The 576,716-nt window shown below is 37.2% G+C and overlaps 16 protein-coding genes, 2 long non-coding RNA genes and 2 pseudogenes across 24 annotated transcripts; 12 read left to right on the top strand and 8 right to left on the bottom strand.

The window, feature by feature from the left end:
* The first annotated feature begins 48,038 nt into the window (after positions 1-48,038).
* LOC127621315 (leucine-rich repeat transmembrane neuronal protein 4-like) lies at positions 48,039-81,930 on the top strand. The gene is made up of 3 exons (XM_052094871.1): positions 48,039-49,160; positions 49,209-49,620; positions 81,830-81,930. Exons 1-2 carry the CDS (start codon positions 48,039-48,041, stop codon positions 49,575-49,577), a joined length of 1,491 nt encoding a protein of 496 aa, XP_051950831.1. The 3' UTR covers positions 49,578-49,620; positions 81,830-81,930.
* Positions 81,931-143,361: 61,431 nt separating this feature from the next.
* Positions 143,362-162,225, top strand: LOC127620549 (coxsackievirus and adenovirus receptor homolog). The gene is made up of 8 exons (XM_052093695.1): positions 143,362-143,454; positions 145,898-146,002; positions 147,379-147,548; positions 152,731-152,932; positions 154,686-154,835; positions 155,679-155,801; positions 157,178-157,316; positions 161,096-162,225. The coding sequence occupies exons 2-8, from the start codon at positions 145,927-145,929 to the stop codon at positions 161,331-161,333; spliced, it is 1,098 nt and encodes a 365-aa protein (XP_051949655.1). The 5' UTR covers positions 143,362-143,454; positions 145,898-145,926; the 3' UTR covers positions 161,334-162,225.
* Positions 162,226-170,168: 7,943 nt separating this feature from the next.
* Positions 170,169-173,832, top strand: LOC127621404 (uncharacterized). The gene is made up of 2 exons (XM_052094974.1): positions 170,169-170,323; positions 172,442-173,832. The coding sequence occupies exon 2, from the start codon at positions 172,477-172,479 to the stop codon at positions 173,452-173,454; it is 978 nt and encodes a 325-aa protein (XP_051950934.1). The 5' UTR covers positions 170,169-170,323; positions 172,442-172,476; the 3' UTR covers positions 173,455-173,832.
* Positions 173,833-175,392: 1,560 nt separating this feature from the next.
* On the bottom strand, positions 175,393-270,767 carry LOC127620794 (dedicator of cytokinesis protein 5-like). Its single transcript, XM_052094043.1, has 52 exons — positions 270,631-270,767; positions 247,204-247,287; positions 243,951-243,991; positions 243,781-243,836; positions 243,344-243,440; positions 243,037-243,185; positions 241,424-241,559; positions 240,254-240,411; positions 236,906-236,985; positions 236,812-236,813; positions 236,602-236,731; positions 232,784-232,856; positions 232,467-232,609; positions 230,543-230,668; positions 230,238-230,362; positions 228,556-228,654; positions 228,077-228,149; positions 227,081-227,184; positions 223,418-223,598; positions 222,817-222,914; positions 222,637-222,726; positions 222,220-222,320; positions 221,877-222,011; positions 219,797-219,908; positions 219,175-219,245; positions 218,816-218,922; positions 218,546-218,682; positions 215,473-215,568; positions 214,503-214,601; positions 212,253-212,423; positions 208,651-208,751; positions 208,500-208,558; positions 208,096-208,250; positions 207,089-207,174; positions 206,794-206,950; positions 206,074-206,114; positions 205,892-205,982; positions 205,017-205,136; positions 204,352-204,441; positions 200,720-200,824; positions 199,670-199,811; positions 197,857-197,938; positions 196,657-196,741; positions 195,149-195,235; positions 194,707-194,883; positions 194,404-194,487; positions 190,284-190,421; positions 188,837-189,003; positions 185,162-185,306; positions 184,788-184,938; positions 178,002-178,123; positions 175,393-177,874 (listed from the first exon to the last, which is right to left on the bottom strand). Exons 1-52 carry the CDS (start codon positions 270,671-270,673, stop codon positions 177,773-177,775), a joined length of 5,604 nt encoding a protein of 1,867 aa, XP_051950003.1. The 5' UTR covers positions 270,674-270,767; the 3' UTR covers positions 175,393-177,772.
* Positions 267,898-298,590, top strand: LOC127620797 (uncharacterized). Of its 2 annotated transcripts, none has more exons than XR_007967808.1 (3): positions 267,898-268,095; positions 280,365-280,403; positions 298,542-298,590. It is a non-coding gene; the product is annotated as an uncharacterized LOC127620797 (long non-coding RNA). The 2 variants fall into 2 exon arrangements; XR_007967809.1 differs by lacking the exon at positions 298,542-298,590 and adding an exon at positions 292,228-292,276.
* On the top strand, positions 292,414-296,110 carry LOC127620795 (neurofilament medium polypeptide-like). The gene is made up of 3 exons (XM_052094044.1): positions 292,414-293,459; positions 294,307-294,431; positions 294,541-296,110. Exons 1-3 carry the CDS (start codon positions 292,443-292,445, stop codon positions 295,541-295,543), a joined length of 2,145 nt encoding a protein of 714 aa, XP_051950004.1. The 5' UTR covers positions 292,414-292,442; the 3' UTR covers positions 295,544-296,110.
* Positions 298,591-298,735: 145 nt separating the features above from the next.
* On the top strand, positions 298,736-302,333 carry LOC127620796 (neurofilament medium polypeptide-like). The gene is made up of 3 exons (XM_052094045.1): positions 298,736-299,771; positions 300,588-300,712; positions 300,819-302,333. Exons 1-3 carry the CDS (start codon positions 298,755-298,757, stop codon positions 301,819-301,821), a joined length of 2,145 nt encoding a protein of 714 aa, XP_051950005.1. The 5' UTR covers positions 298,736-298,754; the 3' UTR covers positions 301,822-302,333.
* A 4,484-nt stretch (positions 302,334-306,817) lies between these two features.
* LOC127621190 (neurofilament light polypeptide-like) lies at positions 306,818-310,363 on the bottom strand. Its single transcript, XM_052094700.1, has 4 exons — positions 309,276-310,363; positions 309,061-309,185; positions 308,008-308,297; positions 306,818-307,413 (listed from the first exon to the last, which is right to left on the bottom strand). The coding sequence occupies exons 1-4, from the start codon at positions 310,299-310,301 to the stop codon at positions 307,199-307,201; spliced, it is 1,656 nt and encodes a 551-aa protein (XP_051950660.1). The 5' UTR covers positions 310,302-310,363; the 3' UTR covers positions 306,818-307,198.
* Positions 310,364-317,817: 7,454 nt separating this feature from the next.
* On the bottom strand, positions 317,818-327,661 carry LOC127621191 (WD repeat-containing protein 13-like). The gene is made up of 10 exons (XM_052094701.1): positions 327,597-327,661; positions 326,971-327,050; positions 325,174-325,405; positions 324,706-324,815; positions 324,390-324,520; positions 323,244-323,551; positions 322,139-322,319; positions 318,746-318,887; positions 318,506-318,624; positions 317,818-318,433 (listed from the first exon to the last, which is right to left on the bottom strand). Exons 2-10 carry the CDS (start codon positions 327,009-327,011, stop codon positions 318,249-318,251), a joined length of 1,449 nt encoding a protein of 482 aa, XP_051950661.1. The 5' UTR covers positions 327,012-327,050; positions 327,597-327,661; the 3' UTR covers positions 317,818-318,248.
* Positions 327,662-338,668: 11,007 nt separating this feature from the next.
* On the top strand, positions 338,669-362,434 carry asic1a (acid-sensing (proton-gated) ion channel 1a). The gene is made up of 11 exons (XM_052093765.1): positions 338,669-338,858; positions 341,314-341,743; positions 344,666-344,861; positions 352,808-352,955; positions 355,460-355,587; positions 355,665-355,815; positions 358,745-358,801; positions 358,948-359,101; positions 360,279-360,370; positions 360,452-360,531; positions 361,226-362,434. Exons 2-11 carry the CDS (start codon positions 341,382-341,384, stop codon positions 361,346-361,348), a joined length of 1,491 nt encoding a protein of 496 aa, XP_051949725.1. The 5' UTR covers positions 338,669-338,858; positions 341,314-341,381; the 3' UTR covers positions 361,349-362,434.
* A 986-nt stretch (positions 362,435-363,420) lies between these two features.
* gpd1a (glycerol-3-phosphate dehydrogenase 1a) lies at positions 363,421-378,119 on the top strand. Its single transcript, XM_052093767.1, has 8 exons — positions 363,421-363,555; positions 364,920-365,097; positions 366,650-366,790; positions 367,764-367,902; positions 368,086-368,198; positions 369,782-370,018; positions 375,846-375,952; positions 376,056-378,119. The coding sequence occupies exons 1-8, from the start codon at positions 363,512-363,514 to the stop codon at positions 376,150-376,152; spliced, it is 1,056 nt and encodes a 351-aa protein (XP_051949727.1). The 5' UTR covers positions 363,421-363,511; the 3' UTR covers positions 376,153-378,119.
* Positions 376,324-391,330, bottom strand: si:dkey-222n6.2 (keratin, type II cytoskeletal 8). 4 transcript variants are annotated; one of them, XR_007967762.1, is made up of 14 exons: positions 391,005-391,330; positions 389,775-389,983; positions 387,768-387,828; positions 387,499-387,594; positions 387,250-387,414; positions 386,731-386,856; positions 386,327-386,547; positions 385,995-386,049; positions 381,299-381,460; positions 380,969-381,021; positions 380,669-380,844; positions 379,754-379,846; positions 378,319-378,460; positions 376,324-378,215 (listed from the first exon to the last, which is right to left on the bottom strand). XR_007967762.1 is itself a non-coding variant. In XM_052093766.1 (8 exons), exons 1-8 carry the CDS (start codon positions 391,266-391,268, stop codon positions 385,998-386,000), a joined length of 1,194 nt encoding a protein of 397 aa, XP_051949726.1. In that variant the 5' UTR covers positions 391,269-391,330; the 3' UTR covers positions 385,827-385,997. The 4 variants fall into 4 exon arrangements, 1 of the variants encoding a protein (XP_051949726.1); XR_007967761.1 differs by having other exon boundaries at positions 376,324-378,595; XR_007967760.1 differs by having other exon boundaries at positions 376,324-378,460.
* LOC127620695 (ankyrin repeat and BTB/POZ domain-containing protein 1-like) lies at positions 391,276-399,169 on the top strand (annotated as a pseudogene).
* A 9,809-nt stretch (positions 399,170-408,978) lies between these two features.
* LOC127620594 (sodium- and chloride-dependent taurine transporter-like) lies at positions 408,979-440,484 on the top strand. The gene is made up of 14 exons (XM_052093764.1): positions 408,979-409,256; positions 415,174-415,403; positions 417,448-417,582; positions 422,774-423,008; positions 423,102-423,234; positions 424,040-424,174; positions 424,300-424,403; positions 424,664-424,788; positions 426,338-426,450; positions 428,860-428,997; positions 429,081-429,183; positions 434,939-435,039; positions 435,174-435,344; positions 436,725-440,484. The coding sequence occupies exons 2-14, from the start codon at positions 415,175-415,177 to the stop codon at positions 436,878-436,880; spliced, it is 1,878 nt and encodes a 625-aa protein (XP_051949724.1). The 5' UTR covers positions 408,979-409,256; position 415,174; the 3' UTR covers positions 436,881-440,484.
* Positions 440,485-441,551: 1,067 nt separating this feature from the next.
* grip2a (glutamate receptor interacting protein 2a) lies at positions 441,552-487,514 on the bottom strand. Of its 2 annotated transcripts, XM_052093761.1 has the most exons (24): positions 487,140-487,514; positions 480,465-480,545; positions 478,057-478,192; positions 474,210-474,355; positions 473,833-473,919; positions 471,487-471,562; positions 468,747-468,892; positions 468,192-468,339; positions 466,993-467,147; positions 460,010-460,135; positions 459,249-459,419; positions 457,624-457,810; positions 456,610-456,755; positions 456,402-456,482; positions 454,538-454,601; positions 454,225-454,370; positions 453,986-454,130; positions 451,133-451,272; positions 450,757-450,948; positions 448,736-448,886; positions 444,442-444,562; positions 444,118-444,285; positions 443,872-444,018; positions 441,552-442,875 (listed from the first exon to the last, which is right to left on the bottom strand). In XM_052093761.1, the coding sequence occupies exons 1-24, from the start codon at positions 487,300-487,302 to the stop codon at positions 442,678-442,680; spliced, it is 3,321 nt and encodes a 1,106-aa protein (XP_051949721.1). In that variant the 5' UTR covers positions 487,303-487,514; the 3' UTR covers positions 441,552-442,677. The 2 variants fall into 2 exon arrangements, with proteins under 2 accessions (XP_051949721.1, XP_051949722.1); XM_052093762.1 differs by lacking the exons at positions 441,552-442,875; positions 443,872-444,018; positions 444,118-444,285; positions 444,442-444,562 and adding an exon at positions 444,582-444,895.
* Positions 487,515-491,540: 4,026 nt separating this feature from the next.
* On the top strand, positions 491,541-500,709 carry LOC127621474 (protein SSUH2 homolog). Its single transcript, XM_052095100.1, has 12 exons — positions 491,541-491,689; positions 492,172-492,267; positions 492,452-492,527; positions 494,220-494,349; positions 494,512-494,572; positions 494,781-494,902; positions 495,528-495,590; positions 495,957-496,039; positions 496,997-497,089; positions 497,498-497,603; positions 498,387-498,494; positions 498,750-500,709. Exons 2-12 carry the CDS (start codon positions 492,174-492,176, stop codon positions 498,888-498,890), a joined length of 1,077 nt encoding a protein of 358 aa, XP_051951060.1. The 5' UTR covers positions 491,541-491,689; positions 492,172-492,173; the 3' UTR covers positions 498,891-500,709.
* Positions 500,710-509,333: 8,624 nt separating this feature from the next.
* LOC127620553 (uncharacterized) lies at positions 509,334-510,565 on the bottom strand. The gene is made up of 3 exons (XR_007967751.1): positions 510,235-510,565; positions 509,637-509,703; positions 509,334-509,521 (listed from the first exon to the last, which is right to left on the bottom strand). It is a non-coding gene; the product is annotated as an uncharacterized LOC127620553 (long non-coding RNA).
* Positions 510,566-526,818: 16,253 nt separating this feature from the next.
* LOC127621203 (uncharacterized) lies at positions 526,819-540,413 on the top strand. The gene is made up of 3 exons (XM_052094710.1): positions 526,819-526,972; positions 534,286-534,806; positions 537,656-540,413. The coding sequence occupies exons 1-3, from the start codon at positions 526,895-526,897 to the stop codon at positions 538,047-538,049; spliced, it is 993 nt and encodes a 330-aa protein (XP_051950670.1). The 5' UTR covers positions 526,819-526,894; the 3' UTR covers positions 538,050-540,413.
* Positions 540,414-541,133: 720 nt separating this feature from the next.
* On the bottom strand, positions 541,134-546,098 carry LOC127620694 (uncharacterized; annotated as a pseudogene).
* Positions 546,099-548,669: 2,571 nt separating this feature from the next.
* Positions 548,670-575,631, bottom strand: hdac6 (histone deacetylase 6). 2 transcript variants are annotated; one of them, XM_052095156.1, is made up of 28 exons: positions 574,978-575,631; positions 574,409-574,510; positions 573,975-574,085; positions 571,652-571,737; positions 571,298-571,382; positions 571,171-571,211; positions 570,962-571,058; positions 568,446-568,543; positions 568,241-568,345; positions 564,731-564,799; positions 564,490-564,616; positions 563,893-563,958; positions 563,726-563,785; positions 561,967-562,056; positions 561,756-561,862; positions 561,596-561,663; positions 560,876-561,002; positions 560,610-560,738; positions 560,236-560,404; positions 559,895-560,097; positions 557,285-557,477; positions 557,024-557,173; positions 556,586-556,760; positions 553,962-554,371; positions 553,622-553,756; positions 553,297-553,443; positions 551,673-551,801; positions 548,670-549,572 (listed from the first exon to the last, which is right to left on the bottom strand). In XM_052095156.1, the coding sequence occupies exons 2-28, from the start codon at positions 574,475-574,477 to the stop codon at positions 549,504-549,506; spliced, it is 3,315 nt and encodes a 1,104-aa protein (XP_051951116.1). In that variant the 5' UTR covers positions 574,478-574,510; positions 574,978-575,631; the 3' UTR covers positions 548,670-549,503. The 2 variants fall into 2 exon arrangements, with proteins under 2 accessions (XP_051951116.1, XP_051951117.1); XM_052095157.1 differs by lacking the exons at positions 574,409-574,510; positions 574,978-575,631 and adding an exon at positions 574,177-574,230.
* Positions 575,632-576,716: the final 1,085 nt, after the last annotated feature.

Genomic DNA, 576,716 nt, shown 5'->3' with positions numbered 1-576,716 from the left:
GTTGCTCTGTGCCAGTTCTATGTTGTTTCTCGCATGAGTCCAAAAGATCAGCATTTTCATAACAGTAACTATTTGATGTCATGCACAAGATAGAAAAGACGCAAAACACTTCAGATGCTGGTTCTCCTCAGAGCAATACTGCTATTAGACTATATTTGTGATTTTCATAATAAGAATAATAATAGTTGTTATTAAGTGGATAGTTCTGACATAAAACAGCTAGTAAATTCACACATGTAACTGAACATTCTATATTAATTTGGTGTTTTTGTCATGGCTGTATTATAAAACAGACTCTGAAATCAGATGGTTGGATTAGCCATGTTGAAAAGCCGTTGTAAAATAACAATGTAACCACACATGTGACCACACATTAATTGAATTCTTTACATTCTACATATATTCTATATATATTTATGTACAGTATACTGCTTGGCGTAAGAGTTCTGATTATAGCAATAATCAACTTGAAATGCTGTTCGCAACCTATTTTACTTTTATAATCTGATGTATTTGTGATTGAAACAAGATATTCAACAAGAAAATGTTTGGAATAACATGCGACAATATATTATGCACAATATGACCATGATTCAAAGTAAACAGATTTTTGATTTTATGTTGACTTTAAGGAAGGAGTTTCAACAAACCCCATTTCATTTAGCATCAAACACTAGTGCATATTCAGCCAAGAACCACATTAACCATGCTTTTACTATATCTACAATAGTTCTTCTATAGTATCTGTAGTATATTCACAACCACAAAAATCATGGGTTTACTACAGTAACCATATTTTGATATTCGTAGTGAAACCACAGTAATAATACAGGAAAACCTTTGTAGATAAATTTCTATTTTGTGATTACTGTGGTTTTACTACAAATACTATAGTTCAACTATGGTTACTTTAATAAACCATGGTTAACCCTTATGCAAATTTACCATGGTAACCATAGTTTTAACTATTGTATTAAACCCGTACTAACCACAAGAATTGCCATGGTTAGCTACAGTTATTTTTACTACAAAATCCCTATAGTAAAACCATAGTTACTTGAATCCAATTGTAACCAAATTCCACCAAAAACAAAAAACAATTGGTTACTACCATATTGCTATAGTAAATCCACCAAATAAAATAAAAACAATATTACTATAGTACAGTCATGGTCTCTGCCAAAAAAACAAACAAATATGATTACTATAGTCTACAATATTACTATAGTCAAACTGTTGTTTCTGCAAAAACCAAAAAACTAAAATAATAATTAAGTCATGGTAACTACGATATTACTGAAGTACAAACGTTGTTATATAAAATATAACTGCGTACTTTTATCATATTGCTGTTGTTGCATTTTAAAAACTCATTGCCACTCAAGGCTGTGCTTTACACTGATTTCGAAGGCACTACATGGAAATTACTGTAACATGCAGCCTTATTGCTTTATTATATTTCACCCAGGTTTACATTACCACTGTAGGGTTATAGGTTACACAACAGTTTTGAAAGTGACACTCTCATTATAATGTGTGGGGTAATATCATGGTTCAGATTGCTCTTTTTATCATGTTTAGCTGTGTGAAAAAGGCGGCACCTATAGTCAATATGTGTCTGACAGACTGAAGTGCATGATGATGTGGTATTACATATGCTTTCATCATATAGGCTACACAGGCCACTCCACTCATTCTAACTTTAAAATATAAGAAAGGTCAGACAACAGAGTGAAGAATGTTTTCATGCAACCACACACAACACTCTGGCAGATTAATTTCTAACCTGGAAAAAACTCAAAGAAACTACACAAAGGAATGTTGGGTTTGATTTCTCAGAGAACAATTCCCAAACCTCCAATTTGAGAACTTCTTGAGCAATTTTTTGCTCTCAGTTGAGATTTTAGTGAGAGTGAGCATTGTTGCAGGCAAGAATGAATGCGTGGGCTGTCACATATGTGTGTTGGCAGCAGGATTTCGAAGAAAAGCTGCAAATAAAATCGATTTGTGAAAAGACCTGAGCTCTGCACGTGCACTCTCTACAGACATGTGACACCTTGATCTAGATAGTAACCTCAAAAAACCCATGAAATGCCTTGACGAGCGTAGGTTATTTTTCCCCCCTGTCTTACATGTTTCCTATTCCTGTTTAAATACCCAATAGTCTTCAGTTCACATCACAGACGTGAACCATGATTTGATGCTTGTTATTTCTAATCAGAAGAGAGTGTTATTGGGGGGAGGGACATCCTCATTCTAAAGAGCACTTGATAGGACAAAATTTGTGGGTGCAAGATGAGTCATCCTTGTTCTTGAAAGACTGTACATTTTAAATGTGTATACCTGATGTATCTGTTTTGTCAACTTTTAGGAGAACACTAGGATATAGATCTCTTAGCTTACAAAACTTCATATTTTATGGGTCTGTTGTTTAAGTTGATTATTACAGGTGAACTAAATTTGTTGGTACTCGACCAAGCAAATGTTAATTATACGATACAAGAGTGTAGTGGGCAGTTGCCAATGCTATGCAATTGCTAGGGCGTTCTGAGTAATTGTTTTGGCATTACAAGGTGTTTGTTTACTGGCTCAAGTCAGAAGAGTCCACCGACAAGTTTCTAGCCTCCTAAGACCCTCGTCCACACATGTTGACATTATGTTTTTGCTTAGCTATAGGTAATGCATAATTAAATCTTATGTAAAGGGACTAATCTCAGTTCAGGAGAATCTAGTCATGTGACAAAACAACATGGTGCCGATCTCAGCTGAGTTTGTCTTTGGGAGAAACGGTAACAAAGCTGCATCTGGTAAGAAACCTCATTATATATTTTTTTTTATTAAAACCTGTTTAAATCAAAATTGTCTCTAAATTTATCCACTATTCCATTTTCAAAATTTCATCGATTTATTGTGAAATGGCATGCTGTTAAGCCCAATGACAAAATACGTGGACCATATTTTCCTTCAAATATCCTATATAACTGTGCATGATCACATAGAGAATCAATGGATGCATCCAAAGGCTGGAAAATGTTGCTTTCAGAGGCTGTATATGGAGTAAGGATGACAATAAGGTACATTTCAAACTGTTCTGAGACCAGTGCAAACAGACAGCACACTGGAGGTCAAGTCATCCCCTAATTAGGGAGCAAGGGAGCGGTATAATTTTCCTATGCAGCCAATTGCATTTATTCCTAACATCCATTCAAACGTTCAGTTTCATGTTGCAGATGATGTTTGGACCTCTCAACATGTTTGGCAGACTGTTACGAATGAGCAGCGAAGGCAGACGAGGATATGCGGTTCCAAATGCAATTCAACTTTATTTCAACAACATAAAAACAAATGAAAAACCCTCAATGGGGAAATAAACAGAAAACTAGGACACACGGGCAGGGGAAACATTCCAGGCTAACAACAATCAACGACAGACAAGGACTGAACCAAAAACCAGGATATAAATACAAAAACATGGGACAAAGGGGCCAATGAACAAACAGAACACAAACTAGATGACAAGGTGATTAACAGAAACCAAAAGGCAAATTAACAAGGGCAGGTGAAAACAATGAACAGTGAACACGAGGGAAAACAAGACTAAGGAGCTACAAGGGTGCCAAAAGTGAAAACTAAGGAACTACAAAAGTGACAAAATTGACAAACAAAGGGCAATGGAAAAAACAAGACAAGGTAACCGTTACACAGACATTGGACAATGGTAATTGTCTATAAATTGAGCTACCTCACAATTTGATCGCATTTGAAAAATTTGAATGCAGTTTGTTATGTAATGCAAACACTAAAATAAATCGTCTAACAAGTCATGCACTATCATAAAATTGTTCATCTGTCTGTTTACTGGTGATTTGCATGAAAGAGAATACAAATCATTGTTGTTGTAGTGCCTCTAGTGTTCATTTCACCATAAAAGCGCCACAATACGTACAATGAGTCGAGCAAAAATCATTTAGCAAAAATGTACATATAGTAATGTGGTTGTATGGAAATGTAGTATCTTTATAGACAGACTTGTTGTTGGTCAGGTTGTAAAAGACAAGCCATTTATCAGAACAAGATGTTTGCTACTGTAGTCTGCTAATGAGGGTTTTTGTTTTGTTTTGGTTCTGTTTAAAACGAACCATGGGCAATTCGTTAACTAGCATTTCAAGCACATGCCCTTGTATTGTGGTGACTCTCATTGCTGTAGGGAAGTGATAAACCTTTTGAAAACATAATGCTGATGTTGTCAAGTGAGTGTTTGACAGCTCTCTTAATCAATGACGAGTCCTTTATGAGTGTTTCTATGAAGGCAACATCATGTGTATCATTGCCTGTTTGTTTGTGTAGAATGAACAGAACGTCCTAGCATTGATAGAGTTCTTGTAATTGTATTCATAATGTGAACAATATGAAATACATTACAACTGCTTATCTCGTCTGCAGTACACAAAGTGCTGCTATAATGCTTTTTTACAGATTTCTGAGGTTTTCTGAAATTATTGTTTGACAGTGATTACTGAAACACTGTTCAACTGTTTGCAGTATTTTGTTTAAATGGATGAATTGAAGCTCTGTTCTTGTCACATCGAAGGCTGTTCAAGGACATGTATACCAACAGCTAACTTAAGCTGCCAATACAATCTTCAAAGCTTGGTGTAAAGATATGCCTGGTCTTGTTGGAAACAGTTAAAGATGAAGTGTGTAATTTTTCAGTTTAATATGCAGAGACAATCATAAGTAGTGTTGGGTGGATTACTTCTAAAATGTAATCTGTTACTGATTAACAGAGATGGGGGACTCGAGTTACATTACTTGACTCCAATCTGACTCGAGTCTCAATTTTAAGGACTTGTGACTTGCTTGACTAAATTAAGAAAATGACTTGACTTTGACTTTAGAACAGCGACTCGAGACTTGACTTGACCTGAATGACTTGACAATGACTTGAAAGTTTTTATTATTATCATTTCAATAACTTATTATAAACAGTAATGAAATACGTTTAAAAAATATTGCGACATCAATTAATTAATATGAAAAAATGTTAGCCCGCCAGCACAACTGATCTGCATCTGCGCAGTCGAAATCCAAGTACTCTCATAGTGAATATGACTTCTGAAGACTTTAACTAAAGCCTTTGAATGCAAAACCTTTATGACTATTTTAAATAAACGTATCTCTGAAGGGAACTGACTGTCTTCAGAAATGTTTCGATGGCATTTCCTTTTCATCTTACCTCCGTGTTTATAAGCGCAGGGCTAATTTGTGTTCAGGCGTTACCAGGGTAACAGCTATATTTCAGCTGCATAAGCACCACCTACTTTCAGAGAGCAAAAAACTCATTCAGCCCGTGTGCTGTTTTAGTTAGATCAATGTGAAAATCTGACTGCATTTTTACACAGCATACACTTGACTTGAAACTCATCAGGACTCGACTTGACATGACTTGACATGACTTGCTTGATTTGTCTGCACTGCACTTGGAACTTGACTCGAGACTTGATGGTTAAGACTTGAGACTTGCTTGTGACTTGAACATGTGTGACTTGCTCCTACCTCTGCTGATTACATATTACATACAAAAAAAAAACTGTTATCAGTAATGTAATATTTAAAATGATACTTTTTAGATTATTGTAAATGACTTCACAGCAGGAGGGAAGGAGGACCGGGTTTCTCCACACACAGGTAAGGATTTTAATTGGCAACCTTCTGGGCTTGCAGCTTCACAATAAATCAACTTCACAATTACTCACCAGCTTCACAATTATACTTCATTTTCACATCTGTACTTCAGCTTCACGGCAGGACTCTTGTACCCTGACTCTCTCTGCTCTCCACTGGTGGCGTGGCCGCTTAAGGCTCCTACACACTACACGACATTCAAAGATGTCAGATCATGGTACCGATCATATTACACAACTCTCTGTCTTGTCACTGAAGTCGTAGCGTTTTCAAATTACACAAGGAATCGGCGACAGGGGTGAACACATTACAAGACATTTCACTATTGACGAATCCCCGACAACTCTGCCTTGACTCCAAATTTCGTTTCACAACAGAGTTCACGCGAGAAGTGATACGAGATACGAAAACAAAAGCATGATCATGTGTTATGCATTTCAGAATACGATGTGTATGTTTTTAATCGCCTCAAGGCATCATATGTTTCATTGGTTACGACATGAAAAAGTACCTCCTACTGTAAAATCTATAAAAAGACTGTCCAATAGAATTGGCAAATTTTCTCCAACTTTCTCTTTCTTCACCCGGTTGTGGTACAGTTCAGAGGAAATCTTGTGCTTATGCCAATGTTCCACTAATATTTCCTCCATTTCTTCGTTCCAATGAGACTTTCTTGATATCGCAGCCATGCTAGTTGATGTTCTGTTGCAGGTACATCAGGACTCCTCCCACTGAAACTTCCTGTGCCCCGTTTCTTGCTCTCTCATTGGCTGTAGTTCAATGCTGCAGTTGTATTCAGTCAAACACATTTCACATTACACAATTTGGAATCGTAGACGGGTCCTGATATTTAACATGCTAGATATCTCGCTGACATCGGCGACGTGTCGGCGCTTCTCTCAAATCGTGTCTTTGGATAGTTAATACATTGCGATCTTTGCTCACGAGTGCGAGCTCCGATTTGCCTACGATTACAGGCTTTTGTCGGCGATCTCCACAAAACTGTCGGCGAGCGAAAATTGGGCTTAAAATCGTGTAGTGTATACTCAGCATTATATGCTGCTCCTCCCATCCTCACTGCTATTAGAGACAGGTGTTAGACATGATCTAGCTCAGGTGTAAGCTCCATTACCGCTTTCTCTCTCTCTCTGAACGGATGCTCGATCACGCCCCAGCTGCCACAATTATCTACTCTGATTACTTTTGAATTACTTATTTCATGTTTGTATGAAATGGAAATTTTATGGCATAGTTTTTAAAATAACATTTAAAGTAGCCTATATTAAGTACCAATTTACACTCCTTTTATTAAATATTAGTAAACATGAAATCAAACAACAGTATGTTATTTGTTAGTCCCTGAGAAAAATCCAATTGCTGTTATTAGGGGTCTGCTACCCGACCGGAGCCTGAGAGGACCCAACAAACCGTTTCGGGCAGTTTGTATAACTTTGGGGTTGGGTTTGCAATTAATGAAAATTGATAGTTGAGTTGAGAAAACAGATGAGTTAGAGTATGTTCACACCAAACTAATCTGCACTGCTTTTTGTGGTTATAATTTCTCTAACACCTCTACCACTCCAACACAAACTAAAAACAAAATAAAACATGTACTTCTACATTAAGTATAAATCTATATTTCTGAACATCAGAAGCTTGAACTAACAACCAAATGCTCTTTAAAAATCTCTCTCACTGTCCATTACCACAGGAGAGTGGTCATCTAAATCCCTCAAAACACTTAATTAAATCTGCAACATTCTCTGAATGTCTTCACCTAATATTGCCATTACATCAGCTAGACAGCGAGAGATGTGGACTTGCCGTGGAGTGAAAGAGACTTTGTTCTGTTTTTGAATTAGGAGCATTTCAAGGTCGAACTGATACGGACGGACTTGCATCAGAGATTAAGAGAAAAACCTGAGGGGGGAAAAAAACAGTTACACTGCTGGAGGTCTCAAGCGACTCTCACCTCCAAGTTTTTGGAGTTAGACTTGTTTGATGTTTCTCGTTTAGATGAGTTTCTTACTTTTGCACAATAGTTAAATACCTCACCACAAACTATATTTTTGATCTTTATTTTTTTTTATATTTTTTTAAATTAAATCTGGACTGGTCATCCTGAATGGAAATTATTAAAGTGGTTTTGAGATGAGATTAAAATGAGACTTAATTTTTCTACAGTGAAATGTTCCCAACTAAGCAACCTTAAAGAGAAGTAATCACCGCTTCTTCATTTATTTTTTAAATCAACACCATACTCTAAAATGTCATTCTCAGATTTCTTATGTGTAATATTCTGTGCCACTAGCGGTAACAAACAGAACGGCAAAAATCTCAACAATCAGGGTTCCCAGTCTTTTCAAGACATTTCCAGGACATTTTATGTGCCTAACGGGTGAAATATTTAAGCATAAACACACAACAGGTCATGATGTATATTGTGGTTATTGGATTATTTTTTTCTTCTGAATTCTTTATTTGGTTTAGAAAGTGCTGCATAGTATTCGATATTTATTATCAATTTAATTTGCATTAAAAATGTTAAACAAATGTTAATTATTTAATTATAATTAACATAACATTAATATTCAATAGTAATACATTTTCAATTTTCCCCATTTCACACATACATTGTAGACATGGTAGTGTCACGTTGTGTAGCTGAGATGAGACGGGAGACGATTGATCTAATTGCAGGCTTTTAAGATGATGATAGTGATACAAATAAACATGAACACATGTAACAACAAACAAGAACTGTCAAAGAGGGAACAAAACTAGAGGGTATTTATACAAACAGGTGCTGATGAGGGAATGGAGAACAGGTGAGGAATATGGGGAACAGATGGCCGATGAGGGCAATGCATCATGGGAAATGTAGTTCAGGGGGAAACTAAAGACAGAAGATAAAAAACATTTAAAAATAAGTGTCCTTTGAACATAACAGTGACGCACTGTAACAGGTAGTGTCTCACATAGCCAAGTGTGACAATTAAATCCCAAAAAGCTGTAATTTTATTTAAAAAAATCTGTATGTGCTGCGCTCTTCAGAGCACTCTGTCATATAAACACATATAGAGTGCTCCTGATGCTCATGATGTGGTGTTTTTTAGTGTATGAGAGGCCAGCTTCACACATTATTTTGAAGCGCACAGCACATTCAGATTATACATTATATTTATGTAATTAAATCGCAGCCTTTTGATTGGCACGAGACAGCTGGGATGGGCTCCAGCACTACCCGCGACTGTACAAAGGACAAGCTGCTTTAGAAGATGGATGAATGGATGGATGGATGGATGGATGGATGGATGGATGGGTGGCTGGACAGCCTTTTTAGGTTTAATAATAAAAATAGGACATATCAGGATTTTCAACAAAATTCTCCCCCTCCACTCAATAAATAAATTAATAAATAATGAAAGGACGAGAAAGCTGGATATCCAAAAATATGTCTTATGAGCAGGTAAGTCACATATCCTCCGCTGTTGTTTTGACCAGTGTTGTATAAAGTAGTATCCATTTGTCATTGTGACAGGGCGGGGGGCAGGGCAGGGTTGTGATGCTCAACAAATCAGGCTAATCAATCAAAATCTGCCCTGTCACAGTCATATTTGAGTAAAAAGTTACCTTCATCAAATCGGTGATAACATTTTTCTGAATTGGGGTTGTAGATAGATCCTCTTTTCTTTACAGACACGACGTAAATACACAGAGACGAATAATGGAAGTATGCAATTTTCCCCCAAATCTGTCCTGACAGATCTAAAATATAAATCATTATTATAGGCTTACATTATTATCTTATATAGTGTAATTTAAATTGATTAATTGTGCCTTCAAAAATTCATTTTTGTCTTAAATATGTAAAATTCCGTGTTTTAGAGCTAATGCCATTTCTATGACTAGATTCAGTGATCTGTCCATGTTTTACACGTCGCGGAAATCATAGGGCCCTACATGTGGTAACCGCAGAACCTTGGGGTGTGAATACATTTTTTTTTTAAATCAGTGGTCAAACCATCATCATTGTCTAAATTGTGTCAACACTAGTCAACACTCCAGCAACATTGGAATAAAAAAATCATATTTTGCACTATAACAATACTTTCTTAAGCTATTTAATTGAAGTAAAGTCGTGGTGACATTTCTTTTGCATGCCAAAATTCAGTGGGGAAAAAAGGCCTGGAGAGATGTAGAGCACATGTGTAACCATCAAAAAAACTAATTGCCAAGAAGCCATTTTTTGCACTTTATACTCTGAGAGCTAAACTTGCCCTCACAGAGGTCACTGCCAAGCCAAACAACATCCTATTGGTAAACGATGCAAATTCACCCATTAAAGTTCACCAAACTTGAACACACGAAATCCGAAGTCCATTGCACAAAATTCAAGATCACACAGATTTTTGTTGAGATGAATGTATTTCGCCCATGGATGTGACAAAAAATGACAGCAGGAAATGTGACAGGGCTTCCTTCATAAAAGTCAACCATTGATTGACACCTATTCAGAATCTCGATCATTTCCAGGATTTTGTACATAGAACAAAAACCATGTTAGTGACATAATCAAGCAGGTTTATTATGCAAAACAAATAGGAGAAAAAAGTATTTTCCTGGGAATTTAGATATTGTTCTCATTTTCCATGACTGGATAACTGTTTTGCTAAATTCCAGGTTTTCCAGGACACGTGGGAACCCTGACCAATGTCACAAACTGTGCTCAGATTTACAAAGGTAAAGTCTATAATCACAGGATGTCAATATGAACTTAAACATTTCACATCAAATTCTTCCGGAAACCAAATCATCTAAGCTGCTATGCTACCCACATGTCTATAAAAGCACAATTGTCTCATTTGTATCTATTTTTATGTCTATAAGGAAATTTAGGAGAAACATCTGAGACAAATTTGATACCTTAATGAAACAAAACTGAGAACTCAATTACGTCTCCTGAGATATGCAAAAGCATCCTTTAATCAATACAACTTTCCTCTGGGTGAATGGTTTGTACATCTTCCTGTTTGAGATGATTTTGAGAGATTTGCAGAAAATAATTTCTTTTCTGGAACAGCACGATATATTTAAAGTGTCCCAATAAGCGAAGCCATATGTTTTCCCTTTGGGTTGCAATCCAGAGCGCTGTTTAAAAATTGAATATTTCCACACTTTGAGTAATTTGGCAAAATTACAGCATGATTGGAAAAAACTCCCAATAAGTGATATTTACTTAATGATTTTTCTTTAAATATCACTTGTCTTATATTTCATCTCATGCATGCATTGCATTTTACACCACTGACAGTTATGTTTAGGGTTGGGGTTGGGGGGTAGGCTAAGTAAAATATGCATCATCACAGTATTACATCCATTTCAGCTAAAAACAACTCGCTTTTGGTGCCCCTCTGTGGGTATTTCACCTGGAAACTGGAGCTAGCATGTGCCCTTACATTCAAAAACACTTCCCACTTCGGCCTCCGATAGCAGTGCTTTGAATTACGGTTAGCACAGACCAAGTTTAGTTCAAGAATAGTCTGCAGAAACATCAGGATCTTAGTAAAATAGTTTTCTAATCTCATGTGTACTGAATGAATCTACCAAATTAAGCAAAACTAAGCAAGTTATTACAACCCTTTATGCTGTACAACCTGAATTCAATAGAGGTTGATTGAAGTTGAGTTTACCGTGACCTCCAAAAGTTTCTAAAGGCTTTTGTTCATGTCGGGGCAAAAGAAGACTCATTTTGGAATTGTTCGGGCCATTACCCGGTCAGAGAGCTGTCTGACTGATAAACTGCATCTCGTATTGTGCCGACCACCATTCCCTTTTCAATGCAATGTAAGGGAATATTGATTAGGAAGATGTTTTAAGAGCTTCATAATGTGCAAATATGGAACTGTCTTTTTTCTTGCTTCTCAATGACACTGTACTTGAAATGGGACGGTTTTTCTATGCTTTTTTCACAGTAGGACTAACTGAAATTATTCTTGCATACTGTGCCTCGGTGCCCTCACTATACAACCTTTTCAAGCCAAAGGTTTGAGTATCTGCATTTTTCTGGACAAGAAATATAATATTTGCTCACATATGACATAGACACTGAAATGTACAATATTGATATGTATTGAAAGCGTCTAAAAATGAATCATTTTACGTATAAACATCTTTAGAGATGTATAAATATTTACAAATCCTTACTAAGTTAATAAGTAGTGAACTGATTAAATTAATAGTTTAATTTTGGTGTATTTATAATCATTGGGATTGATAAAATGTTCAATGTCATATTAATTTTATGCAGCTGACAGCACATTTACTTAATTTGACATAACGGTTTCATTCTGTTCGGTGTGATTTTAAATGTGCCGAATGTGCTACGACAATAACAAAACTGTGCCACGATATGTAGAAAAGGACAGCAAACCCACCCCCCACACCCCACCCACTCAAAAATATTTTGGGCCAGTTGCCATGTAAAACCCCAGACCGATTTATCTTCCCAGTCCAGCCCTGGTGGCCGTCTGATTGACATGTTAAACCACCAATTACACTGAACTTGTTTTAATGTGATGTTTAGGGGTAGTTAATAGACCATCATGCATCAAAGTGGTAGTTTGGCAAAGATGCAGGGATATCTCGTTAAATTGCATCCAAGCAGGTCAATAGCACCTGGAGAGTGTCATTCGTTAGCATTCCCATTTATCTTAATGACTAAGCAGTGAAAGTGAACAAGTGACTAATTTGTACCTTCTGCTTAACATTTCCTTTTGTGTTCCACAAAACAATCATACAGGTTTGGATCAACATGAGGATGAGCACATGAATAATTGTAATTTTTGGTGAACTGTCACTTTAAAACAAAGAGTCACCCATGTATGGGAGAAAAACCCCCTTAACGCTCACAAGTGCCACATGATGCCTTCAATCGATCCAACAGAATCTTTCCTGAGGTTGTGTTCTCTCTCACCTCATGCTTGCCAAAAAACTAAAAGCTTTCTCATCTCATGCTCGTTCCAGACTCGTGGCACTCTTCTCAGCAGCCGCCTGCCTGCCTTCTGAACCATTTCTTAATTACTTTCAGACTAGACCTGACAGAGCGCTCTGTCTGATTAACTGGACCCAGAGAAGGCTCATTCCTCTACCAGCATTCATAAAGTAAAGGAGGGGAGTTTTGGGGCATTGCAATGATATCATTCTCCATTTCTTCATTTGTATTCACCATCTTGAATGAAGTGTGCCCTCATTGTTCTCCCAGTGGGTCATTGTGGAAAAAGCTAAATAGTGTTGTCGCAAATGGTGAGTGAAATTAAAATATATCCACCCCATGTGCAGGAAATTACATTTATAACATACATTAGCACAAAGGTGAAATGTGTATTTTCTGTGTCAATACAGTCACAAAACGGAATTGCAAAAAATAAATAAAAAAATGATATATATATATATTCAAAAAGGTTTCCTAATCCTTTAATCTTAATTTAAAGGGCTAACAAGTTTATTCCCCCCTAGAAGACAATTTGCTTTTTATATTTCCTCTCAATGCATTTTCTGTTCCTTTGCAATAGTTTTGTATTTGCTAGCAATACATTTGGCATTCCCTCACAAAAGTTTGTGTTCCCTTGGAATGTTTGCATTAACTCTCAATGCATTTTGTGCTCCTTCAAAATTGTTTTGCGTTCCCTCACAATGTGTTCCTTCTAAATATTTTTGTGTTCCCTTAAATGCATTTTGCTTTCCCGCACAATGTGTTTTGCGTTCCTATGCAATAGTTTGCGTTCCATCACAATACGTTTTTGTGTTCCTTTGCAATAGTTTGCATTCCATCACAATACGTTTTGTGTTCCTTTGCAATAGTTTGCGTTTCATCACAATAAGTTTTGTGTTCCTTTGCAATAGTTTGCGTTCCATCACAATACGTTTTGTGTTCCTTTGCAATAGTTTGCGTTTCATCTCAATACGTTTTGTGTTCCTTTGCAATAGTTTGCGTTCCATCACAATACGTTTTGTGTTCCTGTGCAATAGTTTGCATTCCATCACAACACGTTTTGTGTTCCTTTGCAATAGTTTGCGTTTCATCACAATACGTTTTGTGTTCCTATGCAATAGTTTGCGTTTCATCACAATACGTTTTGTGTTTCTTTGCAATAGTTTGCGTTTCATCACAATACGTTTTGTGTTCCTTTGCAATAGTTTGCGTTCCATCACAATGTGTTTTGCGTTCCTATGCAATAGTTTGCGTTTCATCACAATACATTTTGTGTTTCTTTGCAATAGTTTGCGTTCCATCACAATAGGTTCTGCATTCCTTTGCAATAGATTGCGTTCCATCACAATACTTTTGCATTCCTTTGCAATAGCTTGCGTTTCATCACAATACGTTTTGTGTTCCTTTGCAATAGTTTGCGTTCCATCACAATATGTTTTGCATTCCTTTGCAATAGTTTGCGTTCCATCACAATATGTTTTTGTGTTCCTTTGCAATAGTTTGCGTTCCATCACAATACGTTTTGTGTTCCTTTGCAATAGTTTGCGTTTCATCACAATACGTTTTGTGTTCCTTTGCAATAGATTGCGTTCCATCACAATACGTTTTGCATTCCCTTGCAATAGATTGCGTTCCATCACAATACGTTTTGCCTTCCCTTGCAATAGTTTGCATTCCATCACAATATGTTTTTGTGTTCCTTTGCAATAGTTTGCGTTCCATCACAATAGGTTCTGCATTCCTTTGCAATAGATTGCGTTCCATCACAATACTTTTGCATTCCTTTGCAATAGATTGCGTTCCATCACAATACGTTTTGCATTCCCTTGCAATAGTTTGCTTTCCATCACAATACGTTTTTGTGTTCCTTTGCAATAGTTTGCGTTCCATCACAATACGTTTTGCATTCCTTTGCAATAGATTGCGTTCCATCACAATACGTTTTGCATTCCTTTGCAATAGATTGCATTCCATCACAATACATTTTGCATTCCTTTCAATAGTTTGCATTCCATCACAATACGTTTTGCATTCCTTTGCAATAGCTTGCGTTCCATCACAATATGTTTTGCATTCCTTTGCAATAGCTTGCGTTCCATCACAATACGTTTTGCATTCCTTTGCAATAGCTTACGTTCCATCACAATACGTTTTTGTGTTCCTTTGCAATAGTTTGCGTTCCATCACAATACGTTTTGTGCTCTTACACATGTTTTGTGTTTCTACGTAATACAATTTGTGTTCCCTCGCAAGACGTTTTGCATTCATGGAAATACGTTTTGTATTCCTTGCAATAGTTTGCGTTCCATCACAATACGTTTTGCATTCCTTTCAATAGTTTGCATTCCATCACAATACGTTTTGCATTCCTTTGCAATAGCTTGCGTTCCATCACAATATGTTTTGCATTCCTTTGCAATAGCTTGCGTTCCATCACAATAAGTTTTGCATTCCTTTGCAATAGCTTGCGTTCCATCACAATACGTTTTTGTGTTCCTTTGCAATAGTTTGCGTTCCATCACAATACGTTTTGTGCTCTTACACATGTTTTGTGTTTCTACGTAATACAATTTGTGTTCCCTCGCAAGACGTTTTGCATTCATGGAAATACGTTTTGTATTCCTTGCAATAGTTTGCGTTCCATCACAATACGTTTTGCATTCCTTTCAATAGTTTGCATTCCATCACAATACGTTTTGCATTCCTTTGCAATAGTTTGCATTCCATCACAATACGTTTTGCATTCCTTTGCAATAGTTTGCGTTCCATCACAATACGTTTTGCTTTCCTTTCAATAGTTTGCATTCCATCACAATACGTTTTGCATTCCTTTGCAATAGCTTGTGTTCCATCACAATATGTTTTGCATTCCTTTGCAATAGCTTGCGTTCCATCACAATACGTTTTGCATTCCTTTGCAATAGTTTGCATTCCATCACAATACGTTTTGCATTCCTTTCAGTAGTTTGCATTCCATCACAATACGTTTTGCATTCCTTTGCAATAGCTTGCGTTCCATCACAATACGTTTTGCATTCCTTTGCAATAGCTTGCGTTCCATCACAATACGTTTTGCATTCCTTTGCAATAGTTTGCATTCCATCACAATACGGTTTGCATTCCTTTGCAATAGCTTGCGTTCCATCACAATATGTTTTGCATTCCTTTGCAATAGTTTGCATTCCATCACAATACGTTTTGCATTCCTTTGCAATAGTTTGCATTCCATCACAATACGTTTTGCATTCCTTTGCAATAGCTTGCGTTCCATCACAATACGTTTTGCATTCCTTTGCAATAGCTTGCGTTCCATCACAATACGTTTTGCATTCCTTTGCAATAGTTTGCGTTCCATCACAATACGTTTTGCATTCCTTTGCAATAGCTTGCGTTCCATCACAATACGTTTTGCATTCCTTTGCAATAGTTTGCATTCCATCACAATACGTTTTGCATTCCTTTGCAATAGTTTGCATTCCATCACAATACGTTTTGCATTCCTTTGCAATAGCTTGCGTTCCATCACAATACGTTTTGCATTCCTTTGCAATAGCTTGCGTTCCATCACAATACGTTTTGCATTCCTTTGCAATAGTTTGCATTCCATCACAATACGTTTTGCATTCCTTTGCAATAGCTTGCGTTCCATCACAATACGTTTTGCATTCCTTTGCAATAGCTTGCGTTCCATCACAATATGTTTTGCATTCCTTTGCAATAGTTTGCATTCCATCACAATACGTTTTGCATTCCTTTCAATAGTTTGCATTCCATCACAATACGTTTTGCATTCCTTTGCAATAGCTTGCGTTCCATCACAATACGTTTTGCATTCCTTTGCAATAGCTTGCGTTCCATCACAATACGTTTTGCATTCCTTTGCAATAGTTTGCGTTCCATCACAATACGTTTTGCATTCCTTTGCAATAGCTTGCGTTCCATCACAATACGTTTTGCATTCCTTTGCAATAGTTTGCATTCCATCACAATACGTTTTGCATTCCTTTCAATAGTTTGCATTCCATCACAATACGTTTTGCATTCCTTTGCAATAGCTTGCGTTCCATCACAATACGTTTTGCATTCCTTTGCAATAGCTTGCGTTCCATCACAATACGTTTTGCATTCCTTTGCAATAGTTTGCATTCCATCACAATACGTTTTGCATTCCTTTGCAATAGCTTGCGTTCCATCACAATACGTTTTGCATTCCTTTGCAATAGCTTGCGTTCCATCACAATACGTTTTTGTGTTCCTTTGCAATAGCTTGCGTTCCATCACAATACGTTTTTGTGTTCCTTTGCAATAGTTTGCGTTCCATCACAATATGTTTTGTGCTCTTACACATGTTTTGTGTTTCTACGTAATACAATTTGTGTTCCCTCGCAAGACGTTTTGCATTCATGGAAATACGTTTTGTATTCCTTGCAATAGTTTACATTCCTTCAATGAGTTTTGCATTCCCTTGCAATAGTCTGAGTTGCCGCACAATACATTATGCGTTTCATCACAAAAAAGTTTGCGTTGCCTCAAAACACATTTGCGTTGCCTCGCAACATGTTGCATTCATTTTACTACTGTAAGCATAGTTGAACTATTGTATTTTTAATAAATCCATAGTGACCATAAAATTTACCAAAGTTGTATTAAAGTAGCTATGGCTTAAGTATGGTTACTGTAGTAAACCAATAGTAGCCATCAAATTCATCATGGTTTTACTACATTTACTATATTTTAACAATGGTATTAATAGTAAAACCATAGTAATAATACAGTTCAACCAAAACTATACTAATAAGAATCATAATAATACTGCCCAAAAAAACATGGTTAATACTGCTGTAGTGAAACCATGGTAAATTTTGTGGCTGCTATGGTTTTCCCACAAATACCATTTTCCAACTGGTTACTGTAGTAAACACATTTTTCTAAAGGATAGATAAAGGTATTATGAGGGAATAAAAAACATATTGCGTGGGAACACAAAGCTTTTCTGCAAGGTAACCCAAAACTATTTCAGAAAATGGGTGCCATCCCTGCCATTTAAGGGTCTCCATATTTTCTCTTACCTCAGTGGCAAATAATTTTTTCTGATGCATAAACCTCACTAAAATGTGAAAACAAGACTTATGTCATCATGCTTCTTAAGTCTTGTTTCTCTGTATGTTTAGAACTTTTCATTAGAAACAAAACACTGAGTAAGAGAATGCAGTGTAGTACCACATTTACATTGATACAGACTTAATATTGAGACTTAATATAAATATTGAATTTAATACAAGAAGTCAGAATGTTACATTTGCCCTCACTGTATCTCACATACAGTGCATTAAGAACAACCATCAAAATAATAATGTAATTGCTTTAATACTTATGTTACTTAATAGATTTCACCTTAATATGCAACTTTAGCTTTTAGGAATCAAATGTGTTTAAAGCAGAATTCTGGGAAAGTGGGACCCTACAATATTATTAATTTAAAATGAATTAAATAATTACTACTAAAACATTTTAATCAGCTTCAATTAGAGCAGACTTCAACTAAATACAGTAATTTAATTAAATAAGGCATACAATTTATTTTTTATAATGAGTGCTACAATTCCCCATAGCCATTATAAAATCTAATTGAATACGAGAGTTAACAGCAACAATGTTTGCATCTGCCATATATATTAAATTCTAACCAGCAACGTAAAGATAAAATAGATCAAAATCTAAAATGCAACACATTCAAAAGCTATTTTATACCTCAAAATCAGTAGTTTGTTGACAATGTTTCTCAACGTGAAACAACCTTACTGCTTTTTCTCATGCAAAGAAAGTGTCATTATCACTCACATAAATAAAAAAACATTCTGTGTTACAATTCCCCTGTTACATTTCTGGTCTCCTCTTTCTGTTGAATAAAGTCATGCATTTTAAATATTATGCATTTTGTCAGACTTGGTGAAACATTGTACATAGTGGAGGTGGAGTTTACAATATTGTTGTTGACGTTTAAAGGTCAATATACATACACACCCTGCCATACACACACAAACACACCCACACAACAAAACCTCAGAGTATAAAATGAAGATGCTAGATAAAGCAGAATAAAGTATGTATAAATGTCATGTTTTTCTCCGGGGGAATACCTTATTCCTCCCCTGCAGATATTACCAAGTGTTTTAAGATGCTACAGATTATTAATTCATGTTCACTGTATAGAGGCATTGAACTAAGTTTGAGGTTGATTGATGTGTAAGAAACAGTAAATGCCATTTGAAAAAAGTCTTTATGAGTCTTCATCCACATAGCATAGAATGCTTTTAAAATAAATTATCAATGTCAGTCATTGTCAAGAAAATTCTTACAGCCACGAAACCCTGAGAAATCATGCATTGATTGACAGCGATAATTATGCAAGGGAACACTTCTTTTTAGCAGTTAAACAGCTTACAGCTCATTTAAGTAATTATGCAAAGGTCAATGCAGTAGACTTGCATAAATCAGGGCAGGAAGTTTGAAGTTTGGTCTTATATTTTACAGTGCTATTCTGAAGCAGTTCCTGTGCAATGTTCAAAACCGCAGATATCAGGGTTATGGGTTGACATCTGCAAAGATGTCAGATTACAATATAACTTGTACAATATAACAGGCAGAACTCTTCTCGGTCTTGTCTTTATGCACGAAAATGGCCATTAAGATGAAAAACAGCATGAAAACAAGCTTAGGTGTAAAATCTGTGCTGGAGTTTCACTTTTCCTGCAAATATGAGCTCTTTAAAAACTTGTCTAAGAAAAAATGGATGATGATGATCGATATGGTGGTGTAGTGGGCGGTGGTGGCTCAGCGGTTAAGGCTCTGGGTTACTGATCAGAAGGTCAGGGGTTCAAGCAAGAGCAAGGCCCTTGACCCTATCTGCTCCAGGGGTGCTGTATCATGGCTGACCCTGCACTCTGACCCCAGCTTAGCTTAGCTGGGATATGTGAAAAATAAATAATTTCACCATGTATATGCAGAAATGTATGTATAATGTGTGACAATTGATCAACTTATTATTATTTATAATTAAAGCACATAACTTGTAATCAGAAGGTTGCTGGTTTGATCCCCACAGCCACCACCATTGTGTCCTTGAGCAAGGCACTTAACTCCAGGTTGCTCCGGGGGGATTGTCCCTGTAATAAGTGCACTGTAAGTCGCTTTGGATAAAAGCATCTGCCAAATGCATAAATGTTAAATGTTAAATATAGGTTTTTCAACAACCAATGCAAATACCTATACTGCAGGGTGACCGGTGGCTGATAGAAATGGCCACATTTACTGATAGAAAATAATACCTGAACAAAATTGCTGAAATTAAATATACTCTTACTCTACTCAAACCAGTAAATGTGTGTTATTCTGATGAAATGCTGAAAATTAAACCATTTAAAAAAAGATTTTCAGCCTATTTTAAGAATTACGCATCAAAATTGTATAACAATTTAGTTAATTATTCTTTAAAAAATAAAATAAGATTGAATAGAATAATAGATTAAATTAAATGAATAATTAAATCAGTTAACCTTTAATTAAATGAATAAATTAAATAACAAATGTAATTATTAGTATGTAAAAATATTTAGTTAAATTAATACAATTAATAATATGTTCATAATTTAAATAAAATTAAATGAATCAATTAAATGTATGTATTTAATAATTAAATATAAGTTCAATTTAATTTATTAATTTAAATGTAATTAATAGTGGCAGTGGTGGCTCAGCGGTTAAGGTTAAGGCTCTGGGTTATTGACCAGAAGGTCAGGGGTTTAAGTCCCAGCACTGTTGGGCCCTTTAGCAAGGGCCTTGACCCTATGTGCTCCAGGGGTGCCGTATCATGGTTGACCCTGCGCTCTGACCCCAGCTTAGCTGGGATATGTGAAAAAAATATTTGAACTGTGTATGTTCAAATTGTATAATGTGTGACAAAAAATAAAGGCTGCTATTAATTTAATAAAATGCATTTTATTTTATTCATTTAATTTTTACATTAATAATTTAAATTAAAAAAAAAATTCAAAACTTCTATTTATTATAAAATATATCATATTTTTTTTTAAGATTTATTAAATGCATTTTTATTTTCATTATTGACAAAAAACTACATCAGTACAATTTAAATATGTTTTCATTTGGTTTATTAAATAAGTTTCAATAATTTAATTTATTAATTTCATTGAATAAATTTTAGTTTGAATTTTTATTAATATTGTTAAAGATTACTCAATTCAGTGTTTAAAAAAAAATTTTTAAACAGGGAACAACAGCTTATGTTAACTGGCCAAGCTTACAATCAAACAACAGAAACCCCATCAAAATAACCATAAAACATATAAAAACAGTTCTGAGATTGAGATAGTCCATAATAGTAGGATAATAGACACTTCAAGGTCTCTGATATTTTTTATAACCTTAAAGCAATATTCCAAATAGTTATGCTGTTGTCCTTTTGCATATTGCGTGCTTTAATTTTCTTTACTTTTAAACTTTAATTTAAATTGTTTATAGAGCTACACACAGACCACTATGTATTAGTGCTGCTGATATTGAGAAATGTGTTTTTCACTCACTGTGACTTTTAAAAAGACATTCAGTCCCATTAATTCTGTGAGGATAGGTGAATCAGTTTAAAACAAGCCAACAAAAAACAACATACATAAATGTTTTTAAGGCAAATAATAACACTGTATTTATTCATATTAAAAGAACAATTTGAAAAACAGAACGCTTATCATATAATCTTCACTCTTGGCTGTTTGGTGCCCTACGAATAACAAAAAAGTGCATCAAATCCAACAAAATCCTAAGTTTTAAATATTGAACTTATTCATTTATATCATCCCACACAGTGGATATAAATACCTCAAATAATTAGGCATGTTGAAGACAGGTGTGCTATTACTTTTACAAACGCTTCGACTTTCACCTTACACAATAAAATGGGTATAGACATCCTATTGACTTGCACTGAAAGAGGAACCTGAGCCTCTTTTGACCCCTAGCAACCTCCCAAAACATCTTAGCAACTGCACAGCAATGGTTTTTTTTTAACCCCTCTAATATTGTAGCGTGCTTTTTTATTTTTACATAACAAAGTGTCACAATATCGTTCTCAATTTTGAAACAATATGTATATTGGTTTCTAACTTCAAACCTAACAAATATCTTTGTGAAATGCTTTGAAAGTGTGCTTGTGCCATCTTTCTCAAAAAAAAAAGCCATTTGCTTTGATATTTTGCTATATAAAGCAGTGATATCCATATATTTTTAAACTCTGTACAGTTTATGGACATATTCACATGGTATATGTTAAGAATTAAGAAATGTTCTTAAGACGTATATGAGCTTCATAAAACTACTTAGTCTGAGATGGGGGTGTAATTTGTAAGAAATGATGACTAGTGGTAAGAACAATTTCTAAAATTACTTTTTAGTAGAATTCTGCAATGATACCTCCTATCACTGTTTCCCTAATGAGCAGCAGATGGTAAAATAATAAGCTTAATAGATTTCATGCAGTTTATGCGGGTCGACGTATTCGTGATTTAGTATATTGGTCTTTGAGGACAAAAGACTTTGTATATCTGAGTTTTCAGCATCTGCTGAAGCCTGGGACAAAGGCAATGTACAAATGACCCCCAGAAAAAATAATACACGAATGATCATATAATAATAAACAAAAGCCAAAGCAACATTAAAAGAGAAGATGGATCCTGGAATAGATAAATGTTCCATCTCACCTCATTATTTTTCTGGACTTGGTCGGTAAAGCTCACAGCACTCAGCTCTAGGTCAATTACAAGATAATCAAGCTTTGTATCGAAAATGTAAAACGTACAGGTTATGCAACCCTCATTTGATCTTTAATTTACTATTTCTGAAGTTGCATGAAGGAAATTTAATATTTAAAGGGACAGCTTACACAATAACTAAAATACTGTTATCATTTACTCACATCATGTTGTTCCAAACCTGCATGATCTGTTGAACACAAAAGGGTAATTCTTGAAGACTATTCTGGTCACTCTTCTTCAAATTATGAAAGTGAATGAAACTCGGGCTGTCCGGGCCCAAGATGACATAAAAAAAAACATTCATATTATAACAGTGGTCTACGTGACCCATGCATTATTTACCAAATCTTCTGATGTCATACATTAGCTTTGTGTGAGGAAGAGACAAAAAATGCATTTTTATTTACTCTTAATATTCCCCTCTAGTGATGTATAACCACTGCAAAAAAGATCATTGAGTTAGTAAATTAAACTTGTTAACTAATTAGGAACAAAGCATTCAGATTCAATTTTTGTGAACTGAATCAATAGATTCATTGAAAAGATTCGACTCAAAAGGACAATTTGTTCACAATTTAGACATCTCAACAGAAGCACTATGGAGAGTGGATGTCAAGATTTTTAGTGAATAACAACTTAAATTATGCCTGTTCCTCAAACAAAGCTATTATATGGCTTTTAAAAAAAAAAAAAAATATATATATATATATATATATATATATATATATATATATATATATATATATATATATATATATATATATATATATATTACACACAAGTCGTATGGACAAATATTTTGGTGCTTTCTTATTTATTTTTACAATTTTCTTTGGAATAGACTCAGTCCCTATTCACTTCCATTGTATGAAAAAGAATGGCAATATACCGTATCTCTTTGAAAATGTAAAGGAATGATTTGTTCACAAATTGGACATTGCTTATAACATCCCATGAAAAGCTAAGTTGGATGTCAAATGTAAAAGGGATAGGTCACCCAAAAATGAAAATACAGTCACTGTTTGCTCAACCCATGTGTTGTTCTAACCCTTTATGACTTTATTTCTTTTTCTGAACACAAAGGGAGACATTTAGGGAAAAAAATGTCCTCATGAGACCCATGATTGTTATGAAAGCATACGAGCAATAAGATATGGTAAGAAACTAACCAAAATCGAATGTATTATTTAGTGAAATTTTTCACCGACTGTTGATCTCCTGAGCACGTTCTTGATACAGTTCACGCAGTCCCCTCACAACATTGGGGCGTTCAAACGTAAACTTGTTTTGTTATCTAAAAATAGATCCGCCACAGCAAAAGTGACAACACAACACAGCAGCACACAAAACAGAGAACAGAACTTACTAAAGATGTCTGAAGAGTATTCGAAGAATTGATGCACTTCTATGCCCAGCCTTATTTTTTTTTAAATGTTTGGACCAGTGCTAGTTCACAGTGGACAGTTTTAACCGCACAATGCTAAAAATAGAAAATAGATCGATAGAATGTACCATCACTCGTCACTGCTTGTTAGGACATAGAATGATTACCTGATTACCTTAGAAAATATACCTTATATCTGGCAGCACAGTGGCCCCTGGGTAGCACTGTCACCTCACAGCAAGAAGGTCCCCAGATTGAGTCCCAGGGCTTTTCTGTGCAGATTTTGCATGTTCCCACATGTTTTCATGGGCTTCCTCTGGGTGTTCCCTTTCACCCAACAGTCCAAAAACATGCATGTTAAGTGAATTGGAAATTGGATGGATGGATGGATGGATATGCCTTTTATCGCATGATAGGACATGGTGTGACTTTGCCTGCCTGTAGCCTCCTTTGCTTCCAAGTACTCCGTTCCAAAAAATAAGGCTGAGCATAGAAATGGATCAGTTATTCACTACAAACTCTTCAGACATCTTTAGTAAGTTCTGTTCTCTGTTTTGTGTTCAGCTGTGATGTGTTTTGTTGTCACTTTTGCTGTGGCTGACCTGTTTTTAGATAAACAAAACACATTTTCGCTTGAACGCCCCAATGTCATGAGGGGACTGTAGGAAATGTTGCTTTCATGCCCTATCATGAACACACACAGGAGATCAACGGACAGTGAACATATTCATTAAAATAATACATTCGATTTCTGATTGTTTCTCACCAAACATTATCGTATATTAGACTTTTGAATTATACTTTTGTATTCTTTTGAAGTATAATTCAAACTGTCATTTTATGACATCACTGAGCACAAATATTTTTCACAATTTCTCCCTTTGTGTAAGAAAAAGAAAGCAAGTCATATGGGGTTATAACAACATGGGTGAGTAAACAGTGACTGAATTTTCATTTTTGGGTGAACTAATCCTTAACATTTTAGCTTGTTCTTTCCACTCACCCTCATTTTATGAGGGTGAGTAAATAATTACAGAATATTCATTTTTCTATCCGTTTAAGGAGGGTTAAGAGTCAATGTTCTTATTTAAGTTCACAACATACATGTTCAACCAGGACATGGATATGCAAGATTATGATCACTTGAATTATGATAATATGACCTTTAATAGTCAGTTTAAAACATGTAGCTCAGTATCAAAATTGATTCTGTTCCAAACCAATGGGGCTGCTTATCTGTGATTAACTGGTGAGTCAACAGAAGCAGCTGATTTTGGCTGTTGATGAGAGTATTACAACATCATTACATCTGACATTAATTAAAGATCACAAGAGCATCGCCTACTGTCTGCCAACAATTTAAATTTATTCAAAGGGTGATTTCGTTGAAGCAGTAAATAGTCAAAACATTCCTTAGGGCACACCAAATCACTGCAAAACAATTTCATGTTTGCATTGAGGGAAATTGGTTTCTTCATAAACTTCTTCAGGGCAACTAAAAAAATCTCACTGTGATCAAACGTAATATATAGTGGCCTCCCTCCATGAAATTGCTCAGAAATGGGTGTTTATTGTGCAAAAGGTAGTGGTTAAAGGAACAGATTACCCAAAAATTAAAATTCTGGCATTATTTACTCACCCTTACATACCAAACCTACATGATTTACTGGACCCATCTTATATTAGGTGTCTTTAACTGCTATGTACTTTTGCATTTGAAACAATGTACTTATTATGTACATACATTTTGTTACATTGCACATTTAAAGTTCCTGCATGTTAGTACATGTGTAGTTACACTTCTAACCTTAACCCTAAACCTGGAGTGGTGGAGTGGTGGTGGTGGTGTAGTAGAGTGGTGGTAGTGTAGTGGTCTAAGCACATATCTGGTAATCAGAAGGATGCTGGTTCAAGCCCCACAGCCACCACCATTGTGTCCTTGAGCAAGGCACTTAACTCCAGGTTGCTCCAGGGGGATTGTCCCTGTAATAAGTGCACTGTAAGTCGCTTTGGATAAAAGTGTCTGCCAAATGCATAAATGTAACCCTACCCTAGTTCTTACCCTAACACTATACGCACAGTACCTCAACCTTATTAGCAGCATGCGTGAATCTTGTGAGAGTTTTGCCGAACAAAATAATTTTATGTATTTTAATGTTAGTACATTGTAGTTAAAGACACCTAATAGAATGTGGGACCAATTTTCTTTGAAGTTCCAGAAATGAAAAATAAATAAATAAATAAAATACGATAGAGGGCAGAGGCAAGATTTTCAGTGAATAATGACTTAAATTTCTGTCTGTTCCTCTCACAAAGCTATCGTTTGACTTTAGATGACTTCGAATATAGCATACGAGTTGCATAAACTACTTTTATGACACTTTATAGTCTTTTTCTGGTCGCTTTTGTTGCTTGACACCATAAATATACTGATAATTACCAAAAATCTTTGTTTTTTTTTTTAAAATCAGACGACTGAAGAAAATCATATTTACCCAATACTTAATAATCAGACTATCCTCTGCTTTTAAGTAAACGTAAACCAGCATACAAACAAAACTTGCGCACAATGGATATGTTGATAAGTGCGCCGTTAAAGGTGTTTACATGCAATGCGAAACCAGGGTAATGGGGAAAAATGTACCTGTGTCGATCCGTTTATTCTTAAGGCTTTTTGACCATTTCCCAATAAAGAAAAACTTTACATGACCTTAAACTTTGTTGGCTTATTAAGCATAATCGGTGTAAGAATGTGCCTGTAAACACACTCATTGTTATTGTCTGCTAAACATCTCCTTTTGTGTTCCATGGAAGAAATAAAGTCATGGTGATTGAATGATGACAGAAGTTTAGTTTTTTGGTCATTTAAAAAAAAATATATATATATATTTTTGAAAAACTGGTCTATTGACCAAAAGTTTCTGGGTTCAAATCCTAAACGCAGTGATTTGTAAAATATAAAGTTTTGGGTTCTCATCGCCGTTGTGACTTTGTCAATCACTAAAGGAGGACTACCGTAAGTAGGAAGTTTACTGCAAATCCCTTTAAACAAAAAGAAACTACAAAATTGCCAAATAAACCTCAGTAGGCACTGAGTCTGTAGTCTCTAAGACTTCACAGAGTCCTTAGCAAACTTTTCTTGGCCTCAGAGCGCTGGCAGGGATTGCCTAGTGTCTGGTTCTTCCCTAGAAGCAGACTATTACTGCTATCGGTTTCAGTGATATCTTAAAAGCTTACAGATTTGATGTAGATGGCTACATTCCAGAGCCTATCTTTCCCCTGGTGAATATGATCTTTTTATAGAAAGATTGAAAGATGTATGTCCTTCTGCCTGCCTGTTTACAGATGATACTGGAATGTAAGATCAAAATATTCAAACATCACAGCTCATTTACATGATCAGCGTGTCCTTACTTTTGCCTTTCAAATTTTGATCATTTAAACTTTGATGGTTCAGTGATTCAGTGATTCACACAATTTTCTCTTTCAAGTTGATGTATTTAATATTGAAAAACAAAAAATTGGGACAGAAAATATCGGATGCCTTTGTTTGAACACTCTGATGTACAGTGTCCACTACTGTGAAAGGATATTTACATTTTTAAGATATTTATCCATTTAAGGTGCTACATAAAACTACTAAACTCCTAATTCTGTGCAACTTTCCTCTTTATATATCATTGTTTTTGTGGTTGACAACATTAATTCAATATGGCAGAAGAAAGTGAAGCACCAAGAACCTCTAGAATATCTACCTCTGTATCTTATACCAGGAGAGCCAGACAGCTAAAAAATAATAATAATAATAATAATAAATAATTAATTAAACAAATATCCATCCATCGTGTGTGTGTGTGTGTGTATATATATATATATATATATATATATATATATATATATATATATATATATGGATGGATGGATGGATGGATGGATGGATAGATAGATAGATATAATTTTAACAAAAGTAAAAGTTTGTTTAATTAATGCCAAATCAAATATAATGTTTCGATATTTACTAAACTGTATTGTTTAAAATTGAATTTTTTTTTTCAATTTAACACTTCATGTTTATTCTGAATTAATAATATCTAAATCATTTAAAATTTACTCAGTTCAATTTTAGGAAAATTTGTCATATAAAAAAAATATTTTTTACTTTTGATAACAAAATATTTGTTTTATGGGCTTTCAATGGGAATTTCCATTCAGCTCTAGTGTGACATTTAATATAAAAATAAAAATACTGCAACTTTCAGAAGGATATTTGAATTAAACAATATTATGTAACTATATATATATATATATATATATATATATATATATATATATATATATATATATATATATATATATATAGTATATATAGAGCAAACAATTATGAGGCTTATTATAAGCTGTTTAGTAGAAATAGAGCAATAGGGATCAATGGGTAATGCGTATATAGTTTGAAACATCATCAAAAAGTGCAGTAGTTTCATGCTCTGCACTTAAAGTGTATTAGAATAGGCTACATTAGAGAATGGATGAAAAGCTAAAGACTTAATTTACAGGTGACATACAGTTCTCGTTTTACATGTTCCATTCTGAAAGTGTCTTACTCAATGGAACGATGTTGGTAGTTCATGAATCAACAACTTTGGGTCGGGTTTGATCTTTATCCACAAAGTGTGACGTGTGATCGCTGCTGTCCGTCTCTCCGCGCGACGCTCCTGAATCACTCGCAGCACACACTGTAACTGGCGCGTGCAACACGTTTCACTCACCGGTGCTGATGCTGCGAGCGTTCCGTGGATTCTTTCACACTCCGCATTCAGCATCCTTCCACATACAGTATGGATCATGACGGCTTCTATAACCTGCGTTTGATAAAATTTCTCATCATTTTGTTTTTCTCCTTTCATGATCGCCTTTCCGATCGCGAGCGCATCTTGACTCTTGACATGACAACCTCCGTTTTTAATGCGAATTAATCGTTGGAATCGGTTACCTGATATATAGCTCGGGGTTTTCTTTGCAGTTATGGTTTTTCAATTGACTCACAAGCAACTCAGGCGCTCAAAAAACTGACGCTTTTAAATTTAGATGCACTCATCATCACCAAAAAAGCGCAGAGGAGAGATTTCTGGAGTCCCGAGCTGAATTGGTTTCTAAACATTCAACTGGAACAGGGGCTATGCAATGGGTAAGAACAAGAAGCAAAGAAACATATATATATATATATATATCTTTTTTTGTTTTTTTTTTGGTTAAATGAACATGTTCTCGAATTAAGGTGCGCAGTGCATGACAAACATCCTTTAACATTTGTCAACGGTGCATGCCAAAAATATGAACTTGCATTTTCTTTTGCAAATGTAATAATTATGTAATGTGGTTTTAGCGTTTATTGAATATGCAATTTGCTCGCATGTGTTTGTTTTTCACGCATTTCGCTGGGTAGCCTAATAAATTTTCTCCATACCTGATTGCTGTCATTTCTTTACTTAAAAATGCTTCTAATGTACAGTTACCAACAGTAACGAGCAAAATGTGTTCCGTTTCTTGCCGATGTATGTTGTGACGTGCACAGAACAGGGGCAACAGGGGCACAAGCCCCTTTATTCACAGATCTAAAGGTGCCCTTTCTGGTCCTCCAGAAAAAGTAGACATTATAATAATTCAGTTAAAATGGTTAAATAAAGCAAAATTAAAATCTTGTAGTAATCTCACAATAACAGTAATAATGTATTATTATGCTGTTTCTTTGTAAATCATGTGCATATTAAAGAAAATTAAGGGGTGGATTCTAATCGCAAGTGCTCCTCTCTGTGCTCTACCCCGGGGTGCAGAGTCTTTGTAGTGGGTCCCCTTCATCTTGTGGAAGGGTCCATTCATTTTCTCACTTTCATTTGGAACGAGATTTCGAGTGGCGTCCCCTCCCGCAGCAGTGCACTATGAGGGAGCAAAAATGTCGTTTTAAATTCGCCCTGGAGCATCGAAGTCACATCACGGAGCATCAGTTTTGAATTTTTTTGTTTGTGTTTCATGAAGTTACAAGCGAAACGCAACAGAAGTTCTCTGTTTACAGCATTTACACTCCAAAAGCTTTTTTCTCCAGGCCATTACTTGATATTTATTTAATATTTGAGTGAAATAATTAGTTGTTTTCTATTTGCGAACATTCCGATTGGCACAATCAATTTACCGTATGTTTGACAGTTTATGCACTGTAAATAATCTTATACCAAAGATCTGTTGAATGCTTGATTCTGATTGGTTGAAAAACGTTCTAAGGTCCATCCATACATCCATCTTCAACCACTTATCCGAAGTCGGGTTGCCCAAACTTCCCTATCCCGAGCCACATTAACCAGCTCTGACTGGGGGACCCCGAGGCGTTCCCAGGCCAGTGTGGAGATGTAATCTCTCCACCTAATCCTGGGTCTTCCCCGAGGCCTCCTCCCAGCTGGATGTGCCTGAAACACCTCCCTAGGGAGGCGGTCAGGGGGCATCCTTACCAGATGCCCAAACCACCTCAACTGACTCCTTTCGACGCAAAGGGGCAGCGGCTCTACTCCGAGCTCCTCACGGATGACTGAGCTCCTCAGCCTATCTCTAAGGGAGAAGCCCGCCACCATTCTGAGGAAGCCCATTTCGGCCGCTTGTACTCGTGACCTAGTTCTTTCGGTCATGACCCAGCCTTCATGACCATAGGTGAGGGTAGGAACAAAAATTGACCGGTAGATCGAGAGCTTTGCCTTCCAGCTCAGCTCTCTTTTCGTGACAATGGTGCGATAGAGCGAGTGCAATACCACCCCCTGCTGCCCAGATACTCCGGCCAATCTCCCACTCCATTGTACCCTCACTTGTGAACAAGACCCCAAGGTACTTGAACTCCTTCACTTGGGGCAATACCTCCTTCCCTACCTGGAGTACGCACTCCATCGGTTTCCTGCTGTTCTAAGGTGTGCAATTATTTGAAAGGAAACACATGGCTAAGAAGTAGTTCCACTACATTGTTACTCCAATGCCGAAAAGCAGCACATCCTCTGTTCCTAGCTCTAACGTGACGTTTTCGAACTAGCAACGAGAGCAAGAATTAGAGACGTCATGTCAGTCACCAGCATCTCAGTAGGGTTAAAAACAGTTGTTAATGTTTAAATTGGAAATATGGTGGCACTTGCTGCTGCTGAGAAGTGCTTAAACTTACATCTTGGTGATTTTGAAGTGTTGTTACTTCTGATGAAAGCCACAACATATAAAGATAATACCACTGGCAATCTCTCTCAGATTCTGAGCTTCTCTCTTCCGATCCCTCAAAAAAAAAACTCACACACATGCAAAAACGCACTAACTTGTTACCCCAGTAAGTGCTCCAGTAAAGCAGCACAAGCCACGCAGTCCTCTGTTGCTAGTTCTAATGCAGTGGCACAACTACACATTTCCGAGCGGTTATGCAAAACCAAAATTTCAAAACAAAAAGTTGGGGAGGCCAATTGCACAACCTATAGTGAGCCGCTGGTGCACCCTTTTACATGCGCCCCTATGCATTGCATACCTTGCATATATGGTTTTTGCGCCTCTGTTTAATGTGACGTTTTCGAACTAGCAACGAAGGCATGAGCTGTATCAGAGCAAGACGCTGAATCTGTGGCAGTAGAAAGTAATTCCATCACAAGAGTGTTTTAGGGATGAAAACCAGAAAACGCTTTACCACATTGGGTGTGCATTATTTTTCAATTATTCAGCAGTCCGCCATCAATTATTCCTTACTCTATTTATAAGTTATGGAAATGGAACACTTCTAATTTGTCAGCAAATTAAAAAGTACCGGGTAAAAGTTGATTATATTGCATGTTTGCATTGTAAAGTATTTAATATGACTTTGTTATATACCATTTTGTATTATTGAGGCAAGTAGTTGTTCATTATTTTGATTATTTCTTTTTCAGCACGGAACGTCAAAAGCAGGGGCAGACTGGGAAGTGAAATTGGCCCGGGATTTTACATAAAAACTGGGGGGTTTGCTGTTTTTCTCTGCATATCGCTGCCCCCTTCAGCATATCACGGCACCGTTTTGTGGCCTGATCTGCATAGCGCGGTGGCCCATTCAGCTTATCACGGCCCATTCGAAGCTGTTTCGTGGCCGGCCCATCGGGAAAAGTCCCGGTTCTCCCAATGGCCATTCCGCCCCTGGTCAAAAGTATGCCAAAACATGTTTATGTATTATTATTTAAGCAACTCAAGTGCAAGCACACAATTATTTCCTCAATTATTTTATGTCTAAAATGCAGGCAATAAGAATAATCAATAATATGTAACATGTTTATATATGCTAACACACCAATGCAGAACTATAAATGCAAACAACACAGGTCAGATGAAATGTCCACTCCATGTATTGTGTTTTAAGCAGATTAATACTCGATTGCTACCACATTTCCGATATCACAAGGTTCACCTGCAGTGTAGACTGCTTTATTAATAATAATGGGATTGGTCACATCAATTTCAGTGATAGAAATGTAATACATCTTTTACAGGATACTGTCATTAACTGAAGGAACTGTCTAATTCAGGCAAACCCAGTTTGGTTTTTGTCTAAACTAATAGACTAATCACTAATTTACATAATTTCAGAAAAATACCACGGTATTACCATTTTGGACATGTACGCTACCCATTCATAAGCAAAACCATGAATATGTCAGAATGGAAGTAGCGGAGATAAAATGATAAAATGAGGGTGCAGAGAAAAAAAAAGATTAGAGCTCTATATAAAAACGTATTAATTAAAAAAATTCCACTGTGCCACTACCAGGATAAAACCATGGTACTAATTGATTCTATTTGTATTTCATGATACTGTCATAGTACTCTAAGACACTTAAAAAAATACCATGGTTTTACTATGACACATTTCAAAAACATGGGATTATCACAGACCACGTCTGAAAAAAAGTGTCAAATATGATGCTTTTTATTAGGAATATAACAGAATAGGCTATTATTTGTCAAAAAGGGAATAATGGCAAAAAATGATGTTTATAATACAAGAAAATGCTTAAATTCTCAAAAAGCAAATAATTAGTTAAGTATATGTAAGTGCTACTCTTTAAATAAAAAATACATAAATAAATAAAAAAATAAAAATCTGTGCCCTTTTTTATCCTTTCACCCCTGTCCCTGCTGTGGACTGTGCTTGCTACTGGATGCATGTGTTATTAAATACACAGAAATGCCTTATGAGCAGGTCTGACTCATATCACAGAGAAGCTTTTTACAGTGTAGTAATTGGTCTCTTGATGGCTGTTCGGAGGAATATGATGTCTTTGCATTCTGGACTGTTGTCAGAGGTCTTCGTAATGCAAATTTTCCTTCATGCTTTCCATTGAAATTCACAAGTAGCTTGACCATACTTTGAATGGCCATGTTACAATCAATTATGTCCCTGTTTTAGCATCTGTTGACTGATTTTTCTTGCTTCAATCATTTGTGGTATGGCTAGAAGTCCGTTTTGCAAATACAGTACTCAATCAATGTAGTGAGAGCTGTCATTTGAATGGATTCATTTAGTTCAATTAAAGGGATAGTTCACCCAAAATGTAAAATTCTGTTATCATTTACTAACTCTTATGTTGTTCCAAATCTGTATGACTTTCTTCTGTGGAACATAAATAGAGATGTTTGGCGGACCGTCTGTCTTAGTAAACATTCACTTTCATATGTAGGGGGAAAAAATATGCAAAGTCAGTGGTAACTGAGGCTAACATTCTGCTTTACATCATCTTTTGTGTTTCATGGAGGATAGAATGTCATGCAGATTTGGAACAATATGAGTGTGGGGTGTTGTGGGAGTGTTTGGTGTTTCGAGTCCCGGTATCAGCCGGTTGTTAACGCAAAATAAACCCCAATAGGGTGATATGGATTCTGCTGATTACACAGCTTCTAACCAAATAAATAAATACATGGACATAAAATATGTATTTGTGTTGAAAGTATGTAATTTGAGAAGAAAGAAATCACTGAACAGGTGAAGTCAACCTCCGGTTTGCTTCCAGTTTTCTGTTGGTGTTGGTTTAGCGAATATGGCTGCCACCTCATTATCCAGGCTATTACAAGACTTCTTGCCAAATAAATAAATGGACATGAAAAATGTATTTGAGTTGAAATTGTATTACCTTAGAATATAAGGAGGAGAGACGGTTCTCAAGGACCCGGATGAGCGGTCTGATATGTGAATGTGCGGTTGTTACAGAGCAATAACAGACCACTAGATGGTGCCATTGACCAATCAGAATAGAGTAATCCTGTCACGGAGCAGAATAGTCTTGTAACATAAGTTACCATGGCCATGATAGTTTTTGCGCAAACTAAACTCAAACTCTTTTCGAGTAGGCACTGAAACTGGCTTTGTGAAACAGGCCTGTGGCTATGGTCTGATGAATTTGAGCAAAACCAGCGGTTGTGTTGAACTAAACTGTGAAAGAACTCTCCTACCATATATTTGAGATGTACAGAGTGTGTGTGTTGCAGAAATTGAAAAAATCCTTCAGCAAACATTCTAAAGATACTCTCTGATGCTGTTCTCAATTCCAGAGCAAAACTGTCAAATTAAGTATGTTGACATGTTAAATAACACATTTTCAAACAAAGGATATGTTAATCTGACCGTGCATATAATGTACGCTCAAGGAAACACCAGCTGATAACTACACGCTCTATAAAGATTCATTTAATTTAATATTATTAACAAAATGCATTATCTTAAAGACTCCAGGCAAAGAGTGGATCTGCACATATGGCACAAGTCCAAGCGCATTAGGAACATTCTGAAATTCTAGTCATGCATACCAAACTTGCTTTAATATAGTCAACTATTTTTTGTCTGTGCAGACTGCAGAACTGGCCACATAAAATTGTATTCATTTGGCAGACACTTAAAGTCAATATTACATCATAATAGACCCTATTAACTTTCTGAATACACATTCTTGGTCTTATTGTGCATGATTCATCAGTGCACATTATTTGAAAGAAAATAAATATTGGTCTTTAGTAATCTGTCATAAAAATTTCTCCGCCTCTGAAATAACTTCCATGTTAGCTCACACCAGCAAGGCCACATGGGCTATTATACATTTTTGCTAAATATTTTAACACCAGTGGTGGTGGTGTAGTGGTCTAAACCACATAACTGGTAAACTGGTAATCAGAAGGTCATTGGTTCAAACCCCACAGCCACCACCATTGTGTCCTTGAGCAAGTCACTTAACTCCAGGTTGCTCTGGGGGGATTGTCCCTGTAATAATTGCACTGTAATTCGCTTTGGATAAAAGCGTCTGCCAAATGCATAAATGTAGAGGTGAATCAACGATTACTTTTATTTCCTTTAACAGTCAAAAGTAAAATCAGTCCAAAAACACATCCTCACACAATGCTATCTTATGACCTCAAAACACTTTTATCATAACGTATGACTTGCAAGGCGATACATTTTAATGTTTGCATTACATAATCAACTACATTACACAGCTTGTTCAAGTGTGATCAATTTGCATTGTCCAGTATCTCAACTAATAGTGTGTTGCACTTGTAATGCAAAGGATCCGGCTACGAGTCCCGAAGAGCATGGGAGTTGACACATGAGCCAAAAGTGACTTAGAAACACCACAAAATGACGTGGTTGTTACAGTAATTCCATACAGTCATAGGGTTTTTATGACACTATCGGTTAGATTTGGGTTTAAGGTATAGGGTAGGGAGTTAGGGAAGTTTTGTTGATTTAAAACTGTTAAATCTGTTTAGCAGAGTTTTGACTCGCTTTTAGCCTCACACAGTGGACATTTTACCTCGGAGATGCCGTTATATGTTTTTAGGAGCCACGTAATATCATTTTGCAAAAATATAGCCACTGCCATATAATTTTCATGAGATCAGGCTCAGTACACAATATGTTTTCACCTTTTCCTCAGGCAAGGTTTGGTTTGCCTTGCGGCTCTTAACATGGATGTATTCCGATTAGATCTGTGTTTACTTTGCAAATGAATGACTTAAAGTAGGATTAGCCATGCCCTTACTGCTAAGATCTCAATAAAACATTTCAAAGCGCAGAAAACTCCTTCCAACGATAGTTCATTGGGAACACCCAATTCCCCATGGATTGACAGTTTTTTTTTTTGATGGAACTGACACTGAAAGTGTTTCTTAAAATGAAACATAAAAAATTGTAAATCTCAAAACAAACCTTTATTTTAAAACAAATTATTCCTAGCTTTATCTCAATAATCCCCCGTGATTTAGATGCTTCCACTTATGCAATAAATTCATCGTAGCTGATTGCAAGTCAGTTACCAAGAATGCCCATGCGTGATGCTGCATCTACGGCGCTAAGTATTAGCTCAACAAAACAATTACTGAGTGCACCTTTAGGCCAGAAACATACTTTATTCAAATATGTGTATGCAGATGCGAGCACTTGGCCAATGTGCAGTCTGATTGAACATTCAAAACTTGTGTTCTTGCGTTACTGTGGCGATAACAAACCTCAGCACTCAAGGGGGCGATAGAGTTACCTTCAAAAACTTTAAACTGGATTAGTTATACTTCAGGTAAGTTGCTGTACATATATGGACTTTAGCTTTCTTGCGCAGCAAGATTGTCTTCATACTTTTGCTCTGCCATGACAGTAGAGAAAACAGACCGTAAGTGGAGAGTTTACACTAATGTCTGCTATAGCGCCCCTCGTGGCACCGTTGAGAATGTAACATGCACTTTCGTTGTGTTGTGAATTGTGACACATTTTGAAATGCAACTGTGCACAAAATCGAGTCTGAAGCATCTGCGTTCCCATACTTGCATCAAGTATGTTTTGGGCTTTAAAAGCAAAGACTGACCCCTTATAAAAAGTGGTGGTGGTGGCGTAGTGGGCTAAAGGACATAACTGGTAATCAGAAGGTTGCTGGTTCAATCCCCACAGCCACCACCATTGTGTCCTTGAGCAAGGCACTTAACTCCAGGTTGCTCCGGGGGGGGATTGTCCCTGTAATAAGTGCTCTGTAAGTCGCTTTGGATAAAAGCGTCTGCCAAATGCATCAATGTAAATGTAAATGTAAAACCACTTGACCTTTTTTCTCATCTGGTACATATCTAACTGATGTTGGTTTGCTCTTCTGATACCAAAAAAAAAAGAAAAGAAAAGAAAAGAAGACTCTCTCTGCTTGCATCTGCTTGTGTCCCTGAAGAACTGGATAAATGTGGCTTGTCCACCATATTTGCCTCTGTTTGGTTTGTTACCCTGGTGCTTTATTTCTCACACTCTTACTGCATTTCATCTTGTTCCTTAATCATCTCCTGCTGGGTCCAGTCAGGGTATTATTCTCCAAGTAGGGGGTAATGAAACACTGCAGAGTCCGTTTGAAATATTAACTTATATTTTTGCCAAGGGAGATGGCAGCTCTCTTTCTCTCAGTCTGTCTTTTCATCCTACTCTCCAAAGCACTGTTAATGGCCTTTCGAAATTGCAGAAACTTGGATGTGTCTGTCCTGAAATGTCAATTAGTTTTACGTAGAATACCAAACAAATCAGCTGGAATAGCGTATTGTGTATGTTGGGTGAACAGTTCACAGAGTTCTCCATTAAATGTTGAATCTAATCATATGTGTCCAATTATTAGATCAAAATGAGGCTCTACATTTGATAATATTTTTAAAGAGTGAAACATTAAGTAAGGTTTTGTTAAATTTAGTTGGTTGTACTGCCGTAGAGGAAACGTTCACACAAAAATGAAAACCTGTAGTTTACTCACATGATGTTCTAAAACAAGTCCTGTTATGTTTAGCCGATTAAAGTAGTCCATATGACTTGTGCGCTCGTATTTTTAAGCCAAACGATAGCATTGTTTAACGTACAGACCAAAATATAAGTTATTCAATAATAATCTTTCCCTCCTCCGAAGCTTTGAAATGGACTACAAAAGTTGAATGGACTAAAAAAAATTGTAAATTGCAGGTCTAATGTAAATAACGTAAAACACCATTGGTTCTCACATGTCTCGTGACCCAACGTGATCTCACAGGACTTTGTATGTATTCTTATGTAAAGTTTAGTTCTAGCAAATGTACATTTGCTTACATTTGCATACAAACAGAAACATACAATACTGATGTATTGACTGCATCTAACACGTAATAATGATACGTATTAACACCTTTAGAAACATAAAACAAATTTTAATTTCTTTGCATTTATAATCAATAAGATAAGTTTAATGGTACATGCCATCACATTTATTTAATGCAGTTGATGCATTACCTAATATGACATTGACAGATTCATCCAGTTCTCTGTTCCATTTCTGCTTCCCTATTCAACATTTTAAAGGATTATATCACTTTAAACAAGAAGTATCTATAAAATGTTAAAATTAATAAACATTCTGTAATCGTTTAATGATTCATTAAGTATTTAATTTAATTTGATTTACCACGGGACACAAAAAGAGTTTTCAGAACATGCCAAAACACAAAACAACCATTGAACAATCATAAAAGTAATCAATTTTATTCCTTCGCTATAATCCAAATCTTCAGATATCTTTATGGGAGTAATAGACACAAATTCAAGCTTTTAATTCAGTGATCTCTATCTCCATCCACCGTAGAGCCTGCCGTAACTGTAACACTCCTTATTCTGTGATGAACTATATACAGTATGTTTAAATGAGATATTTCAGTAACTAATTACTTTGTAATCAGATACACCCAACACTGGATATGACTGCGCCTTCACGGAGTGGATCAGGAGAAGATATTCAGCGATTAGTAACTTAAATTTTACTCTATGTCTCACACACAGCTGTTGTATGCCATGGGAGCACATTGAATGAAGCACATCATTGTTTGAACAAAATGTTTCTATTTTTGTGTAGTAGCAGGACTAAGGTGGTCACACACCGGACACGTCTGGCAGATGACATTGCATGTTTGATACAATTATTTTCTATGAATATTTGTATACTGCCACCGCAGCTCGACATCTGTTGTTGGCACCCACCTACGAATCCAAAGGCTGCTCAAATTTCTGCCACATCATGGAGCACATTTCGCATATTTTCCATTAAATGTGACCCAAATCATAATCAATGGACATCTAGCCTAGTTCATTCTTGAACTTTAACTTTTGTATGTACTGTCTGCCACCTGAACCGCATCGACATGCCCTGTGTTTGATACATGTGTATATATATATATATATATATATTAGGGCTGTAGATTTAACGAGTTAATTCAGTGGGATTAATTTGACTAAAAATAACCAATGCCCCCGGACCGTCATATGGAAGATTCCTGAGAAATGCAAGCTTGTAGTACCATCTGTTAACTCCAGAGGGCAATAAGTGAAACTTCAGCTGTGTGGCAATGCACAGGTTATACAGTGAAGAAAACAAACATCCAGCAGCAAAACAACACAAAATGTGTTACATTCTTGCATTCAAAACACTTGATGGAGCGCAAATCTAATTAGTATATATAATTAGTATATTGAAAAAAACATTATTGTCACTGTACATTAATATCATAATGATATTTATATTGTTGAAAAGTGGTTAAATTTAGGGGTAGGGTTAGGGTTATGGGATCTAAAATATCTGTAAAACAGTGAAAATGTATTTATTTAGTATAAATATACAATAAATAATTTATACAAATATATTTAATGGATTCTGGCATCCAAATATATTTAAAATGTATTGGTAAATATTACACATTTCTAAAGCTGTAAATACATAAAAAAAAAATGTTTCAACGTATATCCAAACGTTCAAATATTTACATTTAAATGTTCAAATAAAACGTTCAAATAGTTACTTATAATGAGATAGGGCTATGTGGCATGGGGGGCATGGTCATGTGTCGCTCTGCGGGAGAGAGAGAGCACCTGGTTCACAATTATCCCTAACACCTGTCTCTCGTTATAGTGATGCGGAGGGAGACCAAAAAGGGACGCCAGAACGGTTGTCGACGGTTACCTTCGAGTGTGTTAAAAAAAAAAAACGAGAATAAAAAGACTGAACTTGATCCTGCTTCGTTGTCTCCTGACTCCTCCATTGCCCACGATATAAGGTCTCATTACAGGCTGCTTGAATCAATGTCATGATATCAAACCTGTGTTTTTAATCTTTTTGAAGATTATAGAAATAGAAAAAGCAAGGCATATGGACTACTTTTATGTTTTCTATTTTTTTTTCTTTTGGAGCTTGACAGACACGGTAAGTATTCATTTGTATTAATTGTAGTATGGAAAAGAACTGCATCAAAATATCCCTTTACCATTTCACGTAAAAAATAACAAATGGGGTGTGAAATGAAATGAAGAAGATTGGATTTATTTATTGGTTTAAAATTCCTACGTCATATCTAAATCTAAACAGATTTTTTACTTTTAATTTTCACCTGAAAAAATATCAACACCTTGGTATAACAATACATATTTCTTTTTACTTTTTATTTTTTTCTACAGAATAAAACTAAGAGCTTAAGAGATAACAAGACATTAAAGACTTTATGCTGATTGGCAAGAAATATGGCCTGTATCACAATATTAGATCAAATCAATAAAAATACAAATAATGAGTAGCCTTTGGAAACTCTGGATGTGAGCCCCATCCCTTGGAATACACGCTACATCCATTAGGAACACATCAGATGGCTTAACTTTAAATAACAACCTTATTTACTCTTGGTTTTAAACAGTTAAGTGAAAGGAAAACCTTAAGTGAATCAGCTCTGTGAACTTAAGCCTCTATCAGGATCAATTAGTAAGATTCACATACAGCATGATTTGGATGAAGTTCTTCTGTTGTACCAACTTAAAATAAAGCAAGAGTAACTTTCCAAATTCATCAAGTATCCCATTGCTCATTAAATACTCTGGAGCAGGGGTTGGAAAGCTAAGCAACGTGCACCATTGATGGCAGTCATTGGCACACAAGTGATTGTGAGTGAAAAAAATTAATATAAAATGTATTTATTTAGTCATTTATTTTATTAATGTCGAATCAAATCACATTAAAATGCCAAAACATCATCATCACTCCAAACTTGTGAAATGGAAGCAAAAAGATGTTCCATATAGTGCTGTAGCAGCACAAAACGCTACATTTGTCACATTGTAATGCAAACGCAGCAATGGAGCCGAGGCAATGATCTAATGCAATCACATAAACCTTCCTCTCACTCTAATGTGCACTGGGAAAACAAAATCATTTTAATCAAGTAAATTAACTAGTTCACATAAATGATTTACTGATATAGTTAATTGCTGCTGTTATATATTACATAAAAAAAATATACATGAAAATTAATTATACATTTATGTTCAGTTTAATGTTGTCATCCTATTTGTTTAACTCTTATGAAAATTAACCATAGTTTTACTACTGTAAATATTGTAGTAACTAAGACTGCATGTTTTCTGGTGGAAACCATTGTGTTGACACAATTAATGTCCTGGTTACTTTCGTAACCTCCATTCCCTGATGGAGGGAACAAGGCGTTGTGTCGATGTAGTGACAATAATGGTCGCCCTTGGGAGCCCCAAACACCTCTGATCTTTGAGAAAAGGTCCATGGGAATTGGCGAGTGGAATTTGCATGCCACTCCCCCGGACATATGGGTATAAAAGGAGCTGACTCAAAACCACTCATTCAGGTTTTTTACTGAAGAGCAGCGACAGGGTCCCGGCCATTTCAGCAGGTAGTTCAGTGTTGTGGCAGGAGGGACACAACATCTTGTTCCCTCCATCAGGGAACGGAGGTTACGAAAGTAACCAGGACATTAATTGTGTCAACACAATGGCTTCCACCAGAAAACATGCCACCAGGACGTTCCATAACTGTCTACCTATCACTCGACGTTGTGTCTATGTAGTTACACTGGGGTCCCTATACAAAATGCCACAACTAGCTGAACTGTGTTATTTGGACTGGCGGTGCGAGACGGGCAAACCATTGCGTGCCTCGTAGCCAGCACACCTGGCCATCACGTAACCTCCCCCAACGCTCCTACGAGTGCTGTACGATCCCCCGCACCTTGGGGACAAGTCGACTGCAAAATTTAGGGGACAGGCCGCACATGCCATGGCCTCTTCTCTTCTTGTTTTTCTCCCCAAAAAAGAATGAAAATCATTCAGATGGGTGCCATAAATGTCCGTGTCGGGGGGGGTGTCCATTCCTAAGGGGAGGACACCACAGAGACCACAGCCAGCCTGAAGGGGAGGCAGTTGTGTGGAAATACGTCTCATGGTCTTACTGAGTCGCAGTGTAGCATGTGGAGAAGTCCCCATGGTAGGTCCTACCCAGAGGGGATGGAACTCTACAAATACACCGACCGGTAGCAGAGGGGGTCTCTGCCCAAGGAAGATGCGGGTTAACCAACGTGGAAACCATCTGGCAGACGATACATCACGGGGGTTACATAGAAGCAACCAGTGCATGAGGAGCACCTAACCCAGTACAGGGCCTGTATCAAACTTCTCCATGAATCCACCTGCCACAGGGCTAAGGAGGAAGGATGTCAAGGGCTCACGGTCTCGTGAACACTGCTGGGGGGTAAAAAGTTTTCATTCTGTGAACTCATTACTAAAATCATGGCTCCATGCAATGCAGACCTTTAGTCATTGTTTTGTTTGCATGTTTAATTAGTTTTTATGTACAATTGTTATGTTTTATTTGTTTGGAGAGGCTTTTGGACACTATGCTAAATTATTTTTTTAATGCTAAAACTTTAAGTTTCAGTTGACATGATTAAGAACAAAAAAAAAATTCGGAGCCACCTTATTTACACCTAGAGATAAATTATCTCCAATTAGAAAAATAAGGAAAGTTACATTTTGGATACCTTTTTTTGTGAATTTTCAGCAGTTTCTTAGGCTTGGATTGTATCATAATCTATAGAAATAATTATTTATTTATTTTTTGCCATGATACCAAACACTTGATCCTCCTTTTTTATTTTGTTTTTTGTCGGGTTATACGCCTTTAATTTTGGATATGCCACTGAAAAAGATCCTTAAAAACAGAGCTTAAAGGGTTAAACAACAGTACAACCCACTGAAAAGTCTATCCTTCACATACTCATTGTCATTCCTGCAAAAAATTACAGATGGCCTCAAAGTGAATAAAGGTCCTAAGGTTTTACTACAAATAAATAGCTTACAGTGACCATACACCCTCTGTTTCAGACCTGAAAATATTGGCTTTCAAAATTAGCTAAAAATGTTCTGAATTTTGCTTTGTCTTCATTACAATGTGCTCTCTACAATTAGGATGATTTGATACTGCACATCAGTTTTCACTTTCAAGTGTGCACCCTTTCAAAGTACTTTTTGTTTACATATTCTCTCTCTTTCTCTCTCACTCTCTAAGCCCGGACTGTATGTGTGTGCATGAAAAATATTGCCACACGTGTTCTGCTGCTCTCATCCAGAAACATCAATAATGTAAATACACTTTTAATAGTACAGTATGTTCCCTAACTCTGAAAATGATTAAATAGAACAAAACAATATGGAACAATATAATGCCTTATTAACATTTTCCAAACAAAGCCTTCCACAGTATAAAGATACAAATTTACAAAGATAGCACCAATTCAAGTAACATTAAATGTTTCACAAAGTCTAAGTGGGAGGTTTATTAGGCTAATTGATAGAACTATTTTCCCCTTTGGTTGTATAGTCATTGCAATGAGTATGAGTCATTGCAATATCCACAATATTGATTTGCCGGTAGACTGTGGCTATCCGCCTTGTCACAGCAGTCGTGAAGCTGCGTTCATGATTCGCGTCAGAACATCAATGCCTGCATTGAAAAGCGTTTGCAGACAAAAACATCTCATTCTGATTTTGGTGATAGTTAAGATTTGGTGTGCCTCTGTGGTAATTAAAATGTGCCTTACATAGGCTGAAAAATACTTGATTTCAATCACAAGTCACATCTGGGCTTCAGTTTTGGTACATCAGTTTTTTTCCCTCAGTCTTTCCATCTCATGAACAATTAAATACTATACTATAATTACGTTCAATACACAGCCAGTCAATTATATATAATTTAACATATCCTACCTCTTTTGCATTACATACATGTTATATGCATGGTATAAAACAGATTTGTATTGTACACACATATATGTATATATTAGGGCTGTCAATCGATTACAATTTTTAATCAAATTAATTACACGATGTCCCGATTAATTAATCGCGATTAATCGCATTTAATCACATTTCAATCAAATCAAATCAAATCACTTTATTGTCACACTACCATGTACACAAGTGCAACAGTAGGTGAAATTCTTGTAAATTTACAAATATTTTGCTGAGAAAGCCCCTCATATAACAATAATTCAATATATAATGATGAAATTATTATACATAGTTATCTTTAAATATTACAAAATTATATATATATATATATATATATATATATATATATATATATATATATATATTCAGAAAATTAAAATGCACTACATTCCTGTAGCAGAAGAGTTAATCATTGATAAGACAATATAAAAAGCGGCTTTAGAATACAAATTATTGTTTACTACCATATTATTGATCATAAGTCAATCATTGACACACAGTTCACAGCAATCCATTTCACAAGTGAATTTGACAGTCAGTTCGAGATACATTATGAGGGCTTGTTTAAGGACCCGTCAATTTACACCTGCGTCAGACATGCTTGTGTAGCCTCTCGGGTGCGTTGCATCATAAACATAAATGTTTTAGGTCACTGTGTCAAGTTAAATATAGTTTAATATTTAGAACACATCTTGAGATCTCTTAGTTCGGATTTGTACTACATCAAGTGTTTTGACACAAGTACGTAACGAATGTCTGTTTAGTGATGTCTGGTTGTTTTCTTCACTGTATAAACTGTGCGTTGCCATACAGCTGAAATTTCACTTACTACCCTCTGGAGTAAACAGGTGGTACTACAAGCTTGCATCTTTTTTATTAAATTTTGTTTTATTATTATTATCTCTCTCTTTCTCTTGTTGTTTCATTGTTTGTGCACTGGAATCTTCTGTCACCAAGAAAAAACCCTTGTATGTGTAAGCATACTTGGCAATAAAGCTTATTCAGATTTTATTTTTATCATGACAGGGAAGCACTGTCAGAGATTCTTTTGAGATAACATCCTCCGCAGCTCTATCATAGGAGAAGGCATAACAGTCAACTAGCGTTTTTACGGCAGTAACACCCATAGAATGTCCATGGGACTGCCGTGCTATGCTGTTTGCTCTAGTAGGGCACTGTGGCATGTTGTTCAGTGTTACGCATTTGTCATTATTTTGTAGTTTTATTTTTTTAAGCGAACACCTGGGCACCGTAGGAGGACTGAAACCAAAAATCAGTAATGTGGCACAGTGATTAACAAAAAAAAAAAACAAACAATAAAATGGCACTCATTGTCAAAAAGGATGCCAACCCCTGCCATATCAGCAAACCTACCCATATCCCAGCAGGAGTGTCACTTCCATCTAATGTTTTATCTCCGGTTAAGAGAAAATGCAGTATTAATGGCTCATTTAATTACTTCCATGATGTTGTCTTTTGATGCAGCCACTAGGGAAAACAAAATTCCTCCTTGGTTGTGCCATCTCGTGTCCGAAGTATTACCACATACTTATGAGTCTTTATCCATTATGTCTGCTGCCAAGGGTAGAAATGTGCTCCCTATGCTATCTCTTTGTTCCGATTACTAGTCATCAGGAGATGGGTGACTGGCCTTTAGACAAAGAATGAAATACATTTACAGTACCAATAGGACACCATTATTTAAAATTGATGACTGTGTAAACTGTTTGGTATGCCCCATTGATGATGCACATCTCTTCTTGTTAATGCAGCAAAGCAACAGCGGGAAACTTTTATTTTTCAAACGTTCCTCGCTAATGATACAAGTAAACTTTGAGACAGATGACCCTAATGTTGCCTTCGCTCACACTTAATTGAGTGCACAGTCTAAGCTGCATTCAGTATTTAGCTGCCTTGAGCCATGTATATTGTGAGCGTATGCTATTTTTATCTCAGACATTAGTTAAAGCTTTTGAGGAGGCAGAAAAGTAGTGAACTGTTCCATGCCTACACATATGTTAGATATATGGAGATTAGCTTTGCTCTGATAAGTGGTGCTCATTATTGATTTACATTCATTTAAACACGCCCTTCCCTTCCCTCTCGCTTCCATTTTGGCCTCAAACTGGGGTATATTAAAAGGTGTTGAATGATGGAATAATTTCACTCCAGTCTTCGTATTCAATTAGTAGGTCCCCAATGTGTTTTTAAGATTTCATGAATTACATCTTAATTACTTGAAAACCGTCTGCCACACTTTACAGGATGTTCCCAATCTATCTCTATCGTTAATAATTGATCATGATGATAAAAGTTGTGGGGTGTTATTCCTGAATAAATTATTCTGAGTCAGGTCTTTTTAGTGATTGAAAACCACTTATGTATCAGCTGGGGCAGTTACTGAATAAATCTGACTCACTAACTGAACCATAAGTCATTGCTTTTGTCACATCCGACTCATAAATCGTCTGCTGACTGGTTGTAAATAAAGATATTCATTAGTTGTGTTATCAGTGGTATTCTATTTAAATGATCTATATAAAATATCAATGTAAAAAAAATAAAATACTGAATGTATGATTGAAGTGTTGTGAAATTTGTTTATTATTTTCATTTTATGTAGCCTATAGCTAGGACCAATTATTGGATTGCATATATGTTGCCTCAGTGTTGCATCATCAAGCCAGTGTCAACCCACCTTTCACAAGAATTGTATTAACTCTCAGAGACTCAGCATAGCAGAATTTGTTAAAATCAATTAAATAACCTGTAATATTCATTATATATGGGTAAAAACTACACATAACAATAAGTTGTGGTGGGAAAAAATAGCATATTAACTCATGCAAAAGGTTCACAGCTAGTTCACAGAATTGCTCACACTTTTGTAACAAATGTAACAATTTTCAACAATTATCTGACCTGTGATTTTTTTTTTTTTTTTATTCCTAACACGTTTACTAAAAACTGATTACATTCCACCAAAATATCACCTTTCATCAATTTGTTATTCATAGTTCCCTTTTTATCCCATGCCCATCCTGCACTGCCAGTAGTTACGCCATTGCATAGAAATGGGTATTTTTTTTATTATTTTGGTAATACCAGAAAATATATCCTCATAGTCCTCTTTAGGACTATATTCAAAATTCTTAACAGTTCATGCATTTACCCTTACTTCTTGTAACATTTTTTTTCATATAGTTTTGTTTGGTTAAACTGTGTTGTGAATTCTGAAATTCCATTTACTTTCTTAGAAAGCAGTGGTAAAAAATGTGCAACCCCTAAATGCTCTGCTATGAAATTTTGCAGCCTTTTCCCAAACTTCACCCCAAATCAAAATATGGATTAGAATCCGGTGGCCTCCAAACACACTTCTAAGGAAGAGTTTTTATTCCATAAATATCAATATTTGGGACTCATTTCTGACTTATGTCATGTCAAACATACAGGATTCCTCTGGCATAACTGGTAGAGCATGGCACTAACAACATCAAGATCATGGATTTGATTCCCAGAGAATATACAAACGTATACATTGAATGCACTGTTGCTTTGGATAAAAGTGTCTGCCAAATGCGTAAATGTCTGTTCTGTTGAAATCTGAAATGTTCTCATCATTTGGCAACAAATTACTATGTGCACTAAACGTAAAATTAATTGCATGCGATTTTGCAAATATTTCTTCCTCTAAAGTCCTAAAATAATATGTAATGGACTAGTCAAAGAAATGGAAATCAATAAAAGGAAATTCGGAACCAGAGTCATTCAAATTCTTTACTATTCCCAACTATAGTTCTATGTGCTGCACTTTGACTTTGAACAGAAATGCTAACACAGACACATACAAACACCTGCAAACCAGTGCTCTCTTGGGAAAATGTTAGAACTGACCCAAAATGTTGTCTGTCTGTGTTCTGTCTGTGTCTTTCCACAGGGCCCTTACTCTGGGAAGGGCGCCTGTCATGTTTTCTTCTTCATGCTTCTGTTCTCCTGCTGCTTAGCAACGGGGAGCGGATGTGTCCTGTGAGTTGCCGCTGTGAGGGCAAGATTGTTTACTGTGAGTCCAGCGCCTTTCAAGACGTCCCAGAGAACATCTCCCTGGGGTGTCAGGGTCTATCCATGCGGTACAACAGCCTTCTGGTGTTGCTACCCTATCAATTTTCTCACCTCAACCAGCTGGTGTGGCTCTACCTGGACCACAATTCCATGAGCGTAGTGGACAGACTGGCTTTCCAGGGACTTCGTCGGTTAAAGGAATTAATCTTGAGCTCTAACAAGATCATGCAGTTGCAGAACAGCACCTTTGAGACTGTTCCAAACTTGCGAAACCTTGACCTGTCCTACAATCAGTTGCAGGACTTGAGGCCGGGGCATTTTCACGGACTTCGCAAGCTTCAGAACCTTCACCTCAGATCCAACAATATCAAAAGCATTCCTGTACGTACCTTTATGGAATGTCGGAGCCTCGAGTTTCTCGATTTGGGTTATAATCGCCTACGGACCATAACTCGTACAACCTTTCTGGGACTGCTCAGGCTGACGGAATTGCACCTGGAACATAATCAGTTTTCGAGGATTAACTTTTTTCTTTTTCCACGGCTCTTAAATCTCCAGGCTCTTTATCTGCAATGGAATCGCATACGGACAATCATCCAGGGATCACCTTGGACATGGCACACCTTGCAGAAATTGGATCTATCAGGCAATGAGATTCAAGTTTTGGATCCTGCCATTTTTAAGTGTTTGCCCAACTTGCACACTCTCAATCTGGAATCTAACAAGATCAGCAACGTGTCCCAGGAAGTTGTTTCATCATGGATCTCCATTAGCACAATCAACCTGGCAGGAAATGTATGGGACTGCAGCTCAAATATCTGCCCTCTGGTGTCTTGGCTGAGAAACTTTAGGGGTACAAGAGATGCCAGTATTATATGCAGCACTCCAAAATCCCTTCAAGGAGAAAAGGTCTTGGACACCATGAAGAACAACTCTGTATGTGAGGAGATATTCACTGTGGAACCAACCACAGATCTAACTTTTCTTTTGACTACTACCACAACAACTCTCTATATGACAAAGCCACCTAAAACCACCACTACAACAACTACATCCACAACAGCTAGACAAATTTCCCAAGTTACCCAAGTACAAAGACTCACCCCAAAGGTTTTATATCCCGTTCAGTTCGACAAAGAATTCCACCCAACCATTCCAATGCCCAGCAGCTTGCCTTTCACTCCAGAGCCAGAGTTCGAGCACATGACCTTCCACAAGATCATCGCCGGCAGCGTTGCACTATTCCTCTCAGTGTTGTTGATCCTGTTGGTGATTTACGTGTCCTGGCGTCACTACCCCAACAGTATCAGGCAGCTCCAGCAGCACTCCATCCGACGCAAGCGCAGGAAAAAGACTCAAGAGCCGGAGCACAACATCAACTCCCAACTGCAAGAGTATTATCTGAGCTACAACCATGCCAATGCAGAGACCATGGACTCTTTGGTTAACGGGGCGTGCACCTGCACCATCTCTGGTTCCAGAGAGTGCGAGGTATGACCTACCGCTAACAAAACGCATTCTCTGCACCGGGGAGTCAGAGGTAAACTAATGTTTCTAAGAGCATGACTGCCCATACAACTACGTTTCTTCCTTCTTATTCCCTAATCAATCCTATGAGCAACATCTTAGAAATGCTCACAAATAAATGGCATGAATAAAGGAATAGTTCACCCAAAAATAAATACATTTTCATGATTTACAACCTGTATGCTGATATTTTCTCCTTGTAACACAAAAGGAGAAATTTTAAGAATCTTTCACAACCATGTCTTTCAAGCAAAAAGGGACAAAAAGTACAATAAAGCCACATGTAATTAAATTGTGAGCCATATTTATAGTCTTCTGCAGTCAAATGATAGCTTTGTGTTGCGATTAAACAAATTTAAGTCGTTATCCAATAAAAGTGGTGTCCTAAGCAGCTCTCAAATCTCATTTTATATTCTGGTATAAACAGATGTGCCACATTCAGTTATGACACATGTGACAGTTGGCAGAAAGATAGGTTCTTATTACTTTAGTTAAGTTTTTTTCTGCATTATTACAATGGTTTTCCAAAAAATAACATTGTTTAAATATTTAAAAACTATGGGAAATGTTGTGGTTGCTATGGTTTGACAGCAAAGACCATAGTAACACCATGGTTTACCATGTTCCTACCCTAAAAACATGGTGACAGGAATTTTACTATAGTAAAACCATGGTGAAATTTCGTAAGGGATATTTTATTTTGGTAGGAGCCTTGGTAAAAGCTATGGTACTTTGTTCATTGAGTAAAACTGTAGTAGCCATGTTTTTATTTTTGTTTTTTTCAAAGCATGATGGTACGGTTATCAGTGACAATTAAAAAAAATAATAATTATATTATGACTTCAGAAGGCTCGGGACATAGGTGTTGTGTGGTCTGTGTTTTTCTGGCCTTTTTGGAGCTTGACTGAAATGGTTAATATGAACATGTGTTGAATGGGAAAGATCAGTGTAAAGATTATTCAAAATGTCCCCTTTTGTGTGCCACATAAGAGGTTTGAAATGACATGAGGGTGTGAAAAAGAAGACAAAACGTTCATTTTTGGATGAATGTTTCCTTTTAATGGTATTCACTTACTGGAGCTATGGCACGGTGGGTAGTGCGTGTTCACACAATAAGTGCCCACATGGGCTGAGGTTTAAATATACCCTGTGTCTATTTTCTATTGTCCAATATTATAAAAAAGCAGAAAGCAAACACATACAAATATATAAAGATGGATCCACTGCTAGTTTAAAGAATCAACATTTTAATTAAATCTTGTAAATAAGTTTACCCTGTGACCATCACAGCAGTTAGTTCAAAGTTGCAACACTATTAAGTGCTTTATAATTGGCTTTATATTTTAACCTCATGGACTTCCTCAATTAAACCTAATTCATAGCTAACAACAACCCAAGCAAAGTATTGTCATCCTTAGATGCCTTACAGAAATAAATCCTTCTTGACATAAAAAAAAACAAAACAATCACCATGGCATTATTGTAAGTCATTATGATCAGCCAAATGTTCATCATGGAATGCAAAGGAACTGACAGCCTTGAGTAATTACAGTATGTAGTTACATTATGGCATGTTGCATTCTTTTTTCTATACTGTATGCATTACGCTGCATGACTAAATGTTTTGCCCTTTACAAGTACCAGCTGTTGAAAATCAATGTTCATATTCATGTATTCCATCACCTTAGATTAATGCCCAGACTTTAACTCTGCCCGGGGCTGCTACAACATTTATTTGTGTATATCTTTAGCACTCTGTGATGTAATAGGTCATCACATATTCAGTTTTGATGCTTAATGAGTAAGAGCACTTATTTGTGTTTTATTTTTGTATTTATTTTTGCTTGTGCCTATGGCAAATGGCATTCTAGCAAGTATGGTCTCTTTCTCTGTCATTTTCGATGATGCAAAATAATTAAAGTTCCTTTGTAAAATCTTACAAACCAAACCAGAAAATATACGACATTTGTGATGAAGAGATAAATGCCTTAATTATAGCTAATTTGATTTTCTGTCCCAACCCAGATAAGTCGCTGTCTTGCCATGCATCACAGAATGAACTTTACTCACCCTCATGTTGTTCCTAACCCATATGACTCTTTCTCCATGGAATCATAAGAGGAAATGTTTGGTAGATTATTAGCCTCAGTCACCTTTCACTTTTATTGCATCTTTTGATCACAGAATGGAAGTAATTGGTATGGTATAATTTGCAACTAGAAAAAACGTCTTGGTTACTGTTGTAACCTCTCTACCCTGATGGAGGTATCGAGATGTTGTGTCCATGTAGTGACAATAGGGGTCGCTCTTGGGAGCTCCAAACCCCTTTTTTGGAATTTGCATGCCACTCCCCCGGACATACGGGTATAAAAGGATCTGGCTGCAACCAAGAATTCAGGTTTTGTGCTGAAGAGCCGAGACAGGGTCCCGCACATTCCAACGGGTAGTACAGCATTGTGCCAAGAGGGACACAACATCTTGTTCCCTGATGGAGGTGCATCAGTCTGCACGTAGCCTCCCCCAATGCCCCAAAAGATGTCATGTAGTTCCCCACATCCCTGAGGGGGGAAGAGATGTAACTAGCATGGGAGCAGCCCGTGCCAGCTGCAGCATTTTCTCAGTTTTTTCTCTCCACAGAGAATTTGATTCGGCTGGAGCCATCTAATGCTATTATACATACCAGGGAAGGTGTTCTTTTCATTTCCTCTTCTTTCAGGGGGAAAAGACCCCTCGGGAGACCACATCCTGCCTGGCTCACATGGGCTCACCAGCCGCACATGGAAGAGGCGCAGTGGAAGTTCCTGCCTTGAAGAGGAGGAGCAGTACAATCACAGCGACCGGGAGCAGAGAGAGCTCTGCTCAAAGGAGACGCGGGTCTGCTGCGTACTGTAAAAAATACATCACAGGGGGCACAGAGGGACAGAGGCATAGCCTAGGAGGAATCAGCCTCCTGGCACCTTTCAGGAACCTGATAATCAGGTCATGCTTCCCCAAGGAATTACCGTCACTGCGTTGTGGTGTGCTGCTATAGCAGCCACATACATATTCAAAGTGGAGGGGGACAGCCGCCCTTCCAGCCTCTCCTGCAGGAAGGAAAGCACTGACTGACTGTGCATGTCTGGGAGCCTTCACCTCGGGAAGAACACCAATTTGCAAACAAACGCCAATTCAGGGCAAATAGCTGCCAGTAACACTGGCCACTGCCAGTGGTAGTCGACTTAAATATTCTATGTCCCGTCGACGGGCCAGACATTGAGATTCCAGTGGTCTGGACGCGGGTGCCAGATGGTGCCCTGTCCCAGAGAGAGGAGGTCCTTCCTCAGGGGAACTTGCCAGGGAGGTGCTGTTTCGAGGAGCTTGAGGTCTCGGTGGGCCAATATGGGGCCATGAGGGTGACTTGTTCCTCGTCCTCCCTGACCTTGCACAGAGTCTGTGGAAGTAGGCTCACTGGGGGGAACACGTATTTGAGCAGCCCCCGGGGCCAGCTGTGTGCCAGCGTGTCTGTCCCTAGGGGACTACCATCAGGGAATACAAGAGAGGGCAGTGGAAGGATTCCCTGGAAGCAAATAGGTCTAACTGTGCATGCCAAATTGACTCCAGATCAGCTGGACCCCCTGGGGGTGGAGTCTCCACTGTCTGCTGAGCATCGCATGCAGTGACAGCGTGTCCACTGTGGTGTTGAGGCTGCCGGCGATGTGAGTGGCCCGCAGCGACCTCAGGCAACATGCGATGCCTTGCCGATTTATATATGCTACTGTCGCTGGGTTGTCCATCAGGACCAACATGTGCTTTCCCCGGATCAATGGCAATATCCTCCGCAGGGCGAGCAGTAGAGCCAGCAACTCAAGGAATTTGATGTTCCAACACAGCTGTTGTCCTATCCAGGAGCTAGTGGGTGCGTACCCATTGCTCACGGCATCCCAGGCTAACTTGGAGTCGACTGTCGTGACCACGGTGTGCCTGGACACTTTCTTTATGGGGACTTCTACCCGCAGAAATGCAAGGTCTGTCCAAGGGCTGAACAAGTTGTGGAAGACCGGCGTGATGGCCACGTGATGCCCATCTCGGGACTTGAGTCTGAAGCCAGTGCTGAAGCGGTCTCATATGCATCAACCCGAGTGTCATGACCACCACCGAGGATGCCACAGGAGCCTCTGAAAGTTTTTCAGTGGAACCGCTGTCCTCCATTTGAATGACTTCAGGGAGTTCAGTACAGACTGTGAGGCACGCAGTCATTGAGACAGTGTTTAACTTCATGCAGAGAAAAGAGATGCTCTGAATCGGGGAGAGCTTGCTCTTTTCCCAGTTGACCTGAAGCACTAGACAGCTGAGGTGCGTGAGCAACAGGTCCCTGTGTGCACACAGCAACTCTCAAGAGTGTGCTAGAAACAGCCAGTCATCGAGGTAGTTGAGTATGTGGATGCCCACTTCCCTTAATGGGGCAAGAGCTGCCTCTGCAACCTTTGTGAAGACACGGAGGAACAGGGACAGGTTGTAGGGGAGAACCTTTTACTGATACACCCGGCTGTCGAAAGCAAACCATAGGAAAGGTCTGTGTAGAGGTAAACCTAATACCGCGATGGGTTGTAAAGTGTTAGCCATGCGTCCAAACTCCAGGTGAACGGCACCTCGAACCCAGGAACCAATCATCTATCCGCGAGGGCAAGCATGGCGGTCAGCTCTGTGCTGGCCTCAGACTGGGCAGGCAGACCCGAAAGTGGCAGCCCAGTCGAGTCCTCGGTGTCAGACATTGCCAAAGTGCTCTCTGATGCAGCTACGAGGGCTCTTCCTACTCGCAAGCTCAAAAAGAGATGTTAAGCTGGCCGTGAGGCGAGCTGGTCTCATCTCGGAACTCGATGGGGGCAAACGAGCGTGCTGGGGAATGGGAGGTCCGCAGAGATTCACTCAGCAAGACCGCGTCCATTGGAGTCCCTAAATCGCATCCAGCACTAGCTGGGGGTTGTTCGGCTGGAGCGTCTTTCCCCCGGAAGAAGGAAAGCCGTAACCACAACATTGCCATGGTCATGTTCTCGCAATGAAAACATGAACCATCTACAAACGCTGCCTCGAGGTAATTGCTGCCCAGACACGTGAGGCAGTGCCCTTGACTGTTGGAGGAGGAGAGATAACGCCGCATCCAGGAGCTACACAAAAACGGAAAGCCATCTTTTAAAAGATACATCTATAAAAAGACGTTCACATCAATGTGTTTTGCTCTATTAGAGAAAATATACTCTTTTGCAGGAATATAAACTATTTTAGCGCTGTCGAAGCTCCCAGGGGCATACTTTGCCATGATCGTGCAGAAGGAGAGAAAGTCATATATACAACAGCATACCCTGCTTCTTTTAGCGGTGAATGGACTGGCAATGGAATTCAGCTTGCTGACACACAACTGCTCGGCTCTGAAGGAAAAATCTGAATGAGTGGTTGCAGCCAGCTCCTTTCATACCCATATGTCTGGGGGAGTGGCATGCAAATTCCACTTGCCAATTCTCATTGGCCTTTTTTCAAAGATCAGAGGTGTTTGGTGCTCCCAAGAGCGACCCCTAGTGTCACTACATCGACACAACCGTGGACAATCAAGGAGTGTTACAGATCTTAACCACATTGAGCTTTTCTGGGATTAGTTAGACTGTAAGGTGCGTGAGAAGTGCCCGACAAGACAGTCACATCTATGGCAAGTGCTACATGAAGTGCAAATCGCAAGGGCAATATTTTTCAAAATAATTATTATTAAATTGTTCAGCACTTGTATTTATATATAATGAATCAACAATACTTCTATCAATATACATGTATATTCAAATTATGTTACATTGAAAAATAATATTGAAATAATTATTTACTTATTTAATTATTCTCCTTTTGTTTTCTAAATAAAATATGCAACAACACAAGGGTGAGTAAATAATGACAGAATTTTAATTTGTGGTTGAACTATCCCTTTAAGCACATCTCCCATAGAGTTGACAGTCCAAAATTCAAAGCAAACTATCAGTGATATGTACGTATTGATTCTGATACATAACCTGGTGGAAAATGCTTTTTGAATTTGCAAATGAAAGTGTGGTGTTTGACTTCTTGTCTCAGCATGAAATTGTTCGTTTTTCCTTACTGCTGAAGGTTTTTAAGTGGATACTTGTTTGGTTATTTATGCGCTTGATAAGGACAGGTTTGGGGAGTAACGGAATACATGTAACAGGATTACGTAAAGTACAAAATATAAGTAACTGTATTCCACTACAGTTACAATTCTGAACATTGGTAATTAGAATACAGTTACATTAAAAAAGTATTTTGATTACTGAAGAGATTACTTTGCATTTATTGTCATTTGTTTCATTTAATATTTAGTTCTTTCAGATGGAAAACATTTATACATATAAATGATGCGATCAAAAGTGCATTTGAACAGCGGTGAAACACTTTCTTATGATGTGTTACATTCATACGAGCAGACAGAGAAGTGAGTTTGAAGTAAATCTGGAGAAGAAGAAATAGAAATAAACCTTGTGTAAATTGTCAGCTTTACGCTAAGCTAAAATGCTATTTCTAGCCATCATATTTATCATATTTTTTATCAAGATAATTCACGTTGGATCATAATTTATTTTTCTCTAGTAAGATCTTTGATATTAGGGCAAAAATCATATTCTTGTTAATAATTTTTGTATTGTTTTCCTGTAAAAATATCTAAAAATCCTTAAAACAAGATTAATTTGATTGATCTTGTTTTAGAAACAACACTGCATAAGATATTTAGGTTTTTCAGAGAATGTATTTTTAACATGTGTATTTAGTCTTACTGTACTGACAGAGTTTTTATAGTCAAAACAAGTGAAAAAAATCTACCAGTGCTGAAGAAGTAATCCAAAGTATTTAGAATATGTTACTGACTTTGAGTAATCTAATGGAATATGTTACAAATGACATTTTACAGCATGTATTTTGTAATCTGTAGTGGAATCAATTTCAAAAGTAACCTTCCCAACCCTGGATAATGATGCAGTGCCCTCAGTCCCGTGAGGAGAACAGAAAAGCTTGTAAAGTATGTCTCATTTCACCACAATATGAAAAGAAAGAAATATTTTATGTTTTGCATAAAGTAAGAGAAGCTTGTTTTTTGTACTAATGAGACATTTTTTGTTGCATTAAAATATTGTTCAATGTGACATTTCAAGACAAATAAATGTCAAGTTTCAGTAGTAATTCTCAATATATACTTTATATCTTGTATCTAAATTGTCAAATAGTCATGGTAAAAATTTTCAAAGAGCCTTTAATTTGTTGATTTTAATTTGATAATAAATTGTGTTTCCAGACAGGATTGTTCTTATAAATGTACTACAATAATGAGAATCTAATGAGAATCATCAATAAAAATAATAGGAATTGCAAACAAACTCAAAAGTAAAAGGTCCAGATGCATTATTGTAATAAACATTTGGGGTTTAAATGTGCTTAATTTTCATGTCACAATGCCAAAAACCTTGTGTTAATAAATTATAATTTGCATAAAGAAAAATAAGCCTGCTTTAGGACCATTAAGATTTTTTGCATTGTGGCATTTTCATGAAAACTGACAGGTAAGCCCCCCGAAATTCTCATTATTGAAGTATGGGGTGGGGTGGGGTGGGGTGGGTGGGGGGGGTTGTCACTCGCAGCTTCAGGCGAGTGATTCACGGAGGATTGTGCCACTCCTTTGCCCAGCGAGGATGAAGAATGTGCACATACCACGGACAAGGAGCATCTTTGCATCCTCACAAGACAGAAAAAGCCAGAAAAGACTTGCCTTGATGAATGTTTTTTGTGAACCAGCCATCGTCAACAGACTGTGGTCCGAAGCAGCGCACCATTCTTCCCTGAGAACCACATGGAGCTCACAAAGACCTGGCATGTGCCCTACTTTTCACACACTCAGGTCGGAGATGCTGAGGTCCACTAAAGTGGACCACACCGAGGAAAAAGGCAACTCAAATCTTCCCCTGGTGGAACAGGCGATCGCAACTCACCTCTGCCATTATTCTGCCATGGGATGGAAATCCTGCCCCACCCACCCACCCCTCCAAGCCATGCCTGGCTGGAAGAGCTTATACAGCAGCGGGCCAAACTGGTTCAGCACTCCACAGCATGGTGCTCCGTGTTTTTCAAGCTAAGCTCCTAAAACAAATGGATGAGCCAGAGCTGTTCAAAGAGCTCCAGATTTGGCACTGAGAACCACGACAGCTACTGCTCAGGCCATTGGCAAAGCGATGAGCAACCTAGTGGTTCTGGGCTGACATATTTGGCTAACTCTCACTGAGATGTGTGACGCAAAGATAGCCACCCTCCTTGACACCCCGGTGTCACCCAACGTTCTCTTTGGAAATGCCTTGGAAGGATTTTTACAGTGCATCTTCGCGGCACAGACGTAGTCTCAAGCGATGAAAAATTTCTGCCAAAGAAATGTAGCACTTATCCTTTCCTAGAATTCTCTCGATCGATTGACGGTCATTGCCCAGCAAAGAATCCATTTCTCGCTGCCTACTGAGCCATCTGTGAACGCACTCAAACCGTGGCCCAAGAGTAAGCGGACAGAAAAACCCCAGCCGGGCAGCAGAAGAAGAAGAAGTTTAATTTATAACAACAACACAGAATTACCTTTCACCTACAGTGGACAATCAAGCTCTAGAAACAGACAAAAGGCCAAGTTCAGAAGATCTAAGAGACTGAGTAGTCAAATAAAGGTGAAGTAAATTAGACAAATAAACCGGTTCAAGTCCGTTTTGATTAGATTTTTTTTATTTGATTTGATTTGATTTAAAATCTTTATTTCGAACATGGAAAAGAAAGTATATAAAAATATAAAACAATGTTTAAAAACATAAGAGAACAAAACAAGACAAATGAGCAGCAAAAAAAAAAAATATGTATATATATATATACTTCTTTCCTGTTGACATACTTCTATTACATGTGCGAAAAGGAGTAGGAAGAAGTAAAACTTATATACTCCTACCCCCTTAATTCTTACAGTCATTCAATTTACAATTTTTATATTATTATTATCATATTGTTCTATACATCCATACACATACACATATACACATATAAATACATACACATACACACATCCATACACATGCATACCCACATACACATCATTGTGACCACTGACAAGTATTTATTTCTCTAACCTCAATTTTGTACTTATTCAAGCAGCATAAAAAAAACAAAATAAAAAAAAAAAAAACAACCAAAAATAACAAAGCAAACAAACAAAGAAAAACATAAACAATGGAGCACTCCTACTTTCACTACAGTGCTTCTTGATACCTCTTGAAAATAATTTCTCTATACATTTTTTTAAATAGGAATATGTTTGAGCATTGCTTTAGTTTATCATTTAGTTTATTCCACAATTTAACCCCACAAATTGATAAACATAATCTTTTCCTTGTTGTTCTAAATCTATTATTCTTAAAATTTCCCCTTCCTCTTAAATTGTACTCTCCCTCCCTCTCAGAAAACATCTTTTGTATATTCCCAGGCAATAGACTATTTCTTGCTTTGAACATGAACACTGCAATTTGGTATTTGATTAGATCTTGAATTTTTAACAATTTAGACTGCAAAAATAATAAATTTGTGTGATCACGAAATCCAACGTTGTGAAAGATTCTCATGACTCTTTTTTGCATTATAACTAGTGGCTGTAGTGAATATTGATAAGTGCTTCCCCAAACCTCTACACAATAATTCAGATAAGGTAACAATAATGAACAGTACAAAATGCGAAGTGATTTAAGCTCCAGTATGTGCTTAGCTCTTGCTAGGACTGCAGTAGTTTTGGACAGTTTGGTTTTGATGTATTTTATGTGAGGCTTCCAGCAAATCTTCTCATCTATGATCACTCCAAGGAATTTATTTTCATGTACTCTTTCTATTTTAACACCCTCTATCTGTATCTGTGCTTGATGATTTGACTTACTATCTCCGAATACCATGAATTTAGTTTTACTCAAATTTATTGATAACCTATTTATGTCAAACCATTGTTTTATTTTCTTGAATTCTGAAGTGATTAATTCCAAGAGTTGCTGTAAGCTGTCCCCTGAACCAAAAATATTTGTATCATCAGCAAATAATACAAAATTCAATACTTCAGATACTTTACAAATATCATTGATGTACAATAAAAACAACTTTGGTCCCAACACTGACCCCTGAGGGACACCACAAGTCATGCCCAGACATTCAGACGAATAATCTCCCATCTTCACAAATTGTTGTCTGTCTCTCAGATAACTACTTACCCAGTTTAGAACTACCCCCCTGATCCCAATTCGTTCCAGTTTCCTGATTAATATTTCATGATTTATTGTATCAAATGCTTTTTTTAAATCAATAAATACCCCAACTGCATATTTCTTTTTGTCTGTAGAGTTTGTGATTTCTTCAATGAGTTCCGTTAGTGCTAGTGATGTTGAACTATTTTTTCTAAATCCATATTGGCTGTCAGTGAGTAGTTTATTTGTATCGATGAATATCTCTAATCTGTTGTTAAATAGTTTTTCTAAAATTTTAGAAAATTGTGGCAGTAGAGAGACAGGCCTGTAATTTGTGAAGTGGTGTTTATTTCCAGTTTTGTATAGAGGAATGACTTTTGCTATTTTCATTTTTGTTGGAAATTGACCGGTTAGAAATGATAAATTGCAGATAGTCGTTAGTGGTTTGGCTGATCCCCTCTATTACTTTTTGTATAATTTTTATGTCTATTCCATCATGATCAGTGGATGGTTTGTTTTTACATCCTTTAACAATATCTATTATTTCTTTTTCATCAACTGCTGTCAGAAATATTGAACTGGGATTTCTTTCTATTAAGTTATTATGTCTACTTTCTAATGTTTGTGGAACTGGGATTTGTTTAGCTAAGTTTGGTCCCACGTTTGCAAAAAAATTATTGAAATCATTAACCACATCCTCCATGTTATTGATATTTTTATCATTATCAATAAAGTAATGGGGATAAGTAGCCTGTCTAGTATTATTTTTAATAATATTATTTAAAATGTTCCACATACCTTTAATATTGTTTTTATTCTTATCTAATAGTTTTGTGTAATATTCTTTCTTACAAGTTCTCATAATACTGGTTAACTTATTCTTATATTTCTTATATCTATTTTTGGTCTCTATAGTTCTGTGTTTTATGAATTCTCTATAAAGTGTATTTTTCTTTTTACAGGCGTTTTGTAATCCCTTGGAAATCCACGGCCTATCATTTTGTTTTTGTTTCCTACTATATATTTTAATTGGGCAATTTTTATCATATAATAATTTAAATATAGTTAGGAATTCTTCATATGCTTTGTCAACATCTTTTTCATTATTAATAAACTCCCAGTCTTGTACTAGCAGATCAGCTTTAAATGCCTCCATTGTTTCTTCTGTTCTGACCCTTTTGGAAATTGGTTTATTCCCATGTCTGTTTAAAGTGTAGTTACTGTCATACACTATAAAAATTGGTAGGTGGTCACTGATATCGTTTATCAGTAATCCACTCACTATATTGTTTTGTATACTATTTGTAAATATATTATCTATTAGTGTTGCACAATGAGAAGTTATTCTGCTTGGTCTGGTAATTTGTGGATAGAGGCCTAGACTAAACACGGTGTTGATAAAATACTCATTCATTTTATGATTATTTGGGTTTAATAAATCGATGTTGAAGTCCCCACAGATGAACATGACTTTTTGGATAGTTTTTGTAAATGTCTCTTCTATCCAGTCGAACCTGGTGACCTGTATATGCAACTTACAATAATATTTTTCTTTTTTTCCATACATGTTTCTATTGTGACACATTCCAGCAAATTATCCACCACCATTGACATTTTTTCCACCACCTTATAATTTAAATCCTTGTCCACATACAGTGTCACACTGCCCCGCTCTTATTTACTCTGTTAATAGAAGACATTTCATATCCTTCAATTTCAATATCTGATCCCTTTTCACTATTTATCCAAGTTTCTGTTATTGCAATTATGTTAAAGTGCTGTTTCAATTGATTTAGATAGTGTTTTATGCTGTGAAAGTTGGCATACAGACTTCTGCTGTTAAAGTGGATAATGGATAATTGCTGTTCGGTCTTGATTGAACTGTTAAACTGTTCATCAGTGTAATAATGGCAGTTATTGTTGATGTTCGCATAGAAGTTGTTCACAGGATCAATGTCATTTTCCATGTCTTGTGAGTGATGTTCAGTGTACTGAAAGGTGTTTAGTTCTAAGTGCTCGTATTCAACCACCCTTTGTATTGAGTGACTATCTCCGTTATGTGTGTGCATTTTATTTCGTGACATAGTGAGATTAAAATTTATCATCAACATATCATTGGCCTACCTGTTTATGTATTAATGTTAGCTGGCCTTGGTTGTTTTGGTGTGCTGGACCGGGGATGTGTCCTGTCGTAAATAGGCAATGTCCCCCTTTTCTCTCGCAGCTCTTAAATCCGGCATGAGTTCTTTTCTTTTCCTTCTGACTGCCTCTGTGAAGTCTTCATTGATGTATATTCTGGAACCTTTCAGATTTCTAGATCTTTGTAATATTTCCATTCTATCCTTATGCCTTAGGAATTTTACGACAATTGGCCGCGGTCGGTCTCTTCCAGTTTTTCCTGTGCGGTGGGCCCTCTTGCAACTGTAATTTTTCCTTCACAAGTTTTTTTACCTTCTCCTCCGTCTCTGACCAGGTCTCTCCCTGTGACTCCTGTATCCCATCAAATACCAGGTTATTTCGCCTGGATTGGCTCTCCAGATACTCAATTTTGTCCGCGACAGCCAGCATGCTTTCACAGACTTTAAAAATATCTGTTTGCTCCTAGCTCCTAACATTTAAATCATTAAATGTTAGGAGGGTATCTTAAATTGAATACGGGATGTAACAGGTAGCCAGTGGAGATAATGCAGGAAAGGGATTATGTTGGCAGAGCGCCTTGTGAAGGTGAGGACTCTTGCAGCTGCATTTTGGACATACTGTAGTCTAGCAATGTTTTTTGGGGGCAAGCCGATAAACAGGGCATTACAATTATCAAGGCATGACATGATCAGAGCATGTACCAAGATTTCAGCATCAGCCAGAGTGAGTGAAGATCAGAGTCCTGCAATATTGCGTAAGTGGAAGAAAGAGTTTTTAACAACAGAGGAAATATGAGAATCAAAATAGAAAGGAGTCAAATAAAACACAAATAAAAAAGATTATGGACAGAAGGGGAGGGCTTAACATGAACCCCATTAATATCAAAGCACAGGCCCATTCTTTTTTACTTAGCCAATTAATAATATTTCAGATTTGTTTTCATTGAGTTTAAGAAAAGTCAGTGACATCCAATGTTTGATGACTCTAATACATGCAGTGAGTTAGTCAGGAAGAGGTGGTGAGTCAGAGCTGGTTGTAAGGTAAATTTGGATGTAATCAGCATAGCAATGAAATTGAAGGCCATGTTTACACATGATGTCACCAATTGGAAGCATGTAAATAATAAACAGTTATGGTCCAAGAACTGAACCCTGGGGAACACCTTGTGTTAGAGGAGTAGTGGTGGATTTGTAATTTTGTGTAGTGATGTCACGAACCCCGCTCCTCTGCCCCATCCCCGCTTCATCGCACACACACTCACTCCCTCGCTCCGCCCCCTCGAGCTTTTCACACTCTTTTTGCTCGCTCGAGCCCTCATGCCCACTTTGCTCCTACTCGCTCACATGCTCGTAGGTTATCTCCCTTCCTCGAGTTTCTCACGCGTTTCCAATCCCCCAGAACATTATGACCACCTGCACTCGCGTCATCTGCACTCCTGCACATTAGTTTCACCTGCACTCGTCTCATCACCTATCATTGTTTACACCTGCACTCGCCCCTATATATTTCACAACCCGTTCGTCTCACTCCTGTTGGTTATTGTATTTAGTTTCCCGTGTCTTTGCCCCCCGCTAGTCTCGTCTAGATTTGAACTCCTCTTGTCCTCCTCTTAGCTTGCCAGCTCCCCTTGTTCCCCTGTCTTTTGCTCCCCCCTAGTCCCGTCTAGTTCCTCTGATCCTGTTTCCCGGCTTCAACCTCCCCACTCTTGTTGACCACTCTTTCCCGGATTTGCCCCTTTACTCCACTTTGATTCCCCGGCTCTCGACCCTATGCTTACCTCGACCTTTCTCCCTCTGGAATATCCCTACTGTACCTTCGCCTGCTCTTTATTTAATAAAAGCAGTTTTTGACTTACATTGTGACTGTCTCTTCTTGTGCGGGTTACAAAATAACCAACCTCACCGTAGACAGTCACAATGCGTCACGCGGAGGATTCGCGCAGCTCACTAGAGCGGAGAAGCAGACACTGAACGAGCGTTCCATACCACGGCCCCCGTCTTGAAGCCTACCACGGCCCCCGTCTTGAAGCCTACCATGGCCCCCGTCTTGAAGCCTTACACGGCCCTCGTCCCGAAGCCTGTCACGGCCCTAGTCCCGAAGCCTGTCACGGCCCTCGTCGCGAAGCCTGTCACGGCCCTAGTCCCGAAGCCTGACACGGCCCTAGCCCCGAAGCCTTACACGGCCCTAGCCCTGAAGCCTTACACAGCCCCAGCCCCGAAGCCTGACACGGCCCCAGTCCCGAGGCCTGTCACGGCCCCAGTCCCGAAGCCTGTCACGGCCCCAGTCCCGAAGCCTGTCACGGCCCTAGTCCCGAAGCCTGTCACGGCCCTAGTCCCGAAGCCTGACACGGCCCCAGTCCCGAGGCCTGTCACGGCCCCAGTCCCGAGGCCTGTCACGGCCCCAGTCCCGAGGCCTGACACGGCCCCAGTCCCGAGGCCTGTCATGGCCCCAGTCCCGAAGCCTGTCACGGCCCCAGTCTCGAAGCCTGGCACAGCCAGCGAGTCAACGCCCATGCCTGCCACGGCCAGAGAGTCAGTGCCAATGCCCGCCACGGCCAACGAGCCAGCGCCCATGCCCGCCACGGCCAACGAGCCAGCGCCCATGCCCGCCACGGCCAACGAGCCAGCGCCCATGCCCGCCACGGCCGGCGAGCCAGCGCCCATGCCCGCCACGGTCGGCGAGCCAGCGCCTGTAGCCTCGACCGTCCCCATGGCCACATCCCCTGTTGGCTGAGGACGCAAGAGAAGGAAGAGGGACCCTTCTCCCCAGTCTCGTCTTGTGCTCAAGACCGCAGAGGTTCCCTCAGAGTCTTCCACAGCTCTACCGACCTCTGCTCCGCCCCCAGAGTCTTCCACGGCTCTGCCGGGTTCTGCTCCACCCCCAGAGTCTTCCACGGCTCTGCCGGGTTCTGCTCCGCCCCCAGAGTCTTCCACGGCTCTGCCGGGTTCTGCTCCGCCCCCAGAGTCTTCCACGGCTCTGCCGGGTTCTGCTCCGCCCCCAGAGTCTTCCACGGCTCTGCCGGGTTCTGCTCCCATGCTTTCAGGGCTCTGCTTTCAGGGCTCCTCCTCCACTCGAGCCTCTCAGGGCTCCGTCCCTCGAGTCTTTCATGGCTCCACCCCTCAAGCCTCTCACGGCTTCTCCTCTCGAGTCTCTCAGGGCTCCTCCTCCCCTCGAGCCTCTCAGGGCTCCGTCCCTCGAGTCTTTCATGGCTCCACCCCTCAAGCCTCTCACGGCTTCGCCTCTCGAGTCTCTCAGGGCTCCTCCCTCTCTCAAGCCTCTCAGGGCTTCCCCTCTCGAGTCTCTCAGGGCTCCTCCTCCCCTCAAGCCTCTCAGGGCTTCTCCTCTCGAGTCTTTCAGGGCTCCACCCCCTTCCAAGCCTCTCAGGGCTTCGTCTCTCGAGTCTTCCAGGGCTCCTCCTCCTCCCGAGCCTCTCGGGGCTCCATCTCTTGAGTCTTTCATGGCTCCCCCCCTCGAGCCTCTCAAGCTTTCCAGGGCCCCACCTCTAGAGCCTCTCGAGTCTTCCACGACCTTTTTCCCCGAGCCTCTCACGGCTCTACTCCCAGAGACTCCAGAGTTTCCTAGGGCTCCGCCTCTCGAGCCTCCTATGGCTCCGCCTCCCGAGCCTCCTACGGCTCCGCCTCCCGAGCCTCCCACGGCTCCACCTCCCGAGCCCCTCACGGCTCTGCTCCCAAAGACTCCAGAGCTTTCTATGGCTCCGCCTCTCGGGCCTCCTACGGCTCTACCCCCCGAGACTACAGAGCCTGCCAGGTCGTCGCCTCGGGGACCTCCCACGGCACCACCTCCATTGGCTCCACCTCCTGAGCCTTCCAGGCCTCCGCCTCTAGAGCCTCCCACGGCGCCACCGTCATTGGCTCCACCGTCATTGGCTCCACCTCCAGAGCCTTTCAGGCCTTCGCCCCTAAAGCCTCCTTCGGCTCCACCTCCAGAGCCTTCCAGAACCCCACCTCCAGAGCCACCTACAGTGCCGCCTCTGACGGCACCGCCATTCACGGCTGTTCCCTGGCCCCCTGACCCTGTCCGGTGGCCCCCTGACACTCTCCCTGTCCTGTGGCCTCTTCCCTGGCCTCCTGACCCTGTTCCTGTCCGGTGGTCACCTTCCAGACCCCCGGACCCAGTCCCTGTCCTCCAGTCGCCTTCCAGACCCCCTGACCCAGCCTCTGCCCTATGGCTGCCCCCTAGATCTCCCGACCACCCGCCTGTCCGCTATGTTCCCCCTGACCTTGCCTTGAAACTGCCCATGGACTGTCTCACTTCCCTTTGTCTGTCCCCCAATCATCCTGCACCACCTCCCGCGGCCGTCAGGAGCCGTCCTATTCAGAGGGGGGAGTACTGTCATGAACCCCGCTCCTCTGCCCCATCCCCGCTTCATCGCACACACACTCACTCCCTCGACCTCACTCCCTCGCTCCGCCCCCTCGAGCTTTTCACACTCTTTTTGCTCGCTCGAGCCCTCACGCCCACTTTGCTCCTACTCGCTCACATGCTCGTAGGTTATCTCCCTTCCTCGAGTTTCTCACGCGTTTCCAATCCCCCAGAACATTATGACCACCTGCACTCGCGTCATCTGCACTCCTGCACATTAGTTTCACCTGCACTCGTCTCATCACCTATCATTGTTTACACCTGCACTCGCCCCTATATATTTCACAACCCGTCCGTCTCACTCTGTTGGTTATTGTATTTAGTTTCCTGTGTCTTTGTCCCCCGCTAGTCTCGTCTAGTTTTGAACTCCTCTTGTCCTCCTCTTAGCTTGCCAGCTCCCCTTGTTCCCCTGTCTTTTGCTCCCCCCTAGTCCCGTCTAGTTCCTCTGATCCTGTTTCCCGGCTTCAACCTCCCCACTCTTGTTGACCACTCTCTCCCGGATTTGCCCCTTTACTCCACTTTGATTCCCCGGCTCTCGACCCTACGCTTACCTCGACCTTTCTCCCTCTGGAATATCCCTACTGTACCTTCGCCTGCTCTTTATTTAATAAAAGCAGTTTTTGACTTACATTGTGACTGTCTCTTCTTGTGCGGGTTACAAGTGATGAAATTGTTTCTGTTAGAAAGGTAAGAAGTAAGCCAGGATACAGCTGAACCAGTGAGGGCAATTTCAGAGATGAGAATATACTGGCAAACAATGTCAAACGCATAAAAGCAGATCAAGAAGGATTAGGATGTTTGTAGACCCAGAATCCATAGACATGAGGATGTCATTGACCACACGTAGAAGAGCAGTCTCAGTGCTGTGTGATGGATGAAAACCAGACTGGAAAGGTTCAAAAATACTGTTATAATATAAGTAGGAGTAGGGTCAAATTGGCAGGATGTTGAATTAGACTTCATAATTAGATCAATTATAGTAGAAGTAGTAGGAGTAAATGCAGACAGATTTTTTTATTTTTTGTGGAATGATAAAGACTCAGTGTGAGAAGCACATGCATGTGGTGTGCCATTGGCAATAGACTCAAAAATAGACTTTAATTTGTCTGCAAATAATTTAAGAAAGCCATTCACAAGCTCATCAGAGCCAGAAACGTCATGTTCTGAAGGCTTAATGAGTTTATTTACCACTGCAAAAAGTGATTTAGGTCTGCATCTAGAGTTTTTAATGGTTGAGGGCAGATGGCAGCATGCAGCATGGAGTGCAGTTTGGTAGTTGTTTATTAGAACCATTTATTGTTCTGTATAAACCAATAAATGTACTGTGAGTCCAGATTTTCTGTACAATCTTTCAAGGCGACGGCCTTCAGCTTTCATAGCGTGGAGATCGGGAGTGAACCATCATAGTCTTAACAGGGGCATGCTTGCGAAGTGCTTTAGAAATAACATCATTATAGATAGAACATACACTCACCTAAAGGATTATTAGGAACACCATACTAATACTGTGTTTGACCCCCTTTCGCCTTCAGAACTGCCTTAATTCTACGTGGCATTGATTCAACAAGGTGCTGAAAGCATTCTTTAGAAATGTTGGCTCATATTGATAGGATAGCATCTTGCAGTTGATGGAGATTTGTGGGATGCACATCCAGGGCACGAAGCTCCCGTTCCGCCACATCCCAAAGATGCTCTATTGGGTTGAGATCTGGTGACTGTGGGGGCCATTTTAGTACAGTGAACTCTTGTGTCATGTTCAAGAAACCAATTTGAAATGATTTGAGCTTTGTGACATGGTGCATTATCCTGCTGGAAGTAGCCATCAGAGGATGGGTACATGGTGGCCATAAAGTGATGGACATGGTCAGAAACAATGCTCAGCTAGGCCGTGGCATTTAAACGATGCCCAATTGGCACTAAGGGGCCTAAAGTGTGCCAAGAAAACATCCCCCACACCATTACACCACCACCACCAACAGCCTGCACAGTGGTAACAAGGCATGATGGATCCATGTTCTCGTTCTGTTTACGCCAAATTCTGACTCTACCATCTGAATGTCTCAACAGAAATCGAGACTCACCAGACCAGGCAACATTTTTCCAGTCTTCAACTGTCCAATTTTGGTGAGCTCTTGCAAATTGTAGCATCTTTTTCCTATTTGTAGTGGAGATGAGTGGTACCCGGTGGGGTCTTCTGCTGTTGTAGCCCATCCGCCTCAAGGTTGTGTGTGTTGTGGCTTCACAAATGCTTTGCTGCATACCTCGGTTGTAACGAGTGGTTATTTCAGGCAAAGTTGCTCTTCTATCAGCTTGAATCAGTCGGCCCATTCTCCTCTGATCTCTAGCATCAACAAGGCATTTTCAGCCCACAGGACTGCCGCATACTGGATGTTTTTCCTTTTCACACCATTCTTTGTAAACCCTAGAAATGGTTGTGCGTGAAAATCCCAGTAACTGAGCAGATTGTGAAATACTCAGACCGGCCCGTCTGGCACCAACAACCATGCCACGCTCAAAATGGCTTAAATCACCTTTCTTTCCCATTCTGACATTCAGTTTGGAGTTCAGGAGATTGTCTTGACCAGGACCACACCCCTAAATGCATTGAAGCAACTGCCATGTGATTGGTTGATTAGATAATTGCATTAATGAGAAATTGAACAGGTGTTCCTAATAATCCTTTAGGTGAGTGTATCTCTTATGTACAATGAGATAATAAAGAGTCTGATAGAGGAGAGGCACAATAGAATCTAGAAAAATATGTGGGGTTGACAGAGCTGATTTTACGGTAGGAAAGCAGGTTATTTTATACATGGTGTAGATATAATATAGACATACGTTTGTTAGATTGCGTGGTATTTTCATGTATATTGAAATCACCAAGTACAATAACAGATGAAGACATAGCACAGACAATAGTAAGTAACTCACTAAGCTCAGAGAAAAAAATCAGGGTGAGACCAACAATTTTCAAGGCTTAGTACTCAAAAGAGGAGACATTAAAAAACTCAGTCACAGATATTTTAATACTCTCACAGCAAACTACAGCCAGTCTTCCACCCCTGCAATGGGGACACGGTTTAGAAAAATTGGTGTATCCAGATGGTGTAAGCAAGTTTAAATTTAGGAAGTAATTGGGCACTTGCCAGGTTTCCGTAAGAAGCATATCCAGTTTTCTGATATTAAACGTTTCTGACATGCCCACCCCCATGAAGAGGAGCCCAGAGCTCGCTGTTATTCACGGCCCAGCACCAAAGAAGGCTCGATTTGAGGCGCACAGTGTTTCTCCCCTCTTCCCCAATACTGTTCATTGGGAACAAAATATTGTTCAAAATGTTGCTTCTGTGTGTGTATTACTCAAGCAGAGGTTGTTCTTACAAAAGAGGAAAAAGCGCCTGTTGTACAAACACGGGATGCTCACACAATCGCAGAAAAAGGGCCATTTCCTCTTCACGTATCATACACCCCACACACTATGCGCAACTTCCTCCCTATGGTGAGGGGCACTCTATCTCCTATAGCGAGCGAATAAATAAGCCTGCAGTCCCGCTGTGTGACCGTGTCAAGCCCTCACAAGCGTGTCAGACTGGGTGTTAAAATCGATCGAGCATGCTTACATGATTCAGTTTGTACTCCAGCTACCTCGCTTCACCAGCGTTTTGCAATCTGTGGTCCAACTACAGGATGCGCCGGTGTTGCGCGCAGACATTCACAGTCTCCTCGCAACAAAATGTGATATAGAGTCTGTCCTAAACTGCGACACACACAGTGGGGTTTACAGACGTTATTTTCTCATGCCAAAGATGGCGGGCTTTAGCCAATTCTAGATCTGAGATGCTTGAATCTCCCACTTGCGAAGCACCCATTCAAAATGATAACTCAGAAACAGATTTTATCACACATCCATCCTCATGACAGGTTTGCATCAATAGATCTGAAGGATGCATACTTTCATGTACCAATTCCACCTAATCACAAGCAGTCTTTGCGATTCCCTTTTGAGGGAACTGCATATCAATGCGCCGTCATACCGTTAGGTCTGTTACACATAAGAACCCTTCAGTAGTGGCTCAAGCGCTCCAATTGGCTTTGGCCTCATTTAAACAGGTGGGTGACATGCGTGCGCTGTCAACTGACAGCTCATGTCTCGAGTTTGGTCCAGATCTGACAAAAGCCACCACTAAACCTAGAATAGACTACATGCCTAAGGTTTATCAATGCCCTTCTGGGCTCATGTGGTTCGTTTGCAAGCCTTCTTTCCACCATTTAATTCAGATGAAGAGCAATATATGCAAATGTTATGCCCGGTGAGGACATTGCATATACTCTATGTTGAGCGCACCCATCAGTTTAGGCTATTGAATCAGCTCTTTATTTGTTATGGAGGACACACAAAAGGAATGTCCCTCTCCAAACAAATTGCTTATGAATCACAGGGCGCAAATTGCCCTATTGGTGATAAATCGGAAAAATTCAGAGGCATGACCTCTTCATGGGCATGGACAAAGGGTGTGTCCTTATAGGACATATGTTTGGCAGCAGGATGGTCCTCACAAAACACATTCATGAGGTTTTATAACCTGGACACAGGTCCATCTTCTCACAAGTTCTCTATATTAGAGTGCTTCTTACGTTGAAGCAGTTGAGCCCAAGCTCTTATTATGGGTGGGCTACCGACTATAATCAACACAGCCACCTAATTATATGCTGTTGAACTGCTTCTTTTAAAGTAAAAAAATCGACTTTTCCAACTTTGCTGTGAGAGGGTTAATGATCCATACTGTATATATCTACACTTTAATATGACTTATATGTCATCGGCCTGTGACTCCTTATGGACATATTAATTTAGTGTTGTAACTCTGGGAGTGTAATGTCAAGTAGTGCGCAGCAATTTCGAGTGAACTGAATCAAAAGGGAACATCTCCGATTATACATGTAACCTTGGTTCCTTGAGATAAAGGGAACGAGACATTGTGAAAGCTGGCCGCACTGCTACTTCAGAGTTCTATAATATGAGTGATTTACTCTCATCCCTCAGTCAGAAAATTCAGAAAAATGGTGACTGAGAGCCCGCTTATATAGGTTTACTGCGTGCCTAAAGGGATGGGGCTCAGACACCATTGCCAATCAGAAGATTGGCATGATTGTGTAAGGATTTCAAAACGTTTGTGTGAAGGACACTGGTATTACATGTGTAACTGGAGACATTTTACTATAGTAATATTGTAGTAACCAAGACTGTAGTGACCATGGTTAATTTTGTGGTACTTATGATTTTGCTACAAAAACCATGTTTAAAGTTGTTGTAAGCGATTTTAGCCATTCTACTTCCACGAGACTGAGACGTTGGATTAGCCACGACACCTCTTTCCAAAACCCGGCACTCCAAAGAAACCAAATTAGCTTTACTGAGACAAATACAAGCGGAAACGGTTGTTAAAAACAACAGCAACAAAATAGCGCCCTCAGCTGACAACTGTTATGAACAACATGGCTGAAAGTTGCCTGTAAATCTCCACAAAACTATGAGAATGTGCAAAATGATTGATAGGTCAAAAGCATCATCAGACTCCAGAGCTGTCACAGTGACAGGTGAGATTTCTCACAACACTTATTTCATTAATATCTTTCGGGGAGTAGTCACATTTTTACATACCTTTCCATGGAAAAAATTGCTTACAGCTCTTTTAAATATAGTTACTCTAGTAAAACCATGGTTCATTTTTTTAACCTAACTATTAGATGATGTGACAATGAATTTGCCAATAAAAACCTCTGATCGCAGAATTAAATAATAACATTTGATTGTTATATATATACATATAAAAATGCTTACGCTTCAACGTAGATTAGCTACTTTTAGATAAGCCTTGTAAAGGCTAAAAAATATTGTTTCCAGACAGGATGAGTCTCATTAATGTATTACAGTAATGAGAATCTAATGAGTGTCATCAATAAGAATAATAAGAAATACAAACAAATGGAAAAGTAAAAGGGCAAGGTGCATTATGGTAATGAGAATTGAGGGTTGAAATGTGCTTGGTGTCATTAAAATGCCATAATGAAAAAATATTGGACTTAGTCCAAAAATCAAAGAAACACATTTTTGGATCATTAAGATTTTTGCATTGTGACATAAATTTCCTCCCAAATTACAATAATGCATCTGAATTTTAATTTACTTTTTTAATAAGCAGTAAAACAAATACTTTAAGTGATGTTTAAATACCCTACATTTTAGATCACATTCTGTAGTGCTATTGGTGTAGTATTAATTAAAATGTGCATTCTGGTTTAAAATGCACAGCTCTTCCCGGGAGTGAGCCAAGGACGATGTTAACACAGGCATCACGTTTTTTAGCAATCATGAAACAACAGGCTAAACAGATGAGATATAAAGGGCGTATATTAATAGACAGCAGTTGCCACATTTTTACAAGCCTGCGGCGTTTTCTGAAGGTGAAGGCAGAGCTTGTTCTGCATCAGGAGTTTATACTGGGTTTGACTGACAGACAGGAGTGAAGACACTAATATTCTATTTAACTGCATAAAATGGAAAATTGTATTCTATAAGGTGAAGAAGGATTTGTTTCAAGAGCTACTTTTCAGGGAAATCAAATCAGAAAGAGAATTTAATATGAATTAAATGAAAGTTTCTGTATAAGTGCTTTAATTAAAAATGTCAGATTTTCAGTTTAACAAAAAATTATTGTAAAAATCATAGGTTGAGGTGACATAACGGTCATATAAATGTCTCATTTCCAAGTATCCTGATGAATTTTAAAAGGGTTTCACAGGAATTTTAACAACACATTTGTTTAAAAATGTCAATCCTGTTCATATCACCTTGGGATACTATGCATTATATTTGTGAGAGGAATAAAACATGCAGATAATCCTGCATTATGTTTCCTTCCTACCTACTGAGTCTTTTACTCTGTTAGATGCATCTATAGATTTCATATTTATAACCTTTATCAACTTGAAATCAAAATTAAAATTGTTTTTATTCATATTTAAATTTTTTGTTCCTATTTAAAAAAAAAATGTAATACATGTTCCTGGACTGTAATTTATCACAATAAATCAGGCTGGTAAAGTATAGTTATCATTTACATAGGGCCATATGAAATCCAATATTAGTTTTTCCAAATTCAGTTTTATTTTTCCCCAAATTGTGTGTTTTCCGTTTTTCTGAATTTCATATTTTAAAGTTTCATTAAATTTTATTATAAAAACACAGCACATTTAAAACACAATATTGGAGTTATTTATGTATTTATTTTGTCAAATACAGTGCTATGCAGAAGAGCATCACAGTATTAATGAAAGCATTTATGAAAACTTTTATCAGTGCAACAGCATTATTGCTTGTGATATATTGCTTAAATATAATTTAATTATTTATACTATTATTATTTATTACTACATTGAATTTTACATTTTACTATACAGTAGTAGTATATTTCTGTCACAATATCTTACATTTTATGCATTTATTTAAATTGAGCTTTTATTTTGACAGAAAGCCAAATAAAGAAATTTAAGTTTGAATGTTTTTGACAACAGATTTACACCTATGGATAAGCAGTTTGCTACATGGCTTAAATGTGTTTATTAAACTGCAAAAGGATGCAATTTAATTATATAAATACCTTGTATAGTCTGCATGTGCTGCATGCTGCATGTGCTGTATGTAATCTAGGGGTGGGGGAAAAACTCTTTCAGCGATGCATCGCGATTTATACTCAAATGATTCTGAATCGATTCTCAAAAGAATCAGAATCGATTCTGAGTTCAGTTTAAATCATGGCAGAGCAGTAGTGCACGCCAAAGACAGATGTAGAAACAAATACGCAAGTTAAGTGCATATACTAAAGTCAAGTGCACAAACAAGACTGTTTTCAGACCAGCTGTATCAAACACATGACCATTTGTGCCTGAATGAAACTAGGTTCCCGAAAGGTGTATGAGTGGCTGGATTCACACATTCTCTTTGAAGTGTGCAACACATTCACACTCTATATTTATTTAATTAAATCTCAGCCCTTTGTGGTTTAATTGTCACACTAGGACATTTCACTGTTTGATTTGATTAACTGAGCATAAATAAATAACTTTTAACCCAAATATGTAAAATGTTATGACTGGATTCTGCTATTCCGTCCGTTTTTTTCCCCATTGCGTAAATCATAGGGCCCAATTTACAGCTTATTCTGGACAAAAGCCGACCAACATGTAAAATGACTGATCAAAGTAAGTTTTGTTTTTTCCGGATGCTTAGGGATGTTTAGGGTCAGAATTATCTGAAATCAATGATACCACAATAACAGACTGGTGTGGAAAAAAACTTGATGGCAGATCAGTGAATGGCTTCGGTCTATAAAAATGTAATACAGCATAATATACAGTTCTGCTCAAGGATATCTTGTTTACTTGCTACTAAGTTCCTTAAACAAAGCTCTGAATATCTTTTAAAATCTGACGCCAAACCTGGCAAACTTCATCAGTTCATAATCAAAAGTGCTCATTGTTTCAACACATTCAGTAAGAAAACTGTTGGCTTAAATGCATAATGTCTGCATCACTAGTGTCACTGAATGGAACAACAAAAACATCATGGGATCTTTTAGTAGAATGAAAATTCAGAGTAGGGAAGAACGTTTCATGTAGACTTTAAACTGATGTTGTTTTCTTTATCTTTTTTTAACTGTTCTTGTTCTTGTTTTTCCTTCTGTCTTGCATAATGCTAAGTGGCTGGAATCATTTATTTTTTTCTACTACATTTTCATCCATCAGTTAAAGACAGATACTTAGTGCCCTTTCTGCTGAAAGCAAATGCCCCGTCGAGCTGCACACACACACACACACACACACACACACACACACAGTGAGATGGGAGCAATGCAGGCCAGCTGAGCTCAGGGAGTCAAAGGAAGACCTTCCTTATTAGAGAAATCCATTGGCACAATTGCTTCATTACTGCCCCTGCTCGCTCTCTCTCTCTCTCTCTCTCTCTCTCTCTCTCTCTCTCTCTCTCTCTCTCTCTCTCTTTCTGTGCTAGTTCCAGTGTTCTTTTAAGGTGTGCGAGAAGAAATTAAAGTGAGCAGGGAAGCTTTAGAGCAGAGACCTTGGATTAAGGGCACAGATTTAAAACAAACTGTGCGGCCGGATGTTAAGTCTGACTGTGATTGGATTTAATCATGTAAAGGTAGAAATTGCCTGATCCTTTGACCCTCTGGCTAATTAAACAGCAAAGTAATTCTTGTATTTGCAGTCCATCAAACTTTTCCCACAGCTTGTCAATGCTTCAGATGTGAGCACCAAACTGGTGCTAGCAGGTTTGAGCCTTAAAACGTTACAGGAATAATTGAGCAAAAATGAAAATGCTTTCATCGTTGATACTTTTCCATACAATGAGCGCGTTTACATGCATGATTTTATATTGATACACTTAAGCCGACAACTTGTGTGTGGTCATGTAAATGCTTTAAATGGATTTCCTTTATTGGGGTTGGGTCATGATTTTTGCCCATTACTCTGATTTTTTCGTTGCATGTAAACACCTTTACCAGTGTTCTTACTGGTGCAGCCAGTGTGCACATACCTGTTTACGTTTTGACATCAAAAGTAGAGAATAATCTGATGATTTCAAATCTCATGTAAAATCTGTGCTCAGTTTCAGTATTGTGCAACAATAATAGAAAAGATCTTACAAGTTAATTGAATCCTCCAAGTTATGTGTGATGATGTGTTTAGTTTATTCTGATGATTGCATCAGAGCAAGACATGGATTGTATGCAGAATGATTATTGAAATCCATCAGGATTGCAGAAAGGAAACCTGAATACAGAGGTTTTGGAGAAGGTTAGGTGAACGCTCTCCAAACCTAAAAGGAACGTTCTATTTCTTTAAAAATAAAATAAAATAAAAAATCCTGAAAACTAAAAACATTAAAATGTTTGTTCTGGGAACGTTTTGAGAACCAAAAATGAATGTTCCCAGAACATTTTGGAACCAAAACTCGTATCAGGGTAACAAATTAAATTTCAGCTAGGCTATTGAATGGCTTCAGAAGAATTGGACTCTTCTGAATTTAGCTCTTAAGTTTTATGGACTACATTTATGGTGCATTTTGGTCATTTGATAAATTGATTTGGATTTGGATGGATGGATGGATGGATGGATGGATGGATGGATGGAGTTGGATGGATGGATGGATGGATGGATGGATGGATGGATGGATGGATGGATTTGGATGGATTTGGATGGATGGATGGATTCCAAAGTTAAATTCTCACAAAACCAATTGTTTTTTTCTAGACAGCAATTAGATTCAATAGAGATTTAAGCTTAAAGTAAAGGGATGGATGGATGGATGGATGGATGGATGGATGGATGGATGGATTTAATTCCATTCTGTGGAGTGCTGATTATGACCACAAATATGGCATTTGAATGTGAATATGGATTTGGTAACTGTTTGTTGGGCAGGGTGATTTCTTGGCAAATGGCTCAATAAGGCATTCCCGGTCTTAAATCTACATGTACAATTTAAGTAAGTGCAAGGATATGAACGGCCAGATCCATAATGCCCACGTTGCAGTTTGTAGTGCTTGAGCAGTTTAGATCTTCTTGTAAATACCCCCCCCCCCCCCCGTCAGAGATGGGCTTTACTAGGTATCTTGAGCCTAACAATAAGTTCATCTGATCGAATGTAATCAGCCCTCTCTGAATAGACAAAACATACACATTTTGAAGTCTGTCTTAAGGCATTAGTTCCACATATTGAAAACTTTGTAGGCTGTTGCAATTGTTTTTTTCTGTCAATACTGGTTGCAAAGAGACCTTCTTCCTAAAGTAATTTCAATATAAATCAGGTGGGGGACAAAATACATTGCCCTTGTTCTATGTACAACTGAACAGGAACACTGGAATTTTTACCCAAAAAAAAGGCCTGTATTGAGTGCCCCATCATTTACATTGAAATTAATTTTATATTAATTAGTGAACACTGCTTTCAAAGTATATCTGACTTTTTTAACCTACCCTTTAAGTATAAAAAGCAAGCAACAAAAAATGTTTGAGGTCGAGGGCAGCAGGATATTTGCAAATATTTACTTAAAAATATATTAAATGGTAAAAACCTTATTTTCTTATTTCTTATTACAAATATTTAGATTTGTAATTTTTGAGGTACAGTCGGTTAGGCAAGTTTCTATTTGCTGTCATTTAAAGATACGGAAGGGCCTTTTCAGGCCAAATGCGCTCTTGCACTAAAAAAAATCTAGACCTAGCGCAATAAAGTTGACGTTCTTTTTTACCTGACACGGCCTCTTAAATGTGCATCGCTCCTGTTCCAGACAGCAGTGCAACGGTCAAAGATATCCATCTAGCACGTTTACATAGAATAACAACAGAAAGAGCATAGACGGACACAAAAAATAACTTTAAGTGGTTACAAAAACGACCACTAGATACCAAACCCCCTCCTCTGTGTAATTCACACCCTTCAGGTGACACAAATTGGAATCCCAACCGCAACATTTCCTGATCCCAGTTTTAAGATATTTTTTCAAGATGGCACAGCAAAAGCCCATTCTGAAGTGTTTAACACATCTGTTTTGAGCTTTTCATTCTATCTTTTGCATTGGCAACATGCATGAATCTACACGTTTCTTATTAACATTTATACAGCAGGTGTGTTGTGCTTTGCATAATGCCAACATTACCTTGAATTATGTTTTTTTTTTTAAAACGCTTCATTTAGAATTAATACAACATGCAGGTCATTAGCAATAATGCTATGTCTCTCTATAATACGCACTCTATGGTGGATCAAGTATCTTTCTTTTCTGTTAGAAAATATATAAAGATTTGGTTTTAATCTTAAAAGAACAGTTCACCAAAAAATGAAAATTCTCTCATTTTCACCTAAGCTGATATCCCAGATGTGTATGACTGTCTGTCTTCAGCAGAACACAAATGAAGATTTGTAGAAGAAGATAGTGCTCTGTCAGGTCCTTATAATAGAAGTACACGGGTGCCAGCACTTTGATGTTCCAAAAGTCATATTTAGGCAGCAATAAAGTGATCCACATGACTCCAGTCAATCAATGAATGAATTCTGAAGCAAATCAATACATTTGTGTAAAAACTACTGAAGTAATTTCTGTGCCACTTGCATCACCAACTAAAACTGCAAAAATAGAGAACTCCCCCCATCTTTCAAAAGCACCACAGAGTCAAAACTTTACAGTTTTAGGAGAAATCAGCCTACAATTGTCTTACTTATAGTTGACTCTGGAAAGTAAGCTAGAATAGGAGAAAGATAAATATACATTTACATTTATGCATTTGGCAGATGCTTTTATCCAAAGCGACTTACAGTGCACTTATTACAGGGACAATCCCGCCGGAGCAACCTGGAGTTAAGTGCCTTGCTCAAGGACACAATGGTGATGGCTGTGGGGATCGAACCAACGTCCTTCTGATTACCAGATTACCAGTTATGTGCTTAGACCACTAAACCACCACCACTCCTGGTGTAGAAAATGCTTTTTTAAAATATAGAAAACTGCAAAACGACACACATGAAGAGCTACTGGATATCCTGTGATTGATTGTGCAATCGTATAGTAATCTTATGCCAAGATCTTATAACACTATTTTGTTGATAATTGTTTGAGCAAGAGAAAAGGTAAAGACCACAAAGGCCATTAAGATTGGCTATTAAGAAAAATATGAAAGAAACTAATGAAATGATTCATTCAAAATGAGTTTGTAGGTCCAAATGTATACATTTATCAATTGATTAAAGAACATGAATTTAATTAGAGGAGAAATTTATACTTTGAAAGATCACTAGATTTGATGATGGGGGCGGGGGGCAATGCTTAATGCTTAATGCAAATAATAAAATGAAAGTAACCATATAATCCTGCATTATAAGAATATAATTATGCATGAAAAATGTTTTATTAATTTTATTATTGAAGCAAATACAACAGTCAACATTTGATTTGAAAGATATTAGTGATAACTTCAGCACTGAATCGCCACTTTCTCAACTGGTTTTATTCAGGATCAAGAATTTATATTGATTTATATGAATTAGTGTATATATATATATATACATTGACAAATATGGTTGTCGAAGATATTAAAATTAGAAATATTTTAAATATGTAGCTTTTAAACACTTGTGTGTCAAGTTCTCAGAAATATTAACTTTGTGTCCATTTTTGTTTCATACATTTTTGAAAAAGCATTTTCTACAAAAATATTTAAAACTTTAAAATTGTCATGTGGTGTAACCATCAAGTAAAAAAATATAATAATGATAAATATAACAATAATTATTATTATTTGCACCCTGACTACATGAGAGTATTAACAATTTTATTATCAATTTCAAAAACGTTTTCAAATACATTTTTCAAAGTAATGTTTATATATATATATATATATATATATATATATATATATATATAAATATTATGATATCAAGTTCTCTCATGGTTACACCTCATGATTTGTACAAAATGTGCCTTTTCATAAAAATGTCAAAATAAATATCAGCATGCTCAGTTTTGAGGGTCTAAATGTGTTAACTCTGTTTTATGGTTTTTATGAATAACATAAACAACAAAATAGCTACCTTTCAAGTTGGTTACACCATGACTTGGTTTTTGGTGGACAAAAGTGCTATTAAATATGAATCATGTTTTAAAAGCTTATTCTTCACTAGTCATGAAAACGTAGATTTTTTCAGGAATTTCAGCTTTTAATGAGACTTTTATGAGATTTTTGAATATGACTTGACAATATGAAAATATGCTCATAGGAGAGGTGTATTCAAGTAAATGGTTTGTGTGAATTGCATTTTTTTTGGTATGTATTTTTAATTGAATAGATCTGGACAAAATTGAGCATCACTTAATTGACTCTTAGGAAACATGGACATAATATGCACCTGTTACCCTCTGTTATTGTATTTTATGATGAATTCTATAAATCAAAATCCTCGTTATGATCATGAAAAAAACACATTTCTTTCTACTCCAGTAACTGAACTAGTAAAGGAAGTTTGGCTGTTTCTATGTAGGATGCTTAAACAGTGGTGTAAAAAAATCAGTTTTACACATAAAAGCGTTGTATGCGCGAAACCCCGTGCAAACACATTGTAACTGAACACTTGTCATAGCAATAACTTATATTATGTTCTCTTTTTTTAAAAAAAAAGAAAGACAAAAGATTTCCTTGTACTATTCCCTTGGCCAACTGTCTCCAAAACAAAGTTTCATCTGTTCCAATCCTTTAAAATGATTATGGTAACTAAATAGGAGATTTTTCCAAATCTTTGAAAGTCTTCACACTTACTCTAATGTTCCAAACCCGTATGGCTTTCTTATTCCACTGAACACAAAAGATTATGTTAGGCAGAATGTTAGCCTTAGTCACCTTTCATTTTCACCGCATCTTTTCAATGCAATGAAAGTGAATGGTGACTGAGGTTTAAAAGAACACTAGGGTGAATAAATAATGACAGAATGTAAATGTTTGGGTGAACTATCCCTGTAAGTACAAAATCATTAATTCCACTTTGATGTTCAGTTCAGGACAAGGACGGATGTTTAAACACAGTCCGTCCACTTTGTAAGACATTAAAGATGATTTATTCATAAGGCAATAATTGCAACTCTCCGAGGAGCCCTGCGATTTAGAGATTAGACCCCAGCTGCTCTTGTGTTTTCTTGAAATAAAGTGAATATCACATAATCAAGTAACGCTGCACAATAAAAAACAGCATGTAAACTCATCTGTTTGGTACATAATTACCCAAAAGATTGCTGTTGGCAGGATAAAAGGATATTTTTAACTGGGGACAAACAATAACCGTGTTTCTGAGAAGTAGACACAGGTTTCCAACTTTTATTTGCATGCAGGCGGTATCACGTAATTAAAGCGACTTTAGAGTAAATCGAGTGCGCAAGACTTCTGAACCAGAAGGGTGCATTTTAATTTCAGGTCTCCTATAGTTTAATTGATATTTTTAAACTTAAACGTGACGTGTAGTGAACTGCTCACCTCGTGCGAACAGTCCATTTAGAAGTTAATTGGAAAAAGCCATGCTATTTAAAATGGTCATGGCTGCAGGAATAGAGATACTGAATATGTATTTGTGACAGCTAATTGATTATTCAATGGGAGTCAAAGACTGCTTAGCTCGATTAAAAGCGAAAGATTGTTTACACAAGAAATATTGTCTTGGGAACACTATCAAATGAAACCTGTTTGAATGCTAATATGTTTGACTGTCTTTACTCTGGCTGTAAACAACAACACGCTTGGCACTTTGATCACAACAATGCTATATTCAAATCGAATTTGTCATCTAAACAGGTTCTTGCTTTATTTTTGCAGAATGCATCCACATTCCCACGACCGCTCCCAGGGGCCTGGCTGGGAGACATACCAACAATTCATTGAGGACCGGCTCAGTTTAAGCTCCGAGAACACAAAAGGACAGAATTGGCGGCGGAAACGCTCTCAGACTGAAACCCTTCATTTCTAACTCTCAAAAGTGGAGCAAGAGGATACGCAAATGAGCCCCTGTCCTCGAAGTGAACCGGTTTGGTAGTCAGTCACTTCAACAAACAATGAACGTCCCCTGCAGTGGGGGAGCTGATCTGGGCTGCCAAACACAAATGGCAAATCTATCAGTAATGAACCAGTGAAATGATTCCCAAAGCTGCCATTGTCGCTGTACTATAGCTCCTACCTGCTCTCCCTATGGAATCTACGCCTACTGTCCTCTCCTGTTCATCTCGTTTGTGTTGCTTAGTCATGTGATAACTATTCATGTCGAAGCTTTGGACATGTCTCTCGTGATCAGTGGATGGTAATTGCTTAATTGAGCGCAACCCACAAGGATGTCTCCTGAAGGACTATACAACAACAGAAGTTATTTTTGACGGCTTGGGGAACTATAATGCGGGGGATAAAACAGAGACTCTTACCTCGCCATGTGATAATTTTTCCACCTTGGATGATGTCGGACAAACCATAGGAGAGCCGAATTGTGGGTATAACGTGTACATTGCGGATGTGTTCATTTTGTTTTCAGTTTTACGACAGAATTTCAACAATTCCCCTGGATTTTTTTAGGAGTCGTTTCTCTTTGTTCAGAAAGAAACGTTTGCAGAGTTGACTATTTTTGTATGAGCACCTGCTATCATAATGTAATGATACAAAGATGTGGCGGATGGCAGAGACGGATCGCAAGACTTTAAAAACATAGTGATACACTGGCGTTTTTTTGGAACACTTACATCCAAATGCCTTTTTCATCCGACATTTAGTCACTGCTCAACCAAACACGCACTTCACCACTGGACATTTTCTAGAACAACCAATACTTTCATAATATTGTGCAGCAAACTTAAATTGTAAATATGAAGTGTCTTTATCAAAAGTGTTTTAACCCTCTATGGTTCACATAAAGTTCCAACAATGGAATATTTGTCCTATTCGATTTTATATATATATATAGTATAAACTAGTTCCAATAACACATTTATTTTCTTTTTATTTATTTGTGTGTGTGAGTGTGTGTGTGAGTGTGAGTGTGAGTGAGTGTGTGTGTGTGTGTGTGAGTGAGCGAGTGAGTGAGTGAGTGTGTGTGTGTGTGTGTGAGTGAGTGTGTGTGTGTGTGTGTGTGTGTGTGTGTGTGTGTGAGTGTGTGTGTGTGTGTGTGTGTGTGTGTGTGTGTGTGAGCGTGTATTTATCACTTTGTGGGGACCAAATGTCCCCATAAGGATAGTAAAACCCGAAATCTTTGACCTTGTGGGGACATTTTGTCGGTCCCCATGAGGAAAACAGCTTATAAATCATACTAAATGATGTTTTTTGAAAAGGTAAAAATGCAGAATGTTTTCTGTGAGGGTTAGGTTTAGGGGATAGAATATAAAGTTTGTACAGTATAAAAACCATTATGTCTATGGAAAGTCCCCATAAAACATGGAAACACAACATGTTGTGTGTGTGTGTGTGTGTGTGTGTGTGTGTGTGTGTGTGTGTGTGTGTGTGTGTGTGTGTGTGTGTGTGTGTGTGTGTGTGTGTGTTAAAATACCAAAATGGTCAGAAATAATTTTCTCACAAAGTATAAATGTATCCTCTAATTAAATGTGTTCTTTATACATTTATACATTTATACATTTTGAACTCATACAAATTTACATTTTACAATTTGTCTTTTAAATTGTCTTTAAATGTAAGCTAATCCTCCCAGTTAGTCAATTGGATACTCTTCTATTGGCCTTTCTATTGAACATAACCATGTTAATTGTTCTAAAAGCATGAACCATTTCTAAATAATGAATAACTGTAGCAATATAATTAATGCCACTGTCTATATACAAAATAGGATATGCATTACTGCAATTCAGAATTGCCATATGCAATATGGCTATATTTACACTGACTTACATTTTAAACCTTAGTTGGATAAAGCTGATCTGTGAACAGTATTTGTTTCTCTCTCTTTTTTTATTTTTATATTAAGTATCGAGAAAGACAAATGATGGCCACAAGGCAACACCTTACCATAGAGGGTTAAGATCATGTGAAACAAATTCAGACATGTGTGTTCAAACTTTTAACTGGTAGTATAAAACACATTTTTTCACACTTAGACAACCATATTAGATTTGTCAAAGACGTATTTTCTGTGCCACATGTAAACAAGCGTGTTCTTGCATAAAATGCTAAACCAATGTATCAATGTAGCTAAAAATGGGCAATTGAATGAATGAATGAGTGGATGTGGAACAGAAAACCAGGAAAGGATTATGCAGATATACACACCCACCAACATCTGTCTGAGAAGCCCGTCTTGATTGTTGTGTAATCGTTATAATTACTTTTATCATATCTGCTGAACATATACAGTACGCAGCTGTCTTAAGCCAGCAACAAACAGAATTTCAATGTAGTTTCCATTGCTATGTGGTTTCTAAGGCATTCATATTGGTTTGTTGTGCATTGCTGTGTGGTTTCTAAGGCATTCATATTGGTTTGTTGTGCATTGCTGTGTGGTTTCTATGGTGTTCTGTGTCCATCCCCAAGTCTCTATGATAGCACATATTTTCTTTAAAAAACACATGATTTGAGGTATCATTCTTGTCCGTGGTGCAAAAAGTGTAGGGCAATTTACCGTAGATGTCAAAGTTCAATACTTGAAGGAATAGTTCACCGAAAAATGAAAGGTCGCTCACAATTTACTCACCCTCATGTCATCCCAGATGTGTATGACTTTCTTTATTGTGCTGAAAACAGTCAAATATTTTTAGAAGAATATTTCAGCTCTGTAGGTCCATACAATGCAAGTCAATGGTGCCCAGAACTTTGAAGCTCCAAAAAGCGCATAAAGGCAGCATAAAAATAATCCATACAACTCCACTGGTTTAATCCATGCCTTCAGAAGCGATATGATAGGTGTGGGTGTGAAACAGATCTATATTTAAATCCTTTTCTTACTATAAATGTTCACTTGTATCATCCTTCCTATCCCTGTTCATGAGAGGACCGAGTTTTTTAGCAATTCACATTCTTCATAAATATCAGCACTTACTGGGCAGGAGTAAAAAACGGGAGGGATAAAGCAAAGGAAAAGAAAAAATCTATAATATTTGCACAACAGCCCATTATGTGGTGATATGTATAAAGAATGTGAATTTTAAAAAAATTATAATATTTATATGCATATGTATAATGTGCATAATACATATGCACATATGAGGGCCGTTTGAAAGTAAATGTATAGTTTTTAAAAAAGTACATAAATATTGATCTATTTCACACCTATTATATCACTTCTAAAGACATGGATAAAACCACTGGAGTCAAATGGATTACTTTTATGCTACCTTTTAGGCTTTTTGGAGCTTCAAAGTTCTGGCCACCATTGACTTGCATTTTATGAACCAACAGAGACACTTTGTTTGCACTCTGCAGAAGAAAGAAAGTCTTACACATCTGGGATGGTATGAGGGTGAGTAAATGATGAGGCAATATTCATTTTGGGGTGAACTATCCTTTTAAGGTTAGTTGTTAGTTCTAATTCCTTAGTAAGCATCACTAATGATAAGATATATCGAAAACTATTTAGTTAAATCCAAATCTTGTGTCCTTTAGGAAGAAATAGCCACCCTTAAAGTCTTATCAGATTCTTTTAGTGAGAATTGCATCTGCCAAGAACACACAATCCATCAATGTCATTGGTCAGACTGTCGGGGATTGTGCCTAGTGGCTTGAGCAATTTAGCTTCTAACACATCCCATTCTTTTGAAGAACATTGCGAATAACTCACAGAGGTCAGATTACAGAAGAGCTTTTCACTGAGATTCATTGATTCTTCAGAAATCCCTAACTCAGGGATATAATAAAAAGACATAAATGATCCTATCCGATGCTAAATCATGCATTTTGACCTAGAATATTATCGAAAGCCTTCATACCAGACACTTCCGAGAGGTTACGATTTGGCTGGTTAGCCTAGAAACTGCCCTTGAGATGAACAGAAAATGCTAATGCTTACATTTATCCAAGTATTATAGACCTCCTCAGAAACTTTCCTGTGAATACATTGGTCACAAATGAGGTTTTATCTAAAGATCTTTACCATAGTTCTCTGAAGACTTTCACATAACCTGTTTATCACGCAATACAAATAGATTGCAGCTCCTTGAGTCCACTTCTCAGAATTTACAATGACCTTTATTTTCTAAAGCAAAACAAGGCAGAAATGACAAGAATGCAAATTTGCTTTTCCAAATGACCTCTATTATAGTAGCTGAACTTGTTCAAAGTTTTTTAATTATTATTAATATGACTGAATTAAAGTAATCTGAAGGTGAACACGTAAATACTGGTTTGCATTTAGAGCACATGTGGGAAAAGATGTCAAGTTTTGCCCCCTTTTAAGCAAACCTGAATGCAAAAAGCAGCATTTTATCCATTTGAAAAGAATTTGAAAAGCATCATTTTTCTTTAATTTATTATTTAAAAAACGTATTCTGTAAATGTAATGTTATATTCAATGTCTTTATCAAAAATATTACACTAAATGAGAATTCCTGCTGCATCAGAAAACCAAATTGTTGAAATTCTTTGCTGTTTATGCTTTCATTTCTTACCCTATTTCTTCCAATTTAGAGTCATACAGTAAATGACAAATAAAATCTTTGAAGCCTAAACACATCCTTTTTTAATTATAGATGATAAACATATACAGTTGGCTTCAAAAGACTGAGACCACATTGAAAATCTGGGATTTTTTTTCCTGTTGTTTGATTTTTAAACACAAATAAAACAGGACAAAATAAATATTTCAATGAATAATCAAATTTGTGACACTGACCATGTTACCTTTATGTGCGATTTTAACTAATTGTGCAAATGTCTGAGAAATGTTTCAGATCACTAAAATGTTTTGTATATAATTTAGAATGAAAAGAAAATTGTATTAACCTCCTGAGACCCAAGCGTTACTGCTGTACGCATTTTCCTGTACTGTTAGATTTGAAACTAGTAGCACTTAATAAACAAGCAAAAAAAAATATTCTAGAGCAAACAGTTTTCCTAAAAAAATGTATGTCCACATATGTGGACTATGAGACTAAGTTGTGAAATTTTAAATATCAATCTATAGAAAGTTATTTTTCCAGGAGTGTTGGTTATTCATGTTTTTGAGACGTTACAGACATTAAATCAGAAATTAGCATAATTAATTCTGATTCAAAGTAATGGCCAGCATCATCCAATCACTGCCAACCATGTTAAAATATAATTATACATAATAAATTCTGAATCTATGTAATTATTATAATTGTCCCATGTCTGCCAAACACGTTGAGCGGTCAAACATCATCTGCAGCCTGAATCTGAACTTTTGACTGGATTTTAGGACTAAATCCACTTAGCTTCATAAAGAGCTATAGGATGCTCCCTTGCTCCCTATTTAGTGAATGACTTAACCTCTATTGGGCCGTCTGTCTACACTGGTCTCAGAACAGTTTGAAATGCACATTATTTTCATCCTAACTCCATATAAAGCCCCTGAAAGCAACATATTTCAGCTTTTGGATGAACCCATTGATTCACAGTGAATAAAGGAATGCATGTTAACATAGGAATGCATTTACTAATGTTAATGAATACCATATTGTACAATGATAACAAAATAAAATATAACAAGATGTATATTAAAATGAAGCTAAATGACCCACATATGTGATAATGTTGAAAGTTATTCAAAATAACTAACTTTTTTTTTTTTTTTTTACTTTTGAGGAAATAGTGTCCCAATATCCATGTATGTGGACATGATGTTTATCAGTGTGCTGAATTATAAATTTTTTTTAACCGGTATATAAAACGAAACTAGAGATGCTACTATTTATACCCAAGCAGGTTTTAATGAAAAAACCGAGAGAGGTTTGTTACCAGAGGCATTTTGTTTGGCTCTACGCCATTAGAAGCGCTTCACTGAAATTGACGTCATGTTGTTGTGTCATGTGACAGGGTGTGCCAGAATTAAACCCTTAAATTACAGTCTAGAGTGTTGTGAACAATATTCAGTTGGTTTAAATTCACTTAAATTATACGTTACATCTAGCAAAGCCAAAAGACAACGTCCATGGACACAGGTCGTACAAGGTTAAATAGGAAAAATGTACCATGGACGCTTTTTCATTAGTTGTTTCAGACTCTGTTCTAAGTATGAAAAGTAAACTATCTAAACGTTTCTATGTCAGTGTTATAGCGTTGATCTATACTGTATGTGCACAGTAACAACCGGAGACAGGTGGAAAGGTTGGTTTGAGGTTAAATGCACTGACAATCTGAATCTGTGCTTGTGAGTGTTTAAAGACTTTAAACTGCTTTTCCTTACTGTATACTTTTATACCAGATACACATTGTGCATGAGTGCAAGGGAAATAATCTCTGTATTTGCGCTCTCCCCTCATGTTAGCATGCAACACCAAACAATGTTTGAGAGAATCAAATAGTCATGTGTGAGAAACACAATGAGATATTTGAGAGCTAGTTAAAGAAATGTTCCAGGTTCAATTCAAGTTAAGCTCAATGGATTATCAAATACCAAAGCAGCAATTTTGACCCATGCCTCAGTTTGTAAAATCACATTTAAATTGCATTTTCAGCAAAGCAATTACAATGGAAGTCTATGGGGCAAGAAGAAAAGCAGTAATGTAAGGTTTCTTGTTTTGTTAAAAGTGTTTGTCAATTTGTCTGTACAAATAAAATGTATGTTATGTGAGCTGTAAAGGGTGTTTTCTCCCCCTAGATATGATATGGTACTAGATATGACTTTGCACAGACAAGTTAGTAGTAAAAAATCGAGTCTATCTCATTCATGTAAAAGGTCTTGTGGCAATAGTTCCATTCTCTGTGCAACACCTTGCCCCATAGACTTTCACTGTAAGTGCATTTACAGTTTGGGAGAAGAATCCAAATGATATGTGTAAATCAACAGCATGTCAATAATGCTGTCTGTTGAGCTCAACTTGTATTGAACACAGAAGTTTGCTTTAAAAAGGATCTATTTTTAATATATCCCATTTACCACACTGTGACAAGATCTACTTTTTGCATATGTTGACCAATCTCTATTAATATTGAACACCAGACTTCTGCCTTGAAGTGTTCATGCAATTATTAGTAAAAGACCGATCCATAATTCTTGCCATGCCCATATGTACAGACTTCTCTTTTACCTCTGATCCAGAAGTTGATATTTGTATTTTTCACTGTATCCTCAGTGTGTATGTGGCTCCCTTTCTTTAGAAAAATAAAAGGAAATACTTTCATACAACCCATCTGAGTAACTGTGATTTGTCAAAGTGGGGTGCAGTGATTAAAAATCTGTGCTGGTCACCGAAAGGTTGTACAGTAGGATTGAATTCCACAAAAGCCAATCCATGAGCGATCATCCTTTTGTCACTGAGCAAAACTTATAATCTTAGTTTCATTCATTATAAGAACATTCTGAATGTGATTATATATATATATATATAATCAACTCCAAACCCAACTCAATTGGTTATTCTCAATATTTAGAGTAAGCGCAACAAATAAGTAACACAAAATGGCAATTAAATAACATTTTTGGCCTTTCAAAAAACTGCCATGAGTAGCAACCACAGCCTTCCAAATGCTGTTCAAAGAGGTGTATTGTCTTCCCTCACTGTAAATCTCACGTTCGAGAAGGGCCCACAAGTTCTCAATAGGATTTAAGTCACGTGAGGAAGGGGGCCAAGTCATTATTTGGGCATCTTTGAGGCCCTTACTGGCTAGCCAAGCAGTGGAGTACTTGGATGCATGTGATGTAGCATTGTCCTGCATAAAGATCATGGCCTTCTTGAATGCTGAGGACTTCTTCCTGTACCACTGCTTGAAGAAAGTACTTTCCAGAAACTGGCAAAAGGTTTGAGAGTTGAGTTTCAGTCCATCTTCATCTCGAAAAGGTCCATCTACCTCATCCTTAATGATAGCAGCCAAGACCAGTACCCCTCCTCCACCTTGCTGGCACCTGACTCGAAGTGGTGACCTGTGTCCATTAATGATCCAGCCACAGGCCCATCCATCTGGTCCATCAAGAGTCGCTCTCATTTCATCTGTCCATAAGACCATAAATAAATATGTCCTCAGGTATTTCTTTGCCCAATCTTGATGCTTCAACTTGTGAATATATTCAGTGCTGGTCGCCTTCTTGACCTTGGCCTTGTCCCTGAGCACTTTACACTTGTACTTCTTGACACTCCAGGTAGGTTGCAGTTCTGGAATATGGTGGCACTGGAGGATAAAGGGTTCCTGTAGCTTCACGTTTAATTCATCTCAAGTCATTTGCAGTAAATTTGTGCCTTTTCTTCTCCACACGTTTTTTGCACCCCAGTTGACTATTCGCAACAAAATGTTTGATTGTCCGATGATCACGCCTCAATAGTTTACCATTTTACCTGAGGTAATGAAGCTACCTAATTATTATGCACACTTTGATATAAGGCGTTAGTCACTTTCGCCACACCCTCCCTCATTACACAAATATATATATCACCTGAAAATAAAATGTTTATATGGTTTGGAGTTGGAATATTTGCATGGAAATAATGATAAGATCAGAATACTCACTTGCCTAATAATTGGGCACGCAGTGTATATTCAAATATCCAAATTTTCGGCATTCTGATGGTTGATATGCACATTAACTGAAGCTCCTGACCCGTATCTGCATGATTTTATGCACTGCTATCACACGATTGGCTGATTAGATAATTGCATGGATGGTTGTTGGTGCCAGACAAGTTCAATCAATATTTGGTGGAATAACACAGATTTTCAATCACAGCTTTCATGCATCTTTGCACGCTTTCCACCACTCTTTCACATTGATGTTGGGTGATTTTATGTCACTCCTGGTTCACAAATTCAAGCAGGAATTCAACAGACACTGGAATGCAATGGCTGCCATGCATGTAGAGATGCTGATTTAAGAAATATTTGAAGTTTTTCCAGAGCTGTATATATAAATATATATATATATGTTTATATTTATGCAACACTGGTTTCCACATTCTTCCTCTGTTTTCATTGTGTTGTATTTCTGTGTTTCTCTGTCAGTTCCTCTTCTGACAATGAGACTGGAGATCCGGGTGCAATGATGTGTAAATAATGGATTGCTGAGCTGTCGTTTCACTGGCTCGACACTAATGCGCATTTAATTACAAGTGTCATAACAGCGACACACGACTGACACAGTCGCAGTCATACCAACATCGTCATCTCAATCTGCAAGGCTTGCTGTTTAGTTTCTTAGTGGTATTAGCAGTAATATAGTTGTGGAGATTCCTGCCGTGTACTTATGTTCTAATGCAAAGTAGGTATGTGTATTATTAATTGACTTGTAAGGTCATCACTTTTGTGGTGGGACTAGTGTTCTAGGATCATAACATACATCATGAATTTGTGGTTTGATGTTTTACAAACAGAAAATGTATTTTTAAATTTTTTTTATTACATACTGTATATATATATATACACCACAGTTAGTTCAGGTTCTCGAATCTGATTGGACGAGAGACGTTCCATGAGCACTGATAGTCTGACAGCATCAGCACTCCTATGCTTCACTGAGTGTGTATCACTCCGCATTCCTGCTGTTCTAAACTAAAGTGTATCTGTTAGGAGTTACTGGCTTTATTTTTTTAATTAGCCAGCAGGTGGTGGCAAAAGATAATTTTTGTGTATAATATGAGCCAGTTGGTGACGTAAAAATAATCCATTAGTCATTGTTTACATTGAACTGCGCTCTGTGATCGCTGTATTACTAATACAATACCAAAGGTAAGAAATAGCTTTAAACAGATAACTTCAGCATTAAGGCTCATCCTTTTATCGGAGTTTCCACATTGGATACATACTGTATAAAATGGAGGAGGACATCGCTGTTTCTATAGTGAATGACTCTTGCGCACCGGCTACCACGAAATAGAGAGGAATACCCCCGCTTGGGCATCTATTTTCCACTGAGAAAGCTGACAGCATCTCTGATTGGGTGTGGCAACAGGTGATCGCACATGCTCTATCGCTCTCTTTCTCTCTCACACACACACAAACATCCAGACGTCAATCCTTGTTTATCCAATAACTTGTTAGAAACAGCACAAGCCATGATACTATTTCTGAAGTGAACTTTTTGAATTACTAACGGAGGCTTGGATGCATCATTTGTTTTGAACCAGCAACGGTAGATTCTGATTCGTCGGTGAGAAACTAGTTTTTCTGACTGTACGGGGTTTTTCAAAATTTTTTAAAATGTACTTTTTTATTGAACTGTTGTATATAAGCAATATCACACGAGCAAGAGTGCAATATGGCCCTACATCAGCATTGCTGTAATTTACCTACGGCACTCGGCCTGCGGCCGAATCACAGCAGTACTGATGTAGGACCATATAGCACTCTTGCTTGTGTGATATTGCTTAAATATATATTTATATATATATATATATATGTATATCAGTATACACTCACCTAAAGGATTATTAGGAACACCTGTTCAATTTCTCATTAATGCAATTATCTAAACAACCAATCACATGGCAGTTGCTTCAATGCATTTAGGGGTGTGGTCCTGGTCAAGACAATCTCCTGAACTCCAAACTGAATGTCAGAATGGGAAAGAAAGGTGATTTAAGCAATTTTGAGCGTGGCATGGTTGTTGGTGCCAGACGGGCCGGTCTGAGTATTTCACAATCTGCTCAGTTACTGGGATTTTCATGCACAACCATTTCTAGGGTTTACAAAGAATGGTGTGAAAAGGAAAAACATCCAGTATGCGGCAGTCCTGTGGGCTGAAAATGCCTTGTTGATGCTAGAGGTCAGAGGAGAATGGGCCGACTGATTCAAGCTGATAGAAGAGCAACTTTGCCTGAAATAACCACTCGTTACAACCGAGGTATGCAGCAAAGCATTTGTGAAGCCACAACACGCACAACCTTGAGGCGGATGGGCTACAACAACAGAAGACCACACCGGGTACCACTCATCTCCACTACAAATAGGAAAAAGAGGCTACAATTTGCAAGAGCTCACCAAAATTGGACAGTAGAAGACTGGATAAATGTTGCCTGGTCTGATGAGTCTCGATTTCTGTTGAGACATTCAGATGGTAGAGTCAGAATTTGGCGTAAACAGAATGAGAATATGGATCCATCATGCCTTGTTACCACTGTGCAGGCTGGTGGTGGTGGTGTAATGGTGTGGGAGATGTTTTCTTGGCACACTTTAGGCCCCTTAGTGCCAATTGGGCATCGTTTAAATGCCACGGCCTACCTGAGAATTGTTTCTGACCATGTCCATCCCTTTATGGCCACCATGTACCCATCCTCTGATGGCTACTTCCAGCAGGATAATGCACCATGTCACAAAGCTCGAATCATTTCAAATTGGTTTCTTGAACATGACAATGAGTTCACTGTACTAAAATGGCCCCCACAGTCACCAGATCTCAACCCAATAGAGCATCTTTGGGATGTGGTGGAACGGGAGCTTCGTGCCCTGGATGTGCATCCCACAAATCTCCATCAACTGCAAGATGCTATCCTATCAATATGGGCCAACATTTCTAAAGAATGCTTTCAGCACCTTGTTGAATCAATGCCACGTAGAATTAAGGCAGTTCTGAAGGCGAAAGGGGGTCAAACACAGTATTAGTATGGTGTTCCTAATAATCCTTTAGGTGAGTGTATATACTGTAGCTTAAAATGCTTGGTGTAATTTAATCACAAAGTAATTAGTAAATGTAATCCGATTACTTTAAGTCAGAAAGTAGCACAACGCTTTTCATTTTAAATTATTGTAATCAGATTACAAGTTACTGTTATGATTAAAATTTTAGAAAAGTAATCAGTACTGTGGATTACCTTTTACCCAACAACACTGATAGTTTATTTCAAATATAACAAACCTTGTATTGTTTCACTAGCTTGATTGGGCTTTATTTCTTTAAAATAAATGCCACTTATGATATTATGTTATGCAATGGCTTTTATATATTTCTAAGACTGATTCTATTGTCACTGTATAAACAGTTTAAGGTGCTTTAAGTGATTTTAGCCATTTTAGAATTTCCACAAGCTATCAAGCTGAGCTATTGGATTAGCCACGTCCCCTTTTCCCCAAAATCCCGCACTCCAAAGATACCAAATGAGCTTTATTGAGACCAACACGAGCAGAAACGGTTGTCCAAAACAACAGTAGCAAAATACCACCCTCAACTGACAACTGTTATGAGCAACATGGCATAAAAATAGTTGTATGCCTCAATAATTTCCTGTAACTACAACACAATGAGAACGTGCAAAATGATTGACAGGGAGAAAGGAACATTTTTGTTTTGCTATTTACAGAGTCTAGTGCTGTCACAGGTATCTCGTGACACTTATTTCAGTGATATCTTTCCTGGAGTAGTAACATTTTTTGCATACCTTTCCATGAAAATATCGCTTGCAGCACATTTAATTACATTTATAATACTATAATATAATACCATATATGCAATAAATAAAAGAGAATCCCTTGCCAAAAAAGAAAGATTTTTTTCAGGAATCTTCTTTTCTTTGCATTGCTCTAGCAAGAATCTAATTATTCAGCTCACGCAAATAATTTGCCCGGGGATGATTTTGCTGCACAGACAAATTGTTTTTACAGTCACATTGGAAGTGAAGGGAGGGATTAAATGGCCGTGTATCAGTTAAATACCTCCTACGCTTCATCTGAGATGATGGGCCCTCCTCTGCTTATTCATTTAATTCTGTTGCATAAAAACTTCATTTGTACGAGTGCCTCACATGATCTGTCACTGGTTTAATTGCAAACGCTCTCTTAATGTTATCATAATAAGCGAGACCTGATGCACAGTAAATATGATGTGAAACACCTGGTGATTATTAAACCACAGTGAAATGTGCAAAAGAAACATCTGACTGCCACAATAAAAGAGGAAAATGGGAAGATTTTCTGCTAAATAGTCTTCAAATGAATTGCATAAATGAATATGGCTCTTATTTTATCTTTCCTGTATTGAGGAAGAGAACAATGAAAGTGGCCTTTGTTTGCAAGTGAAGTCACCTGTATTGTAAAGTATTTTAATAGTGGTTATGCAAAAAAAATCAGTTTCAGTGTTGGTAAAGCTACTTTAAATTATGAGTAACTAGCTTGACAAGCTACAGTTTCAGAGAAGTTCATTTTTTAAATAGTAGTTACTATAAGCTACCAATTAAAAATCACTATCAATGAGAAATAACTAAGTATATAATGTTGCATGTATATTAGATATAAATACTGTATGTAGATATGCCTGCTGCGCATAGTATATGCTGTGCTGCATAGTGCAGAAACAATCTGAGCAGTATGGAAGTATGCTGTTCCAAACACAGCCAGATTCTCCCAAATTGGTTCTGTTGTCATGAGAGAGGTCATGAGATAAATAGCAGCTTTGAAAAGCATTAAGCATTTTAACATGCAAATGCGGTTTCTCTGTGCATCCAAGCAAGCCATTTCCAATTATTCTTATCAAATCCTTTGTGCTTATGAAATGTAGTCTTATAACTAAAAGACATAGAAATGGCAGTGCAACAGTTTTGTGACAAAAATACAATTTTGCCTTTCTGCCAGAACATACTGAGACAATATCAAATCAGTGCTCATTTAACATACCATTCTGTCTTATACGGAGGTTTTAGTAGAGGCCAAAACTTGAATGTCACTGCAGTTATATGCATTCAAAACTAAACTGACAGCTCCCCATTCTTTAATTGACACAAAATGAAATTTGCTGAAAACTATTTTTGGTATCCTAAAGGGAACTCAAACAATACAGAGTAGCTTTAAAATTACATTTTATCATGAACTGTCATGAATTTCTCTCCTCTGCAAGGAAGCCTATAATTAATTCAGTTCATGCAACAACAGGTATTCTATCAAAACCACATTTATTCATTCAATAGCATTAAACACAGTGTGTACTTTACAATTGACTGCCTCCAGAGGTTAGTAAGTTTATATCAATTTTGGATCACGTAAGTACATTGCTCAAAATGTAAAGCTCATCTTTTCTTCACTTATTATACAGAAAAGTTAAAGGTGCAAATGTTCCGAATTGAATACTATATATATGCTGTGTGTGTGTATATATATATATATATATATATATACAGCACTGTGCAAATGTTTTAGGCACTTTTCTAGGCACAAATTATGCATAGTGAGGATGTCTTCAAAAATAATGCCATAAATAGTTTTCATTTATCAGTTAGCATCCTACAAATTCCAGTAAACATTAAAAAAGATGCATTTGTATTTGGTGTGACCACCTTTGCCTTCAAAATAGCACCAGGGCTCCCTGTTCTTATATTCTATTATACTGTATTTGCATAAGGAATGTTTGGGAGTCTAAAATTATATTTCTTATTGACACACTAAAGCTGAAGATAAAATAATCTTGTCGGGCACTTCTCACGCACCTTACAGTCTAACTGATTCCAGAAAAGCTCAATGTTGTTAAGATCCATAACACTCTTTTCCAATTATCTGTTGTCCAATGTCTGTTTCTTTGCCCACTCGAACCTTTTCTTATTGTTTTTCTGTTTCAAAAGTGGCTTTTTCTTTGCAATTCTTGAATATTGGTGATGAAACTAGAAAAATGAAACTGGTGTTGAGCGAGTAGAATTCAATGAAGCTGTCAGCGGAGGACATGTGAGGCATCTATTTCTCAAACTAGAGACTCTGATGTACTTATCCTCTTGTATGTTGAACATCTGGCCTTCCACATCTCTTTCTGTCCTTGTTAGAGCCAGTTGTCCTTTGTCTTTGAAGACTGTAGTGTACACCTTTGAATTAAATCTCCAGTTTTTGAGGCAATTTCAAGCATTGTATCGCCTTCATTCCTCAAAACAATGATTGACTGATGAGTTTCTAGAGTAATTTGTTTCTTTTTGACATTTTTGACCTAATGTAAGACATACTGTGACAACTCAAAAACAAACACAAAGACAATATTAAGCTTCATTTAATGAACCAAATAGCTTTCAGTTGTGTTTGATATAATGGCAAGTGATTTTCTAGTATCAAATTATCAATTAAGCATGATTACTCAAGGATAAGGTGCTGGAATGAAAGCTTCTGGAAATGGGGCCTGTCTAGATAAACACAAACATGTGTGACTGTATATTCAATATTTTACAAAAGGAATACTAGCTTACCTAAATATAAATATATTTAGAAATTGAATATTTCGAAATGTAGGATATTTTTATAATATTACATTTTAAATATAAATATAAAATGTAATACTAGCTTACGTACATAAAAATATATTTAAAATACATTTATATATTTATATATTATATTTATATATAAATCCCTGAACGAGGACGATGGCCGCTGACCGCGAGGGGAGAAGGGGCTCCTAGCCGACCGCCTGGAGCGCAGGAGTCGCCTACCGGCTGCTGAAACGCTAGGAGCCCCTTCTCCCCTCGCGGTCGGTGGCCATCGTCCTCGTTCAGGCGGCTGGGCTCCTCGTCCCCCAGCAGATGGCCGCGGCTGCTCTGTTGGGGTGGACGGTAGTGGCGAGAACTCTACTACGGCGTATCCCTCCTCCTTCCCGTGCTTCGGCACTAGTGTAAAGGGATCAATGGAAAGGAGGAGGCGAGAACCGGCTTGACGATATAAATCATATTTTAATAGTAAACTTAAAAGACAACATAAATGCACACATGACGGACATGTCCGTAAACGATCTCTCACTCCTGCATGATACTCTGCAGTCAGCCTTTAACCCTCACGGAGGCATAATTAGCCTAATACGGGACAGGGTGTCTAGGATCACGACCCGGCCCCGCCCTCCGCCCTGCCACAACAATATCTGATATGCAGTACATAAAAAATATATACTAAATATATTTATATTATATATTTACATTTATACATGAAATGTTTAAATCAATATATTTTAAATACATTAAAAAAACTGAACTTGATTTATTTTTTTATTCATATATTTTGGCCTTTTTGTCTATTAAAAAACTAAATCGAAATATATAAATATTGCCTAAAATATATTTTAATAACATTTCAGCAAGAACAGAATAATGGCACTACATTTACACATTATTACACATTTATTCATTTGGACGGTAAAGTGTTTTGTCAAATATTTTTGAAGGTTTAAACAATATATATTTAAGATTTAGGGAATATTTCTTTCAACCATACTAATTAGATTATATTTTAAACATATTGTAAATATATATGGACCACAGAAATCATACTGTGCTAACACCATGTACCATTCCAATATTTATGGACTAACATGTAAATACAATGGTACAAGAATATGGTATTACCATCTGAAACATTCTTCTGTAAGGAATCCAGGTAAATTAGGAAAGCTGCTAAAATGGTGTGCCATTTCTTTAATTCCACTTTTTTTTTTTTTTAATTATTGTATACAAAAATCTACACAGATATGTATACAAATATTACACAAAAGTGGCTAAAACATATTGGCATGCATAAAAGGCAACACCATTGGAAAACGTCCTCAGTCTAGTTGGTAAATTGGGACAAATGGGCTTTAGCCAGAGAGTTCACCTCAGTATCCTTACAGTTTAAGACAATTACGATGTGACCCAAAGGAAATCTCTCTATGGGAAACTGAGCTGACGACAATCTTCCCACAGAATGCTCTCTGCCTAATGAGAAAAAAAGTTCAAATTAGTCTGACTCTAGAATTAGCTGAATTTGACCTTTTTTTCTGGTGAAGCAGACAGGTTGTGTAGGTACCCGAACAATGAGCTCCCCAGTGACAGCAGAACAGCAGTTTGTGTCAGTAATGGGCACATTTTGTTTCTGAGTATTTCAGCCAAAAGATGTCAATTTGTAAAGATGTGGACACATTCAGCTTTAGAGAAAGAGAAAGGTGGCATGGCAACATGAAATTCTGTTCCAGCGTAAGAAGCTGCCTCAACTGTTTTCACATGTGAATCATGCATTGTTAAACTGTCAGCTGTTGTGGTCTTGATATGGACATAATTTCACAGCAGCAGTGCAACGGACCCCGATGAAATGCTCTGGAACTCAAACAAACATCCATTTATCAAGGTGAATGACATGTGCGATCAACAACATTCTGCTTGGATGCCACAACATGAGTAATGAGTGCTGTGGTACTAAATTTACTAACCGTGTTCAAGTTTGAGTTTTTAAACAATCGAGTCCGAGTCGAGTCCAAAAGGGGCCGAGTCAGACTCAAGACCATGTCCATAACAGGCAGAGTCCTAGTCGGGTCAGAATGAATCTGTTCATCAATCTGAATTAAGATTGTATCCCCATCTAAAGAAATAATAGTCTATACTGAGATTTCTTTCTGAATCTTTTTCTCTATCTGCTGACTGATTTGAGAAAATACAGTACAAGACAAATGAGTCAACACAGTAGTAATTAGCACTCAATGAGAAGTTATGTCTCACGATTTGACTGCAAATGCTACATCCAAAAACACTGGAAAAGCCCACTGATAATATTAGGGCCATGTTGTCACAGACATGATTTTCAGGGCAGTTCTGCAGTACCGGATCCTGGCATTGCCAATACAGGCAGCAGTCTAGTGCGGCAACGCTCTCTGGGGCGGCACGACAGGTTACGCAAGATCGCAATGAGAGAAAGGTGCCCCAAGTCATGCCACCCCGCCCCCACCCCGAGCTTGCAAGATCATGATGGGAGAAAGGTGCCCTGAGTTGTTCCTGACAGGCTACTTAGACTCAAAGGCTCTATGTGGTTAGGATTATGGATGTTCATAATGCATTCTCACATTCTGAAGAAACATAAGATAACCATGATAAACTGCAGCATCAGTGGTCTTGAGAAAATGAGTATCAACCATGTGATTGCTGGGCAGACAAAGTCACTGATGATTTTGTATCAATGAAAACTAGAAGAGGAAGATTCAATTTAATATTAGGGATTATGTGTAATAGCACAAAGTATTCTCCCATATGGTTTATATATTGACTCTATAGTTTAATTGTGCAATTTAAGTTATGTACATATAATATATTTTGGTATATATATATATATATATATATATATATATATATATATATATATATATATATATATATATATATAGTTACTTCTTTTCTATATTCATTGTCTGGTTATTTTTATTTAAAGGGATAGTTTACCCAAAAATGAAAATTCTCTCATCAATTACTCACTCACTCTCAAGCCATCCCAGATGTGTTTGACTTTTTCTTTTGCAGACTACAAATGAAGATTTTTAGAAGAATATTTCAGCGCTGAAGGTCCATAAAATGCAAGTGAATGGTCACCAGAAAATTTAAGATCCAAAAAGCACATTAAGGCAGCATAAAAGTAATCCATACGACTCCAGTGGTTTAATCCGTGTCTTCAGAAGTTACATGATAGGTATGGGTGAGAAAAAGATAAAAATGTAAGTCCCTTTTTACTCTAAATCTCCACTTTCACTTTCAGAGGGCCACGTTGAATCTCGCCTAGGGTACCATTTAAGCCAGAACAGCCACTGGTTCTGCGTGCTGCTTGTGCACATAAATCACTGAAGTGTCTGTGTGTGTCTTGCAGCTGCTGCCACAGATATTTTATATTTGCTTGAGCGGAGCCGCGTTGGTCTGCAATCAGTCAGAAATCTTTAAATACCAACCAAAGAACATTTTTCATTGAGCTCTTCTTTAACTGGAATGCCATGGAGAATAATAATTTTGAGTCATAAATTTAACTGAATTTTCGCCATGATATATATTGTCCAGCCCGATATATAAATATATATACATATGACAAGGCTACCTGGAATACTTGATTCTGATTGGTCAATGGCACCATATATTTAAAAATGTTGCCAACAGATCCAATGTTCAATGGAATTTTTTCTTGTTAAATCAGTGAAAAAGCTTTTGCACCTCCTTTTGTACCATTTTTTAAGCATTCCTAAGTAAAACAGTGATCTGATTACAAAACAGGGTGGCAAAATATCAGTATTCTTAAAATCGGTTTGGTATCGGACAGAAATCAATATAGATGCATTCCTAATATATACAGTATAAACCTTTATAACGTCAAATGAGGTATGTGATGTCAGGCCCATTATACTGCCCTACAAAGCAAAAAGGCAGTAACTACGCAGAGTGCAGAACTGAGAAAAATGACTTTAAAGTTATCCTGTCATCCAGCCTAAGTAGTTGTAGGTAGATTATTGGACATGTGGCTGTTTTGTTACTTTATATTAGCTTATTCTTTGTACATATCAATCCTCATATTTAATTTGATATTTTACCCCTATTTTGCAGTTACTGTATTCTTGCTTTGTATTACTTACCAAAAACGTGGCACCATACCAAGGAAAAGGCGGTAACTACAGATTCTCCAAAAACTATTTTGCCACAACTTGGGCTCTGGGTGTGTTATACACTGTATTTGAAATAATTGGAACCATTTGTTTTCCTGAACATGGATATACCAAACCCAAACTAATTTGACCATTTTAGGTCAATATTTTCCACCCAGAAGCTGTTCTGATGCTGAAACGGCTGCTTAAAGTCTCACATTGCTAAGCTGTGTCAAGGCCCAAATTGAGAAAATTTATTTTGAATAGGACCACATGCTTTTCTAGTTATTGAATATTTTTCCACCGCTGGTTGGATTATAACTTTGTGACATGAACAACAAAATGATGACATGGCATCGGCGATGATGTGAAGTTACAGAGGATAAAGTTACAGCTAGGAGCAGGGAGGATCAGGGGCAGGTAAGCAAAGCTATTTAAAACATCGCCTGTCAATTAGCATAATGCTATCTGAATGGACCTCTGAGAGGAAGTCCCGCCCTGGTGGCTGACAGGTGTTTATATTGTGATAGCCTAGCCTCTAAATGTTTAATCTGTCACTGTTACTTACCATTCTCCGGGTATTTTCTTTTCAATGCCATTTCGACCATCTTCTTTCCCCGGCTTTGTGCCATCTCAAACAAAATTTGTGTGAAGTTAGAAGTGTGAAATCGCAAATGTTAAAACCGTCCCGTGAGGATGCCGCGAAGTCAGCTGTGTGTGTTCACCATGGAAACAGTAACTTCACTGCGCAGCAACACGGTTAGTTTTTGTTAGGTAAAACATAACAAGAATACAGTAATGGATGTTACTGTACTCTTGCTTTGTTTCACTAGGGCTTTTTTTTTTTTCTCCCCTTAATACAGATGTTTGATTCTGTCTGCTTCCCCCTGAATGTAATTGCAGTGTTGTGAATTACAGGTCTCCCGGGTGTAGGATGCAAATATTTCTTCCATTCATATTTTCATAATTCATTTCACCTCTCTCTCTCTCTCTCTCTCTCTCTCTCTCACTCATACCCATACCTCCAAACAAAGGAATTGATATCGCTCCTCTTTTGTGTTTTGTGAATTATGAATTTTATGCATCCAATCTCACACCTTAAATCAACCCAACCAAAGTTTAATACATAAAGTTTCACATTTAACTTGAATGCCTTTAACAGAAACTGAAAGTTTGCATGCAGATAGTCTCAGATAGAGTGGAGTGGCCTAAGGCTACATAAAAATATTAATATAATACTCATTAGCAGAAATAAAATACATTTGAGTCAGCTGGCTCGCAGATCCAATTTTAGTGCCCTGTAGGAGGGGAATTGCCCTTTCAGAAAGATTTTAAATTTCATTAGTGGAATACAGATTATACAACAGTTACTGTAGTTCCAGTCCTCAAGTGCCATTTAAAGGCCAGAAATATAATTTACACAAGTGCCAATGCATAGCCAAGTTAAACATACTTAACGTGCGTTCTTGTGGAACTATGGCGGTCACAAACCTCCGTACTCTAGGGGGCGATAGAGTTACCTTGAAAAGTCGTCATCAGTCTTGGTTCCAGAAGGTTTTGTTTTTTTGATTTCATAAACTTCTTCATACGAGTTTTAAGCCATGAACCACACCAACCAGCATTGAAGAGATTCACACCATTACAAACTTTGTTTTAAAGGTGCACTGAGTAATTTTTAAGTAAGTATGTCAAAGTGCCTTACATTGGCTTACACTGGCACCTATTGGCTTGGATGCTGCATCATTCAAACACAGTAGTTTTCAGTTCCCAATCCCAATGTAGAAATTCACTATCCACATTAGGCAAGGATTAATTTAATCCATGAATAAAAATGTGCCCAATAACAGGACAGTTACTGAGATTATACAAGTAGTTTTCAGCTGGCCATGCAATACTAATATGGTTGCCCCCATGCACTACGCTGCTCCATGTGAAATAAAATAGCTTTTATATGGTTACTGGTATGACTGGATCTCACATAAGTGGTCAAGATTTTATACATATGTTTCAAATTTCTATTAATTTCTTTAGAAGTAAACCTTTTTATATGAAGAAAAAAATTATGAGTGAACCTTGAAGGCAAAAAAGTATATGAAAATCTGACAAAAAGACAAGGTACAGTCAGAAGTTAACATATACCTCAACCAAATACATTTAAACTCAGTTTTTCACAATTCCTGACATGTAATCATAGAAAACTTTCCCTGTCTTAGGTCAGTTAGGATCACTACTTTATTTTAAGAATGTGAAATATCAGAATAATTTGATTTATGATGATTTATTTCAGCTTTTATTTATTTAATCACATTCCCAGTGGGTCAGAAGTTTACATACACTTTGATAGTATTTGGTAGCATTGCCTTTAAAATATTTAACTTGGGTCAAACATTTTGGGTAGCCTTCCACAAGGTATCACAATAAGTTGCTGGAATTTTGGCCCATTCCTCCAGACAGAACTGGTGTAACTGAGTCAGGTTTGTAGGCCTCCTTGCTCGCACACGCTTTTTCATTTCTGCCCACAAATTTTCTATCGGATTGAGGTCAGGGCTTTGTGATGGCCACTGAAATACCTTGACTTTGTTGTACATAAGCCATTTTGCCACAACTTTAGAGGTATGCTTGGGGTCATTGTCCATTTGGAAGACCCATTTGTGACCAAGCTTTAACTTCCTGGCTGATGTCTTGAGATTTTGGTTCAATATATCCACATCATTTTACTTCTTCATGATGCCATCTATTTTGTGAAGTGCCCCAGTCCCTCCTGCAGCAAAGCACCCCACAACATGATGCTGCCACCCGTATGCTTCACGGTTGGGATGGTGTTATTCAGCTTGTAAGCCTCACCCTTTTTTCCTCCAAACATAATGATGGTCATTATGGCCAAACAGTTAAATATTGGTTTTATTAGACCGGAGGACATTTCTCCAAAAAGTAAGATCTTTGTGCCTATGTGCACTTGCAAACTGTAGTCTGGCTTTTTTATGGCGGTTTTGGAGCAGTGGCTTCTTCCTTGCTGAGCAGCCTTTCAGGTTATGTCAACATAGGACTAGTTTTACTGTGGATATAGATACTTGTCTAACTGTTTCCTCCAGCATCTTCACAAGGTCCTTTGCTATTGTTCTGGGATTGATTTGCACTTTTCGCACCAAACTACGTTCATCTCTAGGAGACAGAATCTGTCTCCTTCCTGCACAGTATGATGGCTTTTTGGTCCCATGGTGTTTATACTTGCTTACTATTGTTTGTACAGATGAACATGGTACCTTCAGGCATTTTATCTGAGCTCTTGGCTGATTTCTTTTGATTTTCCCAAGATGTTATGCAGAGAAGCACTGATTTTGAAGGTAGACCTTAAAATACATCCTCAGGTACTACTCCAATTCAGTACACTTCTTATCAGAAGCTAATTGGCCAAAGGCTAGATATAATTTTCTGTAATTTTCAAGCTACTTAAAAGGCACAGTTAATCTTTGGGGTGGTTAAAAATTTTGTTTTATAGTGTATGTAAACTTCTGACTTCAACTAAGACTGTGTACTTACAGTACTTATCGTTTTAATGAAGGAATGAACTACAATCCCATGAAGCATTGTGAATGTCATAATAAAATAAAAAATTATGGTAAATGTAAAACTATTGGTTTAAAGTTACTGAGTATAATTATATCTGGACTTGTTTACTTCACTGAAGTGGGCGATAGCTGCAGAGCTCTTTTGCTGCAGTTTGTTTGTCGCAATTCTTTGATTGTTGAATCTGATCATGAAGCGAAAATAGGCAGTGCAGTTCTTATACAGGAATGCCACTATTAAACATGCTTTTAAAAGTATGAAGTTGAAATAGCGTGTACTGATGGCTTCAGAAGCAGCATATACTAACAATTAACAACATCAGAGCTTCACTGTAGGTCTGAATTTCAAGGTTTATAAGTTAATGTTAAAAATCAATTCGCCTACAAAGAAAATTATTGGGATTTTTATTTCCAGAACCAGACGGTTAAGCTCTATAGACAACCCACCAGCTAGTCCATTTTGAAAATATGTTGTTTTGCACATCCCTAGATCATTTTACAGTGCTTACTGAGACACATGGCTTTCAGCTTTTCATTTAATAGAACATGACTCACATGAATTGTCTCGAGGTACAAGGCTTTTGCCAACATTGTGGTAGTCATGATAGATCACTGTAATTTTGAAGAAATTGCCCAGGCCTATGATACATTTTACTTACTCTCTTTCCTGGAAATCTACACTACAAAAGGTGCCAATACACTCTCTTGGAAACGGACTTTACATATATTTGATGCAAATGCTTCAAAGTGAATATAAACAGATTTGAGCCGTGGTGTCCCTGAGACAGCTCTCACTGTGTATTCTCCCTGAGTGGATTCATCTGTGCTGGCAGAATGGGTGCCACAGCCATGGCTGATGAGGTCCGACAATGTAGAGAGATGTGCAGTCCAAAGATATTCAAGAATTACAGGACAGGCACTGCAAAACCCAAGAGAAACGATGACTTGTGATGGAGTTGTGGGAAAGTGGAGAGCTGGTGGGAGTCAAAGACTAGAAAGACACAATAGAGGTGCAAGAGACTGAGAAGTAGTTTACATTTTGGGTCAGCCCTGTTGAACTACAGAACTTTAATAAAAAGACTATGTTTCTGTTGTAATGTAAGGAAATATTTATTTGAATGGGTCTCCCAAGACTTTCAGAAATATTCTCTGGTCAAGTTCAGGCAAACTTTATAAATTTGGTTTCACTATTTTCACTAGGTGTAAAAAGCACCTGCCACACTGTGTGACTACTGTATTTTCACTCCAGTAGTCTGATAGAAACACAGAAATTGAACACAAACTGCATCTAACAGTGTTGCTGCAATGGTGTAGTGTGTAACAACCAATCCACCTTTTTTCCCATTTTCCCTTCCTGTTTTCACTCTTAATATTTCCTTAAATACTACTTGTAATAATTAGTAAAAATTATTCATGACTGTCATGTTGGAGTTTTAATAGAATTCAGAGTTTACAACTTATCATTTAGAATTGTGAACACGTTGAACAAGTCAGAATCTTGCAATTAAGGTAATTCCGACATGATGTGAATGCACCTTAAAGGTGCTCTAAGTGATTTGAGACTTTCTTGAATTTCCACCAGACTGAGCTGTTGGATTAGCCATGCCCCTCTTTCCAAAACCTGCACTTCAAAGATACCAAACGAGTTTATTGAGAATTTTGTTTCGAACCGATGCGCTTGTCAAAAACAACAGCAGAAACATAGCGCCCTCAGCTGACAAATGTAATGAACAACATGGCATAAAATGGCATTAAGCCTCAATAATGGACTGCAATGACAATAATATGAGAACATGCTAAATGATTGACAGGCAGAAAGCGTCAGAGCCCGAGGCCCACAGACACATTTTTCTTTGCTTTTAACAGTCTAGACCTGGGACAGAGACCGGTGCAATATCTCACAACACTTAATTTATTAATATCTTTTAGGGAGTAAGACTATTTTTTGCATACATTTCCATATACAAAATTGCTTACAGCACCTTTAAGTGTTATCTTAAATAACTGTAAGACTTGTGATGGGGTTGTGGGACAGTGGAGAGCTGGTGGGAGTCAAAGAGGAGAAAGACACAATAAAGGTGCAAGAGACTGAGAAGTAGTTTATAGTTTGGGTCAGCCCTGTTATGCAGTATCTTTTGAACTACAGGCTTTAATATAAAGAGAATATTTCTGTAGTAATGTAAGGAAATATTTATTTGAATGGGTCTCCCAAGACTTTCAGAAATATTCTCTGGTCAAGTTCAGGCAAAATTTATAAATTCAGATGGATTATTTGCACTAGGTGTAAAAAGCACCTGCCACACAGTGTGGCTACTGTATTTGCACTCCAGTAGTCTGATAGAAACGCTAAATTTAAAACAAACTGCATCTAGCAGTGTTGCTGCAATGGTGTCGTGGGTAAGAGGTTTATTGAGAATAATTTTTTTGAGCAGAATTGCTTGTCAAAAACAACAGCAGCAAAATAGCACCCTCAACTGACAATTGTAGTGAACAACATGGCATAAAATGGCATTAAGCCTCAATATTTCGCTGCAACAACAATAAAATAAGAATGTGCAAAAGTATTAACAGGCAGAAAGCGTCAGAGACTGTGGCCCATTTACATTTTTGATAATTGTTTGTTGTTTAAAGAGTCTAGACCAGTCACAGAGACCGGTGAGATATCTCACAACACTTAATTCATTAATATCTTTAAGGGAGTAAGACAATTTTTTGCATGCATTTCCATAAAAACAAAATTGCTTACAGCACCTTTAAGTATTATCTACTTTATATATATATATATATATATATATATATATATATATATATATATATATATATATATATATATACAAATTTACATTACATACTTTTAAATTTTATGTCATCATATCCAGTAGCAACCACAGATTTAGGAAAGGCAGATTTGGTTTTGTTTTAATTATCCTGATTAGGCATGAGGGGGGTATAATAGTGTGGTACACAACAGTGATTTTTCTCCTAAAATCATGGTTAGATTTAGAGTTTGGGTAAGGGGTTACACTTTATGGACGATAAGTTTTAGGTTTGGGTTAATACACCCTTTAAATCGTCAGAATGTTACTTCAGTTTGTACGAGCCAACTTACGATTTCACCATCTAGTACTATTCTTACGACTTGACATGTGAATGTGTTGGACATATATACAGTAACCCTGACATGAAATTGTACTGCAAAGAACGAATGACCCGTATATAAAAAGATAATAGGAATGGAGTGACAGGAAGTGACAGACAGCAGGAGGTTGAATCTGTTGCAAGAATTCTTCCTGAAATACTTTAACCATTAAGCATTTGGTCTTTTCAAGCTCTTCCTCCACACAATGGGGACTGTGAGTGCCTGATCTGATTATATAAGAGAAATACATCCACTGAGAGAGAAAAATTTTTTCTCTCTTTATTACCTTTGGATTAAATTTCTAGTAGATATGGACACCCTTTGAATGTGCATTCCCAGTCCAGAAATAAAATGAGATTCTAGGGATGTGCAAATACTAGAGATGTCCATAATAATCAATGGTGCTGTCTACACTGTGAAGTTGCCACATTTGCAGTGTAAACACTTAGTGAGACTGTCAGAATGCTAAAACCCTCCCTTGAGAAGTTGAGTCTCAAAATTCATCCCTTTTAAACATTGCTGCTACAGTCAGAATAGCACTTTTCAAACAAATCTATCACCTTCAATGAATTTCAAGACAATTGCACTACAAAAAATAAATCCTTACCCATTATTTTTGTCTTGGCTTCAAGTAAAAATATCTCAACATCGTTAAAACAGAAAACACTTACTTGACAAGCAAAATGTAATATACATTACTAATATACATACTAATTCATCTGATTATCTAATCAGCCAATCACGTGGCAGCAGTGCAATACATAAAATCATTACAGGACAGGAGCTTCAGTTAATGTTCACATCAACCATCAGAATTGGGAAAAATAATTGATCTCAGTGATTTGGACTGTGGCATGATTTTTGATGCCAGATGGGCTGGTTTGACTATTTCTGTAACTGCTGATCTCCTGGGATTTTCACGCAAAACAGTTTCTATAGCTTACTCAGAATGGTGCCAAAAACCAAAAACATCCAGTGAGTGGCAGTTCTGAGGACAGAAATGCCTTGTTGATGTGAGAGGTAAATGGAGAATGGCCAGACTGGTTTAAGCTGACAAAGATTACAGACTACGGTAACTCAGATACCCACTCTGTACATTTGCAGTGAGCGGAATAGCATCTCAGAATGCACAACATGTCGAACATTGAGGCTGATGGGCTACAACAGCAGAAGACCACATCAGGCACTTTATTTAGACAATAGTGTACCTAGTATATGTATGTTTCGTTTATAGAGAAATCTGACAAAGTTGTTGCAGTGTTTCTGTATATTGGAATGGGGAAAGACTGAAATCTTCAAAACTGGTTGTCTAGATTACGTTAACAATTACAATAACATCAAATAAATAAAATCAGACCACAATATTATCACACATTTTGCTTCTTGAGCTGTAATCACAAATAACCTCTTCAATATGGCGATTAACTCTTTTAACCTCTAAGGTAGGTGATTTCTTCAATGTATTTTTCTACAAGTGGTCTCTCACCCCCTTTACCTTATCTCTGCTTTTATTTACTTCAAGAATCACAGCTTTTTGAAACTTAGTACTGGAACAAGGCACTCTTATTTTCCCAGGCTGTTTACTAACGATCTCATTTCACAATTGAGCTGATGTTCTTTGAGGGTCGCAGCTTAAAGTTACAGAACACCTATATAAAGTTCTGCTCTAGACTAAAACTAAAGCTACAATTTTACAGACTGCAGTATTCATTTTGGACTAATAGGAGCTGCTGACACATAAGGAACAGGTTTTTTTGCTCACAGTACCAATAACATGGTCTGCACATCATTATTTGAACAGTGTGTGGTTTGCCTCGCCACAGAAATCCCGTAGAGGTAGCAGCACATTCATGTATTGGACACTATATACTATACAACATGATTTAAAGATTTTGCAAGCACTGCAACATCATTTCTACAAATCGGCTGCTATTATTAATGCTACGAAGGCCGTCCATTCTACACACACACACAAAAAAAAAAAAAAAAAAAAGGGAAAGGAAAAAAATATTAAAAATACTAAACCTGTACACTTGAAATCAACTTAATACATAATGTTTGAGATCAAAACATAATTATTATGTGTAAAGTCAAAGTGATATTCTACACAGTCCTCAAAATGTGATATATTGCTATGAAATGTTTTTGGATTCAGACGTCTAATGGATGGTGTTCACTAAACATGATTTTTACAGCTTGCTCAATAAAATTAAAATGAGCTAATGCAACACAATTCTTTAGCATTTGGTCTCAACTTATTTCATTGTGAATAATCCATCTATGTTCACTTAAACCAATTGTGTTGGGACTATGTGAATAATGTATGTTTGTTTGTTTGTTTACCATTGAGGAGAAGAGTGGAGCTAATGGTCAGGTCGAGGTTGGGTACATTAGAATTGAAAAATCTGTGTATATTGTATTTCTTATGAAGCAAATACTGAGGGATCATCTGTAAGCTCTCAGCAACACCATAATTGTTATACGGTACTAAAAGATGAACAGTATATAGTGTGCTAATATATTTATTGCTAGCTAGCAAAAAGCTGCAAGGTTCAATAGCTATATTTAATTTAGGTTAACTCAATTCATTTAGTGTTTGCTACACAAAATATATGAGCCTACATTTTCATTTCATATCAAACAAACTCAATTTGAATTTTGCGGAAACAATGCCCATTATTGAATTTAGTTAAACCAATTAATTTTCAGGGGCCTGGGTAGCTCAGTGTTGACGCTGACTACCACCCCTGGAGTCCCGAATTCGAATCCAGGGCATGCTAAGTGAATCCAGCCAGGTCTCCTAAGCAACCAAATTGGCCCGGTTGCTAGGGAGGGTAGAGTCACATGGGGTAACCTCCTCGTGGTCGCGATTAGTGGTTCTCACTCTCAATGGGGGCATTGTAAGTTTGTGGATCGCTAAGAATAGCATGAGCCTCCACATGCTGGGAGTCTCTCCAGTGTCATGCACAACAAGCCACGTGATAAGATGCACGGATTGACTGTCTCAGAAGCGGAGGCAACTGAGACTTGTCCTCTGCCATTGTGGTGAGTAACCGCGCAACCACAAAGACATAATAAGTAGCGGGAATTGGGCATTCCAAATTGGGGAGAGAAAAAAAAACAAGGATTTTTCAAAAGAGTTTTCTTCAAAATTATGTTTGAAGAAAACAAATAAAATTAAAAGTAAACGTCAATATTTTTACTGGGCGTCATTTCCAGTTCCAACAGTAATTTTGCCAAATTATCCAAAAAGTTAAAGAATATATATATTATTTAATTGAGTATTTAGGATAAATAAAATGTTAGCTATGAAATTAGATATGAGATGGGTTGGAAATGTTCTTGACTTAGAAAATATGACAAAAATTACATAATTCTCCCGTGATGCCTTTACATAATGTTGGACATTGTAAAAAAAAGTGTTTAAAAACTTTCTAGAAGTCCATAGTGCTAAAAGTGCCCAATGTCTGAGAAACACTAAAAACCTTCAAGCCACCAGATTGTTTAGAGCAGAACAGCAGTGCCAAAGCACAACTACATTCCTGTGCAATTAACTTCCAATTTTACGTTTCAACCACAGATGAAGATAGAGAGCCAAGAATTCCATAATGTACCTTTAACGTACCAGTCCTTCAAATATATCTTAGTAGGTAAGTCACACAAACACTTGGACCAAATCAGCAGAGCGGCAAAAGCCATAAATATGCAAAAATATAATCACCATGAATCCTCTACACTGAGGCTTGCTGGATTTTAATATTACTCTTCTTTTGGCCTGAAACTAAACCAGGCAATTGATGTGAAAAGTAATCCATATGAGGGGAAAATCATGTGTGGGTGTGTTGCATGCCTCTTCAATTTGCAACGTTTTTCTTTGTAATTTAAAATCGTCCTAACCGTCATATCCAAGTGCCCTCTTCAACCTTATAAAAGCTGTTTTCATTCGGATTGCTTAAAAATAGGATTCAAATTGACACATTCTTCTGATGTAATCTCTCTTGAATAGATAAAAAAGGCAATGCCAAAAACTCATTGAAGATTCATTGAATTTTGTATCATCGACTCAAGGCACTTTAAAACACCAGCAACAGTATCAACATAATCACACAGAAAATCGGCATGTTGCTTCCGAAGGTTCATGCACCTTAAATCAACCCCCTTCAGCCAAATTACTGACAAGTGTCGTCCCAAATCAGACATTTTTGAATCAGTTCAAGTGTGATCACATTTCCCTCGAGCACTACTGAGAGCACATTGCACAAGCAGCCTCAGAGGGTTCTGGTCCCGTGGAAACAAGGAAGTAATTGCGCACACATTAATAGAATTAATCAAATATGCATTCCTGTTGACTGTATATATATATATAAAACATACTTTACAACTGAAAATACAACTCACTTTTGCCTCCACTCTGTGGGCATTTCATCCCGAAACTGGAGCTCACATTTGTCCATATGCTCCATTGAACTTCAAGCTTTGGCTCTGGGAGGCAGCAATTCAATGCAAAACATAAAATTTGTTTTTTTATTAATTATATTATAGTAGAACTTTTATACCACAAATTCTGTTTATTGAGCATAACTTGTATTGAACCTATAACCTCAATTTAAAGCTTTAAAAGCACCAAAAAATGTCACAGAAGTAGTGTATGTGTCTTGAACATCATGATCCAAGTCTACAAGTGGTTATTATTAATGTGACTATGCATTAGTCTTGGTTGCAGTCTTTAAGTCATCCCATCGTTAGTCACGGCATCGGTTCTGTCTAGCGACCAAAGGACAGGAGCATAAGAAGGCATTAATTGGTGGCCTTTAAACAACACAAAACCATTATAAATTCTCCATAAGCCATGTGAACACACTGGAGCGATGGAGAGGAGAACTTGGGAGATCGTTGCTGGAATGTAGGAGCTTGGAATGTAGACAACGTTGCGTCTCGAAGTGGAAGCAGGTAAGTGAGTCTGTAATCGACGTTGAGACCAGACAAAGAGTGACAAGAGAGTAGGGCTTATGAGGTGGAGCTGATGGATGAGGAAACGAGTTTCAGGTGCAGGTACTCGGGAGAGAGAGATCGTGGAGTGTAAGTGCTGGGAGTGTCAGGAGCAGGGGTGTGTCTAGAGCATTTTCAGTGGGGGGGCCATGCTGGGGCACTGCCTCCAACCGGGGTGGCCGCCAGTGACCAAAAAAAAAAGTGAAATTCTACAGTATATTACGTAAATCCTATTGATTTTATTATTTTTTTAACTTGAATAAAGTTACTTGTAAACAAATGTAGTAATAAAGCACATTTTTGATTAATTTAGTTTTTTGTCATCCCTGTATATATCCATTACGTTAAATTTAAGAGCCAGTGTTTATTATTTTTAGTGTTTTTATAAAACTAACAAGTTTATAAAATAAAAGCAATTTTAATAATGAGCAATTTTAAAAACCCAGAAGCAGAAACGATGTCAACTATTTTCTTTTAATTAGTTTGGCCATTACAATAAACAGTAGTTTTATTCACAATCTCTTTCAAATAATAATAATTAAAAATAAAAATTCCCCCCACTGTAATAATTCAAATGGTTTGGCCAAAACATCATAGTGTTTCATTCAACATTTCTTTCAGATTCATTTACAAAAAAGCTGAGTAACACAGAGTTAAAGTTTTAGCACTGTAACAGTTCAAATGAAAACACCACAGTTTAAAAATAAAATATGGAACCATTACATTGTGCTCTGCTAATATATTAAAGAACAGTCTTTAGTTTAGAAACAATAAAAACCGTAGCAGAAAGAGAGGGAAACAGTAGAAAAAGAAAGAAGGCAGACCTCATCTAAAACAGCTGGATTCTTCTGTTTCGGTGGTGACTGGCAAGCTCACCAGTATTATTTATAATGGTTGCAGAGTTATTATCTATATTGATTTAAAATAATGGTATTGAAGGTATTTCAGTGTTGGATAGACATGTACTTATAAGTCAGTTTGCTGACGATACAACATTGTTCCTAAAGAATGAATATCAAATTCCATGAGCTTTATATTCTATTAACCAGTTTTCTAAAGCTTCGAGGCTACATTTAAACCTAAACAAATGTGTAATATTAACCCTGCATGAGTTTCCTTTACAGTCATTATCTAATATACAAATTAAAAGGGAAGTTAAATATTTGGGGATTTTTATTTCTAAAGATAAAGATGTTATGGAGAATAAAATGTGTTGAATAACATAGATAAATGTAAGTTCATATTGAATAGATGGCTGCAGAGGGATCTTACAATTTTTGGAAGGGTTCTTTTATCTAAAATGGATAGTTTGTCCAGACTCATCTATCCAGCCTTCTCCTTGAACATATCGACACGAATGATTAAATTAATAACTAAGGTGAATTTTTAATTTATTTGGAGAAATAAGTGTCAGTACATTAAAAAGGAGGACATGATTAAAAAATATGAAGACGGTGGGGTGAATGCTATCGATTTTGACATTATGAATGGTGTTTTGAAATTGAAATGGTTAAAATCCTTCATTCAAAATAGCCACTCCTTTTGGTTTATTGTCCCCAATGCTATCTTTAACAAACTGGGGGGAATACACTTTCTGTTATGTTGTGACTTTGAGTGCACCTCGTTATCAGTTAAACTTTCAGCCTTTCATCAGCAGGTGCTGCTCTATTGGAAACTACTGTTCAAACATAACTTCACTCCTCACAACACTCCAGTGTGGAATAGTAGATATATCAAATTTGGCAGAAAATCTGTATATCTTGAAGAATGGATATCTAAAGGGATTTGGGCTATTGCCCATTTCTTGGATGATAATGGAAATTTGTTACTGTATAGAGAGTTTTGTGAGATATTCCAAGTACAGTGTACCGTTAATATGTTTAATAGAATGATTAGAGCTATACCAATTCCTTTAAGATTAATGGTTAAAGAAGACATGTTGTACTCCAAAATCTCCCCAGTACTGAGACAGCTCTCCTTAGAAGGTTAGGATTTTTGTGATAAAAAATGTACAAATAGAGTCATTAGAATTTTTTTTTTTACAGGCTTATTACCCAAACCCAATTAGACGGGAATACGTGCTTAAAGATTTTGATAAGGTTGAAATAAAAAAAATTAGGAAAAATTATTTGTCTTTTCCTCTCCCTACTAAAGCTAAGGAGGTGAACTTCAAAATTTTAAATGAGATTTATCCTACTAAAGAATTTTTAATATTGAAATTTTATTTTGATGTGAATAATTGTGTTTTTTGTGAAACAAATATTGAAAATCTAGAGCATGTCTTCTTTGATTGTGATCTGGTGCAACCCTTTTGGAGTGAGGTGCAGAATTGGTTAAGGTCTAAAAATTAATAGTATTAATTTCTTGTTATGTTTTGGAAAGTTTTTCATTCATAAATGCAGATGGTTTAAATCTAAACCCAACTTTAATCACTGGATGAATGAGGTTAAACTCTTGTGCAAATCTTTAAAATTTGTTAAAAATCAGAAAGCCCTTAAACTGATTTCTCTTTTGGATACATTTAAATTAATTAAAAAAGTCCCTTTTTATTTATTTTTGTTTTTTTTCTATTTAATTATTGGTTTGTTCATAGTGTGTTTTCTGTTCTTTGTACTAGCTATGCTCAACCTATGGCTGAACAATTGAGGTTATATTCAGAGATTTGTTGTTGTACCTTGTTTGTTTGTGTTGTTGAAGGATAATAAAAATAAAAAAAAAGTATGTCGAAACAATTTACGGCAATTGTAGACAGTAGTTATTTGAGAAAATGTTTATGTATATTTTGATAAGTCACTTGTGATTTGTATTCTTTTTTTGGCAATAAAGATGACTTTATTAAGCTTTAAAAAAAATAAAATAATAATAAATAAAATATTTCTTTGAATCACGAACTTCAGTAGAGTCTATAAACTGATTGGCCGTAAAATGAACCAATCACAAGACATCTTATGGGGGGGCACCTGGGGTGGCCAATCGAATTTCAGGGGGGCAGGGGGGACCACGTAGACACGCCCCTGGTCAGGAGGAACTGTGACAATTATTGCCCCATATTTTAGCAGGCAAAACATCCCATATTGAAGGCTTATTGTCCCATATTTAAGCAGAAAAATGCTCAACAGGGACCCGCTCCGGTCGAATGTTGGACTCAACTCAACTCAACCTTTATTTATAGAGCACATTTATAACAACAGGAGTTGACCCAAAGTCCTTTACAATACATAATTCAGTCACAACATAATATGCATAATATACCTTTATATAAATACTAATAAATACCAGAGTCTAAAATCTATATCCCTAATTAAAATGTATTCAAAAGCAAACAAATAAAAATTTGTTTTTAAAGCAGATTTTAAAAAGGCAGAGCGTCGGAGCTGTCCTGATATTAAGTGGAAGCTTGTTCCAGAGTTTGGGGCCTATAATAGTAAATGCCCGATCACCCTTAAATTTGTAGCGACAACAAGGAACTTTCAACAAACATTGGTCAGCTGACCTAAGTGCTCTAGTAGGAGAGTAAGGGACAATAATATCTGGTGCGAGACCAGATAGAGCTTTATATACATAGAGCACAATTTTAAAATCTATCCTCCATTTTATTGGGAGCCAGTGTAGGGATGCTAATACTGGTGTAATGTGGTCAAACATCCTCAACCCTGTAAGGAGACTAGCAGCTGCATTCTGGACCAATTGTAAATGGGACAAAGCAGTTTGCAGCAGTCCGGTATACAATGAGTTGCAGTAATCTAACTTTGACGATATAAGCGAATGAATCACAATTTCTAAATCTGAAATTGGTCGCCCAGTCCAGGTAAAGAGGACTTGAAGGGGCTGAGAATCAGGACTTCAGATTTACTCTCATTTAATTGTAAGAAATTGTCATCCAGCCAGCACTTAATATCAGCGAAGCAATTTAGGGCATTCTCTATTGATCATTTTTTATACAAGCATGCTGGAAAATAAAACTGAGTTTCATATGCCAGGGCTGGACTGGGCCCTGGGACCTTTTCTGCATATCGCAGAGCTGATTTGTGGTCCATTTTGCATAATACGGCGGCTCATTTTAGCTTATCATTATTAGCCGTTTCGCAGCCAAACCACCGGCCTGCTCGGTTATCCAGATGGCCAGTCCACCCCTGATCCCAAAGTGTGTCAGCCCTCCAGGAAAATGCCCGGTATGCCAGATTACCAGTCCAGCCCTGTCGTCAGCATAGCAATGATAAGACATGCCATATCTCTGAAACATTTAGGACAGTGGGCGCATGTACACAGAGAATAGTAAGGGTCCTAAAATCGACACTTGCGGGACCCCACATAATAGAGGAGCTGATGTAGAGGAGAAGTTTTCTAAGTTAATAGAAAACATTCTTCCTTTCAAATAAGAGGCAAACCACTGGAGGGCCGTGCCCTGAATGCCAACCATACACTGCAGACGATCTAAAAGAATATCATGATCAATAGTGTAAAATGCGGCACTGAGATCCAACAATACTAAAACCACATGTGAGCCTTAATCCAAGGAAAGGAAAATATCATTAGTTACCTTCAACCATGCAGATTCAGTACTGTGTAGAGATCTGAAGCCTAATTGAAATGTATTTAAGATGTTGAACTTATTTAGGTAAGAGTAGAGCTGTGTGTAGACAACTCTCTCTAACATCTTAGAAATTAAAGGCAATTTTGAGATTGGGCTATAATTATTGTGAACAACTGGTTCTAAAGATGTTTTATTTTCAGCAGAGGATGTACAATAGTACATACAATATGTTTGAGACAGCTTGGAACACTCAACACTCGAAGGGGACCCCATCCCGAATTAAAGCTCTCAAAATGCTCAAAACATTGGCAAAACTTAGTGAGTTACATTTTAAGGATTCACAACCTAAATTTTGGAGACAGATCAAGAAAAGAAACACTGTGGCAACTTTTTATCAAAATGGTAGTTCCGAGGTGAAATGTCCACAGAGTGACACTAAAAGGGAGTTATGTTTTCTCCTAAACAGATGAGGTTTTTAAAGTAAATGCTCTATCGAGATTTAAATCAACAAAATGTCCCTACCCTAAACCTTAAACCTGAACTGAACCGATAGTGTCATAAAAAGCAAATGTGAGATGAAAAATGCTATTGCTAAAGCAACTATTTTGTGGTCCTTCAATGACACTTTCGGCTCACGTGTCGACTCACATGCACTTCAGGTCTCATACCCAGTCCTTTGCATCGCAAGTGCAACACTCTAACAGTTGAGCTACCACACACTTTGAATGCATTTGAACTAGTTTGTATATGTAGTTTGTGTATGTTATTCAAACGTTAAAATGTAACCCCTTACAAGTAATACGCTATAGTAAAAGATGTCACGGAGAAAAACATGTGTTTCTTTTTATTTGTTTTAATCGTGATTTGTTAAAAAGGGAGTAAAAGTCTGTGCTCTAGCCAGGTCCGTAGCCAGGGTTTGAAAATTATTGAGGTCCACAGTGAGCAGGGCTGGACTGGTAATCTGGCATACCGGGCATTTTCCCGGAGGGCTGATGCACTTTGGGGCCGATCAGGGCCGGACTGGCCAGCGGGAGAACCGAGTGGGCGGTGGGTCGTCCGCAAAATGTGCCAAATGGGCGGTGCTAAGCAAAAATGAGCCAAAGCTTTATGCAGAATGGACCACAAAATGGCGCCGCGATATGCAGAAAAGGACACAAATGCAGTTAACAATATTAATACTGGATTTCAAGTCATATCAGTAACCCTATAAAAGCTGTTTATTCTACATGGGGCAGGGGCGCCCTAATGGGTGCTGCCATTTTAGTATCATGACCAGCTGAATACTACTGGCTAAATCTCAGTAACCGTATTGTTATTGGACACTTTCACTCCTGGATTAAATTAATCAGGGCTGATTGTGAATAGGGAATTCCTATTATGGCATCTGTAACTGAAAACTGCTGATTTTGAATGATGCTTCATCCACAGTCTAGGTGTCAGTGTAAGTCCGAGATGACATGAACAAAGAGTTACTGAGTGTGGCGACCTTTAATTCACCTTTTCAATTAAAGATCATTAGCTTTTTTGTTAAGCTGTGCTTTGAGGTTGCATTTATGACAATTTACCATTGTTCATGCATAGTATCCAGAGTTTAACTATGGTATTAGATACGATCATGTTAATCAAAGTTTAGAAATAAAAAAAATAAAAAAAGATCACCATGGTTAGATGTAATTATTGTACTGTATGTAATACATTTTTATAAAATAATAATAATAATCTATGGAATTTGTAATAAAAAAAAACAATATCCAAAACACAACCTCCATAAAAATGACTTTTATTGCCCTAATATACAATATTAAATATTTTTGTATGATAATAATATTAACATTTATTACAAATATATACACTATTTCTGGCAAAATACCATAGTGACTTCTACAGTTTGTTACTACAGTAACTGTAATTACCAAAACAATGTTTTCCTGTTTACCTCATCACTGTAGTTTAATATGACAGGCTGTTTAATCTTGTTTCATCTAGCTTCACACGTATTGGCTTTAAAGCTGCGTTCTCACCGCCAGCGACATGCAGCGACAAACGATCTCATCTCATTAATTTTCAATGAGAGCTGGCGACTTCCGGCAACACGAGCGATGACGACCGTTGGAGACCAGATGTGGGCGTGTCCAGCGACGCAACAAAGTTTAACTTTTTTTAACTTTATGCAAATGATGAGCGACAGCCAATACGAGAGAAGATGGTACAGCTCACGTGATCCTAATATTTTAATAATAATATTTATTGTAAAGAAACAGTGTTGTTTAGACGCTCCATACACACCACTAGCGACCTAACCACTGCCAGCCACTGGCGGTATGCAGCGACAAAGTAGCTGGCAGTGTGAACGCAACTTAACCTCGGGACAGCACGCAGCAAGCGCAGAGCAGGTTCGTCAGAGTAGTGAGACCGGTCCCTCTTTTACTCTGCTCCGCAAAATGCGCTGCGCAGCTTCAGGTAGCTCCATTTCATCACACTCTTGTAGTATTTGTAGACACTAAAGTATTTTTTCAACTGTCCAAACAAAATGATACATGCATGCAGACACTCAAAGGAGTTATCAACCACTTATTTTTTTTATTTATTCAGTTGTACACAGCATCAAATGTATTTGGAATATGGAAAAAAATGACCTCATAGCTGGCTACGGCCATGGCTCTAGCGCCCTTAGTGTTTATTTCAACAAAAATGTAGATATAGTAACATGTTTCAAAGAGACCACATTGGATTTTTTTTTGTGCAAGTTCAGTAAGCCTGTGCAGTGTAAATGTAACGAATCGGTTACCTAACGTAACCTCGGTTCTCTCTAGATGAGGGAACGAGTATTGCGTAAGCTAGCTTACGCTACGGAAAGATTCATCTTTTATGAAATATTGAAGCCAAAAAATTATCCTTAATTTTGTATCATTTGTCAACGCAGTGCAGCAACTGCAGACCTTGAGCGGGCTAGCTAGCGAGCTTATTGGTTGCTCTGCGGCAACTGCTGCAGCCTATAGACGAACTTGGGCGAACTCGCGTCCAAGTGAGATTGAATGAAGCGAAAGTCGCTCGTGGCGCGAGCACGGCCGGCTACGCAATACTCGTTCCCTCATCTAGAGAGAACCGAGGTTACGTTAGGTAACCGATTCGTTCTCTTACGAGAGGTTCTCTCGTATTGCGTAAGCTAGCTTACGCTACGGGAACCCATTGTCAACGCCGTGCACGCCAAGCATCCACTGCATGAGCCCCGGGGGTGGGGGGGACCCGGGGGAGCCCTTGTGAGTGGGGAAATAATATTTGGCCGGCAAGAGTGCGGGCCAGTGTGTGTGTAATACATAAGCACATAGTGGGAAGGGAACGACAGAGTGGCGGTGCCGGTCTGTGTGGAATGAGTCCCATCAGTGCAGCTCACCGGGGGAGTTGTAGCGTATTAAACCGCTAGTAGTTTTGCCTGCAGGGCGGGCACTTCCAGATTGTAAAATCTGACAAAGGTGGAGGGGGAAGTCCATCCCGCTGCCACACATATGTCGTGAATGGAAATCCCGCTGGACTATGCCCACGAGGATGCCATGCCTCTAGTGGAGTGAGCCCTAATGCCCAACGGGCATGGCAGGTCTTTTGACGCGTATGCGGCAGCAATAGCGTCCACTATCCATCTAGACAGTGTCTGTTTCGAGGCGGAGAGACCTTTGGTGCGCCCTCCGAACGAAACGAAAAGCTGCTCAGAGCGTCTGAAAGAGGCGGAGCGCGCAGTATACAATCTCAGTGCTCTGACTGGGCAAAGGAGATTGGCGTCGCGTTCGCTATCGGATGCTGGCAGCGGCGATAGGGAAATGACCTGTGCCCTGAAAGGAGTACCGATCACCTTGGGAACATAGCCGTGTCTAGGCTTTAAAATGACCTTGGAGTCACTTGGTCCAAACTCAAGACACGCAGCGCTGACAGACAGCGCGTGAAGGTCTCCCACACGTTTGACTGATGACAGGGCAGTCAGAAAAACGGTTTTGAGTGAAAGATATTTCAAATCCACGGATTGAAGCGGTTCGAAAGGGGGGGCTTTCATAGTTTCGAGAACTATAGAAAGATCCCAGATAGGAACCGATGGGGGGCGCGGGGGGTTCATCCTTCTAGCTCCCTTGAGGAAGCGGATGACCAGCTCGTTTTTTCCCAGTGACTGGAAAAAACAGTCACTTACACTTTGAGCGTGGATGGGGATCTGCCCTTATCCAGCAGCTCTTGTAAAAACACGAGCAGCGATGACACCCCACATGTCCGTGGGTCCAGGTCTCTGTCGGTGCACCATTTTGCAAACACAGACCATTTTGACACATAGAGTCTTCTCGTGGAAGGGGCTCTAGCGTGTATGATGGTGTTTACATTTACATTTACATTTATGCATTTGGCAGATGCTTTTATCCAAAGCGACTTACAGTGCAATTATTACAGGGACAATCCCCCCGGAGCAACCTGGAGTTAAGTGCCTTGCTCAGGGACACAATGGTGGCAGCCATGGGGTTCGAACCAACGACCTTCTGATTAACAGCCCTGTGCTTTAGCCACTACGCCGCCACCACCACGCCACATGTTTATTACCCCTTCTGGCAGAGCGACGGGTAGTCGTTGATCACCCACGCGTGCAGCGCCCAGCGCTCTGGGTGGGGATGCCAGATCGTGCCGCGAGCTTGAGAGAGGAGATCTGCTCTCACTGAGATGGGCCATGGCGCTGTCAGTGACAGCTGCGTAAGCTCCGGGAACCATGTCTGATTCTCCCAACGCGGGGCTATGAAGAGCACCGAGTGACGCGTTTCCCTGATCCTCTGCATTACCTGTGGCAATAGCGAGATGGGAGGGAAGGCGTAAAGCGGGCGGTTGGGCCAGTCCTGGGCCAGCGCGTCCTCGCTTTTCGAGAAAAATATTGGCCAGTGAGAGTTCTCTTCTGACACAAAGAGGTCTATCTTTGCTCTGCCGAATATGCTCCATAACTTCTGGACTGTTTGAGCGTGCAGGGACCATTCCCCTGGAGGAATATTGTCTCTGGACAGTCTGTCTGGGCCGTCGTTCAGGTGGCCTGGCACGTCGCCCTCAGCGAGCGCAGGTGGCACTGGGACCAACTCAGTATGCGTTTCGTCAGATGGAAGTTCCTGGATCTGACACCGCCGTGACGGTTTAGGTAGGATACCACAGATCTGTTGTCCGAACGGACCAGGACGTGGTGACCCTGAATGACCAGGAGAAAGTGCACAAGCGCGTACTCGACCGCTATCATTTCCAGACAATTTATGTGAAGGAGCTTTTCCTGAACTGACCATAGGCCAAAAACCGGAGAGCCCTCGCAGACCGCGCCCCAACCCGTGTTGGACGCGTCTGTCGAGATGACTTTTCGGCGAGATACAGCTCCCATCGTCACTCCCCGCTGATACCATTCGGCCACTGTCCAGGGCTGCAGAGCTGAAATACAGGTCTGAGTCACCTTGATCGGCTGGCGGCCTGTGGCCCAAGCCCGGCGAGACGCGCAGGTGTTTAGCCAATGCTGAAGCGGGCGCATGCGCAGTAAACCCAGCTGAAGTACTGCTGCGGCTGAGGCCATGTAACCTAGCACTCTCTGAAATTTTTTTAGAGGCGTGAGGCTGTTCATCTGAAAGGACGCGGCTAGTCGCTGAACACGGCGCGCGCGCTGTGTAGATAACCGAGCCGTCATAGCCACGGAGTCTAGTTCTATTCCAAGGAAGGAAATTGCCTGACTGGGCTGTAGTGAGCTCTTGGTCCAATTGACTGCAAGACCCAAACTGTTCAGATGGCTGAGAAGTACTCTTCTGTGAGACAGAAGCTCCATATGTGACTGTGCCATAATCAGCCAGTCGTCCAAATAGTTCAGAATTCGCAAGCCCTGACTCCGCAGGGGTGCGAGCGCCGCATCCATGCACTTCGTGAAAGTACGGGGTGCTAAAGACAGGCCGAACGGAAGGACGGTGTATTGATAAACCTGGCCGTCGAAGGCGAATCTCAAGAATGGCCTGTGACGGGGATTTATCTGAATCTGAAAGTAGGCATCTTTTGCAAGCACCTTGTTCAAACCCCTGAGATCTAATATTGGTCTGAGGCCGCCGTCTTTCTTGGGAACAAGAAATTACCTGACTGTAAGCATTTTGAACGGTCTTCTGCAAGCACCTTGTCTCATGACCCTTTGCACAGAGGTCTATATATCTGAGTCTGAGGCATGCAGGCTGCTTTCGTGGTAACAATAGATTCAAGCTGGCTCTAAGCGAGAGCGCTGACTCGAACTGCAGCAAATAGCCCTGTTTTCTATGTGCACCCATTTGGATATCCAGGATAGGTTTGCTACTTCTGAAGCGTAAGCTAGAGGTGAATGGCCAATCGCCTGATTGCCGCACACAGCCGCTGAACAGAATGTGTGAGCGCGCTTACTGTGCTTATGCATGACTGCTCGCAGACAGCAGGGACAGGCTGTTCTGTGAGTGACTTCCCGATTGAGGTGAATGGGGAAAGAGTCACATCTGTTAAGTGATGCGCGAGCATAGTCACGGGCACGGGACTTACATACAGAGAAGTGTTTGCTGGCCGAGAATGGGCGGGACTGAGCCGTCGTTTTTTTCAACAAGGCTAGGAGGACTTCGGTTGCTCAGGTTTCAGCGCAACCTTAGACCGAGGCCCGCTGAGAAGCCTGACTTTGTTGAGCTGGGCGCTGTGAAGATGCTCGTGCAGGAGGCTGGTCACGTGGGCGGCCTGCAGAGGAGCTAGCGCGACGCGGCAGGAAGAGGTTCATGGCTTGGGTGGCTTTCTGGACTTCTGAAAAGCGGTCAACAATGCCACTCACCGCGGTGCCGAAGAGACCGGTCGGAGAGAGCGGTGCGTTGAGGAACGTGGAGCGCTCTGCTTCTCCATTGTCAGCTAGCGTTAGCCACAAGTGTCTCTCGGTCACAGTCAGCGAGGCCATGCACTTCCCTAGAGCTTGGGCTGCAGCTTTGGTGGCGCGAAGGCGAGGTCCGTCGCGCTTCTTAGATCCTGGCCGAGAAAGGCGCGTTCCACGACTTTGCAAGCTCAGTGTGGAGTGGAACGCGCTGGACAACAATTTTTTGGTTATGTCATACAGTTTGACAGTCATTCTGCATCTGGATGGCACTATGATTATAGGCGTTATTAATGGTTCTTTGTTCATACAGACACAATTGTTTAAGCCACTACATAAGCTCTTGTTTCAACAGGACAATTCAAGAGTCACAGCTGTTAGCAAATACAATTATCAATCAAACGCTGTTTGTGTGAACGTAGCCTGTGTTCGCTCATTCTATCCTTGATCAATAGCTGGCTCAATGTCAACTCTCACAGAAGCTCTCAAATTGAATCAGTGGCTCGTAATTACAACTCAAAAACCACAAACACTGCTGTTTTTCCATGATAGATTCCCAGAGGACAGATTCCATAACGTACAGGTTCACATGGCCCATAACTCAGCAATGGCAACATTAAAGGGATAGTTCACCCAAAATCATAATTTACTCACCATCATGTTGTTCTAAGCTCGTACTGACTAACTTTTTTCTATGGAACACAAAAAAGAGACGCTAGGCAGAATGTCAGCCTCAGTCACAATTCATATTTATATATATATATATATATATATATATATATATATATATATATATATATATATATATATATATATATATAAATAAATAAATGCAATGAAAGTGAATAGTGACTGAGGACAACATTAGGGTGAGTAAATGATGACAGAATTGTAATATTATGGTGAACTATCCCCTTAAATGTCATTTAAAACTATTGTTAAACACACAGTACAGAAAGAAAAACACAGATCAACAATGTTTGACTCATTATGCATATAAGGAATGTTTCAGCATTCAGAAACTCAGCAGCAGGTCACCGGTGAGCTGTCACGGCTTGCGTATTGGACCGTCAGTCAAGCATTACCTTGAAACAGTGAAGTTGTGCTCATCAATCTAGACAGCCAAGCACAACAGATGAAAGAGCTTGTCAAGTGCAGAGGAGGGGGGTGGTGTTGGAAAGGAAATTGGATATTTGTTGATAGAAGGTGGGGGATTGGTGGTGCTCATGAATTTTGGTTTGTAAAGAGATGTAGCATGTGCTGTGAATGGGATATCACCATTGGTCTTCTTCAACACATTATGCTTGTATGCCAAACAAAGATGTCTTTACATATATTACAAGACGTACCTCATTATAACGATTCACTTTCAAAGAAGACTCTTGAAAAATGTATAGTGTCATAAAGCATCATAAAGAAGTGTAATCCCAAACAGGGATAGGGTAGCTAGAGCCACTTTCTGTAAGCCCGATTCCTCTGAGCCCAACCAGTGCACGTAAATCAGCTTTATGAAACAGGCACCTGTTCTGGACAAACATGATAACTTCTGCACTGACCGCATCCACTGGCTGAACCGCACCACAGGGATTAAACCTTGAATTTCACAGGAGAACACAAGTGGCTGCTTCCTGACCATAAAATCCTCTTTAAAGCAAGATAAGACTAATGATTCTAGGGTTATAAAAATTTGCCTAGTTCTGTTCTTGTTCTATTCTTATTGTTCTTTGAATTACGTCCTGGAGAAATGGCATTTGCAACTGCAAATTTTAATGTCACCACCACCCAAGATGTAGATCTATGAAGACTGCCTCCTATGTAATCTTACTTGGATTGCACTCATATATAGAAATAGGTGACTTTTTGAAACTGACTTTTGAAAAAGAGTGAATGTGTGTTTGATTTTAGAAGGTGTGGCCTGGCGGGAAGTGCACATGCCAAAATATGTTGTGTGGTGGTACTTGTGTGTGCTTGACTAGAGTTCGGCTCAGGTTAAAATAAACTAATAAAACAAGAAATCAGTATGTAATGTCACAATTTCAAAAGAGTGCTAAAAATTATATAGTATAGTATAGTAAAGCACAGTATAGTATAGTGTATATAGTGTATTATGATATACTGTAGTATGGTATAGTATTGTATGTTACAGTATGGTATGGTATAATGTAGAATAGTATAGTACATAATAGTGTGGTATAATATTATAGGATATTACAGTATAGTACAGTTCAGCATAGCACAGTATAGTATAGTACAGTATATTATAGTGTAGTATAGTATATAGTGCGATATAGTATGATACACTATAGTATGGTATAGTATATTACAGTACGGTATAGTATAGTACAGTATAGCATGGTATAATAATATTGGTAAGTACAGTATTGTACTGTACGGTATGTCATAGCACGGTATAGAATAATATAATATTGTATAATAAAGTATAGTACAGCATAGTATAGTATTGTGTAGTATATTATTGTGTGGTATAGTATGTATTCTACATTATGGTATGGCATAGTACAGCAAAGTGTAGGACAGTGTGGTATGGTATAGTACAGCACATTATAGTACGGTATTAGTGTAGTACAGAACCGTTCAGCACAGTATAGTATAGTATAGTACAGAATAGTATAGTACAGTATATTATAGTATAGTACAGTATAGTATGGTATTGTGTAGTACAGAACAGTTCAGCACAGTATAGTATGGTACAGTAATAGAATAATATATTATAGTATAGTACAGTACGGTATAGTGTAGTACAGAACAGTTCAGCACAGTATAGTATGGTACAGTATAGTATAGAATAATGTATTATAGTATAGTGTAGTACAGAACAGTTCAGCACAGTATAGTATGGTACAGTATAGTATAGAATAATATATTATAGTATAGTACAGTATAATATGGTATAGTGTAGTACAGAACAGTTCAGCACAGTATGGTACAGTATAGTATAGAATAATATATTATAGTATAGTACAGTACGGTATAGTGTAGTACAGAACAGTTCAGCACAGTATAGTATGGCACAGTATAGTATAGAATAATATATTATAGTATAGTACGGTATAGTGTAGTACAGAACAGTTCAGCACAGTATAGAATAGAATAGTATAGTATAGAATAATATAGTATAGTATAGTATAGTATGATACAGTTAGTATAGAATAGTACAGTATAGTACAGCAAAGTATAGTATACCAAAGAAATGTTGACAGGTGAACCCCTAAAATCTCATTTATTTACTTGAAGTACCTCCTGAGGATTTTAAGATGCGTTCCAACCTTTTAATAAATATAGTGATAAATGTAAGCATTTTTGTACATAACACTGTATATTGTACAGTTCTGTATAGTGTGTAGTATAGTATACTGACCAACAAAGACAAAGAGCAAACAACAACACTGAAACTGAGAAACAATTGCTTCAAATTTATTTTTGATTATGCAGCCAAACATGGATTATAAAATAGTCTCACTCAGTTTTCTCTGAATCTGAGCACAGTTAAGACAAATCCATCTGTCGCTAGACAGATCATAGTCTAGGAGACCAGGTTATAACTCAATTTTGAAAATATGCAGTGCATTTGCCTTTACAGTATAGTGTAGTATGGTGTAATAGGGATATGTGGCATGTGCACTGTGACATGATAGTCTTTATAAAAAGAATGAATGCATTTGGGCAATCCTAATTAGCTCATTGAGGTGAAATCCTTAATTTACAAGACAAATGTGCACCTTTAACCCCTGTTCCTGCCTTTAATCACACATCAATGTTCTGTGTTGGTGAGTCTTCTGGCGTTATCCACCTCCCTATTGGCTTGATCATGTCATTTGTTTGCTTTCATCTGCGTCCTGTTGTTTACTGGTATTTTGGACATCTAGGTGGTGTGTTTGCCACCCAATCCGGTGTTATTAGCGAGTCCCTTTTTTTCTAAATCAACTAAGATAGATGGGGTTATCAGTAGAGCCCTGGCTGAGGATCAAATTCAATCCAGTTTAGCTGCTGTTGCTTACTTTGCCAGCGAGGACAATTACCATTCAATAAAGATTGCCAGCACTGACTCATACAGTGTCTCTAGCATCTTCAAGCTTATATAGTAGTATAGTATAGTATAGTATAGTATAGTATAGTATAGTATAGTATAGTATAGTATAGTATATTGTAGTATACAGTGGGAGCCCAGGGATAGTTCATGCAAAAAATGGCAAGTGTCATAATTTACTCAATCTCCATGTTGTTCCAAACCTGTATGACTTTCTTCCATGAAAAAACAAAGGAAATGTAAGGTAGAATGTTATACTGTTTCCCAAATTGCAATGAGCCTCACTTGACATTTCATTTCTACAGATATAGTTCAATGCAAATACTTCAAATGTAAGTACTGTACAATGCAACAACACATATGCACCTAATCAGTGCATTTTTAAGTACTTAGTAGTTAAAGACACCTAATATAAAGTGGGTCTGAAATTTTTAACACCAATTTCTTTTTAGCCATTATTTGAATGGAAAGCTAAAAGGTTAAGACATTATAACACAAAAAAGTACAAATGGAATAAAAACACTAGGCAATATACTGTGTATACTACACAGTATTGAGTATGTAGTAAGCTGGTGTTCCATTTTGAACACAGCCTTTGTATGCAATTATCAGAGTGCATAAATTAAGGCCCTGATCAGTTTCTAATCATTTTGAATATGTCAATGTACAATACGAGACTTTAGCCTGCAGGCAATCATCTGTAGAACCCCATGTCTTGAGAAACACAAAATTCACAGTCATTACACTAATGATGTCTGTTCCAGGCTTCTAGGCCCCTCATTAAATGAAATCACACATTGACCATTCAATTACAATTAGAGGTAAAGGTTCTAGGTTTTGCTCAAATAGTATTAAGCCTAATATCGTTTGCTTTGCAGTAACTAAATTATCAAATCAATACTGATTTCCATAGATGGAATTTTAAAAAAAGTATTATAATGCAACAATAAGCTGTACCATCAACATCACATATTGCATGCATAAAACTCACCCTCATGTTGTTCCAAATCTGATTTGCTTTCCCGCAGCATAAACAACCAAACCAAAATGGAGCATCATAAGCAACCAGTTTGAAACTCTGTACATAGACAGCCGATCTTTGTGCAACACAAATATTGCTGCATGCGCAAAGCACAAGATAGACTCGACTAGCAAATAATTTTGGCTATAACATGTTGCTAAGCAAGGCACATGATAATAATAGGGTAATTCTATTATCCACGTTACTTTCAAAACTGGCAAAACCTAAAAACGTTTTTACACAAAACTAAATTAAAAATGGGAAATAATCAGGGGTGTAGATTCCAGGGGGGATGGGGGAGAGTAACCCCCCAATAATCAAAATAAGCAAGTTTATGTTCAATGTTCAAGCCAAATCTATGCCCTTGGAAATAATCATTTTTACTAGACATCTAACTAGACATCACTCACATGCAACATGAGGTCATGTGATAACAATGTAGCATACTAAGCCAATACGGCATAGCTACACATGTTATCAAAATGTGGTATAACTTTGACACATGGCTCAACTATACTCAGATTCAGAAAAAAACTTTTTTTCAGAGTCAGACTACTTTATTACCCACATTTGGCTTGACCAAATACATTTCATTTTGTATTAGTTACTGGGTTGTGGCTTTGCAGGGCAGTATTGTTTGATCTGTTTATTATGTAATAATGGCTACTGCCTAGTTGTTTGCATTTATATTGATATTTTGCTAAATAATCTTTGCTGATTATGTATCGAGGTGAAATGTCCACTGTGGTGCTAAAAGCAAGTTAAATATTTTCTGAATCAGATGAGGTTGTTTCCATATTGAAGCGGAAAAATGCTCAAGAGGAACCCACTCTGGTCGGATGATGAAACATCCGATTAAAACACTTGAAATGCTCAAAAACCTTGTATCTGTGTGGAGAAAAGTTGGCAACCCTAGCGAGTAACATTTTCAGGATTCACAACCTGAATTTTGGAGATAGAACATGAAAAGAAAGGTGACTGCGGCAACATTTTAGCAAATTTATATTGCATGGGTCATTACACATACAGTTTCGCGGCAGTTCTGAGGGGAAATAGCCACCGAGTGGTGCTAAAAGCTATTGCGTTTTAAATCAATAAAACCTCCCAACTCTAAAAATGTTACCTAAACCTAACCGACAGTGTCACATAAAGCAAATGTGACATGAAAAATGAAATAGGTGAAGCAAAAACATTAACAAAAATGCAGGTATAGTTTCGTGAGTATATGAGGTTGAATATTTCAATAGTGAAGAAGAGGGCTGTCTAAATAAGTGCAAACTCTGATATCTGTTTCTCAGTGCAGTTAGAAACAATTCTATTCTTTCACTCATTTGGCTCTAGTGTATATTGCACAGTATTTAGTAGGTAATAAGCTAGTATTCCATTATGAAAACAACCCGTGTCTCTCTCTCTCATCGCACATTGCTCTGCAGTTGGGCCAGATCTGGTGCTGCAGCTCTACAGCAAGCCTACTAATAGGCATCATGCCATGCTGTCATTGCATGCATTAATGGATGACAAAGACAAATGACTTTGCTTATTAAGAAACCCCGATCACAGACAAAAATGGAGAAGTCACAATTGGTTATGGCTTCCCCCATTTAAATGCTGCAAGACGCTCATCAAATTGAGCATAAACTCAAATAAAACTGTCAAATAATGTGGATTATAATGACACAGCATGCCTATTAATGTGATGGCGCCTTTGCCAAAGTTTTGTTCCACTTTTTTCTTTTCAACATCGAATTCAAAATGTCATTACACAGAAGAGCGTCCTTCCGACCAGCAAGTGAATTTCAGAGGGAAACCACCGTGCAACCTTCTCTACTTCAGTGGCAAAGGTGCAAACAAACAAAGGCGCAGTACTCTGTGAAATCAATCAGGGGAGCCAACATGTGGCATAATTCCAATCCAACATTTGCATTCAATCTTACAATAAGGCAGAAGGGGAACATAACCTCTGTCTCACTTTCTAAAGACTCCATTAGCATTTGAGTAAAAGCCTGTGCTGTGCTTAGTCATGGGACTACAAGCACAGTGAATCCCCATGTGTTTTACCTTATGCGACCCCAATAACTTAAGTTAAAACACTTTCACACTGATGGAATTACACTAGATGGGTGGCGGTAACGAATTTAAAGGTACACCAGATCACTCTGCTTGTGTTCGTGCCGTTCTAAACTAAAGTGTAAGAGCAGTGCATATGTGTTAAGAGCTACTGTAGGCTATGTGTCTCTTTTTACATCCATTTGTTTTGACATTACATATGTTAGCCAGCAAGTAGTGGCAAATGATAACTTTTATGTGTAATATGAGCCAATTAGGTGACGTGAAGTGAATCCGCGTCAGCCACGGTTTACATACAACAGCGCTCCGTGATTAACTTGTTAGAAACAGCACAAGCCGTGATACTATTTCTGAAGTGACATTTTTGAATTACTAAGGGAGGCTTGGATGCATCATTTGTTTTGAACCAGCAACGACAGCTTCTAATCGCTTAAGAAAGTAGTTTCATGCACAAATGCTCTTTTTATGACCATACTCAGTTTTTCCTAATTTTTTTAAATGTGCTTGTTCATTGAACTGTTGTAAATAAGCAATATCACACTCGAAATCATGATATATGGCCCTAAATAAGCACTGCTGTGATTATCTACAGCACTCGACCTGCGGCCGAATCACAGCAGTGCTGATGTAGGGCCATATCGCACTCTTGCCCGTTTGATATTGCTTAAATATATATATATATATATATATGGGTTACAGTGAGGCACATTCAATGACTGGGGCCAATTTTGTGGTTAAAATACTCACTTTTTCTAAGGTATAGACACAACACATAAAGGATATACATGTAAACATTTTACTGTGTAATAAAATCAATTACAAACCTTTTCTGTGTAAAATTATTGCCAATGTTACACTTTGTTAACATGACCATATAATGTCAACAAACCCTAAAATGTCTCTAAAAAAGATCATTTAAACAACTTTACAGCTAAAATGTTACACAAGTTTTAACAGAAGAATTAATTTGAAAAACTTGGCCCAATTCACTTCCAAGTGCCTCACTGTAACCTCGATTTTTACCTTAGGTAGCTCAGCAAGTAAAGATGCTGACAACCACACCTAGAGTTGAAAGTTCAAATCCAGGGCATGATTGACTCCCGTCAGGCTTCCTAAGCAACCAATTGGCCCAGTTGCTAGGGTGGGAAGAGTCACGTTGGGTTAACATCCTCGTGGTCTCTATAATGGGGTTCTCACTCTCATTGGGACACGTGGTGAGTAGTGCATGGATGCCATGGAGAATAGTGTGAAATCTCCACACAAGCTACGTCTCCGCGGTAACACGGTCAACAAGCCACATGATGAGATGTGCGGAATGACGGTCTCAGACACGGAGGCAACTGAGATTTGTCCTCCACCACCCAGACTGAGACGAGTGACTACGCCACCACGAGGACTTAAAGCGCATTGGGAATTGGGCACGCCAAATTGGGGAGAAAAGGGGAGAAAATTAGTTGGAATTACTTTTGTGGTAATCAACATTATGCCACAAATGCTGTAGATTGAGCTTAACTTGTTTTGAACCCAGAATGTTCCTTTAACACAAATAAGTAAACAGGTTAAATCTTTAAATCACAAGAAGTCTCCAGGTTATATTTTACCAAAAATGTTTACCCTATTTTTGCATTGTGCATTTGTATTCAACGACAACTGGGTGAACAATACGAAACCTATTAAGAAAATTGTATTGTCATATTTCAAGCTGAAGTACTGTATGTAACTTTTTAAGTGTTAAAATACTTTCTTCTATCCCAGCTTAATGTGCAAAGACAACTATAAGCCATTCATAAAACAGAGCAGATCAGATCAGATATCATTAGAAAGGTATTTTTATTCTACACTTCACACTTTTCAGTCCTCCTGCTGTGTACAGCTGTAGCCTATTTCCCCAAAGTTCAGATCAAATTATTTATGAAAAACTGTCCTTGAGCTGACTTGTTCTTTTACATTATATTTAGAATGGATAATAGGTGAATAGAGACTTCTCCCCTTCATTGTATTTTCTGACTATTTTGCCATTGACAATTTCATGATCTATTTCATCCATCATATTTGCAGTGTTGGGAAGCTAATTTGAAACCATAATTTGACATGCAACAAGCTACTCGTAATTTTATGTAAGCTACAGTCAAGCTACTCTCACTACTCACTCTACACTACAAGTTACTATCAAACCAATAATATTAATAACAAAATTTAGACTAATGACATTTATTAATTAATGTATTAACTAAATACAATTAATGAGCTTAATTAAATATATTACATTTACTTAATACATTTAATGAATAGTAACATTAATACAGTTAATAATGGGCATAAAATAAAATACAACAGTATAAAATAAAACGCCATTTAAAATCGTTTTATACTACACACTTTTCAGTCCTGCTGTGGCCAGGTGTAACTTCCCTAAAGATCAATTTTCATGACAAACTCTCCTTGGGCTGGCATTTTTTGTTCTTGTCACATAATATTTAGTGTGGATAATATGTGAATAAAGACTCAGGGCTTGTTTCTCCCCTCACCTGGGTTCATGCTCATGGTATTTTTTGACTTTTTTGCTATTGACATGCAAGTGCCAGCTTTACAGCTCACATACAGAGGTTGCTCTACAAATATTTGTTCACTTTGTTCAGGTCCAAAAAAAATTGACGTATGGTCATCCTAGACTGTTGCATAATAATAATACAAGCCATAAATGATTTATTTTACCAGTCATTTTATTTATTTATTTATTAGTTAATTAAATGCTAAGAAATTGAGAAATCAAACAGTTCTGCATGATAGTAATTATTATAATAATATATACTGTATATTTATAAATATTATAGTAATAATTCACTCACTGCTCCCAGTAACGCACAGATGATGAGAAGTGAAATAAACATATTTAGAATAGAAAACAAAATTCTACAAAAGGCAATAATAACTTTTTGAATGAGTTTATTTAAATAGTAAAGGTAAATATGCTGTTGTGTGATCTATTAAGAACAAAGTATCTGAAACATTCTTTGTTTCATAGAAAAATAAAATTGTGTTATTTGATCATTTTCAGATTTACCTGCTCCTGTACGTCTTGTAAAGGTAAACACAGAGGCGGTCTTAACATAGAGGCATAGGTAGGCGGCTGCTTGGGCCCCCTACCAGCGGTCGAAGTAGGGGGGCCCCCAACCAACCTAAAACAAATAATAAGAAATAATCAAATAAAAGGCCCCTTATCATCATGAACGCTTCAAAAGCATAGTACATTTTATTAACATTCTTAAGAAATACGTTGAAACGTTCAAGTACTGGTTAAAATGTCCAGTTCATGGTTATCGGTCCCTACACATACACCCCCTATTTTCACAATGAAATGGACTAGTCCGTAACGGTGCGCGCCGCGAAAGATAAACACACAGTGACAGGAGGACAGGGATGTACACAAACAGAGACGAAACAAGACGAGTCTAAACGCGAAAATGAAAAGAAGTTACCCAAGCGGCTCAATTAAAAGAAAAAAGCGAAAAGACGCTGATAAGTATTTGGCAACGCTGCCAAAGATGACACACTTTTTTACGGCTAACGTTACTGATACAGACAGGAATAAAAACGTCCAACGAGTTGAACATGCCGCTACAGCAGCAGCTAGCTGTGAAGTGGTGCTAGGTGAGGATAACGTCAACCAAGAAATTGAAGAGGACATCGCGTTGTTGCCGCCCGCCGTCACCGACAGTGTTATCGAGGTTGACACTGAGGAAGAGTTGTCCAGTGATGGCCATTTTGACAGCGATGAGGAAGCTTTGAGTCAACCTGTGAAATTTACGGTAAAACATATTTTTTTTTTTACTAACGTAATTGTAGTAGCCCTATGATTCTACAGTATGTGATCCATCATATGTTGTGATAACGTTAACCTGAAGAATTTGTAAAACATTGTGCACACAATGAAGGTTTGAACTTTCAGACACACACACAGACATCAAGATTCAGCATAATGAATCATTATCAACAACTGTGATGATATAAGTGCAGTGCATGATGGGAGCCATCAATCAAAACTCATCAATATCTCCCAGCATACATTGCAGCATGAATAAATTATGCTGAATTGCCTAAAGGTGATGATACACAGGGCAACTTTTTGAGCAATGTTGCTTGGGCACTTTCCCATTGAAAATGGGCAATACATTTCTATCTGGATATTTTAGATCGGTCGTAGGCCCTGTGTCTCATCTGGTTGCCTGTTGACGGCAACATTGCCCAGCAACATTGCTCAAAAAGTTGCCCTGTGTATCATCACCTTTAGTATTTTCTTTTATTATTATTATCTGCTTTTATTTTTGCTGTTGTTATTGTTGCAACTTTTTAGTAGCTTGTTTTGTGATGTTCAGAGTTTTATCTGATTATTTTGTTGATTGTCACCGTTGTTGAGATTCATATGCTGATCCTTGATGTCTGTGTTGGTCTACATCATACTGTAGTTCAAAACCGTTATTGTACACCATGTGTTTTTAAAGTTCTTCAGATTACCTGTTTGTCACTGCTAGCTCGCATGCGGTAGATTCACAGAGCTTTAATACTCAAAAACGTGAAATATTAATTCGTATTAAGTATTCCTCTCTGTAGATCAGTGAATCAGGCCACTACATAATGATTATGTCATCATCAATAAATAGCCAACAACACCTGATCACATTTTCTCTCGGATTTTCATGCCATAACGAATGTGTTTTATAATCAGCCAGAGAAAATCTTTTTGTAAATCTCACTGTTATTTTTTACTTTTTTTTTTTTTTTTTTTTTACAGTGTAGTAATAGCCCAAGCCCTAGCTGTGCTAATCCTGCTGCCACTGACCAAAGCACTGTAGGCTTGCTACGGGCCGTAGATTAGCTTTACCTGCCTATCCACCATTCAGTCTGTAAATTTTTTTGGAGGGGGGGGCTCATACATACCTTCGCCTTGGGCCCCCAATTTGCTAAATCCGCCACTGTCTGATGGTTATGTAAAGCGAGCAACCACATTTTGTTTACCGTAAACAAAATGTGGTTGCTCGCTTTACATAACCATCAGACAATCTCTTCTTATGCAAGTGAGCTGTAATAAGCTCTCAGTCAGTAGATGACGGTAAATCACTATTTTTGTTTGTGATCTGCCATTACAAATGTAGACGACACTGCCTGAATCTGATCAGCAGACAAAAATATGCTGCCAGATCATCGGATGTTTTGCCAGTAAAAGTTTGGCTTCTATGCAATAAGGAAGGCTATTAGTTATAATCTGACCAACATGATGTAGCGTTTGGTCACGCTACACCGTTCTGGAAAAAGTAGTTCGCTACTGGAAAAGCTACTCTGTTCTAAAAGCAGCTGAGCTACTGTCAAGCTACTGAAAATTGTAGTTAAGTTAGAAGCGTCCCTACATGTAGTTAGCTACTCCCCTACACTGCATATTAGTTTAAATATTCCTAATGTGTATCTTATTTGATTTTGTCTCAATGTAGTCAACATTTTCAGTTAAAAATGACTTAACATAGTAACGTGAGTCTGATAAAACATTTGTTTTATTTAATAATTTGCAGAGTTGGGGAATATCCTTTTTAAAGGGTACTTACATTATTGATGTTTCTGCATGAGAGCAGCAGAGCACATCTGGCAAAAGGCGATCTCTTTACCACACACACATACAAGAGAGAGAGAAAGTTTTTGAACGAGTGCTCGCTACCGCTCTCAGCCAGATTAATCACAAGTAAGGACATATGCACGTGAAAACTGATGTGCAATATCAAATACACAGAATGTATAATATTAATAACTGTGGAGATTATATCATTATGAAGACCAAATCCCACACATTTAGAGGCAAATTTGAAATCAGATCTGAAAAAGAGGACAAGTCTGGGAAAAAGAGGACATATGGTCACCCTATGTTATGTTATTTGTTTGCTTGTTTGTTTGTCATTGCATCACAAATGACATGGACTAAAAATTGGACTCGAGTATACCAACTCTACTCATTTTTTAACCACTCCACAGTTTTGGCAAGTCAATTAGGAAATGTACTTTGTTCATGACACAAGTAGTTTTAAACAATTGTTTGCAGACATATTGTTTCACTTTTAATTGACTAAATCATAATTCCAGTGGGTCAGAAGTTTACAGTCAAGTTAACTGTGCATTTAACAGCTTGGAAAAGTCCAGAAAATGATGCTAAGCTTTAGGTAATTAGCCAATTAGCTTCTGATAGGCTAATCGGAGTCAATTGGAGGTGTACTTGTGGATGTATTTTAGGGCCTCGCTTCAAACTCAGTGCCTCTTTGCTTGAAATCATGGTAAAATCAAAAGAAATCAGCCAAGACCTCAGAAAAAAATGGTGGACCTCCACAAGTCTGGTTCATCCTTGGGAGCAATTTCCAAATGCCTGAAGGTACCATGTTCATCTGTACAAAAAATAGTACACAAGTATAAACACCATGGGACCACGCAGCCATCATACCGCTCAGAAAGGGAGAACATGAACATAGTTTTGTTCAAAAGGTGCAAAGCAATCCCAGAACAAAGGCAAAAGACCTTGTGAAATGCTGGAGGAAACAGTTAGACAAGTATCTATATCCACAGTAAAACGAGTCCTATGTCGACATAACCTGAAAGGCTGCTCAGCCAGGAAGAAGCCACTGCTCCAAAACCGCCATAAAAAAAGCCAGACTACAGTTTGCAAGTGCACATAGGGACAAAGATCTTACTTTTTGGAGAAATGTCCTCTGGTCTGATGAAACAAATGTAACCGTTTGGCCATAATGACCATCGTTTGGAGGAAAAAAGTTGAGGCTTGCAAGCCGAAGAACACCATCCCAACCGTGATGCATGGAGTTGGCAGCATCATGTTGTGGGGGTGCTATGCTGCAGGAGGAACTGGTGCACAAAATAAATGGCATCATGAGGAAGGAAAATTATGTAGATATATTGAAACAACATCTAAAGGCATCAGCCTTGAAGTTTAAGTTTGGTCGAAATGGGTCTTCCAAATGGACAATGACCACAAGCATACCTCCAAAGCTGTGGCAAAATGGCTTAAGTACAACAAAGTACAAATATTGGAGTGGCCATCACAAAGCCCTGACCTCAATCTGATAGAACATTTTTGGACAGAACTGAAAAAGCGTGTGCGAGCAAGGAGACCTACAAACCTGACTCAGTAACACCAGTTCTGTCAGGCAGAATGGGACAAAATTCCAGCAACTTATTGTGAGAAGTTTGTGGAAGGCTGCCCAAAACTTTTTTAAATGCATTTGGCTAAGGTGGATGTAAACTTCTGACTTCAACTGTATATTAGCTTTTAATAAAGTCAAAGTCAATACAAAGAAAATATGAATCTATGTTTTGCATAAAGAAAATTACGTCTAAATGTACTGTAGGACCATTAAAACATGTTTGCATTGTAACATTATTTATCTTTGCACATTGCATTACTTTCATTTCTCTGTATAAATGACTCATAACCATGTTAAAAGCAACATAATACAAAGGTTAAATTGGACCATCGCTGGCTTAAGTGGCATGCAATTAAAATCAATCCGGAACTAAAGTAACAATCTGTCATGATTTGCACGTCTAACAAGTTTTATCTTAGTGAAAAATCATGTTTTCAAGGATGCCTAAAGTTTTTTTGTTTTGTTTTTTCTTCTCCAAAACATGTGCCGACACATTTGTGGAATTCCTTGCATTAGTCTTTCAAATAAGAACATGAACAAAATATGTTTTTGTGACAAGTGCAGTTTCACAGAGAGATTTCATATATTATGATGCAACTGACACAATGATATGTGTTGTTCGTTACAAATGTGAAAGGAAATATATACTGTAAATTAAATACATATTATTTAATACTGAAAATATTCCAGGTGATTGAGATTTCCTGTAGCCACTTTATCACATTAAATTAGCGTATTGTCACAGTATTACACAGTGATTGTGACCCATGTTGGTCCTTTAATTGCTAAATGTCAGTTGCAATCATTCATTAGTTGTTCTTACATTAAAACAAAAAATAAAAACCAAGCTATTATCAAGGCATCATGTCAAATGAGTGAGGTCATGTCCCTTTCTTTTTTGCATGTTTTCTCACTAGTAATACATCAAGTTCACTGGAGGAACTGCTTTCACTGATAACCAAATCAAGAAGTTTTATTTGTACTTGACACGGAGAGATAATGATTCTTAAAGCTCATATCTCAAGGTGTTCATGGAAAAATGCAATGAATGGCATCTTATTTCCTAATAGCTACATTGTGTAGCTTCTGTTGGTCTTGAAGCACAGCCTGACTAAAACGAACATCTTCGCAATGTTTGCAATGAACCACACTGAACCTCAGCTACAGAAGTTTTTGGAGTTAGTCGTCAGGATGCAAAACTTTAATTAAAATATGATAATAATGAGGAAGAATTAAAATAGAATGAATTATGAAACTACTGTAAGGGTCGTTTATAATATTATCTTTAATATTTCAGTATGAGTTACTTAAAAACATGCTATCATACACAACATGTGGGGTCTTCCCAGACACTAAAATATTAATAATATAAATAAAACTATATGATTAATAATCCATGTTTGAATTGCCACCTATAGTAATTTGTATATAATTTTATTTATAACTAAATAATTAGTATATTATTTTTATGTTATAATTTAAGCATGTACGCTTATGTTATAATTGGCTGCAAATATTGGTGTCAATATTTAGTTTTACAAAGTTAGCTGAAAGCAATGTGGTGGACAATTTGTGGTTCTGTATGAAAAAATGGAACAATTAAATCTGTAAGAAAATGATCAAACAAACCGAGCAATGTTTTGAAAGCACCACAGAGCCACAGTGTTTACTTCTAGTGGAAATCAACAAACAAATGCCTTGCTTGAAAGTTATTTAATAAAATAAAATCAGCTAATTAAAATAAAATGTTTGATGGAGTTTAAAGAAAAATGTCTAATCAGTTGAGAGAAAAAAAATATTCCATAAATAATGGAATATATATGAATGAATGGTGTAATAATGTAGATTTTGTTGCCAAACTTGTGCTAATTAAATTAAATTAACCTGTAGCAGGACTTTTATTTTTAATTTTTTTTACAACAATTCTGTAAATTCCTCTTACTGGCAGTTTAATTCAGATTCCAATTGAACATTCAGTAGGATGTGGCCAATTCCATTCAAATTTCTACTCATGAATCAAAAGGGATCCGATTCTTAAATTCTAAATTCAGCCTGACCCTGCTACACACTTTAATTACACACAGACACACATACACACATACACACCCACCTTGTTGCTTCCTCAGTGGCTCTGTGATGTTGCCAGGGTGATCTTGTCACCATTTCCATGGTTTTATGCATCGCTGTGGGAGACTGACGAGGCGTTGATGACCAAAAGGCCTCTTGACTGACACCACAATTCATTGTAGTATGAGTAGGCCAACACGTGTGTCTGCCACTACCTAAATTGACAGCAATCACAACCATGTCCTGTACATGTTTGTAGTGATAATTATTGTCTGAGCTGTACCAAGAAAACAATCTGATTCCCCTCTGGGGCAACAGTGCAGTTTTTGAATTTTTGTACCAACCAACAGTTAGTGCAGCTATTTATTTGAACAAAAAACACATAAGCCAACATACTGTTTAGACATTTTAAATTAAGTCATTTATTCATAAAAAAATATATACATTTCCAAGCAATCAGACACTTTTGAAATTAAATACAGTATAACCTGTCCTGGAGAACCCTCAACACCAACATTTTTGATTGAACTCATCAGCTTGTTAGTGGAGACTCCAAGACTAAAATTGGGTGTGTCAGAAAAGGGCAACATGCAAAATGTGCAAAGCTGGGGGTCCTCCAGGACCAGTTTGAGAACCTCTGATGTATCTATACTGTATGTATATATCACACTTTATGCCAGTGGTTCCCAACCGTGTTTCTGGAGGCTCCCAACACTAAACATTTTGGAAATCTCCCAAACCAAACACACCTGATTCAACTCATTAGCTTGTTAGCAGAGACTCTACGCCCTGAATTGAGTGTGTCAGATAAGGGAGATGTGTAGTGTTGGGAGCCTCCAGGAACAGGGTTTGGAACCACTGCTTTAGTCCATTGGTCCTCAACTGGTTTTGGTTCAGAGATTTTACACAATACAAAATTTGTTTATATTATATATAGTATACATATGTATATATATACTGATGATCCAAAACATTATGACCACTCACAGGAAGAAAATAACATTGATCATCTCTTAACAAGCCCACATGTCAAGGTTTGGGTAGATTAGATGGTAAGCGAACATCAGTTCTCGTAGTCAATGTGTTGAATGCAGAGAGTTTGACAAGGGCCAAATTATGGCCAGATGACTGGGTCAGAGCATCTCTGAAACGGCAAGGCTTGTAGGGTGTTACCGATCAGCAGTGGTGAGTACCTACCGACAGTGATCTGCAGAGGGACAAACAGCAAACCGGCAACAGGATGTTGGGCGCCCAAGGCTTATCGAGACACGAGGGCAACAAAGGCTATCCCTTCTAGAACGAACTGACAGACTGTGTCTGTTCTACTGTGGCACAAGTCACAGAAAATCTAATGATGGTTACGGGAGGAATGTGTCACATGCTCTGGATTGGGCTGCCAGTCAGATTTCCCATGATGACCCCTGTCCACCATCGAAAGCGCCTAACAATTGGCAGGTGAGCATCTGAACAGGACCAGTGGAAGAAGGTCACCTGGTCCGATGAGTTCCGTTATCTTTTACATCACGTGGACAGCCGTGTATGTGTGCACCATTTACCTGGGGAAGTGGCACCAGGATGCACTGTGGGAATATGACAAGCCAATGGAGTGTGTTGCTCTGGGCAATGTTCTGCTGTGAAACCCTGGGTGCAGTCATTCATGTGGAAGTCAATTTGACATGTGCCATAGCCACCTACCTAAACATTGTTGCAGGCCAGGTACACCCCTTCATGGCATCCGATCCATGGCAGCTCCACCTCACAACTTACAAGACTTGAAAGATCTGCTGCAAATTTCTTGGTGCCAGATACTACAGGACATCTTCAGGTGCCTTGTAGAATCCATGCCTCGGTGGGTCGGTGCGGTTTTTGTGGCATGCTAAGGACCAATATATATATATATGTGTGTTCATGTGTATGTGTGTGTGTGTGTGTGTGTGTGTGTGTGTGTGTGTGTATATATATATATATATATATATATATACACTGTATATTAGTTTGTATCCCCCTTGTAGAATTGTTCAAATGTTTATTATATAGTTGCATTTTGTTTATTTAGTACTTTTGAACAGGATTATTTTTATTATTATTTTTATCTGGGGTTAATAATGACTAGGACATTCTCTTGATAGGTTTTGTGAGAGTGACATAGTTATAAACACATTGTCTTAATAACAATGTTGTCAATATATAAACAACAGCAGAAGTTTGATTCATAGCATCCTAACACATGGAACAAACAATTATCCAAATATTGCCATATTATCAAGTTTTTCATTTTTGAAAAACACTGTAAGTGAAATAAAACACTTCACAAAGCAACAAGCAAATTAATGACTTGTTTCAGGAAGAAATGGGTTGGGCAGTATCTGCAGCAGGCAGTTTCACTGAGTTCACATTCCCATGCTGTGATTAGTGGAATGCTGAGAGGGGGCGGGGCTCGAGAGGATTCCCTGTTTACATGATTCAGGTGAGTGGGAGAGTGAGTGCAGGAAACAGACAAGAGAGCAGGTGATTAAACAGCTGGCTTCTTTTTTTGTTGGGATTATTCAGAGTTTGCTCGCTCCGTTAAGAGGTAATCTCATATCATTTCTGCAAAATATATTATTTAGGTTTAGCTAAAATTTATATTAATGAGAAATGGAGCTCAATTGGCTGTGACATGAGGGCTATAGTTTGGACTTTGCTCTTTATGAGAGCTACGAGAAATTAAATCCTTGTCTGTACATGGCTTCATTAATTAGTTTCTCCAGCTTTTTTAATTTCTCATGAGCCTGAAATGATTATTAGAGGCCATTAGTAAGCAAGTGCTCACAGAGGGCATTTTAAATATATAGCTCTGTAATTTCAGTGTGTGTGAGTAAGTGTTCATGTTAAAGTATTCAGCCGGTGCAGTCCTCTGCTTTTCAAGTGTGCTTGCTTTATGGGGTGGCTGTGCAGGGCATGTGAATTGTCTCAAAAAAAGATTTATAGACATTGATAAAAATCACAGTTTTTGTATTCTTTGAGATTTTTTAGACAAAAGGGTTTTTTTTTTTCAGTCTGTTTCCTTTCTTACTGATAACTTCAACTCATTATTCACAGTGAATAATGAATAAGCCATACCATAATATATCCCTGATTTTAAACTCTTGAGTTTTTCAAGTTGTAAAAGTGTTAGTTGCCATTATTAAATTGTATTATTTATAGTGGCCCCAAAATTATCTGGACACCTAAGCCACACTTGAAAATAGGGATGTCCTGATAAAATTTTTTGGGAGAATGTGTGCCGATACTTCCTTTTCGGTACTCACCGATATCTGTTTGTGTGTGTGTATATACAGTGTATATATATATATATATATATATATATATATATATATATACATATATATATACAGTTTTCAAATAAAATATGTGAGACTGATGACTTTAGGACAGCATGCCCATTATTTTTCAGCTACTGGTGAAAAAACATAATAAAAAAAAATATTTTTAGCTATTACAAAATTATCAAAAACTGATCCACTGATTGATTTCAGTAACTATAACTTAAAAGCGATGTATTAAAATAATGCATTTTTAGCTCTCGAACTGTCAAAAATGAACAATTCTAAAATTCTACAGAAAGAACATAATGATAACCAATATGTAAAGGCTGTATATCAATAATTATTATTTCGCAAAGGTAACAGAATCATCTGTGCATGTTAACATGTATGGCCTTAGGAAATCTGTTTCATATTTTTACACAAATTCCATGTTTTCATTTTTTTTTTTTCAGAATTGTATGTTTTCAATGTTATCATCAATATTGTGTCTAAAAATTTTATTAATTCATAAAACTTGAATCAAATGAAAATTAAAACTGAATTTTCAAAATGAGATTGCATTATTTTTGTCAAATAAAGTGCTGCACAAGAAAGCATCACATGTGAAATATTGCTGAAAAATAATACAAATATTATTTATTTGTTTTATTAGTAGTACTACTAGTAGTAGTATTCCATTGAATATTACATAACTATTCAGAAGTGATATATTTCTGTCTTTTTTTCCATTTAAATTTAGCTTTTATTTTGGTGAAGCCTTTTCTATTTCTGGGTGTTTTTGACGGTAGCTTCTCACCTCATTACCTGACCCAGTGTGATTAGTGGTGGTGTAGAGGTCTAAAGCACATAACTTGTAATCAGGAGGTTGCTGGTTCGATCCCCACAGCCACCACCATTGTGTCCTTGAGCAAGGCACTTAATTCCAGGTTGCTCCGGGGGGATTGTCCTTGTAAAAAGTGCACTGTAAGACGCTTTGGATAAAAGCGTCTGCCAAATGCATAAATGTAAATGATTACTGAGCCACAAAAGGTTGTGATTTAATTAAATAAAAATGTAGTCTGTATGTTGTTCGTGCTACAAAGTGAATTTTGCTATATGAGCAGCTGGCTTCACACATTCACTTTGAAGCACGCGGCACATGCATACTATATATTTATCTCATTGAATTGCAGCCTTTGTGGTGTAATAATCACGCTAAGACATATTGTGGTTTTAATTTGTGCACTGATTGTTTACGCAGTGACATTCGTATATCAAATTGAATCAGCTTTTGGTGTCAGAGCATTTTTAGGAGTACGAGTGCAAGTACATGAGTGCAGTATCGCTATCGGGACATCCCTACTTAAAAATGTATGAATGTTACATTTTTACATTCAAAACAAGTGCCATTTATAATTATTATTTATTTATTTATTTTTAAGATTATACTATATATATTACAAACCCATATCGGCGGTTGCTGATTTGATTTATCTGCGTTACATTGGTTGACGTCACTCATTGTGCACCTCAGATTGATTAATTATACATTTTGATGTCTTTAAAGTGAAATTGGAAGCTGGAGCTCATTACAGACCAGCTAAAATGACGTTTGAATTTGCCATATGTGAGACCCTTATCAGGATCAGATGACTCACACTTGCAAATGAGCGGTCCAGTCAGCATGGAACAATCACACTCTGTGTTTTCCCCTCCACTCTTTCACAGGTTTTCTGAGAGAAGTTGACATTTTGGCTATGAGCAAGCTGTGGTTCAACTGCACCTTACCAGTGTTTGCATTATATGTCGTTGCAGTATGCCTAAATCATGCAGGTGTGTATAATGTTAATTTTGTAACTTATTTCACACTCTTTTCAAGGGTTTTCTGTGTTTAAGGTCAGATTTGTCCACTTTGAGTGGGCTGTATCCTGTTTCAACATGTGACCGCGTTATGCATAAATTAACCCTGCATATTAAAAAGTTGCATTGGCCTCCCACATTCATCTTTAATCAAATTCCAACTATAAGCTGTAGCTCAGAACTAGTAATATTCAGTGTGCTTGCATTGTATTTTATGTGCATTGTAGACTTTAAAAAACAACAACAAAAACAGCTGATGTAGCATGCACAAAACAATAGGGTTGAGAATGATTTGCAACATATTAATTGCATTTGAATTAGAGCATGAAAATGCACAACTGCATTTGCACTCTGCACGGATAAGTCTCACGAGGTTTGGACCCAGTGTAGTTGATTAACATGTTTATGATAGGACTGTTTTGATTCAAGCTGGGATAGGCAATCCATAACCCATGAATCACCGAGACACTCCTTGAGATTTGTTGTCAGTGTGCATTGCAAATGGGAGTGACACAGTCGCCTAACATGTTCTGTGGTTTTGGCGGTGCTAAGAACAAAGTGAACCTGACAATCTTTAGCATTTCTCTACAGAACAAAAAAAATATCAGATGCCCTTGGCAAAGGCCGGACTGTTCAGCCTGTGCTCGAACTGCAGAAGACCGTTTATTCTCCTGGAATAGAACAGAAATGTTTTTTCTAAAAAGAAATGGTGATTTTGAGACAGAGATTTTGACAGCAGTGTCTGAGGAGAGAGTCAGTACATTTTGAACAAATCACCTTATTGCTTTCCAGGTAATATCTTCATTTAGACAATTTTGATTGGAAAAAAACCCACTAAATAATTATTCATAACTTTTATCCTTGACAGGGATAGTTCACCCAAAAATGGATCGTCTGTCACTATTTACTCCCTCTCACGTTGTTCCAAATCTCTGTAACATTCTTTCATCTGTGGACCACAAAAAGGAGCCGTTTATAAAAAGGTTATTTTTATTTACAGTGTGAAACATACAGCATGACCAATATAGTCTGATTCTTGAAGGAATGACTCTCTTGAGCTGATTCTTTTGAATCTACAGTGCGAAACATGCAGAACGACCGATATAGTCTGATTCCCAAACAAATGACTCTCTTGAGCCAGTTCTTTTGAATCTACAGTGTGACACATACAGCGCAACCAACATAGACTGATTCTCTAACTAATTTCTATTTGGGCAATTTGTTTTTTATATACAGTGTGAAAAACGTACAGAGTGACCAGTATAGTCCGATTCACATATGTAGACACAAGACAGGAGTTTGTAAACTGAATGATCGTAGACTCATAATTTTGTGTCTTTCTCTTTTAGCACTTACACTGGCCATACAGGTGACATCCACTGGACCACAGACTATCAAGAAAGCTCAGGGGGAGAGCGTTACTCTGGGATGCACTTACACTGTTGACCCCGTGGATGTGGGAGGGTTGGACATTGAGTGGACAGTTGTCAGTCAAGACATGACCCAGAAAGATCAGCTGGTGAGAGAGGGGGAGAGTTTCAGATGAGATATATACTCATGATTTATTAGGATTTATTGAGCTTGGATTGAACGCAAAAATTTTGTTCAATTCCGATCCAGGCTTGTTCATTGTTTATGCCCAAAAGTAGCTGCTTGGGGTGTGTTGGTGTTCGTTGTTCATGCCCAAAATGGTTTTTGAGATAACTAGATAGCGCAACCTTACAGCCCAGGGCCCCCTGGTAGTCAAGGGCCCCTGGGCACTGGCCCCATTGGCCCAGTCGGTAATTTGTCCCTGCTTATTGAATTCAGAACTGTTCGGTCTGTTGGTGGAAAATCACTTTAAATTCACTATGTAGTGAATAGCAAATAAGCGAATGATTCGGCAATGATGGACGCCGCATGAACATGTAAAATGCCTCTTGTGTGCCTCATGAGTTCAGCACTGTGGCGAGATGACATGATAGACATGAGCAGAGGCAACATTTCCAGTTTTACGTTCTCTGTTTCCACACAGACAGCTACTTCAGTTGTTGTGTGAGAAAGTCTCTTGACATTGTGCTGGGGCTTATGTCATTACTATAGCAAACAATGTAGATACACCGGCTTGTGACGACACTGTCTGAACAAACAGATCAGATTTCATCACTTGCAAAAGGAAGCAAATCAAGCAAACCTAAAAGTAAGAAGGCTGCTAATTATGTAGTGAGACAGTAGCTTAGCTGTTTTCAAAATATTGAAGTGTCTCGAGTAACAAGCTAATTTTTGTCACAGTATTTGTGACACGTCTGGAAGATTATTAGTGAAGCTGGCTTTGAAAGAACAGTTCTACCTGAACGATAACATTGCATAGATCGAGTTACCTTTGCTAAGAGCAGCATACAAGAGTCGACGTAATGATCTGAGATAGCATCGCTCTATTAACATCAATTCCATATGAAAAAATTTGATCTAGCATATCATTTTGTCTAACCCCAACAGAGTTGAAAATATCGATAAATGCTAATCCCAGACTATCATTTTCATTATATATGTGGATAACGGGATTATATCCCGAGGTTACCAGATCCATCTCAGGTCCTGCCTGATGACCGATTCCTACTTTATCGTTGAGTGATGATGACCAACTGTAGCATGTGCCAGCCAGACTTCAGTTCAGTCTACAAAGACAGACTTCACAGAGGATGAATTGATGCAAACTCAAAGACATGGGATTCTTCATGAGCCACTGCCTGAAAGCATGGGCTCAGGTTGGAGTTCACCAAAGTTACCTACCATAAGCTTTCAGCCGGACTGCGATGCTTCTCACTGAATGATACCTATATCAACTTGGTCAAAGGAGGGACAACACTATCTTAAACTACATAAAAAATGAATTAACTAACAAAAGCCTTCATTGGTCAAAATCAAAGGGCAATACATCTACGTGTATTTCCTCAGTTAATTCAGGACTTTAACACTAAAACTTGTAGTTAATATAAAATAATTCTGTTTAAACATTGACCCACAACACTTACTTAGTTGACCTAGTTTAACCACTAATAGTTCTAAACATAAGTAACTAATATTGGCAATATATTATACATTTTCTGTTATAGCATCATTTCTTGTAAAGCCAATTTTGAAACAATGCCTTTTGTGAGAAGCGCTATACAAATACATTTTACTTGACATTCTATCACACATAATTGAGACAATAATTGAAAGCACTTTGCTAGAATGTCCTCTTTCAGTGTCAAACAGACTCAAATGTATCGTTGGTGCCATGTAATGAATAACAAGTTAATTTCCAAGTAATAAATGATCCGTTCCAAAAAAAGTTAACGGTAGTTATGGGCAGGGCTGAACTGGGAAGAGAAATCGTTGTTCGCTGTCCTTTTCTGTATATCGCAGTGGTCCGTTCTGTATAATGTGGCGGCTCATTTTAGCTTATTGCGGCCCATTCACAAGTTTCGCAGCTGACCCACCGGCCCGCTCGGTTCTTCCAATGGCCAGTAAGCCCCCTGATTGGCCCCAAAGTGCACCGGCCCACCGGGAAAATGCCAGGTGTGCCAGATTACCTGTCCAGCCCTGGTTAAGTGTGTTTCAAGTTTTGTTAGTTGTGTAACTTTACCCTAATTGAGAACATTATTAAGTGCCTTTACCTGAATATTCTTATCAATTATGCTTGACAATAGGCTGACAATATAAGCGCCTTAAACAATTTTCCTTTATTAGGGTAAGGTCAAAAACAGTTTTAGTAAAAGCCGATCAACACAGTTAGACTTTTGCCAGTTATTCTGATTTCTTTATTGGCTTATCCAACGTGTGTTAGAGTTGTTTAAGTTTTGACAACAAAATGCGAGAATGTGATTTTAAAAGCTCATGTAAACGCAGGTTTCTTGTGTTGTCGCATTCTTGTGTAAATGTTTGTGCCACATACATATTGCTTGGATTCATTGTTAATTTTTACAGTTGTTTATTTTAATTAAAAAAATTTGTCGTGTGACAAAAATGTCTTAAATTTAGTCAATATTTTATATTATTATAATTTTCATTAATTGAAGTCAAGTTTACTCTGAAATTACAGATTTTTTTTGTTAACAGAAATGACAAAGATGTGTCTGAATGTAACAGATCAAACTTAAATCAAATATTAAACATTTTTAAAAAAGGTTTTTAAACATGTATGAAGCATATAAAAAAATATATCAACATAAATAACAGTATTAGCTACTTTTTAGAAGTTAATGTGTTTTAGAGACTATTCAGTGTTTTAGAAAGTTTAGGATATTGTGTTATGTGTAGTGTTTTTACTAAAACAACGTATTAAATAACTTTTAATAGCACCTTTTTATAGCACCTTTTAGCAATTTAGCACAAAGTGCTTCACAAACTATAAAATCAAAACACGCTTATTAAAACAAGCACCAAGTGTTACACAAAACATTCAGCAGATCTAATATCCCAGGGCAGGCTGTTCCATAATCATGGGGCCTTCACTACAAACGCTCTATCACCTTTAGTTTTGTATCTGGATCTTGGAACAGCCAACAGTTCACAACAAGAAGATCTAAGAAGTCTAACTGTTTCATAAGGTCTTAAAAGTACTGCTAAATAATCTGGCGCCAACCCATGTAATGCCTAATATATAATTAATAACATATTAACATCAACCCTAAAACTGGAGTAATATGAATAAAACACCTAGTTTGTGTCAAAAGTCAAGCTGCAGCATTTTGTACTGATGGTAGCTGTACTAAAGTACATTGATTTCAAACTGAAAATAGTGCTTTATAAAAATCAAGGCGAAGTGAAATTTAAGCATGAATAAGCTTTGCTGTATCCCTAAAACTCAAAACCTGTCTCCTTAATGTCCCTTAACTGATAAAAACAAGGCTGAACTAACTTCCTGGCATGACGTTCAAAACTTACATTTGTGTCAAAATAGATGCCAAAAAAAGATGGTTGCGCCATCTAGTTTGGTGATCCCCCAGCTCAAAAAAACATTTTAGGCATGAACAACGAACACCAACACACCCCAGGCCCACCTGTCTAAGTACTGACTCAATCTGACCGATTATGGCAACCTCTGTTTTATCAGAATTTAACTGCTGAAAATGACATGCCATCCTTTTTTTATCTGCTATACTCTCTTGAAGAACATAGAAGACATCTCTTCTCCTACAGACACAACAAATTTCCTATTTGACAAATAGCAAACAAACCAGTGTAAAGCTACCCCAGATATTCCCACCCATGTCTTAATGTGTCAAATAAAACTGAACGATCAACTGTATCAAACGCTGCAGTTAATTCAAGCAAGACTAAAATGGTGCACTCTCTGAAGTCCTCCACCATCAATAAGTCATTGGTTACCCTAAGAAGGGCAGTTTCTGTACTGTGAATTTCTCTAAAATATGAATGACATTTCTCAAAAATATTTATCCTTCACTACCTCTAACAGTTGCCTCGCCACTGCTTTCTCTATCATTTTTAAGATGAAAGGTAACTTTGATATTAATCTATCTATACATAGGTTGAACTATCAGTCTTTAACTTCTCTGGAACAAAAGTGAGCTATTTACTATAACAACAAAGAAGGGCCTAAAGTCCCAATAACTTCCTTGAAACGTCTTAAAGGAACAACATCTGTACGTCAAATGTTGTACAATTTTATAAAGATCCTGCTCTGAAATAGGAGAGAAAGTATCCAACAGACTCCTCCCAACAACCGGTTATTCCACACATGGAAATTAACAATGCAAGTTCCGCATTCTTTGTTATTGTTGACAAAATAAAAAAATCCTGCGTCAACAAAAAATTTTCAGTAATTCCACAGGCCTTTATTTGAAGGGGTTCATTTTGAAATCATCTATAGGTTATGCTATTTATCTCTTTAAATTTGGCAAAATAAGCCTAAAAATGCAGAAGCATTTAAAATTTGCGGTCTCTTTAATGAAAAAAATGGACCAAAAATATCAATGACTCACTTTGCAGTACAATGTTTTTGGTCCAAACAGAAGTATTCTAGAATACAAATAGAAGAACCAAAAAAAGGGCACGAACACTTCAATATGTCCCACCCAACCGTCTGATTTCAATGGGACATACATCAACACAGAAAAAGAAAATGATGTTTGTCAAACCATTTTATGGGTCTTTAAAAAGATATTAGCTAATAACTTTAAGGTAGTTAACAACATTTGTAGTAACTTGTAGTGTGCCAAGCTATTTTTCAAAAGAAAAATGTAACTACTTTAAATTAAGACTATCTTGTAGCTTGGGAAGCAACCGTTTAAAAATAGCTTAACCAACACATAAAATACAATAACCTTTCTAGGGAGTATATGATGGGCTGAACCGTAAGATATCATGCAATTGTGCTTTTCATCTCTTTTCGTTTCATCTGGTGTGTTTGATAAGACAAAAATGGATGAATGTTTATGAATCTCCATGGAGGTCACAGTTGTGTCCTGATCAATCATACTGTATCACACTGGTAGATTTTGTTATGTCTTTGATCATTTCTCTCTTGGCCAAATTGCCTAACATTAAGCTTTCTGTGAAATGTGTGCAGTGATTCTGCGAAATCCTTCTCCTAGCATCTTAGAGACTCCGTCCTAATGACAGCAGGTGGTTAGACCTGTTACTTTAGATAAGACTTACTTGTCTGCCATCACCCAAACTCACCGAGACGGATCTCTTGTCTGTCTATCTCTTAGATCTTATCTTACACCGGGGGGATGGAGCACAAGCTGGGAGATGCATCACTCATGAGTCGTTTCCGGTTTGTTGGGGACCCCAGCAATGGAGATGCAACGGTCACCATTTCTGACCTCCAGACCTTAGACACGGCCACGTACCAGTGTAAAGTGAAGAAAACACCAGGCATCGATTCGAGGAAAATCACTTTATTGGTGCTAGGTGAGAACGGGTGTCAGAAATTAAACTTTTCCCATTTAGGGGCAATATTTGCCCATTGGAAGTTGATTTTCAGGGGCATTTCTATCTTTTTGGGTGCTATTTTTAAAATAAACTTTTTGTCATCCTTGTATGTCTTATAATTAAATTTAAAGGTGCAATCAGTAATAGTTCACCAATAGTTCATCTATCAAATTCTATCTTTTACTCACCCTCATATTGTTCCAAACCCATATGATTTGTCTTTCTTTTGAAAAAATTAAAGTAATAATAATTTTAAAGTATTTATACATCATAGTAGTTCTCCCTTGGAACTGACTTTCATTGAAAAAAATCATACAACAGCATTGTTCTTATTTTAATGCCATAAAAGTGTGAATGTGTTACAGTAATGAGAATTCCTCTTGAAAACAATGGGAATAGTTCAACAAATCACCCAAAAACTAAAATTCTCTCATTTACTCATTTTCATTCCATCCCAGATGTGTATGACTTTCTTCATTCTGCCGAACACAAAGATTTTTAGAAGAATATCACAGCTCTCGAATGGAATATTGAGAAGTGGATGTTACAATTAAAAATAGTGACATTTATAAGCCATTTTTGGCCCCCGCATTAAGAATTTCTGGGGCCTTTTTGTGACTTTCGGTGGCGTTTTCTCCCTGAGCCCTGGTGAAGGTGAGAATGTGCACTTCCTCTTTCTTCCTTGACTGGTTCTGACACTTATCAAACCGGGTTTCTGTTTTACCATTCTCTCCACCCTATCATGCACCTTTCAACTGTTTTTTCTCTATGACATGAGTGGAATGATAGTTGGGGTGGACACTCTTTGCTAACACCTTTCTCCTGTTGTTCTCCATTAACCTCTTCACAACCTGGACACCTCTCCTGTCTACAGCCCATTCATTTTCTCCATAGGGATTTTAAAAACCAAACAGCTCTAAATTGAATCAAAACAGAATATAGGGCGGGACTTTGATTTAATCGGGAATTGATTGGATCGTGAAAAGTAGGCGGTGGTTCTAGACCTGAATGCCTGACAGATGTTTTAATTGTATCTCTGATTTAGAATTTAGCTGCAAAAATGGTGATCTTCTCTTCAATAAATCTATTTAAAACTCTGATGCAAGCAAATCATAAAGATTAATGGTAGTCTCCAAGTTGCATTTTTTCCCTTTACTAAAATGTTTCAGCAAAAAAATAAGTAGGTGATGTATATCTATCAATGTTATATTTGTGCACATTAAAGAAAACTAGATAATGTTTGTGAGTTTTTGTGGATTTGATCAAACATTATGGGAAAACCGTCGGTCGGTTCAGTTAGGAATGTCTCAGCAATGTGAGTCAGAACAGTCTGAAGGTTTGTACCAAATTTGGTAGATGTAGCTTGAAAGCTTTCTGAGGAGTTACGATTGGAATATTTGGTCTTACATTTGTTTAGGGATTTAAAAAATAAAATTTTCAAGCCAACATAATTTCTTTTTCCCCCTTGTGTTCATTAAGCAAAACATACTTTGATTATTTGTACTGTATTTTACGTCACAAAGGCTGTTTGGTGAAATGGTTCCTCTGGTTGAAAACAAATCCCCTTTTTTAAGCCATTTCAGAGCAAATACAAAACAATATTGAGACATTTCACCCTGTCGTAGTCTTAACCGATTATCACAGATGTTGCAGATTCAAAACAAATCAGTTTGCTCAATTCATTGGCACATCATTTGACTGTCATGCATCTTATTCTGCTGATTTCTCACAGTACGACCTTCGGTCCCTAAATGCAGGATGGAAGGCAGCGAAGAGAAGGGTGGAATGGTTTCGCTGCGCTGTAAATCCTCTCAGGGTTCACCTCCTCTAAAGTATGCATGGACGAAAGAGAGTGGAAACATTCCACCGACCGCAATACAGAGTGAGTTCTCCACCCATGAGCACAGGTCTGGTTCGACAATACACTACTAATACCTTCAAGCATAATATTCGGTTCTGCTTGAATAACCTGTAGCTTCAGGCTTGTACGTTGTAAAGCACATCAGCTGCTGTAGTCAATAACAAAAATATTTTTAAGGCCTCATAGCAACCAAACAGGTTTTTTTTTGTGCAATCTTCTGAAAATGTTGCCGGCAGGGCAGGTTCGGTCAACCCATTAGCCAACATAGGCAAGCATCTAGGGCAGCCATTGCTCCGGGGGTGCCGATCTACAGAGCCAATAAGTATGTGTTAAAACGGTGTCGAACAAAATGCGCGCTGTATGTTTCGATGATGTGTCGTGGTGCCCTCTGCGGAACAAATAGACCATGTACTAAAAGCCATACTACTTTCTGATTTTGTTATACCTGTGTTTGCCAAAAACACAATTGATTGATTGTGTACTTGATGGGGCCCAGTCTCCCCAGTAATGATGAAAGCCTATAAATGTGCCTGCTGTGAAATACACTGTACAATATGTATAGATCTTTAGGATCTTTAGGATCTTTAGGATCTTTTTTTTTAATCTTAGACCACTTGGTTTATGTGCACTTTACATTAAAGTTATTCCTAGTGATACCCATTTATGATGCCTACTTAAGAAGCCATAACATTGAATTGCATATTTCTTTCCAGCATTGTTATAATTCATGTTTTGCTAGTTTGGGTTTATACACATGGGGGGGTTACTGGAGGGTCTTGCCAAGGGTGCCAAATGGGGTAGGACCAGCACTGTGTCAGGGCATACAAAATGGCTGCACATTCTCAATGGCTCTTTTGTTTGAAGATCTCCAAACTGGAGAGATGCTAATCAGAAACCACAGTGAGAGCTACACGGGGAAATACCTTTGTGAAGTCAGCAATGAAGTTGGCACCGAACAATGCACCTACACCCTTCAAGCATATAACCGTAAGTATGGGTGTGTCACAGTATTTACAGCAACCCTGAAAGTGTTTGCATTTACTTAAAGTATACATGTCATTCCATTAGATAACAAAATATCAAAGCAGATTGGCATTCATTTTAGAGGACGATAGAACAAACACACTTTTCAAGCAAAACTTTTGACAAGATGTTTGTTATGTTTGAAATTATAAAACGATATAGTGTGCTGTTCAAAATGAATATCAAAATGTATTTGTACTTTTGTTTAAAGCCATTTCAAAGCAACACACATATAAAGGAAAATTGTCATTCTCTCATTTAAATTCATCTCACCCACATGCCATTCCAGATGTTTATGACTTTCTTTCTTCTGCAGAACACAAGCAAAGATTTTATCTCTGCTCTGTATGTTTATATAATGCAAGATAATCGTGGTCAGAACTTTGAAGCTCCAAAATCATAAAGGCAGCATAAAGTAATCCTTATGACTGGTTATGTCCATGTATTCTGAAGCGATATGATGGGTGTGGCTGAGAAACGGATCAATATTTAAGTCTTTTTTTTTTTTTATAGATTTATATAAAAGAAAGTACTTGAATGTTGATCTGTTATAAATATAACACAGAACACCCCAATGTACATAATTGATATTAAAAATAGGAATAAGAATAAAACTATTCCCATGTAATATAATGAAATGTGATGAATGTTCACACAGGGATTATTTTTAACAGTAGTTTACTGTAAAAATACATGTATTCTCTTGTTAAACATAATATAAATTACTGTTTTAAAAATATAATTTTACTGTTAATAAAACTGTAAAATCATCCTTTTTACATCTAAACAAATTTTTAATATATATATTTTTTATTGTATGTGTTACGGTAACTACCCATTGACAAAGGAACTTTTTAAAAAAATTTTACCTTAGCATTTTTACATTATTTTACTGTTAATATTACAGAAATTTTTTACAGTGTGTGTCTTAAGTGCTCAAATAGTTTTTTGGGCCAGTGTACGGGTGCCATTTTTATCCAAGTAATATCTAAGTATTTTTATGGCTAATGAACCAATATCGTAGAAGCTATCTATGTCAATTTAATCCAGAAAGTCTCTTTTGTTATTTAGCATCTTTTTTTCTAAGGTTCAGCCTTGGTTTAATTGCTCAAGGTAAAGCAAGACAACCGCAGCAGTGTTTCTGTTTTATAAAAACCTTTATACGTGACCTTGCGTGAAATATGCAGCCTAGAGGATTTTCTGTAAAAATGTTAGTTTCATAAACCCATTTACTCTGAAGATGATTTTGTAAGGTGATTGAAAACAGCGGCACTTTTAGATGAATTGCTTCTGAGGTTAAGGGCAAGGAACTTCTGAATATATTCCACTTTCTTTTCTAGCGACTAATAAAGTGGGAGTGATTGTGGGAGCTGTGATTGGAGCATTGTTGTTGTTGCTCCTCCTCCTCCTGCTGATCTGGCTCCTGATTTGCTGCTGCAACAAGCGGCGCTATGAAAAAGAGGTTGCCAATGAGATAAGGTGAGTTACTGCTGATTTACTTTTTATTTACAGCCTTATCCCATGAATATGAAATGACTGTGGCGACACATTTGCAAACTGATATGACGTGGTTTCTTACGCGTTTCTCGGCAATTCAGAGGTGAAGTGTACTTTGCTCCCAAACAGGTGAGGGTTTTCTAGGTTAATGCTCTATCCAGTTTTAAACAATCAAAACAGACCTCCCTATCCTAAACTTTAAACCTAACTGATTGTCATTGAAGCAAATGTGACATGAAAAATGCAATTGCTGAGACAACCACGTCATTTTGTGGTGCTTCTATGACATTTTTGATTTCGAAATCGTTGTAAGTTAAATATGCATTTAGAATTTCTGACCCCATTGATTCATAATTCATTTTAAGCCATTAAACTTATCTAGAAGCTAACGTTACTCTTTAAACCGTATGTGATAATGGGGTCTGTGGTATCAAGATGCAGGTGTGGTAGTGTCTTACTACTAGTGTTGGGTAAGTTACTCTAAAAAAGGAATTAATTGCTAACTACTAATTACATCTTCTACAGAGTAATTAAATTACTGTAATAATAAAATCAAAATAAATCATATAAAATCAAAAATATTATTCATGAACTGGACAAAGAATTTAAGGGGGCTGCATTTAATTAGAAAACATACATTTTAACATAAGACATTACATTTGTTTTATATAGAATTGTTCTATAGTCTATACATTATTTAACACTGTTACATCAGAAGTAACTGATTAAACTACTAACAAATTAAGAGTAATCCCATACTTTTTTCTATGAAAAAGTAATTTAACTACAGTAATTGATTACTTAGTAATGCATTACACCCGACACTGCTTACTACATACTTTGACAGCCACTGATCCACAAAAGATCTCATTGATGAATTCCTGGTTGACTAGTCAGCAATGCCTTCTTACTCAGAGCTCACAACCGCACCCAACACTAATCATCTCAACTAGATTAGTTCCCAAATTCTCACAATACACAATGTCACACAATATGAACATTCAGTACACAAGTGATATTTACCTTGGTTTTGTACCTTGGTGTCACACATCACATGCCTTGTATTTCATTTCAAGCATGCTCTTCACTGACACTGTTGTCTTATTGGTAAATTAAATGCAACTTATTTTAGTGGCAAAATCTTTCGTCATGGTAGAAATTACGCCACTACTGAGACAATCATAATTTGTGTAAAAATAGGTGCAAATCGTTTTCAGTGAATAGTTATTCACACTTTTAGATCATCATAGTTTATAGGACTATTACGAGTTCAATGCAAGTTCATCTCAATCAATAGCAATCGCTTAAGGCCTATTAGCAAAACTGCTAAGGGCAAGTTTTACGAAGGAAATCGTAAGATAAGAGTAAGGTGGGAGCCTGGGTGGCTCAGTGAGTATTGACCCTGTCTATCACCCCTGGAGTCGTGAATCCAGGGCGTGCTGAGTGACTTCAGCAAGGTCTCCTAAGCAACCAAATTGGCCCGGTTGCTAGGGAGGGTAGAGTCACATGGGGTAACCTCCTCGTGGTCAATATAATGTGTGGTTCTCGCTCTTGTGAGTTGTGCGCGGATGCCACGGAGAATAGCGTGGGCCTCCACACGCGTCATGTCTCCGCGGTAACACGCTCAACAAGCCACGTGATAAGATGCGCGGATTGACGTCTCGGAAGTGGAGGCAAGTGAGATTCTTTCTCCACCACCCGGATTGTTTGCGAGTCACTACACCACCACAAGGACTTAGAGGGCATTGGGAATTGGGCATTCCAAATTGGGGAGGAAAACAAATAGATAAGAGTAAGGCGGAATTAACCTCATTGCTACTGTATGGATGACGTCATGTTTTTTGAGCATGCTCAGTGTTGGGTGTAATGCATTACTAAGTAATTAATTACTGTAATTAAATTACTTTTTCACTGAATAAAAGTAAAGTAAGGGATTACTCTTAATTTTTCAGTAATTTAATTAGTTACTTCTGATTTAATTGTGTTATACTGTATAGACTATAGAACAATTCTATATAAAACAATAGTGAATTTAAAATCTAAATTTAACATCTAATGTTAAAATATATTGTTTGGCCAGTTTATGAATAATTTATTAGATTTTATAGGATTTATTTACAATAATTAAAAGAACAGTTTCATGTCTATCCTTGTATTCTACACAGTGATTTTGCCAGTTGCCAGGGAACGTATATCTATTGTAATTATGTTGCTTCGATTCATGGGAGACGTAACTCCATCTTAACTAAGTTAACATTATGAAAACACTCGCGATTCAGGCGATACCTTTGTAAAAGGTCACTGTGAACTTTATCATATTTATAATATTGTATTATTGAGATGCATTGATTCAACTGTGATTCAGGCGAAACCTTTTTTACATAGTCAAAGTCATAATATTCTAATATATAATTTTAAATGTGGATTGACGACAGCAGGCATGCTTCTATGCATGTGAGTCACTCTTAAGGATTTAGAAGTCCTCAGGATAACTTTTAAGCTGACGTGGGTTTAGGAGCTACTTTTAGTGTTAAAATTATTCATGAAATACTCTTAGATTAAAATTTATTGAGTCCTAAAATTAGGAGTGACACAGCCCTAATTTTTAAGAGTTGCTCCCCAATTTCCTAGTTAGGAGCTACTTTAAGCCTGAAGATGTTTTGTGAGTTTGGGCACTGGGTTCCAGTGAGGCACTTACAATTGAAGTGAATGGGGGCCAATCCATATTCATTAAAATACACACTGTTTTAAAAGTAAAGCCACAAGACATAATATTTGTGTGAACATGATTTTAGTGTGATAAAATAATTTACTAACCTTTTCTGTATAAAGTTACAGCCAATTTTACAACTTCATTGCCATGACGATGTAATGTCAACAAACCCTAAAATGACGATTTAAACAATTTAACAGCTCAAATGTTACACAAGTTTTAACAGAAGAATGAATGTAAGTGCTTTTATAAAATAAGCTTCACATTTCTGCATCTAGAAATTGGCCCCATTTACTTTCATTGTAAGTGCCTCACTGTAACCTCCATTTTTTTCTTTTTATTTAATAAGAAAAGGAAGGACTAGTCGAAAATATTTTTGTGGTAATCAACATTGTCAAAAATGCTGTCGATTGAGCTTAGCTTGTATTGATCCCGGAATTTTCATTTAAACGTTTATTTAATTCATTTTTAAGATGGAATTTCATATTTTAAGATTCAAAAGCTGGAACTTGGACCAGGATAAAACAGTCTATATATAAAGGCATTTGGAAAATGGCAAAAAAAACTAAAAACGATGATATTGGCTTGATAAGCCTTTAAAAATTTTAAACTAGTTTCAGAATTACAAGTTTGATGGTTATACAGACATTACAGGAGGCAAATCGGCGGTAAGCTACATAAATAGTCAGACATGCTGTCGAAAGGATCAATCAGATAAATCGACAGAGAGAGCAACTTAAGGCAGATTGTAGGTTTGTTTACATTTGAATGTTTTGACAGTTGGAATTTGAATTTGAATTTACGAACATTCCTTTGGCCTATTTAAACATTCCGTCAATGTAAGTTTAATTTTTTTCCTGATCGTCTATTGTATGAATACCGTAGGTTCATTGACTCATAGCATATTATTCCAAAACAGTCTTAATTTAAATTCAAATGTTACATTTATGAACATTCTGTCAGTGTACGTCTATGGGATGGTTATATATAAACATGTAATTACAATGAATGTGGCTAACACCATTCCCTAAACCCTATATTTTCTTAGGGAGGATGTGGCTGCGCCGGAGAGTCGCCCAGGAAGTCGTGTAACAAGCTTCCGTTCTATAATGAACTACCGTGCCCATCAAGGCATTAACTACAGCTCGGTTCAGAATGCAAATGTCTTGCGATCTGGATCAGGTCACAGCACCGAACGGAGTAGAGTCCAAAGGGAAGCCAGTATGCTTGCTAGTGATCTTAGGCCTCCGCTACGATATGACAGCAAATATGGATACCCTGTATAACTGACGACCTGCCAGTGGGACTCTGAACTAAAAGATTATACTCACTAAAAACTGTGCAAAACCATTGCAAGATTTGTGAACCTTAAACCTGCACAGAAGGTGAATTTGCTATGTGTATAGTAGTGTTTATGTATTTTTGTATGATTTTATTATAATAATTAGCATATTTTGGACATTTTGGTTCAAATGAATTAATTTCATTAGATTATGATGGTAATTTGAGGAGTTATTAAACAAAAACTATTTTTAAACTACCTTGTAAATTTGAAAGTAAAAGATTTAAAAAGTGTGATCTAAGTGATTGCTATGTTACACAGTTATATACAGTATATGGGCACTTAAGCTATGCTTAAAGTATGCATGCATTATATGGCAAAATATCAAACTAAATGACATTTATTTTCACATGTGTGAACAGACTTTATAAATCCACTAAAAGTCATCTTGACACCAGTTGATTAAAAGTCATTGCAAAAATGGCTCAGAAAAATGAGCCCACTTCTAAGTAAAGGTCTAGCATAATGTGTTTGCAGAAGCCAATTGGTTTGATATTTTGTCATCTAATGCAATGACATTCTGACATTTTCAAGTGTCTGAATACTTTTGGTGAAATGTGGTTAACATTAATGAATGTTTTCAAATTGTGTCTAATAAACCTTTAACTTTACCTTAGAAGCTTAAAAATGAAAAGTTACTCAGTAAATTACTCATTTATACGTTTACACATTTAATATCAGACTTTGGTTTCAAATAGGCAATTTTTTATCATTTAAAGTAATAGTAAACAAACTGTGATAGTATGATGTTCAAAACACATATGATTTTCTTGCTTTCCTGAAACACAAAACCAATGTTCATTGAAACTATTCCTTTTAAGTTATAAAAAATAAACCTGGATTTCTTATAAGATGTCTGTAATTCGTTTTTGGTTGCTGGAGAAAACTTCCCCTGTGAATTAATCTGCCCTGACAAGCATTCATTTCAAATGAGCACTGTGATTGGAGATGATGGGGAAATAAATAATTTGCTATGTCTGATTTGCAGCTGCCAACTAACAGGTCAATCAATGCACTGCTGTGGTAATTCTGTACAAGAGCGCCCCCTGGCTGCAGTGTCGTTAGAATCTCCCATGACCCAACCTTCTAAACAAACTCAAAAATTACAAATTACAATTCTGTCATTATTTGAATGACACTCCAAACCTATATGTTTTTATTACCTCTTCATGCAGCTTTTTTCCATATTTTTTCCATTGGTTTATAGGGACCAATCTGTCAAGTTCTACAAAAGAACATAAAAGTAATCCATACGCCTCGTGCAACATATTCCAAGTATTCTGAAGCCATACGAAAGCGTTCAGTGATGAACAGACTGGAATTGAAGTCATTATTCATTCTCAGTTCTCAAAGCAAATTCGCAATGTATGGCAATGGTTGGACATCAAGTGCACCATTGGTGCTTGTGTGTCTCATGACCAGATGTCAAAACTTGGAGTATACTATATTTCATATGCCATTGTATAGAAAGAAAAAAGATTACAGTATGCAGATTTGAAATGTCATGAGTGAACGATGACAGAACTTTCATTTTAGGGTGAACTGTTCCTTTAAATGGTCTGTTTGGCTCCAATAAATTTTTTCTTGACCATTTTTCACCTAATAACCTTTGATTATGGGGAAAATGGGTCACGACCAATTAAAGGAAAATAAGAAGAGTGCATGCGAGAAAGAAAAGGAGATCTAAAAGAAATACAACCCATGTACATTGTGTGTTTCATGAACCTGTACACAGCGTAATTGTCCTTATTGGTCGTTTGTAGCAGGAGACGAATATCCTGTGTGTGTATGATGACAACCCCAAGTCTCTCTGATATTCTGGTCTCTCGATATGACTTATTAAAAGCATTAGCACAGGTCTTGTCAACACGTTGCATGATTGATGTATCGTGTATGTCTGTTGCCAGAGTATGAGCAATAATAATAGTGATACTTGCTTTAGTTAATAATGTAATTATAGTCCTGCAGCATATGAATATAATAAAAACAATCTGAATAACAGATTGTTCTCCATATAGAAGCATTAAACCTGTTTGTGTAAGTCAATTAAGAAAAAGTGGCTGTGGTGATTTAAATATTGTTTATTGGACAAAAACACAGTATTATAATGGTTGTGCAATGACTCAGTGAGACTGCAACTCGGTGGCGGATTTAGGCATAGGCGACATGGGCAGCCGCCCGGGGTGGCATCTTGCTGGGGGCAGTACGGGTGCATGCCAGTTGCTGATTGGGTAAATCTCATTGCGCCGTACCCTTTTAAACTGTTTTAGATTTTGCTTAGGATTTTCAGGATTTTTCCATTTCGTCAACTAAATTACTGATGAAATGTTGTGTTTGTTTTTGTCAACGATAATGAAGACGAGATGAAAAATGGTGCTTCTCATATCTAAAATTGTGCATCCTCGTTTCTTTTCCTTGCTTCCTTTCCTTGCTTCCTAGCTCCACCCTCTTATGAAATGCGGAGAGGATCCAAGGAAAGGAAAAGAGGACGGAGGAATCAAAGCAAGGTGGATTTGTAAAATGAAATGTCCTGCTGCTCAATCATGCGTCACTTCAGAGCATTTTAGCACAGTTGCAGTACCTCAGTATGCTTGCCATTATGCTATTGAAATTTTATTTATTAATATATTCATAATAAATCGAGGTGATACATGAATTCAGACTGTTGAGTCAGATATGAAGGGAGAGGAGAATTAATATGTGTGGCAGGTGCTTCGAACTAAAAATCTTCTTCATATGATGCCCCTTTGTTTCCTTGCTCAAACATCCTCAAGAAGCTTCCTCCATTCTCTGGCCTTACCTCCTTGCGGTGCATTTCGAGAATGTATACATCCTTTATGATGGCAGACTTTGATCAGTTTCCTGGTCACCGGCTCGAGCGAGGAAACGAGGATGCACAATTACAGAAATTCATTCTTAACAAAACTCATACTGTATTATGAAATATTCACTAAATTGAATGGATTTTTTCGTGAAAGGACAAAAATTATGACAAATAAAAAACTGCGAAAACTAACACAGGTACTTACATTTTATATATTATAACTTGAACAGCACAGAACCAAAAAGGACATAAAAAAAGAGCCATTTAAAGCCAAAAGATCAAACGCAATCATTTAAAATGATTAACTTTTTTTATGTGAGTTTAATATTCATCCAATATAAAGACATTAATTACAAAGACATGAAATTGCATAATGCTACATGATCATGGGGAAATTCGACATGCTGCTTTCAAATGTTCATGTACCCTGAAATCGAACCCATCTCCCAAATTACTGACAAGCACCATCCAACATTTTTGCATCAAGTCAAGTGGTTTTTATCAATTCGAACATGTTCATCTGTCCTTATAGTACTACTGTTAACACGATGAGCGAGTAATCTTTGCATTCACATAAACAGTGTGCATGACTCAGAGGTTGAATTATTTCTCTAAAATTACATTTTTACTTTACTGACAGTTAGGTTTAGGTTTGGAGTATGAGTTAGGGATGGCAGGGTTAATACAATATGCATTCTAGTTGACTGTATTACGTAATTTACATCTAAAAATTAGGACTGTCAATCGATTAAAATTCTGTAAAAAATGTGCCGATTTTTATTGATTTAATAATACGGTATGCCGATTAGTCAAATTATTCGCAATTAATCCGTTCAAAAGTTTGGGGTCTCTTGCCTGAAAAGTTTCCCATGCTATTAAAAACCTTTTGACAAAAATATAACTGTGCCAACCTATTAATCTATTTAATTACAAAACTAAAATTGTATTTAAAAAAAAATAAGTTTTTGAAATGGATGACCAAATAATAAAGAAAAGCAGCCAATAAGTGCCCAACATAGATGAGAACTCCTTCAATACTGTTTAAAAAGCATCCCAGGGTGAATCCTCAAGAAGTTGGATGAGAAAATATCAAGAATACATTTCTGCAAATTCCAGGCAAAGTGTGGCCACTTTGAAGATGCTAAAATATAACATAGTTTTGATTTATTTTGGATCACAACATAATTCCCATATTTCCATTTCTATTATTCATAGTTGTGATGACTTTACTATTATTCTCAAATGTGATTTTTATTTTTTTAAATAAATCAACCCTAAACTTTTGAACGGTAGTGTAAATATATAGAGAAATCCCCTCAAATAACAATAATAACATTTATAATAATTAAATAACTAGAAATAACTTATATTTGAATAATTATAAATAATATATATATATATATATATATATATACATACACAGTATATTAAAAAAAAAAGAAGATAATTAAAATGCATAATATTATTGTGGCAGACAAGTAAAGCATTGATAAGACAATACAAAAATTGTCTTTAAAATCCAATATATTCTTTATTTCCATATTATTGCACATAAAACTATTATTGTCCTACAGTTCAAAGTAATCCAAATTCGCCAATCTGTCTGAGGTAGACTTATTATGAAGGCTTTTCAAAGGACATGTCAATGTACATTGTCAGACGGATGCTTTTGGAGTATCTCACTTTGTTCGCGTCATGTCATAAAAATGCTGTTTTTAGGTGGCTGAATCAAGTTAAACGTAGTTATCTAAACTAAAAAAAAAAAACATCTTGAGATCCCTGCTTTCAGATTTGCGCTCCATCAAGCTGTTTTTGTGCACAAAACACGTACTTATCTTATGCTGTCTTTGAGTGTGGTTTGTTCTCTGCATTAGCTGCGCATTGCCTATAAAGTTTTCGCTTACTGCCCCCTGGAGAAAACAGGTGTTACTTCAAGCTTGATTTGCTACATTGGTTGGAATATTCCTTATTAAGGTCTGGGGACATGATTAATTTTATAAAACATTTGAACGTGTTGTTTTTAATATAGTTAATCACACTGCATTAATGCGTTAAATCAACAGCACTACTTAAAATACAACTCACTGTGGACATTTCACCTCAACAACACTTCTAGCTTCTGCCAATGGGGAGCAGTGTTTTAAATTTGGGTAGGCACCGACAGATTACAACAGCAGAACTTTCAACCTGCTGTTGTCAAATTCATAGTGTGAAAAGTCTGCCGGAATGACCCACCCAATTAACTCGTATCACATTTGTGTGTTGAATACAAAGTCACATTGTATCATTCTTTATTACAATTAGGTAAAAATAATTTTGCTTCATTATTTAAAAGACATAAAAACCTGGGTTTATGAGACATTTTGATACACAAACAGAATACTGTAGATTCTATAGATATAGATTCTATAGTCATGCAAGTATTCTCATAACCAGATGAGCAGTGGAGAAATCTGACTGCTTGGTTACTAAGGAAACGGTAAGACGTTTGGCTCTGAGGAAGTACTGCTGGAGGTGTTTGAATGGCATAAATGACTCAAGAGAATTTAACAGATCGGAGTCACAGGTTTATATGACAGTGTTTCTAGTGCACATTAAATAGCAATATTGCAATTAGGGTGCTGCATGCGTTCAGTGTCAGACGAGCTATATTTGTCTTGTGAATGAGTTTGGAGTGGTTCTCAGGTCTGGGAGATTTTCTCAGTATGTGTATCAGTGTGGTATGTGTGCTAGTCAAATAAAACCTCTATAGATCCAGGGTACTTGAATACGGGGAAGGACAAAGGCAGCCAAAGCACCACAAAATTTGGCTTAAATTTACATTGGGCACATCTGAATTCCATAATGACAACACCAGGTTTGTGAAAGTGCCTTTTAATATAAAACATAGAGGAAAAAAAATGTATGACTGGCCTTTCTCTTATAGAACTTTGAAATGGCATGTCAAAATGCCCATTTATAAAGTAATACAAATTAAATTTGAAATTGCATTTAAAAAAGTACCTATCCTCTTTGTCCATCTGCATTCTCTCAATAGAATGTATTTACCATAATCACTGTTTTTCCATTGTTTTTATGTGAGGGAGGCAAATTTATTGTACCGGTATGCAGTGTTGGGGTTAGACCCTTTTAACTGGGTACTTTTCTTGGTACTTTTACTACCAAGTATGCTTACACATACAAGGAATGTGTCTTGGTGACAGAAGCTTCCAGTGCACAAACAATACAACAACAAGACATAAATAATAATAAAACTAAAATAAAGTATGTTAAGAAATACACAATAAGATAATATACACTCACCTAAAGGATTATTAGGAACACCTGTTCAATTTCTCATTAATGCAATTATCTAATCAACCAATCACATAGCAGTTGCTTCAATGCATTTAGGGGTGTGGTCCTGGTCAAGACAATCTCCTGAACTCCAAACTGAATGTCAGAATGGGAAAGAAAGGTGATTTAAGCAATTTTGAGCGTGGCATGGTTGTTGGTGCCAGACGGGCCGGTCTGAGTATTTCACAATCTGCTCAGTTACTGGGATTTTCATGCACAACCATTTCTAGGGTTTACAAAGAATGGTGTGAAAAGGGAAAAACATCCAGTATGCGGCAGTCCTGTGGGCTGAAAATGCCTTGTTGATGCTAGAGGTCAGAGGACAATGGGCCGACTGATTCAAGCTGATAGAAGAGCAACTTTGCCTGAAATAACCACTCGTTACAACCGAGGTATGCAGCAAAGCATTTGTGAAGCCACAACACGCACAACCTTGAGGCGGATGGGCTACAACAGCAGAAGACCCCACCGGGTACCACTCATCTCCACTACAAATAGGAAAAAGAGGCTACAATTTGCAAGAGCTCACCAAAATTGGACAGTTGAAGACTGGAAAAATGTTGCCTGGTCTGATGAGTCTCGATTTCTGTTGAGACATTCAGATGGTAGAGTCAGAATTTGGCGTAAACAGAATGAGAACATGGATCCATCATGCCTTGTTACCACTGTGCAGGCAGGTGGTGGTGGTGTAATGGTGTGGGGGATGTTTTCTTGGCACACTTTAGGCCCCTTAGTGCCAATTGGGCATCGTTTAAATGCCACGGCCTACCTGAGCATTGTTTCTGACCATATCCATCCCTTTATGGCCACCATGTACCCATCCTCTGATGGCTACTTCCAGCAGGATAATGCACCATGTCACAAAGCTCGAATCATTTCAAATTGGTTTCTTGAACATGACAATGAGTTCACTGTACTAAAATGGCCCCCACAGTCACCAGATCTCAACCCAATAGAGCATCTTTGGGATGTGGTGGAACGGGAGCTTCGTGCCCTAGATGTGCATCCCACAAATCTCCATCAACTGCAAGATGCTATCATATCAATATGTGCCAACATTTCTAAAGAATGCTTTCAGCACCTTGTTGAATCAATGCCACATAGAATTAAGGCAGTTCTGAAGGCGAAAGGGGGTCAAACACAGGATTAGTATGGTGTTCCTAATAATCCTTTAGGTGAGTGTATATATACATATGTACGATATACAAATATGAATCTGCTATATACACAATCAAGGGAATGTAATGGCAGAAGAGGTATGGTGTGTTGGAAAAATATAAATAGACTTAAGTTGTGTATTGCACATTATTATTGCTCAAGGGGGCAGTTTTAGCTGTTCATGAGATGGATAGCCTGAGGGAAAAAACTGTTCCTGTGCCTGACAGTTCTGGTGCTCAACAGTTCAAATAGGTAGTGGGCATGATGAATGGGGTCCAGAGTGATATTCCCAGCCCTTTTCCTAACTCTGGAAGTGTATAGTTCATGAAGGGAGAGCAAAGGGCAACCAATAATCCTCTCAGCAGTCTGAAATAGTCTTCTGATATCTGATTTCGTAGCTGCACCAAACCAGACAGTTACTGAAGTGTAGAGGACCGACTCAATGACTGCTGAGTAGAACCGTATCAGTAGCGCCTTTGGCAGGTTGAAATTCCACAGCTGGCGATGTGTGTCAATGTGTGTCTACCACTCCTGGTCCTGTGAGATGGTAATGCCCAGGAACCTGAATGGCTTCACTGCTGCCACAGTGTTGTTTAGAATGGTGAGCGCGGTCAATGTTGGGGTGTTTTTCCTAAAGTCCACAATCATCTCCACCATTTTGAGCGTGTTCAGCTCCAGGTTGTTTTGACTACACCAGTGAGCCAGCCGAGTCAACCTGACTGCATCATCCATAGTTCTGTTTGCACGATAAGCAAATTGAAGGGGATCTAGAATGGGTCCAGTGATGTCCTTCAGGTAGGCCAACACTAGTCTCTCAAATGACTTCATGACCACAGATGTCAGAGCGACAGGTCTGTAGTCATTATGTCCTGTAAATTTGGGTTCCTTTGGGACAGGAGCCATCTTGTTAACATTGTTCATTGTAAAATTATTGTATAAAAAATTTAAATAAAAGTGTTAAGGAAAATAAGTTAACCACTGTAACCATTCTACCACTACCAAATTTGGGGGTGGGGGGGGATCACTTGGGGAGCCAGACCCCTGGCCCCCCTTAGATCCACCCTTGCAAGTATGTTTCCATTTTTAGTAAATAAAGCTGTTTATAAGAAAGCTATGAGACTTGTTGAGGGAACATTGAAATGTTCTAACCTCTGAGAACATAATCAACTCACCAGTCCATCAAGCTGCACTTTTATTTATATACAGTAATTGTGCACATGTGCACGTGTGTCTGTATAGGTGTGTATCTGTATGTAAAAACCAAAACCCATTTTCATGCCATATATGGGTCTACTACATGTTCTGGATCGTGGTTAGAATGACTAAACATGCATATACCCTAAATCTGCTTTAAATATGGTTACGGTCAGTGTATGAAAATCAAATCAAATTTGATTTCATAATCTATGTATAAAAGTCAGTCATTGGTTGTCAGCAGCATTCAGTGCCAACCACAGCAATTCTGTTTTAATTTGCTCCTTGTCAAATTTTCGGAAGATAAAATGTAGTCTGCAGTACTGACAGAAGACCATTGTCTGTTATTTCTATCCTTTAAATGCAAGAGGAGCTGGGGCCCAGTGAACATGAGGAAAAATATTTGAGAACACCAAAGCAAGGTACTGCAATCTTATGTGAAAGAATTGAAACTTTTATATGAAACTTTCTTTTAGAAATGTTACTATCTGGACATCAAAGTATTGCTCTTTCATTGCTCAGGAGACTTAAATATGCTCTCTTTTCTTTGAACTTTGTCTCAGATGTTTCTCTTAAAATTCTTTTGGAGAAATGAAACAAATGTTTATATAGTAGTACTGTAAAAGTAGAGATATAAAATTAAAGTTGACAACTCCGATGATTTGTTATTTTTTTCATTATTTATTCACCCTCATTTCTTTCTAAACCCATATACTGTTATTTTTTCCATGTAACACAAAGCCAGAATTTTGAAGAATCCTAATGCAAGGATATTTTTCCACACCAGCGAATACAGACTTAAATTTAAATGATTTTTATGGTGCATTTTTATTATTTTTTGCTTAACAGTAGGGCTGGGTATTGATACAGATTTCCCGATTTGATTCAATTCTGATTCACAAGCTCTCAATTTGATTGTTTGGATTTTGATAGGATTTGATTCGGATTCATATTGGGTACATTTCAGTTATAATGTCCACTTTGTTTACATATAAAATTAATTTAAAAAATTAACAAAACAGCCTAAACTATGCATTTATATTGCTATTTATTTAACAGATTTAATAATCAACACAACCAAAACTGAACAAAACCTTAATGTAAAAGATAATATCAATCTAAGAATTTTAAGAATTAATAATGTTCAATTGAAGATTACGTTTAATCTGAAAATCTATATTTTTACCCAGCCCTACTTAACAGACGTGGCACAATGAACAACTATGAATGTTGTTGTTTGGGAAAAAGCATGAATCTTCTTTTTTTCCACAGAATTTCTTTTTCATATGAAAATAGTTATACATATATTACATTATATATATATATATAATTATTATTATTATTATTTTATCGATTACCTACAGTATATAGTTTTTGCCACTTAATAGCTCACCCAAATATGAAAATGATGTCACTTTCACATTGATACATCTGAGTGTTCCGTTTCCTAACATCATTCTCTCTTTCCTAGTGTTTATCCCGCATAGGTGCTGAGTCCGCTTCCTGATAGTCCACAAATACATATTTGATTTGACAAGTTTTACACCAGATGCCCTTCCTGATGCAACACCCAGTGGCTGGGGGACTCTCACACACATACGGGGCAATTTAGAGTTTATGTTTTTGGACATGTGTGTGAAACCAGAGGAAACCCACGGGGAGAACATGCAAACTCCAAACAGAAAGGCCCTAGTTGAGCCGGGACTCGAATCCAGGACCTTCTTGCTGTGAGGCAACAGTACTACCCACTGAGCCACTGTACTGCCCCATTTCCTAACTTCATTGTTTTCCATTTGGCAAAATCATGAAAATGGGCCCCCCCGTTTTTTTGACAAATAGCGTGTCCAACTGGCACCTCTGCCTCGACTCTATCCCCTCCTGGCTGATTAGCCCAATTCAGGGTCGGCCATGTGTCCTGTTAAAAATGTATGACTAGTTTACGTAGAAATTAATTAAGATTATTAAGTAATGTTTATTGCGAGTTCATGTTAGCTAATGTAGTTAACAAATACAACCTTAAGTATTACCCATTAAAGTTACACAAAACAAGAAAATGCTGTTTAAAAAAGTTTTAGATAGATTTTATAAAATAGGACACTGCTGACAATGCTTTTTGACAATTCAATTTCAACTACCCACATTTGTTAAATGATCAGGTCCACACAATTTCTTGTGTGTGTGCGGGATAGAAACAATTGAACTGTGGAGAACTTCAAAATAAAAGTCATAAATGTTTCTTAATCTTATGACTTACTCATTTACTTTGCACGTATTTGAGCCTTCACGGGGCCCCCCATGCACATAAGGATCCTAAGCAGTCATCTGTTTCACCTGTAGGAGGGGCTGACCCGAAGTACTAGAGAGCTTTTTCAAAAGCCTTGGTTTTTGGTGGAGGAAAATGCTGTTCCAGTGTGGACATGGCATACATAATTGTAATTTTTGGTTGAGCTATTAAGTGGACAAATTTAATAGATAAAATTATTTGTTTTATTTTGTGATAACAATTTTTCATATTCAATATCGTGTCACCATTTCTTTAGAAACGCAAGAACCTCATTAAGACGGAAGAGCAATCATGCTCTCAGCTGGGGACAAAGTCATCTTCTGGCTGTTTACTGGCTTCCTGGGGATCTTCACCATATTCTTCAACATGTACCTAATGCTGGTGAACCAGAAAAGTTACAGGAAGAATCACAAGCTGAACCCCGCCGACTTCATCATCACTGTCTTCGCTGTGGCGAGCATCACACAGCAAATATCCAGCTACTTATGGCAGACCATGGACAAGATAGACCCGGAGTGCAAATTTAACATTTTAGCGACTGTCCTGCTGGTGATCACCTTCAGCTTGAAGCTCATCGTCATTTGGACCATGGCGTTCCTGACCTTCTACTACAGCACTAAACTGGTGGTGCAGCCCGTTCACTGCTATACGCGCATCCAGGAAGCCATTGTCAAGCACGTTCACATAGTCTCTGCAGTTATTGTCGTGAGCGGCTTTGCCAATTGTGTTCCCTTGCTGACTGTTATGACCTACTACAACGGCACCACTGACGAAATTAGTGATTGTGGTTCCCTCATGCCCACTGATCACAGTGGCCTTGTCTACATCTTCTACTACGTTGTCATCTCCGACATCGTTCCCGGCATCGTGATGGTCAAATGCTGCATTTCAATCTTGTACCACCTGGCCAAACATCTTCAACACATGAAGGCCAGCACTAACGGCAGCCATGGGCCCAAACTGGGCACACAATTGCGAGTGATCAAAATGACCATCACCCTGGAGGCCATGTTCCTTTGTTTTTTGGCTGTGGATCTCTTTACACAGTTTACGGTGGTGCTCAAGCGACAGAACACAGTCACGTTAACCATTCTCTTCTCTAGCATCTACACCACAGTCACTGCGTTTGTGCTGATTTATGGTAAGAAAAGCTGCTGGAAGGAGCTGATCGCGTCCTATAACCTCTTTCTAGATGAGTACCCAGTTTTGAGTGGTATGAAGGTCACAGAGGTCAAAACAGAACCACATGAAAACAGCCACGGTCACTGACACGGAGTGCAGCAAGATTGTTTTTGCAAGTATGGTACTTGAAATAAATGATGTAGTTGTGTAGCGATTTTGCTTCCGTTCTTCCAGCAAGATAGTAGTTTTATAACAAAAAGCACTGCAAGTGGCAAACCCCTTCTAATTAAAAGTTTTGGGTATTTCTATGACTCTCAATCTTTAACGTCTAAGTATTTGATGTTATATCATAATAGTGTTTCATTCTAGTCTCTGTTTGTCCTTGAAGTTTTAAATTACTAAAGGCGTTTGTTTCTTTGCCTTTTCTGTCTAAAAACTTCTTTGTTGGTTTACACATGCTCAACTTCTTTTATTAGTGCAACTGTATACATGAAGTGCAATCAAATTCTCTTATTTTTTTATGTAAAGTTAGAAAACCTTTCAATAAATGTTTGCATAATGCACTGCAGTGGTTATTATTAGCAAAGCACTGAAGATGCATGGGTACCAATTGTTGGAATTATTAATGTTATGTTGCCTATCACACCAATGGGAGTCTATGGCAGCCCATAGAACCATATGGTAAAAACTTGTGAAATTTGGCACATTAATTGGGGAGGGTATCAAACTTCCAAATGGCAATTTTGGGTGGAGTCACTCAAACCCACTAGAACTACCAACAGTCAAAGTTACACTTCTGTTTTTGCTGATAACTTTTGAACCGTACGCCCTAGAATCAAAATAATTTTTCCTCCAATTAATTTGTTCATGCCATTGTATTTTGCCTGAAACATACTTTTTCTCATTTTTAACATTTTCATATACAGTGGCCCCCCCAAAGAATGGTATTTGAACACATGACATTGCATTAAAGAACAAAATATTAAACTAACCAACATGATCGCACAGGAAGTCGTATGTTGTTTCCAAGAGATCTTGGAACACATTGTGCCACCATACTGACAAGCACCATCTCCCATCAGACATTTTTGCATCGTCTCCAGTGTGTTTACCTTATAGTGGCACGAGCAGAAACATGTTGCGTCAGCAATGTTGGAGACACAGGTTTCAGATACCGTGTTGAAACCAGGAAGTAATTGCATTTGCATAATCCATGACAAGCATGATACGGAGGTTGCATTTTTCATTCTAACATTACATTTTTACTCCACAGATGGTTAGGTTTAGGTTTGGGGTTACCATTTATACAATATGCATTTGTATTACAGCCTGTACAGCTGGGAAAAAAAAAAAACTTTTGTTGTCCTCTCTGTGGACATTACATTTAGAAAATGGAGCTCACACGTGCCCATACACCCAACAACACTTCCCTCTTTGGCCACTAAGGGCATTGTTTCGAAATTTGGCTAGCACAGATCGATTTTAGCTAAAGAAAATTCAACCCACTATTTCCAATTTCACTGTGAGATCTACACATGATGTTTTTAGATTATTATAAAAAAAATAAAAAATTCTGATCTTTAATTATTGAAAAATACATTTAAAAAGCTATTCAAACCAAACAATTAATTCAATATAGCTCTTTTTGATGAACATGTTTTCAATTACTGAGTTTAAATTAATTGTTATATTTGTTTTCTTGTGGTTTAAATTAAAAAGTGTCGTGGTGTAACTGTTTAGAGATAGTTAAAAAAAATCAAAGTGACATTAAAAGCTGAAATTCCTGAAAAAATAAATTTGCTTAAGTAGTGCAGAGTAATCTTTTATTAATATTTATTTTAAACATTAGCAGTTCACACAAATGTGATTTATAATATGATACATTTTTTAAAAACTTTTGTCTACTGTAGTCATATGGTGTAAACAACATGTACTGTAGGCAGCAATTTATTATGTTAGGAAAAATAAAACATAAACAGAGACGAACCCTTTAGACCCTCGTGACTGCGTGTGAAGTTTTAAAATATCCAATATTTTGACATTTATATGAAAAGGCACATTTGGTTCATGTCACGTGGTGTAACCCTGAAAACTTCTTGATAGTCTTAACTCTTTTCAATATGTTCTCAGATATTTGCACCTCACTACATAGGAATTAAAAATGAATTCAGAAAGGATATTTGTTTTTAACACTTCACAGAGCCATGGCCGCATTCTGATCTCGAGGATCCTTGACTTTGATCGGCTCATATATATCACACATCACAACAGAGAAAAGTGTACATTTCAAACAGAAAGATCTGTTCGCAGGAGAAAAAACTCACTCTCTAATCTCTAGCTGGAGGATCGGAAACAAGCTTTGATCTGCCGCTGTGTCGACTCGCACCCAAGACCTCCATTTCAGTCCAATAAAAGAACAGATGTCAAGAGTACAATGTCATCCTTAGGCACAGTAAACTCACTTAGATGACCAGTTATTACCTAACAGCCAGGGGCCAGAGACACTCAAGGAGGGTATAACAATTTAAAGGTGAAGGTGTCATTTTTGTGCCACCACATGGAATTGCAAAATTAATGACTGATTTCATACAGGTTTTCCCAATCACTCCCTCCATCTGCCATTGGTCGAACAAATAGGCAGTCATGCCCAGTCACGCTATTGGTTGAGTTAGAATTTGACATGTTAGGCTTGTGGAGATACCCAAACAAATAGCAATGTTTTGAAAGAGCTACAGAGACAGTTTTAATAAACCATATTAAAATTAAATTAAATCTCTTTAAATACAGGTAGAAAATACACAGTGACCCAAAAAAGTATTTTAACACAAAAATGTGTAGATTCCCAGTATAATTCATGTATGTTTATCTATTAAGTTAAGAAAACTCATTTAGGGTAAGTATAACCAAAGTGATTACGTTAGCTGAGAACTTTATACAGTTTAAACTTTTTCAGCAAATTTAATTAACTGATTTTATCCACAAATGCTAGAAATTTTATAGAAAATCTAAGCAACAGTTCTGATTGTTTAAAATATAATCTGCATGTATTTTTTAATTATCCAGTTTATTTCCGTTTTCCAACAAAATTTACATAAAAAAAAAAAGTTCATTTACTGAAAATGAATGACAATAAAACCTTTATTCTCTATTGTTGAAACACTAGTAAACAGTTTTATTCAGCATTTGTTTTGGCACTTTTATTTAAATTGAAGTAAATAATTAACACCATTTTGGATTGGTTGTTTTTCATTGGGTATCACTGGTTTATCCTTGCCAGAAACACCCCACTCTGATGGGAAAACTAAACAACAACGCTCTTAAAAACAGATTCATTTACTATACTGAATAAAAAAGAAAACAAATTGTTCAGATTTTGAATGATCGATGTAGGCAAGAATACTTACAGATTCTATTTTTGTTTAAAAAAAAAACATTAATATAAACCTCACAATACAATTTCAAGTTTAAATAATTCTGTAAAGACTCCAACATTTACACCTGCAATCCCTTTTAAAAACATTGTTCTGTTTTTTTCTAGAAGTATCACATTTGTTCTGATAATTTCATGGTTTAATACAGAACTATGTTCAAAACTGACAAACCCAATGTACAGTAGTTGTTAACATGTGAACTGTAACTGTGCAGATCCTGTCATGTACAAACCAACAAATTCACAACTGGAGTGTTCCATTCAAAAACAATACAAACAGTAATTTAACATATCTGAATGTGCAGTTGTAGTTCTAACACATCAAATAAAGGGAAAGAAAATACAGTATATGCTTTCCATACAGTGCACGCACTATGAAATGTGACATTTAGACTTGAGGTAATTTAAAAAGCAAACTTTAAGTAAGACTAATTGGAACTAAGATCGTCTAGACTGTTTCAAAGTATAATGTAGTTCCAAACTGAAATGTACCCTTGCAGAAAGCAGAACTTAACCATGCTGTACCTAGATCATATTTAAGGCGCTTGAGTGTTGACAACTCCATTATGAGTGATGTGCAAAGTGAATATGTGCATGGAAGTAAAAGCATTACATTTCTTGCTTCAGTAGCCACAATAACTTTAAATATCTCTATTTATAAGGCACAAATACAGATTTGGATAAACTAATGCTGTCCAATGGAAGTGAGGCCAATGTTAACATTCAACAAACAAACGTTTGGTCAACTTTCTGCCCAGCAGAGAAGAATAAATACCCACTAGAGGTTTATTTCCACACATGAAGAGAAATGATGTCATATCATGGTGAGACAGCAGTTTTGCTACAAAAATGAATTATCATATTTAATTAGTACACCCAGATATACATGATGAGAACAATAAACTCTCAGATCAGAACTTTCAAAAGGAGGAACAAGTACCGTTTCTCCATAAACCAAACCCTTGTAAATCACAAAGATTTGAGACATGGGTACTGCTGGAATCTGTTCTGGACCAGAGGAGAATCAGAGTGTCTTTATTGTGGATTGCTCTCATAGTTGGAAAACATGGACTTGCGTGTTTTGGGTGGGGGAGGCGGTGGCTTGTTTTCAACTTTCATTGGTAACGGAGGTGTCAACTACAGATTAAATAAAAGAGGAAAATTATATTTACCATATTTACCATATTTACTCTTATCGATTAACCCTCGATATTGGCATTATGTGGACATACTGGTCAACTAAAGCATACAAATTCCCTCTTACCTCGGAGGTAGAGTTGTACACATTCTCGCTATCATGGGGGTGTTTCTTGGGGGGCCTGGGAGGAGGGGTGCTTCTGATGTCAGGCATGCTGTAGTCACTCTCGTTTGGAAGACATGTATAACCTAAGGGAGAATAATCAACATTTCATTATTTTATATTTCTTTATCATTTTGAGTTTTATTCATTTCTTTATATTATATATAGATTATATAGGGGTGTTTCTTAAACTTTGGACACTTTTAGCATTTTGTGGCTTTCTAGAAATTAAAAGTCTTGATAAAATTTACAGTGAGTGCATGAATATTCATCACAAAAGATTTATGTAATCTTTGTAATTTTTTTCTGAGAGTCATGAAGACTCCACTATGGAGGACAAAAACTGCAAAAATATAAATAAATGAATATATAAATAAATTAATATATTTGTGTATAATTAACTATATAAATAATTAAATGTGTGAGGAGATATACAAGTAATTAAATAAATAAATGCACCAAATAATGCAAAAATAATAGTGTTTACAACTGCAATTTGTGTCTGTTCCTCACACAAAAATGATGCATGCTTTGGAAAAATTGGAATTTGTCTTTTTTTTTTATTTATTGCTTTTATGATCCTTTTATGGTGCATTCGAGTAATTTTGGAGCTTGTCGTGATGTGATCGGAATACTAGTTTATGAAATGCAAAATTGATTGTTGATTTGTATATTTTCTTTTATTCTTTGATCATCATTCATCTATTTTTTTTATTATGTATTTATATGTATATGTATTTATTTTTCCTTCATGCAACATGCATGATTAAAGAAATATAGAGAAATAGAATTAAAATACAACTTTAAATTTTGCATTTCCTTTAATATTTTTGCATTTCCCCAACCATTTATTTGTTTTAGTAGGGCACCAGCACCGATGGTGCGCGGACCCTTCTGTTCTTCTAGGATGAATCGCATTTTTGAGGGCCTAAACATACTCTAAAACACATGACACTTTGCACATGCAACAGAAGTGGTGAAAATGTAAATCTGCTATGTGTTTCAGAATTAGGTGTGGCAAAATGGCTCAATAGCGCCACCTACAAACATTCAACGATGTGCGCTTGACACTACGTTTCACCTACACGTATGAAAATCGGTACACATATGTAACATGCCAATACATACAAAAAAGTCTCTTGGACCCATGCCCTAAATTCAAGGATGTCAACTATTTAGATTTTTCTCTTCAATTTTTGCTCAGTTTTTGCAATTTCCAGGCCTCATAATTTAACAAACTCCTCCTAGAGATTTCATCAAATCTACTTCATATTTGGATATTTAATCTAAAGGCCTTAGGCGATGCTAAATTGCGAAGCTTTTGAGCTTTCAATGCACAGGCTGTGACGGTCTGACAAATTTTTATGTTTCACCATGAAACAGGAAGTTGTTATAACTCATACATACAATGTCCAATCTGCCCCAAACTTCACATGTTTGATAATAGTCCCAGCCTCAGTTATAGTCATAGCGCCACCTACTGGCAACAGGAAATGCTATGTTTTACACTGTGATACACTCTTAACAACATTTAAGTGCTAAAAAATGCTAAAAGAATTGGAGTGACATTCCTCTGGCACAGCAGCCCCAACGTGCACCAGGGTGCAAAGATCAGTTCATCGCTGCTTGCAGCTTTAATTTTTTATTATTTTTGCATTGATCAGAGCAATTATATATTTATAAAATTATTTGTATCTCTCTTTATACATTTCATATTTAGATATTTATGCATGAATATGCAGATTTATTTATTTATTTGTGTATTTATTATTTTTGTCCTTCATATGCCACCACAGTGTCATTTCCATAATTTCCAGTATGTTGTTTAATGTAATGCTGTGGTGGAAATGACACTGTTTTTTGGAATAAAATGGCCAACTCTATTGTCTTGCTAAGGTCTATTTCATTGCTTACATTTTATGTACCCCAAATACGCACAATTAAATAACATTTTCACACTTTTTGAATCTCTTGAATGCTCTTCACTGAACTTTTGTCGACTTGATTAACAAGCAAACTAACTTTCGAAAAAAAAAAAAAACTTTATTTGGGGCAAAATTGTTTGGTGTAGGGTAAATGTAGCCACAAGTGTGGGATAATTGTAAAAAAAAAAAAAAACTTTTTTTAAATTACAGACATTATTCACACAATAAATATTTTAAAAATTATGTTTATTTCACTATTGTTTAGATTATCATAGTTTTAAACATGTAATCATTTGTATTTTATAATGGTTTTTCATAGATTAATATTGAAAGTCTGGGTTTGGGACAAGGCTAAAAAAGTAATATCTCTACGTAAAAGGCATTTGAAAAGTACCACAAAAAAGAAAGAAAAGAAGAAGAAGATGAAGATGATATTACAAAGAGGAAAAGGTCAACCCCTGGGTCATGAAAATGGCAGAAGTTGAAGAAACCCCCATATACTATATACACCGATCAGCCACAATCAGTGCTTGAAGTGGAAGAAAAAAAAGTCCAGATACTCTTCTTGTTAGTATTAAACCTGATTCTGTAAAATATACTCTGAGACTGTATACTGTTTGCAATATATGTTTATTTAAAAATAAGTAAATAATCTAGGGGAATTATAAACTGAACTGGGCCAAATGTTTCTATCCGTTTCTATTTATATTTCTATTTATTTACCTTAACTAACAATTTAATTGTAACTAACATGTTAACGTAAAAACAAAACGGTTAATAATGTGTTTATTTACATGAAAATAGTATTTAATTACATTAAAAGAGGTATATAAATAAATTGTTTAAGGTCTGGCTGAAAAGTCCTTCTTGAGATCTGGTTGAAGAAGAAATAGCTTAATCAAATTAGCTTAAAACTCTGTTTTCCCTTTTTCAAATTTTTATTATCCTCCCATTCAATGAGGGCAAAATTTGCCTTACTTATCCTGCACACATTCATTTGCATACAGAAGTCAGATACTTGTGCAGATAATAATCATTAGAAACGGTGAACAAACAGATTTGATGATGTTCAGGATTGTGAACGCTGACACACATCTGTACGTAGAAATAAACAGTGTCAGGATATATGCATAGGCAAGTTCAATGGAAATTCACATAATCTTTTTACAAGCACTACAGAAAAGAATGGAGAATAAAAGAAAATGTTACTATATATTTTCTTTTCTTTGAAGGTTTTGCCTCTTGTGAAGGTTGTGCATATGAGCTGACATCACTGCTGACACAACAGCTTTTTTTAAGTCTGTATTTTTGACTGTACCCAGTAGCTAAGCAATTTGCATAAATACATTTGAGTGAATAAGACGTGATAAAATGTACTCACCCAAAAATTGCTGGTTCATGTTTTGGAGAAAAGTGTCTTTTGTTTTTAAACTAGGGATCTTATTATTAGTGGTTGACTATATTATTAGTGGGGGTTTTTTAATGGCCAATTCCGACATCCAGAGAGCGGGGTGGCCAATAGGCAGATACAATGCTGATATATTGCACAATGTAATGTAGTCCAGCAACCAAGGATGGTATGTCCATGTTAGCAATCGCATTTACTCCAAAAATACTTAAATAAACCAACTGTACATACAGTGATAGTAAATAAGACATTTACTTATAGCACACATGACATGCTTTTACCTTGGGCCACATCCGAAGAAGTAGGCAGCTGACTTGCTAGCTTGCTGCCTAATCAGTTGGCTTAACTGACAGCTGTTTTGATTGAATGGAACTCTGAAGGAAACTGGTCTATGAACAGTTTGAAAACCACCTCCATATACAGCCTCTGTAGGCAGCATTTTACTGGTTTCGGCGCAGCCTTGAAGTCACACCCTTCCATCGTAAGCAGGGCTGGACTGGCAATCTGGCATACCGGGCATTTTCTCGGTGGGCCGATGCACTTTGGTGCCAATCGGTGACGGACTGGCCAGCGGGAGAACCAAGCGGGCCGGTGGGTCGGCTGCGAAACGTGCCAAATGGGTCGCGATAAGCAAAAATGAGCCGTCGTGTTATGCAGAACGGAGCACAAAACGCCGCCGCGATATGCAGAAAGGACAGCGAACACCCAGACCCCCCCCCAACAACTTTTGGGCCAGTTGCCATGTAAAATCCAGGGCCGATTTCTCTTCCCATTCCAGCCCTGATTGTAAGCATCCAGCTTGAGCAACAGTCTCCTGACAGTTTAAATAGCCTGGATTGCCTGTTTGAATTGTCAAAGGCCAGACCTTAATGATTTGTGAATGAGAGGAACTTTTGATCCTGATGTTTTTTATTCTGGCTGATGGAATAACGGCTTAAGAGGAAGATATTAGTTGAGCACTCGACAGGAAGGAAACTCTGGAGGTTCGTGAATTACATCCGTTTAAACAAGGTATCTGCATATTTGAAAATGGTATATAATACAAGTTCTATTGATTTAGAATTACGACTAAAATGTTATGACTTTTAATTCCTCAAGATAGTCAAGTTTGATCGTCTTCTCGACGCTCTGCCAAGGCCTGTGAGGAGCCAGGCGGGGTCGATCCAAGGACCTCACTAAACCATCCAATCGGATGTAGTGACAGGCAGTGTGTACAAAAGGCAGGGACTTAATCAACGCTAGCTTATGACCCGTGCTTACTGGTAATTCCTTGTTGATGGGAAATAGTTGCAATCCCCAGTCATGAGTGGGGTTCAGTGGGTTACCCGTCCCTCTTGACGCAGGGTAGACACACGCTGATCCACCCATTGTGGTGCGCGTGCAGCCCCGGACAACTAAGGGCATCACAGAACTGTTATTGCTCCATCTCGCGTGACTGAACACCACTTGTCCCTCTAAGAAGTTAGATACTGACAGCTGGGGACTCGCCTCCCTGTCTCACCGGGTAAGGGAGGAAACGATAAGATTAATTTTTTTAAGATTAGGTTTATTGATTTTTTTATATTGATTATAAAATAAAGTTAAAGGTGACAGGGAATTGCTGAGGAGAGACTGATAAAATACGTGATTCAGAAGATTTAGGAGCGCTCCACAGGATGCTGGATCTGCTGTGTGAGGTTTATTAAATCTGTTTTAACGAGATCTGGGCATATTTGCATATGGTATATGATATTAGTTTTATAGATATTTGTCTTTTTAACATTAGACAAGACAGTTAAAAGTTACAGGGACCTATTGAGGAGAGAGGGAGAATGAAACAGATGAGCACTTTAACATTATGGCTCTGATATGCAGACTGTATAAATGACACTGTGTTGCACACCAGCCTATTATTGTTGTAAAACAATAGGTCACTCAGTCACTTCACATGCAAGCAGGTGATTTTCGGCACCCTCAAGAAAAATATTTTTTTTTGCCCAAACAGGAACATTTATCGATAATTAAAAAAAAGTCTGAATATCGGCCGATTTATCAGCCTCTACGATATATCGGTCGACCACTATTTATTATTTGATTACCATGAACATCTTTTATAAGCTTAAAAGTTAAATAAATAGAACTAAGCTATATTAGAAAATACTTGTGCAGGATGGGAGCTATTTCTTCTTTCGCTCATCTAAACATGCATGCTGAAAGACTTAAGCAGACAAGCATTTGGGCTGTCACAATGCTCGTTCAAACAAGAGGGAGCACCCTGCTTGACGGGCACCGATGCTGTTGCAGGTGATGGGTGTTGTTAAACTCACCGCTGAGTTTTGCTCAAAGAGCAGATATTTACCGCAATTTCATCAGAATAATTTGGAAGGTCAGATAAAAGTGGCTGGTGGGCGGCATCATATCACTGACTTACATTAAAGACATTATATTGTACCGAGAGACTCTTCCAAGTGGTGGTACACAAGAAAAACTGCCGGTACTCTGTAGAGTACATTTTAGAAGTGCAGGCATACCGCCCCACTTTCAGAGGACATTTCTCCAAAAAGTAAGATCTTTGTCCCCATGTGCACTTGCAAACTGTAGTCTGGCTTTTTTATGCTAGTTTTGGAGCAGTGGCTTCTTCCTTACTGAGCAGCCTTTCAGGTTATGTCGATATAGGACTCGTCTTACTGTGGATATAGATACTTGTCTTCCTATTTCCTCCAGCATCTTCACAAGGTCCTATTGCTATTGTTCAGGGATTAATTTGCACTTTCCACACCAAGCTACATTCATCTCTAGGAGACAGAATGCATCTCCTTCCTGAGCGGTATGATGGCTGTGTGGTCTCATGGTGTTTATACTTGCGTACTGTTGTTTGTACAGATGAATGAGGCACCTTCAGGTGTTTGGAAATTGCTCCCAAGGATGAACTAGAATTGTGGAGGTTCACAATTTTGTTTTCTGAGCTCTTGGCTGATTTCTTTTGATTTTACCATGATGTCAAGCAAAGAGGCACTGATTTTGAAGGTAGGCCTTAAAATACACCCACAGGTACACCTCCTATCAGAATATAATTGTCTATTTGGCTAAAGGCTTGATATCATTTTCTGGAATTTGCCAAGCTGCTTAAAAGGCACAGTTTACTTAGTTTATGTAAACATCTGACCCACTGGAACGATGATATAGTCAATTAAATTTAAAAAATTGTTGGAAAAATTACTTGTGTCATGCACAAAGTAGATGTCCTAAACGACTTGCCAAAACTATAGTTTGCTAATATTACATCTTGGAGTGGTAAAAAAAAAATGTTTTCAACCTAAGTGTATGTAAACTTCTGACTTCAACTCAGTATATATATATATATATATATATATATATATATATATATATATAAAAAATATCAGATCTTTAGGTGTGTGTGTGTGTGTGTGTACTCACTGGAGCTGCGTGGTGTGTGTGGTGAGGCGGGCAGAGGGCTGAGTTGGTTGTGTAAACTTAGAATTGATGATTCTCCATGAAAAAGTGACAGTGTGAGTCTCCGGTCCCCTATATTCAGACTCTTAGGCCTTGGCTGCTTCTCTGGAGGAATCTGCACATATACAAATACACACAACCATTACGATTTATCATAATATCTAAATAATATTACGTTAATCCACATTTAAAAATGTAAAAAAATCTACAAAAAGAAACTGTGTTCATGTTGAAATCTAATAATAAAAAAAAGTCATTTTATTTTTGGGTGAACTATCCCTTTAACTGACAACCATGCAGAAAAACACTCAGCTTAAAAGTATAAAAGCTCTCGGCACCTCGTCTCTGTCAGCAGCTCGCTCCGGTAAGACCTGCGACCTGCTCATGCTCCACTCCTTCCTGTTTTTCTTACTGATCCGATTATCTTCCTCTGAGCGAGACAGAACAGACACCCTGCTGTCACTCACGCGGGAGAGCAGTGAACTGAAAGAGAAAGAGACACCTGTCATCTCCTGCACACCTGTGAAGCAAATCCTCCATGTATGTATTGTGTATTTGTACAATGGCTTTCTGGTTATATATTAGATTCATAATCTAGAATTTCAATAGCATGTCGTTATTCTTGAAGGTGATGCGTGTTATGTTTTCTTCTATCCCAGTTTATTGTGCAGAGACAGGGTTGTATGCTTACTTTTTTAGGTGTTAGCACTGGTGAAATTGAATAAAAAAGTAATTAGCTTAAATTTATTATTAGCACTCCATCGGTTTCCTGCAGGAAACCGATGGAGTGCGTACTCCAGGTAGGGAATGAGGTTTTGCCCCAAGTGAAGGAGTTGAAGTACCTCGGGGTCTTGTTCATGAGTGAGGGGACAATGGAGCGGGAGGTTGGCCGGAGAATCGGGGCAGCGGGGCGGTATTGCACTCACTCTCGCACGTTATCCGAAAGAGCTGAGCGAAGGCAAGCTCTCGATCTACGTCAATTTTGTTCCTACCCTCACCTATGGTCATGAAGTTTGGGTCATGACCGAAAGAACTAGGTCAGCGAGTACAAGCAGCCGAAATGGGCTTCCTCAGAAGGGTGGCGGGCTTCTCCCTTAGAGATAGGGTGAGGAGCTGGAGAGCCGCTGCTCCTTTGCGTCGAAAGGAGTCAGTTGAGGTGGTTTGGGCATCTGGTAAGGATGCCCCCTGGCCGCCTCCCTAGGGAGGTGTTTCAGGCACGTCCAGCTGGGAGGAGGCCTCGGGGAAGACCCAGGATTAGGTGGAGAGATTACATCTCCACACTGGCCTGGGAACGCCTCGAGGTCCCCCAGTCAGAGTTGGTTAATGTGGCTCGGGATAGGGAAGTTTGGGGCCCCCTGCTGGAGCAGCTGCCCCCGCGACCCGACTTCGGATAAGCGGTTGAAGATGGATGGATGGATGGATTATTATTAGCACACAGAAGAGTGCGATCAAAATTGGAATAATTATAGGGGCAAGTGTCTTGTTGAAGAGAGGCGTGCTATTACTTTTCTAAGCATTTAGACATACGATTTTCACCTGGTGGATGATAAAACAGGCAAAACATTTCCCATTGTATTAAACAACTTGAATTGTATGAAGGACCTTTATGGAGAATTAAACCTGCAAAAATAATACATAAATACACAAATAAATAAATCTACATATTTATGCATACATAAGTACCTCAAATAATTATATAAATAAAAATAAACAAATAAATAAAAAAAACAAATAAATGGTTGGGGAAATGTTAAAAGGGAATGCCAAATGTAATTTCTTTTTAATTAAGATTTTTAATTCTACATTTCTTTAATCATGATGTTGCATGAAGGAAAAATAAATACGGAATTACTTATAGAAATAAATGAACAATTAAAGAATAAAAAAAAGATAAAAATCAACTTTCAATTTTGCATTTCCCCAACCATTTTATATTGTATTATTTTTGCATGAATTTATTTGTACATCTCCTCACACATTTAATTATTTATTTATGCACAAATATATGGATGTATTTATTTATTTATATATTCATTATTTTTGTCCTCCATTGTCCCCCACTTTATTGTCTTTTCAGCATTAAAACATCTAATAAGAACAGAAATGTAAATGTTAAGATACAAATATAAAAGGAAGGTCAGTGAGCCCAAGATGATTTTTCAAAATGAATTTGCAACATTACATTTAAATTAGAAGAACTTTTAGTACACAATTTCTTAAAGACAGAATAACATAGAAAAAGGCCATAATATAGAAGGTTTAACATAAACACTGACAAATTCTTCATTTAAACACAGCCTAAACACTTTCAAATGACACTTTAATGAGATAAAAAAAAGTAAATATGTGATGAAAAAATCCAGTACAGAAAGGATTGTTATTAGGCCCCCGTGTCTTCTAAAGTCGTACAATATTTTATGCGAGGAACAGACACATTTTTAAGTTGCTATTCACTGAAAATCTTGACATCCACCCTTGATCTCATGAGAGAAGTTGAGATGTCTGATTTACAAATTAAACATTCTTTTTTTTAGTCAGATCGTTTCAAAGAATCGACCCAGATAACAAAACCGATCTGAATAATTTGTGATCTGAATGATTCGGCTCTTGAGGTCAGTGGCCCATTGATTTGGGCGCAACGGATGGGAAGATTTTCAGTGAATAAAGACTTACAATTCAGTCTGATTCTTGCACAAAGCTATCATATAGCATGGATAGCAATATAGTGCACAAGTCTTATGAACAGCTTTAATGGTCATTTTACATTGTGTTGTGTCCTTTTCGCAGCTTGAGAGGCCCAATCCCTATTTATTGCAATTGCATGGAAAAGACTGACCAGAAAGACAGACAGACATTTTGTTTTTTTGGGTTAACTATTTTTGATGTATGAAAAGCATCTATTTGAGAGCTTGACACAGGCATCTTACCGAGAACATTTTCACAGTAATCATAGCACACACTTGAATGACATCAAACACAGGCTGAGAAGACAAGAAAAAGGAAACTGTACTTGTCTTGTGCTTTCTAACTCAGCATAATTTCATCATAATAATGATTTCACAAAAAGAAAAAGCTTCAAAGCAATTGTTTAAGAGAACAAGAAGAGACAATAGCACAGAAAGAATGATATAATCCTGGGTGGTAAATTACTCATTTTGAATCAAATTTGGCTGAAGAATTGGCTTATTATATACGCTAATAGACTGAACTTAGTAATTAGTATTAAGTAGCCACCCAGAACACCCCAGCAACCAACTAGAAACTCCATAGCAACAACCCAGAACACCCCCAGCATCATGGCGTTGATACCATGGATGGCAACGGCAAGCACAACTCAACTTACAATTTCTTCTGAAAATGTAGAAATCTAGTTTAACCCATAAATGCATACCTCGGGTCTTTAGAGACCTGGGACCTCATTCCACAGCATGTACCTCATCCATTTTTTGCCGTTGTGCCCACACCTCTTTAGTATTCCTCAATCTATCGCTTATAAATAGCATGACACAAAAATAAATAAATAAATAAATAAAATACATAATAGTTTAAGTATCGAAAGTGCATACGGCCTCTTTTTGTTTTTGCACTTCCATAAATTAGATTTCTTATAATTATTTCGAGCTATTGCCACTTTTTTTTATTTAGAGGGCAGTAAAGAGTTGTCAGGAAATGACCCATGCCTGATTTTAACTCAGATTTGTATTTTATTTTTTCAGATTTAAAGCTGTATTTTTAAAATAAGTTTTATTTTGTCCAATGTGGTAATCAAGCACTTAACAAGAATTCACTAAACAAGTAGCTAAAGTAACCAATTATATTTGGGGGTGAAACAGCATTAAAGTCATATTTTGTCTGCCAGCAGAAAACAGAATTAAATTGGAAAAGGAATAATTCTGTGACCTTCCCATGGCCACTGTGGAATTGTGTCTTGTGACAAATTAGCATTCAGAGGGCTGCGGAAAAGAGAGAGATTCGTTTTAAGAATAAGAGAACAGAATTGTGTGAGTACTGACGCCTGGGAGACCGGTCTAGAGGAGTTCCCGTCGGAGGAGCCCGAGCCGCTGGAGTGTCCAGAGGAGGCGTTTGAGATGGTGGACATCCGTCTGAGCGTGGAAGACATGATGTACGGCATCACCACTGACCCCACACGACTCTTCTTTTTTTCTGTCAGGGAGCAGGGCTGAAGGTACAAACAGAAACACATTTATTTTTATATCATGATGAGGACCTGCCATAGACCATGCCTTGGAAATTTCAAACGAGTTTTTAGAAAAGGGATTAAAAAAATGTACATTAAAGTTCCTGTATAAGGACTACAATGGTTGTCCAATTTGTCAGCCACATAATCTCACATATACACCGATCAGCCACAACATTATAACCACCTGCCTAATATTGTGTAGGTCCCTCTCGTGCCGACAAAACAGCATCAACCCACATCTCAGAATAGCATTCTGAGATTCTATTCTGCACTGCAGCCACACGATTAGCTGATCAGATAGTCACATGGATGTTTGCTGGTGCCAGACGGCCTGGTTTGAGTATTTTTGTAACTGCTGATCTCTTGGGATTTCACACAACAGTCGCAAGAATTTACTCAGAATGGTGCCAAAAACAAAAAACATCTAGTGAGCGGCAGTTCTGTGAACACCTTGTTGATGAGAGAGGTCAACAGAGAATGGCCAGAGTGGTTTGAACTGACAAAGTCTCCGGTAACTCGGATAACTACTCTGTAAATTGTGGTGAGAAGAACAGCATCTCTGAATGCTATTCTGAGATGTGGGTTGGTGCTGTTTTTCCAGCACGACGGGGACCTACACAATATTAGCTAGGTGGTTTTAATGTTGTGGCTGATCGGTGTTTATGGGTTATAGATGGGTTATGTGCCGATATCTAATACTTAGGGTTAGGGGTTTGCAATAACACAAAATTGATGCTTGCCTTAGCAAACAGATAACTTAAGCAAACAACCCACACTCACATCATTGGTTGAGTCAGACCTTGACATATCGGACAACTCAAACAGAGCAACAGAGTTTATACTCTTTACACTCTCAACTTAACAATGGCTTACTTATAGTTATCTCTGCACAATAAACTAGGAGAAAGTACTTCAACATAAACCTATAACCCGCTCTTAGGTTTTCAAATGTAGGTTTTTCACCTTTACTACCTTTGTGGGGACACAAAATACCTGTAAATATAGCAGAAACCTGACACACAGACACAGATCAAATTAAACCCATAAAGCACACATATAAAGCCCTTTCCTTTCTCCCAATGTGGTCTAAATCCACCAAAAAACAAACCTTTGAAAACTCCTCCTAAGTTACTGTTAGATAATGATCAGAACTAATTATTCTGGAAAATTTCCCCCCAGAAGTGTCTAAACCTCGTCCCTGTTCTCACAAAACCCTTTGTAGATTTGTATCTGTCAGACACATTCAATTCCAGACTCACTAGGGTAATGACGCCATAGAGCTTCTCTACTTTAGCACGCAGATCCTGGAAGCAGGCCACGAGTCTGTTGTGCAGAGGTTTGAGCTGCTCCGTTGATTTCTCCCCATGGATCTGTATCCCCTCATCAAGCAGTGGGATCTAACACATGTAGCAGACATTAAAGCATTTCTGACATTAAATAATGATACACTTGTAGAACGACAGCACCAACGTACATCAGTGCAAAGAGCCACATTAATGAAGGATTAAACTGATGTGTGGTCACGTGTGTGTGTGTGTGTGTGTGTGTGTGTGTGTGTGTGTGTGCTATTTTACAAACATCCAACCAGAATTCAAAGTCAAATCATGCATTTTTTAAATAAGTATTTCGTTTTTAACTTGTTACTTAATGTAACGATTATCATTTATTTGTTGTTAATAATATTTTAGTTTGTGTCCAAGTCCAAAATCAAAAATCTAAATTATTTATTAAGTATTTAACTCACTATTCCATCCAAAAAAAAAGGGCACTTCTATAAAATGTTAGGTGGTATATAAGCAATTCGTTCAGTTAAATCTCCAGCAAAAAACAACTGTAGGTGATAATGAACAATCAGCTGTTCATTTTCACAAATTATTCCCAGATAGGGTGATCGGGTCTCGAATCACCCAGGAGTTGATTTTGAGATAATAACTGACTGAATGTACCTTATAATAATATAAGCTGAGAAAAAAAGTTTCACTTGTGGAGAAAGAGACCTCAGAGTGCTATGAGAGATATGAAACTAGTACAACTATGTAGGATATCGCTTCCCAGGGACAACATTTAATAAACAGTTTAGCAATCATTATACCAAAAAGAAGTTTTCCAGAGATCTTTGTGTGTGTGTATGTATGTATGTATGTATGTATGTATATATATATATGTATATGTATGTATGTGTATATATGTGTGTGTGTGACGTACGCATGCACGCACACACACACATATATACACACACACACACACACACACACACACACACACACTACATACTATTGATGCTTCTTTTCACCTCAGATGCATTAAATTGGTAAAGAAAAAACTAAACAAAAACAAAAACATGTGATGCTGCAAATTATTATTATTATAATTTGAATATTACTTTGTTTTAAAAATCAATTTTTTTTTAAATACATTTTTACCCATGATGTCACAGTAGGGCTGGGCGATTAACACAATTTTATTTTCAATTACAATTTTGGCTTCCAACGATTATGAAAATAAGATAAAACGATTTCACAATGAAACACCTCAGCGTTATATCTTTACAGCATCCTTTATTCAAGTTCAAATAATAAGGAAGCGGGTTATGAAAATAAACTCCAAAACTGGCAATTCTCTGTGCGGTCAGTGCCACGTCTATGAGTTGCGAGAAGTGACCAGGGAAGAGATTACATTTTTCCCGGCTGATGCACACTCTGGAGTGGGGATTCTTGTCACTCACGTGCGTTTGCTGAAGCTAGATTATAACGTGATGGCTTACGACGTAGTGAATAATAATATATTTCAAAACTCCTTTAAAACAATGTACATTTACTTTAGGAGCTATACTGCAGAAGAAAAAACCGTTATCTGAGAATGTTAAATATTTAATCAGGGCTCGACAGTAACGCTTGTCCGGGACAGGTTGGTTTATGAAGGGGCAAGTGAAAGAAGATTTACTTGCCAGACCAGACAAGCAGACTGATCAATAATGTCAATAATTAGAATTAGAATTACAGTCAATTAAACGTTAATAATTAGAATTACAGAATTAGAAACAATTAGTAAGTTAATATTCCTATTCTACTGTTGAAAGTAACCAGAGCACTTAACTGTGCACAGTTTGATTGACAGGCGGTGTATGTGTGTGTGCTGAACGTGCATGTGTTCCCGAGAATGCTCCTGCTAGTGCGCACCTGAACGGTCAAATACATTTCAAAATTCCACCAAAATGCTCGTCTTGGTGAGGTATTCATGTAAACACAGAGAGTGATGTCTAAAGTGAATGTAAACAGCAGAGAAAAAAGCTGATTTGTATTAAAATGTTGGATTTGTAAGTGTAAAGCTAATAGACCAGCTGCCGTCTAGTCTGGTGTCCGTCTAGTGTGCCTATAATAACAAACAACCATAATAAGAAAATAAGAAAACACTCAGTTCATGACTGAATGTTTTAAAATCATACAGTGAAGACCAGTAGTAGTTTTATGTTGCATTTAATTTTGAATGTTTATTTGAATACTTGATCATTTACTGCTGTTAAAAACTTATAAAGCTGTTAAAAAAGCACTGAATTTTTCTTCATTTTTTTTTTTGTTCCCTTATTTGTAATCTATTTCTATTCATTGTTGTTTTTAATGTTATTTTATTATTAACCGTTTATTAGTCTTGAAGAATTACTTAAGAAATTGAAACCATTCTTCCATAATTAACATATTAGTGTTTTTTTTAAAGTTCAATAAACACATGATGTTTCCAAAGTTAATAAATACTCATGTTAAATAATTGTGATCTCAATATTGACCAAAACGAATCAGAATTATGATTATTTCCATTAAAATAACAACTATTCCCATAAAGGAATAGTTCACCCAAATTATTGGGTTCACCTCTCATTATTTACATAACCCTCATGCCATACCAGATGTGTATGACTGACTTTCTTCTGCTGAACAAAAAGAAAGATTTTTAGAAAAATATCCCGGCAATGCAACTGAATGGTGGACTCCAGTGGTTAAATCCATGTCTTCTGAAGCTATATGAGAGGGGTGTATGAGAAACAGATCAATATTTAATCCTTTTTTACTATAAATGGCCACTTTCACTTTTATTTAATTTTTATTTTGACGATTCACATTCTTCATGCATATCACCACCCACTGGGCAGGGAGGAGAATTTATAGTAAAGAAGGACTTAAATATTTATCTGTTTCTCATACACACCACTCAGCCACACTTATCATATCCTTTCTGAAGACATGGATTTAACCACTGGAGTCTTGTATGGATTACATTTGTGCTGCCTTATTGTGCTTTATTGAGCTTCAAATTCTGGCCACCATTCACTTGCATTGAATTGACCAAAAGAGCGGAGATATTCTTCTAAAAATATTTGTTTGTGTTCTGCAGAAGAAAGTAAGTCATACACTTCTGAGGTGGAATGAGAGATAATTGTTTATTTTTGGGTGAACTATCCTTTTAAGAAATTATTCTAATATGCAAATGTGGTACACAAGAAACATTTATTTTAAACAGTTGAAAACACTTGTGCTACTTAATGAAATATGGGCTCTGCAATACAGTGTCTTTTATTTAATTATCTTTGGTTGCTGAGGTATTGAGCACACTTGCATTTCATCCAAGTCAAATTTTGGTTTTAGAAATGGCCAAAAAGAAACTAATATCTTTAGAAAGTCATCATTCTATTATTCTTTTGAGATATGAAGGCCATTTCATCCACTACTGTCTTGAAAAAAAATTCAAACAGGATCCAACCATGATAGAGAAGAAAGTGGATGGGCCAGATACTCAACAACTACAAGACATGTACATCTGAGTCTCACGTTTGAGAAATAGATCCCTTTACAGGTCCCAAAAAAAGCCACATCTGAAACTGGCAAATCAAAGAAAAGGGTAAAATGTGCCAAATAACTTAAAATATTTAGTGGTAAATGATTAGAAATGAGTATTACAGATGGATGAATCAAAGTTTGAGGTGTTGAGCTGTTGTTAGGAAAGCTTGGTCGGAAAATTCATGAGATGTGCCCTACAAGCCAATGACATCTTTGGGAAGTACAGCAGAAAGCATGGGATGAAATGACTCCTGAAACTCTAGAATAAACAGGTGTGGTTGCTGCAAGTGGAGGATTCTTGGATGAACAGAAGTATGTATAGTAATATAATATTTTCTTTTTTTAAATAGAAGTAAAGCATCCTTGGTGAATAAAATTATCTATTTCTTTCACAAACATTATATAGTGTTTCCAGGATGGATGGATGGATGGATGATATAAGATTTTATTTATACTGCCCACCTCTAAATGTAGATATTTTGCTAGATACAGTATAAGCATTGTGTGAACACTTTAACACAATATAGATCTGAAAAATGAGTGTCACCTGCAGTGCGATAAGGTGTTTTAAGACATCAATGAGCTCCAGGTGGTCTGGGTTCTTCTTCATGTAGGCCTCAGTGAAAAACGCCTGAGGGGCAGAACAAAAAATTCAATTAAGATCAGCCAGTGCTCCAGCATATTGCCAGAAGGTGTGCATCAATTTTTCATTACTGACTTGTAGAAAAAGGTAACTGGAGTGTGTTATCAAGTGGATGGCTTGATTTGGACTTGATTTCTGTGGTTAAAAATTGATAAAAGAAGTGGAAGGAGAAATAGAGGAGAAATCACAAGCAGGATGAAGACAAACCTTCTCATAGTTGGAAAAGCCACCCATGACAGCCGGGTCGACAATCCCGTTGAGCATCATGGAGAGGGGGTGTACAGACAGAGAACGGTCACATGCCTGCTGCTGTACCAGATTACTCAGCTTCTCATTGGCCAGCTCCATGGTTTCTATGGCATTATCCAAAGGGCTGATTTCTTCCTACAAAAGAGATCAAGTCGACACAACAGTCGATAAAAGCTAATTAGGATCATACTTTTATGAGAAAAGCACTGAAGCACATACAACTTTTCCAACAAGCAACAGCAGCACAAAAGACCAAGGAGATTTACTAAGTAAATAAGGTACATTTTGATTTCATGTTGACTTAAAAATACTGTACATGCCAAAGTTCACATTTAACACTAAACAACTGAGAGTTTATGGTAAGACAATGAGGGAGAACATAAGTATCAGACTGGCTTACCACAGACATAGATTTCACTTCAAACCATTTGAGGATTCCTGGGAATCGGTATGCCGTGATGAAGGTGGTCCTTTCAATCCACATGGTCTGTGAGGTCAAAAGCAGAGAGACACATTTACAAAGAGGGGTTCCAAGATCTCGCAGGTTAATCATCTACATTTAAGAATAATTATACCGAATTGAATTACAATTTTTAACAATATTGCTACAAATTATTGCCAACAATGGCCAATCTACAGAGTTAGCTAGCGGCCACTAGGCAACCACTTTATATATATATATATATATATATATATATATATATATATGTGTTAATAGTTATCAAATATATTATTATCAGAACTGTCAGAAATTTATGAATATGGGAGATAAAGTCTGATATTTTATTTGACACCTTTTGACCTATTTACTTTCCACCCTAGAAAAATATTTATTTATTTATACTATTTATATTGAATTATTATTACTGGATTATTATTTTTAAAAGGGATGCACTGATCTGGAAACCTGATCTTGGCTGATCCCAATTTTAACAAAAACATATAGGCCAGTTTGAACGTTTACCATCAGATCACTCCCAGAATATCATTTTTATTGAACAATTAGTGGATGTATAACAAGGATACATTACAAGATAATTAAATTAATAAAAATAAATATTTCAATTTTCATATTCACCCTTCTATACAATAAAACCCTCTTTTTACCAACTGTGATAGAGCATTTCAAATTAATTCACCACACTTTACAACAAGGTTATATTTGTTAACATTAATCCAGGAGGTATCACGAATCAACAATGAACAATATTTTCAATTACATTTAATATACTTGTTAATGTTAATTTATGAAAATATTAATGTTCATGTTAGTTCATAAAGCATTAACACATTTTAACAGAGTGAATACAACACTTAATGTAAAAAAACAAACATATATTAGTATGTTGAAATATGCTGTAAAAGTATTGTTCATTGTTAGTTCATGTTAACTAACCTTAATGTAAAATGTTACAAATGATTTTAAAACACTCAGAAATAACTTAATTTCAGTTGCCTTTAATTTCATAATCTTGCATCTTTATATTTTCATTACAAAAAGAAGCCTTGTGCTTCTTCACAGCTCTGTCTGTTTTAATTACTTGTCAGTAGCATTTGAATTGGGAAAATGTACTGGCTATGAATGTATCCAATTTGTGTCCTTATGGCAATAGAATAGTTTTTAGCATTTTTTTTCCTTTCCTGAGGTCACAAATGATTATAATGAAAACCATCAATGACTACCTTAAGTGCTTTGTTGTAATATGTTATTTGTTTAAAATGCAGAACTAGATATTTGCTTTACAGATTCAGCTGAGAGAAGCGACAATATGTATAAATTATGTAAAACAAATGTGACAAAAATGTACATCCATCCATCCATTCAAGAAAAACATCAGAGGATTAATCGATTTATTCCCATACCCTATATTGTAAATAAATCAAACCATACAATAAATCAAAACTCACGGCAAACTCATTGTCAGGATCTTTTTCTCCTTTCCTAAATGGTCTTGAATACTGGAACTTGTCCACCTCGTTCGTCCGATAGTAACTGAGAAAAGACAGCATAGACTATCAATGAATTGCCATCAGAAGCCTTCATCAGCCAACTAACAAAGGACCATTGCATCTATGTAAACTTCTGCAGTTAATTCAGTATGAACATCAAAAGACATTAGTCATTAATCTTACAGTTCTTACAAAATCTTTGTTTAAACACTGACCCTTAACACTTCCTTGGTTTACTCATTTGAAACCATGACCTGCACTGCACATAAATAATTAATATTGGCATTATATTCATGATGTTAGCCAGAGGGACACTGGCCCCCACAGTGAGTCTGGTTTCTCCCAAGGTTATTTTTCTCCATTAACCAACATCTTATGGAGTTTTGTGTTCCTTGCCACAGTCTCCTTCGGCTTGCTCACTGGGGTTGTAAATACAATTCTTTATTATTGGTGGTGGCGTAGGTGGTGGCGTAGTGGCTAAAGCACAGGGCTATTAATCAGAAGGTCACAGGTTCTAACCCCATGGCCACCACCATTGTGTCCTTGAGCAAGGCACTTAACTCCAGGTTGCTCTGGGGGGATTGTCCCTGTAATAATTGCACTGTAAGTCACTTTGGATAAAAGCATCTGCAAATGCATAAATGTAAATGTAAAACGATTTTTAACAAAAGTGAGTTGTGAATAGCGCTATACAAATAAAAATGACTTGACAGCAGGTAAACTAGCTATGTATTTTCTAAAGGGAATACCAGTACTTGCAAAGCAACAAAATAATTGGGTTAAAGTTGTAGGTAAGTTTAGGTTTTAGTCCTACGTTAATGACATGCTGGGGTATGACATAAGGGCTGCTATTAATGGATGCTTGAAAAATTACCAATTACAGTTCAGTATGCAAATACAGTTCAGTATGCAAATATAGTTCAGTGTAAAAATACAGTTCAGTGTGAAAATACAGTTCAGTGTGAAAATACACTATATGATGACAGAATTTTCATTTTTGGTGTGATCTCTCTTTAATACTTAGGGTTAAGGGTTTAGAACAAACTCCTAACCACAATGTTGGTTAAACCAGACCGCTGCCTTGTAAGCACTGTAATAAGATCTACGTGCACATAATATTTTAGACATTTCAATCACGACAGCTGTGTTGACTCATACTTGAGGATTTGTTCAGGAAGCCCCTTGTCCTTGAACTGCAGAGGTAAGTTGAGCACCGGCTTCACTGTGAAACACTGAATATCTGTGGAGAATCAATTAAGGCTAGTATACCAAACACATTCTGGACCCATGAAAATTTGACCAGGTGTCATCTGCAAACAAATGATAATACAGCTTTTCTCAAAACTAATTTCACTTTTCTGAGCAATGTTTCAATGCCCGTGGTCAAGGTGTTTTTTAGTGGATCAATGAATAATGTAGTTTTTAATTAATAAAATAATGTTAAATGTATAAAAATATATATGTACAAAAATTGTGGTTAGTGTAACAACAGAAGTGAATGGGGCCAGTCCATAAACATTTAAACATACATATAAACTGTTTCAAACATATAGCCACAAAACATAAACATTATACATGTTAACATGATTTTGGCATTATAAAATCACTTACTAACCTTATTTGAGTAAAGTTTTATCCAATAATAGGATTACATGGTTTCATTGTCATGACAACAAAGTTGTAATACTGGATATACTGTAAGGTTACACAGATAAGGTAGCAAGACATTTTTCATGTTAATGTTTCTGTCTTGTGGCTAAACTTTAGTGTTTAAACACTGTAAATGTAAAAAAATAAAAAACATTAAAGCTTTAAATACATCAAACAAATGAACTATAAATATATATCAAGTCATGCTATGACTTTCTTTCACCTTTTCACCTCATTTTTTAGCATCCCTGAATAATATAACAATTATAACATAATTGCATACCTGCAAAATATGTTCTCTTGTAATGCTCTCTAATTGTTTGCCTTCAAATAGCTCAATCAACAGTATTTGTAGCATAATGTTTTACCATAATTACCACGAAGAATAATTCTGACTTGTTCTGGCCCCTCGTTTATTAAAAATTAAACAAGTAGGCGCTCACAATGGAGGTGAATTGGGCCAGTCTATAAACGTTAAAATGCATAAAGTAACCCTTTCGGGGGATTTTAATAAAGAAAATTTTGAAAATTGTACCTAAAAATTTGGGCAAATTAGTGACTTTAGCTGAAAGCTGCGTGTGACAGGGCAGAGGGCGGGGCCGGGTCTTGATGCTGCTCACCCGCTCCCTTATCAGGCTAATTAAGCCTCCGAGAGGAATAAAGGCTGACTGCGGACAGTGGTGTGACAGAGAGAGAACATTTATGGGCAGCTGACCATATGTGTGTGTGTTTGTTTCTTTTGGTTTATTTCTTCATTAAACTATTATTTATATTGTCAAGCATGTTCTCGCCTCCTCCTTTCTCTTAATCTGCTTTACACTGGTGCCGAAACCCAGGAAGGAGGAGGGATACGCAATAGTGGAGTTCTCGCCACTACCATCCACAAACCAAAAGACACAAACACACACACATATGGTCAGCTGCTCGTAAACATTCTCTCTCTGTCACACCGCAGTCGGCCTTTATCCCTCTCGGATTAGCCTGATAAGGGACCGGGTGAGCAGCATCACGACCCGGCCCCGCCCTCTCACAGTGCATATTTTGCATAGCTGAAATATTTAGTTGCAATTGTATAAGCAACAAACTTTGCACATGTGGATGACAGTGTACTTAAGCTCCAACTTAAGAGTATTTCTGACCTAGACAAAACTCAACACATTCCTTTTAACCTCACATTTTACAGACTAAACCACATAAAAACCTTAGCTCTATATCTTCACCTGAATTCAGCCCACCAAGAGCTTTAACATAACTTTGTGCATGTCTTCTTCCAGCCTATAAACAACAGTAGCTTGTTTATTAAATTAAGAGTCAAGGATACGCTGTCCGGGTGAGTTATAGATGTTGTCACCAGGGGGCGATGTGCTGGTCATCTTCACAGCATTGGGAAACTGTGACATCAGTTTTAGGCTAAAGTCCTCCAGCCACTCGTACTCTTTACCACGGTAAATGAACATTTTGTTCTGTTTTGGACAGATGGTGTTCAGTTGGAGGATGGATTATTTTTAGCATCATATGAAATAAGAAACATAGTAAGACTGAATATATTAAATGCAAAATAAAACTTGATAACACCAAAGTGCAGAAATAGATCAGCTTTGGTTCTGGAAGTATTTTACCCATTTGTTTTCTTCATGGAGATTTCAAAATCTTATTTAGCAAATAGTTTTAGTAGTCTTGAACTAAACCAACCAATTTCCATGCTAACAGTGATGGAACTGATGGATCTTCCTTTGGGATTATGGACAATGTAGTTCTTAATGAAAATTTGACAATCAAAAACTAAGTTGAAATCACAATGACTTCACTTAACTTAAAAGTTCATGTTAGGTCTGTATTGAAAGGTTTATTTAAAAAAAAAAATCTATTTCTCTATTGAGAAAATAAATAGGAATTTTACTTAGGAATCCTACTGTTGGGCTCTATAGGTCAGTCATATATTATATATGTCATATACATCTAATAGCTAATAAGGGTTATTTCCTTATTTAAGCAATTTCCATGGCTTAAAATCAGGTACAAATAATTCATAATAAATGAAGTGGGCCTTTATATTCTTATATATATCTACCAAACCCGACTGTGAAAACCCTTTCTTGTTAAAACCCAATTACTCAGAGAGCTCTTTGGGGAGTGTTTTATATTACTAATCGAAAATCTGTTTTAGTTTAGTGCTGTTGAAATACCAAAGAGCAAACTGGCCCGGCCTGCATGTTTGCGTCACTGATTTAACCACATAAACAATAGATGATTTGATATTATTGCACCAAGTGGGTAAATAATTCTCAAACTTGCCATTTGAAGATTGTATCCAGTTCCATTGAAGCCATTAAAAAGGCAAAATTGGGCAAGATTGGCCCAATTTACTCACCCTGAGGAAGGAAGGGAAACCCTGACCGTAATATCCCACTGCGAAATATTCAGGCTGAGGTCTCATAGCATGCATGATGTTCTCATAATACTGTGCCTGCTGTTTCTGTGAAGAAAATCAGATATCACGTTTACATTTAAGGCATTAAAATGTCAAGCATTAATAGGAAGTAGGGCTGCACGATTTGGGGGAAATTTCATATTGCGATTATTGAGGTTAATATTGCAATATGCGATTGCGATATAATAAACAAATGGTATCATGAGTCAACTTGCTTGTTATCAAGGAAAATGCACAAATAGATTACTGATAATGCTGAAATGTGTATTTCTCAACTCAAACATACAAACTAGCAACTATAACAACAACTATAAATGCACAGTGTTTTCAAATTAAAATAATATTTTTACAAAATTAAATATGTTTGCATTACTGCAAACTTGTTATTTTCTCAATATTGCACCAAAACAATAAATAAGAATATAAACATTTTCACGAAAACATTTAAACAGGATGTAACGTACTTTGTATAAACTTGATATAAAAGTGTGGTTCACTCAATCAAACCACTAAAACTGTTGTTGTGGTTTTTGTTTTTGTTTTTAAATGACCAACTGGTATTTCCAAATCCTCTTTTTAAAAAGTTCTACTTATCTTGTCCATTGTGTGGATCATTTTCTGAAATCCCACTTTGCTAGCGGTGCATCATGTCTCATGCTAAGCAGTGCGTTATGGAGTCCGTGATTTCTTTATATCTCTGTGAAGACTTTTCATATAGTACTAATCTGGGCTTTCACCATCATGACCATACTTTTCTCTGTGCTGTTTCAGGTACTGATATTAATTTGTCATGTTGCCACGTGATGTAGCAACTTTAATTTTGCACAGTGCCTCTCTCTGCTCAGCGTCGGTTATCTTAAAGCCAAAATATCGCCATATAACCAGGGTTTTTCCTGGCTCAAAATGAGGTGGAACCATACTAAACAACTAACATACAAAAAAGTGACGTTAAAAACATGTAAACGTTGGCTTTGCGTTAATACACTACTAATGACTTGGAAACTGAATACTAGTGTTAGTTTACAAAGTCTGGGGTTTTTAATCAATGAAAACTGTTGACATTTTAGTCATATTTTAGTCACTGAATATATGACAATATGACACTGTGTGTGTGTGTGTGTATGTGTATATATATATATGTGTGTGTGTGTGTGTGTGTGTGTGTGTGTGTGTGTGTGAGACGAGCGTCTCCATGTTAGAGTGCGCATCAACCGGTGGAACTTTAAATCTCCCGGTCTCGACTCCCGCTCAGATTGTGTCTCTTCCGCGACTGGTTGAAGCACTTCTGACCGCACAGAGAATGACAGTTTTGGAGTTTGTGCTGATTTACATGTCACGCTCCCGTATTATTTGAACTTCAATTATTGATGAAATAAAGATATATCACCAAGCTGTGATCTGTGTTATGTTTTCTGACCACCAGTTCAGTGTCGGTCTGCTCGGCATCCATCTTCACCTGATTTCCACGCTGAACACCAGAAACTGAAATGACATGACCACACGTGCAACTCCCTAAACTGAGACTGACAGGTCATCTTTTTATTAGCGGTGTAGAAAATGGGCAAACAGCTGAGAGAATGGGCTGTCATGTCCACACATGCACATATTTAATAAAATCGCAGCATTTTGCCGTCATATAATCGCACAGGCTGACATCGCGATTGCGATATGATTAATCGTGCAGCGGTAATAGGAAGCCGCCCCCCCCCAAACAAAAATACAATAAAATAATGCTAAAGGAATGCAATGAACGTGAATGATGACTGGTGCTGTCAAGCTCCCAAAAGGACAAACAAAGTTACCATAAAACTTGTGTGCTATATTCCAACTTTTCTGAAGCCATGTGACTGCTTTGACCAAAATTTACATTGTTATTTGCTGATTATCTTCCCTGTGCCTTAACAGTTAAATCTCATTCCCACATCCGGATTAATTCAAACATCAAGTTACATATTTTAAAGAGTGCTGTCAATCGTTTACAATTTTTTAATTTACAAATTAAATACATGGTATGCCGATTTGTTAATCGAATTAATCGCAAACATAAATATTTGCTGTGAAAGTCCCTCAAATAAAAGTAATTCAATATATAAATACTATTAAATAATTGTAAAACTATTACACAGTAAAATAATAATATACAGAAAATTAAAATGCATTACATTATTTAGGCACGCAGGCATTAAAAAGACAACACAAAAAGTGGCTTTAGAATGCAATATATTGTTTATTTCCATATTATTGTTCCTATCATTGGCCTACAGTTCACAGCAATCCATTTTGCCATTGAATTTGTCAAACAATTTGTCAATTTATTATAGGGCTTGTCTAAGGACCCATCAATGTACACTTCCATCAAACGGATGCTTTTGGGGCGTCTCGGTTACATCATAATCATACAGTTTTTAGGTCACTGTGTCAAGTTGAACGAAGTTTGAAACTCAGAAAACCCCGTCTTAAGATCCCTGCATTCGGATTTGTGCTCGATCAAGCTCTTTGTACACAAAAACGTGTTATCTTGTGTTGTCTGCTCTTGGTAAGTGTGGCTGTTCATTGTCTGTTTGAGCTGCGCGTTGCCTATATAGTGAGTTTTGCTTACTGCCCCCTGGAGAAAACAGGTGGTACTCCATGCTTAAATTATGGTCCGTGGACATGATTAATTGCATTCAAAAAAAATTTGTGAACGTTATTTTGTATATAATTAATTGCACTGAATTAATGCGTTAAATCGGCAGCCCTAGTAGTTGTTTTAATGAATATAGAGAATGATTTGAGACCTACGACGGAGGGTTTTTAGTGACTAATGACTAAAATCTTGGTCGGCTCCTCACAAAAGGCTATACTATGTCTTCTAAAGACTTGGAATATAGCGCAATAAGTTCAATAAGAAAAAAGCAACGCGAGCATTCTTTAAAACATCTAATTTTTGTGTTCCACAGACAAAAGAGTCATATTTGTAGGTATTTGATTTTTATTAACTATTTATACTAAGAAACACTCAAGCAATGCTATTTGATAGTGTACAATATGTATTTGCACAATACTACTTAATCAGTTGAGGCAATGAAGGAAAAACTAACATAAAACTAACAAAGGTTGCATTTCAAACACTGCAGGACATGGAGTAGTTGGCCGTTGTTGTCCACCCAATTCAACGGCACTAACAGCAGAGTTCTCCGGTGTAACTGAAGTCAGCTGCTAGAGTGCAAACTTCACAGAGACGAAGGCAGAACTGAGAGGAGAGTGTGTAACTGCTACATTAGCCGTTATCTCACCACTATTTCCTTCCCCCTCTAGCCTGAAAATTGCCATGTTTATTTCCTGTGCAGAGTGATGGCCACTACCCAGTAGACACTAGACAGTGTTATGGATTATCAGCCGAGAACATGAACAAATATGCAGCGTGTGAATTGAGATGAGACTGATGTTTGTCTCACTAAAACGTTGGCACATCACAGAGCATCTCATGTCTTTGAGAAGCACATGGGAGGTTGCTCTGTGGCCTGTCAATGCGTCACCTTCAGATCACATTAACAAAGAAACAGGAGGGAATTCTGTTATGTCCATCTTACCAGTAGCTGACTGAGCTCCAAGAAATCAAACATTTGGTCCTCGTGAAGTTTAACAAGTTGCTTGGCCATCTCGATGGCCTTCTCCCACATCTGTGAACAAACAAACAGCCTCAAGCTCTGGGTAATAAATTAAAAGGTAGGTTAATGTAACACATATGCTATTTTTGTTGTGTCTCCTTTCCTGATACAAAATATATGTGCAAATACCAATATCTGACTATTTAGAACAACATATTCTGATACCGATAACAATAGTTTGGTGGTTCTGCTTTTTTATGCTACCTTGTTTCAAATCGCTACCAATTAATTATTAATTAAATTGGTAAGATATATACATTTTTGGAATGCTCTTAACTTACACAGATGTTCCCGGTGATACATTGGTGCAACTCTATTGAAAAATGCAATTTCTAATGTAAAGTACAATATTTGACCCACTAGTGGCACCACATGGAATTAAAACAAAAATAGCTAAAATCTCTATGATATTCTTGTTCCTATATATGGCCTGTGTCTCTCCTTCAATGCAAGTCTATGGGAAGTCTTTGCACATTAAGTGGAGATAAAATAAATAATTTTAACACCAGAAAAATTGCACACCACAGTTTGAATGGCATATTAAGCCTTTAAACTCAAGCTGATTAATTGATATGCTAAATACATACTTTGCCCTTGTCCAAATAGCACATGATGTCATGAAAAAGTCTTTCCTTCAGCTCCTGTTGGGTCCAACCCTGAGCTCCGTCCCGTGGGATCAGGTGGGGTGCACATGGCTTGTCTGACCACTAGAGAGAGAAGAGATAGCTAGATTGCAAAATTATGTCATTCTAATTACACTAATGCATTAGCATGGCACTGCTAATCACAAACTATGGTGCAACTTTTAGCTGCACACTGAAAAAGAGAAGAAATAACAACAATAAAAAAAAAATAAGGAATTACCAATAAAATAAAATTCAAAAACTGCTTAATTGATTTTTTTTTTCACAATAAATTCAGCTTTTAATAAAACTTTATAATTTAATTAACAATTTTACTTTTCTTGTTTACTGTCTCCGGACGGTTACACTACTTACACATTTTGACTTTAACCCCAAGAAAAAATTGTGTGAACTGCATTGTAAATGTATTTATAATAAATAACTTAAAGATCCAGACAAAATAATGAGCATCACACGATTGACTCACAAAAAAAGATATTTTGTGTATTTTGAGTAAATAAGTGTGTAAAATGGTTGTTTATTTAATTTTAGCATATTTGAGTGTTTCATTTGTTATGATTAAATTCTATTATATATACTGGCATAATATCAGCCAGCCACCACCCTTTTCCATGAATATTGGTATCAGCCATTAAAAAAAAGAAAAAAACTCAGTCCACCACTATAGATAAGGAAATAAGAAATGTTAAAGACCAAAGCAGCAGTAACACTGATGTATTTGTATTACATACAAATGTAATCTTTCTGCATGAATCTCTGGCAAAAGTGGCTCTAGTTTTATGGAATGTGCAGCTCAGGCTAATAATTTAAGACCAGACCTCCAACAGTTCTGCATGCAACAGCAGGGTGTAGGCAGCTTCAGTGTAGTTCTCACAGTCCAGATGTAGGTCACGCAGTTTGTACAAATACCTAATGACAGGCCACAAAACATATGGACAACAATTGATATGTGGGATTGTGTGCTACTAGTCACCAACCTTCAATTATCTGGCACACTTACCGGATATAAATATCCTCCCTTTTCTTTTCTTTGTAAAAGTTCTGTGGATATGGAAGAGAAGACACAGAGATTTGATATTATTAAAGTATTTAAAAACAAAATTTGCTTGTTTTATTAGGTATATGACCAGTATATGACGTGTTTCTGAAGTATAAGACCAGTATTTAGTATATTGGGTTTTGGATGTATAAGAACAGTATATGTTGTGTTTTTACATTTACATTTACATTTATGCATTTGGCAGACGCTTTTATCCAAAGCGACTTACAGTGCACTTATTACAGGGACAATCCCTCCGGAGCAACCTGGAGTTAAGTGCCTTGCTCAAGGACACAATGGTGGTGGCTGTGGGGTTCGAACCATTGTCCTTCTGATTACCACATTACCAGTTATGTGCTTAGACCACTACACCACCACCACTCCATAAGTTTTTAAGTTTATGACCAGAAGACAATGAGTATTGGATATATAAGACCAGTGTATGTTGTGTTTTTGGTTCTTAACTACTTAACTAGTATGACTTCATTGGTCAATCAGCTTCAAAGGAAATACTGTACCATGCTAAGTTTTGTTGGTCAACCTCATGGCTATGCTGGTCCATCAGCAACACCAGCACCAAACCAGCATAAACCAGCTTGGACTTTATTCTGTTCTTTTCAGCAGGATGAGAAAATTGTATGAAGTATTTTTTTAACAGTGAGTTTGAGTTCTAATTCTCACCAGGACATTGACAGTGCAGCTCATGCGGAGTTCAGGGCTTTCATCGTGGTTGATGGTGCGGTAGGCCAGCAAGTTCTCCAGTAGACTGCTCAAGAGCAGAGCCAACGCCTCACCGGGCTGAGACAGGTACATGTGCCTCCGACAGTGCTCCAACAGACTGAACACAACACAACACAACACACACAACACACACACATAGAGATAAAAATAAACATGCACAAAAAAATCAAAGAATCAAATGCACTGGGAATGAATACACTGTTTCATACGAGACAGAGGCAGCACAAGATCTTACGTTTTCTCCAGAAGAATTTTGTATTGTTCATCGCCGGAGCCTCCTTCGACCTCCTGGTCAAGTTTTGTGATTAGCTCATTCTCAAACTGCAAAGTACATAAATACTTAATCAATCTTCCTCCAGAAGTATTGCATTTAATTTACTATTTAGATCTAGGTTTATCCAAAAACTAACAGTGCACACTTTACAGGGATAATTCATCCAGGATAATTCAGCCTGATTTATCAACTGCCTTGATTAAGGGAACAATGGTGATAGAAATGGATCAATGTTAGCTAGGTTCAACATACAACCTTATCAGCCCAGATTTTTGGTTTGTTTACAACTGAAACACCAGGCGACAATTATCAACGCTTGATGATTATAAATACATAGCGCACACACACTAGGGCTATGCCAGTACAATCATATATCAGTTTATATCCCAATGTTTCTTCTCACAACACTGCATAATTTATATTCTTTACAATACTTCAGATGCATTTAGATTTGTATCGATTTTATATTCATTTGTGTGAACATGCATATCATTTCCAACAGTACATTAAAAAATAGAGTTTATGAAAAAGCAGGTCATTAAGTGCAAAATATAAAACAAGCATTTTTAATGTGGTCAGAGCAGCTTTTATTAAGTGCAATTTTCCACAACTTCCAGTCCTAGTTCACATATATATTTTAACTGAACAAAAATATTTTTGCTACTTTTTAAAACTAAGTAAACATTTTTTAATTTCCCTTGACTCTATCAATTTCGGTACTGCATTTAATTTTTATCAAAACAGAGTACATTATAAGGCAGCATGATTTGGCTTCCTACAGTCTTTACGTCAGGAGGACACCTATGATGCCTACATGTGTTCCCTAGGTAGACAGCAATGTAGGTTTTTGAACATAGTTTGTATTTCCCATCCCCCTAAAGCCCAGTTATTATACTAACTGTTATGCTTTAAGTTAATGAATCTACAATCATAAAAATCATAAAAATAGGCACAAATAAATCCCTCACCATCTGAAAGGTGTGGTTGGCACTACAATGGTATTCACACTGCATCATGTCGAAGAAAATGGGGATGGTGGCTTTCCTCAGTTCGGGCTCAGGGACTAACGTTGCCTCCAGGATCGGTCCCACCATTGCAGGGATAAACTTCATCTTATGTAGACCTGGAAGTCATAAAAACAACATCCAATGATGTTCAAAAACTCTTCTTTGATGATTAAAACATCAGTGTAAAAGGTTGTTTAAACATTTCCTCAAGCACTTCACCTCAGCCATTAAAGAAAAACAGGACTGTAGTTATGTAATTCTGTATAAAACCAATTTTATCAACACTTAGTATATTCTGTAAAATAACTTTCTACGCTCATCCACGTTCATAATTGTCTCTAAAAGGTAAAGGAAAACGCTTTTACCAAGATTGTACCACATATCTCCAAGCTTAAAGCCGATGCTTTTCCGCATGTCCCCGTACCTGTACAGAGAAATGCATATACAAAATACAATTCAATTAAGACACTTCAACCTCATATATTGTGACTTAAGAACCGCAGGTTTCTTACTCACTTGTTGAGAATTTTGTTTCGTTTCTCGAGAGAGAACGACTCCAGCTGCAATGACTTGTGGGTAAGGAAAGCAACTATCAAGTGAAAGTAGTTGTTCCAAAGCTAATGGAAAAAACAGCAAAAACCATCACAACAAAATTATTTCTTACATTTTACATTTACACATTTGGCAGACGCTTTTATCCAAAGCGACTTACAGTGCACTTATTACAGGGACAATCGGAGTTAAGTGCCTTGCTCAAGGACACAATGGTGGTGGCTGTGGGGATCGAACCAACACCCTTCTGATTAACAGCTCAGTGCCTCAGCCCACTACGCCGCCACCACCACTTCTTGAGTGGTAAATGAACATGTAAAATGTTGCAGGACATTTTATGTGCTTAAGTTTGATACTTAGGGTTAGTGATTTAGAAAAATAACTATTTAACGATTAACTATTTTCAAGAGCCATTGTTCATTCTACTATTCTACTAACACAGTGCAAGTAGACAACTTGGATTTTCTGCCTAAAATAATGGACCCTGCTTTAAAACCTTTGTTGTGTTTTGGCCACAGACCACAGCTGAGAAAGCCACACCCATGCATTGATTATTTAGGCAATAAGTTTGTATCAACATACAACAATGTGTTTGCTTTTAAAATCGCCTGATGTCTAACGGGTGAAATATTCTCTCTGCATGCATGAGCACTGGATGAATGGTAACCAAGCAACAGAAAATGAAGGCGATTGGGAAATATCTATAACACTGTTGCAAACTACCCAACAGTTAGATTGCTAGAAGTTTCCAGTGAGTACAAAATCCATATGCTTCCACAAAAAGCATCACAGATGAGCATCATAAAAGCATCATACATAAGAGCAAACAACATCAATAGGAAATCTGTTCATATGCTAAAAGTGCCCTTACATGTATCCAACTGTAACATACTGTTAAATATTTATGGCAAAAACACATTTCATGACTTTCTTGCATAGACATTATTAACGTTGTGATCAATCCAACCACTGCTGCACAACCACACAGAAAAAACATAAAGGGGGTCATATCATAAATTGTATTAAGCTTGTGAAAGCTACGCATTCATTTCTGTAATTAATAGTTGACGGTTTAACATGTAAAAAAAAATTTTCAATTACACAATTAATGCAGTTTTATGAAACTTCACTTATGTTTTTCCCTACTAAAATAGGCATATACTGTATTAATTTCCAGGTGGTACACATTTGACTTGACAAAAGCAAGAGAAACTGATTGTGTGGAGGAGAGCACGCGTATTCGTTAAGCGCAACGCATGTAACAGGCATAATAAACACAGGAGCAGATTTACTGTATGGAAAATGGAGACTTCACCCGCAAGTGGTGAGCCAGGTTTGGGAGAGAAATAGGCAAGCTGCAGTATCTCTTCGCACCGCCTGAAACCCTCACTGTCATCTGTACCAGTGTCAAAAGCGAATCTGCGCGAGAGTCCCAGCATGTGCGCAATAGAGACAGAACGGCAGCAAGAGAAAATAATAGTTTAGAGATTTTAAACTTCTGCAAATTAAACTTTAGAATTCAATCTGTATGTATAGTGTCTAATAATGCATTGGTAATATACACTTAAAGGTGCACTCAGTCATTTTTCCTCATTAAAAACTCCTAAAGACATGAATTGTAATTTTGCGATATATGTTGGAAATCATGACTACTCACATTAAAATGAAGACTCCAGTCACTCACTGATAAGTAACCTTATAAAAGATGTTTTATTCTACACGGAGAGGGTCCACACATGGGGGCTGCCATGTTAGAATCGCATGACCAGTTGAATACTACTCGCTTAATCTCAGTTACCATCCTGTTATTTGACACTTTCATTCATTGGTTAAAATAATCATGGCGACTGTGAATACTACATTTCTACAATAACATCTGAAACTGAAAACTATTAATTTTAAATGATGCTGCATCCAAGCCACTAGGTGTCAGTTTAAGTCAGAAAAAGTTAATGAGTGCACCTTTAAGTTTATCTTGTCAATAAAGCTTTATATAAATTTAATCTGCTCATTTGATCCTATTATTAAAAAGTCCACTGGAAAACGGCAAAACATTTGGCCCAACTTTTAATTACAGCTTTTGCATTGATTTTATGACACTTGTATTAAAGATTTATACCTGTAAAAATGTGTAACCGAAAAAAAAAAAGGCTGAACTTTTTAGCGTACATATTTAAAATAATTCAAATAAATCATGACTAACCAATTTCATGCAAGTTCTTGGAGACGAAGTATAAAGCAAATTTCTTTTTTTATAATATTTTAATGTATGTTTTAATGTGCCATGTACCAAATTTAATTGAGATTAATCAAAGTAAAATGTGTGGTTAATTGGTAAAAAAATAAAAGATTGATTCACAGCACTAATTTTTATGTTTTAGCCTTTTTTTCTTCTTTTTGTTTTGCACCAAAAAACACCCCACAAATTTAGGTTTTCGTAATATAGTTTTTCAGCAATTTTCTGCCCTCTCTCTGAACCCTAGCATGAAACAGACCATTTTTTGTCACTTTATCATTAAGTCACAGAAACAACACTTTGTTGCAGTCAGGAGCATTTCAGTCATCTCTATTTTTGCAATTTCCTTTGGTGACACTAGTGCCGCAAAACTTACACACTTCACCATTAATATATTTGTAGGCTTTTCATAGAGAATGCAAACACTCCAGTTTCAATTTTACATTTGCGTAATGACAAATATGTTCATGTAAATGTAGTTCATGCACACAGTGTGTAAACAATGTGTAAAAGTAATTAATTAGAAATATTTTACTATTGCTTAATATAATATAATAATATATACATTTATGTAATATAATATTTTATTACATGTGTCTCAGGAATATTACATTATAATTGATCAATGGCACAATATGGCAGTCTGAAAATATCAACCGCACATACAGGGATTAAGACATATCAGATTGGACATCTGGGTACTGCAAGTCATCTTTCCTACTTCTCATATCACTTAGCTCTACAAGTAAGCTAATAAAATGATATAAACACAAATTAATTTTTCATCTTCATTTATTTATTTGGCAAGCAGTCTTGTAATAAGCTGGATAATGAGCAGTCAGGCAGTCATTAAGGCTTAAAGGAAATCATATTCCTATTTTACTGTGTTTCCAGGTTAAAAATGGATAAATCATTTCTCAAGATGTAAGTTTATTAAGCACACTATAAGAAGTATGACAAATTGTATGAAAATTAATCATCATAGAGCCTTAAAACAGACACTTAAATCATTAAATCGCAATTGTTTGTAAGCAACATTTATATTCATGACAAACGTAGCAACAGATATTAATCTTGCCCCTAGGAGCCCTCCATTATTGTAACGCACCAGAATAAACTAGTCCATTCATTGGTAGATTATACCATGACCTGAACTGTATGAGTCATAGTTGTGAGATGCCTAATATCTGCAATGCTGGAAGGTGCCCATGAGCAACATTGAAAACTGTATTTTAAGGTGTTAGCAGGGTTTCTGGCAATATCATCTTGGCCTTGCTTTAAGTAAGATTGTGTACTTGAAACCTCCTTTACAAGGCCTCATCAAACTGACCTGAAAGTGGAAGTGAGCGGCGTCCATAAAGTACTTATTGAGAACATCAGAGTACTGGTCTATCGCCCGCAGAATGACCTTCATTTGGAGAAGATTCATGATCATCCAGTCAGAAGGAAACACATTCCCCATCAGGTTCTTGAACATGATGAAAGTCTCCATTAGAAAGTCCTAGTGAAGGGACAAGAAAAAAACTGAACCTACTTTTAAAAAGTAAAATTCACCAAAAAACGAATACTGTCCTCCTTTACAATACTCACCCTAATGTTCTTCCAAACCATATGACTTGTTCTGACTGAGCTCTTTTTCCATTTAATAAAAGTGAAAGTGGACAGGGTCTGTTAAGCTCCAAAATGAACAAAAAGCTGACTGAAATCTGTCATTATTCCCAGATAATCTTTTTACCTTTGCCAAAGCTCTGAAATATACTACAAAAGAGATATGGACTACACAAATGGTGTGTCCATGCCAATTGACGCCAATGATGCCTAACGCCACTGATTCTCTTTGCGTGTCTAATATTATTTTATTATATTTTTGATATTACAATACTATTAAGCAGAGAGGATTTTCAATGAATACATGAATAAACTTACAATATATCACACAAGTGGTATGGACCACACTTATTCTTTCACATCCTTTTTGAGGCTTGAAAGCTCAAGTCCGCATTTACAACCTCAATTCCAAAAAAGTTGGGACAGGCAATTTAAGACTAGTAACAACTTGACGAGTTAAAATAAAAAGGAAATGTGAAACAGGAGATGTTAAACAGGTGAGGCCTAGTCCTTCAAGAACAGCCTCCAAAAACACCCTAGTCCTTCAAGATCAAGGATCATTCAATGCTTGTCAGTTTGCCAACAGATGCTTCAGCAAATTAACTGAAATTATGCACGTCACCCTCTACAGTGCACAATATAGTTAAAAGATTCAAGGAACCTGGTCAAATCTCAGTGCATAAAGGGCAAGACGAAAACTACTTCTGAATGCCCATGATCTCTGATCCCTCAGACATCACTGTCTTAAAAACATAATACATCTGTAATGGATATCATGAACATGGGCTTGGGATTACTTTAGTAAACTTTTGTTAGTCAACACCATTCACCGCTGCATCCATAGATGCAAGTTAAGACCTTACTATGCAAAGCACAAGCCATACATCAACACTGTCCAGAAGCGCTGCTGACTTCTCTGGGCTCGGTCTCATCTTAGATGGAAAGTAGAAGAGTCCGAAGAGTCGTGGAAAAAGTGAAAAAGGACCATTCAAGCCGCTATCAGCGTCAGATCCAAAAGCCAGTGTCTGTATGGGCCAGGGGTGTGTCAGTGCCCATGGCATGGGTAACTCGCACATCTGTGAGGGTACCATTAATGCAAACAGATATGTTAAATTTTGGGGGAGCATATATTGCCATCCAGCACCGTCTTTTCCAGGGTCATCCTGGAATTTTCAGCAGGAAAACTTCAAACCACATACTGGTCGAATAAGCAGAGTGTGGGTGCTAGACTGGCCAGCCTGCAGTCCTGACCATCTCCAAATAAGAACGTGTGGTGCATTATGAAGTGCAAAATACGTCAACGAAGACCCCGTACATTTGTGCAGCTGAAGACGTTCCTAATGGATGAATGGGGGGGATTCCACTTTTTTAATTTAACAAACTTGTGTCTTCAGTGCATAAATGCTTAATAAGTGTTATTAGAAGAAATTGTGATGTTTCACAGTGGTAAACACTCGACTGTCCCAACTTTTTTGAAGCGTGTTGCATCATATAATGTTTAGTTGTATATAATATAGCAAAGGGTGAATATAATTTACAAATCACTCCTTTTTTAGCATTTCTCATACTGTCCCAACATTTTCGGAATTGGGGTTGTAATATCATACATATTTGGAACTGATATGAGGGTGAGTAAATGATGAAAATTAATATTTTTGGGTGAACTATCCCTTTAAATCTATGTACATGTGTGCCGAGTAATTCTATGATTAGATACAGAACCAGCAAATAACATTTGTGCTACACACTGATAACAGATGCTAATTTGAACCAGTGAATACGCTTATCTCGTTCCACTATTAAACACTGACTCACTTCAACAGGCGACAAAGAACAGAGCCACACATTTGGCATCAGTTAGTTATTTAAAAGGTGGATTATTTATAACCTAAATCTTAAATCTTTAAGTGTGGAAGGCTCTTTCTGCATCTGTGATGATGAATGGGCCAAACGGAAACGGTAGAAGACTCACGATAATGTCCTGTCTGGTTTTGAAGGTGCTGATGTATTGCGCATAGTGTGCGTCTTCCATTTGTTTCAGAATAGCAGTCATGCACGCTAGGTAGTGGCTCTGTGTTCATAGGAAGAGAAAGAATAATCAATAACTTCACTTGTGTTGCCTATGCTGGAGAAAAAAAAAAACATATTGCCACAGGCCTGGGCAAATAAATAAACAACAAGTTCAGTGGTCCAGAATTTTAGGGTGAATCTCACAAAATCTGTCATAATTGACCCCCAAACCAAAAGAATAATATAATAATTATATTTTGCTGTGCTGAGTGACTCCAGCCAGGTCTCCTAAGCAACCAAATCTCGTTGGGGCGCGTGGTGAGTTGAGCGTGGATGCCGCGGTGCATGGCATGAAGCCTCCACACGTGCCATGTCTCCGTGGCAACATGCTCAACAAGCCACGTGATAAGAAAAATCTAATTCTCATTACTGTAATTTAAAATAATTATTTAAATTGTACTGTATTTATAAATCAATGTAATACATGTTATACTGCCTTTAATTTATGCTGATTTAAATAAATACTAAATTGTTTACAGTAATGAGAATCTAACGAGAATTATCATTGAGAATAATAGTATACATATTATAAACGTACTCTAAAGAAACATTTCCGCACACATTACAGTAATGAGAATCTAACGAGAATTATCATTGAGAATAATAGTATACATATTATAAACGTACTCTAAAGAAACATTTCCGCACACATTACAGTAATGAGAATTTGCGATGAAAATGTGCAAAATTGACATTGACAAAAAATCTTAATGGTCATTTTTGATATGATAAACAATTTTTTTTATGTTTTGTGAGATTCAGCCTTTAGTGCTATGCTGTAGAAATAAAACCAACACTGACAAGAAGGTAAGCTGATTTAGCTCTCCCAAGTCATTTCAGAACTTTTAATTTATGGCATGCTGGTATCTTACTATGAAAGACGAGTCTAAACTCAGGCTGATGACAGTGCGGTTGACCCTCCGCAAGAGACGGTCCACAATTAACTTCACATGACCGGACGTGGGACCCTGAAATTATAATAAAAAAAAAAAAATTGGAACAGAGAGAAAAGGATAAAGGGATACATAAAATAATGGATGAATAATTGCTTATTGAACCCAGTACTCCAAATAAACTATTCAGGCATAAACAGTGTTGTGGCTTAAAATTACCTTATTTTGCAAATTTGCAACGTATGGTAACTGCTGCAGCATTGAGCTACTTTCAAGTTTCAAACATATGACCTGAAATGACTGCTTGCCTGAATACTTAATCTGCTTTCAACTGAAATGTCAACAGGTACTGTAGCTCTTGAAAGTCCTCTCATATCAACAAGCTAGTGAAATACATCATGGCTGACAGATGGGGTTGTCTATACAGTGGCAAAAAAAAAGTATGTGAACCCTTCGGAATTGGCTGGTTTTCTGCATTAATTGGTCATAAAATGTGATATCGGTATATACAAACACAATGTGCTTAAGCTAAAAACACACAAACATTTATAATCTTACATGTCGTTACTGAACACATCCCATTAACTCTTTCCCCGCCAGCGTTGCCAGCCACCACCAGGGTTTTTGACGATTTTCGCTAAACTTTAATGGCCCGCAGAATATTTCTTCCATGAATATATGAAGATGCTATATATCAAAATAAAGATCTGAGCCTCTGCTTTTAGGCAAAAAAAAACGATTTTATTTTATCTTCATTTGTTCTTTTTTTATTGCCACTTGAACAGAGGTAGGTTTTGTCAAAAAAAACATTTCGGACAAAAAGCTGAGAAAAAGGCATTTTTATCAAACAAGTGCTTTAGTATTAGTATGGTGTTCCACTTCTTCACGTTTGAGACGATCGCAGTCTGTTTCTTTGATCAAAGAGTTGCGTACTCTTTCAAAACATGTGCGCGGGTCTTCCTTACCGTATACCACCTAAAACACGGATACCCGGAAAATTCTGTGTTTGGCGGGGAAGTGTTTTTTCATAAAACCCGGAAAATTCCGTGTTTGGTGGGGAAAGAGTTAAACTTTCACAGTGCTGTGGAAAAAGTAAATTAACCCTTGTATTTAATAAATGGTTGATCCTCCTTCGACAGCTATAACATCTACCATGCATTTTCGGTAGCTGTGGATTAGAGCCGCACAACATTCAGAAGGAATTCTGGACCATTCTTCCTTACAGAAATGGTTCTTAGGATGTCTGGTGTGAATGGCTCTCGAGGTCATTCCACAGCATCTCTGTTGAGTTAAAGTATGGACTCAGACTAGGCCACTCCAAAAGGTGTATTTCCTTTTTTTGAAGACTTTCTGTGTTGGATCTACTTCGATGTTATGTTCATTGTCGTGCTGCATCACCCAACTTCTATTGAGCTTCAGTTGGCGCACAGCCACTCTGACATTATCCTGTAGGATATCTTGGAAATCTTTGGAATTAATTATTTCCTTGATGATGGCAAGCAGTCCAGGCCCCAAAGTAGCAAAGCAGACCCAAATTATCATGCTCCCTCCATCATACTTCGCCTTTGGAATTATGTTTTCGTGTTGGTATGTGGTGCCCTTTTTATGCCATACGAAGTGCTGCGTGTTCTTCGAAAACATTCCAACCGAAGTTTCATCAGCCCACTAAACAACTTCTTTCGTGGTGTCCTGCCATGGACACCATGCCGATTTAATGTTTATCATATAAAACAGAGTTCCAATGATTCCTTCATGTCTTTAGCTTTCACTCTAGGGTTCTTTTTTACCTCACTGAGCATTCTGTGGTGTGCCCTTTTAGTCATCTTGGCTGGACAGCCACTTCTAGGGAAAGTAGCGACAGTCCTAAATTGCCTCCATTTATAGACAATTTGTCTAACTGTGGACAGATGAATACCTAATCTCTTTGAGATAACGCTGTAATTCTTTCCAGCTTTATGCAAAGCAACCATTCTTGATCGTAGATCTTCTGAGATCTCTTTTTTGCGAGGCATATCCATGTCAGCAGATGCTTCTGGTGAACAGCAAACTTAAAATATTTGAGTGATTTTTATAAGTCAAAGTAGCTCTACCCCACACCTCCAATCTCGTTTCATTAATTGGATGCAAGGTTTGCAAACTCCTGACTCCATTTATCCTTTGTTGACATAATTATTCTAGGGGTTCACATACTTTATCTAACCTACATTCTCACTTAAAACAGATTGTGTTTGTTCATTATTGTAATTTCTATGAAGATTAAAAACAGATTTTAAGACAAATTTATACATAAATGCAGGTAAATTCAAAGGGTTCACAATAGATTGAAGCTTGCCATTTTAAGAAAGCTCTTGCCATTTTGTGTGCAATATGCATCAAAGTCTACTGCGTGTACCAGTCCGTTACAATGAGTGCTTCAAAGGAAGAACCAGTATTTTGCCAAAGTTTGCATGGTTTGTAGTATTGAATTGTTCAAGAAATTGTGTAAAAGCCAACCAATCAAATTTGGAGCTTCCAAATTTTTGTGCAATTAAGCCTGCCCACTTTTTCAGCTGTCTTGGTTACGGAAGTATATTTCCCATTCATTTCTTCCATAGCGATTTCGTTAATGTAAGCCATTAACCAAACCAACCAGCTCTAAGGTGAATCACATCATTACAAATTTTGATTTGAAAATTTTCTTTTACAAATTGTACAAAAAAAAAGGATTCTTTTTTCTTTTCTTTTTTATTAGGCTAAGACTAGGTCCCTCGTAACTTCAGCTCTTGTTAGAAATGTTTTACCACATTTTAAGGTCCCCAGAAGTGCGGTTGTTATTCAGAAATATCTGACTGCAAGGTGTAAATAAAATAGATTAAACAGCTCATGGTAGGGCTGTCTTTAAAGGTTTACGAGTTACTGTTATAAATCAATTCACCTATGGAAACAAATTTTATGGGATTTTTACTTCTGAAACCCAACTATTGCGCTCTAAATGAACCAGACAGTTTGTAAATGGTACATGCGCTGAGGCTGAGACTAGGTTTAGGTTCAGGTATTGTTAGGGATGTTTTACCACATTTTTGCGGTCAAGCATGTCCAGTACAGTGCTCAGCAGCTGTACACAGGCCTCAAGATCAGGTTTATTGGAGTGATCGTCCAGCTGCCCACTCAGCTGGTCTGTGATCAGGGGCAACAAAACATCTCGACAGTCTAGAAGCACAAGAGAGACTATAAGCAGTTAGGAATGGCACAGCTGTCTTGAGCTCCATGCTACTCGCTGTGAGTGGAATCAATGAGGAAAATTATATGTTGGCCTGAACGAGCGTGACAATTGAAGTCTCACCTGGCTGTTTGAAAAGGTTGCTTTCGACAACTTTCACCAGACAGCCAAGCTTCTGTCTGACCATCTGAAAATCTGGGATACTCTCGATAAACTTTGCCAGCTGAACACTTTTAGAAAGAGAGAGAAAGTAAAGAGAGAAAAGAAAGTCTGGGGGGAAATACATATAATCTCCTCTCACAATCATCCGTTTCTGAAGAATTTCTCAAAGCCTCTCTCTCAAAAAAATATATAAGAACTGACACAGTTTTTAACTTACTGAAGTGCAAACATCTGTGATATACTACCTTCATTTCCTACACTGGTCTAACTTCAAATAGTAGATATTTACGAGGAAATGTGAGAGATGTTGTCCCCTTTACCTAAGCTCTACAGCATCAAACACCTTCTGTAAGTCATCAATGATGGTAGGTAGATATTTCAAGATTGCACCCTGTGAGAAAAAAATGAAAGAGACCAACTAAGACCACAGAATTGTCTACATATAAACAAGATTTCATTTACTTGGCTTCAGATTGTCAATATTAGGTAGATGGCACTTTCCATGAATAAGGTACAAATAGTTGTCCCATTATTTTTAAAGCAATAAATTCACTAATCCCATGTTCATTAGAGAGAGAGCTATCAGATATTTTAGATAAACTAACATACAGTAACTACAAATCTAGAAAATTTGTCAACCGCTACTGTATGCTATTATAATTTTGGCTAAATCTGTAAATCTTACTTGCAACTGTTACCCATTTTGGATGTTTTCTTTGTTGCTTTTTCATTATTTGTTATTTAAATAAATCTTATTACATTTTGACTTTTTTTTTATTGCAATGAAATCACTCAAATCTGGACCTACTACCAAGTATACATACAAATGTGTTTATGAATTTTTACATGTACATTGACAATTATACATTTTTGGATGGACACTTTAAAAAAAAACATAAAACACCCATAATTCTTTTATTGCCTATTTCTCTAGCAACCTGCCTTTATCTTAACGCCTTCATCCAGAGGTCTGTCCATCAGATTGCTGATAGACAGAAAGAGGGTGCGAATGGAGTCAAGAAACTGCTCTCCATCTTCACTTTTTCCATAAAACCTGTCAAATGACAAATACAAAACAATCAACAATGTACAAATCTTTCAAATATGTCTCATATAACTTCATGTGAACCCACGTACACATGCGCGCACATTGTATTTTGGCCTTGCTATATGCAACGCATAATTTAATTTAAACCGACTAAATACTGTTCACAGCATTTTAGATTGTCATTTAAGGGTTCAACAACTGACACACTGTCACATGACAACAGCAGGGTGTCTATTTCAGTGAATTGCTTCTAAGGATGCAGAGCCAAAAAAAGTGTGTCTGGTAAGAAACCTATTTAAGTTGTTTCATTGAAACCTGTTTGTGTTTAAAGATTAGCGTCTCTAGTTTGGTTTGTTATGCCACTTTAAAAAAATAATTAATCTTTACTTGTTTATTAGGTGCTACTACTTACAAATCATAAAGGGTAATGGAAAATGCACACAGCAGTCATGCTTGGGTCTCAGGAGGATACACACAGTAGGGACATAATGAAATTAAATAAACATGCAATGCTCATAATCATACACTGCCAGGCCAAAATAAAGTTGCATATTCTAATATGTAGTTGGATGGCCTTTAACTTTAATTACGGCATGCATTCATAAACATACTTATGCAATGTCACAACATTTATTTCCATCCAGAGTTGCACTGATTTTTGGCCGAAATCTTGTATTGATGACGGGAGAGTTGAACCACTCCATAAAGTCTTCTCCAGCACATCCCAAAGACTTTCAATGGGGTAAAGGTCAGGACTCTTCAGGACACTGAACCTGTCAGGACTCTGTGGTGGCCAATTCAGGTGTGAAAATGATTCCTCATGCTCCCTGAACCACTCTTTCACAACTTGAGCCTGATTAATATTAGCATTGTCATCCTGGAATATGCCGTCAGGGAAGATAAAATCCATTGATGGGATAACCTGGTAATTCAGTACATTCAGGTAGTCAGCTGAATTCAATTTATTGCACATAATGTTGTAGAGCCTAGACCTGACCAGTTGAAGCAACCCCAGATCATAACACTGCTTCCAGAGGCTTGTACAGTGGGCACTATGCATGACGGGCTCATCGCTTCACACGCTTCCCTTCTCACCCTGATGCGCCCATCGCATTGGAATAGGATAAATCTGGACTAATCCAACCACATGACCCTTTTCCATTGCTCCAGATTCCAATCTTTATGCTCCCTAGCAAATTGAAGGCATTTTTTCTAGTTAGCCTCACTAACAAGTGGCTTTCTTTCGTTGTTTAGTCACAATCCTATAGGTTCTCTTCACACTGTGCATGTGGAAATGCTTTTTCTTTCACTATTAAACATAGCCGTGAGTTCTATGACTTTTTATGATATGACTTCAAGAGTTTAGTGATCTCCGATCATGATCATTCAAGATTTTTTTCTGACCACATTTCTTCCACAAAGCTGACGGTTCACCACTATCCTTCCAGGTTTTATTAATGTGCTGGACAGTTCTTAACCCAATTCCAGTTATTTCAGCAATCTCCTTAGTTGTTTCCTTTGTTTGATGTAGGCCAATAATTTTCCCCTTCTGAAACACAGTAACATCTTTTCCACGACCACAGGATACATCTTCCGACATGGATGTTTAAGAAACGAGAAGCTACACACTGCATCAATTAGGGTTAAAATAATTGTTGCCAGCTGCCAACCATATTAATCACTGCAATAATGATCCAATCATAGGCTCTTAAGTTTCTTCTTATTGATATCCAAATTGCGACTTTATTTTTGGCCAGGCAGTTTATTACACAGCAGGGTGTTATATGAAAAAGTTTCCCTGATTAAATTAGGGCTTTGATCTCATATGTTTTAGCTTTAATTGCAATAATGCATGTTTAGATATGTCCTTGGAAATTCATTTGCCCAATAACAGGAGTGAAAATCTTCATTGTTATATCAAGGACACGTTCAATGAAGACATTTTTGAGAGCAAATGCTAAGACTAGAACCCACCTCAGATAGAGAACCCGAGACTGTACAATGAAACGAAAAAGGTACTTGAAGGCTTTTAAGGCAGCGTAGAGTAGCTCTGTATAAGCTGGGTCTTCAGCGTGGCCCACAAAATAATTCAACACTTTGGTCAACTTTCTGTGAAAGGAAAAAAGAAGACATAGCACTACAAGGCAATTAACTACAAGATTTTGAAATCAATACAGGTGAAATTTGAGAGTTGAACAGGACAGGTGTGTATGGAGAACAGGTGAGAGATGAAGAGCATGTGAGATGGCAAGGTGATAATTACATGGCAGAGTTAAAATAAAATGCATGAACTGTGACACAAGAGAGGAATTCTTACTGGTATGCCAGAGTTGCGCTGAAGTGTTTGTTTACGTAGGTCTCCAAAACTGGATTAAAGTGCTGAAACTTTACATCGCCGATCAGTGAGATGATGAAGACCTAAACAGATAAAAAAACAGAATTTTATAAATGTTTAGCTGTTTACTTGCCTAGCAACTCATATAATACTTCTAACGTTTAAAGACAGCAGGTAATCAAAACTGATCCATTTACTTCACTAATAAATGTTCTTGGTCTTATTGCGCATGACTCAACAGCATAATGTTTGTTTTCATAATCTTTAATTGAATACCGTTTCATATTGTCTTTAAAGAGGACATTTCTTTAATCCATTATGAAATAATTTAGTACTGGTTGAGAACTGGGAGATGCTGACAAATATTCTCTCAAATTTAATTACATAATCAATACTTGCCAGGGCATTAAAAACTAGAGTGTCATAGGTTTCCTCATCTGAGGTTTCCATCATGATATTAAACAGAGCGTCCAGTGTGTCCTGCAGGAACTAGAGATACATAAAACAAAAACATCAGCTTGTAGGGCAGCATTTTCAGGGGGCCGGCTTTGTGTATTCTCATACTTTAAATAATCTTACTTTAATAATCTCCCCTCCGTCCACATCCATGAGTTTCTGAAGAATTTCTCCAAGTCTCCCAGTATTCGATCTCCAGTTAAGAAGGCCCAGAAGGTCAACTGGGTCAGAGGAAATGTAAAAAGTTCAAATACTACAAGAAATTCACTGTCTCGTATTGTTAGGTATTTCTCTATAAGAAAAAGTTAACCAAAAATTCTACTCACCCTTTTGATAAATTTTTTTGGGAAGTTTTCCCAAGCCATATGATAGTTTTGTGTCAGAAACAGACCAATATTTAAGTTGCTATTCACTGAAATCTTGCTTTCTGCACAATTGGAGTACCAATGTAATTTTTGTTATGATGCTTCAATTTCGGTCTGTTTTGCACACAAAACTTGTGTGGCTTTAGAAGACTACGAATCTATACGTCATATGGACTTTTTAGAGCTTGACAGCCTACTTTAGTTGAATGAATAAGAGGAGGTTGAACATTCTGCTAAACTTCTCATTCCTCTTCCACATCAGAACAAGTAATATGGGTTTCCAACAACATTCTGAAAATATTTTAGTCCATGTCAGTGATATTAAACTACTGAAGGAATATAACCCCGGCCGGTCTCACCATTTTGTGTAAGCTTTGTTGAGCAGGTAAGTGTGACAATCTGAAAGCTGTCCTTGGTGATAGGAATTACACCTGCATGATGAAAGGGTTTTCCTGTCTGTCTCTCTTTCTCTTCTACCTCAGCATATGAGCCAGGCAGACTCAAATATGCCTTGGGATCTTCAGCTTTCTTCATGTCCACCTGAAGGACATGAGGAATAGAAGAATATATTTTTGGTGGAGGAGGAGTAAGACCATATCGCATGGAACACAAGAGCTTTTATCTCAAGGCCATGTTGAGCCTCAATTACTGAAAAGGCCTTTCAAAAACAAAATGACTGAAAGACCAAGGTGTCTTTGTTTATCTTGTACCCTGAAGGTACAAAAAGTCTTTTCACTTCCTTAAACAAAGGGGGGAAAAAACTTTACAAAACAGTTTAAATTCAAATAACTTAGACATTAAATGAAAACTCTGCATTGGTAACTCAAGAACTTTTTCTCTCTTGAAAATATTCACTTATTGTTGCCTTAAAGTTTAAAATGTACTGTAAATATATTCATTTAGCAGACACTTTTATCCAAAATGATTTACAAATAAGGAATACAGCAAATGTGATTCATGCCAAGGAGGAAATATAATGAGAAGTTCTGCAATGCAAAGTTTCAAATTGCTCATAGTAGTGCAAGTTGGAAGGAAGTTCAGTGGTAAAAAAATGGATTGAGATTTTAGTTTAGCACTAGAAGGATCGGGTCAAGTGCTCAAGAAAGAGATGGGTCTTTAGATGTTTCTTGAAAATAGAGCTGCTCGGGTGGAGTTTGGAAGGGGGAAGCGAAAGTCTGATAAAATGATTTTGTGCCTCGGTGAAATGGCATCATGAGGTGGGGCTCACCCACCAATCGCAAACTTCAGGAGGGAACACAGACTGTGCAAAAAGGGAACATTGTGAGTGTAAAAAGGGGGCGCAGAACCAGTGACTGCTCTAAATGCGAGCATCAGAGCCTTGAATTTGAGGACACCAACCACTGGTAGCCAGTGCAGTTGGATGAAAATAGATTAGCCCCTTTCACACGCAACCATTTACAGGAAAATTGCTGGGTTGCCTTTACTAGTAAATGTATTGTGCTATTCACACTACTTTCATATGTTTTCAGTTTTGCTACCACTCACACATCAGCACCAAACGCCATTAAACTATGCGACTATGTTTGCCGGAAATGACCTCAACATGGCTGCATACTTTGAAAGCATGGCAGTGTATGATTTTGTAGCTGAACATATGTGGTCAGTAATGTTGGTGTTTTTTTTTGGGGCTAATGTTTTAATTTATGCACCTGCTCAAGACTCAACAACACCGTATCCGAGGACTTCAAATGAGACTGTTGAACTACAGAGAACAAAACGCTGCTGCTAGCATCTGAAGACGGAGTTGCTATCTGCGGCTAAAAAGCACAGTAATGTACACCGATCACCCACAACATTAAAACCACCTGCCTAATATTGTGTAGGTCTCCCTCATGCTACCAAAACAGCGCCAACCCGCATCTCAGAATAGCAATTTGAGATGATATTCTTCTCACCACAATTGTACAGAGTGGTTATTGTTGCATTGTTGATGAGAGAGGTCAACAGACAATGGCGAGCCTGGTTCGAACTGACAAAGTCTACTATAACTCAGATAACTATGTACAATTGTGGTGAGAAGAATAGCATCTCAGATTGCTATTCTGAGATGCAGGTTGGTGCGGTTTTGGCGGCATGAGGGGAACCTACACAATATTAAGCAGGTGCTTTTAATGTTGTGGCTGATCGGTGTATACTTATTTTGCTACACAGAGGTCTGTGCGAAGAATGTGGGTTCATCAGAAAATACATGGGTAAATCGCTAACTGTTCCTTTTAGCTGTTGGGAAATGAATTCATCTGCTCAAATGAATAGAAGCACACTAGTTTCACTATCTGATCAAATTAAATGTTTCTTACTTCAGAGTCACCGGTGTTAAACGGCGCAGAGTAATTGAATCATCTCCTTCAGATCTTTCTTACATCAGTGCACCCTGACCTCATATGATCCGAACCGGTAATCTTATGGCTCTGTTCACACATATCATCAATATGGAAATTTATAGGTAATGATACAACTTCGCATTAAGGAAAATTGCTAGAGCAAAATTTACCAGCATTTTCAGTAGGTAAAGGCAATTGTAGGTAATTTTCTGGAAAAGGCTGTATGTGTGAAGGTGACTATTGAAAAAAACAAATTCACAGCTGCATTCTGGATCAATTACAGAGGTTAGATTGTACATGCAGGGAGTCCTGTCAGAAGAGCATTGCAGTAGTCCAGTCTAGATATGACAAGAGCTTGGACAAGAAGTTGTGATGCATGCTCAGATAGGAAAGGTATGATTTGCAAATGTTGTACAGTACAAATATGTATGATAATTCTTTGAATATTTATTAAAAATCATAATATAATATACGGAATATACTCCATTTGGTTATGTAAACACCCCCCTGAACTAATATTTTGTTGAACCACCTTTTGCTTGAATTACACCAATGAGTCTTTTTGAATATGTCTTCACTAACTTTGCACACCTAGACTGTAATATTCATACATACTTCCTTGCAGAATGGTTCAATCTCAGTCTAATTGCCTGGTGAATGTCAATGGAATGCACGCTTCAAGTCATTCCAAAGATTCTCCATAGGATTAAGGTCAAGGATCTGGCTAGGCCTCCCAAGCACATTCACCTCCTTGTCGTTTAGCCACTGTATTGTTGCTGTGGCCTTGTGCTAAACCGTTAACATCTTCCCATTTTCAACCTCATAGCAGAGGTTCTTCTCAAGAATCTGTCTGTATTTTGCCTTGTCAATTTTCCATTCTATCTTGACAAGTGCTCCAGTCCCTGCTGAAGAGAAACACCCCTATAACATGATACTGCCACCACCATCCTTTATTGTGGGCATGGTGTTATTTGGGTGGAAAGATGTATTGGGTTTTGCCAGACATTTAGTTTTGCATTCGGCCAGAAAGGTACATTTTGGTCTCATCTGACCACAGCGATTTCTGACAATGTAACTATTTTGAGGAGTGCTTTTTTTCCCCATAAAGACCCGATTTGTGGAGCGCTTATGATATTGTGGCCACATGCACACACTGACCAGTTTTTGCCATAAAGACCTGAAGCTCTTTTAAAGTTGCCAGCAGCCTCTTTTTTTACCCGGTCATCCAGTTTTGATGGACGGCTGATCTATGCAGGTTGGTGCCATACACTTTCCTCTTTCTAGTAATAAGCTATAATGTACTCAGAGGGATAGTCAAAGCCTTTGAATTATTTTTATATTCATCCTGTAACTTGTGCTTTTGTCACTTCAATTGATCACAGTTGAAAGCCAATTAGCTAAATTTGTTTATCTAGAAGGTGGTTGGTTATACCACAGCAAGTACTTTTATTACATTGATTTTTACTTGGATATTGTGGGTTTCATGGTGTAAATAAAGCTGGAAAAAGTTTAATTCTATGTTTTTACATTTTAGGCTGTAAGGCAACAAAAGGCAAATATTTTGAAAGGGGTTGTGACTTTCTACACCCACTGCAGGTGTCAGTATACAGTCCAAGAAAACGGTCACATCAGCGAATATAACAAACAAAAAATTGCTGAGTGCACCTTTGGCATGCCCACCTTGTAGACGATGAGATCATGTTTTCCATCTGGAAGAGTAGTGCCATCTAACTTCATCAGGTGTACAAGCGCCATGCCAAATGGCTTCTCTGACTTATCTCTAGCTGCAGAAATGTAAACAGACAAATTTTCAACGATAAAAACAAACTTGCCAGGTAATATCCTAAAAATACATTACTGCATGTATGAGAGACAAAAGAGGAAGCTCTAAAGTTCTCAAAACGGTTCTAGGTATGTAAATGGAAGGGTACTTTAGAAACAACATGAAACAGCATTCCCAAAATATATAGAAAAACCAAAGTGCTTGGTGATACCAACCAAAAAGGCAGAGCAAGTTTTACATTTTGACGAAAGATTATGAGGACAAACATTTCTTTGAACTTATGTGCAATTGATTGCTTCATGTCACTTTGTCACTGCAAGTGTGTGAACTACCCCTAAGACTAGGACTGTATGTAAGAGGAATATTCTGGGTTCAATAAAAGTAAAGCTCAATCAAAAGAATTTGTGGCACAATATTAAGACAAAAATTCATTCCAATTCATTCCTCCTTTACTTTAAAAAGAGCAAAAAATGAGGTTCCAGTGAGACACTTACAATGGAAGTGAATGGGGCCTATATTTTGAGGGTTTTTGCGCAGTAACGTCGTCATGGCAATGACGTTGTAAAACTGGATACAACTTTACACAGATAAGTGACTTTATCACACTAAAATCATGTTTTCAAATCATATTTTTTATTTTGTGTGTCTATACTTTTGAAATGGTGTATATTTTAAATTTTAGGGATAGGCCCTATTCACTTTTATTGTAAGTGCCTTACTGCAACACATATTTTAAAGAACTGGATGGACAAGTCGACATACAATTGTGTAGTAATCAACATTATGTCACAAATGCTTTCGAACACAAAATATTCCTTTTCGAAATACATTTTGATTTCATATGAACTAAGTTACTTTTGAAAACAAAATAGGGAACTTATCTATGAACTCACAATCCTGAGATGACCTGTGCCTAAAGGTCAGCCTTAAGTGACACCGACACACATCCTCAATGGGAATGGCCACCTGACAGTCAGAATAGAATGAAGGTATTAAAAGTGCTGGTGAAAATGTTAGCTGGGAGGTACATTTAGGATTTAAAATCCTTCTAGACAAACTTCACAGAACAGAGGACAATGATCAGGCAATCAACAGTCTGTAAATTAAAAAGTGAGTAAAGAGATGAAGATTTTATATTTTTTACACAAAGAAAATGGCAACAAAAAAAAGACAAGCAAAATTGCAAACTGTTTGTCGCCACAAAAGTAAGCTGTCAAAACAGCCACTATTTCCAACTATTGCCTCAATACTTTACACATGGATGTCTCTTCAACTGTGCAAAACATGATAAATGGCAGTTTAAAGCCAAGACATTTTTGCTTTATGTCCTGAGCATAGACTTTTTGCTTTGTTTTTGTCCTGGTATTTGTACCTTAACCGTCTCATTCCAGCAGGGCTGCTTGACCTGATAGTAGATAACAGACTTATATTCAGTGATCCCTTCATAGCCAGCTCCAGGAAATATAGCTTTCTGAAGAGAGATATAGAAAGAGTAAGATTAAACAACATCTATCTTTTAAGAAATTGATTTTTATTTTTATTTTATTTTTTTCATTTTTTGCATTTCATCAACAATAAGTGTTGTCTGCAAGTGAAAAACAGTTTAATGTTAAAGGTGAAGTATGTAACTTCTGCACCAAATGGAATTGCAAAAACAAGGTTTCCTGATCAATCCCTCATTCTGAAATTGATCGAAAAAACAGATATTCCCCTCCCAAACTCACACCATTAGTTGAGCCAATGCTGCTGTGTCGGGCAAGTCGGTATGCTCAAACAAACAGAGCAGTTTTGGTGGCACCACAAGGCACAGTGTTAATACCAAGTTGGAATAGAAGAAAGTATTTACAGTAAACAGAAAAAATACAAGTATCACCTTAAACAAGACGCAAGTGGCATTACATAAATAGCACATACGAAAATGAGTCATAAAAGCTGGCAGTACACAGTTCAAAGTTGAAAAACAGTGCTGCATAATGTGTAGTTCCAACACAAGATTAAACTTAAGTGGGAAAAATGCCAAAACTTTACAGTAGGTTGTGGACATCATCTAAACTGTAAACACAGATCAGATATGCATATTACAGGTTATAATATAATTTGGCAAAAACAATGTTGCAAAACACTTTCTGTGCCATGTGTTTGGACATTTAAAAACAGCAGCCGTTTTATAAAAGAAAAAGATCTGTGAGCTGTTTGTATGCCAGCAACAGTTCTGCTGTCAAAACACATAGATAAACAGAGCGAATGAAAGCACAGCATGCTAAATGGTGAAAGAGAAAACCATTAGTCAACATAAACAGGAGCTCAGGGCAAAGAAACCAGTGAGAAAGTGTCATTTTTATTCATATCATTCATATTTAAATGACTTCAATTTGGCATTTCCTAAAAATGTTCAGGTTTCTTACCATGTTAAGTAACTTGATACACTAACAAAGAAGTATCAAAAAGTACTGTGGCGCTAGCATGTTTTTCAGGAAATGGTACCAAGGTACCATGTTATATCATATATCATGGTATATCACGAGTGGTGGTGGTATAGTGGGCTAAAGCACTAAACTGGTAATCAGAAGGTTGCTGGTTCAATCCCCACAGCCACCACCATTGTGTCCTTGAGCAAGGCACTTAACTCCAGGTTGCTCTGGGGGGATTGTCCCTGTAAATTGTGCACTGTAAGTCGCTTTGGATAAAAGCGTCTGCCAAATGCGTAAATGTAAATATCATGATTTTTGGACATGCTCAGGGACGGATTACCTACCGGGCCAATGGGGACAGTACCCAGGGAACATTAACTGCCTGGGGGGGCCCTGGGCTTTAAGGTTGAGCAATATAGTTTGGTGATCCTCCCGCTCGAAAACCCTTTTGGGCATGAACAACGAACATCCATATTATGCCATATACTGACTTAAACAGGACATTGGTACAGGACTTGATTTTAACCATTGGGAATTGACAGGATCATGAAAAGTGGGTGTTACAAAACAGAATGAAGCCAGACCTGAATGCTGCCTATATGTTAGTATAAATTAACCATTTTACATTATGGAATTTCTTTACCTCCATTGGATTTCCTTCTTCATCCAACACGCTCAATATAACTTCAACGTTTTTAGGTGTCTTCTTCTTGCCGCGATCAAACTCTCCTTGTAGCAGTGTCACATATATGTCGTTCCTCACGTAACCTGTATGGATGGACATAATAGCAGTATTAACTGCACTTCTGCTCCACAACTGTCTATAACTAATAATGGCCATTAAATTATCTGGGTGAAGAGAAGACTTTAAATGGATTTACTAAAGTTCTTCTGGGGGTTGTAATAGCACTGCTATTACGAGGATATCTGAGAGATGTGTAGACCAACCTGGAAGGATAATTTCAGGAAAGCCCATTTTCCTGACTATAGCTGTTGTACGATTCACAAAATGAGGGTAATCCTTTTGAACCTGGAAGACATCACCTGGGAGCAGTTTTAGGGTCACAAACAGACCTGAAAACAAAAACATGCTGTTAGAACCTACACGTTGCCTTATAAGAACTGTTTCAAACAACCAATAAAAAGTGAATTACAGTTCTTACTAGGCAGTACTGTGTTAATAATCCCAAATCATTCCGATTATGAGTTTTATCATAGCCACTAACCCTAACTACTAAACTTTAGCATTTAATTCAGATCGCACCACTCATTGACATCTTAGGTGAGCCATTTATTACTTTTAAAGAAATTAGAGAATAAAGTTTGAGAAACTCCCATGTAATTACAGTGATGTAAGAAATGTAACATTAACAATCATTGTAATATTTGCACACTGAACTGTAATAAATATTTTCTTTGTTGCATTTAACCACCAAAAGAGCGCAACAGTGCCCGTCCACTTTGCCAGTCCACTTTTTCAGCTGTCCTGGTTCCAGAAGTATCTTTCCCATAAATTGTTTCCATAAGGATTTCATAAAATCCTTCATAATCAAACCAGCTCTGAGGTGAATAACAACATTATAAACATTAATTCGAAGCAAATAGTATTTGAAAATCAGACAAAATGACTGTGTACTTACCGTCTTTTATAAGGGAATGAACTACAGTACCATTAAGCATGCGGATGATGTACTTAAAAACAATGGAAAAATATGAAACTTTTGATTTAAAGTTGCTGATTATAAGCATATAAACTAAATGTTTTAATTTTTTTTGCTAAATATTCCTGCTAAATATAGTGGAGTGGTGATGGTGTAGTGGTCTAAAGCACATAACTGGTAATCTGGTAATTAGACGGTCACTGGTTCGATCCCCACAGCCACCACCATTGTGTCCTTGAGTGAGACACTTAACTCCAGGTTGCTCTGGGGGGATTGTCCCTGTAATAAGTGCACTGTAAGTCGCTTTGGATAAAAGCGTCTGCCAAATGTGTAAATGTAAACATATTCAGATATATGCAAATATAAGTAAATTCAGAGTGTAATAAACTACTAAATTGCTATTAAATGTAATTATTTTAAAATGAAAGTGAAATAACATGGACTGATGGCTGCAGCAAAAGCATATGGTGCGATTACTAACTTCTGTCTTTAAAAGTTTATATGTTATCATTAAAAATATATTCCCTTATGTAAAAAATGTATGGGATTTTTACTTCCAGAACCAGACTGTTGCACTCTATAGTCGCCTTAACACTGCAAAGATATTGTCGCGTTATGTGTTGATTCCCATATACAACTGAAAGATATCAAGTCATCATGCTGCGTTTCATTTACACAGAACCAAATTGTTACCCCTAAACTTACTTCAAACTTTAACACTCGTCTTTTGCTGCCTTGCAAGCATTGGTATTTTCTTCAGGATGTGCAATTCTAGTTTTAAGTTTAAAATTGTGTAAAACATTCATGCAAAAATGCATCACCGTGGTTGAATAAGGAATGGATTATTCTATGGATCTGTATTAAAAAATAATTATGAATAAATGAATAAAACACGACAACACATTTACATGTAATTGACATATTAGTTATAACAGTCAGTAAGTTACAACCAACCCCAGTCATTTTAATTCTGTGTGAAATGTGCTTTGAAAAGAGACACGTTTTTCATTTTGTGAACATTAAAATTCACAACTGAAATATTGTGAGACATTTTGTCTCCATGTGAAATAGTGTGACTAGATGAAAACTGAGTGTTCCTAATTTCATACTTTCAAACTTCCCAAACAAATTCAATAAGGTCACATTACTCCCCAGAGGTATATAAACACAAGACCATAGATACATTTTTGGGCCATAGTGTCTGGCTTTACCCTGTCCTTTGTGGTTGACCTCTCGTGTAGCAATGACCTTGTTGAAGACTGCAACGAGTGGCTCATTCTCCCCAATGACACGAGACGGTATTAGAGGAGACATGATTAGCTGCCTCTGACGGATGTACGTTTCCATGGCAATCCTAAGAAAAGAGAGAGAGAAAAGGAAGAAGGAATTTAAAATAAAACAAAATAATGAAATAACAGCCTAGGGAGAAAAAACTATTAAAGTGTATGATGCCGTAAATAAACAACAATGTATGGAAAATAACATCAAAAGAAACACTATAAGCATGCAAATAAAGCATCACACTCACTGTTGAAAAGGGATGAAATACTGTTTATCGTCATCATCAGTTTTTCCATGGGCAATATCAGTGATATCCATGACTGTGGACACAAAGAAAAAGGATATAAGCACTGATTAATTTAATAGTTATTTTATTATGAAACCAGTCTCATTCTCTTAGATCAAATAAGTAGCATTTTAAAAGTATCTAATATTCAGAAGTATGCAGAGATCAAATATGTGCCACAAATGTTCATTTGACCTTCATCGTGCATGTGTTTCAATGTTGATCAGAGTTTATTCTTAACAAATAAGACTCTCAATGACAAAAAAAAATCCTAAAAATACTCAACATCTTTCATTTTCCAGATCAGATGATATAAAGCTAGAAAACAACATAATTGTTTTCTAAAACCGTCAAAAACCGTCATTCTTGTTGTCAGTTGTTACATTTGAGAGTTCCTGAAATGTTTTGTTTTGACATGTTAAAAATAAGCACCATGTTTTGGATGTGTCACCAAGCAAAAGAAAGCTCTTCTTCCAGCTCTTACAAAGAGAAGCAGAATCAAATTGTGCACTTAAACATGCTTACAACAAGGTACAAGTGTGCCGTCTACACCTAGCTTTATGAACCCTATGACTGAATGATGAAACCTATGATACATGATGAAATGTATGTCTTTGTAGTTTACTAAGCTCCAACGCAGGTATTTAACCTGACATTGTTGTCTACAACGATACAGCATCAAAAAGGTAAAAACGCTTGAAACAAAAAGAGATATTATATTATGCAAATCTATATTTGTCCTTGGGTCACCTACACAGATTACAATACTTCGATATGAATATCAACTCATTTTTATGTGAACAGAGGAGAGTGAAAAGAATGGGTCAAAGGACATTGAAGAGTTCACACACACAAGCCCTTTTCTAAGAAATATAACAACAGTACCGCTGTGCCTTTCAGCTATTTGAATGAAAGAAAACTGAACTGTAATACAAAGTGATTTCAACTGAAAGCAGGAAACAGAAATTTTACTACAGCATGCAAGATATGAGAGATACAAGCTGCAAGATTTGAAATCTTGTGTGCACCCGACTGTGGAAAAGTAATGCTTATCAAAAGCAACAAGGGAATGCTTAAAAAAATAATTTATTTTCTTAGTTTTGGGACACAACAATATGAGGCTGGAATAAAAGTGACAAACAAATTAGCAAAAGTGCTGTTTACTAAAAATACCAGGGATAATGTTGGCAGTTTGTTAGCAATTCACTTGATAAAATGAAACCCTTGTGCACACATACATATTTTTGCCATCTGCAGGGTTAAAGTTCGACCAAAGAAAATAGTGTTGACCCATCCCTCAGTTTGTAAAAATGAGCAAAATGTGCACTACCAATAATGCACTCATAAATGTAAGGCCTAACAGGCTAGCTAGCCAAAGAGAGCTTAAAAGCAGAAATGTGAAACTTGCTTTGTTGTGAAAGCACTTACAAGCATTCATCTGTACAACATGTGTTTTGAGCTGTAATGCTGTCTAAATAATCCTTATGCAGTGGGACTAATTATCTAGGTAGGTGAACTCATCATTTACTCACCCTCATGCCATCACAGATATGCATGATTCCCTTCTCTTGAACACAAAGATTTATAGAAGATTATTTCAGATCAGATTCAGTAGGTCCATACAATTTAAGTGGATTGGTCCAAAAATTGTAAAGCTCCAAAAAGCACATAAAGGCAGCATAAAAGTAATCCATACTTCAACAGTGGTTAAATCTATATCTTCATAAGCAATATTATAGTTGTGGATGAGAAACAGATCAATATTTAAGTAATTTTTCCCTATAAATTCTCCTTCCTGCCCAGTAGGTGGCAATATGCAAGAAGAATATGAATCGCCAAAAACAAAATACATTTTTGGAAGTGAAAGTGAAAGTGGAGATTGATAATAAAAAAGGACATATTGATCTATTTCTCACCCACACCTTCTGAAGACATGGATTTAACCACCTGAGTAATATAAATATATTTTATTTAAAATTTTGGCACCCATTCACTTGTGAGGACATACGTAGCTAAAATATTCTTCTAAAAATCTTTGTGTTTAGCAGAAGAAAGTAAATCACATCTGGAATGGTATGAGAAGGCATGAGAGTAAATAAATGATGAGAGAATTAAATCTTTTGGGTGAACTATCCCTTTAAGATTTTGTGTTAGGGGTTTGTTCAAATCCTTACCCTAATTATGAGCAATAACAGTAGCGATGCTTGCCTTAGCCAGCGAAACTAATGTCACAGATCATTGCTTTAAAGGTGACGTAAGTAATTTGCAATATGGCTGCATGATATATTGTTTCAGCATCGATATCCCAATGTGCGCATCTGCAATAGGTCGCAGAACGTGCAATGTAGTAAGGTAAACCTATATCAGTCTACAATATTTTTTTTTTTTTTTTTCAAAAGGAAAACTAGCATTATTTCTGTCTGATATGATGGAATTTACTCTGATTTATGGGTTCTTGGATACAACGAGTTTATAATCATTTCTTTTAAACACGGAGTTCATTGCTGCACGTTATTGACGTGCAGACTCTGCTTGCGCATGATGAAATGATGAGTGAGAAACAGGCAAAAAACACCCTAATGGAGAATTTGGTTGCAAAAAGAAATGCATCATCAGTTATATGGAAATATTTCAGCTACAGACAGGATTATGTTGACAAAAATCGGGTACTTTGTCAAGAGTGCCTTGCAATTGTTGCCACAACACAAGGCAACACGACCAATTTGCACCACAAACACCACATGCAAGTTATTTGTTTTATAAACATACTTTTATTGGTGTATAGCTGCAATTTTCTATTTTTCAAATGGTTTAAATTAAAAGATGATTATTGTTTACTTTTCTATTTTCAAAAAAGAGGTTTGTAATTTAATTTGTAATGTAATAAAATGTTAAATGACTTATTTTGTCATTCACATTAATTTCCTATTGTGATAATGAAACTTCCTCAGTGTAAAGCCTGTATACCTTATAGACACCACACTTCTTCATTCACAAATGAGCCCCTTTATTTTAGGTTAAGCAACATGTCATAACATGTTATCATTAATATCATAACATGTTAGATCATTGACATTAGGCTGAATTGATAGAAGAGTATTTCATGAATACAATATAAGTCAAAAAGTCATTTTCAGTTTTTTTTATTTTTTATTTCTATTTTCCATTAAGTTGCAGTTCCCTACAAAATCACCCCAATTATTCTATAATAATTAATTCTTCTCAAATAGAGCCATTTAAGTCATCTGGTGAAGTCATCATGTATTTATATCGCAATATATATCGCAGAAAAACTAAATATCGCAATGTCAGTTTTTTTCCAATAGCATGCAGCCCTAATTTGTAATGTAATGTTAAAATTCAGTGACAACAATGCAGTAAGTAAGCCATTGGTAGGTTGATTCTCCTGACAAGTGTAAACACTGTGGCTCTGAGGCTCAATCAAAACATTGCTCAGTTTGTTTTAGCACCCAACCAACCCTTTATACATTACCTTAACCAAATGTGTGAGTTTGGGGCAGGACTATCTGTTTTTCTAACCAAAAGCAGATGGAGGGGAGTGTTCAGAAAAGCCTGTGATTATTTTTGCAATGCTAACAGACTTGTGTATGGAATTCAACTCTTTAAAAGTAATAATTCTGCTATATATTTTAAATACATTCCAGATATAGAAACTTTAAACAGCTATTCGCACTTGGCAGACTTGTAAAATGTGTAATCCAGGCTAAATAAACTATGAATGAAAAAAAAATCTAATGTCCATGCTGTGAGCTCAGAACCTGCTACTCCAAATGGCCTCCTCAGTCCTCCTGTGTGTTTCTTCCCCTCCTTCAGCTCCATGCAACCCACACGGATAATCTGACAAACCAGGAACAGGCGCTGTCTAATGAGGTCACTGCTACTCAGGTCCTGGACACAGTGAGGTCATAGTGAAGAACATGAGGAAGCACTTAAAATGGTTTCATGGGCAGATCATCGAGTTAAAAAACACCTGATTTTGTTCTTAGATGTATGATACTATTAAAAAAAAAATGTGGAGAAAAATACAAGAAATAGGATGAAAAATATTCTTATCTCTGTTACCGTGAAAAGCTGGTAGGTTGTTCAGTTTTTCAATCTCTTTCGGCATTCCTGTGCTGTCCCACCGTACCAGAAAGTTTTCGCTGGGAGCACAACAAAAAAATGTCACAAACAACTTTCCAAACAGTTCAAACAACATTTACTAATTTTAAAACAGACTAAGTTTATACAACAAGGATGTGATCAACTTCATTAAATACAAACCATAAAAAAACACACATATATCATATAGATTTGTATTTTCCCTAAGGTCCACTAGTTACCTCAAATTTTCTTGCCCCAAAAACACTTATAATTTCAGTTTTCATGACCATATTTCACCCTCCCAGGTGTCTCGAGATATGTTAAAAGTTTGTTATTTCTTTACTTGACACACACCTCGTTTACACCTGTGACCACTTGATGGGGAGGGTCTCTGTTTCATGACGACATCAATCACTATGTCAGTGTGTTACTGCATGATATTAAAGTGCAACAAAGTCAGAAAAGACAAAGAAAGTGCAAAAAATAATCAGGAAGGATAAGCGGTTACACCTCAAATGCGATACGGTCACCTGCGTTGCGTTGCGTTTTTATTTTTATCCGATCACAAATTATTTGATCCCATTTAGACCTGTATTTATCGCTGACATCATGTGATTGGATCACTAGAAACACATCTTAATACCAGGTGGAAATGGGGTCACAGTGTCTAAAAACAGCACAAAAATGTCCGTCAAGTGCAAAACAATTGAAAAACAGCGCAAACTGACACAAAAACACATTAAATGTGAATGATCCCTAAAACTTCTATGTAAACGCCCTCCTCACATATGAAATGAGTAACAAACTGCACTTTTGCAATCGGATCAAATCTAGTTCACACTGTCCCATAATCAATAACAGTCTATTTTCAGAGTGGTGGTGGCATAGTGGGATAAAGCACAGAACTGGCATGCAGAAGGTTGCCTGTTCGATCCACACAGCCACTAGCATTGTGTCCTTGCAAGGCACTTAACTTCAGGTTGCTCCAGGGCGATTGTCCCTGTAATAAGTGCACTGTAATCACTTTGGATAAAAGCGTCTGCCAAATGCATAAATGTAAATGTAGACATGTTCAAGGTCTGCATTACATTGTGACAGGAGCACATAAGAATATGTGCTATAATGTGCTGCTCAAAACGTTAAAATTAGACTGAAAAGATCAGGGAGCTTGTTAAAAATAAATGTTTGTTGCTCTTCCTAATGTTGAAACTCTTGATGGATGTTCAGAGCTGTAGGTGCTACACACAGCCAGAAAGACCACAAGGTTTGTTTAGAAGGCGACATTTCGGAAGTCCGAATTGGCATCATTGGTGTTAAAAGTGGACGGATGGTCATGTGTTGATGTACAGTATTCTTTGAACGTATAGAACCATTCTAGCTGGTCTTTTTACTTGGGAGAAGGTTCTGAGTTCTAAGTGTTACAATATGCTTTTATAACAATGATCTTTTATTTCTAAGATTCCTCATCATTTGAACCGCTTAAAAAGGTAAAGGCTTTTGGGGCCTCTGAAAAGAAGCTGAATGGTTATACTGAATACAATAAAGTTAATTTACTATGTGCTTTTATATTTCTTTAGAAAAGCTCTTTAGCTGATATTAGGGCTGAAACGATTAGTCGACATTATCGACAACGTCAACAATAAAAAATTGTCATTGTCGAATAGTGGTCTGATTTCATTTAACACAACATGAGATCTTTTGTAACTCTAATGATGACGTGGGAGAGCAGCACTTCAGCTCGCACTTGATTGAGGAGAGGAAGAAAGAGCAGCTCACAGTCCAAACGCACTCCAAACTTTCCAAACAGATTAAGGCGATGAAGATTGCAGAGTATTTTAATACAAAAATGTGAAATAAAGCGGAGCCGTACCCGGTGTTCCACTTGAGCAAAACTTGCCTTTCAGAGCGTCTAAAAAGGAAACACTGCACCGTTATATTCTGTACTTAACGCATCCTTTATTAAAGTTCAAATAATAAGGAAGCAGGCTATATAAATAAGCACAAACTCCGAAACTGGCATTTATCTGTGCGGTCAGAGCCGCTATATGAGTCGCGTGAAAAACAGCGCTAGGGAGTTTCAAACTTCTCCCGGCTGATACAGTTTCGCGCGGAGACGCTCATCACTGGCGCACGCTTGGAGCAGCTGGATTATAACGTGATGACTCGAGACATAATGAATTATAATATGAGTGTCATGGTGTGAATCTTATGGTGAAGAAAATCGGAAATACGCAGCTCTATAAAGAAAAAAAAAAAGAGTTTGTTTTTTGTGAGTTAAAGATGGATCGAAATCAAGTGAACAAAAAGATGAGAGGGTCTTAGCCTATTATACAATACAAAAAAATATTTTTTTTGTTTTCCAATATAAATATCTAAAACTCCTTATGTACATTTACTTCAGCAGCTATACAGCAGAACAAAATATTTTATCTGAGAATTTTGAATATAATATTTAATTAATTTTAATATTTCAATATTTTAAAATATTGAAAAATCCTAAAAACAAGATACATTTTCCTGAGAAGCAACATATAAGATATTTAGACTTGCTTTTAGAGCATTTATGTTGAATATGAGTATATTTTATCTTTACTGCACTCGCAGAAGTATGAACAAGTGAAAAAATACACTTCTCAAAATACCTTTATATTTAAGATACATCCTCTTAAAGCAAGTTTAAAGCAAATATCTTATATGTTACTTATCAATTAAATGTATCTTGTTTTAAGGATTTTTAGACAATGTTAAATAATACAAGACAAAAACACTTGATAACAATAGGATGTTTTTTGCAGGGAATTTTTGTATTAATTAAATAATAAAAATCCAAGTTGTTTTTCCCCTTATTTATTTAGTTATTTAGAGGTATTTTTAAAACATGATTTTTTTTCCTCTTTTATTGTTAGTAAGCACCTTTAATACAACCTTTTAAGTCAGACCACAAGCTGAATAATCGGTTAAGAGCTAATGATTAATCTTTGCAATAATCGCCCGAACAGTTGAATAATCATTCTAATAATCGATTATTAGTCGATTATGAAAATAATCATTAGTTGCAGCCCTAGCTGATATGCAAAAAACTTGGATTAGTTTAAAGCCTTTTGCAGGAAAGAGTCAATGAATTTCAGCACAAGATTTGTCTTGAGCACTGTTGCACACATAAAGCAACTCTCCGAAAGAAATTAACACATTGTTCATAGTCCTCTCTGTTGTATAACAATATTATCACCATTGAAACTGCCAGATGCAAACTAGATAAGAAAATAAAAAAAAACGTAGAAAGCATTCAGTTCTGCTTTTTAGAGAAACCAAAAGAAGGAAACTCACCTAATAAATTCAGACTTGTCAGGATCGTATAAAGACATGAAGAGCTCTGCGTCCTCACCGATGTTGCATACAAAGTTTTTGAGATTCATTAGGAGACTGTACGTGTGCACACAGCTGGAGAGTGTCAGATGCCGTTTCTCCAGGTTTTGAAGACGCATCTACCAAAATAGAGAACACAGAGACAGCATTCAGGATAAAAAACACAAAGTGTGGTCAGTTTGACAAAAGTTCTGAAACTAGAGTGGAAAGTAAATTAATGTTGTTCAAAAATCATTAAAACATTAAAACTACAACTATATGGGGACTGGGTAGCTCAGCGAGTATTGACGCCGACTACCACCCCTGGAGTCGCGAGTTCAATCCAGGGCGTGCCGAGTGAATCCAGCCAGGTCTCCTAAGCAACCAAATTGGCCCGGTTGCTAGGGAGTCACACGGGGTGATCTCCTCGTGGTCGCGATTAGTGGTTCTTGCTCTCAATGGGGCGCATGATAAGTTTTGTATGGATGGCGGAGAATAGCATGAGCCTCCACATGCAGGGAGTCTCTGCGGTGTCATGCACAGCGAGCCACGTGATAAGATCGCAGATTGACTGTTTCAGAAGCGGAGGCAACTGAGACTTGTCCTCTGCCACCCGGATTGAGGTGAGTAACCACACCACCACAAGGACCTACTAAGTAGTGGGAATTGGGCATTCCAAATTGGGAGAAAAAGGCGATAAAATAAATATATACTACAACTATACAAGTATTTATGGGTCTGTGATTTGAGTCTTAATATGCATGTAGAAAGTCTAGTTTTGTCTTTCTATCAGAATGATAGTTGCTGGTTCAAAAACCTTAATGTTCTCACACCAAGACCATTTACTAAAACTAAGCTATAAAAATATTTTTTTGAGAAATGCTCGTGATTATGAGGATATTTACATATATACACCTATTAAGCACTCAGCAGCTTGGCTTGCCCTGATGAACAACATCTCTGGTGATGGAGGTTAGCATATCATAACAGAGATAATTTACAGCATGTTTATTTTAAGAAAAACTAAATTATGGCTAGTTTGGGTGCAAAAACCTTAACAAACAGTAAAAAAATAGGAAATCCAGGGGGAAAATAAAGGCTACAAATGTACAGAATATGGCCCTTTCAACCATAAACTAAGAAGTGTTTTACCTTCTCCTCCCGTATCCTCTCATCAATACTACGGGATGCTGACTCATGTGCTCTGAACAGGCTGACCGTGCTGGTGTGCTCCGGGTCTAATGTGTTACCTGCTTCATCACGAACCACCAAATCAAGACCCAGTATTCTGTGAAACAGCAGCAGTTGGATCTCACCACCATACTGACACAACATTATGTGTTATCATCCTCAACATATGGAGTTATACCACACATGTTGACTGCATTCTACACAGTTTTATTTAAGTTTAGTTATAAACCTGTATGACATTCTGCCATTAAAACACAATAGAAGAATTTCTGTAAAATATCCAGGCAGCTATTTTCCATGTTATGAAATTGAAAGGGAAATTTGGCTGTCAAGCTCGAAATAAAAAACACCACAAAAGTGGTCTATACAACTTGTGCTCTATTTTCTAAGCCTTCTGAAGCTATATGATCGCTTTAGATCACAAACAGACCAAAATTTAAGTCATTATTCACTGAAAACCTTGCCCTCCACTAGGGCTGGACAATTAATCAAAGTAAAAACGACATCACGTTACGACCTTGTGCGATTATTAAACCGCATAGGGCTTCGATTTAAAAAATAAATAGTCTGCTAGTGCTTCTGGCTTTAAAGTTTATGTGCGGTGCTCTGTCACATCTATATCGTGTTTAGTGCATTTTTACAGTGTTTTCAGAGCAGTTCTGTGCTCCACAACTCCATCTTGTTCTCAGAGTAACAGATGTGTTCTGAGTTCGGTTCCGTTTGCTTACGTGCGCTAAAGTGTGTTATATTTAAAATGGTCCAGATTAACTTTAATTTCACTTCTGCTTCATTCCAATTATGTCTGGCTGCTACAAGTTATATATAAAAATAATACACTCCATGGCACCAGGTATTTGTGGTCAGAGATGATGTTAAAATGAGGAGCACATTATGTGAACTCAGCTACTGTACACACAAACTTCATGCATGTCACCAAAATAAAAGATCAAAAGACTATTTGGTTTAACTGAACCATTGCTTAACATATAAATGCCATGTGCAAGTTTACATTTTATTACAATAGTACTACAAAATATTACAGAATAATAATCAGTTTCAAACTTTAACATTACAATAATTAATTATTCAAATTGACTTGGTTTTAAAATAATGATGATGAATAGTGGAACACTATTACAAAGTGGACAAAAACAGGTACACAGTGAACAGGTACAATGTGAATATGAATAAGAGTGTTTTTTCTCTGTTTCATTCCTTGTAGTTCTTTTTAAGTGGGCTCAAGTGTGAACCTTACTAGGAATCACTTACTAGTTTTTAAGATTATCAATATAAGAAGATTTTTCAATATAATCGCAATGTAACTTTGTCTACATCATGCAGCCATACCTTTCACTGCAGCTCCCTAAACAAACCCAATATTGCTTTTTAATGTTTATAATCACATGTGGGTTAGTAAATAATGTATTTTTATGTATGGGTGATCTATTACTATAAATGAGTTAAATCTAACATTTACAATTGTGGATGTAAGTAAATCAGATATTCTGAAAGTTTCTCTTGATGTCGGTTTTGTGAAATGACTCTAGATAAGATTATGTGAAGCTGTATCGCACCTGTTCCCATAATCTATTTTGGCTGTGACTTTCTTCTTGAGTTCCACAAGGTCATCGTTTGGAAGTGTGCCTGACACGATCTGCAAATGGTACTCCATCAGGCTGTAGGCCATCTGCTGAACGCTCCGGAACAGCGTGGTATTGTTGCTCTGTTTCAGAGAAGAATAGGTGATTAAAAATTATAACACTGCTTACAAAACAGTTGCAATGGATTTGCCTTTGTTGAACAAACACGTAAGAAGCTGTGTGTTGGCCAGTAAGATGAACTCAAACAAACTGCAAAGAGGACACACCTGGGTTCACTTACCACATAAAGTTTGTGCCATATCTGTGTCCATTCTCGAAGTGTGGTGCCAAGCTCTTGTACCAAGGGCAAATCTATAGGCACTACAGTCTCTTGTTTGCTACACATCAAAAGAAGGAAATTAGAAAAAACACGATTCAGTAGTGTTGTCAGAATTTCAGTTTAAAGTAGAAGTAGCTTAATGCAGTTCTTTACTGGGCAGGACATACTGTAACGAATGGCTTCGTCCCTTTATTAAAATAGACAATAGCTATTAATTGATGTCACAGACATGGACTAAAATTCACAAAATCTTTCACCTCTAAAGAGCTAACGCCAATGGCAGATGACTGGTATTGTATATTCTTTTGACAGTCCGCTACATGTTAAATTAACTGAGTGACAGACAATTAGACACAAATGAATTACATTGCAACATTAACATGTGATCTGCCTCTTACCCGGTTCCTTCAACTTTAGCTTCTTTCAGATGAATATAGTTGGCAGGGAAAATGCCCTTTGAAATAAGACAATGAAAAGCAGCACTTGTAAGAACCCACGCAATTCATGCAGAATGTCATGTAATGATTACATTGTCAGTTTATCAGTAGAATGATAATTATCCCAACACCTTTTGTGATTTCTGCCGTAGTGTGTATCCTCTGTACCACCCTGGGAGAAGGAGAGATAGAGAGAGATCTTTGAGACAGATGAAAGCACATGGCAAATGTTTAATCTATATTATTTATAAGAAAGAATAATGCAGATGATCTGGTATTCTAGAGCTATAACGTATTTCACTGATCGATGCCAGGACGTATATACATAAAACTAGGGTTCTTATGTAAATAACATAACCAGGTTTTATATTCTTAAAATATCATGGAAAACAGGATTGTTCATGCTTTTCTGTACTTTGACATACTCTGAAATTGACAATGCAAAGTCCATCCATTTTTTTGATCAAAATTGCATTTAATGAAACTAAACTGTTAGTCAACCATAACAGAGGTCATTCACATATAGACGTCTTAAAGATATAATAGCAAAAATAATCTGTTTAATTCCACCCTGTTACTACAGTTAATTTAGGACTGGGAAAAATATAGATTTTCTGATGCATCGCAATCTTAATTTGAACACTGACATCTCATGAATGATATTTTACTCTATCCGCAACCCTCCAAATCACTCGCATACGCAACCATATTTTCTGCCATGAGACTAAAAAATGTCTGTGATAAGCCACTGGCTGGTAGATGTTCTGACATCACTCACCAGTAAATTAATAGTATAGTGTTGAAGAAGTTCAACACCAAGATCAACATTTTGGTCTGACTAGTTCCATGTAATGTGTGTCCAAAGATGAGGTCAACGCAACCAATTTGTCATTGCATAATGTATTTTTTTTAATACCCTTCTTGTTCTTTACAGTAAGATGTTGATCAAAAACATAAAAAATAAAGAGTTAATTCTAATCACGCATAGCACGGATGCTGTCAAGAAGTCATTCGACTCCACTCTCGTTAATATGTGCTCAAATCAACCAAAAAACAGAGAAGCTCTATACTGAACTGCCGCTATTCTTAAAGAGACAGTAACGGGTTTTAGCACATGTTCTATAAATCAATTTAAATATGTAAGGAATAGTACAATTTATGCATGTAAAGAAGTAACTATATGAATATATATTCATATAATTTTGCAATTTCAAGACTTATGTATTCCATTTTTTGGTGGAATACATTGATTTGTACTTTTTAAAAAGCTAAAATGTGATCATTATGATGAAAAGCTAATGATAAAATGTAATTTTTAAAAACATTATTACCTAGTTAGAAGATCCCATGTATAATTAACAGCATTAGATGAAGCAAAATTATTTTGTATGCAAGCAAAATGGACATTACATCTGCAATATACCCAAATGAATCGATATCAAATCAAATCAAATTGAGCACTTAAATTGGAATCAAAATCAAATTGTGAAATCTGCATTAATACATGTATTAATATCCGTTTTAGTTCATTTTGTAAGTCGCTTTTGATAAAAAACTTCTGCTAAATGAATAAATGTCAAGGTAAATAAATGTAAATATCCAGCCCTATTAATAATTAAGTTTTACTCTACACAAGAGCAATATTTAACTGATGAATAAAGTTTAGGGCACAACTAGAAAAATGAATGTTACATAGCTATTCAGGTTGGAGTCCAAAAACCCAGAAGAGAATTCGTCATGGGTTCCCTCTGGATTTTCCTATGGGTTTTTATAATGGGGTTTTGCAACTTTTGAGAAAAATAAGGTTGTGATAAACATTACTTGACAACACGTGGACGTTTTTCTTCAACATAACATACACACAGTCATACCTCACAGTCATATTGAATTGCATTTATGTTTTTTTAGCATGGTGGCTTCAAAATTTGCATTTGAGGTATGTGTATAATTTATGTTTAAGAACAAAACATCCATACATCATCAAGTAATGTTTACCCCTGATCTTATTTTACTTATAAGTTGAAAAAAATAAAAACATTAAAAATCCATATGAAAATCCCAAGGCAACCCATGGCAAATTAGACTTCTGGGTTCACCTACAAATTGATCAATTGTAATCATTTCAATTACTTTTCCATGACTTCAATCATTTTCATAACTTTCCATATAGGGCCTTAAATATAAATATACCAAAGTAAAGTTTGTTCTGAATCAAAATCTAAAAGTATATTAGGATATCGTTAACACTTCTTGAGTTATAGGCACTCCACCTTTAGAAATATTTTTTTGGACACACACAACTGGCATATAATGCAACAAGGGGTGCTGTAGTCAACTGATTTTAATAATAGACCTAAATCTGTGTATTAATAAAATAATGACACTGCCACATTTCTAAGGTTATTTATATATTTACCTGTAGTTTTGGGAGAAATTGACATTTTCACCCAGTTTCCACCAGGTATTAAGATGCGTTTCTTAAAACATTTTGTGATTGGATCACAAAAAACACAGGTGTAAACGGCAATCCGTCCAGTATGTGTCCCGGCAGCAGTGAAGTGTCACCCCCTCACCTGTCAATCAACTGCTGTGCTAAAACAAGAGTTTCAACTTTGGCGTTTACGAGCGGCTTTAAAAGGAAATAACCATCCGATCAGAAAATTTTAAAAAGTGGATACAATCACGAGAGCTTCACTGATCTTCTTTAGTGTGTCTGATATCAACACTGATGAGAAGCACGAACACCTGAAGCTCCTATAATAGAGGTAACCCACTAAAATAATTGTTAACGTTTTTTTTTTTTTATGCTTTGTTTATCTTTACTGAATTTGTAGCACTTTAATATCATGCACTAACTCACTGAGAGGGTGATTGATGTATGACATCATGAAACAGAGACCCTTGATATGGAATAACCTATTCCTTTTAGAGATTTCAAAGACTTTTCTATAACTTAAGATTTAATTAATTTCCTCAGGCTTGGAAATGCTTTAAAATTCCCAGATTTTCTATTAGCGTGGAAACCCTGGAGATTTAAGTGATCGGATTACAAAATGTTTTGCACCTGATTTACACCTGTATTTAGCTATGTTTGCTTATGATCGCCCAAAATGTAGCTATGTTAATCTCACTTGTAACCAGTGGTAAAGGTCAGAGAGAGGGGATTGGTCAGAAAAACTTAGTATCTGACCCCTTTTAATCATTAATAAAATATGGTTCTTCTTTTGTATTATGCAGGACATGTGTGAAGTGTTTGCATTCCTACATCTATCAAAGCTTCAGAAGAACTCTAGGGTATCCCAGATTAAGGTGTTCAGCGCAAGTGGGAACATGCTATAAAAAAAGCACAGATGGATGTGTCACGACATGTTGTAGCGCGCTCACCTTCAAATGTCTCTAGTATGTGTACTGTGTCTCCCACCTGAAGACTCAACTCCAGCTCTCCTTTGGAGTCATAATTATAGATGGCTAAAATGAAAAAAAAAGAGGGTTGCAGACCACACAAAGCAGAGGTAAACCAAAAAAATAACAATGCTGCCGTCTGTTCTCACAAGTTCTTAAGTGGAGAGTTCTTGAGTTCTGCAAGAAAACATCCACTTGTCTCGTCTGACGTATATCAGTATGACTCAGATCTGCAAACTAATAGCCAAATATTCCAGAAACCCAAACTTACAATGAGATCATAATAGCAAAACTTGAAAATGAGTGGTGTTTGACATAATGCTTGGTTTCTAGGGTGTTTCTGGTCTGGAAAGCTTCTTACTGGACCAAGTCAAATGAGCCCACCTCTCATCATCTTTGATTTGATGGTCTCTAGATTTGACTCGGGTGATGGGTTTCTTCTTAAATAGAAGTCTAATGGATTTTTCTGCCTGTTTTATCATTCATCAGGTGAATATTGTAATTCTGATAACTTAGAAAAGTAATAACACACCTCAACAAGAAAAGTCATTTGGCATGAAATCAAAACCATAGATTGTTCAAATACCTCACCAAAATATTTGGAATTATAATATTAATACTTGCCTTAGCAAACACCACTAACAGTGCACATCTGAGTCCACACCATACTGTTAGAGATAATAGTTGAGTTCGAAATATACACAATATGATCTGGCACAAAAAGCAACAGAAATAGCTATTTCCTGGAATGTGAACATTCTGACAGGCACGGAGTGCTTGCCTCATATCCTAGTAGAATTGTTTTTTTGGACTGTTGAACTGCAGCTGAACCTAAAAGAGTCCATGTCTACACTACAAGAATAAAAGGCATGAGTTTCACTGATCCTCATTCCTTCTAGTCATATTAGATTACATTAAAGATACCAAATCATCTCTGAATCATGATTAACTGATCCATTATAATGGACTTTTTAATGGATTATAATGGATTCGTGGTTTATAAAAATCCATTATGAATTATTAGATGTTTAAAAACATGATAATCTAAACCCAGAGTGAAATGAACAAAAGAAATTCAAAATGTTTTGTGTGAAAATTATTTCTGTAAATTTTTCAAAAATAACGACTGTCCCAGAGTTGTGGTGTAATTTCCACCACACCAAACAATTTTGCCGCTATTCTTTTCAAAAGTTAGGAGAACTTGTTTATCAAGTCAGCAAAAGTGTAACTGAAGAGGAGATAAATGAAATAAAATATTCAATTTTCTCATGATATTGCATCAATACTTCAGATCCATGTATTGATATCTATATTCAACTATTTGTGTATTCATATCATGTAAACACAGTTGGTACACTGTTACTTCCAAATCAATTTAATGAGCTCACCAAAAGACAAAAACATGATGTTTCGAGCTATGTAGTCTTCATCAGACATTAGTATAAGTAGTATGTATTATATACGTTGTGACAAAAAATGATTTATGGCCCTGATTTATGGTTTAATTGCTGTACATTTGACCTTTCCCTCCGCCCCCCTCCCCTCCCTCCGGCAGTTGTAGGCTACATGCTGTGATATGGCGTGTCTGTTCTGATACCCCCATCGGTGTATTTAAAAGAGTAGAAAGATTATTAATCTTTAATGGAAAACTGAGATGACAAAAAAAGTAGTATTACGTTTAAAATGTGTTTAAATGATGTCTTTATTGGGGTTTAATGCTTGGTGAAAAACTGTTTTGTTTTTTTAAACTTTTGACAAAGAGAAGAAAATGTGTATTTAAACATTACGTTGTCTAACACATCTCTAGCAATGTCACTTTAAAGATGCTGAACAAAAACATAAAATGTATTTAAAAATTGTATTTCAACAAAGAGCATTTTATCTAGCATAAATTGTAAAATGCAGCATAAAATCTACCGTTTAAAATCCTTTCATGAACTCATTCAGGGGTAAGTGATGTAAGTAAGACGATGTTTAACATTAACCTAGCAAACATGATACATTTTCTAAAAACATAATATATATTTTTAACTATATAAGACAGAAATCTTACACGACTCCGTTTAAAGTCCTTTCGCGATCTCAGTCCAAAATAACAATGGCGTGAGACAAGCCCCTCTCGTGGGGTGGGGCTTAACCCTCCTAATCTTAGGAAGTGTGTTTTAAAGGTTTAAATGTATTTAACGAAAACTTTGACATTTTGTTTTAAAAAACGTATCAAGTTGGCAAATACAACAAAGGCACTCTAAAATTATAAAAACTTTAACAACATTCACTAGAAAATACAGTATTTTGGTAAACAGGTTTATTTTATATATAATTCTGACGAAATATCTTTAATACACAAGTTTGTTACATTTTTTTATTTTTTAACCATGAGATTCTAAAACAGTGGATACTGAATGATATTAGTTAACAAATAGGTTTATTTTACGCAAACAGACGATACTGGTTGCAGTCTCATTCAGACGTTCACTTTAAAAAAGAATAAACGATTAACAAGTGTTATTTACTTTTACCAGAAACGTATTTTAAACGTATTTAGTATGAGTTTTCATTGAAATAGTATGCATTATAAATTGTAGCTTTAACACGTGTTGTATTGCATTTTTTCCAATCAAAATTATTTCAGGAGTGCATCCAAATTGATAAGGCGTTTTTGATCCAATCCTTAAGCGCTGAGCAGCGGGGATTCGTTTTCATGCTGCGGGGTAATTCATTTTATGATTCAGACATAAAGGCGACGATCGACAGATGTTTTGTGGCAGGGATGTGTAGTGAAGACGCACCAAGAGTTCGAAGTATCAATTTAAATCTTTGATCTCTTAATTTTTCACAACGGGTGTTTTGGTCGACAGTCCTTTTAAATGATTTCAGGCACAGATTAAACTATCAAACATCCCAATGTTGCATTATTCAGTTCTAAAAGAGGTTTTAACTAAACATATTAATATTGTAAATTAATGGGTCCTTTCTTCACGCGCAACCGCCTACTAAAAACAAGCTAATAGGCCTACATTCAATAATATTATAATAAAAACAGCCGCTGAGTTAAATCACTAGACAGAAAGATGTGCGGTCGTTTAAATGTATGAAAACAAATGAGATCAATTGTTGTCTAAGAAAAGGGTATTTTTCTGTTGAGAATTATATAAAAGAGACATGAATAAAACTTTTTTTATATATACGTCATTTTGAACTTTTGAAAGTTTTAAACTTTTATATGCGTCATTTTGAGTTTGTCGCGGAGCATCATGAACCCAGATTTAAAGAGAAGATGGCGTCAGCTGTGGTGTGATTGTGAACTCATGACACGACATGTAATTTCATGGTCAGGGTGAGTGAGGGATCCCAGCGTGGGAGATGCGTGAGGAAGCTGAGTTAGGGTCGCCGTTATTTTAGCGTCACCGGAATCTCCGAAAAGAACACATCACGACTAATGTTATAATGTTACCTGCTGTAATAGGGCTATTGTGCAGTGGACTTTATTGGTATCAGAATCCGCCAAAGGACATGGACTGATTATTATCCTGGTGTGACTTTGCGGCCGCTGGAATGACCAGCGCCTGCACTTCATACATAGGGAGGGGTCTTGCCGACCCAGGACAAGGGAAGTGTTTTAAATTATTATATGTAACATTGTATGGATGTATTGTCTGTCTCTGTCCCCAGTGCGGGAACTGTATTGGGAAAGGGATCAGGGAGGGGGAGGGTGTTGCGTCCTATGGGGGTGCGGTGAATTGGGGTAAAACTGTGAATGAATTGAGTGGATCTTGAGTTGGCTGTTGTGTTTTTATAACGTGTGCTGCATAGCAGTATTTGTATTGCAGCCTGGACTTATTAATCTGATGTTTAATAAAGTAAACTGTCTTTGTGAAATAGTCTGAGTGGTTGTGTGATTTATCTTCTGGCATTGACAAGTAGGCCTAATGAAATAACATAACTGTTACACTTGCAAAAGATTTGACAAATGCAATGTGTTTAACAACACGTCTTAAACATGAGAGACAAAAGCGGTTATAAAAGCAATGGATACATGAGACCATTGAATTGAATCTGAAGCGTTATAGAGAGAGAATGCCAAACGAAGTGCAAGTTCTCGATATGTGACTGATGAAAATGATAGAATTAAACTTAAAAGTACAATGCTCAGAACTATGCAACCAACAAGCAACATCGCATCAACATAAAAGAACAGAGCGACAGAAGTATGCCAATATCAAACAGCTACAAATGATATAACTATTTCTTCTTTTCGTTGTAAAAAGCAGGCTGAACGGTGTGTTGTTTACACTTTCAAACCATATGTTTGTTTACTTCTGTAAGGGGTTAAACCGTTTCATTAGGTAATACGAGGTTTATACACGTGTATTATTCGGTAGTCAATCTAAAAATATTTTATTTTAAGCCATAGTAAAAAACTCATTACATTACAGATTTGAAAACACAACCCCATTTAAAACAGACTGTCTAGTGTATTTCGTGTGCAAGTGTCACAGATGAGACACGTTTGTGTGCGAGACGGCAGCGGGTGTTTAACAAGTGCATTACTCTTTTAAAATGATATTTTTCCAAGCTAATGTTTGGCATTAGTTTAGCAAACACTTTTATTTCACTAAAACACAATAATATATATATATTTTTAGCTATAGCTCTAACAACAAATATCTTACATTTTTACCTTTAACAATGTTTCCAAATCAGTGGATATTGCTTGTGAAGCAAACTCATTCAGATATTTGACTAAAACAATGTTTTTAAAGAATTCTGACGATATCTTTAATACAAAGGTTTGTTACATTTTTAATTTAAACATGAGATTCTAAAACAAAAGTCTACGGTTATGCAGCAAAACACACATTCAGTTTAAATATGAACAAATATTTTAACAAAAATAAAGTTTTGTGTTTTGATTTATATTACTAAAATACGATAAAGCATTTCACGTAATTTTAGATGTATCTTTAACACATGTTGTCTTGCATTTTTACTTAGAACTGGTTTTAAACATTAGGTTGGCTAACACAACTCTAGCAATGACGCTTTAAAGATGCTAAACAAAAACTTTACCATAAAATGTATTTAACATTTTTATTTCAACAATGATCATTTTAAATGAAATACCATACATTCATTGTAAAATGTAACAAAGATTCTTACATATTTCCACCCAAAGCCTCATTTTCCACCCAAAGCCTCATTTTCCACCCAAAGTCTTTCAATCGATACAGAGTTCTTACAGGAAGTCAGAGGTCTGGGGTAGGGAGGTTTTTTCAGAATACGCACACACCCCTGATCAGACCTGATGGTGTCTTGTGTATTTCTGTTCAGTAAAACAAGATGGTGTCACGAGTTTCCTGGTGTTTTATGGCTTGCTTTCATTGAAAAGCATGGTGACAACCAAAAGTGTGAAAGAAGGGGGTAAAAGGGTTTATTTTGTTATAAAAGTTTTTCTTTTACCCATCAAGTGGTCCATGTAACATTGTGAAACATGGTAGAGATGTGGTTAAAGAAGTATTGCTCTTTGTAATACAGGCAACAAGTAAATATAATTACTTAAAAGAATAGAAAGATTTTAGAAATCACTTGCAAAATCAATAGTTCAAATTCAGAGGTTTTTATAGTATACTGCACACAGTTATCATAAAACCCATGTAAATTAAAGTGTGAACATTTCAAAGAAATGGGGTACTAGCATACTGGAAAACAAGCAAATGACTTGTGTTATGCACGCATAAGACATTTTAACACCAATTCATACCCTGAAAATACATCCATGGTACCGTTACGTCACTAGGGTTTCAAACACAAATGCAAATGCTGAGTTTACTTTGACCCCCATATTTTGGCATTCATTTACTCATTCCTGGATCAAACCCTCACACTCAGAAACTTGTACATGGCATCACAACAGTACACATTTTTGTTTACAACTGATCTTACTGATTTTTATTTCATGAAAACAACTAAACGTGTACCAATAACCGATTAAGTAACGTGTTTACAGGACTGCATTTACTCACAAAAGTTATTCTATTCCCACAATTGGATTTTTTTGTTTGTTGTAGAGTTATCCTCATTTGTAAATAGTTATTTGTTTAAATGTTGCAATGTTTTCTAGTTTACAAAGATGTCAGTTTTAACACACACACACACACACACACACACACACACACACACACACACACACACACACACTTTAAAGTTAAGTATCATTATAATATCAAATTCACAACGACCAGTCCTTCTATACATTACACTTATGTACACAAGTACATTAACTTTGTAGTACGTTGACTGAACCACAATAAATGTTTCTCCAAACCTGGAATAAAATAATTTGCCAGAGTGTCGTTTAAACATCTCATGTTTGACGTAATAAACTAAAGTTGTTTTCCCTGAAGACCCGTAAGAAGAGTTGTTTTAACAAGCTATTTGTTAAGAGTCCTGTTGTGTGTAATGGTTGTGTCAGATTATCATACCATACAAACACTGTACTCTGTACACAGATTTTAAACTTTTAGCAAAGATTTTAGCAAATAGATTAAAGAAAATTTTTACCTAATATTATTGAAACAAATCAGGCATATGCGATTGAAGGAAGAGATATAACAGACAGTTTGTAACATAAGGGACGTGGTGAGCTACATGATGGCTGAGGGTAAAAGGGATAAGTCTGGATCTAGAAAAAGCCTTTGACAGAGTGGAGCATGAGTTTTTATTTCAGATTTTAGGAAAATTTGGGTTTGGGAAGAATTTTATAAAGTGGATACAAATTTTATATAAAGGGGCTAAAAGTCAAGTAAAGTGCAATGGGTTTTTAACAGGGGTTTTTAATAACTCCAGATCAATTAGACAAGGATGTCCATTATCGGCACAGTTATACAGTTTAGTGGCAGAGTCTTTGGGGTTGGCAATAAGGGCTGAAAAGGAGGTCAAAGGGCTTGTTTTAGGAGAGAATGAAGAGATACAAAAAATGTATCAATACTCAGATGATACAACTTTAAAGTGTGTGTGTGTGTGTGTGTGTGTGTGTGTGTGTGTGTGTTAAAACTGACATCTTTGTAAACTAGAAAACATTGCAACATTTAAACAAATAACTATTTACAAATGAGGATAACTCTACAACAAACAAAAAAATCCAATTGTGGGAATAGAATAACTTTTGTGAGTAAATGCAGTCCTGTAAACACGTTACTTAATCGGTTATTGGTACACGCTTAGTTGTTTTCATGAAATAAAAATCAGTAAGATCAGTTGTAAACAAAAATGTGTACTGTTGTGATGCCATGTACAAGTTTCTGAGTGTGAGGGTTTGATCCAGGAATGAGTAAATGAATGCCAAAATATGGGGGTCAAAGTAAACTCAGCATTTGCATTTGTGTTTGAAACCCTAGTGACGTAACGGTACCATGGATGTATTTTCAGGGTATGAATTGGTGTTAAAATGTCTTATGCGTGCATAACACAAGTCATTTGCTTGTTTTCCAGTATGCTAGTACCCCATTTCTTTGAAATGTTCACACTTTAATTTACATGGGTTTTATGATAACTGTGTGCAGTATACTATAAAAACCTCTGAATTTGAACTATTGATTTTGCAAGTGATTTCTAAAATCTTTCTATTCTTTTAAGTAATTATATTTACTTGTTGCCTGTATTACAAAGAGCAATACTTCTTTAACCACATCTCTACCATGTTTCACAATGTTACATGGACCACTTGATGGGTAAAAGAAAAACTTTTATAACAAAATAAACCCTTTTACCCCCTTCTTTCACACTTTTGGTTGTCACCATGCTTTTCAATGAAAGCAAGCCATAAAACACCAGGAAACTCGTGACACCATCTTGTTTTACTGAACAGAAATACACAAGACACCATCAGGTCTGATCAGGGGTGTGTGCGTATTCTGAAAAAACCTCCCTACCCCAGACCTCTGACTTCCTGTAAGAACTCTGTATCGATTGAAAGACTTTGGGTGGAAAATGAGGCTTTGGGTGGAAAATGAGGCTTTGGGTGGAAATATGTAAGAATCTTTGTTACATTTTACAATGAATGTATGGTATTTCATTTAAAATGATCATTGTTGAAATAAAAATGTTAAATACATTTTATGGTAAAGTTTTTGTTTAGCATCTTTAAAGCGTCATTGCTAGAGTTGTGTTAGCCAACCTAATGTTTAAAACCAGTTCTAAGTAAAAATGCAAGACAACATGTGTTAAAGATACATCTAAAATTACGTGAAATGCTTTATCGTATTTTAGTAATATAAATCAAAACACAAAACTTTATTTTTGTTAAAATATTTGTTCATATTTAAACTGAATGTGTGTTTTGCTGCATAACCGTAGACTTTTGTTTTAGAATCTCATGTTTAAATTAAAAATGTAACAAACCTTTGTATTAAAGATATCGTCAGAATTCTTTAAAAACATTGTTTTAGTCAAATATCTGAATGAGTTTGCTTCACAAGCAATATCCACTGATTTGGAAACATTGTTAAAGGTAAAAATGTAAGATATTTGTTGTTAGAGCTATAGCTAAAAATATATATATATTATTGTGTTTTAGTGAAATAAAAGTGTTTGCTAAACTAATGCCAAACATTAGCTTGGAAAAAATATCATTTTAAAAGAGTAATGCACTTGTTAAACACCCGCTGCCGTCTCAGCACACAAACGTGTCTCATCTGTGACACTTGCACACGAAATACACTAGACAGTCTGTTTTAAATGGGGTTGTGTTTTCAAATCTGTAATGTAATGAGTTTTTTACTATGGCTTAAAATAAAATATTTTTAGATTGACTACCGAATAATACACGTGTATAAACCTCGTATTACCTAATGAAACGGTTTAACCCCTTACAGAAGTAAACAAACATATGGTTTGAAAGTGTAAACAACACACCGTTCAGCCTGCTTTTTACAACGAAAAGAAGAAATAGTTATATCATTTGTAGCTGTTTGATATTGGCATACTTCTGTCGCTCTGTTCTTTTATGTTGATGCGATGTTGCTTGTTGGTTGCATAGTTCTGAGCATTGTACTTTTAAGTTTAATTCTATCATTTTCATCAGTCACATATCGAGAACTTGCACTTCGTTTGGCATTCTCTCTCTATAACGCTTCAGATTCAATTCAATGGTCTCATGTATCCATTGCTTTTATAACCGCTTTTGTCTCTCATGTTTAAGACGTGTTGTTAAACACATTGCATTTGTCAAATCTTTTGCAAGTGTAACAGTTATGTTATTTCATTAGGCCTACTTGTCAATGCCAGAAGATAAATCACACAACCACTCAGACTATTTCACAAAGACAGTTTACTTTATTAAACATCAGATTAATAAGTCCAGGCTGCAATACAAATACTGCTATGCAGCACACGTTATAAAAACACAACAGCCAACTCAAGATCCACTCAATTCATTCACAGTTTTACCCCAATTCACCGCACCCCCATAGGACGCAACACCCTCCCTCCCCTGATCCCTTTCCCAATACAGTTCCCGCACTGGGGACAGAGACAGACAATACATCCATACAATGTTACATATAATAATTTAAAACACTTCCCTTGTCCTGGGTCGGCAAGACCCTCCCTATGTATGAAGTGCAGGCGCGGTCATTCCAGCGGCCGCAAAGTCACACCAGGATAATAATCAGTCCATGTCCTTTGGCGGATTCTGATACCAATAAAGTCCACTGCACAATAGCCCTATTACAGCAGGTAACATTATAACATTAGTCGTGATGTGTTCTTTTCGGAGATTCCGGTGACGCTAAAATAACGGCGACCCTAACTCAGCTTCCTCACGCATCTCCCACGCTGGGATCCCCTCACTCACCCTGACCATGAAATTACATGTCGTGTCATGAGTTCACAATCACACCACAGCTGACGCCATCTTCTCTTTAAATCTGGGTTCATGATGCTCCGCGACAAACTCAAAATGACGCATATTAAAGTTTAAAACTTTCAAAAGTTCAAAATGACGTATATATAAAAAAATTTTATTCATGTCTCTTTTATATAATTCTCAACAGAAAAATACCCTTTTCTTAGACAACAATTGATCTCATTTGTTTTCATACATTTAAACGACCGCACATCTTTCTGTCTAGTGATTTAACTCAGCGGCTGTTTTTATTATAATATTATTGAATGTAGGCCTATTAGCTTGTTTTTAGTAGGCGGTTGCGCGTGAAGAAAGGACCCATTAATTTACAATATTAATATGTTTAGTTAAAACCTCTTTTAGAACTGAATAATGCAACATTGGGATGTTTGATAGTTTAATCTGTGCCTGAAATCATTTAAAAGGACTGTCGACCAAAACACCCGTTGTGAAAAATTAAGAGATCAAAGATTTAAATTGATACTTCGAACTCTTGGTGCGTCTTCACTACACATCCCTGCCACAAAACATCTGTCGATCGTCGCCTTTATGTCTGAATCATAAAATGAATTACCCCGCAGCATGAAAACGAATCCCCCGCTGCTCAGCGCCTTAAGGATTGGATCAAAAACGCCTTATCAATTTGGATGCACTCCTGAAATAATTTTGATTGGAAAAATGCAATACAACACGTGTTAAAGCTACAATTTATAATGCATACTATTTCAATGAAAACTCATACTAAATACGTTTAAAATACGTTTCTGGTAAAAGTAAATAACACTTGTTAATCGTTTATTCTTTTTAAAGTGAACGTCTGAATGAGACTGCAACCAGTATCGTCTGTTTGCGTAAAATAAACCTATTTGTTAACTAATATCATTCAGTATCCACTGTTTTAGAATCTCATGGTTAAAAAATAAAAAATGTAACAAACTTGTGTATTAAAGATATTTCAGTCAGAATTATATATAAAATAAACCTGTTTACCAAAATACTGTATTTTCTAGTGAATGTTGTTAAAGTTTTTATAATTTTAGAGTGCCTTTGTTGTATTTGCCAACTTGATACGTTTTTTAAAACAAAATGTCAAAGTTTTCGTTAAATACATTTAAACCTTTAAAACACACTTCCTAAGATTAGGAGGGGTTAAGCCCCACCCCCGCAGAGGGGCTTGTCTCACGCCATTGTTATTTTGGACGAGATCGCGAAAGGACTTTAAACGGAGTCGTGTAAGATTTCTGTCTTATATAGTTAAAAATATATATTATGTTTTTAGAAAATGTATCATGTTTGCTAGGTTAATGTTAAACATCGTCTTACTTACATCACTTACCCCTGAATGAGTTCATGAAAGGATTTTAAACGGTAGATTTTATGCTGCATTTTACAATTTATGCTAGATAAAATGCTCTTTGTTGAAATACAATTTTTAAATACATTTTATGTTTTTGTTCAGCATCTTTAAAGTGACATTGCGAGAGATGTGTTAGACAACGTAATGTTTAAATACACATTTTCTTCTCTTTGTCAAAAGTTTAAAAAAACAAAACAGTTTTTCACCAAGCATTAAACCCCAATAAAGACATCATTTAAACACATTTTAAACGTAATACTACTTTTTTTGTCATCTCAGTTTTCCATTAAAGATTAATAATCTTTCTACTCTTTTAAATACACCGATGGGGGTATCAGAACAGACACGCCATATCACAGCATGTAGCCTACAACTGCCGGAGGGGAGGGGAGGGGGGGCGGAGGGAAAGGTCAAATGTACAGCAATTAAACCATAAATCAGGGCCATAAATCATTTTTTGTCACAACGTATATAATACATACTACTAGTATATATTTGAAATAAATGCAAATTAATTGGAATTCGATTCATAATTTAATAAAATTATGATATTGTGATGTATCGCAAAATATCGTATCGTATCGTGCCAGGCAATACCCAGCCCTATTGAAGATGATGCTTGAGATGAATATGAGACAAGAGATGATTTAAGAAACAAAGACAAATCAAGGTAAAGATTTTTCCAATCAATTTCCAATCAAGCTGCAATTTTGCAATTAAATGCTTTTATTTAGAATACATAAATGTTAGCTATGAAATTAGCCTTAGCAAGACAAAGAAATTGGTTATTACATTTAAAAACGTTAAAAAAAAAATTATAATAATTTCCGTCACCGTCATTTCCACCATTGAATTCTATTACACACAATACAGAATTTGAGATGTGCTGGAAATAAAGTTGTGGTCGAGAAATTTCATGACTTTCAGAAAAAGAAAAGTCATAAATCTCCTGTTGGACATTGTTAGTAGATAAAAATGCATCAGAGTGCAAGGCTGCAAGATTATTACGAAAATCATAATTGCCAGTTATTTCCTTTGATATTGTAATTTCAAGAACTCTTTTCGATTAATATAATTTACATTAAAATACTTCTTTTTTGTGGGACAGCTGTGTCATCTCTTTATGTAGGCTTTGTATCAAGACAACTTGAGAACGGTGTTCAAAAATGTGAGAATGCTTTAAAATAAATGTATATGTCGCCCACCCCTAACTGATACATTAAAAGAATCTAAAAATATGATACATATATATAAAAATGTATATATATATATAATAATGTTTTTTTTTTGTAATGTATCAGTTAATATCCTGCATTGTGTAAGAGCACAACACCACAAAATCTGCACCACACTGACTCTCAGCCCAAGGGAGAAAATGGCTCAGACCTTGTTCAGGCATGTACATTGTTCAGTTCAAATAAATACTCACATATAACCCAAAACGCTTGAGGCTACGTTTCATGACATTGAGCACTGCAGATCTCTTCCGCACACAACTGATAAGTCTGTCCACTTCTTTTTCTCACCAAAGAAAGGCAACTCCTTTCTGTTATCTACAATTGTATTTGTGTGGTACTAGCTCATTACAAGACATATTCTGCACACAATGAAGAAAATAAGCACACCACCATAATTCATAACTTCCACAACATGTAAACTCAGCTTAGGAGTAATTCGCTCCTCTCATAAACGTTGATCTGGTTTGGTCAAATTAATCATTCACAATACAGATGTAAGACATGTCCTGTCAACAAATATAGACCTAGTAAAGGAGTGTCAAATGTAAAGAAGAATTTCATCACCCCTGGCTACATTTATTACGCTCTGTTGGAAACAATTTGTCATCAAAAAATTCATTCTCCTATCCCAGCTCAATAGAGATTTGTGGGTTGACTTCCCTGAAAAGTGTAAACACTGTAGCCTGACACAGCAACATTGGTTCAACCAATGGCATGAGTTTGGGGCAGAACTATCTGTTTGCCAACTAGGGCTGCATTTAATGATTCTTTTGATAATCGAATAAATCTAATGATTATTTAGAACGATTATTCAAGTATTTGGGTGATAACCAATTATTCAGCTTGTGTCTCAAGTTAAAAGGCTGTATTAAACATGCTAACGATAAAGAGAACAAAATCATCTTTTAAAAATACCTCTTAATGGCATTCACCGAATTACAAGGAACATTTCTTTTATTTCGTTTAATTTAGACTAAAAAGCAACAAAAAAATGTTTATTTACCAAGAGTTTCTGTCTTGTTTTATATTTAAAATGATCTAAAAAGATACATTTACTTGAGAAGCAACACATAAGATATACATTTTCTGAAAGCAAGTCTCTTGAATATACGTGTATTTTGTATACAAGTGTATTTTTACACATTTATACTTCTGCAGTAGACACAAAATATACTTTAAGATACAGTCTCTGAAAAGAAGTATAAACATCTTACATGTTGCTTCTCTTCTTGAATAATAAATACTGTATAAAACAATTCTCCGATAACTTTTTTTTTTCTGCAGTAAGTAAATGTACATTGGTTAAAGGAGTTTTATATGGAGGGTCAGATGACGCCATGCAAGGATCGGATGTGGGAATGGCGAGCTCTGCACACTTTTCTAGTTTTAACACTTTTAATGACATAAACCGGTGAGATTCGATACACTGTTCCATAACTGTTCTAGAAGGACAATATATGAAAGAATTCAAAATCATCTGGCTCTGAAGACACGTGATACATGCTCATGCTGACAACCCCGAACAGGCCCCGAGCCAGGGAGTCGATTTGGTCGGAGAAGTGAGGGAATTGCTGCGAGAGATGCTGAACATGTCGGCAACGCCGTACTGATTATCTGGAGTCATCGGAGAGGGAATTATCTGCTAATCCACTAGCGACCAAGGTGAATTTGGAGTGTGTCTGGGTGAAGTTGGAGGACATGGAGAACCGTAGCCGGCAGAATAACGTTCATATTGTTGGAATTCCTGAGGCCGAAGAGGGCCAGAATATGGTGAAATTCCTGGACGGGCTCTTTCAGAATCTGCTTGAAATAACAGGCCATAAGCTAGAAATCGAGCGAGCTCACAGGGTTCCGGCTTGGCGATCCGTTTGTTTTGTGGATGAATCTGCATGCTCTTTGTGCTTATGCCTCCCCTATTGGCTTGAGTTTGTTTGTGAAGTATTCTTGCAAGACTTTGGAGTGATTAGGTAATTTGTTACACTCATGTTGCAGCCAAATGGGGCGGATCACTGAACATTCGTTTGATTTTTTTTTTTTTTTTTTTTTGAACAGAGCGCCCCCTTGTTTTTTTTTTTTTTGTGCTGGTTCTGCCTAGCAGTGAAGTTTGTTTTGTGGCGTAAAACACCTTCTGGACAGTTTTGTGGATGAATCTACATGCTTTTGTGTTTATTCCGCCTATTGGCTGGAGATTGTTTTATAGATTATCTTTTGTTGTTTAATTCGCTCTCACAAAATTTGTATAGAAACACCAGACTTGATCAATCCGATGGCAAAGTTGTCGCAGGGGTTCTCATAGGCGTACATGGACTGTTTCAGAATAGAGGGATGGATACCGGTTGGCATTGTCGTGCGCGGGGTTAATGTACACGTTTTTCTTTTTTCTATTTGTTTGGTTCTGGGGGAAGTTTGGGGTTTGATTGTTGGACTAATATTGGAATGTAGTATTTATAATTTTGTTTTATTGACACACAATCTATTTTTTCTTATATGTCAAAATGTCACATGTTAATATGAGTGTATTATCTCTCTCCACATGGAATGTGAATGGGTTGGGGCACCACATAAAAAGGAAGGTAGGTTATTTCTCTTTTTAAGAGTAAGAAATATGATAAAGTGTTTCTTCAAGAAACGCATCTTTCCCCATCGGAAGCTGAAATTTTGGGAAGATATGGGGTGGACATGTTTTCTTTAGTGCTGGCACAAATAAGAGCAGGAGAGTCATTACACTGATAAATAAACATCTACAATTCAAATGTCTCAAACAGACTGAAGATAAATTAGGAAGAGTCATTATTGTTTTAGCTGAAATTCAGGGGCAAAGTCTTATTTTGGCTAAAATTTACGCACCTAACGTTGATGATAAGGGCTTTTTTGTAGATTCTGAAGGGATGTTGCAAGCCGCTGGCACCCCTCATGATATAATATTTGGTGGAGACTAATCTTTTGATGGACTCAGTTCTTGATCATAGTGCAGCAAAAGTGTGCAAGCCCCCTAGAGCAACATTGACACTTCACAGAATGTGTAAAAATCTTGGTCTTACAGATATTTGGTGACTTTGAGCCCATCTGGTAGGGACTATACATTTTTTTCATCAGTCCATAAGATTTACTCTAAAATGTTTCCAATTGAGCAATCAACAACAGATGAAATGAGGGACTTAGATATAAAAACAAAATATATATTTTAGTCTCAGATCACACAAGACATCATATAAATGGTGCTTTAATGTATCCCTTTTGCAAAATCCTGAATTCCAACAAATGTTAAATGCAGAAATAAGTGTTTATATGGAGACCAACTGGTCCTCAGTATCCTCTGTGGGTGTGGCTTGGGAGGCACTTAAGGTGGTTCTTATGGGCCAGATCATATAGCATGCCTCATTCACCAAAAAATCCAAAGCACAAGAACTCGTGGAACTGGAAGGGAATATTAAAAGTGCCGAGGCAGAGCTGAAGATCCATGTGTCATCTAATGGCCTCAGAGAATTTACCCGATTGAAATGCAGATATAATACCAGTTTGTCGCAGAAGGTGGAGTTTTGGCTATTCAGGGTATGACAGTGTTACTTTTAGTCAGGGGACAAGGCACAAAAACTTCTGGCTAGATATATAAAACAGAGAGAGTACCATTCCCTCAGTGAAATCTGCTAGTGGTGAAATATTTACTTCAGCCATTGATATTAATAATGCTTTTAAAGAATTCTATCTTGATCTTTATAGTTCCACATCTTCGTCTACTGATGAGGATATTAGAAACTTTGTGGAACCATTACAACTTACTAAACTTGACAGTTGAGCAAAAACATTCTCTTGATTCTCAGCTTGGTGAGGTAATTAAGGCTCTGGGGTCAGATGGCTTTGCTGCCAAGTTTTTTAGATCTTATGATACAGAATTGGCTCCACTTTTGCTAGAAGTTTATGCGGAATCATTAAAGAATAGAAAGCTTCCGCTTCCCGGATCACTCTGATTCTTAAAAAGGACAAAGATCCAAGCGAGTGTAAGAGTTACCATCCTATTTCCACGATCCAGCTAGATCTAAATATATTGTCAAAAATGTTGGCTAACCGATTAAGTAAAGTTATGAAATATCTTATTGATCAGGTTGGGTTTATTCAGGCCTGTAGCTCTTCTGATAGCATTAGGCTTTTCATCAATATCATGTGGTCAGTGTTGAATTATCAGACTCCGGTATGATGATATGGTAAAATGGGATATTAGTTCGGGAATACTTTTATTGGTTGGATTAAGTTACTTTATAGACACCCGGTAGCGGCGGTACTAACAAATTAATTAATTTCAGATTACTTTACTCTGGATAGGGGCACCCAGCAGGGTTACCCTCTTTCCCCATTATTGTTCTGTCTTGCCCTGGAACCATTAGCAGCCACAATAAGAAAGGAGGATGATTTTCCAGGGGTGGTGGTGGTGGTGGTATGTGTGGCACATTTGCTTTACGCGGATGATATTTTATTAATCATCTCCGACCTTACTAGATCTATGCCTTGCCTCCACAGAATTATTAATTCCTTTTCTAAGTACTTAGGATACAGAGTTAATTGGCCTAAATCCGAAACTTTGGCTCTGACAGCATACTGCCCGGTAACAGCTTTTCTGCCAGGTGCCTTACAGTGGCCCAAACAGGGCATTAAATATTTGGGTATTTTATTCCCAGTAAATTTGTGTGATTTAGTTAGAGTTCATTTGTCAAAATGAAACCATTGTATTCCAAAATTAAACTACCTGCTACAATCTCTCCCTATAGATGCCCCCCTCTCTTATTTCAAGCAATTTGATAGCATAGTGAAAGTCCTTCATTTGGAATGGTAAATGCCCCAGATTACATTTCAGTAAGTTGCACAGGCCGATTGACAAATGTGTGATAGGCCTACACAAGATTTTGTTTTATTATTATTAATTCTGTCTCAGACATTTGGCTCATTGTTCGCTTCCACCTGAGAGAGCCTCTCTCTGGTTTTGTATTGAACAGGAAGTTCTTGCCACTATTTCATCATTGCAAAGCCTTTCTATCAAACTAACCTGTTATCTTTACAGTTAAGTTACCCGTGTCCAGGAAAGTGTTCAGAGTGTTTAATTCGGACATTTATTTAAATGTTGCTTTGAGCATATGGCTGAACACAATGTTAATATTAATAATGCTATGCATTAATAAGTCCCCTTTCTGCTGGACAGAGTGGAATGTGAGGGAGGTTAATATGCTTGGTGACCTATATGAGAGTGGCGTGTTGAGATTGTTGAGTGTTGAGAACATCAAGTTTACATCTAGAGATGCAAGGGTGCGCCTTCTGCAATTTAAGATTCTACATCAATCCTATTTGACCCCCATTAGACTGAATAGGCTTGGTCTTAAAGAAACACCCACCTGCTGGCGATGCCAATCAGAAGATGGGGTCACAACCCATGTTTTTTAGGTGGTGTGTTAAGATCCAAGAATTTTGGTTGAGGGTTCAGAGTTTTATATGTGACGTATTGGGCACTCAAATTTCATTTTGCCCCAGATTCGGTAACGTAGACTATGGAGCGGTCATTAATATTTGGGATAAGTACCAAAAAAATTGGGTTCTAGCCAGTGTCATGATCAGAAGACAGGTCATCCTTAGGGGATGGAAGTCAGCTGAAGCGCCCTCATTTCAGGAGTGGTACACAGAGAAGGGAAGGTTAGCGGCATTTGAGAAGATTGCATTTGTACAACAGGAAATGGGGCAGCTATTTAGCCTTTTTGGAAGGCTCTAGGGGAGGAGCAGCAGAGAGAGACTAGTGGCTTTGGATGTGTGTGATGCAATCTTTTTGTTTTTTGCTTTTGAAAGTATGCTTTTTTATGTTCTTTTGTTTGTTTGTTTGTTTGTTTGTTTCAAGTAGTTTCTGCTGTTTTATTGTCTATTTGTGTGTCTTTGTCAGTTGGCATTTGACCACTGAGGTGCTTGTTTGTGTCGGGTGGGGGTGTTAATGTTCAGGGGAAAACGTTTTGATTTCATGCATTTTCTGTTGTGTCTATTTGTTTTGCTGCATGGAATCAATAAAAAACATTATATATAAAAAAAATTTTTATATTATTTTGGAAAACAATCCAAAAAGGGGTAATCAAAAACATTTTGTTGCAGTGTATAATGGGCAAAGACTACACTCTCTCACCTTTTTGTTCACTACAGTACAACATTAACTGACAAAAAACAAATGCTCTCTTCTTAATAGAGCGGTTTCTCATCAATTTTCTTCACGATAAGATACACACCATGCCACTTACAGATTTTTATGATTCAATACGTCACGAGCCATCATGTTATAATCTAGCTGCAGCAAATGCACGTGAGGAACGAGCGTCCTCATGCCAGAGTGTGCATCAACTGGGTGCAGTTTAAATCTCTCCCCCTTAAATTGGGTCACTTCACACGACTCATAAAATCGACATTGACTGCACAGAGAAATGCCAGTTTTGGAGTTTGTTTATTTACATGAACCGCTTCCTTATTATTTGAACTTTAATAAAATATCCAATAAAGATACAATGCTGGGGGGGGTTTTCTTCCTCTTCTCAATCAGGCCCGAGCTGCAGTACTGCATCATCATTAGTGTAGACTCATAGAGTCAAATGAAATTAAACGACTATTCGACAACAAAAATTAGTGTTGACAATTTTTTTTTGTCGCGACTTATCGTTTTAGCCCTATTGCCAAACAATGGCAGATGGGGGTGGGGTGTTCTGAAAGCCTTTTTGAATGAAAACAATCATTATTTTGATGCTAGTGTCGCAGAAATAACACACTTGAGCTTTACAAAAACTGTCTGGCCAGTCAATGCAAAGTCCAGGCTTCACACACAATGCTCCAATTCACACACTAGGCACTATTTGAGGGTGTGATTTGTTTTCTGGGCCAAATGGTGTCAGAGGTGTCACAGTGATGAAAGCCAGTGCATGCTGGGATGTGAGCTGTGCCAACAGGCTCCACTCTGACCGGCCTTTGTGTACTATGACATCACTGTCAGACAGAGCATACACTAGCAAACTGGTACTTGACATTTTGCCATGCTTTTTATACTCTTTCCTTAAGACACTGCAACTGCATCCGGCAAAAGATTTAAAAGAATAGTTCAGCCAAAAATGAAATTTCTGCCATAATTTACTCACCCTCATTTTGTCCCAAACCCTGGCATTCCTTCTCCTTTGAAACACGAAAAGAGATGTTAGGCAAAATGTTAGCCGCAGTCACCACTTACCAATGAAAGTGAATGGTGAAGGAAGGCCCCAATATATTTCCTACAGAATCTAAAACAAAAACAAAACTTTAAAACTGGCCAAAAAAAAAAGGTGTTTTTGCATTCGTTTCGGTGGTTCATAACAGCTCATCTGGGCAAACTTTTAAGAAAACTTTTAACCAGCTGCTAAATGCCTTCTTGCTGCCATTGGTCCACATCATCAGTAGGTGTGACCTGAAGCTCCACCTACTACTTTGTTTATGTTGTTCATCGGTCAAAATCAGTCCATATGAACACAGTTCATGTTAATTGTGCAAGGGATTTTTTTTTTTCTCGTTTAATTAGTCTACAAAAGGAATTCAATCTACTCAGATACTCTTTCACACATCTGTAAAAAGTAAGATACTGTATGCCTCTTCCACCACTGTTTTGTCTGTTTTCTGAACATTAACACTATTTTATACGTCCATCTTTGCAGTAGTATCAGTGTCATCATAAATTACAATAACAGAGTGTAATCGGCACATATTATGGCTGCGTGAAAGCGCGTTAGCATCATAAATTCAGAATGTAAACAAGACATATTAAACATTTTCTATTGCATATATATTACTTTAAATCATCACTGAGTTGTTAAAACAGCTTCTTTTACTGACCTCATGTGAATTCTACTCATATGGTCAACACATAAGGTTTTACATGTAGCATCCTCATATTTAAATGCTCCACGCCTCCCACAGCCGTGTGGCCTGTGTCTGAATGTTCGCAAAGAGCATTACCCCTGAACGAAGAACTTCTCTAGAAGTATATCGGGGTCTTGAAGATGTCATTCTGCATAACATGTCCTTTTATGTTCCATGGGAGAGAAAAAGTCATAAGGGTTTGTAATAACATAAGGGTGAGTAGTTATGTCAGAATATTCATTTTTGAGTGAACTATCCTGTGGTGGTGGGGGAGTGGTTGAGCGCCGGCTTGTGAATTGAGAGCGAGATCAGGAGATGAGAACGGTAAGGATCATCAATGGCAATGATTGTCTCTAACAGCTGTTTGTCATTGCAGTGAGAGTGGAGACGGGCTTTGAGAGTGGAGACGGGCTTTAAGAGCGAACCGGACCCCAGTGAGAGAGCTGCCACGCATATTCTGAGACTAATTGCGCTGAAAAGTGAGTTCCTTTTTGTGAAAATAAATTACCTTTTTGAGTTGGATCTCGCCATCTCCTGCTTCCTCCTTTCTATTAAGTGGAGATCTTTTAGATATCCCTTTAAAATTGTTAACCTGTAGAGCAACCAGGCCATTTCAGAGAGTAGTTGTGTGGTCATAATTTTCTAGGGCAAATCGCCTAGTGGTTATGGTGTGAGGCAGAAATTGTGCTGATGTCATGGTTGAGGAAAATAACACCCATTTATATGATTAGGGTCTGCCATCAGTAACACGCATGTAGTTGACATTAAAAACGTTTCTGTGGCGTAACCTGCTACAATCCACTCAAAATTATTTTAAACAGTATTTTGCAAGCAATTATTACACATAAAGCTTCAATGACATCATATTTATGACTGCATGGAATATTTGTACTTTTAAAAAATGTATTGGAATAGTGAAAATAGTGAAAAACTTTGAATAATTGTGATCAGTTACAGGATATACTGTATAGTATATACCTAATATACACTTTCCCAATACATTAGTATAGATGTTATCCTAAAATCTTGGTGTTTCCTTCAACTACCCACCTATTAATTCATAAAAGATGTATATGAAGTAAAATAGGGTCATTTTTTTAACAATCCCTAACCAGAAGGAAAGTACTTTTCATGAGATTCTATTTATAGACAAATTAACATTTTAAAAGAATATCTCAGCTCTGTAGATCCATACAATGCAAGTGAATGGTGACCAGAACTTTGAACCTCCAAAAAGCACATAAAGACAGCATAAATGTTATCCATAAAACTCAAGTGGCTTAATCCATGTCTTCTGAAGCGATCAAAATGGTTTTGGGTCAGAACAGACCAAAATCGAACAAATTTATTACTGTACATCTTGCCATTGCAGTGTCTAGGCATGATCATGATATCAAACTTGATTACACTTCCTGGTGCCTGACGCATGCACAGAGCGCTAGATGGATTGAGGAAGCTGAAGATCTTCTTAAAGTGATAAAGGAGTTAAATTTTGTTCTGTTCTGACCCAAAACCAACTGGACAAGACATCGGACATCACCACGGGAGTCACATGGATTACTTTTATGCAGCCTTTATTTGCTTTTTGGAGCTTCAACGTTTTGGTCACCATTCACTTGCATTGTATGGACCAACAGAGCTGAGACATTCTTCTAAAAATCTTTGTTTGTGTTATGCAGAAAAAAAAAGTCACACATCTGAGATGACATGAGGGTGAGTAAGTGATGAGAGAATTTTAATTTTTGGGTGAACTTTCCTTTTAAGTGTCCTGAAAATAATAATCAAAAATCTTAATGGTCTTCAATGTAGGTTTCGTTTTCTTTATGCAAAATATAATTCCATTATATTTTATTTTTTATTGAACTGGGGTATATGACTAGGGCATTTTTTGGCAAGTTTCATAAGAATCACTACACTAACACAAATTCCTCAAATGTAGGCTATGTAAGGGCCAGGAAAACAACAAAAAGTGTGAGCCAGACTGTTTGATGTCTGACCAAAAGATTACATATCCCTTAAGAACCTTTAACCACAACAATCGGTTCTGTGTGCGCTAAACTAGCCAGCTGACCTCTCTGGGTAGAAACACTAAGTTCAGTATTTCACAGAGGCCCTAGAACAAATAGATATTAATTCAAAAGTGTCACAATCTATGCATTTTCAAAATGTATGTTTGAACAATAAAAATACTTGCTGTCGTCAATTACAACATCAATTAATTAACAAACCACAACTTGAATTCAGGGCAAGTACTTAATCTACCAGGAGTGACAAGTGAACCACCAATTCAAACAGTATAAAGGTATTTTACTGTTGTTTGTGAGTTGTTAAGGGCATTTGAAAAACTATGCACCATTCAACATCAACAGAGATAATAATAAAAAAGGGAAAAAAGAAGAAAAAAAATGAGTTCATTCTGTTTGAATTTATGGGGTGTGTGCTTCCATGTGCACAGATAAATGTTCCTGCAAGGCAAATGGTTTTTATGACAGTGATTACTCTGTTCAAATGCAATGTTTGCAGCTCTGTTAGTCTATTACATATAGGCAAAGTATTGTTATAATGTGTATTGTTTACAATGTATTTTTTGTCCTGTTTGGCCTGAAGAGACTCCATTGTATATGTATATGACTGGAATGGCAATAAACCAAACTACACTGAAGTAAAGCAAATATTAGTCTGCAGCACCAAAGTTATGTTACAGTTGTTTTCTGCTCATTAAATGGAATCTGAATAGTTTTTTTTATAATGACTGAATACATTCACACAGGATTCTCAGGTAGGTAGGTAGGTAGGTAGGTAGGTAGGTGTGTGTGTGTGTGTGTGTGTGTGTGTGTGTGTGTGTGTGTGTGTGTGTGTGTGTGTGTGTGTGTGTGTGTGTGTGTGTGTGTGTGTGTGTGTGTTCAGGTAAAGGTGCGGCTAAACTCCGCAGAAACACTCAAACGCAAGTTTCCCCTCAGTGGAACATTAACTATAAAACTAAAAGACCCACAAGCACGTTTAAAGTTACTCACCCACTCCATATTTCTCTCTCTTATTGGGAATCCAGCGCGTCATGACAGGAAAACTAGTGTGAAATGAAGTAAATCATATGAATAATTGTAGTCGTGTGTGGAGTGAGAACTCTGCTGGCTGCACATCACAGTTCCGGTGTGTTACGCAAAGAATCGAGCGCGCGCCCGCTCTTGCGTGTGTGTGTGTGTGTGTGTGTGTGTGTGTGTGTGTGTGTGTGTGTGTGTGTGTGTGTGTGTGTGTGTGTGTGTGTGTGTGAGTGAGAGAGAGAGAGAGAGAGAGAGAGAGAGAGAGAGAGAGAGAGAGAGATGAATGTAAAATGTTTATAATTGTAATGATATTCTTTTTTTATATATCTGTTTATTTATATGTATTTTTATTTGTGTTTATTTAAATGTAAAATGTATCATTCTAAAATTAAAAGTTGCCAATTCTAATCATATTTATTTGTTTGATAGTTTTTATATGTGTATTTATAATTATCTATTTATAATTTATGTAAAAAGTAATTTTAAAGACCATTCTAATATAAAAACATATATATATAGATTTTATTTTTAGGTTTAATAAGATGTTGCATTAGTTGTTTATGCTTGCTTTTGTTAATTCTTTGAACACTGCTTTTGTCTGTATTTATTGTTCCTCATGCATTTCTTGTTTTTCACTGTGTGCAACTGTATTATCGTCAATAGTGTGTCTCTAAATGGGAAACCACATCTTGTTTTTGTTCTATCTGCCCTGCTAAAGAAAGAAAAGACAATAAATGTTACAAGGACCGTCTTTACTGCTTTTGCTCAATGGTAGACTGTCAGACTGTTTATGTCAGACTGCTTAATAATTTTTCCTTTCAATAATTTCAGCCATTAAATTAAACCTTTTTCCTTCAGTAAGTTTTCCAGACAGTTACACCACATTGATATTTTTTACCTCAAAAAAATATCATCATTATTTTAATGCATTTTAAGACATGGCCTTCATAGAAGAGTTTTCAAGCCAAACTTATGAAATGGTTTATAAAGGTTTTTTTTAATTTATTTATTTTATAAATAAATGACATAAACACATAAACAACGAGTGTCACTTTATTGACCTTTTACCATTTTGCCATGATTTTGATAAAAAGTAAAATAATAACTAACTTTTTTATAATACCCCAGACATTTCCTAGTTTATTTGGGAGAGAATAAAAATTACCATCTCTATTTTTTCTTCTTTTGTTTTAAGCAGGTGGCCTTATTCATTGCTTGTATTGATATTGCATGGATGGTGAACTGAGCCATGGAGAGAAGGAATGTTTGGAATCTGCTATTGTTACAACAACTGTTCTCTCTCTCTCTCTCTCTCTCTCTCTCTCTCTCTCTCTCTCTCTCTCTCTCTCTCTCTCTCTCTCTCTCAGTGTGTGTGTTTGTATAGTAGTGAGTAGGTTTTTTGGAGGCTATGGTAGTATGAAAGATTTATCACAATCTGTAATGTATTGTGGGTATGTTTTGTAACTCTTAATCTGCAGTAGCACAAAAACTAGATAAATAAAAAAAATTTAAAAAAACAACAATCACAGTAACTGCATTCATCTTGGGTCAGGGTGGTGTATCTTTCCCACCCCTCTGATTTCTGCAGGACCCCAGCTGCTTAAGTGTGGATTTAACTAGATTGCCCTCTCCACCATATTTGGACAAAAGTTCCATGATGCCTCTTCAATCACAGATCCCTTCTGCTGCTAACAAAATGTTTTGAGAGAAAGCCATTCTGTTCTTCTGTTTGTTTGTTTGTTTGTTTGTTTGGTGAGAATTCAGTCGTGCCAAAGCAGGCATTGACTGATTTGACAATCTGGCTGCCAGTGAAGCATTTTAAGACAGAGTAATTCGTTTTAATGTTGTTATTATCAGTGTTCATTTTACATTTGACATTTGGCTCTCCCATCTTTAGAGGAACCTAATAAACTGCACCACCTTAATAATTCAACTTACCAGACTGAGTTAATACAAATGTGTTAATCAGAGATGCATGAGCTATATTTGCTGATTAATTAAAAAAATGGACACAGTGTTTTTAAAATATTTAATCACATAAAATGCTCTGAATTTTTGGCTACAGAATAGTCAACTGACTACAGATTCCTGAGAAAATAATGTTCCCACAGCAAAAGTTCAGATGTAAACAAGAGAATGTATATGGAGAATGCATTTGACCAAAGAGAATGTCAAATGAAGAGACATGTCTCACAGGATCTTCAGAAGTGCCCAGGGCTTGATTGTCTTTGTTTTGAGAAGAAATAGAGAGCCATCAAGTGTTGAGTCTGAGTCAGTACATTCTTCTCAGAGTTTTATTCGAATCGTTTTTTCATTCTTTATTTTTATTTTCATTTTGACCTTGAAGTCAGAGGCGGAAATTGCGGGGGGTCGGGAGGGTCAGGACCCCCCCCCCCCCCCCCATCTGAGGGTTGTCCCCCCCTAAAATATCATTAAAATATGTGTATTGTAAATAATATAATGATATATTCTTAAAATAATTGTTTAAGAAATAAAATAATACAAATGCAAACGGGGCAACAACAAAAAAAAAACTTGGTGTCCCCTTCAAAAATTGCTCTTGAGAATTGTTATGTTTATTGTCCCCCTTTATACACTTCTACTTTAACACTGTGCTCAAGATTGAACATTTCATTTTATTTTATTTTATTTATGTATTTTATCACTTCAACATCTTCAGTTTGGAGTTTAACTATAATCTACTGAAAGTCTGGACTTATGGTTTTGTGTGAAATGAATGGAATCTAAAGGTCATGACCGGTCAACATTACAGTACCATGACAGTCAGTGGCAGATTTAGGCATGGGCGACATTATTAGTAAATCATTTCTAAAGTCACAATTTAGAAAAAGTACAACTGTAGAAAATGAGAGCAAAGATCAATTATCCATTCTTTAAGTAACTGGAAAAATGGAAGTTTCAAACCATTTTTCTGTTTTTGCATTTGGATTGGTATGGTCTGGAAAAAAAATATTGTAAAGTATTGCATGGACACTTGGGGAGGGAAAAGGGTATTTATTTTATTTTTACAGTAAATTGTGGATGTGGCAATCCTGATCCCGAGTTGGGCTCCTAATTGTCCAGTAGGTGGAGACAGTGTTGTATTTCTTGTTTACCCTCTAATATCAATGCAGCCTGGCAGTTTTTAAAATCAAAAACATTACAGAAGATTTATACGGCCTGCAATATTTAATTGTGTGTGAGCCAGATATATTTGGAAATGTGTGCTTTTTTATCAAATGAGAGAGTAAAGTTTTGAAAACACTTTAGTAAAATGGATTCACAAAGCTACAAAGTCTTTTGAAATTGAGCTTAAAGGAATAGTTCACCCATAAATGACATTTCTCTCATCATTTACTCATCCTTATGCCATCCCAGATGTATATGACTTTCTTCCTTCCGTTGAACACAAGTGAAGATTTATAGAAGAATGTCTCTGCTCTGTAGGTCCATACAATGCAAATGAATGGTGGCCAGAACTATAAAGCACTAAAAAGCACATAAAGGCAGCATAAATGTAATACACACAGTGGTTTAATCCAAATCTTCAGAAACAATATGATTGGTGTAGGTGAGAAAAAGATAAATATTTAAGTCCTTTTATACTATAAATTATCCTCCCTGCCCAGTAGGTGGCAATATGCACAAAGAATGCAAATCGACAAAAACAAAAGCAGAAGAATTTGAAAGTGGTAGTGAAAGTTGACAATTAAAGTAAAAACAAATCATCATATCATATCACTTCTGATGACATGGATTAAACCACTGGAGTTTTATGGATTACTTTTATGATGCAGAGCCAAAATATTCTTCTAAAAATCTCTTTAATTAAATAAAAATCATTTAATTTTTGGTGAACTATTCCTTTAATTCAGCTAAACAAAAACATTGCACTTTCCATTCAAAAAAGAGAAACCCATAAGCTATCAAAACAAACAAAAAAAATACATCCTTCTCTGAATATAGCATTAATTGCAGAACAGAAGATTTAGAAAAGACTGTCTAGGACTGTCGTACATCATGGGTATCAAGACTGATATGATAATATAGTAAATCAAAATGTAATATATTGTAACTAGAAAAAAGTTTGTGGACAAACTTTAGGTTGGCTTGAAAAAGCCTGATCTGAAAGTTGATTAGATAGATAGATAGATAGATAGATAGATAGATAGATAGATAGATAGATAGATAGATAGATAGATAGATAGATAGATAGATAGATAGATAGATAGATAGATAGATAGATAGATATACAGACAGACAGACGGACATCTCATTTGGGTTAGTCTATACAATGTTCTGGTGCAGAGAAAAGTTTTTTACTACTCGGTTGCTGGGGTTATCCCATCTGGTTGCTAGGCAGTTACCAGAGTGATACTAACAAGGCTAACAAGAACCAACAATAAAGTCTCTATGATATTCTGATCCAGGGATATGCATCTAAGCTAATTTGAATGGAAGTCAATGGGTTTTGTTTGCTAGTGTGCACTAAATGGTTGCTAGGTTCTGGCTAATTATTTTTGCAGCATGATATTTAAAGGCTCCTTGCTGGTCTGAATCAAATAAGCCAAAGTTGAAGTCTCTACGATGTTGTGGTGCAGAGATATGTGTTTTGCTATACGGTTGCTAGGGTAAGTCCATCTGGTTGCTATTCAGTTACCAGGGTGATTCTAAAAAGGCTGCTTGCTGGACTTATTGTAATGAGTCAAACCTGAAGATGATCTTCTGACCAGGAGATATCCATCTAAGACATTTTGAATGGAAGTCAATGGGTTTTGGTTGCTAGGGTGCACTTAATGTTTGCAAGGTTGTATGCAGTTGCTAGGGTGTTATAGTGATGGAGTGAAAGAAAGAATAAAAAGAATGGAGTGATGTAAAGATAGAAAAGAAAGTGATGGAGTGACAGATAGAAAGTATGAGTGGTAAATTAGATAGAGCAGCTTAAGGCATATTAAAGGCCTTCTGTGTGTCTGTACACTTTTGCATTTTTGACATTTTGATCAGTCTGAACATTCCATCAATGTAAGTGAATTGTTACACCATAACATTTTAAATTCATTCGAGTGTAAAATTTCTGCAATGTGGTTTAATCTCATATATGAATTTCAACAAACATTGTTTCATCCTCCACACAGAAAATAATTTAGCCTATTTTTAAAGATGTACACATTTAAATTTCATAACAAAATTCCATTCAATTGAATTGTATGATTTTTAACTAAATTAGTTCTCTATATTTTTTCTAAAATGATTTGCCCTTTATTTTTCTGATTCTCTGTCCTCTGAATCTCTGGCCGTCCGATCATCACAGATTTAATTATCAGCTTTCATCCACTCTCATCATTTCAGACACAGACACATTCTGTGCTGTAGCTGGCTCCCGTCTGTCTTCTGTCTTCACCTTCTATATTGCCCTGTTAGATATCTCATCCCTGCTGAAAAGAATAGCTTAGACCGGCATGAATTTCCATGCTCATCCATGCTGGTTTATGCTGGACTGGTTTGTTTGTCCAACCAAACATAACCTATGTTCAGAGTGAATGTTCAGGTGCCAAAATCACATACTTCACCTTTAGGAAGCCTGTTGGGGACACCGGCAAATCAACATCACATGCTCAGAATCAGCATTCAAAAAACAGCAAATGTTGACGACCAACTGTGCTTGTTTCCTTTCAGCAAGGATCTCATGCATAGTTTTCCTTCATGTCCAACTCCTCCATATCAATGTCTTCACAGGCTTGTGCAACAGGATTTTAGCATTTCTGTGGGGGTGTTTTTTCCAACAATCCATGCTTAGTGTTTTCTCTGCAGACTCAAATGCTTGGTCCTCATTTTTCTGTCGAGGTCATCAGTTTTGTTCCATCATAATCATGTTTTTAGCATTTTTGCACAGATTTTCAGTGAAATGTCAATGTTTTATTTCACCGATAATTTAGGTTATGGGAACCAAGGGTTTTTTTATTGCTCAGGGGTTGCTTTTCATTGCTCATGAGACTAAATGGAGTTCTGAGTATCAGTTGTGTTTCAGATGTGATTCCTAAAATTATAAAATAAAAATAAAAAATGAGTAAATTTTTTGACATACATTAAAAGTATAGAGCTGTAAGCTTGTGCAAAATGTGCATAGCTTAGCTCATATAATTCGTTTTTTCTGAAGAAACAAAAGAAAATTTTTATACATTGATATTTGACTTTAATGGCAGACTTTGGTGCTTTGGCAAATCAAATCATTGTGTGTGAACATCAGGGGCGAAAATCTCATCAAAATGTTGGAGGGGACAATAAACATAACAATTCTCAAGAGCAATTTTTGAAGGGGACACCAAGGGTTTTTTTGATGTTGCCCCGTTTGCATTTGTATTATTTTATTTCTTAAACAATTATTTTAAGAATATATCATTATATTATTTACAATACACATATTTTAATGATATTTTAGGGGGGGACAACCCTCAGATGGGGGGGTCCTGACCCCCCCGACCACCCTCAATGGTGAACATTGAGATCTCTTCTGAAACTCTAGAGGATACAGGTGGAATTCCTTGGGTCTTTTTCATTTCATTTGTGATTTTTCCTTTCTAATGGAAGAAAAAAACGTAGAGCAATGGCAATACGGATCACTTTGTTCATCAAAGCAATAATATGGTTCCTCACATGACAGGCACTCAAAGATGAAGAGAGAGACTTGAGTCTTAAAACATCATGTCAGATCAAGTGTTATGAGTACTATGATTTGTACTATGCTTTCAGACAGAGCAAGTACATTGTCTTTGAATTGTTTTTCTTAAACTGCACAAAGAATGTTTTTATATAATTGGCTACATGGTGTCTAATATTGGTTTGACAATTGCGAGAAACGAATAGAACAAAGATACATTTGTTCTTAAAGACCTGCATATGTAGGTTTAGGAACAGAGCTTATATCTGAGTAACAGAGCAAAAAAATTGAATGAAAGACAAGTCAAATATTGTAGTTGAATGCTTTATTGAAAGTAAAGGACAGACATGGTTTCTAGATTAAATTCTCCTCTCCTCAAAGACTGATCCCCCTACCCCTTCCCTCCCTCTTTTCCTGCCATTAAACTGGATTGATCAGCATTGCAGGGCATATCCAATCCGTAAGTGCTTGCGTGACCAAGGCCAGCTCTTTTGGCCAGAGCAGCATCTTTCTGCTAAATGTCTCTGGTAAAGTCAAAGGCTCAGCATTTCAACCTTAAATCTTGTCAAGGAAATGCAGCATTTCTGGGCTTTGGAAGTGCTGATGGCATTGATACGGCTCCATAGATGTGACCGCTGTGTCTTATTCCTCCAAAATTATGACAACCATCTGCTTTTGGAATCCCAAACTGGAATTGATTAGAATTTCAAATTCCATTCATTTATTAAAGCGATGGTCGATTTGCTGAATGCTAAATAATGTTAAATATTGATTCACCTGTCCCTTTTGTCTACTGAAGTGCTTTCTGTCCACTTAGTGAAGGGCAAATTCCTCACAATCCAGTTCTACTGTATACATTTCTTAAATATATATTTTCTGAAGAACATATTAGTGGTGATAAAGTCATGCGAAAGTTGTCGTCACAATGCTAGGATGTTATGGGGAGTTAGTATGTGATGGCTAGGGTATTATGAGTGGTTGCTAAGTCATTGCTATGTCATTGTATAGGTGTTCATGTGGTTGCTAGGGTAATAGCCTAAGTGAAAAGAGTCCACCGCAAGTCTCTAATATTTTAGTTTCTAGATGTGACTCAGGTCCCTCCTTTGATGAAAATCTATGGGAGTTTTCATCTGTATAATCGTGGTGAAAATGAAAAGTCTGATTCCTTAGAGAAGTACTAGCCACAAAATTAAGGTATTATTCATGTCCAAAGCATCCAGAACAACTTATTTGACAAAGTTTATTGTCAGAGGTTTAGAATAATCCCCAAATATAATCAATACATTTTATAAAAAAAATATTTCAATTATTTTTCACCATGTCCAACTCATTGATTGAAATGGGTCATTGTTAATTTAATGCGTTTCACTGCTATTAACGCCACACTACAAATTGCTTCACTTGCAAATCTGGCATATGCTTTCCTGCAGCGCATTACTGAGTACTTCCGTAGAGAGATAATATGATACAAGAGCTTGGCAGAATAAAGCAAATGAACTTAATGAACTTTAGAATAGAAGGCAGTGCCAATCCCCTCCAAAAGTACAGACGCTGTGCTGCTGTTGAGTGAACCACTGCAGCACAATTAGATCAAATATAGGATGCAATTCATCAGCGTCAGTCAGTGCTCTGAGGTGCATTGTAGTCTGTCTATGGTTTGGATGTGGGCGCTGTTGTGTTGTGGGGTGGGGTGTGGTCTGGGTGCAATGCAGTGCTGGACTGACCCACGTCATGGTGGGACCACCTCTCCTCATCTGTACTGTAACTGCGTCTGCCATTATCTGAGAGAGAGAGAGAGAGAGAGAGAGAGAGAGAGAGAGAGAGAGAGAGAGAGAGAGAGAGAAATTAATAAAAGGGAGTTAAACACTGCAGATTCTGGGTGTTGCCTTTTAAGTCCTTAAGAGAGGGTAAAGGTCAGGTGACAGCGATGGAGCTAAACTGTGTATAGACATAATGCTGCATCTATTGCACCATATGCATTGTTTTAAAGGGACAGTCAAATAAAAAATGAAAATTATGTATTCAATAACTCACCCTCTTGTTTTTATCCTGTATCACTTTCTTTTCTCTGTGTAGCACAAAAGGAGATGTTAGATGTAGTATGTTCGTCTCTGTCACCATAAGGAAGGGGAATCATTAGGAATTTAACTATATTTAATTTAATTTTTCCTCTTAATATTCCGGTTCCTTTACGGTTCCATTAATTATTCTTTATTTGAGGAAGAAATGTTACTTCCCTCCGCAGTCTGTTACCAAAATTATGTTTTGTGCTGTAGATTAAAAAGAACCGGCTCATAAGAGTCATTCATTTGGGAATCAGACTACACTGGTCAAGCTGTATGTAATGCGGTGAAGATAAAAAAAAACAGCTCATAAGTGTCAGTCGGTCTCTAATCAGACTACACTTGCTCGCTCTATGTTTCGTGGGGGTGGCGTAGTGGGCTAAAGCACATAACTGTTAATCAGAAGGTCCCTGGGTCGATCCCCACGGCCACCACCATTGTGTCCTTGAGCAAGGCACTTAACTCCAGGTTGCTCCAGGGGGATTGTCCCTGTAATAAGTGCACTGTAAGTCGCTTTGGATAAAAGCATCTGCCAAATGCATAAATGCAAATGTAAAAGACCCGGCTCATAAGAGTCATTCGTTCAGGAATCGGACTAAAATAGTCAGCTTGCAAAATTCACGATGTAGATTCAAAAGAAAATCTTCTTTCACACAGTGAAAGTGAATGGTGACCGAGGCTGTCATTCTGCCTAAAGTCTCAGGTAAATGTGCACACAGTCGAACGCTGAGCCTTTCAAAGTATACTCATTTGACCGCAAGCGAATATGAATGTGTTTGACGCATGCGCACTACGACTGCTTTGTGATATTCTTTAGTACTATAAAATGCAGGCACATGCATGACGATGTGCACAGATGAGTCCTTGTGTCAATACAATCTGCAAAGACTGTGCTGATGACAAACTTTTCGTAATGCATACTGTGTGCAATACTATCCAGAAGTATACTTTGGCCTGAACCTTAAACTCTCCTTTTGTTTTTCCAGAGAAAAAAGAAAGTCATACAGGATTGGAACAACTAGAGGGTAAGTGCATGACAGAACATAATTTTTGTGTGAACTGTCCCTTTAATAATCCACATGCACCAAGATATTTCTATTTTAATGGGGACACCGGAACATCATATTATAGCAGAGAGAGACAGATGACTCTGTCCCAGAGAGACAATAAAATCTGCCAGAGATGTAGAGGTTGGTAATCATTTTAGCTCAACAGCCTGAGATGTGTGTGTGTATTCCGGCCACACACAGATTCTTGCAAGATTTATGTCCACTGCAGTAATTAAGTTACAGTCAGTGGGTTCTTTGGCAGAAACATTAGGCAAACACCTAAGCAGAGTTCTGCAGTGGGGTTTCATACTACAGTCTTGCCTCAGATACCACTGCTGTCCCCTGATACATTTTGTCTGTACAAAGAACAGCTATTCATTTTTCCTTGTTTTCTCAATATATGTATTCCCAAAGGTAAAAGAATATGTTTGGAGTTCACTGAATGTTCACTGAGCATTGAATTTGTGTGCATGCATCAGTATATTGCAACATTTTCTAATTATTATAATTTTATGGGTAATTTTGGCATCATTTCAGTGGCAGCTATGGACATAAGGAAATATTCTGCGTAATCTCCCCTAACCCATTACACCTCGTTTAATTGTGTGCACATTCATAAATGTGATGTGCAATGAACCAGTAGGAGGCGCTCTGCATGTGCACATGACAGATGGACAGTGGTATAAAGAAGGCAAATATAGGCTACTGTATGTTGAATACTGGAATGGAATATTAGCTTACTACTTAATGGAGACTTTTTTTAGTGTACACTTTATTGTATGCTGCCTGCAATTTCTTTATAAACAGAATGTGAAACTAAACCGATAAACATTTCAAGCAGTAGTATGCTGCATTCCAGTGTGCTCTGTTGTGGGTGCAACACATTTTGTCCAAATGTAGTGTCATATGGGTATTCCATGTATAAAGGAAATGTTCATACAATGCATAGAGTACACACTATATACTTATAGATGCGTTGTGCATGAGATACTGTATCCCACAACGAAATAGGCTTTATCTAAACTTCCATTTCCAGTGTGACAGATATCAACCATGATTTTCAACATCCCTTTATTGGCTTAATACTGTAATTTTTACACATTATTGGATGAAAAATGCATAATAGCATTTATTTACCAGATGATATCTGGGTGCACTTGCTGAATTAAGCATGCAATGTAATTAGATCATGTGACAATAATATAAGTTGATACTGTTTGAAATGTTTAGTGTTGCATACGGCAACAGTTTTAAGTACTATTTTTTGATATATTAGACAGTACACAGTCTATACTGTGCAGTATGCAGAAAGAAAGTTTATCGTTGTATGTTTTAAAGGCTATTTAAAAAAATAGGCAGTGTATACTGTGCAGATGCATTAAGCATTAATCAGTAGCATTCTACTACTATTTAAAATGTCTATCATTGCATACTACATACTGGTTTTCATACTATTTAAAAAAAATAGTTTGCAGTATATACTGTGCAGTATGCAGTAAGCATAAGCAGTTTTATACTACAGTTTGTATCTTGCTTTACACACCAATTTTAAAAATAGTAGGCAGTGTAAAGGGTGCAGTATACAGTAACAGTAAGCAGTAGCATACTACTGTTTGAAACGTCTATGGTTGTGTACTGCATACTGTTTTACATGCTATTTAAAAACAATAGTAGGCAGTGTATACGGTGCAGTATGCAGTAACAGTAAGCAGTAGCATACTACTATTTGAAATGCCTATTGTCGCATGCTGCATACTGTTTTGCATGCTATTTAAAAAAGAAATTAAGCAGTATATACTGTGCAGTATGCATAAAGCTGTTGCATACTACAGTTTGTCAGTTTTTGACATGTCCGGAAACTATCTCTCTCTCCTCGCACCACCGTCTGCCATCGGCCTTTATCCCTCTCGGAGGCTTAATTAGCCTGATAAGGGACCGGGTGTGTATTATCACAACCCGGCCCCGCCCTCCGCCCTGCCACAGCTATATATATATATATATATATATGTGTGTGTATATGCAGTATTTCTGTATTCCATTCTACCATATTTTACAAAAATGGTGAGATAGCTCCTTTACAAATATTCCATTACAAATTATCAGCATAACAAATTTAATGAAGAGATAAATTGAAAAAAGTACATGAATTTCAATTATCCCAACATGATTTGATAAAGTTCCAAAGTGCATCCTACGTGCTTCAATAAAAGTAAAGAAATATGACCATTTATGAGCATTTTTAGCATAATGTCCATTACCACTAAAAAAATTTTCGACTTGTCCCTCCTTTTCTTAAAAAAACCTGAACAATCTGGGTTCCAGTGAGGCACTTACAATGGAAGTGAATGGAGCCAATCCATACACATTAAAATATTCACCGTTTTAAAAGTAAAGCCATAAACAATATGTGTGTTAACATGATTTTAGTGTGATACAAAATTGCGTTCCTAATCAACATCAAACAAAAGGAAGGGGCAAAAGGAAGGGGCACAACAAGAGAGAATGATGTGTTATTGTACTATACTTTCCCTCCCAGACTGATCGCTTCAGCTTTATCTACTAAACACAGACTCTGGGCTTTCCACCCTGTCTGACCCTGTAAAAAAGACATCTGCCTCCTCTGTGATGGAGCATTTAGCCGAGGGCTGCTATGTGCTGCAGAGGGGTGGAGCCCTTGATTTACACCCAGTAATGTGTAGAGGACTGAAGGGCTAAATACATAAAGGAGGAGTGATGTGACTCTGCAGGAAAAAACAGTGATGTCAGCCAGCGCTAATGCTCACAGTACCAGAGAGGTGCTGACGAGTGGCGAGAGATGCTGACAGCCAGAGTAAGGTTATGTTCGGTGCTGTTGGGTTTGAACAAGACAAGCAATACAATGTGAGCAAAACACTGCTTAATAGCTTAAATTTCAAAGTACTTTAATGCCATGAATGTTTTGCATTTAGCATTGCAAAAGGATCAGTAAACAATACAAACGTTAACTAAGGTGTTAATAAAAATAAAGGTAATTTACAATCAGGTCCTATTAATAATCATTAAAAAATGCTTAGGTAGGCTCTAATGGGTGAACAATAAACAATATTTTTACATAATTTATTCATTTTTGGTTTATGTTGATTTACACATTTTTCATTTTTAGTTCAAGTAGTTCAAGTAACGATGGCTTTTGTATGACAAATTGCATATTTTCCTCATTTGTAAATCGCTTATTGGAAAAAGCATCTGCTAAATGACTAAAACTAAATAATGCATTAACGAATGCTAAACGAATATTCCGGGTTCAATATATGTTAAGCTGGTTTGACAATATTAGTATGTTGTCATAATGTTGATTACCACAGAAAATATTTTCTACTCATCCCTCTTTTATTAAAAAAAAAAGTGTGGTTACACTAAGGAACTTACAATAGAATTAAGCATTCAGATACACTGTTTCAAAAGTATAGCCTAAATGTTCTATGTTTTAAAATGACTTTATGTGACAAAATGTCTGTTTTACATGATTTATGTGTGATAAATTCACTTAGGGTTTACCAGTGTTGCATGATCATGGCAACTAAGTTTTAATATTGGATATAACTTTGCAGATAAGGTTAGTAAGCAATTTTATCACAATAAGTGATAAAATCATGCTAACAGTATAATGTTTACATCTTGTGGCTATTCTTTTGAAACAATGTGTATTTTAATGTTAATAGAATGGTCCCATTAACTTCCACTCACTGTAACCCAGATTTATTTCTTATTTTTTTATAAAGAAACTGTAGAGAGTTCCATATTTTGGGTGCTACAACACTGAATGATCTGCCCCCCATCGAAACAAGGCGATGCCGAGGGACGACGAGAAGGCTAGAGTCGGAGGATCGTAGAGAGCGAGTCGGTGCGTAGGGGTGAAGCAGATTACAGAGATAGGAGGGAGCCAAGCCGTGCAGAGATTTAAAAGTGAGAAGGAGAATTTTGAATTTGATACGGTAAACCACAGGAAGCCAGTGAAGATCATGCAAAATTGGGGTGATATGTGCAGAACGCTTGGTGTGGGTGAGTATTCTGGCAGCAGAGTTTTGAATGTATTGCAATTTGGAAATGGAGCTAGCAGGAAGGCCAATAAAAAGTGCATTGCAATAATCGAGACGTGATGTGATAAATGCATGGATGACAGTTTCAGCGTCTGAGATACTGATGAAGGGACGGAGCTGAGAGATGCGACGTAGATGAAAGAATGCTGATTTAGTGATAGAATTAATGTGAGAATGGAAAGATAGAGAGGAGTCAAAGATTACACCAAGACTTTTAACAGTACTAGATGGTTTGATGTGAGAGCCAGCAAACTCGCAGGTGAAGTTAGTAGGAATTTTGTTAGTGAGTGATGGAGGTCCGGTAAAAATAATCTCAGTTATGTCCATGTTAAGTTTTAAAAAATTTGAATGAAGCCAATCTTTTATTTCATGCACACAAGCAGAGATTTTGTCAGTTGTGATAGATAGAGTCGATGTACAGGTAGTATATAATTGAATGTCGTCAGCGTAAAAATGATAATTAAAACCATGACGGCGAAGGATCTGACCAAGAGGTATTATATAAATTATGAATAGTAATGGCCCTAAAACGGATCCCAGTGGGACACCTTGCTTCAGGGGGACAGTAGGTGAGTGAAAATCTTGAACTGAAATGTAGAACTGTCTATCAGAGAGATAGGAAGAAAACCAAGAAAGAGCAGCACCAGAAATACCCACATCCAAAAGACGAGAAATGAGTAGTTGATGGGAGACAGTATCGAAGGCAGAGCTGAGGTCCAGCAGCAGGAGCATAGACAGAGAACCAGAGTCACCAGAGAGAAGCAAATCATTGAGTACCTTAACTAGTGCAGTTTCAGTACTATGTAGAGGGCGAAAACCAGATTGAAGAGGATCAAAAAGATTATTTTCGACTAGAAAAGACTGAAGCTGGGAGGCAACAGTACTTTCTAGTAATTTAGCTATGAAGGGTAGATTTGAAATAGGACGATAGTTAGATAATACTGAGGGATCAATGTTGGGTTGGGATTTTGAAATTAACATCAAGATTAATAAGTGCTGTAAAATTCTCATGTAAACTAATGTATTTCACCAATGTTAATGAATATGATCTCATTGTAATGTGTTACCGAAATAGAAATATCCATTATAAAATACAGTATAATAAAATTCTGTACATATATTCAGGTTTGGGGAGTAACACAATACATGTAACGGGATTACGTATTAAAAATTCTAAATATTAGTAACTGTATTCCACTACAGTTATAATTTAAATGGTTGGTAATCCGAATTCAGTTACTTTTAAAAAGTAATTTGATTACTGAAAAGATTACTTTGCATTTTATTGTTTGTTTGTGACCAAAATTCCATATTTCTTCATTTATGCGGTAAAAGTCGCCAACATTTTTATTTCTATTTATAAATCTTGAAAAGGTGATACTGCAGTTTACTTAGCATAGCTATGTCATTTTTCTTTCAATAAAGTTATTTCAGTATTTTTAAGTGACACAGCTTCATTTTGCTAAAGTCAATTAGCAATAAAGGGGAGAACAGGAATAAAAACACTTGTGGGTCAGTTATCTGTACATCATGTCAATTATATTTATAACATCATCCATTCGGATACAATTAAACTGGAAATGCACACAGGACGATAATATTAATGACACCCAGACTCAATAAATGTATGTGATAATTGTAACATGTTGTAATAAATAAAAAGCACTATAATGTGAATATAGTATATATTTAATGTGTATATACTAATGTTAGTCAATAAACAACACATCATGAGATCATGAAGCACAGACTTTATTAACACGGCCAGACTACAATGTAAATATGAATCTTATTCACTAATGTTTCTGTTTATGAGTTAAAAGCAGCTCTTAATTTCATACAGATGAGATCATCACAGACGTCTTTGTAATATTGTGACCAAATCAGAGCAGAAACAACACAAACATTTCAACTTCTGAGATATGTTTATGGAGTTGGAATTGGAATTAAGCACAACACCTGATGGTGTCAGACTCACCACCGTATGGAGGTAAATCGTGGAAAATATATTTAAATGTTAATATATATATTTTTCTAAATATATTTTTAATTATCTTAGTGCCTTCCTGGGCCTATGTCCCACAAATGTATTTTTTCTGTAAAAACAAATTTCTCTCAAAATATTATTTTTACTGTCTGCATTTGTTTACAAATACTGTCTACAAATGTTTTCTCTCTCTCTAAAAAAAACTTAAAAAAAAATGTTTTTCTATATATATACAGTATATATATATATATATATATATATATATAGTAACAATGCTGGACACAGGCAAAGCCGATGACGATGATCTGAAGTGAAGAACCCAAGTGCATTTCCAAATGTGAATATCCAAAAACCCTAACTAAAAATGTGAACATAAACATAAACTAGACTTGACAAATACATGAGTTGACTTAAACTTGACTTGGCTCAAACAAAAAAACAAAGTTACATTCACAATACCTCACAAGAGACAATGGCAAACATGAGAGCTTAAATACACAAATATGAGTAACAGGACAATCAATGAACTGACAGAACTATAAACAAGATAACAAGACTATTGAACTAAACCACTGACAATCTAGAACTGATAACAAAGTAATCAAACAATGGACCAATGAAAACAAGACACATGAACAGGGGAAACACATGACGAGATCACATGAGGGAACAGGAAACCACATGAAATGACAACAGAAGATTTTCCAAAAAGAAAATCCATGGAAATATGAACCAACAGAATAAACATGACATGGCATCTGTACACCTGTTACCAGGCACAATTATATTTTTCTATCAAGAAAATCCTCTTGATATCATTTTCCCCCTCTAGTTAGATCTTTGGTATTAGAGAGAGATGTACAGCAAATATATTATTCTTGAAGAGTATTTTTGTGTTGTTTTCCTGTACAAAATATCTAAAAAGCCAACATATATTTACAAGATACATTTACTTTATCTTGTTTTAGAAGCTACTCTGCAGATAAGTATTTTGTCTTATTATACTGACATCTACCAGTTCTGAAGAAGTAATACAGAGTATTTAGTTTACGTTACTGACCTTGAGTAATCTAACGGAATGCATTAATAATAAAATTTAACAGCATGTATTCTGTAATCTATAGAAGTATACATTTTAAAAGTAACCCTCCCAACTGTGCATATATGTTAATGCATTTTATTATTATGTTATGCTCAATTTTGTCAAAAACACCCACAAACTCCTAGTAGTGTCCAGGCTGTTGTTGGGAAGTTGAGGCATAGTAATTTATGAGCATCAAAATTTTAAATAAAAACTATGTGAGGGAGAGTGTTTGTCTTAGCCAGGGGCGGAGCTAGGGGGTGGCCAGGGGTGGCCAGGGCCACCATGGAAATAATCGCGGACACCCCACTGGCCACCCCGATCGTAATTACGATCTATTATAAAAAAGAAAGACTAAACAGAGCTCAAAGCTCCATGGATATGTTACAATGTCCCAACTAGCTGGCCGTTCTGAAAGTACTAAAGACACTTTTCGGACCAGTATATTCTACCCCATGCTTGACAAGATGCTGAGTGAGTTAAACAGACGATTCTCAAAACCAAACTGTGAAATTATGATGGGAATCCAAGCTCTGAACCCAACTAGTGCAACATTTTGCCATGAGAAAGAACTTTTTCCATTTGCCTCTATCTACTCATGCAACATAGATGACCTAAGACATGAACTTCACCAAATGAAAAGAATTCTGGAGAGGAAAGTGCAAGCTGGCATACAGAAGCCCACTAGTGTTGTAGATTTGACTGTGCTCATTGAGCCATTTAAAGAGGTATTCCACGAGCTCTTTAGATTGTGCAAAATTGCAGTTGCCATTCCTGTGAGTACAGCTGCATGTGAACGCAGCTTCTCTACTCTCAAACTAGTAAAGAGTTACCTACGCTCAACCATGCATGATGATAGACTGAGCAATCTAGGTGTCTTAAGTGTGGAGTCCACAAGAGCCAAGTCTCTGAACCTTGATGAATTTGTGAATTTCTTTGCTTTAAACCACAATAACCGTAGAATCCAACTAATGTAGGTTGTTTGTACTAGTGTCATGTAATTTGGAAACAGCTTGTAAGTTTGCTGAGTTTTCATAGTTTGCACTTACATAATTGACATGTACATAATCTTTTTTAGTATAGATATTGATTGCTATTTGTTAAATAGGTTTGGTCAGCCTTTTGGCTGTTGTAATTGTGCTAAATAAAAAATAAATAAATAAAGTGATCTTGAACATGATTTTCTGGTCTTGTTTAAACTGTTTTTTTTTTTTTCAGCATTGGGAAATATGTATTCTGTTTTCAAAGTCAATTTCCTAAGTTTTATTTGATTAAATAACTTGAGGGTGAGTAAAATTATGACACACAGTTATTTGGTGAACTTTAATAAAAATGTCATTGTAGGCTAGCTATTGTACATTATACATCATTGTGATTTTGGGCACCTACAATACTTTAAAAATTATTTTAAGGTTGGATGAGTGCCATGTTTGTTTGCAAAATTATGTTTTTTGTGCCACCCCAGAGTAAATGCTGGCCCCTGCCCGGCCACCCCTATGAAAAATTCCTGGCTCCGCCACTGGTCTTAGCCCTTTGGTCACCATTTCTTTCAAGTTTTTCACCATTTCTTATTACTGTTTTGACTTTACTAGTTCTTCTTAAATAGTTCTGTTGTGTCTTTGTAACTGACTGTAAAAGATCACACAGATGGTTGGTTTGATAAATGTAATAAATTATATTCAAGTCAATTCAAATGGAATTTTAACAACACAAAGCAGCTGTTTAAAGAACATAATTGAACTTTACAAACCCTCAACTAGCAAGACAAAGACAACTGTGGGGAGAAATTGAATTAATAATAAATGTAATCTATTCATCCATCCATCACTCCATCTGTTTACGTAACACCATTGCTAATCTGGATTATAATTGCCCTTACATCCATATATCACATCCTATCTGTGTTTCCTAGTCCTATTCCCATTTATGTAGTGCAATAAATGAGCTCTGTTGTATTCCTCTGCATGGCCTTGCATCGGTTGATACTGTTTTCTGCACCTGAGTCAGCATCTCTGTACCTCACTATTGGCTCACAGCCTGGGTTGAAACAGCATCCAGCCCCCAAAAGCATGACTGTGCAATTTTATTAGTGGAAAAATGCAACTTTATTTAGGCCTCACAATTACACTCGAGCGTATAGTGTTCCACTGCAGCAGGCGATTCCCTAAATCACGAAAATCAACAAGGACATATGAGATGGATGAATTACAAGTGCTGATATACTGTATAGATAACTGCTCCACATACTATAAATATGTATTTGGTTCTCAGCAGGAAACCGATGGAGTGCGTACTCCAGGTAGGGAATGAGGTTTTGCCCCAAGTGAAGGAGTTCAAGTACCTCGGGGTCTTGTTCACGAGTGAGGGGACAATGGAGCGGGAGGTTGGCCAGAGAATCGGGGCAGCAGGGGGCGGTATTGCACTCGCTCTATCGCACCGTTGTCACGAAAAGAGAGCTGAGCCGAAAGGCAAAGCTCTCGATCTACCGGTCAATTTTTGTTCCTACCCTCACCTATGGTCATGAAGGTTGGGTCATGACCGAAAGAACTAGGTCACGAGTACAAGCGGCCGAAATGGGCTTCCTCAGAAGGGTGGCGGGCTTCTCCCTTAGAGATAGGGTGAGGAGCTCAGTAATCCGTGAGGAGCTCGGAGTAGAGCCGCTGCTCCTTTGCGTTGAAAGGAGTCAGTTGAGGTGGTTTGGGCATCGGGTAAGGATGCCCCCTGGCCGCCTCCCTAGGGAGGTGTTTCAGGCACGTCCAGCTGGGAGGAGGCCTCGGGGAAGACCCAGGACTAGGTGGAGAGATTACATCTCCACACTGGCCTGGGAACGCCTCGGGGTCGCCCAGTCAGAGCTGGTTAATGTGGCTCGGGATAGGGAAGTTTGGGGCCCCCTGCTGGAGCAGCTGCCCCCGCGACCCGACTTCGGATAAGCGGTTGAAGATGGATGGATGGACATACTATAAATATTAAAGCTTAAAGAGATAGTTCACCCAAAACAAAAATATAATAACATCATGTTGTTTCAAACATATATGATCTCTTTTCTGTGGAGCAGAAAAAAAAGGCAGGCTTGTTAGATATAATTTTAGGTGCATACAGTCAGTAATAAACACAAAAGTGTTCCACAAAAGAAAGAACGTCATACAGATTTAAAACAACATGAGGGTGAGCAAGTAACAGATTTGTCCCTTTTAGGTGAAAAGGATGGATGGATGGATGGATGGATGGATGGATGGATGGATGGATGGATGGATGGATCGATTGATCGATCTTAAAAATCCTCCATCACTAAGAGCATCACAGGTGTTTCCTCTCTAGGTTTTTCATTTTTATTTTCCATTGATTCTGTCCTCATGTAAGAGCCTTTCTTAACCTTTGACATCTCTGAGTATTTCCCATCTTGGCCATTATGTTTATTTTGGTCTTTACATACCATTGCTATTACCTAGTTAAATGGCTGTCATGTTGTTCCAAACCCATGTGACTTTTTTTCTTCAGTGGAACACAAAAGGAGATGTTCGGCAGAAGGACAACCTGCAGTGACTATTCACTTTTATTGCATACAAAATTCCATGGAGAAAAGAAACAGATTTAATTATTGTTATTAATGCTTTTAAAAACAAGGCTCTTTGACTTTTGTCATATTGTATATTTAAATAAATCCTATATGATCTGACAGAATATTCTGAAAACTTACTGGATTTTTAATCTTGATATTTTGCTGCATCATTGAGCTGTTCTGACAAAAAGGGGCATAATCCCCAATGCATCAGCTGGTAACTGGCTTGTTCTTCTTGGCATATCAATGAATAGACGCATGTCAGTCTCAAGTTAAACAAGATGTTTCATAGTTCACAAGTAATTCATTGTAGAAATTACTCGATTAAAAGATAAATGTTCAAAAAAAGAAAGAAAATAAATATTTACATAGATTAGCAAACTATTACTACTAAACTGTGTTATGTCATCAGCAAACTCCCTTTTTATCAACTTGATACTAATTACATACATTTGACTATAATACATATTTCTTTTAAAGTCTAAATTCACAAAGAAGTGTAGAAATAGCTAAAAACACAATAAAATTATCATTACATGATTATGAATGAATAAATTCATGGTAAATCCAATAATAGGCCGATGATGATGATGATGATGATGATGATGATGATGATGATGATGATGATAATAATGCATAAATATTAAATATTAGATTAAAGTGTAACACTTTACAATAAGGTTCTGTTTGTTAACATTAGTAAATGCATTTGGTAACATGAACAAGATTAAACTCATTGTTTATAATACACGTATATTTTTATGAGTTCATATTATTTGGAAGACTAAATGTAATATTTAAAAAATATATTTGCCTGCAAGACCATTTAAGTGAACAAAAAGTTAAAAGTTGATTACAAATGATGAAAAATGTATTCCTTGCAGCATACATTGTCTATATAAATTTGAACCTTATAAGATTTAAAAGTTGAAGAACTTTTGTGTTGATATTCTTTATTAATTATCCAAATACATTGCATTTATTATTTGTAATTTGTTGTAATATATATTGTACAGCTTGTGAATAGTTGCATTTAAATTGCAAGTGCAATAAACTGCATGCATAATAAGATGTTTACATTTAACTTTACCAAGGACCTTGTATTTCATTTGAAAAGACTTCGACTATTGTGAGACATTGAGGGGAATTGCTGAACATCCCAACAACGACCCGAGTTCCTCACGTCATCGATTTTAAAAGGGGACGGGGTGCTCTTGCCTCTCTGACAAAGAAATCCTGCGTATAAATACAACGGGACTGTAAGCAGCTATGCCCTCACTACACCACCAACTCACAAGCACCTTTCACCATGGACATGAGAATGACCTCTTCGCGCAGAAGGGCTCTGGAGAATCGGACTAACCGTCCTCCATCGTCCGCAATGCGCTTGCAATCTTGGACTAAAAGCAGTCCTGGTTCTTCCCTCTCATTCAACAGAGCCACAAATGTCTCCGTTACCAGGTCGTACAACCCCGCGCTGCTCGCGTCTCCTGAGGGTTTCGAACTGAGCGCGGCGCTGAATGGAGACCCGGTGCGCAATAACGAAAAGGAGCAACTCCATGGGCTAAACGACCGCTTCGCGAGTTACATCGACAAAGTGCGATTCTTAGAGGGGCAAAACAAGCAGTTGGAAGACGAAATCCAGGCGCTGAAGCAACAGAAGGAGTCCCAGTCCCTGCAGAGTGATGCGTACGACCGAGAGCTCCAAGATCTGCGCAGCGCCCTGGAGCAACTGCACAATGAGAGAGCGCAAATCATGCTGGACACCGACCACATTGACGAGGATCTCCAGCGACTCCGAGAGCGATGCGAAGATGAAGCCCGACACAGGGAGCACATGGAAAGCGCCGTTCGAAGCATGAAGAAAGACAAAGACGACTCGGTTCTGATGAAATTGGAGTTGGAGAGGAAAGTCCAGGCTCTTGTGGACGAGATGAACTTCTTGCGCCAGAACCACGAGGAGGAGATAAGCGAGCTTCTGGCTCAGCTTCAAGCCGCGCAGGTGCCGGTGGTGGAGATGAAGGATCTCCAGAAGACCGATATCACCTCTGCTCTCCGGGAGATCCGCGCGCAGCTGGACGGGTTTTCCTCCAAGAACCTCCAGCAGGCGGAGGAGGTGTTCAAGTGCCGCTACGCCAAGCTGTCGGACGCTGCGGAACAGAACAAGGATGCTATAAAGTCTATACGGGATGAGCTCGCAGATTACCGCCGTCAGATTCAAGCCAAGAACATTGAACTTGAAGCACTTCGTGGCAACAAAGATTCTCTGGAGAGGCAACTGGATGATATCGAGGACCGCCACAACAGCGACGTTGCAAGTTATCAGGTTTGTTTATGGAATTTTAATTCGGAAGTGTTCAAAGTAAAATGCAACAATATATATATTTTATATATATATATATATATATATATATATACATATATATATATATATATACATATATATATATATATATATATCATTATGCGTAATATTTTATATAATATTTATATTATCATTTGCTATATTAATATATTAATATTATATTATTAAATATATGGCCTATGTATTTGTAAAATTATTTATAATAATTTAAATAAATAAAAAATATTAAACCAATTATGTAATTAACAAATATAATAAATGCTTATATTAAATTATATACTAAACTAATTAAAAAGTGCTCTCATTGTTTTGTTATTTTTTTCCCCCTTGTGTTGGCACATTTTTAAGAAACTCAAAGTTTTCTAGTAATGTTTCGATTAGTTAGGTATTTTGTCTATTTGAGTTGTGTCTTAGATAGAAGGAAATACACATGTGTGTTGTGTTTCAGAACCTTGTTTTACAACACAACCTTTATTTTAAGTGGTTGACGCACTGTGTGCATAATAAAAAGTTTGCACATTTATATTGTAGCCTGCTGGTGCTGCTGAATTTTCTTTTTTAGTTTGTTGAGTTAGTTTATGCCAAATCTGCTACAAAATAATATTTGGTTGTGTAAAGGTCAATAGGGTACTGGATTGGGTCATATATGAACATGTACCTCAGCCCAGTTTCTCAAAAAGTAAACAGATTACCTTTTTACACAATTCTTATTAAGTGTAAAGTATTCCTTGTTGTATAATTGTTGTTTGAAGCTGGATTGTGATTTTTAAGTGGAAATTGATGCCATTGTAAATGAATTCTTTATTAGGAGATGATCCTCCAACTGGAAAATGACTTGAAGGGAACAAAGTGGGAAATGACTCGTCATCTCCGGGAATATCAAGATCTGCTCAACGTCAAGATGGCACTGGATGCTGAAATAGCAGCTTACAGGTAGTGTTGCATACAAATAGGATGATTTTTTAATGCCTCACACTGTTCTTTGGAATGTGATTTTTTTTTTAATGTATGACACATTCTTTATTTCCTCTTTCAAATGCAGGAAATTGCTGGAAGGAGAGGAGACGCGCTTCCGCAGCACTTCAGGAAGTATTTCTAGCACTTCCTTCGCGTACAGCCAGCCCAAAACCTCTAAAGTCAAGCATAAAATTGTGGAGGAGATCATTGAGGAGACCAAAGGAGAGAGTGACATCGATGATGACCTTGCAGAAGTCGCAAGAGAGGTGGCAAAAGATGCTGGTGAGGAAAAGGAGGAAGAGGGGAAGGAAGAGGAGGAGATTGTTGCCACCAGTCAAGCCAAAGTGAGTTCTAGCGCTCCTGAGGGTGAAGAGGAAGAGAAAGGACAGGATGAAGAAGAAATAGCAGAAGAGGGAGAAGCTGATGAGGAGGTAGAGGGTGCAGCAGATGAGGAGGAAGAGGAAGGAGGGGAAGAGGAAGCAGAGGAGGGGGAAGAGGAAGCAGAGGAGGGGGAAGAGGAAGAGGGACAGGAAGTTGAAGTGATTGCAGAGACCGAGCTGTGTGGCGAGAAACCTCCAACATCAGATAAAGACGAGAAAGAGAGCAGTGACAAAGATGAGGAAGGAAAAGAAGATGAAGAGGGGGATAAAGAAGGAGAGGCAGAGGGTAAAGAACAAGCCAAAGATCATGAGGAAAAGGAAGAAGCCGATGAAAAAGACAATGAAGAAGAGGAAAAAAAATCTGAAGGAGACAAAGAGAAGAAAGACGACTCTGGAGAAGAAACAAAAGCTGAATCAGAAAAAAGTGACAAAGAAGTGATTGGAGAGAAGCAGGAACCAACAAGCCCAGCAGATGAGAAACATGAAAAGGGAAAAGAAGTGGTTGTTACCAATGGTGACCAGACAAGCTCTGCCAAAGACAAAGCCAGCCCAAAAGAAGAGGTTAAAATCAGTACAGTGGAGACCGTTACCAATGGAGACAAGGAAACAACCAAACCAGACATAGAGAAAGAGAAAAAAGAAGAAGAAAAGCCACAGGAGAAAGAGAAAGTTACCAAAAAGGTGGAGAAAGTGACCCCACAAGCATAGAAGGACATCAAAGGGAAAGACTGATCCTTAAATTACCTCAACACAAGGAAACTAGTTCTATCCAATTGTTAGAAATTACTCTATTTGATGCAAAATGCGAAAACCAACTTGAACGCCGTTTGATGCAGCTACTAAAATAAATGCATGCGTGTTATACGATTGACTTGCATGTCTGGGAGGACATGCTGAGCCATGCTGAGCTGTTCTGTCAGAAATCATAGTGCGTTTGATTTAAAATGCAAGTACATTATGCTGCTAATGACTTGAATGATATGTAGTCTGTTAATGAAAGATTTTACAGTGATTTGAAATTCCTGAGCAGTTATCCAGCAATAATGGTGCTACTACAACATCGACATTTGCAAGCGCACTTGAAGCAGAATGATATCTTTCTAGTATACTTCTTGCCTTAAGACTTAATGCACTAAATCAATGATAAGAGTCGGTTTGTTAATGTTCGGTTTGATAATATAAAACACAAGAACTGTTAACAATGATACTTTGAATGCTAAAGGTGCTTCAATTTGCAATATCAATATCACCTCAATCAATAAAAACTTTCCTAAAATCCTGACAGATTTGTGTGTTTTAGCTCTTGTAATTGATCACCAATTCTTTCAAGTTTTCACCATTTCTTATTACTGTTTTGACTTTACTAGTTCTTCTTAAATAGTTCTGTTGTGTCTTTGTAACTGACTGTAAAAGATCACACAGATGGTTGGTTTGATAAATGTAATAAATTATATTCAAGTCAATTCAAATGGAATTTTAACAACACAAAGCAGCTGTTTAAAGAACATAATTGAACTTTACAAACCCTCAACTAGCAAGACAAAGACAACTGTGGGGAGAAATTGAATTAATAATAAATGTAATTTATTCATCCATCCATCACTCCATCTGTTTACGTAACACCATTGCTAATCTGGATTATAATTGCCCTTACATCCATATATCACATCCTATCTGTGTTTCCTAGTCCTATTCCCATTTATGTAGTGCAATAAATGAGCTCTGTTGTATTCCTCTGCATGGCCTTGCATCGGTTGATACTGTTTTCTGCACCTGAGTCAGCATCTCTGTACCTCACTATTGGCTCACAGCCTGGGTTGAAACAGCATCCAGCCCCCAAAAGCATGACTGTGCAATTTTTTCAGTGGCAAAAGCAACTTTGTTTAGGCCTCACAATTACACTCGAGCGTATAGTGTTCCACTGCAGCAGGCGATTCCCTAAATCACGAAAATCAACAAGGACATATGAGATGGATGAATTACAAGTGTTGATATACTGTATAGATAACTGCTCCACATACTATAAATATTAAAGCTTAAAGAGATAGTTCACCCAAAACAAAAATATAATAACATCATGTTGTTTCAAACATATATGATCTCTTTTCTGTGGAGCAGAAAAAAAAGACAGGATTGTTAGATATAATTTTAGGTGCATACAGTCAGTAATAAACACAAAAGTGTTCCACAAAAGAAAGAACGTCATACAGATTTAAAACAACATGAGGGTGAGCAAGTAACAGATTTGTCCCTTTTAGGTGAAATGGATGGATGGATGGATGGATGGATGGATGGATGGATGGATGGATGGATGGATGGATGGATGGATGGATCGATTGATCGATCTTAAAAATCCTCCATCACTAAGAGCATCACAGGTGTTTCCTCTCTAGGTTTTTCATTTTTATTTTCCATTGATTCTGTCCTCATGTAAGAGCCTTTCTTAAGCTTTGACATCTCTGAGTATTTCCCACCATGGCCATTATGCTTCTTTTGGTCTTTACATGCCATTGCCATTACCTAGTTAAATGGATGTCATGTTGTTCCAAACCCATGTGACTTTTTTTCTTCAGTGGAACACAAAAGGAGATGTTCGGCAGAAGGACAACCTGCAGTGACCATTCACTTTTATTGCATACAAAATTCCATGGAGAAAAGAAACAGATTTAATTATTGTTATTAATGCTTTTTAAAAACAAGGCTCTTTGTCTTTTTGTCATGTTGTAAATTAAAATAAATCCTATATGATCTGACAGAATATTCTGAAAACGTAGTTGATTATTAATCTTGATATTTTGCTGCATCATTGAGCCGTTCTGACAAAAGGGGCATAATCCCCAATGCATCAGCTGGTAACTGGCTTGTTCTTCTTGGCATATCAATGAATAGACGCATGTCAGTCTCAAGTTAAACAAGATGTTTCATAGTTCACAAGTAATTCATTGTAGAAATTACTCAATTAAAAGATAAATGTTCAAAAAAAGAATGAAAATAACCATTTACATAGATTAGCAAACTATTACTACTAAACTGTGTTATGTCATCAGCAAACTCCCTTTTTATCAACTTGATACTAATTACATACATTTGACTATAATACATATTTCTTTTAAAGTCTAAATTCACAAAGAAGTGTAGAAATAGCTAATAAAATTATCATTACATGATTATGAATGAATAAATTCATGGTAAATCCAATAATAGGCCGATGATGATGATGATGATGATGATGATGATGATAATAATGCATAAATATTAAATATTAGATTAAAGTGTAACACTTTACAATAAGGTTCTGTTTGTTAACATTAGTAAATGCATTTGGTAACATGAACAAGATTAAACTCATTGTTTATAATACACGTATATTTTTGTGAGTTCATATTATTTGGAAGACTAAATGTAATATTTAAAAAATATATTTGCCTGCAAGACCATTTAAGTGAACAAAAAGTTAAAAGTTGATTACAAATGATGAAAAATGTATTCCTTGCAGCATACATTGTCTATATAAATTTGAACCTTATAAGATTTAAAAGTTGAAGAACTTTTGTGTTGATATTCTTTATTAATTATCCAAATACATTGCATTTATTATTTGTAATTTGTTGTAATATATATTGTACAGCTTGTGAATAGTTGCATTTAAATTGCAAGTGCAATAAACTGCATGCATAATAAGATGTTTACATTTAACTTTACCAAGGACCTTGTATTTCATTTGAAAAGACTTCGACTATTGTGAGACATTGAGGGAATTGCTGAACATCCCAACAACGACCCGAGTTCCTCACGTCATCGATTTTAAAAGGGACGGGGTGCTCTTGCCTCACTGACAAAGAAATCCTGCGTATAAATACAACGGGACTGTAAGCAGCTATGCCCTCACTACACCACCAACTCACAAGCACCTTTCACCATGGACATGAGAATGACCTCTTCGCGCAGAAGGGCTCTGGAGAATCGGACTAACCGTCCTCCATCGTCCGCAATGCGCTTGCAATCTTGGACTAAAAGCAGTCCTGGTTCTTCCCTCTCATTCAACAGAGCCACAAATGTCTCCGTTACCAGGTCGTACAACCCCGCGCTGCTCGCGTCTCCTGAGGGGTTCGAACTGAGCGCGGCGCTGAATGGAGACCCGTTGCGCAATAACGAAAAAGAGCAACTCCATGGGCTAAACGACCGCTTCGCGAGTTACATCGACAAAGTGCGATTCTTAGAGGGGCAAAACAAGCAGTTGGAAGACGAAATTCAGGCGCTGAAGCAACAGAAGGAGTCCCAGTCCCTGCAGAGTGATGCGTACGACCGAGAGCTCCAAGACCTGCGCAGCGCCCTGGAGCAACTGCACAATGAGAGAGCGCAAATCATGCTGGACACCGACCACATTGACGAGGATCTCCAGCGACTCCGAGAGCGATGCGAAGATGAAGCCCGACACAGGGAGCACATGGAAAGCGCCGTTCGAAGCATGAAGAAAGACAAAGACGACTCGGTTCTGATGAAACTGGAGTTGGAGAGGAAAGTCCAGGCTCTTGTGGACGAGATGAACTTCTTGCGCCAGAACCACGAGGAGGAGATAAGCGAGCTTCTGGCTCAGCTTCAAGCCGCGCAGGTGCCGGTGGTGGAGATGAAGGATCTCCAGAAGACCGATATCACCTCTGCTCTCCGGGAGATCCGCGCGCAGCTGGACGGGTTTTCCTCCAAGAACCTCCAGCAGGCGGAGGAGGTGTTCAAGTGCCGCTACGCCAAGCTGTCGGACGCTGCGGAACAGAACAAGGATGCTATAAAGTCTGTACGGGACGAGGTCGCAGATTACCGCCGTCAGATTCAAGCCAAGAACATTGAACTTGAAGCACTTCGTGGCAACAAAGATTCTCTGGAGAGGCAACTGGATGATATCGAGGACCGCCACAACAGCGACGTTGCAAGTTATCAGGTTTGTTTATGGAATTTTAATTCGGAAGTGTTCAAAGTAAAATGCAACAATATATATTTTTTATATATATATATATATATATAATTATATACATAATATTTTATATACAAATATTTTATATTATCATTTGCGTAATATTTTATATAATATTAATATTTTGCTAATTAATTATTAAATATATTAAATATGTATTTGTAAAATTATTTATAATAATTTAAATAAATAAATAAATATTAAACCAATTATGTAATTAACAAATATAATAAATGCTTATATTAAATTATATACTAAACTAATTAAAAAGTGCTCTCATTGTTTTGTTATTTTTTTCCCCCTTGTGTTGGCACATTTTTAAGAAACTCAAAGTTTTCTAGTAATGTTTCGATTAGTTAGGTATTTTGTCTATTTGAGTTGTGTCTTAGATAGAAGGAAATGCACATGTGTGTTGTGTTTCAGAACCTTGTTTTACAACACAACCTTTATTTTAAGTGGTTGACACACTGTGTGCATAATAAAAAGTTTGCACATTTATATTGTAGCCTGCTGGTGCTGCTGAATTTTCTTTTTTAGTTTGTTGAGTTAGTTTATCTATGCCAAATCTGCTACAAAATAATATTTGGTTGTGTAAAGGTCAATATTGGATTGGGTCATATATGAACATGTACCTCAGCCCAGTTTCTCAAAAAGTAAACAGATTACCTTTTTACACAATTCTTATTAAGTGTAAAGTATTTCCTTGTTGTATAATTGTTGTTTGAAGCTGGACTTTGATTTTTAAGTGGAAATTGATGCCATTGTAAATGAATTCTTTATTAGGAGATGATCCTCCAACTGGAAAATGACTTGAAGGGAACAAAGTGGGAAATGACTCGTCATCTCCGGGAATATCAAGATCTGCTCAACGTCAAGATGGCACTGGATGCTGAAATAGCAGCTTACAGGTAGTGTTGCATACAAATAGGATGATTTTTTAATGCCTCACACTGTTCTTTGGAATGTGATTTGTTTGATTTATGACACATTCTTTATTTCCTCTTTCAAATGTAGGAAGTTGCTGGAAGGAGAGGAGACGCGCTTCCGCAGCACTTCAGGAAGTATTTCTAGCACTTCCTTCGCGTACAGCCAGCCCAAAACCTCTAAAGTCAAGCATAAAATTGTGGAGGAGATCATCGAGGAGACCAAAGGAGAGAGTGACATCGATGATGACCTTGCAGAAGTCGCAAGAGAGGTGGCAAAAGATGCTGGTGAGGAAAAGGAGGAAGAGGGGAAGGAAGAGGAGGAGATTGTTGCCGCCAGTCAAGCAAAAGTGAGTTCTAGCGCTCCTGAGGGTGAAGAGGAAGAGAAAGGAGAGGAAGAGGAAGAAATAGCAGAAGAGGGAGAAGCTGCTGAGGAGGTAGAGGGTGCAGCAGATGAGGAGGAAGAGGAAGGAGGGGAAGAGGAAGCAGAGGAGGGGGAAGAGGAAGCAGAGGAGGGGGAAGAGGAAGAGGCACAGGAAGTTGAAGTGATTGCAGAGACCGAGCTGTGTGGCGAGAAATCTCCAACATCAGATAAAGACGAGAAAGAGAGCAGTGACAAAGACGAGGAAGGAAAAGAAGATGAAGAGGGGGATAAAGAAGGAGAGGCAGAGGGTAAAGAACAAGCCAAAGATCATGAGGAAAAGGAAGAAGCTGATGAAAAAGACAATGAAGAAGAGGAAACAAAATCTGAAGGAGACAAAGAGAAGAAAGACGACTCTGGAGAAGAAACAAAAGCTGAATCAGAAAAAAATGACAAAGAAGTGATTGGAGAGAAGCAGGAACCAACAAGCCCAGCAGATGAGAAACATGAAAAGGGAAAAGAAGTGGTTGTTACCAATGGTGACCAGACAAGCTCTGCCAAAGACAAAGCCAGCCCAAAAGAAGAGGTTCAAATCAGTACAGTGGATACCGTTACCAATGGAGACAAGGAAACAACCAAACCAGACATAGAGAAAGAGAAAGAAGAAGAAGAAAAGCCACAGGAGAAAGAGAAAGTTACCAAAAAGGTGGAGAAAGTGACCCCACAAGCATAGAAGGACATCAAAGGGAAAGACTGATCCTTAAATTACCTCAACACAAGGAAACTAGTTCTATCCAATTGTTAGAAATTACTCTATTTGATGCAAAATGCGAAAACCAACTTGAACGCCGTTTGATGCAGCTACTAAAATAAATGCATGCGTGTTATACGATTGACTTGCATGTCTGGGAGGACATGCTGAGCCATGCTGAGCTGTTCTGTCAGAAATCATAGTGCGTTTGATTTAAAATGCAAGTACATTATGCTGCTAATGACTTGAATGATATGTAGTCTGTTTATGAAAGATTTTACAGTGATTTGAAATTCCTCAGCAGTTATCCAGCAATAATGGTGCTACTACAACATCGACATTTGCAAGCGCACTTGAAGCAGAATGATATCTTTCTAGTATACTTCTTGCCTTAAGACATAATGCACTAAATCAATGATAAGAGTCGGTTTGTTAATGTTCGGTTTGTTAATATAAAACACAAGAACTGTTAACAATGATACTTTGAATGCTAAAGGTGCTTCAATTTGCAATATCAATATCACCTCAATCAATAAAAAGTTTCCTAAAGTTCTGACAGATTTGCTTCTATGTTTGTAGATGTTTGAATTTTATGCTACTGTACATACAGTATGCATTGCTTTAGCTTGTGTCTAAGATACATATTTACAGCAAATATTTAAAGAAAAAAATGGTAAAAAAAAATAAAAGACTGATTTCTACAATAATCAATTTGTCTATTTTTTAACTTATATTCTGAAAATTTGCCGTACACAATTCTAAACAATTCTTTGCGTGTTTTGAAAATTATGTTGAGAATTTAATTACAGGCAAAGGGTGTTGCTTTGGCATGAGTTCAGTCAGAGGTGTAACAAAGTACACATACATTGTTACTGTACTTAAGTAGCCTAAAAAATTTTTTTATATTTGTACTTGAGTAGGAAAAGTTCTGATGATTTTCACTATTACTTTATTACATTATATAGGAAAATTAATACTTTTACTCCAGACCTTACTTTTGAAACTGAACAAAGCAAAAAAATAACATAGCTGCAAATGTAAACTGCATGTGGCTCGGTGATAGAGACATCCAATTCGCGGAAAAATCATTTGAGTCTAATCTTTTTACCAATTCAATTTTTTTGAATTGGTAATATTGGTTCAAAAAGCATTCTGCAAGCAATTCTGATGGGCACAAAATGGTCTCAAGACATCACTTCAGTTAATCACTTCAGCTTAGCTCTGAGGTTTCTTGCATCATATTGATTACAGCTGTTATGAATAACAAATATTTTGAGTCAAATCTTTTCACCAGTTCGATTCTTTTGAATCAGTAAAACTGGTTCAAAAGGCATCCTGAAAGATTAATTTTGAGAATCGATTAACGAATCTGAGCCTAAATACTCAAACCCAAACAGCATGTGTCTCCAATCGGGAATCTTATTGGGACATTATTTATGCCATTTACTTGTACCTTTGATACATAAGTACATTAAATATCAGTTACTTTACTACATTAATATTTTTCTCATTATCTACTTTAATTTTGAGTCAATTTAAAAGTTATCTTTACTCTTACTTAAGTATGACAATTGGGTAATTTATACAACACTGAGTATGGTATATTAGCAGCACAGTATATATAGCATGACCTTGGGACTCTTGCTTTTACTAAACAAAAAATGCTAAGGCCACTAATTTTATTAAAATGATATTTGCGAATTCATAAAATGCCATCCTTTTGCTATGAGATATAGCCCCTTATTCAACCGCTATAGCGCCTCCTGTGGCAAAGATAACAATTAAACACACTTGTGTAGTTATGAATTGCATTCTGACAGATTTTGGAACACAACAAGTCACGAAATCAAGCTTTGGTCTGCATGTACATATCTGGGTATGTTTTGGCCTTAAAATCTGACCTCTAAGGGTGCTGCGCAGTGACATATATCAAGATAGTATTATATCAAATGTAACACTAATCTTTTTTTTAACCACATGAAAGCATTTGCCATTTTTAGTTGAAGAAAGTAAAGTTTCAAACGCATACAATAAGTTGTCGCTAGTTTTAGTGCATTAGCCAACATTTACATCTAAAAAAAATTACATATTCAAACAATGTGGGGTGATGGTAAAACATACAACTCGTGTTTGTAAGGTGCTAGTCTTTACAGAAGGTTTGGTAGCTGCCATATTTGCCATCATGCCTGCTAACTCCGCCCCTTTGAGCAAAGACACTTGCCTTTCTTTCACATGGCCAAATGCAAAGAATGACAACTGGGTTATAAAAGTGACACATAGATAAAGAAACTAAGGTTTCATCCCTCGGTGCACATTAATCACATTTATTTCAGACATGACTGCCTGTAACGTGTCTAAATGGCAGTGTGTAGCTCTCAATCAGGATAATGGAGAACATGTGCTGCACTCAGCTGATTAGAGCTCGAGCAAGGAAGGACCTCTGGCTCATGACATAACTGCATTTGTGCAAAAGGATGTTGCAGTGGGGACGGTAATTGGATGTTCATCCTTGAAAACACAAATTCGTCTATTCAAGATCTCAAATGACAAATCAATGCAGATTTGTGCTGAGCATCAGCTGGGTCTTGTTTATAGGAGGAAATCTGGGAATACTGCAACCATGCAATAGAATAATTAGCATGATTTAATAATTAGGCAGTCATTAAGATTAGTAGGTCGTCATTTAACAAGGTTTGGCTGGTTAGCATGGCACAGTTAGCCCCTGCTAGTAATGCCTTTACTGCACCACCTAGTTCCAAAAAGCATCTTTCTCCAATAATGGCCACATATTCTGATTAAGTAAAAATAATTGTAAGCAACATAACAGTAGGGCCTATATATTGGTAATATTTCACTTTAGTATAGTATATGTTGTAGGCCTACTAGTGCCTGCTTATTTAGAGGACACATAGAAGGGTGAAACTAAGTGCCTATATATGAGCAAAGATGCTATATATTCATGCGCTAACCAAGCAACTGCCATTAAGATGATTGGGAATGCTAACTGATTGCTTTTCCAAGATATTTATGACCTTCTTGGTTCAAACCCATAACCTTTTTGTTACCTGCTCAGATCCTTAACCACTATGCCACAACAACCCTATGCACATGAGAATTGCAAGCCTTGATTTCTTTGTGCTTTGTTCAAGTGCTGAATGGTCACAAAATGGTCTCATGACATCACTTCAGTGAATCACTTCAACTTAGCTCTGAGGTTTCTTGCATTATATCTATTTCAGCTATCATGAATAAATAATCAATTCGCAGTGCTATACAGGAGTAATATTGGCCAGTAGTGTACCTGAGTAAGAACAGAGGCTGTGTGGATTAGTATACTACCATAGTATTCTTACTATTTCTGCAGTTTGCAAATTTTCTGTATGCGTGGAATACCCGGATGACCTACTGTACATTTACCAAAATGTGTAGTACAACAGAGCTTCCTGCGTGGAATACTGTAAACCATATCTGAGTATATGTGAATCCTTGAAGTTTTTTTTATGCTTTTAATATATTTATGATAAAAGTAAAAAACAATATATATATATATATATATATATATATATATATATATATATATATATATATATATATATATATATATATATTTTTTTTTTTTTTTAAATATGCTTTGAGGGGTCCTCTGGTGGCTTGGGGGCCCTAAGTGGCCACTTGTTCCACTTATAGCTAGAAACGGCCCTGCTGTATTCTACAATGCAAAGTTTTCTTTCTTCTGCGGAATGCAAATGAAGAGTTTTAAAATATTATTTCAGCTCTGTAGGTCCATACAATGCAAGAGAATTGTGAACAGAACTTTCAAACTGCAAAAATCACATAAAGGCAACATAACAAATTATCTATATGACACCAGAGGTTAAATCTATGTCTTAGAAAGCAATATAATAGGTTTCGTTGAGAAACAGAGCAATATTGAAATAATGTTTTATTATAAATCTTCACATTTACTTGAATGTGAAAGAGATTTATAGTAAAAAAAAAAAAAAAAAGATTTAAATTTTGCTCTGTTTCTCTCTCAAAGTTATTGCATCGCATTTGAAGACATATCTTAAATATTGTATAGATTACATTTATGCTGCATTTATGTGATTTTTGGAGCTTCAAAGTTCTATCCACCATTTACTTGCATTGAAAGCGCCTACAAAGCTGAGATATTCTTCTAAAAATCTGTTCACAAGTCTTCTTCACAAATAATTTTTGTATCCTGCAGAAGAAAGTCATACACATCTGGGATGGAATAAGGTGGAGTAAATTATGAGAGAATTTTCATTTTTGGGTGAAATATTCCTTTATGCAAACTTCTGTTTGATACATTTGTTTTCCAGTAATGACTATGGCTGGATTCAGAATGGAATGCTACTATACTACTTTTAATATTTCTGGCATACACAGCAGAAATAGTGAAATTTGAACTCAACAAATGTTCGGAGCTAAATACTGAGCAATACTAAAAGCATAATATATATTATTTTAAATCAAAGGTTTTTAGTAGTAGTATTGCCGCATTGTTGTCACATGACCTCCTCATTATGTTTCATGTGAGTGGTGTCCAGTTATCATATTGGGAATTAAAATGGTGTTATTTTGCATTTTTTAAATCAACTTTGTGTAAAACATCAAAATACATTGGGCAGATATAACTTCTGGTTTATTCATCACACTTGAAATGCAGAGTTGAGTCAAGGATACAGCATCTGATGCAGTGTGCTCTGGTTGTACTGCACGTGAAAATTAGCATATTGTGCCTAGTAAACATACTATATACTGCAGAAATAGTAAGTTCTGTATGTTAGCATGCTATTCCACATGCTAACATTTTAGCCAATGTTGCAGCTAGCAACTATTTTGCATACTACTTTTAAAAAATAGTAGGCAGCACACAGTGTACTTTAAAGTAAGTGAGATTCCATTCTACACATAAAAACACAAGACATTGAGTATCACACCAGGATAATGAGTGTTGACAAGTGTTTATTGGTTGGCAACAAGCCTGTCTTTGAGGGTCTGGTCTAAGGCATTTTGAATACTAAGCACACTTAGTTGAAGGCAGTTCATAGTTTCAAACTGATAAATGCTGAAGGCATACTAACACAATGCTAAAATAATTAAACACATTTTTTGCATCTTACTAACTAGATAAACAAACAAACAACCAACATAAGGGACCTGCAATCACATCTTCCTGCCAAGCGCATAGAAAAGGCATGTGTCCATGCATACTCTGGGTTTAATGTCGTTATAGGACTTGCTGTGATGTCTGCATGTGTAATATACTGTATACTGTATGTACGAGGTTTGATCACCTCTAGCTAGCACCGGGGATTTTGGTTGCATCTGATTACTATTCTTTTGGTTGGCTTTTCTTGGCTTGGCTCTCTTTTTCATCTCCTTTCTTTTCCTCCTCTTTTCCATTGTCATCCTTCTCTGCGTCTTCTGCATCCTCTTCTTCTTCTTTATCACCCTCTTCACCGTCTCCTACTTCTTCCTCCTCCTCTTTTCCTTCTTCCTTATCCTGTTCTCCTTCCTCCTCTCCTCCCTCTTCATCTCCTTCTTCACCTGTAAAAGAGAAAACAACAGAGTGCATATGTCGCTATTGCAGATAAGGGTGATCAGATTAATGATTAAAAATTAAGACATGCCAGTGGCATTCGAATATGTCCTGGTCTGATTTAAGTTCATTTTTTTGTTGTAATTCAAAACATTCTGGAAAAGATAACATTTAAGAAATAGATAAATAATTTAAAATGGTTTAGATGTGACCTTTGGACACACTATAATGAGTCAAACCTAATCTTTAACTCTCGTGTTGATATTGAAAGTTTTCTTGATCAAAATTCAGGTTTTAATGTTTTGAAGATGACTGGCAATGGAAATAGTTTATCAGATTTTCAAAAGCTATTAAATAGTTTAAATCAAGTGGAGTTAATTTAAATCAAGATAAAGATTTTGTCCCGTCATTTGTGCAATTTCTGTCATGTTTTCAACGTATTTCTCAATACTCTGAGTAAAAGCAACAAATCTAGTTCTTCAATTATAATTCTTGTCCAACTGTAGAATGTTAATAAAGGAAACACTTTCAATTAAAATACTTAACAGATTTTCAAAATCACTCTTTCTACGTGCCATGAGCCTCAAATAAATTGTCCTTACCCTCCTCTATTTCTTCACCTCTTTCTTCTACCTCTTCCTCCTCCTCTTCTTTCTCTGGACTCGCTCCTGCCTCTTGTGCCTGGCTGGCTTCTACAATCTCATTTGTCATGGCAGAGTAGCTCATCAGTCTGGTCCCCAAAAGATAGGGGGCACCAGATGTCCGGCTGGCCTGCACAGAGAACACGGGACGACCAAAAGAAGGAGTGGCGGCGATGGAGGGAGAAAACACACTTGACATGCCACCAATACCCCCTACGTTGAAGCGGGTTTCTTCTCCTTCTAGAAGCTTCCTGTAGGGGAGGAATGACAACAGGTGTAGATCAAGGTTCTGAGTTTATATTTTGAAATTTGATTTCAAATTTTTGTTAAAGCTTATGTGTGTAATTTGTTTTATTATAAAATTAATTCTCGTATCCCATCTTAATACAGTAGAGTAAGCTTGAAGTAAATTATTTGTAGGTTGATTTCACCTAAAAGTGTAACACTGTGGCTCTGAGGCACTATTATAACATTCCTCTGTTGTTTTGAGCCATTTAACATTGCAAATACAAAAACTATATATATATTAGTTTATATATATATATATAGTTTTTGTATTTGCAATGTTATGGAGCTATGCATACATCTATATCCTAGACGGATATAGATGCATGCATAGCTCCAAAAGGGGGCAGGATTAAGGGGGCAGCCAATAACCTAACCCTTTCCCTTACATTAACCACAGACATTGGCGCAACCCCCTTTGGAGTAACCACGCCCATTCGAGAGTAACCCCACCCTCTTTTGGAGACTCCACCTCATTTGAAGGTCTCCGGCCTGCAGCAATACATCCTTGCATTTATCACAACTTAATATGCAGAGACAACTATAAGTAAGTCAATTATAGGTTAATTTTCTCGAAAACTGTAAACACTGTCTCTTTGGTGCTATTCAAATTCCTATGCTTGTTTTGAGAGACCCACTTTGACCCACCCCCATGAAATTGAATTACTGAATGAATACTATTGAAATTAAGCACAATCTTTCTTCTCTAAAATGATTGATATCACAAACCTGTAAGCAGCAATCTCAATCTCCAAGGCCATTTTCACATTGAGGAGGTCTTGATATTCTTTAAGGTAATGAGCCATTTCACTCTTCATGGACCTTAGCTCATTCTCCAGGTCACTGATGTTATCCTGCACAAACAGAAAATTATTAAAATACAACTATATGAGTGCTATAATGCATTTGGTCTTTTATTGAGGATGTATAGTTAACAATCTGACCTGTAGGGCGGCGATCTCAGAACTCTGCTTCTCCTCCACCTCTTGCAGCTGTCTCTCTAGAGCGTGATTCTGACCCTGGCAGGCCTCAATCTCCAGGTCTCGGGTTTTCAGTAGGCGACGATACTCTCCAACCTCATCCTTTGCGGTGCGGATGTTCTCGGAATGTTTGGCTGTGTCTTTCGTCATGGTGTTGACTTTCCCAAGGAACCACTCCTCAGCTGCCTGGATGTTCTGCTGGGCCAGGCGCTCATACTGGCCTCGGATGTCTTTGAGAGCCGCAGAAAGATCCGGCTTGGCCACCTCCATCTCCACCGACACCTGGGCACTGTACTGCACCTGAGCTTGCAGCTCGGCAATCTCACCTTCATGGATCCTCTTCAAGAAGGCCAGCTCATCTAACAGAGTGTCTGCCCTTTTCTCAAGCTCAGAGCGGGCAAGTGCTGCTTCATCCGCTCCCTTCCTGGCATCTATCAACCGGCCTTCTGCCTCCTCACGGGCTAGAACTTCGTCTTCATAGTGACTCTGCAACTCTTTCAGTGCATCTTCCAGATGGTCATGCCTGTCTTGAGCAGCTTGGCGCTCCCAACGGGCCTCATCAACCGCTGCGCTGAGTTCCCTCGCCTCCTGCTCATAAAGCGCCCTCAGATTGGTGGGCTCACAGTGCCTTTGACGCAACAAGAGCAGCTCACCCTCCAGGGCCCGGTTCTGGAGCTCGAGACCGTGCACACGCTCAATGAAGCTCACAAAGCGGTCATTGAGATCCTGAAGCTGGGCCCTCTCCTGAGTCCGCACAGTCTTGAACTCTGAGCTCAGCTGAGATGCCTGGCTCAATTCCAAGTCTGCTGAGGCAGCAGAACGCTGCAGAGCTGCAGTGGAGGAGAGAGCCGAGGAGCGGGATGGTGATGCATAAGTCGTGTAGATAGGACGGGAGCGACTACTTCCTCCCCCGAAACTAGTCCCGCTGCGCACTGCCACCCGTCTGCGCTGTACAGATGGGAAATAGGGGTTGTAACTGATGGAGCTCATGGTCGTTGAGGAGAGAAGAGAGCAGAGAAGGATGCCACAGTGCTGATGCTGCTGTGAAGGGCGTTCTGCAAGGATGTAGCAGCACTGGCAGGGCTTTTTATAGCAGCAGGCAAGACTCTGACGCAGGGCTTTTTTCTGACAGCAAAAATCGATTACATTCCCGTCCAGGATGGGATGGGCTCTTGGGTGTGGTGGAGGGGGAATAAAAGAAATGGATTGGCAATGGGATGTGAGTTAAAGAGGAAATCAAAGAAAAAGGGCAGTGAGGATAGAGATTTTAAGAGCTTGTGATGAAAAAAAACATTACTGATCATGCATGGGTTCTTTCTTTTTTCATTTTTTTTTGTACATGTCTAACAGGGGAGCCATTAAAACATTTTCGTAATCAACAGAATCTTTCTTTCTAATTAGCAGTTGTCATTAGCTTTTACCATCAGAGCACTCTGTTATCTCTTTGAGTACACAGTCTCAGATAATATGCAAAAGTCAATGGATAAATGATACTGGGCCTATATTACTTATCTTAAAATAGTCCTGGAAAATCTTTGCAATAGCATGAAGAGCTATGTATATGTATAATGAACCCAGTCACTGCACTGAAGGCAAATCTAACAAATACTAAAAAAGCAGAAGTAAATGCTTCTCTCTAGTGGTAATAAAAGGTATTGTTAAATAAGACACATTCGCATCCCTTCACAATTTAAAATATTGCAGAGTAATTTAAGAATATGAAACTAAATCGGACATTTAAAAAAAATATACTGTATGCCCAACCAGTTCATTTTTGTTATTTATGTTATTCATACAGAGATGCATTTAGATTCTTGTAGATCTTAGGCAACTTAATATGTGCATTACATTTTATTTACAAACTGGTTACAAGCATTTCTTAATATTGGAAAACAAAAACTCTGTATAACTTTGTTTTTGCAGTGGGAACACAAAAAGGGATGTTATGCTGCAATTTAGTTCACTTACTGTTCATAATTGTTCCATACAATAAAGGTGAATGGTGGCTGAGGCTGTCGTTTTGCCTTAAATGCCATTTGGCGTTTTGTGTTCCACGGAAGAAAAGAGTGTCAAACAGGTTTGGGACAACCTGAGGATAAGTAAACAATGACAGAATACAAGACAAAATCAATGTAAAATCTGAATAAATGTAAAGTAAAAAAATAAAATTATATAAATTTTAGGAATAATGTACAGTTAGTCAGTTATTGCTAAATAAACAGGGAAATCAGGACCCTGATGTGTTACAGTCTTGTATCATCCTGAAGGGGTTTATTTTGCGATAATGACCATCTGACTGTATGTTACACGGCGACATGACATATAAGTAAATAATTGGACGTGTTTTGTTTATGTGCATATACGGTTTGCGTTATTTAAGCACTCCATTTACTCCAGGAATTATGCAAATCAGGTAACAATGCAAACATACACCAAAAATCTGTGCCTAGCACAAATTGTACGCCATAATTCCCCATCATACAAGCCGGTCAGTTCTGAATGCTATGTTGCGGAGGATGCAACAGATGACCACAATCTGTTATACTCTGCTGGGACCGAAAGTGTGCCTGTCTACATACTGTGTTTGGATATAAGCCTGGTTAGAACACACGTCTCCATCATTTGATGAATTTCTGCTGCAGTGATCAATAGAAAGTGTACGCAAACATCTGCATTTGGTAATAGTGCATTAATTGTGCTGACTTTTGTGTATAAGGCGCATTCTATAGTAAGTAGCATTGGCAACTTTCACACACACTTTCAGGCTCTGTCTCATGCTCTCACTCTACCCAAATAAATATCATGCCAAATAACACTGTTGTAGAATGAAAGGGTTTAAAATCTGGACCTCCATTAATTCTGGACAAATTAAAGTTTTCCTCCGGTTCTAACAAACTGTCCCTGTTTACCCTCAGATATTTCAACATATGAATTACTATAAATTATTAAGAACCTGATGATAGGAAAACAATATTTTGAAAAGACACAATTATTTTTACTGGAAACACAGTCCCAGTTCAGCACGGTGGTCCACTCATACTGAAGGTAACATCAAAATATTTTTACTAGCCCTATAAAAATAAGGTTTTATTTAAATTAAGTTAATTTAATTTGATTTCCCATAGCATTTTGAAGTAAAGCAATTGCAAAATTCAAAAAGTTCCAGATTTCCAATGTAAACATGAAATGCAGTTTAGTAATTCTGTTCATTAATTGCAATAATGTAACCAACAAACTTTGAGCTTGTGGGTGAGCTTGGTACCTCAGCCACCACTGAAGACCATTTTCTGACCATGAATAAACCTGGTTGTGCCAGGTACACCTCATAGCAATAGTATTCCCTGATGGAAGTGGCCTCTTCCCAACTTACAGGACTTGAAGGATCTGCTGCTAATTTATTTGTGCCAGATACCGCAGGACACCTTCAGGGGTCTTGTAAAGTCCATGCCTTGGTGGGTCGGTGCTGTTTTAGTGGCATGTGGAGGACCAACAGCATATTAGGCAGGTGGTCATAATGTTTTGGCTCACCAGTGTATACAGTATATATATATTTATATCAAATATCAACAAAAGGATACAAATACTGAAGATATTTTTTGTCATATCAACCAGGCCTATTAATGTGTACATTCTAAGGGTTCTATCCTACACAGGGTCAGAGGTCACTGCTCCATCACTGAATTCAGGGAGTTGATACATGGAGTCTGAACTCTCCAAGGACACAAAGCTGGGTTCACTGAATGTTGCTGTAATCTGCTTCCTGAAAATACAAAAATCAGCGTAGGAAATGCAAAATCATTCAGTTAGTTTATTGTACAGAGCCAACGCAGTGTCCCATTTTACCTGGGGTTAGAGGTCAACGTTCCATCACTAAATTCAGGGGGTTGATACATGAAATCAACACTCTTCATAGATATACAGTTTGGTTCTGAAGATACTTCTGTAATCTGCTTTCTGGAAATATAAAAAGCAACATAGTAAATTGTAAAGGGTTCATTAAGTTTTGGCATTGAGCCTATTTTTGTGTGGCGCAGTGCTATGTAAACCTATTTATCAACACAATATTTTGCAATGTAGGCTTTTTTAAAAGGTGCATACAATAATGTCATGAAACTACCCACCCACTGTTTGAAAAAAATAAAAAGATGTTGGGCTTGATGCAAGTTATAGTGGCAGACAGCCACACAAATATAACTTTCTATTCAGTAAGAGAGTGACTAAATACAGACGATTAAGAAGGTTATAGCTACACTTAGTGTTTAAGCTCCATTCTGTGTACAATAATGATAATTGATATGTAAATATGGATCCTCTCCTCTGGTTAATTAGATTTTACCATGATCATGTTTTAATAGCACCTGTAGGCGCGCAGTCGGCCTATATAAGGTGGCGCTCAGTCACCATTTCTACACTGCGGTAGCAATCAAGTATAATTGTTCTGATGAACTCACGCTATACTTTATATAGAGTGGACTTTTTATCAGAGTATACTTCTATTTTGGTGGAACACTTAGTGTCTGTGTACAGTCGAATGCTAGCCTTTCAAAGTATACTTCATCTGGATGAGCATACATAGGCGATTGGCACATGCAGGCTACGACTGCAATGTTAAGACCCATAAAGATGTCTTTACAGTGGCGTGCACAGAAAGAGAGCAGTAGGGGCACCCTTTTTATTCACAAATCTAAAGGTGCCCTTCTGGTCATGCAGAATAAAGGGGGAAATTTAACAAAAATGAATTAATTAAACAGAACAAAAATTTAAATCTCTCAATAATATCACAATAACAGGAATAATGTGTCAATGGAAGAATTAAAGAAAATTCAGTTCCTCACTGTAATCTCGATTTTAGCTTTTTCTAAAGAAAAGGAGAGATGAGTCAGAAAATGGTCAGTGGTAATCAATATTATGATTATATTATTATCAATATTACTTAATTTCCTTTATAGCACAACATATAGTATATAACATATACACCAATCAGCCACAATATTAAAACCACCTGCCTAATATTGTGTAGGTCCCCCTTGTGCCGCCAAAACCCACTATTCAATGCTATTCTGAGATGCTATTCTTCTCACTACAATTGTACAGAGCGGTTATCCGAGTTACTGTCTGTTCAAACTAGTCTGGCCATTCTCTGTTGACCTCTCTCATCAACAAGGCGTTTCCGTCCACAGAACTGCTGCTGTTTTTTTTGTTTTAGGCACCATTTGGAGTCAATTCTAGAGACTGTTTTGTGTGAAAATCCCAGGAGATCAGCAGTACAGCAGTAGAAATACACAAACCAGCACATTTGGCACAAACAATCATTCATGTGATTATCTAATCAGCCAAGTCGTGTGGCAGCAGTGCAGTGCATAAAATCGTGCAGATAGGGGTCAGCAGCTTCAGTTAATGTTCACATCAACCATGAGAATGGTGAAAAATGGATCTCAGTGATTTGGAATGTGGCATGATTGTTGGTGCCAGATGGGCTGGTATGTGACTCTTTATCCAGAAGCTCCACAAGAGACCTACGGATTCTTTCTTCACCGTCATGCCTGTGAAATGCATTATATAAAAAAATGGAAACTTCTTTTGAAAGTCATATGGGTTTGGAACAATATGAGGATGAGTAAATGATGTCATTGTTTTCATTAGATGGTTGGAGGGTTAAACTATCACTTTACATGTTTAAGAAGACCTTCTGTTTGCCATTTTTTTAAAACGCGGCTGAGATCCTGACCTGAGAATTTTCTCCTTCCTCTGTTCCCAGGATGCACATCACACAATCTACCAGTGTCTGGTTCTCATACACTATCCTCCTGAAACCATGTAAGAATGGCTTGGTCTCTTCCCTTTGTCTGGCAGTCTCTTCACGTTTTAAAATAGTGCAGATTCATGCGTATATAAATGATGTTGGCATTCAGTAAAATATAACAAATGCAATATTACACAATGCATCAGAGAATTGGTGGTATTGTTGTGCTACTGAAAGATAGAATACATTACCAAACCAGTTCTGCAGCATTTGCATTTGTACATTCATCCATCAGTTACACAATATAATGAATATTTACTGTATATATATATATATATATATATACACAGTACTGTGCAAACGTTTTATGCACTTGTGAAAAATGTTGCATAGTGAGGATGTCTTCAAAAAATAATGACATAAATAGTTTTCATTTATCACTTAATGTCATACAAAGTCCAGTAAATGTAAAAAAGCTAAATAAATATCTGGTGTGACCACCTTTGCTTTCAAAACAACACCAATTCTCCTAGGTACACCTGGACACAGATTTCATGATTGTTGGCAGATAAGATGCTCCAAGCTTCTTGGAGAATTCGTCACAGTTCTTCTGTCTATTTCAGCTGTCTCAATTGCTTCTGTCTCTTCATGTAATGTCAGACTGACACGATGTTCAGTGGGAGGGTTTGTGGGGACCATACCATCTGTTGCAGGGCTCCCTGTTCTTCTATTCAAGACAAATGCTTTTGAGAAGACCTTTGCACAGTACTATATATATATCTATATATATATATATATTATAAAAAAAATGGACTGGGAAGATAAACCGCCCCTGGATTTTACATGACAACCGGCCCAAAAATGTTCGCTGTCCTTTTCTGCATATCGCGCCGCTGTTTTGTGGTCTGTTCTGCGTAACACGGTGGCTCATTTTTGCTTATCGCAGCCCATTCGGCACGTTTCGCGGCTGACCCACCGGCCTGCTCGGTTCTCCTAATGGCCGGTCTACCCCTAATCAGCCCCAAAGTGTGTCGGCCCACCGGGAAAATGCCCGGTATGCCAGATGTGTGTTCTAATGAATTTTACACCGTTTAAGAGCGATTTGAATGTTTTCACAGGGTCACATCTGGTTTCCCATGTTGACGTGGGACATTGTGTGCATGGGAACTGGAGATTTCACTTGTCAAGAGCATTAAATCGCAAGTGGAATTCTTTTATATAAAACACTAAAGCATCACAGGCTGATGTGTGTCAATAATATAGCCAACTTTAAATTGCTTTTTTTCCTTTCTAATGAATAATGGCTTAATTAAACATGATGATTTGAGTAACTTTCTCCTACCCTTGAAAATGAATGAAGTGATCTCCTAGTTAAAACTGGATTGTTAGTACAGTGGTAAGTCATGATGATCCATCACTCAATGACTTCGGTTCAAACCCTGGTTCATTAAGTGCACTTTGCTGCAGGTTATGATGTACTTTTACTATTTTGTAAAACACAGACACAATTTGTTATATTGTTTTAAACAAATCTATCAAAATTTAAACTGAATTTGACAGCCAGTAATCACAGTATAACCTACTGAATTTTCGGAGAATAGTTGAATTACTGAGAAGAAAACGATTAACTACGCTGGCTATAGTTTACAGACTTTTATTTATTTTATTTTAAATTGTCAAACAATTTAAGATAAAATCTTAAGATTTTGCCAAACAAACTAAATCACTGTTTCTGAAGAACTTTCTCATGCTTCCTCAGAGTATAATTTATCATTTTGGCCTTTGTACCTGCTCTCCAGTCTCTACTCAAAATACTAAATTACACTTCTGAAAGATCATCTATTGGCAGTTGCACATTGTCATGCACAGAACCTTTGAAAATTAAAGTAAATTTAATTGCTTTAATAGATGTTTACCAGGGAATTTAACCCGGGTCTTTTCGTATGGTTACAATCACACTACTGCTAGAAAACACCAGTTCCCATGTAAACCAATGTCCCACGTCAACATGGGAAACCAGATGTGAGCCTGTGAAACAGTTAAAATCGCTCTTAAATTGTGTCAAATTTATTGAAACAGACATCAATTTAATAAAGCGGGTTAATAATGATACCACTTTTTTTTTTTTTTTTTTATAATGTGCAAAACACATTTTCTTCACATTGAACGAATCTGCTGAAAGGCAAGAAAAATTATTCACGTGCACATCCTCAGTTGATGCATAACACCGGAACCAACTATTTGATATGCCAAATCCTTAAACTCTTTATAATATGTCTTTAAAATAAATAACTTAAGTGATTAAAATAAACACTTAAGAAGGCAGATTTACCCAGTCTGCGCTGTTGTAATGGGTAACCGTCTTTGCATGCATGTTAACTGCCTACTAAACAATTATTTTTTTTTTGCTGAAATAAAATATCTAATAATTCGTTTTTATATCGGCTCCGATTTCATACTTGTAAATATATGTGTATTGTTTTAATGGTTTTGTTTTCATTAGCTTAACCACTGTAGCACCGGAAGTAGTTCCTTTCAGAAAAAAGGGCCCATTATAATAAGAAACAGATATTTGTTATCTGGTAAAATACACAATATAGCCCCCTTTCTCACATGCAACCAGGTAAATTACAGGAAAATCATTGAGTTGCATTTATATGTACTGATGCAACTTCTCATTAAGTGAAATTAAAAACATGAGAACAATTGAATAACTCCAAGCAAATCATAGAGACCAAAAGTAGCTTAATTAAGCTAGTGTGATCCAATTTATTGAATTTCAACAAGGCGTAAATACAGTAGTGTTATTGTTCAAGCCAACACATTCTTCATTGCCTCCAGCGCTCTCATTCTTACACACTTACATAGACGCAAAATGCAAACAGTAAACAAAGTATTATATTAACATCTCATCATTTAATTTAAACATCTAGACTGCAAAGCACTGATGAAGTCCACATAGTCATACACTAGCATCACATTCCAGACCAACAAAAAAGGAATGTCTTAAAACAAAGACACCAGAACATGTGATTCTTTCATGGTCTACATGAGTTATCTCAGACTCATTCAAAATATCACACCATAACAACAGTCATTTACAGTAGGGTTCAGGAGTTGCATTGCACATGATTTGAGGTGGCAGCACAGAAGATGCTGTTGCCAAGGTAGCGGAAGCTTTAGAGTTGTCATGGTTACTTCTGCTCACGTCTCCAGATGATCACCATTCCAGAGGCATCGGAGGAGGCCAGCAGGCTTTCATCGCAGTTGAAGCTGACATCCAGCACGGGCCCGCTGTGACCCTGCAGCTTGTTAACAATGGGCTTAGTGTTGCGTTCAACATCGAAAAAGTAGACGCATGCGTCCTCACTGCCAGTGACTACAAAAAGGAAGAACAAAATAGATGGTAAAAGTAAACTGCACCCTCAAACATTTCTATGATTGGTCTTACCAACACAGGCTCCTTGTCTGAAGGACATGAGAGGACAGAAGATGCTGTGTAGTGGTTGGGATCCATGCTGGATAGGGAAACTTCCCTTAAGCTGCAGAGTCCCTTCATTATCCACCACCCTGTCAATACCAGTTCAACATTTATTAATAATAATTAGCAATGTTCAGTGAAAGGGACACCCTCATCACTCTCATCTTGTGAAAACAGATAGAATCGTGATTACTGTAACTGCATTCTAACCTGTATAGCAGTAGTTTGTTCACACAGGCATTGACGAGCAGAGAAGGGTCCCGTGCCTCTCGACTGATCCATGAGCGTGCTGAAATACTGGAGATAGAACTGCCCTCATTCACCACCAGTCTTTTAGCTTTGGTCAGTTTTCCTATGACATAAAAGCCTCTTTAATAAAAACTAATACATCAATCGTAATCCAACTCCTTTCAGAAAGGGGGGCGAGTAGGCTACGATGGAAGGGAAAAAAAACTGGAAAAATAAAATTTTGGGGCACATTTTTTTTTATCACTAAACTACTGTCATAAAAAGTTATAGTTTTGTATATACATAACTCCTGAATAAAAATTTAAATGTGTTTGGACTGATTTTTAAAAAAAAGTTTTGAACAAATTTGATTGGTTTGTCAATAGTGAGCGCAAATGCAGGTGATAAGCGGTTTCATTAAGCGAGTCATTGAGTCGTTAATTCAAACGATTCGTTCAAACGGCCGATTCATCAAGAATGAGACAGATGTTTGTGAATGGGTCATTGAATCTTTGACTCAACCGATTCGTTCACAACACTGAATCATTCAAAACACGATTGAGTATTGCTGTGAGATGCGCTATGGCTATGCTGTGATCTTTGTTTGGATTCATCGGATCTATTTTCGCTGCTAAAATAGACCAAAACAGTCATTATTTCGTCTTAAATGTAAGTGACTTAATATTATTAACTTGTTTGTTGAACTGTCATATGAAATCAGTGTCACATTTTCAATCGTGAGGTGATGGTAAATTAAGTGATGGTCAATTGTCAGCTCTCTTGGTCGTCAGATCGTGTGATGTATGTTGCTGAACTGTATTCAAATCAGTGGGGATTTCTTTAAGACTGCAAGGGAAGCTCAGCTTCCCCTATAATGTCAAAAAAATAATGGTCAAATATGTACTATTGTGTAAACAATTTATTGACTAAAAATGCGTTAGAACACGTTCATCTCGAAGACGAGTTCATTCAGAATCAGCTACATTACATATAGCAGGTCGGCTGACTCGATTTACTTCTCATACATTCCCGTAGCGTCAGTGCATTTCCCTGTTGAAGCCGAGCATCCATTGACTTCAATGGGGCTGCTCTGAACAGTTTTTTTCAGTGCTCCGAAAATAGACTGTCACTGGATAAATGCTGCGATTATGTCCCGCCCACGGACGCTCAGCGTCTCTGGGGGTGAATGAGGAGTGGGCTGGCCCGGACTCCGGGCTTCCGCGTGATGATTGGAGGATCTGTCGAAAGACTGCATCTCCTTTTGATTGACAGCGAATCTGTACTAAAAGAAGTCACTGAAGCTATTTCACGCTCAGTCCCATCGCGGATTTCTCAAGTGTAGTCGAAAGACAAACTGCTGCAACCTATTTCTTTATATTTGTTTGGCTGAAATTGCTAGTCAATTTGCATAATACATTTCACACAATTATACACCACATTCCTTGTTTCAGTTTTACCAAGTTTAATATATTTTGTTTTAGAGCCGTTCGCTTCGTTCGTTCATTCATTCATTCATACAGTAGGCTAGGCTAGCGTCAGTACGGGTGAAACTGCGCACGATGGTAGACGGTGCTAATATTGTCGACCTGATTTTGGCGAAGCCATTTGAAAGTCTTCCTTACGAGGAAAAAATTAGAATTAAACAGCAGGGCAGATCAACACCTAAGATTGATTTAGTGCAAAAAATAGGGTAAATAAGTTTATAATGTAGGCCGAAAATGAGCTTCCCCTCTTTGAAAGACCAGCAGCCGCCACTGATTCAAATGTTATAAATATAAAAACACAACATTTTGAAATTTAACTGCAGTATGTCAATTTAGTTTATTTGTGTGTGCTGCGCTCATAGACTTCAGAAAACGGCGCTCATTTGTTTGATTTCAACCTGTCTTTGCAAGGCCGCGAAACTCATATTTTGCTCCTTGCAGACAAAGTGCACACCTTCACATAAAAACTAGACCTCTGGCATGGCCGCATCAGTCGAGGGAACTGCGACATGTTCCCCAGCCTTGCAGACTTTATCACTGATGCAGGCACGTCACACGATTTCTCCTCCCTATTTCAATCAGCGTCTGAGCACCTGTCAGCAATGAGAAAACAATTTGCGACGTACTTTAAAGAGGATTATCGCTCTTTTGCGTGGGTTCGAGATCCGTTTGTGTGCACCGCAAACGAGCTATCAGTTGATATGCAGGAACAGCTTATTGAGCTGAAGAGTGACAGTAGACTGAAGGAACTCTTTAGCTCCTGCCCTCTTTCGTCATTCTGGGCAGCATTGATGCAGGAATACCCTGAACACTGTGACGTCGCCTTGAAGATTCTCCTTCCTTTCGCGTCGACATATTTGTGTGAGGCAGGATTCTCAAAAATGACTGCACTCAAAACGAAATACCGCAATCGTGCACAAATCGAGGATGATTTGAGGCTATGTTTATCAAACATTGAGCCAAGAATTGAGGATCTTTGCAAGGCAAAGCAGGCTCAGGTCTCACATTAACATCACCTACCAGCAAGCTTCTGTAAAAAAATGCAGATGATGCCTACTATTAGGCCTAGTAATAATAACAATAATTAAGCATAATTTAATATCAGAGGTCTGGTGCCAATTCCCAATTATAGCAATAGCCTAGTAATGATAATAGGTCTACTAATACTCATAATAATAATAATAATAATGCCTGCAAGCTCACATTAGAAGTCTGGTGCTACTGCCAATTATAATAATAATAATAATAATAACAACAACAATAAAGCATGTAACCTCATATAATTATATAGCAATAGCCTAGTAATGATGATAGGCCTACTACTACTCATAATAATAATAATGCCTGCAAGCTCACATTAGAAGTCTGGTGCTACTGCCAATTATAATAATAATAATAATAATAATAATAATAACAACAACAATAAAGCGCGGGGCGGAGGGCACTGGGGCCCCAACTGCGATGAACCAGCTTTGGGGGGGCCCAGCTTGCAAAAGGTTGAGAACCCCTGACTTAGGACAACCTCATTTGTCAATGACCCAGGACTGGTACTAAATCTATTCCTTTCAACAACACCTGAATGTGGGATTAAGGGAAGAGACTTTGTGTACACTGAATTTACACCCACAGAACTCTATTGGAAATCTTCAGAGCTTTCTGCTATCAAAATGTTCTGCACCTTGCATGTTCGTTTATTACATATTCTGGCTAATTTGGTAATGTTTTCAGCTAAGAATAAAAGTATAGTCCTATCAGCAATGTTTAACACATTTTACTAATTTATGTTTATATCCATTTTGCTGAATTCTAAAAATCTTCCAACATCAGCACAGAAAATGCAAAACAAGATTCCATTAGGGCCTGTATATCAGATAAGAAAATATCTCAGTACCTGTGGCCATGTCAAAGAGGAAAGAGAAAATGCTGCCCCTGTCATCACCAGCCCACAGGATTCTCCCTGGAGCATCAAAGGAGAGAGACAGCACTCCACCGGTGAGTTTACTGGAGCCGCCCTTCACTTTCTTCCCAGTGGAGATGTTCACCACCTGCAGGTGGTGTTTACTGTTGCCAACCTGTGAACAAGCAAGACCAAAAAAAAAAATGTTATCAAAATGTTCACCAATGCAATTGCAATAGTTTTAATTGCAATGCAATTTGAATTTAGAAATATATTTACGTTTTTCATGTTTAAATAAATTAATGTAACTTTTAAATCGAAATTGATAAAGCAAATATTTTCACAGATCCCTTGGCAGTTGGGCAGGGTTGTTGACGATGTAATCAGATACTGCAATATTTGTTTAGAAAAATATTATGAAAACATTTTTTGCATATCGCCCAGCCCTAATCATTAGTAAAAGGAATAGTTCACCAAAAATCCCTTATGCCATCCCATATGTGTTTGACTTACTTTCTTCAGCAGAACACAAATGAAGATTTTTAGAATATCTCATCTATACAATGCAAGTGAATGGGTGCCAATATTTTGAAGCCACCTGAAATTAATCCATATGACTCCAGTGGTTAAATAAATGTCTTCAGAAGCGATCTGATAGGTGTGGGAGAGAAACAGAGCAATATATAAGTCAATTGTTACTATAAATCTACCCTGTTCAGTACATCTCCACTTAAATGTTCACATTTTTCTTCTTGTGTTTTTGGTGATTCACATTCTTAATGCATGCGCCACCTACTGGGCAGAGAGAAGAATTTCTAGCAAACGTGGACTTAAATATTGATCTGTTTCTTACCCACACCTATCATATCACTTCTAAAGCTTTTTGGAGCATCAACATTTTGGACCCCATTCACTTGCATTGTATGGAGCTATAGAGCTGAGATATACTTCTAAAATTAATTATTTGTGTTCTGCAGAAGAAAGAAAGTCATACATATCTGGGATGACATGAAGGGAGTAAATGATGAGAGAATTTTCATTTTTGGGTGAAATATCTCTGTAAAACTACTTAACAATAATGGCTGCAATTTGGGCTCACCACAGTCAGATTGTTGTTCATGGGCTGAAAAGTGCAGCACAACAGCTCACTGCCCTCTGGGTCGACCACCTCGCGGATACACCTCCCATCTTCTGTGTTCCAGATCCGCAAAGTGCCATCTTTTGATGTGGACACAATGATGTCATTGCTGAGTGACCAGGCAAAGTCAGTCACTGGCCCGGCATGGCCCTTCAAAGTCACCTTTACAGTTGGTGGAGACGGGGACAGTGTCATAATTGATAACGTCCCATCCAATGAACAGCAAGCAAGGAGGTGCTTATCATCATTGGCGAACTGCAATCGTGGAACTGAGGAGATAAAATAGTAAGGGCAAAAATGAAAAGGTAAAACCACTGTCTAGACCTATGAAATAAAACCTAGGTCAATTGTAGGTCAAAGCACTTAAAGAGGATATCAAAAAACAAAAGGTTTTATTGGTGCCTTATAAATATTTAAATTAACAATTGCCTCATAATTTGCTAAGGGATTTAGATATTTGTGACTATACAGAATTGTGTCTAATGATGTGAAAACTACAGGTGCTTTGGTACTAAGTTGATACTACACTTAAAAAAGTATTGATCCCAGACTTCATTTCATACCCAAGCGCTGACTGACTGACATGTAGCTGTTTCAAACACTCGCATGCATGCATAAGAGTGCTTGCAGTGTTGCGTTTGCATGTGTAAACAATCTAAAGGACCACTCACACCAAAGGCATTTTTGCATCTGTTCGTACTTTTTTTAACTGTTTTCCGATGTAAACATGGGCTATGGATGTCTTGTGTCTCACAATTTCTTTTCACATTCTAATGCAGGGGTGCTGTGTTTATTAGTCACCATGTCTCAAGATACTTGCGTTTGCTGCACTGCATCTAGATTTTATTAGTGCAAGTTCAATGTGAACGGCCCCTTATGCACTTCTTGGTAAAAATGCCTTTCATAGCTAGATATTAAACTAAATGTTGAAGGTTATGTCTTAAGTGAAGGTAAACACACAAGACAAAAAATGGCATATGTGTCATTTATTGGAATATGTGCATATTTGTTTTTGCTGTGGTATCAATAGTATTCTTATATAGTATAATTGGTATTGACATTTTGGTATTGTGACAAGAATAATTGAGTCATTACAAGCTCCCTCACCAGCTGAGTCGACATGCTGGTCGAAGATGTGGTGCATGCCGGCAAAAGCGTAGTTCTCACTGAGGGTGGTGTCCCCTGCCATGGCACGACTGGCTTCTGCCACCGAGGTGGGCACCAGGCTACCTGGAGGCCTGGCACAAGTTATCAAAAGAGACCTATTTTTAATATTAATAAGCATTTTATGGATAGCTGCAAGACCAAAAAACACAAGCTGTACAAATAGATTACTTTTACACTGCATTTTACACAACATTTACAGTTTTACAATATTATTAGAAGTTAAATGTTAAAAACAAAGAGGGTGGGTGGGGCTTGCCTCTCATCGTACACTGCTCTGTTCATCTGGGCTTGTAGCTGGTAAGAACCTCTGCTTACTGATCTTCGGTGACCTCTGGCGCCCTGAGCCCTGGGATCCTCCTCAAAGTCCTGTTGGAAAGATGGAGAAAAAAGATAAAAAAGACCAATGGTGTGTAGAAAGGAGAACAGGGTGCAATTGAAGGAGGTAGAGAACTTAAAAGGGTCTAGCAGGGTGATTTAAAAGTTTCAGCGCGACAACAACAACATAAAGCCTATCATGCACAAAGAGCTCACAATCTACATGCACTGCAGCTCACACACATCACAATGACCTGGATCTGGTTTCTCTTTATATCTAAGGATATAGATGTTCTATCTCGCTGTCTATCTCTTTTGTTTGTGTTTTTCTTTGTGGGGCATTTTTCAGCCCAGAACTCCTAATCCGTGTTTGTCGAAACCCTTCGCCCTGTTTCTGAGTGCACCTAACCTCCATGCGATCCAGTGTGGTGCGGGAACTGCGCACACTGCTGGCTCTGAAGCTGCTCTGCTCTGACAGAGGCCCGTAACGCAGTGCGAGAAACTGACTGCGCAGCCGCAAATACTGCCTGCGCAGCCCCGGCTCAAAGCCACACTTGGCATTCTCGCTGAGCAGCTGGCTGCGCCGGCGGATGTACTGCGTGCGGAACTGGGGGAACGTCGGTGTGCGATAAGCATTGTACCTAAAGAGAAGCAGAGAGAAAATAGAGCAGTGAATTTAGGGAAGCCCTTCATCTGTAAAACACAATGTTTAATCATAACCATAGGAACACTGCTCAATCTGAGCAACCATTTAAACACATTATGACACCAAGGTGCTCCATGGGCCAGCTGATTCCGAACAGAGCAATAAAGGATGATAGCACTAGCCAAGCCGGGAGATTAGCATATAACCATTTTTAGATTTGTATATATTATTCCGTAGTTAAATATCTTAATGTGGTGCGAGAACTGCGCACAATGTTGGCTGTTTTCCAACTTTCACTCTTAATTTTATATTACATTTCATAACATCGTTCTCTGTAGAATTTTATTCTGATTGGTCAGTTGCAATATACTGTGGTGACATATGACTACTAAACTGTTTAACTTAACTTTGAGCCAGGCAATTTCCCACTTAAGTGTACTAGTTTCATAACACTATGTGCACTCCTTCTCAAATCAGCAATTTCATGGCTATTTATTTATAGTTTGGTAAGTAGGCTTGAAATAACTGAGATAATATACTCTCAGCTAGTCATTGCAAAATAAACCCCATCAGGAAGATCATGGACCAGGTCAAATGAATGACCAGCTGACTGACTGTTGTTACGTTACAGAACTTTATTTGTTTTGTGAATGTTGGGTGTATATATTTTTGTCTGTTTGTGTCATATTCTGCTCCTCTAAGATGAGTAGCGACACCTGATGCTAATCAATGCGCCTGAGTCTTCTGATTGGCGCCTGTGGCCATGTGCTCTGTTATAAAAGCTATCCAGTTTGGAGTTACTACAGAGACATTTAATCTGGTCTCTCTTGCTTAGTTCCTTTCTCTTGTCCCAGATGCTGGACCTTTTCTCCCTGTGTTTATGTACCGTGTGAGGTATTGTAATTGCGTGTAATGCTTTCGCAAGGAAATCTTGTTGCACTGATTGTAGTTGGACATTGATTGTTATCCCTGAGTGCATGGCGAGTTGTATTATCTTGTTTCTTTCTTCATTTAATTAGTTAATTTTAAGGAAGCTGTAGTGCCAATTATTTTGTATATCTTTTTCTCCTGTTTATGGTTAGAGAGGGAGTTCTGTTTAGTATTGTCTTTTGTTTGCATCTTTGTTTTGTATATAGATTATTTAGTAGACTAACACAGGTAGACTATTGTTTGTTATTTTGGCTTTGGGCTTTGCTTCTCCTGAAGTAAATGTATTGCTTCCTTGTAAGATTCTTAAGTTTCTTTATGTCACTGTTCTGTTCCCAAAATAAAACTTTATTGTTGATTTGATAACTTGTGCTCAATAGTGCTGGGACGGGAAAAAAGTGGCTCAATAACGTTAACTCCTCCTTTAAATTATTTAGTTTCCTTAATTTTTATTTTATAACTTATCCTCCTCCTCAACCCAAGACAGGAGAGGTTGTATCACTGTTCGTTATTCCTTATATACATTGTACATTTTTTTATTTTTTGTAATATAACATTGTATGACACACCCCAAAGAGTCTTTTCTGAATAGTTGAAATATTGCTGCAATGACAATGATTTTCTTCTACACACCTTGCGTCCACTGCCAACACCTGCTGCCAAACAGCAGCCATGAGATCCACCAACACAGAGAGATGCAGGAAACACAAGAGCTGCAGAACATACAATAAACTTCATTATAATTATACAACTGAAAATGTAAAAATAAATAACTGATGTCAGAGAATTATTCATATCATTCAGTTCACCTAAGTCATCAGTGTATCTGTATGATGGATGGTAAAAACATTTTTTTTTAAATAACTAAAATACAAACAAAATATCCTAAACATTTCATTTTAAAACATAACAATCCAATGTATCTAGTTTAGTGTCATGTATTAATTAGCCTGCTAATATTGTTTCCCCGTCACACTGTCACAATCGAACATATCTAAAGCAGCCATCACATTCAAATCAAATAAACATTAGAAAATCATTACTATATAAGAATAGCAAATAAACAGCTCGGTGTTTTGACACATTAGCCACCGCTAGCAGGGAAGCTAACAACCTCCATCAGAATTTTGAGTTACAAACCTTAGAAATCGTGTCAGTCACTTTGTGACAACAGTATTTGACTAGATGCGATTTCGTAACACCTTTAACAAACTAAAACGCAATGTCAATGTATCATTTTATATTTAAAGGCCACTCACCGTGCGAGGTTTTCACCGGTTCATTCTGTCTGAGGGGAGTGACATAATCATGTGACCGCCCCGCCCCGCCAGCAGCTGATCTGCATATCATTGACGTCACTGTAGCGTGTGTAATTCTTCTTCTCTTGTTTTTTGGCGATTGGCAAGCAGCTTTTGGTGCATTACCGCCACCAACTGAACTGGAGATGCGGGAAGACATACGCACAAAAACATATATTCCCGAATATATGTTGCTTTCATATCTAATTTCCCTTGTTTTTTCGCTAAAGACTTTGTAATGACATCCGTTGGATTCCCTTTGCCTGCAATTTTGAGTGTAATTCTTGTCTTTGGTTGTTGTAGGCTGTGCAATGTAGAATAGCATGTTCAACTGTCTCTACTTCATCACTACATAACCCGTTATGGTGATTTTTTATTTTATACACATTTCCATTTAAACCAGTGTGGCCTATACGTATTCTTGTTTTTACTGATTCTTCTCTTCTTAATAAGGCTGTGGTTCCTCCTGTATCTTGTGTCTCCCTTTTATTTCTCCATCCAAAAGTTTCTGCCAGATATTATTTGCAGCTTTTCGAATAAGTTCCTTGGTTTCCGGATTGCTCGTGAATTATGAGTTCAACATTATCACATTTTAATGAGTTTTTTGCTAGTTTGCCCACAATCTCATTTCCTTCTCCTATATGTGCACAAACCCAGAGAAAACGAATGATGTTTCCTTGATTATGCAGTGTGTACAAGAGTTGTAAAATTTCATATAGTATGTCTTGTCTATGGTCAGAATGTGGAAATTTCATAATTTACTGGGCTGCTAGAGAGTCTGTGTAAATGACTACTTTGTTAAGTCTTACTTCTTCCACCCACTGGAGAGCCAAATATATTGACACCAACTCAACTATAAACAACATTAAATTGTCTGGTGCTCTCTTTTTAATGGCTACCTGATATTTCAGTACATACACAGCTGCTCCTGCTTTTCCATATGCTGGTTCTTATGATCCATCTGTAAAGATGTCTACCATACTATTATATTTTTTGTTTAATATATTGATTAACAATTTAATCCTCTGTCAAGTCCTTATTTTCTTTTCTTTTTTCTTGTAGATGTTTATGCAGGGCATAGGAAATGACCATGGTGGAACTACATGTAATGGCACACTTTTACTATATTTCCTTTGATCAAGAAAGACCCATTGATTGGGCGATTCTATTTCCTGTCCATCCTAAGCTCAATGCTGCCTTGTGTGTGTTCCCAGCACTCATTAAATACAGATTTTGTGGGATGCACATCATTGTGTCCTTTAAACGATACCCAAATAATCCATTGATAGTTGTTGATGCCTCACTGTCAATGGCATTTCACCAATCTTCACTTGCAGGGCATTTACAGGAGATGTACTAAAAGCCCCACAACATATTCTAAGAGCCTTCGTCAGCACCACATCTATTTTCTTCAGTAGTGAATCACTTGCTGTTCCAAATGCCATGCAACCATAATCAATTGCTGATCTACTGAGCAGACAATAAATGTTCTTGAGCGAATTGCAGCTTGCTCCTCACTCACATCCTACCAGGCATCTCAAAACATTTAGTACTTTTTTTACACTTTGCAATCAGTTTTCCAATATGTTGCTGTTTGTCTAGCCACACTCCCAAAAATGTTACCACATCTACCTGCTCAAGTGGATGACCATATAATGTGAGTTTTACTGCTGTATTTTTCTTGTTTGAAAAACACATTATTTGGGTTTTAGCTGTTGACAGATGAAATCCCCATTTCATTGCCAACTCCTCAACCTGGTGTATCACTAATTGGACCTTTTTTGCAGTAGGCTATACAGGATATTCTGTCCTCTCTTCCACACTGCCCCATAATCAGCATAAAGCGATCGTCAGCACTTGTAATGAGGACTTATATGTTACTGATGATGGACAGGCAATGTTGTGTCAGTGTCACTGTGCAACTAGAATTGAGAGCTTATGTTTACATTGCATTGCATTACATGAAATTATACACAGTCAAAAAGTTACAAGAAACCTCTTAAGGTAAGAAACCCCTGAATGACAACGCACATGCAATTATAACTAAGGGTTTTCATATAACTTAACCCTTGTGCGACCTTCGGGACATTTTTGTTTTTTTGATCAATCTGGCTGTGTTAATGCCAACGGCATAGGGAAAATGTCCCTATTGAAACCCTTTAAAACTGCAATATTTGATCCCAGTGCCATTAAAGCTGAAAATCATGAATTCTATGATATTCTGCATTCATTCAGTAGACCTGGCTTAAAAATTTATTTTTTAGGTTTTCCACCAGATGACACCATTTTTCTCATTTCTCTTTCGCCTATGGAGCAAATACGTTCTTTTTTCCTATTTTCTGTTTGTTGTATTAAGATTACTAAAGGCCAGTTGAATAAATGATGCAGCTAAAATTGTGTGGGTGTGTTGGTATTGATGTCAGTGTTTTTTGTGTGTGTGTGTGTGTGTGTGTGTGTGTGTGTGTGTGTGTGTGTGTGTGTGTGTGTGTGTGTGTGTGTGTGTGTGTGTGTGTGTGTGTGTGTGTGTGTGTGTGTGTGTGTGTGTGTGTGTGTGTGTGTGTGTGTGTGTGTGTGTGTGTGTGTGTGAGAGAGAGAGAGAATACTGCATTGTGGGGACCCACAAGGGATAGTAAAGCCTGAGATCACCTACCTTGTGGCTAGGCCCGGCTTTGTTTAGATTTATGTCTTGCAACTGGGGCTGTGCTTTCTTTAGATTTACTTTTCTACATTTACATAGGATCAGACAATTGCACATGTTCATTAGAAAAGTCAATCTTTTGTGTTTTTGTTCAACAGCATGACCAATGTACGAACAGTTAAGCACTGTATAGAGTACATGGCCATAATTAGGTTCCATCCTTTAATTAGGTGCCAGAGTAGGGTGTATGTGAAATGTTTAGGCAAAGCTTTAACCAAATAATGTTTTAAAGGAATATTACGGGTTCAATACATGTTAAGTTCAATCGACAGCATTTATGGCATAATGTTGATTACCATAAAAATGTATTTCGCCTCGTCTCTTCTGGGGTTTTGGCCCAAATCTGGGTTTTGGCCCCCTTCCCTTCCATTGTAAGTGTTACAATGGAAGTGAAAGGGACCAATCTATAATAGTTAAAATACTGTTTCAATAGTAAAGCCACAAGACGTAAACAATATGTGTGTTAAAATGATTTTTGTGTGATAAAATCAGTTACTAACCATTTCTGTTTTCTGTTATATCCAATTTTACAACTTTGTTGCCATTACGATGTAAGCTGTAAAACTTGAATACAACAGCAAAACTGATGATTTAAACAACTTGAAAGTGCTTTTAAGAAATGATAAGCTTCACATATCTGCCTTTTAACCCTCCAAAAATTTGCCCCATTCACTTACATTGTAGGTTTCTCAATGTAGCCCAGATTTTTTTATATTTAAATTTATATATAATAAAATTATACAGAATAAATGGATTACATATATATGTATATATATATTATACAATTATAAAATTATAGTTGTTCATTTTTTATGAAATGCACAAATAACTTTCTATAATATGTCATATTATTTCATTATTAATTATAATAGTTTCAATCCAAAGTAAAATAATAATTAAAAAAAAAAACAGATGAGTGTACAACAAAAACATTGTTCTTATTGGTAAAAATACAGTTCTTCCTATTGTGTCCCTGGATCTCACTGCGTCCAGTAGTTTGCAAACTAAATTTAAAACTTGAATGAACAAATATTCACATATAGTTTGCAGAAAATGTATCTCTATTGAGGGAAAAGGTATGGCAGCGCACTATTTATCTGTGTTCAGCAAAGTAAAAGGATTAACTGTACAAAAGATACATATGCAACCAGGGTTTCACCTGAGCTCAGCAGAGGCCCAGTGCAGGACCGTGCAGAGGCACAGCTGACGGGGCTCTTTGCTTGTTCCTGCTGCTCTTTCCCGAAGGGGCCCCGTACATGGAGCAATTCAGCGGCCGGAGCCATAAATAAGGGCCACGCCAGCATCTCAGCACTGCTTATTCTAAAAGGACACAAGGACTTTGGAGCGCAGCCAACATGCCTGGAACAAAAGGTAGAAATTAAAGCAAAGGTTAAACAATATTGATCATATGCTTTCAGAATATTATGTATTAAAAAGCGTTCTAAATTATTTCTTGGAATTTTATTGAATTCTCACATATGACGATGTGCAGTTGTTATTTTTGGAACATAATTTCTATCTGATGTGACCCTCACCTTTATTTTATTTTTTTTAACAAATAAAGAAAATTTTTTAGTACACTTGAAAGAACAAAATTACAGTGCATACCTATGACTGAGCACAAAAACCAACAATGGAAAAAGTAATCATCTGAATGTTTTTTCTTTTGACAGGTAACAAGACCGACAAGAAATCCACCACCAAGGTAATATCCCACATCACTGCATGGCATGCTTGAAATTTAAACATAATTAAACATTACTGACAGTTTAGAAGTCCTACTCACAACCATTCTAGTTTTAAGATGTGCAAGACAAGAGCTGCTGTCAGTATAACTCAGATGCCTTGAGCCCTTTAAATGCTTTAATTTGAACTTGACTATGATTTTTTTCCCCATTCAGCAACCTCAGAGTCCAAAGGAGCAGCCAAAGAAAGGTGATCAGAAAGCAGATGACACCAAAAAGCAAGGAGGTAAATACTGACAACAGTTCTGTAGAAATGTGTGAGCAAGTAAGGACTTTTAAAATATCTGAATACATACTTTTCAAATGTATAAGTAGCTAGACATAATACATGACAATATGCATAACATTTTACATATAAGTTTTTATGGTTAATTAAAGTACATGTTTGACAGACACAAAAAACCTTTTATTTGTTCCATGCAATAAACCCATATGTGGGTCGCAGGTCTGGTCTGATAGTAGTGGAGAGGAAGAAACAATGCTAAATGGAAATAATAAAATGTAATCATGCAGTGTAGGATAGCAAAATAAATAGGCTTCTCAACTTTTAAAAGGGAGGTGAAAATGCTGACATCAAAGGCTGTGCATCCAAACAAACATTTCATTATTGGCACAAAACAATTTGCTGCGTCGTAAAAGCAAGCTGAGTTGGGCAAATGCCATATCATGTCTTTGTATTAAATATTGATTAAGTTCAACATTTGCTTTTAATTATATTTTTGTACAATTAACAATGTTGTAACTGTGTTTGGTCTTCGCAATACAATTCACAATATCTCATACAGCATGTCGAAATTGTAAGATATGGTATGACTTGGCTCATACGATACAGTACAAATTGTATACGGTATGACATAAGAAATGGTACAACATAAGGTAGGACTTTATTTCCCTATTAGAAATCAGCCAACGAACAAACAGAATTTCAAATTGATACAATACAGTCATCAAAAACACTTCATTTTAAGAAAGGAAACTCTGTGAAACAAATGACTCATTCTATATTTATTTATGCAATACAAGTGACTAATGTATGTCAATCCGCTTCCCTCGTCTCTGTTCCAAACCCAATGTTTTCTTTCTTCAGTGGTACACAACAGTGATTTTCCTATTAGAATCATGCTTTAGGTCATGGCCGTAACCACCATAGGCATTGAGGGAGACCCCCCCCAATATTCATAATAGTGCTCTATTGATATGGGGTTTTTTCTATGGTTGTAAAGTCAGTTTTCAAAATCACTTTTATTATGAATTTTCATTAGACCACTTGATGTCCAATGTAAAATCTGTCCAATGTAAAATCTAAAACATATTTATTTACATTTATATATTTAGCAGACACTTTTATCCAAAGGAAGGATACAACATAAGCGATTCAGGTAACACTTTATTTTAATGTGTCCTTGTTACACATATTACATGTAATAACTACAGTAATAACAGTCAATTATGTGTAATTACAAGTAACTAATCCTAAACAAATACCTTACCCTAGCCCTAAACCTATAGTAAGTACATGTTGTTAATTAGTAATTACACTGTAATAAGGACATATTCAAATAAAGTGTAACCGCGATTCATCTTGCGAAAGTAAAATGAAAGGTGCTTCAATAAAAAGTTGTATTAGAAAGGTATGAGCCAAGAGAGAGAGCAAAGCCACTTGAGAACCTCTACAATAAATCATGATAATTTCAATTATTTTGACACATTTATTACTACAGAATATTATTATAGAGTGTCAGTATTCTGTGTGTGGGAGAGATGCAGAAAAACTATAAAATGTCTAGGCGCAAATGACAGAGAAAATTGCACATTTATTTTCTGACACTGGGGGACAATTCGATTTTATTTCATTTGCTGTATGTTTCCAGTCAAGGTATCTGTATTTGTGTCTTCCCTTGCAGGACAGCCAAAGGGAGAGAAGCAATAATTTCCAGGCCTTTGTGAAGCTTGCTCTGGAGACTGTCTTGGGTTCTTGTCGACGCAAGCATGGGGGCCCCCAGGGTAGGCAGGGCTGACAGTTTCTCCTCCCACCCAGCCAACAAACACTATCCATCTGACCATCATTAGACAGCACTTGCAATCTGTCAGCCCCTTCTCCCATGGGTCTCACATTTGAATAACCCTGCTGATGTGCTCATTGGATGTTGGGCCAAATTCCAAAGACTCAAGAGTCTCTGTGACCGCACCATTATTTGCTTACATTTGACTCCGCCCATGTCATAGTTATTGACTGTGCTGTACATAAATTAGAGTTACTAATAAACATGATTTCATACATTGACGTAATTTGTAAATTTTATTGTATAATTTCTGTTATACTCTTCCTTTAAATAGTTACTATTAAAGTCAAAATGAACCAGTGTTCACAACCCGTTTTATTTACGTAATACTCGTCATGTACTTCAGAGTGAAACTTGACTAAATACTTTGATCTACCGGGAATTGATTTGATGGTGAAAAGTGGTATGTGGTTGCAGAGGAGGGGTTGAAAATTAGAGGGCTTAATGATGTCGGCCAAAAAAAATAAAAAATAAAAATTTAGATGGTGGAGCATTACAGTATGTTGATTATGAAGATTTACAAAAGATGTTGCATTAAGTGCAAAAAGTAGGAGTCAATTTGATTTCATGTTTACTTAAGATAGGAGCGAATTTACTAAACAGTTGCGCCATTTTTGTGAATAAAGTGCTAAAACAACCCTGACAGCATGTGCAAGTAAACAACGCTTCTAGCACACACATTCTTAGTGAAGAATTTAAACCCACTTAGTCACAAAATCCCAAGTCCTCATGCAATTTATTTCATACATTATTCTATAATTAGAAGAGATGTTGTACAGGAAGTTCTGGCCTACTATAACATTTTTATTTTAAAATATATATTTAGAGCAGCCCGATGTGAACTAGTGTCTGTGCTTTCAACCATTAAGGCAACCCAAAGTAGGTATAGTGTAACCATGCATTAGAGATAGTGTCTAGAGACCGCTTTGAATAAAAGCAGGTATGTAATATTCAGCTGAGGCAGCATTACTTTAGACGCATTTTTGCCAAGGAACACATGTTTTAAATGAGGTGCATATGGTCCGCTAAGCAGAAATGGGGTCAGCCCTGTAAATTAAGTATATTACACACACAAACACAACACACTGCAGCACTATTTTAACACATAGTGCTTCTGTTTTACGGGACTCTAACTAGAATGTCAGAAAAAGTATTTCTTCCTCTTGACTTAAACGTATCAGACAGGATGTGAGCATATGTGAGAGAGAAAGAGACTGTGTGTGATCACATTTGCAGAGCCATAAACTTGTCACACTGATGTGGCCATTTCTTCCCTGATGCATTTAAAAAAATGTCCTATTCATATTTAATCACAAGAAATTAATATTTACTTACTCTAAAGCAAAGCCTCAATATGAGGCCATTTAACAAAAGATGCCATGTGATGTTAAATGGACAAGACCTGTATAAACCACTATACTGGTCTGTGTGGTAAAATGTTTCATTGTGGGTTAATCTCAGCATCAGGATCAAATATGTTAGCTGGATAGGCATAACAAAAGAAAGTACAGTTTACATTTTATTAACGTATCTGTTCCCTGAGAATTAACCCCATGACATTGCCATTTCAAGTGATTTGTTCTCGCAGTTGTGCTACAGGAATTGATCGTTTGAAAAGATGAGTGATTTGTCCTACCCTTACAATACTTGCAGTACCATAGTACATGGTATTACCTTGGTGTGTATCCATAAACATATTATTACCACGGTACACATCCAAAAAACATTTACATATATAAAAAACATAGTATTACCATGGTACATATCCAAAAGCATGGTATTACCATGGTACATATTCAAAAACATGGTAATATCATGGTATATATAAAATAACATGTGCACATATGGCACATATCCAAAAAAAACAAGCAAACAAAAAACAGTATTACCATGGCAAATATCTAAAAACATGGTATTACCATGTTACATACTGTACCTAAAAACATGGTAATGCCATGGTACATATCCAAAAACATTGTATTACAATGGTACATATCCAAAAACTTGGTAATACCATGGTACATATTCAAAAACATGGTAATATCATGGTACATATAAAATAACGTGCACTTATGGCACATATCCAAAAAACAAAAAACAGTATTACCATGGCAAATATCTAAAAACATATTACATACTGTACCTAAAAACATGGTAATGCCATGGTACATAACCAAAAACATGGTAATACCATGGTGCATAACCAAAAACATGGTATTACCATGGTACATATCCAAAACATGGTAATACCATGGTACATACTGTATCTAAAAACATGGTATTACCATGTTACATACTGTATCTAAAAACATGGTATTATCATGGTACATATCCAAAAACATGGTAATACCATGGTACATATTGTATCTAAAAACATGGTATTACCATGGTACATATCCAAAAACATGGTAATACCATGGTACATATTCAAAAACATGGTAATACCATGGTACATATCCAAAACATGGTATTACCATGTTACATACTGTATCTAAAAACATGGTACTACCATGTTAGATATTGTATCTAAAAACACGGTAATACCATGGTACAAATCCAAAAACAAGGTATTATCATGGTACATAATGTATCTAAAAACATGGTAATGCCATGGTACATAAACAAAAACATGGTAATACCATGGTACATAAACAAAAACATGGTAATACCATGGTGCATAACCAAAAACATGGTATTACCATGGTACATTTCCAAAAACATGGTAATACCATGGTACATACTGTATCTAAAAACATGGTATTACCATGGTTCATATCCAAAAACATGGTATTACCATGGTACATACTGTATCTAAAAACATGGTATTACCATGGTACATATCCAAACACTTGGTAATACCATGGTACATAAACAAAAACATGGTAGTGCCATGGTACATAAACAAAAACATGGTAATACCATGGTACATAAACAAAAACATGGTAATACCATGGTGCATAACAAAAAACATGGTATTACCATGGTACATTTCCAAAAACATGGTAATACCATGGTACATACTGTATCTAAAAACATGGTATTACCATGGTTCATATCCAAAAACATGGTATTACCATGGTACATACTGTATCTAAAAACATGGTATTACCATGGTACATATCCAAACACTTGGTAATACCATGGTACATAAACAAAAACATGGTAGTGCCATGGTACATAAACAAAAACATGGTAATACCATGGTGCATAAACAAAAACATGGTAATACCATGGTGCATAACCAAAAACATGGTATTACCATGGTACATTTCCAAAAACATGGTAATACCATGGTACATACTGGTACCATGGTACATACTGGTACCAGTATATCTAAAAACATAATACCATGTTTTTAGATACAGTATATACCATGGTTCATATCCAAAAACATGGTATTACCATGGTATATACTGTATCTAAAAACATGGTATTACCATGGTACATATCCAAACACTTGGTAATACCATGGTACATAACAAAAAACATGGTAATACCATGATACTTATCAAATAACATGATATTACCATGGCACATATCCAAAAACATGGTATTACCATGTTATATACTGTATGTAAAAACATGGTAATGCCATGGTACATAACCAAAAACATGGTAATACCATGGTACATAACCAAAAACATGGTATTACCATGGTACATATCCAAAAACATGGTAATACCATGTTACATACTGTATCTAATAACATTGTAATACCATGGTACATACCCAAAAACATAGTAATACCATGGTACATAACCAAAAACATAGTAATACCATGGTACATGACCAAAAACATGGTAATACCATGGTACATATTCAAAAACATGGTAATACCATGTTACATACTGTATCTAATAACATGGTAATACCATGGTGCATAACCAAAAACATGGTATTACCATGGTACTTATCCAAAAACATGGTATTACCATGTTACATACAGTATCTAAAAACATGGTACATATCCAAAAAACATGGTAATACCATGGTACAAATCCAAAAAAAGGTATTATCATGGTACATATCCAAAAACATGGTATGGCACATTAAAAACAAAACATGGTATTATCATGTTTTTACTATTGTGCATATCCAAATATATGGTATTGCCATGGTACATATCCAAAAACATGGTACTACCAATGCACAAATACACAAGAAAAAACAACATAGTATTACCATGGGACATATCTAAAAACATAGCAATACCATGGTACATACAGTATCCAAAAACATGGTTTTACCTTGGTACATATCAAAAAACATAAAAATACCATGATAAATATCAAAAACATGGTATTACAATAGTAGGCCACACACCCAAAATATGGTAACCGTAACAACATGGTATTTTGTGGTCATTGTTGTTAGTGTACAATTAATTCACAATGTCAGGGGTTCATGGCACGCCCTCACAACTCACTCTCTCTCGCTCTCTCTCTCTCTCTTCAGCCAGAAAAGCTGGAACAGAATTGTGACACACACACACACACACAAACGCGCACGAGAAGAGAGATTGTGAGAAATGCACGATGCAGGCGCTTCACTCTGACTGAATCGCTTTTCTTTAATCGTTTCATTGCTGATATGGATTTTCATCTGTCTGTCGGATGGATCGCATGCTCGGCTGATTTCTGCATGAATGCTGGTGAAATATTTGGATAACTAAACTAGGGTCTGTTTTCATGCTCTGCATCTTTCTGAAGTGCTTCAGGTAATGATCGCGATCTACAAGTGAGAAATCCACGCTACTTTGTTTCATTTGCTGTCGCTTTGATCTGCACAATTCTATTATAATGTGTGTAATACAATGTTACAAGTAGCCTAGCCTATTGTGATTTTTCATGTCGATTCGATTTGAATGTAAAATACATTCACCGGGGATTTAATTTTATTTCTATGACAGGATTTATCACGAAGAAAATGGCCGGGTCGTAGTTTAACAGAAAATATTTAATTAATTAATTAATTAATTAATAATATAATAATAATTAAAAAAAAAAAGAAATGGGATTTTGTATTAAAAAAATGAAGTCTATTTTGTAACAGATTTTTTTTATTATTATTTATTCATTTATTTTTGCATTGTAACAATATTTTCTTGACAATTGAACACAATGATTTTTACTAAGTTGGCGGGAATTAACGGCAGCTTTAGCCTCCATAATTTTTTGAAAATAATGTTATAATGCAAACGAATCTCAACGAATGGTTAATGGCCATTTTTATTTTTATAGACTAAATAAAATTACCTATTTTTATTTATAAATTTGGGGTGAAATAAGACATTTGTGAATGTGAGGCTTTGTGAGATTCAGCTGACTATTGTTGATTGATCTGTAATGCTTTACAGAAGTTTATTAATATAAATATATTTACTGTATGTGCATGTTAATTTTTTTATAGCGATTTATTTTATTTATTTATGTATTTGGCTTGTTTTGACACACTATAATTAAGCCCTATATGAAACTTGGTGTGTCTGTAGGTGTTTCAACAAGATGTATAGGCTATAGATTTGCATATATGTACATATTCACTGATCAACCACAATATTAAAACCACCTGCCTAATATTGTGTAGGTCCCCCTCGTGCGCCAAAACAGCGCCAACCCGCATCTCAGAAGCATTCTGATATTATATTCTTCTCTCCACAATTGTACAGAGCGGTTATCAATACTCAAATAATACTAATACTCAAACCAGCCTGTCTGGCACCAACAATCAGCCATGTGATTATCTAATCAGCCAATCGTGTGGCAGCAGTGCAGTGCAGATATGGGTCAGGCGCTTCAGTTAATGTTCACATCAACCATCAGAATGGGGAAAAATGTGATCTCAGTGATTTGGACTGTGGCATGATTGTAACTGCTGATCTCCTGGGATTTTAACACACGACAGTCTCTAGAGATTACGCCGAATGGAGCCGAAAACAAAAAATATCCAGTGGGTGTCAGTCCTGTGGATGGAAATGCCTTGTTGATGAGAGAGGTCAACAGAGAATGGCCAGACTGTTTCGAACTGACAAAGTCTACAGAAACTCAGATAACCACTCTGTACAATTGTGGTGAGAAGAATATCATCTCTAAATGCTAATCTGAGATGCGGGTTGGCGCAGTTTTGGTGATACGTGGGGGGCCTACACAATGTTAGGCAGGTGGTTTTAATGTTGTGGCTGATCGGTGTATATAAAGGAATATAAATTCCGGGTTCAATACAAGTAAAGCTCAAGCAACAGCATTTGTGGCATAATGTATACCACAAAAATGTATTTGACTTTTCTTTAAAAAAAAAAGCAAAAATCTTAGTTTTATTCAGCAAAAACATGATTTTAGTGTGATAAAATCACTTACTACGATTTTCTGTGTAACGCTATATCCAATTTACAAATTTGTTGCTATGACGTCTTAACACCATAAACCCTGTAATCCTGGTAAATGATGGTGGTGGTGTAATGGACTAAAGCACATAACTGATAATCAGAAGGTTGCTGGTTTGACCCCCACAGCCACCACCATTGTGTCCTTGAGCAAGGCACTTAACTCCAGGTTGCTCCGGGGGGATTGTCCCTGTAATAAGTGCACTGTAAATCGCTTTGGATTAAAGCCTCTGCCAAATGCATAAATGTAAATGATTTAAACAACTTTACAGCTCAAATAATACATGAGTTTCAACAAAAAATGTAAATGCTTGTATAAAATTAAAAGCTTCACATTTCTGCATTCAACCCCTATAAAAATTGGCCCCATTCACTTCCATTGTAAGTAAGTGTCTCCTGTAACCTCTATTTCTGGGACAGGTCTAAATTATTTATGTGGTAATCAACATTATGCCACAAATGCTGGAACCCAGAAAATTCCTTTAAGTGTCTTGTATTGATTTGTCATCAAGAACACAATGGGGATAGTTCATGGATCAACCCTTGTGGGGTTTGAACCTGCACCTTTTCAGTAACCACTCCAGATCACAACATTATATCGTGATTGAGTGCAACCAAGATGTTGCACCCCAAAATTACACCTTCTTGAGTATATTGAGTAGACACTGATTAATTTATGTTTACAAGATTCAAACAACATACCTAATATTGAACCACGTTGCTTGCATATGAAATATCATTGACACAGAAACTAAAATGTATGTATTTCTGTGTTTTAACATTTTCTTAGGGAGTGTTTCATAGCTTCCCACCTGTGCCACAAGACAAACTTGAAGACGACCATTGAAGACAACAGTGATGGATCTTAAAGTGGAACCTTTGGATATTGACTATGACCAACCCCTTCCCCTCCAAGTGTTCGCTCATACCTCGACTCTGCATGGCATCTCTCATATTTTCTCATATGAGAAGATCACAGCCAAATGCTGCCTATGGGTGGTATTTTTTCTAAGCTCTTTGACCTTCCTCCTGTACGTGTGCATCGATCGGATTCAGTTCTACTTGGAATACCCCCACGTCACCAAGCTTGACGAGATCACGACGCCCGTGATGGTCTTCCCTGCGGTAACGATTTGCAATCTCAACTCTATCCGCTTCAGCAAAATCACACGTAATGACCTGTACCACGCAGGGGAGCTGCTGGCGCTGTTAAACTCGAGGTGAGGGAACACAAATCAGCCTGCACGCAAAAGCCGCTGTGGTAAAGTTTTATAAATAATGAGGATGAGTCACTGTGGTGTGATTCACTTCATAGACTGTGTGCTCTCGACCTCTGTATTTCCCGCTTGAATGCACAAGCACACTGAAGTGTGAATGATTAGCATGATTTTTTGGACTTGAAAAGCGGAAATTAAAATGCAGCTGTGGTATTTCTCAGAGTTCTCTGGGGAGTCCCTGATTCTCGAAGGGGCCGTTCACACAGGACATGTTCTAGCTTTCCATTTGTACTGATTTTTAATAGTTGGTCTATGTAAACATGCTAGACGAATGTGGTTTCAAAGACTCCTGTCGAGGAATAGTTCACCCAAAATATTTAATTGTTCCAAACCTGTATGAACTCAAAAGGAGATGTTTAGCAGAATGTTCATGTTGTTTTTTCCCCATACAGCAAAAGTTCATGTTGACTTAGGGCTTTCAAGCTCCAAAAAATAACAAAAATCCTGTTAAACTATTCCATATGACTCAGTCAGGGCTGGACTGGTAATCTGGAATGCCGGGTATTTTCCCGGTGGGCCGACACACTTTGGGGCCGATCAAGGGCGGACTGGCCATTGGGAGAACCGAGCAGGCCAGCGAGTTGGGCTAGTTGCTATGCAAAATCCTGGGCCAATTTCTCTTCCCAGCCCTGGACTCAGTCTTCTGAAGTCGTGAGAAACAGACCCAAATTTGAGTCATTATTTACTTATAAAATCTTCTCTGCTGCAGCTCTAAAATCTCATTCATTTTCACGTATGTTCTTATATATCTATATTCCAATTTACATTCAAATACAATACAATATTGGGTGAGTTTTAAAGTAATTCACTACAATTAATTACGTGTAAGTAAATTGTAATTAAAACACTTTACTAATTACTTCATTGGAAAAGTAATCACATAACAAATTATTTTACTTTAAGTTACTTTTAATAACACTGAATGTTTTTGTTTTCCGCTCAACAAATAAAAAACAAATAAAAATAATGTTTATATTTCTTTCGTTCATTGTTGCATGAAAGTCATACACTCGCACCACGTTACTCCCTTATAATGAATTGTTAAATTCTTCATAAAAATATGTGTTAACCAAGTAACATCCTAAAAATGAATTGAATTAATTGCTTATCTCATTACAAGAATATTAAATGTAATGCTTTTCACTACTTTTGACAAAAAAAATGAATTTGTTTATAGTAACTAATTAATTTGGAATCAGATTACACCCAACACTAAAAATAATGTTAATTTGAATGCAATAATATATTCAAAATATGTCAAATCATGTCTGACGTCAATGATGCCAAACATTATCGGTTGTCATGTGTCTCATGATGCTTATTTATATCACACAAAGATTTGAGAGCCTTGGCAGAGAAGATGATTTTCAGAAGAACTTTTATCGTGCTTTTTTTATTTTTGAGCCTGACAGTCTCTAGTCACAGTTCACATTCATTGTCCAGAAAAGGGCAGCATTAATAACTGCTCAACATCTCCTTTTGTGTTCAAAGGAAGACAGAAAATCATTGCATATGTTGCACTCCATCTAGCTGTTTGTAATGCAAGAACGCTTCCTGTGTGAACAGCCCTGAAGTCGTGATTTTACTGTATACAGATCAGTCGGTCTTATCTTGTGGTGTCGCTAACTGAAAGTTGCGCTCTGATTATTGTCTCTTTTTTTAATTAAGAAAAGTGACCAGTCGACAGAGGAATGGCAGATGGCACATTTCTTGTTGGACTGCTTAGGTGAAACTCGTTGTGAAATGAAAAATCTTGTGAAATTTGATTTTTGGCTTAAGCGTCAGTATTTGCTGCCAATTGAACAAACGGGAAGTCGTGATTTAGTTACTGCAATGCTGTAACACCCAGCAGATGTGATGTGATGTGGGTTTCAATTGGACTTTAGTCGTGCCTGCTGCTGCATTCCAAGTGTCTCTGTCCCTGCACACGCGCACGCACACACACACACACACACACACTGTCTATCTTATCTAGCTATTTATTTCTTATCACAGTTAAAGAGCACATGGATCTTGTCATTGTGTCATTATTTGGACTCACAAAAAAAATTGTAATTGAGATTCAGTCTTGTGCAATAATTATTCATTTGTATGACACCTGTTTGAACAATGCTGACAAAGTTGTTATCTGAAATTTGGGATTAAATCTCATTGAAATATACTGTAGACTAATTTGTAACATTTTACCATAAGGGTTTATTCATTGAAGTAAATTAATTACATTACTTAAAATGACCTAACAATGAACAATATCTTTACAGCACTTAAATCTCGATTGATTTCATCATTAATTAATATTTACACTGGCAAGAAAAAGTATGTCAACCCTTAGGAATTACCTGCGTTTATGTATAAATTTGTCTTAAAATCTGGTTTTATCTTCATCTAAGTTACAATAATGAACAAACACAAACTGTTTTAACTGATAACACGCACATAATGAATACATTATTTAAACATTCACATAACAAAGAAAACATCAATAGCAAACAAATAAAGCAATTATAAACTAATAAAACAATACTAAACAAATAAAACAATTGTTAACAAATAAATCAATAATAAATAAATAGTAAACAAAGCAATAGTAAACAAATAAAGTAATAATACAAAAGCAATATTAAATAAAGCAATAATAAACAAAACAGACAAAAGAAAGCAAATAAAGCAATAATAAACAAAAAAGCAATAGTAAACAAATAAATAAATAGTAAACAAATAAAGCAATAGTTAACAAATAAACCAATAATAAAAAAATTATCAATATTAAACAAATGTGCTTTGGGATTTATTATAAAAGCATGTCAACGGTCAAATTCTCTCAGTCACTGATCATTCTCTTTCTCTTTCTTTCTTTCTCTGTAGAAATGAGATTCGGGATGCTCACCTGGTTGAAGAGAGTGTAATCGAGGTCCTCAAGAGCAAAGCCGACTTCCGCCAATTCAAGCCGCGTCCCTTCAACATGTGGGAGTTCTATAATAGAACAGGACATGACATCAAAGACATGCTTCTCTCCTGCCAGTTCAGAGGCTGTCCTTGCCGACCGGAAGACTTCAGCGTGGTGAGATACTCTAGAGATTCACAACAGCAGATTTCTTTGAGCTTGTTTACTTTGAAGTACTGCTTCCCCTAGAGTGCTGATTTGATACAGAGCTCTCCATGGTACTGAAAAGTTCAAAAGTTCTGAAAGAGCCAGAGGCATTTTTTTAAGGATTTAGCCAAATGCTGGGCTGTGTTATTTGACAGTCCTATCTTTCATGCTACCCGAATAAAATGTACAGCTTTCAGAATTTCCCAGGGTTCACAGTGTGTTGTAGTGGTTGACCATATATCTCCAAGGTCGATAAATCAGCCGATATTCTGAATTGTTTAATTATCGGCATCTGCCAATACATTTTCCCGTTTGGATGATTCGTTTATCATTAGCTGACAGAGAATTTATTTCATATGTAAGCAAAAGGGACATTGTAACTGAATAATACCCATATGAATCGATATCGAATCAAATCGAGAGATTGTGACCTGGAATTGAATTAAGAAATCTGTATCAATACCCAGACCTAGGCCCTACCATAGTTAGTTAGTAAGATTTCAAACAAGGTGAAATGTCTCCTTTGTCTTCCACTCAACAAGGACATTTTCAAAAAGTCACAATCAAATCTGTTTTCATTCTTGCTGTGTTACTTTTATTTTTTAATACTTAAGTACGATTTAATGTGGTATTTTTTTACTTTCACTCAAGTATGTTTCTTTTAATTAAGTAAAATTTTCACTCAGTATCCATACTTTCACTTAAGTATAATTTTCAAATACTTTTTACACCCCTGTTCAGTACTATGGTATATATATATAAAAGTACCATGTGAAATATGACTCTGACTCTGTGTGAGCACTGGTGCAAGAGTTCACAGTGACACTGTAATGATTATGATGCTGCAAAGGTTGCTTTGATGATGTAAACGTGTTTCTCTCCAAGTTTCCATGACGACATGTGGATCTGACTCCCCCATGCCTGTTTAAAACATCTGAAGTCCTTTGTGTATTTGTGTGTTTGTTTGCTGGTGATAACGCTCTACTTACTCAAATGCCAAAATGAGCAAATACAAAGCCAAAATACAGGGATTTTTCTTTATCTAAATATAAATGCTTGTATAACAGCATTAGTGGTTCCCTGATGAGGAAAGAGTCTCCAAAGAGCCAGACTGCTGGCAGATAAAGCAGGTTTCTTCTCCTCGATGATTTGTGAAAAAGTGCTTCGAATCCCATTCGCACTAGACTACTTTAAACTCCCACAACAGGTCAGAAATACCCGGCAGCCTTTAAAATAGGTCAGTGTTAAATATTAGATGTTTGGTGGGACATTCTATTCTTTATCTTCTGACTTTACTGACTCAGCCTTTTGGGAGGAAAATAGTGCAGAGAAGTACACCAGACTTTGTGTAATTTTTAATGGCTCTCTTCTGTTTAGGTTCACAACCAGCTCTCTTTTTTTCAGACTTCTATGTGTTTTAGGTTCCCAGCACTCTATAAGACACTATGGTGACAATTAAATGCTTGATGGGTTAAGTTCTAGAAGGAGGCTTGCTTGCTCCATTGGCCTTGATGACTGAAGTCATTTGGCGTGACTGCTATTTATATACTCTCCAAGCTGTTTTTGGCACTTTCTATGAATAGTGTACACTTTAGTGTCCTTAAAATTAAAATAAATAAATAAATAAAATGCATTAATGTCACAAATCGTTTGTAAAAAAAAAAAGAAAATCCTGAAATTACTGTAAAAAAACTGCCAGCTTTGGTTGCAAGAAATTTCCCATAAAAATTACAGTGACAGGTAACACATGTGACACTAAAATACACTAAACGACATAAAAAGTAATAGTAAACTCCTTAATATATTTAACTGATATAATAATAGAAAGAAACTTGAAGATTTAAACAAAATACAATCAAATGTGATGGGCCATGCAGTGACTTTGTTTGTATTGTCTCGTTAAATATCAAGTAAAATTTCACCGTTACCTAAAAGGTACAGTAATTGGTACAGTACGGAGCCCCTTAGAGGACATGGCACAAATGTTTGTTTTTTAAACAGTTTTGCTTGCCCTCGCAATAGTTTGCAGGACAGGGTTAAAATATGGTTACTGTAGTAAAACCATGGTAAACTAATTGCAAGGAAATGCAATTTCCAAGTGCACACAAATGCACATGATATTCCAATTGCAGGTGCACACAAAACTGTGGAATGAATTTCCAGCCTTCACACGATCTGCTGATACCATCTCAACATTCAAGAACCAGCTGAAAACAAATCTGTTCCATGAGCACTTAACCAATCAACACTAATTGTACATACTATTGAACTTAACTTGCACTCACTGTACACATCACAAAAAATTAAATTCTTCTCTTTCTCATTATTCTGCGCAAGCACCTATACTATTCCAGCCACCTTGAGAGCTTGGCAGTACAACACTAGATGTTGTTGAACTTTGTATGACAAATTGCTTGCTATGTTCCTCATTTGTAAGTCGCTTTGGATAAAAGCAAATAAAATTCTTGTAACATTTTTCACTGCAAACGTTAAGAAAACTACCAGTTAACAATTAACATATTTTTATTGTAGCATTTTTAAATCTTTCCCCTGTTTTTACAGTGTATTATCTAGCATAAAATTAACATGGTATGAAAAGTAGGTCATTTTAAACACATCAAAAGTCTGTATCCCGCCTCTTAAAATGGTTATTTAAAAATGTCTTGTCTAACTGCATGATTTTGCCCCATTACAAAAAAACTGCATCCCTTACAATTGTGAATCCAAGAATTTTTATACAAATGTTAGCTTTGACTGCATTCAGGTCAACCGATCAACCCTGTTATCTGTTATTTTGTAAGATTAAAAAAAATGATCAAACAAATACTTTCCTTTAATTTTATGGGAAATCTAAGTTTATTAATAACTACAACCCCAGAAATATGTAGTCTGATAAATATGTTTATTAAGGCTACATTTGCAACTCTGTTACTTGCAACCCTGTTATTGTTATTCTATTGTGTTTTTTTTATAATAATTTGTTTTAAATCTATCAATTTTGTCCATTTATTACAAGCAAAAATATGATTACTTTTACTAGAATTATTATTTATATATGCTAGAAAATAACAACAAATTACACAAATCAGGGTTTTAAATTGTATTTAGATGTTTGACACCCAAATTTGGGTTACAGGGTTGCAAAAATTGGGGAAACTGAAAGTGAAATATATAAATTAATAATATTAATATTAATATTAATAATTTGATAATATTTTTTTAAGATTATAAGCACCATTGGTTAAAAAGAAAAATTTCGTTTATTTTGTATGAGATTCAGGCCTTAATCATGGATAGTGCCTTTTATCTACTTCACCATTTAATTGAAATTTAATTGTATTTATTTATTTATTAAGTGTACCATAATAGAGAGACAGAGAGATTGAGAGATAAAGAAAAGATAAAACACACACACGATTTACTTTTCTGTACAGAGATTTCTTCTTTAATAACTAAAGACAATGTTTCAGATCTTCAGTTGCTCGCTGAATTATTGTGTAATGAATAATCGCACATGGTAATTAGACAGTGATTAAAGTGCCTTTGCATGCAGTCTGTACTCTCACCCCTCCTAAATGATGTTTACAGCTAATCATGACAGCTAATTGGGCTCTGGAGTGTTGCCAAGGAGACACCGGATGATTGGGGGGTGGAGGGGGGTTGCATGAGGAATGAGGACCAATGAGAAAACACTCACAGACTATTAAATACTAACTATACTCTGAATCTTTAACACAGTTCCTCTATTAAAATGTTTTTTAGACTTCATTATAATGTTGTTAATGCCAAAGTAGTAAGTGTAATACAGGAAGTGACAGCATCACAAAGATTATATACTGTATATGGACACATTTTGGCATGTTAGTCTGAATTTCAAATTACAATTTTTAAAACTAGATTTTTCCATTATTCTGGAGAAGATATGAGTGGTGCTTGCCTATGTAAGTCATGACCATTGTGCTGGGGGGTTGTGGATGTTTGCCAGGCTGTTGCTATGCAGTTGCTTGGGTGTTTTAGGTTGTTAAGATCTGGTGGTTGATAAAACAGGCTAAAAAATCCCATTTACTTAAATTAATGGAGGAACTTGAGCCCTATTTAGAGACTAAAATATCATAGAGTCTAGGGGTTGGGCTCTTTTGACTTGGGTAAGTAGGCAACCACCTAGCAACCAGCCAGAACACCCTAGCAACTGCATAGCAACCTGCTGGAAACCACCCACAAAACCTTAGCACTGTGTTGGTGAATTTTGTACGGGCATGCACCACTCGTTCATGTAAAAAAAAATTCTAGTTTTCAATAGTGAATAAAAATATTAAAATATCCTTACCATTTTATTAATTAGATACAGCATTTTATTTATGACATGCATCACAAAGTCCTTCATCTATCTCTCTCTCTCTTCTGTTGGATTGGTGTAATCAGTATTTCTTACAGCCCCTGTGGCACAAACCTCTCTCACCTACCAGGAACTTAAATCAGGCAGCTCTGTCAGACAGACGTGCCCTCATGGGGACCTACAGCCCATGGATAGTCATGATTCAGGTCAGCTGGTCAGATAGACAGATTAGACAGATTTCAGAAAGAGTGAGATGCTACAGGGTTTGTTGCTAGAAATAGCAAAGCTGATGCCTGAACAAGACTGAGTTATACTGGAAATGCATGTGTGTATATTGTTTATAGTTATACTATTGTGAGATGTTGCTAAATATAAGCATGAAAGGTTATGAATGCTGAATTAGAGCCGAATAAGGATTGCATTTGCTTTGTGGAACCAACACGTCACTGACATTAGTTTATATTTTAATTAGGCTAAATCTAGTTTTTACAAATAATAACTTGCCTGACGGTTTATTTAGCAACCGGAGATATTTATAGTCCGCTCAGCTTGTAGAACCCTTCAGGTTCAAAAATGCATTTGTTTTTTCATGAAACACAAAGGTAGGCATAGTTATTTTTTTATTACACATAAAACAATTAATCAAACAACAATCAAACAAAAAAAACAATTAGTTCTGCGCTGTACTCTCCTCCTGCCTTGGTTGTCTGGACAGCTGCGTAAAACTCCCGCAGGGTCTCATTCAGAGCAGCAGCGGTGTAATTTTCAAAGCTGGAGTCCATTTCTTTTTGAACAATAAAGTCTCTGAGTGTATTTACTGCCCATTTCGTATTTTTTTTTCGTGTTGATCTCATCTTTTTCGTCTTCTATTTGATTCAATTCTCCCGGTGTTATCTCTTTGTGTCGTTTCTCCATTTTATTTACATTTTTTCTTTCTTCAGCAGCATCCCAGTCGTCAAAGTTGTCATATTCTCCATAAATGTTAAAAGAAATAACGAAGTCGCTCATTGTTGTATTATTAGGCTATGTAATATCTAACTAACGTTAGATGTTTGTTTTGATAGAGCAAATTGTTAACGGATACTTTGACTGCCTGTTGCTATGGTTACTCACAGCTGTTGTAGGCAGCGCATTTATTTATTAATTTCGAATGGTAAACAGGCAGTTTCACCAGAACTACTTTACTAGGTGTCCTCTATCACTTTTTAACGGACACCCTGCAGCCAATCAGAATCGAGTATTCACCCAGACCATGGTATAACAAAGATTAATACATTCTATAAAAATAGATATTGTTCATTGTTAGTTCATGATACTTACATTTACATTTATGCATTTGGCAGATGCTTTTATCCAAAGCGACTTGCAGTGCACTTATTACAGGGACAATCCCCCCCGGAGCAACCTGGAGTTAAGTGTCTTACTCAAGGACACAATGGTGGTGGCTGTGGGGATCGAACCAGCGACCTTCTGATTAACAGTTTACCAGTTATGTGGTTTAGACCACTACACCACCACCACCAGTCAGTACTTAATGCATTAACTAATGTTAACGAATGGAACCTTAATATAAGTGTTGTTGTCATTGCTGATTAAATTACCTTGCCATTCATTACCTTAGCAACTGTTCATTTCTAAGATAAATTATGAATTAATGTTAGCAAATCAGGTGTAACAGTATTAATAAATCAAAGAAGAATTCAAGTATATCTTACCAGGTTAAAATGAGGATCCACTCTGCCAGTGTCACTCAGTAACTGCCTGTAAATTCCTTCAGAAAACAGTGTTACATTGGATTACTAGAGAAAACTGTGACAATGTTACAATGGATAATGTTGCATTGTGTCACCACAATAATTAAAATACAACCTAGTTTAATGTTTGTAGTATACTAGTTTCAATGAAACACTAGGGTACCCCCCAAGATCATTTTTTTTGATGGTGGTCCCTAAACCTTTATGGGACTTGCCAGAAAATAAGACTCATTTAGCTGGTTCATGCAGTAACAAGCATTTGCTACAAAACTACAATTCCCATTATCTGGACTATAATACTAAAATAGATAGATAAAGCATTCATTACATAGCTAATGCATGGCTTTGCACGTCATTTTGTTGCATTGGTGCTAAAAAACGCTTCCTGCCTTCGCTAGTAATTTAAAAAGAGAGAAAGAAATATTCAGAAATTCAGAAATCACCAAACGGGTTTGTTCTTTCCGACTAAAATCACATCGTATTTATGACTTAAACACACCATATTACTCAGTCAGTGTCAATACAAACACTTCTACATGGTCATAGATGCTCAGTGGACACAGCACAGGGTTGTTTTTATGGTAGGATTTGCAGTATTGATGCAGATTGTTTGTGTACTGCTCACAGTAACACTAATGGATGCTGATAGGGACAACAGGGGAGGTCACGTTGACTCAGGCCTGATGGATCATAGGAGACAGAACACAGATACTAAACATCTCAGGTATTAACACACAAGCACATGATCAGGTGATGGAGCTGTTTTTAAAGGGAATGTTTCAAAATGCTTTAAATGTTTAATTAACAAAGAGAACAAAGAAGCGGTACTGAGCCCTGATTGTGTGTCCGTGTGTGTGTGTTTCTTGTTTCTTGTTTCTCTCAGTGGGTGCTCTGTTTCCATAGGAACAAGCTCCTTTTAATAACTCTCAGCAGGTCTAAAATTAACTTTTTAGTTGTTTTCCTTGTCTTGCTTCCTCGTGCTCCTTCCCTCCATAATTGTTTATGTTTCCTTAAATTTTAATACATGTCAGTTGGAATACAGAATCAACATGTTTTTCTTGTAATTTCACATTATTTAGTTCTTATAATTTCACTTACATGGTCCAAATTAATTTATGCTGACCCTTCCAAAACAGCATCGTGGTGGTATAGCAATGGTATCAAATGGTAATACCATGGTACTTTGATATATATCATGGGACTGCATGATTACCATATTCATGTACCTTGGTACTTACATGGGATTCCAAGGTAACATAATATATTATTATGTTTTGCTTTTTGTTAGTGTACTGTATATGGATTCACAAATCCAGTGGTTTATGCACACAAAACTGTTATTTATGTCTGTTAAAACATTATCTAGACAAAATTCCCCAAGGTACTTTAAAGAATACCATGGTACATGTCTTAAACATATGCTATTAAACTTCAATAAGTCATTCATTCAGCATGATTTTATGTCAAAGCAGCACCAAGTGAGATCACAAAAATAAACTCCCCATTATTATTTGTCTATATTATTATCTTTATATTTTACGGTACTTGTTTTTCTTGTGATCTTGAAATTAAAGTTATCTTAACAAGACATGGCAGTAATAGTAATGCATGATCTAATTTTCCATTTAGATTTTACAGATAACTTGGAATTATCAATAAACTATCACCCTGGTACAGTTATCATAAATATTTGCAAAATATATATATTTTTTTATGTTTTTGTTTCGTTGGTGGAGTGGTTATACTGTACTTTAGTTTTCTCTCACAAATAAGTGTTTGTATGGCTATGTGCGAGACCTTGTGTTTTTTTGTGTTTGTGTTTTCAGGTATTCACACATTACGGAAAGTGTTACACCTTTAACTCTGGTAACAGCGGGCCGCCACTGGTCAGTGTTAAAGGAGGAATGGGGAACGGTCTGGAGATAATGATGGACATTCAGCAGGATGAATATTTACCTGTGTGGGGAGAGACAGGTGAGAGAACACATGTGTAAACATCAGGCTGTCACACTGCAGTATTGGGGAAGCTGTTTTGTGTCAAGCTACAAGCTACTCATAATTTAAAGTACTTAAACTTCAGTCAAGATAAATAAATAAAAAATTATTTACTACACTCTAAGCTACTAACTTAAAGTAGTGAACTACACTGAAGTTATATAAAGAGTCAACATCTTCTAAATTATTTAATTTATTTATTCTATATTTAACCAGGAATTAAAACTCACTGAGATTAAGAATCTCTTTTACAGAAGTGTCCTGACCAAGACAGGCAGCTTAAATAACACATATAACAATATGAATACAAATACAAAATATATTCTAAAAAAGTTTAAAAAGTGTAAAAAAATCATATTTTAAGACATATTTAAATTGATACATCTTTCTCAAATTCTCGAATAAGAGATTTAAATGTACAGATTGACACCAGACTTTTTATCTTTTAACAAATCATTTTGTAGCATGTCCCAATCACAGGGGGCAGAATCCCGAAAAGCTTTTTTCCCTAATTCTGTTTCTGTAGAAATTCTGAGATTGTAAGGAATACATCACAGCGATTTTCTGTTGGGTAAGAGAACAGAGATGTGATTGCTATAATCCCAAAATAGAGTCTACGTGTGGACAATGAGTGCCAAGGGACCATATTATACAGCTATTATAAGTGCACCATGATAAATAGTGTCTAACGAGCATAAAAAATAGGTTTATACAAAACATCTCCATAATCAAGCACAGGCAGAATAGTAGCAGAGACTAGTTTCTTTTTTGCATCAAATGAAAACAGGACTTATTTCTGGAATAAAAACCTTCTGGAGTTTAGTCCCTAACTGTTTACATGAGACTGAAAAGAAAATTATTTAAGAATAAAACCAAGATATATATATTCAGACGCAGACTCTATCGTAGTACCCTGCAAAGTGCGAAGATATGCGTTATAGATTTAGAGAAAAACATGGCTTTAATTTTAGCAAGTTTTAAGCTATCAAATGCAGACTGTAATTGACACACAGCTTAATGTATAGTGGGAGCACAACAATAAATAACAGTGTCGTTGGCATAGAAATGAAAACTAGAATTTATAATAGCAAAATCAAGGCAATTAATATAAATAGTAAAAAGTAGTAGCCCAAGTACTGACCCCTGTGGAACACCCTTGGCATTCTGTGAAGGCGCATATGAGGGACCTGCCGTTCACACCCATTGTGTTCTGTCATTTAAATCGTTTTCAAACCAAGATATAGGGTTATTGGATAGTCCTATATTTTTAAGTTTAAGTTTCAATATATCACGATCAACAGTATCGAAGAGTTACTTTAGATAAATCAATAAAAGTGGATGCACAATTATGTCCTTTATCTAAGGCCTTGATGATGTAATTTATGACATCATCATTTATGATTGTATAATTGTCAGCCTTAATTATAACGTACTTCAGAAGGTCCCCAAACACATAATTCAGCATATGCGAACTCAGCCGAGAAAACATGAATGTACATCACGTTTGATGTCCCATTGTTCCAACACACAATTACCGGTTTATACATTTTCCAGAGATGTAGAAGGATACTTGCTGGTGTTATATCTAATTGTGTTCCCTGTCGGAATCTGTTTCCCCCTAGCCCTGATAGGGTATGGTGTTATGGTTATGGTTAGGGTAGATAGGTTATTGTAGGCAAGGGTTAGGGTAGGTAGGGTATGGTAGGGAAGGGCTAGGCTAGGCTTAGGTTTGTGCATGGTGCAACGCATTCTGACAGCGTAAAATGTTACCGTGAGATATTGTTCCCATCATAAAAATCTACTGGGATAAAACGGGGAAACAACACCGGGATTGGAGTTTGTTTGATCGTTGGACAGGATGAATAATAAAGTTAACAAAATTGTTGGCACAACTCGTCCTTGCTGCATTGTTTTTTAGATACCACAAGGTCTGCAGCCTGCAATCCACTAAACTTGATCCAGCCGTCCAGGCCAATAATGTCGGCCACGCACCCTCGATCGAAGCTAAAAATCCTGATTCAGACGACAACGTCAATGTTTATCACTCATCTAGACAGTTGTAATTGTTCATGCAACCGCATAGATTCTGAGCAAAAACAAACACCCAGACAGGCCAGTGAAAAACCAACAGTGAAAAAACAGGCCTCAGACAGCTCCAGGTCACAGACCCGAACCTGCCAACTGGAAATCCTGGTACAAACAGTAAAGTTGATGTCTGATATATTATAAGATACAATTGATATCCTAATTGTTAATCACAGATTTAAATGTGCTGAAATTTGACACTATATGCTACAACACTGCTTGTTGGAAAAGTACCTTGTTATTAAAAAAGCTATACTGTTTTGAAAACAGCTAAAAGATTACAATAAGTTAGTAGCATCTATTTTTTGTTAGTTACTCCCCAAATCTGTCACACTTTAAGAACCCTTTCTTCACTCTCATTATCTCTCTCTCTCTCTCTCTCTCTCACTTTCTCACAGATGAGTCGTCATTTGAGGCAGGAATCAAAGTTCAGATCCACAGTCAAGATGAGCCTCCGTTTATAGATCAGCTAGGCTTCGGAGTCGCACCAGGATTCCAAACGTTTGTTTCCTGTCAAGAGCAGCGAGTAGGTGTTGTGTTAATATGTGATTCACTTGGATAATTTTTTCACTGTTGTTTCATCACTGGTGATATTTTTTTTAGCTGATATATCTTCCTGCTCCATGGGGGAGCTGCAAGTCAAGTACACCGAGCTCAGATTACTTTAAAACGTACAGCATCAGTGCCTGTCGTACAGACTGCGAGACACGTTACCTGGTGGAAAACTGCAACTGTCGTATGGTGCACATGCCTGGTGAGTTCCTGCACCATTTAAAGCTGAAAAAATTAGATTGAAGTTTGTTTTCAAACAGCTTTCCTGAATGCTCCCTCCATTTGCTATTGATCGAACTCACACCATTGGTTGATCAGACTAACAAAGCAATGTTTGAAAGCACCACAGAGCTGCATGTTTAAATTTTTAAGGGATGACAATCTACAAATGAGTTACTTGTAGTTATCTCTGCATACACTGCCTGGCCAAAATAAAGTAGCATACTCTGATATTTCATTGGACCGCCTTTATCTTTGATTACCGCGAATTCGTCTTGGCATTGTTTCAACAACCTTATGCAATGTCACAACGTTTATTTCCATCCAGAGTTGCATATATTTTTCTCCGAGATTTTGTATTGATGACAGGAGAGTTGAACCACTCTGTAAAGTCTTCTCCAGCACATCCCAAATACTTTCAGTGGGGGTTAAGGTCAGGACTCTGCGGTGGCCAATTCATGTGTGAAAATTATTCCTTATGCTCCCTGAACCACTCTTTCACAATTTGAGCCCGATTAATATTGGCATTGTCATCCTGGAATATGCCGTCAGGGAAGATAAAATCCATTGATGGGATATTCTGGTCATTCAATACATTCGGGTAGTCAGCTGACTTCATTTTATTGCTGCATAACGATGCAGAGCCTAGACCTGACCAGTTGAAGCAACCCCAGATCATAACACTGCCTCCAGATGCTTGTACAGTGGGCACTATGCATGACGGGTGCATCGCTTCATGCGCTTCCCTTCTTACCCTGACGCACCCATCGCATTGGAATAGGGTCAATCTGGATTCAACAGATCACATGACCTTTTTCCATTGCTCCACAGTCAAATCTTTATAATCCCTAGCAAATTGAAGTCGTTTTTTTCAGATTAGAATCACTAACAAGTGGCTTTCTTGTGGCCATATTGCATTCTCATTGCATTGTGCATGTGGAAATGCTCTTACTTTCACTATAAACATTTCTGTGATTTCTGCTGTACATGTTTTACGATGTGACTTCACCAAGAGTCAATACCATCTTTCAAGATTTTTTTACGACCACATTTTTTCCACAAAGCTTATGGTTCACCACTATCCATGCCCCTTCTGAAATACAGTAACGTCTTCCAACATGGATGTGAGAAGCTACATACTGCATCAATAAGGTTAAAAGAATTGTTGCCAGCTGAAACATATTAATCCCTGCTTTAATGATCAAATCATAGGCTCTTAAGTATCTGCTTATTTAAATCCAATCAGCGATTAATCGGTGTGTATTAAAGGAGAAGTTCACCCAAAAAATTTTAATCTCTCATAATTTACTCACTCCATGCCATCCCTGATGTAAATGACTTTCTTTCTTCTGCAGAACACAAGCAAAGATTTTTAGAAGAATATCTCTGCTGTGTTGGTCCATTCAGTGCAAGTGAATGGTGACCAGAACTTTGAAGCTCCAAAAGGCTCTATAAAATAAATCCATAAGTTTTCAGTGGTTTAATCCATGTCTTATGAAGTGATCTAATCGGTTTGGGGTGAGAACGGACCAAAATGTAACTCCTTTTTCATTATAAATCTTAAAATCTAAAGTTTGTAGGCACAATTATGATTTCAAGTTTGATTACATTTCCTAATGCCATCTAGCTCTCTGTGCATGCTTCAAGCACTTGCAAGTGTAATAAAGCTTGAAATAATGATCGTGCCTAGAGACTGCAGCTGTCATGATTTATAGTGAAAATTGTTTTATGGTGAAATATATGGAGAAAAAGGAGTTATATTTTGGTCTGTTCTCACCCAAAACCAATTACATCGCTTCAGAAGACATGGATTAAAGAGTCCTTTTGGAGCTTCAAAGTTTTGGTCACCATTCACTTACATTGTATGGACCTACAGAGCTGAGATATTCTTCTAAAATATTTGTTTGTGTTCAGCAGAAGAAAGAAAGATATAAATGATGAGTAAATGATGAGAGAATTTAACATTTTTGGTGAACTATTCCTTTAAACTGGCATATGAAAATGTATTGTAACATAGAAACATTACACTCAACATTTTTCAAACAGTACTTAGTTTGATAAATTCACAAAGAACACTTAACATGCACTTGGCAATCGTAGGCAATTTTTCAATGACGACACTTAAAGTAGCTTATTTAATGCCACAGATACTCTAATGCTAGTTATTCTAATTTTACAATTCATAAGGAACGTCAGGCCAATTTTTAAAAAGTGGATGGAGGAAGCAATTTGAGGTTTCATTTCACAACACAACAATATGTGAACACATATTTTTGTGTTACGAAATGATAATGAAACCTCAAGTTGCTCCATCCACTGTCTATGACCTTCTGTTTCTTATAAGGCATTGTGCACTTGTTAATTACAAGTTATTATTCTTAAAGGGATAGTGCAGCCAAAAATCTAAATGATGACATTTACTCACCATTATGTTGTTCCAAACAAACATGCATCGTTTTCTTTCTTCTGTAGGGTACAAATGGAGATATTTTAAAGAATGTGTATGCTGATCTTTTTTGAATGAAAAGTTCATTAGAGGAGGGGCTGTCAAGCTTTAAAAATGACAACCAAAACAAAATGCACCATAAAGGTATTATAAAAGTGGTCCATGTGAAGTCATCTGAAGTGATACAACACAGGACACATCTTTTAAGTCAAACCTGCCTTCATGTGTAAATTACAGCACACGTGTTGTATTGGACACTTTTATGGTGCTTTTTTGTCCTTGTCGGAGCTCCCTTTTCCTTTTCATTTTATGGAAAAGATTAGCCTAGGCATTCTACTAAATATCTCATTTTGTATTCTACGGAAGATAGAAAGTCCTACATGTTCAGAAAGAGTGAGTAAATGACAACAGACGTGTACATTTTGGTGAACTATTCTGGTATTGAAGATATTTACTGTCCTCACAGGTGATGCACCATACTGCACCCCTGTGTTATATAAGGAATGTGCTCATCCAGCGCTTGGTAAGAAACTTTTAGTATTAAGCATTATGTTACACTTACATTACGTTACTGCGTTAAATTACGGCTTTAATGTGCCTTTCAGTTTCACCGTCATTTTAATGTCTGCAATGCAATGATTTGTGTTTCTTGCTGTTACGGTTGCACAGATTTCCTCTTTGAAGTGGACAATGACTACTGTTCATGTGAGACTCCATGCAACATCACTCGCTACAGTAAAGAGCTCTCCTTCGTCAAGATCCCCAGCAAAGCATCAGTCAAATACCTAGCAAAGAAGTACAGCAAATCAGAGAACTACATAGCGTGAGTGTTGCATAAACATTTATTTGTTGCCGTAGTGACACAGTGCCTGTTTTCCATCACAGCTGGGATGTGGAGCTAGGCCACATCCACATTTATACATATTAGGTTGAAAACTGGATTTGCTACATTATTTTACACCTTTACATCCAGAGTTAATTTTTACACAGCTTTTTGTTTTAGTCACAGTGTTTTGACAAAAATGTTCTTTAAATGTAATCAATATTTTGCAATGTCATAATTATTCATTTTACTCAGTTTTATTTTGACTAAAATTGCATATATGATTTTTGTCCATGAAAATAGTTGACGATATAAAATATAAAACTATGAAAATTGTTTTAGTTGATGATAATGTGCAAAATGGCAAAACCGTGTGTCAGACTTTAAAAGGTAAAACTTTAAGAATATATAAACATGTCTTTTTCATCTTGACTTTGTTATTGCTGACAAAATCAAAAACACTTAGTCAACGAACATATTCATCAGTAATTTTGTTTATAAGATTAACAGTGCTCTCATCCACTGGAACATCATTGTCCTCCACTGAATACGCTCTTAAGCACCAGGTAGGACAAAATGAATCAACAGAAAACAAAGTTATCAACTGGAACCCTCTTAGTGTGGATGTGACCCTAGTTTCATTATTTCAGTGTTGATTCAGTAACAATTAAATTTACTGTTATATTATAATGAATTTAGGAACATCACAAGCAGGGCTGGACTGGTTTGGTTCGTTGTACTTTTCTGCATATCGCGGCGCCGTTTTGTGGTCCGTTCTGCATAACAACTGCATTTTTTCGGCACGTTTTGTGGACGCACCACTGGCCTGCTCGGTTCTCCCGCTGGCCAGTCCACCCATGATTAGCCCCAAAGTGCGCCGGCCCACCGGGAAAATGCCCAGTATGCCAGATTGCCAGTCCAGCCCTGATCACAAGCAGTTTGCAAGAGCCAACAGTTTCTGTATCTGTATAATATCTGCATTCTAACAAGTTTCAAGAGTAAAGAGTAGTACAGAAGATACATCAGAAGAAATGCAAATTAGTGACAAAAAGAGATTTTCTTCAAATTTAAAATCTAAAAGAAAGTGCTTTTATGGTTGTTGTTGTTGTCTAGTTAAGTGCTCATGGGAAACCTGGAAAGTGACTTGACATGTTGATCTTTGTTTTATGCTTTGCAGTGAGAATGTTCTGGTGCTGGACGTGTTCTTTGAAGCATTAAACTATGAAACCATCGAGCAAAGAAAAGCTTATGAGGTGGCTGGTCTGTTGGGTAAGTCAGATGTGACTTCCTTGATAATGTACCGTTGATCTCTTTGCATCTACAGTGCTTCAGCTCAGTCTTTGTTTGTAGGTGATATTGGAGGACAGATGGGGCTTTTCATTGGCGCTAGTGTTCTTACGATTTTGGAGCTTTTTGACTACCTTTATGAGGTAAGGTCCTTAAAGTAATGTATCAGTTTTCTGTCCTGCCATAAAGCTTGGATTTATTTGTGTGATAAAATTGTTTTATAGTTTACTAAAGGAATAGTTCTTCCAAAAATAAACAATTTACTCACCTTAAAATGAATGAATTAATTAATCACATCAGTTAATTACGATTAATCACAGAATTTGAAAGTGTTGAAGTTTGACTCTAAATATATTTAGTTTCATGTCAAAATGCACAGTATAAAGATAGAAATTAACTCAAATCAAACATTTCCCAAAGTCTAAATGGGAGTTTGATTAATTGAAAGAACTAGTCTCCAGATCGGTTGCATTTTCATCGCAATGGGCATTAAATCTCTTAAATTCTCATCCTCCACAATATTAATCAGCATCAGACTGTGGCTATCTGCTTTGTTTTAGCAATCGTGAAGCCAAATTTCTTGCATTGTCCTTTTTTAATATGCTGATTTTTATGGTTAACGCATTCCTGTGCATGTTAACATGCTCAATGATGCTGAGCTCCATTGGTTCTTGCATATAACATGATCAGTTGTGACTTGAAAAAGTTGAACATGTTAAGAAAGTCAAACAGTAGCGACAAGGGGGTGATTACATGACTATTTCTAGAACTATCCCTTTAAGGAAAACAACCCAGTTCTCTTTGTCTTTCACTTTTTTCTTTCTTTCATCAATCAAGGTAATGAAATACAGATTATGCCGCTGTTCGGACAAGAAACATCACAACAACAACAACAACAGCGATCATGGCACTGTACTTAGCCTGGATGATGTCAAATGTCACGTCAGTAAATTTCATTAACATTCCTGCAATATTCCAGCTATTCGCCTGCCACTCATTTTCAGATTACATTCTACGTTTAGCAGGTCATATATTCTGTGACATCACAACACCAGCAAGGTTTGTCTGTTCTACTGACTGTACTTGCATCTTCTGGTCGTACTCTCTTTTAGGCTGTAAGAATTTTTCTAGGAGTTTTTCAAATGTTTTGTGGTTTTCCAAACAACTGTATATGCTGTATTGTTAAGGCAGGAATGTAAGTAACATAAAATATTCATTAAATGGTTTAAATCTTCTGTGTGTCAGGCCTTTACAATAGAAATGTGCCTGAAAGCTTGAGGGGTTACTGTATGTCATATTTTATCAATTCAGTGCATTTTAATGGCTATGATATGGCTGTAAATGCATTGTGACAGAAAATTAATTGCACAGGCCATGCCTAAGAGGAAACGGTACTTTGAAAAGGCCTGTAAGTGCTTAGAGCTACAGGATCTATGATATGAGCATAATATAATCAGCTAGTGTCAGTTCAGAGCAACGTCCCATAGATATTTCAAGGGGGTGCATGTGTGCTTGGCAAGAGTTTTTTACGCAATGCCATGTTTGTTGCAGACGTATGCATGTCCTGTGCATGTCTGTAGATTTGTCTGTTAATGTTGTGTGCCACTGTTTCTATTGGCTGTGTGTGTGTGTGTGTGTGTGTGTGTGTGTGTGTGTGTGTGTGTGTGTGTGTGTGTGTGTGTGTGTGAGAGAGCATGTATTTATCACTTTGTGGGTACCAAATGTCCCCATAAGGATAGTAAAACCCGAAATTTTTGACCTTGTGGGGACATTTTGTCGGTCCCCATGAGGAGAACAGCTTATAAATCATACTAAATTATGTTTTTTGAAAATGTAAAAATGCAGAATGTTTTCTGTGAGGGTTAGGTTTAGGGGTAGGGTTAGGTTTAGGGGATAGAATATAAAGTTTGTACAGTATAAAAACCATTATGTCTATGGAAAGTCCCCATAAAACATGGAAACACCACGTGTGTGTGTGTGTGTGTGTGTGTGTGTGTGTGTGTGTGTGTGTGTGAGAGAGAGAGAGAGAGAGAGAGAGAGAGAGAGCTTGACTTCCGCATGCATGGATGTGTATGTCTGTTTGTAAATATCTTTGTGCATGTATATATTACATGTGATAATCACTAGAATGGATGAGGAAAAGTTAGAGCTACAGGGTGTTTGGTAGTTTCAAAACAAGAAATTATGTATTTTTTAAGTCTGTGATGCACATGAAATGTGTCGAATGCCAGCTGATAGAATGTATTGTTTTCTTAATTTTGCTGTCGGGTTTATGGCAATTTTTCAGTTTCTGATTTAAATGTATGAGATACACTACACTATACTCTACTAATCTCATATGCAGTAGACTACTGTCTGATTTGTTTTCAGAAATAACCAATATTCTATATTTAAGTTAAATGTTTGTCAAAAAGCAAGAGTATTAAATTTACTAATACAAATTTTCAGTTGGTTCATTTCTGTATTCTTTTGATTGTTATCATGTGGCTGTAATAAAATATTATTTTTATATGTATAAACATGCTTACTCTTAACTGTCTTTTATGCATTATAAGTTGTAATGGTATAATTATGTAAAGATCAAACTTTACCTGCAAAATAATAAATACAAATAAAATATGATCTAAGAGATCTTTATTTGAATGAAGGAATTCCTTCCCTGAGCATGCACAATTTCTGCCATGGGACTTTGGGACATGGGACTAACCTTTCACCCCTAAAAACTCTTCTGGTATTTCAATACATTCCCCAATAGGGGATTATATTGTTCGAAGGGCATTTCTGCCTTCTTAGGCCACACTACTCCTTTGTTCAAATTTCCTTTTCCTTTTTTTCCTAAAATTGGATACCGTGGTACGTTTTTGTAAAGCTGGAGGACTACACTACATCCAATTGTATCGTACATGGCAACTCACAAAATTAATCGTTTGTTTTGAGATTTTGTAAACGCACGCACCAGTTTGCAGTGGGCGGAGTCGACGGGTCTGTTTTCGCCCTCTGAGTGGCCAATCGCAGCCGGGGGCGTGGCCTCGAGGACAACACTCCAAAATTTGCGCTGCGGTTTTATTGGCAGATCAGGGAAAGAGCAAGTCACCGAAAGGTCCGTCGGAGAATATCAGCGCAATGTCAAGTTCAAAGAAAGTTTGTATCGTCGGCTCTGGGAACTGGTAAAAAGATATTTGGATATTTCTTTTGAAAAACTGACTGCTTTGATTGTAGCTCCAGGGGTTTAAGAGCATATGACAGCATGTGGTGTTCAGTTTAAACATTAAACAAAAGCCCTAAATAGTTAAATGCAATGAGATTTAAGAAGGAAATAACTGAAGACATATATTTGGGTAGTATGGCGTTACTGGTAATGTCAACTATATAATGCCTATATAAAGTTGTGTTATAGCTATATATTTTCTTTTACAGACTTTAAATATGCTCAACAGGTGTAAATGTGGTGTCAGCTTTTGGGCTAACTTAACACTACTTATCACTGTTTGCATAAGCCATTTTAAGCATTGCTAATGTGCAAAACAAGTGGAACACATGTGCCAGTCACTCACACTGGTTAGGTTCAGTATTTATGATCCATAGGTTTATAGCAGCTTGGAGAATCCAAAAATTTACTGCCCTCTGGTCACATCTGTGGTTTAATATAATCTAAAGTTTTAATGAGGGTGATATACCGACATATGCTACAATGGTGTATTATACAACACAGTGCAATTTATGTGTGTTATTGTTAATGCATTCTATATGCTTGGTCATAGTCTTGTTCAAAAGGTTTTCATAAATGTAAACCCTTTGCAAAAGCCACTGTTAAAACCACATATTTAAAACTTTTGTATAGTGGCGGCTCCACAATGGGGCCTGGGTGAGCTAGGCCAACCCTAACATGAGGTTGGGCCATTCTGGCAACAACCTCCCCAACTGTCTGGGCCAGCCATTATATTTATTAGTCAGCCCCGGTTAATGGAGTCAGGGCCGTAGCAAGGTCATCTGTGCCCCCTGACTGTATATTGCTCTGGGCCCCTTTCCTATTAAAAACTACAGTTTAGAATTTGTTGTGGGACCCCTTGGATCTTTGGGCCACTAGAATCGTTACCACCTTTCACCCCACAAGCTACGGCCCTGAATGGAGTCACACACTATTTTGGATTTACAGAGGCTGTTATACTGACTGGTTGATTTCATGGGTAAAATGTGACCAAAAATAAACAAAAGGCCTTTTATTCTCAAGTTATTATTATTCCTCTGTCTATAAATAAACAATATATTCAGATCATGGTGTGTGGCTTATAAACAAGACTCCAAATATAGGTGTTTGCATAACAATCCAAGAGTGCATATATGTTATGGAGTTCACATATCCAGTTATTAAAAATCATAATTATTTTAGTGGTTACACATGTGGCCAGCAAAGAATAATCAGTTTCCCCAAACACCACGACAATATTGATGTGCACTCACAATATTAAATATTGCATGAAAACTTTCACATCTTTAACTCTCTCTCTCTCTCTTTATCTAATGTCCCCAGGGGTTCTGCTATTGCGAAGATAGTTGGCTCAAATGCAAAGAATAACCCAAAGTTTGACTCTACGGTTAACATGTGGGTGTTTGAAGAGACAGTAAATGGACGCAAACTCACAGAGATCATAAACACAGACCATGAGAACGTCAAGTACTTGCCTGGACACAAGCTTCCGGAGAATGTCGTAAGAAACTTTGTATTGTTTCAAATGTATAATGTCTGAAATCATTATCCTTCACATTGTCGATATAAGATGAGAGATGATATTTTTACCAGTTGAGCTCTGAACCATCCCACTGTGAGAAAGTATTACAAATGATTTTATTAGTACCAATTTAAAACATTAATAAAATGTTTATTAATAATATTATATAATGTAATTAGTTAATTAATATTATGAATTAATAATAAATAATTTTAACAATTGTCCCCCATTCAAAAGCTTTCAGTTTCACCTATAGAAAGAAAGAAAATAAATCTATAAAATAATTAAAAAATTAGGATTTGTTTTTTGTTGACATTTTTCAGTCAAATTTATTTCAATAAAAATAAATAAATACATAAATAATATAATAATGTTATTATTAAGATGTGTTCATTTGAAGAGTTCATTTCAAAATATTGCTCTGTTTTTTTTAATGGTCCAAAACAGCAACATTGGTTCAATAACTTTGTGGCTGGACTGTTTCCCTCAGTCCAATCGCAATACACAGGAAACCTGTTTGAAATTAGTCATTATTTTAGAAATTCTGTCTGGTGCTGACATCTCCTAATATGAAAATCAGCCACAAAAATGTTTCTGTTTTTACCAAAACATTTATGTGTTTTTACAAAAAACATATGTGCGTTCAACTGCTCCACTATAGAGGAAGTTAATACAGAACTTAGAAAAGAGAATGCTGAGCAAGAAACTTTTCTCCATAAACCGCTGCAAGGTACTTTGTGTACTACAAAGAAAACATCCATTTGCACGCTCAAGCAACTAGTAAGACACAGACAAAGCAGTCTGTGGTAACTACAAGATAATGATGACCTGATTATACCAGCAGACCAAATGGTTTAGAGTCAGCCAAATGGTTAGGATAGAACTAGGTTCAGCAATCAAGGCACAATCCCATGACTGGACTAGAGGCCTGTAAAATGGTAAATGGTCTGCACTCATATAGCGCCTTTTTAACGCCTAACCTTGACGGTATTCAAAGCGCTTTACACTGTCATTCACCCATTCACACCCACATTCATACACCAATGGTGGCAGAGCTGCCATGCAAGGTGCTAGCCTGCCATTGGGAGCAACTTGGGGTTCAGTGTCTTGCCAAAAACACTTCGGCATGTGGAGTCGTGTGGGCCGGGAATCAAACCGCCAACCCTGCGATTAGTGGCCGACCCGCTCTACCACCTGAGCCAACCGCCCACTAAAACTGTTGACAGTAACCAAACCAGAAGGAAGGTTTTGCCATGAACAAGGTGACACTTGGCTTGACATGGAGCTCTATCCTGCCAAAAAAATGAATAAATAAATAAATGAGTCAAATTCAGTTAAACAGCTACACAACTAATTGCGATACTGGACACAATAATGTAGAATAATTTAAAGCAGTGGTGACTATACTCTTTTCCATTGTTACAGAGGGTTATTTTTTCAATGTCAACAGATTCTCTTCCTTGTGTTTTCCCTTCTCTCTATTCCACTCACGTCCTCTCCTTCTCCCTTTGGCCTCCTCTCTCACTCAAAGGTGGCCGTGCCAGATCTGGTTGAAGCTGCCAAGAGTGCCGACATTTTGCTCTTTGTGATTCCGCATCAGTTCATCGGGCGCATCTGTGACACCTTGAAGGGCAAAATCAAACAAGATGCACTCGGAATGTCACTTATCAAGGTCTCGTACACTCATAAATACAAATAGTAAAATTTTTGTCTTGTTTTCCTGTAAAAATATCTAAACAAGTGTAAGATAATAAGAGTTGTTTTCAGAGAAAATATCTTAATTTTTTTCTAATTTCTTCTCATTTTAAGCAAAATTCAAACAAAATTTAGTGAGGTTTATGCTTAAAACAAGAACAGTTGATTTGACAATAGGTTATAAATACTGTATATTCTCCTTTTCTTTATAAAATCAAAAATACGGGTTACAGTGAATTACTCACAATGGAAGTGAATTGGGCCAATCAGTAAACATTATATTACTCACTGTTTTCAAATGTGTAGCCACAAGATGTAAAGAAAATATGTGTAAACGTGATTTTAGTGTGATAAAATCACTTACAAACCATTTCTGTGTAACGTTATAGCCAATTTTACAACTTTTTTTACAACCGTTGCATAACGGTGTAATCAACAAACCCTAAAACGACTGTAAAAATTATTATTTAAACAGCGTGACAGCTCAAATACATGAGTTTTAAGAGAAGAATTCATTTAAGTGCTTTTATAAAATTACAAGCTTCACATTTCTGCCTTTAAACCCTCCAAAAATTGGCCCCATTCACTTCTCACCGTAAAAATAATTTTTAAATTTTTAAAGAAAAGGACGGATGAGTCCAAATTAATTTTTGTGGTAATCAACATTATGCCACAAATGCTCTCAATTGAGCTTAACTTGTATTAAACCTGGAATATAACTTTAAGGATGTTTAAAATATTTTTGCTGGATAACAGAAGTGTTTTTTGTATGTGCAAATTATTCATTTACTCAGCAGTCTTGCGTAAATAAAAAATTGCATTCCAAGATCACAAGACCGAAGCTTGCATTTGACACATATGGCAGAAACAATGACTCAGCATGTGTGTGTGTGTGTGTGTGTGTGTGTGTGTGTGTGTGTGTGTGTGTGTGTGTGTGTGTGTGTGTTTAGGGGGTAGATGAAGGACCTGATGGACTGAAACTTATCTCTGAAGTTATTCATGAGAAGCTCGGCATCAAGATGAGTGTTTTGATGGGAGCAAATATCGCCAATGAGGTGGCAGACGAGAAATTCTGTGAGACCACCATTGGTGAGCCCAAATCCCGCTTATAAAATAAAATGTAAAAAACGAATAAATTAATCAAATAAAATGTTATAGTTTCATAGTTTCATTTTAAATGGAAAAATAAACTCAATAAATAAATTCAATATGTTTTTTTTGTTGTTTGTTTATGTGTTTATGTATGTGTATGTCTGTTTTTATGACTGTAAGGCTGCAGGGATCAAATTCAGGGGGCGTTGCTTAAAGAACTCATGCAGACAAATAATTTCCGAGTCACAGTTGTACAGGAAGCAGATGTGGTGGAGATTTGTGGTGCTCTGAAGGTTTGCTGCTTATCTACACTTCTCCATTTTATACATTGGGACTGAAAAAAATTGCCTAAGAAATTGCATTACAAGTAGATTTGTAGCTCAAAATGCAAATTCCATACATGATCCATTATATTTGACATATTCAGTGTTTAAGTCAACATGAAATCCAAATGATATGCTTTCAGAATATAAGCACAATATCGATCCTAAGAAAAAAAAAATCTAAATGTAACTTGAAATGCCTCTAACATCAACTCCGTCCACCTATCATATAGAGAACGCTTTTCACCATCCAATCAATTCCCAGTGAATTAAATCTAGTCCTGCTAGCTGGAGTCACTCAGCATGCCCAGGATTCGAACTCGTGACTAGTCAGCGTCTTCACTCACTTAGCTACCAAGGCCCCCACTAACACTGTTTTTAAGTTGGCATTGCATGCAGTTTAAAGGAATAGTTCGCACAGAAATTGTAATTCTCTCATCATTTACTCATCCTCATGCCATCCCAGATGTGTACGAGTTTCTTCGTTCTGCAGAACACAAACAAATATTTTTAGAAAAATATCTCAGCTCTGTAGGCCCATAAAATGCATGTGAATTGTGGCCAGAACTTTGAAGCTCAAAGAAGCACATAAAGGCTGCATAAAAGTAATCTATACGACTCCAGTGGTTAAATCCATGCCTTCAGAAGTGATATGATAGGTCTGGATGAGAAACAGATCAATTGTTAAGTCCTTTTTTACTATAAATTCTCCTTCCTGCCCAGTTTGTGGTAATATGCACAAAGAATGTGAATCACCAAAAACAAAAGAAGAAGAAATCTGAGGACAGTCGAGCGCTAAGGAGGACTGTTTGAAATTGGAGATTTATAGTAAAAAAGGGACTTGGATCTGTTTCTCACTCACACCTATTATATTGCTTCTGAAGATATGAATTTAACTGCTGGAGTCTTACGGATTACTTTAATGCTGCCATTATGTGTTTTGTTGAGCTTCAAAGTTCTGTCCACCATTCATTTGGATTGTATGGGCCTACAGAGCTGAGATATTCTTCTAAAAATCTTTGTTTGTGTGCAGGAGAAAAAAGAAAGTCAAACACATCTTGGGTGGCATGAGGTTGAGTAAATGATGAGAGAATTTTCATTTTTGGGTGATCTATTATTTAAAGTGGGTTCACTTACAATAACTCAAGAAGTAATTTTATCAACAGTAATGTTAGTTGTACAGAGAACAACAATATTGGTATGTTATGAAATTGCAGGTTAGTTGTCAGCTGTACAGTTTTGCTGAAAAAAGGTGTTTGAAGTATCATGAACATAGAAAAATCAAACCAGTAGGCTGATATGCAGTGGCCCTAAAAAGACCAATAAATATTTAGACATTTATGTAACACAGAGTGACAGAGCATCAAATCAAGTGGCATCAGCAAACAAATTATGCTAGAGTTTTATTTTTCTTCCAAAATAACTGCACACATGGCAGATCCAAACACCTGCAGGCCATACCATAGCACCATATATTATGTGGTAAACATACTAAATACTCTGAGAGTCTACAGTATCTCACACAATGCCTCAATCTTTTTGATTACTTACAGAATATAGTAGCAGTAGGAGCAGGTTTCTGTGATGGACTAGGGTTTGGTGACAATACCAAGGCTGCGGTGATCAGATTGGGTCTGATGGAGATGATTAGCTTTGCTCGTTTGTTCTGCACCACTGGCTCTGTCTCTCCTGCAACCTTCCTGGAGAGCTGTGGCGTCGCTGACCTCATTACAACATGCTACGGAGGTCGCAATCGCAAAGTCGCAGAGGCCTTCGCCAAGACTGGCAAAGTGAGACACCAGAAGTTTTTCGATGTTAAAATAATTGTTCCTATCCCATCCTAACATACAGTACAGAGACAAATATACATAAACCATTCCTTGGTTAATTTTCTCTTGAAATATAATCACCGTCTCTGTGGCGCTATAAAAATTCCCATGTTTGTTTTGAGTGACCAGTCCATATTGACATAATAACATTGACTCAACCAACGGCATGAGTTGGGGACGGAACTATAGCAGTAGATGTGGGTAGATGATGTATTCAGAAAGCTGTTTGGAAACAATGTTTATATTTCCAATTCTGTTCACGCGTCAGCTTTACCTGTAAGCTATGAATAAGATGTTATCAGCTGGAAATGTGGTGTGTGTTGCTGAAGTTTTATTAAGGACAGGCAAACAGGGAAGTAAAGTTAGATATTTGTCTCTTACCACATCTCAATTTAAATTCAGTTTTCAATTTAGTGTGCATTATTGATGTCAAAAAAGTATTACACATTTGTATTGCCAAAGTACATCTGAATGAAGGAAAGACTGAGTACATTCTGTTCAATCTGGACTCATCCAATAGGTCTCTCAGTTTTGGTCCTCTAACAACTCAGTTTGCACCCAATGTGCGTAACCTGGGTGTTATTTTTGACAAAGGTATGCAGTACGATAAACAGATTAGTGCAGTTGTGAAGGCAAGCTTTTACCAGTTAAGGCTCCTGAGTAAGGTCAAACCATTTCTGTCCAGAGCTGACCTTGAAAAAGTCATTCATGCCTTCATCAGTTCGAGGATAGACTACTGCAATGCCCTCTACATTGGATTTAATCAATCACTTCTCAATAGGCTTCAACTGGTACAAAACGCAGCAGCACATCTCCTCTGCAATGCCACCAAACGCTCACATATCACCCCGATCCTCCACTCGCTCCACTGGCTCCCGGTGTGGTTTAGGGTGGAGTATAAGGTCCTGCTGTTCATGTTCAAGGCCATTAATGGTTTGGCCCCGGCCTATCTCACAGAATTACTAACGGTCCACCAACCAGCCAGAACCTTGCGCTCCTCTGAACACACCTCTCTGGTGATTCCAAAGTTTAAATATATAAAGTTTGGAGGTCGGTCATTTGCCGTCCAAGGCCCAGAACTGTGGAACGCACTTCAACCACACTTACGAAGTATCACCATGTTGAGTGTTTTTAAATGGCAGTTGAAAACACATCTATTTAGACAAGCTTTTAACACGTAGCCTCCGACTTGACTCGATTGCTATTTTTATGTACACTTATGGTTTTTTTTTTTATATACTGTTGTCTGTTGATGCTTTTACTGGAGTGCACCTATTGGCTGTTGTAAGGCGCTCTACAAATAACATTTGATTGATTGATTGAAAGTGTTTTTATCTTAGTTGCTTAAAATGAGAACAGTGCTATAAAGTACCATACTAAAAAGTAAAATATAAATATTGTAAATGGTGTAAACAAAGTAGGTGGCCTAAAGATAAACCATTTTTAAAGCATGATTTTCAATAAAACTGCTCAATTAAGACATTACAGACATAACAGCATCATTTTCTTTAAAGCTTCTTTGAAACGATGTGTACTGTGAAAAGCAAAGAAGCTTGATTTTTACATTTCCTGAAGAAACAGCGAGTACAAAATAAGTCGCTGAAACAATTGTGCTGGGGTGTTAAGAGGAGATTGCCAGAGAGTTGCCATGCAGTTGCTAAGTGTTTTTAGCATGTTGGTATGCAGTTGCTAGGGTGTTTTAGGTGGTTGCTTGGTTACTGGCCCAAGTGAAAAGAGCTTCAATTATATTCTGGGAGAGAAGAGGGCTGTTTGAAAGTGGAGATTTATAGTAAAACAAAATACTTAAATATTGATCTGTTTCTCACCCACATCTGTCATATCACTTCTGAAGACATGGATTTAACCACTGGAGTCTTATGGATTACTTTTATGCTGCCTTTATGTGATTTTTTAGCTATAAAGTTTTGGACCCTGTTGACTTGCATTGTGTGAACCTACAGAGCTGAGATATTCTTCTAAAATTCTTTGTTTGTGTTCAGCGGAAAAAAGCTGCACTCTGGTCTGTCAATGCATGACTTCATGGATTGGCAGAGGAATTGCCCAGAACAGAACCATACCCCCCCAACACTAACAGATGTTTCACATGTCTATAAGTTAATAAAGTATTCATTTGATGGAAATGATCCTGATTGAATTTACATTTTTGGGTGAACTATATTTTTGATACCTTTGAGCCGACTGCTTAGAAAATAACAGCACACCTCTCCTCAAAAAGCTGCATGGTTTGAAGCATCATTCATGTCTGTACTCCATAGCACAAAACATAGTTATGTACATACATTTAAAACTTAGGGATTTAAACAAACCCCCATGTATAAGCCTTAGCACCAGTGAGTCACGTGACGCCATGCGAAGATCGGACGTGTGAATGGTGAGTTCTGCACAATTTGCTGGTTTTAATACTTTTTATGATGTAAACTGGTGAGATTCGATACACTGTTCCATAACTGTTCTAGGAGGACAATATGTCAAAGAATTCAAAATCCTCAGGCTCTGGAGAAATTTAGCTTTTTTTTCCTCCCTTTTTCTCCCCAATTTGGAATGCCCAATTCCCAAGTCCTCATGGTCAGAGTTGGCTTAATTAAGCTACGTCAGAAGTAAACCATTAGTTAAGTATGTATTGGCTAAACGGCGAACCGAGAATCAATAAGGACATAGCCAAGTAGAATTAAATGGGAATACTAAGAGTATGATGGAGAATCTGTAAAACAGAACTTAATTGACTGGGGCTAAATGGTGAGTCGAGAATCTATATGAACACGCAGGAGACCTTCAGCCATGCTATTGGATGCCACCATTGGACCGATAGGTGGACTCCCCCTTAAAGAGGACATGGAAAGGACATGGAAAATAGCAGACCATAAGCTGAAAATCGAGCAAGCTCACAGGGTTTCAGCTCGGTGATCCGCTGAGGGAGACAGGCCCCGAACAATTCTGGACAAATTTCTGAGATCATCCAATAAAGATCTTGTGTTACGTGAGGCGAGAAGTAAAGGAAGGCTTTCTTGGAAGAACCACAGCATTTTCTTGTTCCCAGACTTTGCGAACTCAAGAAGAGAGAAACGTGATCGATTCAAAGAATGTTTACATCAACAGAAGGTCGCTTTTGCACTGATGTTCACACCAAATTGAGAATAGATGCTAAGGATGGCCGTAAAACATTCACATGCCCACAGCAAGCAATGTCCTTCATAAAGTTAATGGAGTAAGTCGTGTTGTTGTACTCATGTTGCTGCCGGGTGGGCCGACTCACTGAATATTCGCTTGAAGATGGTAATACCAAGATTCTGTTTGAAGATTCTGCTCACTTTTTTGTGCTGTTCCGCCTAGTGGCTGGAGTTTATTTTGTAGAGCAACACCGAGTGCTGCTCACTGAACATCCATTTGACAGTTTGAGAAACCTGCACTTTGTTTTTTGTGCTAGTGCCACTTATAAGCTGGAGTTTATTTTGTGTAGTATTTCTTGAAAAGTCAATAAAGTAATTTGCTTGTGCTCATGTTCCACCTGAATGGACCAGCTCACTGAACATTCCTTTGACTGTCTGAAAAATCTGTACGCTCTTTTTAGCGCCTGGAGTTTATTTAGTAGAATAATACACCTTGAGCTTTAAGACAGTGTTATAGATAAAGCTACATGCTCTTTGTGTTTATTTTGCCTATTGGCTGCAGTTTGATTTTTTGTTTGTTTGGTTCTGGGGAATGTTCAGGGTTTGACTGTTGCACTTATGTTGGAATGTGGTCTTTATAATCCTGTTTTTGACACACAATCTATCGTAAGAAATATGATATAGTGTTTCTTCAAGAAATGCACTTCCCCGCAGGAAGCTGAAATATCTGGAAAGATATGGGGTGGGCATTTTTTTTTGTGCTGGCTCGAGTAAGAGCAGGGGAGTCATTACATTGATGAGTAAACATCAACAATTCAAATGTCTCAAACAGAGTAAAGATCTGTCAATATTCTTTTAGCTGAAATTCATGGACAATATCTTATTTTGGCTAATATTTATGCACCTAACGTTAATGATCAGGGCTTTTTTATAAATCTTGAAGGGATGTTGCAAGCCTCTGGCACCCCTCATGATATAATATTGGGAGGAGACTTTAATGACGTAAAAGTGTGCAAGAAACTAGAGCAAAAGTGACGCTTCACAGGATGTGAAACATTTTGGTCTTCCAAATATTTGGAGACTTTTTAACCCATCTGGTAGGGACTATACATTTTTCTTCGGTCCATAAGATTTACTTTAGAATAGATTTTTTTATATCTGAGTCCCTCATTTCATCTAATGTTGATTGCTCAATTGGAAACATTTTAGTCTCAGATCACACCCTAGTGTGTTTAGAGACATTGCCACATACAGAGAAAAAGAAGTCATATAGTTGCTGCTTTAATGTATCCCTTTGGCAAAATCCTGAATTCCAACGAATGCTAAAAACTGAACTCAATGTCTATATGGAGACCATCTGGTCCCCAGTATCCTCTGTGGGCATGGCTTGGGAGGCACTTAAAATGGTTCTTTGTGGCCAGATTATACAGTATACCTCTGTGGCAGGGAGGGCGGGGCCGGGTCGTGATGCTACACACCCGGCCCCTAATCAGGCTAATTAGCCCTCAAGAGTGATAAAGGCCGACCAAAGATGGCAGTGTGACAGAGAGAGATTTACAGACAGCTGTCTGACAACTTGGTATGTTTGTCTTTTTGTTTAAGTTGCTTATTGGCAGAGCTGAAGTGCAGAATGTCATCTAATGGCCTCAGAGAATTGACCCAACTGAAATACAGATATAATACTATTTTGTTGCAGAAGGTGGAGTTTTAGCTATTCAGGACAAGACAGTCATACTTTGAGTCAAATGACAAAGCAGGGAAGCTTTTTGCTAGATTTATAAAACAGAGAGTCTTTTTCTTACACTTTTGGTTTTATGACTGGCAGACAGGTCATCCTTAGGGGATGGAAGTCGGCTGGTCACCCTCATTTCAGGAGTGGTGCACAGAGATAGGCATGGTTGCGGCATTTGAGGAGGTGTCGCATTGAAGGATAGTCAACCGGGAGTTATTTGAAAATAGTGGGGCAGTTACTTGGTATATTTGGAGGGCTCTCGGGGAGGGACTATTAGATATATATATAATTTCGAGGTGTTTATAGGCCCTATTTAAAATATGTAATTTTATTTATACATAATACTGTTGCCCAGTAATTATCATACTTGCAGTTTCCATGACCTCATTTTAACTCATAGATACACTAGTTTACTTGTAGAAAAAAGTTGAAAGGTGATCAAAAAAGGCAATAAAATGGTGACTTTTCACAGCACTTAAAATACACCGGGCTAGTCAACCGGGAGTTGTTTGAAAAAATTGGGGCAGTTACTTGGTATTTTTTGAGGGCTCTTGGGGAGGGACTGTGGAGAGGGACTTTAAATGTGTGTATTTATTATATATATATATATATATATATATATATATATATATATATATATATATATATATATATATATATATATATATATATATATATATATATATATTATACATACATACATACATTTTTTAATTTCTTTTATTTATTTATTTTTATCTGCGTGTGTACTCTGGATGGGCTACTGGGATGTTTGTTGGGAGTTGGGGTGGGGTTGGGGATTGGGAGGGAAATAATGGGGTTTAAGGGGGGATAAAGGTTGACTCTGTACATAAATGTTTTGTTGTGTTATGCGCAGCAGTAATTATCTCTCTGAGTGTAAATTATCATTCAATTCTCTGTGTTTCAGTCTCTTGAGGAACTTGAAAAGGAAATGTTAAATGGTCAGAAACTGCAGGGTCCAGCCACAGCCGCTGAGGTCCACACCATACTTAAAAACAAAGGCCTACCTGACAAGTAAGAATAAAAATAAGAAAATGTTGTGTGCTATTGTCTGCATTTATACAAAATCAAAGTGCTATTTAAAATGGGACATATTTGAACATGTTTTTCCCTGCAGGTTTCCTCTTTTTAATGCAGTGTACGAGATCTGTTTTGAGGGTCAGCCTGTTGCTGGGTTCATCTGCTGCTTGCAGAACCATCCGGAACATCAGTGAAAGAAGTGCAGGGTTACAGTAATAAGTGTGTGTGAGTGTTGCAAAAATGCAGTATTTGTATGTGGGAAAAGCATAACTATGCTGATAGACCAGCTAGACCATCACCAAACCAGCATTTAAACCAACCTGAAATGCATGGAAATTCAGCTGGGCTATGTCTTTTCAGCAGGATGTGTGTGTGTGTGTGTGTGTGTGTGTGTGTGTGTGTGTGTGTGTGTGTGTGTGTGTGTGTGTGTGTGTGTGTGTGTGTGTGTGTGGTGACCAAATGCCCCATATGGATAGTAAAACCCAATATTTTGGACATTGTTGGGACATTTTGTCGGTCCCCATGAGGAAAACCTCTTACAAATCATACTAAATTTAGTTTATTGAAAATGTAATAAACATACAGAAAGTTTTTTCTGTGAGGGTTAGGATTAGGGTTAGGGTTAGGGGATAGAATATAAAGTTTGTACAGTATAAAAACCATTATGTCTATGGAAAGTCCCCATAAAACATGAAACCCAACATGTGTGTGTGTGTCACAATGAGAATCAGGGTCGGGCCCCTCCTAAAGGAGGTGATATAGGTGGCCGTCTTGGGGCCCGACATGTCTTGGGGGGTTCCACGAACACATGCAAAGTAAATGAACAAGTAATAAGATTAACATTGATGACTTTTATTTTGAAAGTTCAATAGTTTCTATCACGCTCACACACAGGATGCGATGCAACATGTGTGGACCTGATCTTTTAAAATACAAATCACAATGATGGTAAAAACGAAAAACAACATATTAAGTATAAAATGAGCTCTGAATAAATCACAAAAAGACAAATAACTAATAGTTACAACAAATAAAATAACAACAGTGTAGCTAAAATTGGCAAGAAGTAAAGCTAAGCAGTACACACTTATCTGCATAATTTATTCATAACGCAAAGCATTACTGGGAACTGAGCATGGGTTATTTTTACATTATTATTAGACACAGATCGCACCTTGCTGAATAATGCACACACCTGACATAAACGCAGGAAATTTTATGAAAAATATTGCTTTGTGGCTATTTGAGTCTTTGAGGCTTATTTTATGTAAAGGATAGAAGAAACGTTTTTTCAAGTATAATCTGCTGGGGAAGGAATTAAAGGACTGCAGCTATAAAGATGCAAAAACTCAAATAGAGTAAACATATGAGCAATTAATCTGGAAAATGGTGACTTGTAAAATACGCATATTCCCTTATTCATGCAAGAACATTTTAACCAAACATGTTGGGAAAAAAGCTATTGGACACGTTATTACCGAGAAATACAATATAGTGCTTCTTTTTTAGTGCTTTCTATTTGAAAAATCTGCTAATCACGTTTTCAGTGGTTCTATGATGTTTTAGAGATATGACAATTTTCACAACGGGGAGCCTATTTTCATGATTTCACTTAGGGCCCCACAAACCCATGGGCCGGCCCTGATGAAAATGACCAATACTGTGAGGTTATGTCATTGGTTCTCAGTTGAAATTTTGTATGCATCAGTTTATTTACACTATTCTGTTGAAAATGTTCAAACTGACCATTCATCTCTATGTGCCTCAGTCTCCTTAAGCTGTTACCGTCCATGCAGAGAGTGGAAAAGTCCTCAGAATAATGTTCTCAACATGTACTGTGAAATATATCATTGTATTTGTAAGCTCCATTTGTCAATTTTTTTATTAAATGTATTTTGAGGGTTTTTCAGCATACATAAGAACCATAAAAATGCCAGTCCAATGATAAATCAAAGCAAAAGAGTCAAAATGGTCATACACAAATCTGTAAAAAGGCCACAAGAGGGCGAAGCTTTGGTGCAAAGAAAGAGTTGGCTAGTAATGATAAGTAAATTTGGTTATGAATGCATCCGATGTATCAGAGTTTATGCCATTTACAAATGCTTAACCAAGTAAGGTTTCTCACAAAGGTTCCAGTACTACTTAGCAGAATAAATATCCAGGTGTTCCCAACTTTTTGGGTTTGTTTCTCTAGTAATGGATTTTTTGGCAGATTTCCATCAATTCAGAAAAATCCTCACTGAAGTCATACTGCAGACTGGAAACAATATGACAAAAATAACTCTATAATATGTTATTATGGATAGTACATCATATTGAAGTGTGACGAGAGCATATTTACATGAGTGGACTGAACTTACTTTATAAGCTCATGATTGGATGGTCCTGCATGAATATGACCAACTGTGGTAAAGATGAGTCCGTCAGGCCATTGATCTTAAGGCTGAGTGTCAATAAATTGCTGCTGGCAACAACACATGAGTCAGTGACATCACCTCCAGACTGCAAAAACAAGAAAACACAGGTATAAGGCACATCATCGGGTGCAGTTTAAAAGGACAGTTCACCCAAAATTGAAAGTTATGTAATAATTTACTCATCCTCGTGTTGTTCCATTTGCATATGACATTCTTTCTTCTGTGAAACACAAAAGAGAAACTTCAGAAGAATATCCTGGCCGCTCTTTTCCATATATAATGACAAAAGCAGCACCATTAATGTATCATAAATGTCGACCATAAAACTCGAGTGCTACTTTCCAAAGCTTTTGAAGCCAAATTATCTGATTGTGTAAGAAATAGACTAATATTAAAGTCTTTATTCACTGATTATCTTGACATCTTCTCTAGCTCTCCTTAGCATGCTCATGACAGTTCAAATAGTTCATATCAAGTAGCCATGTCCAGTTTGTAAACAAGTTGTGTAAGTTTGGAAGCATCACAATCACTTTTCATAATTATTTATTTGAAACCCAGTCAACTTGAATTTGATATTAATACACTAATAATAAGAATGTTAAGACATTTATTTATTTCTTTAATAATTTCGTAACTTAATATGCAGTCCCGGCAAACCCTCAAGCCTTTATATCGGTGAAGCTTTTATTTTGAAAACTCAAGGGACGGACATTTATGTTGTTTCAAGTTGACAACAGCCTTTTAACAGTAAAATACTGTGTGGTTATTTCACATTAAAATGTGTATAATAAATTGTAGCGGCTAAACATAGGCATGTGAAATTATGCAAATGTGCATTTAAAGTAAATCTGAGGCGCTTTAAATAATGCGCTCAGTGCACGTTAGCACACCTGACTGAACTCAGAGCACACCTGTCACTCAGAGCACCAGATAGATAGAGTTTGTGTGTATGGAGCACAGAATCACTCTGAAACCACATGTGTAATACAGTGATCCCACATGTGTAATACAGTGATCCCACATGTGTAATACAGTGATCCCATTTACATGTATTTAAGAAAGCAGCACACTACAGATAAAACAGCCATGCACATAGACGCAGCACAGCGGGCAGTGAGTTGAGAATATTTATTTAATTAAATCACAGCCCTCGCTCGAGATTTTATCTTGGTTAATCGTTCAGCCCTAATGGAAAGGATCATTAAGCAAATATCTTCAAAATGTGTCCCTTTGTGTTCTATGGAATAAAGAAAGTCACACGTCACAACGTGATGGTGAGTAAATAATGACAGAATTTTCACTGAATCTGCTCTATATACAGTATGTGTGTACTTTGTGCACTGCTTGTTCCCAGTGTTTGTGAATGAGGATTACTCACTCCAGGTGCTGTAGTTTGCAGTTTTTGTGTCTCAGTGCCCCCAACACGTGTTTGGATCCAGTATCACCCACTTTGTTCAGTTCTACTGTGAGACTGACAAGCCAGATGTCAAAACTCAAATTGCTTCATGTTCACATCATTAACAACCCTCCTGAGAACATGCATCACTGTTTCAAATGACTTTGACATGTGATTTTTGACATGAAATCTAAATTTCTTTAGCTTTAAAAATGTTTATATCGTTCTTATTGTGTGTTATTAATCAGTGCATTGTAGAGAAAAAAAGTTGACAATTTAATCATGATAATGATATAAGTTTCTCCAACTCTGAAATATAATAATAATAATACTAGAATTGTATTGTAAAAACAATATTGCCAACATTGCCTTACATATTTAAGCCCTCCCCATTTCCATATGGTCCAGTCAAATTCTACTGGATAAATTCAAATACCATCCATCCATCTTCAAATGCTTATCCAAAGTCATGTCGTGGGGGCAGCAGCTCCAGCAGGGGGCCCCAAACTTCCCTATCCCGAGCCACATTAACCAGCTCTGACTGGGGGACCCTGAGGCGTTCCCAGGCCAGTGTGGAGATGTAATCTCTCTACCTAGTCCTGGGTCTTCCCCGAGGTCTCCTCTTAACTGGACATGCCTGAAACATCTCCCTAGGGAGGCGCCCACGGGGTATCCTTACCAGATGCCCAAACCACCTCAACTGGCTCCTTTCGACGCAAGCTAATTCAAATCACACCCTGGATTATTTCCAGCTGAATATATGATTTCACTCTCAAATATATAACATAATAGAAATCAGTGCATGTGAATGCTATTGCTGTTGTTGTCTTTTAGCATGGTTAATGATTTTTATACATTATTATTAGGGATAAAATAAAAAAATAAACTCATACATACCCCAATTTTTCCAGTGTACAATTAGGAGCTTTCAGGGCATCACATATTAGCATTGCTCCTGATTGGCGAGCTCATTAACAGACAGATGGTCCATTTCAGTCAGATGGTAGTGTTCTGATTGGAGGGCAGCTGCCAGAGAGGAGCAGAAGGAGCCAGTCAACTCGCAGGCAAAAATGCTGTAATAAAGGCACATCATGACTTTTATGAAATTCCTTAACTTAGTGATGTTGTATTGAATGTCCTTGACAGATTTAGTATTCAAAGCTTCAAAGCTTTGAATAACCGCTGGTCAGATCTTACCATCTTACGATAATGCAGACATGGATGCAGCTGTCAGAGAGCAAGAATCCAGACTGCAAAATACATGCAAAACCATTAAAAACAAAGAAAAACTTTGATTGCAGCCATAAGCATGCTGCCTGAACATTTACATCCACTACGTGTCCAGTGACAACATATCATAACAGGAAAATCTCTCACACTAAGAATGATGCAATATAATATGGTCCAAAACTAGGGGAATATTTTTTATTACAAATTACATTTAACAATGTCCCAATATTTTCCTGTCTGACACTGTTCTATCTAATAAAGGCAGACAAAAGCCAAAACATATAAAAATGATCTTACATTAGTGGCAGTAGCATGGAGTTTGTGAGTGCATCATAGATGATCTTGACTGATCCATGTTCCAGTCTGGCCCAGGACAAATCCAGCGTGGTCTCTCGCCCCTCAGCCAGCGCTGTTGCCAGGTGAGTGATGGCGCCCAGACTGAGATGGCTTTGCATCAGACTGACAGGATAAATAACGCATGGTAAACTGTTTATCTGCACATTAAGGCAGCATAAAAGTTATCCATACGACTCCAGTGGTTAAATCCATATCCTCAGAAGTGATATGATAGTTGTGGGTGAGAAACAGATTAATATTTATGTTATTTTTTACAATAACTTCTCCTCCCTGCCTAGTAGGCGGTGAAGAATGTGAAGATGTACAGTACAAAAAGGTATTATGGTATTTGGAATTATAGTATTTTCTAAAAAATCTTAATTTGTGTTCAGCAGAAGAAAGAATGTTTGATAATTCTGATGTCATCTATCTGCTAGTGTACTCCTAAAAATGTACCAAATAAACCTTAAAGGGGACCTATTATGCAAAATACACATTTACATGGTGTTTGAACATAAATGTGTGTTGGCAGTGTGTGTACACAACCACCCTAATGATAAAAATCTACCCAGTCCTTATTTTTAATCCCCATTAATCATAATCAGTGTCTCAGAACAAGACGACGTCACTTTATACAGGCCCTGTCCATGACTGTTGATGGACACTGATGACGGACATGTTTGTTTGTGTTGTTTCGTTATAGCGCATAGCGAATGTTGTAACAGTATTTGTGTGTGTGTGTTCCTCATCCATCGTTGCAAAACTGCTGAAAAAAACTCTACAACAAATTAATTAATTTATCAAATAACCATTTGGAAACTTCCTGGTTCATTCTCAAAGTTGTTACTTGTGACGGAGTCTCTCCCTCATCAGTGTCTGACTCCGGTTCAAACATTTTAGGCTGAACACCTCTATTTGTGCTGTCAGTCATATTGCTTATGATGTCTAGTTGTCTGAAACAGAGATGTCAAAACTCTGACCTATTCTGGATTCGGGTGGGGAGCACCAGCTCATTTTCATTTTAAGACACACACAAAAACAGCTAGTTTTTATTCCCACTCAAAAATTGGCATTTTCCACATGGTATAATAGATGTCCTGTAGGGTATTTTGAGCTGAAACTTCACAGACACATTCTGGGGACACCAAAGGTTTAAATTACATATTGTGAAAAGGGGTATAATAGGTGCCATTTAAGCAGATATACACATTTAAAATTATATTTTTTTCTCTTCTTGGAAAAAAGGCCCAAAATATCTCTATTCAGAGGCATATATCTTTTTGTCCAATCAAATGCTCTCTAGAATGAGAACTACTTGTACCCCTTATAAAGCGTAACAATGCCTCTCCACATGTTGTAACTACCTGTCTGTCTACCTATCTATTGTATCTCTCTGTCTGTCTATTGTAGCTGTACGTATCTATTGTATCTATCTGTCTGTCTGTCTATCTATTGTATCTGTCGGTCTGTCAATCTATTGTATCTGTCTGACTGTCTATCAATCTATTGTAGCTGTCTGCCTGTCTATCTTTCTATTGTAGCTCTCTGTCTATCTATCAATCTGTTGTAGCTGTCTGTCAGTCTATCTATCTTTTTATAGCTATGTGTCTGTTTATCTATATATTCTAGCTGTCTGTCTGTCTATTGTAAATGTATGTCTTTCTGTCTAGCTGCCTTTGTATCTATCTATTGTAGCTGTCTGTCTGTCTCTATCTGTCTGTCTAGATATCTACTGTAGGTAGCTGTCTGTCTGTCTGTATATTCTAGCTTTCTATTTAACTATTTTATGGCTGTCTGTCAGTCTATCTAGCTGTCTGTCTCTAGATTGTAAATGTCTGTCTTTCTGTAGGCTATATCTGTCTTATAGAAAAGTAGAAAATAACACAAATATGTTTCAAACTTATGCCTGTCTATCTAATTATTTGTGCTTACCATGTGTTATGTAAGAGGCACTATATTGCATGGCTGAAGATCCTCTTCATATGACGTCTAAATCTTGATTTTAAAAAGAGAAATGCTAGTATTTATCAACGACGGATGTCTAATTAAGTCTACAACGCGCTGGCTGTTGCTGTTTTGTCTGAGCAGCACGAGGAAGTAGATTGTGTGCTCAATAAACTGAAAGCTACTTGAACCTCCTTATTAGACTGGGCCATAAAAAAGTATTAGAGCACAGAATGTCATGCTCTTGTTTTACTCACATATTTACCTATTATATGGTGCTGCTTTGTCAGAGCAAATCTTCATAATGTCTCGGTCATCTAAGAACAAATAAACCCATCCATACCTCTCAGGAACACATAAAAAGCTCTGTAAACAAATTATATGCACAAAACTATTGACTCCACTAAAGTTGTCAAAGCTCAACCAAACAAATGTAAATATCAAAACAGCGCCCTCTAGCGACATATTGGTACCTTAACTGTTCGTACCTTTATTTGTACCTTTTATTTTCAATATTTCTTTTAAAGTCATTATTAGTTACATTTATTTTGCATTGGGAAGGGTTTGGAGGTGGTTGCTTAGCAACTATATATTTTTGTTTGTTTCTGTATTTGTTTGTTGTTTGTTTGGTAGAGAGTCAAATCTTGTGAAACAGATTCAGTGATGCAAGATAAATAAAAATGAAAGAGTTATCTTTCATCGAGGTTGTTAAGGGGGCTGTTTACATTAGTTAGCTACATTTCTTGGAATCCTGTCTCACTCCCTGAGGGAAAAAATTCCAAAAGTTAGAGTAAAATGACAGTGTTCTTAATGTGTCTCATCATGTACACTTTTGTTTTTACATTAGATGAAATAACACAACCTGCTGTGGGATTATCTACTGTAGCTGTCTGTCGGTTTATCTGTCCACCTATCTATTGTAGCTGTTTGTCTGCCTGTCCACCTATATTTTATAGCTGTCTGTCTGTCTATATATTGCTGTTGTCTGTCCACCTATATATTGTAGATGTCTGTCTGTCTGTCCACCTATCTATTGTAGCTGTCTGTCTGTCTGTCTGTCTATCTATCTATTGTAGCTGTCTGTCTGCCTGTCTATTGTAGCTGTTTGTCTATCTATTGTAGCTGTCTGTCTTTCTCTCCACCTATCTATTGTAGCTGTCTGTCTGCCTGTCCACCTATATTTTATAGCTGTCTGTCTGTCTATATATTGCTGTTGTCTGTCCACCTATATATTGTAGCTGTCTGTCTGTCTGTCTATCTATCTATTGTAGCTGTCTGTCTGCCTGTCTATTGTAGCTGTTTGTCTGTCTGTCTGTCTATTTATCTATTGAAGCTGTCTGTCTGTCTATCTATCTATTGTAGCTGTCTGTCTGTCTCTATTTTTATAGCTGTCTGTCTGTCTGTCTTTCTATCTAATAGAAAAGAAGAAAATAACACAAAGTGGTTTCAAACTTATGTCTGTTTGTATATGACTGAAGTAGTTTGAGACAGCTGAAAAGAAAAAAGTTGTCAAAGCTGTTTCAAAGTTAAAAGTGAAACTGTTTGTGCTTACAGTGTGTTATGTAAGAGGCACTCTATTGCATGGCTGAAGATCCTCTTCATATGACGTCTAAATCTTGATTCTAAAAAGAGAAATCCTGGTATTTATCAGTGACACATGTCTAAGTCTACAACGTGCTGGCTGTTGCTGTTTTGTCTGAGCAGCACGAGGAAGTAGATTGTGTGCACAATAAACTGAATCATAATGTAGGCATAATGTCTCTCCACCTATTTATTGTAGCTGTCAGTCTTTCTATATATCTACTGTAGCCATCTGTCTGTCTGTCTGTCTTTCTATTGTAGCTGTCTGTCTGTCTGTATGTCTGTCTATCTATTGTAGCCGTCTGTCTGTTTCTATCTTTTTATAGCTGTCTGTCTGTCTATCTATAGTAGCTGTCTTTCTGTCTGTCTGTCTGTCTTGTCTATTGTAGCTGTCTGTCTGTCTGTATGTCTATCTATCTGTTGTAGCTGACTGTCAGTCTAGCTATCCTTTTATAGCTGTCTGTCTGTCTGTCTGTCTAATCTAGCTGTCTGTCTGTTTATCTATCCATTCTAGCTGTCTGTCTGTCTATTGTAAATGTCTGTATATCAATCTTATAGAAAATAATCTAACTGTTTGTATGTATATGAGTGAAATAGTTGGAGACAGCTGAACAGAAAAATGTTTTCAAAGCTGTTAAAAGTTAAACTGTTTGTGACTTTAGCAAAAGCTGTATGTCATCTAGTCACGGCTGTGACTAGTTATTATTTCACTATCTTGAAATAGTAAACTGTAATGATACATTTTAAGAAGAAGCTCTAAAGTTAGAGTAAAATGACAATGTTCTTACTGTGTCTCATCATGTACACTTTTGTTTTTACATTAGATGAAATAACACAACCTGCTGTGGGATTATAATCTGGGAAACAATCTTGTCACTGTTTCACTCTATGTATTATTATACAGGGGTGTTTAAAAGAAGGGCACACTTTTTAAAGAAAAACTTGAATGTAACTTTATTGATTTTTTTTTTTTATACATCTTTGGTTTCGCTACTGTTTTTCCATTATCCTCATCTTTGTGCTCTATTATTGGCTCAATCATGATTTTTTTCTCAGCAATGAGAACATAAGTGCAATTTGTTGTATTGAGCACCAGTTATGTGAAGTAATGTGTAGACAGTCAGATTCTTACTGATCACAGATGTTTATGGATTAGATGGAGGTTTATAGTGGAGTCCAGCCCAAGCCTGATAGGAGAGAAGACTTTTGATCACTTATTTCAGTTAATTCATAATGAATGTACTGATATAATACAATATATAATAATAATATATGTGTGACCTGGTCTATAATCATGAGTCATTTCGACCCAGAAACACATTTTTTATGCACTAAAGTAAAATAGAAAGTCTCAACATTTAAATGATTGCATCTTGGAAAAGGTCACATGTAATAGGATAATACTAAAATACTAAAAATAATCATTTATAATGTTTGATTCAGTCAGATGTTTTACAGTTTCACCTGTTCTCTTCTCCTTCCAGTAGTTTCCTGTAGGTGGCTATCTCAATATCCAGTGCCAGTTTGACATTCATTAGTTCCTGGTAGTTGCGAATCTGTTTGGCCATATCTTGTTTGGCTTTCTGCAGCGTGTTCTCCAGGGATTTGATTCGTTCTTTAGCATCAAGCACCGCCTCCTCACCGCAACGCTCCACCTCTGCGATTTCCCCCTCCACACCCACACGCTGCAAATTAGCAGAGAATTACAGCTGGTATCCAAAACCACTGTTATTCTAAATTTACAAGCTGTTTACCTTCATACTTGTAGAGAGAGTTATCAGTGCATTCAAAAAAGATGCTCACGGCTGTCATGGTGATAAAATGTAGACACAGTTGCTATAGTGATTGGTATAGTGGTAGGTTGTTACCTGTGATTTAGCTGTGGCTATCTCATTTTGCAGCCGCATTATCTGCCTTTTCAAATCAGCCATTGTGCTTTTATTATTGTTCAGCTCAGAGTTGCACTGGTCAGCCTGCGATGAGATCAAGTCAAACTGTGGAAGAAAAACAAACAGATACATTATGTGCAATTCTATGTAGAAATACATTACATTGAAATATATACACACACTGAGCACTTTATTAGGAACACTATGGTCCTAATAAAGTGCTCGTCGTGGTCTTCTGCTGTTGTAGCTCATCCACTACAATTGTATAGGGTGATTATCTTGAGTTATATATCTCATCAACGGTGCGTTTCCATCCGCAGAACTGTCCCTCACAGGGTGTTTTGGCACCATTCAGAGAAAACTCTAGATCTCCCAGGAGATCAGCAGTCTGGCACCAACAATCATGCCACGGTCGAAATCACTGAGATCCAATTTTTTCCCTATTCTGATGTGTATGCATATCTAAAGACTGAACACATCTGCACAAATGATCTTCACCTTGTTCTTGTACCAGGTTTCGGCTTCCTGTCGGCTGCGTCCAGAAATGTCCTCATACTGGTTCTTTACATCAGTGACAATCTGCTCCATGTTCAGTTGCCTACTATTGTCCATCTGCACCACAACAGACATGTTCTTCATGTCGGCCTGAAGTTCACGCAGCTCCTGCAAAGTGAGACAGATGATGTAAGAACTTCTGAATAATGTCCAGTGCTTAGACAGAGATATTTTTGGTATGTAAGTTTCTACCTGTTCGTTGAAGCTCTTAAGGAAATTCAGGTCCTCCAGGATTCCAGCAATTTTATCTTCCAAGGCAATTTTACCCAAGTAAGTTGAGTCAACATCCTGTCAGAACCGTGCAATTATTCTTATTAGCTTAGTAGATGATATTTGAACCATCTTTAATGTGACCTGCTTCATCATTTTATGTCACTTTGACCCAGATTTATGGATTTATGCACTGAAGTAAAAAGGAAAGTCTCAGACAACATTTCAATATTAAATAGATTTTGTCTTACCTTCTTTAGAAAAACAAACTCATTTTCTGCCTTGTTTCTGTTGTTAATTTCATCTTCATACCTGTCAGAAGGAATCTGAATGTAAGTATACAGTACACAGCCCTTTCAACAATTTACCATTGTAAGTAATTTGATCTCAATTGATGTTCTTTTATTAATGTTGTTTCTTCAACTTTGTGTGTGTGTGTGTGTGTGTGTGTGCGTGTGTGTGTGTGTGTGTGTGTGTGTGTGTGTGTGTGTGTGTGAGCGTGTATTTATCACTTTGTGGGGACCAAATGTCCCCATAAGGATAGTAAAACCCGAAATTTTTGACCTTGTGGGGACATTTTGTCGGTCCCCATGAGGAAAACAGCTTATAAATCATACTAAATTATCCATCCATCCATCCATCCATCATCAACCGCTTATCCTGTGTACAGGGTCGCGGGATACTAAATTATATTTTTTGAAAATGTAAAAATGCAGAAAGTTTTCTGTGAGGGTTAGGTTTAGGGGTAGGGTTAGGTTTAGGGGATAGAATATAAAGTTTGTACAGTATAAAAACCATTATGTCTATGGATAGTCCCCATAAAACATGGAAACACAACATGTGTGTGTGTGTGTGTGTGTGTGTGTGTGTGTGTGTGTGTGTGTGTGTGTGTGTGTGTGTGTGTGTGTATGTGTGCGTGTATTTATCACTTTGTGGGGACCAAATGTCCCCATAAGGATAGTAAAACCCGAAATTTTTGACCTTGTGGGGACATTTTGTCGGTCCCCATGAGGAAAACAGCTTATAAATCACACTAAATTATGTTTTTTGAAAATGTAAAAATGCAGAAAGTTTTCTGTGAGGGTTAGGTTTAGGGGTAGGGTTAGGTTTAGAGGATAGAATATAAAGTTTGTACAGTATAAAAGCCATTATGTCTATGGAAAGTCCCCAGAAAACATGGAAACACAACATGTGTGTGTGTGTGTGTGTGTGTGTGTGTGTGTGTGTGTGTGTGTGTGTGTGTGTGTGTGTGTCAGGAGATTTATGTCATTTTCTTGATAGTTTCCGAATTCTGTGCTGGAAATTACGCTAATGAAAATGAAATTTGTAATGTTTTTGAATTAAAAAGGCAACATTTTATGTCTACTAAATACCTACATAAAATAATATTTTCACTTTCACAAACTTTTTGCATAATTTGTCAAAATGCCAGCTTGGAAATTATGGCCAATAACAATATTATGCTCACAAGTAATATGTAACTTGATTGTTTTCTTTCAACATTACTTGTCTCATATTTAATCTCAAGCTTGCTCTTCAGTGACACTTTTGTCAACTTAACAAGTACACTCATTTGTGGGCAAATTTGTTTTTACAGATTTGACAGAAATTGTTGTCACACAGTAAATATTGGTTTATGTTTATTTCAATATTTGTTTGAATTAGTTATATTCTTAGAATAGATTTTTCATAGTTTAATATTGAAAGTCAGGGTTTGGGACAATTCTAAAGCAATAGAATAAAAGGCATTTGAAAAATATAAAAAAATCTATTCTAAGAATATACATGTCATTTTTATTTCTCTTTATCATGGCTACGTAAGACACTTTGACAGTTTTTGTGAAATGTGCTACAGTATATAAATAAACTTGTCTGGGCTTGCCTTTCCTACTGTAAAATCATCATACTACATTATTATGGGATCTCATTGAAACTTTTAGAATCTGTCATTATGTCTATTTTTATGACAACTAATAGCATGTTACTACAGTTTTATTTTACCTAAAAATTTAGTAGCAATGGTACTTTGGCTAAAACTGTGAAAATTTCCCATGGTACTGTCAATTATTCTAAGGGATGCTGTTGTTTACATGGTTTTACCTTAAAATTCAATTTAACATTATATACAGAATTTAACATTAAGCATCATGGTTAAAAGTTCTGTGCTCTACTTTGTGTTTATTATAAGTTGAATTATAGAATTATAATCTAGTCTCGAGCTGGGTTCAAGACTAAAGATGAAGTGTATGATTAGTGACCTTTGTTTTTGTTGCTCAACCTGTGCGAAGGCATTCTTGAGCTCAGTGTCCAGATGGCCTTTGTCTTTCTGTATCCGATCCAGCTGTGCCTGAAGGGAACTGATGTAAGTCTTCAGCATGGGCTCGAGTTTAGACTCAGACTTAGACTCAGTCTGCAGCAGCTGCCATTTAGTCTCCAACATCTTATTGTCTTGCTCCAGTATTCGAACCTGTATGTGTGTTTGTTTTTAGAGGGAAAACATGAGAGAATTGATACATAAATACTCTGTGACTGTGGTACTGTCTAAATACTGCTGTGAAGGGGTGATTTGCATTTTGTATTAAAAATACTATCGAGTGTAAGATGTCTCCAAACGGATATAAAAACGTTCTGAGATTTAAATGCAGATGCATGGAGGCAGGGCTGGACTGGTAATCTGGCATACCAGGCATTTTCACGGTGGGCAGACGTACTTTAGGGCCGATCAGGGATGGACTGGCCATCGGGAGAACCGAGCAGGCCGGTGGGTCGGCTGCAAAATGTGCCGAATGGGCCGTGAAAAGCTAAAATGAGCCGTCACGTTTATGCATAATAATGGACAACAAAACGGCATCATGATATGCAGAAAAGGACAGCAAGTTTTGGGCCAGTTGCCATGTAAAATCCCGGGACGATTTATTTTCCCAGTCCGACCCTGCATGGAGGTTTCGGTTTTCCAAGCGTCAAGCGCCCCCTGCAGGAATAAAACTTTGTGTCTCACAAAACACATTCAGTGGCTATAAACATGTGCAATTTCAGTCTTGTTACTACCCACACAAATCTTTCATATGAATTTCGAAAACTCGAAGTCTATCACATTAGTCATATGTGGAGTCAGTGAAGATGTTAAAGGCATCCATAGAAATAATGTTTTTTTTTTTTTTCAGGGTGAGGACAGCATACAGGCATACTTTCTTACAGACAAATGTTCTATTTGTTTGTGCATTATTTTTAACTTTTATTATGCACTTATATCTTTTATAAGATTTAGCAAATTTGCTGATTTATTTTGTGTGTATCAATTGAAATGAACCTAAAAAGCCTGAACCACAGTCAGGACACATTAATATTTATGGATATTAGGACAATCCAGCAATTTTTCAGAGTTTGAATGTCCACAATTACATTTAATTGTAGATGCTGAACTTTAAGAATCTCAGCAACGTATTCTGAATGAAAGAAGATATAAAGAAGACAGCGAAATGTCTCACCTGGTTGATGATGGAGGCAAAGCGATTGTTGAGAGATTTGATTTGCTCTTTTTCCTGGGTTCTCACAGCCTGTAGGTTTGGATCCAGATGAAGATCAATTGGCTCTAGAAGGCTTCTGTTAACAGACACAGCCTTGATGGGCACCCCGATTGTTGGCATGTCCCCAAACCCGAAGTAAGAGTTGCCCTGACGGGGTATAGATGATCCAACACGGGTGTAAGACCCCAATGAGCGGCTACTGAAGCCAGAGCCCACGTTACTCATGATCAAAATGACAGAGGTGGAAAGGTGTGGAGACAGGGATGAGAGGAAAGAGGTGATGGTCTCTAAGTTTGGCTGGTTGTGATTACTGTTTTTCAAATGCAAGCTACTTGTTTGCTGTCAAGTGGGTGTGTCATTGTGTTTAAATGAGAATATACCAGCATTCCACACTTTGAAAAACCTGTTCTGCCCACCACCTGTCCAGAACAAACATACTAAGCATTCATGCATGTTCATGCACAAAGAAATGACAGATGAATATGTTGTTCTCAGTCTGAAGATATTTTAGCTCTGAGATAAAGAATACTTCAAAAGACAACTTTGATTAAGAGAGTTTTCGATTAAGTCTCGGTTTCTGATTTTATAAAGTAATGTGATGTATGAACAGTAAGACAGCAAAAAATTCCAGATTCAGTTGTATTTGATGGTATGGGAGGCTTTGTTCCTTCGGTGGTTTTCTGGTACTGACTCAAACCAAAATCTCAGTCATGAGTATCATTGCTGTTCAGAATAGTATGACACAGTGCTTCCCTCTTGTGGCTGATTCTGCTCACTGCATTACTGTCAATTGTACATGGAGGCCTATACAAATATACATGTTTGAAATAGTGTTATGGCTTTATCTGATGCATGATGGAAGACCACTTTTGTTATTCATTAAGACACCTTTAATGACACATAACGATCAGTTAACAGCAAGTATAGTTAATTTCAGGCAAATTAGTTCATAAGTATTGCAGGCATTTGTGAGAATTAAGTATTGCATCATATAATGTCTTAACACCTCTCATATTTAACCTTTAAACTGTTCTGGTTTTAAACATTCTCATTTTAAAAATTTGTTTCCATGTTAAAGTGTTTTAATACGTTTGCTACAAGTAAAACATTTCACCCATTCTCATATATGAGATATGTATTTCTTTTAAATAAATATTGTGAGCCTGAATTCTATAAGTAATTATCTTTAACCATATTTAAGTTTGTATATGTTTACAAGTTTACAAATAATTTAGATTATTTTACAATTGTAAATTAAAATAGTATGTTTAATATTTTTTAGCATATCGTTATTACTGGAACCGTACATGTATTTCAAAATTGTCCACAAGAGGTAGTCAAACAGTTAATTTATTACACAATGATCCACAAGAGGGTGCTGGCAGAACAATAACCCATTTCAACAATAGTCCACAAGAAGGCACTGGTAGAACAGTACCACAGTAGTCCACAAGAGGGCGCTAGTAGAACAGTACCACAGTAGTCCACAAGAGGGCGCTAGTAGAACAGTACCACAGTAGTCCACAAGAGGGCGCTGGTAGAACAGTACCACAATCATCCACAAGAGGGCGCAAGTAGAACAGTACCACAGTAGTCCACAAGAGGGCGCTAGTAGAACAGTACCACAGTAGTCCATAAGAGGACGCTAGTAGAACAGTACTACAGTAGTCCACAAGAGGGCGCTGGCAGAACAGTACCACAGTAGTCCACAAGAGGACGCTAGTAGAACAGTACTACAGTAGTCCACGAGGGCGCTGGTAGAACAGTACTACAATTAGTCCATAAGAGGGCGCTGGTAGAACAGTACCACAGTAGTCCACAAGAGGGCGCTGGTAGAACAGTACTACAGTAGTCCACAAGAGGGCGCTGGTAGAACAGTACTACAATTAGTCCACAAGAGGGCGCTGGTAGAACAGTACCACAGTAGTCCACAAGAGGGCGCTGGTAGAACAGTACCACAGTAGTCCACAAGAGGGCACTGGTAGAACAGTACTACAATTAGTCCACAAGAGGGCGCTGGTAGAACAGTACTACAGTAGTCCACAAGAGGGCGCTGGTAGAACAGTACTACAGTAGTCCACAAGAGGGCGCTGGTAGAACAGTACCACAGTAGTCCACAAGAGGGCGCTGGTAGAACAGTACTACAGTAGTCCACAAGAGGGCGCTGGTAGAACAGTACTACAGTAGTCCACAAGAGGGCGCTGGTAGAACAGTACCACAGTAGTCCACAAGAGGGCGCTGGTAGAACAGTACCACAGTAGTCCACAAGAGGGCGCTGATAGAACAGTACTACAGTAGTCCACAAGAGGACGCTAGTAGAACAGTACTACAGTAGTCCACAAGAGGGCGCTGGTAGAACAGTACCACAGTAGTCCACAAGAGGACGCTAGTAGAACAGTACCACAGTAGTCCACAAGAGGGCGCTGGTAGAACAGTACCACAGTAGTCCACAAGATGGTGCTGGCGTAACAGTACATTAACAGTATTTTCCTGTTACCATTTTAATTGGATCTCTATTTAAAAACAGTTTGATTAAATCAAAATATTGGTGACATCTCACAATAATTGCATTACGGATAAATTGAAGGAGGTTTTATATAAGATTGTCCATAATTCCTGGTTAAGACACGTGTGGTACACCATTTTAAAGTTAGTATGGAAGGTACCTGTGTTTTTTGTAAAATTGCCCCTGAGACTATCATTTAATTATCTTGTTTGGGAGTGCCCTAAAGTACAAGTCTTAGAGCTAGTTGAAAAACTATTTCCAAAAAGAAGTGAAGATTTTTGTTAATTTTGAAGAAACTGATGTAATGTTAAAGTGTATTTCAATTGCTAATGCATCAGCGCTGGCCTGTTTAGTCTTTATATACTTTATATACATATCAAAGCAAATATACATGACTTATATAGTCTATAGGTACCATACTCATGTTGTAGCAAATGTACATGTCCTTTATATTATAGACAAATATACATGGCCTCTAATATCTCTTTCTCTCTTTCTCGATAGAAAGAATATACATATACAAATATGCATTGTAACTGTAGTCTGCAGATAATATAGATGCATATCCAAGCAAAACATGCCTCGTTTTTAGTCTCTAAATTACGCATATGTACACCTACTCTACCCACCCTAGCAACTGGGCCAATTGGTTGCTTAGGAAGCCTGACTGGAGTCACTCAGCATGCCCTGGATTCGAACTTGCGACTCGTGGTAGTGATAGTCAGTCCGTGAGCTACCCAGGCCCCCTTATTATATCTTAATTGAATCAAATGTAATAATCCACAGTATATGCTTGCATATGCCTTTATTTGAATGTGTTTGTGTGTGTATACCTTGACGCCGGGATTTTAGAATTTCTTGTGATGTCATTACGTGATTACGTAGATAAACTGCTGAATTGTTTTTTTAACTGATTAATTGAAACGACCCGTCCAAGAGAACTGGTTCGCCTAAAAGAATCGGACTTCCCATCAATATTTTGTACAGTACATCTGCACGTTGCCTATACAGCTGGAGTTTCACTTTCTGCCCCCTGTTGAAAACAGGTTGTACTTCAAGCTTGAATTGCTCCATTGGTGGGAATAGTCCTTATTACGGTCCAGGCGGCGACAAAATTATTTGCGTACATTTTTTAATACATTGTTTCTTTTAAATAATTATATTTAAAAAATTATACATTTTATTTGCAAAATGACAAAATGGTGTGTCAAACTGTAACAGAGAATACTTCAATTAAAAATTCTAACATTAACACCATGTGAAAACTAAAATAATAACATGTAATGAGTATACTGAAGTATTAGCTACATTTTAGAAGCTACTGTGTTGTGAATACTCCACACTTTAGAGGCTATTTCATGTTTTAGACAGTTTAGGATCATGCATTATGTGCAGCAAATTTTTACAGGGGCAAAAACATTAACTAAATTAACAAACATTTTCATCTACTAGATTAAAACTACACATGCATACCTACACATAAACAAACCACAGACAGACTCAATCTTGCACTTTGATTCTTTTCCCCATTGTAGACTTCTGGAGCAGGGTTATTACAGTGATGTTACGTTTGCGGTGCACGGGGAGATGTTTAAGGCCCACCGGTGTGTCCTGAGTGCACGGTCAGAATACTTTGCCCGCATGCTAGAGACCAAGTAGAAGGGCAACAGTGCAATTGCTCTCAAACATCCACTGGTAAGCACTGTTTTACCTCACAAATGACACCACTTCCGAAGTCAAAACCACACCCCTTGTTTGTAGTGGCATTCTACTTTCTCGTAAATGAGTGTTGTGAAATCTTTGACAGAAATTGTGTTTATACTGTCATATATTACAATGTCTCATGTATTATGAATCCTTCATTGCTTTCATAATGATGCATGAAAATTTATGACACAATTTATTTGTCAAAACGTGTGAAAACTGTTTGTCAAACCAGATATATTACTGCTTGTAGCAATGATGTATTTAATTTGTATGTTTGCAAATAATATATCGTCATCAGAAAGTGTTTAGTTTGGTGTTCACTTTTCTTAAGCTGTTTTTAGCTACTGCAAGATTAATTATCATGTCCCCAGGGCTGTGTTAAATTAAGAACAGACACTCCTGTCTTCTAACCATTCTCTCCACCATTATGCATCAAACTTTCATGACTCTAATCTGTCAATTTTCTTTTCTCTTTTCAGGTCAACCCTGCAGCATTTGGTGCAATCATGCAGTATTTCTACACCGGTGAGCATCAGACCAGACACAGAGTTAATCATCCAGAGCCAAACACAGTTGTTCATCACTCTGTACCTTGTGCTGGTTTGTCCTTAGGTCGTTTGGACATTGATGTGAATTATGTGGAGGACTGCAAGCGTTTGGCCAAACAGTGCAAGATCAGTGAGCTGATAGAGGAGATAGAAGTGAAGTGCAAACAGGTTTATGAGTTTGGTGAGGAAACGGTCAACCCTGCAAATACACATTTGTGGCAACTGTAGGTTGCCAAAATGCACGCTGCTCAATTTAAATGGATAATTCACCCCAAAATGTAAATTCTCTTATCATTTACCCACCGTCATGCCATCCCAGATACGTCTTTCTTCTGCAGAACACAAGTTAAGATTTTTAAAAGAATATTTCATCTCTGTAGGTCCATACAATGCAAGTGAATGGGGTAAAAAATGTTGAGGCTCCAAAAACCATATAAAGGCAGCATAAAAATAATCCATATGACTCCAGTGGTTTAATCCATGTCTTCTGAAGTGATTTAATCGGTTTTGGGTGAGAACAGACCAAAATGAGAGTTGAAAAATGTTCAAACGCTGTGCTTGTCACTGTCACTTTTTACCCAGCTGTCCAGTCACAGTGGAGGAGGGGCGGGACGAATACCACACCAACCACCCGTTTCCTCCTACTTGTACAATGACTGAACAACAATGGAGTTTGGTGGTCTCTCGAGTTTTCATGTCTGTACCAGCTGACAAATCCAGACTACCACAATATTAATATGAAAAATAATGCTTCAGCTTCCCTCATCCCGAGCAAGGGCCAGAGCAAATGCTCTTCCTTGTGCCGACATTTTTACACTCAGTACTTGTTGAAAACACAAACTATCTGTGAAATTAGGTACTTGCAACACATTTCTTCCACGGATATTCCATTTCAAAGCAACCAAAGTGTCTCAGCTGAAAAAACGCTGCGCCTCCAAAAGCACTGGCAAAAAAAATGCTTTTGTGGACACAAGGCGTTATAGATTACTTTTATGATGCCGTTATATGCTTTATAAATCTTCAAAGTTTTGGACCCTGTTGACCTGTATTGTAAGGACCAACAGAGCTGAGATGTTCTTCTAACAATGTTTGTGTTCTACAGAAGAAAGTAAGTCATACACATCTGGGATGGCATGAGGGTGAGTAAATGAAGAGAGATTTTTCATTTTTGGCTGAACTATTCCAGATGCAGAAATCTTTTACACGTGATCTTGTCTCACTATTAAAGCTGAAGTATGTAACTTTCTGTGTTGTAATATTTTCTCTTATCCCAGGTCATCTTTCTCTACCGGCAGGTCATCCCCATTTACCTGGATGAGGGAAGGACAAGGGGAGGGAAACAAAAAAAAATGTGTGGCACCTACATGCCGTAACGGCGATCATGCCAAATTAACAAAACATTTTAAAAAAAGAGAGTGAAAGGCCAACGCGGAGAGAGAGTGGGAGAGAGAGGACTCGCCGGTTCTCTGATACGCCGTAGCTTGGCCACTCCTCCACCCTCAAATGGACGACAACCGAGGCAGTCCTCCGGCCCCTGGCGGACGGAACGTCCCACCATGTTTTTGGTGGACGGTAGGGATATCCCCCACCCCAGGCAGGGGTAACCGCTCCAGGTGGTTGGTCGGGAGCCCCTCCTCCCCTCGCGGTTGGTGGCTGTTCCTCCGCTTCCAGGTGTCCGGGCTCCTCCGTACACCGACGGATGGCCGCGGCTGCTCCTTTGGGGTGGATGGTAGCGCCGAGAACTCCACTAGGGCGCATCCCTCCTCCTCCCTTGGTTTCGGCACCAGTGTAAAGGGGATTAATGGGAAGGAGGAGGCGAGATCCGGCTTGACAATATAAATAATATTAGAATTATAAACTTGACCAAAAAGACAAACGCACACACAGGTGTCTTTCAGTGTTGTAATACTTTCTCTTATCCCAGCTTTATATTTTTATAAGGTTTGTCACATGTTTTTGTTTACATATACAGAATGTGTTTGCTGTTGCAGCTGGTTTTGTTTACATTACACTTGGGAAATCTGTAGATTTATGATGTACGGTACGGTCTGTTTCCGGTCCATCAGTTCAAACCTACTGAAACTTTGGTTTCAGAGGGCCCTTAGCTGTTCATTGATTTGGAACGACCCTAAAACATGTCAGCCAAGATTGTTTTCCCTTCCCAGTGCCCTTTGGATGCTGATTCATCACATTTGGATTGCAGGGTCAGACTACCTCATTCCTGCAATGACATACCCTTTTTCCAAAACCCCGCCCTCCGAAGACATATCAACCAACCTGAAGTCGGCAAATCCGAGCGAGAGTATTTTTGATTGGCTAGTTTACTAATTGGTTGGGGTTCCCCCAACTATTTTTTTATTTTTTGCAGTGTATAGAGGGTAGGCGTCTCACAGACACGGGTGTGATTTCAGAGGTTAACGATTTCAATTATATCTGTCAGGTAGTTGGCACATTTTATGTGTGTTATTCCAAAAAATTGCTTTAAGCGGTTTAATTGCTGCTGTTTATCATTATCGCTCTCTCTCTTTCAGTCTCCAGTAAGCCCTGGGACATGTGTGAAGGTGTTGACTCTTGATCCTCATGACTTTCAGCTGCAAGATGGCTCTCCTCGCAGACAGTGCACTGCCAGCCGAGCTCAGGGTGAGACGCTCACACACATCTATTTTCTTGATGATGTGATGCGCTTCACGATTCCTTGAAAAATGTCACTCAGTTTATTATTGTAGGTTGGATATGGCCAGCTTCCTTTCGATCTAACTGACAGCTTACCGGGCTATCCAGACATCTGCTTCCGGGTGCAGGGTTATACATTTCTGTGTCATAACGTCAGTATTTGTCATTCATGTGAAAGGCATAATCCAGAGTTTGTGGCAGCCCAAGAATAAATACAATATCCCTCTGTTTGACTTTATTTTTAATTACTTAGAATCTATTATTAGAGTGACAGCTGTACGCTTTTGTGGTCGTTTAAGGTTTGATTATAGATTTGACTGTTTTATGCTGATTAAATGTGTGTGTGCTTATGTGCAGGCGTTTTTCTGTGGCCGTTTTTTTTTCACTCTCTTTTCTAACTCTCTTTCTCTTTGTACAACTCTTTTTACAACTGTTTCTAGCTTGAATTGTTTTACCAATAGTATTATTCAGAATTTGGGTGTGTACGTTTTAGGATTTTGTTCAGAAAGGAAGTCGGATGTTAAGGGATTATTGGATGTATGTTTCAGTTGGTGGAGAGACCAGAGTTTGCGGATATGATCCGAGATGATGCTGGCAATGTGGCTGCCAGGCAGGAAACTGGCTCCATCCCACTGGTGGACGAGATTCGTTTTCACATCACCAGTAATGTTCAGAAGTACAGCGCCATTTGAGGAGGCCAACCAGAAACTCTGCCCCCTTGAGCTCCTGCTCGCCAGCATTGGCCTCGAGTGCTAAAAAAAAGAGATGAGGAAATTAGATGGGGACAGTGTGTGATTTATGAAATGCTTTACTTGCACATAAAACAAATAACCTTTTGCATCAACAAACTTGCATCACATTAACAGTAACACACACTAATATGATCAAACTGCAAAAATGTATTTTCTTAATCAGTATCTTTGTCTTGTTTTCCAATAAAAAGTATCTGAACATCATATGTTTATATGTATTTACTAGAGAAGCAAAATGTTTAAGACACAAGTATGCTCAAGAGAATATATCTTATGAAGTAAGGTTATTTTTCTAATAAGCCTCATTATATATTATTAGATGTATGCTTAAAACAAGAAAAAGGATGTTTAGATATTTTTACTGGAAAAACAGACAAAAATACTGATTTAAGAAGATTATTTTTGTAGTCGTGCCAGTGTGATTCAGTGTGAAACTCGTTCCAGCCTTTAGCTGTTCCTGTATTTTTTTGTTTACTCCAGTGTGCTAAATCCATGTATCACCAGTAGTGAGTGTTGTGTTTCAGCATCCTTTGTAATAATGATGTTTGGGTCTGCACCGTCCCTTCTTATAAATGCATCACGTAAACAAATGTAGCAGATTATTATTTAATGAGCTTTACAGAAACTATTTTGTTGTGAATCGTTTGCGAACGCTGGGCACAAATAAATAGGCTGCTGTTACATCTACAAATAACATTTTAGATGCAGTCATTGTTTTCTAAAAAATGTATCTTGGATAAGGTGATTTATTTTGTGAAAAGATGCATGCACTTATGAACGGAAATATATTATACGTGATGTCTGGAGAATTTAAAGATGTTTTGAAAGCTTATGTATTTTGAACTTGTCTGTTCAGAACCTTATTACAATTTCATGTGTTGTATGATTGGACTGACAAGTTACTTGTTCAGTCATTTTGACCAAAGAGAATTTATTAGTTCTATCTGATGTTGGTGTAATAGGTGACCATTCATTAAAAGAACAGTTTATTATTTATGCCAACAAATGAGCTTGCACTTACTGAAGTGTCTTCCAGCACTGTTGTGTTTTCAGCAATGCGTCCACATACATTGAACAAAGACTGTTAAATTGCATGTCATTTTTGATTAATATGATTGTGCCTTACATTTTTGTCCCTTATCTAGCTCTATTGTTCCACCAAAGCATTTGGCAATGGTTTTAATTTATTTCATAGCCTTTTATTTATTCTATTTTATTAAATCTACAACATTATGTTATGCTCGTGTCCTCAGTGGCACTTTGTGTTTGCAAATGTTTGTGTTATTGATCTGTTGGTTCTAAAGAGACTTGTGTAAGAACATTCATGAATGTCATAAAGTCATAAAATGTCTTTGTTTACTATCAGATGCATTGACATTGGAATTTTATTTCAAATGAATTAAGGTGGGATGTACAAATGTGAGCAAAAACAAAATAATAAAATTAATAATATTTAGAAACCTAAAAGTGGTGGATGTGTCTGATTTGCCTTTACAGTTATATTTGGATAATTCTGTATATCTGACCTGTTTGATCAATGTCTATAAAATGCTTGATTCGTGTTGGCCTGAGGGGGGCGCTCTGTATTAGTCTAAAAGGCATTACTTTATGACCTGAAACTCTCCAGCTTTGTTTACTGTTTTTTTTTTCATCAGTAACTAAAACATCATATCAGCTGTAAAGGTTACATAACTAAATGTCCATCAGTAATTGCGTGTGCCAGGATTTCCTCTGCCAAAACATGGGGGAGATGAACATAGACATTTTAAGTATACAAAAAAATTGCAGTTATAATGGTTACTAGGCCCCTGAAAAACAATGTCCCTGCTATAAAATGCACTTGTGTTTGCTAGAGTTTTGTGGCCTGTCAAAGGATGACAAGGGGGCTCTGTCTGGGTTTTCCTGTTTCTCCAGGCAACAGGAGTGAGGATTACCATGACAACTGGCTCAAAGTGAGAGAGAGAGAGTGAGATGAGGGCCTGTCAGAGCAGCTTTTCGTTTCCCCAGACATATATCAACAGAGCTGTGCATTTTTGTGTGAATAAGGTCCCTGAGTCACAAACTGCTACAGACACACCATGCATTTATTACTAACCACAGCAGCAGCAGATCTTTCTCATGTGAGGATGCTATTCTCTAATTTAAACAACTCTACACTACAACCCCTCAGCATCAGCACCACTACACCAACAACACCCACTTCACAACACTCACTCATTGCCAGCTCTGATGATGTCATCTCAAGAGGAATATTAAGTCTGCAAAACACTATATTGAAATGGATGTAAAGAAGATAGTTTGTAAAATGTGTCATTACTCACTTATCATATGTTGGATATTGCTTAGTTCCTCACCATCTAAAAACACGTTCCCTCAACAGAGAGGCAGAGATTATTTCTTTCCCTTCTTTCCTTACTTCCATCTTTCTTTCTTTCTTTCTTTCTATCTTCCTTCCTAATATCTTTCTTTCCCTACTTTCCTTCCATCTTTCTTTCTTTGTTTCTTTCTTTCTTTTCATCCATCCATCCTTTCTTTCATTACTTTTATTTTTCTTTCCTTCCATCCATCATATTGACATTGCTATAAAGGGAAACAACTGTTTTCAAACTTTTATGTACACTGTAAAAAATGTTGTCAATTTACAACAATCTACTGTGATTTTTAAATACATTAGTTTGCGGTTAAAAGTTTTGAATTTTGGGAGATCAAGACCAGGCTCACTGTGAAGTGACTAGTTTTATGGTAAATATCTGTTGTTTGTAAGGCATTAGGGGAAAATGAACATTCAAAATTAGGAAATCATCTTGGTGAAAGTTAGTGACATTTTGAAACATATTTAAAAACCCCACATGAAAATGCAAGTTTGTGGCACATGGTTAGTCTTCATGATGTTTCTGACCACCTCCTTTGTTCTTTATCATCTCACATCAAACTTCGCTTGTCTGTCTAATGAGAAGTCAAATTAAAAAAGTATAAATCAACCTTTAAAGAAACATACATAATAAATGTAAAATGTTGCAAGGATCAGTATATTATATTTATGAAAATAAATATAATATACGGTATATAACAGTATAAACCGTATATTTTTTATGGGGGAAAAAACTGTATAGCACTGCATTGTGGGTTATAATGGTGAAATGCTCATAAGCCTTTGTGCTTGAATAAGCAAAAAACTTTTATTCAGACTAAATAGAAGTCTTAGATTTATGTAGTGTTGTTGTTTTGTTTTCAATAGTTGTGTTTTGTTGTGTTCTCTTGAGCTGGCACCTTGGACCTTCTTCAATATGAGATTGTGTTCTTCCACCCAGTCAATTTATGTTTAAGTGAAACACAAGTTGATGCACTGCTACTTGGAAGACAAAACCTAAGGTCATATTGAATCTGATCCTACCTTGCAAATGGCACTATATGTGGCAATAGTGATGCATTACACATAAAAACATGAAAGCAAAAACAGTAAAGGTCAGGATATTTCAGCAAAATCATATCAGCAATTTTAATGTTTGATGATTTTAATTAACTTACTGCATAACACAAGTTGTTAACAAGACAGAAATCAACTCTCGGGATACAAAATGCAACAATTGTGACCATTAACAAACATAGGTTTACGTAAAAAAGTAAAAGCTAAACATTAAAATACAAGTAACTTAGACTGCAACAAAATGTCAAAATAAACTATTAAATAGTAAAAAATCTAAGTCATTTCTTCATGCCGCAGTGCATGCTGGGAACTTAGCTGTTAATTTCAACAACAGTAGATAGTATGTAATTTGACATCTCTATGCTGCTAAATAACAGTTGAATACTGTAGCTGTAAAAACAGTATCTAGATGTTAATTTGATCAACAGTAAAACACAGTATTTTTCCAGTATTATGCTGGCGACTACAGCTATATGCTGTATTTGCAAAAACAGAAGATAACTGTAAATTTCTGCAACAGCAAGACACTATTAATTTTACAGTAACTTGCTGGCAACCCTGCTGCCAGTTCTTTACTGTTTTGTGGTGGGAAAATATTTAACAGTGTATGTTAATCTTTTTGACAGCTTCTCATAACAAGATGTCTTAAGGATCAGATTACAAGTAGCCTATACCAGGATTTAAAACAAGAATTATTGTCACTCTAAATCAGCTCATTAGAAAGGAAAATAGCAGGCAAATATCCTAAACTCCCAAATACTATTCAAATAAGAAAGAAATACAGAATCCCCAAGTCATCGTATATTTGTTCTCCAACAAGTTGCAGAGTAAGCTAACGTACATGGCGTGCTTTATTTTGGTCTGAATCTTCCTGCTTGTTTAATCATGTTTTATAACAACTGAAACTACCAAATGCAATATATTATTAACATAGGATCAGTAAAGCAGTTAAAAGAAGAATATTTCAAGTTTCACCACTGCAGCAAATTTCTAACTGGTTAAACCGATGTTGTTACATCAAACCTCAGTCATCCCTATAACTCATCTCCAGGGTAAAGAATATGATATGGACATAGTTAACACATTACAAAAATACAAAATTACAGTACTGATATCTTATCTACAGGGGCCAAGAATAGAGCATTTACTAAAAATTATTTCCTGTTCTGCTGTGACCAGAGGATTATTTGTGCTTTGGTTTTATTTGCTTATTTAAGTCATTTTACATTGTTTTTATTGTTTAAATCAAGTGCAGCATTTTTTTACTGTGCATTTATTTTGTGTGTATGCTTGTGAATGAAATAGTTCTGTATTCCCTGTAGGAGCCCTGTGACCCTTTGGAATATATGGTACACACACAAAACAAGAGTGGCTGTGAGAGTGAAAGACTTGCAACATGACTTCACACAGCCCACCTGTTTCACATTTCTGTTAAAACACTTCTGAGCTAAAACACTTTACACTAATCCTTTTTAGCAAACTTAATGAAGCCAATCCAAGCACACAAAACTGAAATCATAATGCAAAACTAATGACACAAACAAAAAAAGGAACAACAAGCTCATCGTGCATTCAGTTATCAAAGAAAAACAACAACTAAAAAGTCTACTGCAACTCTGTATAACAGATCTCAATGCATCAAAATTCAGCGTTACACAACACATTTGATCATGAAATATAGTGCAACTCAGCAGGGCAGAGCTGAGCTGATTTACAGGTATTATTTTCGGATCAAAACATTCTGTTCCATTGCCTCAACTCTTTAATCTCCTCCTGGGTAACCTGTGGCTCCAGAGACCAGAGAGGAAACCTGGAAACACAGTATACAGACATGCTCGCCCATAGAAACCATTAATATACCATACTCTTGCTGACGTCAGCTTTCTCATAATTGTTTTCAAAAGGGATATTTTGTGGAAAATCCTTGCAGTGTGTAATAAAAGGAATTGTCCAAACAATATGTTTATGACTTTCTTCTGCTGAACACAAATAAAGATTTTAAGAAGAATATCTCACCTCTTCCCGCGACCCTGTACACAGGATAAGTGGTTGACGATGGATGGATGGATGGATGGATGGATGGATGGATGGATCTCACCTCTTTAGGTCCACACAATACAAGTGAATGGTGACCAGAACTCCAAAAGCTCCAATAAAAAGAGATAAAATCAGCATAAAAGTAATCCAGAAGACTCCAGTGGTTTCATCAATGTCTTTTGAAGTGATCTGGTTGGTTTTGGGTGAGAACAGACCAAATTCAAACTACTTTTAGTAGTACTGTATATCCTTTCGTTACAGCCTTTAGACATGATCATGTTTACACTTCCTAGTGCTTGCACAGTGTGCTACATGGCGGTATAGGGTGTAATCGAGCTTGAAATCTCCAAGGAGACTGATGTCAAGATGTACAGTGAATTTTGTTTTATATTTTGGTCTGTTCTCACCCAAAACCAACTGGATCACTTCAGAAGACATTGATTAAACCAGTGGAATCTCATGGATTACTTTTATATTTACCTTATCACCTTTTTGAAGCTTTTGGAGCTCTGGTCACCATTCACTCGCGTTGTAAGGACCTACAGAGCTGAGATATTCTTCTAAAAATATTAGTTTGTGTTCAGCAGACAAAAGAAAGTCATACACATCTGGAATGACATGAGAGTAAGTGAATCATCAGAGAATTTAAATTTTTGGGTGAACTAGTTGATTGGAAATTTAATATTAAAGCATTTTATGGAATATGCTGTACCCTAAAATGTCTAAAACATGGTCTCTGTAGTTTACCGTAAAGTTCTGGAAACCACAGCTGCCAGTTTTTTTGTTTTAAGGGGGGCTTAAAATAAAGTATTATTTAAAATTATAACAATCTAACTTGCTTAAATAAACAAGTAGTTTTGTCCACCACCAAAGGAGTGGTGGTGGCATAGTGGGCTAAAGCACATAACTGTTAATCAGAAGGTCACTGGTTCGATCCCCACAGCCACCACCATTGTGTCCTTGAGCAAGGCACTTAACTCCAGGTTGCTCTGGGGGGATTGTCCCTGTAATAAGTGCACTGTAAGTCACTTTGGATAAAAGCATCTGACAAATACATAAATGTAAATGTAAACTAAATATCTTAACCTTCGAATATTTTTTTTCCGACAATGGAGGGGTCTTGGAGTTAAAAAGGTAGAGAACCACTGTTTTAATCTATATTTATACCATTTGACTAATGTTTCAGATACTAAATTCACACTATCTAACTTACATTTGTTTATTGACAGACTAAACCAAGTCTCATCACAACATGTGCCATTACAACATGTATGAGGTATGTACATCAACAGCTGCATGGCATGTACCTATGTGTACGTATGTGGGTAAAATAGTACAAAAGAACCAGCAATAGTCTGGAACCCCATAGTGTAATGGATGCAGCTCTCACCCTTTGACTAACATCCTGGTGAGCAGCACAGCGTGGCCACATGGACAAGCCTTCTGTCTGTACAAACTCACACATGCTAATGTCATAGCAAAATATGAATATGATGACTAAACTGTTTATTATACGCAGCTACTATATTGCGTTGTAGCTAAAGGAAAATGAAACCAGAACCAAATTTTCATCTTCAAAATTCAACGGATACGAAAATAGACCTTCATATCTTTTAAAAATATGACCTTGGATTTGTATCATGTAATCATCCGCTAAATGCTTACCGTAGGTAAGATTTTATTGACGCAGATAAGGAAAGGAGAAATGAGGACATATAATGGCTCGTTATGAATCTGGCACTCACTCTGTGCAGCTTTATGGAAAAATACCACAAAGGATTACAATCCTCTGGCTTTTCTGTGATTGGCAGACACATTTGGTGGTGGTTTAGCCCTGCATTGTTAAGATACACAATCAGAATTTGGACATATGCTCTCTCCCAACCCCCTCTTTCTTTCAATTTCTTTCTTTCTTTCTTTCTTTCTTCCTTTCTTTCTTTGATTCATTAGATCCCAAAGTTTTGAGTCTGGGTAGATCATCCCCTTGCATAAGTCCACTGACCCCTTCATGTGACCTAAGCTCAGCAGTCAGCACTGTCTGGAGATTTAGCTTTAGCACAGTCAACACCCCAATCATAAGACTGGAGCTTCAAAACAACCTCAGAAATATTTTATTCTTTGTCAGTCATCGAGGTTTTATGATAGAATGGCATTCAGTTCTCTTTGCTTTCCAGGACAGTGACGCAAGCATCAGTCCCCATTATTTACGGTCCACATGTGCAAACCCAAAATTTGAGAATGAGCTATAGATATTGAATAATCGAGTAGAATGATATGAAGCAGGCATATTTAAGTGGGCGGGGCTTGGTGGTTGTTTATAATTGGTCAGGTTTGAAGAGTCTTAAATTAAATTATTACTAATTTAGAGTATATAATGATTTGTTATATCATACTATATTGTGTAGTAGTGGGGTAGTAATGGAAAGGAGTGATCAGATAAACGATCACCCACAGGGAAATTCAGTTCTCCAAATTTCGGATCTGATTTGAGCTTCGGATGCGTTTAAATGTATGTGACCACCAGACTGAATGTGATTTATACATTCAAAACTTTGAGCATGAAGTGAGAAACACTGACGGTTTTGTCTTAAACCTTATTCTAAACACCTGCTACTTACACATTGCAATTATATATATATATAAACAAAAGGGTTTTGAAATTAAATGTGTACATCTCATTTATTTCTACACTTGCCTTCATATTTAATTCATATATGTGAATTTCAATGATGCAATGATAATGATGATAATAATAATAATAATAATAATAATAATAATAATAATAATAATAATAATAAAAGTGAATCTGAGTAAATAATAATTATGAATTTTACTGAATTCATCCATCTGCTCAACAGCAAGGTTTGGTGGCAAACCTCAGAAAACCAATATTACTAACTTTCTTCAAAGCTTATTATACATTTTTTTAAATCTCATGGGGCTGGGTGTTCTGACATCACAATATGTGAGTGCCTCCTCCCATGCAACATACATCGCATGACTGTGGGAATGTTTCTCGCGAAATAGAATGATGTGGTTCATTACACGTCTCAGGGCAGTTTCGAGGTGAAATATCCTCTTTGTGGCCTAAAAAGCAAATGTGACATGAAAAAAAATTCAGAAGCAAACATGTCATTTTGTGCTGCTTCTATGACACCTTTGGTTCACGTGTCGACTCCCCTGCTCTTTAGGACTTGTACCCTGGTCGTTTGTATCGCGTATGCAACAGTCTATCAGTTGAGCTACCGCACAATTTGATTAAACAAGTCTGTAAATTTTGTTGGTTATGTAATGCAAATGTTAATGTTGTCATGTGCTATAGTAAAAGTGTTTTTATGTCATAAGATAGCATTGTGAGGAACAGAGCGAAAGTGTTTATGAACTGATAATCTGCTGTTTTACTGCTGATTTGTGTGAAAGGGGATAAAAGTAATTGTTGTTTTAGTGCCTCTAGTGTTCATTCCAACCAAAAATTGCCATGTTACATACATATATTATATTGTAGCCTCTTATATTATATTCAAACCACTGAAATGCTTCATGTGATACCTGTTACTTTTCTCAGCACTGGTCTGAATAAACCAATCACAGTTGTTTGTGATGATTGGATGAGGCTGTGGTGGATTTCAATGTGTATGTCAGGCACAAATCCTCAGAATTAATAGATTTAAATAAATTATTACAAGCTCTAGTGACCAAATGTCTCCAGTAAGACAATAAAACAATACGACAGTTCATTGCAAATCAATGGAAGATTCGGCTTTTTGAGCCACCATGCGCCCCATTGATAGCAATATGGTAATTTTGTCTCATAGGAAACGGTCATTAGCGAGCAACATAATATGATGGAGGTGATGCCTGTCAAACTTTTTAGCAAGTCAGTCCACTGTCGGTTATATTTCGAACGCTCTCGGAAGGCTATTTCCAGTCATGGCAGTGCAGCTCCTATCTACTTGAATGGGAGAACACCGAATTCTCAAAAATGGTTGGTCAAGATTACGATCAAAGATCATGTTTTAAATCAGCAGTAAAATCTGATAATACTGGAATTATAAACTGTGCTTCTTTACCTCAGATTACGCAAACAAACAAACAAAACAAAAAATGGCTTGTTTAGCTAACGTCAGAGCTCTGGCTAATGTGCGTGTGTTCTCGAGATGATTGACAGGCGATGTCTGTATCTAGAAGGTGATTGGCTCTTTTACCTATAAGGCGGGACTTCCTTTCTACATCTGTTGACCGTTGGGCGCTAGAGCCTCTTTGTTGGGCGTTCCAATTTCTCCCATTCATTTTAGCAGAAGTGACCTGTCTCTTCTAAATAGTCTCTGATGCCCGTTCGCCGATCAACGTGAATTTAAGTGAGCGTGCGTGTCTCTTTAAGAAACACACTCCTGTTGCACGGAGAGTCTGGTGTTTTTCCACTCACCGTTATTACATGCTCTCCCCATATAAGACAGAAGTCGAGGGGGAGAGGGCGGAAATATTAGTTTCTTTGGCTTGTAGGTTCACCACAAGAAGACAAAAGAACAAGAGACGGACTTGAGCAATAATTTGCACAGACAGGTGAGTGGTACCTTGATCGCATCTGGAGGCTGATCTGCATCTTTAAGCGCATCTCTGTGTAGCTTGTAGCCTTTCTATTAACTTAACCGAATTATTTTTGTTTGTTGAATGTCTAGTCTCTTCTTTTAAATAAAAAGGTTTTCAAATGTAAAAAAAGAAGATATTTGTATATGTATATTATATATATGTTGCATTCACAAGTTCTGAAAATAGAATAATATTATTATAATTACAATCTTCTAAACATATTTCCCCCCAGAATAACGTGTATTACATTGCATTTAAAGCCCTCTTTGTGACTTATTTGTTGCGCACAAATGTTCTTTATTTCGCCTAAGTAATCTCTTCGACATTTGCAGCCTCAGTGTAATTAAATATTAAATGCAATCAACTGATTTGAAAAGCACTGTCAATGAAGATTAATTTTAAGCATTGGTTAACAATGCCTCCGTTTAATATCTCAATAAAATATTTGTGTAAGCACCCACAGGACCATCGGAACAGGTGAATAAAATGTAGGTTAATGTGCATTTATTCTGCACTGTTTGTGCATGTAAACAAACACTGACACCATTGAAGACGGATAGTCTCAAATATGTCATGTGGCTTACAATATAACACCGGCACGCGCGTAGGCAGACACAATTTGGGACACAGTCAAGATTCACTTATCATCATGCGGTAAATGCAAAGCTCTCGTTGATGGATGTGCATCTGAGATAAAATAGGAACATATATTAATAGGGGTGTTTTTGTTCACCGATAAAGAGGCGTGTCCGCACGCGCGCAGCCTTTTAGCTATTGTGGCTTTGTGCAATGGCAGTATTTGTCGTGCAAACTTGCTATATCCTAAAAACTTGTTAAGATGGTTTTATAAATGTATTCCATCCATACCAGAGGCACAGATGTTTCCAAATGAAACGGTTATAAAAATGTAATTTAATTAGGATCGCGCGCCGGAGAATTAGGGCACCTGCTTACGCTTGTGCGGGACATTTGTGTAATCAGTTTTAAAGTTGATACAAGACAGATTTTTTTTTTTTTTATAACGCACGGCATGAGATGACTTTACACAAACAGGCGCACACTTGTTTATTTTCTTTCTTACACTGTTCTTTGTTGCACTATTAAAACCACAGATAAAATACCCTTATAAATCAGTGGGCATAGTGATGTATTTGTGAGTGTAATGGCATCATGGTACTGTATGATTAACATATTCATGCACTTTAAAGAATTATGATATTTTCCAAATAACATGGTACTACCGTGGTGCCATGTCTCAAAAAATTAGAAAAAAAAACAGACAAACATGGCAACATGCCAGTACCATGTCAAAAAGACTGTTGAGCCGTAACCCAGATTTTGTATTGTGTAGGCATAGGCCTACAAACTTGGCAAAGTTTTTTACAGTTACTTTAAAAGATGAATCAATCTTTGAATAACCAAACAAAGACAAAACATTGCTGTGACCTTCCATTATAAATAATTGTATTAGATTAAGTGTTGTTGTTTCTATTTATAGTATCTCATTTGTAGTATCCCACAACTCCAGCACTCTGAAGCAACTTTCCAGGGGATTTTAACTTGGCAAGATATTAGTGTGGAGTTCTTTTCAGTTTTACTTCACAATGATTTATGACACGTTGTTTGTTCTTCAAGGGAGATAAATTATGCTGAAATGTTTTTATTAATTGGTTCCTTAGAAACTAATGTCGTAATAACACAAAACCACAACATGTCATTATCGAGTCAATTGATTTAAGTATATTTTAGTAAAATTTCCATTTTGCTTGCTTATGAAAGAATTTCTCTGTCAACTAATGCTGTTAATTATACAGGGGACATTCTTGATACATTTAGAAATGCTTTTTATTATTAGTTTTTCATCATTTAGATTTTTTTAAATGCACAAATTCCATGTATTCTATCAATAAATATGTCTTGAAATTGCATATTTTATATTGTATATATATATATATATATATTGTTACATATTTATATATATATATATATATATAGTTACATATTTAATATTTACATGCATAAATTGTACTATTTACAAATATTTACACTGACTTGATAAAACGGGACTGTCTCTTTAAGAATAGGGGCAGTTTAGCAAGTGTCTCCCAGAAGTGTTTCAGTTGATTGCATATTAACAAGAGTCGCATGGCTTCTTTATTGCATCCGTGCTATGTGTAATTACAATTAAATGTTTTTTTTTGTTGTTTCTGGTCAACACCTAACCATACCTGCCAACAATCCCAATTTTACCAGGTTTCTCAAGTTTTTCTACCCCTCCTTCCAATGTAATCCCAATTTACCCCAATAAATGTACGATTTTCCACATTCACATTTTGCTCATGCGAATGTTTTAGAACTCCAGGTAGGGTTGCTACCCTTCCTGTAAAATATGGGATCGACCCGTATTTAAATATGAAATGATGCGTCCCGTATCAAAACAATACGGGATGCGATTTGTCCCATAAAGCTGGTCAGATGGCGCCACATAAAATTGTTCCAGATCGTTAAGTTAACATTGTTGTACATTTTTTCATAAGGTGGGTAAGGCGTCATCTGAAAAGTCCACACATTATGCTAAAACGGTGGATATTTTCATAGAAAAACAAAAGTTTAAATGTTCAATAAAATGTAAAAAATTACACAAATCTAACAATGTATGAATACAATTACTGAGTCATAAAACCAGAAGTACATGTAAAGGAAAAAATATATAATTATAATAAAGGACCGTAAATAAAAAAAATGAAAATAAATATAAACCAACACTGATGTAAACATAAGAAAGAAGATAAATAATTGAAGAAATATATATATATTTTTTTATATAAATTATGGGTCAGGAATATTTCTCAGCATATAAGAAAGGAAATACACTTTTTATTATTAATAACTAAAAAGCATTTATTTCTAAAACTGTCAAGGATGTTGTAAGGGACCTTGAATACATTTCTTAGTATTATTCATCTTCATTGTGGTATTACTGACCGGTACAGCTGCTCCCTATATGCATATTAAGCAGTCTGAGTTGTGCACCTACTCCCTACGGGGCAACGTCTTACTCTAGGGGGGCACCAGAAAAGAATCTCCCTTTTTTCACAATCCGATGTTGGCAGGTATGCATCTGGCAGTAAAGAACAGAAAGGGTATGAAAAGAGACACTATTCAGTGACAAATGGATAATGTATATCTCGTCTTTGGACACACATTACACAGAACGAGTCAAACCACAACACGCAGTGAAAGGATCTCAGTGCTGAACTTCTCTGCCACTAAACTACTCAATGTCTGTAAGTGATCTAAACATATATCTTGGTCGTATATGCAAGGGGGTTACTCGCATTGTAGAGGGTTTCGTTTGAAGACTTAAGGATTTAAGAATCGATATCGTTCAAATGAAAATCGTGATGCATCTGGAAAACCCCCCCCCCACTAATTTTACCCAAATCTAGTCCAGACCTTATCAGACAGTTGTTCCCTAATTGCAAGTAAGTGAATTTAGAGAACTTTGAAAGGAATAGAAAAGAGAATGTTATTTAATCACTGAACGACCCTCTACTGATCAAAATATAGGCACAAAATGTATCAGACCCACATACATACAAAGAGAATGATTCTGGCCAATTAGGGCACTTGTTGTAAAGTGAGTTTGTTTGTCTGTTTTAGTGTTCATAGTGAGAGTTTCAAAGAGGATATCAGACAGCTACTATAATTTGACGACAGACTCTCAGCTTCCTGGCTAGCCTGACTCTCATTTCAAGAGCTCAGTTCTTATATTAGTGGAATGGCTATAACACACTGCTTAGTTGGAACCATATATAGTGGTTTTGTGAAAAAGATGAATATATTTAAACATTTTCTGTATGTATGTATTTATGGCTAGTTAATGTTGTTTGCTGGGGCAAGCCTCACTATTACTATTGTTCAAAATAGGGTTAGGGATTTGAACTCCAAACTTTTAATTATTAAACTTAATCTTTCAACCCGCCCATTTGTGCTACGATATGATACCTCAAACCTTGAAGTTTGTAGAGGAAAGTTGTGCTATTACAAATTGGACTTATGATTTTGTCTGGCAGTTGGGAAAAATGGGCATAAAATCACATTAAATCACATTGAAGGAGGGGACCTGAACCAACCTGAACTAAGCAACCTACCAGAACACACTAGCAACCACATAGCAACACCCTGGCAACTACATAGCTCATACCTCACAACTGCATAGCAACCAGCCATGCAGAACACCATAGCCATTTTTTTTTCATTTTCTTCAGAAAATCTATTTTTGTATATTGTAGTACCTCATGGGCAGAAGAAATATTATTTTCTATGCTAAAGTAACTCAATAAAGAAGCATCAGATTTACACAAAGATGACCTATACCTCTGGAAATTCCTCTAAGCATTAAGAAGCTGAGAAAATTCAGACTGGGTCCAGACAGGCTTTGGCTGCAACATCTATTAAGTGTCAACTGTCTTAAGAACAACGAGAGTTCTGTGGACGCACCAAGACCTTTCCTCATACATGTCATAAATCAGAAAATACCCCGATCACGTGTGCAGCTTATCATCTCGACAATGAGACCCTAAGAGGAGGTGATGGCCAATAAAAGACAGAGTTAGAACACACTCTTAGGAGATCCCCATGAAAAGCTAAGACACTTCTTTGTCCTCCAATATAAACCATTTGTTACACTAAAATTAGACTAATCAGGTGATCATGAGACGTCGTTTCTGGTAAATATCTCCCTTACTGACGGCCTCACTTCAAAGTCCCTCCTCATCATCCCAGCAACAGACAGCCACGATCTGGGCAGAGGTCCAAAACATCAACGGAACAATCAGAACTTTCTACAAAGAGCCAAAGAACCAAGCAACGCAAGGAAATACAAGGAAACCAAGGAAACACTAGTACATCTCCAGACTTTGCTGAAAGTACTGGTGTCTCTTTAATATAATTTGAGTTACCAGATTGAAAATCAAGTTGGACTGAATTAAGTATAAATGGTTTTCAAGGCATTGTCTGCAGATTCCGTAAAGTTCAATTTATTTGTACAGATCATTTCATTCACCTTCTGTTACAATTCACTCACAACCTGTTTTCATGTTTGCATGTGTTAGATTAGCAATAAAGTCTTGTTAGTATTCAAAGATGAAATGACTGTGAAATCGTCACTTGATTTTTCAAAGACCTTGCCCTGAAGCTATACCTAAAATATTTGTGATATTATTTTCAACAAGCCATGAGAATAATATTACTCCAATAAGTGAATTAATCATAATTCCCGTATTAAAGCTAATTCCTTACAATAGAAATTGCGAGTGGATACAACAAGCAGCAGTATTACATCTGAATGTTGGAGATTTTTATTCAGACAAAAATACAATTATTTGTAATTTATCCTTCTTATAATGGCGGTTGAACACAGCGAATTCCATTATGAAATTCCTTACATAATGATGTAGACATGCGGACAGATTAATTAAATTCTTTACACACATACTGTTCTCTACAATATGTTATCTGGAGATCTTGGATTGTGTTATTTGCATGGAATGGTTTGCATAAGCATTGCAGTAATGATAGTCCTTGATTTGTAGTCAGCGCTTCAGGCATAAGCTCGCAGTTGAGATTTGCAATTTTTCTTGTGCTCTAGTGACTTATATAATAGTACAACATGCTTAATGGAATCTCAGTGGATGTGTGTACACAGTTTAATGGGTAAAATTGTGTTCATCTATTATGAATCTTGTTTTTTTTCTCATTCCTTATGGGTCTCCATAAGGATTTTCAAACTCAGTCACACAAAGAAACTCACAAATATACCAAAAATATACTAATATATATATATAATGTAATTCTTATTCCCTCTCCTTTTCTCTTTCATACTCAGTATGGCACAGAAGGAAAAGTTGCAGTGTCTTAAAGATTTCCACAAGGACACTTTGAAGCCATCTCCAGGTAAGAGTCCTGGCTCGCGCCCTGAAGATGAGGCAGAGGGCAAGCCACCACAGCGGGAGAAATGGGCCAGCAAGCTGGATTTCGTGCTCTCTGTGGCCGGAGGTTTCGTCGGTTTAGGCAATGTTTGGCGTTTCCCGTACCTCTGCTACAAGAATGGCGGAGGTGGGTTTGTGTATGTGAATAGGTTTGTAATATGAAACCAAAATGCATGTGTGTTTGTGGTGACTCTGTCCCTTCTCTGTGTACTGTAAATAATTGAGTTTTTTTCACACTCTGATTTTAAGATGATCTTGTGACATTAATACATTTTGAGGTCATTGCTGTGAAATCTTTTGTGTGCACAAATCTATTTATGCTGTTCTTAAAGCATATTTCACAGAAGATAAAGCACTGTTTTATTATCCAGTCTGACCTTCTGTGCAACTGACAATGTGGTTCAAATGGCCATTTATTGTATTCTGTGATTTGTTAACGAATGGGATACGGTTTCATTAAAGAGAGACCTTTAAACACAATACAAGTTAAGCTCTTTGGACAGTATCTGTTGCCTGCTGTCGATTACAACAGATAATAATTTAGACTCTCAGTTTGTAAAAAGTCTATTAGGCAAGTGTACTAGAGGGTTAAAAGCAGATTATATGCTTATATTATTTTATTCCTACAAAATGTGTGCTATTTCAGCTATATAGTTGTCTAAATACTCCTTTTAGTGATGGGACTATTTTTCTATGTGGATGAACTTCTGGTTATGAGTTACCAATAATTCATATGGTGAATTTTTCTGTTTGCATGGTCATGACAGGAGTTGAAAAATGTATATATAATTTTGATTTTGCAATGTTGGTCAACTATTTTTATCACACTGTGAGCTCATTACTATACATTAGCTTTGAAAGCTTTGAAAGTGTGTGTGTGTGTGTGTGTGTGTGTGTGTGTGTGTGTGTGTGTGTGTGTGTGTGTGTGTGTGTGTGTGTGTGTGTGTGTGTGTGTGTGTGTGTGTGTGTGTGTGTGTGTGTGTGTTTTTTTACAGACTGAGGGACAAATAAAATTCTATGTCAATGGACAGCATATTAAATAAACTGTAGATAGAGCTTAACTTGTACTGTATTTATCATTTAACATTCCTTTGGTGTACCAATTTTGTTTTTTAAAAGTCTGAAAGCCAAAACATACTCTATGTAAGTACGTGAGCGCAAATGCTTTTAGCTATACACAATTTTGATTTAGCGTGTTATTGCGTTCCAAAATGTGTCAGACCACAATTCATAATACAATACAAGTAAGCGTTGCATTCTCAGCATTCCCACAAGGGGCGCTGTAGCAGACATTAGTGTGAACTGTCTGCTTCTACAGAAAGTTTTCTCTTTCAAGTCAACTACTGTCATGGTGGAGAAGCAGTTTAAAGAGAATATTGCTGAGCAAGTAAGTTAAAGTCAATACAATGATAACAACTTCCCTGAATAATAACACATTTAAAGGTAACTCTATCGTTCCCTTGAGTACTGAGCTTTGTTACCACCATAGTAACACAAGAACACATGTTAAAGGGGTCATGACATGCCTTTTTTTATTATTTTAATATGTTCCTTAAAGGTTCACTTATAATATTAGTAAAGTTTTTTTGCACAAAAATATTTGCACAGGAATATTTTTTAAAAACATTACCATTTTCCACCCTCAATCTGTCCCTCTGTCCAAAAAGCTAGGTTTTGGTGATGTTTCTCCTTTAAGACTTAACAGTAAACGCCCACTTTTCTGATGGCTCTCTGCTCTTGACTAACCTACAGTATTCTCCCATCTCACTGCTCACCACTACTGGGCGGGCTACAAAAGTGATAAGGTAATGTAGGCATTACATGTCTTGTGGAGGCGGTCAGATTCAAATGTATACCGCAGTGTGACATCACAATGGGGAGGAAGTAGAGAACGAGTCATTTTGGCTGCTTGGTTTCAACAAATGCTCTTTTTTTTTGCAGTAAGGTGAAAGTTTTTGAGTTCTGAAACTTACAGTATGTTTTTATAGTACAATGACCTCTTATATGCCAAAAGATCTAGGAAATTGTGTTTCTTCATGTCATGAACCCTTCAAGCATGTTTAACCAAACCAAATGGTGGCCAAGCACTTGCATCTGAGTACATCTACTTGCGTAAAGTATGATTCTGGCCTAAGTTTTACACCTGTCTAACCTAGTGTTGGTTTTTTCAGGTGCATTTCTCATCCCCTACTTCATATTTCTGTTTGGTGGAGGTTTACCCGTTTTCTTTCTGGAGGTGGCACTCGGACAGTTCACCTCTGAGGGAGGAATCACCTGCTGGGTGAAACTCTGCCCCATTTTCACTGGTAAGACCAATGGATGGATCAAGAGAGAGATAGAGAGAGGTCTGACTTTGATGGCTTTGATTATATTTAATGGCTCATCTGGCTTAAGCTCCTTTTAATCTACATAAATCTTTGTCTGTTTTACTGTGATCATATTTCATGGCACTCTCTTCCCCCTACTGGCTACTCAATGTTGACCGATCAGCATTCCTGTTACTGTGAAGCGTTTCAAGTCACATGTGAGGGGAACAGCTGACATGAGATTAGCCTGATTGGCTGATAGGCAGCTCGTTACACCGGTCTTCACTGTGACCTGTTTTCAGCATCAGCTGCCGTTGCTAGGCAATTCCAGAAGACGCTGTGTTCTCTTTAGTCACGTCTTTGTTTTGTGAATTGAAATGTGCTGTGTGTTCTTCCTTTTGACTGTGCTTTCAAATGTGATGGCGATATTGGTCAATCATACACACGTGTACACTAGATGTGTGGTTTAATTCCCCATCATTTGTTTGCTTTTCGCCACATGCGCACAGTTCTCTCTGACTAACGCCTCAAAACAAGCAATCTTCCCTGCTCCACATTTGGACATGTATTGCAGTCGCCATGGCAACAGACGTGAAAGGTGACTGAGATACATGAGATGGGATATTGAGCTCCAGAGCAAAAAGGATGTTGTGTTGGGAGTGGCCACAGTATAATGACAAGATATAATGATAAATATATTTATAATATTCGCTTTTTACTGGCATCTGACCTCTGTAAACAGACAAGTGGACACACACTCCCATTCTTAATTAATATCTTTGTTTTGTATTCCATATTCCAGTGAAAATGTCTAAACTTTTTAAAACCAGATATATTTACCTGATAGGTAACATTGCCTAAAATGTATAAGGAATGTTCAGTGTTCAATACAATTTAAACTTAATCTACTACATTTGTGGCATAATGTTGATTACTAGAAAAAAATATTTAAACAGTATGGCCCTTATAATGGGGCCAATCCATAAGCATTAAAATACTCACTATTTCAATAGTATAGCCACGTAAAATAAACATATATGCGTTAACATGATTTTAATGTTATCTAACTAACCTAATCTGTGTAAAGTTATATGTTCAGAATTGATTGGATTGCGAAAAGTGGGCGATTCATATCAGAATGCAGCCAGTCCTGCATGTCAGTTTGCTAAAGCAATGCCTAAATAGTTGTTCGGCTATTGGTTAACATTATTTGGCTTAATTCTATTTTTCAATTTTTCTTCTCAGCTACATTTTTTATTGTTTTAAGCATGTTTAGGTATTCTACCTGGAAAACAAGACAAAGATACTGATTATGAAGCATAGGTTTTGTTGCAGTGTTCTGCTCACATGGCTAGGTTATAGTTAGCATATAGCATGTGATATATTGCAATGATTGATATTTACTGACACCATTTGAGCCATTGTCCCCTTTCACACAATGATTGTATTTCTAGACACAAGGGCCAGCTGACCATTCTCAAACACACACACACACACACACACACACACACACACACACACACACACACACACACACACACACACACACACACACACACACACACACACAATCATCTACAGTGCTGGGTAGATTACTTCTGAAATGCTATCCGTATTTATTGCAAATTACATGATTTACATTGGAATCAGTAATGTAATCTTTTAGTTAAAACATTTTAGGTAATCTAAACTGACTATTTTGGGATTACTTTTGGATTACTCATTGCATTTTTTTGATGAAAATCTAATCATTTATTTTAAATGTATTAAGTATTAATTAACACTTTTTTTTTAATTAAACATTTGTAAACCTAAAATTAAACAGAAACTTGTTATTTGCCAAAGGTGCTTAAAGATATGTGCACTAAAATACTAGCACTGCCTTACCCAAAATGTAAGGTAATTATTATTTTTTTGTTATTTAGGAAATCAGGAATAGGGATGGGACTTTTTACTATCAGCTTTGAAATCAATAATAAATGTCTCTAGATGTTTATTATTATTAGATATAATTATTCATGAGAAGGTGTGGCATTTACCTAAAACATTATTTTCGAAGCATGGTGCGAATACAGAACAGCTCTGCATTTACTTGTGCATCTTACAAAAACCAAATGTGGCTGTGTCAATACAGTCTGAATGGTCTTAGTGAGATATTTGAAATTGTGTTGGGAGTTGGTCCATCCATATGTACCAAATATTAAAGGTGCACTCAGTAATTATCACCTAATTCAATAAGTTTAACTCCTTAAAAAATGTATAGTAATTTTGAAATATAAAGGTATGTTGGAAATCATGACCACTCACATTAAAATTAAGACTCCAGTCGAACCAGTAACCTTATAAAAGCTGTTTTATTCTACATGAAGAAGGTCCACACATGGGGGCTGCCATGTTAGAATCACATGACACAAAGGTAAAAGTTACTGAGTGCACCTTTAAGATATTTTGGAGTGGTGGTGGCATAGTGGGCTAAAGCACATAAATGGTAATCATAAGGTTGCTGGTTAAATCCCCACAGCCACTACCATTGTGTCCTTGAGCAAGGCACTTAACTCCAGGTTGCTCTGGGGGGATTGTCCCTATAATATGTGCACTGTAAGTTGCTTTGGATAAAAGCGTCTGCCAAATGCATAAATGTAAACGTAAATGTAAGATATACTCTGAAAACAATGAGTAATACATACAAATGTGCTCATGGAATCTGCAAACTTAAAGTCACAAGCTAGGACATTTGCACTTTTTGCAAAACTCTTTTATTAGGACAAAATGCCATGAATCTTACAATATTTGTCAAATTTAGCAATATATGTTTCTCATAAGCTCCTATTTACATCTTCTAAACAAACTCACAACATTTGACGGATCAAAAAAAAGTCTTAAAAACTGACAGTTGTACACAATATATGTCGAACTATGGAAAGCCGGATGGGACAAACGTTTTATATATTTTTAAATCAAGTTTTAAAGTATATTGTGTTAAATCATGCAACTTCTGATCTTTGAGCATATCTGAAGCTGAGAAAGGTTAATGGGGCCTTTTAGTTTTACTAATGTTTAAAGATTCAAGATAAATGACACCGCACAGATAAAAAAAAGTGTATTATATTTAGGTATTTCATCAAAGGATGGCCCCATATGCATCCACAGAGGTCTGGGCTAAGCCCCGAATGTGCACTGACCCTAGAACTGCCCCTGGCCGTCACCCCTCACACACACGTTTTGTATTCTGCTGTCAGCTGTTCCAGTAAGCTTCTGGCACCATAGAATAAGCTTTGTGGTACATTGTATTAATTATAGCATGAAACTGGCACTCCTTTTCATCTCCCTTAACCTTAAAAATTAACACTATGAATAAGATTTCACATGCGGACGTGTCAAAGCCAACAGGTGAAACTACATTGCTCTGAGAATAGAGCAGCTTCAGCTGTGTTTGACTCATTAAAACACTGGCGGGCCCTTGGAGAGAACACCATGAGTCTCTATCACTTATAAAGTCTCACTGATTTTGCTGCAGTCTGTAAAATATCTACTTATGCGTGTGAAGTGTAATTTCTTCATCACTTGTGGCACTAAACGGAATTGCAAAAACAACTAGCTCAGTGTTTTCCTGTGCAAAACTTGCCGGCATGATGCTAGTGTTTTTTTTCATAGCGTTGTGCGGTTTGTAGTGCGATCATGATTGGCTGCTTGAGTTTTTTGGCTGGTTGCTTACTGGTTGCTTGTCTTAGGGGCTGTTCAGACAGAACTCATTTGTGTGCTAAAAAAAGCTATGCAATACAACAAATAGAACAGAGCACAGGTGTCTCAAACTGCATTTTTAACATTTAAAACTCTTTTTAACCTGACATGGTGCCCTAAAAACGCAAGATGCAGCGCAATGGTCAGTTACGATTGTGTAGCGCATGTTTACATAGAAACATAACTGAAAATAGAGTGTATGGATGCAAAAATGTGTTTGGTGTGAACTTACAAGCATCACTAATTAAAGTAGCATTCATGACCAGTTAAATATTTTGGGTAGTGGTAGTCTAATGGTTAAAGATCTTGGCTGGTAATATAATGGCAGCAGGTTTGATGAACCATTGTGCTTTAAGTGACTGTCACACCGCTAGTTTGTCCATAGAGACTGTTAGTGCCAGTACAGCACCACAAATTACTTAGATAACAAGTGTCTGCTGACAAGTTAGTCAGTTGCTAGTCCAATTAACACTTTCTTGTCTCCTTTAAAACATGAAATGGCATTAGTAACACATTTTAATTACATAATGTGATACAGAGTGAAACAGGATATTAAACAAGAAAATAGGTAGGGCCGGACTTGATTTTATCTATCAGAAATTGATTATGACAAGTGGTTGGATGGGTGGGATTGAAAAATAAGATGACTTGATGTCAGCTGAATAAAAAGTTGTTTGAGAGGTGGAGGAAGTTACTACATTTTGTTCAAAGATTATGAAGGTAAATATTGTTTTCTTTGGAATTTCATGCACAGTAAGACTTGAAACATGTAGTAAGAAAGTAAATAGATTCAGTTTTGATTTAATGTTGACTTTAAAGGTTATGTGTGTAAGTTCTGCATGGTAATAAATAATGACTGTTTTCAAACAGATTTCCCAAACTCTCCTTCTGCCACTGGTTGTAAAAAAAGATAAAAACTCATGCCATTGTTGATTTGTCGGGCTGATCGGGATGCTCAAAAAAATAAAGCAATGTTTTGATAGTGCCACAGTATCGTGGCCTCATGATAAAATCATAATAATAGTACGAAATGGCGCATTCATATGAGTTGGCTCATACAGAAACAAATGTTTTTTACTCCCATAGAGGAAAATAAACGAATCAACGAATGATGTTGTTACAATTTTTCCTACGTTTATCCCCTAACCCAAACCTAAACCTAACCATAAAATCTAACCCCTTGCCTAAACCCTAAACCTAACCATTATTTTAATAGAAAGATAACTTCAGGATTTTGACATACCTGTAATATAGAATGAGTAGCCAAATTTGGTTAAAGAAGTATCTCCTAAAAGAAAATGTTGAATATAGTGGCTAGCTAAAATTTGATGCCGGTACTTGTATCTTTTTGTACAAGCCAAGTCATACGAAAGTTGCAAATTTGGCTAATATGGAAGGTATTTTAACATAAAAAATTGTCACACTTAACTCTGTTCTGTGTATGCAACAGGAATCGGCTATGCTTCAATCGTGATCGTGTCGCTGCTCAACATCTACTACATTGTAATCCTGGCGTGGGGTCTGTACTACCTACTGCAGTGTTTTCAGAACGAGCTGCCTTGGGCTCGCTGTAAACACAGCTGGAACACGGCAAACTGCGTCGAGGACACCGTCCGCAAGAACAAAACCCTCTGGCTCTCCGCCAACGCCACCAACTTCACCTCACCAGTCACTGAATTCTGGGAGTGAGTATAGCCCATGTAGGTGCATTCGCCTGAAGGTGTGTGTACAGGACGGACACCCTACACCCGTACTCATCACTCTGATGTCATCTGTAGGCGGAACGTCCTGAGCATCTCTTCAGGGATCGATGAGGTTGGCGGGCTGAAGTGGGATCTGGCGCTCTGCCTGCTGGCTGTTTGGGTCATCTGCTTCTTCTGCATCTGGAAAGGTGTCAAATCCACCGGCAAGGTGAGAGAGCTCCACTAAAATGTCTTGCAGTGGTTGTTTTTAAAAATCCCATTAAATCAGTATTAGACTTTTGTGGCTTTTATTCCATGTCTGTTAGCTTTAAAGTCATCTATATGCTAGTGTACTCCTAATAGCTGATAAAATTATCTTTTCGCAGTTATAGGCATTTCAAATGAAAAGTCTGTGAAAAGTACCAAATATATTGATGACTCTTCCTGCTCTATACAGATTTTTGTTCAATCAATCATCTAGAATGTCTCCTCCCTTAATGCCCGACCACTTTTTCAGCCACCTTGGTTCCGGAAGTACTTTTCCCATTCGTGATTTCATAAAGTCCTTTATAACTGAATTCTAAGTCATGAACCAAACCATCCAGTGCCATGGTGAATCACAACATTGCAAACTTTGGTTTAAAGCAAAAATGTATTTGAAAATCAGACAAAAAGACAACGGTACAGGACTGTGTACTTTACGTCTTTAATGAGGGAATGAACATCAATCCCATGACACGTTGGAAATGACTTAATCATTAAACGATATGTACAACAAGCCACATAAAAATCATTTTGCAAAAATGTAGGTACAGTAACGTGATTCCATGAGACCAAGGTTGGGCATTTATGTAATCACAACAGGCCTAATTCGCAAATAAATCCCATCATGGTGCAATTTATGTAAGAATGGTTTGACAAATGATTTACTTAGAAATTCATTCCACTTGCACTGTTTTGTGTAGGTGTAACATTATTTTCTTTTCATAATAGAAATCCTTGACCTCACTGCCCTCCTCTTGGTCTGTTTGTAGGTGGTCTATTTCACAGCCACGTTTCCCTTCCTCATGCTGATCGTGTTGCTGGTTCGTGGTGTGACTCTGCCTGGTGCCGCTGAGGGCATCAAGTTCTACCTTTACCCTGACCTGACCCGTCTGCATGATCCAGAGGTACAGAGTCTTTGTGAGCTGTTGCCTCTTCTTCGCAGTTTGTTTTTTCATCCAAGTATTTAATCTAATGGCAACCTCTTTCTCTCAATCTCTTTCTCTATCTTTCTCTAACTGGATTGTTGTAGGTGTGGATTGATGCAGGCACTCAGATCTTTTTCTCTTATGCTATTTGTCTTGGTGCAATGACATCACTGGGAAGCTACAACAAATACAAGTATAACTGCTACAGGTGAGGGTTTGCTAATCCTAAAAGTGTGTGTTTATAAATGTTTTAATGTTTATTTCATGGCTCTCTGCAAGAAGTGCAGAGCATTCAGAAGTCACATTTGTTTAATTTATCACTAAAATCTCTGCTGTCTCTTTCCTTTGACGTAATACATTTTATGTAAACCCAAATCTATATTTCATGTCCCTTTTTTGTTTATTTAGTATGAAGCTGTGTAATATGTGGAATTCACTTAACATTTTGGTGTGTTTGTGTGTGTTTAGAGACTGTATGCTGCTTGGATGCTTGAACAGTGGTACCAGTTTCGTGTCAGGCTTTGCCATTTTCTCCGTGTTAGGGTTCATGGCACAAGAGCAGGGCGTGGCCATTGCCGATGTGGCCGAGTCAGGTAATGCTTAAGGTCAAAGGTCAGCAGCCTGCTCACAATTTTAGAAATGGGAAGGGTGGGGGTGCCTGGGTAGCTCAGTGAGTAAAGACGCTGACTGCCACCCCTGGAGTCGTGAGTTCGAATCCAGGGTGTGCTGAATGACTCCAGCCTAAGCAACCAAATTGGCATGGTTGCTAGGGAGGGTAGAGTAACATGAGGTAACCTCCTTGTGGTCGCTATACTGTGGTTCGCTCTCAGTGGGGTATGTGGTGAGTTGTGTGTGGATTCCGCAGAGAATAGCGTGAAGCTTCCACACACGCTATGTCTCTGCGGTAACAAGCTCAACAAGCCACGTGATAAGATGTGTGGATTGACGGTCTCAGACACGGAGGAAACTTGAGGACTTAGAGCGCATTGGGATTTGGCCATTCCAAATTGGGGAGAAAAAGGGGAGAAAATAATTTAAAAAAGAAATGGGAGGGAGACGATTGAAAGTACCCAGGTTCAATAATAGAGAAAAGGGGATAAGAAAATTAAAAAAAGAACCCCAGTGAGCAAGCAGAAGGCAACTGTGTCAAGGAACACAAAACTCCATAAGATGTTGGTTAATGGAGAAAAATAACCTTGGGAGAAACCAGACTCACTGTGGGGGCCAGTTCCCCTCTGGCTAACATCATGAATATAATGCCAATAATACTTATTTATGTGCAGTGCAGGTCATGGTGTTAAGGGACATTGTTTAAACAAAGATTTTGTAAGAACTGCAAGAGTAATGACTAATGAAGTTCATCCTGTATAAACTGCAGAAAGTCACATAGATGCATTGTCCTTTGTTAGTTGGCTGATGAAGGCAATTCATCGCAGTTCAACCAGCAGGTCATTTTTGGTGAGGCCTATCCTAAGTCCAAGTTTCAGGCACTGGCATATGAAGTATACCATGTTTTATGGTTGGAGTTGGCATCAGTTCATCCCCTGAAGTCCATCATAATAGACTGAAGTGATGTCTGCCTGGTACCTGCTGCATTTAGTTGTCATCATTTAGAGACACGTAGCAGTGGAGTCCAACACTATGCAGGAACGGAGCTGGATCTGGCCAGCTCTGGTAACCTTGGGATATGAATCCCGAGATTGAGACAGGGAAACAAATAGAATAATAGTATAATAATGTAACTTTGCAGAGACAAAGTCTGCAAGCGATTTTATTACATTAGTCTTGTTCGAACGTTGTTCATTGTTCTTGTGACTATACTTTTGAGAGAGAGTGTATTTTCATGTTTATTGCCTGTGTTTACTGTGCACTTCCATTGAAATTAGCTGCTGTTGTAATTGTCATCGTGCTGTGGCATAAAAAAGCATTACATTAATTACATTTTCATTTCTATTTTGAAAACCTAATTTGTTGCGAGCCAGGATTTGCAATTTTACCTCTTAGTTGTATGCAAATATGGTTTGTTATGTAAGAAGTTTTCTTTCCTTCTGTTTGTTTTGTATGTTATTTTTTGTTTTGTGTGTTAGTATGGCATGTGATAAGTCCTTCTTTACCACATGCTGCTTTTGATGTTTCTCTCAGGTCCTGGGCTGGCCTTTATCGCATACCCAAAGGCTGTTACAATGATGCCACTGCCAACGGTCTGGGCCATACTTTTCTTCATAATGCTTCTGCTGCTGGGCCTTGACAGTCAGGTCAGATCACAACACACACACAATTACATAGCTATCTAAATTCCATAGACTTCTATTGTTTTTTTTGTTTTTGAAATTAAAACACATTAGTTAATATATTTATACATTTTCTTTCACTGATGTCCCCAAAGGGAGGCTTTTGTCAGATTTTGTTCACTTCTGGGGATTGTATCCCCAAAGTAAGCCACACACATAAACACACACGCTCATTTTTATTGGTCTTTAATTAAGCTAATTGTAATTGCAACACCATAAACTAACCTAACTAAACCCTTGTTTTTTAAAATAGTTCCAGCTCTTAAATTTGATTGGATTAGCTATGTTTGAAGGTATTGCACATGTTAGAGCACCCGTGTGCACCTGTGATTGCACAACATTTCTACTGTATTTTAATGGGCCAGCCATAAATGTGATCACGGTTACGGTGAGGCACTTAAAATGGAAGTGAATAGGGCCGGTCCATAAACATTTAAATACACGCTGTTTCAAAAGGAGAGCCACAAAACGTAAACATTACACATGTTAGTATGATTTTAGTGTGATAAAATCACTTAATATGATTTGAGTTCAATAAAATCATTTAGGTTACAGTAATCGCTTAAAGTGAAGGTGAATGGGGCCAGCCCATAAACATTAAATTACACACTTTTTCAAAAGTATAGCCACAAGACATTAACATTACACATGTTATCATGCTTTTAGTGTGATAAAATCACTTACCATTTCTGTTTAAAGTTATTTCCAATATTACAACTTCGTAGCCATGACGACATAATCCCATGAAACCTTGGTAGTCAATTTTATCACAATAAAATCATGTTAACTTGTATAACATTTCTTGTGGCTATACTTTGCATATTTTGATGTTTATGGACAGCCCTATTCACTTTTACAGTCGATGCCTTAATGTAAACACGTTTTTCCTTCTTTTAAAATAATCGATGGAAAAGTTGAAGTAATCAATGAAAGACAATGGAGTAGTACAAGCTAGTTGCTTCCACCTCATCTGTCTTGTATTAGCCAGTACGTCCCTTATTTTGGCTGAAATGAATGCATCGGGACAGCCATTATCCCATATTTAAGCTGCAAAACAGTTGAGGATGATCACCTGCCCCTATTGAAGCAGTCACAAAAATGAACACCTGGGCCGACCGTCCATTACAGATGGACACAGATTTATTAACCCTTCACATTTGTTAGGCTGGACTATTTTCACTGTTCTCAGCTTTATATAGTATTATTGTATCACCAAATATTGTATGCCTAATAATATAAGTAATCTGGAGCAACAGAATTCTGACTTTGTTCAGTTTTCGATTGTTATTTCAGTTGAAACAACTGTATTAGTTTGATTGCTTGCTTCACATAAATTGGGACATATAGATATTTATGATTAGCTGGACTGAGTTATTTCAGGGGATTTTGTAAATCGCTAGCACTATTTCATTCTTTTATTTTTGGAATAAACAGTTCCACAAGTGTTGGCGGGGGGTGTTTGCACTTCAATGATGTTCGCCAATCATAACACAGTGGGCATGTTTATTGAAGTCTTTAAGGGTACAGCTCAGAAAACTGAGTGTTTCAAAGAGAGGGCCAGAGAAGGCTTTTTTTCAAGCAAAAACCTTTACTAAAAGTATAAGTGAACCTCAAGGAAAATAATAAAGAATAATAAAGAAAAATAATAAAGAAATGATGACCCTTTTAAGGAACATCTGAGACAAAGGTAACACTTGAAACATAATTGAGAACTTCATTAAGTCTCCTAAATTATAAATGTGCAACCTTCTGAACAATTAATCATATCAGATGAAATCCAGTTTGACATACAAGCATTCTGGTGGTGGAATGAAAGATTGCAAACCATTGTGAGAGTTAAGTCAGCAGATCATAATTGTACGGCAAAGAGAAATGTGAAACATCATCTCTCTGTGAACTGTTAGCCAGCACTGAGGAATTAGGGCTGCACCCTCACACACACACATCACGAGTTGCTAAAGTTATTCAAGTCTCAAATGACTTACTGGAAATTCAACGTGTGCTGGATCACATTTCCTTTTGTATGTGTCTCTGTGTGTGAAATGACAACTACACTACACGCACACACTCAGGAGTGTGCATATGTGGTGATAAATAAGGGTGCCATTATTTTGATTGTCATTAACTCATTGAAGGTCATTGAAAAGATGTCGCAAAACAATGATAAACTATTGGTCCAAAATCCTGCTCCATACAGTATAGCTACATATTAAACATCAAATTTGTCACGATTAGCTGCGATTGAGTTGTATTTTGCAGCATTTATTAATTTTTTTTCTCATTGTTGACCAATTTTCATTTTGGATAAAACCATCTGCAAAATGATTACTTACTAAATCCGTAACATCATATGTGTTTCGGTGTTCTCCTCAGTTTGTAGAAGTGGAGGGTCAGATCACCTCTCTGGTGGATTTGTACCCATCCCTCCTAAGGAAGGGATATCGGAGAGAAATCTTCATTGCTGTGATCTGCGTCATCAGTTATCTGCTGGGACTCACCATGGTCACTAAAGTAAGAGACTACAAGAAAGAGGAGCATGTTTTTTTCTGGCTTTAGCAGCATTTGAATGCTGAATGTCTGTGTGTGTTTCTCAGGGTGGCATGTACGTGTTCCAGCTGTTTGACTTTTACGCCGCCAGTGGTGTATGTCTTCTCTGGGTTGCATTCTTTGAATGTGTTGCTGTAGCCTGGGTTTACGGTAAGTACATAGTGGTCTAGTGGTCGACCAAAATATATTTTGCAATGGTTGATGTTGATATCTAGTAAAGTTGAAGTCAGAAGTTTACATACACTTAGGTTGAAGTCATTAAAACTCATTTATTAACCACTCCACAGATTTCAAGTTTGCAAATTATACATTTGGAAAGTAATTTAGGACATCTATTTTGTGCATGACACAAGTAATTTTTCCAACTATTGTTTACAGACAGATTGTTTCACTTTTAATTTACTATATCACAATTCCAGTGGTTCAGTTGTTTACACTAAGATAACTGTGCCTTTATGCAGCTTGGAAAATTCCAGAAAAGGCCTTTTGACAATTAGCCAATTAGCTTCTGATAGGAGGTGTACTGAATTGGAGGTGTTCCTGTAACTCAGTGCATCTTTGCTTGACATCATGTGAATTTAAAAAGAAATCAGCCAAGACCTCATAATAATTATTGTGGACCATCACAAGTCTGGTTCATTCTTGTGAGCAACTTCCAAATGCCTGAAGGTACCACTTTATGATTGACTTTAGTTTAAGTCAATCCCAGAACAACAGTAAAGGACCTTTTGAAGATGCTGGAGGAAACAGGTGTACAAGTATCTATATCCACAGTAAAACAAGTCCTATATCGACATAATCTAAAAGGCTACAGTTTGCAATTGCACATGGGGTCAAATATCCTACTTTTTGGAGAATGTCCTCTGGTCAGATGAAACAAAAATTGAGCTGTTTGGCCATAATGTTGTTATGTTTGGAGGAAAACTGGTGAGGCTTGCAAGCTGAAGAACATCATCCCAACGGTGAAGCATGGGGCTGGGCAGCATCATGTTGTGGAGGTGCTTTTCTGCCGGAGGGACTAGTGCACTTCTCAAAATAGATGGCATCATAAGGAAGGAAAATTATGTGGATACGTAGTGCAGGGTATATGCAGGTATACGTTGTATACCCACTTCTAAATCCCCTCTGATGCGCATCATTCAGTAGTGTCCTGCATAAGACAAAAACATGACAGTCAAGCACATTAGTACCTAATCCAATCGCAGTGTTTCCCATTAATTGACTTGTCTAATTTGCCCCGCCACGGTCCCATAATGAACCAAAAACTTTTTTACACTTCTCAGTCTCATAATAACATCAAATAAAAGGCTGTGTTTTGCGTGCTCTCTCATGCGCCAGTCTCACCCGTTGCTATAAACTCACGCACTCACACACTCGCTGATATATGCACTGGAGTATTCCGTCTGTTATTTGGTTGAGGACAATGACAAATCTTTGAGGTAAGTAATGTTAACTCAGCCATTGGCATGTATGTGCCAATGGCTCGTACATTCATACATTGCGAATAAATCACTAACATTTGCGAGTAAATGACTCATTGTGCGACCAAAAATAGGCCTACGTCTGTTATTAGCCACTGGCAACAAGTAAAGTGAGGCATAATAAAATGATGCCACACTTTCAATAATGAAATCGACATTTCACTCACCAGTGATAGAGTTGTGTAGTTTCGAACACCGAGTCCCTTTTACTGAATACAAACAGTTGAAGCTGGATTCAGCCTCGTCTTTCCCTGCATGCTGTCTGATGAGCGCAGGAAAAAGCACTTGTGTCATTCAGTTGTGAAGATGAATCACTTCTCAAGCGTTCTGATGTGACGCCGTCTACAGAGACTTTCGCCAATAACGAAAAATAAACAAGGTATAAAGTGCAGCAGTGAGACTCGATTTCTGTGGAGAAGATCAAATGCAAGAAACACAATCTCAAAGTCTTCCTTCATGAGAAATAAGGGCTTGTGAGTTAATCAGAGAGCCTTAAAATAATATGTGAAAGTGAAGAATTTAAGGCAGAAATATTTTACTATTGCACAATACAATACAAAACAATATAATATAATAGCTATACAGGTTGGCTGGGTCATAGTGAGTTTGTATGGTAATTAATCATCATATTCGTGAAACACTAAAACAGGTAATTAATCATCATAATCGCAATTATTTGTTTGACAATTAATTGTCAGCCCCTAATTTTCATTATTAGGTTCCCACCTTGTGAATTTTTTTGTTAATAATGTGGATGAAATTTCAAACGGTGACAACAGATTGTCTCATTAGTAAAAAATTCAGTTTTATGACATCGTAAAAATGTATAGAATGTGAAATTTGTACATTTTTAAAAAGCTAAAATGTGATTAGAATTATAAAGCAAAATCAAATAAAAATTACAATATACTATATTGTGTGAATATATATGAAGAGGCCCCCTCTCTCAGTTTGCTTAATATATTTTTTAAAGTTACATTGTGCTAACATGAGGTCAAACATCTGGCAAGTAAAAACAAAAATGTACTATCCAATGATGATTTTTTTTCTCCTACATGATCATAGAGGGTTGTTAACAAGCATTAAATGTATTCACTGCATTTATACACTACTCAACACACAATTTATCATCATCAGTGTACAAGAGCAAACAGATAATATTACTGCCAAAGTTAGCATCATGATGATTAACATAAATTAATATTAGCGTTACTAGGTTAATTGGCATTACATTACACTGCTTACACCTTCACTAGCTACCTATCGTTAGCAGTCTGAGGAAACGTTAAAAGATAAAAAGCTGAAACTGACATCTCTAGTTTGTAATTGTTAAAGCTAGAGTAGGTAGTATTTATTCATTGAAAAAATTGGTGTCTTGTTAAATGAGATTATGTAGCACCACAGGCTCTAGCTCTGAGTGAAAAATGTGGGTTGGGTAGTGTCAATCCAGCAAATTTTAGCCAATCGCTTTTGGCGAGGCAGGCCTAGGCTCTGTTTGTGAACAGCTGTCAATTAAACCCTGGCTGGGGGTGAAGAGCATCATGTACTGTATATGGGGAAGAATTGGGGCGCTATTTCTCACAATTCAATTTATTTCAAAGTTGCGTACTGCAGCTTTAAGAGCACAAAACTGTTTGCAAGAGCACAACACTAGCCTCTTAATTTTGCTCTCAAATTCCACCAGATGGATGTATTTAACTTTAAAATGTACAACATTTTCTTATGGGGGACCATCCCCCCATGTCTCACAAAATCCTGTGGGAGACACTGCAGTTGCATGTGAACAAATGCAAATATACCCTAAAAACACCCAGTAAAGACTGGTGTAGTCTACCTGCTAGGTTAGAGAATAGCTGTCCAATTTTCATGTGTGGATGGATTAAGGAATAAGGAACAGTTCACACAAAATTCATAATTATGTAATTGTCTCTTCCTATAGTCTTTGTGCTAGTATTGACTGCAAAATCTGCACTCGGTTAATATTAATTTCATAATGATCCTTACTCAGTGAGGGGCAGTGGTTGCTCGGCCACCTCGTTAGGGGCAGTGGTGGCTCAGCAGTTGGGGCTCTGTGTTACTGACCAGAAGGTTGGGGGTTCAAGTCCCAGCACCACCAAGATGCCACTGTTGGGCTCTTGAGCAAGGCCCTTAACCCTATCTGCTCCAGGGGCGCCGTATCATGGCTGACCCTGCACTCTAACCCCAGCTTAGCTTTTCATATATTTCACTGTATATATGCAAAAATGTATGTATAATGTTTGACCAAAATAAAGGCTTCTATGCTTCTGAATTCAAGCAGCAGAAGTTAAGTGACAGTGTGCAAATACTATTGGCCCATTTTTGGGTGAACTAAATATGCAAGACTAGTCTTACATATCACTGTTTATAACACAGGGTGTTCATCCTTTGCTGGGCCGTTTTAAAAAAAAACAATTGGGGGCATAAATTAAGAGTATACCCACTTCTCCAGGCACCACTACACCACTGGGATATATTGAAGCAGCATCACAAGACATCAGTCAGGACGTTAAAGCTCGGTCAAAAATGGGTCTTCCAAATGGACAATGACCCCAATCATACCTCCACAGTTGTGGCAAAATGGCTTAATGACAACAAAGGCAAGGTATTGAAGTGGACATCACAAAGCCCTGACCTCAATCCGATAGAAAATTTGTGGGCAGAACTGAAAAAGCGTGTGCGAGCAAGGAGGCCTAAAAGCAAAAAAGGTCCTAAATGTAATAATTTGTGGTCCTAAGTCTAAAACCAGCCAGAAATATAATAAAATTGGGTAAGGTTCCATTCATTACCATTAGTTAGTTAATGCATAATGTATCATGAACATTATGCATGAACAGAATTTTTACAGCTGTTAAAAATCTTAGTTAATGTTAGTTAATAAAATTTAGTTGTTCATTGTTTGTTCATGTTAGTTCACAGTGCATTAACTAATGTTAACTGTTAAATTAATTAAATAAATTAATAATTAAACATCCTGTTATTTAACACTTTCACTCATTCATTAAAGTAATCATGACTGACTATGAATACTACATTTCTACAATAACATCTGAAACTGAAAACTATTGATTTTAAATGATGCTGCATCCAAGCCACTAAGTGTCAGTGTAAGACCAAGATGGCACAAAGACAAAAGTTGCTGAGTGCACCTTTAACTAATGTATTTAACTAATTTTAACAAATGGAACCTTATTGTGAAGTGTTACCTAAAATGTTTATTAAATGTACTAAAGACCCGGAATGTAAAAAGTTTTGGTCCTAAATGTAAGGAAGTTACCTTTATTAACTATGCTAAAATATTTAAAATAACTATCAGTAGCTATCAAAAAAGTAGTGCATAAACATTGTATCTACGTTATTACTAATATATGAAAACACAAACTTAAACTAGCTTACCTAAAATATACCAAACAGCCTTCTTGCACATTTGTATATATTTTGGACCAAATGTTATTACATTTAGGGCCTTTAATTACATTTGGAGCTAATTATTCAATTTGTGCTCTCTACAAAACACACATATGTGTTGTTTCAATCTGCTGTTTTGACAATACTTACGAAGCCACATATATACACAAATCATAATGTGTCTCTGAGGTTAAAATGTACTTGCTGAAGAAGAGACACATAATCAAACAGATTGTAAACACACTGTATGCTCTAATTATTGTTTAAGTATGAGAGATGACGGCCCCTCTATCTGTTTACTGCATAAGCACAGAGCTCACGTGTAGTGTCATGCCACTTATGGCCTTTGCATCAGGCACACTATTAACAACTCAATCGAAACAGTGTTTGCTAGGATTAATCTTGTATAATCTTATTTAGTCTTATATAATCACATAAAACCTCCAGGATTATCTCAGATCTCTCTTTTTAGTCATGAGTGGGCCCACATTAAATTAACATACTTTTTTCTCACCTTTTCTGCACTGATTACTATGGGGAAATCTATAGAATTCTGTGGAAAGGATTTAAAGCTGATGTGTGTCATTCCTTTGCCACTAACAGCCCCAAACGCCATTGCAAAAATAATGACTGTTTTCATACATGTTTGTCAAAAACCCACCCTTGTTGCCATTGGTCATACAAACAGTATCTCGCCCTAAATGCAAACCGTTGGTCAAGGCCATTTTAGTGCATCAGAACTGTCTTACATAAGTTGTCTCTGCATGCTTAATGGGATTGGAGAAAGTATTATTAGAACATCCAAATTATCACACAATTCCCCTTTAAATTTGGTCAAATCTATTAAGCGGAGATACAAGTAGCTGAAAAAATTATTAAATTACCAAAAGTATGTAATAAATGACCACTCAAGAATTATTTAAGCTCTGTACTGTTGCTAATGATGAATACATAAATATAGAATTAATTCTAACTGTACAGTATGTGTGCGTTTGTAGGGGCTGATAATTTCTATGATGCAATAGAGGACATGATCGGCTACAGACCCAGTAGTTGGATGAAATGGAGCTGGATGCTGATCACACCAGTCCTTTGTGTGGTAAGTTTGTGCGTGTGTGTGTGTGTGTGTGTGTGTGTGTGTGTGTGTAGGGGTTTGTGCTGGAGAAATTAGCCAGTCATAAGACCAGCTTGTGCGTCAAGTATATGAAGAGCTTGTGACTATTTCTATTTTAGGGTTGTTTTGTCTTTTCGTTGGTGAAATACAAGCCGCTCACCTATAACAAGTTTTATGAGTATCCTGATTGGTCGATTGGATTGGGTTGGGCTCTTGCACTGACTTCGATGATTTGTATCCCAATGATGGTTGTCATCAGAATCATCCAATCAGACGGCTCCCTAATAGAGGTAAGGGTGTCACATATTACATAAATAAAATATTCATAGAAGCATAGATGGTTGAGTTATTACTGTTATCGTGTAACAGTGCAAAGCAAAATCTTCCAAATATAACCACATGATGTCTCCATTATTAAGGATTAGTTCACCCAAAAATTACAATTCAGTCATTGTTTACCCTCCCCTGTTGTTATAACCCTACTGTAGAAGACTCTCTTTTTCTTAACACAAATGGAGAAATTTGGAAAATATGTTGTGCTCTGTGATGTCATACAATGGCAGTTTATAGCACCTACCTCTTCAAGCTTCAAAAGCACATTCAAATGTATAGTTCAGAAGTCTATTAATTATTTAATTCCATTTTGACTCATCCCTCAGTTCATAAGAACAGAGTGCTTTTATTATTTAAAATAACATTTGAACTATAAAGTCATCCTTTCAGTGTTGTGTGGATGAACTTTTGGTTATGCATTTCCAACACAATTCCAGTGGGTGAATTTTGTTCCAGGAAAACAGAACTTCTGCAGTTACCCATAAAAATGCCCAGCGGGGGCGCCAAAAACGAGTGAAATGATGTCATAGTCAGACGAGGTTTTTAAGGTGAATGTCAGATGGAGATTTTAATGAGTAAAACGTACCTCCCATTCCTAAACCTTTAACCCAGGCGGCAGCAACCTGTGGCACGCATGCCAGCATTGGCACACGGAGGGGTAATCACTGGCATGCCAACAACGGCTACTAACCAAATAAATGGCACAGCCACTGACCAAGAAAATAAATAGCACTCCATGTCAAAAAGGTTGCCGACCCCTGCTTTATCCTAAACCTCACCAATAGTGTCTTAAAATATAAATGAGCACATTTACTGAAATTCAAATTTCAACACTTTATACGGTGAGGTACAGCATGTACCAATGTAAGTGGGTCTGTAATACAAGCGTTAAAATATGTTGCTTTCAAATGATACGTTCGAGTAAAAGTGTTTTGATATAATAATATAGCAGGGTGTGAGTAATATACTGCGATATAGGGTTTATAATGTCCTAAAGAGCCATAGTTCCCATGATTTGTGTGAAAGTAAATAAAACGCACAATTGTTGTAGCGCCTCTGTTAATTTCACCAGGAAACTGTGGCTATTAAAATTTTGTTTGCAAAAAGTTTGCAAACTTTCATTCTATAAGACTAGGTTGGAAATGACTGTAAATGCATTATTCTTATTCTTTTTTTTTTTTTTTTTTTTTTGCAAATTTAGGGTCAAGACAAAATTAGAGTTTATAGTCATATTTAACCTGAAACATTCCTTTAAATTAGAGACATTAGTGACATTATGGAACATATACATTTCTTCAGTAAGAACTGAAATTATTAAATGTATGTCTCATGTTTAGCGAATCAAAGCCGTGGCGGCACCTGTTAAAGGAGGCGCGAGCTCTCGTCCAAAAGAGAACAGTCTGAAGAACAGCGAGCTGCTTCACCCTCTGGACCCCAACGGCATCCACGCCTTCACGAAAAACACCCACACCATCGTAGAAACTACTATGTGAGACTCTCTAAGAGAGATTCCCATATTCTTCTCCTCTCTCCTCTCCTATAGGAGACCCCCCTTTTCCCTCACCCTTCCCCTGAATTCCTCCCTCTTTCTGCACTAGTATGATTCTAGAACATTATCAAGAAAATATCTTATATCGATATATCTTTTTTGCCAGTTAGGATTTTTATTGTTATTGTAATCACTGATATTGTTATGAATTGATGTGAACTTTTCCATCCGGGGCAGTTGTTTTATTCTTTAGTGCACTGATCCGTGTCACGCCATGTCCTAACCAGGCACGACAATGTAAACTACAAACGATAAAGGAATTTCTTCCATATTAAGTTTTTGTTTTTATTGCACAAGGAGACAAATTTTGTTGGCCGGTTGCTTTTAATTTTCATCTTGCTGGGTAGTCCCGTCCACAGTAAAATCTCATTTGTCCTAATACTGTATATCTGAATATATTGAAACATACTTCAAATATATTGATTCTAACTTAAAATCAATACTTTTTTGCTTTTTATTTGAGTATGTCATCGGGATTGTGGGACCTTCTACCTTTTTGACTTTTCGTCCGATTTTCAAATACTTTCATTTTGCGAAAATGACTGACTGCTCATTATCCAGCTTATTACAAGACCACTTGCCAAATAACAGGAAATGGACATGAAACATTAATATGAGTTGAAATATTTTATTAGCTTACTTGTAGAGATCACAGAGTGATACGATAAGTGGGAAAGATGACTCAATACCTGGATGACCGGTCTGATGTGATTTAATCCCCGGATGTGCGGCTGTTACTCAGACAAATCAGACCTCTAGATGGTGCCATTGACCAATCAGAATTGAGTACTCTAGAAAGCTGTGTAATAATGTGAAATAACCTCTGATTGGCTGTGATTTTAAACATTTTGCTTTTAGTGAGATCTCTTTACGCAGGAGACATTCCATGTCACGTCTGGTTGGGATACGGTCAGCATCATTTGAGCAAGAGTGAAAGTTATTTTTAAGAGTTTAAGAGCTTAATTTGTTGGCAAATACATACAGCAGCAGCAAAACTAAATGTGTGACATTATGATGTCTGTCAGTGTTTGTGGCAGTAACCTTTGTACAATGAGATTCTTAATGTTCTTTGTATTGAATAAAAATGAATGTACCTCCGCTTTGAGCGGACGCTTTGCACAGCTTACAAATACATACACGTATACAGTGGGGTCCAAAAGTCTGAGACCACTAATGAAAATGCTTCCATTTAGCATTTTTCTAATTTATAACACTTTATTACAAATTCTATTATCAGTATAACAATTGTAGTTAAAAGATACAGTATATAGAAAATTATTAACATTTCTTCCCAAGTCCCACGTTTGCTAGAATGACAACATGCTCTCTGTGTGGCAAGAACGGCACGAGTTTGGGCAAAACCTGATGAGCATGTTATCCAGTATTATTTGAGAATTTTTCAAAGAGCATCTGGTGTGCTTCAATGGAAGCAAGGAATCTGACCTTTTGTACAAAGGATTTAACATGGTCAATGTGAAAACTGTGCTTATATTTGATTAGAAATCTTATGTCATAACATTTCTTTGTATAAAAATGTACAAAATACTCTAACTTTTAGTTTATTTACAGGATTAAATGGGATTTTAAATGTCAGATGTGGTCTCAGACTTTTGGACCCCACTGGACATATATACACTGCCGTTCAAAAGTTTGGGGTCACTGAAATGTTTCTCGTGATCTTAAAAATCTTTGATATGAAGGCATATGCTTAAATGTTTGTATAAGTAATTTTGTAGACAAAAATATAACTGTGGCACCATATTAATTTATTTTGTTACAAATATAAAATATAATAAAAAAAAAAGGTTTTTGAACTTGATGACTTGGACCGAATAATAAAGAAAAGCAGCCAATAAGTGCCCAACATAGATTGTTGGTTGAGAAAATGTTCCATTTCTGTACTTCCATAGTTTTGATGACTTTAATATTATCCTTAAACGTGAAAAATAACAATAATAAAGAATGAGTAAGTGACCCTAAATTTTTGACCGGTAGTGTAAAAGCATAAGCAAACCTTTTATAAACTTTACTTTGTTTTCAATCTCTCCTTGAACTGTAGTGATCACAGCATTTACACACACATACACACATGCACACACACACACACACACACACACACACACACACACACACACACACACACACACACACACACACACACACAACACACACAGAGCCATTCGGTTTAACTTTAATACTGCAGGCAGCTGTGTACACATATAATATAAGTATCATTTGATGTTGTATAATAAGCATCATGTACTGTTACAGATATCTGAGATCTGCTGATTGCAAACACAACGCAGGGCCGTTTGGCAGCACTTTACTAATAGCTAAATTTGTTTATCACATGAGCCAGCCTAGCTAGACCACTTAACGCTGTATCAATCAGATTTCAGAATAAATGCAGGAAATCTGGGCTTTAAATATTGCCAGAAACACTGCCATCTCCGCAAGCCCTGTCTGGCCCGAGGCCTGTGGAATTGTCTCTTGAACCGAGCCATGAAACCTCTAAATATTCAAGCTAATCACCAACAGCAAATAACTGCCCTTCATAATACCTCTGTGTCAGTAAGTACCAGCCCTAAGGTTGACCCTTTTAATCCTCTGACCTCAGTGTCTTTGTATACGTCAACTCATCTGACCTGACCTATGACCCTCTTCTAGATTTAACTAACCCCTCTGTTCAGGGGCGTAGCACCAAATTTTGGGCCCTGGGTACAAACCATCTTGCTGGGCCCCCGTACCAAATATGTATGTATAGAAAACTGACTTCTAAGGGGCCCCCCCTGCCTCGGGCCCTGGGTACTCGGTACCCTTTACCCCCCCAGTCCGACGCCCCTGTATCCACCAAAACACCCTCTTCCCTCCAAGCTTCCTGATAATGGATATTTCACCCAAAAATGGAAATACTGTTTGCTGGTGTGTTCAATTAATTTACTCACCATCATGTTGTTCTTCTGTGCAACACAAATTTAAATCTTAGACAGTATGTTAGCCTCAGTCACCATTAACTTTCATTGCATCTTGGTTTCATACAATGAGAGTAAATGGTGACTGAGGTTGTCCTACACTTAAATGATGACAGACTTTCCATTTTGGGGCAAACTATCCCTTTAAGCAAGTGTTTGCTCATTTGTAATATTTTCATTTATCTAAAATTGGCCTTTTTGTATTTCAAGAATTTTATACTGTACCTGATGTGATTGGTCATTTGTCTATTTTTTCTGAATGTGTTCAGAAATGTATATTTAAATGTTGATTAGTGTGAGCCTAAATGCAACTTGCAGTGTGCAATATTTGTAAACAAGTGGCTTTGTCCATTTTTTTATTATCATTTCTGCTGGAAAATATGTGACTAAGGTTAAAACCAGACATTCAAGAAACAATTTTTTTCATTCACATAAATAAATGGGTTACTCTTTGCTGTACGATAAGATAACTTGAATAAAACAAATGAAATCTGGTAAAAACCAAAGTAGTTTTGTGATGAACATCATTCAAGGTGCATATTGCAACTTTCAGATACAAAATAAAAAATGTTGAATCTTGGAGTGTTGTGTCGGTGTTGTATAGAAACCATCTATTCTGAAATGTGAGTAATGCATTCTTTAACGTTAACCTGAAACGACATTTTTACTTCTGTTATCTGACATATTTCAGACTTAAATATGATATGAAAAATAGGATATCTAATAAGACAAAAATATTTATGGAGCAAGTAATATAATTGTAATACAACTTTGTAATAACATGCACTGCTGAATTGTGTACAGCAAAACCAGAAATGTTTAATTAGGAATTAAATGAGGTCAGTTTCAATTTCATGTTCATTTTAATGATTGCATTTTAGACATACATATGTGCTATTTTATAGCCTCCATCTCCGTTGCAAACGGGACTTGTCAAACAAAATGGCCTTTTCAGTAGGGCCGAGTATATTCATTTGATTCTGATTCACAAGCTCTTGATTCAATATGATTCTGATTCATTAAGGTTTAATTAATTTATAATGTTCATTTAGGTTTCATATAAAAGAAAATCTCTCTGCCAATACTGTAAATTAGACAGGGAAACTTCTAACTTTGTACATTGCAAAAATATTCATTTAAATATGGCCTAAATAAAATGAAAACATTGCGTAGTGGATCTCTGATCATTTTACATTTTATGTTGTATTAATAGTAAATATATTTTTTAATAAAAGTATTTTGTGCACCTACAATTTTTTATTATTATTAATAATTACAAAGTATGTTTTAATTCAAAACCAACAAATTAAGCATTTTTTTTTATTAATAGTTTTTATTATTATAAATAAGTTTTTAATTAAACAAAGTATTGCTTGGTGCACCTTTAATTATTGTAAATTTTGAATTAATGTTTTTAATTATTAAAAATACTTTTAAATTGTTTTAATTAGTGCAATTTAAGGTGCACTAAGTATTTTTAATAATTAAAAACATTAATTCAAAATTTACAATAATTAAAGGTGCACTAAGTAATTATTTGTTTGAATTAAAAAATATTATACTTATTATTAATAATATAAAAACGCAATAATTATAAGTATAATATTTTTTAATTCATAAACAAATCATTACTCAGTGCACCTTTAAATGTATTAAAAAAAATTAACAACAGTGCCCAAAAAGCCTTGAACGCAGTCCTGGTACATGCACTTGCTACGGAAAGACAGGAAAAGATCACGACACCAACCTGTCTTCTGGAAACGATTAGGGTATATTTTTACCACAGACAGTCTGGTTTTTATCCTTTATTTTCTTTAAAAAGGAATTTATTTCTAAACCAAGAATAGTCATTAAATACACATCTTATTCGTGACATTCTACATATTTAACATCCTACATACAGGAAAAGGTGTTTACACACAGAATAGAGGATTGTGGGTACTATGACATACAGAGAAAGATCTTCTTTTAAAAGTTATACTTAAAACAAGCTCCTTTCAAGAACTTTAGATCAATTAAAATTGTGAATTTATTTCTGGTTTTTATGACATTTAATGCCACACACTCAAATGGCTCATGGTTCACTAATAAAACATATCACGTCACATGCAGCTCAATATTCACATGTCAAAACATGTCGCTTTTGAAGTTGGTGATAAAATACCCATGTCCTTCTTATCCACGTGGATTTTCCCAGAGATATCCAATGCTTAAAATAAATTGTCATACCATCATGGTTTTAAAACAGCTGAAGAATATGTATAATCTAAACAGTCAACATATGATTTGGTATTTCTCTGTTTCATAAGTACCTGCAGATCTGTGCTATCATCAAAGTGTTCCTGTTGACAGGAGAAACTAATGGATGTGTGTAATTTATATACAAGATGAACATTTTGTGTGAACACAAACAATTTATGTGCCAGTCTGTGAGGTTTAATAAACTGATGATGTGACTTGTGAATGTTTGTGTAGGTCACATTGTGACAACTTTTGTGTAAGAGGAATTCAAAGTAAAACAAACAAAACAAAATTAAATTGTGGTAAAAACGAAAGGTGTAGAACAAGTTAAAAGAAAAAATCTGAAGTGGGTCTTAAATTGTGACAAAAACAAAACTTAGTTAAAAATATAAAAACAACAGTGTTATTGTGTGCTAGTTTGCCTATAACTGATGTTCTATAAATGACATGAAGGTGAGAGAGAGAACCATTTGTGTGGAAAAATTGTGCACCATGTTATTGTTGATGTCTATGGCTGATTTTTGGAGGTCAGAGATTGACTCTTTTTAGATTTTGTGCAGAAACAAACGACAGCATTTCAGAAGTGTCCTGACAATCTTTAGTTGACCAAACATGTGCCTGTGTGAGAGGGCTTCTGCTGATGACCAGCTGCAGATGCTCTCCAGCTTCTGTGATCAACGGCACGGCCAAACAACAGTCAAAATCTCGTGTCCGTGCGTGATTGACCTGTCAGAGGGATAAAGGATAAAGAGACATTTTTAGTGACAAAGTTTTACACCTAAAAAAATGTACAGTACTTCTGACATATATGAATAAAATTATGCATATTTTACTTAAGGGAGGGTTCCCGCTTATAGTGGTTGGCATATTGAGATCACATGGCAAACTCCCCAATTATCACTTTGTTTGCGGAATAAATGTACGTATAGTAGTTAGTATACATATACAAGATATGTATAAATTAATTTTTTGTTTACATTGAACTGTCCTAAATGTAAGTGGCATTGAATTGATGTGGATTCAACATTTATAAATGCTGAATCCACATTTTCAATTATTGTCCATTTTATTTGTATTAATAATTAAATATTTTTAATTCATAAAACATTACTAGGACATTTAATTTTGAATTAATAAATCTTATAAATTATAGTATTTTAAAATGTATTAATTAATAATATTTACTATAAATTATCATATAATGGGGCACCTTTATTATGTTTATTAATTTACTTTTAATAATTACAAATAATTATAATTTAATCATATTTTTTCATTCATAAAACAGTACCTGGTGAAACTTTAATTATTGTGTATTTTATATTAATAATTGCTTTATTTCAAATAGTATTTTTTTAATTCATAAAACAAAACATTACTTGGTGCATTTTTAATTACTACATGTTTTATGTTATTAAATTCTAATTATATAATTTGTCATAATATTTTATGCACATTTAAGTTTATGCACATTTATGGTATTCTTTATCATTATTATTATTATTATTATTATTATTATTATTATTAATAATAATAATAATAATCATCATTATCATTATTATTATGTACATTAGAAATGATGAAAAAAATCATTATTGGGGCAGCTTTATTTATTGTGTTAATTATTATATGTGCATTTTATTATATGTGAACCCTTACAAACACTGTCAAGGTCATGAAAAGTTCAGAATTAAAAAGGTTAAAATCATTCGGACGCATCACCTGTAGAATACGGTCATATGGGCGTAACCCAGCTTGGTCTGCAGGCCCATCAGGGCGGATCATGTTCACGTAAACACCCTTTTCCAGAAGCCCGTCGGACACGCTAAACCCAAAATCCCTGCTGTCAGCATCCTTCCGTAAACATATCTGAGAGAGGGAGAGAGAAAATGACGATCTGACCAGAAAAAGGCAACAGGGTCTGAGATGTTATTCAACCCAAGAGCTGCTGGAACAGTAAACATTTACCTTATGAAGCTCTAATGGCAGAGAAGGGCTGGAGTCTTTCATATCCTCTGGTCCGACTGTGTTCTCCAAGGTCCTCTGAGGGTTTAGAGCTAGAGCTTTGGTGCTGCTTTCATTCTGCTTCTCACAGTCTTCTCCCAAGCTCAGCGTGCTGCCTGACATTATAGTAGCCTACAAATGGCATAAAATAGCACAATATTGGACATGACCACTTAAAGTTAAAGCACATAGCAGTCACACATATTAAATATAGGCCTGCCTAAAATTTCAGAGAATCTCTGCCTTCAGAATACCACAAAATTCAATTTGATTTCCAATCATATTTACCTCAAGTTCTCGAAGGATTTCTGATTGCCCACAGGTCTCCAGGTCCTGAAGAGCTTGCGACCAATAGTTCCCCTGAGTTTCTGTATTGTTGTTGTCATGATAACGTGCAGGACTGACAGATCTGTGTCAATGCAAACAACCTGGGTAATGTAAGGCCAGGTGTAGTATTGGAAACGGAGCTTTCGCTCTCGCTCTCACTCTCTCTCTCTCTCACACTTTATATAACTTAACTGTACAGTATGATATAGTCACTGTAAAAGATCCTTCTCAAGTACAAATAAAAAACAGTGGTTAGACAAAGAAACATACAGATGATTCTGAAAAGGCCATGAACTTGCTCAGCCTCAGCAGAAAGTGGAAAACAAGAAATGAGCAATTGAAAAAGAAGCACAACAGGGCAGATGACAGCAAGTGGCCCACGGATGATTAGTAAGGCAGACGAGAGACAGAAAACCTGAGAAGGAAAGAAAAGAGAAGGGTAGGAACATACAGAGACAGTGTAAGCAAACAGGCTTGTGGTTTTGTGCTAGACGATATGAATGCTGAATAAGTGTTTAGCCACAGAAACAAAAAACACAAACTTAAGCCAAAAACTTCTGAATGCCATGAACTTTCAACTAGGCTCATCGAAATAACTTTTTTCCTGGCACTATTACATCAACACATTTTAGAATATAATTTAATATGAGAGTTTACCAGCAATACGTTGTCATGAAACAAACATTTTAATATTGGATATAACTGTACACAGGCAGGTAAGCGATTTTAAATCGAGTGTGGTGGTGGTGTAGTGGTCTAAACCACATAACTGGTAAACTGGTAATCAGAAGGTCTTTGGTTCGAACCCCACAGTCACCACCATTGTGTCCTTGAGTAAGGCACTTAACTCCAGGTTGCTCCGGGGGGATTGTCCCTGTAATAAGTGCACTGTAAGTCGCTTTGGATAAAAGCGTCTGCCAAATGCATAAATGTAAATGTAAATCATGTTAACATGTACAATGTTTTACTTCTAGTAGCTACACTTTTGAAATAGTGTGTATTTAATGCATTGTAGACTGGCCACATTCACTTTTGTTACGATTCTACAGTGATTTATGTACAAATACCCCCACACACACACACCCCACACACACACACACACACACACAACAGTATTCAGGCCCCTTCATTTTTTTTTTTACATTTTGTTGCAGACTTATGCTAAAATGCTTTTCACATAAATCGACACTCCATACCCCATAATGACAAAGCAAAAACCAGATTTTTGATAATTTTGTAAATGTAATAAAAAGAAAAAACTGAAATATCACATTGACATAAGTATCCAGACCCTTTGCTATGACACTTGAAATTTAGCTCAGGTACATCCAATTTCTCTGGATCATCTTTGAGATGTTTCTACACTTTGATTGGAGTCCACCTGTGGCAAATTCAATTGATTGGACATGATTTGGAAAGGCACACACACCTGTCTATATAAGGTCATTCAGCTTGAAATGCATATCAGATAAAAAAAAAAAACCCAAGCCATGAGGTAAAAAAAAAAAAAGAAAACTGCATGCAGAGCTCAGAGACAGGATTGTGTGGAGGCACAAGTATGGGGAAGGTTACAAAAACATTCAGCTGCATTGAAGGTTCCCAAGGGCACAGTGGACTCCGTCATTCTTAAATGGAAGTTTGGAACAACCAGGTCTCTTCCTAGAGCGGAGCAATCGGGGAAGAACGGCCTTGTTAAGAAAGGTTTCAAGAATCCGATGGTCACTCTGGTTGAGCTCCAGAGATCATGTGTGGAGATGGGAGAAACTTGCAGAAGGACAACCATCACTGCAACACTCCACCGATCTGGGCTTTATGGCAGAGTGGCCAGACGGAAACCGCACCTCAGTGCAAGACGCATAAAAAAAAAACCTAAAGGACTCCCAGTCTGTGAAAAACAACATCTGGTCTGATGAAATGAAGATTGAACTGTTTGGCCTCAATTCTAAGCATCATGTCTGTAGGAAACAAGGCACTGCTCATCACCTGCACAATACAATCTCAACGGTGAAGCATGGTGGTGGTAGCATCATGCTGTGGGGATGTTTTTCAGCAGCAGGGACTGGGGGAGTGGTCAGGACTGAAGAAAAGCTGAACACGGCAAAATACAGATACATCCTTAATGAAAACCTGGTCCAGAGCACTCAGGATCTCAGATTGGGCCAAATGGCTCATCATCCAACAGCACAATGACCCCAAGCACACAGCCAAGACAATGCAAGAGTGGTTTAGGGACAACTCTGTGAATGTCCTTGAGTGGCCCAGCCAGAGCCAAGACTTGAACCCAATCAAGCATCTCTGGAGAGACCTGAACATGGCTGTCCACGGATGATCCTCATCCAACCTGACAGAGCTTGAGAGGATCTACAGAGAAGAATGGCTCCAAATCCTGTGATTGAGTATGGAGTGTTGATTGATGTGAAAAAAATTATTAAAATTGTTTTAGCATAAGGCTGCAACATAACAAAATGTGAAGAAAATGAAGGGTTCTGAATACTTTCTGAATGCACTGTATATATACACACACTGTCTGGCCAAAAGCAGATACTTAAGAGCCTATGATTGGACCATTATTGCAGTGATTAATGTTTAAGCTGGCAACAATTCTTTTAACCGTAACTGATGCAGTGTGTAGCTTCTCATATCTTAAACAGCCATGCAAGAAGACGTATCCCCGTAGTCATGGAAAAGATGTTACTGTGACGAGAATTTACAGGATTGGGACTAAACAGCCATGTGGCCACAAGACGATCAATGGATTGTTTTCTTCCCTGATGGCACAGGCATGTGTGTGTATATACACACACACACACACACATACACACACACACGTGTATGACAATGACAAGATTGTTCGGCCTCAAATTGTGGTTCAGGGAGCATGAGAGTGGTTCAACTCTCTACTCATCAATACAAGATCTCTGCCAAATATTAATGCAAATCTGGACAGAAATAAGTGTTGTGACGTTGTAGAAACAATGCCACGACGAATGCATGGTGGAATCAAAGCTAAAGGCGGTCCAACAAAATAATTGAGTATGCAACTTTTTTTTGGCCAGGCAGCACACACACGCACACACACACAATATTAAAACCACCTGGCTAATATTGTGTAGGTCCCCCTTGTGCTGCCAAAATAGCACCAACCCACATCTCAGAATATCTGATATTCTTCTCACCACAATTGTACAGAGCTGTTATCCGAGTTACCATAGACTTTGTCAGTTCAAACCAATCTGGCCATTGCTATTCTGAAATGCAGGTTGGTGCTGTTTTGGCGACACTAAGGGGACCGACACAGTATTAGGCAGGTGGTTTTAATGTTGTGGCTGAGCGTTGTGTGTGATATATATATATATATATTTAAATAAACAAAGTACAAGTCGAAATGTAGTTTTTTTGTGGTAATCAAAATTATGCCATGTCGATAATGCTTAGCTTGTATTGATACCAGAACTTATGTACCTCAATATTTTCAACAAACCTTTCTGTGTAATACTTCAATATTTCCACATTCAACTTGTGGTGTGAACATAGCGTAGTGACAATAGGAGCTTTCAGAATGTTCTGGAAAATAACAATTTATCGGTTTATAAGTCATGTGTGAAAAGGACCTGTTGGAAATTACTGGTAAATCAGCTCTGGCAATTCCACAGAATAAGCTGTGACGTTACAGGAAAAGTTCAGTTCTGATGCTATCTGTAAACAAATCTGTAAGATTAATGGTTTTAAGCATGTACTACGTCAGGACACGCTGACGTCAGAAGTCCACTTTGGGTCAAAGTTGAAGAAATTACGCAATTATTCGTAGTTACATTTAACGCCGGTCACTCAGGAACCAAAAAATGCCGTCAGATTGGATAGATAGTGAAACTAAAAGTCTAAGAAATTTATTGATAAAAATCACTAGCCTCCTTTGGGAACTAGGTATAGATGGGACCAAAAGCCTTTGTCAATCAGCGTCACAGAGTTTAACAGCATTTTGGTGCTGATGTGTGAATGGTAGCAAAAAGCATAAAAGACGTTCAAGAGCACATGAACATGGAAAATTAGCAAAAGACAGACTGAGAAAAAGAATAAATCACCACGAGACTGTTAGTAAATCAAAACTACTGTATAAACAAAGCATCGCTAAGAAATGTTTTATAAGCTGTAAAAGGAGTAAATGTCACTTTCTGAAAAAATATGAATCTAGTTCCCGTCTTGTATCTCTATTGTACCAATAGAATGAACAATAAAAACTTGAGCAAAATCTCACCCAGAATACGTCCAGTCCTCCTCCCCCAGCCTCCCATCATACACTGCGGTTCGGTGGGCGTGTCTTCTGGAGGTCAGTGGGCTCCTGTGATTGGTCTGTCTCCAGTCATTAGGGTGAAGTGTGTAATCAGGTGTCCTATGGATATAGACGCCTGAAAACAAATTAAAGGGAGATAACCCAGTTTTGGTTCAGATGGTTCACCCAAAAATACAAATTCTGTAATCAACTTACCCTCATGTTGCTCGAAACAATGCATGTTTTGACTTCATTGATTACAAACGGCATTGGTTCTTGCACGTCTCGCGAACCAATCACAACATTCCCAGTTTAAATACATGCAACCGCGAATTAGATTTGAGAGATGCAGCGGAAATCAAAGCGGAAATTTTGTGTTTCTCACACAAAGCTATCGAATGCCTTTAGAAGACTTGGAAAGTAGAAAACGAGTCATATAGACTACTTTTTGGAGATTGTCACCCCTGGTCACAGTCTACTTTTGTTGTTTGGTAAAGAGCAGCTTGGACATTCTGCTAAACTTTTCCTTTTGTGTTCAACAGAAAATACAGAACTCTAATATATGGCCATATACAAACACACCAATCAGCCACAATATTAAAACCACCTGCCTAATATTATGTAGGTCCCCCTCGTGCCACCAAAACAGCACCAACCCGCTTCTCAGAACAACATTCGGAGATTATATTCTTCTCACCACAATTGTACAGAGTGGTTATCTGAGTTACCGTAGACTTTGTCAGTTCAAACCACTCTGGCCATTCTCTGTTGACCTCTCTCATCAACAAGGTGTTCACAGAACTGCCACTCATTGGACGTTTTTTGTTTTTGGCATCATTCTGAGTAAATTCTAGAGACCGATGTGTGTGAAAATCCCAGGAGATCAGCAGTTACAGAAATACTCAAACCAACCCGTCTGGCACAAACAATCATCCATGCTATCATCTAATCAGCCAATCATGTGGTAGCAGTGCAGTGCATAAAATCATGTCAGTTAATCATAACGTCAGTTAATGTTCACATCAACCATCAGAATTTGGGAAAAAATGTGATCTCAGTGATTTGGACCATGGCATGATTGTTGGTGCCAGATGGGCTGGTATGAGTATTGTATGTTTCTTCAAGTTCGGGCAATTTCATGTCCCAGAGGTTGATTTTTATTTGAAAAAAAAAAAAAAGAAAGATTTATTTAAACCTTTTTCCTTTTTGTTATATGAAGGTCACATTAAAAGGCATTTGAAAAGTACCAATTTCCAAGTCAGTTTTATTGTACAGACTTTTTTCTTGACTTGTCCCAGACTTTCAATTTTAAACTATGAAAATCCATTATACAAATATTATAATAATACAAAATCTTTATGTGTGAAACTTATTTCTATCAATCTTTAAAAAAAAATGTACCACACTGAAAAATTTGCCCCTAATAAAGTGTACTGTACTTGTTAACCAATTCAACAAAAGTGAACAGCATGAAGATGAAACATGAGACAAGTGGCGTTTGAAGAAAACAAAGAAAAATCTAAATACTGTAACACTTGTGAGCAGAATATTTTTATTGCCGTTATATCTAATCAATCTTTTATTTTGCCAAATTATGTGTAAAGTATGAAAATATTATTTAATTGTGAGTATTAAGAATACACTAAATGAAATGTGGATATCTGACTTTTTAATATCAGTGAATGAATAAATGAATCATGCTTTTGCATATATTTCTATATATCAGATTTCTGTTTTTATACTGGTTTAGACATGAAAGTAAATCATGACAGAATTTTTATTTTTGGGTGAACTTGGGTGATCCCTTTAATTTCACCAATGACCTCAATAACAAAACTCTTAGGACGTACTCCAATCCAGGAGCAGTCTAATTTGAGGCATCCTCCAGCCCACTTAATTAATGTCCAAATAAGTTAATTAACCTTTGCTGACCTTATATAAACTTTAGTCAGCCCTCGTTAACCCTCAATTACCTTCTTCATTATCTAATCCCTGGTATTCCTCACCTTGACTTCCATAGCCAGCATCCAGGGCAGAGCTATCCCATGAGTCCATAGCTGAATCCAGACTGGGAGGTGTGGTCAGGCGGTGAAATTCGGAGTATTTACCACGCCTGTAAGAATCGGAGCGATCGTCTTCCGTGTCACTCACACATGAGGCTGTCCGGGACGGGCTGCTCCTGTCCGACTCCAAAAGCGCTGGTACAGGAGGCAGAAAAGACAGATATAGGTCATGAGGACATGTTATGTAAGGTTATGCATTATTCACAGCAATGGATCATCTGTCTGCTCTTATAAAGAAAATGTTTACACAAACTTCTCCAAACACACACAGGTTGCACTAGACACTTAATTGTCCATGTGGTGTACGTGTGAGACTTACGTTCAGACCGTTTTTTAATCTTGAGTGTGACAGTGTCTCCAGCCGTCTGTAGGAGGTGAATGGCTTCGCTAAGAGGTTTTCCCTTCAAACTCATGTTATTGATGGCCAAGACACGATCACCAACATGAAGAGCGCCAGTCCTGCACAAAAAATATTTAAAAACAGCCATATCATACGTGGCCTGCTCCATTTTAAATCACGTTGTCCCAGAAACACAGAGTTTTATGACCAAAAGTAAAAAGAAATGCATTGAAATGGTTACATCTTGACAACCGTTTGAGTAGAAACATTATCGAAACATTAGAAAACCAATACACATACAGTGGCATGCAAAAGTTTGGGCACCCCTGATCAAATTTTCTGTTGCTGTGAATAGCCAAGTGAGTAAAAGATGGCCTGATATCCAAAAGGTGACATTTCTTTAATATTTTAAATCAATTTTACTTTTTTATATCCATCTTTTACAGTTTCAAAATAACAAAAAGGTAAAAGGGCCCAAAGCAAAAGTTTGGGCACCCTGCATGCTCAGAACTTAGTAACTAAATGTTTTTAAATTCTTTTTTGGGGGATTTTCACTCATTCTTCCTTGCAAAAGGCTTCTAGTTCTGTGAGATTCTTGGGCCATCTTGCATGTACTGCTCTTTTCAGGTCTATCCACAGATTTGCGATGATGTTTTAGGTCAGGGGACTGTGAGGGCCATGGTAAAACCTTCAGCTTGCACCTCTAGAGGTAGTCCTTTGTGGATTTTGAGGTGCGTTTAGGATCATTATCCTGTTGTAGAAGCAATCCCCTTTTCATCTTCAGGTTTTTTACAGATGGTGTGATGTTTGCTTCCAGAATTTGCTGGTATTTAATTTAATCCATTCTTTCCTCTACAAGAGAAATGTTCCCCTGTGCCACTGGCATCAACACAAGCCCAGCATGATCGATCCACCCCCGTGCTTAACAGTTGGAGAGGTGTTCTTTTCATTAAATTCTGAACCCTTTTTTCTCCAAACATACCTTTGCTCATTGCGGCCAAAAAGCCATATTTTAATGTCCGTAGGATTCGTTTCTAAAATGCATCAGGCTAGTTTAGATGTTCATTTGCAAACTTCTGACTCTGAAATTTGTGGTGATGATCCAGGAAAGGTTTTCTTCTCATGACTCTTCCATGTAGGTCATATTTGTGCAGGTGTTGCTGCACAGTAGAACAGTGCACCACTCCTCCAGAGTCTGCCAAGTCTTCCTTACGGTCCATTGCAGTTAAACAGGGGTTTTGATTTGCCTTTCTAGCAATCCTATGAAGAGTTCACTCTGAAAGTTTTCTTGGTCTTCCAGACCTCAACTTGAACTCCACCGTTCCTGTTAACTGCCATTTCTTAATTACATTACCTAACTAAGGAAACGGCTACCTGAAAATGTTCTCTTGCTTTGTGGGCATCAATTATTTAAATTTTCAGAGTGCTAGGCAGCTGCTTAGAGGAGCCCATGGCTGCTGATTGTTGGGACAAGATTTGAGGAGTCTTTAGAGTTTTTATAAAGCTTTGAAATTTGCATCACCTGGCCTTTTCAAATGATGATTGTGAACAAGCCATAGCCCTAACAAGCTAATTAACGTCTGAGACCTCGGTAAAAGTGATCCGAGAGCTCAAATTGTACAAAACAAAAATAATACACTTAATACTGAGTGGTGGTGGCGTAGTGGGCTAAAGCACATAACTGTTAATCAGAAGGTCGCTGGTTCGATCCCCACAGCCACCACCATTGTGTCCTTGAGCAAGGCACTTAACTCCAGGTTGCTCTGGGGGGATTGTCCCTGTAATAAGGGCTCTGTAAGTCGCTTTGGATAAAAAGCGTCTGCCAAATGGTTCGTGATACAGCCTCTGATCCTTATTGGCATCTTGACATTTAATTCATTTATACGTTACATGAGAACTGTTTGGTATATTAAAATGCTTTTCATAACTTTTTGTCATGAGTGTCCCAAGATGATAACTTGGTAAATTTCGTGCTAATCGGATGTTATAAAAAGTAGGTTTTCAATGAAATTCAAAATGGTAGACAGGAAGTATGACTGACCATGGCAAATTGGGTATCATTCCACTCCCTATGCCCCAAGGAATCCAAATCGACCAGTCTTTTGATTTTAGGCCAGACTTTTCAGAAGTTATAGGCAAAAATGCCATTTATTATTATCATCATATTTCTTGACCACTAGCTGGCGCTGTGCCAAAAATGTGCAGGTACCCTCACGTCATGCTTGTGATGACACATACCAAGGTTTGTGTCAATATGCTTAAGCATCGCAAAGATACAGTCTTGCGTCCATTTTGGCGTGCACGCCATCAAATTCATTGATATGGTATACGAGAACTGTTTGGTCTATCATCATGAATCTCAAACGTTTTTGTCATGCATGTCTCTAGATAATACATGCAAAATTTCAAGTGAATCGGACATACGTTCTAGGAGTTAGAAAAGGTAGTTGTTTTTTTTATTTACAATGGTGGAAAATCTAGTGGGCGGAGCAGATATACAATGCAACCTTTGCAGACGTGGCATGACCCAAGGAATCAGAGAAAAAATAATGTTGATTCTAGGACTTATGATTCAAAAGTTGTATGCCAAAATGTAAGTGAAACTGTTGGTGGCGCTACAGGGTTAGAGACCCCAAATTTTGTGTAGGGGCTAGTCATACCCACCGCTATTAGTCTGCCGAATTTCAGCCATTTCCTATATACAGTTTTATGGGCTGTCAGATGACATAAATTTTAAAACATGCTATTTTTGTGTGTATATTGTACTACTGCATAAATCATGGCACAAACAACCCACTACAGACACACAAAGGCATGAGTGATTGTGTGCACCTTTGTGCGAGACCGTTGCGGGTTAGACTGGAGATCAGAATGGGGTTGAAAGGTTCTTCAGTGCCAGATATTGTGATTCCAAGAGGACCCCCATGTCTCTTGAGCTCGACTGTGAAAATAATGGAACCAGACGACTCCAATTCATCTGTAAAATATGCACATATTAATAGGTAAGAAGCAATGATGTCAAAGAATAATTAGCATTTCTGAGGTGCGCACACACAAACACATGCCCTCACCCAAGTTATCTTCATCTTTCTGAATGCGCAGTTTGACCATGCCCTCAGCCTGTCGGAGAACCATCATGGCTTCTTCCATTCCACAATGATCCAGTCGTACATTATCAATGGCCATTAATCGATCACCTGGCTCCAGAGTTCCTATTCTAAACACACAAACACAAATTATAGATGTTCATTCCTAATCAAAGCTTAAAATACTGCTAAAAACATAGGGACAGCATACCTATCAAACTCTGTAAAACAGTTATAGACACTTTGATAATATTAAAGAATATAAAATGAACTGGTTTAACAAGTATTGCAGGTGTACCTGTGTGCAATACTTCCTCTTTGTATCTCAGAGATGATCAGAGGTTTTCCTGGCTTCTTGCTTGCTGCAAGTCACAATTGATTTACAGTGTTAATTTGTACAATTAAACAGTATATCCACAGACTAATTACAGAGAAAAACTGTAGAATATACAGTGCCTCTGGAAAGTATTCACAGAGCTTCACTTTTTCCACATTTTGTTATGTTAAAGCCTTATTCCAAAATTGATTAAATTAATTATTATCCTCAAAATTCTACAAACAATACCCCATAATGACAACGTGAAAGAAGTTTGTTTGAAATCTTTGCAAATGTATTAAAAATAAAAAAAACGATAGTGATACATAAGGATTCACAGCCTTTGCCATGACACTCAAAATCATGCTTGAGATGTTTCTACAACATGATTGGAGTCCACCTGTGGTAAATTCAGTTGATTGGACATGATTTTGAAAGGCACACACACCTGTCTATATAAGGTCCCACAGTTAACAGTGCATGTCAGAGCACAAACCAAGCCATGAAGTCCAAGGAATTGTCTGTAGACCTCCGAGACAGGATTGTATCGAGGCACAGATCTGGGGAAGGGTATTGAAAAATGTCTGCAGCATTGAAGGTACCAATGAGCACAGTGGCCTCCATCATCTGTAATTGTAAGAAGTTTGGAACCACCAGGACTCTTCCTAGAGCTGGCCGCCCGGGCAAACTGAGCGATCGGGGTTAGAAGGGCCTTGGTCAGGGAGATGACCAAGAACCCGATGGTCACTCTGACAGAGCTACAGCGTTTCTCTGTGGAGAGAGGAGAACCTTCCAGAAGAACAGCCATCTATGCAGCACTCCACCAATCAGGCCTGTATGGTAGAGTGTCCAGATGGAAGCCACTCCTCAGTAAAAGACACATGACAGCCCACCTGGAGTTTGCCAAAAGGCACCTGAAGGACTTCCAGACCATGAGAAACAAAATACTCTGGTCTGATGAAACAAAGTTTGAACTCTTTGGCCTGAATGGCAAGCGTCATGTCAGGAGGAAACCATGCACTGGTCATCACCTGGCCAATACTATTCCTACAGTGAAGCATGGTGGTGGCAGCATCATGATGTGGGGATGTTTTTCAGCGGCAGGAACTGGGGGACTAGTCAGGATCGAGAAAAGATGAATGCAGCAATGTACAGAGACATCCTTGATGAAAACCTGCTCCAGAGCGCTCTGGACCTCAGACTGGGGCAAAGGTTCATCTTCCAACAGGACAACGACCCTAAGCACACAGCCAAGATAACAAAGGAGTGGCTATGGGACAACTCTGTGAATGTCCTTGAGTGGCCCAGCCAGAGCACAGACTTGAACCCGATTGAACATCTCTGGAGAGATCTGAAAATGGCTGTCCACCGACGTTCCCCATCCAACCTGATGGAGCTTGAGAGGTCTTGCAAAGAAGAATGGGAGAAACTGGCCAAAAATAGGTGTGCCAAGCTTGTAGCATCATACTCAAAAAGACTTGAGGCTGTAATTGCTGCCAAAGGTGCTTCAACAAAGTATTGAGCAAAGGTTGTGAATACTAATGTACATGTGTGTGTGGTTTTTTTTTTTTTTTTTTTTTTAAATTTAAAGTTTTTTATTTGTAATAAATTTGCAAAGATTTCAAACAAACTTCTTTCACGTTGTCATTATGGGGTATTGTTTGTAGTATTTTGAGGAAAATAAATAATTTAATCAATTTTGGAATAAGGCTGTAACATATCAAAATGTGGAAAAAGTGAAGTGCTGTGAATACTTTCCGGATGCACTGTATTTGTGATATCTGAACTTAGTTTTCACTATTTTATAAGACAGCAGCGCCCCCTGTTGGTCAATCTCATCGCTCACCACTGATAGTAATGCCTAGCTCCACTCCACGTCTCTTGGGTAGCTTCACCTGAAATGTGCCACTGCTGGGAATAACAGACTCTATGGGAGATTTATAAAGAGAAACACAAAGAACTTAAACTAAATTAAATACATGTGACTGTAGCTTTGTAATCTCATTCACTTATAATCAAATAACTTGAGTTTTTCATTGACAGCTATTTATTACCTGCAACATCAAACTCCACTTCCAGTATGACCTTATTGGCCAGCGCTGCATCTCGGAGCAGCTGATTGGCCTCTTCCAGTGTTCCGTCCTCAGTGGAAATTCCATTAATCGAAAGAAGTCTGTCACCGACTTGTAACACCCCACACCTGGAACACAAACATACATATGCAAATAAACACACACACACACACGCATGCATTTTACCTAATATTTACATGTACTCATTTAGAATTTATTACATTTATGTACACATATCCATACAAAAAAGCAAAATAAAAGATGCTGATTTGTACTATATTTTTTACATGGGATTTTTTAACCACGAGTTCAGTTTAACAGTGAATGAGTGGTAGGTTTCACAATGCAAGTCATTTATATATTTCTGTAATTCTCTAATATAACTGTACTTAAACTAAGCCAATATGGTATATTAGCAGGCGGCTGGCTCAGGTGGTAGAGCGGGTTGGCCACTAATCGCAGGGTTGGTGGTTCGATTCCCAGCCCACACGACTCCACATGCTGAAGTGTCCTTGGGCAAGACACTGAACCCCAAGTTGCTCCCAATGGCAGGCTAGAGCCTTGCATGGCAGCTCTGCCGTCATTGGTGTGTGAATAGGTGAATGAGACGCAGTGTAAAGCGCTTTGAATAACGCTAAGGTTAAAAAGGTGCTATATAATTGCAGACCATTTACATCTGATAAATACAAAGTATTAATATAAATACTGGTATATCCTTTTAGCTTGTGTATTGTTTCTGTTTTGATAAGTGCAGCAGGTTTGCAAATTGGGGACTTTTAGGTCAATACAGTAATAGTAGATTTTTGCAACTAATCTCTCCAATCCTGAACCAAGTTGTCACAGAAGATCTTTGTACATCCTCTCAGCTTTCTCACATGTGGCCATGTGTGTGCACATGTAAATACATCTATCCACAGGCACTAAATGTACAAGACAAGCCTGTCAGCATGCATCACATCTAGAGGTTGACAGCTTGGAGCCGCAGCGTCCTCTCACCTTTCCGCAGGTGTGTCTGGCTCTATAAAGCGGATGCAGGCAGGCGCTGACAGCGGCTCTGTAGCAAACACTCCTCCCTGTAACTGAAGCCCCAACCCAGTAAGAGGATCTCCTCTCAAAACCACCTCACTGGTCTCTATATGCACGACCTGACCACCAGCGCCCACTGTACTCGACGCCAGAGACACTGACGAGTGACAGAGAGAGAGACACAGAGGAAACCAATCATATACAGAATGTAGGGGATAATGTGCAAAAGAAAGTCTTAAAATGTTTAACAGCTAAAATTATTCCTGTAACTTCATGTCAGACCAGGTTAAAAAAATGAACAGGGTTTCAGGGCAGAAATTACATCAAAAGTGATAAAAATGCCCCAGATATTTTCAATTTGGTGATAGAAAATGCCATATACTGTATAAGAGGCATTAAAAAAAGAAAGAAAAAAAAAGAGCTGTAATCTAATAATGCAACCAGCTAGCAGTATGCTTATTGGGTCAATCTGTTTAAAATCAACCAAAAGTCCATGACTCAAAATTTTGTGACTAATCTTTTTTTTTTTTTTTTATAAATAAATCAAAAATATTAAATGACCATGATTACTGAGTAATACATTATTTTGTTGAGGGGTTCAAAATGACAATTTCACCTATGATTTTGGAGGGAAAACTAGACATCAAGAAAATAACTTCAGAAATGTGGCAGCGTCATTATTTTATTTCTACACATACTGTAGATAGAAAGATAGGTATTTTACTAAAATCAGTTGACTTCAGCAACCCTTCTTAAATGTATGCCAATGGTGGAAGTCCTAAAATGGAAACAAGAACACTTTCTTTTTCAAAGTTGGCATGCATACAATTCCAGAAGTGTTAAGAATATCTTTATATTAGTTTAGATTCTGGTTCAGCACAAACTTTTATTTTGGTATCTTCCATTTTAAGGCCCTATATGTTTCAATCCTAGAGACATGGGGCTCTCAATGTGGCTCCATATGTTCAATGGACAAAAAACAAATGTGTGTCTCATGGTATAAAGCAAATAATGTTGAAACTAGAAATGTTCCTTTATTTATTAACCTATAAACAATAATGTCAAAATCCTAATTTTCCAGAGTCCAAAAATACACTATTATTCATTATAAGTGACAAATGCAATACTTATATCTAGTTTTTAGAAGGTGCTGAAACTCTATTGTATTTATACTGATTTTCTTGACATCCTTTTCTACCATAAAAATATCTGGGTGTCAGAGACTGTAAATTGTAGAGATCCTAAACATAATGGGATGTTCTCAGATCCCCACAAATACTCAGGTGCGTACACACACCCATTAGACACTAGGTGGTGCTATAATTACTACATTTATATTTTCCCTAATAACTCTGGAACCGAATGGGCTATTAAAAATTATATATATCATTCAGTGCCTCCAAATGAATTGGTCATATGAAAGTTTTCTAACCTCATTGCTATTTTAGTTTCCGTATCCTGAAAGCAAGACTACATTATGAGTGGGAATTTGTCTTATGCTGCCAGAAAGAGTCACACAGCGTAAGAAAGAGACACTACACTTGATCTTAGCCAAAGGCAGAGAAGAGAGATGTGGGAATCAAGTGTTTACTCACAGGAGCTCTTGTGGTCTTTCCTCCGGTGTCTCCTCTTGGTGACGGTGCTGCGGGGGCTGGAGGGGTTTGAGGGCAGGGTGTTGCTGGGGTAAGTATTGGGGTATGATGACTGAGTCCCAGAGTTGTAACTGTGAAAGCCAGATGTATTTGTAGAGATGCCAGATGTCACAGCTGGAAGAGAGATCGAGCATTTAAAATGGTCATTTCTAAATAGCTCAGTTAATGCTACTAGAGTATAAAGTATGCTTACAGTGCAGTATATATATATATATATATATATACAGAAATAACCTTTATTTCTGAGATTACAACTTTATATAACATTATATATAACAAAATATATAAAAAACATTTGTATAAAATATCTTAACTTGATAAGACAAGAAGAGTCATGGTATAAAGATATACATCTAGTTGATATTACTTCTATTTCATTCATCACACTTGAAATGGAAGGTCATGTTGAGCGCAATGTATTATGGGACACAATACTGTATGTCACAGAACAGTGTGCTCTGTTTGTACACTGTGCATTTGAATACTGTACTGCAAAAAAAGTACAAGTAGTAAAGTTGTATGCCATTCCGAACATACCCTAAATGCATCCACTCCTAGTCAGGTTTGTAATTCAATACATTAGATTGAAACATTTAAAAAAAAATTATATATACATTAGAACATGTAAATTCATCTACAGCACAAACTTACACTACATTATGAACAAAAAAGCCAAAACACACACACACACAGGGGACACTCACATCTGCTGTGTGATGGTGTAGGAGTGGTTTGACTCCAAGCCAAAGGCGTTTTTTGGAATGGTGGAGGGGCGCTGGTGTAGTTCTCACTAGAGTCCCACTGACGCTGACTGCTTCTCTGGACACGTACTGCAGGTAACACACAAACACACGTTCATACACAAACACAAATACACATTAAATGGGGCACTAAGTGGGTTATTTCTGCTGAAAATGAGCTTATGGTTACAGCACTGCAGATTTTAGTATTCAAACTGGGATACGCCTTCAGAATTTTCACACTCTAATTCATTGACATTTAGATGTCAGTGTGAACCTGAGACACTGCTAATAGGCACATCTTTCATTTACTCATGTGTAGACAGCACATTTATTCCCTCTATTTCTCTGTCTTACATTTCCTGGCCAAAGCTGACAGCAGTGGAGGAACCATCTTAAAACTCTTTTGTAGCTCACGTTAGAAAACAAATGCTCTGGAAGCGATTCTGAGGACATTGTTTTGAAAGCTGACAGCAATAGATCCTTCTGACACATGTAGCTACACAGCTGTCACTAACGATGCGTAATTAAGCACACGTTCTTGTCATGCTCATTAGAAAATGCCACACCCATTAGACAGAGACATTCACATAGAGGAGGGTTTGCTTTCTGGGTCCTGCATTTTCTATTTAGTTCTACACATCCCTTTTTTTTTTGAGAAGCCAATCACTTTGGTCACAGCTCTTTAAAAGCATTTGGTTGGAATGTAGCATGTTAGTCATGGCATGAGTGTTTACACTGTCAGATTTGTCAAAGAGGCATAGCAAATCTGGTGTTATTTTTGGCTATATAAAAAAAAAAACTCAGTATTTATTATGTATACTACTGTACACAGTATGCAAATTTATGCATCCAATATCCTAATGACCTACTGTATTTTCTGAAATGTGCAGTATTCCACAATTTCCTGTGATCAGCCGTGATTTGTAACATCTTCTTTTTTACTTTTTTACTTGAATGAAAAGACATTTTTATGGAACTGGATTAAAAATGCAAACTAGGTGGTAGCGGGACCCCACCCAGTGAACTACATATCCAACTCCGTGAGGTAATGTGAAAATTATGTAGCATACTACTGTTTGAAATGTGTATTGTTGAGTAATGTGTACTAGTAGTATTCAACGCAGTGTACTGACAGTAAACAGCATATGGGGGTTTCTTCAACTTGAACTTCCGATACAGTCTTACTAAAACCTTTTTCACACCCTCACTAGTTTGCTTAATTCCTCTGCTAACAATGTCCAACGGTGTGTGTACATGCATCACAGGGGATTTATGCCATTTTTTTCTGAAAGTCATGAAAATTCCCACCACAGTGTCATTTCCAGCACATTTCAAATTCTTTATTGTGTTTAATAGAATTCTGGGGTGGAAATGACGATGATGAAAATTTACATTTTTTATGTTTTTGAAATAAAATGGCCAACTCCTTGGTTTTGCTAATGCTAATGTTATAGCTAACAGTTTATGTATCCTAAATACAGAAAATAAAATTATATTTTCACACTAAGTATATTTTACCAAAATTAAATCTGGATTGGAAATGACACCCACAAATATTTTGTGATGAAAAGTGATATTTACTTTTGATTTTTCTCTGTTTTCATCAAATATCACTTCCTCTCAAGCATGCTCTTCACTGACACATGTGTCACCTTGGTTAGCAAGTACACTAATGTTTGAAAACTTTATTAGGGGCAAAATAGTTTGGTGTGGTGGAAATGATGCCACAACTGTGGGACAGCTGTAATTTGTGTCATTTTCACACAAATAAATATTTAATAGTTTGTCACACTTTGTTTAAATTATCCTAGTTTCAAGCTTGTAATAATTTGTAGTTTTAAAATGGATTTGTATAGTTTAATATTTAAAGTCTGGGTCTGTGACAAGGCTGAAACGGACAAATCTGTACATAAAAGGCATTTGAATGGTACCAAAAATAAATGGAAACACTTTACAATAAGGTTCCATTGATTAACTTAAGTTAATGCATTTGGTATCATGAACTAACAATGAAAAATATTTTTTACAGCATTTATTAATCTTTGTTAATATTAGTTAATAAAAATACAATGTTCATTGTTAGTTCATAGGGCATTAATGTTCAAATGTACAACTTTTGATTTTAAAAGTATATAAGCAGATGCTTTAGAGCCTGTGATTGGACCATTATTGCGGTGGTTAATATTTCAGCTGGCAACAATTCTTTTAACCCTCATTAATGCAGATGGTGTGTAGCTTCTCATTTCTTAAACAACAATGTCGGAAGATGTATCCTGTGTTCATGGAAAAGATGTTAGAAACATTATTGGCCTGCATCAAGCAAAGGAAACAACTAAGAAGATTGCTGAAATAACTGGAATTGGGTTAAGAACTGTCCAAGGCATGGAAGGATGGTGGTGAACTGTCAGCTTTGCGGAAGAAATGTGGTCATAAAAAAATCTTGAATGATCATGATTGGAGATCACAAACGCTTGAAGTCACATCATAAAAAATCAACTGTAGAACTCACGTCTATGTTACTGTAGAACTCACTGTACCTCACATTTCCTTACAGGATTGGGACTAAACAACAGTGTGGCCACAATAAAGCCAATTTTTAGTGAGGCTAATGTGAAATAACGACTTCAATTTGCTAGGGAGCATAAAGATTTGACTGTGGAGCAATGGAAAAAGGTCATGCGGCCCGATGAGTCCAGCATTTACCCTAATCCAAAGAGATTGGTGCATCAGGGTAAGAAGGGAAGTGCATGAAGCAATGCACCCATTATCAGGGGTTGCATTAACTGGAAATTCTCCTGTCATTTACTTATTATTATTTTTATTTTTTTAAAGATTGACAGAATTTCAAATGCTGTCCATCATTTTGACAGATAAAAAATTAGAGCATTTTCACCTTGTGCATCAGTTTTGACTTCATTGTCTCTCTCTCTCACACACTTCAACTGTGTGTGTGTGTGTGTGTGTGTGTGTGTGTGTGTGTGCCCTGATTATTGCTTTGTATTAAGATGCGTATTAACAGGCATCATCACCATTAACACCAGGTCGTATGTGTCTATTTTGACCAACTGTGTTTGGATTTCGATATATACTTTTTATTTGCATACATCAGTCATTACACGTTACATAGTGTGTTACTACATGATCAGTCTGTCTCTTTAATAATGAAGCACAAAAAAGTATAGTAAAAAAATGAAATCACAAAAACCAGCACATTTAACCTAGTGCAAATATTAGCCTATGTTTAAAGCAGAATTGTCAGTTATTTTAGAGGAGTGCCTGCATTTCAGAGATGTGTGTTTGTGTGTGTGCGCTTCTCATCTGTGACTTTATTGTTATAAGCTATCAGGCACATTGAAGAAGTTCAGTAAACCTGTGCATTATCCGATCGGATGGTTATTTAACTTAAAAGCCACACGTACTTGTAAAGTTTAAAATCTTGTTTGAGCACAGTGGTCGATTGACAGGTAGCTACTTTCATCCAAGAATTCCTTGGTTTCACCAGACTTGTGCTTGGGGAGACAAAAATATAATGAAGCCTATCCTCTGTCATGTATATGCCATTATAATGAATACTACCACCCTGAATGTAGTACTTATAAAAAATTAAAAAAGTATGATGGATAAAAATAGACCATAGACCATGAGGGAAATTTTACAACTCAGTCTGTCAAAATGTAAGATAAATATTTTTTCATGCGTAACCTCAGCTCATCATGCATAGTGCCCACTGTACAATCCTCTGGAGGCAGTGTTATGATCTGGGGTTGCTTCAACTGGTCAGGTCTAGGCTCTACAACATTATGCAGCAATAAATTGAAGTCAGCTGACTACCTGAATGTACTGAATGACCAGGTTATCCCATCAATGGATTTTATCTTCCCTGACGGCATATTCCAGGATGACAATGCTAATATTAATCAGGCCAGATTGTGAAAGAGTGGTTCAGGGAGCATGAGGAATAATTTTCACACATGAATTGGCCACCACAGAGTCCTGACAGGTTCAGTGTCCTGAAGAGTCCTGACCTTTACCCCATTGAAAGTCTTAGCGATGTGATGGAGAAGACTTTACAGAGTGGTTCGACTCTCCCGTCATCAATACAAGATCTCGGCCAAAAATCAGTGCAACTCTGGATTGAAATAAATATTGTGATGTTGCATAAGGTTGTCGAAACAATGCCACAATGAATGCATGGTGGAATCAACTAAATCAATGAAATATTAGAGCATGCAACTTTTTTTGGCCAGGCAGTGTACTAGTGTTACCAAATAAATGAAGGCCTGGTAAAAGGTTTCAAAATCCATTTTAATCTGACCTTCATATAAGAAAAAGAAAATAGTTATTTGGTTCTTTTTAATAATAATTCAACCATTTAACATGAAAATGCCAGAAACACCTGTATACTCTGCAGTATGCAGTAAGAAGCATGCTAGTATTCCCTTCTGAACACAGCCTCAGTTTTCAGCTCTGAATTGTACAATCTGTGTGCACGAAAAAAGATTTTTCTGAGAGCTGAGCCACATTGTGCATCGAGCTAAAGAAGATGCAGGTGCACAAATCGTTTACTGTACCACTGCTGTCTCTGTTTATTCCATCCAAATCCAATGATACAGCTGAAATGTAGTTGTCTGGAAACATGGTAAAGCCATAGTGAAGGCTCTGGGCTTGCATACAGTGAATCGCACGTGCAAGGGTGTGTGTAGTCTGGAGGGTAGGGGAGGTCTTGCGCACAGCACTCAGCATATTAGGAATGACTCATGATAGTTGTAAGAAAGTGTTCAAAAGCTGGATAACAACCACTATAAACCCAGCATGGCACACAGAAAGGTCAAAGAGAGACAAGAGCAAGAGAAGAGGGGAGAGGATGATAAGCAAACATATCATCCTAGCTAGGACCACAGTGTAAAGTAGCAACTGTAAATGAACAGATTGAGAGTAGAAACAAACATAGGATCTGGACTAAAAATAGAGCAGACCCATACAAAAAAAAGATGTCACGGTGGTTGTTGTACTAATACTGTTGGACAAGAAATTGGGTCGGATACAACCTGTGGGAAACAAATGCTACGAATACCAACATACCGCTTACTGCATACTGTGCAGTACACTGAATATGATCCACTGTTTAAATCATTTTAAAAATAGTACACATTATGCAACAATAAACATTTAAAGCAGTTGTTAAAACGTTGTCACATGACATCATTATATTGCATGCTTAATTTGCAAGCAGCATGCAGTTGTCATCTCGGAAATAAATATGGTTATTTTGCATTTTTAATTCAAGTTTGGGTAAAAAACGTCTTAACTTTTGACAGCCCAATCAAATAATGAGTGAATAAAAATATGTAACATACACTCACCTAAAGGATTATTAGGAACACCTGTTCAATTTCTCATTAATGCAATTATCTAATCAACCAATCACATGGCAGTTGCTTCAATGCATTTAGGGGTGTGGTCCTGGTCAAGACAATCGCCTGAACTCCAAACTGAATGTCAGAATGGGAAAGAAAGGTGATTTAAGCAATTTTGAGCGTGGCATGGTTGTTGGTGCCAGACGGGCCGGTCTGAGTATTTCACAATCTGCTCAGTTACTGGGATTTTCACACACAACCATTTCTAGGGTTTACAAAGAATGGTGTGAAAAGGGAAAAACATCCAGTATGCGGCAGTCCTGTGGGCTGAAAATGCCTTGTTGATGCTAGAGGTCAGAGGAGAATGGGCCGACTGATTCAAGCTGATAGAAGAGCAACTTTGCCTGAAATAACCACTTGTTACAACCGAGGTATGCAGCAAAGCATTTGTGAAGCCACAACATGCACAACCTTGAGGCGGATGGGCTACAACAGCAGAAGACCCCACCGGGTACCACTCATCTCCACTACAAATAGGAAAAAGAGGCTACAATTTGCAAGAGCTCACCAAAATTGGACAGTTGAAGACAGGAAAAATGTTGCCTGGTCTGATGAGTCTCGATTTCTGTTGAGACATTCAGATGGTAGAGTCAGAATTTGGAAACAGAATGAGAACATGGATCCATCATGCCTTGTTACCACTGTGCAGGCTGGTGGTGGTGGTGTAATGGTGTGGGGGATGTTTTCTTGGCACACTTTAGGCCCCTTAGTGCCAATTGGGCATCGTTTAAATGCCACGGCCTACCTGAGCATTGTTTCTGACCATGTCCATCCCTTTATGGCCACCATGTACCCATCCTCTGATGGCTACTTCCAGCAGGATAATGCACCATGTCACAAAGCTCAAATCATTTCAGATTGGTTTCTTGAACATGACAATGAGTTCACTGTACTAAAATGGCCCCCACAGTCACCAGATCTCAACCCAATAGAGCATCTTTGGGATGTGGTGGAACGGGAGCTTCATGCCCTGGATGTGCATCCCACAAATCTCCATCAACTGCAAGATGCTATCCTATCAATATGGGCCAACTTTTCTAAAGAATGCTTTCAGCACCTTGTTGAATCAATGCCACGTAGACTTAAGGCAGTTCTGAAGGCGAAAGGGTGTCAAACACAGTATTAGTATGGTGTTCCTAATAATCCTTTAGGTGAGTGTATATTACTTTTGGTTTATTCGTCATATTTACAGTAACTATACTTAGACAAATTTGACAAAATCTCTCTTTGGTGACATGAAGACTTCATTCAAAAAAACTAATCATAATTGTATGTATATATATATATATATATATATATATATATATATATATATATATATATATATTAGGTTAGGTTAAGGGATACTCTGTAGTCATTATACGTAATTAGCTTTACCTAAAAACACAAATGTCAAATATCTTCAAAAGCTTGTGAGTTTGAATTTTTGTGTGAATAGTGTCCATTAGCATATGTGCACATTCATTGCAACCATCTCTCCATGTGTAATATTCTGCTGTAGGTGTAAATGACAGTGTGGCTTCAGACCTGTGTCACATACGCTGTGCTGAGAGGGCAGAATCTCTAGTTTTGTGAGTTCTGAGGAGTTTGACAGAAGCTGATGTGCCTCCATCAGAGAGCAATGCTCTGTGCTCATGCCATCTATAGCCAAGAGAATATCTCCTACATGCAAAGCACCACACCTGAGACAAAAAGAGATTGCAGAGAGAGAGAGAGAGAGAGAGAGAGACAGATGTGGTAATAGGGTAAGAAAGTAACTTATGTGACAAGTGAAGAAGCAAGGTGAAAACAGGAGGTGACTCAACAGATGGGAAGGTGTTGGGTGAAAAAGAGACAGCGAGAGAAGAGAAATGCAAAACGCATCTGTTACTGCATGATGAATTAGCTTACACTTCATTAGTTTTACCCAAATCAAATGAATCATGTTTTGGTTGTCTGAGCATTTACATGGATATAATCAGACCTACACTGACTGTGTGAGGTGTAATCTTGAGGAACAAATTAGAAGACATTTGGGCCCTGTTCACACCTGGTATTATAAAGATGCGTTTTTGAGACATGTCCGCTGCAACCACATTCAGAGGAGATCCAAAATAATCGCAAACGCATGTGACAACATTGGGCTCGTAGTGTGAAAGAATTGCTGGTTAAGTGCACATTTAAAAGGAAATAAATTTCACTGCTGTTTCCAGTACATGCTTTACGTATCTATCTGGACCGCACACAGAGCACTAGACGCTCTGAGCAGCTCTTCGTCTGCTTTGGGGGACAGCAGAAAGGGAACGCTGTCTGCAAGCAGAGACTCGCCCACTGGGTTGTCGACGCCATTTCCCTGGCTTATCACACCCAGGCCGTGCCCCCCCCCACCCCTTGCGGGTCCGAGCTCACTCTACCAGGAGTGTTGTGTCCTCGTGGGCACTGGCTAGGGGCACCGCCTTAGCAGACATCTGTAGAGCAGCGGGCTGGGCAACACCTAACACTTTTGTGAGATTCTATAATCTCCGAGATGAGTCAGTATCGTCCCGTGTTTTCTCAGGTCCGAGCCCGTAGAACTCGGTAGCACGCTGACGATTTGGGAATTTAGAATGAAACTGTTACCCATGTAATGGTCATAGATTTGTAATTGTAAATGCATGTGTGCTGGTGATTCTTCAAGCAGTGTTGCCTTTGAATGGATGTACTGTATGAGAGTGTGCATGTATGATTGTGTGTGCATTTGCACTCACCTGTCTGCAACACTGGCAGGTTTGATTTTCTGGATTGTAATGACCTGTTTGTTCCTATAGAGAGTGGTAGTAAGACTGATACCCAGTACTGAGCCTGCAGAGTGGGCAATCTCCACCTGCAGCGGCCCTGATGACTTCTGGACTGAGTCTGACATAACACCAAACCAGAACCAGAGAGAGAGAGAGAGAGAGTGATGCACAGAGAATGAACAACATTCCTCAATTGAGACAATAGTTGAGATACTGCACAGTAAGAACATAGAACTATAAAATGATTGTGAATAGCATAGCTTAATTTGGTCTTGGAAGAATTGGATGATAACTGATTTAATTCTTATATAAAAAGAGAAGAAACATGAGAGATGAATGAAAATCATCTTCAAACGCTCGCAATTTAATTGGATCTCATTCTAGATAATGAAAAGATTTCACTTGTGATTCTTTTCCCAGTGGGAATGGAATATGTTTTGAGTCTAATTAAGGCCACATGAGAGTCTGTGCATACAAGCATACTCAAGTTTATGTGTGCACGTACGCATCTGTGTGCTTGCTCACCCATGACTGTGATGTCATACTCGATGAGGAAGAAAGCCTCCTGGCTGCTCTGCATGATCAGAGTCAGAGCGTCTGCATGTTTCAGTCTGTTCAGAGCAACGCCGCTCACACTCAATACACGGTCGCCCGCTCGCAGGGTCCCCTCTCTGACAAAGAGACAGACAGAAACACAAAGAGACAGAGCCGTGGATGGGTACAGAGATGAAAGAGAAATACAAAAGGGATTTGAGTAGAGGATGTAACGCTAACACTAAAATACAGGTATCAAAGTCATTTTAATAAGTTCTTTTTCATAGTCATTAAAACAGTCAGTGTTGTGGTAACATAAATGACATATTTGCATTTGTCATTATCCAAACAAACTTGCATTGCTTTCAAGCTACACATTTTATCAGTGTGTTCACTGGAAATTGAACCTATGACCTTAGCATTGTTAGTGCCTTTTCCTACCAGTTGAAGTACAAGAACACTGATTTATATTTTCATGTATAGTTCGGGCTCAAAAGATTCCCTGAAAAGTGAATAAGAAATGATTAAGATTTCTAGGTCACTGTTTGCTATCGTGACATTGACATTCTTTGGAACATTAGAAAATCATGCAACATCAGTTTTGCACAAACTTGTGGAGTCCATGTCAGCCTGAGCACATGCGGTCATTAAAACATACCAAATAGGCCTACTAAGAAAATATTAAATTTATGTACATTTTTCATAAGTGGATTCAGCATTTGGCAGATGCTTATTTCCAAAGAGACTTTACAGTACATTCATGGCAGGGGAGACCGGGGCTAGTTTTCACACTTTTTACACTTTTTACACTACAGTACCAGTGAATGTTTCTCAGGTTAGGTTTATTTTTCAAATTGAGTTTTTGCATAGCTGGTCTTCAGCATAGACCTTTAGAAGTTTTGGCTACAAAAAAGCTAATAAAAATATTCACTGTTCTTGCCTAGGACAAAAGATACAGTTCATTGTACACACACTGACCATTTGTGACAACATGCCCCACTACTGAGACAAATAGTCACAGTACATGGGGCAAGTTGTCACAATGGAACTTGTCACTAAACCAGTGTCGTATGAACATTGGGAGTTGATGGGGGGAATGTGTATCCATTATCCACAAAACACAATCTACACATCTCTTTAAAGGAATAGGTCACCCAAAAAATGTAAATCCTCCAATTATTTCCACACCCTTATGCATTTCTTTCTCCTGCAGAATACAAACGAATAATCTAAGAAGAATATCTCTGCCCCGAAGATCCATATATGCAAGTCAACAGGGTCCAAATCCTTAAAGCTCAAAAAAGCACATAAATGCAGCATAAAAGTAGTCCACAAGACTCCAGTGGTAAAATTCTTGTCTTCAGAAGTAATTTGATTGGAGTGGGTGAAAAACAGATCAAGTCCTTTTTTACAATAAATTCTTCTCCCTGCCCAGTAGGTGGCGATATGTAAGAAGAATGTGAATTGCCAAAAACAAAAGTAGAAGAACTCTTAGGAGAGAAGAGCACTTATGATGGCTGTTTGAAAGTGGAGATTAATAGTAAAAACTTATTTTTAACTTATTACTAAATATTGATCTGTTTCTCACCCACACTGTTTCTCACCCACACCTATAATATTGCTTCAGAAGAATTGAAATACTTTTTATGCTCCCTTTATGTGCTTTTTTTGAGCTTCAATGTTTTGGACCCTGTTGACATTGTATGGCCCTACAGAGCTTAAATGTTCCTCTAAAAATCATTGTATGTGTTTAGCAGAAGACAGAAAGTCAAACCATTTGTCTTAAGAATACTAAGAAATCTTTCAGTATAAATCTGCCTTCTTAATATAGTTGACCCATGCCATTGTGGTTTGATTAAGTTTGCTTGTTTTTCCCAAGAGCTATAACAAAAATATGATAAAAGGAAAAATGTAATTTGGAAGGTAGAACATTCCTTTAAGAGAGCTTTGAACTAGGTGTTTAAAACCAACATGCAAGACTGCTGCTAGATATAAAAATATATATATTTGAATTGTGCAATTAGGCTTTTGACTACAAATCGCATTGAACTAGCTCCACTCTCTCCTATTCACTAAAAGTATCAGTGAGTACAGTATGTTCCCTGGGAATCAAACCCGTGACCTTTTGGTTACTAGTACCAGTTGAGCCTCCATACCCCCACTGTATATAATATGTTAATTTGAATTCACTATAGAGCATAATGCAGGGTTTAATATGTATTTGTGTGTGTGTATGTGTGTGTGTGTGTGTGTGTGTGTGTGTGTGTGTGTGTGTGTGTGTGTGTGTGCGTGTGCGTGTGCGCGCGCGCGCTCTGGGCTGTGTTCTACCCTTCTCACTCATTCTAATGTCATCAGCCTATGCTTCAGTTGGCATGTATGCCTCCAAAACCAGCTTACAGCGCTCACCAACCACGTGCACACACATTTCACACAAACTACTGCATGCTCTCACACTAAACATATATAATATCTCTCACAAAGACACAACAAAACACAAACTACATTTCAGAAATGTATACACAAACACCTACCCAAACACAAACAGACGTCACATCATTATGGTCACACACAGACAGGGTCAGAGAGATTCAAGATGATTCAGACATTAGACTAATTAACAAACGGAGACGGTCAAATGGGGCATCTTTTGGCCCACCGCACATCCTTTCTAGCTAAGGAATAAATATATCTCATACACACACTCATATGATCTGACTCATAGTTGTCTCACCTGTCTGCAGGTCCTCCGGGTCTAACATAGGTCACAACTAGAGGTCGAGCCTTTTGCCAGTCCTCATGGAAGCCCCCTGAAAGCATGTGAAACACACACCTGACGTGCCAATCTGATGCCCTTAGTCATAACACCCTACTAAATACATACATAAACCATCTGCTGTCCTTGAGTGAAACATCAGAGCTAAAACACAAAAGCCATTAAATAAGATTTTCCTAATTTTTTTAAATTATTTGGGGGTATTTGGGAGGAAGATAAAGATGAAAATTTAAAGGAATATTCTGGGTCCAAAACAAGTTAAACTCTATCGGCAGCATCTGTGACTTGCTGTTGACTATCACAAAAAATAATTTAAGATAATGCATTTACAGTGGATGTCTATGGACACATCCACACTAATCCCTTTTTGATTGAAAACTACATTTTCAGTTTTGTCTAATTTCAATGTTATCATTTTCCCAGTGTTTATTTTGTCAACGAAATCACTGATGAAAACTGTAGTTGACAAAAGATTATTTGATTTCATCAACGCTAAAACACGAGATGAAAAAGATGCGTCATGACGAAAATTAAACGATTTTATTAATGCATACTGTTGACGAAAATATGATGAGAAAAAAATTATAACAGTGCAATGAATAAACAGAAGAGGAAATATCTAGAGAAACATCTGTTCATAGAAGAAGATATTAAACATGGACTCATCTAATCCAATAATCCATTAAGGATCTCTTGAGCTGCGTGAGTTGAACGCACTTGAACCCCGGCAAAATGAACCACTTAAAAATGGGTTAATTACCTCACTCAAATGCATCCTATTTATACATGAGATTAATAACTATATCCGCAGCATTACAACTTACATCTGTACAGAGAATAAACAGGTGACTTTGAATTATATAATGCGCTAGTCATATTATGCGCAACTTGCATGTGAGTACGCGGTTTCTGTAAATAACATGCTGCATGCAATGCAATAACCTAATAATGGTCTCTAAAGCGTGAAGAATTCAGACTACAGTAGGCCAACTTCTAAAGAGTCAATAAAACTTAGTATTTTCATTATATGCTTTTATCTCAGGAGCTCAGGTTTTCACACCATAGACAGTTGTAGAGTATTTTGTCTGTTTGGTCTTTTACAGTCAGACAACCTTTTTTGTAATTTTGCACATTATCACCAACTAAAATAGGCCTATATATTTTATTTTTGTTGACTAAAATTATATGCCATTTTAGATTTGAGTAAAATTGACTAAAGTAACACTTTATATTAGGTGGCCTTAACTACTACGTACTAACATTAAATAAATACAAGACTATGTATTTACTGTGTAACTACATGTGGTTCTGCAAAATTCCCACATTTGATGCTACTGAGGTTGAGGTATGGGTAGGTTTAGGATTACGGTTAGGGTTAGGATTAGGGGTAAAGTTAAATGTAACTACAAATGTAATTAAATGCAAGTACTTAATGTAATTTCAATGCAGCAACACGCATGTACAAATATTAGTTAAGGCCATCTAATATAAAGTGGGTCCAATTAATTAAAGGAATATGATTTTGTTGTGTTAAAATTGCTTACTAACCTTTTCTGTGTTAACTCATAGCCAATTGTACAACATCATAGCCATGATGATGTAATGTCAACAAACCCTAAAATTACTGTAGAAATGATTTTCTGCCTTTAAACCCTCCAAAAACTGGCCCCATTGACTTCTATTGTAAGTTCCTCCGTGTAGCCTTGATTTTTGCTGCTGCTTTTTTTTTTTTAAGAAAAGGAGGGACAGGTCAAAATTATTTTTTGTGGTAATCAACATTATGCCATAAATGCTGTTGATTAAGTGATTAATATGACATGACAAAATATTGACTAAATTTAAAGGACATTTTCATTGAAAGAATATGACTAAAACCAGAACTGTGTAAAATGCCACTAGTGAAATTAGTTCATTTTCAAATGAAAATATACGTGTGGATGTGGGAATGGGATAAATGTTTTAAAGGGGTTCCCCTTTTTCTCCCAATTTTGAATGCCCAATTCCCAGTCTGTGACTGGAGTCACTCAGCACGCCCTGGATTCAAACTCACAACTCCAGGGGTGATAGCCAGCATCAGCCACTGAGCTACCAGGCCCCCATTTCCCTTAGTTTTTACAAACTGAGGGACGAGTAGATATTTTCTGTGGTGAACAACAGCATGTAACTTCTACTGGACACAGAACATTAATACAAAAGCACATGTCATGTCTTGGGTGTTTCTTTAGGAACTGCATCAGGTCATGGTAAAAACAAATAAAATATTCACATAAAGACATTTAAATTTGTCAGACAGTGGTTCATTACCTCTAAGAACGAAGCCAAAGCTGTTGCCTTCTTTCTCCAGACACACTTCAATAGTTTTAGAGATGACATTGCCGGGATTGCTGGGAGCTAAACACACAGATCGCAGTGTTACTTCATGGGAACCCCACAGACTGAAATGTATATACCTTAAGTGCAACAATTAATTTCTTACTCAGTAATTTTGTCTTGTTTTGAAGTAAAATATTTAAATATCCTTAAAATATTATTCATTTGCTTGAGAATCAGCCCCTAATGGGCACATAAAAACAAAATGAATTGTGGTTGGTCACTTTGCATGTCAGTCAGACAGTCTCTTCCTGTCTAAATGGGCAAATCTGAATCCTGGGGATGTATCGTGTGTGTGTTTGTGTCCTTACCGAATACAGGCAGCTCGTACTCCACCTCCAGCACCACACGTTCACCGATGTTCTTCAACATGCTGATGATCTCATCGTGTCTGAGTTTGGACAAATTTATACCGTTCACTGACTTGATGTAGTCACCCACATTGAGCTGATCACTCCTGCCGCAAACACACAGATGCATATGAAAAAGATATATTACGACTGAACAAGATTCTGCCTTAATGTGGTGATGCATTCACATACAAAATTCATAGTAACAATTTTTTTATGAATTGTAAGTTTGGGCAACCAATCTTGTAATTGAAATTTTGTTTGTGTGAGTGTTTCCTCTTTCTAGTCTAAATATACACGGAAAGCATAATTTTCTTTTATAGAACATACATTTGTCTTACATTTGACACATTATTTTTCTTACAGTATGATATGATTCATACATGTCCATATTTATCTTTTACAACTTTTATACCATCAAATGGGACACTTTCATAGTTTGAAACCTACATATAGAGTTATGTGTGTTAGCACTCTATATGCTACTGTACTCTTAAATGTTGACAAAATGTACTTTTAGCAGATATATATGCATTTAAAATGTACAGTCTTTCTCTTCTGGGAAAACTGGCCAAAAAATATTAATGCCTCATCCTACACTACACAGATGTTTATCCAATCACATGCTATCTAGAATGAGAATACCACCTGCAACCAATCAGCCAGCAGGAAATCACAAATCTTGGCTGAGCTGTTGACTATTTAAAAAAGAGAGATGAGCCCTTCAGTATGTCCCACCTAAACCTCCCTTTCTCAATAGGAGATATGTCAACACAGGACAGCCAACACTCGTCAAGCTATGACATATACAAGCAGAGAACAGATATCTAATACTAGAAATGATATCCACCTTATAAGATTCTTACAGTACAGCCTAGAGCTTTTTCATACACAAATCCAAACCCTATAGCACAAGATTAATTCCATACAACACGGCCTCACTGACATGATGACTGCACAAACCATCAAAATATCTGCTGTAGAAAGGTAAGCCTTGTTGTCATGCAGCAGAGACCTGCAGTGTGTGTGTGTGTGTGTGTGTGTGTGTGTGTGTGTTTGACTCCTCGTGTACTGTTGTAGAAGCTAATTTAAGCCGCTGCTGTCACCCAGCGCTGTAAGCATCATGTTAACTATGACTACACGCAGGAAACAGCACACACCCATAACCAACACAATGAGTGTAACAAAAGTAGTTCATTTACAGATGAGAACACAACCAAAGGCAAAACTAAACACCCAAACACATCCTTTTTGTGGTTTTGCATACTTCTGCAGTGGAATCAAAATCCATTAAAATACATTGTGATTTCAATGTAAGCTTCAAAATATCAAGATTTCATCTACTTTCCTTTTACACTAGACATAAAAGCAAACATGAACTGGCACTCACAGCCCATTTTAGTTCCTTAATGTAATGTGACATATTTCAGAGCAAAACAGGATCTTAATTGAGAAAAAAAAGTAGGGCAGGACTTTAACCATCGGAAATTAGTTGATCATTAAAGGGATAGTTTACAAAAAAATTATAATTTTTTTTTATAATTTAGGCTACTCACTTTGATGCCATCCCAGATGTGCATGACTTTTTTCTGCAGAACACAAATGAAGATTTTTAGAAGAATATCTTAGCTTTGTAGGTTCTTTCAATGCAAGTGAATGGTGGCCAGAACTTTGAAGCTCCAAATATCACATTAAGGCAGCATAAAAGTAATCTATACAATGGCAGTGGTTTAATATATATTTTCTGAAGTGATGCAATCACTTTGGGTGTGTAGCAAATCAATATTTCATTTTTTTTTATTTTTTTTTACTATAAATCTTCACTATCACTTTTTACAGTGTGAAAGAATGTGAAATTGAAAGTGTAAGTGGAGATTAATAGTAAAACAGATTTAAATGTTGATGAAATGAAGATATGGATTTAACCACTGGAGTCATATGGATTACTTTTAGGCTGCCTTTATGTGATTTGTGGAGCTTGAAAGTTCTGGTCACCATTCACTTGCATTGCATGGACCTACAGAGCTGAGATATTCTTCTAGAAATCTTTGTTTATGTTCTACTGAAGAAAGAAAGTAATACATATCTAGGATGGCATGAGGGTGAGTAAATGATGAGAGAATTTTCATTTTCATTTTTTTCACACTATCCCTTTAAAAGTGGGCGTTACATACACGGAGGAAGACTGATGGCTTCAGCAGAAGCATATACCATCAGTTAAGAGCCTTGGAGCTCACGGTAGGTCTCTATTTAAATGTTTATAAGTTTTCGTTAATAATCAATTCCCTTATGGAAACAATTACTGTGATATTTTTAATGCAAACTTTAGATCACCTGTCTGCAAACAACTCTAATTTTTAACTCTGTAGTATCTCACTAATGAGCAAATCAGTTGTGCAGCTGCCTCCAGGTCAGCCAGACCATTCAGATGTAATCTTCTTTATCTGTGTGTGTGTGTGTGTGTGTGTGTGTGTGTGTGTGTGTGTGTGTGTGTGTGTGTGTGTGACAGAGGGAGAGAGAGAGAGAGAGCGAGAGCAGTCACGTTAGTACTGCATCAGCTCATCACTCTCTCATTGGCTGATGTGATGGAGCAGCCTACATCCTGAGGTCACACACGAACACACACACACACGCGCACACACAGGAGCACAGATCCTGAGGTTAAAGAGCTGAGAAAACATGGTGCATCACTCACCAAACAAAACACAAAGACACCTACCAACAGGGTGTCAGAAATGGGTAATATAGCATATAGCAATAGAGCATTGACTGAAAAGGAGTGACTAGTAACTGCTTTGAGTCACTGCTTTCCTATTCTTGATAGAAAATAATGATCAAACTGATGTCTCCCTCAAGCAATCAAAAGGTCAGGCTTCAGCAAACGTTAACAAGTGTTGAGCGCTTAAGAAACAAGCTTAATAAAGCTTTGAAACCTTAAACAATTTGTTTCGATCCAATGCTTCTAAAGCGTACATCACACTGGTCATGTGATTTGACCAGTGTGTGGTACTGCGAATTATTTGAAACACAGAATCATTTACGCAGTGGTGGATTACAACATTGGGTGCACGAGGTGGAAGTGGCGGTGAATTGATTCAATTGATTCAGAGCTTTGAAAAGTTTTGTGTTTGCTGTCATTATGTTGAACAGTATCACACCTAGCTCAAAGGAACACTAATCTCACCCATGGTAACTAAAAATAAACCCATGTCATAACATAAAACAACATTATTAACATTAGATGGAACTTAAAACATAATTATAACCCCCAATAACTTTTAAATGTTAATTAATAACACCCCCAAACAGTACCGAAACTATCCGAAACCGAAGACAGATATAAACTCTCAATTGCTTTTTTTCTCTTTATGTAATCTCAGACTGACTTGATGTTCATTAGAGGCCCTGTGGGGGTCATACCTTCTGTTGCAGGGCTCCCTGTTCTTCTATTCTGTTCTATTCTACTTGCAAAAGGAATGTTTGGGAGTCTAAAATGTATAATTGTTATTGACACACTAAAGCTGAAGATATAAAAAAACAACTTAAGAAAAATGTTTTAGTGAGATCTTATGTGCATAATACTTTTACACAGTGCTGTATGTTGATAAATAACTAGTCAGTCATCATGATTCTGACAATCTTGGATGCTGGTCTGGAATAAATTGGCCATATAAATGTTTTTAAATATATTTTATTTGATAGATTGGCCATATTGACTGTGGAATGTTGTTTTGATGATGTCACAACCGGCCCAGTTTGCTGTGCACAAAGGGCTATTTCCCCTCAAAATGTGTCCTCTGTTTCTCACCGGGTTGCAAGACCTCCTGGTCTCAGGTTTGACACTCTTGGCTTGCCGTCCTTGTCACAGCCTCCGGAGATGGTGAGGCCGAGACTGCTACCCTCTTTTTTAATCAGTTCCACTGTGGTCACACCTCTCTGCTCATCTGCATGTGTATATACACAAACAAACACAACACACACATCAGCACACAGGTTTCGCAGCAGGTATTTCACCGGCATGCCCACGGGGGAGCTTGTCTAACCAAGCATTGTGATGTTGAATCCTTTAGCCATTTTTTGGAAAGACAGATGGGGGGTAGTTTACACTGTGTGTTGTTTTCTGGGATACGTTATAGAATTATACAACTGTGATTCTCATAAAACATTTGACAAGTAATGTCAAAATCTAAACAGGTAAATCTGGAACAAATATTTACTGCAATACATGGGTTCCCACACTTTTTGACCAATGAATTACCATGACTTTTCCATGACCTTTCCAGTCATTTGTAATTACCAGATATGGAAAAAATTCTATTTAATTAATATTGATTCACTAATGAATCATTTAGAACGATTTATGAACCGGTTCGATCAGTTCATTGAAAAAATCTCAAAAGAGTAATTTGCATTTTGTTAAAATGTATCTGTTCTTGAATTGTAGGCTATTATATGGAGGACAAAACCTGCTAAAATATAAATTAAATGTGCAAGGAGATAAACAAAAAATTTAATAAATGCACCAATTAATGCAAAAATGATTAAATAAAAGTTTAACGAAAGTTCTAGCTTTTACGATTCTCCAAACTATTCGGTACCTCGCAGAACAACTCTATCGAACTTCTCTTTGATAAACTCCAGCCAAACTGTTGCACTTGGTATCTACCTGGTATTCACTCGATAGTTTGACTGTGATGCCCGAACAGCTGTTGACATCCTCATTAGCATGTTGCGCAAAGGAAAAATAAATATGGAATTGCATACAGAAATAAATGCATGATTAAACTGATATAGAAATGTAGAATTGAAAATCAACTTTCAATTTTGAATTTCCTTTAGCATTTTTGCATGTCCTAAATCATTTATTCATGTTTTATATTGTATTCGTTTTTACACTAATAGGTGCATTTCATTATTTAATTAATTATTTGTATATCTCCTCGCACAAGTAATTATTTATTTATTTATTATGCATGAATATGCTGATTTTTATTTTTTTTGTGTGTATTTCTTTTTTTTCTTCAGGTTTCGTCCCCCATTTTACCAAGTTGCAAATAATTTCCTAAATGACCATCTGTAAAAATTTTAGTTTTAGTTTTTAGTTCTTCACTTATAAAGGTAATCGGGGACCCAGTAGCTGAGAATCTGCAGAATGTACCTTTGGATGATTCCATAACTTTTTTGCGATATGGACACTATACCATCCAAAGTGTGCCCTACCTGCAGTTGTTCAAAAACAGCAGCTGTAAATCAGCATTTGATCATAAATGTTAGTGTAGTACATCGAATTAACTGACATGATTCCTCACAAGCACGAGGGAGAAAAAGAAAAGAACAGAAAGAGAGATCAAGCGGGTACAGCAGCAGTCCAAAAAAACAAATATCAGCATTTTCACAAAAGAACAGTCACTTCACCTAAAGGTAAAAAACACTGAGTGAGAGTGAGAGTGTGTGTGTGTGTGTGTGTGTGTGTGTGTGTGTGTGTGTGTGTGTGTGTGTGTGTGTGTGTGTGTGTGTGTGTGTGTGTGTGTGTGTGTGAGCGTGTATTTATCACTTTGTGGGGACCAAATGTCCCCATAAGGATAGTAATACCCAAAATTTTTGACCTTGTGGGGACATTTTGTCGGTCCCCATGAGGAAAACAGCTTATAAATCATACTAAATTATGTTTTTTGAAAATGTAAAAATGCAGAAAGTTTTCTGTGAGGTTTAGGTTTAGGGGTAGGGTTAGGTTTAGGGGATAGAATATAAAGTTTGTACAGTATAAAAACCATTATGTCTATGGAAAGTCCCCATAAAACATGGAAACACAACATGTGTGTGTCAGCTGAGGCACACAGCAAGCTATAAAAGAGTCTTAAAGGGATAGTTCACCTAAATTTGAAAATTCTGTCATTTACTCTCCCTTATCTTTGTTCCAAACCAGTATGACTTTCTTTATTCCATGGATCACGAAACAAGAAATTTGGAAGAATACTGGTCACTCTTTTTGATGCATTTACAATGAATGGCAACTTTCAAGCTTCACAAAAAATGTAAAAGCGCCATTAACAATTAGCCTACATGACTTCTGGGCTTGGATGAGGAACAGACGAAAATTAAAGTTGTGTTCCACAGAAGAAAGTAAGTCCGATATAAAATAACATGAGGGAGAGTAAATGATAGAATTTAGTTATCTGCAGATTTTTAGCTTTGTAGGTTTGGATGGCGACCTACCAGCAAGACTGCACCTTTTGGTGAAACCGCTGCTGTCACACGCAGCAGAGTCTTTGCTTCCCTTTGAGTATGAGGCATCATCTGAAAAATAACGGAAAATATTAAATATATTATATACTTTAAATATCTCATACCAAGTGGCCTTACACGTTACAGATTATTTGTTGGTTTTGATAGCTTAAATATAATAAATTTTGCACATAAGCAGTCAGGGAAAGTTACATTTTTTTAAGTGACTTTTGCAAAGATCATCTTTGAAATTAAGAAAACTTTGATTTCATCCATTGAGAATTGATAAGATTGTGAAACGTGAGCGTTCCATACCAGAATGAAGCTAGTTGATTGGAGAGGAGTGGTTGAACATTTAAAAAGGTATGTCGCCTTTTAAATGACTTTCCTTTTCGTCATCGAGTCCTATTATCCTACTGGATAATATTAACTTATAGTCCTCCGCAACTGACCACAAACTCACATTGAGCTCTGACTCTTTCCTGGTACAAAACGCCCACTTCATGTGATCCAATTAATTACCAAGGATTAAATCAAGCCCCACCTTAAGCTTTTTGCTCATTAAATTTCCTGTTTCACTCTGAAATACATTACATAAAATAAGTAAAATAGGTTGAAAATGGTGTTTCTTGCCCACTTTAAATTACAGGGGCAGTCCCACCATAGCAACCTAGTAACAATAGTCAAAGCTCAAGGCTTGTCCCTTGGTGGAATTGAACCCTCAACCTTTCCGTTTCCAGCTCAGATCTTTTACCACTAGGTTATACGTACAACCCATGTCTAATTATGTTTGATTTGTTTCCTTTATTGCTGTCTAGCCCTGGAGTCATTTATTTATTTATTTTTACTGTACCAGCTATGTATGGAGACATATACGTGTCTGTATTAATATCCCCATCAGCCCCAACATTCTTAACTTATAATCCGTAAGACAATTAGATACCCTGAATACATCCTTTGGACTAAAAGGAATCCAGAAACCAGATTTCAACACAATTTCTTTGTAACCATTTGTATTTTCTAAGTGTAGGGTGGACCCTATACAGTCCTTCCTGAGTGTTAACAGCCCATAAACATCCTTTTGGTCAGTAAAGATGGTTCAGCTTCCCTAAGCCAAAAGGCTAAACAAACCAATAGCCAACCAGACTATTTGCTTTAGAGGTCAAATGTTCACAACATCACACCAGTGCTTTAAAGACGTTTAAACTTTCACAGCCACTGAAATAATATAATTAAAGGGATAGTTCACCCAAAAATTACAATTCTCTCGCCTTCATGCCATCCAAAATGCGTATGACTTTCTTTCTTCTGCTGAACACAAACAAAGATTTTTAAAAGAATATCTCAGCTCTGTAGGTCCATACAATGCAAGTGAATGGTGACTAGACATTTCAAGCTCTAAAAATCACATAAAAGCAGCATAAAAAACATCCATACGACTTTGGTGGTTTAACATATGGCTTTTAAAGCGATGCATAAATCCTTTTTTTTTTTACAATAATTCTCCACTTTCACTTTCAGAATGTGAAAGGAATGTGGAGATTTATAATGAAAAAAAAAAAGGCTTTAAATATTGATCTATTTCTCACCCACACCTATCATATAGCTTCTGAAGACATTTACCAGTGGAGTCATATGTATTTATGTGAATTTTGGAGCTTGAAAGGTCTGGTCACCTTTCACTTGCATTGTACGGGCCTACAGAGCTGAGAAATTCTTTAAAAAAAAATGTATGTGTTCAGTAGAATAAAGAAAGTTATACACATCTGGGATGCCATGAAGGTGAGTTAATGATGAGAGAATTTTCATTTTTGGGTGAACTATCCCTTTAATGTTATGATCCTTTAAATGCACAGTTTTCTATATGGCACAAGCAAAGAAAAACACACATAAAGTGATGCCTCTTAAAGTAAGAGTCAAGTAAAATTGTCATAATGGACCATATCTAATTTTCTAAGTCTATTGAAACTCTGAAATTTGGAGCAAACCACTCCAACGGCCCTGGTTGTGTTGACACCAATCCTGATGTAGGTTAAACGGATGATGTTCCAACAATGTAGATGGAAGCTCAGGACCTATTTTCAGAGCTGGGCTTTTATTTATAGTGGCCCCAGTTGTCATTCCTTTCTCAGCTCTGAACACTGAATGGGCTTTTCCATTAAAACTTTTTTATTTTTATAGAATGGCAGATCCTTCTGGGAAAACAAATATATAAATATTTTGTTTAAAAAAAAAAGGTGTAAAGTATGAGCATGAGGTTATATTTATTTTAACTACATTGTGAAAAAGAACTGTGCACATACACTTTTCATTGTATTGGAACACTATCCTGTGTACATCCTGTGCAAAAACACTTCAAACTTGACCATAAATAAAAAGGACCAGGGTACTACTTTATTTCAGACATGGTACCAGGAAAATACCATGTTTTTGGACTTTATCATTGCAATACCATGGTATTCGCTGAAGTACCTTGGAGTACTATGGCAATACAGTGCTTTGGACATGTACGATGACTATACTAACGTTTTACGGACACGGTACCATAGAAAGACCAAGTTTTGTGGACAGCACCATGGTAGTACCGAAAGTATTGATTTAAGTACCTTTGGAATATCATGGTAATACCATGTATTGGACATGTACCATGGCAATACCAACATTTTATGGACATGGTACCAGGAAAATACCATGTATTTTTGCACTGTAAAATTGAAATACTATGGTATTTGTTAAAGTACCTTGAAGTAGCATGGCAATACCAACAATTTATGGACATGCTACAAAGAAAAATACCATGTTTTTTGGACCGTACCAAGGTAATACCATGGTATTCGTTGAAGTATCTCAGAGTACTATGGCAATACAGTGTTTTGTACAAGAACCATGACAACAGATGAATTGAGAAGATTGTGACTCACCACTTTTGTTGCGACCCTCTCTTCTCAAGCCACACAACATCATGGGAATGTCACGACTTCCGATTCTGTCACATGCCAGTTTGAGAACCAACTAAAATTTACCAAACCCTATGACAACCATACTGCATCACTGAACTTGAAAATAACATGTTAACCTATAAAAGTATGCCAGAGTCAAGTTAAGACTCTTTGGAGCTGCTTTTGTAGGAACACTGGATGAATCTTCTTTAAACAGAATGACATGGTCCAGAAGAAGGCAAGCAGACTAGATTTATCCATTCAGCGTAGAAGAATAAGAATCCACGAATTCGGACAATACAAACTGCTTACCCGGTTAACCTTCCCATGTTATTCAATCCATAAAGGTAGACTTCAGAAAAATCATACAGAATTCCACAATTTCCAAGACATAAATATCAACTGATTCATCACTGCAGGGTCACGTGTGTAAGAGTGAATGCATGAACAAATGACTGAAAAAGTGTCTTGCAGAAATAGATTTGGATTATTCTTGAGATATTCCACTGTGCCACTCCAATTTGTCATTTTTAAACACCATAACGTAGTTCCCTCTGCCTTCAGATTTCAACTGTCAATCAACAAATGCAACTAGTCTCGAACGGAAATCAGTCATCCGTTTAACAAATCTTCTCCGCTCAGTCAGATTCAGTCCTGTGTATGCAGCATGAGTTGAAGCAGATGGTAGTTTATCCAGCTATGACTGCGCTGCGGTATGGGAATGTAGATGAACACCCCGGACAGCAAAGTGTCAGATCAGGCTGTCTTTTTCTCCTCCTTTCCAACGCTCCTCCTTCACTTCTTGAGCTTCTTGTGATATGTTCACATGTGTTCTTCCTTTCTAAATTGGCCTATTAATCATCCCCTTTCACACACACACACACACACAGTCTTATACTCAGAGCCTGTGAGTATCTTCCTACCGGCAGTCTAATGTAGTCCCAAAAAATAGTGTTGTATTAAACACACACACACCCTACTCCCTCATGTCTCTCTCTCTCTCTCTCTCTCTCTCTCTCTCTCTCTCTCTCTCACAAGTGCCCCTTCTCCCTTCATTTAGCAGTCAAAAATCTTGCATTAAACAGTCCTGAAATGTTTTTTTTACCATGAAACAGTGATCCATCGTAAGAATTAATGATCTGCACCCATGTTTAAAGCTAAAAACTTTATCTTCCAAAAAATGCAATTACCTGCATATACATATACCATCTTATTTACTAAAGATCCACCGATGTATTGGCCAATAAAAGCAATTATATGCATATTCATATACCATCTTATCTACTAGAGATCAGCCGATGTATTAGCCAAAGATCGGTATCGGCAAATAAAAGCAATTGTTTGCACCGATGATTTGGCCAATCACAGGTATTGCCAACAAAAGCAATTATCTGCATATTCATATTCCATTGTATTTACTAGAGATACACAATGTCTCAGCCAAACATCCGTATCAGACAACAAAAGCAATTATCTGCCCCGATATTTCGGACAAACATTGGAATCTGCCAATAAAAGCAATTATCTTCATATTCATATACAATCTTATTTACGAGGGATGCACTGATGTATCGATCAAAAATTTGTATCAGCCAATAAAAGCAATTATCTCTATATCCATCTACCATCGTATTTACAAGAGATACACCGATGTATCAGCCAAAGATCAGTCAATAAATGCATGGAAGACATATAGAGACAGAAATAATATTTCTTTCAAAGTTCTATAATTATTTATCAGTGATTTGAAACAAGGTAGCATAAAGCACTTTACAAATAAAATTGACCTGACTTGACAATATGGAAGCAATAAACTTTACTAGCTGTGGAACTGACAGGACAAAGCAATGCCTTGAGAGCTTGAAGAGCTGTTCTCGAGTTTCAGTTTTGGGACAGGTGGGGGTATTTTACCCACTAGTGGATTTTGTCTTGACAGCCGCAAGTGTATTGAGAGAGGACAAACACCCATCTCTCCCATTAACACATACCACACATTCTATTCTTTATATATCACCAAAAAAGATAAGCTCCTCCCCCAACAAAAGACATCACACAACAGATGGGTGATTCTCCAATAAGGGGCGCTTTTGAATATTGGAAGCTTTCATCTGTAAAACATTTTATCACATAAATGAAATAAATATTTGATAATGTCTTTGATCAAGCTTTAAATTGATTTTGTTTGTGCGTTTGAGCAGTGTTGAGGAAGTTTCGCAAAAAAGTAGTAGTACACTACAAATGACTAATTATTTTTCTAAAAATGTAACCAGATAACTGTACTAATTTCTTCATCAAAAAGTAATCACATTACTTATTACTTTATTTTAAGTTACTTTTTGAAACACTTTTCAAGGAAAGTTTGTTTTTGCCCTCAACAAATTCAAAATGTCTATATTTCGCACACAAGTCATACACTCAGCACCACTAATTTCTTCCATAAGGCCCAGGTATATTTTGTTTTTGCGCGTGCCGGATCGCCTCGTGCCCAATCGACTTCGTCACCTTTCTGAGTATACTTTTCTGACCACGAGCGAATAGGAACGTGTTTGATGCATGCGCACCACAACAGCTTTGCAACACTCTTTTAGTACGGTCAATGGCCAGCGCATGCTCAGACGCCGCGAACAGATGAGGGCCGCGTGCGCGAGTCAAGAAAATCTAGGCTGCGCTCATACTATGTCAAGTCATGTGGCTGTGCTGATGATGTCATTTGCGTCACACACTGCATGTGGAGAGATCCGCAACGCGCACACCCGAAGAATACTTTGGCCTTCACAATGACTCGTTTTGGGGCACACAATGACATAAAAATGCATGAACATAATTCATGTTTTAAATACATTCTACATACCCAATGAATGTACTTAAATGTAATTAACTGTTAATTAATGAACTGATCACAAGAATTTTAAATGTAAAGCAATACATTATTTTTTAACAAAAGTAATTTGATTAGAGTAATTTATTACTATTTAATCAGATTACACCCAACACTGGTTGTGAGTGATGATGGTGTCAATATTCTCAATATTAGCTGATTTGATAATGATAATAACATATGACAATGGCAATTAAGCAATTTTCAAATCATACGATAGTAAAAATCCTAAAATTAATTTAATTTCTAAAATGAAAATTTCTGAAATGAAAATTAGTTTCTGATAATTTTTTGTTTTTGTTTCTAAAACTATGACAAAGTCCTGATTTTAATATAAATGTACTTTAGAGGGAAAGTAAAAGTCTAGGTAGGGGACAAGCCCAACATCAATTTAATACTAAATTCTGGCAAATTGAAGATTTTGATCCTCAAATTTTTTTTTCATTATATAGTTATTTTAATCTATGCTAGAGTGTTTTCTTAAAAAGCATTTTATTTAAAATCATCCTAAGGAAAGAAAAGTTACCTGAAAAAAATCACCCACACATAATACATTGCACATCATGACACTGTAAAGGGGACCGGCCATACATGCACATCATTTGTGTTTTGCAAAAGAATGGATGATCATTTGTTCATGCAGGTATTAAAAAATGTATTGACACTATACTGCCCCCATGTGTCTGGAAGCTAGCTATGCAGATCTTGAATGAATTTCTGATGCATTTCAAAACACATTCACAATTCATAAAATTCACCCTTTACTCCTTTACAAACACACTCACATATATAAATGTAAAGGCCCCACACCTTTTGCACAACATATACATTTTCTCACATGTCTCTTACCTTTAACCCGTCCTCGGATCACTCCCATCCGACATCGCAGAGAAAAAGAGAACAGCCTTCTTTTCCCTTTCACTCCTCCAGTCAGTCCTTTCTTTACGGCCCCCCGAGCAGGGATCCCGCCCGGGAGTAGTTTAGGATTAACTGTAAAACTTACACGCCACATGACTCCTCTTTTGCATTTCTTTACCTTCCTTACTCTCTACTTCTCTTCTTTTCTTATCCTCCTCCTCTTCCCTGTCTTTATCCTGAAAAAGCAATCTTGTCCATTCTCTTTTGGGAATATTTTGGCTTAATCAGATTTAAGAGATTTACTAAGAGTGAAACACCTTTGATTGCACTTCCACACTCTTCATATGCATGTCATGCCAACCTGGGAATGATTTAATCACAAATGCAGTTATATACAGAGGGCAGGGCTGGTAGCACTGTTGGGGTGTGTGTGTGTGTGTGTGTGTGTGTGTGTGTGTGTGTGTGTGTGTGTGTGTGTGTGTGTGTGTGTGTGTGTGTGTGTGTGTGTGTGTGTGTGTGTGTGTTGGCTGCTCATAGATGGGACAGATGGACTGATGCTGCCTTCTACAGAGACACAGGCTGTCCAAACCCCAGGAGAAGAATCACCCTGAGACATCACACTAACAAAAAAAGTACTATGGTAATACCACATTATTTGGACATGCATCATAGCAATGTCATGTTTTTGGGTATTGGTACAGTTATTTTTTCTTTTCTGCAGTGTTTGAATGGAAAGTTCTTTAGGGGGGTCTCCTTTACTGACCTAACAGGGTCACTCAGTCACCGTCTGGACGTTCTTTAGCACGAGGTGCAATTGGGTGTGTTTATCTAATTCTAATCTAATTTGGATTATTTATGAAGACTGGGACAGATAAAGGACACTGTTGCATTGTGTCACTGCAATTATAAAATATATTTATATATATATATTATGTTTCTAGTATTCTAGTTTTGATGAAACACCAGGAGAACCCCCAGGTTCATTTGTTTGGCCTTATGAAGGGGTCCGGGGTTCCTCCTGTGAGTATAATCAAATGAGCAATGCTTTATTGTGGAACTTTTTCACACATTCAAGGATATATACAAAATAACCAGATCACACGATGAGTTATGAAATCAAGGTCACAAAAGGGAAGCTGTAAAATATTTAAGGATTTCGCATTGTTTTGTCAAAATTAACAGGTCGATCCTGAACGAATATTGTGATTTCTTTACATTGTTTGTGTTTCGGAATACACAACCTCCCCTTTCTCTGGAAGTGACTATAGATGGATTCAGTTATGCAGTATTAAAACTCTGCTTGTAGTGACCTGTCTCATATTTCCACAACACGCAATGACGAACAGTCAAAACAAGACCTTTGCTGTTACTTTTACCTGAATTGAAATATAATTTGCAGTATAGCGTCACTTCATACTTTGTCTCGTCCAGATAAATCATGTAATCAACCATTATAAATAATGTTGTCCGATAAATGTAATAGTTTTAAGCATAAAAAATCAGTTAGCTTTCGCAAAACGGCTTTCTAAATTAGGGAGTGTAAAAACTATTCCGTGACTACGTTAAAAAGTAGTGGACGAGGTGGCCAGATATACCGCCATCATCTGCTCTGGTACAACCAGGACTACCATCGACCCGAGCTTGAGGCCGATCCGACCTCGTTCGGCTGAGTTATGCATCAATACACAGAGACGGCTTACCGACCGGGCCAATGGGGGCCGTGACTACCAAAGGGCCTTTGACTGCCCAGGGGTGCCCTGGGCTTTAAGGCTGTGTGATCTATTTTGGTAAACTCCGCTTGAAAACCATTTTGGGCATGAACAAATACATCCCCCCCTCTTTTGGTGGAGGGGGCCCTTGGAGATAATTGGCCCCAGGGCCTTTGCAAGTCATAATCCGTCCCTGTCAATACATGTTCGTGTTAGACCCTTTTTCATGTGTTCAGTATGTACCACATATATATGGAGAGCATAGATACGCTCCCGTTTACTCGATTCAGCTGAGCTATTGTGCTGGGCGTACCCAACGCTTGAAATAATTTCAATGTTGTCTCATGTTCTTTCTCAGCTCAATTCTCTGCTGTAACTCGATATGTTGTCTTGCTCCATACTACGTTCATTCATTAAATCATTTGTTTAAAATGCTGGTGTGATGAGGAGGAGGGTGTGGCCGGATGCACAAAGCTGTGTGTGTACGTCTTTGTTTGTATTGCAGTATATGTTTGAGTTCTGTTGGATTCAAGTTTTATATTGACGGTTCAGCTGGTTCCCGCCTTCCACTTGGCCATCTTAAGAACCTCGTTACACTGGTGCCCAAACCTGGGAAGGAGGAGGGCTGTCGTGGAGTCCTGCCGTCTGCCGGGAAGAGGAGGAACCGCTGCCGTCCGCCAGGCAGGCCTGTCCCATCACAACCAGTGTTGGGTGTAATCTGATTAAATAGTAATAAATTACTCTAATCAAATTACTTTTGTCAAAATGATTGTATTGCTTTACATTTAAAATTCTTGTGATCAGTTCATTAATTAACAGTTAATTACTTTTAAGTACATTTATTGGGTATGTAGAATGTATTTAAAACATGAATTATATTCATGCATTTTTATGTCATTGTGTGCCACAAAACGAGTCATTGTGAAGGCCAAAGTATTCTTCGGGTGTGCGCGTTGCGGATCCCTCCACATGCAGTGTGTGACGCAAATGACATCATCAGCACAGCCACATGACTTGACTCTGCGCCGCCTAGATTTTCTTGACTCGCGCACGCGGCCCTCATCTGTTTTATCAGGGCATAAACAAACTGTCCTTGGAAAGTGTTTCAGAAAGTAACTTAACAGTAAAGTAATAAGTAATGTATATGAAGCATTATGCAGTACGCAATGATACATTTGATTAAACTAAAAATGTTTTGTGGTTTCGTATACCATTGCGTGAGTGTTTAGCAGAAACAGCTGTATTTCTTTGCCTTTTGGAGGGTCTCTTAGCTCTTTATGGAGGCCCCTCAATAAGAAACCCTGATTTTCTCTCATAACTCAGACAACTACAAATATAAATGCCATCTTTAGGTATAGTAAACGTAAGTTCCTTTTAGACACTGAACTAAAACTTACATTTTCACATTTAAAAATGTGCTGAGTTGGATATATTTACATTGATTGTTTGTTTGTGTTTTGGAATACACAAATTGACTTATAATTAATTATGTTATTCGACAAATGTAATAGTTTTAATCATTAAAAGTGGAAAAAAATAGATTAGCTATCCCAACAGGGGATCCAATTTAGGGACATTTAATCTATTTAACTTCCTGGCCACATTACACACATTCACACAGTAAAAATAGTTTTTTTTTAATCAAAACTAGAATATTAGAAACTAGAAATTGTTCTTAAAATAATTGCGGTGACACAACGCAAAATTGACCATTCTTATGAATTACAAGATTACTGCAATACACCTATAGTCACTTCCAGAGAAAGGGGAGGTTGTGTATTCCAAAACACAAACAATGTAAACGAATCACAATATTCGTTACGGAGAGTAAAATCTTACTTCAGGATCGACCTGTTAATTTTGACAAAACAATGCGAAATCCTTAAATATTTTACAGCTTCCCTTTTGTGACCTTGATTTCATAACTCCACCCACTCCTCTATGTCGAGCCATCCAATAAAAATTGTATGCAGTGTCCCTTAAAAAAAATCTCAGAGGTAAACATACATTCTGCTAAACACCACTCTGCGGTGTACAACCAGGGGTTAAATTGGGCAGGAACGTAACCTCGGCATTCCAGCAGCTCTGATTTCAAAAAGTAAAATAATACTCTAGTCTGTGACGCATCAGAACCTCAACCAATGGGAAGAAGTGGGAAATGTGTGACCACCATCCCAACCCCCACCAAGATTTCGGTCTTTCACCATTCAAGTAGATAGGACATGTCCTTTCATGCTGATTATTTCCATAGAGTGTTCTCAATATGGCCAGTGAGTGGACTAACTTGCCTTGAAAGGACTTTTGTATAACTAAAAAGTAGTAATATGTTCCATAGCAGCCTACTGCCTTGTTTTTTTAGTCATAGCATGGTAATACCATGGTATAGAGTACAATGTAAAATACGTGAATATGGTAATTATTCAGTACATGGAATTCCCTTCTGGTACATTCACTGTCCCAAGGGCAGTAGTTCATTCTAAAGATATCCAGGACTTGTCACTTAACCCAAACTGAAATTCCACATAAACTGTTGGAACTCAAATTCAAACTCAGACCCGCCACAACTTGTAGCCGAGCTCTTTCACACGAAGAGAATAATTTCTCTACTTACAACTGCATTCATTTCATTCCACCCACTCCTCTATGTCGAGCCATCCAATAGCGGCAGCTCTCAGAACACACATTCCAATCCCATAAGAACACCACACTTAAGTCCAGAGGAAGCAGAGCTCACGGGTTACCACAAAGAAAACAACTGATTTTGAATGTCTTAATCAACCAATAGTTAAATCAATCAATACTTTTTTCGAAGTGCTTTTCAAGATCCAAAGAGTAAGTCTTTAACTAATGCTTATTGCAGTCTTTCAAAATAACATGTTCAAACGTTTGTTTTCTAGGAGGAGTTAGATACACTATTTTTAAATTTCGTTGTATGGTACGATAATTTATGTATATTTGCGTCAAGTGAAAATTTTTTGTTTTTCTAAATGTGCTTTTCTCTGTTTTTAATACGTTTCATACTATTCATACAGAAATTGAAGTTACAGTCAGGCTATTGTCTTTTTTCACCTTGCAGTGCAATAGAGGAAAGCTAATTATATTGAAAATGACATTTATGAGTATAGTATAAATGTAAAGAAATGGATAAATATATTGTACACATACTTTTATATAGAAATGTTTTTTAATATAAAGTAAAAGAGCCTTTTATTGCATTGAAACCATTTCAATTAAATTTAAATACATTTTGTTAATAATTCATAGTGTAATCCACAGAAAAACCACCCTAACCAGTCTCTTTGAATTTCTTTCAGCCATGTTGGCAACACCTGCGGCAGGCACGTTCGGCCCTTCAGCAAACATGTTTGGCACCGTCCCAGGATATGAGGGAACTCTGGCCGGTGGAGGTGGTAAGAAGCATGCAATTTATGTCTTTATCAAATAGCAAAGTATTGAATGAAAACGCTTCAGCTTGAGTAATAAACTGTGCTTGTGGTCTTCATGGGCTGTGTTCAGCACTCAACAAATGAAGGCACAAATAAATTATCTACCAGTTGTACTAGTTTTGTTAATGATGTGCTTCTCATATTACAGGTGGGTATCTTCCACCTCCAATGCCGTCTGTACCAATCCCTGCCCCTGTGCCTTCCCCCAACCAACCAGAGTGGCTGTAAGAGTTTTTTTATTCCTTTAAAAAAAAAAAACACAATATGCATAAGCATCTATCTTAAATAAACACCGTCTGGGTACCCGCCTCTGTCATTCGATACTCAAACATACATCATTCATACCTGTGCCAATGTGATCATCCATCAGGTCTCATAATGACTGCTTGAGGCGTGTTTGTTCTGCACCATTGTATCTCAATGCTCCTGGGGTCCCAAGGCATTTCAGTTTGAAATAGTGCTATTATCATGAATGAAAATTAGATGAAAACATTTTCGTTAACAAAACAAAAGTGAAAACATAATATAATTGGGAATTTTTATGACCCTAAAAATTAAATAAAATACAAATTTCACACAGTTTAGATTATTGGTTGCACTTTCCAGTAAGCTTTCATTTGTTTACATTAGATATAACAAACTAACAATGGACAATATAATTTTGAAAGCATTTATTCATCTTTTTAATGTTAGTTTACAAAAATACAACTGTTCCTTGTTAATTCATGGTGCATTAGCTAATGTTAACATTTGCAAATTTTGAAAAATCTATTAGTAGATGCTGAAATTAACAATAACAAATATTAATAAGTCCTAGTTCAGCAACTGATTCGCTAAAGGAATTATGCAAATCATTCAATGGTGCTAACAAAATCTGTGCTGTACCTAATTTGCATGGCACAATTACAATCTTGCAGGTTGGCTCTTTGCGACGTCAAAAGTGCGCTTGACTACACAACTCATCTTGATATATGCCAGGTTATAATGCTCTTCTACATCATTATTGCTAATGATTTTATCTGCAATGATCGATAGAAAATGTACACAAACGTATCCTTTAAATAAAATTCAGTTTACCGTCTGCTTTCCTCGGGTGGTATTAGCGCAGTGTTAATTGCACTGCTCAAATAGTACAGAGTTTTGTGAAAGACGTGCAATCTATAATTTGCCTAATTTACAAAGATAGGAGATGTGTTTGCTCTGAAAGGAATGACAATGGCTTAAGACGTAACACTATTTTAACACTGATTGTACCTCCTTAACTAGACAACTAGATTGCGGGTGGTTAGTGAAAAATGCAGGTTTTTGAGCTTAATTGCTATTTAGTGAATTCGCCCATAAGTATACTGAAAAACTAAAACTAAGATTAAATTAGAAAACACTGAAAAAATAACAGTTATAGAAGGAACACTAAAATAAATTGCTAGATTGAAAGTTCAAACTGAAATAAAAACAGAAATAAAAATGTAATTTGAAATTCAAAACCACACAGAAAAAAAAGTTAACCTTAAATTGTGCTTCATGTGGTAACATCTAAAAAAAAAACTGCTTTGCTTCAAGTAAAAAAGTCTTTAACATTACTGAATCTACCTGACTACAATAGGTCACACAAATGACAATTTGTTTTAGATCAGGCAGATATACCTCCTTAAGTTAACTTTTGCCAGGTACCACTTTTAACAGTGTATAATATCGCTGGATGTTTTCCTTAATCAAACACATTTGCTGATTCACCTTGTAAGCTATTATTAAAGTGCACCAAGACCTGAATTGAGTGTTTCAGATTAGAAAGACCTAAAATAGTGGTAGGGGCCATCTAGAAGCTAGATCGAAAATGCTGTACTATACACATTGTGTGTTTAAGTATTGTGAAAATGTCACCAATATATTGATATTTTCTTATTTCTTGTTTACAGAATTCCTTCCATCTCAGAAGAAAGAGCACGTGAAGCTCTTGCAACACATGTCGATAGCAAGTGCTGCTACAGCTCTGCCCCTGTCAAAGAAGGAGTTATAACCAACATGGAAATCTTTAATACCTACAGGGTGAAACATAATTCAGTTTCATAGTTTATTGATTTATCAGTTGTCTCAAGCACATGGAGAACTGGTAGACAAAGTTTCTTTTGGATATGCATAATTCTGATGATGAGTTTTTGTTAGTGATTTTAAACAAGGTCTGTCTTCTTGAACTGCTTCTGTTCTCAGTACCGTTTAGAGACGTTCACAGAGTCCAGATCTACTGAATGGAGTCACGAGCCTTACACAGGTATCTAAAGTCAATCAAGTCTTTTAGCTGCATCATTTAGATTCAGACTCATCACATTGAGCCAGAACTTGACATGTCAGGCTGTTCAAGCAAAGACATCATTATCTTCTCATTTCAAGTGGGTAAAAGTTTTAAATGGTATTCCATTTGTTTGTTTCTGTGAGTTTGACTTTGACCAACCATTTCACTCTGTCTCACTCTCTCGCAGGGCAGACTGTGGATGCTGGTGCTCAACCACCTCCAGGTCCATGGCAGATCGCAGTTCAAGCTCCAGCCTTCTTTCAGGATAAAAAACAGGCCATTAAAGTGCCCTATACTTCCTCTCTCAAGGTCTGACCTTTCAAGGAAAAGTCACCTAAAAATAAAATGTGGTCATTATTTTCTCATCCTCATGTCTTTCCAATAAGCGCTAAGAGAGAAGCTTGGTCACGGTGGCTTGTGCTTTCATGCAAACACTTGCGTTGTTTATTGCTATGCATGCATTAGCGTGCAACTGACCTCAAGATTTTCACTGAATAATTACTTAAATTTCATCGTGTGCCTTCGGAACCCTTCAGATGGACCGCGATATTCATTAGAACATCTCCGTTTGTGTTCCGCATAAGAAAGAAATTCTTACAGGTTCAAAACGACATGAGGGTGGGTAAATTATAACTGAATTTTCATTTTTAAGTGAATTATCTCTTTAACCTTAAGAACCACCAATACAAACAACAGAGCATTTCACATACTCTATATCAGAACATTTCTGCATGAAACAACAAATTGTAAAGGCATTAGAAGTGTTTTATTTACCTTACAGACTATCACAAGAAAGAATCAAGGAATGTCATTAAATAGTTCTGTTTGAAAAATGACTATAAAGTGCAAAAGCTTTTTTTTTTTTTTCTGGTGGCAAACTTTGCAGCAATGCCGAAAATCAATAAATCAAGTATAATAATCTGTTTTACCCTAGAACTGTCACACGTGTCTTGGAATGGGGAGAGCCCCGTGTTCCACATGTGCTGGAGCTGGAAATGTAAGTGCCGTCTCGACTGGCACAGGCCAGACCAGCTGCATGCCAGTCAGTTCATTGTTCACAAAGGAATTTAAAAAAATATGCCAATTGTGTTTCATGACATTGTCCCTTTGTGTGTTGCTGTGCATTGGCACTCATTTCCTAATTTCATTTGATTCCAATTCAAAACAATTTGATTTGATTCCAATTCCAGTTAATTTGGGAATATTAAAATATACAATCTTGGAGATGTTTAACACAGTATTGACAGGAAATGTACACTCAAGTCAAGCATTTTAGAAAGAAAAAAAGGTTTTTATTTAGTGAAAATAACCTGAAATTACCTTTTATATGACCCATTTCTCCTCTATTATTGTCCATTCACAGAAAGTCTGCACGATATGTAATGGTTCTGGTAATCGTGTGGGTGATGAGCGTTGCACGCACTGCAACGGGCAAGGACGTGATAAGTAAGTCAACTCTACAGTGCTTTAAATTTGAGTGGAATTAATGTTCCTTAGTCAATCACCAGCACTTGTTTTGTTTTGCTTTTTTTAGTTATTTTTATAGATAACATTAACTTTTTGACTAGGATTATGGGCACATTTTAGAATTGAATTAAGAATGCCTTTTACATTTCAAGTCAAAAATGTTTATTTAAAATTAGCATGTAATAGAATAAGAATTTAAAGAGGTCATGACATACAATTTTATATATATATATATATTCACACACACACACACCAATGACGGCAGAGTTGCCATGTAAGGTGCTAGCCTGCCATTGGGAGCAACTTGGGGTTCATTAACTTGGTGTGATACGTGAGAAGATGTGACAGGTGCCGATTCCAACAACAGACTACCGTGAGATGAGAGCACAGAAGCAGTTCAAAACACAGATTAGTTTCCCGGACATACATCTGTAAAGTACAAATATTTTATTAGGCTACTGCAGACATCTGTAAGGGTTACTGTCAATTAGTGCTGCTCCGATGACTTTTGAACTTGAGCGCTGGAGTTGAGTGATCACACTTGAGCGAATATTTGAGCGGAGCGATAGCTCGCTCCACTCCGCTCACATGCTCTGTTCAGTATGAATGACCCATAAACATGTTATCATACACACAACATATTAAATATTTGTTGTGAAACATTAGATAATATTAGTAATATATTTATTATAAACCACCTATACAAATGTTTTCTTTTATTTATTTGCATATTTACATTTCATGGACGATGGTGGAAAAATGATCTAATTTCCTCAATATATTATATAATAGAAAATCCAGTAGGGTGTGGCTAATTCAATTCAGATTTCAAGTTATGAATTGAAAGGAAGCCAGTTGTTAAGTTCAGAATGTTGTCAAACCCTGTTTTTATCATCATTTTTTGTATGCATCTAACTGTGGTCTGGCCTCTTTTAGTTGTAGTTCATGCAGTGGCAGCGGCTCTTGCCAATGTGACACCTGCCAAGGAAAGAGACAGCTGCTCGTCTTTATCAATCTCAATGTAAAATGGTATGATACATAATTTATTAGTGATGTTTTCAAAGGCAAACTTGATTATTGCTATTACTTAGGGTTTTTTTTTTTTCCCAATCATGTGATTTGTTGAGGAGAGGTGTCCTTTTACTTTTCATAGTATATCCAGGGACTAGAATACCATAGAGACTTGGAGGTGGGTTATTTTGACTTGGGAGAGTAAGTAATCACCTAGCAACCACATAGCAATGCAGAAGCCATTAAGACAACCTTATCAAACCCATATGACAACCATCCATAATATCCTAGAATTGTAGCAGCAAGTTTTGCAGAGGCAAACACCACTTACATTTTCTTAATTTTAACTTAATTAATTCATGATATTCAAAAGTTTTTTGAGTGACCTGTCTCATGCCGAATGCTACTTTTTTTTTACCATTTTAGGAGCACAGAGAAAGATGATTTCGTAGCACAACAGTCGAGTGGACTGAAAGTGAGCAATCTAGAGAGCGTTTCAGGAAAGGAGCTCTTCAAAGATACCCAGTTTATGGTAAGCACAGGCTTGTATTGTCATAGAGAGATAAAAAAAGTAAATGATATGTTTACAAGAAACTTATGTGCATGAGGGTGAAATATAGAAACACTATATGGCCAAAAGTATGTGAACACCCCATTGGAATTAACAGGTTTGGCGTTTCCAGGAATTCCAGTGAAAACTAATCTTAATGCTTAATGCTTAATCCTTGTGAAATTCTTTGCGCTTTAGTCTTTGCCTACAGTATGGGTGAGGTGTTTGTGTGACCACTTGTGGCCATATAGTGTACTGTATGTGTAACAGGAGCCAGCTGGTATGTGATAGCTGTGTGGTATGTGTAAAAATCACTCCCCTGGCCTAAAGAGGCACACTAGCGACTGACGCTAGAGGCTGTACCCTTTAGCCTCCTCGTTAGCGTGCCTGCCTCCCATGTCGGCTGATGGTGGTTCAAATCCTGCTCATAGCGGGTCGATCAGGACCAGTTACAGTAGTGCCGTGACACAAATGGGAGTGAGGTTTGGGTGGTGAGTGTAAAAGGACCCAGCTAGTAAGTGATAGCTATGTGGTATGTGTAAACTTCACTCCCCTGGCCTCAAGAGGCACACTAGCAACTGACGTAGAAGCTGTAGCCTTTAACCTCCTCATTAGTGCGCCCGTCTCTCATGCTGGCTGATGCCGGTTTGAATCCCTCTTGGAGTGGGTCAAGAAGGACCAGTTACATATGCATACATTAGACAATTTGACTCTGTTGTTGCGCTGTATATTTGTAATATGAAGATTATTTTCTGTTTACTTCAGCTATATCCAGTGATGGGTTTCCCAGACGCCTCTGTTGGCCAAGCATCTGAGCGTTTAGTAAGAGAACATCAGGTGAAATTTGCCCAAACCTCCCGCTTATTACAACAGGTACTGCTATAAGTCTGTCTGTCTGTCTCTCTATCTGTCTATCTATTGTAGCTGTCTGTCTAACTGAACTCTTTACAAAGTTTAAATCCTAAATTACCCAAAGACAACAAAAATAATAAAACATATTTTTTGCTATATGATTTTCAGTCTATTTGTGACAGGAGATAATCAATACTGGTGAATCGTGACTTTGGTTGCAATTCTTTAACTTAATATCCCTTTTTTAATGTCAAATTCTTTCATTTACTGTTTCAGAGGCAGACAATAGAGCTCATTCCCATCACCAAAGTAAACTACATGTGGAAAGGAAAATCCCATGTTTATTTTGTGTATGGAAATGAGTTTAAAGTGAATGCTGATGAATATCCCGCCACCTGTTGCTGTTCTGTGATGTAACTCTGAAAATTCACACATACAGTAGGCCTATATTGTTTTGGGGGCTGATGTAACTCTACACAATCATCCCAACACTGGAAAGTACATCCAAACATCATCAATGTTGCCTATACATCTCTCACACTTATGGGCATTATTAGTAAAAGAAGTCCATCAAAACTGTTGCATGGTAAATTCAAATCCTGTAGATGTTTGTTATATGACTCAGTGTTCCCAGTAAGTGTGAATTACTACATTTTCCCCTCCAGCAAGAAACTGTTCAAGAGTCATCAACATACAGTAGCTTGTATCACAAATTTCAATGAGAAAATAGTCTGTAAGAACATTTTTGTTAAAATTATGTAATGAGTTAAAATATGATAACATATCACCTAATTTCCCTGCTTTGTTGGGTAACACTTTACAATAAGGTTGTTTTTGTTAATGTTAGTTAAATGAAATAACAATGAACAATAATTTTACAGCACTTGGTTATCTTGGTTAATGTTCATTTCAACATACTATTACAGTAAACGTTTGAAATAAACATGTATATGTTAACATTAGTTAATACATTATAAACAAACAATAAACAATTGTTTTGATAACATAAACTAAGAATATTTAATGCTGTAAAAATATATTGGTTAGTGTAAGTTCATGATACCTGAAGCATTTACAATTTTTTTTTTATGTAATAATTTTTTTATTGTAATGTTCCTTTTTTTGTATTTCCATTTACAAATACTGTAATAATTGATATGTGTATACGTCAATACAATATATAAGTATAAGTAAATACAAGACTACACATTTTAAGCCATCATTGCACAAAAGTAAATGTAGTTTATTGTAGTCGAGATACAAATCTTTATTGTTAACTAATAGACTGTGCAATACTTTTATGGAATTATGCAAACAGTATTCCTGAACAATTGTTAGTGTACATGACTTCAAAGATAATAAGCATACCTATGGGTGGGATTGTTTTTGAACTGTTGATTTAATGTTAAATGAAAGCAATGGACATCTGCTTTTGTGAAAAGGTCAATATGTCATTTGTATGTTTATATTTTTTTAATATAACAAACATGGTATGAATCAGTAATTAATACGGTCCATTACTGTCATATATTAAGTGTTTTCACACATGTGCTGACATTGCTTAATGATGTTAGAGATTAAAGGTTTTATTTTAGCCCTTTAAAATTCCCCCTAGGAAGAAGCCAAGGAACAATGATTTTATTAAAAGTTCTTATTAATAGATGTCTAAAGAACAACCTCCAAACTATTTTACATTAATATTTTATTTCTAGATGATATTAAACTCTACCATACGGTTGTGATGTTTATTGTCAAACTTTCTGTAAATGGGCATTACTATTTCTTGGTCTTTCTATGTATAACAAACAGCTTAACTGTATTAGCAGGTTTTGGATGCATTTAATAATTTAGCAAACTTCCCATGAAATGATAGATACCGTTTAAGGGTATTTTGATTTGCTACAGTACATACAGTACAAACCTCAATAAATTGGTCAATGGCAGTCCATATTACATCCAGATCACAAAATCAGATGTGCATTCAATTCACATTTATTACAATTCACATTTTGTTTAGTTTTTTTATTACTAGTTTTCAACAGGTAACATGCTAAATTGTTTTACATTTAAGTCATTTGGCAGATGCTTTTATCCAAAGCGACTTACAAAAGAGGAATATTACTGTACATCATATGCGATTCATTTTAAGAACAAAAAGTGCTGCAGTACAAAGTTTCAGTTTTCAAAGTTTTATTTTTGCTAAAGTCAAGTATCAATGAAGGGGGAGAGCAGGAATAAAAACACTTTTTTATTTTACGTCTTTGCTCGTTTATTTATATAGATCATGAAGCACAGAATTTTATTGACTCCGCCAGACTATAATGTAAACACCCAAATAGCAAACCGGCATAGAATCAATGTAGAACTGATGTCTCTCACAGCATCGAAACAACGTTGATTCTGCATCTTTTTGCTCATCGAAATCACATTAAATCTACACCATTCACACCACAAAAAACTAACATACAATCAATCTAATTGGTTTGCTTACCTGCCATGTATATATATGCAGATACTGGTCTGGAGCTTCAGTTCAGCGCTTCATGTTCACTTCAAACAACAGAATGGGGCAAAAAAAAATATTGTTGTGATTTCATGATTATTTGAGTATTTCTGTAACTGCTGATCTCCTGGGATTTTTAAGCACAACAGTCTCTAGAGTTTACTCAGAATGGTGCCAAAAACAAAAACATCCAGTTAGTGGCAGTTCTGCTGATGGAAATGCCTTGATGATAAGAAAGGTCAATGGAGAATGGCTAGACTGTTTGAGCTGACAGAAAGGCTACAGTAACTCAGTTAACCGCTCTGTACAATTGCAGTGAGCAGAATAGCGTCTCAGAATGCACAACACGTCGAACCTTGAGGCGGATGGGCTACAACAGCAGAAGACCAAGTCAGCCATTTTATAAGGACCATAGTGTTACTAATAAAGTGCTCAGTGAGTGTATATATACACAGATATATAACATTATGACCACTCACAGGTGAAGCAAAATTACATTGATAATCTCTTAACAAGGCCACATGTGAAGGTCTGGGTAGGTTAGATGGTAAGCGAACAATCAGTTCTCGTAGACAACAGTTAAATGCAGGAGAAATGGGCAGGAGTACAGACTTGAGCGACTTTGACAAGTGCCAAATTGTTATGCCCTGTTGAATGGGTCAGAGCTTCTCTGAAACAGCAAGGCTTGTGGGGTGCCCCTGGTCAGCAGTGGTGATTACCTACCGACAGTGGTCCGAAGAGGGACAAACCGCAAACCGGCGACAGGGTGTTGGGTGCCCAAGGCTCATCGATGCGTGAGGGCAATGAAGGCTATCCTGTCTGGTCTGAACCAACAGAAGGCCTACTGTGGCACAAGTCACAGAAAATGTTAATGATGGAGCTGCGTAGCTGCAGAGTTTTCAGAGTACCCATGATGAGATTTGACACTTGCCACCTACCTAAACATCGTTGCAGACCTGGTACACCCCTTCATGGCAATGGTATTCCCTGACGGCAGTGGCCTCTTTCATCAGGATAATGCATCCTGCCACACTGCGCAAATGGTTTGAGGAACATGATGAAGAGTACATGGTGTTACCCTGGCCTCTAAATTTCCCAGGTATCAATCCGATTGAGCATCTGTGGGATGTGCTTGACCAACCATGGCGGCTCCACCTCACAACTTACAAGACTTGAAGGATCTGCTGCTAACGTCTTGGTGCCAGATACCCCAGGACAACAACAGGGGTCTTGTAGAGTCCATTCCCAGAAGATTAGGCACTGTTTTGGTGGCACATGTAGGACCAAATGTATATTAGGCAGGTGGTCACAATGTTTTGGCTCATCTGTGTATATACACACACACATATACACCGATCAGCCACAACATTAAAACCACCTGCCTAATATTGTGTAGGTCCCCCTCATGCCACAAAAACTGCACCAACCCGCATCTCAGAATAGCAGTTTGAGATGTTTTTTGTTTCTGGTGCCAACAATCCTCCATGTGATTATTAAATCAGTCAATGGTGTGGCAGCAGTGCAGTGCATAAAATCATGCATATACAGGCCAGGAGCTTCAGTTAATGTTCACACCAACCACCAGAATGGGACATTTTTTTTATCTCGACCGTGGCATGATTGTTGGTGCCAGACGGGCTGGTTTAAGTATTTTTGTAACTGCTGATCTCCTGGGATTTACACACACAACAGTCTCTATAATTTACTTCGAATGGTGCCAAAAAAAAAAACATCAAGTGGGCGTCAGTTCTGTGGATGGAAATGCCTTGATGAGAGAGGTCAACAGAGAATGGCCAGACTAGTTTAAACTGACAAAGTCAACGGTAACTCAGATAACCACTCTGTACAAATAGTGAGAAGAATATCATCTCAGAATGGTATTCTGAGATGCAGGTTGGCAATGTTTTGGTGGATTTGAGGGACTAGTGGGCGGCGGCGGAGGCAAGACACATAAAGAAGCATATATCATTATAGTTCAAGAATTTATAGGGCCTCTATCATACAACATTAGATATCATTGAAAAGCTACTGAAAATTATAAATTGCTGGGTCTCATTAGGACACACTTTCACACTTCTGTTCCTCTTTTCATAAACAATTTATTTTAATCTTGCTTTTATGAACTGCTACACTAATTTGCACAAATAAAATGTGCCATGCATGCTCTTTAGACACTTAATTTACTTTATTAAGGGTTCTGTCTTTAGGTTCTCATCTAAACATGTTTAGTTTGCACATGAGTTGAGTGAAACTGATATCTTATTGGGAAGAAATAGCATATACTAAATATGTGATGTGCTTAGTTACTATGGAGATTGAAAAATTACTAAATGAATTTAAATGTGAAATTTGCTAATTAGAATCCTTGACGTGTAGCATTTAACAAAACGAAAGATTTGTGTGCTGTAGTATATATAAGCAGTATGTTTTTAGATAAAGAAGGAATTCAGAATACAAATCTCTCACTTTCAGATCTCAGACATTTAGATTGTAAACAAATGATCAAGCAAAGCTGGGTTACAGTATTTACGTCATTGACCAAACAGATCTGTGCAGCACGAGCCAAATTTGCATTGTAGTAGAAGCATTGAATCCATTTCTGCACTGATATTTGCTGCTGCATGGAAGCTGAAGTGTTTTCGATGTTGATCATAGAGTTTCTGGACAGTATGAATTCGTTCATTTTCCTTTGTTTATGTTTCTTTTTACTTCTTATCATTGCAGACTTAATATTTCCAGAATATGTGGTAACACTGTACGTTAAGTTTGTTTACATTAACTTCAGTTAATGCAAATTTTACAAGGACTACAATGGGAAAACGTTTTACTGCATTGCTTAGTCTTGGACAATGTTAATTTCTTAATGTGCATACCAACCACTTGGTACCGCAAGTAAATAACCCAGCTTTGCTTGACCTTATTTTGGCATATTTTGTTTATGATCTAAATTTCTTAGATCTGAATGTGAGAAATTTGTATTTGGAGTTCTGAATTTATTCTTAATCTGCATGTAATTATATAATCGTAATTTTTTTTACATCTCATCAAAACCCTGCTGTTTAAAAATTACAATTTATCAAATTTGCTGTAAATATGGTCACTTTTGTTTAATGTCTAGAATGTCTAGAATTCAAATGATCAAGTTTCAGATTCAGAGACTTTAGTCATTGTTGATTGATTCGAAAGCAGACTGAATCATACTAGTATTAGTAGCCTACAATTTTAGTTACTGATGTGTCTTTATAAGGTATCTTCCACCTCCAATGAAACATGTACCAATGCCTGGTACATGTAAGAGCGTTTTCCTACAAATAATAATAAAAAAAACAGACACACACACACAATACAAAGATATTAATCCTAAACAAAGGTCATTGTGTTTTAGAATCCTTCATCTCTCATAATGACTGCTGTTGCATGTAAATAAAGGACTACCTGTACATCCACTTTTGAATGTGCATGTCTTGTACAAATCTCACCAATAAATCTAAGTATATTTTTGTTATTAAACGGATTCCTTCCATCTCAGAGGAAAGAGTCTGTGAAGCTTTCGCAGAGTATGTCTCCAGCAAGTGCTGCTACAGCTCTACCCCGGTCAGAGAAACCCTTAATATCTACATAGTACATATGTAATTTTCATTATAGGCTTATAGATGTGATTAGGATGCGAGTAGAAATTTAATAGGTCTGTTAATTTGTTCCGCTTCTGTTCTCAGTACCGTTTGGAGACTTTCACAGAATCCAAATCTACTAAATTGTGTAAGGAGCCTTACAAAAAAAACAATAATAATCAAGACTTCAATCTGTATCATTCAAAGAAATAAATGTCCACTTCAAATCACTGATATACCTGGTTACAACATAATTAAAGGGTTCATCTGAAAATAAGAATTCTGCCATCATTTACTCACACTGATGTCTTTCTAAACCCATATGACTGTCTTTCATGCCTCACAAAAGGAGATATTTTGAAGAATGTACTATTTGCAGTTTTCAGTGCAATGTATGTAAACCCTTTGGAATTACCTGTATTTATGTATACATTATACATTTTCTTAAAATCTGGATTGATCTTCATGTAAGGGTTAGGACAATGAACAAACACAATCTGTTTTAACTAATAACACAAATTATTGTATTGATCTTGTACATATTGAATACATCGTTCAAATATTAACAGTGTAGGTTGGAAAACCCTACACTAATCAGAACTATTAATTGCAAGTGATCAAATCAGATTTGCGTGTTCAGACATAACCAGCCTATCTGCATGGGTTTCTTTGGTAACGACGTAGGCGCATTCACAGGACAATTCTTTCAAAACAGATGGGGGGAAAAATGGAGGTGTATCATCTCACTCTCCAAATAAGCGCCCTGTCCAGTCGAGATGCAGAACTCCTCCGTTGCACAAGAAAAATTCAGCGACGGAGACTGGTAAATATTGTGATGTTCCGTGATGCAGTCACCGAATTTTGACATCATTGCTGTGTGTCGCATTAAGAGTGATGCAAAAGACCATTTGAAATCCGAATTGAGCAGCCAAAGCATCCGGACTGAGACGTATCTGAAAAAATCTGAAATCGTTTGAAACCACCTCCCAATGTGGTTTGAATCAGATTAGGAAATATATGATTACATGTGTTTTTTTGCTGTCCAGGCTATCAAAAACTCATCTGGATACAATCTGGATATTGTCAGATTTTTAGTGGCAGTCTGAACCAGGCCTAGATGCAGAACGTTCTGCACCGCGACTGGACAGGGCGCTTATTTGGAGAGAAAGATGATGATCCTCCATTTTCCCCACATCTGTTTTGAAAGCATCATCACGTGGTTATGCCTATGACGTTACCAAAGCAAACCATGCAGATAGGTTGGTTATGTCTGAGCACGCAAATCTGATTTGATCACTTGCAATTTATAGTGCGGACAGTCTACCTGACAAGATCTGATTTGAGAAAAAGTCTGAACAAAGCCTTAGAGTCAGGAATTGGCAAACCTTGCATCCAGTTAATGAAACGAGACTGGAGGTGTGGGTTAGAGCTACTTTGACTTATAAAAAGCTCTCAAACATTTTAAGTTTGCTATTCACAAGAAGCATCTGCTGATGTGGACTATGCCTCACAAAAACTATCAATAATTGTTGCTATTCATAATGCTGGAAAGGGCATTCTCGAAGAGCTTAGATATTCAAAATTATATCATTACACAATTAAATGAAAGCAAAACCGAAGTTCTGATTTTAGGTTCCTCCATGTCCTCCTTACATGGCCTGGCTACCCAGTTTGGTCCTGTGTCATCAAATGTACAAGATCATGTAAGGAGTCTTGGAGAGATTTTAGACTTTTCAATGAGCAGATCAGTCCTGTTGTCAAGGGCAACTTTTTCCACCTGAGATCTAACGCTAAAGTAAAACATTTTCTTTCCAGTAAAGACCTGGAAAATGTGATCCACTCACTAATTTCATCAAGGTTAGACTTTCATTGTACATTGGTCTCTCTCTCAAACTGCATTATCCCACTGAGAGCTGGTTCAAAATGCAGAAGCTAGGCTTTTAATAGGGTCAAGAAAGAGGAATCACATTTTCCCTGTTTTAAATTCTCTGTTTCTGCTTTATGTCTACAAGGCACTATTTGGACTTGCGTCCCAATATATCAGTGCTAATGAATATTCACTGAAAATGCTTTATACAGCAAACCTTTTGGTTTCTTGCTGCTGCCAAACTTGACCTGCAATTATGTTTTCATTTAAATGTATTCATAACTGATGCTTTATCCAAAGAGATTTTGCAAGGAAAGTGTGCTATATGAACTGAACAATAGACTATTAGCTGTGCTGCTACAACACATTTAGAGTAGACCAGGATGGTACAAAGCTAAGGCACAGGTGAACAGTAGGTGCTGACAATTAGAGAAAGGTAGTGATTTTTTTCATATTTGAGCATATAAAAAAAAAAAAGAAGGTTAATATCAAGTCACTTACATTTAGACTTTTGTTTTTCATCACCAATGAAAATTATTTAAAAGAAGCCAAAGCCTTCATGTCCCCAAACAGTGCAGACTGGAACAAATGTGAATGTAGTGGAATACCAGCAATTTCCTTTTGGGTCTAGCAAAGCCTGTAACTTCAATTAGCACACAAAACTGTGATTTTCCATTGTGAGCTCTAATTTTAAACGTGAAAATGCTTTGGTGACTTGCCTGTAAAGACTGACTAAAGCGCAAACCAATCGCATTTATATGCGGGCTGAGAAGGAACATATCGTTGCTTTGATGGTGACCAACTGATTGAATATGCTCTTCTCTGAACCAGTCGGTCTTTTGAGTCTGAACAGAAGGAATCAATCATCTCATTCGTGAACGAACGAGTATCAGGATCTGCTAACCGAGTGAAGGAGAGGAGCCATGTCATTCATTTAGTCTGTAATCTCCTTTAACAAGGAGTAGAAGGGGCTGGAGGAATTATGAGAAAAGTGATTCAGGATGTAATTTAATTACATATTTTAATTATATTAGGCTAATATTGTTGTCTTTTGTATAGTTATGCACAGCAGTTCACAAAATCATAGATATGATTTGTTGTCATTTGTGACGAAACTGAAAACCGTAGTAGTTCTTATCCAGGAACATTTTAGCAACATACATTTTAAAAAAAACACAGTATATTCAATATTAACATTTGAGATACGACTGTGTGTAAAGTCTCTTCAAGTTATTTTAACCACAGACTTTAATTTACTCATAAATCTAAAACTGCTAGTATAAAAACTCAAACCCATGGCTCGAGAATGCTAATTCTCTTCCGGTTTTTGGACTACAACCTTAAAAGCTTTGTACTAGGAATTTCAGCACTCTTGGAACACCGCTTGTCCTTTCATATTAGAAGACTATTACTATTATTAAATAATTAGAGCATAACATTTAGTTTGAACCCTAGTACTGTCACTCATGCTATGGAATGGGAAATAAACTGTGTTGAAGCTGGAAATGTAAGTGTCCTCTTGACTGGCTTGAAGACTTTATAAAAAAGATTTCATTACACATTCACAAAGAGAAAGCACAAGGTTTTAATTCAGATAAAATAACCTGTGTATCTTCCTACAAATGAGTAAATGTTTTAAAATGTGTATTTAAGCAGAAAGCATGCTCTGTGTGTAATGGTCATCACTCTTACCATAACCAGTACTACCATAGCTGTTACTATAGTGGATGTGAAATGTTTCCATTATTTATTGTGTTTTTTCTAACTTTTTATGTAATTAAATTAATCTGTTCCTCAAGTCATCACTCCACAAGTCCTGTAAGTTGTGAGGTGGAGCTGCCGTAGATCGGACTAGTTGGTCCAATTTCATTGGCTGTTTGTGTGTGTACTTTAGCTATTTCCAGTGCATGGTTTCCCTGATGTTGCAGTTGCACAAGTGTCTCAGCGTTTGGAAATCAGGACTTGAGCAAAATATGTATCGTAATGGTGTGCATGTAAAAATTCAATCAAATTGAATTTAAATGTAACATTCAAATGTAATCTCTCCTATTCTAGAGACAGACAATAGAGCTCATTCACTTCACCAAGTAAACTGCACAGAGAAGTCTTATGTTTACTTTGTGTTTGGAAATGAGTTTGAAGTGAACACTGATTACTTTTTTAAATATTCGATATTAAGTATTTGAAATTATTTGTTTAAAAAACGAATCTGCAGCGTAGAACAAAAATATTTTTCATTAATGAGTAATCTTACATTCAGTTTGATGAAAATGTGTCATGCAGTTATCTTAAATAAGAATAAAATACAAATCTTAAATAAGATAAAATCAGTAAATCTTTTTCTTTTGAGATTTGACTTGGATTTGTGATAAATTCCTGAAACATGAATTGAACTCAGCAGGGCCGTGCAGAGACCTTTGGAGGGGCAGGTGCTCAAAGTATAAAAGGGGCACATGGAACAAGACTTTAAATAGCGCGGTGCTCAAAATATCAATACAGTAATATATCGTGACACATTCCTTGCTGATTCGCGTATCGATACGGATGATTCTGTATTGATACGGCAGCAAATGCTGTGATGCAGTTTTGGAAAAGAAACAGAACAGACAATTTTAAGTTTAAAAGTTAAAAAATATTTTCTGTCCAGAATAATTAGAAACTGAAGTGTCTTAAGTTGTACCAACCTGATGGCTTTTTGTTCTCTGTTATACAGAATAATTAAGAACAGCCGTTATAGTAAAAACTATAGTAAACGTTATAGTAAAATCAACGTGGCCCATGTTTCAGTACAGTAGAGTATAGTTTTATTTAATGCCATGTCAGCATTTGTGGCTATTTTGATGGCAAAAACTGAATTACAAAAATACAAGAGTTCCATTAATATAATAAAAACAAAAACAAAGCAAACAGAAAAAATACAGCAATTTTATTTTACAGCAAATACAACAGATTTTTTACATTAATGCGATACCTGTTCTGGTAAAATCTTACTAAATTCCTTGAGTGAGTATGCTGCCTTTGCTGTTGTTGTTGTTGCTGCTGCTAATAATAGAGTTGATCTGAGAGACTGTAGACATTAAAACAACAAACATATAGGAGATATATTAGCTGATTAAACAATTCTTATGTTACCATGACAAGATGTAAAGATTGCTGAGAGTGTTTGGAACTGGCTCACTGACCTGCCAAGGCTGACTGCTCCAAGAAAATAAGAGGGAGATGCTCACAGAGGCTGCTGCACACCAAGAGCTGCAGGTAGAGAAAATAAGATACCAGATTCAAAAAGTAAAATTATCTGAGAAAAAAAAACATTAATGGGGATAGGATGATGGTGGCCATGGCAGGGGTGAGAGTGAGACACAAACATCTATATAGACAGAGGTGTGTGTGCTTGTCTGTCTACATTACACAATAATGTGATCATGATTTCAAGTTGCATTGTGACTCTGAGATGTAGTTGGATTTTGATTGATTATGTCTAATCAAAAATATAAATAAAGAAACTAAAATGTGTATGTGTGTGTTCATTCTGTTGGCACCTACTAAAAATCACAGTGTAGCATTAATCTTACCAATAAGTGGAGGATGAGTTGTTGTAGGCTTTTATAACAGAAATTTCCTGTTGGCCATGTCCCTAAAAATGTTAATGACATTATTGTCATTTATTGGAATGTCCTTCTCAATGGCCAACAGAAGAAGGTCAGACAATCTCTCCTCTTTGCATAGGCTGCGAAGTTTGGTTTTCACAAGCTTCAGTTTTGAGAAGGAACTTATTCTTACCTGTTGTGCTCTTCATAAACCAGCTGGATAGGGATCCACTGCCTTTTGCTGACTCAAGCAGCTCCTTCTTTTTTTGTTTTTTATCCTCTCCTTGCGAGGCATCTTTGCACTGCAGAACACACACACAAACACAAAAGGAGATTTCATACCCTTTCCTGAAATCTACTAGGGTCACATCTCCTTCACACTGCACTTTGATGTCAGGTCAGGTATATTATTCATTTTATATGGACATTGATATTTTTACATGTATTTCCACAGAGATATTATTGAGTTTACAGGCTATAGTGGTCTTTGCAGTTGTAGAAAGATTTATATTTTAATCCTGTTCTGAATTGTTTTATATTGATAAATTCAGAGAATGAGAAAATCAGTATAAGCCTTATCAGTGTTGTTGTGATAATTATTTTAAGGCACTCTACATTTTTTTTAAATAAATACTGAAATAATAATAATAATAATTTAGTCAAAAGGCATAAAAAAGACAAGACCCCCTCGACGCCTGTGACTGTGAGTGAAACTTTTCTCCCTCAAACAGCAAGCTAACGTTACTTCTACAGCCTACACACAGCAATATACAACATATCTGCATGCTCTCTTCACATCGTTCTTGTAAAATAATAATAATAAACAGTCACTTCACTGGGAATGAATCCCCACTTACCAGCTGCCGCGGTCGCGGTGTTGAAGATATCTTCCGGTAATTAAAAAATGCGCGTGCTGCGGCCGTGCGGCGTGAGGAATAGTCCCGGTCGGATGAGGTCGTCGTCAGGTGAAAGGTCATCATCTGGATAATTTTATTTAAGGCTAAATTATTAATCATACATTTGACTAATATTTAGATTTGGCATAGGCAGGCATTCACAAAAGGGCCTTTAATAAATAAAAAAATGAGAGGAATTTTTTCTTTGACAAAAGGGCACTTTGGGCACCAAGGGGCAGGTGCTCAAGCACCCAACGCCCCCCTCCTCTGCACGTGTGTGGAACTCAGAGACTTGTGTTTTCTGAATATTTAAAACATATGTGATCAGTTTTGAGATGAAATAAGTAAAAGTCTAAATAAATGGAATTTTGAGAAAGTAACTTTGTTTGAAATGAGTTCTAAAATTAATATGTAATATCAAAACAAATAAAAACTTTGTGTAGAAAGAACCTAGTTGAATAAGGTAAACCCAATGAAATTACACATGTCAGTGTAACTCAAATAAATTTCTTTTATGTTTTTATGTTCTAACTAGTGAAAGTATTGGTTGGAAATACTACATAGTGTAGTTTAGGATATGCTTTGGTTAGCACAGCATTTGCTCACAGAAACAAGCAACTTCATGTGTGACAGCTAACTGTCCTCATCGATAGCTCAAGCTCCACTCTTCTTCATAATGGTAACCCCCAAAACTCATAACAGAAACTTTTCTAAATCTCAACATAACAAGCCATTAAACAAGTATCACCCTTTATATTTGTAACATAGGCTAGCAATAACAAGCAGACGATGATGATGTGAAGATCCTAAGTGCAGTTTATTCATACATGTGAAATACAAAAACCATGAACAGAAACACCCGACTGGACTGGACTGGACTGGACTGGACTGAACTGAACTAACAACATTACATTAATAATACCTGACAAAGGACCATGACAAACATGAGGGTTTAATTAGAAGGACATGGATAATCACATGACAAACAACCAATGACGAGACTGAATTAATAACAACATAACGAGATACTAAAACATGAACCAATGACAAGACTGATAATGAGTTAACAAGACAATATACCAATGAAAACAAGACACATGAACATGGGGAAAACATGAACAAATCACATAAACGTAGCAATATTCATCCTGCACAAAAACACATAAAATAACACTTCATTTTAATATTTACTCTACCTACCGAGTCCCAAAGCATGCTGGGAAATAGAAATCACCTGCCCAGTTTCATCAATGCTATTTTAACACAACAATAAGTATTCATGTAGTCCCAACTCAAATGGATTAAGTAAACTTTCATTTTACAAATTTAAATGGTTAGAACGAAATAAAATCAAGTTGTGACAAAATGTTCTGGAATTGTGTTGCTTTAATTCGTTTTAAGTAAAGTAAGTAAATTGGAAAAGCAGCAAAACTTTTTTTTAGTGTACCACATGATACCAAAATAGTTAGACCAAGCTCAAACTAGATCTGCATGTTTGCACAACTTAAAGGACAAAGTAGCAGACACAAGTTTGTAGTGGTTTTGATGTGAAGTGCTGCAATGTTAACAAGAACAACACAAATTTAAACACAACAAATTCTACTTCCTGTGCATAACTTGTATTGGTAAAATATGCCATTAATACATTGATGCACAGTGGGCACTTTAAAGAGTCAGGATTTACATTGTTTTACATTTTGACACAATAAATACATGCTAATATTTATTATAGAGTATATATTTGACCTCTCTCAGACGTTTCTGTCTGCAGAACTGCCAGTCACTGGATGTTTTTAGCACCATTCTGAGTAAACTCTAGAGACTGATGTTGTGAAAATCCAAGCAGACGAGTAGATTCAGAAATACTCAAACCAGCCCGTCTGGCACCAACAATCAAGCCATAGTCAAAATCACTGGGATCACATTTTCTCCCATTCTTATTAACATTAACTGAAGCTCCTGACCCATATCTGCATGATTTATGCATTGCTCTGCTGCCACATGATTAGCTGATTAGATATTCGCATGAATAAGTAGGCTTACAGATGTTCCTACGTCTGTGTTTTCCTAATATGTAATAATAATAGTAAAGTGTATCATCTGTGTGTGGATCATTTTCTTCAATTGGATCTACACACCTTTTGAACTAAAAAATACAAGAGAGTGCGGTGTAAAAATAACTTGATTGGAATTTCCCAAGAATGCATTATTGTCTTAACTTTGGTCACAGCTCAATACATTGGGAAAAACTGTTCAAATTTTTGTGTAATTTGCCTGCTTCAAATGACATGACTGCATGAATGACACCTCAAAAAATTGAGGTGTGCGATTACTTTTCAAATTGATCAGACTTAAAGGTTCAATCAGTAACTTTTGTTTTTGTGTCATCTTGGACTTACACTGACACCTAGTGGCTTGGATGCAGAATAATTTAAAATCAATAGTTTTCAGTTTCAGATGTTATTGTAAAAATGTAGAATTCACAGTCAGCCATGATTACTTTAATCAAGTAGTGAAAGTGTCAAATAACAGGACGGTTACTGAGATTAAAGGAGTAGTATTCGTCTGGTCATGTGATTCTAACACGTCAGCCCCCATGTGTTTATAATGTTACTGATATGACTGGTGTCTTTATTTTAATGTGCGTAATCATGATTTCCTACATACATTACAATTCATGTCATTAGGAATTAAACGTTTTCAATGAGGAAAAAATTAGTGCACCTTTAAGATTTCTGCATGGCAGAATAAGTTCAGAATTTTTGCACAAAATGCTTAAGCAATCTGGTCATGTACTGTTTTCTGTTCGTCCTTTCTTTTTGTTACTACCTGTTTTTATATGTTTTAATGTTTTGTATGTTGCATGCTATGTTGTGGTTAACAAAGTTGTAAGGATGTCCTGCCTCTCAGACTGTAAACTAGTTTACCTATGGGTACCAATAAAGTAACCTAAGAGAGTTACATTGAAGGAGGCACCCAAGCCATAGAGACCAGAATATCATAGAGACTTTGGGGTGGGCAATAAGCAACCTTCCAACACCCTACTGTAGCAACAGTGCACCATTGTGCTAAAAACATTCAGAACACCAAAGCAATTGAATAGCAACCTCCCCAAAAACCACTGCATCATGTGGGACACTTGCATGAAGAAGCACCTTTCACATCAAGTATTGTAGGTTTCTGCTTTTACATTGAACTGCGCATGGATCACAAAACAGGCCAGCAGGCTTTTTTTAAACTCAGGAAATAAAGAGTGAAGTGAAACTGTCAAACTGAGCTACTGCAGTAACACACAGAGAAATAGTTTGAAGCATAATGAAGCTCCTTTTAAATGTAATTATTCTGGTCGGTTGGTCAGCTTTACGTAAGTACTTTATATTTCTACAATGGTTTTTTTACTTCACATAATATACAGGGAATAAACCACTATGTACTTATCTATATCATTTATTTTATTTAGAGAAATGTGGGGAAGCCAATGTTTTTGAAGATGTTGAGGTCAATGGGGTCAGTTTTTTCTGTAATACATGTACTGTAGAACAGAAATATAATGTGTGTATTTTTCAAATTCAGCCTTGTCCAAGTTATATAACATTTTATTCATGAGCTTTTCAATGTACATTTATTGACCAGGACATGATAGAAGCCCCTGACACGTGGGACTGGCATATCAACAAGGGTATGAATACCTGTCTGACTTTGTTTTCTACCTTCTCTTTCTATATTGAAAGAACTGGAAATGATAAATAAATAAATAGCATTAACCCCATGTTTATGTTGATGTGATTCTGGAAAATTATTATGTCTTTAATACATCTACATTTTCATTTTTACATTTAAAGTTTTTTACTATGTCAATTATTAACATGAGAAACAATAATAATGTAGTAAATCTATGCATTACATACATTAGGGTTCTGGTAAAGATTTAAACTGCAGAAATGTGTATCATTTTTAACTAGCATGTTGTTGTGTTGAATTTCAGATGACTTAAAGCCCAGCATTGCAGTGTACCAGCACATAAAGGACAGAGGTCAAGTGATAGTGTTGTGCATGTTTGAAATGACTGAGTGGGATCACTGGAGCTCTGTTGAGCTGTCAGTGGAGAGTGAACATAACTATACTTTGGAAGAATCTGCCTGCTTCAGACATGATGAAGTGTATCAGTTTGAGGCCACAGTGAGCCCACCTGTTTCCTTCACCTGTGTGTATGAACTTTATTTGAATGGAGAGGTCAAACACCTGCGGAGCGAGACCTACACATACGGTCAGTATTGTAAAAGTGTGGTAAAATAATGTGTACAAGACATCTGGAAATTTCATTTTAAATTAAGATTGAGTTTTGAAATTCTTGTATCCCATAATTGCATAAAGGCACAGTACTATGGGTCAATGCAATGCCAGTAGAAACATCTTTTGAAATGATTGTAATCTATGTCCATGTAGCCTTGGATCATCGTGACGGAATATCTTCATTTTACATTGGCTTTTCCTCCTTCATTGTCGTTGGTCTCATTATAATGACTGCTGCCGTGATAGTGACCACCATTAGGAGCAATGCTAAAGGTATGCATTCTTCAAATCACTCATTTAACAGTCTGCATTCAGTTTCAAATATATAGCTGTAATGCATTTATTTATTTATGACATCACTGAACATTATGAATGGACTGATGATGACAATAGTCAGGTCATAGATAAAATAATGACCATGCATACACAAACTTTGCTTATCTTGTGATAACTAGTATCATAAGACCCAGTTGGTCATAATCTAGGCAGTTAAAAATGCATAGTCACAGCTATCTTTTCTTATTTCTCTTTATGCTGACAACTCTGTTATTCATGCAACACCAAGACTAGTGTCTGTTTCCTGAGTGTGGGTCTTCATAGTAAACGTGAAAATGTTACATCAGCTTCTAGTGTGAAATGCATCTTGTCATGCAACATTGTTATAGACCGCAACAGTGCCCGTGCACTTTTTCATCCGTCTTGGTTCCAGAAGTATTTTTCCAAAAGGCTTTTCATAAAATCCTTCATAAAATAGTTTTAAGCCATGAACCAAACCAACTATCTCTGTGGTGAATCAGAACATTACAAACTTTACTTTTGCATGAAAAGTGGACAAAAAGAAAAAGGTGCAAGACTGTGCACTTAACATCTTCAAAAGGGCACAAACTACAATCCTATGAAGCTTTGTGAATGATGTCTAGAATGGAAAATGATGGGACTACATAAATCTGTTGATTTTATGTTGTTGATTATAAATATAAAAACAATATATTTTATGTTTATTGCAAAATATTCTGATATGTATAAATAGATAAGTAGTTCAAGAGTGTTGAGACACACCGATTCGATTACGTCCTTCACATTGCAGTCGTACGAGTGGCCGGTCACTCCTGGGATTATTTTACAGGCTTTGTTGGCCGTGGTTCTCTGACTAGTGAAGCTTTCTCTGCTGGACCATGGGTAATGTAGATGTTTAACAAGACTGCTATCAAACATGATTTTTAAAATGTGATGTTGAAATAACGCAGACTGGTGGCTTCAACGGAAGCGTAAACCATCAATAAACAACCTCGAAGCTCACGGTAGATCTGTCTTTAAAGGTTTATTAATTTGCCGTTGAAAATAAACTTGTCTATGAAAAAGTGAATGGGATTTGTACTTCCTGAACCAGACTGTTCCGCTCTATTGAGGACAACTCTGATTTCTGTTGTCTTTGAGTGAGAGAATCTGATCTGAAAAAGGTTCAGTTTCACCCCCTTATTATAGGTGTTTCCAATCAGTTTTCATTTAGTTCAGAATTAGAAATTTGACCAGTCCTTCACTCTTTAGCTTCAGCAGGGAGGGCAGATGCTTTTACTGTATTCAACAGACTAATTCAGTGTATATATCAGTTAACACAGGCCCAACTGAGAAGGTTACCGACAATGACTACTTGGATGCATGAATCATTTTGATTTCTGAAGGAGGAAGAACAGACATGAAGAAACTATCTTGAACTATCTCTGTGGTATGTTTTTATTTCATATGAATATTTTATATTTCATTAAGATGTTTTCATACAGTATACACAATTTCTGAAAAATATAATTTAAGAACTTTTTCATGTGTCACATCTGTTTGATTAATTTTTCTCATGTTTTATATATTTAGATGATAATTATAATGACTGTATATTAACAGCTTTGGTCCCATTTTAATGCACTTACTATACTCCCTTGTAATAAATCCTAACTTCTCTTCTGCTTCACTGTTGCTCTTTTACACTTCTCTTTTGGAAATGTTTATTGCAAAAACGTTCATGTTGCTGTCTAGTATCACTTATGCTGGTGTAGCATTCCTCGTTTATAAGTGCTAAAAATACATGTAAAAACTTTACTATGATTGTTTTCCTACAGCTGAAGATTTAAATAATGACTACATCCAGTAAAGGGCAGTTGTAGCGGTGGCCAGAATATTGAGTTGCTTTAATAAGATAGCAATAATAACATTTTATTATGACTATGCATGCTTTTTTAGTGAATGAGAATTGCAGATGTTGAATTATCAGTTTAGAATATGAAATGCTTTGTTTTGTGGCTCTTAATGTTATGCTTTTTATAGATGCAGAGTGATGCAATATCAACATCTTTGAATTATGTATATGAATTTATGAACCACCCAGATACTTTTAAAATGTTCAATTCTGGAAATCTGTTACTCTTGTATTACCGTATATATGGATGCTCTTTTATTTGTCTTGTTTTACTACAAATAAAAAGTTATTAATCTTTATATTCCCTATTCTGCACATAGTCAAGTCATTTATATTTGTGCAGTGCTTTTTACATCACAGTGTTTCCAAGCAGCTGCAATATAACCTGTAGTTTATGTGATGTAATGGGATAATTAATAGATAATTCCAGGACTTAATAGATAAGTCTCAGTCCAGATAAACTGAGTTTTGAGAAAGTAACACATTTTCACAGTGTTTGATTAATTGTGGTTTAGAGTTAATTGCCTGTGTGCTTTTAACTATTATTCTAAAATGTGCATATGGCAAACATGTCACATACCACATCATGCCAAAATCACACCAAGCTTAAAATATATCTGCATGTGTACTTAACCTAAAGAAAAAAGGCTACCCAAAAGAAATGTTTTATGCATTTGGCAGACTTACAGAGCCCTTATTACAGGGACAAGGAGAAAGGAGCTCGCTGTTCTGTGCCAGTTACTAGAAAGCTTGTTCCTGAGTGGGACCTCTCCATGATGCTGGAAGATCTAACATAGCATCATTCGAGCCCTTGGAGAATATTTCTTTGAACTTGTTGTCTTACAAAACAGCTTTACTCCTGGCACTGGCATCAGCCAGGCATGCCCTATCTGTTCATTCTTCTTGTACAAGATTTTCCCTGGACATGGAGAAGGTTTGTCTTGCCTTTCCCATTGGCTTGTGGAAGCAATTTCTATGGCATATAGCTCTAAGGGGCTTCAGCCACCCTTAGGTCTTAGAGCTCACTCCACGAGTGGCATGGCTGATTCCTGGGCCCTGTTTCAGGGAGTCTCTCTGCAAGACATTTGTTCAGCTTCATGTTAGGCTTCCCTCAACAATTTTGTCAGGGACTGCTGAGTTGATGTCACCAGAACCCCAGTAGTGAATGCGGTTTTGGGTGTTAGGTCTTCATAATGGGTTCACCCTTAACCATTTTTCCCTCACACTGTGTACGTGTTACCCCATAGATTTCACAATAAGCCTAATGAATGGCCTCTTCTCCCTTCTTTGTAATGCGTATGGGTTTTAGAGCATGCTAATATTATATAGAATGTGTCAGGCACCGTCTTCAATTAGGAGGCCATCCTTTTGGCTGACAACATATCCCTGTGAGTTTATAGGGCAATCAGGGAGTTGTCCATATCTTCCCATAAGTGGATACAACCCCAGTCCTCTGAAGCATCGAGTGGAGAGATCCACTAAGCTTGCCCCGCTTGCTTCACAAGAGGGGAATATGCTAACTGAGTAAAGTAGCGCGTACAGGTTCTTTTATGCCCTCAGGTAAGGGCGGGGCCTTACAGCAGCATTGGACATGCACTCCTGTCTGTCAAGCCAGATGCTTCTGCAGAGGTCAGATGCCTATGCCCTTCCCATTAGTGGATCTTTCCACTTGATTTTTCCTTGAACTGGGGTTACAGAATAGGTAACCTATCGTTATGTGGTCACAAACAGCTCCTCATGAATGCGCTGGTGACCTTGAGCTAAATTTCCAGATACATTACCACAAACCATTTAGAAAGTAAAGCTACAAGAATTAAATATCTATAACTGGGGAAAAAAAAAGCAAAGCAGATGTTGTATAGTTTATACAGTATTAAAAGGAAGATTTTTATTCCATAAATGTGCCCATTTTTTACACTATATATTCAGCATCACCCATTTATACCCATCTTCCATTTAAAAATAAAAATGTGTGTGTGTGTGTGTGTGTGTGTGTGTGTGTGTGTGTGTGTGTGTGTGTGTGTGTGTGTGTGTGAGTGTGAGTGTGTGTGTGTATGTGTGTGTGTGTGTGTGTGTGTGTGTCCGTGCGTGCGTGCGTGCGTGCATGCGTGTGTGTGTGTGTGTGTGTGTGTGTGTGTGTGTGTGTGTACGTGATTCTACATAATGTGTCATGCCTGAAAAATGCATCAACAGGGAACCTGTGGTCTCTGAGCTTAGCTCCTCAAAGATGTGACCTTAAGCAAAACTTCTTTTGATGTTTATCTGATGCGTTATCTAACCATTAATAGGTTGTTGTTTCCTGGGGGGTTCAAACATTTGAGAGGCTGGAGGATGGAAACTACTGAGATCATGTGATTTTGTAAACTCAGGACATCAACCCACAAACTTAATCTAAATGCAACATGGCAGCAAGCCATGAGAGAACCACTGACCTTGAGGGAAAAACGTTACATGTTAACTATATTTCGAGGGACATTATCAGGGATATTAATTGTAATGTTATGTTCATGTTTTAGTTTTTTCATAATCTGTCAGAATCTCAGGGGATATATTGCCCTTTTAGGGGTAAAAAGAAAGTTATGTATATGAATGGGGAATGGTTGTCTATGTTTTACAGACAATCAGTACATTTCATTTATTAGTACAAGCATTGGATCATGGTCCCACCAGACCCTGGTTACAAGTCTTTGGAGGCCCCCTGTACCTCCCACCCATAGTTAAAAAACCCTTAAACTAGGTTCAACAACAATGGAAAGAATTTAAATAATTATTACAAATTAGGGAAGCTGTATTGTTGTCATTAGATGGCTAAAATAAATGTAGCCTAGGAAGTAAGAGTCCCAGTCCTGCAACAAATTGACCTTTTCTGACCAAGCTATCCTAAATGCACCAAAGGAGCCCAGATGATCCCCTAATGGTGTATCATCACAGGGCCCTATAATCAGCTCGAACTGTTTTCACTGATAAGCCTGGGGACTCTAGTGACCAGCTTGTGCTGTACTTGCCAAGGGTCTGGGGGCCCTAGTGCTCAACTTACAATGTCTTAACCAAGATCCCTGGTATTCAGCTTTGGCAGTCCTGAGGCTTTGGACTACCTTGCTAGTCACTCTTGAATGGTACCATGGTGCAGTGGCAAGAACAATTATGTGAAACCTTTGGAATTACCTGCATTTATGGATAAATTTTGTCTTAAAATGTGGTTTCAACTTCATCTAAGTCACAAGAATGAACAAACACACTCTGTTTTAACTAATAACACACAAATTATTGTATTGTTCTTGCACATACTGAAACCATCATTCAAACGTTCAAAGTGTAGGTTGGAAAAAGTTTGTGAACCCCTAGCCTAATGATGGCAATTAATGCTAATTAGAGTCAGGAGTTGACAAACCTGGCATCCAATTAATGAAATGAGATTGGAGGTGTGGGTTAGAACTACTTTCACTTATAAAAAGCACTCAAACATTTTGATTTTGATATTCACAAGAAGCATCTGCTGACGTGGACCATGCCTTGCAAAAAAAATTAAAAATGAAACAAAAGACCACCTTGACACTCCACATTGCTACAGGGAAACCGTTTTGTGGACTGATGAAACTACGGTTGAATTGTTTGGGAAGAACACGCAGCACTATTGGCACTTTTCCACTGCACGTAACGGTTCAACTCACCTCAACTCTACTCGCTTTACTTTTCTGAGCTTGCATTTCCATTGCTGTTTAGTGCCACCTAAAAGTGGGTGGGATTATACGCTGATCGTCATAGTTGTGCCAACTCTACTGCCGTGACATCATCTTAAACACGACACAAACTGACCAAAACAATAACACAACCGCTAGCTGTTAGCCACAAGCTCAATGTGCTGCATAAAGCAGTTGTTGCATGGTGATTTTACACAAGTTAAACAGATAAATTGGCCTGGTTGTTTTAGAAGCAAGCTTCCAGTAGTTTGTCAACTAACTAAAGTGAAGCTTTCAAGCAGAGTATAGAGTTAACGTAACCAAATGTACCATCCTCCATCCTGGCTGAGTCCAGGGCACTCTCCCTCTCATTGCTCGCCGGTCTAGATAGCGTCCATTTGGTCGAACCACTTCCACTTTTCCTTGATGGTTCTGTGTAAAACTAGCGGGTTGATGTTGTGTCGGAAATCCAGTGACGCTGCTAGTGATGATTCCCCCTGGCCAATCAGTGATCTGCAGGATTTGGACGTCACATTTAGTATCAGCTCAGCTCGCTTGGAACCTCGACCAAGAGTTGAGTCGAGTTGTGCCGTGCAGTGGAAAAGCCCCTATAAATAGGGCACCGCATACCAGCATGAAAACATCCTTCCAACATTGATGTACAGTGGATGGAGCATCATGATTTGGGGCTGCTTTGCTGTTTCGAGGCCTGGACCTCTATCCTACAGGATAATGCTCAGTAAAGATATCCTACAGGATAATGCTCAGTAGAAGTTGGGTGATGCAGCAGGCCCTAAATGACCCTAAACATAAAAGTAAATCCACTACAGAATGGCTTAAAAAAGAGCCCCAGACCTTAACCCAATATAGATGCTGTGGCACATTGTGTTTTGTCTGTACTTGTGACTTTGATGAAGATGAGATCACATTTTGTGACCAATTAATGCAGAAAACCAGCTAATTCCAAAGGGTTCACATATTTTTGGTGAAGTTGGTGGTCTTTCAAATGGTCTGTTTTGATAAACATTATAGATTTTGATGATGGTGTTTTGTGTTCCAGGTGTTCCAGAAGCCCAAAATTAGAGTCTACCAGTAGGTGGAGAACAGAGAGAATGTGATGATAATGTGCACGATTGAAACTTTCAAATGCACCAATTGGTATTTTAGGTGATATTTAAAATGTAAATTGTATTTGATTTAATCAATATATTGTGTGTTCATATCAGTTAACACACTTTAAATAAAATAAATAAGTAAATGTTGAATTGATGTATATCTATGTTAACAGGGTCATCAACACCAGTTGCCCACAATGACTACATAGATGTATGAATTATCTGGCAGGTTCTGAAAGGGTAAAACATGAAGGGGATAAAAGGCAGTCATATTAGCCAGAACTGCAAGAGAGATTTACTTTCTTAAAATTAGTTACATATGCATATTTTTGAAACAGTCACATTTTTAAAACACCATGCTGATTATGAAAATTTTTATATGCTGAACTCCAAAAAGTTAATGACACTTAGATAATTATAATATTTAATAGTGTACTGCTTCTGTAGGGAATCATTTATTTGTGTTATTTTTTTTTTAATGTATTTTGACTTCTTCCGGAAGGGCCAGTTGTGTGTGTTGCTTTGGTTTATCCTAACGAAGTTTTGAATTGTAACACATTCAAGAGATTTTTTATTTATAAAGATGATTGCATATGCATAATTATGATTATTTGCATACTTTTCTTGAAAATGAATATTGCAGGTATCGAATAAACCATTAAAATGATAATCCAAAATCACTATTATGCTAATGTATTTTAGCTTTTTAAAAACATCACACTCTTTATATTTTATGCTGTATGTGAACCACCAAGTATCTAAAATTATTAGATATAATTTAATTTTTTATTATATGTAAATAATACATTCTTATTTAAATAAGATTATTTCAACCTTTTATATTTGCTTTACTGCTGCAGTTTTGATAGTCTGTAGGGGGCAGCTGTGTGTCTAACTGTGGTTCAGTATTGTCTAAGTGTTGAGTTGTCTGGCTCCTCTCAAATGTAGTTTTTGTGTTTATTCAACCATATAACAAAACATCTATTAGGCTATACGACATCCTCCAGGTATTAGATGCTCCACATTCCACTTTGGTGAAAATTCACACTTGCTACTATCCAAAATCTCACTGTCAAATCTGGACTAACATCGTGCAAAGGTAACTTCAAGCTTTATAAATATAGTACAGGTCAAGCTCTTTTATATGTTACCTTCTGAATCATCTTCCCTTCACTGAACAGACAGAATAATGAAAGATAAATTTGCAAATGACCTAATGTGAGAAGTCCACCTAAAACTATACTCAGTGGGTCACTAAAGTGCACATGGACTATTGGCTTTGCAGTAGGTCAACTTTGCATACCTGAAATGTAAAGTTTAAGCTGCTTCTTTTTTTCTCAAGAAACCGATTTTTTCTGAAGTGGTATTTTAAATTGATCATGTTCACACAACAGCTCTAACAGGAGAAGTGGCGGATGCATCATGTAGTCAAAGCACAAACTTTTTAAACAGAACTCATGTGGTTTGGTCATGGTGTCAACAGCAATGTGTCAGTGATAAGCATCTGTTGTGGCCTCAATGCTTAGCTCCTTACGAATGGGCACCCACATTTACTGATTAAATGGCCAGAAACATTTTTGAAAACAAAGTTCACTTAAACGTAATGTATATATACTGATAAAGGAAGAGTTAACTAAATTCAATTGTTATATTGTGTATGCGAAGATGAATTTGAAACACTTTTTTTCTCAACAGTACGGCACTGGTTTGTTTCTCTGACTATCTATTTCCTGTCACTGTTCGTGTCACCATATTTGTTTTGACAGGACTTAAGTGGTACACGAGGTACAATGCTGTCTAATGGGACAATGGTTGTGTGGTCTGAAAGTGAGTTCCTCATGAATGTGCTGATGATCTTGAGCTAAATATCCAGATAAAATTATTACAAACCTCTTTAGAAAGCAGCACAGGCACATCTACACTATAAATGAAGTCTGTGAACTGTGCAGATGGTAAAAGGTTTGTGAAAACCCTGTTACAATAAAATGTTTATGGAGTTGATTACAGGGTTGAAGATTAGAGCAAAAAATGTCCAATAAAGGTTTTAACTAGCATATATCAATGCAATCACTACACCATATCATTTACAACCAATATTCTTGTGCTTAGTGCCAAGAGTATGTTTCTACAAAAAGTTGAACTACTGAGCATGACGAGGCCACAATAAGTGTAAGCATAATGAAATACTGAAAAAGACTATTGTAAACGTTTTGACATTAAATATGATTCAAGGAAGATCAAACTATTATTTTATAGAGAAATAGCAGCATAGGTGGAACAGAAAATGCAGGTACAAAGACATTCTGCATTTTTCTTTTCAGAAATTACATTATTTAAAATAGTTTTCTTGTAAAGTGAAAAGAAAGCATTTTAGAAACAGTTACTAAGACTGTGAAATTAAAATATGGAGAAAACAAAATGTAGGTAGTTTTTTGTATTCTATATATTGGCTCATATTTAGATGAAAACAAACATTAATTATAATTCGATCTCTCTCGAATTATAATACAATCTCTCTCTCCCGCACGATCCTCTGCAGTTGACCTTTATCCCTCTCGGAGGCTTAGCCTAATACGGGACCGTGTGTGTAGGATCACGACCCGGCCCCGCCCTCCGCCCTGCCACACCTATTAAGTATGCCATTGGTTGACACATACAGTAGCATGCACATGGCACAGTTTTCTGAGAATGACCCACACAAAGCTAAATTTGAAAGTCTGTCAAGTCCACACTTAGCATGCTAAGCATTTTTTTCAATATACAGATGAAGTAACCATGTCAAGTTTACAGACTGTGAGTGAGCTACTGCACTGCATATTTCTGAGAGAGCAGTAACCCTTAAATCTGTGACACCATGAGAAGGATTTTCTATGTCCTGTTACCGGCCCTCTGCTCAGCTTTCCGTAAATGGATTACATTTCTTATCCTCAAGTTTATGTGTATCTCTGTTTGAGGAGAAAGTGAAGTCAGTAGATCCTGGTCTCAGTCTTACAGGAACTGAAGGATCTGCTTCTAATGTCTTGGTGCCAGATACCACAGGACGCCTTCATAGTCCATGCCTCCATTTGTGTCTGCACTGTTTTGGCGGCATGTGGAGGCTCAACAGCATTTGTAGGCAGGTGGTCATAATGTTTTAGTTTATTTTATTGGTGTATATATATATATATATATATATATATATATATATATATATATATATATATATATATATAATTTGCATTTAGAAAGTATTCAGACCCCTTTATTTTATTTTTTTCACATTTTGTTTTGTTGCAGCCTTATGCTAAAATGCTTTAAATTATATATCTATTTCAAATCATTCTACACTCCATAACCCATAATGACAAAGCAAAAAAAACTTAGCAAATTTATTAAAAAGAAAAAAAAACAAATTGACGTAAGTATTCAGACCCCTTGCTATGACACTTGAAATTTGCTTCTTTTGTTTTTTAAAGAAAAGGAGGGACGAGTTAAAATATTTTTGTGGTAATCAACATTAAGCCCCAAATGCTGTTGATTGAGCATAATTTGTATTGAACCCAGAATATTGGGTGGAGACATGTGGATTACTTTTATGCAGACTTTTTGGACCGACAAAGTGCTGGCACTCGTGTACTTGCATTATAAGGACCTGACAGAGCTCTATCTTCTTCTAGAAATATTTGTTTGTGTTCTGCTGAAGAAAGACAGTCATACACATTTGGGATGGCATCAGGGTAAGTGAATAATGAGAAAATTTTCATTTTTGGGTGAACTATTCCTTTCATCTCAAAATCAAATCAAATCAAATCACTTTATTGTCACACTACCATGTACACAACATGTAGTGGTCTTAAGCACAGAACTGTTAATCAGAAGGTTGCTGGTTCGATCCCCACAGCCACCACCATTGTGTCCTTGAGTAAGACACTTAACTCCAGGTTGCTCCGGGGGGATTGTCCCTGTAATAAGAGCACTGTAAGTCACTTTGGATAAAAGCATCTGCCAAATGCATAAATGTAAATGTAAATGTTTAATGTTTATTTCAAACTTGGTGTCTATTATCATAGTTTTAAACATGTAATTTAAAAAATAAATGAATGTTTGATAAAAGTTTTCAATTAAGTTTTAATGCTGAAATATTTAAGATATTTTTAAAGTGATACAGTATATACATACATAGAAATAGATGTACAGAAGTAGGTAGATATAGATATACATAATTTTTTACACTATGTTCTTGTATGTGTATGTGTGTGTGTCTCTGCTTACTGCACATATTTACATTTGATATGCATTGCTTTTATATGCTGTTTATTGAAGTCTGATTAACATATTTACCTGTGTTTTAAATTGATTGTATAATTTCGTAGAGACAGACATTAGATATCAATTCAGTATAGTACTAAACCCTGATCTGTTTTTTTTTATTGCAGTAGAACTGTATTTCACCTTCTGTAACATCTTAATATTTGTAATATATATGCATTCACTGTTATCAACCCACAGTCTCTCTCTCTCTCTGAGTCAAAGTGCCTCATATGCATCTCTATTCAGAGTCACAATGAAACTCCTCCTTTTTTCCCTGCTCCCTCTCTCCTTCCCTCTCTTTCTTTGTCTGTTTCTGTCCATCTCTGTGCCAGAGCTCAGTGGAAGTGTTTCTCGTCACTGCAGAGGCAGCTACATTCTCTTCTTCAGGATGTCGGGCCTTCTGACCAGCTCTGTTCTTCTCATCTTCTCCCTAATGCTGTTCCAGATCCACATACTAGAGGCAAAGGTAACATACAGTATATTCACTACACCAAACCTGATCATTAATGTTGAGTTAAAATGAATGTTTACTTCTGTAACCAAATTTTAACCTGTGTGTTTACTTCCTTTTTACTGATCTATGCAGTTAACATAGAATGTTGAATATTTTTTTTTTATCTAAACCCAAACAATTAAGAATACGTTACTATGGCATTTTGAACATTTATATATAAACAAAACCATTTATAGATTATTACCAGCCATTTCTGGTACATATATGTGTGCATCTGACAGCGTTATACTGGGCTGTGTGTTAATATCTGCTAAACACAGATTTCACTGGTAGCAAAGAGCTCACTCAAGCCAAATGGCATGAAATAGGGCATACAAATCTCCATTGCCTGGCAACGACAGAGGGAACATCAACATGACCTTTGTCAAATAGGATCCTGATTGAATTCTGGAAATTTCTCAGAAAGACAGTGCCCACAAATTACTGCAAGGCAAATAGCCCTTGCAAACAAGCCAAGATCACATTAAATCAATTGGATAAACAATTGAATCACAGGGCTCCAGATTATTTTTTGATGTTAGATAGTATGAGACATGTCATTAGAAGATGACAAATCCTTGGGGATATTTATATTGTGTACTTGTAGACTCATGCCCCTCTGTGCTTGTGTTGCTGATGAAATCACATTATGCCTATATTAGCATACTGAGATTTTGAACTTTGAATATTTAATAACTGAATTCAATTAAAAGAACAAGCATTACAGCGTTTTATTTTTGCGTCATGCATTTGCAACAGGTGGCTAAGTAATGTTATGTTTACAATCATGTGTTTTTGTTTGTTATAACAAAATATTGTTGAAAAAAATTACGACTGAAAAAAGACTGTTTCATGTTACTGAATTTAGCAATAAGCCGCCATAGTAGGATTGAATGGAACGTAGCCGCTTGGTGCATTACTGTAAAATTCAAATTTGACCGTTTTAACGCAATTCACATCGAACGCGATTTGGCGTCAGTCCGCGATGTTTTTCAATTGTTGTCCAGCGTAAACATGCGCTAGACGGACGTATTTGACCGTTGCGCCGCATTTTAACGTCTCGTGCATTTTAGAAGCCGTTTCAAGTTAAAATGAGCTTTAATTTAAATTAAATTAATTTAATTTAATTTTAACCTATTATTTAATTGCAAGGAGGTTTTCGGTGTGGACGCCTTCTAATTTGTCGCTAAATGAAAGTTTAATTTAACTTGTTTAGTTTGTTTATTTCAGTGGAAAACAACCAAGATCTTCTATCGCAGCTGTTTGTTGGTGCGCACAGTTTTCAGCACCATGGACAGCGCCTCGTGCTGAAACAGAGTCGTGTTGAGCTCATTGTAGACACCACAGTAATTTTAGGAATTGGCGATGGATTAGTCGCCGTAAGGACAATACGGAATATAAATCAATAGGAGTGGCTGCACAATCTCATTAACAGAAAACACAGCCGGCCTTTGCTCCAAACGGTTGAGAAACGCTGCCATGGCAACAGCTTTCAGAGAGCACAATCAGTTTTCTTTTCCCTCTAGATGTGGTGACATATTAATGTACTGGTTTTCATCAACTCAAACAATTTGTTTAACCTCCTGAGACCCCTGCGTGACAGCTGTGGGATTTTTCTATTCCCCCTTTTTATTTGCAACTAGTAGACCCTAAGAAACATGCACAAAATAAAAAATAATGCATAGGCCTACTTCATACTTAATACTCAAAGTAATGGCCATCATTATCTAATCACTGCCAACCATGTTAAAATAAAATGATACATTATACATTCTGAATCTGTGTACTGATTACCATTGTCCCATGTCTGCCAAACATGTTGAGTGGTCCAAACATCATCTGCAGCCTCAAACTGATCTTTAAATAGTTTGAATGCACTTAGCTTCATATAGAGCTATAGGATGCTCCCTTGTTCCCTCTTTAGTGAATGAATTAACCTCCAGTAAGTTGTCTGTCTGCACCGATCTCAGAACAGTTTTAAATGCACCTTATTCTCATACTAACTCCATATAAAGCCCCTGAAAGCAACATTCTTGACATTTTGGATGAACCCATTGATTTTCTATGTGATATTGCACAATGAATATAGGATATTTGAAGGAAAATTAGCCTATAGTCCACATACATGGACTTTGTGTTTAACAGCATGCAGTCTCGCGATAAATCGCTCAAATAAAAAAATATGGCATATCAAACTTTTGATATCAAACAGGTTTCAATGTAAAAGCTTAATTAGGTTTCTTACCAGATGTAGTTTTGTTGGTGTTTCTCCCAAACACAAACTCATATTGTTTGATCACACGACTCCTTGCGCCAAAGTTTAACTGACAGCCCAGAGTCTCTTGAACTGAGATCAACCAGTTTAAATGAAATGAAATTATGCGTAGCCTATTGTGAAGCCAAACAATTATGTCCACGCAGGTGGACGTGGGGCCTCAGGAGGATATAAATAACCATCTATTTATCTAGCTGTCTGTCTGTCTTTCTATCATCCATCTCTATCTGTGCATCTATACATCCATCTTTCTGTCCATCCATCCATCTCTATCTATGCATTCATCTATCCGTCCATCCCTCCGTCCGTTCATCTCTATCTATGCATCTGTCCATTCATCTTTTCATCCTTCCTTCCTTCCATCCATCCATCCATATCTATGCACCCATCATCCATCCATCCACCCATCTGTTGCTCTGTCCATCTGTCCATTCATCCATCCATCCGTCAGTCCATCCATCCATCCTTTCATCTCTATCTACTGTATTCATCCATCCGTCTGTCCATTGGTCTGCCATGGTAAATTGTCTGAACTTATATTGCGTCTTTTTAAGCCTTAACGTATTCAAAGCGCTTTACACTGCGTCTCATTCACCCAGAGCTGCTATGTAAGGTGCTAGCCTGCCATTGGGAGCAACTTGGGGTTCAGTGTCTTGCCCAAGGACACTTCGGCATGTGGAGTCTTGTGGGCCGGGATTCAATCCACCAACCCTGCGTTAAGTGGCCGACCCACTCTACCAACTGAGCCACAGCCGCCCACATACGGATGGATGGATGCCATCCATCCATCTGTCCATCCATTCATCCATCCATCCAACTTTATCTATGAATCGCGTGTCCATCCATCAGTCCATCCATACACTGTCTGTTGGTCTGTCCGTCCATCCATACATCCATCTGTCCATCTTTATCTATGCATCTATCATCTGTCCTCACATCCATCAATCCATCCATCTGTCTGTCCATCTGTTCATCTCTATATATTCATCCATCCATTTCTATCTATGCATCCATCCATCCATCTATCTGTCCATCCATCAATCCATCCACCCATCCATCCGTCCATCACTATCTTTGTATCTATCCATCCATCCATCCATCCATCCATTAATGTTTGTAATAACATACAACCATGTGCAAATGGATGTGGCCCTTTGACTAGAAGACTTGTGATGTAAGCCCTTACAGATAGTTGTTCATGTTAGAAATGTTTCCATTGGAGTTGTTATGCGTATTTGAACAGATGGTAAAGAACTGGACATCAGCACAGTACTTGAACTGGAAGAGCAAGATCACCTACCCACACATAAATACACGCACGCACACAAAATATCTGTATGTCTGGGGCTGTACAGACGTCATATTGCACCAGAGTGAGTCACCAGTACATTTACTCTCTGTGCTTAGAGAAATCATGCTCCTTTAATTTTATATGTCATTGTTTCATTCATTATTTATTATAACAGCTTCTCCAAACACTTCTGGAATACTTAAAACCACATAAAGCACTGTTAACATGCAGTAACCATTGTGGTTGCCATTGGAGACATTCTTAGACCATTTTCTTTGCAATTCTTACAACAACTGATGCAGAATATGATTTATAACACTAAAAACTTGCTTTTTGAACACTACAGCCAGTTGTGCCTCAGTGCTTGCATTGCAGTTTACAACAATTATACTGCACACGCAGGCTGAGGATGATATTATGAATCAGCACTCTTTGGATAACCTCTGGCTTGAACTGTTCTCATAGTTAAGTGGCCAACATGAACAGGCAGAGAGATTCAGAATTCTAGGCAATAAATCACTGGTGTTACAGGGCAAGCAGAGAACCACAGGTCATCCATCAGTGCTGGTGACAGAACTAATACACCCGAAGAAGAGCTGGTTATTCACGCTGTCAGAATGTGCTATCCAAGCACCCTCAGGTGATTTCAGGTTCAAAAGAATCATCTTCATTTTTTTCTCAATATTGGCAGTGTGGGTGGTGAGATGATTCGATTCTGTGTGTGAGCGTAATTGAAACTCTCACTCATTGAGGATAGAGAGGAGGTGTTGATATGAGCACAGATGAAAGGAGAGGAAAATATGCTTACTAATACTTCCTCTGAATGAAACATTGTGGCAATGTGTCATATGAATGAATGATTAGTGAAGTGTTGCACAGGAAGATTTGTGTTTGTGTGCTACTGAAGGCTTTAGAATCAACAATTCCACCTTCATCCATATTAATTTAGATTTAAAGTTAGAACAGGGGAGTTTGGTGTTCTGTAAAATGTTACGTTGATGATAATTTTGTTTAATAAAACATATTATGTTAACTTTGTTCAATTAAACATAATTTATGTTAAATGAGAACCTTAATAGGTCACTCATAGTTTTTTTAATAAAATAGATGCCCAATTGTGAATTGAGTTATAAATATGAGAAAACAAATCATAAAGATCATTGTTTTCCTGCTGTATATTAATACCAGTGACTGCACATTCCACAACATCAGCAAGGAGCTACTCAGAAAAACATACATTATTTAGTTGAAGTGTATAGAATCCTGGCCACCTTGTGTATTTGGGGGGATGGGGGTGAGGTAACCCCCAATAATCAAAACAAGCAAGTTTTATATATTTTTACAGGAAACAATACAAAAATGATTATGAAAAATAGGATTTTTGCCCTAATATCAAAGGTCTAACCGGAAAAAAGAAATTATGATCTAACGTGAATTTTCTTGATTAACAATATGATTGTGTCTGGTAACATGTGCATGTAAAATGGCTAGAAATAGCATTTTAGCTTAGCGTAAAGCTAACAGTTTACACAAGGTTTATTTCTATTTCTTCTGCTCCAAACTTACTTCAAACGTACTTCTCTGTCTGCTCGTATGAATGTAACACATCATAAGAAAGTGTTTCACCGCTGTTCAAATGCACTTTGGATCGCATCATTTATATGTATAAATGTTTTCCATCTGAATGGACTAAATATTAAATGAAACAAATAACAATAAAATGCAAAGTAATCTCTTCAGTAATCAAAATACCTTTTGAATGTAACTGTATTCTAAATACCAATGATTTCAATTGTAACTGTAATGGAATACAGTTACTTATATTTTGTATTTTAAATACATATTCCCATTACATGTATATCGTTACTCCTCAATCCTGGCCACGCCCTCCTCCTCGTCACAGAATCATACAATTCTTTGGTTGAAAATGAAATGGATTAAAAATCATTAATGCTGTGATACAGTTACGTGCATACAATTGCATTCCCCTTGCAGAATAAGATTTCCCAGTATCTTCTGCTCATTTGAGTTCTTCCCAACATTGACTAAATGAGGTTTGAAATCCAGCCTTTGATATTTAGAACAATTCAGCGACTCATACACAACTATTAAAAAAGGTGAAAACATTCATTGATGCTAAAGAAAGCAACCCATTATATCAAGAAACAAAAGGATGTAAACTTTGAAGTGGATGATTTGTGTAAATTTTTATTATTTTGTCTTGTGGGACATATATAAATATCTGTTGTGTAGCTTCTGAAGGGTAGCAATAAATAAAACATCTAATCTTTCATTTCTAATTTTCATATAAATTCTGAAAAGTGTGTACACTTTTGAGGCAAAAGGGGATGCAAACTTACGCAACTCAACATGACACCCGAGCATGACTGCTGTGTGTATTTCCTATTTCACTTTTTATTTGTAACTAGTAGCACCTAATATAAAAAAATAAAAAAATTCCAGACCAAATAGTTTTCCTAAAAATATATGTCCACATATGTGGACAGCGGGACTCAGTTGTGAAATTTTAAATAACACAAAGCTATAGAAAGTCATCAAATTGTTCATGTTTCCAGGAGTGTTGGTTATTCATGTTTTTGAGACATTACAGACATTACAGACATTACAGACGTTACATCAGAAATTAACATAATTAATTCTGATTCAAAGTAATGGCCAGCATCATCCAATCACTGCCAACCATGTTAAAATATAATTATACATAATAAATTCTGAATTTATGTAATTATTAACATTTTCCCATGTCTGCCAAACATGTTGAGTGGTCCAAACATCATCTGCAACCTGAAACTGAACTTTTGACTGGATTTTAGGAGTTAATGCACTTAGCTACATAGAAAGCTATAGGATGCTCTCTTGCTCCCTTTCTCCCTATTTAGTGAATGACTTAACCTCCAGTGCGCTGTCTGTCTGCACTGGTCTCAGAACAGTTTGCAATGCACCTTATATTCATCCTAACTCCATATAAAGCTCCTGAAAGCAACATTTGTGATAATGCACAGTAAATTTAGGAATGCATTTACTAATGTTATTAAATAGAACAGTATTGTTCAGTGATAACAAAATAAAATACAACAATATTTATATTAAAATGAAGCGAAATGACCCACAGATGTGATAATGTTGAAAGTAAGTGTTTTCAACTTTTGAGGGAATAATGTCCCAAAGTCCACATATGTGCAGACACGTGGAAAATTCATGCATTTTTTTAAAGCGGAATCTCAAGCGAAACTAGAGATGCTACTCTTTACAACCAAACAGGTTTCAATGAGAAATCGTAAAAAGGTTTCTTACCAGAGGCACTTTTGATGTTGACTGTTGAAGCGCTTCATGGAAATCAATGTCATGTTGTTGTGTTTTGTGACTTGTGTGCCAGAAGTTTAACACTTAAATTACAGTCTTAAGTGTTGTGAACAGTATTTCAATTACTATTTGAATTCATTTAAATTAGGCATTGCATCTAGCGAAGCCAAAATACAACATCCATGCAAGTGGACACGGGGTCGCATGTGGGTATTTAACAGCAGCTTCACAAGCTAAAAAATATTTTTTGATTGTATCTTAATGAGAGTGCAAAAATGAAAAGGCAAAGAGAAATATAGGCCTATGTGGATCATCATAGTAATTAGAAACCCCATAAAATAATTTATTAGTGCAGTTTTTTTTAGTGTCTCTTCTTTCTGTCTCTGCATCTCTCAGCCTCTCACCGCCATGCATGGGGGTGGTCGCAACTTCGACATCCAGGCTGGTGGAGTACGTCTTCGAAGAGATCTCCGCGATTCAGTACCTTACGAAGCCCAGATGATGTCATACCCTGGAGCTGACTTCAAGGTTCGGAGCAATGATCTGTACTACCAACCAGAGGCCATGAGATCTCAAGGTCTCGGACAAGCCCTCCAGAGATTGATGGAAAATGACCAGAGGCGGGAACAGGAAGCCGCTTATCTTGCTTCATTGATGCGTCTCCTTAACGAGGCCCAGAATAACGGGCAGGAGGATGAAGGGGATTTCCAGGGACCATACCCTGCGGACTATGATGAGACCGAGGAGGCCATAAGCATGGCTAAGCCCCAGGCATCATGGCAAGGCCTTCTGGATCCTCAGCTTACTCAGACCCTACTCAACCGCTACAAGCAGGAGAGAATGATGCAGGCTGGAATTGCTCCGACCGGCAACAGGATTCCTGAAAGAGAGCAGGATAAAGATCAAGAGATGCTTAGGTAATATAAAACATACCAGTAGGTTGATGCATTGAGCTATTAAGAGAATGTTCTGGGTAAAATACAAGTTAAACGTGAAGTGTTTGAATTCTGCTCCACTAATGCCACCAAATGTAACTTAAAAAAAATATATTAAAAATTCAAGTGCATTTCCTGATATTCCCTCTGTCTACCATTGGCGGAAAAGTAGTTTTCATAAGAAAAATGACACACTTCACCTTTAAAGTTAGCATGAATTACTGTTCATAATCCATTTTACTTCTGTAATCTGATTGATTTATGAGGGAAACAGAATACTGAAACAGGAAGAAAAAGATATTTTGGATGGGACATTTTATGCATTGGCATATGACTCGCCCTAATTGAAAACTACCAGCAGGCTTATCTTACCGTTTGTCGTATCGGATCCATGCACGATCTTTCAGGAGTCTGAACAATTCACAGGTGACTGCATGATTGAGATGACCAATGAAAACGTTCCTCATGGTTTAGTCATGACTGGTTTGCGCTCAAGTGGTTTGGGAAAATAATTACACTTTTTGGCCGTGGACATAATGTAGAGGTTGAAATATAAGTTGACATCAGCTGAAAAGTCTTTTGCAACCTGGTCTCATAGAATCATGTTACTATACCAACATTTCCATAAAATTATTTTAATGAGCCTCGTTGTATATATTGTGGCAGTTTCCTGGTGAAATGAACACAAGAGGCGCTACAACAACAATACATTTTATTCACTTTCACACATATCATTAGTACAATGGCAGATTATCAGTTCATAAACACTTTACACCGTGTTACTCAAACAATGCTATTTTATGACATCTAAACAGTTTTACTGTAGGGCCTTACACTTGTGATGCAATGCAGTCCTGAAGTCACGTAAGTCAAAACATGATCAAAAAGGGTCATTGTCAGTGTCATTGGGGTTGCTTCAGCAATTGTGTTTTTCATCTCACATTTGCTTTTTTTGACACTCTTAATAAGGTTTAGGTTATAGGTTTAGGGTAGGTGGGTAGGTTTTGTTGATTTAAAAATTGATAGAGCATTAACCTTTAAAACATCATCTGTTTGGAAGAAAGTTTATCTGACATTTAAGGACACACAGTGGACATTTCACCTCGGAACTGCCGCAATACGTGTAAGGCATCAAAAAACATTCATAATAACATCAGGAACATGGATAAAGAAGGTAAATGAGGTCTCTTTGTTTTTTAATGTTGCCTTTGCCATAAAAGCTCTATGGGTCAAATGTTAAACGATAAGAGTACTGTAGATCTGACTGATGCCAAGTACTGATGCAAGACATATAGTGCATCTTCACAAAATTCTACACTACAGTAACATTCTTGTTGCGTAATTTTTTTTTTTGAAAACTAGTTGCTTTCGGTAGTGTGAACTAGTACTTGACAGTCCATTCTTGTTGGAACATACTTTTTTAGTTGAAACCAAAACATTTTTGACTTTTGAAATATTTCTTTCAGTAATTTTGACAGCTAGACAAATTGGGTTCAATGGTGCTAAAAGTTTCTAAAAGTCTAAAAACTTTTTTGTCATTTTCAGTTTTGTTCAAGGTGATTAAATAAAAAAAATAATAGAATAACTGTCTTATAAGTGAAAGGATGGTATTTTGGGTAAAAAGGACCCTCTGTTGCAGGGGCAAAAGGCACCCATAAAACATTGTTTTTCATGTTGGACAAATAGATTTGAAATGTGGAATTAAATTGACTCATCCAATCACAATGGAGATTCATTTGTTTATAGAACACTTGAGATTCTATGAAATGCCAAATGTGATTGAAAATAACAGAAAGTAGTGAAGTGGTCATTTGAATTAGTATTATCTGAATTTGTAACTCAAAAAAGTATCTTGCTGTCTCAAAAGTAATTGCCTAAGTTGACAAATATTTGTCCTATAACTATTGTTCCTATATTTACACAATATCACAAAAACCGTAACCCTCCCTTGACACCTTTAAAAAAAAATAGAAATATTAAAAATGAATTTTACTCAAAACAAACTTCCGTTTTTATTTCTTTTCACACAAATTATGTTGCTCCCTCAATATTCAATAAAAAGACATTTATATCTTGATACACTTTGTGACCCCCCAAAAAAGCACATTTCACTAAACATTCAGTCACTTGCAGAATTCTAAATTCTATAGAGAAAATTCTAATTCTTGAGATCAGTAAATACACTTGAATTAGTAAAAACATGAATTCTTGATATAAAAAATACTAATGAAAATACCCATACACATTATTGATGTAATGAATGTCATTTCAACTAGTAATAAGATAATTACTGATATCTGTACATGCACTTTCTCTAGCAGAATTTCACAATTATCTGTCATTCACTCATGCGCAAAACACAAATACAGATATCTATATCTTACATTTCTTACTAGTTGATATTCCTTTATCACATAACAGCTATGTACTTCTTAATAATAATAATTATAATTTTTTATATCAATAATTACATTGTTACTAGTACAAATATCCATTCCTGATGTCAAAATGTTCATTAAAAACTAGTGAAAATTCACATTTCCCTAAAGCACCGTTGTACCCTAATGTTTCTGGTCTATTTCTCTACTTTTAAAACGTTTCCACAGTAAAGGTTGTTAGGTATTATTAGAAGTGAAGAAAAGGTCAGAAAATTATGTTTTAAATTGTCCAGTGAAAACAGAAATGAGAGAGAATCGAAGTGAGTGTGAGTGTAATGAAGTGAGTATTTAGGAGAGAGGATCGAAAGATGCCAAGTGTTGTCCAGTGGAACAATTCACAGCGGGCCACTCGTTGAATAGGCTTTATTTAAACTTTTTCTTTCTTGCATTAAGGTACCTCGTTGAGAAAATCCTCTCCAGTTTGGCATCGGGTGGAAACCAGGCAGGCCCTTCAAACCAGCGTGCTAAACGAGACCTGGGTGCCGTTTCCAGCATGGAGAGAACCGGAGGCTCCGTACTAAAACGAGCTCGGCGCTTCCTGGACTCCGTCCCCGTATCCTCCCCCCAGGCCGAGGCCTCGCTCTTGAGGGTGAAAAGGCTTGACGATGACCTCGATGATGAAGGGGTCATAGTGCAGAGCAACAGAACGCCACACGTCGGACTACAGAGGATGAAACGCATAGACACTGACCTGCCGCCCCCTAAAAAACCCAACCGCATACGCAGAGCGCTGACCTATGACCCCAATCTGATAGCACAGCACATTCTGCAGTACATACCAGCCTAAAGAGTGCAAGTGAAAAAGAAGGGGAAATGTGGGGTAGAAATGGGGGAAATATAAATAAACACACATAGACAGAAAGAGAGTTTCAAATGGGGACTGCCAAATTTCACTTGTTCAATGATATGTCAGCACTCATTGTCATCTGCCTACGTCTAATCAGTTTTGATGTTATACTATAATGAATTCCACACACACACGGTAGCTTATCTAATATGCTTATTGTGTTCTTGCAGCATATTGTTCAAGCATATTCTTACCTTATTAGATAATTAATTGGATGATTTAAATTATTAAATTAGATGTTGCTGTATTTGTCGCAATCAACAGGAATAAGGTCACACTAACCTTTACATCACGGTGGGTACATATTCTTCACTCTGTTGTGATCATGAGCTATAAATAAAACAAATTGGGGGGGACTATGCAGTAGGTAACTCTAGAACTGATAAGCTCCGAACATTGGTCCTTGAAAAACCAAACCACAGATCGGCCAAGGTCATGCAAGAGTGCATTTAGGAAATATGAGGAACATTTCTCCCCCTGCAGTCACGTTTCATGAGCTCCATCTGGCTTCCACAGTGGCCCCAAAAAGTATTTGGACACATAAGTCGTACTTAAAAATGTATGAATGTCATTTCTTTAGATACAAAAGAATCAAAGCTCATTTGTCAAGTAAATCATTTTACAAAAAGAAGTTTGTTAGGTCTTAAAGTTTTAAAACAATCGATGTAGTGTTCAAAAGTTTCAACACTTTGTGTTTGTCAAACATCAGTTAAACATGTTCATAGTTTTGCAAGACCTTTCGACATTTAACATACAGAATTCTTTATTCGATAGTAAAAATGCTAATTCTTGATATTAGTAAATACATTAGAATTAGTAAAAATGTAATTCTTGATATAAAAAAATGATCTCATTACTCACAGAAATGCATATTATTAAACTAGTAATAAGATATTTACTGATATCTGTACCTGCACTTTCACTTGTAGAATTTCAGTTATCTGACATTCACTCCTGCACAAAATGCAATTACAGATATCTATAATTAATTTCTTACTTGTTGAAATTTCACATATCAGCTGTGCTTTTCTTACTAATATATATATATATATATTTTTTCAATATCAATAATTACAGTTACTTGTAAAAAATATCCATTCTTGGTGTCTAAAATGGAATAAAAACTAGTGAAAATAAAAATAAAAAATTGAATCTGTAAATGTATTTTAACATGTTTGATTTGGTATTTTAGATATCTGGGAATAAATTTGACATATCAATAAATTGAAGAGTTATTAGAGATATCTTAAAATACTTTCTTTCTAGTTACAGTAACATAGCAGCTAGTGAAAATCAACTTCAAAATGAGCATTTTGAGTTTTTAGTTGTTGATATCGGGAATGGAAATTTGCTCTAGAAACAATGAAATAATTGATTGCATAAATTACCATTTTAATAGCAAGTAGTATATTGGTGATTTGTGAAACTGAAATTTCAAGAAGAAAATATTATATAAAATATTATAGATATCTGTAATTGTGTATTGAACAGGAGTGACAGATGAGTGTGAATTTTTACTAAAGAAACTGCAGTTACAGATATAAAACATTATGCTTTTTAATAGTTGAAATTTCATTTTTGATATTGGCTTATGATGGATAACCTAAACCCGTGGTTACCCTGTTCGGACGCTTGTGTAAACGAACTTTATACATCCACTAAAAATACAAAATCAATGTTTTGAGGCCACTCTATGTGAACTTCACAGCTTTTGTTTTTCATTAGTTCCCAAAGAAAATAATCTATTTGGGAACAAATGATTGAGAAACAACTTTCTGAAATGCATTTCTTTATTCCAACATTATTGCTGTACTTATTATTATTATTGCATTAAATAATTGATACATTCAGAACTGTTAGATGACCGTTTCAAATGGCACAAGACATCAGAACAGCTTATCGAACAATAAGCAGCACTATATACTGTTAACTTTATAAGAGCCAATTATCATTTTTAAATTGAGTTTCCGATCTTCTCTTTTCTCTGATTGGTGGTCTAAAATTGTGTGTCATCTCAGTAATGAGTGTCTTATCCATGCTCAATGGATTGTGTTTTTTCCCTCTTGGTTTAGCCAATGAAACATGATATCTGAATGTCTAACTGATCTCTTTCTCCCAACGTTCTCCCCTTTGGGGTTGTAATCTGACTACTATTAATTTGTGAAGGAAATTGTTACTCTGAGTATATAAACGCTTTTTCCATATTTATGCAATCATAAAAGCTTGTACAAAAATACTTGAATCTGTACAGCAAGTTTTGTCAAGCAACAAAATCCCTGTAAGTGCTAATAAAGTGAATGTGAACAGCCATATTTTGTTTTGTACTTTGCATTACATGTACAGTTAGTGGATTTAAATGCTTACATCACATTCAGCATTTAATGTATTGGCATGGTCAAATCATCATATGTAACTTTGATCTACCCACTGTAAAATGAGTACAGTAACAGTGTCCTGAAGTTCTGAAGAGTATAAAATATATATAAATAAAGTAGCACAATGGGCACAACTAGTATACAGTAAAAGGACCAAACTAAACTAAAAACGATGGGTGAAGAAGACAATTTCAATTACAACACACTCAAGATATACTGATATACACATCACACACATATATTGATCACAATCATAGGAATCTTGAATAATGGTCCTTGCAATGTTGACAAATGCTGCAGCATACAACAGCTTCAGTGAAATTCACATTCATGTGATCTATTTGTGTATGAAAGTAATGGCCCAAAGGCTCTCCGTGTTTCCTTTTCTTTATTGAAAGCCACCATTACAAGATCACAATAATGCTCCTCCATCCGTGGAGAGAGGGTTTGGAAACAGTTGCCAGGAGACTGTTTCTATGCAGACAGCTTATGTAAGCAGAATTGACAGCAACATGACATCATGCTGAGGGGGAAGACAGAAAGATGCCCTCACGCATTTGGATGCCATTATTATTTGACAGGAAAGAGAAGTTGACTAATGAGATGATAAAACAGCCATTTGAAAGAGTGAGAAAGATAGTGACGTCAATTACAGACGAGACTGTTGGGGGTCGGCAACTGTAAAAACAAGGGAAAAGGGCGAGAAAACATGACATCATCGGAGACATAAGTAACACCTACTGTGCCAAGTGTGTGTTTAACTGCGATATGTTTTATTATACTTAGAAATGTATTTGTTTGACTACATTATACATTCATACCAATATTTGGGGTGACCTTACTCAACCCCTAACCCTAAGCTTGACCACGTTTTGACATATTAAACATGTAACAGGCAGATACATTTACAGTCACAATAATTTTAGTCACATTACACTATTATATAGTAACCTAACCCAAACCCTAACCTAACTATTTTGAGTACCTAACCCCATTCCTACACCTCAACCTAAATATAAAGGATGTAACGCACAGATACAAGTACAGTCAGAATAATTTATTTTAAGAAATGACAAAAAGCACTATAAAATATTTTCAAACGACCCATGCTGTATTCAGGGCAGTATCATAATCGATTTAACCATTTATAGCCGTCTATACACCGTTGATTCTTGTGTGCAGCTCACAGAAAGCAAGACACGTGCTAAATGTCATGACAATGGCAAGTGGCTTTGATGTAGCATTTCATTTAGACAGAACTAAAGCCTAAACCACTATTATTTTGATGCCTTGCAAGTGCTGGTATTTCCTTCAGGAACTGCAAATCTATCTTTAAATGGTTCTTTGCTGCACAGTTCATCAGATAACTCTTTTCTTATCAAGAATGTAAGGTACTCCTATGGCACCAGGCTAATTGCATCCTTTATTTTTAAGAGTGTAGAGATAATAAATGATGCTTAGCCAAATTGGCTAAACTACATTTTTACCTGCAGTAGCTGACTGCTGAGAATAGTTCAGGCCTACGCTGCCAATTAGTTGCTGAGGGAGTGACAGTAAATTTGCCATCTCTCTCTTTTTTTCTCTCTTTTGTAAAGGTATTGAAACGTAATACTGGATTTGTTTCTTTAGCTGTAGAAGCAAATATATAATATCTACTGTGGACTCCCTTTCAGCACTAAAGAAGTTTACCCCACTATAGTTTACTTCGTCAATGCAAAACCAAGAAATGTGAAAAGGGTCCATTAAAGGAATATTCCGGGTTCAATACAAGTTAAGCTAAATCAACAGCATTTGAGGCATAATGTTGATTACCACAAAAATTAATTTTCACTTGCTCCTCCTTTTCTTTACAAAAAGAAAAATCAGGGTTACAGTGAGACACTTCCAGTACAATGGAAGTGTATGAGGCCAAGCCTTAAACGTAAAAGTATAACCACAATACACAAACGATATGTGTGTTAACATGAGTTCTTTCTGATAAAATTGCTTACTAACCTTTTCTGTGTAAAATTATAGCCAATTTTACAGCTTTAATGCCATGATGGTATAATGTCAAAAAACCCTAAAATGACTGTAAGAATTGTTTTAACAACTTTACAGTTCAAATAATACATGAGTTTTAACAAAAGAATGAATGTAAATGCTTTTATAAAATTATTCGCCAAAATTGGCCCATTCACTTCCATTGTAAATGCCTCACTGTAACCTCAATTATTGCTTTTCTTTTTAAAGAAAGAGTCAAAATAATTTTTTGTGGAAATCAACATTATGCCACTGTCGATTGAACTAAACTTGTATTGAACCTGAACTGTATTGAACTGATAAACTGGCTGTAAAAAAGTGTTTACTCTCACCATCCTTAGCCTCTACGAGCAGCAGGACATCTTGCCGATTCCCTAATACAAAAGCCAATGTGGCCAGTATCCCAGAATCCAGCACTCCCAGCATGGGCAAGGATGTACACCCAGTGCACAGATCAGTTCCCTAGAGAGACACTACTTACACGCTCTCCACACAGAGCACAAATCTCGGTGCACACCCAGGAGTCTGGGAACAACACGCACACCAGGGCTAAACAGAATCCTGTGAGAAGAATAGAGAAGAATATGTATGCAAGAGTGATAATATGCTGGTTAAAGACATTTCTGATTGTGTCCCATGAACAGTAGAACTGTTTCACCTGCTGTGACCTGTAACCATGCGCATATCTTATAAACCGTCGCTGCGTTGCAGAGCCTGAACAGGCAAAGGCATCCAACTCTCGCCAACACCACAGTAAGAGACATGCAAACCAGCACAGCAGAAGACTGGAAAGCTGGCAGTGTGGTCAGAGTGTGCAGAGACCCTTGGCACTCCGGGACGGGCCAGTTTGTCTCCAAACACACCTCAAAGAGGCCCAGCGTCCCGGAGGGAGGAGCCGGCAGGCCCCCTACTTCGTTAGTACAGTTCCCGTGTGTCCACCCGACACATTTGAGAATGACAACCTCAAAGACAGCAAAGCAGAGCATGCAGATCGCCCATAGCACGCCCACCGCCCGGACACTCCGGATTGTAACTGTGTCATCTGTTACCAACATAGGTAGATGAAAAGACAAGTCAAGCAGTGACAGCCATGTACTGCAGTGTGACATGATATACTTTACTATTTTAAACAACATTTTATTTTATAATTATCACAGTTTTAATGATCTCCTATTATTTGAACATATACATTTGTAATCTCACTAAAGTTACACCACAGGACTAAGTGAATAAGTGATTAACCAAAGCAAGGGAGTCAAAACTCTTCAACAATAAATTGTGGTATTCTGAAAGGACCCCTGTTAGGGCCAATATTGTTTTCACTGTATATGTTACTGCTTAGATTCATTGCTATGCAGATGACCTACAGTTATATTTGTCATTGAATCATCTGATTGATCTGACTAATTTATATGTTCTTCAAGTGTATATTGCAGAAATACAAAATTGTATGGGTGTAATTTTCTGCAGATAAATACTGATATTTATAATGTTGTGTCACAGTTTTGGGCAGAATTCTGCCGACAGCTGGGAGCTACTGTAAGGGTCCCCTGTCAGAAACCACATTGACCAGGAGGCCATGAATGCGGAAGACGTGATTAATAGCTTTAACCATTGTCTCCCTCACTGAAGGTAATTTGATGAAGAGGTCCAAGATGGGAAGGGGGGAGACGGTAACAAAGTCCATGGAAATGTGAGACTAGGGTCTCAAAGGGACTGACAGTGGTCGGAGGTGCCTGGCCGGAGGCTGACAGGAAGTCTTGTTAGCAGCACAGACAGGGCAATCCGACACATAACCGTGAACTTCATGTGCTAGCAACGGCCACCAAAATCGCTGTCTAATGAGCACCTGAGTACAAGCAGCTCCTGGATAACAGGTGACGTTGGATGAGTGGCCCCACTGGAGAACATGCGTCCAGACTGACCATGGAACATATAACAGATCATTGGGCATCCGGTGGGCAAGGTGGTATTACACAGCACGGAACAGACTTTAGAATCCACATCCCAGGACATCATGCCAACCACCCAGGAGGCAGGAGGATCGTATCCGGAGGTCCCGACTTCAAAACATCGGGATAGGGCATCGAGCTTGGTGTTTTTGGAGCCTGGATGGCAGGATAAAATAAAATCAAAACGGGTAAAGAAAAGCGCTCAACAAGCCTGTCTAGAGTTAAGACGTTTAGCTCCGTGGATATACTCCAAATTCTTGTGGTCAGTCCAGACCACAAAAGGTACCCCTTAACCCTCTAACCAATGACGCCACTCCCCCAAGGCCAGTCTGACAGCCAACAACTCCCTATTACCAATCTCGTAATTCCATTTGGCGGGGGACAGACGGTATGAAAACAAATGCACAGATGCATCTTACCGTCCGTGGAAAAACACTGAGACAGGTCAGCACTGACTCCGAACTCTGACACATCCACCTAAACCACGAACTGAGGGGAAGGGTCAGGAGTATTTTGAATGGGAGCTGAAGGGGGCCTGGGTAGCTCAGCACATATTGACGCTGACTACCACCCCTGGAGTCTCACGTTCAAATCCAGGGTGTGCTGAGTGACTCCAGCCAGGTCTCCGAAGCAACCAAATTGGCCCGATTGTTAGGGAGGGTAGAGTCACATGGAGAATAGCATGAGTCTCCATGGTGTCAAGCACAGCGAGCCATGTGATAAGATGCGCGGACTGACAGTCTAAGAAGTGGAGGCAACTGGACCTACTAAGGACCTATTAAGTAGTTGGAATTGGGTATTCCAAATTTGGGGATTAAAGGGAATAAAAAAAAAGTTAAAAAAAAAAGAATGGAAGCGGTAGAAAACCTTTCATTCAATTTAGAAAATGCAGCTTCTGCCCATGAGGACCAACAGAACTTAGTACGGGTGGATCCGTAGACCTGTCAGGGGCGCGTCAAGCTGACTGAATTTTCTAATGAAATGTCAGTAAAATTTGTGAACACCAGAAACCTTTGCAAAGACTTGCAGGAGTCTGGGATTGGCCAATCAGAAACTGCCTTAACTTCAACAGGGTCCATGCACACTCCCTCGGATGAGATGATGAAACCCATGAACGGACCCAATTGCACATAAAAAACACACTTCTCCAGATTAGGGGCTGGGTGTGTGGAATCACCGGCCCCGCCCTCTGCCTGGCCACACCATCCCTGCAAGGGAAGAGGAATGGCAGATGAGACCGGTTTCCAGAGAATCAGTAATATATTTATTCAGGGCCTCCCTCTAGGGAGTAGAGAGAGAGAATACAAATTACCTCATGGAGTCCCAGGGTGTAGATCGATTGCGCAATCATATGGGCGATGAGGAGGAAGGGTCGCAGAGCGAGACTGACTGAACACCAGATAAATCCGCTGGTTCATCCTGAAAAGACACACAAGACTGGACAGGAGACATAGCAGAGTTAAGAAAATGGGAGAGACAATAAGGGCTCCAGGCTAGAACAGAATTGGTTGACCAGTCAAAATGTGGATTGTGTGTTACAACCAAGGATACCCTAGTACCACCGGTGCAGAGGGAGAGTGGACAAGCAGAAAGGAGAGTTGCTCAGTGTGGTTACCCGTGATGAGGGTGAGCAGCTCCATAGAATTAGAAGACCAAAAAATCTATGATAACTCTATGGTCCTGTATTGCAAGTGTAGTGAGAGCAAGGGAAGTATTAAACAAGAAACACTTAACACAACACAAAGATAACAGGTGAAGTGATGTACACAGGTGATTGACAGATAAAAAGCTATATGAGAAAGCTAATGCTTACAGTAAACTGATCACAATCCAAACCACAAAACCTGATCTCAGCATGTTAAATGATGTAAATGGACAGACAATAAGAGATTCACCTCTCAGCTCTGTCTGATTCCACGTCTGTTCCTTCCACAACAGGAACTGAGAGGCAAAAATCACATCAAAATTTAATTACTGAAGAGCAGCATTGTGTAAGAGTGCAGGGTGAGGCGAAAAGAGAAAATGACCTGAATGGAGGGATTCTTCTCTTTTTCCTCCCAGTGGGATTTATGGTAGTAGGATGTGCAACATTAAAAACAGGCCCAAACCAATGGCAACCATCTTCCGCACACATATGGACGCAGAGGAGCGTGTGAGACAGGAGAATTGGGGGGAGGGTTTATGAACACAAACACACACACACATGCAGGAGGCAGCAATGCATGTCCACTGATGACGAATTAGAAAATGAAATGATTGATCATTCCCTGTGGAGGAAAGAGAGATTTAGAGCTCACCAATTCTTAAAGTGTTATATATTTTGTAGGATACAAAGAGGTTGGCACAGGAGTGATGCATTTTCGAAGAGCGTAAGATAAACAATGCAGAAAGACAGGTGGGATGCCAGTAATGTGTGAATGGTAGGAGGAAGGTCATATGTGCATCGGAAAGCAGGTTTACTGTCAGCATTTATGAATTTTTTTGTGGACATGAACATTTGTGTTTGTGTTTGAAACAGCCTTTTAACAAAAGGATTTAATGGCTGAATCTTTCACAAACATGTCAGTGAAATTTCACCCTAAAAGCAAAAGAAATGGAAAAATAAGAAACCAATTTTGCATTAGAAACATAAAGAGCCTACATGTAAAACCAGATTTTTTACATTGTGATATGTTTATGGTAAATAAGCACATTTTCTCCCCAATCCTTGCAAAGCGTCCACAAGTTTCACTTTTGTATTTTTTGTAATGCCCATTATTTTCAATGTAACCTGTATTACAGTTAATTACAGTTATACAGGTTACATATTACTGAATTTTATCTTATTTAAAAAATTATATAATTTAAGTAATATATCAATATAATATTTAATATAATATAGCCTATTTTTTTAAAACCAGATTCTTTGCATTGTGATGATTTCATGCTAATAAAGCACATTTTCTCCCAAATTCTCATATCAGAAATGCGCCCAGACATTTAACTTTTGGATGTAAAAAAATAAATAATTATTGAAATTCCCATTATTCTCAAAGGTTACAGCTATAACAGTAATATAATCAATGTAACACAATTATTTATTTTATATAATAAAATATTTAATTATATTTATTTTATTTATTAAAGATAACATTTTTATTTTACAATAATTATATTACAGTAATTACTTTAATATATGTTGCATATTATTGAATTTTATTTTATAAAACAATAAATATACTATTTTATTATCATTTAAATCAAATATAATATGTAGCCTATTTTTAAGATCAGATCAGATTATTTGCATTGTGATATTTTCATGATATGAAGCACATTTTGTGTCCAGACTTTTCACTTTTGGATCTTAAATTTTTTTTTCAATTATTCTTAAAGGTTACAGAAATTACTGTAATATAATTACATTAATACAGGTTACATATTACTGTAATACCATTTTTATTTCATATAATAAAATATTTTATTAAATGTATTTTATTTATTAAAGATTAAAAAATCTCTTTGATTTTATTTTAAATAACATATCATAGCCTATTTTTAGGACCAGATTTTTCACATTGTAATATTTTATCATGCTTATGAAGTACAGTTTCTCTAAAAATCTAATTACTGTAATGCATCCAAATGTTTGTTTTTTATAAAAAATAAAAAAAAATTATTCCCATAATTCACAAAGGTAATACAGGGTAATAGGTAATACATATTACTGTAATACAATTTTGTATTGTATTTAATCATTTGTATTTTATCTTACAAATATTAAATATTTGTATATATATTAATATTTTTATTATAGAAAAAAATATTATTTATTTATTTATTTTTGCATCGGGAATGGGAATAATTGCTTAATTCCATTATATAAAATATGTCCAATAATGTCACAATGAAATAATAATCTTTAACGGTCCTTAATAAATAGGCTTAATTTACTTTACGCTAGGCAAGGCAAGTTCATACACAGTGGTAATTCAAAGTGCTTTAAATGGAGAGAAAAAATATATATACAGGTATATAAAGACAATTTATGCTAATGGTTTCTATTCCTGCTTTTCTGGATCTAATTTGACACTTAAAACTGCAAGGTTCTCTGCAACTTGTGGTGTCTCTTTAATAAACTTTAAGCAAAATAAATTCCTTGACAGATTTTGTGACATTTGCCCTTATGTCACTTTTTTATTTCACAAATAAATAAATAAAAGCATGTTGGCTTGTAAGAACACTGGGTATAAAGGTTTTTATTTAGATTGCAACGTGTACCAAAAGTTACAAAGTGAATGTTACCAGGATTGTTACTCTGACAATAATTGATCAAGAAAAAGAAATCAATATAATTGTGCAAAAAGGAACACAAACAAAAAGTAAAAGAAAATAACTGTTTTTCAAATACAATTACAGGTAATATTGCACAATATATTGCTTTAAGTTTAAGGTGGTTGCGTAATTTCCACAGTTTTATCACCTTGGTCTGGAGTTATACAATGAAAACATGAAACCTTCCAAAAATTACAGAGCAAACTCTGCTGCCTGTGTTAAGAAAAAAAAAAAGACTGTGCAATTTAAAATCCTAAAAATCTGTCAAGTGGCAAATTGTGATTTCAGCACCATGCTAGCTTTTTATTCTTAATGTATGAAGGTTACCCTTCATAAAATCAAACTGCTGAAAAAAAAAAAAAAAGTCAAAATGTTGCACATTTAAAACTAAGGTTTGGTTAAGATGAAACAGTTGCAAACAACAGGACAGGATAGATTGCAGTGTAATTATAAAATGAGTATTGACCTCAGATTTGGCACAATGCAAATCTAAGGAGCACATTAGACATTTTAGGTCACACAAGCAAAGAAGGAAGTCAAACAGAAAACTTGCTTCCGCAGTGTAGCTGGATTCACTGCATTTTCCTCACACACTCCTACACACATACACAAATCACACGACACATACAGTTCATGCAAAAAAGACTACGCAATTTCATACCACACACACACACAAATACACACGCATCCTCTCTGGCTGCTCTGCCTGGCTATGAATCCTCTGTGCTGGTTCAGTTGAATGGAGGAATCTCCTCTCCAAACTTCATGAGATGGGCAGCATTTTTGGCTTCATGGAGCGCCTGTGTGTGCAGAGAGAGAAAGACAACAGTGAAATTGATTCTACAGCACAATAAAACAGCAAAACCAAACATTCGAGAATGTCAGGACAAAACAGAAACATAGAAACAAAATTTTCCTTTTCAGACTCTAAAGCTGCGTACACAATGCCAGCGACTTTGTCGCTGCAGGTCGCCAGTGAAGTCGCTAGTGGGCGTTCCCACTACTGGTTGCCTAGTAATGTTTATAAATGACATTCACGGATGTCATTCCATTGCTGTTGACAGCGAATCGCTTTTCTTGCCGCTAAAAACAAACATTTTGGATTGAAAAGACTAAATATAAATGGAATCAGTACATAAAATGCTTCATATCAAAGATGAATGAGAAACAAGGCGTAATCTTTGCCATAGCGGCTGTTTATCTGCGGCAAAACGCAAACGCCGGTCTGTCTGGGTCCACAAAACCATTAAATATCGGAGTCAGCCCGGCGAGTACCACCGGCTGGTGCAAGAGCTGCGGCTGGATATACCATATCCATATCATAGAGCACTGGAAAATTGCTAACAGCAAGAATTAGTCTTTCATCCATCTTTCCGTTACTGCAGGAGCTGAGAGAGAGAAGGATCACGTGAGCTCTCCCGTCTTCTCTCCTATTGGCTGTCGCTTCCGTAAATCGCTCTTCATTTGAATAAAGTTGAACTTGTCTCATCTTTGTCCCGTCGCTGGACACGCCCACATCTAGTCGCCAATGGTCGCAACAGCTCGTGTCGGCGGAAGTCGCTGTGCTCTCATTGAAAATTAATGGGATGGTGTCGCTGTCTTGCTGCCTCTGATCCGCCCGCAGAGACGCGGCTGTCATCCGATAGGGGGTGGAGGAGTGGCAGAGGAACAAGCTGCGGCGTATCGGAGAAGTGGCGAGTAAGAGGTTTTTTTTTTCTCTCTCTCTCTCTCACTGTCACTCTGCGTTGGCGTTTTCCCTCTTTTACATTTTAGTGTTTTTGGGGGGTACTACACTGTTACAGGAAGTACCCCCCATTTTAATTATTTCTGTTTCCCTCCCTCGTCCAGTTAGATGGGGATGACCTGCCGGCAGACTAGACTTAAAGCACGCCCTCCCCCAGGGAAAGAAGGGGGGATGTATGTCAGGCCGGGGGATCCCCAGCCTGAGAGAATGAGGGAGGAATGTGGCAGGGCGGAGGGCGGGGCCGGGTCGTGATCCTACACACCCTGTCCCGTATTAGACTAATCAGGCCTCCGTGAGGGATAAAGGTCGACTGCAGAGGATCGTGCGAGAGAGAGAGATCGTTTACGGACATGTCCGTCCTGTGTGTGTTTATGTTGTCTTTTAAGTTTATCATTAAACTATTATTTATATTGAAAAGCCGGTTCTCGCCGCCTCCTTTCCATTGATCACGTTACACATTATATTAATTATTCTGTTAAAACACATGTATTATTTGAGATGTAAAGTTGTTTACATTTTCATTATTACAGTCACTTTAGGGTTTGTTGACATTACATCATCATGGCAATGAAGTTGTGAAATGATATGTCTTTAATTACACAGAAAAGGTTAGTTAGCTATTTTAACACACAAACGTTGTTAACACACATACTGTTTATGTCTTGTGGCTATACATTTGAAATAGTGAGTATTTGAATGTTTACTGATTGGGCCATTCGCTTCCATTGTAAGTGCATCCATGTAACTTTGATTTTTGCTTTCTTTTAAGAAAAGGTGGAGCAAGTCCAATTAATATTATGCCACAAATACTGTCAACTGAGCTTAACTTGTATTGAACCTCTACAAGTCGACCTCACTAATAACATTAAATAACACCACCTAACCCTAATATGAACTTAAACGTTACTAACTTAACTGAAAGTCAGTTACTGTAATCTGATCACAAGAATTTAAAATCTTATGCTACACTACTTTTTAAATAGAAAATTACTTAGATTGGAGTAATTAATCACATTGTAATCAGATTACACCCAACACAGATCAATACATAGCATAGAAAACAGAGCGTGAAATGGAGTAAACTTACAAAACACTTGACATTAGATTACAAATGTAATAGTAAATTGCAGTCCAATGATGTGTGTCTGGCACCTACCTTGTTGTGGATGTATGACTCACAGGCGTAGCACCAGACAGAAAGGTCAGCGAAGCTCAGCACCAGGGGGTGGCCCGACACCTGCCCGTGGGTCACCATATGCTGGTTTACAAATCGCCCGCAGAGCACCTGAAACCAGCCACAGCATGAAAGAAAGAAGTGAAACTAAACTTGAGGAAACTAAATCACACGCATGATTATGCAATCCGCAACTGTTTATCAAATGACAGTCTTCATTTTTGATATACAAAAAGACACCATTCAACACTACCTTGAAACTAGTTTTATAAAAACAACATTTTTAAGAAAAAGTAAACGGTGCTTGTCGGTGCAAAACTTGCCACCACAATGCTAGGGTGTTGTGGGTTGTTGCCAGGGCATTGCACTGCAGTTGCTAAGGTGTTGTGAGTGTATTTTAGCACATTGCTATGCACTTACCTGGGTAACTATGGTTTTAATAGGTGATGCACCAATATTAACATTTATGGCCGATACCGTTACCAGTTGTTACTAAAATGTATTCAACAATAACTATAATCATATTTTGCAAATTACATTAATTTGTCATCAAATCACCGTTTTACTTTTTGCTTTTAAAATGTACAAAGAGGGGAAAAAAAAGCTTTTTTACAGTTCTAACAATAAATAACTACCATTGTACATGGATTGGACCTGTTGAACACAGGCCAAAATTTAAGGAGGCAAAATAAAATAAACAGAAGATAAAAATATACAAAAGAAATGTCAACCATGAAAAAATTATAAGTTTCAACCACAGGAACAAGCTTCCTTTCAAATTCTGCATTATAGTGGTATAATGGATAATGCCATCCAGACCGCCAGAGAGCGCTGCTTGCTCACACAGTGCTGACTGAAGCGCTGAACGTAGACTTCATTTAGAAGTCAAAGTCTGCTGGTTTCAAAGCATTTTAGATGTTTTCCCTCATCATGTAGCCAATAGGTACGTACAATTTCACAAATATCATGTCCATATATGGTGTTTTTTCCATCTTGACGTGAAAACGAGAAATAAATTAATTTTTATATTACATGTTCTGAGGAGTTCTAACCCTTCTACATGTGTGGATATTATTATTTCTGGATTGTGAATTTGAATTCACAAAGTTTTACAAAGTGTGTTACTAATTAATTATAAATAAACCATCTGTTTTTCATATTGCCGAATTCATGCTAATAACAAATATGCCGATGGTTTTAATTTGCTCAAATATTAGCCAAAAAATACATAGTGCTCCATAGTTTTTAAGCATGTTGCTGTGCAGTTTCCAGGGTGTTCTGGGTTGTTGATTGCTAGCCAAGTCAAAAATGCTCACCACCAAGTTTCTATATTCTGGTCCCTAAATATGGCTCAAGAGTCCCTCCTTCAATGCAAGTCTATGGGGTTCTTACTGTCTGTTTCATAGAGTGCACGCAACAGCACCTGCCCTAACTTTCAGCCGTCTTGGTTCGCTGAGCTAATGGGTCACAATGTTGGTAATCATCTGATATTAAGTCACCAAAGTGAAATTCATTCAGCACTTTTTGAGAAGGTTATATGAATCAGTTTTGCACTTGTATGTGTTGTTCTCACTCAGAATTTGAGCGTCACTGAAACAAATGTAACCTTGTAGCAGAAGAGGCAGATCCAGTTCTCAGCATCACCTCCGCACTCTTCACACGGCAGGAAGACATCGATGCCACCTGCAGGCACTGGCCGTGCTGACTTCAAGTGTGGGCACCAGGACAACGGGTCCACCACGTACATCGTCTCCTAGCAACAAAAGCCACACAATTAGATCAGCACTCAAAATCACACTAACAAAATCGAGCAGTGTGTAATATTGAAGAGACCGCACCGCTGTTACGTTACAAACATCATTTTACAAAAAACTAAAAATTAGAGTGCCTTTTTTAGAGAACAAAAACATAAAATAACTCTGACACGTTACCCCATCCGTGTCTTGTGCTCCACAGACAAGCTCAAACACAGATTTCTCAGTGTAACCACAAGCCCCCTCTTGTGCAGGACCCTCCTGGTCATCAATAGGAGCCGGATTTCCCATGACCACAGACTCAGGGTTCGACTAGGCATAAAAAGTGCAATAGAAAATATATTTATATATTATATATGTAATTGTGCTCGATTAAAAATGTTTTATTGATAGCCAAGATGTAAGACCAAGATGACACAAAGACAAAAGTTACTGAATGCACCTTTGTCATTTTTTTTTTTACGTTGACAAGTTATCCAAACCTACAGCTAATAGCATTATACTGTAGACTGCTTACAGGTGTCTCTGCTTTTATGGGCGTGGCCTCTGCATTTGCGCCGTCTCCTTTGGCTTTCTCCAACGTCAGTTTTTGTGGTGAATCTGCTTCCGGACCTGTCGAATTCCTCTGCGGGTTGGATTTCACCTTGCGTCTTGCTCCTCCCACTAGAACTGAGGCTGGGCTGCGGTTAGATGAGGTACTTGTGTTGAGATCCAGGGAGAGCAGGCCCTGAGTAAGGTCATCAAGGACGGACTGCTCGTGGGCGGCAGTGGGAGGAGCCAAAACCTCTGGGGAGGTGTGATGCTGCGGTATTTCACCGGAACTTTTGACGGGGGTGGACTGGCGAGGAGATTTTTTGATCTTGCCAGCCGATGCCCGCTTGCCTTTTGGTTTAGGAGACGGCAAAGACAAACGGAGTGACTGTGGAACTGATATAAATTAACAAAAAACACAAAGCATTAGAATAATATCTTGTACACAAAGCAGACATTGTAGCATCTTTAAAGTAGTCACTCTTTGCCTGACCCTGGGATGCTTTTTAAACAGTATTGAAGGAGTTCCCATCTATATTGGGCACTTATTGGCTGCTTTTCTTTATTATTTGGCCTAAGGCATCAATTTAAAAAAAATATATATATAATTAAATAAATTAATATGGTGGCACAATTATATTTTTATCTACAAAACTAATTTCAAACATTTAAGCATACGCCTTCAGATCAAAAGATTTTTAAGATCATGTGAAAAATTTCAGTCCAATGACCCCAAACTTTTGAACGGCAGTGTATATAAATTAAAATACCACTAAATCAAATGCACAGATTAGAACTACACGTGAATATCCAATCTGTAGTTAAGTAAAATGTTAAAGGAATATGTCAATCTCATTTACAGAAGCTGTAGCATGATGATGTTCACTTGTTCGTCCTTTTCCTTAAAAAAAATCTGTGTTAAAAAGAGGCACTTACATTTGAAGTGAATGGGGCCAATCTGTAAGCATTAAAATACTCACTGTTTCAAAAGTATAGTCACAAGACATAAACAATTTGCATGCTACCATGATTTCAGTGTGATAAAACTGTTTTTACAAACCTTTTCTGTGTAAAGTTATATCCAATTTTACAACTTTGCTGCCATGATGATGAGATGCTTTAAACCCTCAAACACCCCTAAAAACGATGATTTAAACAGCTTTACTTCTCAAATAATGAACAAGTTACAACAGCAATCATTGACCCCATTCACTTCCAATGTAAGTACCTCACTGTAACCTTGACTTTTTCTTTTTTTTTTAACCCCTCTTTTGTCCCCAATTTGGAATTCCCAATTCCCAATGTGCTCTAAGTCCTCGTGGTGGCGTAGTGACTCGCCTCAATCTGGGTGGCGGAGGACGAATCTCAGTTGCCTCTGTGTCTGAGACTGTCAATCCGAGCATCGTATCACGTGGCTTGTTGAGCGCGTTACCGCGGAGACCTGGCGCGTGTGGAGGCTTCACGCTATTCTCCGCTGCATCCACGCACAACACACCACCCGCCCCACCGAGAGCGAACCACATTATAGCGAACACAAGGAGGTTAACCCGTGTGACTCTATCCTCCCTAACAACCGGGCCAATTTGGTTGCTTAGGAGACCTGGCTGGAGTCACTCAGCATGCCCTGGATTCGATCTCGTGACTCCAGGGGTGGTAGTCAGTGTCTTTACTTGCCGAGTTACCCAGGCCCTGACGTTTGTTTTTTTTTTAAAGAAAAGGAGGAACGAGTCAACATAATTTTTTGTGGGAATCAACATTATGCAACTAATGCTGTTAACTGATCTTAATTGCCCTGAACCCAGAATATTTCTTTAATTCAGTAACTGCTCTGACAGATTCAGTTAGTAATTCATCTTGACTGGACTGGTTGCACTGTATGTTTGTTTCTGCATGTGTATTTATTGTCTTATTTCACAGTCTCTTATTTAGCATTCAATTCAGACTGCAAGTTTAGAACTTGGGTAAACTATTATATCTTTTGCCTAATTTTGGCAAATGTATCTGTCTGCGTCTCGCAAGACGACAAGGAAAACCCACTGCACGACACGCCCACTTCAAGTAACGCCCCCTTGGATCACAAAGTAATTCTACTGACTGAAAGAACTTTTAAAATCCTATGCATTCACTGTATGATTCATGTCGTCTCGACTATGTTAATATGACAAAGATATATTATTAAACAGAAGGTATATATGGTGAAAGTAAACATTTCTTTGTTCTGTCTCCAGTTAGATCACAAGCTTACTTTGCAAACCGCTAGCCAATTAACCTGCTAGATACACAATGGTACAACTTCTCTTCATTTTCATCACATTTCTCCTCATTGTCGCCACCTCGAGATATGGCATTATGATTGTTTTAGATAGAACTTGCAGTATATTTAATCATTTTAGAAACGTTACATTTTTGTATCTTTCTGTTTAGGGTTAGATATAGCAATAGGTGTAGATTTCCTGTGGGACACCAAATTAACACAACTAACATTGTATAAATGTGACATCCAACTGTTGCCATTTTTTTCAAGGGGGCGTAACTTGTAGTGGGTGTTCCTTGTAGTGGGCATGCCTCTGGGATGCAGACAGACCCTTCTAAATTTCGCTGCAAACTCACTCTGTATTCTCAGGGATCTCCAGTAGGGGGCGTGAGCACGCAGGACGTTGTTGATGGTGACAGTTGCGTTGTGGTGGGGAGGGGGCAAATGGGACAAAGTGGGAGGGGCTTCTCCCAGCAACATACTTGTACACATGGACATGGATTCAGAAATGGAGGCGAGGTTATATCCTCCCTGTGGTGAAACGGGGTAGATGACATCATAAACCACTTTTAAACACAACCAAAATGTATATAAGACAATTCCAAACTTGTCAATAAATAATAAACCTTTTCTTTTAAAATTTTTGTAGTGAAATGTATGAAATGGAGTACAATTTTGAGTACATCTCAAATGCATTATATATAAGCATCGTCCATTAGAAAACCCATATCTATCACCCATTAGTAGAAAGTGTACGCATTTTCCATCTGTGAACATAACCCGAAAAAACCCACCTCCAGTATGACAAGCAATCTGCCAGCAGCCAGACTCATTAACTGGTGGGTGAGGTGGGCGTAGCCCTCTGGGGTGATTTGATACCCTCCTAATGGATCACCCCGTGCTGCGTCGAACCCAGCAGACACCAGCACCAGCTCTGGTGCAAACTAAGACCCAGACAACACAAAGTATTTAGTATTCAACACCAAACTACATGCCATTGTGGCCATTAAGTAAAGATGAGCATATGCTGTGAAAGTCTTGGATTTGTGGTTTACCTCTCTGGCTATTGGCATCACTAAGTGATGGAATGCTGCAATGTATTCCGGGTCTCCCATCTTCCCTCCATTCCAGGGGATGTTGACATTGTAGCCTGTGCCTTTCCCCTGTCCCACCTTATCATAGTTAGCATCCTCTGAGTTGGGGAAGAAGGTCCCGTCTTCATAGCGATGCAGAGAGATGTACAGAACACTGGAGGAGAGAGAGAAGATTAACTAGATGTTGGCTTGACAAGGTAGGCAGGCGGGTAGGAAGGTTGGTAGGTAGGTACTTTATTGACCTTGAAATTAGTGTGCAAAAGCAGACAAACATTAAAACTATACAATACCACATTTAATAATACAATAAAATAAATACAGTATATGACATCCGAAAACATTATTACACAATATATGTGTGTGTGGGGTGGGGATGAGAAGTTAGATGAGTATGAGAGGGTTTGGGTGGAGTTGCTAATTTACCAGCAAGTTCACCAAAACGTCAGTGGTCCCTCTGCACATGGGGATGAATTGTACAATATCATGGCAGTATGCACAAATGACCTTCTGCTGAAGGTGCTCCTCATTTCAACAAGCATGCCATATAGGCAGAGCTGTAACCACAATATACATTGACAAGTCCCCCCCAATAATCAGATATGGCCAGATTGCCATGTATGACCTTGTCAGGTCTGTGCTCAAAGAATTAGCAACTAAAAATGGAAAATGTACTTTTAATCACTAATTTATTCACCCTTATGTTGTTCAAAACCCATATGATAATTATCACAATTTGGGCCTTCAGTAAATTATTGCATTCAGCACCTTTAATATTTTAAAGGGCCAAAGAGGACTATTATATTTGTGACCTCAACACCCGTAACCTCCCACCCCAAAAATGGTTAGGTCCCCCCCAGTGTTCAAGACATAGTTACGACCTTGCATATAGAGGGAGAGACATAATGTCCATGATAGCAAAGCATTGTCTGAAAGCTTCAACTGTTTTTAAAAGTTTCAAGTTTGATGGTTAAACAGACATTGCAGTTAGACAAACAGCTAGCTAGCTAGTGAGATAGTCAGACAGACTAACATTGATCGTCATATAAAATGTCATATAGATCATAATAGAGAGAGAGAGAGAGGGCAACCAAAGTCTTTCTTGCAAGTAAGGCGGGACTTCATTTCTACATCCATAGACCGTTGGGCATTCCAATTTCTCCCATTCATATTAATAGAAGTGGCCTGTCTCTGCTCAATAGTCTCTGGTGCAACCTTTAGGAGATCAAAGGCCTTGTGTGGATTTGTTTACATCTGAATTTATGAAGGTTGGAGTTTGAATTAATGAGCATTCCATTGGCCTATTTGAACATTCCGTCAATGTAAGTCGATAGGATTTTACAGATTTGTGATTTTCCACTGTGCAAAACTCAAATTAAAGTCTGATCATCTAAAAAGGACATAGCACACTATTCCAGAACAATCTGAAGGTCTGTTCCGAGTTTGGTGAATGTAGATCGAAACCTCTAGGAGGTCAGAATTTCTAACAGTCAGAAATTTTGATCTTTGTTTAGGAATTTTGACAAAGGTCTGGTGGTCAAGGTGCACATAAACATCCAGTTTTGCATATCCAGTATATTCATATTGCCATGCCAGCTACTATTTCTTTTTTAAAACAATTAGTATGCATAAATGAGCATTTGATAGGGTTTACTCAATGACAATTCGTTTTTAGTGTCTTCAGTGTTTACTTGTATGATTTAGTTATTGTTGCTTAAAATTATATAATTTAAATACGCTCACTGACCACTTATTAGGTACACCTGCATACCTACTTATTCATGTTACTATATAATCAGCCAATCATGTGGCAGCAGTGCAATGCATTAAATCATGCAGATATGGGTCAGGAGCTTGGGGAAAAAGATTTTGACCGTGGCATGATTGTTGGTGCCAGACGGGCTGGTTTGAGTATTTCTGTAACTGCTGATCTCCTGGGATTTTCACACATTACAGTCACTAGAATTTACTAAGAATGGTGCCAAAAACATTAAACATCCAGTGTTATTCCAGTCTTTAACTTTCCAGTTTTGGTGAGCCTGTGCCCACTGCAGCCTCAACTTTCTGTTCTTGGCAGACAGAAGTGGAAACCTGTTGTTTTAAAATGTTATAATATATCACGTATCAAATACTTGAATAAATTTGAGGTAATTTTTAGTATATTTAGTTCAGCTTTAGTGTTTTCCAACCATGTTAATTTGTGACAAATTTGAGACACTTTTACACAAATATATTGTGTATTAAAGATGCAAAATAAGTTAACCATATGTACTTCAAAAATATCTGAATACCAGTCACTGAATTAAACATGCAACATGGTAAGGTCATGTGACAACAATAAAATTAAACATATTTGTTGCATACTGCTTCAAATACTATCTTTAAAAAACACAATGCAATACACAGTATATAAAGAATTTTATGTAGTAAGTAGTTCTCTAGTACACTCAATTACGAATTTTACATTTCTGAAGCATGACAATTGAAGCAATCTGACTTATGGAGTCCAGACCGATACTTGAACTTGGAAAAGCTTTATGAACCATATAATATTTAAAATGAGATTGGACAAACCTGTCATCCTCCTCAAAGATGTGCTGTGTGCCATTTCCATGGTGAACGTCCCAGTCGAGGATGAGGACACGCAGGGATTTGTATGTGATGCTTTGGGCGTAGCGTGCTGTTAAAGCAGCCGTGTTAAAGAAACAGAATCCACACGCCTTGTCTTTTTCTGCATGGTGACCAGGAGGGCGGACTATAGCCACACCATTTCTCACCTACAGGACGATACACTACATGAAAGGGACTGACACTCATGTGGATGCTTTGCTATAAATACATGCAATAACATTCTAGTAAGACATCCAAAGCTTATTAGTTGTTAAGGATACACGCTGAAAAATGAATATACAGACCTGGCCCGTGAGTATAGCCTGTACGGAGTTGAAACATGATCCAGCGGCGAGCAAAGCACAGTTATAGCTCTCATTACTGATGTAGATGGAGTTGTACTCGTTCCCTACGCGGTGCAGATCTCTGGGTTTCATGTGTTCTGTGCCCTTAATATAACTTATGTGCACTGGACTAACACAAGGGACGAAATGTTTTTAAATTAAATCATATTCAATGGTTAAAATGCACAACATTAATTTTAGTAATCAGACAGAACCATATCAGTTATCATTGATTATTTCAGGAAAAGACGATCACACAAATAAAAAACAGAATTGTATGTAACTTAATACATCCATGTGCACAATACTTATTAATTCATTACAATGCAATTAACCTGTGGCACAGCGCCAGCTCTTCTTCTGTTGCCAGGCGAGCTGGTATCCGATAGCAACGAGACACCAGCCCCAATTCCTTGTGGTGGGCGAAGATTCTGGAGATTCTCTGAGGAAGCTCTGGGTGATGGCTGTGGAAATGGACACATTTTAAATGTATTCATGCACCATCGTATCAAAATCACGCACAAACTAAAACGATTTATGCTTTTTGCTGATGGCGTCATGTTGTGCACGTTTATGTTATTAAGCATAAGTCGGCTCTCACCTGTCCCACATGTTGTGATGAAGCATCATTTTCTGGTCGTAAACAAGTCCAGTAATTGGAGATGAAACTTGCACTTCAGAACATACTGGCGCCGGTAGAGGAGTGACATCGGACAGAGGACCCCCCTCTGAAAGTCAACAAACACACACAGTTTGGGGAGCTTTCTACCAAATGACCGTAGTTTAAATGCTTTAGTAATATGTTGTCAGGAAGTGTGATTCCTTTGTCATTGTCTGAACAATGAGTAGCGTTTTCAGTTGCATTAGGATGAAATTCCCTCATTGAAACGTCTTCAAATAATGAGAGATACTGTCCAGAAATGAATAAACACAACCTGACAACCTTTTGCAATTAATTTAAACTTTTACAGACAGATACATTTTAAAAGTCACTATAATAAACACTACCATTGAAATGTTAGGAAACACTAAAAAACTATGTTTTTAGTGTTTATTCACCTAATTAGCACATCATTTCTTTAGAATAATGTAACAGTGTTTTTATAGTAGACTAAAGTAATGGCTGCTGAAAATGGGGCTTTGTCTTGGTCATCCAAACTATTGAATGGTAGTGTACCTATACTATCTATTTTCACAATAATACTGGGTGATCAAATTAGATTTATTTTAAGGTTTATTTTTATGACCGCTTTGGAGAACGGACCAATCTAATATGGATATATGTATATTTGCAAATAATACATTTTGTCTGAGTTCTTACCAAAAGTCTGAAGACTCTTCCAAAATGGATACAAAGCTGAGATGGTCTTTGAAATCGACTTTAAAGCACTGGAACCAAACAAGCAAAGTAAATGACACAAATATTGCAGTAAAATAATGGACTACAGAGATATACAGTATGTGTTCCGCAGTTCACTCACCTCTCGCTTGGGGCACCTGGAGAGGTCAGGTGAGGGCAGGGGTCACCCAGGAGTGACCTCACACTGGCACACACACCCTCTGCAGTGGACTGGAGATTATATCCACCCTAACAGTTCAAATACAAGGAGTCTGAGTGAGATGTTTAACCACAAGGAACATTGTTTTCAAAAGAATATTTTGTCATTTCTGACACTAGCATAGTATTGTCACCTCCAGAGCCAGTACAAGTCGGCCCTGGGCAAGAACTTTCAACATGTGCGTCAGGATGGAGAAACACTGTGGACTCGCTTTCATCTCACCCTAAACACACAGAACGAACATTTTAATCAATTAATATAATGAAATGGACAACATCATCTCTAAGGACACCACACGAATACCTGAGATGCAAGGATATCTTCAATAAACAACAACATAACATACATACAAACAGGGCTCCAACATTTTTTGACAAATTCATTTCCAAGATTTTCCAGAAGTTTGTGATCACAGGGTATGTAGAAATTACTATGATTTTAAGATTTTGTTAAAGGAACAGTTCACCCAAAAATAATCATTCTCTCATCATTTACCCTTATGCCGTATCATACTTGTATGCCTTTCTTTCTTCTGCAGAACAGGAACAAAGATTTTTGAAGGATATTATGATGTCAATTTCGCACCAAAACACGATAGTCTTGCTTCAGAAGACATGGATTAGACCACTCAAGTTGTATAGATTTTTATGTAATTTTGGAGCTTGAAAGTTTTGGACCCCATGTATGGAAACAAACATCTTATTATCCTTCAAAGATCTTTTTGAGTTCGAGAGTAAGTGATGAGAGATTTATATTTTTGGGGTGTACTTTTCCTTTATTTGGGGGAATAGTTCACCCAAAAATGAAAATTCTCTCATAATTTTCTCACCCTTGCGCCATCCCAAATTTGTATGACTTACTTTCTTCTGTAGAACACAAATGAAGATTTTGAAGAATACCTCAGCTCTTTAGGTCCATACAATGCAAGTGAATGGTGATCAGTAATTTTAAGGGTCAAAAATCACAAAGGCAGCATAAAAGTAATCCATACGATTCCAGTGGTTTAATCCATGTCTTCTGCTCGGTCACACCCCTAGCAATCAACCGCGCACTGCCCATACCTGGTATGAGGTGGTGGGGGTGTGACTTTATGGGTTTTAGGGCGATATATCTGGCTGAGAATCCGATCAACATTCCTTTTTTACTTTAAACTTTCTCTTTCATTTCCACAATCTTCTTCTTTTGTTTTTGGCAATTCACATTCTTCATACATATCGCCACCTACTGGGCAGGGAGGAGAATTTATAGTAAAAAAGGACTTAAATATATATCTCTTTCTTACCCACACCTATCATATCGCTTCTGAAGATATGGATTTAACCACTAGAGTCATATGGATCACTTCTATGCTGCCTTTATGTGCTCTTTGGACCTTCAAAGATCTGGTCACCATTCACTTGTATGGACCAACAGAGCTGGAGATATTCTTTTAAAACTCTTTACTTCTGTTCTGCAGAACAAAGAAAGTCATACACATTCGGGATGGCATGAAGAGGAGTACATGATGAGAGAATTTAAATTTTTGGGTGAACTAACCCTTTAAGTAAGAATTTCAGGCTTGAAAATCACTGTTTTTAAATATTCCCTAAATTTTCCAGGTTTTCCATTACCATAGGAATCCTGTACAAATTACTGATGGACTGATTGTCAGTTCAGTGATAGATTGAGTGGTAGACTTGTGTCATTTACAAAATCTACTGATAGCATTGTTATCTTTAAAAAAAAGATGTATTTATTTTTTAATTCCTTAAATTGTGTTATAATGGCATCATATTGGCTATTGGCAATTCTACTCTCTAGATATCAGTATTGCCCAAAGACCTATACTGGTTAAATACATATATATAAATCATCAAATATTGCACAAATGGTAATTCAATTATTTTTCCCACCTTTGGGTCACCGATCACTGAGTCAAAGCCTGCTGCCACCAACACCAGCTGAGGATGAAACTATAAAGCACATAAACAAAGAAATCAGCCATTATGAAAAAATACACATTAAATGAGAGTTTACAGTAAATCAGATGTCCAATGTGTGATCCGTGAGGTGTTTGTACCTCATACGCCACAGGAAGGAGAAGCTGCTGGAAGGCTGTGACGTAATCTCCATCCTCCATCCCTACCTGTAGTTAAATAAAGAGGTCAGGCCACATTTGTTCTAAATTATGTGAGGCCATATTTGACACTTCTTTTTTCACCTGAAGTTCTCTTAAAACATTTGTCAAGGCTGTTTTACATCATATTTCCACCCTACCTCTGAGCCTTATAATTAATAAGGCTGAATTAGTCATCTCTGTTATGACTGGCTCATCTTATCGTTTGTGAAATCTGTCTCCTGGCATAACAAAATCATTCTGGTGGAAAACTCTGGAAGGTAAATAATGGCCAAGTAGCAGAAAATTGATAGGATGGTCTAATGTTAATGAGCTTATGGTTGTGGCATCGTATCCATGATGATTTCTAAATAACTTATTTTTGCATCCTTGTTTCAATAAATACTTTGGATTGACTAGGGAGGAAGTGTATTCTACAGTAGATACTGTATAAACTCTTAATTAAATCCTGTTTTTCATATGGTCCCTTTGACATCTATAGCCCTCCTTGTGAATATAAATAATGGCATAGTTTGGATGGCACCGAATGGCATAAACTACCTCGTTCCAGGGCAGGTTTATGTTGTAGCCCTGACCTGCTCCTAAACCTACAGAAGTGCTGTCAGATTCTTTGAGATGCGGCCAGAATGAGCCTTCTTCATATCTGTGTACTGAGAAATACAACACACTGACAGACAGAAAGAGAGAGGAGATGAGACCACCTTTACTAATGAGCAACACTGATTTGTAATGTATGCACATGATGCATTATTATCAAACTGACAAATGAGGACAGATTTACCTGGGATCCTCTTCAAAAATATACTGGATTCCCTGTCCATGATGCACATCCCAATCCACTATCAGAACTCTGGAAATGTAAAAACCAATAGCATAACAGGGTTAAGTCTAGCCGTCTTTCAGGCTCTCATACCACAGACTTGAATAAAACATAGCATGAAACGGCTTTTGCAACACATTAAAATGAACTTCAAGTGAAAAATCATTTTTAGAGGAAAATAATGAAGGTCGTGGTTTGACTGTATTAATGAAGATGTGATTGAATCGTAAAAACACAGGCTTACTACTGATATTATTGTTTAATATCATTATATAGTTTCCTTCTGTCTGATTTGGTGGCTGGACCAAACCAGACAGTTATAGATGTACACAGGACAAACTCAATGACGGTCTAGTAGAACTGTGTCAGCAGCTCCTGTAGCAGGTTGAACTTCCTCAGCAGGCGAAGGAAGTACAACCTCTGCTGAGCCTTCTTCACAATGGATATGTGGGTGTCCCACTTCAGGTCCAGAGAGATGGTAGAGCCCAGGAACCTGAATGACTCCACTGCTGCCACAGTGCTGTTCAGGATGGTGAGGGGGGAGTGCAGGGGGATTTTTCCTGAAGTCCACTATCATCCCCACTGTTTTGAGTGTGTTCAGCTCAAGGTTGTTGTGACCACAACAGACAGCCAGTTGATCAACCTACTGTCTGTATGCAGAATCGTCACCATCGCGGATGAGGCCAATGACAGTGGTGTCGTTTGCAAACTTCAGGATCTTGACAGAGGGGTCCTTTGCAGTGTATTCATTTGTGTACAAGGAAAAGAGCAGTGGAGAGAGAACTGAGGAGCACCAGTGCTAACAGTGAGGGTCCCGGATGTGAGTTTCCCCAGACTCACTAGCTGCAGCCTATCTGTCAGAAAGCTGGTGATCCATTGACAGATTGGGGTGGGCACGGAGAGCTGGGTCAGTTTGGTTGAGAGAAGATCAGGCATGATGGTATTGAAGGCTGAACTGTCCACAAATAGGATCCTTGCATAAGTCCCAAGACTGTCGAGATGTTGCTGGATATAATGCAGTCCCATATTGACAGCATCCTCCACAGACCTGTTTGCTCAGTAAGCAAACAGAAGTGGGTCCAGCAGGGGCCATCAGGTAGGCCAAAACAAGTCTCTCAAACGACTTCATGACCACAGACATGAGAGCGACAGGTCTGTAGTCATTAAGTCCTGTGATTTTGTTTTTTGTTGGGGGCCGGAATGATGGTGGAGCGCTTGAAGCAGCAGGGAACTTCACACTGCTCCAGTGACATATTGAAGATTTGTGTGAAGTTAAGAGCCAGTTGGTCAGTGCTGACTTTCTGATAGGCTTGTGAAACACCGTCTGGGCCTGAAGCTTTCCTAGTCTTTTGTTTCAGAAAGTTTGTTTGTTTGTTTGTGTTTGTGTGTGTGTGTGTGTGTGTGTGTGTGTGTGTGTGTGTGTGTGTGTGTGTGTGTGTGTGTGTGTGTGTGTGTGTGTGATATGAAGATCAGAGCAGGGGAGGGGTGTGAGACTGGGCTTTTCAAACCTGCAGTAAAACACATTCGGTTCCTCAGCCATTAGTTCATCAGAGCGAGGGGGAGGTGTCTTATACTTGGTGATGCTTTCCAGGCCTTTCCACACAGATCCAGGATCGTTGGCTGAAACTGTTTTTTCAGCTATTCGGTGTAGTTTATTTTAGTCACTCTGATTTCCTAAGTCAGTGTGTTCCTGGCCTGGTTGTACACTATTTTATCCTCAATTCTGCAAGAATCCTCTTTGGCTTGACAAAGCTGTCTGAGTTTTCCTGTAAACCATGGTTTATCGTTATTGAATGATACAAATTTCTTAGTAGGGATGCACATATCCTCACAGAAACTGATATATGAGGTCTCAGTATCTGTGAGCTCATCCAGGTCTGTGGCTGCAGCTTCAAACACTCCAATCAGTGCAGTCAAAGCAGGCTTATAGATCCAGCCCTGCTTCATTAGCCACTCTTTACAGTCCTTACTACAGGCTTAGTTGATTTTAGTTTCTGCTTGTGGGTCGGGAGATGAACCTGACAGTGACCAGTCCTAAAGCTGCACGTGGGACAGAGCAATATGCATCCTTTACGATGGTGTAGCAGTGGTCCAGTATATTTCTGTCTCTGGTGGGGCATGTGATGTGTTGTTTGTATTTTGGCAGTTCATGGTGAGGTTAGCTTTATTCAAATTTCCCAGAGTAATAATAAGTGAGTCCGGGTATTGTTGCTCCGTGTCTGTGATGTGATCAGCTAGCTGCAACAACGCTGCATTCACGCATACATGTGGCGGGATATAAACACTCACCAGAATGAATTAGGAAAACTCCCAAAGTGAGTAGAAAGGCTTACAGTTGATGAAGAGTGCTTATAGATTTGGACAGCAAATCTTCTTCAAAGCCGTTACATCTGTACACCAACTTTCATTGATGTAAAAGCATTTTCCATCACCTTTCGTTTTCCCTGATGATTTTGCAGCTGATATCATTTAAAAAAAACTTTTCAAATTCTTTAATGATATAGATTATGATACATTCTGAGACTTTCAGTCCAAGAAACGGCTAGAAAAAAACAACACAATAAATTGAGCCACAAATTTACTTTCTTATTTTTCTGATTTTACATAATATATCTCTGGGGTGTAAATTAGGTAGCTCTGAAGAAAAACTGCTTTTGTTTTGTTCCCAATAATGTCATCTGTATCTGAGAAAAACTTTTGTGTTGATATGACAAAGCAATCAAAAGTTATAGCATTACAAAAATAATTTGATCATAGTGTCCAAAAACGTCTCCATGTGTCCAAAAGCCTCTCCAAACAAATAAAACATAATAATTGTAAATAAGAACTAATTACATATACAAACACAACAAAGACTAAAGGTTTGCATAGCATGCAGACATGATTTTATGACTGAGATTTCACAGAATGAATACCTTTTGACTCAATCAGTCTGCATCACTGAATTTGTGTCATTTACTTGGCACTATCTCCTTGTGGCCATATGTAACATTGTGCTTCATGTGGAATATCTAATGATCTATGCATCCAATTTCCTTGTGTTTGTTTTTTGTTAAGCTACATGCAAAAATGCACTACATAAGCAACACCAACATAATTGTCAAAGACATATACTCGCTATAAACCTATTACTTGCTAGATTTTTTGAGTAAAACAAATAGGCTAGTTGTATTCTACTTTTTGGGAGCTTTCCAACAACATATGACATGTGGCTATTTAATGAGTTTGATGTTTTTACTGATTACAATAATATGCAGTGCAAATTATTATATATACATTTTCAAAATTATTTGGGATTTCTCTTCAAATTTCAAAGTACTTTGCAGTAGAAAGTAGAGCTTCTAAACTTTCAAACAATACCTATTCTGCGTTGGTCAAGACTATAGTTATTAATAATTTGACAATGAATTTACCCATACAGCATCTTAAAGGGTTCAAGTATGATGGTAGAATTGAAATTGAAGCTCTCACCGCTCAATTCCATGCCGTTTCTGAGCGTAACGTGCTGCGATGGCCAGATTATTAAACATACAGTAGCCATTCATCTGATCTGTCTGAGCATGGTGACCTGGAGGCCTGCATATATGGAAATAAACAGTTAATCAAATGCATCAATAAAACAACAAAAAATAGAGATATTCCAATTTTTATAAAAGGAAAAGAAGTGCCACAAGACCTTGCTACAGAGAAGCCGTTTCGCAGCTGTGAAGTCATCACCTTATCCACCAACTGGAGAACTGATCCAGCCGCCAGACAGGCAGAGCTGAAAGATTCCTGTGTGATTGAATGAGACGTTGTATCATAGCTGATGATATACATCTGTGAATTGTTGGCTGAAGAATTGTTTATGGTGAATTATTGATAATGAATAAATAATATAAATTATTATAAGGGGCCAAGCATCAAAGGTGCTTTGGCACCTATTGAATCCGTTCCATTTGTCTTCTTATTATTCTTCCTCTGACTGGGAGTCTATGGCAACCCCATGAACGGATTGGAGGAAAGATATGAAATTTGGCACACTGATAAGGGTGGGTATGAATAGCCTAATCACAAAATTCAGGGTCTCTCGGCCAAACTCTATAGCGCCATCACCAGCTAAAAAATGCATTTTTCTTGTGTGCATAAATGTTGATCCCTTTGGTCTAGAAACCTTATTCTTTTTTCCTCTGATTATTCTCCTCATGGAGATGGTAATGGGGCCCCATATATTAAAACCACCCATTACAGTGGCTGCCATCTTTAATTTTGTCTTAAATATTTTTTTTTCTTCTCTTAAAAACCTTGTCCAATTTTCACAAGATTTTCCCAGATGATCTTCAGACTGAGCTACACAAAAGCTATTAAAAGCCTTTTTATTTACTCACCCATTACAGAATTACGCTGTAACTAATTTAACGAGGCCAGCTTAAAACAGGAAGTGAGGCTATATCTCGGCAATGCCTTGTCCTATTGAAGCAAATTTAAAATGCTTCCTTAGGACCACAAAAAGAAAAACCTCAAAATGTTTTACTAAAATCATAATGTTGGTGTCTATAAATTCCTTGGGTCATGAGGATTTTGATGATACCAGTTTTTACAATATCAGCCATATCATCTCTCTGCCATTTTACATTTGATTATTTTTTTTATAAAGTACTGTCTTTTGAACACTTTGTCAGATCTGTAAAACAATTGGTATGTTTCTTCGACATCATGCTCCGAGTGTATCTGAGCAGTTTGGAGACAGTGCCACATAGTGTTCAAAATGCTTATTCAATTTAAGATAAACATTTTATGCATTATTGCTTCCTTATTCTAAGTCTTTAAAATGTTCTTTTTATTATTCAAAACATGCATGAACAACAGCAGTACCTCAGCAGCAATTTTGTGTGACTCTCAGCTTGGTAAGTCTCTTTAGCACCTGTCAAACGTTTGGCAGTATTGTGCAGAGGTAGGGTTTGCAGTAGAGATCGAAAGAACACTGGTCCAAGCCCAGCTTGGGGCAACTTGGAATCACTGAGAATTTGTGATGTACATCATATGTGTGTGGGAAACATGCTGCCCTTCGAAGAAATGTGCTCTTTTAATTTAATTAAGTTTAAAGGTGCAGTTTGCATGCAAGGGCACTAATCTTATCTTTTTCCCAAACAGGGTGGAAAATGATTTGCCCTCCCAACCTTAACAAACTCAGTCATGTCAACTGAGTGGCAAAGTGTGCAAAGCACTGGCCCACTACACCAAAGGATCTTTACTTGAACAGGATGATGTCAGCTAAAGTGGGCCATTTACTTGGTAAATCATCTAGATTAGCAATAAAATGCCTATTAACATTTATCAGACTGTTCTTTGTTTGTAAATTCAGGTCTCCTCTCATTTTATATTGACAATATGTAACAAAACAAAACAAAAACAAAAAACTGTTTAAGCCCAAGAGCTATTTAAATGTCAAAAGTGCCCCTCTGTGTCACCATTGCTCCGTTTAGGTCAAATAGGCAAGTGAATCTGAACAGCAAAACCATCAATGTGAACAAACAAAATTTGCTCTTTTAATTTAAGATTAAAGGATCCATTTGCACACAAGGGCACTAATCTTAAGGTTTTCCCATTTTCACATCCAGCCTCTATAAAACTATTTGCCCTGCCTCAAACAAATTCTTTAGTGCCACAATCAGCAAATCCCACATAACATTTGAACCCTCTCATCTAGAAACCAAATTATTTTAGAATTTTGTTTCTAAAACCTTTTTTACAATACAGCCAGAGGTCATGACATAAACTTCTAAAATACTTGAAGTGTGCTTGGCCCCTCAATTTATATATTTTTATTATAATCGTTATTAAATGTAATTAGCTTATTCATAGAACACTGTTGCCAGCATTGTAAGTAAGAAATAAGCAACTTGAGGCAGTGCATTACAATAATTTTACCATATTTAAGGCTATTTTTTTACTTTTTGGCATTCCACTCGCTTTAAAAACAATGTGAAAAAGTAACAAAAAATATTGTAACTTGATTAGAACGTCGACACAGATTTGTGAGGTAATCAATATTGCAATCTGGTCCTGCACCTCTGATAAAATCACTGTAATGCACAGCATCGAGTGATTTACTGCTTTAATAATCATTAGATCTCATATGGGAGCAGTTCAATGCACCATATATTTCAGGGCTTGACTGGACATGAGTGATACGGCGACACACAAACTCACAGGATGCAAGTAGACAGAGTCATATTTATTAGCGAGAGTCTTCAGTTCCTCCTCTGACATTTTCTGTGTAGATTTCATCAGCTCTACATACTCCTTCCTGTACGTACACAACACATTTCAACATGTGACATGATATAATCTCACATAAACACAAAATGAACCCAATAAACTGTGTATAAGCTGTCTTTGTGTAATAATGCTTAACGTACGTGTGAGTGAGTAACAATTCCTCTTCGGACACAGCTCTGGCCTGAAACACAAATATGAACCATTTTAAAATGCTCTAAGACAAGTACTAACGTATTAGAAATAAAATAACAACAGGATTTTCTCTACCTCCACTCGTACACAGCGTGCCAGCAAACCCTCCCTATGCAGTGTGTCCATGACAGTGCTCACTCTCTCCGGACACTCTGGGTGACTGAACACAAGACATCTTTCAACCACATGTCCAACTTGCTGTTATACAATAACTCAAAGTGAACTCTTTGGAATGGGGTTTAAAAGTGAAGACTAAGTGCACAATAATATTTATCTTATTGCTGTACAGTATAACTAAAAACACATCATTAAGCACATCTTCAAATTAATTATAATTTAGTTTCAAGGTAATACAAACTTAATGCATCTGTCTTTGAATGATTCATAGAATCCATAAAGAGTCCTTCATGCAAGCTAATAAAATATCACCTGGCATCCCAGAGGCAGTGATAGCGAGTCAAAGCATCTATATAAACCAGACCTGTCCCTGCTGCTTTAGTCTTACCATGCACATCCTGAAAAACAATTCAAACATATGCCAATTTCAAAACACTCAATTATTAGCATGCAAACCCAATCAAACAAAAGAAAAATAGTGCAAGCTAATAGCTGAATTTGAATAATCACCTGGGTAGGGTTGCACCAGCTGTGCGTAAGGTCTCAATTAAAGGGGTTGTGAAATGGAGAAAACATTTTTCTTGATATTTAGATATTAGACATTTGTAAATTTCAGAACTCAAAACTTCCACCCCAGAGCATTTATAAGGAGGACTGGGTAGAATCACGTTGGGTTAACCTCCTCGTGGTTGCTATAATGTGGTTTTTGATCTCGATGGGGCACGTGGTGAGTACCACGGAGAATAGCGTGAAGCCTCCACTCGCGCTATGTCTCCGCGGTAACACGCTCAACAAGCCACGTGATAAGATGCGCGGATTGACTGTCTCAGACACGGAGGCAACTGAGATTCATCCTCGCCATCCGGAGTGAGGCGAGTCACTACGCCACCACGAGGGCCTAGAGTGCATTGGGAATTGGGCTTACCAATTGGGGAGAAAAGAAAAAGAGCATTTATAGATACCACCCTGCTGATACATCTCATTTTGAAATCTGTCTGTTCGTCGCGATATATTTCTCATTTATATTTACACATCCCACGCCATGCGTAATCGGACACTTGTCCCCACCCACTGACGCAGAGTGTGGCTAACTATTCCTGAACCAACCAAAGAGGGACCCATCTAGACTATAGTTCATGTTTATGTACAAAATAAATAAAAATACAGACTCTTTGACTGCTGCCATGTATCAGTCCGCATTTAAAAGACGATGTGTCAAGTTACAACTATGAAAGTGAGAAGCAGTTCTCTTTCATTTAGCTGCTGCCACTTGTTGTCATGACTGTTTGATAGTTTATGGTGCTGAGCGTTAACAGTTGTGCTCAAGATTAACAGTTTCATATATTCGGATGCAATGTGTTGGATATGCGTTATGTGTAAACCCTGCAATTTTGTTTAATAATGTCGAGGTTCATTCTGTTCTGATTGAGTTTACTGAATTTGAGGGGCTGCATGATGTTAGCCAACCAAAACAGTGTGTGTTTACATTGAAGTTTTAAGGAGGCGCTTAGGCCAAAACTGAGCGTTTCAGGGAGAGGGACAAACAGAGTGGAAAAGTATCATATATTACAAAATTTTGGTGCAAAAAACTTTTATAACATTATGAGAGGACCTCAGGGAAGATTATCAAATTATTTAAAAAAACTAGCACTTCATGACACTTCATGAATAAAGTTCAGACTACGGGATTTATGAGGTACTAGTTAGTTTGTTTTAAGACATAGCTAGTGGGTTGTAAGCTCTCCGTAAAGCAATGTATAGTCGCATAATATGATGTTTGCGTTTATTGATCCAATTAGCTGCCTTCAATTTTGTAAACAGAAATGGTGAAGATGCACACAGGAAGGTTCACCTTTTAGATCGGTTTCATTCTAAAGCGCTGCTAAGAAGTGAGTTTTTTTTACAAATGGAGTGTAAATGTCAACATTAGGATTACAGGATTAAAGTCTGCTAAAACAGCTCATTTATGTCAGTCAATCAGTTCGCATTTTTATTCCAACCGCTACTTCTGGTCAGAATCCTCTAAAAATATTTAGTTTACACATAAGGTAATGCTCAAATGTTTTGTAGTGCATAATTTGTAGTTTAGTGCTCATTTATGCCACAACTAGGCTAAGTTGTAACCTATGCATGGGTGATGCAACCGACCCAAAGACATTACATTTCAATGCACAATTTTGTGCAAATGTACCTTTATATTTTGCATAAAGAAAATGGAGCCTATTTTAGGACAATCTTTTGTATTCTGACATTATTTATTGACATTTAAGTACCTTTTCACACATTACTGTAATGCGAAAAATTATCATTTTTATTACTTTAATTTAGCAATCCTGAAATAATCCTGGAATTCTACAATGATGTACACATACAATTGTACTTTACAAATGTAATTTATGTAATTAATATATATCACCAATGTATATTTTTTAACATTATAGTAGTATATTGACAATTGGGGGCCAGGGAGTTAAATGGACTTTCATGAAAATAAAGTCTTAAAAACAGGCTTCCTATTCATTTAGCAAAATATAATTTCAATTTCTGTGGTACATTGTGCCCCAGACATTTCTTGACAGTTTCCATAAGATTTACTTTTTCATGGATTTACACCATTTCATGGTGAAGGATTTACCAGGTTTTGGAGTTCATTGCTGATATCCTCCTCCGCTTTACTCCGATCCATTCTGCCCTTCCTCCGTGCCTCCTGCAGACTCTTTTTATGGTTCGGCTTGCTGTTTTCTCTCTGAAGAGCACAAGAATCTCATAAGACACAGACATGGAAGCCTGGACTATTAAGATTGCAATCTAAATAAAATACAACTTCAGCTTTTTACATCTGAAAATGTCCTCAAAAGTCTGCAATGTCTACAGTGTGCAAAACTGGGCAAACTCCATGGATCTTTGTGTATTATTAACCGGTAGAGATTACATGTGTAACATGCTGATGTAATCAACAGCCAATGATCAACAACACACATGATTGACTGATAGGTGCAAAACACTGCCTTTGTTGTAAACAGGAATGACCGCCTGTCTTCTGCTGGTGGATTATAGGCATTCTCTTACTTTGTTTCTGTTCTCTGGTGTTCGAGTGGAACCTTTAGAGGATTTTGAGTCACTCAAGTCTGGATCCATCAGTGGAGGATTGTATAGCTCCACACCAAAGATCTAGAAGAACAGGTGTATAACAGGTGCTCATTACGTCTACATCAAATGTATGTCCCAATTTGGAAAACTGCATGTTTAATATGAAAGGACTAGCAGTTAATAAACTAGGTTGGGCTATCATAGATGTTTTGTTTAGCTTTATTGTATATACCAGTACAGAATATATAACCAATGGATTTGTTGTGAAGGTTCATTGTTGTCTAATTTGTGTTCGTGTACAACAGTTCATGGCAAATGTATATTTTAATTTAGAGCTATTAATAATTAAAAATATAAAAAAGCAAGGCATTAGAAGGCATTAATAAATAATAACATAATAATAAATAATAACAACATCCACTAAATCATTCGACTTTTCCACTAATTCAATATTTAGAGCAAATAAATCTCTAATGAGATTTACATAACAGACTATTGTACTTCCATTTCTTAAGATTGTCACAATGAAATACATAAGATTTACTTACTGGTTTCAGAAATGTGCCGTGTGTATCAATTTTATGTTGATTTAGCACTGTAAATTTCAAATATTCATGCAAAATTCAAATCCGCCACACACTGACTACTTTCTTAAGGTTCGGTTCAGGTTTATTTATCTGGAATGAACATAAAAGTTGGAAATGGACGTGCCAAAATAGGAACAGCATAGCAAATACTATGGTAAAAAAAAAAACAATACTGACTACACAGTGGTTGTATCGCGCCATTGAGCAATTTAACTGTTTCTCTTGTGTTGTCCTAGAAGGGGGCGCACTGTTGCTCAGAAAGCCGAATCCTCCGTTGAATCTCATTCAAATCTCAGCACCTTTTTTGTATCATTGGGGACATCTTTACTCTCAGAAGTATTCTATTTTGAATCTATCGTTACCAGGTATTTTATATATGATATAAAATATAAATATACCACTGATATCTATTTAAAATTATTATTTTTAAAAATACTTTTCAATAATCGCAAAGGACTGCGATTGGTCCAACTTGGCCAGCGCTGAGTAAAGTAACAGGTACCAGGCGACCTATCCGATTATGTGGCGCTTCAGCAGCAGTCTGGACAATAATTTACCCATGAATAAACAGCCATTTAGTTGAAAATATACAGTGAAGACGTGAAATAGAATGATTATTATTAATACCCATTCACAAACAACTTCCGGGCCGCCAATCCCGATGTTTGTTTAATGTTAAATTGTCATTCTATCCGCTTACTTTTCTAATGAGCGCGCTGCCGGGCGCTCAGAAATGACGTTTGTGACGCTTAGCGCACACTGAGTGCGTACATGCATACTCGTATGCGAAGAAACGCTGGAGGTCACTGTAACATGTCAAATTAGCATTACAAAGGAAATATGAAACGTTATATTTTTATAGTATGACAAAGTTGTTAATTTGCTTGGCACAATATATTTTTTTAAATGTAAGCGCACAGAAATATTAATAAAATAAATATGAACGTTATTTACAAACACAACCTGCTCCCCCTGGTTGTTTTGTTGTATTTTATATTTTTCTTTTCTTTGTGTGTATTTTCTGTTCTTTTCTTTACTAATAACTACTTTTCTTTTTTATTAACTATAGGCCAAAACGAGGCCAGTGGTGAGGGGTCAGGGGCCAAACTAGGGCCCCAGGCACCTGGGTGGAGCAGATATAAAGATGTTATTGTGTGACTATGGTAAAATTATAACAATTTGACCCTTCTTAATGTTATTTAAGTGCACTTTATTCAGTGTCTGTGTGTTGAAATGAGGTGAATTTGAAGTATTACAGAAGTAAGTGTGGCAGAGCTGGAGAGCGCTAACGTACGGGCCTGCGTGTTGGCTGGACCTGCCGTGTGGTTGCTAATCTCTCTATGTCATTCAGTACCATTTCCCCCTCACCATGTTGCCCACTCCACCAGATAACACGGGTTCACCCTGAATGGAGGAAGCCAATGACAGAAAAAAGCCAATGATGTGCCTCATGCACCAGGCTTGAAAAAAATACGAATGAGTGAGGCCCATGCCCTCGCTTGCAGCCTCCTTCTGTGCATCTCCTTTTCCCTTCTGCACTTTTTTATAGAGTCCGGAAAACCAGAAGCCGCCTGCGTTGCACAATGAGGCTCCACTAGAAGCCAGGGGAGCAGAGCTATGTGGTCAACTCTGAGAGATGGAAACAGATGCAGGAGAGGGGAGGGGAGGTATCAGAGATACCATCATCAGCCAGCGTTAAA

Source organism: Xyrauchen texanus, chromosome 27 (assembly GCF_025860055.1).
Source record: "Xyrauchen texanus isolate HMW12.3.18 chromosome 27, RBS_HiC_50CHRs, whole genome shotgun sequence".
NCBI lineage: Eukaryota > Metazoa > Chordata > Actinopteri > Cypriniformes > Catostomidae > Xyrauchen > Xyrauchen texanus.
Note: the sequence above shows the minus strand (reverse complement) of the source record. Positions and strands in the feature narration are given on the sequence as shown.

Coding starts and splice junctions, on each gene's coding strand:
- LOC127621404 (XM_052094974.1), top strand. CDS start 172,477: ATGCTCTCAGCTGGGGACAAAGTCATCTTCTGGCTGTTTACTGGCTTC.
- LOC127621315 (XM_052094871.1), top strand. CDS start 48,039: ATGTGTCCTGTGAGTTGCCGCTGTGAGGGCAAGATTGTTTACTGTGAG. Junction 49,161..49,208: donor CAGCTAGACAAATTTCCCAA/GTTACCCAAGTA, acceptor TATCCCGTTCAG/TTCGACAAAGAATTCCACCC.
- hdac6 (XM_052095156.1), bottom strand. CDS start 574,477: ATGGATCCAGACTTGAGTGACTCAAAATCCTCTAAAGGTTCCACTCGA. Junction 571,738..573,974: donor GCAATGAACTCCAAAACCTG/GTAAATCCTTCA, acceptor ATTGTTTTTCAG/GATGTGCATGGTAAGACTAA. Junction 562,057..563,725: donor CAGTGATCGGTGACCCAAAG/GTGGGAAAAATA, acceptor CTGTGTGTTTAG/GGTGAGATGAAAGCGAGTCC.
- grip2a (XM_052093761.1), bottom strand. CDS start 487,302: ATGTGGCGTGTAAGTTTTACAGTTAATCCTAAACTACTCCCGGGCGGG. Junction 456,756..457,623: donor CCAGACACACCTGCGGAAAG/GTGAGAGGACGC, acceptor TTTGTGTTCCAG/GTGTGGGGTGTTACAAGTCG. Junction 451,273..453,985: donor CGCAACGGTCTCGCACAAAG/GTGCACACAATC, acceptor TTTTTTGTGCAG/GACTGGCGCTCTTCATGTTG.
- asic1a (XM_052093765.1), top strand. CDS start 341,382: ATGGATCTTAAAGTGGAACCTTTGGATATTGACTATGACCAACCCCTT. Junction 344,862..352,807: donor GACCGGAAGACTTCAGCGTG/GTGAGATACTCT, acceptor TTGTGTTTTCAG/GTATTCACACATTACGGAAA. Junction 360,371..360,451: donor TGAGGTGGCTGGTCTGTTGG/GTAAGTCAGATG, acceptor CTTTGTTTGTAG/GTGATATTGGAGGACAGATG.
- LOC127620549 (XM_052093695.1), top strand. CDS start 145,927: ATGAGCAAGCTGTGGTTCAACTGCACCTTACCAGTGTTTGCATTATAT. Junction 146,003..147,378: donor AGTATGCCTAAATCATGCAG/GTGTGTATAATG, acceptor TTTCTCTTTTAG/CACTTACACTGGCCATACAG. Junction 157,317..161,095: donor GAGGTTGCCAATGAGATAAG/GTGAGTTACTGC, acceptor ATATTTTCTTAG/GGAGGATGTGGCTGCGCCGG.
- LOC127621203 (XM_052094710.1), top strand. CDS start 526,895: ATGTCGGGCCTTCTGACCAGCTCTGTTCTTCTCATCTTCTCCCTAATG. Junction 526,973..534,285: donor TCCACATACTAGAGGCAAAG/GTAACATACAGT, acceptor TGCATCTCTCAG/CCTCTCACCGCCATGCATGG. Junction 534,807..537,655: donor AAAGATCAAGAGATGCTTAG/GTAATATAAAAC, acceptor TCTTGCATTAAG/GTACCTCGTTGAGAAAATCC.
- gpd1a (XM_052093767.1), top strand. CDS start 363,512: ATGTCAAGTTCAAAGAAAGTTTGTATCGTCGGCTCTGGGAACTG. Junction 365,098..366,649: donor ACAAGCTTCCGGAGAATGTC/GTAAGAAACTTT, acceptor TCTCACTCAAAG/GTGGCCGTGCCAGATCTGGT. Junction 366,791..367,763: donor TCGGAATGTCACTTATCAAG/GTCTCGTACACT, acceptor GTGTGTGTTTAG/GGGGTAGATGAAGGACCTGA.
- LOC127621191 (XM_052094701.1), bottom strand. CDS start 327,011: ATGGCTGCTGTTTGGCAGCAGGTGTTGGCAGTGGACGCAAG. Junction 323,552..324,389: donor CCAGCATGTCGACTCAGCTG/GTGAGGGAGCTT, acceptor TTATCTCCTCAG/TTCCACGATTGCAGTTCGCC. Junction 318,434..318,505: donor CAGACAAGGAGCCTGTGTTG/GTAAGACCAATC, acceptor TCCTTTTTGTAG/TCACTGGCAGTGAGGACGCA.
- LOC127620795 (XM_052094044.1), top strand. CDS start 292,443: ATGGACATGAGAATGACCTCTTCGCGCAGAAGGGCTCTGGAGAATCGG. Junction 293,460..294,306: donor GCGACGTTGCAAGTTATCAG/GTTTGTTTATGG, acceptor ATTCTTTATTAG/GAGATGATCCTCCAACTGGA. Junction 294,432..294,540: donor GCTGAAATAGCAGCTTACAG/GTAGTGTTGCAT, acceptor TTTCAAATGCAG/GAAATTGCTGGAAGGAGAGG.
- LOC127620594 (XM_052093764.1), top strand. CDS start 415,175: ATGGCACAGAAGGAAAAGTTGCAGTGTCTTAAAGATTTCCACAAGGAC. Junction 424,789..426,337: donor TGCCGATGTGGCCGAGTCAG/GTAATGCTTAAG, acceptor TGTTTCTCTCAG/GTCCTGGGCTGGCCTTTATC. Junction 435,040..435,173: donor TCACACCAGTCCTTTGTGTG/GTAAGTTTGTGC, acceptor TTTCTATTTTAG/GGTTGTTTTGTCTTTTCGTT.
- LOC127621190 (XM_052094700.1), bottom strand. CDS start 310,301: ATGAGCTCCATCAGTTACAACCCCTATTTCCCATCTGTACAGCGCAGA. Junction 308,298..309,060: donor ATTGAGATTGCTGCTTACAG/GTTTGTGATATC, acceptor CCTCCCCTACAG/GAAGCTTCTAGAAGGAGAAG. Junction 307,414..308,007: donor AGGTGAAGAAATAGAGGAGG/GTAAGGACAATT, acceptor TCTCTTTTACAG/GTGAAGAAGGAGATGAAGAG.
- LOC127620796 (XM_052094045.1), top strand. CDS start 298,755: ATGGACATGAGAATGACCTCTTCGCGCAGAAGGGCTCTGGAGAATCGG. Junction 299,772..300,587: donor GCGACGTTGCAAGTTATCAG/GTTTGTTTATGG, acceptor ATTCTTTATTAG/GAGATGATCCTCCAACTGGA. Junction 300,713..300,818: donor GCTGAAATAGCAGCTTACAG/GTAGTGTTGCAT, acceptor TTTCAAATGTAG/GAAGTTGCTGGAAGGAGAGG.
- si:dkey-222n6.2 (XM_052093766.1), bottom strand. CDS start 391,268: ATGAGTAACGTGGGCTCTGGCTTCAGTAGCCGCTCATTGGGGTCTTAC. Junction 387,829..389,774: donor GTTGAGCAACAAAAACAAAG/GTCACTAATCAT, acceptor TCCTTCTGACAG/GTATGAAGATGAAATTAACA. Junction 386,050..386,326: donor CTGGAAGGAGAAGAGAACAG/GTGAAACTGTAA, acceptor CTCTCCTATCAG/GCTTGGGCTGGACTCCACTA.
- LOC127620794 (XM_052094043.1), bottom strand. CDS start 270,673: ATGACGCGCTGGATTCCCAATAAGAGAGAGAAATATGGAGTGG. Junction 227,185..228,076: donor GCACAGGTCATCTCAGGATT/GTGAGTTCATAG, acceptor ACATTTCTGCAG/CTAGAGATAAGTCAGAGAAG. Junction 222,727..222,816: donor ACGGAGGGGAGATTATTAAA/GTAAGATTATTT, acceptor ATGTATCTCTAG/TTCCTGCAGGACACACTGGA.
- LOC127621474 (XM_052095100.1), top strand. CDS start 492,174: ATGTTGGCAACACCTGCGGCAGGCACGTTCGGCCCTTCAGCAAACATG. Junction 494,350..494,511: donor AAATCTTTAATACCTACAGG/GTGAAACATAAT, acceptor TTCTGTTCTCAG/TACCGTTTAGAGACGTTCAC. Junction 498,495..498,749: donor CCTCCCGCTTATTACAACAG/GTACTGCTATAA, acceptor TTACTGTTTCAG/AGGCAGACAATAGAGCTCAT.